Source organism: Mesoplodon bidens, assembly GCF_964165515.1.
Source record: "Mesoplodon bidens genome assembly, chromosome: 11".
In the NCBI taxonomy this organism is placed as follows: domain Eukaryota; kingdom Metazoa; phylum Chordata; class Mammalia; order Artiodactyla; family Ziphiidae; genus Mesoplodon; species Mesoplodon bidens.
Window position 1 is genome coordinate 54,316,964 of NC_138167.1, and position 576,716 is coordinate 54,893,679.

General features: G+C 36.9%; 1 protein-coding gene across 2 annotated transcripts; it reads right to left on the minus strand.

Annotated features, from left to right (window-relative positions):
- Positions 1-91,385: 91,385 nt before the first annotated feature.
- On the minus strand, positions 91,386-475,788 carry PDZRN4 (PDZ domain containing ring finger 4; the record flags this gene model as incomplete). 2 transcript variants are annotated; one of them, XM_081249261.1, is made up of 10 exons in its annotated part: positions 91,386-93,000; positions 96,794-96,910; positions 101,177-101,278; positions 108,082-108,144; positions 110,994-111,092; positions 160,765-160,867; positions 164,792-165,048; positions 469,827-469,934; positions 472,714-472,800; positions 475,153-475,788. In XM_081249261.1, the coding sequence occupies 10 exons, from the start codon at positions 475,786-475,788 to the stop codon at positions 91,480-91,482; spliced, it is 3,093 nt and encodes a 1,030-aa protein (XP_081105387.1). In that variant the 3' UTR covers positions 91,386-91,479. The 2 variants fall into 2 exon arrangements, with proteins under 2 accessions (XP_081105387.1, XP_081105388.1); XM_081249262.1 differs by lacking the exons at positions 469,827-469,934; positions 472,714-472,800; positions 475,153-475,788 and adding an exon at positions 247,679-247,747.
- Between the last annotated feature and the right edge of the window lie 100,928 nt (positions 475,789-576,716).

The window sequence follows — 576,716 nt, forward strand, 5'->3', positions numbered from 1 at the left end:
TGTGATGTGTGCGCATGTAAGTGGGCGGTCAGTAAGTGGTAATGAATGTCCCCTTCATGTTAAAGCTGTCACCCATTGAAGTTTTTTGCTATTTACACAGAGTTATTTTCACATCTGCAGTTTAATTGGGAAAATTCAAGACTTTAATGTGAAAACTGACCAAGAAAATTCTTGGGGATACAACATATTGCCAAAAATGCAAATGTTATTAAACAAAGATTTATCTTAAAAATATTTTTAATTGCCATTTTCCTAAAAATATTTAATGAAGTCTGCTAAAGGGTTTCTGTAGTATATAAACAGGCTGCTATAATGAACCATTGGGGAAGAACTTTTTTCTTGGGTTTTATTTGGATTTAGAACCTAAGAGGTAAGAATATGCACTTGAATTGAATGGAAAATCAGACCAAATAACATAAGGGCCTTCTGCCTAGCAAATGAGATGGGGTTTCTCCAGCCTAATAGCCCAGAAGTTACTTCTGACTAACACTGCCTTTATATTCAGAGACCAATTTTCAGCTGCATTTTTCGGGGTATAAGGATTGTTAAATTGATCTATGCCCTTGGGATTTTGTAAATATGAGCTATTTGCCAACCAACAAAGACAATGCCTGGGGTTTTTTTAGAATTAGTTATGAGACAGTGGGGGAGTAGTAGAAGGACACCTGTGTTCTAGAACTTGTTCTGCAGTAAACAAAAATGACATAAATTTTTTAAGCAGTTTCTTTACCAAACAGGATACAATAGCTATTTTTACTAACTCTTAGGGATTTTGTGAGCTCCGAAGAAGATAACAAATATTAAAGGCTATAAACAACTCTCTAGAAAAATCCAAAATGAAAGTATATGTTGTCATTTATAGTTGAAGATTCTGGTCACTTTCCAGAGTGGACTTTCCCTCCAAACCTTGGCAGAATCTGATCATCTTTACTCCATGCACAATAGTTTGTGGGATGATTTAGAGAGAAAGAAAGAGATTGTTTAGAATATGATTAGAATATAATATTCAGTATCATCCTTTGGATTCAGGACAGATATGATGTCTAAGAACAAATGAAATCTTATAGTTTGTTTATTACACGAACAAATTTATCATTTGATCTTTTGTTCATTTCTTGTTGGCTCTCTAATTATGGCTGCTTGCTGAGCAATCATTAAGATCCTTGCTTGGTTTTTCTGATGTGGTCATTCAGATATGCTTAAGTGACCAAAGTGGTTTTACACAACAAGCATTATCAGGTTTCTACATGTGAAGAAAATCTAAGGTAAGATTATAACTGGAAAATGCCTACCAAATGAGAAAGAATATAACCTCCAAAATGTCACATAAAAATATTCAAGACAAGAGTTGCTGGATTTTGGTGTATAAGGCTAGATAATTCGTAGGAAGTTTCTCTGTAGGGAATATGCATCTAGTCTCGGCAATCTGTGTATTTTCTGAAGTTTTTAGAAAAAGTAAATAAAAATTACATTCCTAACAACACGAACAATTATTAAAAGTGATCTTTCCCTATTTCTCCTATTTGTTCTTCAACCTGTCTTAATTCTTCCCTTTACTCACTGCTTTTCTAGATCTATTATTTTCTCACATAGAAAGCTCTTTGCATTTTCTAATGTATAAATGTCTGGTTTTTCTGGGTTTCTTTTTGTTCTCTTCAGACCAATATGACAAAAAGCTTAGAGAGCAAAGAGTCAAGTTTATATAGAAACTTCCCATATAGTAGGAGAAGCTGCTCCATTACCTAGACAAAGGCCCTTCTACAACTGGATGTCTATAAACAAATACAGATTAATTTTTTTCCCTACTATGTTTATAAGAGATACAGAAAACCTGAGAATTTTTCATTGTGGCCCTCACACCTAGCCTCTTTTCCTGCAGATGTTCTTCATCTGCAAATGTTGTGTGTGATTTTAGCCCCTAACTGTTCCCTCCCACCTATTGGAATAAAGTTTATACTGTTGGCTGCTAAGCCACAGGATCAATCCTGCCTCTTCCAAGAACCTTCATTGACCAACTGTTCCCAAAGGTAGATGAGCTTTAGTTGACCCTTCCACCTTAAGCCTTATATAAAGTTACACCCTCTTGCCCTGAGTTAGAATATTCCTTTAGAGTCTTCTCATGCCTGGCATTTTTGCAAACAGGCTTATGCTAATGGTGCTTTGGTTGATTTTCTTCCATATGCTTATCCAAAAAGAGTGGGAGCCACAAGAAGTAATGTACTGTTCTGTGATGAGTTTGGTGGGCTGAATAATGGCCTCCAAATATATTGAGGTCCTAATCCCCGGAACTGGTGACTATTGCTTTATATGGCAAAAGAGACTTTGCAGGTGTGATTAGGTTAAGGATCTTGAGATGTGGAAATTATCTTGGATTATCTGGGTGGACCCAATGTACTCACAAGTGTCTTTACAAGAAGGAGGCAGAGGGGGAATTCACACAGAAGAGGAGAAGGCAATGAGACCATGGAGATGGAGCCTGGAATGATGCAACCAAGATCTCAGGAATGCTGGCAGCCACCAGAAGTGGGTAGAGGCAAGCAATCTCTTCTCCTTCAGAAACTCTCAAGGGAGTGTGTCTCTGCTGACACCTTGAATTTGGCCCAGTAAAACTGATTTTGAACTTCTGACCTCCAGAACGCAAAGGGAATGAATTAAAAAATTTTTTTTAATCTATTTATTTATTTTTGGTTGTATTGGGTCTTCACTGCTGCATGCGGGTTTTCTTTAGTTGTGTAGAGCAGGGACTACTCTTCGTTGTGGTGTGCAGGCTTCTCATTGTGATGGCTTCTCTTGTAATGGAGCAGGGCTTTAGGCATACGGGCTTCAGTAGTTGTGGCATGCAGGCTCAGTAGTTGCGGCTTGCAGGCTCTAGAGCACAGGCTCGGTAGTTGTGGCACATGGGCTTAGTTGCTCTGCGGCATGTGGGATCTTCCCAGACCAGGGATCGATCTGTGTCTCCTTCATTGGAAGACAGATTCTTAACCACTGTGTCACTGGGGAAGTCCTATGAATGTTGTTTTTAAGCCACTGGGTTTGTGGAAATTTGTGGCAGGAGCAGTAAGAAACTAATTTGTATACAGAAAGTCCTAGTAAGTGGCAAACCAAATATTTTGGAGATCGGATATTGATAAAACCAACTGTGCATAGCTGGGGACATTCTTTATCACTTAATTACATTTCCATTTCCTTCCAAATTGGTCCATGTGTACTTATTTGTCATCTAAGAGAAGAAGAAAAGAGCTTTGTTTTTTGTGTTTTGTATAATATAGTCTAGAAAAAATGTTTTTACACATCAAGTGTGCAGGCCCACTGCAAAAGAGAAAGTGGTAGATTGCACTACAGATCTCCAATATCTATCCCCTTGAAATCAGGCAAAGCCATGTGACTTGCTTTAATTAATGACACGTGCCAAGAGGTCTCATGTGTCCCTCCCATGAGGAAGCTTAAGAGACAGTATTTACTTCCTCTTTCTCTCTTCCTTTTGCAGGACTTACTAGCAGTGCTCTATGTCCCCAAATGAGGCTGACAGTGAAGAGCAGGGACCCCGTTGCCCACCATAGACATGGAGTGTGAGCAGGAAACACAAACAACAACAGTTTTGGTGCTTCAAGCATAAGATTTGGTGACTCCATTACTGTAGCACAATTTAGACCATCTCAACTGATATGCAGAAATAGCCTTTCTTGTCCCCAAATCCACCTCCAGTTTTTAATTCTAGAATCATCTCAAGCATTCATATGTATTAGATAGAAAGCCCTGTCCATGTTTCTTCCACAATATCTCTCAAAATATCCTTTTCTAGCCATGACCACTGCCAACACCTGTGTTCAGCAACTTCTCATTTCACTCTTGAACCACTACAGTTAAAGTATGTCCCTACATTCAGACCCTTCTCTGTAAGGTATCTCCTGCTAACAGCAGCCAGATCACTCTTCAGAAAATGCTGTCTACCTTACACACCACCCCACGCAAAATTCACAGTGGCCTACTCTGGATTGAATGTGTACCCTCCAAATTCATATGTTGAACTGCCCTCCCCCCAAGTGTTATAGTATTAGGAGGTGGAGCCTTTGGGAGGTAGTTAGGATTATATCAAGGCATGAGGGTGAAGCCCTCATGAATGGGATCAGTGCCCTCAAAGAGTCACGAGAGAGCTTGCTTCCTCTCTGCTGACAGCCACGTGAGGATGTCAGCAATTTGCAACCCAGAAAGAGAGTTCTCAACAGAACGTGACCATCCTGATCTTGGACTTCTATAAGAAATAAATTTATGTTGTTTATAAACCACCCAGCGTATGGTACTTTGTTATAGAAGCCTGAGCTGACTAAGGCAGCTCCCCATTACTTATAAATTAAATGTCTCATCCTTATCCCTCTTACAACGTAGCCATAGCTTTTTGTTCCAATTTTATCATCATTTACATCATATTATTTTTCCTCCACATCAACCAGGCAAGCCTCCTTGCTCTCAATGAAATGTGTCACACAACTTTAGTTTTCAGTTCTGTCTTTGGAATGATACTTTTTATCTCATTGTGTTTAATCCTAATAGGTGAATACCGCCTAGGTCTGGTAATATTTTGAAGTTTATTTCAAGTATTAGGTAAAGGTTTTCTAGTTAAACAGCTAATGTCTTTACCTGAGTGAGAAAGAAAAGAGAGCTGGTCTGCAGACCAACCCTTTCTGGACTTAGAGCAATTTATCAGCCTGATGTGTGATGGCCCTCTCAGTTCATGTAATCACAATGTATATATATGTGATTTATCAGAGCTGCCACAAATTATTGCTATGCTTAATTTATTCAGAATCTAGTTCTCTATTTATGTATCTAAATGACATACTAAACACAGGGAAGGAAAAAAATCTGTGTTCAATAAATTGAAACATGATTTGTTATATACCTCATAAAGTTTAGTGGCCTTTAGCTAGAGTCTATTTTTGATTGAACAAAGGGTTTAATTATTATAACCAACACCATTTCAGTATTATCTTCCCTTTGAAATATTGCAGTTAATTTTTCAGTCCAAGCAATTACTTATTTGTAAAAAAAAATTGGCTACCTTTGAGGCTTAAATTAAAGATGATAAAAATTAGCCATCTAAAACCATTTCAATTTTATGAAAAATAAAACTGAGTGCAATGTTTCAGCTTGAAAGCTCAGATGATCTTTAGGGGAAATTAGTGATGTTGCTAATAGTGGTTCCAATTTATAAGGCACTAGAAGGAAGCAATCAAAGAGGCTAAAACAAGATAAATAATCCTTAAAATGGAACAATTAAATAAAGATCATTTGTGACAAAAACCATAAGATAATTTTCCTAGGCTTTAAAAGACAGTCTTTCTTTTTGTTAATTAGAAATAATCTACATATTATAATATGCAACTATTTACCAGACAACGGAGTGTTTTCTGTTTATATAAAAATGAATGCATTTCCAGGTGAACTTCTATTCAACAGGAAAGCTGGCTAGGGTGATAATTTCTCATTTCTCTTGGTGTAACTTTGATAATCTCCAGGCTCTCCATCATTTTCTTCTTCAAAATTAAATTACATATATAAACCATGTGCATCAGAATTCAAAGTAGTGTGATATATTTTTTCATTTGGTACAGATATTAAAATACCTGCTTATTTACACACACAGCAGAGTGTAAATATGAAATGAAAAAAAGTCACATAGGGTTCTCTATGTGAGAGAACCCCTCATATATTCTCCTTCATAACACTCCTGCCTGTATTTCAAACCTCATTAAAAGAACACTACTTACTGTGAGCCTGACAGATGTTGAACGTGCTGCTGTTATCTCATTTACATATGCAGATTAAAATGCTTCACTTTGTTTTGCACTAGCTTGATCTCTTAATTTTGATAATCTCAAACTGTTGTTATTAGGTTTACAAGAAAAAATAGTCAATTATTTCGTAAAGAAATTTATCCACATAATATTTATCTATTCCTACATAGAATACATTTTAAATGTATATATTACTTTATTCTCTGTTACATTATAGAGAGTCAGAATGATAATATTAGAAGCTCTTTTGATTTACGTTGCTTTAAAATTCATGCAAATGGGCATAAATACTGGTTTTGCACTTTTGTTTAGCATTTTCATGCATATTTATTCCCACATAAGTAAATACTTCTCACTTTCGAATTCCTTTTTTTCTTTCTGAGAAAGTAACAGGCCAGGAAATGAAACGGCAAGCAAAATAAATTTCTAGACTCCACACATTTACTTTATTGGGATAAATAAAGTGCTGCATTCTAGTATAACCTTCTTTCCTCAGGATATTATGGCGAGGAGAACGACAATAAGGGTTTCACTTACAGACCTTGGCTCGAGGTGGTCTTCAGTTTGTTCCTGTGTGTACCAGCTCCCTGGTACCTCTCCCATCTCAGACCCAGAGATTTCCTCCCTGGCTGTGTCCCTTCTATGGGGTCTTCATGATCCTCGCTGGGGCCATTTACATTCCTAGTCCTCAGTCGTAGCACCCAGGTGTTTCATTCTGGATAGATCCCCGAATCTTGTAGGTAAAAGGAAAATTTTTCTAAACATGAGAGCTCTTTCAAACATTCTTTTTGTCTGCCTGGTTTTTTTGAAACCTCAGGAAGTACTCTTCCAGCTTCTGACTCTCTTTTAAAGAACATATCCTAAATCCTCCCAAGAAACAGGTTGGATGGCAGCAAGAGATAATTGTGTGACTCTACCTTGTGTCACAGTCTCTGCCTTCTCAACAATCACTCACATCTGGACACATGTTTTCTCCCTGAGAGAACACTTCCTGCCCTCTAGGTAGGGTATTTTCTTTCCCCTTGTAGGGGGTTCTTTGGTCTGTCTTTGTTATTTGGAAAGTCTGAATTCCAGGCCTCCACTGTTTCTATAGGAGAGATAAAAAGCTCTCTCGTACACATGGTTGCTGGGAGTGCTGTGCTACACTGAAACTTCAGCTACACTGGCAGTCACTTCCTCCCCTTCACTTCTCAGAATCTGTAATCACATTCATTTTAGGTTGCCAAGTTATTTTGTTTTGTTTTTTATCATGAAAGTCACTGATCGAATTCCCTCTATGAACAAGGCATTGGGTAAAAGGAGAGAGCTCCTAAGAAGATACTAATCTAAAGAGGAGAGAGGAGATACGTGCAGATGAATATAACAAATGAAGTTAGCATAGGCTGTCTTATATATCAAAGGCCCGATAAAGAAAATTAGTGTAGCTGCTGCTTAGAGGAAAGAGAGGTCAGCGAGGGCAGGAGTGGTTTCTGATGAGTTCTTAGAAAAGTATGTATCTAACTGGGTTTTGAAGGACAGATAACACTTTAGGTTTAGTGAAGGCAGAATCATACTTCAGGCCATGGAAATTTGGGAAGACAATATGAAGTAGGAACATATATGTATGGGAAACAAAGAATAAGTCGAATTTCGGAATGGATGAAGGATTTGTTTAGTAGGAAACAACACTGAAAATAGTGTTGAGAGATGGTTCATAGAAGACCTCGTATTGCAAGCATTTAGACTCTTAGACCAAACTGTGTTCCAGTCAAACTGTGGTCCCATCCCATGAGATCTTAATAACGATTCTCACAAAATGGTTCCAGAGTTAAAATGTCTGAAAAGCACTCTATTACTCTCTTAGATACTCACAGTGCATTTTAGCGCAGTAAAAGTTCTGAGAAGTGCTGCAATAAAGAAATCTGTTAAACATTGTTTAACCCAGAAATTCTCAGACATTTTTGACCATGGAACATGCCCTTTTTTTTCCCCCTCAGAATACTATTTACCTTTAGCAAAACTACTGTCCTAGGGAACAAAGCTGCCTTAGGCCCTATATAGATTTTGCAGGAATTTGAGGAAGGAACTATTCCCCTATATAAATGGAGATCTACAGAGTGGGATACCTGAATAATCTTGGAACCATTTGAATTTAGCAGGCCTTTTTTTTTTTTTAGCATTTTCTTTATAGAAATTGAGACTGTAAATATTAATGAATCAAGATATATTTATGACAAAACTTTCCTGTGCAAAACAATGGATCTAGGTGCTACATGGAATGCACATACAAATACAATTGGTTACTGCCCTTAATAAACTTCAAGCACATGAGACTCATAAGACAATTTCATAAATAACTATAATATGAGGAGGAATATAATGCGTGAGAATAAAGTTACAACAAAGTGCTGTGGGGTGAAGATGTGGAAGAAGGGATGGACTTTCTCAAAAGAAGAGCATTTGGAATAAGAACATGGCTCAAGGAGGAACCAGGAGATACACTGGTGGAAACGGAGTGAGTGAAGAAACCATCTGGTTCTGACCACAAATGTGGCAAACTAGCATCCTAACCCTCACACTTAGAGGGTTTGAGTTTGACCTACACAGTGTTGCCAACATTTAAAAATTCAGAGATTACATAAAATCTGGCTTTCTAGCACCTGTTGCAAATAACAAGACTTGTGAACAATAACCTGAAGCTGGATAGAAACTTCCTCTTTAGGTAGAATTTGTGGACTCTAGGTTGCCATAGTCTCACCATAATCTGTTTTCTTGGGACCAAGTGTCTGGAGCTAATTATCATCGGAGTGACAGCTGTTTTTCTTACAGTATAGGTAAGAGGAAAGTGAAACTTTTCTTGTATCCATGTTTCCATCAAAAATGGGAAAATTAAGGACAGACATGCAGGTCACAAATTTCAAGAACAATGGGCAAGACCATGTTAGCTGCAGGGGATAAGTATACTCTTACATGTTTGATAGATGTACAAATGCAACTGTTTTGAAAGAATGTAACATAAGAGACCACTTCAGTCATTTATGTCATCTGCTTGGCCCCTGTAAGCATTCGAGTTTGACTCATGCTGTAAGAGAACAAGGAAAGTGCTCTCAGGGAGTTAAAGGGAGGAGAGGATTTCCAAAAACAAGGATCATCCTAGAAAGATCAAGTGGGTTAAGAGGATTGAAAAATGGCCATTGGACTTGAATATTTAGAGGCCATTGGTAAATGTAATGGTAAAAGTTCCCGTGGAATATGAGGGTGGAAGGCAATGATTGAGGAAGATGAAAAAGTGATGAAGGAATTAGAACCCATGAGAAATGCTTAATGAAGGGTTTCAGTGGAAGGTTTTTTGGTTTTGTTTTGATTGTTTGTTTTAAATGTAGAAGGGCTACGTGAGTCTTCGGGCCACTATCCCTCTTCCTCTGGGGAATAATAAACTTACAAAGGGAATCTCAATCACAAAGATTGTGGTCAAATGGTAGAAAAATTAGTGTTTTCATTAACCTGAGAGAACTTCCCAAACCTCTTAATGCAGAGCTTAAATTAACAACTGCATTATAGCATACAGTTTAGGTCTAATGCCAAACTGGAGCTTTCTACATTTCTTTCCTTGTGTCTATGCCTATTATACATCTCAGATTTGAGGATAGGATTTTACCATTGCATTGCAAGAAAAAGTGAATCTGAAGTTTATCCACCTTTCCAAGGGTAAAAGGAACAAGATTGCAGGAGAGTAAAATTTTGCCCCAATGACTGGCTGCATAGTCTATGGTGGGAAAATGGCCTATTCCTTTGAGAGATTGGAGAGGAGATGATCTGTACTTTTCTCTTTAAGAGTCGGGGTCCCTGTAGCTAAAAGGAGAAAAGGAAGCAGGAACAGGATGAGAAAGTATCTGAACTCTAAACTTCAGTACTGTCACTTTACTCATTAGTAAAACATGACCCAAGGAATGTTTGGATCTGGACAGAAGGGTATTCCCCACAAAAATAACTTATATTCAATGTACATGACACTTTCTGCCTCTCATGACTTTTCAAGATCACCAGTATGTCTTTATCACGAGACAATATACTAAGTGCATAAACCAGTTGCAGAAAGACAAATGTTGCATGATCCCCCTTATATGAGGTATCTAAAATAGCCAAATTCACAGAAGAAAAGATTGGTAGAATGGTGGTTTCCAGGGGCTGGGAGAAGGGAGAAATGGTGAGTTACTAACCAATGGGCGTAAAGTTTCAGTTAAGCAAGATGATAGCCCTTGAGATCTTTGGGACAACACTGTGCAGCACAATGTGTTGTACACTTAAAAACTTAGTAGGGTAGATCTTATATTGTGTTCTTTTCACAATAAAATGAAATAAAATAAAATTTAAAATAAAATAAGACAGTAAAAAGACAGCTTAGCATAGCGAAGCTTCCAAAGCAACTGACTGCAGTTCTACCAATTGTGAGCTGTGCAATTTTGCCAAGGACTCTACTGTCTCTGAACCACCTTACGTCTACATGGAAGGCAGTTATGAGGATTGAATTTGACAGCAGATGTAAAGTATTAAATGTATGTTTAGCACATAATAGTATTCAATAAATTATACACATACACACCACATATTTATATGTGATTTTATAAACCTTAACAGTGGTATTTCCCAGACCATATTCTATGGAAACTACTTTTGATAAACTTATCTGAGAAAAAGTGTTTCCTTACTGGGAAAGCAATGTATTTCACTGCGGGAAGAAACTGAAGTTGAGAAAGACTAAACACTAAATCAAAGCCCATAATTAATAAATGGCAGAACTGGAAATTGTCATCTAGATCTGGAGTCAGTAAATTACCATCTGCTGGCCAAATATGTAAATACAGTCTTACTGGAACATGTGCCCATTTTTTTATTGTCTGTGGTTGCTTCTGTGTTCCAATGGCAGAGTTTAGTAGTTGCTACAGAAACAGAATGGCCTGCAAAGTGTAAAATATTACTACCTGACCTCCCAAGAGAAAGCTTGCCCACACCTGGTCTAGAGTAGACTAGTGTAGGAATGAAGTATAGTGAGCAGACATTGGAATAATCCTTATCACCAACAATGTTCAGTGAGATTTCAAGTAATTCAAGTATTCTAAACCCTACTTTCTCATGTGAAAACCCCTAATCTTGCATTTTCTCTTCATTAACCACTGTGGTGACTTTTTAGATGCACATTTGTATGCTCAGCAGGTATCTGAATATTATATTCTTCGGAGCAAAAGTTTACACTGAATTGGAGTGTTTATAATAATTCATTTTCAGTTTCTACTTTACCATTCACTTCTACAAGTATTTTACTGCTGGTTTATATCTTGAAAGTTCCCTTGGGTACCACGATTATGTTGAAGATGCTTCCAAACATGGCCATTCCTCATCCTGAGACCCTGCGGGGATTGAGCCTCCAGCCTTCTTTCTCTGTCTATTTGTAGCTTTCTCTGGAGACTCCGTAACAAGGAGGGCACAGCGTGACCAGAGTGATGCGTTATCACAAAGTCAAATCAGATCTGAGACAAATGAAGAGAGAAAGAGATTAATGGACTCACTACTTAGAACACATGATAACCCAGTGATTTGCTGTTTCCATTCAAAGGGGAAAAGTGAGATTGGAAGAGTCTGCGTAGACTTGTGATAATTTTGCTATGGAAAGATTTACTGTTCTGCCTTTTGCCTCTTTTCTGGACAAATGGCATTGCATGTTACCTGCTTGATTTAAGACTATTTAAATTTTTCTGAATTTAGTACTATCTTCCTTTCCTTCACAATTTCTTATAAATAAATTTGCACAAAATCAAGGGCAGGAGCAAATTGATTTAGGTCATTTGTTTCTTTGAAATGAAATAAAACTGTTCCTCCTTCACAGAACTTCAGATAAAAGACACCTGTTTCTGATGGGTTTTGCCTGACTGCCAAATTGGAAAAGAAAAATTGAGTCCCAACCCCATCATTTATCACCAACCATGTGACCTCAGCCAAGTTACTGCGCTTCTTACAGTTTCCTTATAAGTAAGATGGAGATAAAAACAGTAGCTTTCTCATATGCTTGCTGTAAGAATTAATGCAATAATGCATGGGAGGTGCTTGGCATAATGTCTAGCAAAAGTAAGAACTCAATAATTTTATTTTTTCAAAATTTTTTTTATTTTTTATAACTTTCTTATTTATTTATTTATTTATTTTTTAAATTAGTTTCTGCTTTATAACAAAGTGAATCAGTTATACATATACATCTGTTCCCACATCCCTTCCCTCATGCATCTCCCTCCCTCCCACCCTCCCCCTCCCACCCCTCCAGGCGGTCACAAAGCACCGAGCTGATCTCCCTGTGCTCTGCGGCTGCTTCCCACTATCTATCTACCTTACGTTTGGTCGTGTATATATGTCCATGCCTCTCTTTCGCTTTGTCACAACTTACCCTTCCCCCTCCCCATATCCTCAAGTCCATTCTCAAGTAGGTCTGTGTCTTTTATAACTTTCTTTTTTAAATTGGAGTATAGTTGATTCACAATATCATGTTAGTTTCAGGTGTACAGCACAGTGATTCAGATATATATATATATATATATATATATATATATATATATATATATATATATATATATATACACACATTCTTTGTCAGATTCTCTTCCCTTATAGGTTATAACAAGATATTGAGTGTAGTTCCCTGTGCTATACAGTAGGTCTTTGTTGGTTATCTTTTTTTTTTTTAATTCAAAGACACTTTTTATTTTAACTGTTATCTACTTTTTAAATTAACATTTATTGGAGTATAGTTGCTTTACAATATTGTGTTAGTCTCTGCTGTACAGCAAAGTGAATCAGTTATATGTATACATAATACATCCACTCTTTTTTAGATTTCCTTCCCATTAGTTCACCACAGAACATTGAGTAGATTTCCCTGTGCTATACAGTAGGTTCTCATTAGTTATCTATTTTATACATAGTAGTGCCTATATATCAATTCCAATCTCCCAATTTGTCCCCCCCCCTCCACCTTGGTTACCATAAGTTTGTTCTCTACATCTATGACTCTATTTCTGCTTTGCAAATAAGTTCACCTGTACCATTTTTCTAGATTCCACATATAAGTGAAATTATATGATATTTGTTTTTCTCTTTCTGACTTCAGTCTGTATGACAATCTCTAGGTCCATGGCACTATTTCATTAAGAACTCGGTGATTTTAGACCAAGACATGTTTTCTCAATTCTTTAAGACTTGACAGTTGAAATGACTGAAGGAATTTTCCTCTTTTTCATGTAAGTTTCAACTGAGAGAAAGTGCTGGACAATGTATTCTTGGTTGATAGGGAAAATTAAGGGAATGGAGCATTATTTTTTTAAGCAACAAAATCCAGACTGAAGTGATCTTTGTTGTCCCTGCCATTACAGTGATATGTGTTTGTCGTCTGCTTCTTTAATGCATAAATACCTGAAAAGTCAAGCGTAGAATATCAGAAAATCCATTGTTTACATAATTTATCAAGAATTTCAAAATCCTTTAACTCAGAATTTCTTAACCTGGGCTGGTCATCCAGAGAATAGCTTTCTGGGGATCCACAAAAACCCTGAAGCTTTAGGTAACATTCTCTGTTTACGTTCATTTTCTTGGGAGAAGTTTCATAGCTTTAATAAGATTCTCATTATCGTCTTTGATCTATAGATCAAAAGTAAAATTCTATGTAGTATCAGAGGGCCAAGAAACTTTAAGAACTTTGGAATTTTGTGAGTATATAACTCTAGCTAAGAACTCTGCACTTTACAATAATCTTTTTTTTAAAGTAAAACTAATGAAAAAGCACTTCATACTGTGTAAAAGGCAACAAACAGCCTAATAAAATAAATAATTACACATCTGTGGCACTGATGAGCAGCTAAGTATGTTCAGGTGACACTTCTGTGGAAGGAAAGCTAATTCATTATAATTTAACAGCACTTTACAATAGATGCTTAACAAACCAGGTAATAAAACATAATCGGTAGAAGGCTTTTAGAAGCTAATGTCGAATATTACAAAAACCCCTCATATTATTTAATGATTGTTTATTCCCTTCAATTAACCATTGCTATTCTCACTGAGAGGCAATAGGAATTGTAAATCCTCAACATTTTGCTCCAGTGTCTATTATTTTCAGTTGGGTTTACCATATGCATATGTAGCCTTTTGTAAAAGTGTTCCTTCTTTTCTAATCTGAAAGAAGTTCCTTGCTTAACTTGGGTGGTGGTGGAGGGGAGGGGGTGAGGCAGGCCTGGGGGATTTCAATCAAAGAATTAATCTCCAGCCTCCCCTGTCAAGAGTAGCCAAGTTGATTGGAGAGCAGCTGCCATCTTTTCTTTGAGTAATTACTGTATTGACTGTCTTCCCGAGACCAAACCTTCTATAATGGAAGTGTACAAAGTTTTATACACTACCAAATGTAAAATAGATAGCTAGTGGGAAGCAGCTGCATAGCACAGGGAGATCAGCTCAGTGCTTTGTGACCATGTAGAGGGGTGGGATAGTGAGGGTGGGAGGGAGATGCAAGAGGGAGGGGATATGGGGATATATGTATACATATAGCTGATTCACTTTGTTATACAGCAGCACCTAACACAACAATGTAAAGCAATTATAGTCTAATAAAGACGTTTAAAAAAAATGCAATACGGTCTATGGGAGCACAGAGGTTGTAATTTACTCTGAGTCATGTTCTTGAACTACATAAGGGAAGGTTTTGTTTATGGCTTAGTCCTCCCAAAAGGAGAATACTCCGTAGGCCTTCTTCTCTGGTCTCATTCCCCTTTCCTAGTTGAGAGACCCCACCCACTTTTTGAGGAACTCTGTTATGCCCTGCAGGAAATTATTCCTCCTTTCCATCCCTTCTTGTGTCCTGCAAAGTTGCAAGTTAAATGTGAAGGCGTCAGTCCTGTAAGTGCAGCTGAAAGGAGGTCCTCCAATACCAGACCAGTCTCCCGGTTAGAAAGTGGCACAGCTTATAGGCTCATTAACTTTCCTTAAAAAAAGCAAGTCCATTTTGCCACGTTTCTATTTATTTTCTCATCTTATGAAGAAAGGGCAGAATTCCTGTGATTATGACTTTAAACTTGCCTCTAGCAAAACAATAATATCACTGTTATTGTGCTAGTGTATTGGGAGAGTGTTTTTCCAGTTCATTTTGTCACCAAAACATCTTTTCCCTAAGATCTAGAATGATTTGAAAAACAATAACTATCACTGTCATAATTTACATAGGAACAAACTGAAGGATTATAAACACCAGTTATTTATTTGACCCATCTCAGAAACCCAGAGACTTCACTTATTCTAAAACGACCTAAATATTTTCTACTAAACTAGTATTTGGATGTATGACAGAAACTATTCAACAAGAGTTACTTTGAAAAATTCAGACATCTCAGAAGAAAACCTTGTACATATTTTTAAATTTCAATTTTTTAGGTTAATAAGGAAGTGCAATAATAATGTAGTCAGAGAGCAGTAGATTTGGATTTAGATTCTGGTGTGTGACAGGTGGCAGTGACCTTGGTCAGCTTATTTTATCTATCTGTAGTCTCTGTAACCCCCAGGTACCATGCTGCTGATAATATCTAGTAAGGGAATACAAAATGAAGTAACTGCTGAATGTCCTGAGCACACAATGCCTATTGAATCAGTGTCATTTAACTCAATACAGTTTTTTATTTTTAAAGAAAGTAAGGTGTTCAGCCTCCATTGTTCCTGATGTGGCCGTAAGGCTGAGTTAATGCCAAAAGTACAAGGTGGAAGTGATGTGTACCACTCCTAGGTCTTGCCATCAAAGGGATTATGAGGGCACTTCTCTGGTCCTCTCCCCACTTGTTGACTGAAAGATAATGAGAGCTAGACTAACCAACTGGGACACACAAATGGAAGCCATGATGAGGAAGGGAGGGGCACTCTACCAGTCTCAGACCCCTGTCTACCTGTGGACTGTCATGTGATAGATAAACTTCCAGCTAGGTTAAGCTGCTGTCCTATCTTTTTTATTTTTCTTTTCCCTCCCTTCCTTCCGTCCTTCCTTCTTTTCTTTCTTTCCAGCAACTTAGGCTGTACTCTATTACAAAGTCTAAACACCAAACACAAGGAAAGGAGTTGTCAAGGAAGTCTCTGTTTTTCTTTTCTTAATGGACCTATTTATTATGAAGCCATTAAAACACCTTTTAAGCATAAAATGGTATGAAAAAATGCTTGTTCTATGAAAAAACAAAACCAAAGTCACAATTAAAACCATTTAAAAAACACCTAAATAAGAGAGAGAAAAAAAGAAGACTGGAGGGAAATTAATAAATATAGCCATGTTTGTATTTGAATAATGGCATTATGTTATTTTTTTTCTGTGTTTTCTAAAATTTTCTAAATAAATTTATGTTATTTTGTACTGGGATATATTTTAAAGATTTTCTAAGGACATAGTCAATCTGAAAAAATTTCTTTATGAAGGTATACATCACAATACTGTTTTAAATGAAGAGAAATTGGCATCTAACAGTAGGCAAGTGGTTAAATAAATTACATGAAGTGATATACAGGTCCCTAGCAAGAAGTAGGGACGGTAAGTCCCCCTGGGAGTAGGGGCAGTGTGATTCACCCTCATCCTTGAACTCTCGGTACAATACCTGACACACACACAACAGGCAAAAGATATGTCCAACGAGTGGACAAAGGAATTAACTAATGAAAAAAGAAACGGTCCCTCAATTCGCACATATTTTTACCACATGATGCTACTTAAAAGAGAATGCAATATTTTTAGTTGGACATCTTATACATACTGTTAAAGGGAAAAAAAAGATTCTTAAGAAAAAAAAAGATTCTTTTCATCTGTAGACGCCTTCACATTATCCTACCAAGCTCACATTTTCCCTTTCCACATCACTCAGTGCTTCTTTGGTTTTATATTAGCTTTGTGCTGAAAATTGAAATTGGAATATTAGAACTCAGTCGGGGAGCACACTAATTTAATTAAATATTAAAAGACAGCTGGTTTTATGTTATGTGGGCAAATTAGAGAATTAATGATTTGGTACACTTTCTTGTTCCTGTCAACTACAAGAACATGAAGAATAGCTCATTCATACTCAGTTACAAAAGGTGAGATTGAAAAATTAGGTCTGCTCTATTAAAGTGTTTCCATCTAGAGTCTTTTGAGAATAGGGTAACTTATTTATAAAATGCCTCCGAAGGCATGAGTCCTGGGCCAATGTGAAAGAACCCAAGAGGCCTTATTATTAGGCACCTCGAGGAAAGCCTCACGCGGGAAAACTAATCCACTCGAGAATCTTGAAGTACTGTTATCTTTTTGTGCAACCTTGTCGGGAGTCAACTGGGTGCCTGTTGATGTCAATTGACGCTGTAGGCTGATCAGCTCCTGTAAGACTTGAGAAATATTTTCTCAGAAACACACAGTGTGAAACACACTCATTTCACACTGTGAGTGACACGCAATCAGTAGAAAGGATTTTCAGTCGTTAGTAGTAAAGTAGCACTTTAGTAAAGATTTCCCAAACCTCTTGGTCTTATGAGTACATACATGTTACACAATGCAATACAGTAAGAGAGCAGAGAGTACTCTATTCACCCCAGGGTCAGATGCCAGACTTGGTGTCCAGTGTCCTTGATTTGTTAGACTCACTATCGCCTCACTTATTCTGGATCTTTTCCATTTTCCTCTTATGGTAGTTATAATCTTTATTATTTCTGCCTCTAAAAGGATGATGGGGAGTGCTTCAGTTATATATTTCTGTATAACAAAACTTTGTGGCTTCAAACAAGCATTTTATTTGTGACTATCCAGCGATCTTTACTGAGCTCACTCCAGCGGCCTCTCAGGCAGCTGCACTCAGTTTGGACCACTTGGGGTTAGGCTTGGCTAAGACGTTGGAGCAGCTGGGACTCTCTCTTCCTGTAATCGCAGGACTCCTCCCGAGATGGCCTCCCTGCATGGTCTGTTCACCATGGTCTCTTAAGCAGAGTAGCTGGACATCTTATGAGGTGGCTCAAGGTTTCCAGGACCATAGACACCAAGCCTGTCAGAATTTGTACAGTAACATATTTGCCAAATTCTCTTGGCTAAAGCCAAACCATAGTTTTCTTTCAAATTCAAGGGAGGAGAGGCTACAAGGGTGTAAACATGAAGGATGTGATTCACTGGGGGCTCCCAATGTAACTGACTACCTCGGTAAACTTAGACAATGTCCTGCTGGTTTAGTACCTACACCTTCTACACGTAGGGCCATTTCTTTCTTTCTTTCTTTCTTTCTTTCTTTTTCTTTATATATTTTTTAATTTTTAAATTTAATTTTATTTATTTTTTTATACAGCAGGTTCTTATTAGTCATCAATTGTATACACATAAGTGTATATATGTCAATCCAAATCACCCAATTCATCACACCACCATCCCCACCTCCCCGTGGCTTTCCCCCCTTGGTGTCCATACGTTTGTTCTCTACATCGGTGTCTCAACTTCTGCCCTGCAAACTGGTTCACCTGTACCATTTTTTCTAGGTTCCACATACATGTGTTAATAAATGATATTTGTTTTTCTCTTTCTGACTTACTTCACTCTGCATGACAGTCTCTAGATCCATCCATGTCTCAACAAATGACTCAATTTTGTTCCTTTTTATGGCTGAGTAATATTCCATTGTATATATGTACCCAAACTTCTTTATCCATTCATCTGTTGATGGGCATTTAGGTTGCTTCCATGACTTGGTTATTCTAAATAGTGCTGCAATGAACATTGGGGTGCATGTGTCTTTTTGAATTATGGTTTTCTCAGGGTATATGCCCAGTAGTGGGATTGCTGGACCATATGATAATTCTATTTTTAGTTTGTTAAGGAGCCTCCATACTGTTCTCCATAGTGGCTGTATCAATTTACATTCTCACCAACAGTGCAAGAAGGTTCCCTTTTCTCCACACCCTCTCCAGCATTAGTTGTTTGTAGACTTTCTGATGATGCCCATTCTAACTGGTGTGAAATAATACCTCATTGTAGTTTTGATTTGCATTTCTCTAATAATTAGTGACGTTGAGCAGCTTTTCATGTGCTTCTTGGCCATCTGTATGTGTTCTTTGGAGAAATGTCTATTTAGGTCTTCTGCCCATTTTTGGATTGGGTTGTTGGTTTCTTTAATATTGAGCTGCATGAGCTGTTTATATAATTTGGAGATTAATCCTTTGTCCATTGATTCGCTTGCGAATATTTTCTCCCATTCTGAGGGTTGTCTTTTTATCGTGTTTATGGTTTCCTTTGTTGTGCAAAAGCTTTTAAATTTCATTAAGTCCCATTTGTTTATTTTTGTTTTTATTTCCATTTCTCTAGGAGGTGGGTCAGAAAAGATCTTCCTGTGATTTATGTCAAAGAGTGTTCTTCCTATGTTTTCCTCTAAGAGTTTTATAGTGTCCGGTCTTACATTGAGGTCTTGAATCCATTTTGAGTTTATTTTTGTGTATGGTGTTAGGGAGTGTTCTAATTTCATTCTTTTACATGTAGCTGTCCAGTTTTCCCAGCACCACTTATTGAAGAGACTGTCTTTTCTCCATTGAACATCCTTGCCTCCTTTGTCATATATTAGTTGACCATAGGTGCGAGAGTTTATCTCTGGGCTTTCTATCTTGTTCCATTGATCTATGTTTCTGTTTTTGTGCCAGTACCATATTGTCTTGATTACTGTAGCTTTGTAGTATAGTCTGAAGTCAGGGAGTTTGATCCTTCCAGCTCAGTTTTTTTCCCTCAAGACTGCTTTGGCTATTTGGGGTCTTTTGTATCTCCATAAAAATTTTAAGATTTTTTGTTCTTGTTCCATAAAAAATGTCATTGGTAAATTGATAGGGATTGCACTGAATCTGTAGATTGCTTTGGGTAGTATAGTCATTTTCACAGTGTTGATTCTTCCAACCCAAGAACACAGTATATCTCTCCCTCTGTTGGTATCATATTTAATTTCCTTCATCAGTGTCTTATAGTTTTCTGCATACAGGTCTTTTATCCCACTAGGTAGGTTTATTCCTAGTATTTTATTCTTTTTCTTGCAATGGTAAATGGGAGTGTTTCCTTAATTTCTCTTTCAGATTTTTCATCATTAGTATATAGGGATGCAAGAGATTTCTGTGAATTAATTTTGCATCCTACAACTTTACCAAATTCATTGATTAGCTCTAGTAGTTTTCTGGTGGCATTTTTAGGATTCTCTATGTATAGTATCATGTCATCTGCAAACAGTGACAGTTTTACTTCTTCTTTTCTGATTTGGATTACTTTTATTTCTTTTTCTTCTCTGATTGCCATGGCTAGGACTTCCAAAACTATGTTGAATAATAGTGGTGAGAGTGGATATCCTTGTCTCATTCCTAATCTTAGAGGAAATGCTTTCAATTTTTCACCATTGAGAATGATGTTTGCTGTGAGTTTGTCGTATATGGCCTTTATTATGTTGAGGTAGGTTCCCTCTATGCCCACATTCTGGAGAGTTTTTATCATAAATGGGTGTTGAATTTTGTCCAAATCTTTTTCTGCATCTATTGAGATGGCCATATGGTTTTTATTCTTCAATTTGTTAATATGGTGTATCACATTGATTGATTTGCATAGATTGAAGAATCCTTGCAGAGCTGGGATAAATACCACTTGATCATGGTGTATGTTCCTTTTAATGTGTTGTTGGATTCTGTTTGCTAGTATTTTGTTGAGGATTTTTGCATCTATATTCATCAGTGATATTGGCCTGTAATTTTCTTTTTTCTAGTATATTTGACTGTTATTGGTATCAGGGTGATGATGGACTCATAGAAAGAGTTTGGGAGTGTTCCTTCCTCTGCAATTTTTTGGAAGAGTTTGAGAAGGATAGGTGTTAGCTCTTCTCTAAATGTTTGGTAGAATTCACCTGTGAAGCCATCTGGTCCTGGACTTTTGCTTGTGGGAAGATTTTTAATCACAGTTTCAATTTCATTACTTATGATTTATCTGTTCATATTTTCTATTTCTTCCTGGTTCAGTCTTGGAAGGTTATACCTTTCTAAGAATTTGTCCATTTCTTCCAGGTTGTCCATTTTATTGGCACAGAGTAGCTTGTAGTAGTCTCTTATGCTTTGTATTTCTGCAGTGTCTGTTGTAACTTCTCCTTTTTCATTTCTAATTTTATTGATTTGAGTCCTCTCCCTCTTTTTCTTGATGAGTCTGACTAATGGTTTATCAATTTTGTTTATCTTCCCAAAGAACCAGCTTTTAATTTTATTGATCTTTGCTATTGTTTTCTTTCTTTTTTCTATTTCATTTATTTCTGCTCTGATCTTTGTGATTACTTTCCTTCCACTAACTTTGCTAACTTTGGGTTTTGTTTGTTCTTCTTTCTCTAGTTCCTTTAGGTGTAACATTAGATTGTTTATTTGAGATTTTTCTTGTTTCTGGAGGTAGGCCTGTATACCTATAAACTTCCCTCTTAGAACGCTTTTGCTGCATCCCATAGGTTTTGGATAGTCGTGTTTTCATTGTCATGTGTCTCTAGGTATTTTTTGATTTCCTCTTTGATTTCTTTAGTGATCTCTTGTTTATTTAGTAACATACAGTTTGGCCTCAATGTGTTTGTGTTTTTTATGGTTTTTCCCTGTAATTGATTTCTAATCTCATAGAGTTGTGGTCAGAAAAGATGCTTGATATGATTTCAATTTTCTTAAATTTACTGAAGCTTCGTTTGTGACCCAAGGTGTGATCTATCCTGGAGAATGTTCCATGCGCAGTAGAGAAGGAAGTGTAATCTGCTGTTTTTGGATGGAATGTTCTATATATATCAGTTAAATCCATCTGGTCTATTGTGTCATTTAAAGCTTCTCTTTCCTTCTTTATTTTCATTTTGGATGATCTGTCCATTGGTGTAAGTGAGGTGTTAATGTCCCTCACTATTATTGTGTTACTTTTGATTTCCTCTTTTGTAGCTGTTAGCAGTTGTCTTATGTATTGACGTGCTCCTATGTTGGGTGCATATATATTTATATTTGTTGTATCTTCTTCTTGGATTGATCCCTTGATCATTATGTAGTGACCTTCCTTGTCTCTTGTAACATTCTTTATTTTAAAGTCTATTTTATCTGATATGAGAATTGCTACTTCAGCTTTCTTTTGATTTCCATTTGCATGGAATACCTTTTTCCATTCCCTCACTTTCAGTCTTTATGTGTCCCTAGGTCTGAAGTGGGTCTCTTGTAGACAGCATATATTTGGGTCTTGTTTTTTTATCCATTCAGCAAGCCTGTGTCTTTTGGTTGGAGCATTTAATCCTTTCACGTTTAAGGTAACTATCGATATGTATGTTCCTATGACAATTTTCTTAATTGTTTTGGGTTTGGTTTTGTAGATCCTTTTCTTCTCTTGTGTTTCCCACTTAGAGAAGTTCCTTTAGCATTTGTTGTAGAGCTGGTTTGGTGGTGCTGAAATCTCTTAGCTTTTACTTGTCTGTAAAGCTTTTGATTTCTCCATCCAATCTGAATGAGATCCTTGCTGTGTAGAGTAATCTTGGTTGTAGGTTCTTCCCTTTCATCAGTTTAAGTATATCATGCCACTCTCTTCTGGCTTGTAGAGTTTCTGCTGAGAAATCAGCTGTTAACATTATGGGAGTTCCCTTGTATGTTATTTGTCATTTTTCCCTCGCTGCTTTCAATAATTTTTCTTTGTCTTTAATTTATGCCAATTTGATTACTATGTGTCTCGGTGTGTTTCTCCTTGGGTTTATCCTGTGTGGGACTTGCTGCACTTCCTGGACTTGGGTGGCTATTTCTTTTCCCATGTTAGGGAAGTTTTTGACTATAATCTCTTCAAATATTTTCTCTGGTCATTCCTCTCTCTCTTCTCCTTCTGGGACCCCTATAATGCAATGTTGTTGTGTTTAATGTTGTCCCAGAGGTCTCTTAGGCTGTCTTCATTTCTTTTCATTCATTTTTCTTTATTCTGTTCCACAGCAGTGAATCCCACCATTCTGTCTTCCAGGTCACTTATCTGTTCTTCTGCCTCAGTTATTCTGCTATTGATTCCTTCCAGTGTAGTTTTCATTTCAGTTATTGCCTTGTTCATCTCTGTTTGTTTGTTCTTTAATTCTTCTAGGTCTTTGTTAAACATTTCTTGCATCTTCTCAATCTTTGTCTCCATTCTTTTTCTGGGGTCCTGGATCATCTTTACTATCATTATTCTGAATTCTTTTTCTCGAAGGTTACCTATCTCCACTTCATTTAGTTGTTTTTCTGGGGTTTTATGTTGTTCCTTCATCTTGTACATAGCCCTCTCTGCCTTTTCATCTTGTCTATCTTTCTGTGAATGTGGTTTTTGTTCCACAGGTTGCAGGATTGTAGTTCTTACTACTGCTATCTGCCCTCTGTAGTGCTATTTCTAATATCATGTTTTAAATAGCTGTGATCTTTTTTAATGATTGTCACTAACAAGTTAAATCATTTTGTCTAAAGGTTGTAGCATGGTGTTTTCATATCTGCAGAAAAGTCCTTTTTAATACTTTCTAACTTTACTCTGGTTACTTTGGCTTGCATATAATGACTGGTAATTTGGCTATTTTGGGTGGGTAAATCTTTGGATAATTTTTAATTGATAGTTTTAGCTTGAGTTAACTAAGGGATAAATCTCCATAGGTAGGGTCCTGTATCTTTACTTGACTCAGAAATAATTTCTTGTGAGAGCAAAGCCAAACCAAGCACGACATCCTTACTGCTCTGAGATGACACCATCATTTTAAATTGACTGTCTGATTATATTTCTTCTCATGGCTCCACATTTTCTTCTGGATAAAGACTATAATTTTTAATATGGCTTTTATCACTACCCATGACTTCCCCTATTCTCCCTCATACCCTTCCTTTTGGCTTGAAGTTATCCTAATTATTTGTCAAGTCTCAGCTTATACAATGCTTCTTCTAGAAAACTGCCCCAGACCCGCTCTAAATCAGATTACATGCCCTAATGTGTATCCATGAATCATAAACTTCCCCTAGTTTTTATATGCTAGCACTTGTCACACCATATTGTAATATTCTTCTTACTTTCTGTACCTTTCTCCCCCATTAACCTCTAAGCCCTATGAGGACAGACAGCATGTTTATTTTGTTCATTCTTGTATTCTTAACATTTAATATGGAAATAGGAACACCATAAATACTTGTTGAGTGACTGAATGAATAAATCTCAGGACTACAATATCAATGGCTGGTGTTTTTAACTCTTCTTACTTGAGTCTGCAATACAGAAATAATGCTTGGTTTTCTTGTTCACTTTAACTCCTTCTCACTCCCAAATCTCTCTAAATGTCAACAGTGTGAATAGGAATGGATAGAAGCCCTTTCAGGATATTTATGTTTTAAAAACAGAGTGCTTTTAAACTCAGACAAATCTCTGAGTGATGGATTTAGACAGTGTAAGAAAGGATAGTTAAAAAAGAATCAGACAATGCCCAAAGGTTAAGGAGAAGGCAGTTGAGTGATCCATTGGGTGGGGAGTCTTGTCAGACTATTTAATTTTATCCCAAAGTTATATTTATTCTTTGTCTAGGGGTTGTGTCTGTCCCATGCTGCATCCTTTTCCTCCTGACATGTACTGTTTGCTATCATGGTACCACTAGGCTGTTGTAACCATGAAAGTCGTTCACAGAAAGATTCAAGAGATTTTTGTTTCTTGTGGTCTTTCAGATCACTTTCCAGATAGGGAAATTTATGGTAAGGTCATGGACATTATTAATTGTCTTGCCATGTGTATTTGTTTTCTAAGGCTGTTGTAACAAAGCACCACAAACTGAGTGGCTTAAACAACAGTGATTTATTATCTCATCGGATAGAAGTATGAGATCAAGGTGTTTGGCAGGGTTGGTTCCTTCTGAGGGCTGTGACAGCAAATCTGTCCCATGCTTCTCCTCATGTTTCTGGTGGTTTGCTGGCAGTCTTTGGCTTTCCTTGGCTTCTAGAAGCATCATCCCAATCTTTGCCTTCATCTTCATATGGTATTCTCCCTATGTGTGAGTCTCTCTCCAACTTTTCCCTTTTAATAAGAACACTGGTCATATTGGATTAAGGTCCACCTTAATAACCTCATTTTTAACTTGGTTACCTCTGTAAAGACCACATCTTCAAATACATTCACATTCTGAGGTACTGGGAACTAGAACTTCAACATATGAATTTGGTGGGGATGCAACCCATAACACTGTGTACATTTTCTCTTTACTCTGTCCTAATGATAGAGCAATCATATCTACTCCTATCAATGCAGACCACTAATCTGATTAATCTACAGACAATCCCATGCTCTGGGCCACAGTGGGTTTAAGCCTACCAGTTTGGCATTATATGGCCACAGATTGCTATATTTACAGCTATGTGGCCCAATGAGGTGGCAAGAGATTTACTGACATTGTAGGAAAGAAGTTTCTTAGCTCTCAAGAAAGAGCCACAAGAAGAGTTGAAAGGCCAGATTTGTTTGTAAAGGGGTAGACAGTGCCTACTTCAGGCTTTGTGGGCCATGCAGTATCTGTTGCAACTACTCAACTCTGTCCTCACAGTGAGAAGGCAGCCATAGACACTACGTAAATGGATGAGAGCACATTCCTTTATACAAACATGTGACAGGCTGGATTTAGTTCATGGGGTATAGTTTATTAACCCCTGACATAAGATGTGAGAAGATGTTCTTTCTTCCATTCTGAGGATGAAGCTGACACTCAGTGGACAGGGATGAAGAAAACAGAAAATAGGCTGTGGCTCCACTCAAACCATGCCTAGTTATAACTCTAACTTTGGACTTTTCCAGTTACTTTAGTCAGTAAGTCCTCTTTATTATTCAAGTTGGTTTGGGATGGATTTTCTTATGTTTACAAGCCAAAGGACTCTAACTGATAAAGGAATTCATCAAGTCCAAAATAATATGAAAACTTAAGGGCAAACATGAAAGCATAAACTTGTCTCCTGGGACTGACAGACTCCTCCTAAAATGAGAATGTTTAGGCTGAGCCTGAGACAAGTGAAATATGCATAGAGTCACAAGAGATTCTTACTTGGGAAAAAAAAATATGTGGCAATTTATGAATCACTTGTGTAATCATTTGCACCCAGCTTCTTGAAATAAGCAGAAGAAGAAAACATCCATAAAACAAGTTGGATTCCCAGTTCTTCTACGTAAATACATACCTCAGAGTGCATAAGCCAGTGCCCCAAATAGATTTTCAACATATACTTGGTGATGATTAATTTCTCACTTCGAAATCTCCTTTGTTTTTTTGAAATGAGGTTAAAATATTTTTGCTATCTATGTATGATAAAAAAATATATTCACTTTTCTGTTACTGGATATAAAGAAAGTAAAGCAAACATCCTCACCAAGATAAATCATAGGTCAGAGAGAATATTTTTGCTTTTTAAGATTATTGTCAGCATATAGCAGAATTTTAGGGGTATAAAAGAAAAATATGAACAAAATAGCCAATTTGATGTTTGAAAGACAAAGGAACTTACAGGGAACATAAAAAAGAATGATTTTTATTTTGCCTACTCTTATGGTGCTATACAGTCTAAAAGGTGTGGTGAGGACAATTAGATGAAATCTTCCTTGATGTGTAAAGAGAAATGCAGGTTTAAGTCTCCTGGACAGGTGTATTCTCAGCACTCAAAATGAAGAAAAGCATTTAGTTATAAATTACTCAAAGCACACACATCATACAAAGAGATATCACTCCTGACAACAAAGGAAAGCAGCTCACAAATGAATGGAGCCGAATTGTAGCAGTTTTACCTTTAGGCTTCATAAAATCAGTGCAGGGCTTTGATTTCATAAGGATGTCAGTGATCCTGAAAAAAACTGACTTTAGGAAATGATTGTACTGCAAAGATCAAACAGAAGGTTCCATAGGTTTTCAGGAAGAAATAGTTGGTAAGTTACTGGTAAACTGCCATTTTTAGGGAGGAAGCTGCTTGCCAATGTCAGGGTCTGGCCACCAAGGTGGCCTCACCATCCCCTTCATATTATGACCTTTGCATGGCTTTTTTTCCAAGGGGCTGCACAGGAGCAGCGTCCTCTAATGATGCATTAACAGGAAGTTTTGGAGAAACTTGCTGTGCACATGAGCATCACAAGACATGGCTTTGCAACTGTGGTTTTTAAGAGTGAGCAGAATTATTAATTGAAGAAATTAAACATGGTGTAAGAGAAAGCGTACTCATGCTTGAAGGATCCAGGTTTTAGCTCTAGCGTTTGCTGGAAGTAAGCCACTGATGAAAATATTTCAGTGGTTTACATGATGGGCACTGTTTCTCTCCATTTCCCCACTTTCTTGCCAAAGAAAAACACCTGAATGCTGCTAACACTCATTCAGAAGATAAAGGGAAAGGGTCCATGTGCCTGATTTGTATTTTGCACATGTATCAATTGCTGGGCTTCCGAGAGCATCTGTTCTATCGGAAAGTATGAGTAGAGTCCTCCTAGAAATTGTGAATTGGGCTAGCTTAGGAAATTCTGTAACTACTTTGAAAAAACAGGGTGCCCATAATGCACTTGTAAAATAATGATTTTTCTCATTAGCCTTCCCAGTTCCCCTTCCCTCCCTACTTCCCATTGTTTTGCTCTCCTCCCCCACCTCCTCTTCTTTTCTTCCTAAAACAACAGTGCTGCTGAATACTAATGAGGCTATTCTTGGCCCTATCCCATTCATTTATTTTCAGGCAATTAATTCAACTTTCTGACATCTAGCCAGAATGTTATGCAGGTAATTTGTGGGTCTGCTTAATTTCTCAGGACCCTGTGGTTATCAGCCAGCAAAGCTCATTGTGAAGATGAGCTAATCCAGCTGGTAGGCAACTTTGATTTCCACTGGTAATACCATCCCATCATTAAAGCCACTGAGTCCTTGAGCTTGGCAAGCTTCCCCTGTTGCATACTTCACTTTCTGATTACAAAAGGTTTGCAGCTTCTACATGTTTGCCTCAAGAGCTCATTTTCTCCCCTGAAGGACACTGGGCCTGATGGCATCATTAGCAGTTTTTCAACATAAAATTTCACAGGGCTGTGATAGCCCTTCCTGGCTCTCCGATGTTGTGTATTTGTGACAAAGGCAAAACAATGCATTCACTCATCCGCCCTGAAAGCATATGGAATGCAGCATAATAGGTTCTTAGGAAGGTTGAAGGAAGGCAGAAATATAAAAGGGAAAAGACATGATTCAAGCTCTCAAGAATTTGTTGTGAGCTCCTTGAATCAGTGACCTATCCTGCTCATTGCTAGTCATATAATAGGTGCTCATTAAATCTGTGTTACTTTCTCTTGTGAATGAATGAATAAGATTGCGAGGTGGGAGAAAATAAAACATATACATGTGAAATATCTTAGAGAGTAATTATGGAACAATGTGTGACTTGTGGAAAGAATACATATCTTTAAAACTTTTGCTGAGGGCAATTAAATGGTAGTGTGGGGTAGTCAGGAACTCTTCTTAAAGAATTTGGCAAAGATCAGCCTGGAAGAAAAGAATCTTTCAGGAGAAGAAATAATTTGAGAAGACAGTCGAGGATCAAGTGCAGTAAAATTTGAAGGACTTTAAAGAGTTTAGAAGTTAAAAGAACAGGGCTTGGAGACTAGGTTTAAATCCCATTTTAGCCTTGATTGATGTCTGATCTTAGGAAACTTAATTACTTCTTTGGGCCTCAGTTTTCTCATTTGTAAAATGGGGATAAATCTACATCATAGAATTGCTGTCAGGATTAAATAGGAATAATAAGAGATAATTTAGCATGGGGTATAAAATATAATAAAAATAAAGAGAAAATACTAGGTTTATTAGTATTAGTTTGGAATGAATGGAGATTTCTAAGTCATGAAGATGAAAACAGTATGTAGGATAGTCAAAAATTTTGAGGCATTGGAAACAGATATGATAAAAAATGGGAAACCACTGAAGATTTCTTATCAGAGGAAAGAAAATGATATTTAAAGATGATATTACAAAAAGACAAACTACTTGCTATAGGCAGGCAAACTAGCTAGTAGGACATAGTGATTGGTGAAAAGGGGAAAGCATGGTAGCTAAAAAAAATGTGAAAGAGAAAGTGAATATGAAAGATATTACATAGGAAAATTTGGCAGAACTTGGTAATTGATTAGAAATGCAATGCTGCAGAATGTAAGAAGTTAAGTCAAGGATAGGGAGATAATGATAATCAAGGATCAGAAGAAAGGTGATTCCACCGATTATGATGGATTAATTAGTAAAGAGTTTTTATTTAGGGGCAAAATAAGACAAATGGAAATATCAGATAAGGTGAAATTCAGTGAGTCTAGATCTCTATGGATTTATTTTCTTTTTAATTTGCACACCACACAATTCACACTTCTTGGTATACAGTGCTATGAGTTTTGACAAGTGCACAGATCATGTAAATATCACCACCTCAGCCTCACGCCCCACAAATTCCCTCATCCTGCCTCTATGCATTCTGCCTCTACGCATTTGACACCTCTACACAGTCCTAATCTTTGGAAACTACTGATTGGTTCTTTGCCCATACAGTTGTGACTTTTCAAAATGGCAACATACAGTAGGTCGCATTTTGAGCCTGTCTTTTTCCATCATGCATGAGGCATTTGAAATTCATCCATCTTGTTGTAACATCAGTTCATTCCTTAATATTACTGAATAGTTTGCTTATCCATTCACGAGTTGAAGGATTTTGAGATTGTTTCCAGCTTTAAATTATTGTAAATGAGGCTATTTTAAACATTTGCATACAGGTTTTACTATATGACCATATAGTGTTCTTTTCTCCTGGGTAAATATCTAGGAGTGGAATTTCTGGGTCATACGGTAAGTGAATGTTTAACTTTATAAGAAACCATCAAACCGCAGAATGGTTACCTCATTTTGAATTTCCTCCAGCAATGTATGAGAGTTCCAATTGCTTTGCAACCTTGGCAGCATTTGGAATTTTCTGTTTTGTTTTCGTTAGTCATTCAAATAGATATGTGGTAGTATCTATTTAACCGTGGTTTTAATTTGTATTTTTCTAGTGGTTATCTATGTTGAACATCTTTTCATTAGCTTAATTATCATCCTTATATCTTCTTTGGTAAAGTGTCTGTTTAAATCATTTCCATTTTTTTTATGAGGTTGTTTTCTTTTTCTTTTTTTTTTTTTTTTTCCGTACACGGGCCTCTCACTGTTGTGGCCTCTCCCATTGTGGAGCACAGGCTCCAGATGCGCAGTCTCAGCGGCCATGGCTCACGGGCCCAGCTGCTCCGCGGCATGTGGGATCTTCCCGGACCAGGGCACGAACCCGTGTCCCCTGCCTCAGCAGGCGGACTCTCAACCACTGCGCCACCAGGGAAGTCCCTATGAGGTTATTTTCTTAATGTTGAGTTTTGAGAGTTCTTTATATAATCTGCTAATAAATCATTTGTCAGATATGTGAATTGCTAAGCCAGTATGTGGCTTGTATTTTCATTCCCACAACAGTGTCTTTCTCAGACCCAGAGTTTTAAATTTTGATGATAGCCAGTTTATCAATTTTTTCTTTTATGGATCATGATTTTAGAGTCATATCTAAAAACTCTTTGCATTTTTGTCAAATGTTTTTATTATATATATTGAGATGATCATGTGGCTTTTCTTCTTTAAACTGTTAATATCCTGAATTTCATTGATTTTCAAATGTGGAACCAAGCTTGCATTCCCAGCATAAACCCTATTTTGGTGTCACGTGTTATCCTTTTTACATATTGGTGGATTCAATTTTGATAGCATTTTGTTAAAGATTTTTGCTTATTTTCATGAGGAATATTGATCAGTAATATTCTTGTAATGTTTTTATCTTTTTTTTTTTAATCAAGGTAATTCTGGTCTCACAAGATTAGTAAGTATTCTCTTCTATTTTCTGTGAAAGATTGTGTAAAATTTATATTAACTCTTGTTTAAATGTTCAGTAAAATTTTCCAGTAAATTCATCTGGGCATGGAGTTTTCTTTGTTGTACAGCTTTTAACTAAAAAATCAATTGCTTTAATAGATTTAGGACTATTCAAGTCACCTATTTCTTCTTGAGTGAGTTTTGATAGTTTGCATCTTTCAAGTGGTTCATTCACTTGAAGTTGTTGAATTTATGGACATAAAGTTATTCATAATATTCCCTGATTATCTTTTTCTACTGTTATACTTATAAAAATGTATCCTCTTTAATTCCTGATATTGGTAATTTATGTATTCTCCTTTTCTTGGCCACTTCAGGTAGGGATTAATAAATTGTATTGCTCTTTTCTAAGAAACTTTTTTTGGTTTAATTTATTTCTTTATTGTTTTTCTGTTTTTAGGGGTTCCCCCCCATTTTACCTTTATTATTTCCTTTCTCCTGCTGACTTTGGGTTGGATTTGCTCTTCTTTTTCTAATTTATTAATAGAATATTTAGGTTATTGATTTGGGACCTTTCTCTCTCTTTTTTCAATATAAGCCTTTCATACTACATGAAAAGTTTTCAGTAGCATCTAGTTAAAACTAAGCATTTGGATATGGATTTCATTTAATTTGAATGGAGTTTCAGTCAATGGGAAACAATGCTTCCCATAGTTTCAAATACACACAAAGAAGCAAAGAGTCATGTAAATGCTGCTACTAAATTTATTCAAGTGCTATTTGAATACAAAAATAAGATGACCGTTATGGAAAGAGACAAGTAAAATGAATCCTAGCCACCTCGGTTCTGTCCGCTAGTCACGGAAGCAGGTACTTAAGGACATTCTCAGGATCAACTGAATCTTCAGGTTGAAAAACTTTAAAGTGCAATGTATGAAACTCATAAAAAATGATACACTTCACCCAGACTCTAGAATCAACAAGAATTTAATAAAGTTAATCAAATAATTGTGGTTCAATTGCACATAAATTTGAATTGTTTTCCCATTAAAGAATGCCTGTCTGTAAATTATTACAGGGAAAGCCATTTTCAAGTTAATGTTTCAACCATTAGAAAATACAAAGGACATTTTCCTTAATTAGACGCAGCTCTCTTTCCTTCTAGTTTATCATTACCTTTGTTAGGTGGAATCAGATTAGTACTCAAATTTATTGACATGTGTGATTCAATGACACTATTTGTTTAGAGTTCATCATATACCTGGTGGAATAAACTCATTAATTATAAATGAATTGTTATGTAGTCATCATCTAAAATGAGTCAGTGCTGTTCTCCAGAGTCATTATAATGAATGTGAACACAGCTGGAATAAATATCTCTGTGAAGGTTATAGGCTTTATTCTGAAATATTTAAGGCTCTTGTTTCTTCTTATTTTTTGAAGACCTCTTGTTCAGGAAAAATGACTTGACCTCCCTTTGAGGAAGATTGTTACATGCATTTACTTTCTATTTTATCAAAGCTATGTATATTCCATTGTGGCATCTTAGTAACTATGGGAACATGGAAAAGCCAGGATTACCCTGGCTGTTTTTGTTTGGTCAGTTTTCTGTATTCAAGAGAATCTGGAGAAGAATGACCTTTGCGGTTTCTGATGGCTGCTAAGTGATATTGTTATTATACAAGGTTCTCCTACCTTCAATCCTCTCCCTGATTTCTTACTGTTTCCTTAAGAATGGGGAATCGGGGCTTCCCTAGTGGCGCAGCGGTTGAGAGTCCACCTGCCGATGCAGGGGACACGGGTTCGTGCCCCGGTCCGGGAGGATCCCACATGCTGCGGAGCGGCTGGGCCCATGAGCCATGGTCGCTGAGCCTGCGCGTCCGGAGCCTGTGCTCCGCAACGGGAGAGGCCACAACAGTAAGAGGCCCGCGTACCGCCAAAAAAAAAAAAAAAAAAAAAAAAAAATAGAATGGGGAATCGTATGCCGCATGAAAGAGTCAACCTCGTAGTTTTGGTTTTGGAATTTACAGTCCAGCTTGGAATTTGGTGTTACAATTCTTTCTAGTGTCTAACAGTGAAAGTGGGTAGAACCTGAAACTGTAACCATGGCTGGAGAGATTCACCAGAATAGTGTTACAAAACACTGCTTTAGAATTATGCAAATGCATACAGTATTCCAGAACCCTGCTTTTAATCAATAGTCACCAATATGTCATTATGACATGCATGTTATATACCAATTAATGTTCAAAATCGGAGAATACAATCAATAAGCAAAGGAATTATATTTCATCAGTGCACAAAACTATTCCATTTTTCTAGGATGTGATAGCAGATTAGCCCATCTCACAGTTAACGCCACCATGGGAATGTCAGGAGAGAGTCCAGGGTGAAACAAATTGACTTAGAATTACTGTGTTATATTTTATATAACTCAACCATGCAGATTAAGCTCCTGTGTGTGAGAGTGATGAAATGATGTGTCTTGAAGGAATTCCTGAGATGCAAAATCACTTTTCATCACCGCCCCCTTCCCTACCTTTCAGACTATCTGACAAATTTGCCAGGACATTTTTTTTAGAATACAGTGATAGTCAGATACATTGAGTATGATGGGCATATGGTCACAGTGTGAAGCTTCTTTTAGGAAATGTTTTTCTTCATCTTATGAAAAACCATGGTTATTGTATCAAGCAAGTGAATGGTTTCTGCTTTTTGAATCCTTGTTAATATATATTAAATATTATTTATTCAAGTGGCAATACTTCATTAGGCATAAAAAATTAAACATTGAACCAACAAGAAATTAAATGTAAATACTTATGTTTGTTAATGAAAAAGGATCAGGGAAAGGAGGGAGGCAAGGAATATATTCTGTAAATAATATTTTCGTTTATAAAACTACCACTATGTATTGTTACATGTATTCACTCTCACTGGTGCCTTTATTCTCTGTCCTTCCCTCTTTCCTCACTCTCTCCTTTCTGGTTTTCCCCTTCCTCACAAGCCCCATTGCCTGGCCTGCTTCCTGTTGTCAAATACCGTTGCAGATTAATGACTCTGTCCTCTCCTGAGACTTTCCATGATGCTCTTGTCTTCCCTGCAGGGGTGAAAACTACACCAGTTATCACTCTAAATATTCATGTATTTGATAAGACATGGTCTTAGTGAGCTGAGTACGGAGTCTATTGCCTAAAAAAATCAAAACAAAAAATAAGAGAAGCTCTTCACAGTTACAGATGGGTGGTTGATGCACATAGGAGAGAACAATTTACTGCTCCTCATTCATTCATTCAATAATTGTGTGTTTTAGTATCACTCTGTGCTTAACAGATGAAGGTACTGGGGATATAAAGAAGAATAAGGTTCTATGGGAGATTAAATGAGTTTTACATATCATTTTTCTTTGAGAAATCAGGAGAAACTTAAGAACAAACAAATTGAAAGTGGAATGAATGAATAACCTGAAGTTAAGTTAGGTAAGTGTGGTTTTCAAAATGAAATGTCTGTTATAGTCTCCCCACAACATTCCTTCTGGAAGAATGTGGGAGGAGTGTGGAGTAGGGACCAAGCCCTCAGACTCCTGAGTCACTACAGTGTCCGTACCCTAGCTTGTCATTTACTATCTGAGAGATGGTATGATTTCTGAGGCGAGTGACTGTCTCTGTTTCACTCACTGATGTAGCCTAAGTGACTGAAACAGTAGGTATTCGATAAATGTGCAAAGAGTATTTGAAGAAAGAACTGAATTTGGGTTGTAACTTCACCCCTCTTCCTTGGTGTCTTCATCTGTAGAAGTTTCTCCCTAATAGAGTTTGAGCCCTAGTTGAGGATGGAAAGCTTAGAAGAGTGTCTGGCACAGAGTAAGGGCTCAATAACTGTTAGCTCTATAGCTCTTCAGCAACTGTTCATCATGCATGTACTTCCTGCCAGGCACCATGTTGGACAGTGAGTACATGAGAGTGAAACAAACAAGCATACACAGTCCTTGCCTTCCAGGGGGAGCGAGGGGCACAGACAGCAAACACACACACACACAAGTATAATGACAAGTTGTGATGAGTGCCAGGAAAGAAAAGAACATGGGAGGTAATAGGGAGCACAACCTAACTTGGATTATGAGTCAAGTGAGATGTCCTTGAAGAATGATATTTAAATTGATACCTGATGGTTGAGAAGAAATTAATCCAGAGTAGGTGAGAGGCATGCTCCACAGACAAAAGGAATAGGGATGTAGGGGTGCAGACCCCAAAGTAGTAAAGTGATCGGTGCACTATGTACCTGGACTGCACATCTCCAGACTTTTATATGAGAAAGAGAAAGACTCCTTTGTTATTAAGACCACTGCTGTTTTTGTTTTGTTGTTGTTATTAGCTGCCAAACTTAATCATAATTACTCTAAATGCCCTTCTCTCCCACCCCACCAGATTTTTTAACATCTCTAAAATCTGAATGCTTCTTACAACGAATGATATCTTATAATAATTACAGTGTTCTTGCCTTTCTTAGTGGAACATATAATTATGTAACCTATTTTAATTGATGGCAGTTTATATTTGATGAAATAAGGTGATATATTGTAACACAGTACCATTGTAAAATATACACAAGATAAAAACAAATTTTTATGTAAAGAAAGAAAATATTTAAATATGTTAATTAAAAATTTATTGGTGGCATAAAACTTCTTAGCTCTCATAATATATTTAGAATAATGTGGTTGAATATGTTTCATTATTTAAAAAAATTGTTTATTTAAGTACTAAATTCAGTTTATTTAAGTACTTGGTATTATGTCATAATTGAGAAAGATACTTCACAAGGATATGTACATCTAAACTAAAGAAGTTTAGTAAAGATGAGCTACACTTACTAAATCACAATATTCATTATTTAATCCCAACCAACAGTAAAGCCAACATTTTTGCTTAAAGCCAGCTCATAAATTTTCATCTTTCCTTATGTCAATCGGTTGTTTTTGCAAACTAAATAGAAGATGCTGAATTTTTACATTGATTTAAACTCAGTGTAATTCATTCTATTTAGAAGATTTTTTTAAAGTTAGAAATTTGCTTGCAAGAATTTCAAATATGCAAATTTTTATAGAAGACATACTTACATTATTATTATCAACAAAAGCACAATCCATATTTCCTGACATCAATTTTCGACATGCGAACTTCATGACATAAGTCTCTTTTGAAAAACAGTTATATTTTTCATTTGTTGGCTGCCTTCTTGTCAGAGTTGGTAAGTTGTCATAATTTTCCCCTTGTGATGTGGCTAAGAGCTTTTATCAGATGCTAAGGGGAGGATTAGCTCTACTATTTTCTTTTTCATTTGTGCTGCATTTTTAATCCTCTATCCGATGTGAGTGTATGTGTGTGTACTGGTATGTGCACATGTGTACCTGCACAGTTTTTAGTCAGGAATCACTTAGAACCACTTGTCCACTTTGTGAATGTTATTTTAATTAAAATGATATAATTAATACAGGTGTTTTCTTAGGTAAAGCATGCCTATATTTCAATACCCAGTGTATGAACATGGCCAATAAAATTGTGGTTTTCCCTGTGTCATACCTGAATTGAAACCTGAGTAACAGACCTGGTGAGGGTATGGTGGTCTGTTTGAATATTAAATATCAGTAAAGTCAAATTCCTTTCCTGTTTTTAGATAAAAATTAATAATTAATGAGTTCTAAAGTTTACTTCCCATATCCTAGTGGATTGATTGCCTAGTGCACCGCTGGGGGTCAAGACACTCTGGAAACCTGGTTTATAAGAGAAGTTCCTTAGCTTTGAATTCATAGTATTCCTCAAAATGCTTCCCACTCACATCTCCACATTTATTCTTCATTTTTCTCTTTCACAACTCTCCAGAATTCTCTAATTTACCTTCTTCTTCCAGGATACAGTGAAGATAGTGCTGTGCTTCTCCAACTTTAAAGTGCATACAAATCACTTAGGGATCTGGTTACAGTGCAGATTCTGAATCAGTAGGTCTGGGGTGGGGTCTGAGATTCCGAATCTCTAATAAACTCCCAGGTGATACTGCTGCTGCTGGTCCATGGATGACTTTGAGTAAAAAGGAAATAGAGGGGAAAACACTGTCAGAAATACATTTTACTAATTCCTTAATTTGGGAAAGCCACACCTTGACTCTCAGGTTTTTCATACCTATCCTACAGTGTCCATTCATTCATTCATTTTTTAATTCATTCAACAAATATTTATTGAACACCTAATATATATCAGACATTATGACAGTTGCTGACAAATATGAGGTTTCAGGTATCAAGGAGTTGAGTCTAGTGGATTGTTGGGTGAACTAAATGACTTACCTTAAACGGATGTACATATCAATATATTTATATGTATGCATACATTTAAGTATCATGGATACACAGATACATGTTTCATAACACACACACACGTATATGTGTATACACACACACACTTTCCTACCTGAGGCCTTTGGCTCACATTTTCCCTTCAGACTGCAATATCCTACCCTCATCTCTTTCCTTGCCTAATTCTACCCCACTTTTCTGCACCAAGACTTTTCCTTTCCCTCCAAACTGAGTAAATGCTCTTTCTTCTTTTGTTCCTGCTTATTTTGTGCACCATTCATCAGACACATAGAAAATGCTGAAAAGGTTATTACTTCTTTTTTGATAGTAGTGTTTGATTCTTAATCTTTTTAGGGGAGGGATAATGTCTCATATTTTTGAAATATAGTTCATTACATTTAGAAGAAGCTCAGTCACATTAACCAACAATGACCATATTATTTTTAGTTTTTAAACATTATATAATGTGGTCTAACACTAACTCAGATATTCTGTGATCTCTTTTTTATTATTCATTAGTTTTCAGTTAAATGGTATTTTTGCTCACAAGTTACAGTATTTATATGATGAGGTGAACTCATAGAAACAGAGAGTAGAATGGTGGTTGCCAGGGGCAGGTGGGTAGGGGACATGGGGAGAGGATGATAAAAGGGTACAAACTTTCAGTTATAAAGTGAATAAGGTCTGAGGAGCTAATGTATAACATGGTGACTATAGTTCATAATATTGTATTATATAAATGAAATTTGCTAAGACAGTAGGACATAAGTGTTCTCACCAAAAAAGAAAAAATAAGTATATATGTGAGGTTATGGATTAGGTGTTGGTTACTCAATTGTGGAAAGCTCTCACAATGTATATGTTTATCAAATGATAACATTACACATTTTCAATATATTACAGTTTTATTTGTCAATTAAACCTCAATAAACCTGAAAAAGAACTTAAAACTATAGATTACAAATGACAAATGTTAAAGAAACCATAATGAAACACAGTTTAAATAAGATGTTGTTTTAATGGTTATCCATTTGATATCCATTCTATTACTGTTCCTTGAAGATCCAACCATGTTTTATACCCTGTTTAATTCAGAGTACCCATCGTACTCTTATGTAGTAATCACACAGTCCAATAGTTGAAAAATAAATATTAGAGACATTATTTTTCACAATTCAAGTTTTTCATTATTATACTCAACCACATAGTACAAGAAAGAGACAAAAAAGAAAAAAAATGTAACAGGAAGATCTTCCTTGCATTATGTCATTTTAAAATGAGCCTTATATTTTATGTCCTGCTCCTTTACTACTTAAAAAAATTTTTAATTAGAAAATTTTAAATGTTTGCTTTATTTTCTGAAATTTTTCTTTCTTTATACAATTTTTAAAGGTTGCTTTCCACTTACAGTTATTACAAAATATTGGCTATATACCCCATGTTGTACAATACAACCTTGAGCCTATCTTACACCCAACAGTTTGTACCTCACACTCCCCCACCCCTATATTGCCCCTCCCCACTCTCACTGGTAATATTCACTAGTCTGTTGCATTTCTTAGATTCCACATATAAGTGACAGCATATGGTATTTGCCTTTCTCTGTCAGACATATTTCACCTAGCATAATGCCTTCCAAGTCCATTCATGTTCCTACAAATGGCAAAATATCATTCTTTTGTTTTTTGGCTGTGTAGTATTCCATTGTGTGTGTGTGTGTGTGTGTGTGTATATATATATATATATATACCACATCTTCTTCATCCATTCTTCTGTTGATGGACACTTAGGTTGCTTCCATATCTTGGCAATTGTAAATAATGTTGCTATGAACATTGGGGTTCATGCATCTTTTTGAATTAGTGTTTTTGAAATTTTCAGATATATACTCAGGAGTGGAATTGCTGAGGCATACGGTAATTCTATTTTAGTTTCTTAAGAAACCTCCACACTGTTTTCCACAGTGGTTGCACAAATTTACATTCCCACCAAGAGTATACAAGGATTCTGTTTTCTCTACATCCTCACCAATATTTGTTATCTGTAGATATATATTTTTTAACATCTTTATTGGAGTATAATTGCTCTACAATGGTGTGTTAGTTTCTGCTTTATAACAAAGTGAATCAGCTATACATATATATATATCCCCATATCTCCTCTCTCTTGCGTCTCCCTCCCACCTTCCCTATCCTACCCCTCTAGGGGGTCACAAAGCACCGAGCTGATCTCCCTGCACTATGCAGCTACTTCCCAATAGCTATCTGTTTTACATTTGGTAGTGTATATATGTCAATGCCACTCTCTCACTTTGTCCCAGCTTACCCTTCCCCCTCCCCATGTCCTCATGTCCATTCTCTACATCTACATCCTTATTCTTGTCTTGCCCCTACGTTCTTCAGAACCCTTTTTTTTTTTTTAGATTCCATATATATGTGTTAGCATATGGTATTTGTTTTTCTCTTTCTGACTTACTTCACTCTGTATGATAGACTCTAGGTCCATCCACCTCCTACAAACAACTCAATTTTGTTTCTTTTTATGGCTGAGTAATATACCATTGTATTTATGTGCCACATCTTCTTTATCCATTCATCTGTTGATGGACACATAGGTTGCTTCCATGTCCTGGCTATTGTAAATAGAGAAGAAATGAACATTGTGGTACATGACTCTTTTTGAATTACGGTTCTCTCAGGATATATGACCAGTAGTGGGATTACTGGGTCATATGGTAGTATTATTTTTAGTTTTTAAAGAAATCTCCATACTGTTCTCTATAGTGGCTGTATCAATTTACATTCCCACTAACAGTGCAAGAGGGTTCCCTTTTCTCCACACCCTGTCGAGCATTTATTGTTTGTAGATTTTTTGATGATGACCATGATGACTGCTGTGAGGTGATATCTCATTGTAGTTTTGATTTACATTTCTCTAATGATTAGTGATGCTGAATATCCTTTCATGTGTTTGTTGCCAATCTGTATATCTTCTTTGGAGAAATATCTATTTAGGTCTTCTGCCCATTTTTGGATTGGGTTGTTTTGTTTTTTGATATTGAGCTGCATGTGCTGCTTGTAAATTTTGGAGATTAATCCTTTGTCAGTTGTTTTGTTTGCAAATATTTTCTCCCATTCTGAGGGTTGTCTTTTTGTCTTGTTTATGGTTTCGTTTGCTGTGCAAAAGCTTTGACATTTCATTAGGTCCCATTTGTTTATTTTTGTTTTTATTTCCATTTCTCTAGGAGGTGGGTCAAAAAGGATCTTTCTGTGATTTATGTCATAGAGTATTCTCCCTATGTTTTCCTCTAAGAGTTTGATAGTATCTGGCCTTACATTTAGGTCTTTAATACATTTTGAGTTTATTTTTGTGTATGGTGTTAGGGAGTGTTTTAATTTCATTCTTTTACATGTAGCTTTCCAGTTTCCCCAGCAACACTTATTGAAGAGGCTGTCCTTTCTCCATTGTATATTCTTGCCTTCCTTATCAAAAATAAGGTGACCATATGTGTGTGGGTTTATCTCTGGGCTTTATATCCTGTTCCATTGATTGATTTTTCTGTTTTTGTGCCAGTACCATACTGTCTTGATTACTGTAGATTTGTAGTACAGTCTGAAATCTGAGAGCCTGATTCCTCCAGCTCCATTTTTCTTTCTCAAGATTGCTTTGGCTATTCAGGGTCTTTTGTGTTTCCATACAAATTGTGCAATTTTTTGTTCTAGTTCTGTGAGAAATGCCATTGGTTGTTTGATAGAGATTGCATTGAATTTGTAGATTGCTTTGAGTAGTAGAGTCATTTTCACAATGTTAATTCTTCCAATCCAAGAAAATGGTATATCTCTCCATCTATTTGTATCATCTTTAATTTCTTTCATCAGTGTCTTATAGTTTTCTGCATACAGGTCTTTTGTCTCCTTAGTAGGTTTATTCCTAGGAATTTTATTTTATTTTTTTGCAGTGGTAAATGGGAGGGTTTCCTTAATTTCTCTTTCAGATTTTTCATCGTTAGTGTATAGGAATGCAAGAGATTTCTGTGCATTAATTTTGTATCCTGCTACTTTACCAAATTCATTGATTAGCTCTAGTAGTTTTCTGTTAAAGTCTTTAGGATTTTCTACGTATAGTATCGTGATCTGCAAACAGTGACAGCTTTACTTCTTCTTTTCTTATTTGGATTTATTTTATTTCTTTTTCTTCTCTGATTGCTGTGACTAAAACTTCCAAAACTATGCTGAATAATAGTGGTGAGAGTGGACAACTTTGTCTTGTTCCTGATGTTAGGGGAAATGATTTCAATTTCTCACCATTGAGAACGATGTTGGCTGTGGGTTTGTCATATATGGTCTTTATTATGTTGAGGTAAGTTCCCTCTATGCTGACTTTCTGGAGAGTTTTTATCATAAATGGGTGTTGAATTTTGTCCAGAGGTTTTCCTGCATCTGTTGAGATGATCATTTGATTTTTCTCCTTCAATTTAATTGAAGGAGAAAAAACCGTTAATACGGTTTATCACATTGATTGATTTGTGTGTATTGAAGAATCCTTGCATTCCTGGAATAAACCCCTTTTGATCATGATGTATGATCCTTTTAATGTGCTGCTGGATTCTGTTTGCTGTTTGAGGATTCTTGAGTCTATTTTCATCAGTGATATTAGCCTGTAGTTTTTGTTATTTGTGACATCTTTATCTGGTTTCGGTGTCAGGGTGACGATGGTCTCATAGAATGAGTTTGGGAGTGTTCCTCCCTCTGCTCTATTTTGGAAGAGCTTGAGAAGGATAGGTGTTAGCTCTTCTCTAAATGTTTGATAGAATTTGCCTGTGAAGACTTCTGGCCCTTGGTTTTTGTTTGTTGGAAGATTTTTAATCACAGTCTCAATTTCAGTGCTTTTGATTGGTCTGTTTATATTTTCTATTTCTTCGTGGTTCAGTCTCGGAAGGTTGTCCTTTGCTAAGAATTTGTCCATTTCTTTCAGGTTGTCCACTCTATTGGCATATAGTTGATTGCAGTAATCTCTCATGATCTTTTGTATTTCTGCAGTGTCAGTTGTTACTTCTCCTTTTTCATTTCTATTTCTATTGATTTGTGTCTTCTCCCTTTTTTTCTTGATGAGTCTGACTAATGGTTTATCAAATTTGTTTATCTTCTTAAAGAATCAGCTTTTAGTTTTATTGTTCTTTGCTATTTTTCCTTGACTTCTTTTTCATTTATTTCTATCTGTGCTTTATGATTTCTTTCCTTCTGCTAACTTTGGGTTATTTTTTTGTTCTCCTTTCTCTAATTGCTTTATGTGTAAGGTTAGGTAGTTTATTTGAGATGTTTCTTGTTTCTTGATGTAGGATTTTATTGCTATCAACTTCCCGCTTAGAACAGCTTTTGTTGCATCCCATAGGTTTTGGGTCATCGTGTTTTCATTGTCATTTTATTCTAGGTATTTTTTTATTTCCTCTTTGATTTCTTCAGTGATCTCTTGTTTATTTAATAGCATATTGTTTAGCCTACATGTGTTTCTGTTTCTTACAGATTTTTTCGGTAATTGATATCTAGTTTCATAGCATTGTGGTCGGAAAAGATACTTGATGCAAATTCAATTTTCTTAAATTTACCAAGGCTTGATTTGTGACCCATGATATGATCTATCCTGGAGAATGTTCCATCCACACTTGAGAAGAAAGTATATTCTGTTGTTTTTGGATGGAATGCCCTATAAATATCAACTAAGTCCATTTGTTTAGTGTGTCATTTAAAGCTTGTGTTTCCTTATTTACTTTCATTTGGGGTCATCCGTCCATTGGTGAAAATGGGGTGTTAAAGTCTGTTACTATGATTGTGTTACTGTTGATTTTCCCTTTTATGGCTGTTAGCATTTTCCTTATGTATTGAGATGCATAAATATTTACAATTGTTCTCTCTTCTTCTTGGATTGATCCCTTGGTCATTATGTAGTGTCCTTCTTTGTCTCTTGTAATTGTCTTTATTTTAAAGTCTATTTTGTCTGATATGAGAATTGCTACTCCAGCTTTCTTTTTTTTTTTCCCAGTATGCCGGCCTCTCACTGTAGTGGCCTCTCCCATTGTGGAGCACAGGCTCTGGACATGCAGGCTCAGTGGCCATGGCTCACGGGCCCAGCCGCTCCGCGGCATATGGGATCTTCTTGGACTGGGGCACGAACCCGTGTCCCCTGCATCAGCAGGCGGACTCTCAACAACTGCCCCACCAGGGAAGCCCAAGAATTGCTACTCCAGCTTTCTTTTGATTTCCATTGCATTGACTATCTTTATCCATCCCCTCACTTTCAGTCTGTATGTGTCCCTATGTCTGAAGTGGGTCTCTTGTAGACAGCATATATATGGGTCTTGTTTTTGTATCCATTCAGCCAGTGTATGTCTTTTGGTGGGAGCTTTTAATCCATTTACATTTAAGGTAGTTATTGATATGAATGTTCCTATTACCATTTTCTTAATTGTTTTGTGTTTGTTATTGTAGATCTTTTCCTTCTCTTGTGCTTCGTGCCTAGAGAAGTTCCTTTAGCATTTATTGTAAAGCTGGTTTGGTGGTGCTGAATTCTCTTAGCTTTTGTTTGTCTGTTAAGATTTTAATTTCTCCATTGAATCTGAATGAGATCCTTGCTGGGTAGAGTAATCTTGGTTGCACATTTTTCCCTTTCATCACTTTAAATATGTCCTGCCACTCCCTTCTGTCTTGCAGAGTTTTGCTGAAAGATCAGCTGTTAATCTTAGGGGGATTCTGATGTATGTTTTTTATTGTTTTTCCCTTGCTGCTTTTAATATTTTTTCTTTGTTTTTAATTTTTGTTAGTTTGATTAATATGTGTCTTGGTGTGTTTCTCCTTGGATTTATCCTGTCTGGGACTCTCTGTGCTTCCTGGACTTGATTAACTGTTTTCATTCCCATATTAGGGAATTTTTCAACTATATCCTCTTCAAATATTTTCTCTGTCCCTTTTTTTTTACTCTTCTTTTTCTGGGACCCCTATAATTCGAATGTTGGTGCATTTAATGTTGTGACAGAAGTCTCTGAGACTGTCCTCAATTTTTGTCATTCTTTTTTCTTTATTCTGCTCTGTGGTAGTTATTTTCACTATTTTATCCTCCAGGTCACTTCTCCATTCTTCTGCCTCAGTTATTCTGCTACTGGTTCCTTCTAGAGAATTTTAAATTTCATTTATTGTGCTGTTCATCACTGTTTGTTTGCTCTTTAGTTCTTCTAAGTCCTTGTTAAACGTTTCTTTTATTTTCTCCATTCTATTTCCAAGGTTTTGGATCATCTTTACTATCATTAATCTGAATTCTTTTTCAGGTAGACTGCCTATTTCCTCTTCATTTGTTTGGTCTGGTGGGTTTTTGCCGTGCTCCTTCATCTGCTGTGTGTTTCTCTGTCTTCTCATTTTGCTTATCTTACTGTGTTTGAGATCTCCTTTTCACAGGCTGCAGGTTTGTAGTTCCCATTGTTTTTGGTGCCTATCCCCAGTGGCTATGTTTGGTCAGTAGGTTGTGTAGGCTTCCTGGTGGACGAGACTGATGCCTATGTTCTGGTGGATGAGGCTGGATCTTGTCCTTCTGGTGGGCAGGACCACATCTGGTGGTGTGTTTTGAGGTGTCTGTGACCTTATTATGATTTTTGGAAGCCTCTCTGCTAATGGTTGGGTTCTGTTCCTGTCTTGGTAGTTGTTGGCATAGGGTGTCTAGCACTATATCTTGTTGGTCGTTGAGTGGGGCTCGGTTTTAGCATTAAGATGGAGATCTCTGGGAGAGCTTTTGCTGTTTGATATTACGTGGAGCCAGGAGGTCTCTGGTGGATGATTGTCCTTAACTCGGCTCTCCCACATCAGAGGCACAGGCCTGACACCCGGCCGGAGCACCAAGACCCTGTTAGCCACACGGCTCAGAAGAAAAGGGAGAATGAAAGAAAGAAAGAAAGAAAGAATGAAAGAAAGAGAGAAAGAAAGAAAGAGAAAGAAAGAAAGAAAGAAAAGAAAGCTATTAAAAAATAAATATTATTAAAAATCAAAAAATTAGAAAGTAATAAAAAAAGAGGAAAGAAAGAAAGAAGAGAGCAACCAAACCAAAAAACAAATTCACCAATGATAACAAGCGCTAAAAACTATACTTAAAAAAACCTCCAAAAAATGGACAGAGAGAACCCTAGGACAAATTTAAAAGCAAAGCCATACAAACAAAATCATACAAAGTCCACCGCCTCAATTTTGGGATGATTCGTTGTCTATTCAGGTATTGCAGAGATGCAGGGTACATCAAGTTGATTGTGAAGATTTAATCTGCTGCTCCTGAAGCTGCTGGAAGAAATTTCCCTTTCTCTTCTTTGTTCTCACAGCTCGTGGGGTTCAGCTTTGGATTTGACCCTGCCTCTGCATGTAGGTTGCCCTTTGGCATCTTTTCCCTGCTCAGACAGGATGGGGTTAATGTAGCAGCTGATTTGCGGGCTCTGGCTCACTCAGGAGTGGGGGAGGGAGGGGAACAGATGCAGGGCGACCTTGTGGCTGCAGAGGCCGGCGTGACGTTGCACCAGCCTGAGGCGCACCCTGCACTCTCTCAGGGAAGTTGTCCCTGGATCACGTGACCCTGGCTGTGGTGGGCTGCACAGGCTTCCGGGAGGGGAGGTGGGGATAGTGACCTGTGCTTGCACACAGGCTCCTTGATGGCTGCAGCAGCAGCCTTAGCGTCTCATGCCCATCTCTGGGGTCTGCTCTGATAGCCGTGGCTTTCGCCCATTTCTGGAACTTGTTTAGGCGGTGCTCTGAATGCCCTCTTCTTGCTCACCCAGAAACAATTGTCTCTTGCCTCTTCGGCAGGTCCAGACTTTTTCCCGGACTCCCTCCCGACTAGCTGTGGCACACTAGCCCCCTTCAGGCAGCCAACTCCAGTCCTCTCTTTGGGGTCTGACCTCTGAAGCCCGAGCTTCAGCTCCCAGCCCCCACCTTCCCCGGTGGGTGAGCAGACAAACCTCTCAGGCTGGTGAGTGCTGGTCGGCCCTGATCCTCTGAGTGGGAATCTCTCTGCTTTGTCCTCTGCACCCCTGTTCCTGAGCTCTCCTTGGTGGCTCTGAAGCTTCTCCCACTGCCACCCACCCCCTGCTCCCGTCTCCGCCGGTGAAGGGGCTTCCTAATGTGTGGAAACTTTTCCTCTTTCACAGCTCCCTCCCAGAAGTGCAGGTCCCATCCCTATTCTTTTGTCTCTATTTATTCTTTTTTCTTTTGCCCTGCCCAGGTACGTGGGGAGTTTCTTGCCTTTGAGCAGTCTGAAGTCTTCTGCCAGCCTTCAGTAGGTGTTCTGTAGGTTGTTCCACATGTAGATGTATTTCTAGTGTATTTGTGGGGGGAAGGTTTTCTCCATGTCTTATTCTTCTGCCATCTTGAAGGTCTCCCTGTAGAGTTTTTGATAATACCCATTCTGGCAGGTGTGAGGTGATATCTCATTGTGATTTTGATCTGCATTTCCCTGATGATTAGCAATATTGAGCATCTTTTCATGTTTCTGTTGGCCGTCTGCAATAGTTGGGGAAAAGTGTCTATTCAGTTCTTCTACCCTCTTTTTAATTGAGTTGTTTGTTTTTTTGATGTTGAATTGTATAAGCTATTTATATATGTTGGATATTAATCCTTTATCAGTCATATTATTTACAAATATTTTCTCCCATTCAGTAAGTTGTCTTTTTTGTTTTTGCATTTTTTTTCTTTTGCTGTGCAAAAGCATCTAAGTTTAATCAGATCCTATTTGTTCATTTTTGCCTCTACTTCCTTTACTTTAGGAGAAGGATCCAAAAAAACATTGTTGTGATTTATGTCAAAGAGTGTTCTGCCTATGTTTTCCTCTAGGAGTTTTATCATATCTGATATCACATTTAGGTTTTTTAACCCATTTTGAGTTTAGTTTTGTACATGGTGTTAGACAACATTCTAATTTCATTCCTTGATGTTCAAGGAGTCAAACAAACTCTTTATGCCTCTTCAAGGTATCTTTCATGAATCATCTGTATGGCTGTGGCAGGAATGTAAGCCTTCATGACACACATCTTTATCACTGCAGAATCATCTTTCAATTCTATATCATCTTTTTTGGTTTAGAATCACACCAAATATCTAGTTTAGATCTAGTTGATCTCCTATATTGAGAATTAGTGAGTGCATGGTTCATTCTCTTAAAAATAATGATATTTAAAAATTGGCAATACCTGTATATCATAAAAAAAACTAGAAGGTCTACAGTGAAGTCTATTTCTCAGTCCATCCTGATTCATATGAACCAAAATTCATATCCCAAGATAATCCTTGCTGTCAGTTGTCATATATTCTTCTTTATCAGCTAGCTATTGATATGTAACAAACCATCCCAAACCCAGTCACATAAAATAGTAAGCATTTATAGTTTTATGAGCCAGCTGGGCAGTTTTCTGGTCTCAGCTGGGCTCAGTCATGCATCAGTTGCGGGGGGGTGGTTGGTCAGTTTGTGGCTGGCCTGTGATGACCATGGCTGGGACAGGTAGGATGATGAGTACCCCAATGTAGCCTCTCCTTAATCAGTGGGCTAACCCAGGCTTGTTCCCATGGTGGCAATGGCAGGGGTCTGAGAGAAAGACAGCAGAAGCACAAAAGGCCTCATGAGGCCTAGGTTCTGAACTGGCAAACTGCCACTCCTGCTACATTCTAATATTTAGGGCCAGCCCAGATTCAAGGGCTGAGGAAATAGATTCCATGTCTTGATGGGAGGAGTTGTAAATCGCCTTGAATAGACACAGATACAGGGAGGGGTAAAGGATCAGAGATGCTTTTGCTATCACTCCACTGTACCTCCAAACTATATGTTATGATATATATATATACACACACACATACATATTTATGTATGTGAGGGTTTTTTAATTTTGTCTTTTCTTTTTTTTTTGCTTTAACTGTTAACAAATAAACATTTATGAGCACATGGTGCCTGACAGTATTTTAGGCACTTTTCTTGTATTCATTCATTTAATCCTTCCAAAAACTCTAAGAGATAGGTACTTAATTCTTGTTCGCATTTTACAAGTGAAGATGAAGAGATGTTAAGTAACTTATGTTAAGGTCAACCAATTAGTAGGAGTTTTAGCTAGGATTCATTCAAGCAGACTAACATGAGAACTTGAGTTCTTACCACTGTGGTACTCTGCTTTCCATGGACCTGATAACATATACTATATTCATTATTCTGAACCTTGCTTTGTTCACTTAGAACTAGATCTTTGAGATTGTCGCTAATTAGTACATATAGGGTTTTCTTATTATTTTCAATGAGTATACATGTTTGATTGTATGGATGTATATAAATTATTTAACTAAGCCCTTACTGATGGACCTTTAGTCTGCCTCAAATCTTTTCTGTCACAAACAAAATCTCATTAAGTATCCCAGTATATTGGTTTATTACATGAAACCAGAGGATCAGTTTTGCTGCTGAAGACACAATGATTATGAATATTTACATCCTGAATATCACAGTATTAAAATTTATAAGTAGAACTACTGCAACTATAAAAAAGGAATGAACAGAAATATGATAACATTAGAAGATCTTACACAATGTTCTCAGTTATTTTGAAATAAAATGCTCAAGGAATAACTAGGGCATGGATAATCTGAATGATAACTAAACTTGTTTAAATTGATACTCATCAAACTTTATACTATATGAACAGCAAAAGCATTTTATTTCAAGTACCTATGTGATGAAATATTAAACATTCTGAACTGCATTCTATTGAAACTGGAATGGATATTGAAAGTATGAACAGCGAAAAACCTGAATCATTTGGGAAATATTATTCTAAAAAATTCTTAGGTAAAGAAGGATCTCAAAACTGCTTAAAAAACAGAATATCTAGGAAAATGATCATGAGATACAGCCAAGAAAGAAAATTCACAGGATTTAAAGAGGAAAAATTACAATTACAAATTACTATTTAACTCAAGAAATTATAAAAAGAAGAAAAATATACCTATGTAGAGCAAGTAGAACAATGAATGGGCATAAAAGCAGTAATGAATGAATTAATAAAGAAAGAACATTGAAAAGCAAATGTAAGAATTGACAGTTTGGACAAAATGGTTCTTTGAAGAACCATAAAGAAGATAACCAAAAAACAATAAGGGAGTTAAGATACTAATGAATCTGATCAAGTGAAAAAAGAAAAAACAAATAAAACAATAAGCATTAAAAGTTAGAAATAATTGCAGATGTCAAGATTAATTTGGTTATAAAGATATATTTTGATTGCATTTTTGATAATATATTTTGAAAACTTGGAAGAAGTATCTAGGAAAATAACAAAATTTAATAATATCATGAAAGAGATTACCAGAGTGAGCCAGAAGACCCTTTTTTAAAATGTTCTGGGTCCATACAGTTTCAAAGTGAAGTCTTTTCAACCTTCAAGGTACAGATTGTTCTTATGCTGCTGTACATCCTCTATTCTAAGAACCAAGCTTCTCACAGTTCCATAGAATTGAAATCAGGACACATTGTATAGCATATAATGGCTACATTTAATGTTGTCTTATTTCAATTTTTATTTAAAAGCTTCTATTAAATTAATAATGTACTCTACAGTGGGTAAATTCATAAAAGTTGAATATGCTATTCAAACAGAGGTAAATGTCTGCAAATAATCCTGTCCCTTTCCCCCTCAACATGCACACTTCATGTCCATGGACTATAAACTCAGCTGTCCAAAGAAAATTTAAAACTAGTTGTTTCATAAGTGAGTAATTTTCTCCCAATAGACTGGAAATCTTAGGTGAGGGGTGTGCCTTCTGTTCCTATTTTTACACCCTATTTTACACCTTATGCCTATTTTACACCCACCATAGTGTAAAAACTAAAATTTGAACAAATACAAGATGATGATATGTGCTTTTGAGGGAATGAACAGCAGAAACAGTATAACACAGGAGTTTTAGTCCAAAAAACTTAGGTTTGAATTCTACTTCTGCCACTTTGTATCTGTGGGTTTAGGACAAATTAACTTCTAAGCTTTATTTATTCTGTCAGTGACAAAGCCCATTAACAATTCCTGGGGAATAAAAACCGAATCTGGGTAATAAAATGATATCTAAGCTTTTTTCCCTTTGTGCTTAACCTAGTTTTACTTACTCATAGGGGAACATGTGCAGAGGTCTCGCCAGCGCTGAGAGGAGCCATACGGCTGCACATGCCCAGAGAGAACTCCACTCCCTCCCCACCTGATGAGATCCCTATAAAGCAGCCCCACCCACGGCCTGCCTGGGAGAACATGGGCCTCATAGCCTGAGCTCGCATCTCCGTCATTCTCTGATCCTTTGCTGCGGAACAGAAGAAAGACCTTTCTTGGGGTCCAAATGGGGGAGGGTCCATAACAAGTTTATCTATAAAATGTGTATGATAATAACCTAGAAGGAAAGTGTTAAACATGAGGATTGAAATATGTAAATGGAAAGCATTTAGCACAGTGGTGAGCACACAGTAAGGGTTCAATAAATGATCAGGAAGATAGTGACAGACTCTATAATTTCAAGTTTGCATCCCCCTCAATGGGAATCTCCACGAGGGCATGGGAGTTTGTCTTGTTCACTGATTTATCAGTTATACTTAAAGTAGTGGTTAGCACATAGCAGGCATAGAATAAATACCTGTTGAATGAATGAATAAATTTCTAGTATTTGCCAGACATGATTTGCTTAGTCTGTCTTAAAATAACTCAATGTTAAGTATTTTCATTATTGCAACACTGAGCAAGATTTTATTTCTTCTATGGTTAATAAAAGATTGCTTTAAAAGGATTTGGTAACTACACATTTATCTCTTATATGTGCCATACCTTTAATTCTTCTGGCAGTTTTTCTCATTTGGTGTCAAAAATATATATGTATTGCACAAATTTTTCTATCAATATTTTGTAGTAATAAAAGAAGCTGAATGAAATACATTGGAGACTGACAGAAGAAAAAATATAGCCCAGCATCTGGGTAGCATGATTAATTTTTTTTAACACAAACTTGTTCATTTAGTGTGTGCCTACATTCATCTTCCATCACTCAATTCTAATAATGAGTTGCAAAGATGAAAATAATTATTTCACCAAAAATATACTTTAGTGCAGGGGCTGTATTAGTTTTCAAGAGGCATGAGCCATCATCTGCTTCCAATTGTCATTAAAATCCTTCCTTTTAATGGTCATTTAAAAAGCCATCACCCCCTTTATTCGGGATGAATGTGAAGGTATCTATCCAGGGAGAGCACCAATCAATTTAGTAGTTAATGATTATTGTTTCCATTTCAGAGTGTATACATTTTCCTCCAGCTTCTCCTAGTGTGGTATTGTACGATTTATGGGAGAAGTCACCACTCTTTCAGCATATGTGAGCATTTCTTTGTCTCTTCTTCGTGGAAATATTTAGTTTAAATTTAACAGAGAAACAAAAACAACAACAACTAGAAATGTCTTTCCTCACCCCAGTGAACACAAAAAATTAATCATCTCAGAGAGTCTGCATTAGACCTAATGCTGCATAATGCAAATATGGCACAAAGTCTATCTTTACATTTATTTGCCAATGTGTACAGATATGCTTCATATAAATTAATCTTCCATTTCATTATAAGAAAAGAATTACATCTGTGGTCAAAAGTAGTGGTGGTGGGGGGATAGTTAATCTGATTTAGTGCAGCATGTGAAAAATTAATTGAAAGTCAGAACTCCATAGTGTTTATTATAAAGTAATTTCACACCAGCTCAGGATTAGCATGGTAATGGGTGACAATAGGTCATCACTATGTTAATTGAAAGACAGCACACTTTATAAAGGGGAGGGAGAAAGAGAAGGAGAAAGAGAAGAAGAGAGAAAGAGAGAGATTATTTTAGTGGTACAGGATGTAATATGAGTAGGTGGTGGTATGGGATGAAAGGCATAGAAAGGATGGAACCTCAGTGAAAAAGATAGGCTTTTGCAAAATCAGAGGTCTCTCTTTGAGTAGCCTAAGCAAATATTATGTCTGGTGACATTAAACTCTGAGACTTTCTGAGATGCCTGGAAATTGAAATGTTTTCCAATTACTGCACCTTTTAGCCACTGTCTTCTAACTGAAGACACTGGCTTGCTCTCTGGTGGTAATGCCAGAGCCAGTGGAGAAAAGGAAAATCCCAGCAGGTGCTTTAAGTTCTCTTCACCTTTTGTTCTTGGAGGACACAGCTTGGCTCTCAGAGACTCAGCTCTCACCTGGACAGATTAGTGCAACAGCATTAGTGGTAAAGTAAAGGCATCTTTCACTTTTTTTTTCATCTTTTATTAAGGTTCACCAACCTTAAAAAAGCAAGGGTTAATAAAGCCAATAGTGGAGGACAAATAACAGAAAAATAACCTGTCATTTTGCCATCATGCTGACTGAGCAGCCAAGTCAGGCTCAGCCTTCTAGTTGAGGGCAGAATCCACTGAGCATCCATCTCTGCAGCAACCCATGGCCCAGCACACTCTGCCAGTCCCACTGATGGGCTGTGGGCTGGGCTGTGCAACCCGGCCCACAACCTGCACATCAGCAGCTGAAATAGGGCATCTGTGGTATTGGCAGAATGGGACGAGGTATTAAAGAAGTTTCAGGGCTAGGAGAACAGGCACAGACACAGACCATACGCTGCGTGTAGTGACAGTGAGAGCTCTGCGTTGTTAACTAGGCATTGTCCATGTCTGGGCTGGTGGCTCATTAATGAGTTAAATAAGCATTTCCATCACGGCAAACAAACAAACAGACAAACAGAAAAGGTAGAACAATGGAACACCTATTTAATAAAGCTAGGAACTGGCTCAAAGACTTAAATTCACAGAAACAGGAGAGAAAGTAGCTGTTCCTGCAGCTGGACAGTGGGGAGCGTGGTGTGTATGTAAGTCCAGTGTATAGGCAGGAGAGGGTGGTGGCCAGAGCAACAGGAAAGCAGTAACTTTTATTTATAAGGAGAAGAAATCATCTTTTAGAATTCCGCAGTTCTCTGTGGTACAAGCTGACGAATGTAACCTTTCAGCGTGCCCTTTCTTTGGGAAAGTTTGCAACCCAGGTTGACATAAGCTGTTGTAATATGTTAATTTTGACCCAGCTCTGCTACAAATACTAACCATGATCTCTTAGACATTTTTACTAAAAAATATAGTCCTTTCAGACATGGCTTTAAGCACTAAGTATCCCCATGAAGTGTACTAACCTTTCCAATGAAGGCCAAAATTAACAAAAAACAAAAAGCAAAACGAGGAAAGAAAAAGTGGTGTAGAGAAATGTGAACACCATGGAGATTGTTAACTGGGAGGTTAGCATTCCAGGCCTAGTCCTTTCTCCTTCATCTTGCAGGAAGGAAGCTTTGTTCTTTGGATGAGCATGGTGGGAGGTCAGCTGGAAATTATCTGGAAAAAAATGAGTAGAGATGAATTCAGAGAGAATGGGATGAATTTGGAATCTCCTGTCAAGGAATGAGGTGTAATATTAGAGGCTGGAAGGAAATGGGAGAAGCAGGCTGAGAGTGTTCTGTGACACTGCATTGAAAGCCACTTTTTCAAAGGCTGCCCATATGTCCAGGGGCTGACTACAATGGGTCACAAGCTCCAATGCCAACTCTACCTACTAGAAATGAGTAAGAGTGAAGTAGGTGCTCCTGCAGATTGCAATGAGCTGGAGAAACAGGTAGTGGCTACTTAGCCCCTGTGGTTTGTTGCTACACAGAAGTATGGGCCAACTGTGCCTGTATCTTCTGACTTTTCAAGAGGAGACAGAAAGAGAAAAATTTACATGTAATTTCCCAATTTCTAAGTGTGTACGATTAATTTAAATTAAAATTACTGTATGGAACTAACAAAGACTGTCTGTGAGCAAGACACAGCTTTAGGTTCACAGTTTGCCACTGTGGTACAAGGGGTTGGCCCCCGAACCTCTCATTCTTTGAAATCTATTTGCTGGAAGATAGATGTCTATCCTTCAGTGTATGTGCTTGCAGAATTGCTGTTCATTATTATTATATATTATTATATTTTTAATGTTTTTATTTATTTATTTATTTATTTATTTATTTATTTATTTATTTATTTATTTATTTTGTGGTACACGGGCCTCTCACTGTTGTGGCCTCTCCCATTGTGGAGCACAGGCTCCAGATGCACAGGCTCAGCGTCCATGGCTCATAGGCCCAGCCGCTCCGCGGCATGTGGGATCCTCCCGGACCGGGGCACAAACCCGTGTCCCCTGCATCGGCATGCGGACTCTCAACCACTGTGCTACCAGGGAAGCCCTATTATATTTTTAAATCTAAAGGTTAAATGAATTTTCCCTCTATGATTAGTGACTCTCAATTGTCAATTCTCAGGTAAAATAAAAGGCAAAATGTGGAAAATGGGTTCTGTGACACACAAAACTGAAGTGCTGAATGAGAAAGCAATGTTGAATCTTCAATGTTGTATCTTTTATTCATTCTTAAAGAACAAATGTTCTTTGTTGTAGAGCAGGAATTCTTAATACTGGGCTCACTCATGAGCTTCAGCTGGGCTCTAAGCTCTCTGACATGGTACACATAATTTTGAATGTAAATGTGGATTGTGCACTTCCATTTTTGGAGGGAGAGTCCATAGCTTTCACTGGCTGCCAAAAGGAGTTCATATCTACCCCACAAAAGATTAGTATCTGCTGCTCTAGATCCTACTGATAATCTTCAACTATTATGTTCCAGGAAAAAAGTACATTTTCTCTGTTTCATCTGTGTCACTTGAAGTTCACAGAAGAATTAAAATGACAAGGAGCTCTTCTATCACTCCCTTAGCATAAAATCTAGAGTCCCACATTTGATGAATGTGTCAGGTAACCAGGGCAATAATTAGTAAGTTGTTTCTGAACAGATCAAATTAGTTATTTATATACTCAACTAGACAGGTATTTAAAATTTGTTAAAATCCATACTTTCCTAGATTTTAAACTTTTTAGATAACATGCTAGGTGAGCATTTGTCATTCTTTTTTAGTTTCCCAGAATCTGAACCCCCTTCTTAGATTTTGAGAATACATGGAATTAATTAAAATTCCTGCACAGAATGGGAATAAAGGGTAAAAACTCAGCTTTGAATAAGTTCAATCTATGATTATATTAAGGTAATCCTCTCAAATAACTTTCTTCAAGAAACTAAACATACTCTGGAGGATATAACATCATCCATAGCCTCAAGTTCTTTTGTAGTTTTTCACAAACACAAAAGGTATGACAGACTTTAAAAATAATAAGATAAAAAAGGTAAAAACTAGCCAGAAATCAAGAGACAAAAACAAACAAACAAAACCATTGAAACAAGTCCACAAGAAATATGGATATTGGAGTAGAGTTAAAGTGAATATGATTAATACAAGTTCCAAAAATTATATGACAATTGAAGAATTTTGGAAGAGAGTAGTAACGCATCTTCCCTTACTAAAATGGAAAATCTAGAACTGACAAATATATACCCCCAAATAAGAGGTCAGCTGGTGTGTATAATGGCAGATTAGATTCAGCTGGAGAGAGAATTATTCATTTAAGTAAAGTACAGGTTAGGAGAAAATATCTTGACTAAATCAAAAAGGGACAATAGATTGGAAAGTTCAGGAAAAAGCATTGGAGTTATGGGATGCCCCAAAAAAGTCTAACAGATAAGTAATTGGGATTATAGAGGGAAGAAGGAAAGGAGAGGGAAAAAGAGTGAAGGAAAGGGAGGCAGAGAGAGAATAAATGAATGGAAGAAAAGAAATATTTGAAGAATCAATGTCTGAAAATTGTCCAAATGAAAAAAAGACATCAAGCAATAGATTCAAGAGGTGCTATAATCTCAAAGCAGAATAAATACAAAGAGAACTACATAGAGACATATAATAATACTGCTGAATACAAAAGACTAAGAAAATAATGTTAAAATAAGCCAGAGAAAAATGTTATAATACATTTTAAGGAACAAAAATAGGGCTGAGAGATTACTCACCAACAGAAATGATGCAAGTCAGAACACAGGATGTTATTTTCAAAGTGCTGAAGATTTTTATGTGCAGCAAAAGTAGGATTAAAATAGGGCAAAACAGATATGGGCCTCTGCTTCCAGTCAATATGAAGTATCAGGGACCATATTTACCCTCTTGTCTGAAATAAACAAGCAAACAAAAAAATCCCCCAAATTGGAAAAGATAAATAAAACAAAAGTTTTGCAGACACTGGACATAAAGACAATGAAAGAGTGATCCCTGAGAGATGTAAAACAAATGAAGTAAACACTATAGTTACCCTAGCTTAATGACTTGAAAGATTTTCCAGCTGAGAGCACAGGGAGGAGAAACCCTCAAAAGTTAATGATAAAAAAAAACAAATAATCCAATAAGGAATGAGCAAAATATTTGAATAGACTTTTCACTAAAGAATATATAGAAACTGCAAATAAGAACACAAAAGAGCTTACCATCACTAATCATTAGAGGAGAGACTATTAAAACCACAATTTTTATCTGACTACAAAACTATTGGAAAGGCTGAAATTAAACCAGCAGATCATACCAAGTGTTGGCAAGGATGTGGAGAGATTGGAGCACTCATACACTTCTGGTGAGAGTGTAAAATGTCATAACCCTTTGGAAAAGTTTGGCAGTTTCTCAAAAAGTTGACATATGCCAACAATATGAATCAAACATGCTATTCCTAGATATTTACCTAATAAAAATGAAAGCGTGTGCCCATACAAATATTTGTACATACATTTTCAAAGCAATTTTATTATTTTTTTAGCTTTAAACTGGAAACAGCCCAAGTGTCCATTAAAAGAAAAATGGATAGATACTTTGTGATATATCCATACAATGAAATACTACTCAGCAATTCAAAATAATGAACTATTGAAACACATAACAAAATAGATGATCTTAAAATAATTATGCTGAGTGAAAAAGGCCAGACAGAAAAGAATACATACTTGCATGATTCTATGTATATAAAAATCTAGGGCTTCCCTGGTAGCGCGGTAGTTGGGAGTCCGCCTGCCGATGCAGGGGACGGTGGTTCGTGCCCCGGTCTGGGAGGATCCCGTGTGCCGCGGAGCGGCTGGGCCCGTGAGCCATGGCTGCTGAGCCTGCGCGTCCGGAGCCTGTGCTCCGCAACGGGAGAAGCCACGGCAGTGGGAGACCCACATACCGCAAAAAAAAAAAAAAAAAAAAAAATCTAGAAAATGCAAGCAAATGTGACAAAGATAAGATTAGTGATTGTTTGGAATGGAGAGCAGTTAGGGGCAGGAGGGATATAATACAAGGGCCGTATGAAAACTTTGGGATTTATGGATATGTTCACTCTCTTGACTGTGGTATAGTTTCATGGGTGCATATGTATGTCAAAACTTATGAAACTGCATAATATAAACAATATCTTCAGCTTTTTTGTCAATTATACTTCAATGAAGACACTAAAAATAAAGGAAAATGGAAATATATTAAAATACAATAATGAGATAATTCATCAATATAATTGAACTAAAGAAAACACAAAAGGGATTTATTCAGGTGAAAGGAAAATTATCCCAGATGGAACAGACAGATGTAAAAAAGAATGAAGAATGATAAAATGTGTGAATATGTGGGTAAGTCTAGATGAATAATGATTGATTAAAATAACAAAAAATATGTTAATTGCCATTAAAAATGTATGTAGTAATACATATAAACTGTAACATAAAGATGGGAGATGGGTAAATGGAGTTAAAATGTTCTAAGTTCCCTCCATTGTTTGGGAAGTTGTAAATTATATTAGACTTTAGTAAGTCAGTGATGCATATGGAATAAAATAGTAAATACAATAATAAAACTTATATAGAAGGAAATAATCACAACAATAATAAATTATTCTAATGAAGGCAAGAAAAGAGAAAAAAATGGGACATAGCAAAACCAGAACAAGCAGAAAACAAGTAACAAGATGGTAGATTTAATGCCACATATGTCAGTAATTATATTTAATTTAATAGGACTAAATATTTTTATTAAAAATCGAAGGTAATATTGGTCTATTATAGTCTGGATAAAACAACAGAACTTAGCTATAGACTGTTTGGTGTAGATTATGTAAAGATTAAAGTAAAGGAATGGAAAAAGATAACTTTACATACACTAACCAAAGCAGGCTAGGTTCATTTTAATAATAAAAAACAAAGTAAATGTTAATGTAGGAAGAAATACTAATGATACAGAGAGACAAGAAGTGCCATTCTACCCAAAATTATCACAATTCTAAGTTTGTATGGATCTAATAATATAGCCTCAAGATATGTGAAACAAAAATTGAAAGAACTAAAAGCAGAAAAAGTTGTAAACGCAATTATGGAGAGAAATTTAACATACTTCTCTTTCTCTTTGTAAGTGATAGAACAAGCAGCAAAATGATTAATAAAAACAAGAGATAGCAAGAATGTAGAGAAATTGTAACCTTTATACTCAGCTAGTAGGAATGTAAAATTGTGAAAACACTTTAAAAACCAGTCCAAATTTCCTCTAAAGTTTACACATAGAATACCATATGTCCCAGAAATTTTATTCCTAGGTATATATCAAGAGAAACAAAAATATAACCCACAGAAAAACTTACATATGATTGTTCATAGCAGCAGTATTCATAATGGCCTCAAATTGGAAACAACTCAGATGTCCATCAAAAGATGAACTGGTACATAAAATGTGGTATATCACACAATGAGGTGTTATTTGGCCATAAAAAAGGAATCGAGTTCTAGTACACGTTACAGCATGGATGAATCAAAGAAAAGTATGTTAAGTGAAAGAAGCCAGACCCAAAAGGCTGCATATTGTATGATTCAATTTAGATGATGTCTGGAATAGGCAAATCTATAGAGACAAAAAATAAATTAGCTGTTGCCTATGGGTGGGAAGATTGGGAAAATATAAACTTTTTTTTTCTGCAGAGACAAAAATGTTCTAAAATTAATTATGGTAATAGTTGCACAACTGTAAATATACTAAAAACCATTGAATTTCACCTTTAAGGGGCTCCATTGTATATTATGTGAATTTTATCTCAATAAAGCTCTTTTTGTAAAGGCAATGGTTTCCACCTGGTTCTCATAGGACACTTGCTTTTGGAACCCACTGCCATGTGGCAAGAAAGCTCAAACTAGCCACCTGGAAAGGCCACATGTAGATGTGAAAACTAACACAAAATAAGAGGGTAAAGGAAATCAATGTATAATAGAGATTATTAAAAATGACAAATGGTTTCTTGAAAAGAATAATAAAACTGATAAATCTCTGGCAAGACTGATGAGGAAAAAAAATAAAGAAAGTTAAAGTTATCAAAAACAGAAACATGAAGGGGAACATTGCTATAGGTCCTACAGACATTAAAAAAGATATTAAGATGTTCTAAAGCCCTTTAAACAAATATGTTTGAAAATTTAAATGTAGACAAATTCCTAGAAAAAGTTTGCACATATTCAAGAAGAAATAATACCATATTTATTAAATAAATTGAAACTATAAATAAAAGCCCTCTCTCTCACAATGAGAACTCCAAGTCCAAATATATTAATTGTTGAATTCTATCAAATATTTGAGAAAGAAATACTTTCAGTTTTAGACAAAAATATTCCAGAGAACAAAAAAGTGGCAATACAACTCATTTTATGAAGGCTGCATAACTTTCATATCAAATCCTGTAAATAACATTATAAGAAAGGACAATTACAGAACAATCTTTTAAAATACAGATGTAAGAAATCCTCATAAAGTATTACAAGACCAAGTCTAGAAATGATAATATTTAAGACCAAGCTGAGATTATTTCAGCAAGGCAAGTTTCCTTTGACATATGAAATTTACTTGATATAACATGTTAATAAAATAAATGAGAAAAATCATACAATTATTTCAATACATGCAGAAAATGCACTTGATAAAATTGAACATCTATTTATAACTAAAAACTGCTGGTAGAGAGGAGGTTCAAGATGGTAGTGTAGGAAGATCTTGAACTCACCTTTTCCCACAAACACACCAAATCTATAGCTACATATAGAACAATTCCTCTGAAAAAGACCTGAAAACTAGCTAACAGCTCCTCTGCAACAAAGGATAAGAGGGCTACATTGAGATGAGTAGGAGAATCAGTCATGGTCTTGCCAAAAACCCACCCCTGGAACCATGACCCACAGTTGGGAAAGATCTCACAATATGGAGATTCTCCCTGAGGAATAAGGGATTTGTGCCTCACATCAGGCACCCCAACACTTGGAACCTGCATCAGAGACATCAGCACCCAAAATGTCTCCCAGTTTTGCTAAAGCCGGAGGGCATGCCTCAGTCTTGTGCTCTCCCACTGCCTCACTAAACCTGGCAGGTTCATGCAGCCCACACAGGGGATGCCCCTTGAGTGCCTTTTCCATTCAAGACTGTCTTCCTCTGGCCAGGACCCTGACCACTGTGGTTTTCAGTTCAAATATTGGTCCTTGTCCATCTCTCTGTCAGTTTGGCACCATCCAGTGGACTTCTCATTTGTCTCCCTCAACTCACTGCAGCCCCTCTTCCCTCTTCCCTACACTTCAGCCAAGAAGATTTTTAAAAGTGCATTGGGAGCCATTGAAGGTTTTCAGTTCCAAGCAGTTGAGGAGATCATTGATCACATCTGCAAATTTACAAGACACTACCGAAAGAGAAAAAAAGGTAAGCCATAACTAGAAGATATCTGTAATACACATATCAACAAAAGGTTCATATCTGAATAAGAGAACTACAGACAACCCAAGAGAAACACAGGCAAAATTACTGAACAGGACCATCACTAAAGAGGATATCCAACTGGCTGATAAACACATGTTAAGTGCCAAACTTTATTATTCATTGAGAAAATAAAAATTAAATCCACAGTGATACATTTCTATATCCCCACCAGAATGGCTAAAATCAAAATACCTGTCATTACCAAGTGGGCTATGGTTGATATTAAAAATAATTGGCAAGAAGGATACAGTCAAGCCTTCATATCAGTGGGTTCCACATCCACAGGCAGGAAGGGCTGACTGTACTTTGCCATTTTATGTAAGCATTCGTGGATTTTGGTATCCACGTGGGGTGCTGGAACCAATCCCCTGTGGATACCAAGGGACAACTGTATATGATACTCTTATCACTGATGGTATAAATGTTAACCGGTTAAATTACTTTGAAAAACTATTTGGCAATATCTTCTATAGTTGAACATATGCACACTCTATAACCCAATAATTCTATGCTTCATTTTAATAACAGAAATATGTACGTTTGTGACCTAAAAGATATTCATAGCAACATTATTCTTTTTTAAATATCTTTAAATTTTATTGAAGTATAGCTGATTTACAATGTTGTGTTTAATTGCTGCTATACAGCAAAATGACTCAGTTATACATATATACATACATACATACATACATATATATATATATATATATATATATATATATATATATATTCTTTTACATATTCTTTTCCATTATGGTTTATCACAGGATATTTAAACATTATTCTCAATAAACAAAAACTGGAAACATCCCAAATGTTCATTAAAATAGAATGGATAAATAAATTGTGGCATACTTATATAATAAATAACCTTTGAATATCTAAAAACCCTCTGAATTTCAGGACTCCCTATTCCTTTTTCAAAGTCATATGAATATTTCAAAGTCATATGTGTATAAATGGGAGGAGAGAGAGTGTAAAGCTTTTAAGGTATTCTCAAAGGTATCTGTGGCCCCAAATAGGCTAATTTCCATTTCATGGGTTAATCCAATGAGCACGGGTTAGTGTTTCTCAAAGAATACTGATGAGTGTTTTAAGATGTTCAATGGAAATAGAAGCCCATGATCAAAATGTTTAGGTAACACTGCTAAACATTTTGGAGATTAGCATACTTAAGGCTTTCATAGAAATCCTGCTGTGAAGAATCATGTATTACTTTTGTCATTTTAGTATCCACAAACTAGTTTGACAAAGGAATTGAAATCCCCTTCTTCTGACTGTTTTTATTTGTTTGTTTGTCGTTTTTGAAAGATATCTGATATCCCAGTGGACTGGTCTTTCTTGCAAAATATTTTGGAAAAACATTGATGTATAGCAATTCTGGGTGTGAGGTAATTAAATGAAAGACTTTATAAAAAGCGCATAATTGAGGGCTTCCCTAGTGGCGCAGTGGTTGAGAGTCCGCCTGCCGATGCAGGGGACATGGGTTCGTGCCCCGGTCCAGGAAGATCCCACATCCTGCGGAGCAGCTAGGCCCGTGAGCCATGGCCGCTGAGCCTGCACATCTAGAGCCTGTGCTCCGCAACGGGAGAGGCCACAACAGTGAGAGGCCCACGTACCGCAAAAAAAAAAAAAAAAAAAAAAAAAAAAAAGTGCATAATTGAGAGATGACTCAATTAATTAAGCTACTGAGTGCAAAACCCAGGCATTAGTTGAAATCATCCAGCTCTTGTTTATACACAGTTGACTCAACAATCCTCTCTGGTTTTAAGAAATCCAATTCCTAGTCAGTGTGTATAGTAGACCTTCCTGATGTTTGGTTGCACTGACTGAGGAGTTTAAGGCATAGAAAAGCAAACATCTTAAAACCTCTTGAGATCCTTGGTCTCAAAAGTCTTTCATCCTCTTGTTCACTAAAAATTTTCTAGTTAGCCACCTCTTGCCAAAGTCTCCTACTTGCTACCATGTGGCTCTGACCATTATCTCCCTTCCTCCCATCTGTAGAGAGATTTTCTCTCTCCAATTCATGTTTCCTGTTTTTAAACTATGGAGAGTGATGTAGTCATCACCTGCCTTTTTCTATCTATGATCTAGGATCTCATCTTTTACTCTTGAAGGGCTTTCTGAGCTCTGTTCTAAATAAGTTCCTCGTTTCTGTTTTTATTTTTTCTTTCTCATCAGTCAACAAGTATTTTTTGAGTATCTCCCATGTACCAGGCATATTGGTATTTTTTGACTTTTTATTTGAGTTGTAGCTTGGTGTCATTGCAGCTTTCTCTGATTTCTGTTTCCTAACTCTATAGTTTTACATGCACACACACAGGTAGGTATTTATAAATCTTTTTCATAGAACAAGACACTTTTTCTTGGGATATAACTAAAACATATGGACAAAATATGGAGAAAAATATTCAGTCATGACATTCCCTGTGTATAATGTTAAATCTTTCTTTAAGATACAATAGCTCAAGTGTTTTAATTCAACCATTTCTTATGTGTTATTGTTTGGCTTCTGGACATAGTAATGTTTTTCTTGGCCATAAGGCTGACAGAAGGGTTTTATATTTATTACTATATCCAATCTTCAATACCGTGCACTCACACAGAAAGGGAAGGAAGGCAAATCACTTCTTTCCATCACCCAATTTTCTCACCTCTAAAAATAAATAATCACAAAGTTGTCTTTTCACTATGACCACTTTCATTTTGTGATTTAGAAATTATCTTCCTGAGAATGTGTGTGAGATTCATTCATTGGTTCATTCATTCACTGTTTAACTCACAAAACATACCTTGAGCACCACCAGGAACTATGTGAGGCAATAGATCATAAAATCAGTCAGTGATGGTCTGTGCCACGGGACTGTGGCTTTTCCACTTTCAGGATGGTGCCTTCACTAATTTTGGGTGATCTTTTATTACTGAAACAAAAGACAAAGCTCAAATCTAATAATGTACCTAGAAATTTGATTGATAACCACAGTTTTATGTCTGAGTTTTATGTCTAAATTTTCACTTGGAGATTGATGTATCTACAACTAGAGCATTCCTTTCCACATAACTATTTGACATTTTTTTTTTAATTTCAAAATTCCCTAAAAGACCTGATAGAAGTAAAGACCATCGAGTTAGATTGAACTTTACTTCATGGGAAGGGAGCATTTATGAGCTGAATTTTCTTCCAGGATAATGAAATTTCATGTGAGGCATTTGGTGCTCTGGGATTCAGAAAGGTTATCAGCCAAGCATTTATAATAAAAGTCCTTCTGCTCTTCCCTTGCATGCACTGGGAAGATGGGAGTGCTATCAGTTTGACATTTCTGTCAGAACTGGTATTTGAACCACTGGATGATTCTGACAAATGCCACTGCTGTCATTGGCTCAGTTTTAATTATACCTGACTGAAGCTTCCAACGGCAGCAAGCAGAAAACTTAATTACTTGGAGTTAGAGCCTGAGCTGGCTGGAGGATTCCCAAACAATATATGGGCTTTCAGTGGAGAAGTGACCATGCTGAAATCCACCACCCTTGGCAGGAAGCTGTTCTGGCTGGACAGTTTTCAAAGCCTCTAAAGATTATTGATGAATTTAAATTGCTTTTGAGAGCACATTATATTTATTACATTTATACATTTCATTTCCCTCAGTAGTATATGACAGTAGGTGAAATAAACAAATACAAAAAGGAAAAGGAATAAGGCCTGTTTAGAAAATCTTTATTTCCATGAGGTCTGGCAAAAGGAATATATATATATATATATATATATATATATGTAGGTGGATGCTCTGTTCAAGAAAACAAAGCAGTTTGGAAATAATACCTTTATCACATTTTTAAAACATCTTTATTGGAGTATTATTGCTTTACAATGGTGTGTTAATTTCTGCTTTATAACAAAGTGAATCAGCTATATATATACATATATCCCCATATCACCTCCCTCTTGGGTCTCCCTCCCACTCTCCCTATCCCACCCCTCTAGGTGGTCACAAAGCACCTAGTTGAGCTCCCTGTGCAATGCAGCTGCTTCCCACTAGCTATCTATTTTACATTTGATAGTGTATATTTGTCCATGCTACTCTCTCACTTTGTCCCAGCTTACCCTTCCCCGTCCACGTGTCCTCCGGTCCATTCCCTACGTCGTTATTCCTGTCCTGCCCCTAGGTTCTTCAGAACCATTTTTCTTTTTTTTTTTTAGATTCCATATATATGTGTTAGCATACAGTATTTGTTTCTCTCTTTCTGACTTACTTCACTCTGTTTGACAGACTCTATGTCCATCCACCTCACTACAAATAACTCAATTTCATTTCTTTTTATGGCTGAGTAATATTCCATTGTATATAAATACCACATCTTCTTTATCCATTCATCTGTTGATGGACACTTAGGTTGTTTCCATGACCTGTCTATTGTAAATAGTGCTTCAATGAACATTGTGGTACATGACTCTTTTTGAATTATGGTTTTCTCACAGTATATGCCCAGTAATGGGATTGCTGGGTTGTACGGTAGTTCTACTTTTAGTTTCTTCAGGAACCTCCATACTGTTCTCCATAGTGGCTGTATCAATTTATGTTCCCACCAACAGTGCAAGAGGGTTCCCTTTACTCCACACCTCTCCAGCATTTACTGTTTGTAGATTTTTTTGATGTTCGCCATCTGACTGGTATGAGGTGATACCTCATTGTAGTTTTGAGTTGCATTTCTCTAATGATTAGTGATGTTGAGTATTCTTTCATGTGTTTGTTGACAATCTATATATCTTCTTTGGAGAAATGTCTATTTAAGTCTTCTGCCCATTTTTGGATTGGGTTGTTTGTTTTTTCGATATTGAGCTGCATGAGCTTCTTGTAAATTTTGGAGATTAATCTTTTGTCAGTTGCTTCATTTGAAAATATTTCCTCCCATTCTGAGGGGTGCCTTTTCCTCTTGTTTATGGTTTCCTTTGTTATGCCAAAGCTTTTAAGTTTCATCAGGTCCCATTTGTTTATTTTCGTTTTTATTTCCTTTTCTCTAGGAGGGGGTCTAAAAGGATCTTTCTGTGATTTATGTCATAGAGTATTCTCCCTATGTTTTCCTCTAAGAGTTTGATAGTGTCTGGCCTTACATTTAGGTCTTTAATCCATTTTGAGTTTATTTTTGTGTATGGTGTTAAGGAGTGTTCTAATTTCATTTTTTACATGTAGCTATCCAGTTTTACCAGCACCACTACTGAAGAGGCTGTCTTTTCTCCATTGTATATTCTTGCCTCCTTTATCAAAAATAAGGTGACCATATGTGCATGGGTTTATCTCTGGGTTTTCTATCCTGTTCCATTGCTCTATATTTCTGTTTTCATGCCAGTACCATACTGTCTTGATTACTATAGCTTTACAGCATACTCTGAAGTCCAGGAGCCTGATTCCTCTAGCTCTGTTTTTCTTTTTAAAGATTGCTTAGGTTATTCAGGGTCTTTTGTTTTTCCATACAAATTGTGCAAATTTTTGTTCTGTGAAAAATGCCATTGGTAGTTTGATAGGGATTGCATTGAATCTGTAGATTGCTTTCTCCATCTGTTTGTATCATCTTTAATTTCTTTCATCAGTGTCTTATAGTTTTCTGCATACAGGTCTTTTGTCTTCTTAGGTATGTTTATTCCTAGGTATTTTATTCTTTTTGTTGCAATGGTAAATGGGAGTGCTTCCTTAATTTCTCTTTCAGATTTTTCATCATTAGTGTATAGGAATGCAAGAGATTTCTGTGCATTAATTTTGTATCCTACTACTTTACCAAATTCATTGATTAGCTCTAGTAGTTTTCTGGTATCATCTTTAGGATTCTCCATGTGTAGTAACATGTCATCTGCAAACAGTGACACATTTACTTCTTCTTTTCTGATTTGTATTCCTTTTATTTCTTTTTCTTCTCTGACTGCTGTGGCTAAAACTTCCAAAACTATATTGAATAATAGTTTTGAGAAAAACCTTGTCTTGTTCCTGATCTTAGAGGAAAAGTTTTTAGTTTTTCACCATTGAGAGCGATGTTGGCTGTGGGTCTGTCATATATGACCTTTATTATGTTGAAGTATGTTCCCTCTATGCCTATTTTCTGGAGAGTTTTTATCAAAATGGGTGTTGAATTTTGTCCAAAGCTTTTTCTGCATCTATTGAGATGATCATATGGTTTTTCTCCCTCAATTTGTTTATATGGTTTATCACATTGATTGATTTATGTATATTGAAGAATCTGTGCATTCCTGAAATAAACCCCACTTGATCATGGTATATGATCCTTTTAATGTGCTGTTGGATTCTGTTTGCTAGTATTTTGTTGAGGATTCTTGCATCTATGTTCATCAGTGATATTAGCCTGTAGTTTTCTTTCTTTGTGACGTCTTTTTCTGGTTTTGGTATCAGGGTGATGGTGGCCTCATAGAATGAGTTTGGGAGTGTTTCTCCCTCTAATATATTTAGGAAGAGTTTGAGAAGGATGGGTATTAGCTCTTCTCTAAATATTTGATAGAATTTGCCTGTGAGGCCATCTGGTCCTGGACTTTTGTTTGTTGAAAAATTTTAATCACAGTCTCAATTTCAGTGCTTGTTATTAGTCAGTTTATATTTTCTATTTCTTTCTGGTTCAGTCTTGGAAGGTTGTGTTTGTCTAAGAATTTGTCCATTTCTTCCAGGTTGTCCATTTTATTGGCATATAGTTGATTGTAGTAATCTCTCATGATCTTTTGTATTTCTGCAGTGTCAGTTGTTACTTCTTTTTCATTTCTAATTCTACTGATTTGAGTCTTCTACCATTTCTTCTTGATGAGTCTGGCTAATGGTTTATCAATTTTGTTTATCTCCTCAAAGAACCAGCTTTTAGTTTTACTGATCTTTGCTATTGTTTCCTTCATTTCTTTTTCATTTATTTCTGATCTGATCTTTATGATTTCTTTCCTTCTGCGAACTTTGGGGTTTTTTTGTTCTTCTTTCTCTAATTGTTTTAGGTGTAAGGTTAGGTTGTTTATTTGAGATGTTTCTTGTTTCTTGAGGTAGGAATTTATTTCTATAAACTTCCCTCTTAGAACTGCTTTTGCTTTATCCCATAGGTTTTGGGTCATCGTGTTTTCATTGTCATTTGTTTCTAGGTATTTTTTGATTTCCTCTTTGATTTCTGCAGTGATCTCCTGGTTATTTAGTAGTGTATTGTATAGCCTCCATATGTTTGTATTTCTTACAGATTTTTTCCTGTAATTGATATCTAATCTCATAGCATTGTGGTCAGAAAAGATACTTGATCTGATTTCAATTTTCTTAAATTTACCAAGGCTTGATTTGATCTATCCTGGAAAATAGTCCATGGGCACTTGAGAAGAAAGTTTATTCTTTTGTTTTTGGATGGAATGTCCTGTAAATATCAATTAATTCTATCTTTTTTAATGTATCATTTAAAGCTTGTGTTTCCTTATTTATTCTCATTTTGGATGATCTGTCTATTGGTGAAAGTGGGGTGTTAAAATCCCCTACTATGATTGTGTTATTGTTGACTTCCCCTTTTATGGCTGTGAGAATTTGCCTTCTGTATTGAGGTGCTCCTATGTTGGGTGCATAAATATTTACAATTGTTATATCTTCTTCTTGGATTGATCCATTGATCATTATGTAGTGTCCTTCTTTGTCTTTTGTAATAGTCTTTATTTTAAAGTCTTTTTTTTTCTGATATGAGAATTGCTACTCCAGGTTTCTTTTGATTTTCATTTGCATGGAATATCTTTTTCCCTCCCCTCACTTTAAATCTGTACATATCTCTAGGTCTGAAGTGGGTGTCTTGTAGACAGCATATATACAGGTCTTGCTTTGCATCCATTCAGCCATTTTATGTCTTTTGGTTGGAGCATTTAATCCATTCACATTTAAGGTAGTTATCAATATGTATGTTCCTACTATCATTTCCTTAATTGTTTTGGGTTTGTTTTTGTAGGTCTTTTCCTTCTCTTGTGTTTCCTGCTTAGAAAAGTTCCCTTAGCATTTGTCATAAAGCTCATTTGGTGATGCTGAATTCTCTTGGCTTTTGCTTGTCTGTAAAGGTTTTAATTTCTTCGTCGAATCTGAATGAGATCCTTGCTGGGTAGTGTAATCTTGGTTGTAGGTTTTTCCCTTTCATCCTTTTAAATATGTCCTGCCACTCCATTCTGGCTTGCACAATTTCTGCTGAAAAATTGGCTGTTAATGTTATGGGGATTCTCTTCTATGTTATTTGTTGTTTTTACCTTGTTGTTTTTAATATTTGCTGTCTGTATTTAATTTTTGATAGTTTGATTACGATGTGTCGTGGTGTGTTTCTCTTTGGGATTTCCTGTATGGGACTCTCTGTGCTTCCTGGAATTGATTAACTGTTTCCTTTCCCACATAAGGGAAGTTTTCAACTATAATCTCTTCAAATATTTTCTCAGTCACTTTCTTTTTCTCTTCTTTTTCTGGGACCCCTCTAATTTAAATGTTGGTGTGTTTAATGTTGTCCCAGAGGTCTCTGAGATTTTCCTCAATTCTTTTAATTCTTTTTTCTTTATTCTGCTCCACAGTAGTTATTTCCACTATTTTATATTCCAGGTCACTGATCCATTCTTCTGCCTCAGTTATTCTGCTATTGATTCCTTCTAGAGAATATTTAATTTCATTTATTGTGTTGTTCCTCATTGTTTGTTTGCTTTTTAGTTCTTCTAGGTCCTTGTTAAATGTTTCTTGTATTTTCTCCGTTCTATTTCCAAGATTTTTGATTACCTTTATTATCATTACTCTGAATTATTTTTCAGGTAGACTGCCTATTTCCTCTTCATTTGTTCGATCTGTTGGGTTTTTACCTTACTCCTTCATCTGCTGTGTGTTTCTCTGTCTTTTCATTTCGCTTATCTTACTGTTTTGGGGTTCTCCTTTTTGCAGGCTCCAGGTTCGTTTTTCCCATTGCTTTTGATGTCTGCCCTCAGGGGCTAAGGTTGGTTCAGTGGTCTGTGTATGCTTCCTGGTGGAGGGGACTGGTGACTGTGTTCTGGTCGTTGAGGCTGGATCTTGTCTTTGTGGTGGGCAGGACCACGTGTTGTGGTGTGTTTTGGGGTGTCTGTGACCTTATTATGATTTTAGGCAGCCTCTCTCCTAATTGGTGGGGTTGCATTCCTGTCTTGCTAGTTGTTTGGCAAAGGGTGTCCAGCACTGGAACTTGCTGGTTGTTGAGTGGATCTGGGTTTTAGTGATGAGATGGAGATCTCTGGGAAAGACTTCACCATTTGATATTACGTGGAGCTGGGAGGTCTCTGGTGGTCCAATGTCCTGAAGTTGGCTCTCCCACCTCAGAGGCACGGGCCTGACACCCGGCAAGGGCACCTAGACCCTGTCAGCCACACAACTGAGAGGAAAAGGGAGAATAAAAGAAAGAAAGAAAGAAAGATAAATAAAATTATTAAAATAAAAGATAGAAAAATTATTAAAAATTAAAAAATTAAAAAGTAATACAGAAAAGAAAAAAAAGGAAAGAAAGAAGAGAACCACCAAACTCAGAAGAAATCCACCAGTGATAACAAGTGATAAAAACTATACTAAATAAATAAATAAATAAATAACGGACAGACAGAACCCTTGGACAAATGGTAAAATCAAAGCTATACAGACAAAATCACACAAAAGACCATACACATACACACTCACATAAAGAAAAAAGGGAAAAATATATATCTATATATATATACAAAAGGAAGAGAGTAGCCAAATCAATAAACAAAGCTACCAATGATAATAAACTTTAAATACTAAACTAAAATAAATGTAAAACCAGAAACAAATTTGATGCAGAAAGCAAGCCCCAAGTCTACAGTTGCTCCCAAAGTCCAGTGCCTCAATTTTGGGATGATTTGCTGTCTCTTCAGGTATTCCAGAGATGCAAGGTACATCAAATTGATTGTGGAAATTTAATCCACTGCTTCTGAAGCTGCTGGGAGAGATTTCCCTTTCTCTTCTTTGTTTGCACAGCTCCTGGGTTTCAGCTTTGGATTTGGTCCCGCCTCTGCGTGTACATCGCCTGAGGGTAGACGGTTTTGTTTTTACCTCAGAGAGGATGGGGTTAAGGTAGCAGCTGATTAAGGGGCTCTGGTTCACTCAGGCCAGAGGGAGGGAGGGGTATGGACCGCAGCCTGAGCCTGTGGTGGCAGAGGCCGGCATGATGTTGCAATAGACTGAGTTCTCCCAGGGAAGTTGTCCCTGGATCATGGGACCCTGGCAGTGGTGGGCTGCACAGGCTCCTGGGAGGGGAGGTGTGGAGAGTGACCTGTGCTTGCACACAGGCTTCTTGGTGGATGCAGCAGCAGCCTTAGTGTCTCATGCCTGTCTTTGGTGTCCGCGCTGATAGCCGCAGCTTGCGCCTGTCTCTGGAGCTTGTTTAGGCAGTTCTCTGAATCCCCTCTCCTCATGCACCCCAAAACAATGGTCTCTTGCCTCTTAGGCAGTTCCAGACATTTTCCCAGACTCCTTCCCAGCTAGCTGTGGCTCAGTAGCCCCCTTCAGGCTGTGTTCATGCAGCCAACCCCAGTCCTCTCCCTAGGATCCGACCTCTGAAGCCTGAGCCTCAGCTCCCAGCCCCCACCTGCCCCGACAGGTGAGCAGGTGAGACTCTCTGGCTGGTGAGCGCTGGTCGGCACCGATCCTCTGTGCGGGAATCTCTCCACTTTGACCTCTACACCCATGTTGCTGCGCTCTCCTCCGTGGCTCCGAAGCTTCCACCTCCGCCACCTGCAGTCTCCACCCGCGAAGTCGCTTCCTAGTGTGTGGAAACCTTTCCTTCTTCACAGCTCCCTCCCAGAGGTTCAGGTCCCGTCCCTATTCTTTTGTCTCATTTTTTCTTTTTTCTTTTGTCCTACCCAGGTACGTGGGGAGTTTCTTACCTTTTGGGAGGTCTGAGGTCTTCTGCCAGTGTTCAGTAGGTGTTCTGTACCAGTTGTTCCACATGTAGATGTATTTCTGATGTATTTGCGGGGAAGAAGGTGATCTCCATGTCTTACTCCTCCGCCATCTTGAAGGTCTCCTCTCTATCACATCTTATATTCTCAGTATTTGCTTTCAAGGTGTAAATATGCTTATACTTTTTACTTTACATTCCTACGGAAACCCGCATTAGCACGCTGTGATGTCAAACTGCTAATGTGCGGCATTTAAAAATTAACATAACTCTTGCTTGCTGGTTAAAGTCTCCTTTCATTCAGGAGTAATCTCTCAGAATCACTGTTCTAAACAGTATTACTGAGATCCCACTTGACGTTATTACAGCTCATTGTAACTCAGACCCAGTTTACTCTGCTTTTTAAGTTACTCATGGGTTTGAGATACATCATTTGTCTTCACTCACACAGTCTAAGCAGTGCAGAAAGCGTTGTGCTGAATATTAAGTTTTGTCAAATGTCAAGGATGCTATTGTGCTTCATTTTATAAATAAAATATGATGATGCTTGACAAGACTGACAACTTTTGATGACTCAGCCAAGACTCAGGATCTTCTACTCTTGTCAGCTGTCTAATTTGATTGTTTTGCCACTGTCATTGCTGCCTGTAAATCCAGTGATGCCTCAGGAACAGAACATTACTGGATGTGGATTGATTACTTGGATAAAATAACAGCCTATGGGGAATTCAACTTCTAAAGGAAGGTAGGGCAGTGTCGGGCTTTGAAATTTTCTCAAGAGGGTTCCTGTGGGAATAGCTGTAATTCCTCACTTTCAGGAATACTAAAATGCTAGTACTTGGCCTAAGTTAGCTTCATTGCACACTGGAGTTTTTGACCTTAGAACAAGATCTGGGTGGAACCTGGTCTCAGCATTCTCAGTAACTTTGAAGAAGAACAAATCTTAGGTTTCGTTGTTTAGTCAAGAAATATTAATTTCCAGTGGTAAAATTACTACTGAGTTACTTCTCAATATTTTGCAGTACGTGAGCTAATTTTAAACATTGTGTTTTTTTCATGCGTGTGATGCATTGGAATGCAGCAGTCTTTTTGAAGGCTAATGTGGTTAAGAGGTACTTAATTTTGATCATTTTATGAGTTTTCAAGGAACATGCTCCTATACCTCGACTTTCTGGAGACTGTTGATCCAAACTACAAAATAAAGTTGATGGAGTCCTTTTTCATCATCCTTTTGAAAATGGAATGGAATTAAAATTGGTACTTAAAATTAAATGAGGTGAGGTTCCAAGTAAATATAAAGTATTTAAAAGAAAATGCTACAGATGACAGAAAAGCACAAAAATTGTCCTGACATGAATAATTCACCAATTCTTAGATGGTATAAGTCACCTACCAATGTGCATTACTTGCCATTTAATAGTGGCTCTATCTGAAGAAATATGGAAATTGGAATATTTTAATAACTTTCTATATGAAAGATGATGAGACTGCCTAAATGATTAAGAGGAAGATATGTTATAATGAACTAAAGCCACTCGAGTGTAAGGTAATTTTAATTCAAATCTCCATCTGCTTATGTATAATTAAGACTCATTTAACAAGTTAATGCCTAACAGAGAGAACTGATAAGTTTGGTATTAAAGATCTTAAGAGAAGTAAATTAAACTGTCGGGTTGAACTGGTCTTTAGTTTTAATTACTTACACCTTGATATGAATTTCAGAGTCCATTTTTTTATCCTCACTGTTCATTTAAGTATGAAGTCAAAGACAAAAAGGGAGGGGAAATGGAATTATCCTTTTTATATTTTAATTTTGGAGATCCCATCCTAAGGTGTGACAGCATCTTGACTGATATGAATATTTATACACCTCATATTGTTCATTGTATAGCATCGATATGCCATTAAGATGGTGATTTCAAAGCAACAAAAATATTTATGCACAGTTGAGATTGGCAGCAAGGTTAAATAACCTCAGAAAATAAGAGGAAAACCTTTAAAGTGCCAAAGGGACTGTTTTGATCTCTAGTGAATTTCACGAGCTTGCTGACTGCTCAACTTCCTACTTGAATGTTTTCTACAGTTACCACCAATGAAGGTCCAGCCATCATAAATATGATGTCAACCTTTTTGTCTTCTAGCATAAAAATTTAATTCACAGTGTATGACTTCTCATTTAGGAAGAAGATGAATGGCTCTTCTATTTACATGCTTCTCAATGCTTTCAGGACTAAATTCAAACAGTGGACTCAAGGATTCATGCAGCCTTATTGGCAGGATTCTCACTGAGAAGCCATGGGTTTTTAGCAATGCCTGTGTGATGCCAGTGTCATTGGGGAACACAGAGTGAAGCCTCAGTCTTCTAGCTCATTGTCAGTCACCACATAGGGCTCTTGTCAGGTTACCTTGATTGACAACTTACACAGGTCACAAATTAAATCACTGAAGCTTTTTTGAGTCCTCTCAAGAAATTCATAGCTCTAATCACCTTCTATTGATAATATGCATTGTCTGATTCATTTCTTATAATTTAAAAGCTAGAAAGTATCCTATTGCTTAATTCTTTTATTTTATTGCCTCTAAAAGTTCAAGTAATTTGCTCAAGTTCACAGTTTGTAGAGAGTTGTGTCTAGTATTTTGATTGCTAGTTCAGTACTCTGTCCACTATATCACACTGCCTCTTAGATATATCAAATATACACTCTTTCATACACACATACTATTTATACAAATATGTATTTTTCCATATATATTTATTTACACAATTGAAATATCCATATGTTAAAATGCCTCATTTTGTCTTTCATTACTTAGAAATATACTTCAAGAGGAAAGTAAATAGTTACTAGAACTTTTAAACTTTCCTATGTAAGGAAAGCAAAACTCATATATTCAAGAAATTCTGGTTAACCCTCCATGAAGTATATACTATTTTTCCTAAAAAGTGTTTAGAAAGCTGTGTCTCCAGCAACTTTTCATCCACCAAATTATTGAAAATGTGACTAGCCACTTAGCATGTTTATGTTCAATAGACCTATTCACTGCCAAATCCCTCCCTCAATAATAGACCTCCCTTGGCATGTGTAGTCACTGCAACTGGGGATATTCCTCAGAGATAGTGAGATCCTAAGGTAAATATTTATTTTTTCATGCAAATAGATATTCTCATGCATTGCTTTTGAGAATGCAATTGTTAATAACTTTTGGGAGGTCATTTTAAGAACATGATTGAAAAGTCTTTTAAATGATCTTATTCTTTAGTCCAGCAGGCTTTCTCCTGGTTATTTATCCAAAAGAAATAATCCAATACACACATAGAATACATATATACAAAGTATATATAGAATACACACTCAGAATATAGACATATATAGAATACATACATAGATGTGTGAACAAGTATGCTTGTTGAATCGTTATATGCCAGCAGCAAATAGTAAGAGAAAGGAAAAAGGGTGATTGTTAAATGTTATGGTTCAGCCATATAATGGATACTCTAAACACTGAACGTACTACATATAAACATTTATTGTTATAGGTGGATATTTAAAATATATTGTTAAGTCAAACATTAGGACATGAACATTTGTATCATATGATCTGATTTTGTAAAAAAAATGTTATACATATGCATAGAAAGGTTTAGAAGGACATTGTTTTAGGTGGGTTCTTCTGGTTGCAGTTAATGGAAACTTCTTCAGGTTAATATAATGGTGACCCATCATGAATATACACATGAACATAGGGAATATAGGAATCTCAATCACACATTCAGACCTCATGTTAAAACAGAAGAAACTTTATACCAGTTATTACTAAAAAAGCATAAACTGCAAGGGTCAAGCTTTATGGAGACAGAAACTAGATAACCACTCACAGGATTGTCCTTCTCTGAGAACACATGCATCCCTACTATAGTTCTTCACCATTATGGAGACTTTTTTTTTCTCTGAGTGTCTATTGGCTTGAACATCAGCTAGTAATTAACTGATGACCTCCTCAAAGCTCCAGTTGAAATTTGATTGGCCCACTTGATCATTATTCTTGTTTGGACAATGTTTATATTCTAGGTTACTTCTTAGACAGATGGCTGGCCTGAAGTTTGGATAATTTTGGGTTAGATGCCCACCCTCTGGTGCAATCAGTATGGTTAGAGGTGACCTATAAAGATGGATCACTTTATAAAGGGTGCCCAACATCACTAATCATTAGAGAAATGCAAATCAAAACTACAATGAGGTATCACCTCACACTGGTCAGAATGGCCATCATCAAAAAATCTACAAACAATAAATGCTGGAGAGGGTGTGGAGAAAAGGGAACTCTTTCCATTGTTGGTGGGAATGTAAATTGATACAGCCACTATGGAGAACAGTATGGAGGCTCCTTAAAAAACTAAAAGTAGAGCTACCATATGACTCCAGCAATCCCACTACTGGGCATATACCCTGAGAAAACCATAATTCAAAAACAGTCATGTACCACCATGTTCATTGCAGCACTATTTACAATAGCCAGGACATGGAAGCAATCTAAGTGTCCATCGACAGATGAATAGATAAAGATGAGGCACATATATACAATGGAATATTACTCAGCCATAATAAGAAATGAAACTGAGTCATTTGTAGTGAGGTGGGTGGACGTAGAGTCTGTCATACAGAGTGAAGTAAGTCAGAAAGAGAAAAACAAATACCGTAGGCTGACACATATATATGGAATCTAAAAAAAGAAAAAAAAAAGGTTCTGAAGAACCTAGGGGCAGGACAGGAATAAAGACATAGTTGTAGAGAATGGACTTGAGGACACGGGGAGGGAGAAGGGTAAGCTGGGACAAAGTGAGAGAGTAACATTGACATATATATGCTACCAAATGTAAAATAGATAGCTAGTGGAAAGCAGCTGCATAGCACAGGGAGATCAGCTATGTGCTTTGTGACCACCTAGAGGGGTGGGATAGGGAGGGTGGGAGGGAGATACAAGAGGGAGGGGTTATAAGGATATATGTATAGATATAGCTGATTCACTTTGTTATACAGCAGAAACTAACACAACATTGTAAAGCAATTATACTCCAATAAAGATGTTTAAAAAAAGATGGACTACTATAACTCAATAGCAAAACAATAAATAATCCAATTAAAAATGGGCAAAGAACTTGAATAGCATTTTTTCAAAGAAGTTATATGAATGGCCAACAAGTACATGAAAAAGTGCTCAACATAACTAATCATGAGAGAAATTCAAATCAAAATCACAGTGAGTTATCGTCTCAAACGTGTTAGAATGGCTATTTAAAAAACAAGAGATAACAAGTCCTGGCAAGAATGTGGACAAAAGGAAACCCTCCTACACTGTTGGGGGAGAATGTAAACTGGTGCAGCCACTATGGAGAACAGGATGGAAGCTCCTAAAAAAATTAAAGATATGACTACCACATGCTCTAGCAACCTGAATCATACCTGGTATATATCTGAAGGAGAAAAAAATCATTATCTCAAGGAGATATCTTCACCCCCATGTTTACTGCAGTATTATTCACAGTAACCAAAACATGAAAGCAACCTAAGTATCCATTGACAGATGAATGGATAAAGAAAATGTATATAAGTATGTATACAATGGAATATTTTTCAGCAATAAAGAAGAAAGTCCTGTCATTTGTGACAACATGAATGGACTTGGAGGGTATTATGCTAAGTGAAATAAGCCAGCCAGAGAAAGACAAATACTATATGATCTCATTTATATGTAGAATCTAAAAAAGTTGAACTAATAGAAACAGAGAGTAAACTAGTGGCTCCCAGGTCCTGCGGGGTGGAGAAAAATGGGAAGATATTGTTCAAAGCGTATAAACTGCCAGCTATAAGATAAATATGTTCTGGGAATCTAAGGTACAGCATGGTGACTATAGTTAAGAGTACTGTATTGTACTCTTGAAAGTACAAAGGGAGTAGATCTTAATGTTTTCACCACACACAAAAATTGGTGACTATGTGAGGTGTTAATTAGCCTTATTGTGGTAATCATTTTGCTATGTATACATGTATCAAATTAAAATGTTGTACACTTTAAACTTAGTGTTATATGCCAGTTATAGATCAATAGAACTGGTAAAAATTTAAATAAGGAAAGAAAAATAAAGGATGTTCTACTAAACTGTGTCAATTGTTTCAATAAACTGGATTGTTTGCATACTAAAAATAAATATTTCTTATAGTCTTTGGATGTTCTGAGTTGGCATGAATAATTAATACTGTAAGAAAATAAATTCTGCCCCCCCATTTTAAAAAAATATCAAGTATTAGTAATTACGTGGAATACTGAGAACTCACACACTGCTAGTGGTAATAATATAAATTGTTATAATCACTGTTTCATATCTCTAAAGTTGAACATATGCATAATCTAAGACCTAGTAATTCAACTTCTAGGTATATGCCCAATGAACAAGTGTGTACCATGTATAGAAGAATGTTCAAAATATTAAGTATAATAATCAATAATTGAAAACAAACCAAATGTTCGTCAGCTATAGAATAGATATAGGAATTGTGGTCATCTCACAACAGAATACTGCATAGTGATGAAAATAAACAAACTACAAATACATATAACACCATCAATCAACCTCACGAAAAAAATGTTAAATAAAAGAAGCCAGGTCCAAAGAATACACACTGTAGGATCCCATTTATACAAGCTTTAAAATAGGCAAAATTAATCTGTTGTCTTAGAAGGCTGAATAGTTTTTACAGCTGGAAAGGATGGAGGGGTAATATTTGGGAGGTGGATTCTGGAATGCCGGCCAAGTGTTATTTCATGACCTGGATACTGGTTATACAGGTGTGTCCATTTTGCGATAATTTTCTATAGACTTTTCTATGTGTGTTTTATTTTGACACAAAAGTTTAAAATGTAAATCATTAGTAAATAATTTTTAAAAACCTACTTAGAAGGGAACTATGGATGCTTTAGGCATTCTGAAGCTTAGCTTGTCTAGGAGAGATACACTGTAAGACTGACAGTGGTTATTTCTGATGGCCCGTCGATGAGTCTCTATTAAAAACAGGCCTTTTCCCTAGTGTTTTTCCCCTTATAAGTTCCCTAGTGCTGTCAAAAATAGTTACCTCATCCCACATTCTTTGTAATCATCAATACTTCCTTACTGGGCAAGTATAACAACCTAGTAACTATTTGGTTTCCTAAAATAATGATTTCAACAGGTACTTAATGCTAAGCAACTATAGGTGATATATTTCATTCCTAAATTATTAAGGTCTCATTTTCCATCTTCAAGGAGGTTATGAATATGTTCACACACAAACAAGAGAGTAACTCTATTCTAGAATCTTATTTGGGGGTTTGTTTACTGGAACCATATCTAGTACCAAGAACTGTATTAGTTAGTTAAAGCAGGAGAATAGAAATTGCTTAAAATAAGAGAGTTTAATAAAAGGAATTCATCAAGGGAAGATGAAAAAGTGTGAATGAGACAATCCATAGATTAGAAACAGTGGGAAGCCACTGTCATTCCCAGGCAGGTGTTACAGGCATTTAGGGGCTAGGGTCCCTCGGAATCTGGAAGCTTGGTTGGCCTTGTCTGGTGGGAGATGTGGCCATGGAGGAGGTGCAGCTTCTGCTAGAGATGTTGTCCCAGCAGAGAAGGAAGAGCCAGAGGAGGTGGAGGGTAGAGCCCAGGGAGGGTTGAGTTTCAGCCTCATTTGCTCTGTAAGTTCCTGGGAGGGGCTCGGTCAGTGTGTTCACATGGTTACATGTTTATGTAAAATTTGTAAAATAAAGATTATACTGTAATCAGTTAAGACTGCTGCTTTTTTTCACTCAGCTTTCTCCTTGTCACATTTCCCTTCCTGTCAGGTGGTGATAGAATAGCCATGGACATTTTGGGGCTCAGACTAAAGAGAAGGTGAGTTGACAATATATTTATTTTTGGTTTATTGGGATATGTTTTCATGTTTCACAGTTACTTATGTGTATAATTAGGTTATTTCTAGCTGTCTTGGCATAGGAATAATTTATAGAAATATTCTTTGTCCTAACTCACTGTGTGACATTATACAAAAGAGAAGGGCCAGAACTCCTATTGGGCTGTGAATTTGTTCTTCACTTCCTAGCACTGAAAATATATGAGTCGTGGGTGAGAAACAAGCTTTAAAATATACAGTTAGAAGTGAATCTAGGGTCAAACTTTAAAAATAGTTTTCAGCTTATATAAGAAAGAAACTTAAAAGAGGCTTTCCTTAAATTCACAACAATCCTAATAATTTAGATGACATTATCAATAATGAGTTGAGAAAGTGAAATATTTTAATCAGGAATCAAATAATGTTAATCAACTATGATAAAGGAAATATTATCTTTTTATTCTCACCATACAGGTAATCACAAAATAATTGTCATACAAAGAGAAAATTTTAAAGTAGGCAGCCAAAAACATGGGTGGAATGGATATTAAACCTGTTTGACAGATAATTAATAAAAATTAATTAAAAATTTTGGATTGTGACATTTATAAACTTTTCAAAATTTGTAGCTGTTTGCATTTTCTTTCCACATTCTAAATACATATTTGGTTTTGTGCCTAATTTTGAATTCAGAATCTTAAAATTTATCTTTCTAATTAGAACTTTTGAGTGTTTAAGCCACAGGTCCCACAAAACCTGAAATAGTCTCCTGAAAGAAGGAAAATGCCATGACTTTTCCTTCCTTTTGTCCTCTATTCTTCTGTCATTGTCTCCATTGACTAAGACCAGCTGACCTGACAGCTTTAGGACATACAGTCCATGAGAATTTGAGAAGTAGGTGAAGAGAAATAGGGCCAAAATGTCACAGCAAGGAAGTGGGTGAAAAGGGTCCTTTCATACTCTGCTGATAGCAGTTGAAATAAAAATTGTGTTACCTCTGTGGAGAGGTAGTATTTATGATCACAGCCATAGTAATTCCACTTCTAGAAACTTATCATGAAATGATAAATTTATAAGTTTATTAATTAAGACATTGATTGCAATAGTTAAAATTAGAGACAAAGTATATATAAATGGGTGATAGATTAATATATTTATGGTACATCAATACAATGGAATATTATTCTCTTTAAAAAGGAGGACAGGGGCTTCCCTGGTGGCACAGTGGTTGAGAGTCTGCCTGCCCATGAAGGGGACACAGGTTCGTGCCCCATTCTGGGAAGATCCCACATGCCGTGGAGCAGTTGGGTCCGTGAGCCATGGCCACTGAGCCTGCGTGTCCGGAGCCTGTGCTCCGCAACGGGAGAGGCCACAACAGTGAGAGGCTCACATACCACAAAAAAAAAAAAAAAAAAGGAGGACAATAAAAAGGAATGAGGAGACTCTTTATGGACTAATACGGAATGATACTAAGTAAAAAGTGGTTGTTCAGCTTTGCTGTCATTGATGTAAATAAGGTTCATAATCCTTCAACTGAAATTCTAAAATTTATGTTTCTGAAAACAGAACTTTTTTTCATAAATAATTGGGTTGCAAAACTTGAACTGAACTTGCAAGGGGATATTTATAACTTAAATAGTCATATGTTTCAGTAAAATATATTAATGTATTTGGTTTTGGGGTGCTTTCTCAGATGCTACTGGGAATGTTCTAAAACCTGTTCTCTAGACTTGAAGGTGGCTCTAAAGAATGTGTGGAGATGGGAGGGCATGTGAATGGGATGATCTAACCTTCCATTCTCAATGAGGCAGAGATGTGATATTTGCAAACCACATCCCCCATATAAGCAGGACAGGGCACAGGAGGAGGAAGGACAATGGGAATTTGACATACCCGTCACCTCCTTGACACCAACAGTTTCCTGTTCACTGTTCCTCTCCTGGTAACCAGACCTCTGTAGCCATGGAAGGGCCTTGGTAAAAGACAAAGAACCAGTGGATGGTACTATGGGCGCCTCCCACATGTGTTCCTCGAGTTCCCGACTCCTATTCTGAATTCCATATCTGCTTTTTAAATTGCCCATTAGACAATTTTCCCTGTATTGTCCTATTGACACCCTAAAATCAACATACCTGAGACTGAATTATTCACCTCTTCTGCCAGAATATCTTTCTCATGTTAGGCATGTCCTGCTGAGTGGTACCATCATTCACTTAGTCCCCAACCAGAAAGCTGGACAACATCCTCAAACTCTTCCTCCATCTGCTTATCTTCCATTCTATTTTCCTATCAGTTCCCAAGATTCAACTATTCTAGTTTCCTAGCAGGAAGGCCAGATAAAATTTAAGATGTCTAATTAAATGAAAGTTTCAGAAAAACAAGTAACTTTAATATAAGTATGTCCCCAATGTATACTTACATCGAAAAAATATTGACTTTTTTCTTTCTGAAATTCAAATTTAACTGGGCATCCTGTATTTTATTTTCTAAATCTGTAACCCTAGTCCCTAACATCTGTCAAATCCTCTCTCTGTACTCACTGACTCTTTCTTTCTTTCTTTCTTTTTTTTTTTTTTTGCGGTACGCGGGCCTCTCACTGTTGTGGCCTCTCCTGTTGCGGAGCACAGGCTCTGGACGCGCAGGCTCAGCAGCCACAGCTCACGGGCCCAGCCGCTCTGCGGCATGTGGGATCCTCCTGGACCGGGGCACAAACCCGTGTCCCCTGCATCGACAGGCGGACTCTCAACCACTGTGCCACCAGGGAAGCCCTCACTGACTCTTTCTTTGTTCAAGCTCTTGTCTCTTCTCTTCTGTATCATTGGAACAACCTCCTAACTGGTTGTCCTTCTTCCAAATGTTTCCCCACCCAATATAAATAGCTAACAGACTGATCTTTCTAAAACATACATTTGATCACTTTAACTCTCCCACTTCTTTGCACATGAAATCCTTCATGACTTGGCTCCTGCCTAACTGTCCTATCCTTCTTCTAATTTAATTCTACACGTTATGTGGAGAAAGTAGCCAATATGTCTGCTAGATGACCACAGAGGCTCTCCCTCATGTAGCCCAGCAACAAGCTTTCTCATACTAGGAGGGCTGTAACCCTGACTGCAAAGCTAAGAGTTATCCAGTTGGAGGATTATTCCTTTCCCTTTTCATCTTCTCTATAAATATGCAAGTGTCCGGGTATATGCTCAGTAGTGGGATTGTTGGGTCGTATGGTAGTTCTAATTTTAGTGTTTTTAAGGAACCTCCATACTGTTCTCCACAGTGGCTGTATCAATTTACATTCCCACCAACAGTGCAAGAAGGCTCCCTTTTCTCCACACCCTCTCCAGCATTTATTGTTTGTAGATTTTTTGATGATGGCCATTCTGACTAATGTTAGGTGATACCTCATTGTAGTTTTGATTTGCATTTCTCTAATGATTAGTGATGTTGAGCATCCTTTCATGTATTTGTTGTCAATCTGTGTATCTTCCTTGGAGAAATGTCTATTTAGGTTTTCTGTCCATTTCTAGATTGGGCTGTTTGTTTTTTTGATATTGAGCTGCATGAGCTGCTTGTATATTTTGGAGATTAATCCTTTGTCAGTTGCTTTGCTTGCAAATTTTTTCTCCCATTCTGAGGGTTGTCTTTCGTCTTGCTTATGGTTTCCTTTGTTGTGCAAAAGCTTTTAAGTTTCATTAGGTCCCATTTGTTTCTTTCTGCTTTTATTTCCCTTTCTCTAGGAGATGGGTCAAAAAGGATCTTACTGTGATTTATGTCATAGAGTGTTCTACCTATGTTTTCCTCTAAGAGTTTTATAGTATCTGGCCTTACATTTAGGTCTTTAATCAATTTTGAGTTTATTATACCTGGAGAAAACCGTAATTCAAAAAGAGTCATGTACCACAATGTTCATTGCAGCACTATTTACAATAGCCAGGACATGGAAGCAAGCTAAGTGTCCATTGACAGATGAATGGATAAAGAAGATGAGGCACATATATGCAATGGAATATTACTCAGCCATAAAAAGAAACAAAATTAAGTTATTTGTAATGAGGTGGATGGATTGCTTTCTTATTTTTCTTTTGAAAAATCTTTATTTTCTTCACTGGTAGATGATGAATTTACTTAGCTCCATAAGAAATTGTGGTATGGCTGCAACAAAAGGAAATTTGGAATAAAATGTTTCATTATTTATTGCCAATTTTTAGAGTGTTAGAAATAAAATGGGTGTTGGTAAGCATTTATTCCAATATTCTCATTTTACAGATGAGAAAATGGAGGCTCATAGAAGGGACATACTGGTTCAAGATCACAGAATTGATGAGAATTGTTCTATGCATGAGTCATTACTCAAGGCTGTGAGACCAGGGAAGGCTTCCCAAAGATAGTGATAACCCATAAATTCCCACTCCCTTTAGCCTTCCTGTGTTCCTCACTCTGTCACCCTACACTAATAGCTTTATACAGTTAGATTTCTTTTCACATGCTCACATTTCATCTTCCCAAGACAGGAATTTTATTAATGCCCCATGTAAAGTATCTAACACAGTGAACATTGTAGGCTCTCAAATATGTTTCCTTCTCTTTACTGTTTTGTACCATTTCTATTTTTTTTGTGTGTCCTCCATCTGATTGATTTTCTAATTAGCATTCTGTTTCAAAAATGAAGTCAGACTAAATTAAATGGACACAAATAGAAATCTATGCTCTACCCACTGACACTACCATAATAAGAACATCAGGGTAGAGCTAGTTTCTGGAAACATTTGAGTATATTTTGCTTCACAGAGTACCTCACAAATTTTCCAAGATGTGTTGGCAAGTTGCATCCCAACTAATCTATTCTTATCACCGTCAATGATGTAAAGTTGAATAAATGTCTTGGTTTATTACATTGCTTATTCAAACACATTTTAGGATTGAATATCTAGCATTGACAGTGTTTCGTATTAAAATACCAGGTTTTAAGAATTTGTGACAGTTCTATAAATGGATATCCAATAGGTTCTTTACAAGTGTCACTTTTCTGCTCATGTACATGGCAGGCAGCATAATGCAAAGAGGTGATAATAAATTTGAGGCAGAATGTAGTTATATACTGGTTAGCTCTAGAGAAACAATCATAGGCTTATTGATCAAAATCAAAATCTACCACCGTAATCCTCACCATAGACAACACACACTTCAAAAAATAGGCTGACTGGTAAAACAGAGCAAAATGAAGAAAGTCAGTGAAACCGTGCAACTTAGATTGGGACTCGAACACATGGGCTGGAACTCGAACTTAGATTGGGACTCGAACACATGGGCTGGGACTCGAACCCACCCTAAACAGAGATTGGGACTTCAACCCATGGTTTTTTAATTGAAATCACACACCTGGTCCCAGGACTTGATGAAGCTCAGGTTCTTTATTCTTCTGCAATGTCTCATTGCAGAAAGAATTCAGTGAGAGACAGAGTGACAGGTAAGAAGTGGCTTTATTTAGAGAGGTACGCATTCCATAGATAGAATATGGTCCATCTTAAAAGGTGAGAATGGCCTTGGGAGAAACACAATACACAGACTGAGTGTGGGCCATCTCAAAAGGCGAGAGGCTCCGAAATATGGGGTGGTTAGTTTTTATGTGCTGCGTAATTTCATAGGCTAATGAGTGGGAGGATTATCCCAACTCTTTTGGGGGAAAGGGCGAGATTTCCAGGAATTGGGTCACCGCCCACTTTTTGGCCTTTTATTGTCGGCCTTGGAACAGTCATGATGCTGGTGGGTGTGTCATTTAGCATGCTGATGTATTACAATGAACATATAATGAGGCTCAAGGTCTACTGGAAGTTGAATCTTCCACCATCTTGGACCTAGTTGGTTCTAACCAGTTTTTGTCATATCCTCAATGGCTATGTCATTCTTTTAAAGCTTGTGCCCTGCCCCCTTCCCTCCTGTTTCATCAGCACCTCTGATGACAGAAAAAATGGTGGCAGTGTCTGGACTTCTGTTTGAAGCAGAAGCAGATGGAGTTTAGTGAACAAGTTTCTGTTAACTCTCATGTCCATTCTTAATTAACTTAATGCTTCAAGTAGTAGAAAGAAGATAAATTTGGGGGGCAGACCATCACAGATTTGAATCCCTCATCTATGGCCTACTAGTTCTGGAATTTGTGGCAGATGACTAAAATTATATTAGCCACAGCTTGCTCATGTGTAAATAAAAATAATCTCTAATATCTACTGAGTGCCCACTCTGTGCCCACACTCATCTAGCTTCTTTATATGTATTAACTCAATTAATTCCCAACCAATGAAAAAGTCTACAATTATCTCCCCTGTACCCAGCAGCAGCAAGCTTAAGCAACTTTCCCAAGAATACACACCTTGTAAGTGGCAGAGCTGAAGGCAGTAAGTAAGTAGTGGTTACTAATAAGTTAAAAACTTGTGGTAGGTAAGGGGCTTCCCTGGTGGCGCAGTGGTTGAGAGTCCGCCTGCCAATGCAGGGGACACGGGTTCGTGCCCCGGTCCAGAAAGATCCCACATGCCGCGGAGCGGCTAGGCCTGTGAGCCATAGCCACTGAGCCTGTGTGTCCGGAGCCTGTGCTCCGCAATGGGAGGGGCCACAGCAGTGAGAGGCCCACATAGAGAAAAAAAAAAAAAAAAACTTGTGGTAGGGTACTGAATAATAAGTGGGACCCTAGTTTATAGCTGGCCAGTGAACCCAGGAGCAATGCTTGTTGCAACACAACACTGTTGACTGGGACAGGTAAAAAATGTATGACACTAAAAATCCTGAGCAGCTGTTTGTTGGTAAAACAGAATAAATGCCAGAAGGATATATGTGGCACTGGTTATTAACTGTGCAACACACTGCACTCATGAGAGACACATTATGGAAAAAAAATATTAGACACTATTGGGTAGAAAGCCAAGGGAGTGATAAGACAATACCACCTATGTGTGTTCAGAAATAAGTGGCTGTTAGCAAGAGTTAACAAAAGTCTCCTGGAAAGATGAGAAGACGTGGACAAAGAGAAAGGAGAAGGGTTTATTTGACATGGAAAGCACCACAAGCAGTGTGGCACTGGAAATGAGAATGGCCATGTTTGAAAAACTGTAGGGAGTCCTGTCTGACTAAAGCAGAATCTGAGTGGGATGCTAGAAGTAGCACAAAACATACCCCAAATAATCAGCTTTATGGGACCATTTACTCAGTTCTACAAGGAGACTTCTTACAAACCTACTACAGTGTAAACTGGTCCTGCTGAAAAGGGGAGCATACTTGAGCAGAAACAGCAAAAAACAAAAGGACAAAAAAATCTCAAAATACTACTTCATTGAGGACTCTTTTGGTCAATTATTTTTGTCAGTAGTTTGCTGTAGCTACTATTCACTGAAATTCTGCTCTGAAGCCATTTCATGCATATTTACAGGAGCAAATGGTTTGTTTCATCTAGATTTTAAGTCCTTTTAATATACCTCCAAAGATATACATTTGGAAAATAATGACGAGAAACTGTAGAGAGAACAGACTTCAGGTAAGTGGTAAATAATTTGCTGGAAAAAAATTTATTTTACTTTATTTTTTAAGAAGTGAATTAGTTGGTGAACCTATTGCAGTGTACAACTTTATTAATCAAAAATTAATAGAAATTATTTAATAATAATTATTGTGTTATGATATCATACCAATTCTATTAATGATTATTCATAGAAATAGAAAAATAATGGAAATTAACTAATAGAGCACAAATCAATAGAAAATAAAGTTTAATTAAATTTTAATCAAAATTGGAAGAATATTAGTTTGAAGGTGCATCAAATTATTCATCTACCTAAGACACAGGTTTCTTGAGGTCTGAGTTAGAAATTCTTCTTGGAGAGGTGTGAAATCAGGTGGAAAAGAAGGTTGAGGTTAAATTATGAAGTCCTTGATAAATGTCTCAGGCACCCAGATTTTACCCCATGCTCAGGACAAGACTCCTGAAGATATCCGAGCACAGTGAGGAAAGTAATATTTAGGAGGCCCATGTTGCTGCCACACGTAGGAGAGACTGGAAAGAGTGCTCAGGGAGAGCAGGTCTAGATCCGTGGTGGTAATTATGTATGAGACAGGGACAGTCTAGCCCGAAAGGTGACTGGGTAAGGGTATCGAAGACAACTTGAAGTACTTTGAAGAAAAATTCACACTGCTTTTTTGCCTTACCAGATAAAAGAGAAATTCAAGAAGACTCAGGTGATAAGCATGACAGAGCAGGCCAACGGTGGCACCAACGCAAAATAAAGAATTTGAAGTAGAGAGCAGCAGCTCACTGGAAGCATAAAAATGTGTTTAGATGGAAGATTTAGACACACCAACAAGACATGGATTAAATCAGTATGTAGCTATGGAAAGGTTACGTTAGAGCAGTCCATATTATGTGCTCCTAAAGGGACAGTCTGCACAAAATAAGATGGCAACAATAAACTTCTTCATGGCACACAGTGAAGAAAAGCCCATAGAATAGACATTGTTTTCCCCCTCCTTAGGTCATTCACATATGGATCCTAACACCAATTTTTGTCAATAAAAAATATGGAATTTCAGGGCAGAGATAGAGACACAGATGTAGAGAACAAAGATATGGACACCAAGGGGGGAAAGTGTTGGGGGGGTGGTGGTGGTGGGATGAACTGGGAGATTGGGATTGACATGTATACACTAATATGTATAAAATGGATAACTAATAAGAACCTGCTGTATAAAAAATAAATAAAATAAAATTCAAAAATTAAAGAAAAAGATGGAATTTCTAATTACTTAAGCCTAAGTAAAATATTTTTCCTCTTCACATTCACATATGTCTTCTGAATTAAAATAAAATATCTCACATACAGCCAATTACTTTTCTTTGCTGAGCAGCAGGTTTATTATTCACTTACTAAAAAAAAACATTTTTAGCACAAAGATATGTTATATAGAAAGGTAAAACATAACACTTCTCAGATTTTCACTGATTTTTGAAAAAGACATTTCTCAACTCATAGAATTGTATAAACACAGACATGAAAAACACCAACAGCACATTTTTAAAAAATTGGCAAGCACACTTGGCCTTAATAAAAATAAAATTAAACTGCTGACTTTGGAAACACTGCATTCTGTGAGATGTGTACATGTTTCTTCTGGAAAAAAATCTACATGTTGGTTCCAAATCCCATTTATCTATAGGAGTAATTTGAATTCAATGAATATTTAAACCCAGTTGTACCAAGAAGATAAACCATAACCATAGGTATTAGATCAGGAAGGAACTGAGCTTTTAAGATAGACAGGCTATCTTATTTAAAACCATCTGGTCAAAAATTAACTCTAGGTGCACTCAGAGTAGTTTTATCGATTGGATTAGCAATAGCTAAAGTTAGAAGTGGTGAAATTTTCAATTGCCTTAAGTTGCTATTACTATCACTATCTTAAAATTTTTGGGTCCAGCTTTTTGTTATATATAAATAAGATTCGTTTCTTTCCATCTATGTAATAGCCCTTTAAAAGGTAAGAACTTAGAAGGGTAGATGAGTACAGAAAACAGTAACAAAAGGACCAATCTGTGAGATAAGTGAATAAAACAACTTAAATAGCATTCATAATTGTTTAAATGGCATTCTACCAAAGGTTTATAAAGACAGGGGTGACGCAAGGGCCAAACTCCACGAACATAATATCCATGCAGGGAGACAATAAGTTCTGTCTATGTGATTCAAATAACAGAAGAATAAAATTTCCAAGGTAAAAGAAACTGCAGGTTCATCATAGTGTATGACAAAATGCTGAGAAAACCCAGTGTCATCAAAACAGTCTCCAAAGAGAAAATGTATATGTGATTACCTTCTAAGAGGGGTGTAGGATTTGGCATAGAAACCCCAGATGGGAGAGTAGCATTAGATAACCTCAGTGAAAAGGGGCAAGCTACTCAGAAGCCAGAATAACTCAGAGAAAACCTAAAGAAGTGGGGCAATAGGCAAGGTGGGCAAGTTAATGGAGGACCAGGAATATAAGGCTGAGGCATCAGAGTCTGATTCAAGAGCTAGTAAGGAGCCACTGTATGTTTTTAAACAGGAAAGTAGCTCCAAAAATGTTTGGATGTTGTGTCTCCATTATGTTAAAACAATCTCTTGCATTGAATGAAAATTTGATCAAACTCATGCATGCATTGATCTGGCCTTTCACTCTGGAGGCATTATGATTGATATATAATATGGTTGATGTTTATATGATAAAAAACCATATTAAAAAACCTATCTGATAATCTAACAAGCTTACTTTTTAATAAGGCGTTTATAGTTGACTATGCTGAAAATGATTAAAAAGATAGTTTCCAAAAATTTATTTCCAAAGCATGAACTAAACAAATGCACATTGAGCTGTGGACTGAACTGTGTCACCCTCCCCCAACAAATTCATATGATGAAGCTCTAACCCCGAATGTGATGGTAGTTGAAAATGGGGCCTTTGGGTGGTAATCATGTTTAGATGAGGTCATGAGGGTGAGACCCTCATGATGGGATTAGTGTCCTTAAAAGGAGTGACAGCAGAGAGCTTTTTTCTCTTTTTCTCTCTATCATGTGAGGATAGAGCAAGGAGGCCATGAGCAAAACAGGAACAGAGCCCTCATCAGGGAGCTGAATTGGTTGGTGCCTTGATTTTGGACGTCCAGACTTGAGAGCTATGAGAAATTCCTGTTGTTTAAGCCACACATTCTATGGTATGTTGTTATGGTAATTTGAGCTGACTAATACAGTATCCATACAAACAATCTCAGATATTTCACTGATCTTCTCTGTCCATGTCATCCCCTAAATTGTTCTTGGCTTTTCCTTACGTGGGTGGCAGTCAAGGATAGCATGAACTCATGTTTATTGAATGCTTAGTCAGCATCTGTTAGATGCTCTACACACATTATCTAACTCAATCCTGGTAAGAATATAGGACACAATAATCTGTGGGAAGTATTTCAGGACAATTTCTTGAAAAAAAAGGGATAGAAAATGTATGCATTTTATAATCCACAATTAGGAGTCTGCTAAATAGTATATATATATATATATATATATATATATATATATATATATATATATAATTAATTTATATCTGGTAACTACAGTGAACAATGGAAATAAAACACTCCTTGATAGCTTTTCTCAGGGATAATCAATAATTTATTTCTCTTTTTTTGTCACAATTACCACAACTATCTAGCTACATGACCAATGTCACTACATACCACAGAAAGATTGTCCACCTACACTTTACTGAGACAAAGACAACGGCCATTTATGAGTTAAATGTACAACGGGATGTTAAAAAGAGGTGGCTTTTATGTATAAGACAAGATGTGGCACATGATTTATCAACAGGTTTGATTTCATATGTATTATGCCAAGAAGCAAGCAGAGAAATGTTTTGGCATTGAGTTGTTATTAAAGTAGAAAATAAGTAAACTAGAGAAATAAACCCAGATCTACAATAGATACATTAAAATAGGAAATTAATTAGCTCCTCAGTATTTTTGTTAGTATTTTTTGTTTTCTTTCCTTTTGTTTGTTTTTATATATAAATGAGTAATACGAATATATCACAAGTTAAAGAAAAATCTCAGCCAAAAAGAAGGTACCAGTATATGAAAAACAAATGAAAAATTAGCAGGTATTTTTGCTTACAAAAAATTTAAACTATAAAGAGTCACAAAATATATATAAAAACGCCACATTGAACGAGGCAAGCATCCTCTACCCAAACTGGTAGCACACTCTGAAAGTCAGCTGCCTTCCATCCATTCGGTCATACCGCGGTGACTGACAAAAAGGCATTAGGAACTCGTGTGCCATCAGGGGACTTGGCCCCATGGGTCATCAGTTCTTGGATTGTCATCCAGTTGTCCAAAATTTTCTTGTTTCTCTTCTTCATCATCTTTTTGTGACTCAGTTCAATGATGTTGACTTCCTTCTTGCCCTCGCTGCCGCTCTGGGGACTCTCCTTGAGACACTCCAACCGGCTCCGCATCATGAACTCTCGGCGGCGCCGCTGCTCCTTGGCCCGCACCAGGTGTTGCTTCCTCTCCTCTTTGCTCCAGTAGCGCCCCATTTTCATCTCACTCATGGTATCATCGTCCGTCGTCATGCCACTCCGCTCCTCCTTGATCTTTAAGGCACGCTCCTTCAGAATGCGGTCCCTCACGGGTCTCTTGGTGATGTACCGTGTCCCGTCACTCCTGATTTTCACCTTCCATTCCATCTTGGGTTCTGAGCACTTCTGAGACTCCTTGCACACGCTCACCAAGCTGAGCTGGCTCTGAGCATACTCGACTGCGGACTTCTGTTGAATTAACTGCATGTAGCTTTGATAATGCCGGGCATGTGCTGGGATGTTTGCATATCTATAGGAGGAGCTGTGGTAAGGAGAGAGGTAAGGGATGTGTTCACCGCTGGTCTTCTCTGGATCAGAAAGCTTGCTGCTTTCTGAAGTCTTCTCTTTGCCTTCAATGCCACAAGCTTGTTCAGTGGTTTTGGCTTTGGTTGACTCTTTACTACTCTGTCCAGAAGAGGACTGATTGGCTGCCATTGTGCTTCTCAGGTTTTTCTTATTGGTGAGGTTGATCATTCTTGGAAGGGAACTGTCAGGGGAACGGTCCACAGTGAGTGGAGTGCTTCTGCAGCTTTCAGCTGTATTGTAAGCACTAGAACTGTCTTTGTCTGACTTTTCTGGGTGTTCAAGGATGTCATCTAGTTTTCCCCTCTGCGTAGCTATGCTGGTGTTATAATTTCGGAATCCTCCATCGTGCAATGCCCAGATGTCTCCATACTGGTCTGTTAATTTCCGGAGCCTGTGAGCCTGCATGATATTTTGGCACTCAAGTTCAATATTTCTTAGTTCTTCATTAAGCAACTGTAGTTCGTGCTCCACTCCCTCTCGTCCCCCTTGATTGCATTCTATTGTGCTGCTTGAGTAATACAGGTCATACTCTCCATGCTTCCGAATCTTGCATTTGAGCTCCAAGAGCTGCCGAAACCTTTCACACTCCTCATCTTGGTTGCCAGTACAGTCTGAGTCGATGTATTCACCAGACACGAAGCTCTCATTACACTGAAGTTCAGCGCTTCCTAGAGTGTCTTGGCTCTGCCCCAGCTCTGTCTTGCTCTTCAAAGATGTGCCATTGGGATCCTCGGCTGCATTCTCCTGCTCTGAGCTCTCATCGTTCCGCAAGCTTTCATCTGTGCGCCCCACTCCACTGTCCTTCTCATGGTTGTTGGATGAGGATGTTGCTGTGTCTGTTGTGCCTTCTTCTTCTTCTTGTTTTTTTGGCTAAGAAAATAAAGTTGAGAGAAGAAAGAAAGCCAATTATTTTGAAAAACACCAATTGTTGGAAAACTTGCTTGAAAAAACAGTGCTTCTTGGCAAAAGTGCAGTTCCTAGAAAGCTGCCCTCATTTTAGTATCCATAACAATTTTAGAAACAAAGGCAATTAGCTCATGGCAGCTTTTTATGCTTGAATATAAAGAAAACAAAAGCTGCTTGAATATGGCTATGCTACTCACTTGAGGATAAATAAAACAGGAAACATTTAAATAAGTGATTCTTGTCTTAAGGTTTTCTCTCAGTTGGGAAACTGGAGGGAAGGTGTGTAAATGAGGTGACTTTATGAATTTCTGTGGTGATAACACACAAAAGGATGAGTAATACAGAGTGCTGAAATAGTCTTCAGAAATAGGAAGGCCTAGAGTTCAGAAGCCACATCATTTTGTTACTATTTTCTTTTCCTGAACTTTTCTCAAGTTCAGAGAAGACTTCATTGGATCTAGTAATACACTGATAATGATAAGCCAAACATCACAAAATTTCAGGAATAGGTTTGTTACTGGAGCCCAGGACCTTCCATCTATAGATGAGGAAACGTAATCCCAGATGGATGTAGCTTCTTAGGCTAGAGGTCAAGGGGGCCAATGCCATCACCCAGGGCCAGGATTTCTTACATGTCCAAGATGCTGTATTCTTGCATACATGTACTTTGACCTCAGTGCATCTCCAAATCACGTTGTTCAAAAGCAACAGTAATGTCTTCAGACTCACTTGGGTTACTTTAAAAGATTTTTCTACTCTTAACCAGTAATTTCCTTCAGAGGTGAGTTTTATTCTACTGAGAGTAAAATGACAGCTTCCCTGAAAATCTGAGCAGCACTGATTGCCAGACATGGGCATAATGTCAAAAAACATATTTTGAGATAGGTATGTAAATATATGTGAACTTCACTCCCTGGTAATTTTTGGCTTTTCATGCAGAACAATTAACTGTCACTGCCCTAGGGAAGTGCACATCTAATTGTTTCTCTGTGAATAGGATAAAGTTACTCTTTCTTCCACCACTTCTCTTATAAAAGTCTACATGGCAGTTTCTAGTTTGTATTCTCCTTATGTCTCAGTTTACTCACTATTTTATATATATATATATAATTTTTTTCCTTTAGCAGGAAATTATATAATTAAATATAATCAAGCTTGTTAGTGTCAAAGAAAGACAGAATGGGTGATAAAATGTAAAACAGGTCTGGAAGGTTAAGATAATTGTTGTTTTCTTCCACCTAAGTAATGGCGGAACAAAGTGTAATGAACGGGAAGAGGGTGGAGAACATGAGCACGTATCAGGTTAGTCTAGGATCCTCCATCTTTCCCTAAAATATTTTTCCTCATTTCTTAACAACATACTGAGATTGATTTAAAATGTCTTATTGATAAAAAATAATATTATACATAAGTAACTGTGACTAACAATGGAAAGCTTGATACATCCCTATGTCCCTTGCTATAAGGTGACAACAGCATCAAATGTGGTGACATCTGCACACTGTGCCATAAAACTCCCAGAGGATATTATTGATATTGGACATTTGAGTTTATATACCATATAACTTACATTTATATTTTTTCTCCTATCTAATGGTAAGCTGAAAAAATACAGGAAGGCAGCATTTTTTCTTATTTTTCATGCAATAAATGATACAGACAAATTAATTAGCAAAATGTGTGTTAACAACAGTTACAGGACCAAGGACAGCATGTGAAGTAAACCTTCAGATGGATATGTATTTTAGTTTTTAAATATGGATATGCAATTTTTAATTGAATTTCCCTTTCTTTTGTCACTGGTTTATGAGCACATGTGAAAACAGTTTTCTATTCTCAAACCTAGAATTCCTGGTTTCTGATATAATGCTACTCTATAATTTATCATTTCCCTATGGAATTATTATAGTGACAGGCAATGTTTCTACCAAGTCATTTCTAATGTAGTATTATTGTTTATAAGGGCAAAGGACTTTTAAAGGTTTCTGTACTTCTCATCATTTTTCAGTCTCATGGTGAAGAGAAATTTCTACACAATGAAAATCTCACCTCAGGGACATCTTGTGTTACCTCAAAAGACCTAGCATTTGTATTACATCTGATGAGTAGGCAGCATCTGACACCATATCACTTCACCTGGACAGGATTTCTCCCTTCTTTCTTTATTCCAACATCCTCCTGTCAATTTTGTATCAGGTCACATTTTTTATCTAAGAGAGAAAAAGCCTGGAGCAAGGACTTTCTTGCTTGCAGCTGCCACCAAAAAATATCTTTATTTGTGGCCAGTGTTGAAGTCATACATTAAAATTTCAACCTGTCCTCTTTATATTGAAAAGAAATTGCTACAGTAGCAGCATTGCTTTTGAGCATGAACTCTTATTTGTGAAGTGGCCACTGAGCATCCATGGTGAGCACAGAGTGTAGCACACATGTCTCTGTCAACTGTAGTTTGCAACCTAATAATTTATTAGCATATACACATGAGCATGCATGCACAGGCACACACATGCACACACACACACCTCTGTTATGGGATGACAGCATGTCAATGCATCTCATCATTCAGTTTGGTAAAGTGATAGGATGTTTGTGTCTTATATTCCTAAGCCTAACTGCCAGGATTTTTTTTTTTAATTACCTTTTAGGGTGAGTTAAGAATTAATGTTGAGAATAGGATGATAATTAAACAAATAAGCAGATTGACAGCGGAAGTATTAATAAAATTATATCAGGCAAATGAATGATATGAATCTGACATAAAAAAATCTAGGCTGGGGCTTCCCTGGTGGCGCAGTGGTTGAGAGTCCGCCTGCCGATGCAGGGGACATGGGTTCGTGCCCCAGTCTGGGAAGATCCCACATGCCGCGGAGCGGCTGGGCCCGTGAGCCATGGCCGCTGAGCCTGCGTGTCCGGAGCCTGTGCTCCGCAATGGGAGAGGCCACAACAGTGAGAGGCCCACGTACCGCAAAAAAAAAAAAAAAAAAAAAAAAAATCTAGGCTATATTGATCTTGATTTTATCTAGTAGAAAAACAACAACAATAAAAATGAAAAGAATACTAAGACTCGGTTTGCCACAAACCACACTGTGATCTTTCACTAGTTATGAATTACTTAAAGGCAGGAACTTTGCTCATTTTCTTTGTATTCTCAGGATCAAACATGGTACTTGAAACATATTAGGGGCTGAGAATTTTTTGTTGAATGAATATATGACCTTAAGACAAAATGATGTCAATAATCTCAAGTTGAACTACTCTTAATTCAGGAGTATAAAGGTGTAATCATGATACCAAATACCCAAATAAGGTTGATGGCTTACATCATGTCATCATCTTCCTAAAGTTGCCTAAATATTCAAACACATACATTAATATTTTAAAATACAAAATTACTTTTTTTGGGGGGAGGGGTTACCTCATGAGATATCGTTTATCTCTAGCTGGTATATTGAGAAGCAACATGCGTTTTTACTATTAAATTTCCAAATTAGGTTGAACAGTGCCTGGGTCAGCATTTGAATACTACTGTACTTTCCACAATGGCCCCTAAGCTTACCAAAGTAGAAGTATTCTTCATAGAAAAAAATTGTATTTATTCCCTCTGCTTCATTTGAGATGATCATTTGCTTTCAAAAATTACCATCACAGAGATGTTTGGTCAAACCCTTTGATTTTGTTTTTTTATTCCATTTATGGTTACACATTTAAAAAAGAACTAGCATCGTTTCAAATGCTGGAGTTCAGATTGTGACTCTACCTGCTCCACCTCACTGGCAGTGCGTTGCATTGCTTCATTATGCTGTTCTTCCAACATCGACAAGTTTAACTCCTCTAAATATTCATTCCTTTCATCTTCCAGCCAGCCTTCATCCAGCTGCAAAAGAATACATTAGTACATTACATTCGGTTAATGAGAACTCAAGCTAAAATAGGGTAAACTTAAATGGTGACTCCTGACTAGTTCCTTTTATCATAATGATTCTCTTCAAAATAACAGCCTCCTATAGTTCACCTCTCAGAAGGAAGAAAAGGTGATAAAAAAAAAATTGGACTCATGTCTTTTATCCTTCCCTGAAACAGAGCTACAGATTTTCTCTCATATCTGAGTAGACCTCACAGCACAGAACATCACCGTCTTTCAAAGTGTATGAAAAGCATACTGCATAATCCACAGCTGTCACGCTCATTACCCCCAACAGTCCCCGTGTTAAAGAACTGCAATGGTCCTAATAGGGCTATGAGACAATCGGGCCTTTTTCCTTAACAACACCCAAAGCAACTCCACACAAAGCACCCCCCACCAACACACACACACATACTGATGCTACCCTCATTCTGCTTTTTTATTTTTAGGCGGCTGACTTTCAAGTTAACAAGATGGCTTCTTGCCACAAATACGGACAACATTTATTTCATCTCAAAAAAAAAAAAAAGGGAAAATTCTAAGTTACTCTCAGTAAAGAGTGATGCTGTGCCGTGACTATTGTGATTCATTTCTCAGACCCAGTTCCAAGGAAAAAGACCTTAAATGTGCATGTAAGGGTGAGGGAACCGTGTGAAGCGTGCAGGGTTTTCTTTGTGGGTGCTGAAGGTAGGTATTCTTGTGGCAGTCTTACACAAACTAAACCAAACAAATCCTTTTGGCTTCTCAATACAAAAGGAAGTGGAAAACTGGTGGTTACCTTGCTAATATGATAAGTGTTGACGGTCAATTCAGATAATTTGCCTCAAAGTGGGTTTTTGGAGCTGGATTACATAAATTAGCTGTCTGTGCTGATTGAATTAACTGAATTATTGTCAAAGCTCCCCTTTACTCTGTGTTACAAAGAAACAGCAACTTTCTAGTGAGTCAAAATTGACAACAGTGGGAGATGTTTTCACCACTGCACAAATGGGTAAGCACCAAACAAACACAAAAAATAAGCTTGTCTTTAAGAGAACTGAACTTCTAAAACTTGAAAACAAACGTACCTGAGAGGACATTAAATTGCACCAGAAGAGGCATTAGTGTATATGTATCACATTCATTAAATGAAGGCAATCATAGGTTTCTTTTTATTTACTAAAGGCTACCTAGACCTTAAATTATTTCAAACTTGACTGGGCCAAAAGCATCAATGCATTTATTCATCCTCATTTATCTCATTGTGGCCTGAATAACTTGACCAAGTTCCACCCCAGTGACTTTGATATGCAGATGAGCTATGAAGATTAAGCTGACTAAAAATTTAAATTCAGTCCAATTCATAATTGTCCAAGTTTTACATTTTTTAATCCCTTTTAAGTTTCCCAAAGCTGCAAATGCCAGACTCCAAAAGAAATTACTTAAAGCTAGAAATGTTTATTTTTTATAAGCACAGCAAGGACTTTTTCTTTAACCAGGTCAAAACAAAATATCTGCCAACACTGATACAGTGAATGATGGAACAGAGTCTTTTGCAATTGAAATGAAGGGATGGGGAAGACAAAGAGAACAAATGATAGAAATTAATGCTTTCCTATAACTCTTTGCTTATTAACTAACCCCACAGATCCCTGAGTTGCCATGTGTAACTACTACCTAGTGTGTGTCTACTTTGATTAAGGCTTCCCTCTAGGCTGGAGGAATACACAACACACTAAGTCAGGAGAGATTCTTCTGGCTCACCTCCCTTCCCTGTCGCATTTCCCTTCCCCCTACACACACATTCATGGCAATCTGAGTTCAGTGCTGTGGCAGAGACAGACTTTTCCCTTGAGTTGAGCCGTGGGAAAGGAGGGGGGCTGTCATAATTATACAGGGGGATCTGTTTTCACAGTAGAGGCTCACACGTGGCATTTCCGAGAAAGAAACAACCTGCACTGTCTCAAAAGTTCTCTACAGTTCTTACAAGACTCCTCTCTGCCCCAATGTCCCAAGGGGAATAGGACAGAATAGCAATATCTTTAATGGTCTGAGGAAGAAGATGGTCAGAAAATGAAAGTAAGTTGACAGGGAATGAAAGAACTGAGTTATTTAAAAATATTGCACAGTTGCACAATACTGCCCCCAGCAACTCTGATCATTTCCGAGAATGTAGAGAGAATTTGAAACATTAAAAAAAAAAAAAAAAAAAAAGGCTAGAAAAAGCACACTAAAACTTCTATACTCTCCCTAAATAAAATACACATGCAAAAAAATGCAATAATGAGATATACTGAAACTGATGGGAAAATATGGTGATATAAATACAAGTTTTGTGTTGTTTTTGCCACCTTATAGCATGTATTGCTTAAATTACATTTTAAGATTATGGTATTAAAATGTATTTTCTTTCCTTATTTTTCTAGAGATCTGATTTTCTAAAGGCAATTAGCTGCCTTCCAGTGTCATGACAGCTTCTTCAGGATCAAGGGGCTAGGGCAGATCTTGATTTTTTTTTTTTTTTTTGCAGTACGTGGGCCTCTCACTGCTGTGGCCTCTCCCGTTGCGGAGCACAGGCTCCGGACGCGCAGGCTCAGCGGCCATGTCTCACGGGCCCAGCTGCTACGCAGCATGTGGGATCCTCCCGGACCAGGGCACGAACCCGTGTTCCCTGCATCGGCAGGCGGACTCTCAACCACTGCGCCACCAGGGAAGCCCCAGATCTTGATTTTGACAGACAGGATGATAGGCTACAGAGTCAGACAACCATCTTTTATCAACTGTGGAAAGAAAGTCTTGTTTGAAAATTCATCCTCCAACATTGACTCTTGGGTCAGGAGCGTAACCAGATATTCAAAAATGCCAGTGGTTTCACCAAGCATATGTACGCCATCAAAGATTAACAAGATCAGGTTTTATGTTATTAATTTCTATTTTTTCCACAGTATGTTATAGCTGTTATGTGGCATAGTAAAGGAAATGTTTTAATTCTAAATTAATGAGGTTCTCTAGCAGTTACATGGAAAGGGCAGGGAAACTACATTATAAAGTTGAAGTATCTTTTCTACAACAAGGATGACTATTGAGTACTCTTCAATTTACCATTAATTTCTCTAATATGTATTTAACCCCTTTATTCTGTTATTTTTCAAGAAAATGGGGTCATTGAGATTAACCGGTTTGCAAAATTTCCAGGTAATTAGTGCAATTTCATATGTATTTTAATAATTCACTCCCACATAGACAACACAGCCAGTTGTGGAGTTTCCTTTCCCACTCCTAGGACCTCAGGTGTGTAACTTTAGTCTGCCCTAGGCTATAGCAGGCTTCATGGGAACCATTCAGAATGGTCAAGGGCATAATGGAAATATATGCAGAAAGGGTGATCTTTTAAAACCACTATATTCAGGACAGGATTCGGTCTGACACTGACATACACTTACTCAATGTAATTTATAGATAGTATGTAGTTATTGAGTCTGAAATATATCAAATCAATAACCTGAAAGACAAATGGTGATATAACCAACTTCACTCACTGAAGTTGGTTATCCAGCACTGACAGATGGATAGAATGGTGACAATGTAATGTCCTTTCTGCATTGTGGTGGGGGATAAAAAGGATATAAAAAGAAGTACCAATAGTACTTTTCTTCCACCATTACCTCTCCTTTACTTTCATGACATCTCCCTCTGTAAAGATATAAAAAATTCTTTAAAAGCTATCAATTTGTTTTTGTCACACTAAACTTGTCACAAGTAAACATTTACTACACATGGAACTACACTGTACTACTTAAGGTATTTTATTGGATAAAGTTACTCTAAAAAGATTTAAGTTGATAGCTAGATATGCTAATGTTTCTCTCATTAGAGATTCTTTCAAGATACCTTAATATGCCAATTAAGTATTTTTAGATGAAAACCTAAAGCAAGGATCCACACAGAATTAAATATCACGTAAAGTCAATCATTTTTCATTTATGAATTAATTTAAATAACTGGCAAGTGGAAGGAGAGAGTAATGATTCAATTTTGTGTTTTCAAAAAAATAAGATGTTTAGCTGCTTTTCTGTGAAGCCATATTAAGGAGTCTTTACTTATAATTGTTTTGATAAGGTTGGCCAGTTGGGAAAGATGACTCAATTATATTTTGTATGCCTGGTTTTACAAACGTAAGTGGCACTGATCTGTTAGAGAATAGCAGACAGTGAACCTAAAGTGCAGTCTCAAGACTTTTGCTCTCTCTGTTCTGACCTGACTCCCCGGCCTTGCGACCAGCAGCACGATTCTCCGGCACTCATCACTAGACAGCAGGGCCACTGCCGCCTCCCGATCCTGGGCATCTTCCCCATTTATCTAGAAAACAGATGAAAGTGGCGCATTAGTTTCCATTTCCACAATGCTGCACACAATAAATGGCAAATATCAGCTCATTTATGGTAAATGTATGGACAATGAAGCTCACACAATGGGCTCGTCTTCAGCCCCTCAGTGGTAAGTGCCTACACTCAATTACGCGCTTACTGTAAGAGCCCTATCGATCCCTGAAGGATGGCGGACATCAGAGGAAGCAGTTATGTTCATAAATGTCCAACCTGCGCCCTGGCAACATACATCTAGCAACACAATTAACCAGCCCCTGACAGGTGACGTTCATCTTTCTCCACTCAGAGTAATGGAAGTGTCACTCTGAGATAATGGTGCTGGGGGAAGTAAGACCAGCAATACCACAACTGAAATCCGTCATCCTGCGTGCTTGCTGTGAGCCAATTAGCGAGCTGCCGCGTTATCTCTCACCGGGCGATGCTCCCGGGCTGCTGTTGCTTGCATTTTCATTTAATCATTTCGTATTTGCCTGTGGGTCTGACTCAGTTGCCCCAAATCACTCTCGGGATATCTTTCAGTGCTTAACTAATCAAATGAAGAACCAGTATCATTGTCATCTACTCCAGCTCCTTTCTCGGATCTATCCGCTTCCCTAAAACAACAAAACTAATGAAATATCTTAAGGCTCATCTGTTGAGTATACTTAAGTAAAATTTTTTAAAATTAACATAAAATAAGAAAAAACATTTTAAAATAAGAATGCTTACTGAAAGAAGCCAAGCTTGAGTAAACTTTCGATTAAAACAAAAGATTCTAGTGGTGTTTGAAATGTACCTTTTTCTTTTTTCTAAGCTCTACAGGGAAAAGAAGGTTCCTAAAGTTTGTATTTTAAACTACATTTCATGTTCAAATGTATTTAGCTCTTATTGATACACTTTTTTCTTTGGACATTTTAAATTTATTTTATTTTATTGATTGCTCAATTCCATAGAGATGAGATTTTTAATCCATAACACATAATCAAAAATGTGGGAAGAAATTTCAATTGAAGAGGTCAAGTAATTCTATCTAAAATAAGTATTAATTATTTCAGAAAGTGTGGCTGCATTGCCCTTTTTTTTTTCCCCAATAATTAATCTAACATCTTTCACTGAGAATTTCTGCTTAAAAGCATGAAGTAGACTCTTGACATTTTCTCCTTGTGGGTCTCTGGGATTCTGGCTGATTCATGAAGACAGACATAATTATCTGAAGACAAGCTCAGGAATCTCAACTGTGGACCACAATAAATGATTATTATTCCTAGACTCATACTTAGCACAAAGAAAGCAGACAATGATAGTCAAAGGGGGGGGGGGGAAATCATACAACCTCATGCTGTATTTTCTTACTGTGATCAAATGAATAGCTCCTTAGTTTTTCACTTGTATGTGTGGACAGGAAATTCAGCTTTTATAAAGTACATTCCCTCTTTTTTTGGGGGGGGGGGCAATTCTCAAATAAAATTCACCAAAATAGAAAATGAAAACTTTGATTCCAAACTGGGGACTAATGACCAAGAAGGATATGTTGTGGGTTTTTTTTTTTTTTTGTAAATATGTATCTGAAAATTTTGTACTGAGTCCAAGGCCATTTTTCTTCAAATAAACATAAATTGGCAGTGATGGATTCCACTACACCTCCCCCACCTCAATTGCGTGTAGTTTAAAAATAATGGTTTCTTTCAATTTTGAGAGCTTTTATCCATTTCATAGTAATTCTTAGTAGTATATCTGCGATGCATCTATTTGTCTATCAATTATGGACCTAATCGTTCACCTTCCCTCCATTGTAGGCATTGATCCTAAGGAGACTGAGTTGGATGATCTCACACAACTTAAACTTTTCTGTTTGAAATACAATTCTCACTACTACTTTTTCACTTGAGTATATGCATACTTCCAAATTCTTCATCTAAACTTTACTTACCATTAATCTAAACACTCTTCAGTCATGTTAATGTTATTGTTCATTTCCTCTATTAAAATGCAGATAATAGTGCCTTTCTCAGAGGACTGTTATAGGATTAAAATAGTTAATATAGGTGAACAGTTTAAATAAGTGCCTGTTATACAGAAAGTGCTCAGGCTTGCACATATTACTGTTAATGCTATTGTTGTTATTATTATTACTATGATTATTTATATTTTAATCCCTCAGAAAGACTCTTTTCTTCTAAACAAAGCAAATATATTAAAATTCATGTGGGGAGTGGTGGTGGTGGGATGAATTGGGAGATTGGGACTGACATATGGACACTAATATGTATAAAATGGATAACTAATAAGAACCTGCTGTGTAAAAAATAAAATAAAATAAAATTTAAAAAAATAGAATAAAATTCATGCATAACATTGAAATTCATAGCAGGAAACATGGTTCTAGTTTCAAAGATATCTATCTCATATATTTTTTTAATTTTTAGAGGGCCATCACGAAACAGTATGTCTGCATTTGATTTCCTTTATAGTTGGTGTTCTTCTCTCCTCTGTGAACTCATACTGATGAGAGCCATGGTCTCCAGTCCTGGCATTATGTTCTTTTTTTGGGAGGACAGATCATACATTGTAGAAACAGTTTTACATCCAGAATCATATGTGGAATGAAAGAAATCTGTCACAGAAAACTGGCATTAAAATGTAATCTTTGTTTATTTTTCAAAATAAAGGCTACCTTACCCACTTAGTTGGTAGATCCCGTTGCACTCGGGACATTAGTTTGATACCCAGATTGATATTGAGGCAAAAAATGCAGCCATAGGTTTCATCAAAGATGCCTTTCAAGGAATGACAAGACTTGAGGAATGGAATCAGAGAGAGATTTCCACCTTCATTTGCTCTGGTTCCTGAATGATGGCTCATAGCTACAGGATTGCTTGTGGGAAAGCAGCTTGCTGTGCCTGGAAACATCATGCAGACAGAAAGGTGAAGGACCCAGAAACAAGGGGAGGGCATAGATGAGAATTGGAGTCAGCACAATTTAGTGGAAGACTTCCATTTCAAGAAAAGAGAGGGAAAGAGAGCAAGGAGGAAGGCAATATTTAACCTTTGTTATAAATGAGGAAAAACTGATAGATAATATATCTGTCTCATTTTCTGTGCATGGTATATGCCAATATTAGTTTCAAAATGGATATTTTCTTGGCTTAGGAGAGATTTGTGGCAATTACAAAGAGAAATCAGCCGAAATTCCACTTTAAGCCTAATCTCCTGTATAGGCATATGAGTGTGTGTGTGTGTGTGTGTGTGTGTGTGTAAAACCCAAAAAGTCTAGACATATATTTATATAGCTTTTTTTTGCTTGAATATGCTAATTTTTAGGTTTCCTGTATCAGTGTACCATAGGCAGGTAGGCAACTACGCTTCTTGGCATTCAGCCACCTATAGAATTTATTTGAAAACCCAGGAGTCTTAGGCAAGAAAAAAAAGATTTATTTCAAATGTGTTTATATTTTAGTGTGGAGAGAAATAAGGTAAGTGAAGAATAGAAATACAGAGGTGAAAAGAACAGAAATAGGGGCAAAGCAGTTATCCAAAGGGAAGAAAGTAAGAGTAGGAAGAAACGGTGAGGACCAGTTTAGGGCAGAGAAAGAAAGAGAGCTGATTAGAAGTCTTATTGTTCCACTGTTTGAGCTTCTGCAGGGTTTTGTCAGGAATAATCCTTAGAAACATGACTGACTTTTCTGGCCAACATGAGATTAGATTGCTTACATGGAATAGTATATGCCAAAGAGAACGTAAGACTAGAGCACTCTTTACTTTAGACGGCTGATCATGTATGTCTTTAATTTTTCTCCTGACTCAGCACGGCAATTTTGTAAAAGAACTTCCCCATATTAATTCCTGGGAACACATCTGATACCACCAGTTTGTGGCAAAAGCACAGCAAATAGAACTGTCAAGCACTTGCAGAGAAAAAACACATGAGAGCTAGAATGTGTTCTCATGAAGGTGGGTCATGGTTTCTCTTCTGCATGATCCCTACCTTCTAACAATATCGTGTGATTACCTGTGTGTGTGGTGCCATTAGGTGAGGTTCTCTGACAGAACCGTGGAGCACTACAGTTAGAAAATTTTAGCTACACAATGAAGGCAGGACCATAGATATACTCTACTTAGGTCATTGTGAACAGGAAATTAAAATCACGATTGCTCTAATGAGATTCGTTTAAATCAAAGCCAGCCAGGAAACTTAAAGGATGAGAAGAAATCCTCTCTTTCTCCCACTCTCATCTCCCTGGGAAAGGATTCATTAATTGTTCATTACAGGGTATCCCATAATCTCCTTACCAGCCACACGGGAGCTATTTGTCTATCGGTACAATTTTGTCAAAAATTTTTTGTCAAAAAGTTTTCTTTTATATAATTTTACTATCACCCTCAAGATTCTTTGTTCCCTGTGTGTGCAGATAGAATTGAATTCTAGTCTTTTTAATGTGACAGGTATTTATTCATTAGATGTGACATATTTGTCACTAGACATAAACTAATCAGGAAAACCACAGCACTTTATCAATCCTGCTGTTGTTTCTTCAATGAATCAAGTCCATTAAGGAATGCCTTATTATCCAGAAAATATCTTATCTGAAAACTTTACCTGCCCATGATATAGCCAAGAATAAGGAAGTGTCAAAATACATAGTATGCATCTGTGGAAACACGTGTACTTTATTTCTATCAAACTCTACCCACAGAACTAATAGACACCATTTTACTAACTGTATTTGTGTATCTAGCCTATGGAAGGTGGTGACCTGGAAACTAGGAAGGGAGCCAGTGAGTGCACAGTAGTGGGTATGGGGCGTGGTGAGTAGATGGTGAGAGGAAGAAGTGACAGCTGGAAACAGCAAGAGGAAAATGACAAAACATAGACCCAATGCATCAGAAAAAGTAGCCAACTGGTGTCATTTAATATCAGGGCACACAATCTTACAGATCTTTCAGCCATTGAGCATTTTACTCTATTATATATAGCACTGTGTGATGACTGCTGGGTGTGACGTGACCCTCAGCATCAAAGGAAGGTTACATTCTTTTCAGTATATTTAATTGGAGATGTTAACAAAGTGAACAACACATTTAAAATGATTTCTAAATCAAAATCTCAATGAAATATTTTTGAAGCTTTCATTATCTGGATGACACACGAAGATGGTATCCCTTTTTATTAATGAGGGTGTATAAGTAAAGTTTTACTGCAGATTTTATTCTTCCATCTATCCTATCACTCTACTGAATACCCGTGTTTCATTCACTCGTTTGCTCACACGAGTGTGAGAAAAACATTGAAAATATGGTGGCAAACAAGACTAAGTCTTGGTTTCTTGATTCACTTTTCCTGTCCCTGAGTTATTCAGTGATAGACACATCCCATTTTGTTTAACTACAGGTCATCACTTAGGGAGCTCATTAAAGTAGGAATTATGTATTCTTCAAGTTTTCTGAAAACTAGTGGGACCATAACCTCTAATTCATACTTTTATTCTTTCCTCGTTGGAGCCTTAGTAGAGGGTCCTTGATGAAAAAGGAGTTCTGAGGCCTCTCACTAGAGAAGGGAAGGGGTATGGAGAAGTGGTGTGATTCAGTGAGTACCCCCCCAAAGAAAGGAAAGAAGACCAGCAGAAGGCTGGGCAGAAGAGCTCTCGTGTGGCACAACTTTCTCACGACAACATCGCATTGTACTGTAATCATCTGCGTAAGCAGCTGTCTTCCTAATTACACAGGGAATGCCCCAAAGGCTGCCATGGCATCTTGTCTATTTTTAAAGCCCTGGTTCCAGGTAGAGTGTTGAATCCATATGTGTTGAATTGAAAGAAACATTCATTAGGGGTTCATATCTAGGAAGGAGAATGAGAACAACAGATCTGTCATAACAATTAAAAGTTTTGCAGAATGTTTAACAGTTTGTAACTTCTTCAATTTGTCATTTGAGTCCTCCTTCCTGTCTTGAAGTTGTGATCTGCAGTGAAACTCAACCCCCAAGGACCTCTGTTCTTATTTTGGGTTAAACTGGACATAAGAGCTGGGGCGCTGTGTGTCTTCCTCCAGCCACCCTTTATAAGAAAGGAATCAGAAGGGATAGAGCAGGTCAAGGAAGATTTAGGACAGAAACTTTGGCTTTTGCAGTTTTTCCTGGTTGGGCCGGGAACTTTCCAGTCTACATACCCCCTATAAGGGGCTTACCATCTCTATTTTTAAACTGAAATTCAGTCAGCCTCTATGTTTTCACATTCCGCCTTCCACATGTCCCCAGCAACTCATTTATAAATAATTAAGATGTCTTCAGACTTCTAAACTTTCATAGTAATGGAACACTGGGATCCCTGTTTACCTAATTTATTGTGGAAAAGGCAGCAATAACTGCTGCTGATGCTAGTAACAACAGCAGTTAATACTTATTACTCACCATGCACTGTGTGCTAAGCACATCACATGCTTAATCATATCTAACCTTTGCAACAATATATTTTACTATTACCATTCTTTAAGATGAAGAAACAGGCTTACAATGAGAGGTTAAGTAAAGAGCCCAAGTAAGTGATTGAGATGGAAGCTGAAGTCGAGGTATCTGAGTACAGAGATTATGTCTTACTCACTAATTATTAGCTAATAATCCTTAATAAATGGCACTATCCTTATTTTTAAAAAGGTTTAAATGATCACTTTTAGTTTTGTAGATGTTACTATCCAGAAATAAAGACAAATCATTTCCTCTAACATTTTTCAAGGAACAAAATAAAATTAAAACTATTGGACAGATAGTAGGAAATTAAAGGAAATAATCACACCACATACTTGCAAAATACGATCCCCTTCTCGAATCCGGCCATCTTTGGCAGCAATGCTGTTTGGATCTACCTGTAAGGGAGAGGACACACAGCTTCAACCGGATATGCAATATCCTCCCAGGAACTTAAAAATATGGTTTTAAAAAATATTTAAAGGGCTTCCCTGGTGGCGCAGTGGTTGGGAATCTGCCTGACAACGCAGGGGACACGGATTCGAGCCCTGGTCTGGGAAGATCCCACATGCCGCGGAGCGGCTGGCCCCGTGAGCCACAATTACTGAGCCTGCGCGTCTGGAGCCTGTGCTCCGCAACAAGAGAGGCCGCAATAGTGAGAGGCCCGCGCACCGCGATGAAGAGTGGCCCCCACTTGCCACAACTAGAGAAAGCCCTCGCACAGAAACAAAGACCCAACACAGCGATAAATAAATGAATAAAATTTAAAAAAAATAAAAATTAAAAAAATAAAAAAATATTTAAAAAAGTATTTCAAGTTTTTCTATTGATTTATAGAGTGCATGCCAAATTTTTGTCAACTGATTCTAAAAATGTAAATGAGCTATTTTAGAATTAATTACAATAAAATTAAAGAGTACTAGAGCACATCTTGATTTGTAGACCACTTTTCTCTCCCTGCCTCTTTTTGTTTCTTCCTTCCTTTTATCCTTTCCCCCCTTTTTATTTTATTTTATTTCATTTTATTATTTTTTTTTATATCTGTTCACTCATTTCTGTATCCCAACTGTCAGACATGGTCTTCAGCTGACATGATCCTCAGCTGATGTTAATACTAGGACCCAGGAAATTTACTTTCTGCTAGGGTGATTTTTAAATCCTGTCTTAGCTGTCTGAGAAAACCTGATAGCTATACCCTAAGTCCATACTTATTAAAGGGATTTCTGTGTTATGAGCACATTAATTTATAAAGAGATTTATAATCTATGTAGCTCAAGAAGTGAAAAAAAATCCTATCCATGTAGATTATTACTAGACACTACTTTACATATAGGGTGAAGTATATTAACTGTCACTTATTTTAGAATAAATAGATATTTAAAGCTCTATTAAGAGTTTATCAACATTTTAATGGGCCAAACTTGAGTGATGACTTACTGTTCACTGGGGGTAATTCCATCTATCACATTTCACATGAAGGCTTCAAACCATTTATTGGAGCTTATTCTAGCAAAGCCTTTTTTTTTTTTCTTTTTTAAAGCAAAGTATTTCAAGTGTAGGGTAAGGTTGATCCATCCTATCCAGATGTTAGATATTACTTTTTAATTAGGTGGTGCCAGCCAATAAATGAGTTTTAAGTGATCAATCAAGAACAAAAGACACTATAATTACATGTAAGATGTATAGGGAAATATTGTTTCCAAGTAATTTTGTTCTCTTCCTGTGGCTTTTCTATTATCCCTGAAAAGTAAAGTTCCAAAGCTGACATGTTTAAATAGTAAACAGAGACTTACTTGAAGGAAACAAGGGATGATTAATCAATTGTATCCTATTTAGAAGACATTCACAATCTAAAACTTTGTCTTCAGAACAGTAATCAAACTAATATTAAAATTCTGCATTTGTACCTCCATACATACTACAAAAGATAATGCTGCAGGTGTTTCCTTATACTTCCTCACCATAAGCAGAGGGGTTATCATAGTTGTTAATTTAAAAGAAGTATATAAGTGAAGTATTCTCTGGAGATTTTTCCATAGTGAGAGCCAGTCAGTAGATTCTTTGGTAAACTGATACATTTATAGAGCTGCGTAGTTTTCTAAGTTCATTAATTATATTATCTCTGCCAGAGTCTAAACACCTCTATAAAAGTAATGTGATAAGCATTGTCGTACTAAGTTTCTAGGTGAGGAAGCCGAAGCTCAGTAAGTTAGGTAATGTTTTCAAAGTCATGGCCAAGAAACTTTGGAACAGCACAGAACAGCAATTAGTATTTAGTTTGGGTTTACACATACATATATACATACATGGTTTCACACACATATATGTGTGTATACATACATATATGCAGGAGTTAGATAACATATCTATATATACTTGTATATGTATATATGTGTTTGAATGTATATGTGTAATTATAAATATGTTTGTATGTGTATATGTATATATACCTCACACACACACACATAATACCTTACTACTTCTCATAAAATTATTCTTTTGGGAGTTTCAAAAAATCACCTATAATAATAAATTTTGCTTCACATTTTTTCAGAGTTATTAACACTGAGGGCATTTCACATTTACGTAACTTACTTTTTTTAATTGAAGTATAGTTGATTTACAATGTTGTGTTAGTTTCTGGTGTACAGCAAAGTGATTCAGTTATACATGTATGTACATATTCTTTTTCATACTCTTTTCCATTGTGGCTTATTACAGGATATTAAATACAGTTCCCTGCGTAAGTACCTCACTTCTTGAACGTGATTATGGGGCTGAATAAAACAAACAAATGGATGCACTTCTTGGATACGATATTTAAATTTATCAATTCTGTCAGCAGAGTAAAATATCTGATTATTGTGAATATTAGATTTAAAAGTCAATGCTATTGTTAACAGGACAGATAAAAGACACGGCGGAAACAGAAGGACAAACGTTTGCTGATCAAAAACTTTGCTCGGCTTCCTGTGTACTTAAGGGACTTTATTCAGATTTAGACAATGTTACAATTTTTGCACTTCTCCTTACTGGGATTCTGTGGTGAAAGCATCCACATTAAATAGGCTGATAATAATTCCATTACTTGGGCAACATAATTTACTTTCCTAATTGAAAGTGACAACTACTGGCACATTGCCAATTCTTCCCATTCCAGCATCCCAGGGATTTTCTGATCGTGAGTCATTTCACTCCACTGCTCGCTGTCTGCCTCCCCTAACCTCTCCTCCATGGCATTTCTCACCTCGCTGACATAAATGCCGGTGTCTTCTTCATCATCCGTTCGGTAACAGACTGTCAGGCCCAGCTTCTCTTGACTGTTAACACGACACAACTCGACCTCCTGAGAGAAAAACACACACAGAACGACATTTATCTCAGAGAGAAATCAAATCCCGCAGCAGGATGGAGAACTCACTGATATTCTCTAGGCCATCCTGGGAAGTCTTCATAATTATTGCCCAACATCTGAAATTAACCCATCTTACCAGAATCCTCACAATTTACTCTCAACATGTATATCTGTATATTCAGGCCAGTGTTTTAACTTTTCATTGTAAAGTTGGAGATGTGCAGTTTTTTTGTATTAAATCATAAAACTTTACAAAACCACAAATGAAGATTAAATAAAATGTGTATAAATAAAAAATGTGGAATCAAGAAAATATTTGAGAATGTTAAAGTAGGTAGCAAAATGTTTATGAAACTACTGAGAGTACTGTGTTTTTATTTGTATTTTAATAAAACAAAATTAAATTCAAATAAATAAAGACTAAACTGTACATCAATTCTTCTTTTGAGTTCTATACAACATTATAATAAGCAAGAGCTCTGTGTAGCTCAGGCCAAGGCTTTCTATTATCTTGTAGCAGCTCTCACCCTTGGAAAGAAATGGGTTCATCCAGGCTGTAGGGAGAGACATCAACAGTCATATGGGCAGAGGCAATGATTCAAAAATGTAGCAGTAAATGAACAAGGAAACACATTTACTGAAACACATGGCTAAGGGGCTTGAAAGGTCAGTCCTTAGGTAATGTATATTGAATCTATTTCTTGATTTATATTCAGTAAAATAATAATACATTTCAGTGTATTTCATTTTTATATAATAAAATAGACTTGTACTACTCTCAGAAGCAGATGACTTTTAGAATAAACTGCATAATTCCAAGTACTGAAACACAAAGTGGTGCTCTCATCATGGAGAACGTGTTCCCATTGGATGGAGCTTATAAGGCCCTTTAGTAAAGAATCAGATGAGGAAGAACAGAATAAATTTAAATTGGAAATGAAATCTAGACCATCTTTCTAAAACTGAGGCTTTGTGGGAGTTACGAATTTGTCTGTCTTGCTTAATGCTCTTTCTCTAGTGCCTGGAACAGGGGACTGTTCAGTGTGGGGACTCAGTTAATGCTGGTTGAAGGGTGATGGCTTTTATTTCAAAATATATCCTAGTGTTTATACCTTTTTGTAAAACAATAATTAAATAATATTTCCTCTTTAACTGGAGGCAGATTTTGTGTTTCTGTGTGTGTGTGTGTGCGCGCGCATGCACGCACATGTGTGTATGAATGAAGGGAATAAAGTTTGTTAATAAAGTATCCGTTTAACTGTATATGATCTGAAATAGTTACCAGGACTAAATAAACAGAAACTCACTTAATTTCAAACTAGAGGATATTTTCCAGTACACTCTGCTACATTTGAAGAAGTACCTTCCCTTTTAACTTTGTATTTCAGTGAAGGTCTTGTCATTGGAAAATGACCATTTATTTTAGTGACATACTATAAACCAAAGGTAAATCCTTAACAAAGATAGACTGTCATAAGCTCCAGTGACCAATAATTTCCCAGCTAATAGCAAATAAAAGAAAATTTAAATCTTCTATCCTGAGACATGTACTGCAAATTGGTGAAGTACACGAAACCGTGAAGAATGCTGACTTTCCACCTGGTGGACAAAGATACTCTAAATTACACTACAGAGCTTTAAAAGGGCATGGTGTATGTTGAACAAGAAGAAAAAAAAGTCTTTTCACTTAGAGGAAGAACAGCAAACAGTGACATGTTTTGGCACCAGAAGCAAAAAGTATACACCAATCAAGGGCATTTTCAAAATTGGCAACAATTAATGCCTCTAGAGGGAAAGAATGCTTGACTAAAACTGTAACATTAGGAAGGAATTATAGCAACAAAAGAGCTTCGATTACAGCAATGAGGTATACAGTTAAGGAGTAAAGAAGCTTGTGATTCCTAAGAGGCCTACAAGGAAACTTAAACACCCCATACAAAATTGAAAGTGAGACCTTTAAATTAAAGCAAATGAGCTGTATTCGGAGCTGAAATCCATTGACTTTCGATGTCCTTCTAATAGCACCGGAGAAAACACCCCATCCTGTGGGAAGTTGTTTCTAGAGGGAAGCATTCCTTTCCTGAATGTTTTCTCTACACTCTCCATGCTGTACTGTGGTTTGGTGTTTGTTTAGAAGATGCATACTTAAATATTTTGTGGTAAAATGGAACCAATCTATTAAAATAAAAAGGGTAGAACCACCCATACAACACCAATATCACCAAGAATCACAGGGAAACAGAAATCTGAGATCCTGAGGTCAAAATAACTCTTCAATATTGTCATCTTATTGAACCTAAGCAAAACTGTGAAGCAGGTCTCAAAGTTACCCACAGCATCTTTGTTTTCAACATCACCCCCTCCCCCTTTTAAGATACTGGGCATCCTCCTACTATTTCTTTTGCTTCCTGGAGTTCCTAAGGCTGCCTACCTAGGAAGCCATTGGGATTTCAGGCTTGCCATCCTAATTATCTCCTAGAAAAACCTGGTATTTGGTGTAGTCTTCCATTCTCTCACAAGTAGCTCTTGAGATATAAAGATAATTGATAAATAAATGTTTCTTAAAGGGATCATCATTAGTAATTATTTAAAATGTGGCCCCATCCAGGGTTTGGTTCACACCAATAAAGACTGAAAATACAATTTTTATTACAAACCTTAATTCAAAGGACTGAACTTATGGAAGTAAGATACCAGGCTCCAGAGGAGGTGCAAGTGAGATTTCTTGGATCCCACAAACCACCGAGCACCAGCCCCAAGTGCGAACTTGCAATTCTTTCTTTGGTTGAGAATGTTTCAGATACTACAGATTTCATATTGGTACACAAAAGCATACATTTTAGAATCAAAGTTTCTTTAATTCTATGACAAAATAACTTATAAGCAGTTACCTGTTGACAATTTTGTTTGTATGAGGTAAAGGTGGCTTTCTAAAGGCTACTTATCTAAAAAGAAGCCTCTAGCCCAGGTTTAACTTTGTATTCCATTCACAGTGCACACAAGCCTCTGACTTCTGAAGAAACAACCTTCTGGTAATAGAGAATGTTTTCCCTAACAACTTTCATACCTTTCCCTCTGTCACGAGGAAGCTGTTTGATGAAAAACATAAAAGTGAAATGCTACCTCTGTACATTTTCTCTGCGGAGACCATTCTTGGGTATCTACAAATCAAAGGCAAGTCCGCACGGATGGCGCTGCTAACCATCCATAAGTCATTTGTGACTGGAGTGGAAGAATCACTTCATATATCCGATGAAACCACATTCATTTTGGCTTAAATGTGCTTTAAGATGCTATGTTCTGGGAATATGTACAGTCCCTTAAAAAAATCAAATCACAGTATCTAATCCTGTGAGAAACTGATTATTGAGATTGAAGGTAGAGTAGGAAATTAAAGTTAGTTAGTAAAGTTTGCTGTGAAATATCCTTTGAATTATAGAAAGAATGGGATTTTTATATAAATTGGTTGCACTACAGTGCTGTGAATATTTTGTATTTTTTTATGATTGGGTCTAAGGTGGAACAAGGAACTTAAAAAGAAAAAAAACACACTTTTGCTTTTTAGATGGAATTCTCTTGCTGGAAGAAGAACTGAGGCTTGAAGCTGCCTGCAATGTTTTTTTTTTTTTTTGTTTGTTTGTTTGTTTTTTTGCAGTACACGGGCCTCTCACTGTTGTGGCCTCTCCCGTTGCAGAGCACAGGCTCCAGTCACGCAGGCTCAGTGGCCATGGCTCACGGGCCCAGCCGCTCCGCGGCATGTGGGATCTTCCCGGACCGGGGCACGAACCTGTGTCCCCTGCATCGGCAGGTGGACTCTCAACCACTGCGCCACCAGGGAAGCCCTGCAATGGTTTTTTAAGCAAATTGTTTCCACACTCTAAAGAGCTCTGAGGCCCATGGCATGAGTAAGAAAATTCAGAGGCAATCAGTACTACACAAGTCAGAATAAAAACCAGGGCTAAACAAGATGGTCACTGATATCAACTGACAATCCCGAGAGAGGGGTCTATTGTGTCCATATCTTTTTTTTAAATTTTATTTGTTTTTTGGTTGTTATTTATCAGACAGCATATCCATTACTACACAAGCTTAGTATTAATCATATATCATTGTCTTAAATTTTGTAATGTTGATTAGTAACTAGTGAAATACCATGCTTAATTGTTCCAACAAAACCTTTATTAAAAATGAATTAAGTAGGAAATATGAAAACTTTAACCCTCCCAGCTAAGAGAAGCCTAGATACTCTACTGTGAAAACATTGCTTCAATTCACTCTCTCCTGGATAGTGGAAATCAGGTATAAAACTCAGTAAAAAATAAACGACAAAACTCCTGGAATACCTAAATTGCTATGACTACAACATTTCAGGCTCGGACACCCCAACTCCAAACATTCAAAACAAGTTGCTGCAACTAGTAAATAAATTACATTTTATAGAGACATTAAGGTAAAAGCAAAAGCATGTGGTCCTGTCTTTACGCTAACACCCCTAACCTCACCTCCTCACTCAACCACTTTCCCTTTTCAATGATATTGTGAAATATAGGCAGTGTTTAATCTTATCCTATTCTTAGTGACTTTCTCTTTCTGAATCCTTTGAGAAATAAAACTGCCACATTTTTCTAGATCCAGGTTGTCTGCTTCTCACTGTGGACTCTGAATTGCCTTAGGAAGTCTTAAATTACCCATTTGTAATCAATTTTACAGCCTAACAAAGAAAAAGATGTTAATTTTCTTTATACTTTTAACTGGGGAAGGGAATGGATTCACAAGGCCAGTAACTAAGAGTCCATGTCAGGAGTAGAAATGGGTAACTTAAAATCAAGGTGAGTGTGAGAAGTGGTTTGTATTTTGTATCGTTACTTCTGCTGTGTCGACTAGAGAATCAGGCCAGCGGCATGGGCACCTGCCCTTTAATGGGCTTTCACCCAGTCCTGCTCTGTCAATACCAAAGTGCAAAGGCAGGGCAGGAAACCAGAAAAACGTGCTGTTTACATCAGACATGTTTTATTCCTTTCTTCCTATTTTGATATTATATCTTTTGAGAAAGCTGCACTTGTTTTTAAGTATTAGGATCATGTGGTTTACCTTTGTAAGAATCTAGAAATTCAGGGTTTTTCACAGTTGACTCTTGAGATTTGAACAAAACATAAAATGATCATTTATTAGCTTATGAATGGCACTGCTAAATATCCATAGTCATCTGTGTCTAGATTCTGTGATTTATATGTTAGTTGTTGGCGGGTCTACATCAAGATAATTCAACATATCATAGCAATGTACAGAAAAGACTACTCACAAAATGTCATTTCCATAGTTGCTTTACTTCTAAAATATCCACTTTAAGCACTCCATGCTCTGATCAGCTTCCATTTCCACTCCATAATTTGTGCTCTCTCACTGGACCCTGAACCTGTTGACCCTTCCAGTTTTCACTATCAATAATTCCCTCACACCCTCCCCTCTCTCCTTGCCCAGCTTGGAACTGCAGTTAGTCATGATACTCTTATAAAAATCCACACTGTTCTCTGCCTTCACCATATCACCCAGCAAAGGTCAATCACTGCTAAGCCCAAATATTCACTTCCTGTGTTCCCCCCTAAGCAGCTGTATGGTCCTGGAGGAAAAGGCACAGCCATGCTAACTACACGGACTGCTTTCACTGTAAACTAATTCCCACAAACCTCAGATGGGCCATCAACACTGCCCAAAAATTGCACATGCTTCCCTCGTCAAGCTGCTCCTCTTTCCTCAATTTTCCGACACAACCTGCCCACTCTTAGTTGATGACCTCCCCTCTGAACTCATTGGATGCTAAGAGATTTTTATTACCTCAACTTTCCGCTCTCCCAGATGAGTATTTCACACCCCTTTTCTCTGCAACTCTGCTATGGTGCCTTCTCTCTCTTCACTCATAGCCAATCATTCTATTCCACACTTCATGGAGAAAAAAGAAGTCATGAAATGGAAACCACTGTATCTTCCCTCCACTCAGCATATCAATCTAAGTTTATCTGTATCCACTCTGTAGGCAATAATTCTGTTACAGTGGAAGAAAGATCACCAATTCTCTCAAAGGCCAATGCTTCCACTCACACTTGGTAAACCATTCCTTTTTTTTCCTTTTCAAATTGTTTCTCTCCTGGAATTATTCCTTCTCTTTCCCCCCTGTGAGATCATTCCCATTGCCAGACACACACAAAGGAACAATATCATCCATATGGGATGGGGCGGGAGGAAACCCCACAAAGATGATGGTCAGCTGTAGGTTGAGGGCTGCTGGAAGAATCAAATAAAAATGCCTTGGAAGACATAATGGAATTGACTTGGTGCTTACCAAGGCCAAATTTCCAAGCAGAGAACACTGATCGTGCAAAGGCACAGAGATAGGGAAAAACATATCATGTTAGAGGAGCCTTAAGTAATTAATGTGTGTGAAGCTAAGGGTTGAAGATTGAAGTGGGTGAGTGGGCATGGTGAAGAATAAAACTGGAGAAGTGGCAAGATCATAGAAGAATGACTGCACTATACTGAGTAATTTGAACTCTGTAAAAAAGTATCACTGAAAGGGAAATAACATTGTCTGATTTGCAGTTTGGAAAATGGCTTCAGCAGTAGCATGGCGGGTGAGTTGGAGTGTTAAGAGATGGGGAGACAAGTTGGGAATGCTACCAGTTCATGCAAGAGAAGGTAGGAGCTTGAATGTAAACCGTGTCATATAAGTCCTTAAACAACCTTGCTATTATTTCTACATTATTGATGAAGAAAATGAGGCATAGAGATAAGTAACTTGCCCAGAGTCACACAGCAAGTCAGAAGCAGAGCTGGGATTCAAGTCCTAACTAAAGAACTCATCCTGAATTCTCAACAGCTCCTTGCTCTGGTTCCATTTACAGCTCTTTCTCATTTTTCAGTTTTCAGCTTAAATAATATCCTGGGTAGTATCCCTCTCCATCACTCTTTCTGAAGCAGGGTCTCCAAAATTTTCTACAGAAATTTCACCAATGCTTAGTAACTTCTTGACAACTACGATTATTTATTCTTTTTTATTAGCAAATTTGTATTTTATTAAGTTGCTTATTTTTATTGTTGGTTTCCTTTACTATTCTTTAAGCAGATATTTTATCTTATGTTTATTATATCCCACAAGCCTTAGGTATGAAAGAAGGAAACTCAGCTCTTGAGGACAGTGCCATGCCATCTTCTTTACATTCCTAATACCAGCAGAATCTGGGGATTTATGAGAAGCCCCCCAGGCATCTACTGGATGAGTTAACTACTATAGTGAAGTTGGATTTAGGTTATAATTGCTTTGGCTATGTTTGTACCTCAGTATAATTGTATTAGATTAAGTAGAATAGATTCAGAAAGCTGTTCAAACAATAAATGTGACTGACTTTCTTATAATTTCTGCCAACAAGATAATTAATCACAGTGAACTAGAAAAATCAAGCAAAATTAACTATAAAGTACTCATTCTAAGAATTCTTCTAGCACATTTAGTTTTTATTCACCTGACATTTTCTTAGTACCTGCTATGTGCCAAGGCCCTCATTTAGCACTGAAAACTTTTATGTACCAACCATTGTGATAAATGTTTTGGGAATACTGTCACATTTCATTTTATAGAAATATGACAGGCTAATATAGTGTATCACAGTTATTTATGGTCTAACCAGCGTTCATTCCCTCTCTTTTTGAAAACATGACCCTAAATTTCTTGTGCAGAATCACACCTTCTTCTTTCCTTGTCTATATGTCTGCTCAACACTGATTTCAGCTTTAGGGGCAGTCATGTGACCTAGGTATCAGCCAATGAATGTATTTTATTTCCTTAGCTGCAGTGATCATTTCAAGGATGGATATTTGATATGGTTCAAGCCCATAAACATCAGGATTGACTGAGAGTTTTGTTGAAACTATTGGGAAAAGAACACTTGCCTTCCCTGTTGTACTTGAACCTGCAAGACTATAGGAGCAGCTCAAATCTTCATCTTCCCACAATATATAGAGCCTGGGGGTAAATGCAACAAAGAGGGGATAAAAGCCAAAAGATGGAGAAAGACTAAAATTTAGTGGCATTGTTTGAGCCCCTGCATCAAGTTATACCTGAAATAATAAACTTCTGGAATTTTCAATTCAGAGAGTCAATACACCTTCCTTTTCTCCGTAAGTATTTGTTTTGGGTCTTCTGTTTTTTGGATCAGAGTCCCAATTGATTTTGGTAGATAGTATAAATTGCATTTTATAGATAAAACAATTTAGGACCAGCATTAAGTAATTTACCTAAGGTTACTTAGCAACTATTTGTCTGAGTCAGAAATTGAATATAGGTTTGTTTGTTTGTTTTTCCTTTTACTCCAAAGATTGTTTTTTCACTCAATACAGTCTTCTAGTCCAACGATGATTTAAGAGCTCATTATTAGACTGAGGCTTAAACACTTAAAGAACTCAGAAAAGTGCAATGGGCTACATGGTAGAAAATAGATGAGTCAAGGGATGACTCAAAAGAGGGAAAGTTCCAGAGAGAGGTTACTTTTACACAATGGGTGAGAAGTTCATTGCAGCTATAGCAAAGGGTTGCTGAGGGGAGTATTAAGAGATGATGCTAGAGAGGTGAGTTAGGACCAAAGTCTAAAAGATCTCATAACCAAAGTCCTGGAGAGAAAAGGGAGAGGGAGGTCAATATGCAAAATTTGGGGCATTCCAGCTTCTATAAACTACAAAGAGTTATGAACCTAGGACTGCTGAGAGAAAGCAAGGACTTGATTTTCTGGTATTCAACTGAGGCAGAAGCATAAATTTCTTCTATTTTATTTTTAATATTTATTAAATTTTAAGAAAATTAATATAATCATAAGTTACTTCATAGGATTACTTGGAAGGAAATTTTAGACACAATTTAACTTGTCCTCCAACTTTTATCAATAGAAATGACTTTCCCACTTTTACCTGGTAATTTAGTGGCAGAGCTAAGATAGAAACCAAGTCTCCTGACTTTCATTCAATTGATCTTTTTTACTGTTATCTCACTGGTTCTTATATTATTCTTTACATAATTCTCACCTGGGATGGTCAGTTGGGGTGTGCAGGGAGGAGAGTGTGATGGGAATGGGAAAATCACTGCAGGAAATGAGAGAAGCTGATGGAAGTGGTTTACCTAGGTGAAATGTGTGGAAACAGGAACAAGGTTGACAAGTGATGTTAGCTGTGAGGTAAACTGAATCAGGGTGATGATACAGGACTCGAGAAAAGGGCTTGAGTTGACATTTTTTTTTCACTGTTCTTTCAACCCTTTGTGTCTATAGCAGACTTAAAAAGAAGAAATAGCACACCAAACTTTTATATAAAAGTATTGTCCATTCTCTGAGAGGCTCAAACACCTATTGTCATTCTCACAGTACCGCATTTCACCTGGTCCTGCTGTTTTTATTGTATCTCTACTCCTGCCATTTGTAAGCTCTCTTCTCTTTGAATTACGGAAACTAGCTTTTTCAAAAGAAAGTGTTAACAGCATTTCTTTGATATTGGTCATGTGCATTCTGAAAGGTAAATAGTCGAAAATGACAGGGCGACCCTTTGTGTTGTGGTAGTCCTTGATTCAGTGATTGTAATTCTTGGTTCCATTCACTGTCATGCTTTTGAGCTTGGCCATGTTTTCCGTAAAGGAGATCAGCTAAAGAGATACCATTTACTATTTGGGGTGTTGTTTTAAAGTGAAAAAAAAACAATCATTTTTGAAGAGCAGACATTTACTTGAGAAAGAAAAAAATATCTTTTACTTAAATAAAAGACAACTCTGGGTGGCAGAGTGAGCATAGTAGAGGAATAAAAGTAAAGTCTACACATTCACAAAATGATCCTCAGGAGCACCTACAAGGGAATTGAGTAAACTAGGACTGAAATAGGTTATAAATATCAACACTGGGATACAGAGTTATCACTGCTTTATCTAAGAGAAAACAACATCATTTGGAAGCTAACCTTTTGGAATATTGGAAGCCCTGTTAAATATTTGGCACAGAAGTTGATATGCAGCCTATCCCTTGACAGGTAGGATATATAGATAAGAACAAAGTGGCAAAGAAGGCAGAATGAAGAGCTACAGGGCTGTGATCTAAGATAAACCCAAGAAGGAATATATTTATGTTTGGTGGGTAGGACTAAAAGATTGCTCCAAAGGGCCCAGAGTTTAGTAGAGATGGTAGATTTACTGTGAACCAAAGTTAAAGAAAGGAAAGAATCTGGGGCATGATAGCAAAAATGACTTTTTTGAACTTGAATGGAGATAGTAATCTAAATTTATCAGATAATATTCCATTTATCATGCTCCATGTTGGGTCAATACGTTGATATGCAATGGAAATTTTTTTGCTAAAAATAGTGCAAACCCACTGTATTCTTCATAGGTAGGGAAATTAGGTGTAAAACTTACACAGAAACTACAAAGATTTTACATTGTAAAACATTACATAGAATAAATTTGTGTTCCTGGAAGTGGATCAGAAGAAGAAGTTTTTTATGTTATTATATTTATATACCTAATATTTAAGACCTTGGTTGAAAATACGATCAAATAATGAATTAAAATTTTTTCTAACTACAAAAATCCAAAATATCGTCTGCCTTACCATGATCATTCAGAAATACGGTATTTTATTCAAGCATCTCATGGTCAGTAAGTAATTTGTTCCACAAGATTTGTTATGAAAAGATGTTTGGTATCCCACATCTCCAGATTAGTACCACAGTGTATGATAATAATAATAATAAATTTCTTTGTAAATACATAGTGATTAATTGTAGGTAACAGGCTGATCCTGAATTCATGCATTATTTCATGTTTGATAGATTCTATGTTATGCCACTGGCCATTATCCAAAGTGTTCAAAGAACTCAACTGATAGCACAGATTCTAGATTTTTCTTTTCTATCCCATCTTTATGGAGCCAGCGCTCCTAGTTATTTTTTAAGGCCAGTCTGTTATGATACATGAAATGCACTGCATCTTTATTGTACTGGCAATAAAATTCTAATAACATGCATTAAAACCAATTAGTAGACCTGAATATCTCCTGATCTAATGAATGAGAAAAGGAGGGCCTACATTTATCTATTTCAGATATTATACATTGAATTCTAGACTGGGAGACGCCCGTGTCTGTTGACACAACAGAAATTTGTCAATCCTTTTCAGAACTTCTCTTTATTTGAAAAGCATTTATGAACTTTTCCAGCATATGTTATTAAGGAAACATAAAAGGAAGATTAACAAAGCAGAAGAAGAGGAGAAATAAATAAACCTGTTGACAAAATGAACTTTACTTCCATGAACTGGTTATTGGAGAAGGAAATACAGGTTTTTCTAATGAGGCATTGGGCTATGATGGCAAGTTTTCTTCTAAGCCACTTTATAGTGGGGGCTAGGGAGCTTTTCCTGTGGTCATCATAACAGGAAAAGGTACAAGACTTTTAAACCTGTCAAGATCCCATAAAAGTTATAATAATTATTCCCAAATTATTTTTTCCCTGTTCTTTTTCTTGTTTGGTAAAATAGCACTTTCATATAATCAAATTTGTTTACATTATTGCCATAGATATTTCTGATCTAACCAAGGAAGACAAATCCTAAAAACATTTCTCTTACAAAATACAACAAAAGGTTAAAAATCTGGAAGTTAAAGCTTTGCAGTTTATTCAACATTTTTACATTTTCTCCAAAAGCTCAAGATAGTTGGTTAGTTATTTTTTTCTTAAATCAAGAAGCAATGCGGATAAAGCAACTGACAAAGGATTAATCTCCAAAATATACAAGCAGCTCATGCAGCTCAATATCAAAAAAACAAACAACCCAATCTAAAAAATGGGCAGAAGACCTAAATAGACATTTCTCCAAAGAAGATATACAGATTGCCAACAAACACATGAAAGGTTGCTCAACATCACTAATCATTAGAGAAATGCAAATCAAAACTACAATGAAGTGGCTGGGAGTCCGCCTGCCGATGCAGGGGACGCCGGTTTGTGCCCCGGTCTGGGAGGATCCCACATGCCGTGGAGTGGCTGGGCCCGTGAGCCATGGTCGCTGGGCCTGCGCGTCCAGAGCCTGTGCTCCGCAACAGGAGAGACCATGACAGTGAGAGGCCTGCGTACCGCAAAAAAAAAAAAAAAAAAACCTACAATGAGGTATTAACTCACACCAGTCAGAATGGCCACCATCAAAAAATCTACAAACAAAAAATGCTGGAAAGGGTGTGGAGCAAAGGGAACCCTCTTGCACTGTTGGTGGGAATGTAAATTGATACAGCCATTATGGAGAACAGTATAGAGGTTCCTTAAAAAACTAAAAATAGGGGGCTTCCCTGGTGGTGCAGTGGTTGAGAATCTGCCTGACAATGCAGGGGACACGAGTTCGAGCCCTGGTCTGGGAAGATCTCACATGCCACGGAGCAACTAGACTTGTGAGCCACAATTACTGAGCCTGCGCGTCTGGAGCCTGTGCTCCGCAACAAGAGAGGCCGCGATAGTGAGAGGCCAGCACACCGTGATGAAGAGTGGCCCCTGCTTGCCGCAACTAGAGAAAGCCCTCTCACAGAAACTAAGACCCAACCCAGGCATAAATAAATAAATAAATAAATAAATAAAATTAAACAAAACAAAACAAAAATAACCTAAAAATAGAACTACCATATGACCCAGCAATCCCACTACTAGGCATATACCTTGAGAAAACCATAATTCAAAAAGAGTCATGTACTACAATGTTCATTGCAGCTCTATTACAATAGTCAGGACATGGAAGCAACCTAAGTGTCCATCGACAGATGGACATGGATAAAGAAGATGTGACATATATATATACAATGGAATATTGCTCAGTCATAAAAAGAAACGAAATTGAACTATTTCTGGTGAGGTGGATGGGCCTAGAGTCTGTTATACAGAGTGAACTAAGTCAGAAAGAGAAAAACAAATACTGTATGCTAACACATATATATGGAATCTAAAAAAAGAAAAAAAAAAGGTTCTGATGAACCTAGGGGCAGGACAGGAATAAAGACGCAGACATAGAGAATGAACTTGAGGACACGGAGAGGGGGAAGTGTAAGCTGGGACGAAGTGAGAGAGTGGCATGGACATATATACACTACCAAACGTAAAATAGCTAGCTAGTGGGAAGCAGCCGCATAGCACAGGGAGATCAGCTTGGTGCTTTGTGACCACTTAGAGGGGTGGGATAGGGAGGGTGGGAGGGAGATGCAAGAGGGAGGGGATATGGGGATATATGTGTAAGTATAGCTGATTCACTTTGTTATACAGCAGAAACTAACACAACATTGTAAAGCAATTATACTGCAATAAAGATGTTAAAAATGCAATAAATATAATATTTCACTTTCACATTTTTCAATAAAAATAACTGTAGTTTCTTCAAAAAAGAAGCACTGTATGCATTTGAAATACAACCATTCTTAGAAGGGAGAAAGTTCATTTGGGAGAGTTATGTGCATTTTAAACATTAGAGCAGCTTTCTCAAAATGTACATAACATTATTTACAGGTATAATTTCATGTATACATATTTTCTAAGTTTGGTCATAGCTCCTTGTTTGTACCTATACGATTCATAATTAACAATGACCTGTAAAGTTTATCACATATTATCCTATGATCTATTTTTTAAAAATGGAAAATAAGTAATGGGGTGGATTTTTTAGAGTTTGTAAAGTTTCATAAGAATGCACATATTCTTACATATATGTATCAATTTTTATTCTAGATGGTACAATTTCCCCAGTGACTAGTGCATAGGTGTATAATTGTATGTTTGTATAACCATGATGCCAGTTTGTGGCATTTAAAGTAGTAGTAATTTATTATATTGGATAGACAATTAAATAAATAATGATCAGATTAAATTATTTATTTATTTTACATATTTAGTTATTAAAATTATTTTATGGTTATTTGCCTAAATGCTTTATGAACTGCTTTTTCCTTAGGCATTTGAAGAATAGACATGTTTCTCTATTTGTTGTTAATTAGATCAGTCTGAATATTTTGACCACTTGAAAATTAATTTCCACCATTGCATTATGTATTCTACAGCCTGATTTGATAACTACATACAAAAACATGGATCATCAAAATTAATCTGAAGTATATCAGCATCTCTTCACTACCACATAATTTATAATAGCAAAGTATCATAAATGTCCTCAATGTCCACAATATGGGACTTCTTAAATAAATAAGGGAATATCTGAATGATGGAATATTAAGACTCTGGAGAACTTTCATAACACGGGAAATGATCATTATAAACACTAAATACTAAAGCAGGACACAAATTTATATAACATATAACCATCTCCCTTTTGTGTGTGTGTGTGTGTTTCTTTTTTTTGGTACACGGGCCTCTCACTGTTGTGGTCTTTCCCGTTGCGGAGCACAGGCTCCGGACGCGCAGGCTCAGTTGCCATGGCTCACGGGCCCAGCCGCTCCTCGGCATGTGGGATCTTCCCGGACTGGGGCACGAACCCACATCCCCTGCGTCAGCAAGCGGACTCTCAACCACTGCACCACCAGGGAAGCCCATCTTTTGAGTGTTTTTTTAGTCTTATATTCAAAGAAAAAATCCTGGAAGAAAATATGAGTAGTTAGCTCTAGTTGCTGTTATTATGATCATGATTCCTTTCTTTTTAATATATCCTTGTATTTCCAAGCATATTTTCTGTGAGTATATACTTACCTAGAATCAGAAAAATAAGCATTATTTTAAAAAAACAAATATTAATCATTGAAAACAAATGGGTGCTCTGTATATCATGTTAGCCGGCAGATCTCTATTCCTTTCCTTCTACATAATCATCTTATTTACTAGAAAATACTAATTAAAAAGCAAGGAAAAAAAAGTAATTTGATCAATTCAGTGAAGTGAGAAGAAACTAAACATAAACATCAAAGAAACACTGTGTGAGTGTAAGAAGCTCAATGGCAGTACTATGGGCATTATCTTCATCTAAAGGAGACACAGATACTAAACCTTGGTTGTTTTTTAATGCCCCAAATTTAGCCAAGCTTTTCAGTTATGGAGCTTCAGAGCCTGAAGTTCTTTGTGTTCGTACTAGGGCCAAATCTACATGAACACGTCAGACTTATCGACCCTCCACAATTCTGATCTTCTTTCCCAACTTGCTTAATGACATTACCATTGTGTCAGTCAGCCCCATTTAGGTCTTCACTGTTATCTTGTATTCTCCAACTGTGGCCTTTTACAGATAATAAACATTGCCTATAAAATGATTCTCCTATCTCCTTTTCTTTCTACTCCCTTTGTTGTTGCTCTGGTTCAGTCTTGTAACTTTTCTTCTCTACCTGTTCAATCCCCTTGAATCATCTGGAAGATTACTGCTTGATTAATCTTATTAATATGTCTTTAACACATTATTTCATGCTCAAAAGCATTAATGGTTCCCACTGATTACTGAATTATGTCAAAAGTTCTCAGGCTGACTCTCCAGACTCTCTGTAATCTGCCCCCAAATGACATCTGTACAACATCTCTTATTCTTCTGCTTAAAGATCTGATGACCTGGCTAAGCTGGAGTAGAAGTCATTTCCCAGATCTGTCAGACTTTCTTCCTTCTTACCAAAATGTATGGCACTTCATTTACAATCCCTATTAAAATTCTGCCTATATTTAATATCTAATAAATTATGAACTTCTGAAAGGTGGAGGAAATGTATTCAACTTTGTATCTCAGTGTTGAGAGTAGGAACTTGCAAGTAGTAAATGTTTGTGCCTGTTTGCTAAATAAATGAATCCATTTCAAACCACACCTGTATCACAGTCTCTTTATCACCCAGAAGTACTCTTCATCCCTCTGGGTACACAGTCGTCTCTGCATCTCTAGTTCAATACAAATCATACTTGGCCTTACATGTCATTATGGGAGACAGGGACATTCCCAGTTTATAGGCATTAGGATTTCCTTACATCTGGCCATGTATAGAAGACTAGTATAGATGAACTGCTAGGACCTATTTGTAAGAAGGCTTAAGAATCTCCCTGTGAAAAAGGATACAAAGACTCAAAGAATAGGACTCAAAAAGTAAGACTTCTGTGTTTGACAGTTATGTTGTGCTAGGTACTTCGAAGAGCCTTCCTGCTGAAAACAACTAATGAGGCTGACCTACTTCTTTTATTTATTTTTAAAGTATTACTAGGATGACAAAAGAACAGTAGATACTCAGAGGAAAAAACAAATGAGTGAAGGTGAGAATTTGGCAAAGAATAATAAGGAATCAGATTTTATCCTTGAGAGTATTTACTGATTTAAGTGAAGCTAGGCCTCAATGTCCACAGTTTCACAGAGCACAAAGAATAGGAGACAATGTCCAGAGCCTATCCAAGATAAAGAGTCTAACAGGAGACCACAGGAAGGAAACTGGGAGGCCCAAGAGCTATTGACTTAGTGTTATGGTGAAAGAGAAACACAACACCTCTCTCCCAGGGCATTGCAAAGAGAAATGTCTATCACGAATTTTGGTCTTGAATGAAAGGGAGAAAAGTCTCACCTGAGAATAAACAATAACAAGCTGGCCCCTACGAAAACTTCATGGATGTTTGCACCTCCAATTCAGACTACCTGGAGGGGTAACAGTGGTATCTACGACAGTTCAAGCTGATAATTAAGTTTAAAATAGTCCTGGGAGGGTGATAGCCCCAGGAGTCCAGCAGAAACAAACTCATGCTTTCTGACTGGAGAAACCCAGGCCTCAAAGTGTACCAGGGACAAAGTTGGAATTAAAATGTGCTTAGAGTCAAATTTCACAAAGTACACAAAGAAACAGTGCACCATGAGTGAGACCCAGCAGGAGAAAAAAAAAAATTAAATAGGAATCATAACTGGAAAGACATTGCGGATATATACAGAGAGATTTAACATAATGAAAGAAATAGGAGCAAGGATGGTAAATATGAGTAATGAGTATAAAAATAACCAATAAAAAAGAATAAGAACTTATAGAAATGAAAATTATAATAATTGGAGTTAAAATTTAAAGGATGTGTTTAAGAGCAGATTAGACACACCTGAGGAATCATTCAACTAGAAATTAGTGAACTAGAAGATAGATTTGACAAAATTATCTAGAATGCACACAAAGAGACAAGGAAATGAAAAATAGGAAACAGGAGTTAAGAAATATGGAGATAAAGGCTGAAAATACTCCAGAACTGATGAAAACCACTAATCCACTGGAATCAGGAATCAGTACCTTTATTGTGTACCATACCTGTATCTGTATTGTGTATCAGTAAAGATACAGTGGAATGGTAATTTTGTTGTGCTGAGATAAAACATCTGCTGACCTAGAGATCTATACTTGGGAAAATGTTTTTTTACAAGAGTAAAAAAAAGATATTTTCAGATAAACAAAAAAACCAAACTATTTTGCCAGTAGCAGACTCTCGCTAAAGAAAGCTAAAAGATGTATGTTAAGTTCAGAAGGAAAACTCAGATTGAAGGTCTTAGATGCAAAAAGAAAATCTAAACAAATATGAAGTGTATATAACAACTCATACTATATAATAGCTTAAGGGGTTAAAAGAAGGCCAGGAAAAATTAAAATGCTTATAAAGGTATCATATAAGTCAGGAAGGGTGTGGTTTGCTTAAGTGTTTTTGAGTCTCTACACATTATTCCTGTTAAGGATGAGGGTAAAGATATTGTTAATTACAAAAAAAAAAAAAAATCAATACACTAAGTTTTATAAGATAAGCACTAAAACAACAGAAATAGTTCATATTACCATATTGTAATCCAGCAGAGGGGAAAAATTGGAATGAGAAAGATAGACAATCAATTTACATTAAAGACAAGAAAGGATAGAAAAAGAAACAGAAAAGTGAAAACAAAGCACAGTATAAGAAAATATAATTATGCCCAAATTTATAAATAATTATGAGTGTAAACAGACAAAATCGTGTAGTTAAAAGACAAAATAATGACAAAATATAAATGAAAACAGACCACCACTGCCACTAGCACAAAAGAACAACATACCAGCTATATAAAAAGTGTACAATAAAGGCTTGCAACAAGATATTGTCAAAAAGGCATGCAAAACATAACAATTCAGAAAAGTTGAAAGTAAAAGTTGGCAAAAGTTATGCCACAAAATACTAAGGCTAAGCTAGTGTAGCTATGTTATTAGTATAGTAGAATGTATTGTAGAACAAAGATAATTGCAATAAATGTCACTACATTTTTTTAAAAGAAAAATTAAATTGACCAGGAAGGGATAAACATTCTGGGCTTAGTTGCACCTCAAATCATGACCTAAAATTGTAGAAAACAAAAATTACAGAATTATAGATAGAATTTGACAGATCTATCACTGTAATGACAATTGATAGATAAATCAGTCAATGTAATTTTAAGGATAAAGAAGATTCGAACAGTATGATTAACAAGCTTGATTTAATGTATAGCTATAGAATATAATTCCCAATAAATGCAGAATATATATTATTTTCAGGCATGAATTGACCTTTTATGAAAAGATTCACTTTAGCATAATAATAATAAACACATTAAATTCAATTTGTGCTAGGCAGTGTTTTAACCACTTTAGAATACATTTTTTAAAAAATTACTTAGTTATTTATTTTTGGCTGTGTTGGGTCCCTGTTTCTGCGCGAGGGCCCTTTCCAGTCGCGGCAATCGGGGGCCACCCTTCACCGCGGTGCGCGGGCCTCTCACCATTGTGGCCTCTCCCGTTGCGGAGCATAGGCTCCAGATGCTCAGGCTCAGCAGTTGTGGTTCACGGCCCGAACCCGTGTCCCCTGCATCAGAAGGCAGACTCTCAACCACCACACCACCAGGGAAGTCCTAGAATACATTTAATCCTCACAGTCCTAAGGGTTTGGTATATAAATATCCCCATTTTATATATGAGAAAACTGAGACACAAAGAGGTTAAGTGATTTTCTCAAGGTAACAACTAGAAAATGGAAGAGCTGGGATTAGAGTCTGTGCTCTTATCTGCCATGCACCCAGAAGCACTGCCAGGCTGTCGGCGGGAGTTAGAATTGTCTCAATTCTGAGCTCTCCTTCGTTCAGGACAGTGGGTACTTCTGAGGGAGAAAGTACAGAGACAGGATTGGGAAGAGGCATGCAATATCATGGTAATGTTCTTTTTCTAGAACTGAGTACTGAGCAGACAGGTATTTATTGCATCTCTGTTTGAAGGAAAGTTGACACTCTAGCATAGTATTTACTCAGACTATTTTTAGAACTGACATTACAATTTTATGCCATTGTCCTAAAAGTGCAATGAGAACAAGTGAAAATAAAAGGTAGATTTTAGCTCTTTGTAACACCAAAAGCATAAAGATAGGCACTGGTTACTTTTTCTCCTGGAGGTAACTCTTGGAACATGGTGTGGCAGGTACACAGTGATCTGCCAATTTGCCTGGGCCAGTAAGAAATGGAGAGAGGGAGAGAGACCAGGCCCCAGAACGTCAGGTCCAACAGGGGATACGATCATCACAGTTGAAGTCAGAAAGAAGGAAAATGCCAGATTTTATGGGGTAGCATCTTGGCAGTTTGAGAGTACATATGTGCCATACCATGAGGATTCCCAATAGCTTCTGGAAGGATTTTGACAGGTGATTTGAAGAACCCAAAAAACTAGAGGAGAGGGTATAGCCAGAAAAATACTGTTTTATTACTGCCTGTGCTTTTTTCTAAACACAGGCATTTTCTAAGGAAAGTGGGTAACTGTTATCTATGCACTTAAAATGAATAATAGATATTAATTTGCTGAGGGCAGAGATTGTATATATATTTTTATCATAATAATATCTTATATGATATAAAAAATCATGAATGAATGCAAAAATCCATCAGAACTCCTAATAAAGCAACTTTTAAGTATATCTGATACTAGATATTAGGGATACCAATTTTAAAAACAAAAGGCGGCACATGATTTTTTGCAGAAAAAAGTGCCATTCTATTAGTCTCCTAATACCATTAGGTGTATCCAAATTTAACTCAATAGCTAATTTAGGACAAGTATGTGGGTTTGGGAAGGGGCCTGTGCAAGCATGTCCATGAATCTATAAAGGGAACAAGAAATGTGTAATAGAAAGAGATAGTAATTTATGTACAGATGGAAATCCAGATATACACACACACACAAACACACCCCTCTGGAATATATACCAGCCCTAAAAGGCTCTGTCCTTTCCAGCTTGGCTATGCCAGTGTCATCCAGCACCCCAGGTAGTCACGCCTTCTGAATGCTCCTGGCTAAAATGCAGAAATTCTGCAAATTACTTCTATAATGGGCAATGGAGAGGAAAAACTGGATGAAACTCAACATAGGAAAAGCCAATTTAAGTACTATAAAATGTTTTCTAATAATGGAGTCTGTTAGGCTTTGGGGTAATCTCAACAGGAGATATGAAGGCTGTATCATAGGAAGGACTTAAAAATATCAAGGAAAAATTTGATTTCAACTGGGCAAACTTCTGCAGCAGAGGAAAGGCAGTACCGTTAGAACATTACCAGGGTTACAACTATTGTTGAAAACTTATGTGTGACAGAGAAAACCTTGCAATTCGCTGCTGTGTACAGGAAGGTCAAGGGCATTGTAGTTTCAAAAAATCTTTACTCCCTTTCTAGGGAAAAAATCCATTTAATCTCCAAAATATGGTTTCCTGAAGTAAACAGTATGAGACAGGATGGTCTGGTAAATGAGAAGCAGTGGACACCTACCATAATTAGAGTTTTACTAACGGCTGCTAGCATCTCATTTAAAGAGAAAGTTCACTTTAAGAATTTTTTCTGTTTCCACTGTGAATGCAAGTTTTATTAATGACCACAGTATGGGTAGACCACAGTCCGCTGTTACTCTATTCAGATTTTGGCTCTTTCCTTCCTAGATTTTTGAGCAATGTGTTCATGTACATAGATAATCACAATCCCATTTGTAAAGAGGAAAGAAAGAAAACGTTTATTGTACAGAACGGACTTCTCATCAGCGCTGGGGTGGTCCTCTGAGACTTTCATTTCTTTCCTTCACAAAAGCAGAAGATGAAGTTTAAGTGCCTTCCTGTGTATTTAATTTAAAAATACCAGCCACTCTATTGTTTGGAACTAAGTCCTTTTAATCAAAAAATGGCTTCTTATTCCTCAGATACCTTCCATGCATGAGGTAATGAGCATTTTAGGATCTTAGAAGGATGCTTCACAGTAATCCCTTGGGCTTTTCTATTTCACAGAATTTACTACTTATTTTGCTACATGCCTACAGAGAATTGGTCAAGTTCATGCTTTTCCTTTTAAAGCTATTGAAACTCTTCAGTTGTGAAAACAGCCTAATGAAAGTGGCCTCTTTATCCTCCTCCTGCACTCACAGACTACTCTGGAATGAATATATCACATAGGTAGGCATAGCCTCGATGCGTTTGGGGGCTATCTGGGTGGAAATAGAAAAGTCTTGAAGCGAGACAGACCAGTCTAGAGGTAAACAGGCTGCCAGTGCTGGCAGCTGTGCCGTTACAGAGAAAACTGCATTCCCCAATGTGGTCTCACTTATCAATTTTGACAGGTGACTGTCTTGACTCCCCAGAACATTTTTTTTTTTTTTTTTTTTGCCGTACACGGGCCTCTCACTGTTGTGGCCTCTCCCGTTGCAGAGCACAGGCTCCGGACGTGCAGGCTCAGCGGCCATGGCTCACGGGCCCAGCCGCTCCGCGGCATGTGGGATCTTCCCAGACCGGGGCACGAACCCGTGTCCCCTGCATCGGCAGGCGGACTCTCAACCACTGCGCCACCAGGGAAGCCCATTGACTCCCCAGAACATTTATCAAAGAGGTCAAATCGTGATGAATGTCAAGTTTGCCAGAATGACTTTTGTTAATAGTTGACTGTAAAGAAAATAGGGCTCATAACCACCTATCTATCATGCAGGGGAAGGAGAACACTCTACCTAAATAATTTTTATTTATTTTTAAAAAGCCAACTATTTATTTATTTGAATCTACCATTCCCACCATCTTAGTTCAAGGCCCTTTCATTTCACACATAGACTAAAAATTTGGGTCTCTTATTTGGGTTTTGTTCCTTCAAATTTGTCCTCCACACTCCTATAAAAATGGGTCGAGGGCTTCCCTGGTGGCACAGTGGTTGAGAGTCCGCCTGCCGATGCAGGGGACACGGGTTCATGCCCCGGTCCGGGAAGATCCCACATGCCATGGAGCAGCTGGGCCCGTGAGCCATGGTCGCTGAGCCTGCGTGTCTGGAGCCTGTGCTCCGCAACGGGACAGGCCACAACAGTGAGAGGCCCGCGTACTGCAAAAAAAAAAAAAAAAAAAAAAAAAAATGGGTCGATCTGGGAAACAATCTGACTCCCTCAGGTCTCTTGTAACATGGAGGTGTCTTCCCATTGCTTGTAGTATAAAGTTGCCTGTAGTATAAAGTCCAAGTTCCCGGTTGTTACATAAAAGTTGTTTCCTTGTCCGGCCCCTGCATACCTGTCCAGCCTTATCCTGTGTCTTTCTTCACTTCCCCAAACACTCTCCAGTTAGACTGAACTATTATGAACCTGCTGTGTTTGTTGATGCCATCACACATTTGTTGCCTTAAACATTGGCTTGCCTTAAACATTGGCTTGCTCCAAATTCTCCTCAGGTACCATTTCCTCTCTGACCATTTCCCAAAGAGTTAGCCACTGGTTTCTCTGTACCCCTTCTGTATTTTATTATTGTGTATGTCTCAGAGTAGTGTAATTATATATATCTTCCTATTTCTGTAAGCAGCTTTTGCAGGAAAGAGCTCTCTGCAGGAGGCCCCTTTGTCTTGTCACTAACCTTTAACCAGGCACCCCCAAGCTCTACTTATCTCCAGCCGGAGCACACCTTTCAAATCTTGTGATCACACAGTACTTTGCCTAACTTGTTTGTTCTTCCCGGAGATCAAAGAAGTAGAAATGAAGAATAAGTAATTAACAGATCGCCAGATCTTTTCCCTAGCCTCCCCTTCAGTAGTCTCAAACTGTGAACAAACTGTGTGAACAAACTCTGTGGACAACATAGCATCTAAAGAAAGATCACAAGAGGTTGACAAGCCTGAACACAGTGGGGGATGGCAACGACTCTGACCTGCATCTCAATGATTAACTGAGCTTACTTCCTTTTTTCCTTTTAAAAGCTTTCATGGCCAATCAGAATCTTTGGAGGTGGTTTCTGGGGGACATCAGAGACCATCATTTCCCCAGATTGCCAACATTCTGATTACAGGCAACTTTCCTTTCTACCAACATTTGTTTCGCCCTCGTGTATTGATTTTCGAGCGGCAAGCGGCCAGACCTGATTCAGTAACATTTCGACATCTAGACTGTGAGCTCCTTGATGAAACACAGTATCTCATTTATTTTTGGCTTAACAATACTCAGCATAGAATCAAAGATTGCACACATTGCTCAAAAATATTTATTTCTGAACTTAACTGTGTCACCATGGTTACCAGAAGCTGAAAGGAAAACATCTTTATATCATAGAAGCGGAGTCATTAAAACATCTTTGGGTTTAAAAGCAAAATTTAATGGCATATGAAAAATAAAATGTAAAAAACCTGCATGTTTAATTATGTATTATGGGAATACCATGATCTGTGTTGTATGCAGAAGGACTGAGACCTTAAAGTGCAATTTTATTTTATTTTCTGATTTTTTTCCAGCTTTGTTGAGATATTATTGGCATATAACACATATAAGTTTAAGGTGTGCAATGTAATGATTTGATATATATATATATATATATATATATATAGTGAAATGATTACCACAATAATGTTCCTTAACACTTTCATTCTGTCACATAATTACCTTTTTTGTGGGGAGAACATATAATATCTATTCTGTTAACAATTTTCAATTGTATAATACGGTGCTATTAATTATCATCACCATTAGATCCCCAGAACTTATTCATCTTGTAGCTGGAAGTTTGTACCCCTTGACCAACATCTCCCTATTTCCCCCACCTCCCAGCCACTGGCAGCTGCCATTCTACTCTATTTATTTGAGTATGGCATTTTTAGATTACACATATAAGTGAGAACACAGTGTTTGCCTTTCTCTGTCTGACTTATTTCACTTAGCATAATATCCTCAAGGCCCATCCATGTTTTGCAAGTGGCAGAATTTCCTTCTTTTTATGGCTGAAAAACATTTCATTGTATGTATACACCATGTTTCCTTTATCCATTTATCCCTTGATGGACACTTAGGTTATTTTCATGTCTTGGCTATTGTAAATAATGGTACAATGAACATGGAGGTGTAGATATCTCTTTGAGATAATGATTTCATTTCCTTTGGATATATACCCAAAAGTGGAATGGCTGGATCATGTGGCAGTTATTAGGGTGCAATTTAAAATCACTGACTACCATGTGCGTGAAATTGTAAAACTAAGGACTGAGATAATTTTCTGATGTCAGGTTTTTGTGAAACTTAAAAAGCAATGAAACACTTAAGTAATTTAGTAAATTTGGCATTTTTTCATTAATTTGCTGTAATTTAAGTTTAATAAGAACATCTAATATAGTGCCAGACCTTTCCTTAATCTGCTACATTCTAATAATTACCAAGTCTTCAAATTTGCTTCTGATATATATGCTTCCATCCCTGACTTTCATTTTCCACTGCTACTACTACTACTAGTGTTGTCCTTACCCTATTCTGAAAAGAAAACTTATACTTTTCATTTTATTTTTAAAATACACACACACAAAAAAACATTCAACACATAAATAATTATGAGAGACATGCAAAGTTGGAAGTAAAGGGCCAAAAACTGAATGGGAGAAACTACCATACATTGATGCTGGCATAGACTAGCATCTCCTTTCCTGTTGCAAAACCCCAGAATGTATAAAAAAGTATATATTGAAAAGAATCATAATCATGCTTTAAAATAAGAGGGGAAACCCTTGATGGATTAGAAACTGTGAGAAATCTCTGAAGGATGAAAAGCAGAAGGGATCACATAAAAGCCTGAAGCTCCAACAAGGGAGAATGAGAACCAACGGTTCCATTGTAAAGTAACAGTGAACTAGCAAGGCTCTGGGCTGGGAGCCTCCAGACACACAGGAGGGTGGTGGTGCACTGCATGCTAAGGATTCCTCCAGCTCCATTCTCCCTGCCAGCTTGGAACACCAAGAGCCACTGGGCAGTTTGCTTAACTCTCCCCAAAGCTCTAAGAAGTAAGATTGTAGTAGCTCCAAACTTAGAGATAGGAAACTGAATTAAGCCCAGGTGGAGCTGTTCTGGGATTAGGAGGAAAGGCAGTGTGGTATTATGGAGACAAAGGAAGAAGAGCATTTCAAGAAGATACACATGGGCAATAGCACCAAATGCAGCTGAAAGGTTAGGGAAGTAGATGGTATAACTGGATTTGGTCATTCTGTTATTATTTGTCATCCTCATATCACATTTTAATGGACTGAGAAATAAATGAGATTTTTAAAAAGTGGCAGAGAGTCAAACTCCTCTTTTAACATGTTGAAGAAAAAGAATAGAGAAGATGAAAGTCAGAGATCCAAACAGGCTTCGTTAAACGTCTTTTTTTTTTTTTGCTTTTACATAAAGGACTTTTGAATGTGTTTGGGTCCACTGTACACTCAGAGCATCTCTCTTTGTGTGCAGTTCATAACTCATGTTTCAAGGGCTTGCAGACCCTATCACCCATAAGATGTGGGGTTTCTTTTCTGAAGGTTCATTTTCTCCTTCCTTCTCTTTTTATTTTTATTTTTTTATTAGAGTATAATTGCTTTACAATGATGTGTTAGTTTCTGCTGTACAATGAAGTGAATCAGCTATATGTATACATATAACACCTCCCTCTTGGACCTCCCTCCCACCACCCCCATCCCACCCATCTAGGTCATCACAGAGCACTGAGCTGAGCTCCCTGTGCTATAGAGCAGGTTCCCGCTAGCTATCTATTTTACACATGGTAGTGTATATATGTCAATCTGAATCTCCCAATTCATCCCACTCTCCCTTCCCTATGCCATGTCCACATGTCGGTTCTCTATGCCTCTGTCTTTATTTGTGCCCTGCAAATAGGCTCATTGGTAACATTTTTCTAGATTCCACATATATGTGTTAATAAACAATATTTGTTTTTCTCTTTCTGGGTTACCTCATTCTGCATGACAGACTCTAGGTCCATCCACATCTCTACAAATGACCCAGTTTCGTTCCTTTTTATGGATGAGTAATAGCCCATTGTATATATGTACCACATTTTCTTTATCCATTCATCTGTCCTTGGACATTTATGTTGTTTCCATGTCCTGGCTACTGTTAATAGTGCTATAATGAACATTGGGGTACATGTGTCCTTTTGAGTGATGGTTTTCCCAGGGTATATACCCAGTAGTGGGATTGCTGGGTCATATGGTAGTTCAATTTTTAGTTTTTAAAGGAACCTCCATACTGTTCTCCACAGTGGCTGTATCAATTTACATTCCCACCAACAGTGCAAGAGGGTTCCCTTTTCTCCACACCCTCTCCAGCATTAATTGTTTGTAGATTTTTTGATGATGGCCATTCTGAACAGTGTGAGGTGATACCTCATTGTAGTTTTAATTTGCATTTCTCTAATAATTAGTGATGTTGAGCATCTTTTCATGTGCCTCTTGGCCATATGTATTTCTGTTTTGGAGAGATGTCTATTTAGGTCTTCTGCCCATTTATTGATTGGGTTGTTTGTTTTATTGATATTGAGCTGTTTGAGCTGTTTGTACATATTGGACATTAATCCTTTGTCCATTGCTTCGTTTGCAAATATTTCCTCCCATTCTGAGGGTTGTCTTTTTGGCTTGTTTATGGTTTCCTTTGCTGTGCAAAAGCCTTTAAGTTTCATTTGGTTCCATTTGTTTATGTTTGTTTTTATTTTCATTACTCTAGGAGGTGGGTCAAAAAAGATCTTGCTGTGGTTTACGTCTAAGAGTGTTTTTCCTATGTTTTCCTCTAATAGTTTTATAGTGTCCAGACTTACTTTTAGTTTTTAGTTTCTTCTTGTGTATGGTGTTAGGTAGCATTCTAAATTCATTCCTTTATATGTAGTTGTCCAGTTTTCCCAGCACCACTTATTGAAGAAGCTGTCTTTTCTTCATTGTATATTCTTGCCACCTCTGTCATAGATTAGGTGACCATAGATGCATGGGTTTATATCTGGGCTTTCTATCCTGTACCATTGATCTATATTTCTGTTTTTGTGCCAGTACCATATTGTCTTGATTACTGTAGCTTTGTATTATAATTTGTATTGTACTTTCTACTATAGTTTGTATTATAGTCAGGCAGGGAGCCTGATTCCTGCAGCTCTGTGTTTCTTTATCAAGATTGCTTTGGCTATTCAGGGTCTTTTGTGTTTCCATGTGAACTGTAAAATGTTTTGTTCTAATTCTGTGAAGAATGCCATTGGTAATTTGATCAGGATTGCATTGAATCTGTAGATTGCTTTGGGTAGTATAGTCATTTTTACAATATTGATTCTTCCAATCCAAGAACATGGTATATTTTTCCATCTCTTTGTGTCATCTTTGATTTCTTTCATCAGTGTTTTATAGTTTTTTGAGTATAGGTCTTTTGCCTCCTTAGGTAGGTTTATTCCTAGGTATTCTACTCCTTTTATTGCAATGGTAAATGGGATTGCTTCCTTACTTTCTCTTTCTGATCTTTTGTTGTTAGTGTATAGGAATGAAAGAGATTTCTGTGCATTAAATTTGTATCCTGCAACTTCCACAAGCCTCTTAGATAGCCTCATCCACCAGAAGGCAGACAGCAGAAGCAAGAAGTACAATCCTGGAGCCTGTGGAAAAAAAACCACATTCACAGAAAGATAGACAAGATGAAAAGGCAGAGGGCTATGTGTCAGATGAAGGAACAAGATAAAACCTCCATAAAACAACTAAATGAAGTGGAGATAGGCAACCTTGCAGAAAAAGAATTCAGAATAATGATAGTGAAGGTGATCCAGGAGCACGGAAAAAGAATAGAGGCAAAGATCAAGAAGATGCAAGAGGGCTTCCCTGGTGGCACAGTGGTTGAGAGTCTGCCTGCTGATGCAAGGGCCATGGGATCGTGCCCCAGTCCAAGAAGATCCCACATGCCACGGAGCAGCTGGGCCCGTGAGCCATGGATTCTGAGCCTGCACATCTGGAGCCTGTGCTCTGCAATAGGAGAGGCCACAACAGTGAGAGGCCCACGTACTGCAAAAAAAAAAAAAAAGAAGATGCAAGAAATGTTCACACAAAAAGAATGGAGGCAAAGATCGAGAACATGCAAAAAATGTTCAACAAATATCTAGAAGAATTAAAGAACAAACAAACAGAGATGAACAATACAATAACTTAAATGAAAAATACATTAGAAGGAATCAATAGCAGAATAACTGGGGCAGAGGAACGGTTAAGTCACCTGGAAGACAGAATGGTGGAATTCGCTGCTGCGGAACAGAATAAAGAAAACAGAATGAAAAGAAATGAAGACAGCATAAGAGACCTCTGGGACAACATTAAATGCAACAACATTCGCCTTATAGGGGTCCCAAAAGGAGAAGAGAGAGAGAAAGTACCCGAGAAAATATTTGAAGAGATTATAGTCAAAAACTTCCCTAACATGGGAAAGGATATAGCAATCCAAGTCCAGGAAGTTCTGAGAGTCCCATACAGGATAAACCCAAGGAGAAACAAGCCGAGACACAGAGTAATCAAATTGGCAAAAATTAAAGACAAAGAAAATTATTGAAAGCAAGGGAAAAACAACAAATAACATACAAGGGAACTCCCATAAGGTTAATAGCTGATTTCTCAGCAGAAACCCTACAAACCAGAAGGGAGTGGCATGATATACTTAAAGTGATGAAAGGGAAGAACCTACAACCAAGATTACTCTATCCAGCAAGGATATCATGCAGATTCGATGGAGAAATCAAAAGCTGTACAGACAAGCAAAAGGTAAGAGAATTCAGCACCACCAAACCAGCTCTACAACAAATGCTAAAGAAACTTCCCTAAGCCAGAAACACAAGAGAAGAAAGGACCTACAAAAACAAACCCAAGACAATTAAGAAGATGATAATAGGAACATACATATCGATAATTACCTTAAACATGAATGGATTAAATGCTCCAACCAAAAGACACAGGCTTGCTAAATGGATAGAAAAACAAGACCCATATATATGCTGTCTACAACAGATCCACTTCAGACCTAGGGACACATACAGACTGAAAGTGAGGGGATGGAAAAAGATATTCCATGCAAATGGAAATCAAAAGAAAGCTGGAGTAGCAATATTCATAACAGATAAAATAGTCTTTAAAATAAAGAATGTTAGAAGAGACAGGGAAGGACACTACATAAGGATCAAAGGATCAATCCAAGAAGAAGATATAACAATTATAAATATATATGCACCCAACATAGGAGAACCTCAATACATAAAGCAACTGCTATCAGCTATAAAAGAGGAAATCGACAGTAACACAATAATAGTGGGGGACTTTAACACCTCAGTTACACCAATGGACAGATCATCCAAAATGAAAATAAATAAGGAAACAGAAGCTTTAAATGACACAATAGACCAGATAGATTTAATTGATATTTATAGGACATTCCATGCAAAACCAGCAGATTACACTTTCTTCTCAAGTGCACACAGACATTCCCCAGGAAATATCATATCTTGAGTCACAAATCAAGCCACAGTAAATTTAAGAAAATTGAAATCATATCAAGCATCTTTTCTGACCACAACTCTATGGGATTACAAATCAATTACAGGGAAAAAAACGTAAAAAACACAAACTCATGGAGGCTAAAAAATACATTACTAAATAACCAAGAGATCACTGAAGAAATCAAAGAGGAAATCAAAGAATACCTAGAGACAAATGACAATGAAAACACGACAATCCAAAACCTATGAGATGTGGCAAAAGCAGGTCTAAGAGAGAATTTTATAGCTATAAAAGTCTACCTCAAGAAACAAGAAAAATCTCAAACAAAAGATCTAACCTTACACCTAAAGGAACTAGAGAAAGAGGAACAACAAAACCCAAAGTTAGCAGAAGGAAAGAAATCATAAAGATCAGAGCAGAAATAAATGAAATATAAACAAAGAAAACAATAGCAAAGATCAATAAAACTAAAAGCTGGTTCTTTGAGAAGATAAAGAAAACCGATAAACTATTAGCCAGACTCAGTAAGAAAAAGAGGGAGAGGACTCAAATCAATAAAATTAGAAATGAAAAAGAAGATACAACAGACACCTCAGAAATACAGAGCATCCTAAGAGACTACTACAAACAACACTATGCCAATAAAATGGACAACCTGGAAGAAGTGGACAAATTCTTAGAAAGGTGTAACCTTCCAAGACTGAACCAGGAAGCAACAGAAAATATGAACAGAGCAATCACAAGTAATGAAATTGAAACAGTGATTAAAAATCTTCCAACAACAAAAGTCCAGGACCAGATGGCTTCACAGGTGAATTCTATCAAACATTTAGAGAAGAGCTAACACCCATCCTTCTCAAACTCTTCCAAAAAATTGCAGAGGAAGGAAAACTCCCAAATTCATTCTATGAGCCCACCATCACCCTGACACCAAAACCAGAGATACTACAAAAGAAGAAAATTACAGACCAATATCACTGATGAATATACATGCAAAAATCCTCAAAAAAATACAAGCAAACAGAATCCAACAACACATTAAAAGGATCATACACCATGATCAGGTGGGATTTATCCCAGGGATGCAAGGATTCTTCAATACACACAAATCAATCAATGTGATACACCATATTAACAAATTGAAGAATAAAAACCATATGATCATTTCAATAGATGCAGAAAAAGCTTTGGACAAAATTCAACACCCATTTATGATAAAAACTCTCCAGAAAGCGGGCAGAGAGGGAACCTACTTAAACATAATAAAGGCCATATATGACAAACCCACAGCAAACATCATTCTCAATGGTGAAAAACTGAACGCATTTCCTCTAAGATCAGGAATGAGACAAGGATATCCACTCTCACCACTATTATTCAACATAGTTATGGAAGTCCTAGCCATGGCAATCAGAGAAGAAAAAGAAATAAAAGGAATACAAATTGGAAAAGAAGAAGTAAAACTGTTAGTGTTTGCAGATGATATGATACTATACATAGAGAATCCTAAAAATGCCACCAGAAAACTACTAGAGCTAATCAATGAATTTGGTAAAGTTGCAGGATACAAAATTAATGCACATAAATCTCTTGCAGTCCTATATGCTAACGATGAAAAATCTGAAAGAGAAATTAAGGAAACACTCCCATTGTATCTTTGCAAGAATTTGTCCATTTCTTCCAGGTTGTCCATTTTATTGGCATATAATTGGTGTAGTAATCTCTTATGATCCTTTGTATTTCTGAGGTGTCAGTTGTAATTTCTCCTTTTTTATTTCTAATTTTACTGATTTCTATCCTCTCCCTTTTTTTTTTTGCGGTATGCGGGCCTCTCACTGTTGTGGCCTCTCCCGTTGCAGAGCACAGGCTCTGGATGCGCAGGCTCAGTGGCCATGGCTCATGGGCCTAGCTGCTCTGTGGCATGTGGGATCTTCCCGGACCGGGGCATGAACCCGTGTCCCCTGCATCGGCAGGCAGACTCTCAACCACTGTACCACCAGGGAAGCCCTTGGTGTGTTTCTCCTAGGGTTTATCCTGTATGGGACTCTCTGCACTTCCTGGACTTGGGTGGCTATTTCTTTTCCCATGTTAGGGAAGTTTTTGACTGTAATCTCTTTGAATATTTTCTCAGACCCTCTCTTTTTCTCTTCTTCTTCTGGGACCCTTACAATTCGAGTATTGGTGTGTTTAACGTTGTCCCAGAGGTCTCTGAGACTGTCTTCATTTCTTTTCATTCTTTTTTCTTTATTCTTCCCCTCAGTAGTTATTTCCACTATTCTATCTTCCAGCTTACTTATTTGTTCTTCTTCTTCAGTTATTCTGCTTTTGATTCCTTCTAGTGCATTTTTCATTTAAGGTATTGTGTTGTTCATCTGTTTGTTCTTTAGTCTGTCTAGGTCTTTGTCAAACATTTCTTGTATTTTCTCAATCTGTGCCTCCATTCTGTTTCTGAGATTTTGGATCATCTTTAGTATCATTATTCTGAATTCTTTTTCAGGTAGGTTGCCTATTTCTTCTTCATTTATTTGGTTTTGTAGGTTTTTACCTTGCTCCTTCATCTGTATTTTTTTGTTGTCTCATTTATTTCGTTGAGTGGGACTGTGTCCCTGTCTTACTGGTTGTTTGGCCTTAGGCTTCCAGCACTGGAGTTGGCAGGCAGTTGGGTACAGCTGAGTCTTGGTGCCAAGATGAGGACCTCCAGGAGACCGCACTCCAATTTATATTCCCTGGGGGCTGAGGTTCTCTGTCAGTCCAGTGGTGGTTCAGATTCGGTTCTCCCACCACAGGAACTCAGGCCTGACCCCTGGCCTGTGAATCAAGATCCCGCAAGCCACGCAGTGTGGCCAAAAAAAAAAAATTGGAGCAGAACAATAGCAAAGAATAAAAAACAAAATAAGATTAGGAACTAGCATATATATTAGGAAAAAATAAATATGTAAGTGAAACAACTACTGGAAGGTAAGACGGAACTGCAGTAGCAAAAAAAAAAAAAAAAAAAAAAAAAAAAAAAGGCCAGAAAAGGCTTTGGCTGTGAGGAGTGGATCTTAGGCTGGGGGGCTTAGTTGGGGGCTGGGTTTAGGTGGGGGGTGGGGTCTAGGCTCAGGACTTACGTGGCAGGAAAAGGCACTGGGGTGTGGGGGCTGGGGCTTAAGCTGAGAGAGGCAGGAGGGGGCCCCGAAGTGCCTTTGGCATCGGAGTGTGGAGGATCAGGCCTGGGACCTCAGCAGGCTCACTGGGGCCCGACTGGGTGGGGAAAACACTAGCCATGTTCCTCCCCCATCCTGTAATCCCCTAGGATTCCTCCCCATTCGCCTCTACTCTTCTTCCCCTCCTCCCCCCCTTGCCCCCAGGAGCCACACTGCCAGAGGGGGCCCAGGAGTGCAGAAGACTAGGCCTGGGACACCAGCAGGCTCCCTGGGGCCTGAGTGGGTGTGCAAAACACTAGCCCCATTCCCCTCCAATCTTGTGAACCCCCGAGGGTCTTTCCCTATCCCTGTTGATCCCCTTGTGGTGAGTGGGACTCTCCAGCCATAGGAACCCCTCTCTTCCCCCAGCCACCCCTCAGGGGTGCTGGTCGCATCCCGCCTCCACTTCTCCTCCCCCCTTGCTCCCCCCACATCCTACCCAGTCACTCGGGGATTCCTCCCGTCCCCTTGGGTGTCGAGGTCCCTCACCAGCATCTGGTAGGTGCCCTAGTTGTGAGGAGACATCAACTCTCTCTCCTTCCTTCTTAACTATTCTTCCCTCAAGGTGATGAAATTGAGACTTACAATGGTTAAATGATGGAAAATACATAAAAATATGCACACTCAAAATATAAATATGAATATATATCCCAGTCACTGTACTATAGGTTCTCATATATTATGTCATTTAATCTTAAGAAATACTTATTGTTAATATTCTTTTCTTCACACAGATGAGGAACCTTAGGCAGCAAGAGGTCACACAAGCACTAAGCAGTGGAGTTTGACTTGAGCCCACTTCAGGCTGATTCTTAATATATCTAAATATAATTTTTCCTCCAATCAGAGTGATATAATTAGGCTTTCATTTGTGAGTAATACAATTTTTAAGGTTTTTCTTCCAAATTAATGGATAGGTTATTTATAAGGGACAAAACGAGGACCTAATGAAGGTAATTTATTTTATACAGTTAGAATATAAACAAAATAATTTGGGTGTCAGAAAATCTTCTAGAATCTTTTTCAGGTGATTGATCTGATATCTATAAGACATTGATCATCTTCATTACTATATTACAGAAGTCTATACTTTGTTATATGGCTACTATAGTTACACATGTGTTCAAGACCTATAAGAAAAGGGACGAGAAATGACACTAAAAATAACTTCCCCACACCTGAGAGAAGTCCCTGAGAGAATATCTGGCTTCCTCTTCTTTTGACAGACATAAAGAATACAACCTGCATATGGAATGGCGAGTCTGGTTTTGAGTTGGGATAATGTTAATGCATTTCCTCCTCTGAGAATCAGAGAGTAAAACTAACTGAATATTCACATGTGCTGCCACCTCTGTGAATGACTATGTGTCCTATAGTTTACCTATCCTACATCAGGTTTTATTGCATTACTAAAAACTGTTTAAGGTGAATAAAAGCATATCATTGGAAATTTTTGGACCTTTAAGTTAACACAGAAGAAAGTCAGTAATGGGACTCGATGATCATCTGGGATATCTGAAGGAGAGAAAAAAGGTTTGAGTCCCTTTCACTTTCATTTAGGAGGAAGAGATTATATTAATTTCTGTGCCTATCAGACAGGAAGTGATTAAATCATTCTTAACTACAAACAGTAGTGTCTTCACTTAGGGAAATCACAGTTTTCTTATGAATTTCCCAACTAAATTCTCTCATGTTCTTTTTTTTTTTAAAAAAGAATTTAAAGAACTTTAAAACATTAAAAGAATTTAAAACTTTTGCTTAAGGGAATTCACAACTGCCTTTATTTGGCAGGTACTCACGTATAAGTGAACGGAAGAAAAAATTCTTTAAGAATTATGAACTCCCTGGCTGCAAAAAGGCTCAATAGCTGTTTGTGGATTCTCTAGTTACTCATAAACATCCCCTCAAAACACAGTATCCTTCCAAATATTTAGGACTTTTAGACCTCTCTCAGAGGATAAATTACAAGTGATCACTTTTTAGGATGTGTTAGTTTGGGTTTATTTATAAAAGAAAAGTGAATTATTGAGTATGTGTTCTTTTCTAGAGTGTATAATTTTCAAGAGTATAATATATGCCAAAGGGGAGTATGAATAAGGAAACAAAATAATGAATATCTATTACTTTTGTTATAATAAATGTTTTGCTATTTTTTTAAGAAAAAGAGGAAATTTTTGTCCAGCATCTTCTAATAAGTAACTGTGCTAGGTGAATCTTTAACCTTCATGGGCTTTAGTTTTCTGTGTTAAGTAAATCAGATGTGCTTCTACTGCCTTCCTATGGTTCAAACTCCACCATGTCAAAGATGCTCCATATAAGTGGAAACCAAAAGAGACCAAGAAGAGCTATGTTTAGATCAGACAAAATAGACTGTAAGTCAAAAGCCATTAAAATAGACAAAGCAGCTCATTATATAATGATAATGGGGTCAATTTGTCAAGAGGATATAACAATTGTAAAAATATACATATATAGCATCAGAGCAACTACATTTATTAAGCAAATACTAAAAGGTCTGAAAGGAAAAATAGAGAACAATACAATAATAATAGAGGGGTCAATACCCCACTTTCAACAATGGACAGATCATCAACAAGAAATCAATAAGGAAACATTGAAAATCAGTAAGGATATGTTGAAAATCAATAAAGCAACATTGAACTTGAAATACAATTGACCTTTGAACAACACAGTTTTGAACTACAGGGGCCCACTTACATGTGTATTTTTTTAAAAAATTAATGTGTATTATAATACTACACAATCTATGGCTGGTTGAATCTGTGGATGTGGAACCATGGATATGGAGGGCTGACTGTACAGTTACACACTTTTATATATATTTGACTGCATGGGGGCAGTTGGTGTACCTACCCCACCTCCCACTGTTGAAGGGGGAACTGTATACTTTAGACCAAATGAACCTAATGCACATATACAGAACATTCAATCCAGCAGCTGCAGCAGAATACACTTTCATCTCAAGCACATACAGAACATTGTCCAGAGTAGAACATATGTCAGATCACAAACCAAGTTTGGAAAATTCAGAAGACTGATACCATACCAAGTATCTTTTCTGACCACAATTGTATAAATGTAGAAATCAATAATAGGAGGAAAGCTGGAAAATATACAGATATATGGAAATTAAAGAACGTACTGCTGAACAACCAATAATGAAAAAATAAAAGAGGAAATCAAAAAATTTCTTGAAACAAATGAAAATGGAAACACCACATGCCCAAACTTACAGGATGCAGCAAAAGCAGTCCTAAGAGGAAAGTTAGTGATAAATGCTGACACTAAGGGGAAAAAAAAAAAACCTAAAAAAAAAAAAAAACCCACCTAATTTTACACTAGAAAAAGAAGAGCAAACTAAGCCTGAAGTTAGCAGAAGGAAGCACATAACAAAGATCAGAACAGAAATAAATAAAATAGAGTCCAGGAAAACAAGAAATTATCGGTGAAAGTAGGAGGTGATTTTTTTAGAAGATAAAAAATGGACAAACTTTTAGCTAGACTAAGAATAAAAAGAAGGAAAAGTCAAATAAATAAAATCAGAAATGAAAGACAACACATTATAATTGAGATCACAGAAATACAAAGGATCATAAGACTACTATGAACAATTACACTCAACAAATTGGATAACCTTGAAAATACAGATAAGCTCCTGGAAACATGCAATCTACCAAGACTTAATCACGAAAATATAGAAAATGTGAACAAACCAATAATAAGTAGGAGATTGAATCAGTAATCAAAAACTTCCCAACAAAGAAAAGCCCAGGACCAGATGGTTCTTCTGGTGAATTCTACCAAACAGTTGAAGAAGAATTAATGTCAATACTTCTCAGAATCTTCCAAAAAATTGAAGAGGAAAGAACACTTCCAAACTCATTTTATAAGGCCAGCATTACCCTAAAACCAAAATCAGATAAAGTCACTACAAAATAAGAAAACTACAAGCCAATATCCCTGATGAATGTAGGCACAAGAATTCTTAGCAAAATACTAGCAAACCAAATTCACCAGCACATTAAAAGAATCATACACCATGATCAAGTGGAATTTATCCCTCAGATGCAAGAGTGGTTCAGCATACTCAAATCAATAACTGTATACACCATATTAATAGAAATAAAGATAAAAATCATATGATCATCTCAATAGATGCAGAAAAAGCATTAGACAAAATTCAACATCCTTTCATGATTAAAAGCTCTCAACAAATTGGGTATAGAAGGAATGTACTTCAATATAATACAGGCCAAATATCACTAGCCTACAGCTAACATATTCAATGGTGAAGGGTTGAAAGCTTTTCCTCTAAGATCAAGAACAAGACAAGTGTGTCCTCTCTCATCACCCCTACTCAACACAGCACTGGAAATCCTAGCCCAAGTAATTAGGCAAAAAGAAGAAATAAAAAGCAGAAAGGAAAAAGTAAAGTTGTCTCTGTTTGTGGAAAATATGATCTCATCTACAGAAAATCCTAAAGATCCCACTGAAAACTATTAGAATTAATCAGTGAATTCAGTGAATTTGCTGGATACAAAATCAACATAGAGTAATCAGTTCCGTTTCTCTACACTAACAATGAAATAGCTGAAAGAGAAATAAAAAAAAATCCTATTCACAATAACATCAAAGAGAGTAAAATTCTTAGGAGTAAAGTTAACGAAGGGGATGAAAGATCTGTACACTGAAAACCGTAAGACTTTCATGAAAGAAATTGAAAAAGACACAAATAGGCGGAAAAATATCTCATGTTCATGGATCAGAAGAATTAATATTATGTCCATATTATCCAAAGCCATATATAAATTTAATGCAATCACTATCAAAATTCCAATGGTATTTTTCACAGAAATAAAAAAAAAAACAAAATCTGTATGGATCCAGAAAGGTCCCAAATAGCCAAATCAACCTTGAGAAAGAAGAACAAAGCTGGAGGCATCACACTTCCTGATTTCAAACCATATTACAAAGTTATAGTGATCAAAATAGTATGATGCTGCTATAAAAACAAACACATAGACCAGTGGAACAGAGTGAAGAGCCTAGAAATAAACCCAAGCATTTCTGGTCAACTATTATTTGACAGGGGAGCCAAGAATAATCAATAGGGAAAAGACAGTCTCTTTGATAAGTGGTACTGGGAAAACTGGTTATTACATGCACAAGAATGAAATTGGGTCCCTATCTTATACCACTTACAAAATTAACTTCAAACAGATTAAATACTTAAATATAAGACCTGAAACTATAAAACTCTTAGAAGAAAATATGAGGACAAAGCCCCTTGACATTGGTCTTGGCAACTATTTTTTGGGTATGACACCGAAAGCACAAGCAACAAAAGCAAAAATAATTAAGTAGGACTACATCAAACTAAAAACTTTCTGCACAGAATAAGAAACAATCAACAGAATAAAGAGGCAATGCACAGAATGGGAGAAAATATTTGCAAATCACACATCACATAAAGGGTTAGTATCCAAAATACGTAAGAAACTCATACAGTTCAACAGCAAAGACAACAACAAAACCACAAATAATCTGATTAAAAATGGGGGTATGGGCTTCCCTGGTGGCACAGTGGTTGAGAGTCCGCCTGCCAATGCAGGGGACACGGGTTCATGCCCCGGCCCGGGAAGATCCCACATGCCGTGGAGTGGCTAGACCCATAAGCCATGGCCGCTGAGCCTGCACATCCAGAGCCTGTGCTCCGCAACAGGAGAGGCCACAACAGTGAGAGGCCTGCGTACCTCAAAAAAAAAAAAAAAATGGGGGTAGAGGACTTGAATAGACATTTTCCTAAAGAAGAGATACAATGGCCAACAGGTACATGAAAAAGCACTCAAATTCACTAATCATCAAGAAAATGCAAATCAAACCCACAATGAAATATCAATCACTTCATACCTGTTAGATGGCTATCGTCAAAATGATAACTAACATGTTGGTGAGGATGGGAAGAAAAGGGAACGTAGTGCACTATTAGTGGGAATGTAAATTGGTGCAGCCACTATGAAAACCAGTATGGAGGCTCCTCAAAAAATTAAAAATAGAACTAACAAATGATCCAGCAATCCCGAAGGAAACAAAAACAAGATATCAAAGAGATATCAGCACCCCCATGTTCATTACACCATTATTCACAATAGCTAAGATATGGAAACTACCTAAGTGTCCATCAATCCACGAATGGAAACATAAAATGTGATATATATGTGTATATATATATATATATATATATATATATATATATATCATACATACACATGATATGCACACACACAATGAAATATTATTCAGCCATAAAAAGAAGGAAATCTTGCCATTTGCCACAACGTAGATGGACCCTGAGGGCGTTATGTTAAGTGAAATAAGCCAGACAGAGAAAGGCTATACTGTGTTCTCACTTACATGTGGAATCTAAAAAATCCAAACTCAAAACCAGAGAGTAGAATGGTGGTTGCCAGGGGCTGGGGTTGTGGGGTATGAGGAGATGTGGGTCAAAGGTACAAACTGCCAGCGATAAGGTGAGTAAGTTCCGGGGATCTAATGCACAGCATTTTGATTATAGTTAACAGTACAGTGTTATATACTTGAAAGTTGCTAAGAGAGTAGATCTTTTTTTTTTTTTTTTTTTTTTTTTTCCTTTGCTGTACGCGGGCCTCTCACTGCTGTGGCCTCTCCCGTTGCGGAGCACAGGCTCCGGACACACAGGCTCCGCGGCCATGGCTCGCGGGCCCAGCCGCTGCGCGGCATGTGGGATCTTCCGGGATAGGGGCACGAACCCGTGTCCCCTGCATCGGCAGGCGGACTCTCAACCACTGCGCCACCAGGGAAGCCCCAAGAGAGTAGATCTTAAATGTTCTCATCACACACATAAAAATGGTGATCATGTGAGGGGATGGATGTATGAACTAGCCTTATTGTGGTAATCATTTTGCAACATATGCATGTATAAATCATTATGTTGTATATCATTAATTTATACAATGTTATTTCACAGTTATATTGGGCTGGCCAAAAAGTTCATTCGGGCTTTTCCATATCTTACAGAAAAATCCAAACAAACTTTTTGGCCAACTCAATATTTCAATAAAGCTGGAAAAAATACAGATAGATTTATGATAAAGCACTTCACTGTAGCTTTTTATGATAGCCAAGAAAATCTGGAAAAATAAATACCCAACAAAAAGGTAAATTTTCAGTTATAGAAAAAAAACAATGCACATAAAGAGGGAAACACAGTAAATGTTGACTGTGGTTAACTCAGGTAATACAATTACGGATAATGATATTTAAAGTTTTTATTTTGGACTTCAAACACATTGATCAGATTTACCATAATTCTTGGCCCATCTGTATTGTACATGCAAGTTTCCCCTTTACCTATATTAAATTAGATTATTTAATACATAGTGAATACCAGTGGGCGTACCACGTAACTGAGAACTCAGGCATCACCGATAGCTTATGTCTTAAGGGACAAAAGGTAGAACGATATGCCAATACAAAACACATCCTCTTTAAAGATTCCAACATTTTTTTCAGAGATAATAAATTGGTGGGAAAAAAATCCAAACTAGAATTATTTTCTGTATTTTTCTAATTAAAAAACCAACACTGTATTTAAATAAAACCATTTGTTTCTAGTGCCTACAGACTGCATCTGACATTCTGAATTGGCAAATGTGTATGAGTTAACTTGTTCTAAACACTAAAGCTAAAGCCAGAACGAGAGGGCGTGCTGCTTGCTACAGTTGGTACAACAGACCAGACTATTGTACAGTCTGTACAGACCAGAACAACGACTCACAATGTATAGCCTTACGTGTGTGTGTGCTCTCTTTACAAAAACCCATAAAGTGTCAGTTGATATGTTTGAAATGTTAAAATATTTGTAAACTTTTTAAGGATTTGACTATGCATTTGTGTCACTTTGCTTGTGTATTACATGGAAGAACTAGATGTTGACAAATCATTCCATAACCAACACTAGTGGCCTCACAGAGCTCACATGTGAGGATGCTGTGATTGAAGTGGTCCCTTCAAGAAACAGAGCTAGAACTGGGACCAGACTCCTAGTTTGGATTCCTTTCACTTGATTACATTGCCTCTGAAAGGAACATTGGAATGCTTATTTGTGATTTGCTTTATATTGGAAAAGATAGCTCTTCTTTCTTTATCCTTATGAAAACTGTTCTTTGAAAGCAGAATAGAAGTCATTGGGAAAATATGATTTCATATGCAAATGTTCACCTTAAACCCAACCTTTCATGAACACCTTTCAGTAATGCAAGGAAATCATCTGAATGTGTATCACTGAGTATCTTCAAACAAAAACTGAATGTCAGCATTTTGATAAAATTCATATATGTAGCATAAGGAATCTTCATTTTATATCTAGATTCCTAGTCAAAGAAATGTGCCCTTGGTTACACTGTTTAATCACCAACTTGGAAGGTTCAATTTGCTTTTCATTGTTTTCTTAGGAAATAAAGTTTAGTGTTGTCATGATCAGTGAGGCAAAAGACAGATTTGCCTCATATTTGTTTTATGAAATTACATGACCAAGTTAACAGGCATACTAATCTCATTTCTTTCAGTAAGAAATCTAAAAGAATTACAATAACTTTGATGACTATTTCCAAATTTGTGGCATTTTCTCTCTAGTCACTTCTTAAGAAGGCCTTTTTTTTTTTTTAAATAGAAAGTCATGACTTAGGAAAATTGTTCAATTTAGTAAACATGGGTATTCAAATTAGGAACTTCTGAGTCATCTCTGCTTGTACTATTAGGATTATATAAAATGGGATTACAAAATCTCAGACTCCATTAAGGCTCAACAGATATAAAATCTAGGACAACCATACAAGGTATTATGCAAAAGGACATTTTTGAAAATAGAAGAGGATGCTATTCATAATTAAATTTGAAAATGGGCTTCCCTGGTGGCGCAGTGGTTGAGAGTCCGCCTGCCGATGCAGGGGACACGGGTTCGTGTCCCGATCTGGGAAGATCCCACATGCCGTGGAGCGGCTAGACCCGTGAGCCATGACCGCTGAGCCTGCGCATCCAGAGCCTGTGCTCCGCAACGGGAGAGGCCACAGCAGTGAGAGGCCCGCATACCGCAAAAAAAAAAAAAAAAAAAAAAAATTGAACTGTATTCGTATATGGAGACAGTTTAGGGCAAACCAGGGCATATGATTATCTTAACACAAACTGAACCCCAGTCATTCTTTACCTACGTAAATTAGCATGTTTATTTACTAGGGTCCTCCAGCTTATAAGTTTGGGGTAAAACATGCACATCTTCTTTGTTAGAAAGGCAACCGAAAACATCCAGATTTTCTTCTTTCATGATCTGGCACAAGTGTATGTTAACTGTTTAACAACAGGGCTGTTAGCTGAATTATTATGGGGAAAAAAACCAAAGACTTTCACACTTTATTTCAAATTTCTCTTCTACATCAGCTCTCTTCTTCCTTCCATTCATGTAACCCTTTGTATTTGTTTTCAGGAATCATAAAGTAAGAACAGTAGCAGCAATGGTCAATACTTTGTTCACTTATCAAACAAATGCTGCTGAGTGCCCCCCCCCATGAACTAGGGCATGTGCTAGGCTTTCCAGGTGATATAAAGATAATTAGAAGTGGTCACTTCTGTAAAAAAATAAAAACTATTTAGAAGAAAAAGATAAGTACATAAATAACTATAACCCAGGAAATCATGACAAAAATATTTATAGAATGTAGTAGGGGAGTTCAGTGGTGGGAAAGTGATAGTGAGAAAGGTGCTTCAGGAGCAAAGAGGCCCATAAGTAAAGGCACAGAGGAAGGAAAGCACACTGCTAGAGTTTGACCCCAAGATGCCTGGAAAAATAGGGTGATGACAGACTACAAAGGATCTTCAATGCCAGTCAGAGAATGTTAGAGTTAATTCAAGGAAAAGAGTCCTACAACATGATGGACAGGGGAGTGATCCAATGAGAAGTGCATTTGAGAAGTACTGGTCTGGCATGGGAAATGGGATGGACGGCAGACTAGGGACTGGCCCCCAGAGACCAAGACATAGCCTAGAGATAGAGGAATGTCCTAGACAAGGGAGGAAACAGTCATGATATAAAGGAGAAACATGCCACAGAAAGTCTGGACATATAAGCCCCAGGATATAAAAACCTGACTGGTTTGGCCTCCATGATTAGGATTTTAATCTGATATAACTGATATGGTGAACTGAAGTGAAGATGCTGGTGTCACATTACTAGACACTTCACTAAACCAACTCCAAACTGACAGAACAGCATCTTATCTTAAATGTTCAAAGTAATAAAAATATGTTCACACTTCATCTAGATTGGTTTTCAATTCAATACATTTCCCCAAAGAATGAAACTTATTAAGATGATTTTTTTTAAATGGATGATTTTATTGCCCCAGTGGTAAGTGGTACAAAGTTATTTTAAATATTTTATTAATAATTCTAAAATGGGACTAATAAGGAGAAGGAAGGGATAGGTGAACTATAAAGCATCCACTGATTTTAAGAATTCTGAAGATTCTACACTATCACACTCTGCACACTATTTTCTCTTTTCCCTAATATCTACCACAGAGTATGGAAAACATATAGTCTCTTTATGAGTTATGTTGCATACCCAAACATATTCCTGCTACCACTGCTTTTCAAACTCCTTGATACATTCCTCAGAGATTGTAAGAATAAGAGCTGTCTACTTGGGGAGACTCTCAGTTCTCTGTCCATTATAGTGTTTCACAGATTTGCTGAATGATCCCTTGATGAGGAACTTACAAACTGGGTATAGGAGTGGATTAGAGACATGTCAAATTCATATCAAATATGAGATTCTATGAGTTTATAAGGTATGATTAGCAGAAGTAAATTTTCATGGATACCATTAAAAATCTATCTCACTGCATATTTCTTTTTATTTCTCCCTATTTTAACCCTTTCCTTAAAAATGTTTAACTGAAACAAAAATGGCACTAGAATTTGAACCCCTGACATAAAGAACAAACACCTTTGTTCAGAATAACCAAGATATGGAAACAACCTAAGTGTTCGTCAATAGATGAATAGATAAAGATGTGGTATATATATATATATATATATATATATATATATATATATATATATATATATGTATATGTATATATATATATATATACACACACACACATATATATAATATATAATAGTCCATTGTATGTGTATGTATATACATACAATGGAATATTATTCAGCCATGAGAAAGAAGGAAATTCTGTCATTTGTGACAACAGGGATGGACCTTGAGGGCATTATGCTAAGTTAAATAAGCTAGATAGAGAAAAAAAAATGCATGGTATCACTCACGTGGAACATAAAGAAAACAAAATAAAGTCAAACTCTTAGAAACAGAGAGTAGCAAAATGGTTTTCAGGGGCTAGAGGGGTGAGGTAAATAGGGAGACGTCAGTAAAACAGTACAAACTTTAAAAGAAAAAAAGAACAAATAACTATTAGAAAGGGAGAGGATATCTGTTATAACTGCATGGTGGTCTCAAGCTCCTTTCCAATTCCCTTGTGCAAAAAGTGGAAAGGGATTGTGCTGCTCAAAGGTTGGTCCATGCAGACAATAATGGGAATCCTCATATATTCCTGCAACAAATATTGAGCATCCACTATGAGACAGGTGATGTCAGGCAATGATGAACACACAGGTAAGGCCACTGCCCACACAGCCTAGAAAGGAGCCACACAGCTCTATATGTGCACACTAAGGAAACTTTTCTGAAAGTTGGCTCACAAATCATGAAGTTGCTCAAAAAGTTATGATTAAACTCTCACTAATGCTTATCCTCTTGTTAACTACTGTTTTGAATGAACATCTTCCTGATTCATAATTCTCTTTTCTTTAACTAAGTAAGAGAGGGATTATATACTTAAATTCTCACAAACATTCTGCACATATTCACAGGAATCCAGCTCTGGGAAATAAATTTTGCAAAATGACACTTCTCAGCATAGCACAAGGGTTTACTTACGCTTTGCATAAGAATTGCCAAGAGGAAGCTAATTAATATGCTAAATGCTCTTTCTTGATTGTAGATACTAGCCCAAGTTTGGGTTTCAGTTAACATTATATAGAACTCTGACATATACTTGTCTTTCTCTCTTTTCTACCTTTAATCCTCTCCAAGCAAACTTCTAAATTCTCTTTCATAGCGGTGACAATGTACACACAGGGCAACTCTATGTGCACTTAACTCAGGCTATTGGATATGTTTCTTCAACTTAATCTTAGGGGGAGGAATAAAAACAACTTCAAGCAGTATTTCTAAATGATAAAAATCACCAAGCCCAGAAATGTTGCTTAAATTCCTTGCTTGTCTTGGCTAACATGATGTTTTATACTATCCAAATGTTGTACTTATTAATTTTCTGACTCTCCTCTATCAACACTGAGTTTTGAGAGTTGATGGCAAATGGTGCAGAAAATTCAACGTCTTCCTTGCATTCTGGCAGTAGCAAACATACCTTTATTAGGAGTTGGACAAAAGAGCTCTGTCTTCTCAAAGGCCTTTCCCTTTAAATTATTTCTGGTAAAGGCTGGATTTGAGATCTGCCTCTGACTTGCTAAAGGCTATCTATGATTTATTTCAACCTTTAGCTGGCTCTAGGAATAAAAAGAAAAAAATGAACAAAGTTGAAAATACAGAAAAAGGAGTGCTTAATCCTCGATATTTCAGTGGAAATAAGAGTCGGCACCCTGACTCTTATGATGGCTGCATTGTGTAAATTTTGATATTTTTATTTTTTCCCTCAAAAATGAAATTAAAATCCTTTACATTTTTAATTAGAAAACAGTGCCATCATTTTTTAAAAAGATCAAATTTCAAGCTATGAGTCTTTTAATACAGGCTGGTCTGCTGAGACTTTTCTGAAGCACTGGGGGGAAATTTAAAACCCAGTCAAATAATTTTCTGAGGCAAAGTGATGATAGGCCATGGTGAGATATGGGTGTCATAAAAATTTCGTAGTGGTCCCTAACACACCAGAGTCACCATAGCATTGACACATTGACTATAATATCTCCAAAGAAGCATTTGCTGTCTATCATGGCTCTGAAGGGAGCTGTTACCATCTATCAATGCAATAATCTGCATGTTAAAGAGTTCCTAAATATGTATTTACAAGATAGTCAGATCTGTTTTGGTCTATTGGGTCAATAATCCACACACTAAAGTCCCTAAATATGTATTCACAAGATAGACAGATCACCTTTGGTTCACTGAGTCAATAGTAAGTAGGCCTTTAAAAAGGTGCCTAAATAGTTGCATAGTTTGTTTTTCAGCAAGTTCAGAAATTCAGTTCTGTACTCTTTTTGTCTTTTAAGAGTAGATTTATTATGCTAGTTCCAGTGGATGCCAGAAGCTGAGTTTCACTCTGGCCTATGATATTTTGCTTTCAAAAAGTCAGAAGAAAAAAGCCACCCTAGCACAAACTATATTAAAGCTACGAGGCAAGGAATGGAAGTGCAGACACACAGGCAAAGCCCTCTGGGCCAGGATGAATGCTGTGCTTTCAGACTATGTCTTACCCCTGCCTCTGTCAGGGGTCAGCTTCCAGCCTCCCCCGTCTCCTCCGACTGTTCTGCTGGAGGCTCTGCTGGAGGCTCTGCTTGCCATCTTAAAGCTCATTTCAGCAGCAGAGGGATCTTACGAGGGCTGCAGAACCCAGCCCTGCTCTCCACCAGCTACTCATTCTGAGTTCACCACCTACCGCTGCCCATCGCCCTTGCCTCTGCCCCCAGAGCACACCGGCCTCTGCTGTTCCTGGAGCCCACCGGCTGTGGTCCTGCTTCCGGTCCTCTGTACTTGCCCTTCCCTCTGTCTGGAAAGCTCCTCTCTCAGAATCCACATGGCTAGCTCTTTTACTCTCTTTAGGTCTTTTAAGAGAGAGGCCCTCCCTGACCACCCTGTATAAGAGGGCAACACCTCATCCCAACACCATGCATTTCCTTCCTCTGTTACCCACACTGCTGTTGTCCACTAGCAGTTAATCACCATCTGATATAATATGTCTTTACTTACTTGTTTCTTGTCTATCTCTTTCTCCTAAAGGTTAAACTCCATTGGGGCAGAGACTTCATCAATCCCAAACTTAGATAAGAACCTGGCACATTTTTTAAACTGCTCATTAAATATTTATGGTACAACTGAATGAAAGCAGATGGGAAGGAGTCCTGTCTCTACTTTTCCGATTGCGTATTGATGTGTTTTCATGTTTAGGTTGAAGAAGAATGAGTATCTCTTTCTGAGATGAAGTCCTCTGTTTGGCCATTAGACCTCTGTTTTCCATAATACTCTCTAAGTAGCACAAAACAGGTCCTTCCTGAAGGACCACTGCATTCACTGCCTTCCCACAGCTACTGGGTTATAACAGAGTTCCTGGAGGAGCTGGGGTCATCTGAGCCTGTCACAGAAACACTTGACCAGCCTGCTTCTAAGTGTAATACTGTGTAAAGGCAGCATTTCTAAATCTCCCTGTCCACAGTCAGCTCTGGTGATAGCAGTGGACTGACTAGATCTCACAGCCTCATCTGATGCAAACAAGAGGGATGGCGTGTGGCACTCTGCCACGTTAGCATCACAGACTGAGGTGTACTGGGTAGAGCCATTCTCTCCTAAGCTTGGTCAGTTATCCTCGGGGTATTCCCCAGTGCCTCCACCCCTACTATTAGCCATGCAGATATTCTCAAATGTATCCCTTCTCAAGACTGAAGCCTGTCACAGTAACTTCTTCCTTATTTAAATTTCATGGGAATATTCTTTATTTCAGTAACTCAGAAAGGTGACTGGCAAGAGAATCACAGCTGACAGCAAAGCAATGACTATGGCGGTGTGATTAGTAGAGGTTGCAGGCTACAGAAGGCCTGTCTGAGCATCTACCACTGTCATCACACTGATGCTGGCCTCTACTAGGGACTGACATTGGTCAGAAAAGAGGATGTAGTTCAGCAATAGTCATCACTATAGAATCTGTCTGTATTGTAATAGTCAAAGATATGCTAATTAATTAAAGAATTTTTACTGTGAATCTGCTTAGCCTAAGCAAGTCTTTCTCCCATGTCCTCCCCTAGCACACAGATGTTTTTTTTTTTTTTTTTGCGGTACGCAGGCCTCTCACTGTTGTGGCCTCTCCCGTTGCCGGAGCACAGGGTCCAGACGCACAGGCCCAGCGGCCATGGCTCACGGGCCCAGCTGCTCCGCGGCATGTGGGATCTTCCCAGACTGGGGCATGAACCCGTGTCCCCTGCATCGGCAGGTGGACTCTCAACCACTGCGCCACCAGGGAAGCCCCACAGATGTATTTCTATAAAGCTTTAAGGCACAAACGAAATAAAAAGCTGAAGTGATCTAGATAAATCCATTCCCCAAACCCAAAGCAATTAATTAACTGAAAGAAAAACATCATTTAATCTTGAATTATTTGGATAAGTGACTCAACTTTGTAATTTATTTTGCATGAATGGGCAAAACTTAATGGCTATTTCAGTGTATACTAGTACTTAAGCAGATTTATAAAATAAAATTTTCAATCAAATTAATGGAGAGGAGGGGATAAGAAATTAACATGAACAACAGCAACAAAACCATCAACTCAGATACTAGGTATCATCGCACACCCTTCCAAATTCTGGCTGGAAAGAAGTAATGATTTCTGTAATCCCCAGAAATGACTTTTGCAGGGGCAAGATTTCAAATAAACATCTATTTGCTTTAGGTGAGCTTCACTGAATCAGCCTTATTTGATTTCAGATCCTCCTAAGGGAAGAGATTTCAGGATTTCCTGGTTGTAAAATGGAAAAGAACATTTTGCTGAACTTGTATGATACCATCGAAAGCATTAAAAGGGCAGGTAATCACAGGTTCTTTGCCTGTTTACCAGAGCTTCTTTACCTCCTCAATCTACTTTATTTCCAAATGTCAGAGTAGTCTGAAACCTTTCAAAGATTTATAGACTGCAGAAGCAGAGGAAATATTAGGATAAATTCTTTAACTTTTGTGAAAGCTTTTAAGTAATTAATAGATGGGCTTTTGGAGTTGTTTCATAACACGGTACAGATACTCTGACATGTACCGTGTGAAGGCTAAACATGGTTTAACAACAAAGGACATGAGGTCATCTCTCAATCTAGAAAGTCAGGGAAACTGCTCTTTAGAGTACTTGAGTCATTAAAAAAAATTGAATTTGTGAAGGGGAATAAAAATAATATAAGATTTAGTTTATCAGTTAAAATCAAAATACTACACAATGAATGAAAATAGTAAATACAGTCTCGGTTTTAAATATAATTTCTTTTCCAAACTCTACTTGGAAATTCTCTTACATTACAAAAAGAAGAAAAAAAATGTAGATGCCATAATATTATTTATACAAAGCAACAAAATGTGAGCAAATTATTTTCAGGCTTGTATTATAAAAATGTTTTCCAATATACTTAAAATACTAGTGCCAAATAGCTGAAACAAATATTTAAAAGCTCTTACCTTAGATATATAATAGACAATAGAGTTCTCACAGTAATAAATTAATTTTTTCTTTGTTATGCAAAACGCCTCAACCATAACTTCATGAAGAAATGTGAAGTGATGTGAAAATGATCTTACCTCATATTCAAAGTCCTCTGTTCTGTCTGCATCAGCAGGCAAGCTGGAAAGATACTCATTGTCCTCATAAAATTCATGCTCCATCGGATGAAGAGAATGGCAGCTATGGGGAATGTAGCAATATGATAGGAATGGATCAAAAGCGTTGTTCCCAAGATTAAAACTAATTTTAGAATTTCACTTTAGTTTTCACTGCTCGCCAATAAGACCTTTAGTGATCTAGCCTTTAAATGAACTACACCGCAGAAAGAGCAACTGCTTTTCTTTCTCCCCCTATATGAAGTCCATCAATTTGATTTTCTGAGAGAATACTAAGATAATGGCTCACAGTCGAGCTTCATTCTGTGAAGGGGCGGATGTGCGACCTCCCCCCGCCGTGGTGCTATATTGATGCTCTGGCCTCCTTCCAATCCATCGAATGGACTTGCGCCATGCGTCGGTGTGTGGCATTTGAGACTAGAGTCTACCCAAAGGTGGGTATTTTATAACAAAGTACTCCCAATTTCCTAATTACAGCCTCAAACCGGTTCTGAAGTCTGATTTTTTTTTTTTTTTTTTTGCAGTACGCGGGCCTCTCACTGTCGTGGCCTCTCCCGTTGTGGAGCACAGGCTCCGGACGCACAGGCTCAGCGGCCATGGCTCACGGGCCCAGCCGCTCCGCGGCACGTGGGATCTTCCCGGACCGGGGCACGAACCCGTGTCCCCTGCATCGGCAGGCGGACTCTCAACCACTGCGCCACCAGGGAAGCCCCTGAAGTCTGATTTTAAACGCGCAGTCGACCCTCCGTGTCCTTGGGTTCTGCATCCGAGTATTCAACCAACCCCAGATGAAAACATCGAAACTTTAGTTTTATTTCCAACCTTGAGGCTATCCCAGCTACCTCGCAGGAGCCATGTGAGGGGCCCAGTGGATAGATGAATGTAAAGACAGACGTTTCCAGACGTGGTGGGCTCTGTACTGGGACAGTGGGGGGAAGAAGCGCGTTAGCACGTTATGCTGGTGGGTGTGGGGCAGGGGCCTGCTGACTGCGAGGGGCACTTCAGGAGGGAGGAGGATGAAGGCTGTGGTACCATGGTAGGAGTGATGCTCTGCCTTCTCGATGTAAATGGTGCTGTGTATGCCAACCTCCCACCACCTCTGTCTCTCTGTTAAGCAACTTAATCCTGGCATGGACAAATAAAGTTGTTATCTGTACCCCCCAAAAAAATTGAGTCTGAGGTTGGTTGAATCCTTGAATGCGGAACCCGTGGATGTGCAGGTAGGGTGGGCACTGTGGTTTTCAGATTGTAAATCGTCCTCACATTGCCCCCATTTCTTAAGATTTCCTTCCTCATTCTCCCTCATAACCCACACCTTTCCCTCTTTGATAAGGGGCATGTCCACAAATATTAAAGAACGTTCATGGTGATAACTCACTGGAAACTCCTATAAGCCACAGGTTTTCATAATCCCTTTAGAAAATTTCTCAGGACAAAGAGAACTGATGGAGTGAAGGAAATGAAGAGGACCCAAGGCATTGTATATTACTTCTATGTATCCTTTAACTTTTGGGAAATGTTTTACGTAATTTATAGAAGTCCTTTCAAATTGCTATATGCCATGATAGAGACACTATAGATTATACAATATGAAAGCTAAGCACAGTTGAACAGCAAAGGGCATGAGGTCCTCTATTAGAATTTCCAAGTCAGTGAAAAGGCTTAAGTGCAATTAACCAAGCTGGTTTCAGGTGAGACCTCTAAGCCCAGCCATTTTGGACATTATGAAAAAACTGGAGTTAGTAGCATAAATTAGTCCCCTCATCACTAGCTGAAATGCCAGAGAGATTCATCCTAGTGCCCTCACACAGTCAGTGTAAATATTCTACCAGCCTCTTCTCACTATACTCTAATATTTAATTTTCACACAAATAGCAAAAGCAGTACAGTTAGTATCTTGCTTGCTGGTCTAACAGGTGAACCCTCCTAGCTTAAAGCTGGACTGGCTTTTTTTTTTTAACTTTTTATTTTATATTGGAGTATAGTTGATTAACAATGTTGTGTTAGTTTCAGGTGTACAGAAAAGTGATTCAGTTATACATATACATGTATCTATTCTTTTTCAAATTCTTTTCCCATTTAGGTTGTTACATAATATAAGCAGAGTTCCCTGTTGAGAAGCCCATTTGGACTGATAAAACATCAGTGTCTGCTATGTGGGGCATCTGATGTGTTTCCCTGGTCTTTGACTTAGTAAGTAGGAAGTCCTGCTGTGAAGAACACCTTATTAATTCAGTAAACATTTACCAAGTATCTACCAGATGCCAGGCCCTATGCCAATTGCTGGAAATCGGTTGGTGTCTTTTTAATTGGGTAGAGCAGCAAAGTGGGAATTTTAATATAGTGAGATAATTAAGGGGAAAATAGAGACACTATGAGAGTGCCTACTACAGTCCTAAGAAGTCTGCTAGAAGAGGTTACCTTTCAGCTATGATCTGTAGGACTTGGGAAGGACACAGCCTACTGGTTAAGGGAGTGGGCAGTGGAGTCAGACCTCTTGGGCTCAGGAGCCTGGCCCTATTGTTTCCTTGCTGTATGACCTTGCCGATTACATTTGTTTCCTCATCTGTGACATGGGGATGGTAATAATTTAATGTACGCCTTCAGAATGTTTTTATGAGGAATAAATAAGTTAATAATTGTAAAACACTTGGAATACTCCCTAAAACATGTTAAGTTAGCTAATAAATGTTAGCTAGTATTCATTCAAGAAAGTATTTATTGGATGGCTACTCTGTGTCACACTCTACTAATGAATATTGTATATTTGTTTGCTTGTGTATTTTTCATCTCCCCTGTAGAATATAAGCTCTAGGAGGCAGTGGATTTATCTTTTGTTCCCAGTTTTATGCCCAGTACCTAGTTCCAGTGCTTGACACAAGGGGCTATTTAATAAGTAAGAGATAGATGACTAGAATCGTAGGTCAGACAAACAGAGCCCCTGTCCTCCTGGAACTTGAAGTTTCAAAGAGTGGTTTCCAAAGCATGGCTGCACATTAAAATTGCCTAGGGAAATTTTTTAAAAATTCTAATGCCTGGGTTTTGGCCTGAGGTGGGATTGATCTGGGCATTGCATTGATATTGCTTTTCAAAGTTCCCAGGTGATTCTAATGTACATGTGTGGACCACTGAGATGGACTTAACAGAAGCCACTAAAGGGCAGGCGGGTGTCATGACCAAGTGTACATTTTACTAAATGGAGCATGGATTGCAGTAGGCAGTGAAAATGCAGGCTAAAGAGACTACTGCTCTTATATTTCAAGCTCTCAATAATGTTTAAATATTTGCTTAAAAGTTCACAGAACAAAGTGTGTGGAGCAAAACAGACTTCCAAAGCTGCAAGGGTAGCATTATTTGAATAAACTATCTCTAACTGCCTTTAACTCAGGTAAAAATTGAAAAGAAATATTCCTTTAATAATTCCTTATTGTGTAGCTCTATACTTCCTCTCAGACAGCCAGGATCTTTGGTTCAAGTCTCAATATATCAGGTAATTGCTTCCTTTGGAGAATTGCACTTTAATAAATTTCCTAGTGTCTCCTTTAAAGAAGAGAAAAGCAAAGAGAAAAAGAGAGAGAGGTGACCCACAGAGAAGAAGATAGTGCCAACATGCCACTTCTGGGTCTGTCTTAACAAGGTTTTTGGCAGCTTCGGTGAGAAAAGCTATTTCCCTGACCAGTTCTCATGAGCTGTGTGAGGCTTGTGATGACTGGAAATATGAAGATGAACGAATCAGAGCCAGACTTTTTCACTCAGCATCTCAGCAAGTATGATTCCTGAGCTGAAACAACAGTGTAGGTCAGGAAAAGTAAGAGCAGGACAGCTGAGAACTAATTGGATGGAGACACAGTTACAGACACTTTCCAGACAGAACTGGGAGCTTGTCTCCATAATTGTCAACTTGCTACAGTGACTGTTTCTTCCCAACACCTACTTTCAAGGACGAATGACAACAAATATGGCTTTGGGAGAAATGACAGAAAAATACCTGTCTGAGAGCAGAAATGGACAGATGTCAGGCACTGGAGGGGTGGGTGGCCTAAGTTTGGCCAGGGCCATGATATGTTCAAAGGTGATGTCCGTCTGAGTGCTGGCATTCACGAGCCGCACTTCTGGGGCCGTCCCATAGGCTGGTTTACTGAGAGGTGTTCGCCTTAGCACCTGGACCACAATGGGCTCCTTGGCATTTCGAAAAGCTTCCACTGCCTCCTCATGGGTGGCCTTTGAGAGATCCTTCCCATTGACCTGCAAAGATAAAAGGACATTGCTCATCTCAGAGGAAAGAACAGAGAGACTGTCATGATAGATTAAAAAAAGGTGGGCAGGGGAGGCTTACACCAGCTCTGCTATGAATTTTGTAAAGGAATATTTAATCAGACATTGACATTTATTGAACTCTTCATCAGCAGGAGAAAGTGAAGGATACTAGGAAAACAGTTATTTCTTGTACCTTTAGGAAGCACATCGTCAGAATTATTAGTAAAGATTTCAAAACTTAAACAGCACACAAGCCTCAGCAAATGTTCAAAATCTTCAGCTAGGTAGAAATGTTAGGTATATCCTTTTTAAAAAATGATCTATCAATCTCTTGGTGGTATTTTCAATATTTAATCAGTCTTACTGACTTGCAATCTAATTTTGGGGGATATTGTCAAATTTCTTTCATATTCATCATTTTTATCCAAGACCAAATTATTGCTCACGTGCATATTATCCTAAATCTTTGCTATTCAAAGTGCAGTCCATAGGCCAGCAGCATAAGAGATTAGAAATGCGGAATCCCTGGCCCTATCCCAGACCTACTAAAGGAGAACTGGCATTTCAACAAGATTCCCGTTGATTTATACGCACAAGAAAGTAGCACTGCTCTAAAACACCTCTGAGTGAGCATACCATGTCCCTTGCCTCCTTGCCTGTTTTCATTTATACCAGTTTATGACTCTCCAGCGTAGCCCTGGACATAACAGAGGAAGAGCTGATGTTTGTCTTTGCCCTCCATCACTGTTTCTCAGTTGGGCCAACCATTGGCATTTGGGAGATAAAAATTATTCTTTTAGTGATACTCTCCCACACCTGCTTATTTAGGGCCATTGATGTTCCCCCACATATTTGGCACCCAAAACAGCCACACTCTTTTCTGATCACCCTCTTGAGAGGCAGTACAGAGACTGCTCTCAAGTTGTCATCAATTTATTTCCCTAAAATAGGTCCTGATAACAGCCTCTTAGTGGAAGTTGTGTTTTCATAAAGGACTACAGAATCCTGAAAGAACTTCAAAACTCCCACCCACAATGACTCAATAATATTGGCTTTTGCAAATAGGAAGACATACTTGGGAGTACAGTACTGTGCTCAAAACCCCTGAAATTATACCATTTCTAGACAATTAAACTACCCGCCTGTTGGTGAGGCTCTGATAACTGCTATGCACCAATAAATCCTTAGAGATCCCTGGGTGCCTTCAAAAGAAGCAAAGGGAATCACTGAGTTGCAGCCAGAGAGTGATTGGCTGACATTCAAATGAGCACATTTTCTCTCCCTGAATAGACAAAGAATATGTGCATGCTCAAAGCAAATGTGGGGCATTTGGGGGTAAATGATACAATGCCAGGTAGAAATCATCATGTCCTGTAGAGATAGGCTTAATGACCCGGAGGAGCTAATTTGCTCAATCGACCCTGAAAGAGTTAATGTGCCTTCAGAAATTGAGCAATTAAGTTTCCTCACCAGCACCATATGACCCAGTACAGTTCTCGAATAACTAGTAAGAAACACCAGTTGGAGATTTGGGTGTGTACCTACCAATGTGCACACTCACTAATCTGTGCATTTACTCTCTCATTCTTTTCTCCACAAACTAAACTTAAACATTCCCACTGAGTTTTCTCTGGCACAACCTTGGAATGGCTTGATGACTTTGGGCAGACAGGAGGATGTGAACGCGGGACACCTACTGACCAGCATTCATTCCTTGAGCTGCTGTTGGATGACAGGCACTCTGGGCTGAGGCCACAACTCCTGAAGACCTGTAGTCAGCAAATGATAAGAGAAGTTCCAGGATGGAAAAGCACAACCTAAAATCTGGCCTCTCATGATGAATAGCGTCATCCTCTGTGTCTCATATTGTGGTCAGTATTTATAAATTCCAGGGTTATGGAAGATGATCCCGTGATAGATAATACTGCTCTGTCAGTATCTATGTGTTAGGGAAGAATTGCCCTTTTGTCCACATGTTTCCTGCTTCATGGTGTCCCTTCAACTTAGTGAATATTCACTCGTACAAGATTTCATACCCTTCCTTCTCTGAAAAGAACTCCCGGTCACAATCTGTTATCAACTATTTAAAATCTACTGGAATTATGTCAATAATGTTACCTTTTCCTATAAACCTTGCATCTGGAGTAACTCTTAACAATGGCAGAATGAAAGAAGACAGAGCCCTTTTTGAAGGAACTTCAAGTAATATCTGAGGGTAAGGGGAAAATAATTTGTGGCCATGGTTTCTTCCAGTCATACATTAAATCCTACTAATGCATAAATTGTGTGTCATTAAATAATGAACAGACAAATGCCATTATTCTATTTCTTCCCCAAGGTGGCTCAGTACCTTGTCTACAATCTAGTCTTGATATTCCTTTGTTTCTTATTTGTTTTAGTGATCTTCAAAGCAAGAATAATTTTTAAAAAGTGAGTTCCTTACTGCTAATGATTATTTATTTTATGTTCCAATAAGGTAAATAAGATTATTTTTGCAAAGTTCCGAAAAGTATAAAAAGTTCTGCAGAAACATAAAAATTGCTGGAGAGTATTTTAGGCTGTGAAATTATTAGTTCTTATTGTAATGCTTAGTATATGCAGATATTAGCTTTCATACAGCAAGATCAATAGCTATTGATTCTAAGAACTGTACATTCATTCATTTACAATCATGGCATTTATATGCAAATTTCATTTTTTTTCCTTTAAGATAATCAAATACAGTCTTAAAAAAGGACAGTCAATATAATCTCAAGTATCTTACTTCCCTATTGGGAACGCTCTTTTCTTCCAGTTATCATGTAGCTGACCTCTATTTTCATAAGCTATTTAATATCTCTCTAAGTAAAGAAGTCTATGACCTTTAAAGGCTCTGCCGCCCCATGTGATCCCTCAGAAAATGTAAGCACTGATGATACAAAACACTTTTTTTTTCACTTCACTTGAAGTTCATCAACATACTGTTAGCCTACCAAAAGGTCACCCTTTTATAAATTATGCCTTTCACAACAGAAAAAAGATTAGCTTTAATTGGGATTTTCTGTCAGTTGCTTTGCTCAGTTATCATCAGTTTCAGCTAGGGAGAAGAATAATGTTGGAAGAATACCTGAGGTTTTAATCCTATAGAAAAATTCTGTAGTAAACTAACAAATAAATGAATAGCAAAACTTAGATCCTAAACCAACAAGGTATCTGGTATTTCATGGTGCCATATCCTTATCATTCTATTTATTTTCCATCATATTCTCTCCATCCCTCCCTTTACTCCTCCTTCCCTCTTCCTTCCTCCCTGTCTCAATCTTGGTTTTGTATGGACAACATATGTGAAATGAAACTGGAGAAGGAGAAGCCGTCTATTAAATGTGTTCCAGTTAATACAGGTAGTTAAGAGTGTCGATCCAAACTGTTCTAGGTGCCTAGTAAACAGAAGGAAGCAGAAGTGCTGGAAGTTGATTTTCAGGAGAAAAAAACTGGATGAAGGGTGTTGGGAGCAAAATTGATGGGAGGAAATGAAAGGTAATTTGAAAATTAAAAAAGATATACCAATGTATTATGGGGTGTGCTTTAAAGTGTACATGTGGAAGGGTTTCAAGAAGCCTGGTGATTTGATTTAAGCAGGGTGTAGAGAAAAAGACCTTTTTCTTTTTGTTAAATGGAATGAGTGAGAGGTTAGAGCGCCATAATAAACAAGAGAAGTATATAAGATAATTCCCTCTATTACTCTAACATCTGGCTTTTTGAGAACTGTGGCCAAAACTGATTTGGTTCTAAAGCTACCTAGCAACTAGAGTATAACTGAAAAGACTCATGGAATTGCTGTTTGATAAGAGGCTTGCGGCCCCAGAATGGGGTGACTGGACTCTGAAATGGTGATTAAGTTACCTGATTTGAGGTAAATGAGAAATCAGGCACATTATTGATAAAGAGGTTATCAGAATTGGTAGCAGCATAAAAGAGGAAAGGAAGATGCCAATGATAGAAGTTGAGGAGAAATAGAGACATGTGGTTATCCTCATAAAAACTAGATTTGGGATTGGAAGCAAGTGGAAAGAGTAGCCTTAATCATGCCAAACCTGAAGCAGTTCTAAGACATTCAGACAAACTAACAAATAAATGGATGGTAAGTGACCAAAAGAAGAACTAATCATGGGAAGCCATTTCCAGAGAAGGTCCTCCTCTCACCCCTGCACTTACTTTATCAACTTAGTTGATAAGTTGAAAAATATACACATTTTTACTGCTATGAAAAAAGTGTCTTGTTTCTAAAAAATTATTTTCCATTTTATTGATAGAGAGAAGTGAATAGGAGAAAACTAGTAACTTTTCAACAATTAATGCAAAAAAAAGTATGAATACATTTGTTGTGGCAGATGGGCTAATTAATCCATAAGCAACTTGTGAATGTTAAGTAAAGAATATAGCTTTTCATATGTAAACCAAATCATAGCATCATTTGATGAAGCTTCTGTTTAATGAACAATCAATTTACCCTTTGGGATAAATTGCAAAATCTGGGCTACTTGTCAACAACCTCCCCAGTGTGACTGGTGGCCTCAGCTTGGATATGAGCTCCTCTACTTGGATTAGTCCTCCAAATCCATACACATGCAAAATTTTCTTGAGTATCAGAAAGCAAACAGGCTTTTCTCTTTTCCTTTTGTAGTGCAAACAAGTGCATAAACGACCAAGTCACCCTGGTGAGGTTCCATTTCCAGAGTCAGCTGTTTGGGATGATTAGGGTTTCCAAATCTCTGTGCCTCTGGTTAAAAATAAGGGTGTTTAAGCATCTCTGCCTTTCATGGGAGAATACATATGGTAATACTCAATAGAAGAAGTATAGAATACCAAGGATTGTGTACAATTTCAAGTTGAGAATAAGCAAGCATAAAACACTTGAATATTGTTTTTTTAATGTTAATAAAACATTATTGTTTCATTCATTCATTTATTTTCAGCTTTATGGAGGTATAGATGACAAAATTCTAAGATATTTAACATGTACATGGTGGTGATTTGATATATGTATATATTGTGAAAGGATTCCAAACAACTAGTTAATTAACACATCTATCACTTCAATTAATTACTTAAGTTTTATTTAAGTGAGAACATTTATGTTCTACTCGTTTAGCAAATTTCAATTCTATAATACAGTGTTATCAACTACAGTCCCATGTTTTACATTAGATCCTCAGACCTGAGTATTGTAATTCTGATTGGGCATGACAGTTTACAAGAACTCCCACCCTCATGAATAACTGTGAAATTAATTTTGATTAGAGTCCCTATGTGAATGCTGATCAAATTCTCTACTTGATAATTACAAAGGTTTTGAAAAACATGGCCTAATAACAGTTTATATAAGGAAGAAGCAATATTTAAATTGCTACTAAAATGTTTGGTATGAAAGGAATTTAAAATACCCTGAACTCTGTATTCATGAAAACACTTGTCATATACAAACTATAAAACAATTTTAAGGAATTAAAGCATATTGCTTTTTTCTAAACTTGGTATGCTTGATTCTAGGTGGACATCTGTTATGTAAATTGAGGGCAGCACAGCATAAAAAATATTTATAGTAAAAAGAGCTCACAGAATAGGAATTGTATAAAATGTTGTGAATAAAACCTGGTGAGAGATTGACTAAAATTAATTTTGACCATTTTAAAAACATTATCAATGAACAAAACAATCACTGGTAGGTTTGTGATAATCACATAATTTTAGAAGTTGAGAATGTAAGAAATGTTAGATGGTATTAAACCAAAAAGTCTGCATAGTTCAGTGTTCTTTTGACAGTGCTGTTACTAGATTTTGGGAAGAGAATATGGTAATTATCACACAGGATCTAATGAGCAGACTTATTCAGAAGTGATCCTGGGGCTCCTTCTGGCTTGTCTGGACTACAGGGTTGGTAGCTTCATTTTCCTGGTGTGTGGTGTGTTGCAGCTTCCCTTGAGCTCCAAAGACCCCCAGTGCTGCATAGCTGGCTTTCCCAGAAAACTGGAAATAACTGACTTATAACTCAGACAGCCTGAACCTTCTGTGTTTCCTTACTGACAGTGTGCCTATAAGAGAACAACAGTGGGGTGGGGTCCCTCCACTGGAATACAGACCCAATGCATGTCCAACAGTTTCAGGTCCCCTCTGTGCTGCTGACTCCTGATTTGTATGTTCCCCCAGTAGAGACTGTAACCTAACCTATAACTCGTGACATTGTAGGATTTGCCCTTATGGACCCTGTGTGACATAATACACATTTACAACCTAAAGAATTGAATTTATTCAAAATGCTTCCATATGTAACATTAATGAATTGCAGACTTCAATGAGATATTTTAAAAGCCTAATATTAGGTTTAGTTCATTGATTGTGACACGGTGAGGTCACTACGGTAGGACAGTATGCTTTTTCCTGGTCCCTTTCATAGTGCCTTTTGATGGCGAGGTGTTCCCAAATGCAAGCAAGACTCATCTTCAATTTTTCTTATTAAGATGTTATAGACCTGTTATTTGTGAATTTGTCAGAGCCATTCTTGAACCAATTTATAATTTTGGTTATAGGAAATCTTGGGGATGCATCTTTCATAATTGCTTTTCCTCTATAATCTTTTCTCTGTCTTAATTTTTGTATCCCTTCTGCTGTATTTTGTTTCTGTCTTTATTCTCATTGCCACACTGCTCTTCCAGGCCTTCCCATTTGGGATTTAACAAATCAAATCAAGAGTGGTTTTCTATAAAAATTATTCCTGTTTTTAAGGAACAGGTTATGATAGTTTTGATTCTTACTGGGGGACATAAATTAAAATATATACAACATAGTTTTATTTACCTCATTATAAATGAATTTATTTTCCCTCCCCTCAATGAAAGAAATGGAAGCTTCTCCGCTTTGGCACATGAGCTGGTGTTTCTTGGTTTGTCCCTGAGATCCACAGTCTACTGTTTTCTACCCATCTCTGTATACTCTGGGATGCTGATAACCGTACTCCATGTCACCAGGCTCCCTTAGTTTACTTACTGTGTTTGGTTTGGCCAATAGCAGGAGAGGTAATGTTCTGTCTTTATCCAGCCCCTCCCCACCTGGTTTTCAGGATGGCAGCTCTTGCCAGGTTTGGTTCGCACCCTGGCTTACATTCCACCTTCATGTCTGCAGGTAGTAAGGGGTTCTCTTTCTATTGTTACTCCCTGTGTTCTCTTAGCTCTGCTCATAACTCTGTAAGTGTTCCTTCATACAACCTTCTTCAATGAAACCCTTTGAGTGTGCCTTCTGTTTCCTTCTGACTAACTAGACATGAAACTCCTCTGATTTAAACAATAACAACAACAAATATATGGTAAAAGCTAAAATTTACCACCTTTGCAAATTAACTTTACTATCAAAATGAGTTGCATTGAAAAATACAATTTCTAGTTTCTCAGATTCAGCAAAAGTCACACATTTTTAAGGGAGGACTAAAAATGCAACTTTTATTGAGATCATATAGCAGATGTAAAGTATTTGTGTATTATAGGTATACAGTTATTTTGTAGACAATCCCTCAGTTTGGCTTTTACTAGTGTTGCTTCTTGATTAGATTCATGTTGTATACTTTTGTCAGCAAGGCCCAGAAGTGTCTTTCTCAGTCTATTCTATCAGGAAGCAATGGTTTTTCCCTTTTTAAAAAAATTGTTATTGGAGTACAGTTGATTTACAATGTTGTATTAATTTCAAGTGTACAGCAAAGTGAATCAGTTATACATATACATATATCCACCCTTAGATTCTTTTCTCATATAGGCCATTACAAAGTATGGAGTTCCCTGTGCTATACAGTACGTCCTTATTAGTTATCTATTATTTATATAGTAATGTATATATGTCTATCCTAATCTTCCAGTTTATTCCTCCCCCACCTTACCCCCTGGTAAACATAAGTTTGTTTTCTACAACTGTAACTCTATTTCTGTTTTGTAGATAAGTTCATTAGTACCCTTTTTTTTTTTAGATTCACATTATTGGTGATATTAACCTTTATGACTTGATGAGACAGAGAGAGGGAGCAAGAGATGAGGTGGGGAGGAGAGGAGGGAGAGAGAATGAATCTAAAGTACACATAAGAGGTTAATGTTAAATTTTAAAATGTTAAAATTCTAGATGAATGGTATTTGCGAATTCTTTGTACTACTCATAACTTTTTAATGAGACTGAAGTTACGTGAAAATAAAATGTCTCAAAATATTGTTATATTGTTATTAGCTACGAAGGGATTTATGCTATAATCATTTAGAGTTAGCAAATAAGAAACTGATGGATACCTAGCTTCCTAAAGAGTTTGTTTCTGTATTTGCATATCTTTAAGAGGAATAAATTCTTGCTCTGAACTGAATGTCTTTTTTCTTGGGCACCCACACACAGACACACACACACCCCTACAGTGAAAAACACAGATTGCTATCACCAACTTTATCATTGTCATAACAATTCATCTACTGAATATCACCTGAAATCCTGTTCTCCTCCAAGCTGAGCTATTTAAAAAGATAGATGACTGCCTTCTGGCTAATTGTAGGAGTTCTTTCATTACTATAAAAAGAATTTTTATATCTCAAGGGACTCTATAAGCAGTGAATAATGACTTGAAGTCTTTGGAGAAGAGTCCACTGATGAAATGGTAGGATAACAACTACTTACTGACCTTTTACTTCCTAAGATAATACTAAGCTGATGTAGTTGATTATTAATAAACCTATCCATTGAGCTTTGACACATCAGATCCAAGTATGTTAAACTTAATGAGAAATTCTGATGGAGACATAAAATTTCCTGCAGCAGGCCTCAGGGTGTAAAGACATAAGGCATATATAGGGCAAAGGCTGTTAAAATGAACTCAAATTGTTTCGTTGGGTAGAAACTTCATTGTAATTAAATGACCCAGATTTTCTTTAAAAATTACTATAAACAGCATCAGTAACTGAGGATTCGAACAGAGCTCACCTTTCATGTTCCCTGAACAAGAGAAAATGTGCTCGTAGTGCTTGGACAACATCTCTTTGTCCCATTTTTGTGATGAGAGCACATATGGATATCAAGAACATAACTTTGGGTCTCAGCCACACTAGCACAGTGCCAAAGAAGTTCTAAAAATAACTATCAGTGAAATGAAAGGAATATTAGTGCTCTATGTAGTTACTAATGAGGGATGAAATAGTGAATTATTTGTAACAGGGCATCAGTCATGGCAACATCAAAGATGCCGAGGACATCTTCACCAGAGGTTTGCTGCCCCCTATCTGTAAGAGTGGTCTAATGCTTAGCTATTTAAATGCTTCTGTGAAATAAACATTAAATGACAAGAAGCTGACTGTTCTGTCTAGTACTGTAGTTTAAGGGCCCCAAACATGCTTGGCACGTACTTGACAGTCAAAAAAATGTGTTAAATAAATTTTCATATATTTCTCTATCAAGATTCATGTTAAAAGAAATGTGATTGGATTTGTCATTAAAGTTACTTGTGTTTATGTGCAAACTACATGCCTTTCACTGCCCAGTTCTATTTTGTAGCCCAGTTATCCATATTATTCCTTTTACTTAAATCTACCATAAAAATGGATTTGAGTGGCAAGGAAAGGCATCAACTGCTCTGCTCAAGAGCCCCACCCACCATTCAGTGTTATAGTACAAAAGAACAAGGACATGGGAATCATTCAGGACTGGGGTCTGAGCAGAGTTCTCAATATCAGTTGTGTGGGTTTGAGTAAGTTATGTAAACTCTCTGAGCCTCGGTTAATTCATCTGGAACAGGAGATGATAATACCTACTCAGAGAGTTGTGGATGGGATCACATAAATAGTACAGCTAAGGCAGCTGACATGCTGTGATGTTGATTCATGCTTCCTTCCTTCCCTCTCTTCCTTCCTGAGTAACTCTTGAGTGACAGAGACCAGGTGATTCTCTGAGGATAGAAGAGAATACCTGTGCTTAAAGGCCTGGCAGCGATAATAACAATACTACCGGTTAGCACTGAGCATTCCTCACAAAATGCCAGGAGCTGAGCAAAGTCCTTGGCCTTTACTCTCTTGTTCACACCCGAGAACAATTGTGTGAGGTAAGAACTTTATCCCCGGGCTTCCCTGGTGGCGCAGTGGTTGAGGGTCCGCCTGTCGATGCAGGGGACACGGGTTCATGCCCCGGTCTGAGAAGATCCCACATGCTGTGGAGCGGCTGGGCCTGTGAGCCACGGCCTCTGAGCCTGCACACGTCCGGAGCCTGTGCTCCTCAACGGGAGAGGCCACAACAGTGAGAGGCCCGTGTACCGCAAAAAAAAAAAAAAAAAAAAAAAAAAAAGAACTTTATCCCCAACTGAAAGCTGTGGAAGCTGAAGAGCAGAAGGTATAAGGAAAGGCACCTGCTCTCACAATCTGCTAGGACAAAATAACATATACATCAGTAATTGTAAGTAAACTTGTAAAGAGCTGACATAAAGGAACTAATAGAGTGCTATGGAAGCTCCAAGGGCCAACTATACTTGGGAGTATTGTGATTTCACTCCAGGACTTGACATTTGGGGTGGTCTTAAAAGATGCAGAGTTTCATAAGTTGCAAAGATGAGAGTAAGGAAGGGAATCCCAGGGCAAAGGTGTAAACGAGAAAGTGCTCTGGGGACCGGTAAGAGATCTGGTGTGACTGAGTACAGAGGCATTTGGCCAAGTGCAGGACAAAGAGGCTGGAAAGGAGGCTTTGACAAGATCCCAGTGTCTTCAATGGGCCATGATGAGGTATTTGTTTTAAACAACACATTTCATCTGAAAGGTAGCATGATCTCATTTGGGTTTGGGGATGGTAACTCTGAAGTCTATGGTGAGAAGTAACTAAATGAAACCAAGGAAACCATTTAGGAAGTTACTTGGAGAAAATGATCAGTGCCTGAATCAAAATGGGGACAGTGTGGATGGCCCAAATGAAGGAGGATGGATAGGGCTGTAAAATGGTACTCTGATACTCTCATTCATGCATATTCCAATGGGACCTATCAGAGTGGCAGATTTTCTACTCTAATTGACTAAATCTACCCTGTAAAGAAATACAAGCTGTAGAAGTTGATTTTTTAAGTATAAAGGTATAAAGACATTCTAAGTAGATGTTGTTCATCTCCTATGGACTTATATTTTCAGTGATTATTGTAGAAATCAAAAACTACTCTTCCAATGTTCTGAAACTGCCTTTCTGCTTAGTACCCACCTAGAAAAGTGGGTAACTTTCTCACTATAAACACCACACGCACTCACTCTCTTTCTCTCTCTCTCTCTCTCACACACACACACTCATATAAACTCACAAACTCACACACATACAAACATTTTTATACTTTCTATAGTCCTCCACCTGAATCATTTATAGCTTTCTGTGGGATACAAACTTAGAAAGATATTTTACCCAAGTGGATATATAGGAGTTTTAGAACATGGGGATTAACCCAAGAAAGTAGAACTTGCATGAAATATAACTGCCTCTTCACTACCAGTATCTCTAACCTAGTGCTTGGAAGATGAAAGGTTTTTCATACCAGTTTGAAAGGATAGGACAAAAATCTGAACAAACAGCCATCACCCTATTAGAAGTGGGAGGTTTAATTCATTTTCAGCAATCAATTCTGCCATTTGAATTCATTCTGACACTTGTTGAGCTCAACTGATGACATGAAACTATGGTAAAAAGGGAATTTCCCCAGGGAAATTCACAAGCTTTTATATCCAGAAGTAAAGCCACCTGAATTTGTGCCCATAACCTTCCTAACACCATGCTTCCAAATTCCTCAAATTCAAGAACTTTGAAAAGTGATATTTTGTTCTATATTTATAAAAAAATAGATAGCTGCCTGAGGCAAAAGACAAAATAAATGCATTTAAAATAGCAACTGATGCTATTTTATATAAAATAGCTGGAATTTGCCCCAGTAATTTCATTAACTTCATTGTCTCTATGTGTACCTTGAAATGGATAATAAAGATAATAACAATAATAAAAATTTGTTGAGTGCTTACTGTGTGCCACATATTCCACTCAGTACTCTCTGCTCCTAGAGGTGAAGGAATTATTATTAAACTCATCCTCTAGATAAAGAAACTAAACTTTAACAGCTTAAGCAATTTCCACAAGATCACATAGATCCTGAGTGAAAAAAAATCCCAAGATTTTTCTTAAAATTCCTATTAATTCTTTTTACACATCAATAGAAGTACAGAGCCTCTAAAAACTGGACAAGCGGATTGGTGGGATTATTCTTCTATTTTCTTTTAGCAAATAATTCATAAGACTACAATTAAGTAATCAACTGTAGGCAGTCACGGGTGTAGATAATTGTCTCAACATCTGTCCCTAGGACAAGAAAACTCCAGTTGAACAGTGAAAAAATGTTTCTGTAAAATGAATAGTTTAGACGAGATGCTATTCAAAGACCTTCACAGTCCTAAGAAAATCTATAAAAGTATACATAAGCATGAATATACACTATTCTTATGCAACACTGAAGTCATTTAAAATTTTGTTCAGAAGAACCCCCCACCTATTTGTTTTCTATAAGTGAATCAAGTAAAGCTCAGACATGAAGGTGACTCAAGGACCCGTCAATCTGCCATTGAACTTTTACCTTGAGATGCCCAGTTCAAGGCCCAGGCTCGAGCAGGTGTGACACAGTTTTGTTACTTCCTCACAGTAGTTCAGTGGCCCACTGAGGTGTGATGGATAAAGTTGCCAGAGAAAAGACCGCCTGGGTTCTCTTGTGTTTTTACTTCATTGGACATATTACAAGAAGTGGTTCAAACAGAAAGAACTTCTCCAAAACAGCAGCTGGACTGTATGAAAAACTGTAACCAATTCAAGGCTTTGGGTCTCTCTAATGGCATGCATGTAAAATTAGACAACAGTATTTGAGGGCACTTTTTGAAAACTGTGTTTTACATGGCCCTAACTCTCCTTCAGGAAGCAAATAAGACTGAGGACCAGAGCGAATGTAATTTCAGATAGAGTCATTATATTCTTAAATTTAACCTGCCACAAACATTTTTCTGTACTAACACTGTTGATTTTTATTTTGCTCTGTTTGGAAGAGTGGGGGAGACGGGCATATTTTTGTAATTTTAGTTCTTTCAAACAATTAACATATGTACGGTTTTCAAATAATTTTCAGCAGATAAAACAATCCTGCCAAGTCCTGGTAAGAAGCTCTCCATTGTTCCATGTCTGCACAAATTACACTGCATCTCCAATGATTTTATGTACATTTAATCACTAAAGATTAATTACATGGCATACGGAAACCAGTGAAACACTGAAGAGATAACTGCAGTCTAAGTGCACATGCAACTAACTTGTGGCTTTTTAAAACAATTTTAATTAAAAGTACTAGAAGAATCATCGGGCTGAAAATATTAGGAGCTCTGGGATGGATGAGCTTAGCATAGCTAATTAATTGTATATTTAATCAAAGCAGCCTTTGGCTGTAATTAATAATCTATTTTCCTCTGGTAATAAATATTGTAGTTCTGTAAAAACAGAGTTTATAATTTCCAGAATGCCATATGCACAGAAGAGTGGGACAGAAACAAGCATTTCCACACAAGCTTTCGAGCTGAGCTTGATTTTGTTTATTTAGAGAGGATGCTGTCTATATCTCTTTCATTCGTTTTAAATGTCATCTTGCAGTAGCAGCTTACAAATAGCTGTCCCAGAGTGACTTGGACATTTCAAAGGTGTAAAGAATAATCCAAAAGGAGTGACTAGTAGAATGCTAAATGAAGTCTGATTTTTTTTTGCACCACAAAGATCTCATATTTGAGAGAACTTGAAGTAGTTCCATTTTAATATGACTGCTAGGATGGTGAAACAGCATTAAACAGTTCCTTCCCTTCATTTCCTTTTAAATGGCAGAGCAGGATTCAGAGATTTCTACCACCTGCATCCCGGTAAAATGCTCAAATCACAGAGCCAAGTTGAAACACCCTTTCCTCATGATAGATTTTACTCTGAGTGACACACACACACACACACACACACACACACACTCCTCTCTGCTCTTCAAGATTCCCTGCTAAGCATAGTATATTTTTGTTCTTATGACCCTTTCATTAATTTGGGGGAGAGAAACTCTCTAATAGTCACATGCTTTTCATATGATCTAAGATTTCTTTCTTCTTTTCTTCTTGCAAGGGAGATATAAATTCCAAGAGTTTTGCGTAAGTAAGGAGATAACATAAAAATTAATCTTATGACTATAGAAATTCTAAATTAAATTATGATTACAGATGGCATAAGAAAAAAAATTAATCTTAGAGGATGGGTTTTTCCTATCTTTTAAGATGTTTTAATATGTGAAAATTAACTATTATTGTTTCATATTTTTAAGATTTTAATGGTAGCATGTAGGAGTTACGGGTGGTTGAATAAATAAATCTTTAACTTAAAAAGCATCTTTTAACATCATGGAGAACACACATTTTTGTATGCATCTGATACAATTGCTTGACACACTAATCAATTCATAGCATACATTCCATTTTTCTGGGGGTTATGTGGTTTTCATATGAATATGTATGAATGAAACAGATATGAATTCGATAATTAAAATTATATCAAGTGAAAATATCTTTATTCAGTCTATAGTGGGTATTAATAAACTTCTAGGAACCAGACCAAGAGAATAAAGCACAGAGGTAAAAATTTGCCGGTCTCCCGAAGGCCACCATTAACATCATATGATCAAAAGTAGCTCTTATTAAATACATGAAAATGTCTTCAGGGCCTAATCAGTTTATAATATAACATGCAATTTCTAAAGAGAACAAAAGTGTTAAAGACAATTGAAAAAAACTGCACAGGTAGCCTTTTCCTTTTAGAATTAGGACTAGTTGGCGACTCATGACACAGGCTCTCCCAATGTCCGACTAAAATTATATATGAAGCAACAGGGGAAAATAGTTCACTTGGACAGTGAAAGGCAGCATTATTCACTATTACTTTATTTGCCTAAATTTTCCCTTACTGATTGAACCAACTTTCTCTGAGGATTCATATGGCACTGGGCTAACTTAGGCATGTGGTGCATATGTGTGTGTGAGTGAGTGTGTGTGTGTATGAGTTAAGAGTTACCCACTGGACACTAAGAAAAGTAAAGTGGCAGATGTGCTGCGCCATCTGGAGAGCAACCTCAAAGATCCCGGCATGGGCTTCCCTGGTGGCGCAGTGGTTGAGAGTCTGCCTGCCGATGCAGGGGACACAGGTTCGTGCCCCGGTCCGGGAAGATCCCACATGCCGTGGAGCGGCTGGGCCCGTGAGCCATGGCCTCTGAACCTGTGAGCGTCCAGAGCCTGTGCTCCGCAACGGGAGAGGCCACAACAGTGAGAGGCCTGCAAAAAAAAAAAAAAAAAAAAAAGATCCCGGCTGCGCCCACACTCACCCTGGAATATTCTGTGCCCCTCACAGTTCAAAAGCCTACTCTGCTCTGTCCTGTTGGAACCCTCAGAAGATTATTCTAATAACTCAGACCTGAGATTATGTACTATTAGGGTTGAGAAGATGAAACTGAAGAAATGCAATTCCACCAAGAGGCAGATGGTAGGAATTTCTTAAAATGTGTGGGGAGATTTGCAAAACAGAAGTTCAAAGTAGAGGATCTTAGAGGACAGACAATCCTAAAGACAGGGTCCTCAGGTGAACTCATGAGAGGATGCTCCTGCGGAACTTGAACATCTTTTTTTTAGACTATATAAAGATGCCATATTTAAAAGTATTCTTCATTTTATGTGTATTCATCATAAGTTATTTACTTTTCTTTAAACCTTCTTGTCATGAAAAGAGAGAAAGGGAAGGGGAAGAGAAAGGGAGGAAAGAGTGAAAGCAAGAGAGAATGAGAAAGAGAGAGAGAGGGAGAGGCCTGAGCCATACTTACGTACTTAGCTTTTGTTTACGTCCAATGATGCACATGACATCCTTGTAAAGAAAGGAAAGTACTATTTCCCTAACCCTAACCCTAACCCTAAAACTAACCCTAACCCTAACCCAGAGACAGTACTATTTTGAGGGTTTAGGTTGCTTCAACAGTACATGACAAGATATTCATCAATGTGCCATCATAATGCACAAAGGCAAAGTAAAGTAAAGGGAAAAAGTATAACTGTTCAGCCCTAGGTTTGATTCCAAGCTTTGCCCCTTGGCAGCTGTGTGACTTCAGGTTGATCAAATGACTTTTGCAAACTTTGGTTTACCCATCTATATAACTGGGGATAATAATGCTGATCTCTAAATGTTATGACAAAGTAATGAGAAAATAAATAAAACAACCAGTATGTGAGATAGAGTAGGAATTCAACAAAATATGGAAATTATTTATATTATTTTCTTATCTGCATGGCATTCAAAAGGGTTCTCTATCCAATGTTTATCAGAGAATGATAATTATGGCACATTTAGACATGTTGAGAAAGCATGCTCCAGAGATTTTTGGATGGTAAAAATTTAAAGAAGTAAAATGTTATACAGAGAGAGAGCATTGGATTAATGGTCAGAAGACCTGAATTCTTATTCTAGACCATTTGTTACCAATGTACACTTGGAAAGTCACTTAAGCCCTCAAAACCTCAGTTCATTATAAGTTTCAAATACATGTGAAGTCAGTACAGATAAGTTAGTGCCTGATATTTGCAATCTATTTAGCAACTTATAAGTTAATTGCCTCACCAATATTCATCTCCCTACTCACAGGAGATTTAAAGATGATCCACATCTTAAATCAGAGGTAAATATTGGTTTAATTGATTTTTGCCAAGGTCATACAATAAGTGGTAAAGCTGGGATTAAAGCTTGGGCTGGCTCTCAGCATTCTTGTTATGCCACCATGAGGCAACTCTTCTTCATTCTCAACCTGTTGCCTGGATTAGTTAATTAATCCCTGTACAGCATATAGGAAATGGTTGTTAATTTAAATCCAAATGTTACATTCTTAGCAAAACTGCTTATCAAATAAGGCAATGAAAACAAGAAGAGAGATTCTATTATTGATTTCCTAGTTCTGATAAGTATTTCTGAGTTAACTAGAAACTAGAGCACAGAACTATTGGCTGAATTGGGCCCTTGTGAAATGTACAATTTGATAACTTTTAGAAAGCTGAGGATCATGGTCAACTGATGTCACCATGACATTTTTACTAATTTCCTAAACTTAACAAATGACAGCTTCAGAAAGTTAAGAGTTCTGTTTAGAAGAAAAATCTCAGTAAAATATCCAAAATTTATGAAGTCTAAGTCTTTCAAAATAAAGTAAAATAACAAATTTAGTTTAAAGAATAGCGAGTTGACTTCTTCTTGTTGCTTAAACAGTGAGTAAATTGATGGGATTCCAAACATGGAGGTAAGTTCCATTCACATCTACTGCTCCATTACCCCTGCAATTACTTTAATACAGGAAGCTTGAGAGGAGCAGCTGGTGGAAATGATTTCCCAGGTGACTGAATTGCTGAATAGCACAATCGTCTTTAGGCTGGGCTTTCGCAACAGTGGTGCTGCTGGCATTTTAGGCTGGGGAATTCTTCCTTGCGGAAGCTTTCTTGTGCCTTAAAGACGATGAGCAGAATCCCCGTCTTCTACCTACTAGATGCTAGTAGCCTCACCCCTCCCACCACCACCACACACACACCCGAGTAAAAGAGTAAGCAATAGTACTTATAAAAAGGTCTCTGGGACTTCCCTGGTGTTCCAGTGGTTTAGACTCTGTTCTTCCACTGCAGGGGGCATGGGTTTGATGACCTCTGGTCAGGGATGTTTCACATGCCATGCCATGGGGCCCCCAAAAAGGGGGGTCTCATTATGTTCGTTTTTTTTCTGCCAGTCAAGAAAAGTTAAATGGGATTGTCAGGGTTCTTTCATCATGGTGTTGTCCTGGTATAGAGACCCAGAAGTTGTCACTTGTCCATCAGCTACTATGGAAATAGTAGTTAACTATTTGGAGCCTTTGGCATGACTATGTACTGTTTTTATGGATGTTCATGGAAAGAAACATAGCTGACTCATTTCTTATTCACTCATTCATATATAATGCATTTCTTTCTAGATTTAAAAAGGCTGCATACATATGTATTTTCTAAAAGGCTACAAAAGTCAATTATTATGTTTACCCAACAAGGAACTACTTTTTCAACTTTAGAACTCTAATTTGAGAAAACGCTCACCTCTCAGCTAGGAGACATTTTCCATCTTACCTCATTAGGGTGGTTGAGCATGATATAGAAAAGGGTGATCAAGTGTGACAAAACCTGTGCTCTGTCTACACTAGTTGCTTTCACTATAATTTTAATTGTTAGATATCAGAGCTTCAAATATTTCTACTAGATATCAAGAGACAAGCCTTATAAATTAAAGAATATTGTTGGTATATAACCAAACATGTAAATAGATATTTTGCATAATTAGCTAATTTTTGGAAACCAGCATATTTTTAGAGTTTACAATATTAAACTTTTTTTTTTTTTTTTTGCGGTACGTGGGCCTCTCACTGTTGTGACCTCTTCCGTTGCAGAGCACAGGCTCCGGACGCGCAGGATCAGCGGCCATGGCTCACGGGCCTAGCCGCTCCACAGCATGTGGGATCTTCCTGGACCAGGGCATGAACCCGTGTCCCCTGCATTGGCAGATGGACTCTCAACCACTGCGCCACCAGGGAAGCCCAATATTAAACATTTTAATACGTATAGTTGAGGTTCCCTGCTTATAGTCTTTCAAGTTCTAGGCCTATTTAGAGTCAGTTACAGTAGAATAGAAGGCAAATGATGTTATTAAAACTCAAAACTAACAATTATAATTTAAAATATAATTAGGTGTTGAGACCTTTCTAGTGTATAATGTTATTCTCCTGTCACAGCACTGGGAATACTAATTAAAATGAAAAATTAGAAAATAATTTTCCTGAGTCTGTGATTAGTTTCCTCTTCCTTTTTTTCCCTTCAATTTTCATTCATGAATTCACAAAAAAGAAATTACTGACCACCTGCCACATGCTAGACAGTTTTAGGCACTGAGGTAATATAAGTGAACAAGTCAGACAAAATCCCTGACCTCATGGAGTTGACATTTTAATGAAACAAGCATACAATAAATATAGTAAATACTTCATCTATTTGTTAAGTGCTATGAAAAGACAATTATCTGTTACTTGCTAAGCAGAAAATAGAGCAGCATGAGGAGAATTGAGAGTGGGAGAGGGGAGTTGTAATTTTTCTTTTTGTGGTCCATGTAGGTCTCATTGAGAAGGTTCTGACGTTTGAACAGAGACCTAATTAAAAGAAAAAGGAATGCTCATGTGTCTATCTGGAGGAGCTTGAGGAGAAAAACAGCCATTCCAAAGGCCCAGAAGAGGAAGCGTTCTGTGCATCTGTGGGCAGCAGAGAAGAAAGGAGACTGGAGAAGAGTGAGTGGGGAGAGGAGTGATGGCTGAACTCACAGTAACTGGACACATACTAGTCCACTGTATGGATGTGGCTTTGACTCTTGGTTGTCTTTCTGGGAAAGCTTTCTCCACTTTTCTTACTTTGGTTTCTTTTCCCTATTTTCATTCTCCACTTTCCCATCTTAGTCAATCTGCCGCCTTCATTCTCTATCATCACACATATTCTCCCAGCTGTTGCCTTTTCCTCCTATTGTCATTTCTCTTGCCATCTCCCGGTGGACTGTACACACAAATAATGAGGCCTCATTCATTCATCTCTTACTCTGTGTCCAGCATGATGCATTAGATACAATCTTGTTTAATTCAATTTTTACAATTACTCTTTTAGATTATTGCACCTAAATGTTGCATATTTCTGCTTATGTTGCACAATAAAGATTCATAAGCAATAGGATTTGAACCTCAGTTGGGTTGATTCCAACTCTAAGATGTTTATCCTGTTTTTTCTGGCTTTTCTATCCCCAACTCAATTCAAGAAGTATTTCAAACAGTGGATTTAACAGAGTAGGAGTCTTATCAAATTTATTTTTCAGTGTTAGAAGAGGCCTTGGAAGCCATACTGTCTAACCTCCCCTCAGTATCTGAATCTCTTTTATAGCGTCTATGCCAAGTGGTCATCTAGGCTGTATATGAAAACTTTTGGCAATAAAGTATCAAAATGTTTTAAAAATAGCACTGTTATAACATAGGTCCATGCTATTCCATTGTTTTGCCTTACATAAAACTGGAAACTATTGGCTGTGATTTTTCACATATTAATATTGAAAAGTTACTGTTGCCTTTTAGTTTTCTCTTCTTTCTTCTAAATGGTATTTCATCTTAGTTTATCTCTTTAAGCATTAAATTTGAAAAATATTTTAGGTATATTCTGGTTAAATTTTGTTTTTGAGGTTAAGTTGTAGCCAAGGCAGACATAAAGATGGTTAAGCTGCCTTGCCTCTAATTATATTTCAAAATAAACACAAATAGTAATGTAGGAAACAGGTGGCAGTAAAAATAGTAACACTTCCAGTGAGTCCTGGAATTCTGGGAATTTCCCGGCATGTCATTTCCGTACTGGAATTAACACACAGGAATAGTCAATCTCAAGGATCTAGTCATCTCAGGATAAGTAAGGGGCTCAAGCTGTCTGATGTGGCTTGTGCCAAGGACAGGATAATGCAAGTGCTGCCTGCCCCGAGATAGGCTTCTTCCAGCTCCCTCTATAGCCTCTTCTGCCATGGTGCCTGACATTCCTCTTTTTCCTTATCCTCCCCACCCCCAACTCCAATTAAAAAATAAAAACAACACATGTTTTGTCTGGGAAAAGTAACAGATTAACATTCACTGCACTTTACTGTAGATGAGTTAATCAAGCCAACTTGTATCAACACTACGATTTTAAGAAAACTGGGTCCAGAGCAAGTATATTTTTCTAGGAAGAGGTTGGGGTTGGAGAGGGGGGCCATTTTTGAAACTTGATATGGATGATTAGGGAGTCAGACTGGGGAGCCTGGTAGGGACCAGTCATAGAGGCCAGAGGGAGGTTGAGGTTTGAATGAACACAAAAAGTCAGTGGGTGGACTGGTGTGTAGGCACACCTGACCTACTGCATGCTTTTCTTCTGGTGTTTGTCACCCTAAATGTCTATCAACAGATGAATGGATAAAGAAGATGTGGTACATATATACAGTGATGATTTCAGAGTAAAATACTAATGTGTTCTCAAAGAATATTTGGACCCAAAACTTCACCTTAAGAGTTAGGAAACAGAATCATAAGGGCTAAGTGAGTAGTGCAAAGTCACAGTTTGTAGCAAATCTGGGGAACTGAAATCCGTCTGGTCTTTGGACTCCTTGGCTCGGTCAGGGTTATATTAGGTGAGATGAAAATAGGGAAAATAATAATTTTAATAGCTCACATTCATTTAGCACTTACTAGTCACCAAGTGTTAAATATTTTCCTCATATGTATTCAGCATGTAATCTAGCAAAACTACAATGAGATATCACCTCACACAGGTGAGAATGGCCATCATCAAAAAGTCTACAAATGATAAATGCTGGAGAGGGTGTGGAGAAAAGGGAACCCTCCTACACTGTTGGTAGGAATGTAGACTGGTACAGCCACTATGAAGAACAGTATGGAGGGTCCTAATAAAACTAAAAATAGACCTACCATGTGATCCTACAATCCCACTCCTGGACATATATCCAGAGAAAACCATGGTTCAAAAGGATACATGCACCCCAATGTTCATTGCAGCACTATTTACAATAGCCAGGACATAGAAGCAACCTAAATGTCTATCAACAGATGAATGGATAAAGAAGATGTGGTACATATATATATATATATATATATATATATATATATATATATGTGGTGGAATATTACTCAGCCATTAAAAATAATTAAATAATACCATTTGCAGCAACCTGCATGGACCTGGAGATTATCATACTAAGTGAGGTAAGGCAGACAGAGAAAAACAAATATGATATGGCTCATATGTAGAATCTTAAAAAAATGATACAAATGAACTTATTTTGATAGAAATGAACTTATTTACAAAACAGAAACAGACACAGACTTAGAGAATGAACTTATGGTTACCAAAGGGGAAAGGTGGGGGGAGGGAGGGATAATTGGGAGTTTGGGATAGACATATACACACTACTATATTTAAAATAGGTGACCAACAAAGACCTACTGTATAGCACAGGGAACTCTGCTCAATATTCTGTAATAACTTAAATGTGGAAAGAATTTGAAAAAAAATAGATATATGCATATGTTCAACTGAATCACTTTGCTGTGCACCTGAAACTAACACAACAATGTAAATCAACTATATTCCCACACAAAATAAAAATTAAAAAAAACTCATTGTGGTAGAATGACCCCTCTATTATACTATTTGAATGGGTGAGAAACAAATGGAGTGATTTTAAGTGGCTGATCTCAATTCACACGGCTAGTTTATGAAGTCAGGTTTTGAACCAAAATTCTTAATTACTGTACTGAAATGAGAAAAGGCACTGACATTGGCAATATCAAGTTAGTCAATTGGTTGTAGTGGGAAGAAGCCAGTCCTGCAATTTTGATTAAGGTAGGTTCAGGTTCAAAAGTTCACATGGATTTGCTTTGATCTCTTAGGATTATGTATTTCCAAATATATCTTCTCAATTTCACATTATGATAGAGCAAGAAAACTCAGTTGTGAGGAATAGCACTCCTTCAATTTTGCTATAGGACACTCAAAAGTCATCTATGTAATGCAGATCATTCTTCTCTTTCTTTTACAAATAAGTTGTTGCACTTTTTTGATGGGCCTAACAGGAAGAGCAGGATCTTACCCATAAACTCTTAACATATTTTCAGCTATTTAGCTACTTTAAAAAATGCATTTTTTTTTCAGTGGGATGCAGAATAAAACTTAAAAGAAAAAAAAATAAGCACAACAAATTTAGATGAAAATAATACAAGTTCAAATGGCAAACAAAGAGGGTTTCATTTGCATAAATGTAACGTGCATACTACTGGATCCTGAATAAGTCACAAAGAATTTCTAATTGATTGGTTGTTTATTTTTTTCCTTTGAGAGGGTAGGTCAGAGCAAAGGTTAGATATTTCAATAAGCTGCCCAAGAACCTTTGAAAGAATAAATGACTTGCAGCTAGATGTCATAATTTAGGGATCCTGATGAAAACCATTAATTGTCAATGTGATGCTCCCAGTTGAACTCGTAGAGTCGAATTAGTCTGAGTTCTTGCAGGATCTGGGAGGATCATTAGAAGAAGCTTGAGGCTAAGCACAGATCATAGGAGTATTTTAATATTCTTGGTGCTTTTACAAAGGAACAGCATACCATACATCAATTGTACACACTGCTCTGAAGCTCTAGATGGTGTCTGGGGTAACTCCAGCCACCCTCTCTTTTCTCCTCCACAACTGCTTCAACAACAATAACAAAAAGATGTTTAGGATGCTGTTTTCCAGAAGTCCTAAGACACCATAAAAATCTAAAGAAATCTCAAAAGAGACATATATTGTTTCTTATTCTTTTTGAGATTCTTCCCTTTGAAATCTTGTGTAAACTTACTGAGAAAATGAAAATAAATTGCCACTTTTTGGAAAACCTTAAACAATGAAATTTAAAAATAAAGAAAAAACATAATCCTTGGTTATGGAGGACTCCTACTATCTACTCTTGGACAAAGAGGATAAAATACAAAATATTGAGAATATTTAAAAGCTCAGCTGAAATACAGGCTATCCTTTAGATTCTCCATACATTGTGTCTTCTGAAAAATTCCACTTTGTGACAGCTCCTCAAATGCTATTCAGTTGAACCTTGAACAACCATGGGGGTTAATCTGCATATAACTTATAGTTGGTCCTCCATATTTGTGGTTTCTCTGCATCCGTGGGTTTCACCAACCATGGATTGTATAGTATTGCAGTACTTATTATTGAAAAATATCTGCGTATAAGCAGACACTTGCAGTAAAACCTGTGTTGTTCAAGGGTCAACCGTACATACATAATACATAATGTCAGGATGAATTTTCTCAAAAGATTAAATATTTTTCCATTTATATAAATAGAAATAATTGTATAATTTTGAAAAGTTCTTAAAACTCTTAAATAGAGTTGATCCTTGGATAAACTTCCCCCATCCCTTATAGGAAGCCTCACTGTTAGAAAGTCAACTTATTTGTTCTGTCTCTAGTTCCCCTCTTACTATATGCTAGGTACACTCCCTTTCCTATTCTGGTTATATTTTTTCTTCTCCATCTATCATCAAAATTTTTTGCTTTGAGACTCAGAGACACAGTAGAAAACACCCTGGCCTTGGCCTTATAAGAAGGACTTAAAAATTCATCTCTCCTACTTAGTTAACTTTGATAACTCTGTAACCTCTCTGAGCTTCAGTTTCTTCATCTGTAAATTGGAAAATACTACCAGTCTCACAGAATTGCTTTGAGAAATAAATAACTCAACATATGTGAAAGTGGCTAGTATGGTAGGTACTTAACCACTGTTTCTTGACTCTGAATATTACTGGTTATAGATATGATTGATTGCCTGCCCAAAAGTCATTCCTTTATTCCTTTTTGTAGAACCCCAGCTCCCATAATGGAAGCTAAATATTTCAGATACTTCTTTTCCAGCTTTCTTAATAGCTAAGAGACAGGCATATAATAACACACTGGCCTAAACTATTTCTGGGGAAGTCTACTGAAGTATTTCTGGGATTTTTCATCTTGAGAAAAGAGAAAGATGGCAAGGAAAAACACCTTAACTGCCTTCCCAGCTGAAGTTTAGCTATGGGAGGATGTGATACTTGGAGCTACAGTAGACATTTGTGACAATGAAGAGAAGGCTAAGATAAAGACAGGAAGCCAACCCAAGGCCTAGGCATCATTGGCCCACTGATCTAGGCTGGGAACAATTATTCCTGAAATGTTTTCATGTGATCAAAATGAAGTTGAACTCCGATATTTAACCCACCTTTAGTGAGATATTGTGTTAATTGCAGCCAAAAAGCATAAAAACTAATAAAACTTTTCAGTTTTATATCTATAGATATGAAGTATTATGAAAATCAATTCATTCTTCTTAACCTGGTAAGTTGATCCTTAGCATCCATGAACACCAAGTAAGTGGCTAATCTGAGTAGGGCAATGTGATAGATAATAGTGAGATCATAGGTCTAAAATATGGTTTCTGGAGACCTTCAAGATGGCAGAAGAGTAAGACGTGGAGATCACCTTCCTCCCCACACATACATCAGAAATACATCTACACGTGGAACAACTCCTACAGAACACCTACCAAACGCTGGCAGAAGACCTCAGACTTTGCAAAAGGCAAGAAACTCCCCCACATACCTGGGTAGGGCAAAACAAAAAGAAAAAACGGAGACAAAAGAATAGAGACAGGACCTGCAGCTCTGGGAGGGAACTCTGAAGGAGGGAAAGTTTCCACACACTAGGAAGCCTCTTCACTAGTGGAGACAGGGGGTGGCAGCGGGGGGAAGCTTCAGAGCCACAGAGGAGAGCACAGCAATAGGGGTGCAGAGGGCAAAGCAGAGAGATTCCCGCACAGAGGATCAGTGCCGATCAGCACTCACCAGCCTGAGAGGCTTGTCTGCTCACCCACTGGGGCAGGTGGGAGCTGGGAGCTGAGGCTCGGGCTTCAGAGGTCAGATCCCAGGGAGAGGACAGGGGTTGGCTGCGTGAACACAGCCTGAAGGGGGCTAGTGCACCACAGCTAGCCAGGAGGGAGTCTGGAAAAAGGTCTGGAACTACCTAAGAGGCAAGAGACCATTGTTTCGGGGTGTGCAGGAGAGGGGATTCAGAGCACTGCCTAAACTAGCTCCAGAGATGGGTGTGAGCTGCGGCTATCAGTGCGGACACCAGAGATGGGCATGAGATGCTAAGGCTGCTGCTGCAGCCATCAAGAAGCCTGTGTGCAAGCACACATCATTATCCACACCACCCCTCATGGGAGGCTGTGCAGGCCACCATGGCCAGGGTCCCGTGATCCAGGGAGAACTTCCCCAGGAGAATGCATGGCGTGCCTCAGGCTGGTGCAACATCACCCAGGCCTCTGCCGCCTCAGGCTCGCCCAACACTCTGTACCCCACCCTCCCCACTGCCTGAGTGAGCCAGAGCCCCTTAATCAGCTGCTACTTTAACCCTGTCCTGTCTGAGTGAAGAACAAATGCCCTCAGGTGACCTACATGCAGAGGTGGGGCCAAATCCAAAGCTGAACCCCAGGAGCTGTGCGAACAAAGAAGAGAAAGGGAAATTTCTCCCAGCAGCCACAGGAGAATTGGATTAAATCTCCATAATCAACTTGATGTACCCTGCATCTCTGAAATACCTGAATAGGCAATGAATCATCCCAAAATTGAACAGTGGAATTTGGGAGCAACTGTAGACTTGGGGATTGCTTTCTGCAACTAATTTGTTTCTGGTTTTAAGACTATCTTAGTTCAGTATTTAGAGTTTATTATCATTGGTAGATTTGTTTATTGATTTGTTTACTCTCTTCCTCCTTTTTTTAAAAAATATAGATATATATATATTTTTTTTTCCTTTTTCTATTTTTGGGAGTGTGTATGTGCATGCTTCTGTGTGTGATTTTGTCTGTATAGCTTTGCTTTTAGCATTTGTCATAGGGTTCTGTATATTCTTTTTTTTTTTAAGTATAGTTTTTAGTGCTTGTTATCCTTGGTGGATTTGTTTTTTGGTTTGGTTGCTCTCTTCTTTCTCTTTTTTATTACTTAAAAAAATGTTTAATACTTTAAAAAATTTTTTATTTTAATAAATATTTTATTTCCTTCCTTTCTTCCTTTCTCTCTTCCTCTCTTTCTTTCTTTCTCCATTTTCTTCTGAGTCACATGGCTGACAGGGTCTTGGTGCTCTGGCCAGATGTCAAGCTTGTGCCAGCAAAGTGGGAGAGCCGAGTTTAGGACATTGGTCCACCAGAGACCTCCCAGCTTCACATAATATCAAACAGTGAAAGCTCTCCCAGAGATCTCCATCTCAATGCTAAGACCAGCTCCACTCAATGACCAGCAAGCTACAGTGCTGGACACCCTATGCCAAACAACCAGCAAGACAGGAACACAACCCCATCCATCAACAGAGAGGCTGCCTAAAATCATAATAAGGTCAGACACCCCAAACACACCACTAGACGTGGTCCTGTCCATGAGAAGATCCAGCCTCATCCACAGAACACAGACAACAGTCCCCTCCACCAGGAAGCCTACACAACACACTGAACCAACCTTAGCCACTGGGGACAGACACCAAAAACAATGGGAAATATGAACCTTCAGCCTGAGAAAAGGAGACCCCAAACACAGTAAGTTAAGCAAAATGAGAAAGAGAAACACACAGCAGATGAAGGAGCAAAGTAAAAACCCACCAGACCAAAAAAATAAAGAGGAAATAGGCAGGCTACCTGAAAAAGAATTCAGAGTAATGATGGTAAAGAAAATCCAAAATCTTGGAAATAGAATGGAGAAAATAAAAGGAACGTTTAATAAAGACCTAGAAGAAATAAAGAGCAAAGAAACAATGATGAACAACACAATAGATGAAATTAAAAATTCTCTAGAAGGAATCAATAGCAGAATAACTGAGGCAGAAGAATAGAAAAGTGACCTGTAAGATAAAAGAGTAGAAATAACTACTGCAGAGCAGAATAAAGAAAAAAGAATGAAAAGACTTGAGGACAGTCTTAGAGACCTCTGGGACAACATTGAATAAACCAACATGCGAATTATATGGATCCCAGAAGAAGAACAGAAAAAGAAAGGGACTGAGAAAATATTTGAAGAGATTATAGTTGAAAAATTCCCTAAAATGGGAAAGGAAATAATCAATCAAGTCCAGGTAGTGTAGAGTCCATACAGGATAAATTCAAGGAGAAACACAAAAGACACATATTAATCAAACTATCAAAAATTAAATACAAAGAAGAAATATTAAGAGCAGAAAGGGTAAAGCAACAAATAATATACAAGGAAATCCCCATAAGGTTAACAACTGATCTTTCAGCAGAAACTCTGGACTTCCGGGTAAGATGGCGGAAGAGTAAGACGCGGAGATCACCTTCCTCCCCACGGATACACCAGAAATACAGCTACAAGTGGAACAACTCCTACAGAACACCTACTGAATGCTGGCAGAAGACCCCAGACCTCCCAAAAGGCAAGAAACTCCCCACATACCTGGGTAGGGCAAAGCGGAGAGATTCCCGCACAGAGGATCGGTGCCGAGCGGCACTCACCCGCTCGAGAGGCTTGTCTGCTCGCCCGCCAGGGCAGGCGGCGCTGGAAGCTGAGGCTCGGGCTTCGGTAAGAGCGCAGGGAAAGGACTGGGGCTGGCGGCGAGAACTCAGCCTGAAGGGGGCTAATGTGCCACAGCTAGCCGGCAGGGAGTCCGGGAAAACTCTGGAGCTGCCGAAGAGGCAAGAGACTTTTTCTTCCCTCTTGGTTTCCTGGTGCGCGAGGAGAGGGGATTAAGAGCGCTGCTTAAAGGGGCTCCACAGACGGGCGCGAGTGACGACTGAAAGCGCGGAGCCCAGTGACGGGCGTGGGACGCTGGGGCTGCTGCTGCCGCCGCCAAGAAGCCTGTGTGCGAGCGCAGGTCACTGTCCACACCGCCCTTCCGGGAGCCTGTGCAGCCCGCCACTGCCGGGGTCCCGGGATCCAGGGGCGGCTTCCCTGGGAGAACGCACGGCGCGCCTCGGGCTGGTGCAACGTCACGCCGACCTCTGCCGCTGCAGGCTCGCCCCACACTCCGTGCCCCTCCCTCCCGCCCGGCCTGAGTGAGCCAGAGTCCCCGAAGAGGCTGCTCCTTTAACCCTGTCCTGTCTGAGCGAAGAACAGACGCCCTCCGGCGACCTACACGCAGAGGCGGGGCCAAATCCAAAGCTGAGACCCAGGAGCTGTGAGAACAAAGAAGAGAAAGGGAAACCTCTCCCAGCAGCCTCAGAAGCAGCGGATTAAAGCTCCACAATCAACTTGATGTACCCTGCATCTGTGGAATACATGAATAGACAACAAATCATCCCAAATTGAGGAGCCAGGAGTCAGTGCTGTGCCTCTGAGGTGGGAGAGCCAAATTCAGGACACTGGTCCACAAGAGACCTCCCAGCTCCACATAATATCAAACGGCGAAAATCTTCCAGAGATCTCCATCTCAACACCAGCACCCAGCTTCACTCAACGACCAGCAAGCTACAGTGCTGGACACCCTATGCCAAACAACTAGCAAGACAGAAACACAACGCCACCCATTAGCAGAGCGGTGGCCTAAAATCATAAAAAGTCCGCAGACACCCCAAAACACACCACCAGACGTGGACCTGCCCACCAGAAAGACAAGATCCAGCCTCATTCACCAGAACACAGGCACTAGTACCTTCCACCAGGAAGCCTACACAACCCAGTAAACCAACCTTAGCCACTGGGGACAGACACCAAAAACAACGGGAAGTACGAACCTGCAGCCTGCAAAAAGGAGACCCCAAACACAGTAACATAAGCAAAATGAGAAGACAGAAAAACACACAGCAGGAGAAGGAACAAGATAAAAACCCACCAGACCTAACAAATGAAGACGTAATAGGCAGTCTACCTGAAAAAGAATTCAGAATAATGATGGTAAAGATGATCCAAGATTCTATTTCCCAGATCCAAAATCTTGGAAATAGAATAGACAAAATGCAAGAAACAGTTAACAAGGACCTAGAAGAACTAAAGATGAATCAAGCATCGATTAAAAACACAATACATGAAATAAAAAATACTCTAGATGGGATCAATAGCAGAATAACTGAGGCAGAAGAACGGATAAGTGAGATGGAAGATAAAATAGTGGAAATAACTGCTGCAGAGCAAAATAAAGAAAAAAGAATGAAAAGAACAGAGGACAGTCTCAGAGACCTCTGGGACAACATTAAACGCACCAACATTCAAATTATAGGGGTTCCAGAAGAAGAAGAGAAAAAGAAAGGGACTGAGAAAATATTTGAAGAGATTATAGTTGAAAACTTCCCTAATATGGGAAAGGAAATAGTTAATCAAGTCCAGGAAGCACAGAGAGTCCCATACAGAAAAAATCCAAGGAGAAATACGCCAAGGCACATATTAATCAAACTGTCAAAAATTAAACACAAAGAAATCATATTAAAAGCAGTAAGTCAAAAACAACAAATAACACACAAGGGAATCCCTATCAGGATAACAGCTGATCTCTCAGCAGAAACTCTACAAGCCAGAAGGGAGTGGCAGGACACAATTAAAGTGATGAAGGAGAAAAACCTGCAACCAAGATTACTCTACCCAGCAAGGATCTCATTCAGATTTGATGGAGAAATTAAAACGTTTACAGACAAGCAAAAGCTGAGAGAGTTCAGCACCACCAAACCAGCTTTACAACAAATGCTAAAGGAACTTCTCTAGGCAAGAAACACAACAGAAGGAAAAGACCTACAATAACGAACCCAAAACAATTAAGAAAATGGGAATCGGAACATACATATCGATAATTACCTTAAATGTAAATGGACTAAATGCTCCCACCAAAAGACACAGATTGGCTGAACGGATACAAAAACAAGACCCATATATATGCTGTCTACAAGAGACCCACTTCAGACCTAGAGACACATACAGACTGAAAGTAAGGGGATGGAAAAAGATATTGCATGCAAATGGAAACCAAAAGAAAGCTGGAGTAGCAATTCTCATATCAGACAAAATAGACTTTAAAATAAAGACTACTAGAAGAGACAAAGAAGGACACTACCTAATGATCAAGGGATCGATCCAAGAAGAAGATATAACAATTGTAAATATTTATGCACCCAACATAGGAGCACCTCAATACATAAGGCAAATACTAACAGCCATAAAAGGAGAAATCGACAGTAACACAATCATAGTAGGGGACTTTAACACCCCACTTTCACCAATGGACAGATCTTCCAAAATGAAAATAAATAAGGAAACACAAGCTTTAAATGATACATTAAACAAGATGGACTTAATTGATATTTATAGGACATTCCATCCAAAAACAACAGAATACACATTTTTCTCAAGTGCTCATGGAACATTCTCCAGGATAGATGATATCTTGGGTCACAAATCAAGCCTTGGTAAATTTAAGAAAATTGAAATTGTATCAAGTGTCTTTTCTGACCACAATGCTATGAGACTAGATATCAATTACAGGAAAAGAGCTGTAAAAAATACAAACACATGGAGGCTAAAGAATACACTACTTAATAACGAAGTGATCACTGAAGAAATCAAAGAGGAAATTAAAAAATACCTAGAAACAAATGACAATGGAGACACGACGACCCAAAACCTATGGGATGCAGCAAAAGCAGTTCTAAGAGGGAAGTTTATAGCAATACAATCCCACCTTAAGAAACAGGAAACATCTCGAATAAACAACCTAACCTTGCACCTAAAGCAATTAGAGAAAGAAGAACAAAAACACCCCAAAGTTAGTAGAAGCAAAGAAATCATAAAAATCAGATCAGAAATAAATGAAAAAGAAATGAAGGAAACGATAGCAAAGATCAATAAAACTAAAAGCTGGTTCTTTGAGAAGATAAACAAAATTGATAAACCATTAGCCAGACTCATCAAGAAAAGAAGGGAGAAGACTCAAATCAATAGAATTAGAAATGAAAAAGGAGAAGTAACAACTGACACTGCAGAAATACAAAAGATCATGAGAGATTACTACAAGCAACTCTATGCCCATAAAATGGACAACCTGGAAGAGATGGACAAATTCTTAGAAATGCACAACCTGCCAAGACTGACTCAGGAAGAAATAGAAAATATGAATAGACCAATCACAAGCACTGAAATTGAAACTGTGATTAAAAATCTTCCATCAAACAAAAGCCCAGGAGCAGATGGCTTCACAGGCGAATTCTATCAAACATTTAGAGAAGAGCTAACACCCATCCTTCTCAAACTCTTCCAAACAATATCAGAGGAAGGAACACTCCCAAACTCATTCTACGATGCCACCATCACCTTGATACCAAAACCAGGCAAGGATGTCACAAAGAAGGAAAACTACAGGCCAATATCACTGATGAACATAGATGCAAAAATCCTCAACAAAATACTAGCAAACAGAATCCAACAGCACATTAAAAGGATCATACACCATGATCAAGTGGGGTTTATTCCAGGAATGCAAGGATTCTTCAATATATGCAAATCAATCAATGTGATAAACCATATTAACAAGTTGAAGGAGAAAAACCATATGATCATCTCAATAGATGCAGAGAAAGCTTTCGACAAAATTCAACACCCATTTATGATAAAAACCCTGCAGAAAGTAGGCATAGAGGGAACTTTCCTCAACATAATAAAGGCCATATATGACAAACCCACAGCCAACATTGTCCTCAATGGTGAAAAACTGAAACCATTTCCACTAAGATCAGGAACAAGACAAGGCTGCCCACTCTCACCACTCTTATTCAACATAGTTTTGGAAGTTTTAGCCACAGCAATCAGAGAAGAAAAGGAAATAAAAGGAATCCAAATTGGAAAAGAAGAAGTAAAGCTGTCACTGTTTGCAGATGACATGATACTATACATAGAGAATCCTAAAGATGCTACCGAAAAACTACTAGAACTAATCAATGAATTTGGTAAAGTTGCAGGATACAAAATTAATGTACTGAAATCTCTGGCATTCCTGTACACTAATGATGAAAAATCTGAAAATGAAATCAAGAAAACACTCCCATTTACCATTGCAACAAAAAGAATAAAATATCTAGGAATAAACCTACCTAAGGAGACAAAAGACCTGTATGCAGAAAATTATAAGACACTGATGAAAGAAATTAAAGATGATACAAATAGATGGAGAGATATACCATGCTCCTGGATTGGAAGAATCAATATTGTGAAAATGACTCTACTACCCAAAGCAATCTACAGATTCAATGCAATCCCTATCAAACCACCACTGGCATTTTTCACAGAACTAGAACAAAAAATTTCAAAATTTGTTTGGAAAAACAAAAGACCCCGAATAGCCAAAGCAATCTTGAGAACGAAAAACGGAGCTGGAGGAGTCAGGCTCCCTGACTTCAGACTATACTACAAAGCTACAGTCATCAAGACAGTGTGGTACTGGCATAAAAACAGAAAGATAGATCAGTGGATCAGGATAGAAAGCCCAGAGATAAACCCACGCACATATGGCCAACTTATCTTTGATAAAGGAGGCAGGAATGTACAGTGGAGAAAGGACAGCCTCTTCAATAAGTGGTGCTGGGAAAACTGGACAGGGACATGTAAAAGTTTGAGATTAGATCATTCCCTAACACCATACACAAAAATAAGCTCAAAATGGATTAAAGACTTAAATGTAAGGCCAGAAACTATCAAACTCTTAGAGGAAAACATAGGTAGAACACTCTATGACATAAATCACAGCAAGATCCTTTTGGACCCACCTCCTAGAGAAATGGAAATAAAAACAAAGATAAACAAATGGGACCTAATGAAACTTCAAAGCTTTTGCACAGCAAAGGAAACCATAAACAAGACCAAAAGACAACCCTCAGAATGGGAGAAAATATTTGCAAATGAAGCAACTGACAAAGGATTAATCTCCAAAATTTATAAACAGCTCATGCAGCTCAATAGCAAAAAAACAAACAAGCCAATCCAAAAATGGGCAGAAGACTTAAATAGGCATTTCTCCAAAGAAGATATACAGACTGCCAACAAACACATGAAAGAATGCTCAACATCATTAATCATTAGAGAAATGCAAATTAAAACTACAATGAGATATCATCTCACACCAGTCAGAATGGCCATCATCAAGAAATCTAGAAACAATAAATGCTGGAGAGGGTGTGGAAAAAAGGGAACCCTCTTGCACTGCTGGTGGGAATGTGAATTGGTACAGCCACTATGGAGAACAGTATGGAGGTTCCTTAAAAAACTAAAAATAGAACTACCATATGACCCAGCAATCCCACTACTAGGCATATACCCTGAGAAAACCATAATTCCAAAAGAGACATGTACCAAAATGTTCATTGCAGCTCTATTCACAATAACCCGGAGCTGGAAACAACCTAAGTGTCCATCATCGGATGAATGGATAAAGAAGATGTGGCACATATATACAATGGAATATTACTCAGCCATAAAAAGAAACGAAACTGAGCTATTTGTAATGAGGTGGATAGACCTAGAGTCTGTCATACAGAGTGAAGTAAGTCAGAAAGAGAAAGACAAATACCGTATGCTAACACATATATACGGAATTAAAAAAAAAAAAAAAGTCATGAAGGACCTAGGGGCAAAACGGGAATAAAGACACAGACCTACTTGAGAATGGACTTGAGGATATGGGGAGGTGGAAGGGTAAGCTGTGACAAAGCGAAAGAGAGGCATGGACATATATACACTACCAAACGTAAGGTAGATAGATAGTGGGAAGCAGCCGCAGAGCACAGGGAGATCAGCTCGGTGCTTTGTGACCGCCTGGAGGGGTGGGATGGGGAGGGTGGGAGGGAGGGAGATGCATGAGGGAAGGGATGTGGGAACAGATGTATATGTATGACTGATTCACTTTGTTATAAAGCAGAAACTAATTAAAAAATTAAAAAAAAAAAAGAAACTCTGCAAGCCAGAAGAGAGTGGCAAGACATATTTAAAGTGATGAAAGGGAAAAACCTATAACAAAGATTACTCTACCCAGCAAGGATCTCATTCAGATTCGATGGAGTAATTAAAACCTTTACAGACAAGCAAAAGTTAAGAGAATTTAGCACCACCAAACCAGCTATACGACAAATGCTAAAGGAACTTCTCTAGGCAGGAAACACAAGAGAAGCAAAAGACCTACAATAACAAACCCAAAACAATTAAGAAAATGGTCATAGGAAAATACATATTGCTAATTACCTTAAATGTAAATGGATTAAATGCTCCAACCAAAAGGCATAGACTGGCTGAATGGACACAAAAAAAGGACCTGTATATATGCTGTCTACAGGAGACCCATTTCAGACCTAGGGATACATACTGACTGAAAGTGAGGGCATGGATAAAGAGAGTCCATGCAAATGGAAATCAAAAGAAAGCTGGATCAGCAATTCTCATATCAGACAAAATAGACTTTAAAATAAAGACTATTATAAGACACAAAAAAGGACAGTATATAATGATCAAGGGATCAATCTCAGAAGAAGGCATAAAAATTGTAAATATTTATGCACCCAACATAGAAGCACTTCAATACATAAGGCAAATGCTAACAGCCATAAAAGGGAAAACCGACAGTAACACAATCATAGTAGGGGACTTCAACACCCCACTTTCACCAATGGACAGATCAACCAAAATGAAAATAAATAAGGAAACACAAGCTTTAAATGATACATTAAACAAGTTGGACTTTGTTGATATTTATATGATATTCCATCCAAAAACAACAGAATATACGTTCTTCTCATGTGCTCATAGAACATTCTCCAGGATAGATCATATATTGGGTCACAAAGCATGCCTTGGTAAATTTAAGGAAATTGAAATTGTATCAAGTATCTTTTCTGACCACAACACTAAGACACTAGATATCAATTCCAGGAAAAAATCTGTAAAAAATACAAAAACATGGAGGCTAAACAATACATTACTTAATTACCAAGAGATCACTGAAGAAATCAAAGAGGAAATAAAAAAATACCTAGAAACAAATAACAATGAATACATGATGACCCAAAACCTATGGGTTGCAGCAAAAGCAGTTCTAAGAGGGAAGTTTATAGCAATACAATCCTACCTCAAGAAACAAGCAATGTCTCAAATATACAACCTAAACTTACACCTAAAGCAATTAGAGAAAGCAGAAAAAAAAACCCAAATTTAGCAGAGGGAAAGAAATCATAAAGATCAGATCAGAGATAAATGAAAAAGAAATGAAGGAAACGATAGCAAAGATCAATAAAACTAAAAGCTGGTTCTTTGAGAAGATAAAAATAATTGAAAAACCCTTAGCCAAACTCATCAAGAAAAAAAGGGAGAAGACTCAAATCAATAGAATTAGAAATGAAAAAGGAGAAGTAACAACTGACACTGTAGAAATACAGAGAATCATGAGAGATTACTACAAGCAACTCTATGCCAATAAAATGGACAACCTGGAAGCAATGGACACATTCTTAGAAAAGCACAACCTTCTGAGACTGAACAAGGGAGAAATAGAAAATATAAAGAGACCAATCACAAGCACTGAAATTGAGACTGTGATTTAAAATCTTCCAACAAACAAAAGCCCAGGACCAGATGGCTTCACAGGTGAATTCTATCAAACATTTAGAGAAGAGCTAACACCTATTCTTCTCAAACTCTTCCCAAATATACTAGAGGGAGAAACACTCTCAAACTCATTCTACAAGGCCACCATCACCCTGATATCAAAACCAAAGATGTCACAAAGAAAGAAAACTACAGGCCAATATCACTGATGAACATAGATGCAAGAATCCTCAACAAATTACTAGCAAAAAGAATCCAAAAGCACATTAAAGGATGATACACAATGATCAAGTGGAGTTTATTGCAGGAATGCAAGGGTTCTTCAATACATGCAAAATCAAACAATGTGATAAACCATATTAACAAACTGAAGGAGAAAAACCATATGATCATCTCAATAGGTGCAGAAGAAGCTTTTGACAAAATTCAACCCCCATTTATGATTAAAACCCTCCAGAAAGTAGGCATAGAGGGAACTTACCTCAACATAATAAAGGCCATGACATACCCACAGCCAACATCATTCTCAATGGTGAAAAACTGAAAACATTTCCTCTAGAATCAGGAAAAAGACAAGGTTGTCCACTCTCACCACTATTATTCAATATAGTTTTGGAAGTTTTAGCCACAGCAATCAGAGAAGAAAAAGAAATAAACGGAATCCAAACTGGAAAAGAAGAAGTAAAGCTGTCATTGTTGATGACATGATACTATACATAGAGAATGCTAAAGATGCTACCAGAAAAGGACTAGAGCTAATCAATGAATTTGGTAAAGTAGCAGGATACAAACTTAGTGCACAGAAATCTCTTGCATTCCTATACACTAATGATGAAGAATCTGAAAAAGAAATTAAGGAAACACTCCCATTTACCACTGCAACAAAAAGAATAAAATACCTAGGAATAAACCTACCTAAGGAGACAAAAGGCCTGTATGCAGAAACTTATAAGACACTGATGAAAGAAATCAGAGATGATACCAACAGATGCAGAGATATGCCATGTTCTTAGCTTGGAAGAATCAACATTGTGAAAATTACTATACTACCCAAAGCAATCTACAAATTCAATGCAATCCCTATCAAACTACCAATGGCTTTTTCACAGAACTAGAACAAAAAATTTCACAATTTGTATAGAAACACAAAAGACCCCGAATAGGCAAAGCAATCTTGAGAAAGAAAAACAGAGCTGGAGGAATCAGGCTCCTGGACTTCAGACTATACTACAAAGCTACATTAATCAAGATAATACGGGGGCTTCCCTGGTGGCACAGTGGTTGAGAATCTGCCTGCTGATGCAGGGGACACAGGTTTGTGCCTCGGTCCGGGAAGATACTACATGCCGTGGAGCAGCTAGGCCCTTGAGCCATGGCTGCTGAGCCTGTGCATCTGGAGCCTGTGCTCCACAATGGGAGAGGCCACAACAGTGAGAGGCCCGCAAACCACAAAGAAAAAAAAATCTACAAACAATAAATGCTGGAGAGGGTATGGAGAAAAGGGAACCCTCTTGCACTGTTGGTGGGAATGTAAATTGATACAGCCACTACAGAGAACAGTATGGAAGTTCCTTAAAAAACTAAAAATAGAACTACCATATGACCCAGTAATCCCACTACTGGGCATATACCCTGAGAAAAACATAATTCAAAAAGAGTCATATACCATAATGTTCATTGCAGCTCCATTTACAATAGCCATGACATGGAAGCAATCTAAGTGTCCACCGACAGATGAATAGATAAAGAAGATGTGGCACATATATACAATGGAATATTATTCAGCCATAAAAAGAAACGAAATTGAGTTATTTGTAGTGAGGTTGATGGACCTAGAGCGTGTCATACAGAGTGAAGTAAGTCAGAAAGACAAAAACAAATACCATATGCTAACACATATATATGGAACCTAACAAAAAAAATGGTCATGAATAACTTAGGGGCAGGACGGGAATAAAAACGCAGACCTACTAGAGAATGGACTTGAGGACACAGGGAGGGGGAAGAGTAGCTGGGATAAAGTGAGAGAGTGGCATGGACATATATACACTACCAAATGTAAAACTGGTAGCTAGTGGGAAGCAGCTGCATAGCACAGGGAGATCAGATCAGTGCTTTGTGCCCACCTAGAGGGATAGGATAGGGAGGGTGGGAGGGAGATGCAAGAGGGAAGAGATATGGAGATATATGTATATGTATAGCTGATTCACTTTGTTATAAAGCAGAAACTAACACACCATTCATTGTAAAGCAATTATACTCCAATAAAGATGTTAAAAAAAAAAGTAAAGTTCCTCTGGAGGAATCAGCCTCTGTGACTTCAGAGAATACTAAAAAGGTGCAGTATGGTACTGGCACAAAAACAGAAATATAGATCAATGGAACAGGATAGAAAGCCCAGAGATAAGCCCATGCACATATGGTCACCTTATTTTTGATAAAGGAGGCAAGAATATAAAATGGAGAAAAGACAGCTTCTTTAATAAGTGGTGCTGGGAAAACTGGAGAGCCACATGTAAAAGAATGAAATTAGAACACTCCCTAACACCATACACACACACAAAAAAAACCCAAAATGGATTAAAGACTGAAATGTAAATCCAGACACTATATAACTCTTAGAGGAAAACATAGGCAGAACATTTTATGACATAAATCACAGTAAGATGCTTTTTGACCTACCTCCTAGAGAAATGGAAATAAAAACAAAAATAAACAAATGGGACCTAATGAAATTTAAAAGCTTTTGCACAGCAAAGGATACCATAAACTAGATGAAAGACAACCCTCAGAATGGGAGAAAATATTTGCAAATGAAACAACTTACAAAAGATTAATTTCCAAAATTTACAAGCAGCTCATGTAGCTCAATATCAAAAAAACAAACAACCCAATTCAAAAATGGGCAGATGACCTAAATAGACATTTCTCCAAAGAAGATACACACATTGCCAACAAACACATGAAAGGATGCTCAACGTTACTAATCATTAGAGAAATGCAAATCAAAACTACAATGAGATATCATCTCACAACAGTCAGAATGGCCAGCATCAAAAAATCTACAAACAATAAATGCTGGAGAGCGTGTGGAGAAAAGGGAACACTCTTGCACTAGTGGTGTGAATGTAAATTGATACAGCCACTATGGAGAACAGTATGGAGGTTCCTTAAAAAACTAAACATAGAACTACCATATGACCCAGCAATCTCACTACTGGTCATATACCCTGCGAAAACCATAATTCAAAAAGAGTCATGCACCACAATGTTCATTGCAGCTCTATTCACAATAGCCAGGACATGGAAGGAACCTAAGTGTCCATTGACAGATGAATGGATAAAGACGATGTGGCACATATATACAATGGAATATTACTCAACCATTAAAATAAACGAAATTGAGTTATTTGTAGTGAGGTGGATGGACCTAGAGTGTGTCATACAGAGTGAAGTAAGTCAGAAAGACAAAAACAAATACCGTATACTAAAACATTTATATGGAATCTAAAAAAAAAAAAAAAAAAAGGTTCTGAAGAACCTAGGGGCAGGACTGGAATAAAGACACAGATGTAGAGAATGGACTTGAGGACATGGGGTGGGGGAAGGGTAAGCTGGGACAAAGTGAGAGAGTGGCATGGACTTATATATACTACCAAATGTAAAGTTGATAGCTAGGGGGAAGCAGCCACATAGCACAGGGAGATCAGCTCAGTGCTTTGTAACCACCTAGAGGGGTGGGATAGGGAGGGTGGGAGGGAGATGCAAGAGGGAGAAGATATGGGAACATATGTATATGTATAGCTGATTCACTTTGTTATAAAGCAGAAACTGACACACCACTGTAAATCAATTATACTCAAGAAATATGTTTAAAAAAATAAAAAATGAATAAAAATGGTTTCTGTCCTGGAGAGGCTCTTAATTTACTTGGAGAGATAGGGTGTGTACATAAAAATGATAAATAAAAAAGTGCTGCATTAATGATGCAAATGATCAGTGCTATGGAACTTAAGTCTCAGGATTACTGGTAAGCAGGGAAAAGTTTGTGGAAGCCTTGGGTTTGAGCTTGTTTTAAAGGAGGCTTTAAAGAGAATGCTTTCAAATGGAAAATAAAGGAAAAGCTAAGGGAAGATGCTGGATCAATGGCACACAAGATGGAAGATTTTTGATATGATAAGACCAATTTGCCAGACTCAAGTTTTCATGTAGATGAACAGGGAGAGGTAGCAAGCAGCAGATCGCAATGGTTTAAACACCAAGTTAATGAGTTAGATTTGGTTGTGTAGGTAATATGGTTTTGAGTAAAATGAGTAACTTTCTTCATGCTTGAGGAAGTTTAATTTGGCAGTACTCTATAGGCTACCTTGGCAGGAAGAGAATCTGAGGGTTAGAGAACCTAGCTGTTGAGCTGAATGTCTAAATATGGATGGTTAGAGTGGAGGAGAAATGAACAGATGACTGGACGTGCTTTGATGGGTGACATTGGTAGGAACAAACAGATCATGACTTAGCTCACAGGAGAACAACTGCCATGGTGGAAATATGAGGCATTATGGGAAGTCGTGGGGTAGATATTTTGCAGGTACATGTGCTTGGCTGCATTCTTTCACCATCACATACTTCTTTATGTGTAGCTCACCTTCATTTACACAGAGAGGAACAAAATGGAGATAATTCTGAAATATGGCTTATTAGAAAAATACTATCTGTAATTTAAGATTATGTTTTTGTTTTTATATTTTATTTGCCTGACATCATGAGGCTTCTCAGTCTATCAAACACAATGACTATTTAGTCGTGTTTTGAAATCTCTTATCTTCTCCATTTTACCCCCTGTTGAAATTTTATCTGTCCCCAATTCTACACAATATCAGCAGTGCCCACATAGAGCTCTCACTGGAGTTGATCAGAGTGTCCCTTTCTATTTCTTCTCCTTTATCTTGCTCTGTGCTGACTATCTGAAAAGAATATCTTCTAGGGGAAGAGTTAAGAAATTATAAAATATTTATATAAGAGCTTCTATTTGGTAATTGAGCCTGACACTAGGAAACACTTAGATAGCAATGATGTTTTTGTAAGCTTGTTTTTGTTTATTACCTTCATTAAAGCTACATTGTGCAGAGGAACAAACACAGTAGAAACCTTCCCACAGAAGGTTTCTGGTTATTTCTGGGATGAGAAATAAAACCTACTACTAACAACTTTATATCTTCATAGCATGTTATGTTTTGATATTCAATCTAGAATGTCTCAAAAAGATCAAAATCTCAGCAAGATCTCTTAAGCCATTGAAAATCTATATTCTTAGTACAATAAGCATACATTAAAAAAAGGGGTAGGAATTCTTTATCCAAGAATTCCAAATCTCAGTTCCAACTTAACTTGACTGTGGAAAATATCCCAGCTATCTAGTGACTTTGCAGTGAGCTAATGTCAGCCACACATGTCTTGTGAACAGCATCAATACTAGGATGGGGTTGATAAACTAGCCTCACCTCGGAAGGACACCAAGGGCACTGATGCAATAAATAGGCCAGCTGCTCTCTCAACAGGTGGCTGGTGAAGGAGATGGCTGTTGTGAGTGGAGAAGAAACTGCTGACATATTCAAAACCATGCCCTTGACCTTCTCATCACAATAGGTAATTTAGAGAAGAAAAGTTCCTGTACCAATATATCATGAGCATAAAACATACAGACTTGAAACATGCAAAGAACTTCATGGTCCCAAGAGACAAACCATCTTGTTTCATGGAAATTACTCTATTCATTTGATCTTGTTTTACAAAGTAATGGACCAGTGATGTTCACTCACATTTAATAGAAGAGTTATTCAGAGTAGATAAACAGTCAGGTGGATCAAATGAATGGTTTTAAGGATAGAAAAAGTATTTTAGTATGTGCATATGTTAATTTCCATGTTTCTCACAAGTTCTCATTTTTTTATATGTAAAATTGTTATTGCTATCTTGAACAAAGGGACCTGTCTATATCTATGTTTCTTTAAAGAGATCTATACAAATGGCTGTTCCAGAATTTCTTTTGTCAAGCTTTTGTTGCATCTAAGCACCATTCCAGAGAGGAGGCATTCTTCTCTGTGTCCAGCAACAACTCACATGTAGGGAGGCTCTGGACAGATGATAGGATAATGTCAATGATCATGATTCCCATGCAACTTAGGGACCTGCTACTTCAGTTGAAACTATTTCTTCCTGCTCACTGTTCAGTGAAAATGGTGAGCAGCTAGTTAACCTCTTTCATAAAATAATCTCGTGCACATGAGGAGTTACACAATCATTCTCTCAGCCATATAAGAATTTTGAAATGATAATGGAATCAAGTCAAAGTAGATAGTTATATATTATCATAATACTATCATAACTATATTCACTGATCCATTAGACTGTAAAAAAAAAAGAAAAAATATTGTGTCATCTACTTCAGTTTCCTGAGAAATAAGTATTGCCCCAGTCTCAAGAGGAAGTCAGATTTTCCTTCTGTGTATCAGTTGAAAATATATACCCATGTTCAAGTCAGGATGTAATCACATTCTTTTCATCTGCCAGTGTCCTCATTGTATCTCATTAATATGCCATTGGTAAAAGTCATTACTTCTTATCCTGAAATCTTCATGTCAATTGTGATGTTAAATATTTGAATGGATTTCATAACAGAAACAAAACTTTTTTTTTATAACAGCTTGATTTTATTTTGGGAAGGGAGGTAGGTATTACTTTGGTCCTTATTTCTTAACCCGTTAGAAACTAAAAACACTAGTATCTTCCCTTAGAATTTTGACTTGGAACATCACTACTAATAGCTAAGCCTTGGCACTGAAGTGTGTTTCTGAGGCAATATGGTTTTAATAAAAGTTTATCAAGCTTTAGCAAAGCTCCATCAATTTTTCCCAGGAGAGCTCCCTAGATATCATCGATGGTAAGAAACTCTGTGTGTGTGTCTTTCTTATATAAGAGAACAAACTCATTTTGATTATACAACAGTTTAGATTTTTTGACCCAATCATTATTGGGTCATTACTGTTAATACAGTTGTATTTGTTCAATAAGAGGTTTTCCATACGTCTGTGGAGAACATGAAGGAAAGTTTGTGTCTTGTCAGACTAGTTTATGTCTTTCATATAAATTATCAACAGGTGAGAATGTTTGAAAATGCATTAACATATCATAATAGGGATAGCCTCTGGACTTTTATTCTTTTGTAAAGAGTAAAAACCAGATTCCCAAATAACAACATAACTTAAATAAGCTAGAGTATGTGTAGGGCTCTTTAAATTAACATATTTATTACTGTAATAACATTCAAGGTACCTGTGGATGAAATATTTTATTTGGGGGCATAAAACCAGTGGCAAAGAAAAAAAGACCAGAGCAACCAGATTTGTCCTCTTATTTATAATCATGTAGGTTAATTTGCTCACTGATAAGCAAGAGAAATGATGAAATAAATTTAATCTCATGCTCACAATGGAGGGCCAACATGTCACAAAACCAAAGGTTTAAGGAAAAACCCTCTCTTACTTGAAAAACACAAGAGCAATTCAAAGATAAGCATTTCTCAATCAAAGTCATTATCACGAATATGGTAAAAGTCCCTGGGGGCTTTTCATGATGTCGCATTTATCACTAATATATTTTATTTGTCTGTTTTATGCAGAGTTGGTATATTTAGCAACTAACCCTCATTTATACTTATATTCATATTCTACACCATGCCAATTCTGAACCTGTATGAAATACGTTTACATTTATGTGATTCTGTAGCATAAATATCTGATGCCTACAATTTTTTAAACAATAATAATAAACAAAAGGAATTAAAATTCAAAACGTATGCTGCAATGCCTCTCCAACCAAGCCCACTTCCATACATTTTACCATGCTTTTCAGCCATTCTTTTTTTTTTTTTTAATATCTTTATTGGAGTATAATTGCTTTACAAAGGTATGTTAGTTTCTGCTGTATACAAAATGAATCAGCTATATGTATACATATACCACCATATCCTTTCCCTCTTGCATCTCCCTCCCACCCTCCCTATCCCACTCCTCTAGGTGGACACAAAGCACTGAGCTGATCTCCCTGTGCTATGTGGCTACTTCCCACTAGCTATTTATTTTACATTTGGTAGTGTATATATGTCCATGCCACTCTCTCACTTCGTCCCAGCTTCCCCTTCCCCTTCCCCATGTCTTCAAGTACATTCTCTACGTCTGCATCTAGGAATAAAGATAAAGACTCAGCTATTCTTAACAGACATGTGCCAACATCTCTGCTAGACAATTTCACCTTCAGTACTGCTGAGAATCTGCCCACTAATGACCATAATGAAACATGCTTTGTGTGAGAGCCTGTTCATTTATTTTCATTCCCGTGAGTGCCTTCAGAGACCAGAGTTGCAATCACGGCTACTTACTATTTAATTCCCAGCCAAATTTATAGTCAAATTGAAAAATGGAGGCAAGCAGCCTGATGCAGGATGCTTTTGTCTGAAGTGTCCTCCTGGAATCATTATACTTGCATTAATCTTTAATCTGCAATTAAACAATCAGTTCTATGTAAAAGATAGCTGCAAACAGATCTCTTGCATGTGTCCTAGACAATATATCTTAATGGGAGGTGGGGGGCGGGGTGAGAAAAAGGTGCAATTAGGACTAAATTCGTCACAGATCCTGGTTCAGTGGGCGGTTATTTATGGAGCTCAAAGTTCCTCAAGCAAAATGACTTTTGTGTATTCAGATTGTTCACCAGATAACCTCCATGTCTTGCAGTGTGGGCTGGGCAGAGGTCCTGCAGGGTAACAAAATACAAACGCAAGAATGAGGATGAAGGAAGGGAAGCTTGGCCTGACTGAAACATGTCTTGGCAGAAATTGTAACCTGCCTTTTACCTTCAGCTTCCCATTTAAGAGGCCTGCTTCTTAGCTTCCACAGAGGCTTAATTGGAGATCGAGGCTGCCAGGCAGGCCTGGGCACCACTACCATTAGCAGGTAGTTGAGGACACTAGGTGCTCAGGCTTGTCAATTTCCCTTTGCTATCAGAGATGTCAACAAGGTGCCACCTTCCTGTAAGAGTGAAACACCCGAATAAGAGGAGCTTTATATAAATAAAACAAACAGAGCTCTTTGAGTACACCAAAGGTTTCAGGGTGTCCTTGCGGTAGCAGTAGTCTGAAGAGCAGGCAGTATAGGTCTTTCTGCCTGGGGAAAACAAACAATAGAAGAGGACCAAGTGGGTGAAGCAATAATTAAGCAAAAGGGTCATCTGTTTCAGATTTGAGTGGTCCCCTAATTCAGTTTTTATAACGAATGGCACTTAACCACTTGGGGTCTCATCTAACAACTTGAAATAAAAATGAGATTCGAACCTCCTAATTTTAATTTCTAATTGTAATTCTACTCCTGGTTTGCTATGATGGTTCTTTAGCAATGCATACATACTATGAAAATGAATGGTTTCCATCAATTTTGTAAAGAACAACAGCTATTACAAATTTGAAGTCAGCCTAGGAAAGAGAAACAAATCAGGCATAGAAATTGTGTTGGACCAACCCCTAAAAAGAATGGCTTCATTTTACAACCACATTTCTACAGGTAATTTTTATTTAACTATCTTATTTCCTTCTTCGTGTATAATGTTTTCATGATCATAATAATTACAGAAAAATATTGGATTTATAGGGGATACTAAAAGACTATTTCTGAGATATGGGATCACAAAAGGCTGTCAGCCATAATCGGCATTTGGCCATGCTCTGCACACGCAGGCTTGTGGTGTGTATGGGGGGTTGCAGGTGCTAAGGAGAATCCTTGGAAGCATGAAACACAACATCCTCAAGGAACTGACATTCTCTATGCATGAAAGTATAGCTTAAAATACCAAGTAGCATGCAGCAAATGAATGGTATAGACAACATATATTCCTAGAGGCCAAACGAAGAAAACAGAGGGAGAAGAGAGAGAAGGGAATAAGGAGAAAGGGCTCTGTAAGTATTCATTTCAAGACATCAGGCAAGAACTCCAGGTTCCTGATGCATCTCAAACATTATAAGCATAGGAGAAGAATCATACCTTTCATGATATTATGCATGAAGAAACCCCCCTAAAATATGAACTGCAAATACTGTGCCATCAGTCTGCTTTTCAGGGTGGTTTTAGATTCAGAAGGTCATAGTGTCAAAATGCATTATTATTTATAATCAAAAAATAAAAGTCACTCTCAGTACATGAATGTTCTTATGAAAATTTACTACAATATCATTTAAAGCTGCAAAGAATTTGTTTCTCCACACCACTTACAGCCTGGCAATCAAGTACTCTAGATAAACATAATTAAAGACACAAAAGTAATAGACATGTATTGATTCCAACTAGTAAACCATTAAGATAATTCTAAGGTAATATTTTGTTAAACATCTGGTAATAGGGCTTCCCTGGTGGCACAGTGGTTGAGAATCTGCCTGCTAATGCAGGTCACACGGGTTCGAGCTCTGGTCTGGGAAGATCCCACATGCTGCGGAGCAACTGGGCCCGTGAGGCACAACTACTGAGCCTGTGCGTCTGGAGCCTGTGCTCCGCAACAAGAGAGGCCACGACAGTGAGAGGCCCGCGCACCGCGATGAAGAGTGGCCCCCGCTTGCCACAACTAGAGAAAGCCCTTGCACAGAAACAAAGACTCAACACAGCCAAAAACAAAAATAAAAAAAATAAAAAAGAAGGCTCAACGTTTGTAAAAAAAATCTGGTAATACATTTTACTCTATAGTATCACAGATTGCAAGTTTAGATTCTATTAAGAAAAGAGCGTTGCAACCAGAATCTCCAGAAGAAAGAAAACTGACATCGGGTTCTCATTTCATTACAATATTTTTAGAGACACAAGACTGCAGCTATTATTATTATCTGGGCAACTGTTATTCATTCAATCATATTTTTTTGAGTATCTACTATGTTTCCAGGTCCAGCGCTTGGCATTGAGGATTCAAAGGCATGAGGCCTGGAAATCCCTTTTAGGCAGGAGAAAAAGATACAGAAACATGGTATTGAATATGACATGAGTACATCCCATATAAAATGGGAACTCCAGGTATCTATCTGCAAACGTTTACTGGATATTTCCTCTTGTGTTTTCCAGCCCAGACACAAATATGTCTCAAAATATTTCTTGCAACTTTTTCCTTTTTCAGATAGTTGTATCATAATTCTTGCTAGTCAGGTGTACATCCTCACAATTCACTTCTTCACACTTACCTTTCATGTCTAATTAGTTCCCACATCTGCTTTATTCTGCCTGCATAATATTTCCCACATCTGCTTTATTCTGCCTGCATAATATCTCATACTTTTTCTGTTTCTGCCCTCACAACCCTGCCCTAATCCAGGCCTCAATTATTTCAGTTTAAAATTATAGATATAGGGACTTCCCTGGTGGTCCAGTGGCTAAGACTCCACGCTCCCATTGCAGGCGGCCTGGGTTTGATCCCTGGTCAGGGAACTAGATCCCACATGCAGTTAAGAGTTTGCATGCTGCAACAAAGAACCCATGCACTGTAACTAAGACCCGGAGCAGCCAAAATAAATAAACAATAAATAAATATTTAAAAAATGTAGATATAATCTTCCACCTGACCTCCCAGTTAAGTACCTAAGAATACTTACATGCCACTTGTTATGTAATTATCCTGCTTAAAATGTTTTAGTGCCCTGCTGCTCCCCACCTTCCTTTTTTTTTCTAAAAAAAAGAGCATGTAAGAGCACAGATCCTGAATCAGCAAGGCTTCCTGTGTTTGAACCCTGGCTCCACCATTTATAAACTGTAAGACCTTGAGTGAGTTAGGTAACCCTTGGGCACCTCATTTAACTCTGAGAATAATGATAATAGTACTGGCTTCACTGGGTTGCTGTGCAGTTTAAATGAATTAATTTTTGTTAAGTACTTAGATCGGAGCCTGTTAAATAGTAATTGCTTCAAAAGTGATTAAAAGTGATTTTAAAATGTAGCCTTTGATAACACCCCCTCTCTGGATCTCAGCTTCTTATCTGTTTAGTTGATCTTTGATTTCTCTAATCTGCTAAAATAGAAGGTGTCAGTACCTGGCACATAGTAGGTGTTCAGTACATGGTGGCTATTACTGGTTGTGACTCCAGGCCTTCAGTCCAACACTGAGGACTTGACACAAACTGTTTTAATTCATCTTTCTTATCTCTAACTATATGAAATCTTCACTCTCACTGGATGATCCCTTATCTCCTCCAAATGCCATGGGCCCTCTGTGTTGTTCTTTTCACTCCACTATTTCCACAGCCTGAATAGCCTTTTACTTTTGCATTCATCCAAATTCTGTTGTTCAAATTTCCATTCAAGGCTTACCCATGTCAGTGAAATTTTCTCTAGATACCCTGATTCTCAAAGACTATCTTTCCTTCAAATTACAATCCTGTTTTGGTCACTTTGAAGGACTTTATTATGTAACATTAATAAGTTGGCCATGGAGCAGGTTGAGCCCTATCAGGGTATCAGCATGGACATGGGAGCTCACTCCCCTGAATGATAGAGACAAAAGTCAGATGCTGGAGGCGGGCATAGTGTCTGGGGATTGGGGTGGGTGCAGGTGCTTGGCTTGGAGAAGGTAAGTATATAACTACAGACTTTAGCTGGAGTGCAAGCCTAAATCTGGATGAAAGATCAGAGTGTGTGAAGTTCCTGCAGGGCCCACGGGCAGAAGTTACTGAAGTTAGGCAGGAGCATTCAATGTGTCCGTGGGAGGTACGGTGAAGTCGCTGGGCCCTTTTCGAAAGCTTGGGTGCTCATTCCTGCCCTTGTGCATCTATTGGTTTTATGGAGAAAACTCTCTGAGTTGGCAACTGGACACGACTTCACTCTGTAAGATCCACCGAGGGGCGTCATACATTTACAGGTGTGTCTGTCTTTTTCCTATACTTGCATCGTAAGCCCTCGTGAAGACCATGTCTTACTCCTTTTGAATCCTTTCACCTCCCCATGATAATTTTTTTTTTTTTTTTTTTTTTGCGGTATGCGGGGCTCTCACTGTTGTGGTCTCTCCCATTGCGGAGCACAGGCTCCGGACGCGCAGGCTCAGCGGCCATGGATTACGGGCCCAGCTGCTCCGTGGCATGTGGGATCTTCCCGGACCGGGGCACGAACCCGTGTCCCCTGCATCAGCAGGCGGACTCTCAACCACTGCGCCAACAGGGAAGCCCCCCATCATAATTTCTGACCTACTCTATAACAAATACCTGTGGTATTCAGTTGGCAATAGCTTGAATCTTATAGAACTGCCAATATGTGACCCTTTACCCTCAAAATGGCAATTTCATATGGTTCAATTGAATACATTTTTAGTGTTTTCCAGGTTACTTTACTGAAAAAAAACCCCAAACTCTGTCATTTTAGTTAATTTATAAGGCAGATTAAAATAACACTCAACATTTTTCCCTTTCCTCAAATATTACCTGTTACGAAAATGTTCTAAAATCAAAATATTTTTCAAATCAAGATAAATAATGGTTACTATAATTTGTCTTTTAAATGTAGTAATGAACTACATATGCATTCCATTCAATTATTGGTTGCTCAGTGATATCAGGCTTACTTAGATACATTGCAAAAACTATTCTGTAAAAAGTACCGCAAAATCTACATTTTGGTTGTTGTTAGTAGAGAAGCAGCTTTAGTGTGGCTCAGAGCAAGTTCTCTGTTGGTCAGCTTCGTGGGTTCAAATCTTACTTCTCTAGTTAGCAGTATGATGACGATGGGCAAGTTATTTAACTATTCTATGCTTCAGCTTCCTCAGTGTTAAAATGGAAATAATATTACTACCATCTCATACATCTATCAGGAAGACCAAGTGAGTTGATATGCTTCAAACTCTTAGAATGACACTTGGTACTTAGTAAAAACTCAATAAATCTTAGCTAATGTTATCTTAACATAAATCATGGAAAAAAGGAGACCTAGAAATTATCATACCAAGTGAAGCAAACCAGACAAAGACAAACATCATATGATGTCACTTATATGTGGAATCTAAAAAAATGATACAAATGAACTCATGTACAAAACAGAAATAGACTCACAGACATAGAAAAGAAACTTATGGTTACCAAAGGGGAAGTGGAGGAGGGGTAAATTAGGAGTTTGGGATTAAAATATACACACTAATATATATAAAATAGACAACCAGCAAGGACCTACTGTATAGCACAGGGAGCTATACTCAATATCTTGTAATAACCTATAATGGAAGAGAATGTAAAAAGAGAATATATATATATATATGTATAACAATCACTTTGCTGTACACTTGAAGCTAATGCAACATTGTAATTCAACTATATTTCAATAAAATTTTTTTTAAAAAGGGAGGCAATGGGCCTAGAATACTTCTTTTCAAAATATTTTGAAGAAAGTGAATTACTTTTTAATATTCCTGAGGAGGTAAGATGTGCCCTAGCAAAGATATCTATCCAGGAAAGTGTATCTATCATCTTTTGTCACAGGTGATCAACAAATAGTGCTGTGTGATATGAGATATCTTTAAGAAAATTGGGTGTTTTTAATGTTTCACAGAATAATAGTTGTTAAATGTATGTACATTTTATTACTTGAGTTGACATATTGATGATATCATTTGTCACTTATCAATTATATTAACATTTATTAGAAATACAATTAATTGCGCTCAAGGGGAATCTTAAGTATTAAAATATATTCTTAAAAAAGCAAATTGACCTCTATAAAGAAATTTTTATAAAAGCAGAACATTCTCTAATAAATGAAGTATACTCGGCATATCTTATCAATGACTTATGTTTATAATCATCACTCTATAACAATCATAATAATGAAGATTATGACTATGATACAGAACATCATAAGAGCTAAAACAATTTCAACCTGCATTCATTAATACATACAACTATCTCTGAGTTTCTATATAAAAGTCATCACAATCATCATGATCAACATCATCTAAAGCCTATTTAAATTCATCAAATATTTATTAAATACCTATTATCTAAAGGGGAATGATTCAAAAGACAAAGCAAAAGATAAATCCTCCTCTCTGCCAAAGTAAAGAATAAATCCTTTTTTTTAAAGCTAAATTAAGCTACCCTACAGATATAGCATCAGAAACAATATACTGTAGAAACTGAGTTTCACATTTCTCCTTGACATCACTTGTTAGATGTGACAGTAAATAGCTGAACCAAATAAACCAATGAAACATATTTAAATAACTTCAGCAAAAGTGAGAAAAAAAAAGAACATGGCATTGGTTTAAAAAATTACTCTTATCTTTTGGCAATTTTTTATATTTTAACAACACTTGTGTTGTTTAATACAGGCTGCCATGGGGTACACTCTGTCACTAAGACAGTTTCTTTGTCACTGTAGTTCTGCATGTGCAACTTTTTTGGGAGGAGAGGGAGAATTTCAAACCACCACTGTCACTGAAAACAATATTCAGAGCACATGATTAACTCCATCGGGAGTGTCGTTAGGAAGGTAATTTGCACATTGGCAGAGCTAGATGATTTTATCTGTGTATATGCATATTCTTATCTATTTGTGCATCTTCCCTCATCTTCTCAGCTGCTAGCTGAGGTGGCTGGTTATCTACCATAAAGTCATGCTGTCCCAGCGGGGGGTTGTGGTTGCGGGTGCTGCTGAGCCAGAGTCTGTATTTCCTGACTCTCCTCTGGTGTCCAGGTGTGGCCATATGGCTTGCTCTTACCAAAAGGGTAAGAGCAGAAACGATCTATATCATTTCTCGTCAGGACTTTTTGTAAGAAGTGGACCTTTTCTCTTTCTGCTGGCCGGAAGTAGAGGATTCTGAAGCCACAGGGGATGACAGACACAGAATGGAAGGAGCCTGAGCCCCTGAATCCCAGGGATGAAGGTCCCGCCAATACAAGAGAGTGACCAGTCCCAAGTTAATTTTCTTTCTCCCCTGCAGAGGCTCTTTATAAGGATAATTTTGACCTTTCTTATCACCACTATCACAAATTTATTAAGAGTGAGGATGATTTATTTATGTCCCTTGTTGAAATGTTGTAGGTAGAGATCTCAATTGTGGCCAAAAATCTAAAAGGAATTTGGAAATTTTCTGGCAAATTCATCTAAACAAAGCTCACTAGAGACCCAGAAATAAATCTATAAAGGCCTTCAAGTAGTCAAATGTCAAAATCTCCTAGTATCAAGTGATGCAATAATGCAAAAGGGAATCTATAAGATCTAATTCTGAGTCTACTCTTATTTTAGAAAATAGCCTAGCAAGCTTTTTATCTGATTTTTCAGTCAGTGGCACAAAAGAATTAGCAGATACCCTAAGAGCAGCAAAAAATGGATCTGGTTTGATTAATGTGTAGGAAAAAGAAAAAAAAATCAGTTTAGGCAGAAATTTTTCAAAAACAATTACAGAGTCTACTTAGTAAAGGGAACACAATGATACAAATCACTTAATTCTGTTTATTTTCACTTACAGCCAAGTTGGAATTTAGAAAATAATTATGCACATATAGAGTAAGATGCACATCAATTAAGCCAACTATCAATAAGGTAAGTTGATATTCTTTGATTTTATACATTTGGTTAATAGATTTTTCACTAATTATAGTATTCCTTTTGTAATTTCTCAACTATTCTAGGCATAAATTTTTTCAGTCGACTGAAAAAAAATACATGACCTAAAAGTTAGTTGAGAGTTATATTTTATTCAGTGGACAAAACGGAGGACTTAAGCCTGGGACACAGCATCTCAGATAACTCTGAGAGACTGCTCCAAAGAGCAAGGGTTGGGGGGAACCAGTATATACAGGACTTTCTGCCACAAAAGACCAGGTAGCCAGAACATCAAAAGATTATTGTCAGTTAAAGAAAACCATCTCAGGTTGAGGAATTTAGCACTTTTCTATGTATGGGAAGATGCAAAGTCTGGGCTCATTGAAATCATTTCTTTGATCTGCACCTCAGCGCTCTGGGGCCAGTATCCTGTGCTTCTTACCCTGAGTCTCCTCAGGGTGCACTTCCGGGGGTGACTGAAGTGGCTGACTGCTAGATGGGGGCAAATCCTGCCTCCATCCTGAGTTCCCTCAGGGTTCACCATCGGGTTGGCTGTAATGTGATGGCTTGATGGCTGCAGCATCCTTTGTTTACTGATTTGGCAGGTGGCATTTTTAGTTCACATTTCAAAGACATCAATCTTTAGCTGGCTATTCAGGCCAAACAATGTTAGTTAAATATTTAGAAGAAAAGTCAGTTTTCTAAACACTGCCCCTAATTCTAAAGAGAAGTACTTCTTCACCTAGTATTCATTTGCTGTAACGTTCAGGGAAACTAGTACCACAAAGTAACTGAGAAAAGGATGGCTATGACTAGAGGAAAGGTTGAATGATTTAAGTAACAAAACTTGAAGACAAAAACCAAAAGGGAGAAAAAGTGGTTTACTAGATGGTTTGTGATAGAATTGATTCTGATTGTTTCTAATTAGTCACTGTAGATGAGGGAAAGAGATTATGGAATACATTTAGTTTGTCTGCTATACATTTAGTTTGTATGCTATACATTTTTGCAAAGGTTACTTTCTGATAAGTGTATGTTACAGTTATGTATGTGGGGGGGAAGACCCAGAAAGTTTAAAATTTAATCATAGTCCTTACCACTCAAAAGGAAGCAGCAGAAAAAGAATTTACTTGGGAAAGTGTGTCTATTAATTAAGAATATATATTTGCAGTGGATAAATGGCAGTGAGCAAAGAAGATATATTTTTAGCAGAGGAAATTGATATTTTAGTCTTTCTGGTAGTTTCCCTTTTAGTTAAAATTCAGTCAAGAATGTCTGTCCTTGATGTTAAATTAGTTCATATTCAACTGTTTTGGGACTTTGTGCACAGAGGGCAGCAATACTCTGGAGTATTTTAAAAAGAAAAATTCCCTCATTTCCTATGGGTGAGAAAGTTTCTTTCTAATGCCCACATGTCTCCATGAATGATTTTTCTGAATAGTTTATATGATTCAATCACTCTGTCCAAGGGATAGATGATTACATTAGGAAGTCTTTCTAAATATTCACTGACTCATTTTTGGTTTTCACATTTCTGGAGATGAGCTGCAATTTCTCTGAAATTGTCCCTTTATTCTCTGTGCTCTCATGGTGCACATGAAGTATCAAAGTATGGTCCATTACAAATATATATATACTGTTTCCTCCTCTATTAAAGGAGAAATTTCTATTTTTCTATTGATGAAATGTAATGCTTGGCACTTAGTAGATGTTCACTATATGTTTGTTGAGTGAATGTTAGAATATCAAAGGTTACAGAAGGTATATGCTACTTAAGCAATTTAAAGGAGCAAAGAAACTTTCAGTGAGAATAGCAACTAATTTACCGACTAAAAAGGGGAGCATACAATGAATTAGGAGTGATTTGTGGAATAAGTGATTTCTCACTTTATATTAGCTTTTACTTGGCCAGCAAGTGTTGAGTCCCTGGGGCATTCTGCATTATGAATTGGGAGTCACCAGTCATCACCAGGCAGCAGATCCAGACAAGGGATGAAGGGTAACTGCTCTGGGTCACAATCTTCTATTTTCTAGTTTGTGGTAACCCAAGAGTGGATAAATTCAATAATCTCTGCTGTGTTCTGGGCAAATGGCTACACCACCTGAAAGTGACAAATATATTCAATTGCTTCCTCTGAAAAAGTTTACAACCCAGAAATTCCCTTACGTTCAACCTCATACACTCAAAGCCTCCTTCTGTTTCGTCCTATTGAATAGGATAGGGGAAAAAATGAGTTAAAATAGCATTTTTGTAGCACTGGGGCAGACAGTTCAACTGTGAATCATCCTTTAACACCGTTATGCAAATGACATATGAGATATTAATTTCAACAATAATGGTTTTTGAAAGTATATTATTATTAAAAATATTTTCCCTTAAACCAAAAAAACTCATTAGTTTTTTTTTTTTTTTTTTTTTTTTTTTGCGGTACGCGGGCCTCTCACTGCTGTGACCTCTCCCGTTGTGGAGCACAGGCTCCAGACGCGCAGGCTCAGCGGCCATGGCTCACGGGCCCAGCCGCTCCGCGGCATGTGGGATCTTCCCGGACCGGGGCATGAACCTGTGTCCCCTGCATCGGCAGGCGGACTCTCAACCACTGCACCACCAGGGAAGCCCCTCATTAGTTTTTGAGGTCAATAACATCTAAAAAATTATTTGCTGGGTCAACATTTTTGGCACAGTTATGATGTAAAGAATGAAAACTTCCCACCCACCAAACACTCACTCTGTCTACTACTGCCCTTATATGTCAGCGAAGGACACAAATAATATTTGTGGTTAGGTATGCCACTCTCCCATCAGGAGCAAAGCTATTTTGTGCTGTAATGCAAATGACTGCATTCGTCCAAGGAGCTTTGTTAGTTATTCATTGTGTTCCTTATCATTCCTTTCCCAAACCCCAGCGATTCTGTGGCAAGCACAGAGGTGCATCAACAGCAGCATCAGCCACTGTCAAAGGTATCCTTATCAGGCGAGGCAGGGTGCTTGGGGAATGACCTGCCAAGTCACCGCAGCCTCCTGTCTTCCGGCTCCTTTGTGCATAGTGGGATTCTTTGTCCTTATTCTATGATCAGCTTTTCTCAGCATGGTTCATGGTGCGATCCCCACAAACACATCTGGAAAAACACACTGGAAATTGAAAGGATTTGTGAAAACACCAGGCTCTTTTTTTATCTTTTACTTCTTTTTGGATGAAATGGATTACTTTGTCCAGCCTTCCCACATGGATAAGCTTAGTTGTTTTTTCTCTCTCTCTTTTATTTTTTAAGCACAAACATAATTATTTAAAGATGCCCTAAGACTCAGAGAAGCCTAGGAGGAGTGGAGAGAAGGAAAGCCCAAAAGGGATATTGACAAGTGGAGAAAGGGTCATCTAACGTCTCCGACAGAGGCAGGCACAGGGGGCTCTTTCTCATTACATCTAACACAGCTTAACTGAGTTCAACACGGCCGTCTCTATCCTCGGGGGGAAGGTTTTCTTTTTGGACAGGCACTAGAGATTAATCCTTCTGTAATTTCTCCTGCTTTTCTAACTGTCAGGGGATTTGTGTTGGAGATAATGGCGGTATTAATGCCTAACCTAGGTGTAGAAATTGCCTTAATATAACAGGGCTCATGAGGAGCACACCAATAATTGCCCCTGAGTGATAGCCCTTAAAGTAAATGGCAATATAGGAGGGCCCGCATCCAGCGGTCTTTAATGAAGTTTGGGGCTTTTCTGATGAGATTCTCTACACAATAGGCAGAGAATCAAGGCTGCCTCATGAGTTTTAACCTCTAGCCTAGATTTAATATGGCCTTATTAAAGATCCTGGCCAGGGCATTCTGGCATGAAACGTAATAAAACAAGACACAAAATGTGCTGTAATTAAAGCAGTTTGGATAGTAGTATCAGATACTTAATAATTAAGGATTTTATCAGACAGTTGTGTTGGACAATGAAACAAACAATTCACTGATAATGAACTGATAAGGGCATTGAAACCAAGGCTATTTTTAAAAGAACACCAAAAACGGCCCTGCATGTGCTTTGTGAAAACACGGTGGCATTATAACTTCAGCTATATTTAAGTGTCACTGGGTGAGAGTCTATAAATTAACAGCTGGCAGGAAATTGAGATCGTCTTAAGTAAATACTTTTCGCATCCTCCTCTACGTCCTCCCCAATGCCGCAATGAGCTAGAGGCAGGGAGAGACCAGTTAGTGCTACAATTGTCCAGATGTAAAACACGACTATGGCAGTGGCCTAAAGAAAGGGGAAGGACAGGGACCATTGAAGGAGGATCAGGTGCTAAAACACAGAAAGAATCTCTAAATGATGTTATTATCATACTAATCTAACAGTAAGCAAACAAGCATATTTGCGATCTTTTTCAACACAGAAGCTTTCCATTTCTAAGTTTGTTAACATAATAGTTTTTCATAGCTTTTCTCTGGCCAATTTTTTGGAAACATGCACATTTACTTACGTTTCTTGGTTTAGAAAAAAAAGTAACTTTAGTTATCAGGTGTAGTTAGTTATAAGTGGAGTCTCTGTGGTTGTTCATTGATGTGCTTGGGTGTCATAATTTAACCATATCTGTCTCTGCTACATTGATCCAGTATATGGTCCCTCTTCACCCCACAACACAGAGGCAAATCATGTAGGGAGATTTTTATAGGTCGCTCTCATGCCCTTAAAGAAAAAAATGTATAATTTGGGGGCATGACAGTTGTCCATTCACACTCACTATCTTAGTGGACAAGAAGTAAAAGAGACACCATATTCACTCATTTAACAATGAAATTCAACCCAAGTGGTTCTACACAGGCTACAGTTACCACATAATATCTTCATTATCACATGCTGTCTTTCCTTTTTCTAAGAGTGATGAATGAATTCACCAGGTGAGTTAGTTAAAGAGAAAAATATGGAAGTTAGTACTTTGTTGTTCTTATTTACAAATTATCTACAGCAAAATATGTCTTTAATTCAGAAGAGAAAAAGTAACGATATATACCCAAAAAAATCTTAAGGAAAAAGCCCATGACAAATATTTCAGAATGCATCTTAATTGTATTTATGATTTTCTAAGTATTTTAATCCCAGGTCTGGACTGGCACCTCCCCAGACACTGTTGACTGAACAAGTGGTTCCACTGAATGGCATCATAAAGGGAACGGTGACTAGGCACAGGTGGCCATTCTGTTCACTTCACTTGTGCTCTTCTGTTTTATACAATTGACCAACATATGAAAGCCACATGCTATTTTTTCTGGAAGCTAGTGCAGTGGAAGCCCAGAACTGGGTTGATTCTCTTGGCCTTCAGCTGGGCATCATCCACTGAACAAATTTTGCTCCTGTGTTCATTCAAGACCGTGCTGGCTTAACTCTGCTAGTTGAATGTGGCTGGTGTTATGGAGTGTGGAGGACGAAGCAGCCACTTCTGGAAGTAACTGAATTCTATTCCCATAATGTCCCTGGAGATGCCAATGCAACCTTCACCATAGATTCACTGTGGAAGCCATGCAAGCCCGGGTTGTCTCCATGCCCCAGGGCCGTAGTGCCTTCTTCCAGGTTAGCTGAGCTCCCAGAATCCCCCTTATGTTTGGCCAGATTGGAGCCTTGTGTTAGATGGAAATGGCTAATCTATATCTTACTGACACAAGATCTTTAAGTACTGGAGGGAAAGTATACGGTCCTCCATCTTATCAGAGGCTGTGTCTAAGTCCAGGTGCTTTCTGATGGTCAATTCTATAGGAGTAGGAAACAAAAATTTACTTTAATGGCAAATGGGTGTGAGTAACCTACAATTTCTGTTTAAATTTAAATATATGACAGTGTACCCTACACTGATTTATCAAGGGATTCATATGTTGGATATAAATGTGGCCTTGATCATATAATATTCTATATAATTCTATGGTTCTATACACCTGTTGTGTGTACTGTGCCTTCCAAGGTACTGTGGGTTCTCATTTGTTTACTTAAAGATTATATCCACAATGAATAAGGCTATATATTGTAGAAGGAGTGAAGAATCCATGACAGGGCCCCTCTTTCAAGGAAATATAAGGATGTGTTCCCCAAATCTGAATAACTCTAATACAGGTCAGAGTGTGATGAACTTCATTATTAACTAGGAAAGTATAGTTGAGGAGCTCAAGAAAGACTTCAGAGCTGGGGAGGCATTCCTGAGGTGGAAAAATGTATCCAGCAGAGAACATGGGATGGGCAAAGTGCAAAATAAAGTCAGAAGTCAGCCACCTGCCTAGTTTGCCACTGTATATAAGGGAGAATTGGAAAATATGCCTTAAGAGTAAAGTGGTTTTGATCATAGCACTGAAATCTTAAAACACATGATAATCATACCTGGTTTTGTAATTTTAAGGCAAGTGAGAGCTACTAAAGTTTTCTTGAGCAAAGGAATGATACAGTAAGTTATTCTTTAAGAGTATGTATTTGACAATGGGGTGACAAGGACTCACTGGCTGCACTTAACTAATGTTAGAAATGAACTTAGGGTACATGACCCCAACTTGGCTGCAAGGAAACTGGGAGGTGCCCAGCCCAGGATCTGGAAGTGGACAGACCCCCAAGTACTTTCACACTCAGCCAATTGCTCTTACTAATATCACTGCTGAATTACTGTAATTCCTGAGTTTTCTTATTTTATAAGACTGTTTCCTAAAAAAAAATGACAGAATTACTCACGCATAATTGTGTTCATCATTTTGTGTGTGTGATTTATTCTCTCTATTGCAAAGAACCCCCTCAAAAATTCGCTTATTTTTTACTTGATTTGGCAAAGTTTGACAATCAATAGCTGTGTCTTTTTCTTTGGCTAGAATTTAGGCAGAAGTATGCATATCCTTAAATATAGTCCAGGAATCTTCTGAAGGAATAACTAAGTGATGACCACTTTTTTTTTTTAACCTGGATAGCTTCATTTGTTTTACTCAGGTAGAGAGATTAGTAGCATCTTGTGACTAATGATCAATGACTTCTAAACCATGTCAATATCTTTTTAGAGTTAAAGCATAATGAAACCTTAATGAAGTCTTCCTGGTACATTAACCTTCTATGAGAAATATACATAAGAAATGCATGCTCAGCAGTCCAGAGACTCATGTGAGTTTTATAGGTATTCCTGACTTAACAACTTAGTTCCACAAACACTGAGTGAATATCTATTTTGTTAAAAGTCCTGTATTAAGCAACTTGGTGGGATACAAAAGTGATATATGAAGTGAGAGATCCCTCAAGGACCTTTCAGTATAGAAGTTAATTTATTTGTTTTTAATCCTAAACAGATTTGAAAATCAAGTTTAGAAGGCTGCCTACTGCTTGACAGAAAAGACAGACATTGTATAGTCATATAGAACTGAATATAATCAGTGCCATTATCCAGATCTAACCCTTGGGAGCACAGTGTGAGGTTAACATTGAACGTGAACATGAATGACATTTTAATGAACACCTACTGTGTGCAAAGCAGTCTTCTGTGGGATTTGGGGTGGGGTGCAGGAATGAAGCAAATTTGAGAAAGATAGGTCGTGCTCTGGAGAACAAAGACAGGCATGCACTCAATTAAAATACAAAGCACCTGGTGAAAGTTGCATAAGAAAGGCCCAGGCAATATTATGGATTTTGGGAGGAGAATCCATTGATTCTATTTAGAGCTCTGAGAAGACATCAAGAAGCAGGTGGCATTTAAATTGGGTCTTGAACGTGAGATAGGATTTTTAAAGGTAAGGAAGTAAGGGAAGGACCATTTCAGTCTCGTTCCCCGATTCATGGAGCTCAGTGGTCGCTTTTGCAGTTGCTTTTGTGCTCGGCATTTGTTTGGTTGACATGGGCTGTCTCCCTGCGACCCTAGTCAAATGACTGGGATCTCTTCAAAGCCAAGGCCCAGGAAAGTTCCCACTTTATTACACAAGAAACTCTGCAGAACATCATCCAGCGTAAAGAGACACTATACAGCTGTCCTGAGGAGACCCCCTGTAGGTGAAGGAATCCAACCTCACAATTTGAAACTACAATGAACCCTAAAGATCCACTTTGCTGTTCCTCAGTCCAGCAACAAGAAGGTGGTATCTGCTCATGACAGACAGACACATCTCCACGACCCCATTCATCTAGGGTTATGTGTGCATTTTACAGCAAGACGGAACTCTACTCTTTTCTTTCCCACTCAAGAAAGCATAGCAGAATGCAAGGGAGTAACAATGCAGTTATAGGATAACACTTCTCTCCCTCCCTCCCTCTTTCTCCACACACACACACACACACACACACACACATACACGCGCACACAAATATGGTTTGTGAACATTAAGTACTTTTATACAATTATTAGTAACATGTTACTTGGAAAACACTGCACAATTTCTAAGATACATTTGGATATTTCAAAAATGTATTCAAATAGGCTCTAAGAAGATTCATACAGACAGCTTGCTTTAATTTTTTTCTCAAAATAAAATCCAAGTGAATTCATCTGTGAACAATTCACTTTCTCCAGACTTGCCTTGTTCAAATTGAACAAGAAAAAAATTTCATTTAGGAAATGCCTCTCCATTAAGCTTCATTTCCAGTGTGTTAAAATTTATGCATTAGAAAGTTTGAAACCAGTTAAATATGTTTATTTTCATTCATTGAAAAATTAAAATCTTGAAATACTGCATAGTTAACATGTAATGTTATAAAAAGTAGCAAGTGTATATAGTTTAACTTATTTCTAATGCCTATCTAAATATTTGAAAAGGACGATATTTATTCAATTCAGGAATTAACTCTTTGTCAAAGCTGCAACCAATATATAAATAAAAAGGTAGCAGTAAAAACATGTGCTAGGCAGGCTATGTTTATGATATCCTGACAGAAAATGTATAAATAGGGAAAATGTACCACTCATTCACAAGAGCCTAATGAAGTGGAACTAAGATCTCACGCACACGATCATGGGAACGTTGGCAATTTCTCAATTTCATGCAGAATAGCATTGTTCAAGTCACATCTCTTGGAACAAAGGTCATTTTTTCCCCTCAGTCAAAACAGTAAAACTGTAATTGTTCCAGAAGTTTTCATTTTTCTTAAGCTAATGTTAATTTAGTGGGTAGTCTTTTTCTACATCCCTGACGGTAGGTAACGCAGGGCTGTGCTGTCTCCAGAATCAATCTGTTCCATGCATTGTGGCTCGTGAAGTGCATTTAATTGATGTTTATTGCAAGGGAAAATGATTTATAGTATCTAATAAGCATTCACAATTTAGAGCCTTGTTGTTCATAACAGCTTCCTGAAATAACAGAATCTTTGGGTGCATAAATCTGTTCATAAAGGCTATTAAACACATTGCATCTCTTTAGCCAGGGAATCTGATTCAGCTACAGACAGGATGAGGGATCCAGCACCAGCTATTTGCTTCTTTACTTAAGTCTGGTAATGGCTAATTGAAAGGTTGCAGTGTGTAAGAAGGCTTAAACATTGCCCAGATTTTAGACAAAGGCATGCTTCCAATTTCTGAATGTTCATTTCTATTTCCACAAGCTGCATTACTGTGTTGGCCAAAAGAGGCATATGGAGTTTCAACGACTGTCTAAGCTGTACATTTTTAACTTGCCCATGAAAAGACATTTTAAAATTTGTTACATCAGTCTGGATCATATGCCAGGTGTCAAGACTTTCCTCTAGTAATTTCTCAAGTTGTTTTGATATGTTAACGTGAAAGATCAGGACAACAAAGCTCTAGGATACACTAAAGAAAAAAAAGTAATAAATACAAACAAATCACCTCGTTTAAACCTGGACTGTGCTGACATGATTTTGGGCAATCGGATGTTCATGTTCAAACATGTTCAAATCAGTGAGCGAAGCTGCCAATATTTGTCTGATTTTTTGACACACACTATTCTATAGACTCTTTGAACGCAGGTCCCGTGCCCAGTCCTCACTTATTCCTAAAGACGTGTATTTCCTCTTGGTGCCACTGCCCTCTTCCCAGTTCCTCCACTGTGAAACATCAGAAATTTCTCTGCCGCCTTTTTCTCCCTAACTTCCTCCACTGGACTCAGTCACCGAATCATGATGCTCTGGCCTGGCTCCCTCTCGCAGCCACCCTTTCCAAGCCAACCCCAGTCCCTCCTCTCGGGTTCTCTTGATTTTTCTGTAATCTCTCATCTCCCTCGTTTGCTTTTCTCACCATTCCCACTTGTAGGAGCCTCAGGGGGTTCCCTGGGGCTCACAGCAGCGCTCAGTCCATCCTCCTTAACTTCCCAGACTCAGCCAGGCAACTCTGTTTTATATTTTGAAGCTCCTTATTTCATTTGGAAAACAAACAAATGAAAAGATTCGATTCCTAAAAACTGGTACAAAAATTACACCTGTCTTGCTAATAGTAACTTCCACTAATTTTAGCCAAGCATAGATCTGGTTTTGCCACTGCTTTCTCAAAAAACAACATCTTTTGAAGGTTTCTAACTACATATAAAAGAAAACTCATCCTCCTCAGCTTGACCCTCAGAATCTCCCACCACCTGCCCCTGTCTTGTTTTTTGGTCACTTTCTCCTCTTGCCTTTCCCAAAGTCCCCTGTGTTCCCCCCACAGCACACCAGCACAGTCTAGATTCCCCGAATTCTGATCCTTAACTTTCACTGTCCTTATGGCCAGAATGCTGACCCCCATCTGTTTGATGTTCCAGAAACAGTTTGAATTACATGTTCTTCATGAGGTTTCTGTGAGTGGCTGCCTTAGTTACAATTCCCCTCCTTTTCCTGGTCATCAGTTGCATTTTGTCTCACTACAATGACTTATCCTAAGGATGTGAAGCTGCTGGAGGGTCCATTTCCTGTCTTATTCACCTGCGGAGGCCCCACTGTGCTAGCAGCCTTGCACCAAGAATGCACTTAAAATCTATATTGCATTTAATTGGATAGTCACTATCAACCACTGGGTTAATTTACTAGTCATAACACCAAAAAGTCACTAATGCACTTATTTATAAGAGATAGATTTAAAAAGCATAAATTAAATTAATTTAATTTAAAACAAATGCCATGTTTCTGACATTGGTACAACAAATATAAGCACTGATGGAAAAAGTCTTGGTTCCCTAGAAACTGTAGTTATAATCACATGGCTCAAATGGCTACAATAATCCAGCCATTTAATTCTACTACAGCTAAAAAGAGGAGGGTGGGAAGAGATTATTCATTGCTTCATGACTTGAATGTTTCTTTCTTATAAATCTTGAGGAAATTTAAATGTTTATTTTAGTTTTCCACGGAGAAAACTTGAAAAAAATAATCTTTAAAATCCAAGCACCTTTTCCTGTATGGACAAGTTAGTTTGTGTGTTTCATTGTACTTCTATTCCACTTCAAAAAGCATCAGTAGCGAAACACATTTGAGAAAAATGCAGCCGGAATTTTACAGATGAGCTAATTTTCTGAAAAACAATACATTCAATTGTACAACTTGAGCCTAAGTTACATTGTAATAAAGGATGCAGCATAATTCAATTACGTAGTGTTGATATCATATTCAAATTAATCAATTTCCATTCCTCTTGGAGGGTCTACCTTTTGCCTAGCAAGGGCCTAGGTGCCATGGGAACAATAAAGTACTAAAAGATAGAGGAAAACAACATTTTCACATGTGAATAATTAGACGTGGATCCATAAAGATTATGAGACAATATATAGTATAATCAGATGCCAAAGGGCTTAGCAGATAAAGCCTCATCTATATTCAAGGGAAACAGTTCCTCCTCCAGGCCTATCTCTCTCTGGAATGGGTACCACTCTTGCCACACAATGGCTGAATGTTTGGCTCTGCCTGCTCTTTTGACCTCACATTCAAGTAGTGTCAAGAAGCAATAATTCTTAACTTATTCTTTAAAATGTCTCTCACTCTCCCCTGTTTATCTCGGTTCCCACTGTCTCACTGTATGAAGTTTTTATCTCACTTCCTAATTGTTTTCTCAAATTTACCTGCACCCTTCCTGCTCAATGATCACTGGATCACCTGCTCATTGCCTAGATAAGCCAGTTCAAATACCAGTCATGATATTCAAAAGGCCCTCAGCAATGGCCTTCATTCATTCAATTAATCAACACATATTTTTTTAACAGTTATTATATGCAAGGCACTATTCTAGGCACTGGAGATATCCTTTTTATTGAAACATTAATTTTATTAATATGGAAAGAATCCAGAAATTGGATTTCTTACTGGCTGTGTAATCTTGAATTATTCTCTCACTTTCCTAACCTCAGCTGGTTTCCTTCCTTACAAAATGGGGAAACAATCCTGCCTGTCCTACTTAGATCTCAGAATTACTAGGGAAACTTAAACATAAAGTAGGGCATTGAAATGCTTTGCAATATCTAAAATAATAATTCCCCACTAATCCCATTAATTTATGAATTTCGGAGTTATTCTGAAAAGAAATACAGTCAACTAACATAGGGAAGCGAGAAACTGGTTCCAGTTGAGGTGATTGTGGAAGACTTTCAGGATTCAGTGTTCTCCGAGCCAGGTGTAACTGGTATAACAAGACTGTGTCCTGCAGATAGTGGAAAGTTGTCAGGAAAGAATTTTGAGCAAAGGAGCCTAAAGAACAATGTACTGGCAGCAGGTGGAAGATGACTTGAAGTGCAGAGACCAGGATTGAGATATGTTAGGAGTGGAGAAAATTGTGGATTCAATAAATCGAGAAGATTGGCAGTAAAGGAAAGGAGAAGTGGAGGTGAAAAATATTATAGAGGAGGAGTCACAGAACTTGACAATTTGAATATGTTGGTTGGGAGAAGAGAATGTGGGACACAGGTGTGTAGACAATGACTCAACTTAGGATTTGAAGTGAATGAATGGCTTGTGATACCCTTACCAGGTTAAAAGAGTACACTTATATTCAAAGGAGATTGGTTTACTATTGAATGATGAGTCTGAATCGCACATACCTTGGGGTAAATATTGAATATATATAAAATAATACTCACATAATAGAAAATATTATTAGATCCAAAATGAACTAATGAGGCCTTGGAAGAAACAGAATGCCCAGAATGCTCAGAATGCCCCAAGTGACGATAATTTTTTGAGGTCTAGAAACACAACTCTTTTGTGTTTCACACACAACTCTTGGATTAAAATGAATTCATTCTTTATTCCCACCACTAATGTACAATGACTCAGATTTCAGCTTTCAAGATCTGTAAGTTATAAAATGGCAAGACAAGACTGGTGTTTTTGTGTGTGTGTGTGTGTGAAATTTTACTACCAAAATATTTACTAAACACTTTTCTGTGAGGGGGTTCTTTCAGTGTTCTAGTTTCTAAGACACCTCTTTGTAGGCTACTCCATAAGATTCCTATTTTTAATGCTTGTTTTCTGAGCTTATATTTTATTTCAGTTTTTAAAGAAGAAGTACATGTTTTAACAAAATACCCACCTCACAAAAGAAATCAACAGAAGATTTTTTTAAATGCGAGGATAGAATAAAAATTGAACTGTAAACTTTAAGGCTATAAAATCTTAAAGTTTATTGCACTGGATATGATTCCTTAATCATATCCAGTGCAATAGCCTCACTGCACTATCCAATGCAGTAGTCATTAGCCACATGTGGCTACTGAAATTTAAACTAACTAAAATTAATAAAATCAGAAATTCAGTTCCTCAGCTACATTAGGCGCATTTTAAACAATCGATACCCACCTGTGGTTAGTGGGTTAGTGACTACCATACTACTCAACAACACAGATGTAGAATACTCCCATCAACACAGAAATTTCTCTTGGATGGTGTTAGTTGAGACCATTTTTTTATATAAGTGAAAGGAGCTGACTGTAGTCTGATTAGTTCCATTTGCCCCAAAGTTGGTCCAATTATTTGTATAGCACATGAGCATTGACATTGCAAAAAATGTAAACGAGCTAGGCCACATCCAATTTGACAGCTGTTCACAGACATGTTCTTATGGTCAAAGTCTCAGAATAACTCCTGCCATCCTTGTGACCAAGGTCAATACAGAAGAATGTTTTTTACTTTCCTGACTTTCCTTGGACCATATTATCCATAGTATTCAAATAACCCCTTTGATCCCTGGGCAGTGGGATTCTCTTAAGGTAATTCCAAACTAATTTCTTTGGTCAAATTATTTTAAAAAGTGTGAATTTCTCCTGTCACTTAAGAAATAAGTCCACACTATTTCCTCTAACTCAAACACAGGAACACGAGGAGAAATGAGGTGTAGAGGCCAAAGCCTGGTAACTGCAGGTGGGCAGGTTTCCATCCCCTGAACACATTAGATGTTGTAATTAAACAAATGTTTTGCGAGCACTGCAGAAATACCTTGCTAATCTGCAATTTGTTGACAACAAAGATAACATTCAACAGATCCAAGAAAAACCTAGAATGATTGGGCCTTCCAAAATCACTGTGGTTTTGGCTTCAGTTTACAATAATAGTAAATTTAATTATCAGCTAGCACAGAATATAAAAGGAGCCATTACGATAGCTTATCAGAGGGGAAAAAATCTGACACTGACGGCATCTGATCTAATTGATTCTAGTACTGAGAAGTCACCAAAATGACTCCTGACTATAAACAATGTAACAGCTATTAATTCGCCTTATAAAGATCAAACATTTCAGAGGGAGGTTGAATTTTAAAGCATACTGAGTAATGTGCTCTTATAAATAGGAGACTGTTTAGTAAACCTAGCTAAAGCACTTAATAAATGGGGGAAAACCTACCAGTCTAAATCTCTTGTTGGTACTAGAGAATTCTCATTTGCTCCTTCAGAGAAGTAATTAATTGAAGGGCACATTTTTCTTCTCTTTGTTCTTTCCCATCAATTTTAATGGGTACAGAACATCAGTCACACAAAATGTAATAGGACAAGAAGATGGATGAGCATATTTGAAGCCACTAGTCATAGGACAGAAAATATCCTGATGAGGTGACCGTGGCAGCCCAGAGTTCCACAATATAGCCTGGGCAATATATAGTAAGTGAAACTACGTTGCTCCATGATTTGGTATTAGCAGTCAACAGAATCCATCTCCAAACACAATTTATCACATTTCTACAGGTCAGACTTTCAGTCACATTCTCAAAATATGCTCCAATGACTTAACTCCAGAAAATGATTTAATCTGGCAAAAAAGTGGATAAAGAGAAGAAAGACAATCTAACCTTAAGGAACCTGACCTTCTCTTATAAGGGATTAGAATTCCTTTGGAAGGGGGGTTTTATTATAGCCTAGAAATTATGCCCCTATATTACAAGATGAATTGGTATATGCGGTGGTTGCTTGCTGAGCACTGAGATCCCACCTTCAGGACCGAGGCACTCACTTACCGTGCCCCTGGGGGCTCTGGGTGCTGCTGGCTCAGAGCTTTGTCCTGCTCTGGGTGCTGCGCTCAGCCAAAGGGAATCAACGGCCTTGTGTAAAGCTATGCCCACTCGCCAGAAGCAGCCACCTCCAAAGATTAGATGATGCAAGAGTGCAAAGCCAGGCTATGGGAACAATTCTGAAGGGTCATTCCAGCTTCACAGCAACCCTTGCCGTTATCTGAGGTCTCTGCTGGGATTGCATTCTAGTCTACTTTTCCTTCGGCCTGATGCTACTGCCTTCACTCCCACACAGGTGTTGTTCCTGAGAAAGCTCTTAAGCATCTCATGTACAAATCTTTGTCTCAGAGCCTGTTTCTCAGGCCATGTAATCTGACAGTATATATAATCAAAGAGCCATTTTTCTTTGTAGAGCATTAAAGTAATTTAAATACTGGGCTGAATGAAATAACCACAGATATTCATATTCACAATTGGTAAATAATGTACTGTTACTTTGCTAGGATTTACACAGACAAAAAGATGTTCTTTTATATAACATAAAAAATTTAAACCATATGATATTTAATAATTTAAATACAGTTTGATTCTTGTGGGCCTCTGTATCTTTATGTAATCCAGGAACTAATCAAAGTGTATTAAAACACACTCAGGGGCTGAGGTACCATTTACTAGTCCTGACAGTTTCCTTTTTGAGGGATTCAAGGCAACACTAGGCATTGTATATATGACCACCCATTGGTTCCCACTTATGAATACTATGATGTTTTTAGTAAAATTTATGTAGATATTTCTTTAAGGTCCTGTTAGACATTTGTCTCATATGCACTGTCTAAAAGTAACACTTTATAACACGATATCTAAAATTCAAACTAAATCTATTTGAAAAATATCAGTGGAAGATTCTACATCTCAAATTAATAGCGTTTTTTTCCCCTCTCTCAGGATTTTCTGTGATCTATGAAACACAGATAATACTAGCTGGAGAGTTGTGAATACTTCAAAGCCATCAAAGCAAACTTCAAAGCAAGGGCCCAGTTTTAAAATGATTTTCTGGTTGTTGTGGAAAGTGAGAACCAGGTACTTATGGGGCATAAATAAATAAATAAATAAATAAATAAATAAATAAAGGTATTTATGGGGAAGCTCTGGGGAGCAGTCATCAGCACATTGATAACAGTGTTACGGGGTAGTTCAGTGATGCCAATGGTCAGTTCATCAGTCGCAGACGAGGTGTCAATTAGCCAGAAAATGATAATCCATCAAGATCACCTGATGAATGTGACCTTACATAGACATTGCTGGGGAGGCTATTTATGTATAGCATTTGCTTTAAATGTTTTTATCACTGTTGTTTTTAATCAGTTAAGAAACCACAGTTTCATTTTCCTGAGATTTAGGACCTAGCTACCTTGCTTTCAAGTGACTGAAATGACAGTGAGGCCACTTCTTTCTAAATTAATATTTAACTTAGTTTTAAGAACTTTTTAGAATACTTAGTATCCAAATGGATCCCACACATCTGAAAAAGAATTAACAGTCACAGGCTCCACTGAACTATATCTGTGAATAATCTACTGTGCAGATGAGCATCATAGAAATGAATCTGTGATTTTTATGCATCTGCTAAGATAACTGGTTTTTATTGGTGATGTTTTATTTCAGAAGGTGGAATGGAAAAGACTGAATTAAGCCATCTAATCTATGCCAGTTCAGGAGGAAATACTTCCCAACACTTTTTAGTCTACATTTCACATCCAGTGAAATATGACTATTGCATGGAGTACTGTCATTGACTTACTTTCTCTAGGTTCTACCAACTGCATTAAATATTATGTAGTACAATTCTGAAAAATGTTTTAATTTTTATTTTATTTTTACAAACTCTTGAAGGTTAATTGAGAGTAATTTACCATCAAGTAGAGACACCACCCTTATATTTAGTTCTTAATATGATCACCACAAACAAGACAGTAAAATCTCCTTCTTCTTTGCCTCCCTCTTTAGATTACCCTAGAATCTGGATAAGACTCTGGTCTGACCTAGAATATGTCGGGCATTTCTGTTACAGTTTAGAACTAATTTTGTGGCAATAGAAAATTAATCTTGATTAAAATCCTGAGTTTTTCAAATTCAAAATCTTAACTTCTACTCTTTCTGAGTTTTCTATCTCAAGTTATCTGGGGGTCACTGAGTTAGTTTCCTGAAAAGCTTCATTGATATTGGGTATATGAGGGGCATTATCTTTACTATCATTATATTCTTCATGGCTCAAAAAATATGCTCACTTTACAAGTAATAATGTCTAATAAATAAGATAAATATGGTTTTGAGTTATTGAAATCATCTATTTTTAGTATATTATTGAATTGGACTAGGTTTTACTTAAAGCTTAAAGTTTTAAAACTGATTTTCATGATCTTCTTAGGCTACTCTTTGCTTTATATGACCTTTATTGGGATAGCTGCACTTGGACAAATTCTCAGATTGGTGCTAGAGTAATTATGAAACCAAAGGCAACATCATCAGGAAAAATTCAGGCATTTTGCAGCATATTTTATAATGATCACTTTGAATTCTTTTTATAGTAAGGAGGGACAAAGATAAAATGAATATTGTAAAAATTTAGCCATATTTTACTATTTCAGTGATGGATATAAATCATGTAAAATAAAAAGAAGTATGAATTAAGCTATTTTTACACAAAATAGCTAATTCAATTTTTTCTTGTTTTTTGAATTTTATTTATTTATTTATTTTTATGTAGCAAGTTCTTATTAGTTATCTATTTTATATATTAGCGTATATATGTCAATCCCAATGCTAATTAAATTTTACAGCATGGAAAGCAGCAAATGAAGAAACATGACAGTTACTAAATCAAGAAACAATTAATCTCATCACACACAAAACACTGTTTTGCTTTATATGAAGTATACATATTATATTTTAGACACTTTACTTTTATCTATAATATAGTAAATCATTATCACTATGACATCTCATGATACCTTGTTCCTCTTTCTCTCTCCTTCATAGAATATTGTACCTTGCATTATAATTATTTGTGAACAAGTGTGTATTACTGGAGACTGCGGGACAGTAAACACCTTGAGGGCAGGGATCCCATCTTAGTCTGCTTTTATATCACCTTCAATAAATTGCCCTGTACACAGAATTCACTTGGAATTTAGCCATTCATCCTTTACTCAAGAAACATCTATGTGGGTAATGAGTTAGATTGAAAACAGGGTTTTTGCCCTCCAGAGATTCAGAAACCAGTGAAAATCACAAACAAGTAAATTGAGAAAGGATACCATTTGGTACATGTTATGACAGAGGTAAGCACTGGTTACCTTGGAAGGAAAAAGGAGGGGGTATTCTTAAGTTCAGGGACTCCAGGAAGATTTCCTGGAAAAGGTGGTACCTGACCCAAGCTTTGAGGAGGGCTACAACTTAGTGAGCTAAAGGGCAATGGGGAAATTCTAGGAAGAAAGAACAGCAAGGTATATTGGCCAGTTTGACAATTAAGGAATAAAAATTGTATCATTATCCATCATGACTGGCAATTTTGAGAAAAGGACCTGATATGCTGAATCCACCTGGGTAATAAAATCCTCAGTTTGGGAGAAAGGTCAGGGAATAGGAGTGCAGTAGAGGTGAAAGAAGGACCGATAGAGCTTGTTTGTTTTTTGTTTGTTTGTTTCATTTAGAAAAGCAATGACAATTTTCCCTTAGTTTTAAGATGTGAGTTCTCCCCAATATCTTCTTGTTTCTGAAATGGGGATGCAGCTTGCAATCAATACGGATATTAAAGGTGGTAGCTTGTCACCCCTGAATGCCCCCAGCTGTCCTTACACTTGATGATGAGCCTTGCAAGTAACAATACTGTAAAACAGATGACATTTTCAAAACCAAGAAAATACATAATTTTGTAGTTTCTCAAATCATCTTGTTTTCAAAGAGAACTCAGTGAATACTGGAGACAAAAGCTTTCTTTGTGAATGCAGTTGTAGCTATATCCCCACTCCTATTCCTTGACCCAATATGTATTAAATACCAGGCACTGTATGATATGGTAGAAATGCAGAGATGCAGAAAAACTAAACATAAATACAGAAGGATCTGACTATATTTCAAATTCTGGAGGAGCTTTGGGAAGAACAACCTACTCTGTCTTGGGTTCAGAGAGAACTTCCCAGATGGTGAGCTTTGAATTGAGTTACAAAGGATTAGGGTTTTTATCAATATATGTGTAGGGGTATGAAAAACACACTAGGAAAAAGGGACATTTCAATGAAAAGCAAAGAGATGGGGAAAATCACGTTGTTTTCAAATAAGAAATTATAGTTTGGTTTGGTGAAAATTTGGGCTGTTAGGAATGTATGAGGAAAGACAGAAGATTGTGAAGGACTATTCATGCCAGGCATAGATTTATGGGAAAGTGGGGAAAGGCTTTCAAGCTCTCAAAAGCAGGAGTGTCAAGTCACTTTCCCATACTGATGGGCTCTCATAGGTGAGACAATTTGATTTAAGCTGTTAAAACAGATGGGGAAAGTGGTAGTAGAGAGGACCTGCTTCTCTTTGTTATACTGAAAAGGCCATCTCTGTAGAACCCTCTGAGGAGAAATATAAATAGCATCTATTATCCCCCTGCCTTTCTTCATCCTTTCCTCCTTCCCTCCCATTTCTTTTTCCTTCTTCCTTTATCAGACGTTTATTGAGGACCTATGATGTGCCAGGAGCTCAGTATTTATGGATCAGTTTAGTGAATAAGTATGGAAAGCTCAAAGGGAGAAGAATATTTGATATTTATAATAAAATGAACATGGACTTTGGCATTAGGCAAATCCCAGTTTGAATCTCAGGTGTTCTACTTGCTGACCATCTGAATTTGTCATTTGATTACTTTGTGCCTCAGTTTTCTCATTTGTAAAATGGGGACAATATTAGCTAACTCACAGGGCCACTGAAATGAGATCATAACCTCAAAAGTTACCATTTATGGCATCCCCATAATGTGTTATGCCCTTTAAATATATCTCATTTAATCCTCAATAAAACCCTTCAAGGTTGATATTACTCAATTAAACAAAGGCTCAATGAAGTTAAGTAACCAATTCACAGTCAGAGGAAATAAGTGGTGCTATTGCTTGATTCCAAAGGCTCTGTTCTTTCTCCTGTGCTCAGTGCCTCTCCTATGTATCACATTGTGCTTGGGCACTATTTTCCATGTTGTCTTAACAGTGAGGTTCACAACAGCATAGGCAGAACTAACTTCAAACAAACAAACAAAAATATGAGCTGCTAAAGAAATACAGAGCACACTTAAGGAGTGAATTGCAAAATCTATCCATTGCAAATCAACTTAGCATGGCTGTGCTCTTTTAAATAAAGTGCCAAGAAAACAATATTTACACATATTCCATCATTTAAATTAACTTCAGAGACGCTATTTGATTGCATCCTTATGGTTTATAGAGCCCTGCAGTGATGCCTGGCACCAAGTCCATTCATTTTTGCAGGAAGATCAAGATACTCAACTATCCTCATCCCATATCCTGCTTTGGTCAGGCCGTTTGTCCCATTTTCCCTAAATATGTCCAATTAGTCATATCCTATGACTTTGCTTTTACAATGAATCCTGGACATCAAATATACTACATTGACTGACTGGATATACAATAATTATGCTGAACTTAAAAATAAACCTTGGCTCCTAACCTAAGCCACTCTAAATAAGGACTACAACCATGAAGACCCTTAGATTATCCTTACCCATATAGAACTGCCCTTTCTCTGTAATGTCTGCTGTGTTAGGGTTGTACATTTCCACATTTATCTTCTAATTGCTTTGTGATTAAACACCTTGAAGACTGACTTCTTAGCTTATGCTTCTTTTGCAACCTCTGTTGCTACCTAGCACAGTACTGAGCACAAAGCAGGTACAGAATAATTATTTTTGGTTATTCAAAGTTTCCCAAACTTTCCTTTACTTCAAAAAACATTAATATCTGAATTCTACCATAATTCAATTATAGGAAAATATTACTATCAGTGATTACAAGAGTGGTCTTTAATCCATGGATTTATTATTTTTCAAGCCATACTTAGTAATTCTCTTTGTTCATATACCCTTGAAAAGAATTTTTTTAATTTTTATTATTTAAGTAAAGGTACCTGTGACAGACCCTTAAGAGCCTTAGAAGTAAAAGGTTAGTTCAGAAAAAATCTAATTTCCACTGAGATGAGAGCAAGTTTCTAAAAATTTCCTACAGTATTCTTAAAAAGCTACATAAAGCAACAGTGGGGGGATGTTCCTCACTAGGACCCAAACTACCATTAAGCAAGATTTATAGTTTGTTACAAAATGGCACAAATTAGCAATTAGATGTTATATGTTGGAACAAAGGAGAATATGGGGCTGCTACCTTTTAAGCTTTTTGTTGAAAGAAACAAAGAACTCTTCATAATAAACTTTAAAGCTGTTACTCCACATTGGGAGTGAAAGAATTAAGAGAGAAGGAATGAATATAGCTGGAAGGGAGATGGAGATGGATGGAGCAGCTTATATGGATGACTTTGGAAACGTTGCATTAAGATATGAAAATCACAGTTGTATTTGAATTACCTAGAATTCTAAATCTGAAGACAAAATTACCACCCAGTGGTACCTAAATCCTTATTAGTCACAAGAAGAAGACATTTATTAAGAATAACACCTAAAATTCTTATGCTGTATGCCACAGAATGGGTTATAAGAGAAAACAGTGATTGAGGCAGAGCCTGTTCTGGGCAACCTGCTCACATTTCCTTCACGAATGATAAACTTTTCAAGGGCAGAATCCTTCATAGGACTACAGTCTAGGGCCTCTACTTGAGTACCTAGTGATTTAATTTTTGTATCTTTCTTAACCATTTAATAGGATTGATTGCATACCTAGTAAATGACTTGTAAAAATTCAATATATGAAAATATACCCACATAAAATGAATTTATTGAACAGTGATTGGCTGCTGTGCAAAGATTTTGCACTCTCAGTTAATCTTCATAAATAGTTCCTCTTGTAAAGTTCTGAAATCACAGTTTGCTAAAGATAAGCAGCCCATTTGCTACTATCTAACAGGATTGGAAGTGAATAAAAAAGTGCATATGTTATGTAATGATGTAAATAAAATTATGTATTTTAGAAATATTTCCAACAGATATTGAAATTAAAGAATTTTCTAATCAGATTATTCCACTTAACTAGCAAATTCAGGTGAGTTGAAGAGTCAAATATCTCAGCATATCTATTAGCTAAGTTTTCAGCAACACGTCTCCTTTGTGTATAACATGGAACCAGTGAAAATGTTTTCCTCCGGTATTTCCTCTAAATAGAAAGATATGCAACTAGAGGTAGCTGATCTTCTCCTGGGTGTAGAACAATTCAATAAGTAAAGAAAATTTGAAGAAATTAAAGGTATACATTAAAAAAATATGTGATATTCTGATCCTTATAGTAGAGAAAGGCACTTCATTTATTAAACCTACCTAAATCATTAAGATATTTATTCTTATTCATATCAAAAATGCTCTAACATTTAAGGTTTTCTTCAAAAGGCTTGGACAAGGTAAAGTCTAACTAAAGGTACATGTCTTATTTTTTAATCACTATATTATCACCACCCTATGCACATCATAGTTCAAATGTGAAATCAATTTATCTTACTTTTCAAAGCAGAAGTAAAGATGACTTTCATTTTTAATATTCACAATTTTAAGCAATTTTGCATTCTAAAAAAATCAGGGCTAAAATAATTCGTACTCCAATGTTAGTAGTAACTCCATTTTTTATAATCTGCCTTATCCCAGAGAAACTTCTTGAAAGTGCAGTCGACTCATCTTTGAATCCACCACTTTCTGGATTTTGTCCACATTTCTCTATTTAGATGCTCTGTTAATTATCACCACTGACCTCGCTCCTGGTTAGGTTCCTCAGGAAGCTAATTCTGAGACAGAGTTTAGTGGGAAAGAGCTGAGAAGCATTCCCTCTGTGGAAGGGAGGAGAAAGAAGCAGGACTGGGCAGAAGGAGAACTGAACTATGATGCAGGCCCAACAACAGTTGCAGGGAGCTCTGGAGCTCGAGCTGCCTTTCAGAGGGTCCCAATTCAGGCTGAGATGCCCAGGCCCATGTAGACTTGCATCCATCTGCCATTGGAGAGATTGAGCCTCCTGGGAGGGGAATAACCTTGGGTGAGGGGCTCTCTGCAGATAAGACAGTCCCTGAGGGGCTGACAGTCCTCTCAGCAGCTGGGGCAACAAGTCCTTCCTGAAGAGGGACCCGGGCAACATACCACATATTTTCATATCCAAAGACACTGTAGTTCTTATCCTGTCTGACCACATTGACCACTCCTTTTTAAACACCTTCTCTGCTTGGCTTCTCCCACTATTCTTCTCCTCTTCCTTCTCACTCTATAACAGTATCACTTTTTCTCCTTTTCTTTCTTCTCCTTTTTGTGTTTCTTAATATTGTGTCCTTGGTTCACAGCTCTCCTCACTGTTCAGTTTTTCTCCTCACTTTTTACATCCTTCTGGGTGATCTCATCCACCAAACACATATATGCCAGGTCTTCATTTTGAATATTCACTGTCTGCCAGCATTGCTCAGATAGCCCATGATGAACTCAGTGGCCTTCTCTCCTCTTTCCAGAACTCACTTCCCTTATCTTATTTCTCCTCTGTAAGTTTCACTATACCTCCCTGGTCTCACAAGCCAGAAGCCTAATGAATTTGCCTCCTCAGGGTCTCAATTCTGTCCTCGCTTTTACATGATTTCTATCACTAACTAACTCTGCAACAGCCTCCAAATTAGCCTCCCTTGTAGTTTTGCTGTGGTACCTACCCCATCTCCAACCCAAGCCGAATGTCCCCAGACACACATCACAGCCAAGTCTACACTCTTAACTCCTAACAGAGTGATTTCTCCCTCTTTAAAAACAAACAAACCAACAAACAGGCACAATCCTGGGACATGGGATACTCTCCAAAGCCTGGTGTTGCCCACCACCTCTCAGGCCATGCTCTAGAGCCTGCCTGCTACTTGAGGTTTTAGTAAAACTTGTCACTTGTAGTTCCCCTACTCCAGGTCCATTCACACCTAGCACCTGTTTGCCACCTCCATGGACTTCTTTACCCTTCCATCTCTTTGATTCTCTCTCCCTTCTCATCTCCCCTAATGCCCCCCCAACCATCAAGTCCCTTTGCACTCCTCTAGAAGTCTGTCAACATCTCTGTTAATTCAACATTTTCCTTATCACATTATATGAAAATTCTCTGCTTATGTGTCTTTCTTCTATTGCCATAGTGTGCTTCTCAAAAGCAAGGACTGTCACATCTGTCTTTGCATCCCCCATGGAAAAAATGAGGACTTGGTACATATTGGACAATCGAAGCTTACTGAAAGTAGTTTATTGAACTGAACAGCATGGCTACAGTTTAAGGCAGCTGCTAATTGGTTGACAAAAGCAAGACATTATTGTGATGTGTCCTCATTTTTTCCTCTGATTGTAAAGGATAGATAACCTCATTCAAGAAAATTAAAATGAATGGAGAATTTATTATAGAAACATACTGGAACTGGGGAAATGAGGCCTCTCTGAAGACCTGTTATTTATTATTTATGCTTCTCTTTCTCATGACCCATGTGCTCGTAGAGACACTTTGTCTAAAGTGTCTCTGATTCTCAATATATTTGATCCTCGTAGATCTGGTGGACCACAGACCCTCAAGCTTCCCAATATACTTAAAGCCTTCTCCCTCTCTCGATCTCTCTCTTTCTCCCTCTGCATTCCAATCCCCTTAGTAATGGCCTGTTTCCCAATAAATATTTCTGAGACTGAAAAAAATCCAATTGCACCCTCAACTTCATGTACTAAGTGACTGCTCCTGGTTTAATCAGCTGTTAGATATGGGACAGAGAGGAAGGCAGAGTGATATGGTCTTTCACTAGAAGCTATGGATGGGGCAGAGGCTATGGTCTTTCAAGGAACCATGGTGGGACTCAGTGAGTGTCTGCTGGCAGGGTGGGGGTTAAAGGACAGTCAAGCACCTGACCTGCCTTCAAGGAGTGCACAATTCAGACAGATGAATGTAAAAAACAAGAAACTCAAAAAGTGCAAGCAAAATGCTATGAGAGTTCCAAGGTGGGAAGACATCAATTTTTTAAAAATCAATAATTGCAAAAAGCTCTCTGCCCAAGGAGACATTCAAGCCAATGGGGCAGGTTTGAATAGCTAGTGATGGAAGAAAATAGACAGTGATGGGAGTGGATATAGAGGGCGTTCCACAGAGACTGAAGGAAAAGAACTACATTACAAGGGTCTAAGTTGGGAAGTCAACTTAAAGAGAAAAGCAAAAAGATTGGTCTAGAGAGATTATAAATTGCCCTGGGGGAAGATCCGTGAAAGAGAAAGCCAGAAAGGAACCTAGCACCAACTCAGAAGGTCCTTGAGTATATTGGAATAAGAAGTTCTACTTCATTATATAGTATATAGTAATTGGGAGTCATTGAATACTTTCTAGAAATATTGTTTTAGCAACAGCAATCAGAGTGGACTGGCACACTGACAAATTCTAAGTGGAAAAGTTGTTACCATGATATCAGAGAGAGTTAATAAAAAAAATTGTGATTATGGGAAGACAGGAATTGATGCTGGGGAACATGCAGAAATAAAATAACCAGAAGGTCACTGTGTGGATGAAGAAGTACCTATTTTAATTCGGTGTTTCTGAGTTTCACTGATAGCAAGAATGATGGTGAGACCTTCGCTAGCAGCAAGGAGTGTGGGGGAAGGATGACATTTGGGTAAGGAGGTTAAGACATTATGAGTTGGGTTTACATAGTATGAAACAAAATAAATTTCTGAGGGATATGGGATGGTTACTAGAGAAGGGAGACTACACTAGATTAAAGAAAGTTGAAGAATAAAGGAGACTTGAACATATTTAAAAATTATAGGATGCTATCCTGTAACTCCTTGTTCGGATTTTGTGAGGATTTAATAAGATGATGCTTAGAGAAACAGTGCTTAGCACAGTGCCTAGAATAAAGGAAGTGCCCACTGTTAGCTGCTGTCAATACTGTGATTGTTGTCACTGTCCATGAAGGTTCCATTTCAGTTTTGATACTAAATCATGGGTGCAGGTTGTGGGGAGACCTTCCAGTTGTGCCAAACCAGTCAATATTTGCCCCCATTTGGAACATGGTATTCAACACCAATGAACACCCCATTGATAAATTTCCATTATTTAATCAATCAAAAAGTTACATTCGATTTATGTATGAAAAATCAAACTTAGAAGTCAACAGGTTTAGATATTACCATACAATCTCCCTCATAAATAAATCTGTTTTTAGGTCAGAAATGCCTAACAAGCTACTGCAGCTCTCTTGGTCCAGCTGGCTATTTAATCAGATTAGTACAAAACAGGCAATTTAGTTCGTGTCAATAGAAGGGCCTTGTTCAAATTACCCATTTATTAATTCTTAAGAGGTTAATAAATAACCTACTTTGAATAAAATAAATCACTGCAGATAACAGTTGTGTTCCTGGCACATATAAGAGTTAATAGATGCATGAAAATTGCTTGGTATGAAGGTTACTGGATCTACACAAACCCTAGATTCTTGCATCTGTGTTCATACTGGAGCCGGATTGGCCCAACTCCAGCTGAAAATAATTTTCTTGAAGCAACATTCTTTTTCTTCTGCCAACTGAAAGCCTTAACTCCTCTGTAGGAGCAAAAAATATCAACCAAATTTAAACTTGACCTCATTTCACACTTAGGTACATTATTCTGATTGTTTCACTGGACTCCTCAGTGAGCACATTTGCTTTTGTTACAAATCTGAAACTGTATTCTACTTGGCCCATATTATCAGATAGCAAAATCTAGAAATATAGAAAGAACATTTTTAAAAGTTCAATTCATAATGATTCTGTTATAGAGAAATAATCCTTTTGCTCTTGGTCATGTAGGTAGTATTCACTGCTAGTCTTAAATTTTCACATCCCCTGATAAACTTTAATTTGCCTTAGCTTGTAAGAAATAATAACAAAAGAAACAAAAAGGCAGGTGCCCTGAGAATTACATCTATAAATAAATACATATGATTTAGACCATCAGGTGTTGACGTTCGTGTGAGGTAATTTGCTTTAATATACCAGCTAGAAATACGCAGGCTTCCAATCCCCAGTCACTTTTGTATATAGTATCCTCTCTTCTGGGGGCAGCTATGTGCCCTCGTGAACACCTGGTTAAAAACATGCTCACTTTCATGTGTGCTCTGAGCTGCTGCTCCTCCCAATAAAAATAGAAACTAGTCTGCAACACCACACGGGGCTCCCGTGTATGATATGAGCCTATCACTGGTTTCCTTTGATATCTTATCTATTCCATTAACTCAATAAAACAGAGCACAAAGTTAAGGACAAACTGTAGGAGGGCTCCCCTTGGAAAACACACACAAGACCTTTAAGCTGGGGTTTTAACTTATCGAATAAAAGCCAGTTAAATGGAAGCTAATACTTCATTTTCACCCCCTTTATTAAAGATCATAAGTACTACAATTCAGGAGTAGAGAAAATAAAATAACTATATGAAGGAGTACAGGTAGAAGCAATAAAGAGTATGGCTTATCTATTTTCTCAAGATTTAGGAAGCACTTAAAGGCAAAACTACAGACAAGCACTCTAAAATTCTACAACAAAGGCTCCTTAACAAATACAGTGGTCCTTTCTGGATGCAGAAATCTGGCTTGATTTCTTAGCAGAAGATAAACAGCTTAACCGAGGCATAATCAGGGAAGATGCCACCTACTACTTCCTCCATATTATACTTTTATGTCAATTTAGTAATTCAGAGAAAAATTAGATTGATTAATCCACTCCCCTGCTCCTCCACCACCCAAAGAAAAACAATAGTATAACTCAAACTCTTATAAACCAAGCTAAAGGGAAGTGTTCCACCTAGAGACTGTTTTCATGAGTCCAAGCAGATGAGAGCTTAGCTAGGAATGAAGATGATTTTAACCTAGGCTCACAAGTTGGTAGTAAAAAGAGAAGCCAAAGGTATTGCCCCTGGTGTAATTAACAATGTTAATCTTCTTTTTCCTCTCTATGGTGATAAAGGAGTCATTTTTATATTTAATTAATGCAGAGGATCATTTTGGAAAGTGGCTAATGAGCCTCTGATCACATTACCATGAAAATGTGCATTAACATTGCAACTAAGGAGGCTGTTTCGTGTGTAGCAAATCCACTTTGTAATTAGCCCACTGTGAAATGAATCACGTCAGGGGGAAATCTGAGGGAACCAGTAGGCAGTGGGCACTTGGCAACTGCTGTGCCCACAGACCACCAACATCCCAAACATTGTCTTTCATCAGCAATATCATCTAAAAACAAAAGTAGTAGTATGTCACATCTGGGACAAACCGGAAGAAGGGAGGAATAAACTTTATTTTGCCAAACAAGAAATTTGGACTTCACACACCCCCAGGGAAACCTGCCTAAATAAAATGGTGAATTAATAGAATTCTATGAAAACTCTGAAGGCTGGGAATATTATTTTCTTATTTTTATTCTGAAAAGCCCTCAGATACACATTAAAGGGACATCCAAATTTACACACAGTTTTCCTTTTTATTACAATACAAATATTGTAATAAGCTCTTGAAATTAATTTCTAGTGCTAAACAGACAAAGAAATTATAAAAAGGATCCAAGAACAAATGATAAGAAAATTCCTTTACCTACTTTTTTAATCCAAGCCGAGACATTGCATGTATTTTTTTCTCATAAAATACAAATATACCAGGTCTTCCTCTTAAAACCAAAGCACGAATTCCTAATTAGTCAAATAATTCTTCTGACTAACAAGATTTGGCAAGAAACTTTTCCTGTCTATTCCAAATAACTGAGCTCACAGACCTATTAAATCCCAATATTTATGCAGACAATGATACATTTGATTTTCAAATGTCAACTCTATTCCAAACTGAAAGAGGGGCTTCAAAATATTACAGACATGAATCTCAGTGTTACTCCTTTTACTTAACTGACATCTTGGCAGTAGATACAAAAAAAATGTTAAAAAGAATCCCACAGGAAGTCATCTGAAGGGGGAGTGGCAAGGAAGCTGAAAACTGCCACCCCAAACCAAAATAAAAAGCCCCCAGCCAGCAAGTCTACCCTTCATTCTGAAATCTACAGAAAGAAAAATTAAATCTAGCCACAGTTCATTTACCATTTTTCAGACAAACACAAAGCCTGGCTATTTCGTTGCTGGTAACAGACCCTGCACTCACCTGGGAAACTTCATACAGCAGTTTGTAGTGTTCCTCTCTTTTCTGAAAAGTGCACAAATTGCAGCCCATTCTAACAAGCAGAGAGAGAGAGCAAATCTTCTAATTTCCCCAGAACTGAAAGGCAAGAGAACTGAAAGGGAATCACCCTCCAGACTTGACTACTGTTTTTCATCAGTCACTTCAGTCCAGAAACACAGACAAACCGCTGTTAGCTGGAAGCACAAGCCAGGGTGCTGTAGAGCAGCATGCTCTTCTTCGCTTTCCCTAAGTATCTTGCACTCACGGATACACACACAGAGTTTCCAGTCAGTTCATGGCAACACTCCCCCTGTCTCTGCATCAGTGCACATGACTACACAGATTCCAGCTCATGAATATTAATAGTACCTCATTGATTATTTATGACAGAACATGTTAGCAGGGAGGGGTGTCATAGCTGCTGCTGGTGACAGATGAATATTCACTAATTAAGAAGCAAATGTAGTGTGGTTAAACAAAATTCACTTGTGTCAATACCATCTCTGTTTATTAAGGATAGAGGGGTTGAGCATAGGGCATTTCAAAGAAGAACATACACTTAATTTCTCCATTAATGTAAGCTTTTAATATGGGAGTAAGAAATTCAGAAACAGAAATATTATACTTAGTTAACATCTCCATGTTTTGTCACAATTAGAAGAAATATTTTCAGTATTATTAAGTCTAGGGGAATATGGATAGGAGCAATTATTTAAATTTATAAAATAAACACAGAGGCAAAGGAAAATTTGGGGAGTGATGTGGGAAAGGAACAGAAGATGGGAGGTGTCATTCAGAGTTTTAATCCTGATCCTTCAAAAATAACTGAATAGTTCATATGTAAAGACCATTACTTACTAGGGAGGAAATAAGGCATATTTTCTTAATCTAAATAAAGAACATTTAAGCAAGTATCAGTAGATATACTTGTACAGATAATAAATATTTTAATTAGATAATGGAGCATACCTATTGAATGTAAATTTGCAGCCCTGTAATACATACAGGTCTATATTTAAAAATTAGATAAACACAATGCCTTTTCTGAGAAAAATTTCAAATGCATATAGTATTTATGCTAATTTTATTAAAGTCATATATAATATTTCAGAAAGCTGACACTGGTAATATTTAAATTCTAATGTAATGCACATTGACTCCATTTATGATTGTAAACTTAGAGTTCATAATATACAAAGGTGAACACAGACTTAAAAACTAAACTTAAATGTTTAGATAATAGAAGTAATGAATTTAATTTCATACTCTAGCAATATATATATTGTATTGCAAGCTGGCATTTTTTGTCCCTTAAAGATATGCTGCAAACAGCTAAAGCAGATAATAAAAGAAAATTCCTTTTGTTCCTGTACTGACTTATCCACAACCTCTGCTAATTAAGAAGTATGTGCTTGTACCAGCACATCTTTAAACTGGACAGGATAGCAGGTGGGTTCCAAAGCAAAAATAATGACTTGGAAACTGATGACTCTGGTTAGGAATTACATTGGATCCTGAAGATTTTTAATTGCTCAACACTTATGGATAGCTATTTTGGGGGTCCAATTTCCTAAAAGTGCTTTGTCAAATGTTTAGAATCGATAACAGGAAATGATTCTAATGAGTACTAATTGTTAACAAATTGGCTTTGCAACTAGCAACACCTCAACACCAGCAAGGAGCCAGGAGATAAGCAATCATCTGCTGCTTATCAGTCATTTCCCTTGGGATGTAATAATCCGATTTTCTGGGCCTAATTTCACCTAACAGCCTGGATGTAAGCCAAGCTAAGAGAACTAGATGAAAGCGGCATCATAATTGAGGACCTGATGTGAACAAAGTTTACCAGGACTTCCTGCAAATTAGAAACCACTTGTAGTAAATATTAATTATTTTGATTCCTTTATGAAAAGGATATTTTCAAGGAAGTATCTGAGGGGACCTTTGTGAAAGCCAGTTGTGGCCACAAACAGATGCAATCTCCTTAGGTGCAGCTGTAAAATATATATGTTTGATGTTTTTTAAATTTTAATTTTCTTTGAGTCTCTACACCACTTCCCATGAAGTGTTCTTATGCTAGAGATCACATCCTCAAAGCAAGCATTGACTGTTTTTTGAAGGATTCTATATTGCTGAGCTGTGATAGAGTTAATGACTCTCAGATGTTTAAATTCTGTGCTTTAAAAAGTCAGATCAACAAAGTGAAAGAGCGGCATGGACATATATACACTACCAAACGTAAGGTAGATAGCTAGTGGGAAGCAGCCGCATAGCACAGGGAGATCAGCTCGGTGCTTTGTGACCGCCTGGAGGGGTGGGATAGGGAGGGTGGGAGGGAGACGCAAAAGGGAGGGGATATGGGAACATATGTATATGTATAACTGATTAAATTTGTTATAAAGCAAAAAATAAAATAAAAAATTAAAAAAAATAAAAATAAAAATAAAAAGTCAGATCAAGGAATTAGAATGCAGTAAGGCAAGGATGGTTCACTCATCTATCAATGAAAGTGTTTGCTTCCCTCACGGATAAAAGCCTTTATGCAACAGGTTTTGAAAGCTAAGTAGGAAACAATTATTGAAGCTATGGTTGCTTATTGGGGCTTTCTTATAATATTTTGTAGTTGGCTTGTAAAGAAAAATTAAATAATCACAGCTTTAAAATATTTTCTTAGTCATAAAAAAGTAAAGAACGAACAGTGAAGTAAGAAATTTCAAATTAAAGCTATTCTTTCAGCAATAGTTTTCTTGGCTGTTTTCTTTACTCATTACTATTTCTGCTATTCTCTAATTTCTATCTCAGGAAGCAAGGGCAGCTTCTCCAATCATTTATCAAATGCTGCCCTTGGCCCATGCACCTTGGAAAGATTCCATCTTTTGCTCCTAATGGGTTCATCCTGGAGAATTGAAAGGTGATTTGAAAAAAAGAACTATAATTCCAAATTTCTCTAAATTTCAATAGAGAATGGGGGTTAGATTTTTCCAATGACTAAACTGTGAAATCTTGTATTAGAATATAAAGTTTGAAGCAAATAGAGACAAATGAGTTAACCTGAACAATGTTTTAACAATGCAAATAGATTAGATATTATCTGTTTTGGACAGTAATAATATGGAAGAGTATTAAAAATACTCTTAAAAATTTTTAAGGTAAGTTGAAAATAAACAGAGAATAGATGTTTATCTTCCCAAATATCCTTAGGAACAAATTCATCAAAGTGTAAAAACATATGTTGGGTTGGGTATATATTTCAATATATAGTTGTTTATTTTAATTGCTTTTAATTTATGTTAGTTTACTCCCCTCAAACGTAGTGGCATTCAAAATAGGAGATGTTCATCAAGATCTAGACTGCTATATAAGAGGGCTCAGTGAGAAGTAAATGAAAGAAAGGAATCCAGCATTTATCTTGCTTTTCCTATATAAACAGTACTGCTAGACTAACCAAATAGTAGATGAGAGGAAGTTTCTCTTTATAGAATTATGCCAGCTAACAAACAAAAAAAAGGAATGATAGAGCATGCCCATGCCAGCAGCCCTTAATTATTTAATGGACCTAGTAGTGAGAATTAATGGCTGCTGACATGACACACTCACGCACACACACAGGAGATAACTGGACATTGTGTATCACCTGACAGAAGAAAACGACACCTTTCCAAAAATGAGTCTTTCCCAAAGTTGAGCAAATTACATGGAATGTGGAGGACCAAGGAGCATGTTAAATTATGCCATGGAGATGCAGTCAGCCAAATTCAAACTGTGGGCAACTCAACATCGATAGATACACATTCCAGTTTCTGAGAGAGAGGGAGAGAGGGAGAGAAAGGAAGAGAGAGGGAAGAGGGGAAGGGAGCTAGAGAGAGGGAGATATGATGGCTAGAAAGTCTACAGATTAAAAGAGACTTTAATGACATTTTATAAACAGACATTACTAAGCTATATGTTTGGGTGTGCAAATCATTTGGGTGATAAAATGATAAATAAACCTAAGAAAATGATTACCAAAAAAGTCAAGAGGATGGTTACTCCTTAGGGGTAGAGAGGGAGCCGTGTTTAGGAGGGGACACCAGAAAGTTTCAGCGTGGCTAACAAAGTTCTAACTCCTGATCTGGGTAGTGGTTTTACTAGGTGGTCATGTGATAATTCATTTAATTGAGCTTTGTTTTATGTGTTTTCTATATTTTTGCTACATTTACAAGAAAATATTTTAAAAACTAATTAACAAAGAGGGTGTACCTGGGTTCCATCCCTGGTGGTCAATACAGTACACAGTTGCAGGCCCTACCAGAGAGAGATGGACAGTCCAAATATGCCTATTTTGAGCCACTGATCTCCTTGAGTCTGTGACAGCTGCCATCAGTTGCATATGATTCTTTCTCTATTGCCTTTGCAATGACTGGGGCTGTTTCTCCTATGTGGGTGTGGATGTTCGGTAAGTAACTCCACTCTCTGACCCTCCCTCTATCTTTGCCACAGTCATGTGTGGATCTTCTGACTAGGCTGTGACTACCTATCTTGACACCTAGTATACAAATTTCCACCTTAGTCTCAAACTTGAATTCATTTTAGGGATATATCTGGGCACTTTTGAGTAGACACTTAGCTGCCTAACATTTTCTAAAGTTAATATCTTATATTCAATCACAAAGAACTGAGGCTCAGAGAGACAGGGATTTGCTCAAGGTTAAAGTGAGTAAAGAGATCTGAACTCAGTTCTCCAATTACAAATTCTGTGGTTGAATTTGATAGCTAGTTTGCTGAGCTATCTCTCTTGTAGAGGAAGCTACATCAATATGCCTTTACATGATCCTGATGACAGGAAATGAAGGCTAGCCCTTCAAAGTGCTGAAATGAAGTGTGAGAGAGAGAGAGGAGAGAGAGAGAAAGAGAGAGAGAATGAACAAACCTTTAAAAAGATAGATATAGCCTGAAATAATGAAAGTGATTTGTAGTTAAAAATGTAAACTTTATCAAACTACTGAAAAAATTTTAATATGTCACAGCTAAATCACTTCAGTTGGCTAAAACCCCTCCACAGCTTTCATTGCATGTGGTCCCTGAGTGTGCAGTAGAAAGTAGAAGAAAGGACAACTCATCCCGGTTTGCCTGGGATTTCCCTGGCTCTTAGCTCAAAGTTCCCTATCCTGGAAGGCCTACAGTTTCGGCAAACTGGTCCCTGGAGTGCGCACCTCTTTTTTCAGGCTCCAGCAAAGCCAAACAGCTGTATACGGGTCCCCATCTCTTCCTACTGTTGGCCCAGATTTTACTTCATCCTGCTTATTCTTCAGAAACACAAATCAAGCTATTGTGGTTCAGTTTAAATGCTCTCTCCTTCCTGGACTCTTGGAGTTGAAGTAGTGATCTCTTCAACTTGTGAATTCTCAGTGCATTTTATCTGTATCCATCTCAAGACACATAACACTGTTACTTTACATCATTTTTACATACACAACTTACCCCTCTTATTGGACTATGAGACATGTGAGGACAGCAGTAACATAAGTCCTGGGTAACCTGAAATGAGTTGGTCAATTGATCTTTGACTTCCTCAAAATACTAGCCTGGTGCCTTTCACACTGCAATAGAGGCATAGTGAATGACTGACGGTTATTGGGATATGAGAACAGACCTGATTCTGGCAAAGTGACATATATTTGTGTTTCTACTCTATACCTAATTTCCAGGTGACATTTTTCCCCCATTAGGGCTGGTTCAAGAACATTAAGTGAAAGGACTGAAGAATCATAAGCATTAAGATAGATTTAATCTGGTTCAATTCTATAAACATAAATTCAGGAATCCATGAAACAGAATTTTTTGTGCCAGGTACACAAATAAGTAAAGTATGATCACATGTGTTTTATCAGTTATTTAATATATATATATACTATGTATACATTTCAAGTTATACTTTGTTCCACATATTAGTCACATATTCATCTATTTATTCCCCAAATGTTTATTGGGCACTTATGTCTGGCGGTATAATAATGTAAGGCATTTGAAATTATACATCATCTCATTTGATGTTTACAATTTCTCTGAAGTAAACATGTCAGATATTATCCCTTATTTATTAATGAAGAAATTATTAGATGTTGAAATTCCCAATGCCAGGAGACCTAGAGCCTTTGTCTTTTGGCTCTAAACCAGTGTTTTCTCCAGAATACTATGCAATATCAACTAATATCATGAATTTACAAAAATTCTTCTGTTGATAGTACACATGTGACATCCATTTGCTTAGTTACAGCTCCAAGGACCAGTGTGTAATGGAGCATCCTTTTCACACTGTAATCACTAAGTGACCATCTTCATTTTGTATCTACAATTACTGCTTGCAGAACTAAGAGGGCTTTACCAACTTATGGACTCCTAAGAATGTCAAGTTATTAGACTAGACTCCAATGGAAAGAAGGGTGTGGATTGCAAGGAATAGGACTAGGGTTCCATTTGAGCTTTGTTACTATTACCTGTGTCACTTTGTGCAACTTACATACTCTGAAATAATACTTAATTTGCAGGCTGATTGTGAAGATGGAATGAGATAAAATACATGAGAAGGAATTCATTAACTGTGAAGTTTTTGGTCCATATTGGGGCAATGGCTCGACATGTGTTCTAGAATCATTCTGCCCTGGGTCAAGTCCCAGCTCCCCTAATTTCTATCTATGTGATGTTAGGCAAGTTATTATTTTTTTAACTTTCTCTGTTTCTTTGTTTCTCATCTCTAAAGCAAAGATAATAATAGCATCTACCAAACAATTACTGCAAGGGTTAAAGTTGCTGTGATGATAATGTGTCATGTATACTTGGCACATAGGATGTACCCCCATCCCTACTGGCTACTAGTAATCATACAAGTAGTGTGGTAATGATAATAATGATCTCTGTTTCCAATTTCCAGGTTATCTATTTCTAATTTTTCTATCATAATAAATCCCTATTACATTAGTTCAAACTTACTTCATGGAAACATCATAGCCATACTTCTGTCCACCTTGTTTGCTATTGTACACTTGCATGTTTGTCATTCAACAACTTCTGAAAGGCTGTTTCCCATCCCCTTGTATAACAGAAATAGTGGCGCATGTTGTAAATGCATAAAAAATTTTTCTGTGTAAAGAATGTAATGTAGAGGACTTCCGGGTAAGATGGCGGAAGAGTAAGACGCGGAGATCACCTGCCTCCCCACGGATACACCAGAAATACAGCTACACGTGGAACAACTCCTACAGAACACCTACTGAACGCTGGCAGAAGACCCCAGACCTCCCAAAAGGCAAGAAACTCCCCACATACCTGGGTAGGGCAAAGTGGAGAGATCCCCACACAGAGGATCGGTGCCGAGCGGCGCTCGCCGGCCCGAGAGGCTTGTCTGCTTGCCCGCCGGGGCGCGCAGCGCCGGAAGCTGAGGCTCGGGCTTCGGTCAGAGCGCGGGGAGAGGACTGGGGCTGGCGGCGAGAACTCAGCCTGAAGGGGGCTAATGTGCCACAGCTAGCCGGGAGGGAGTCCGGGAGAACTCTGGAGCTGCCGAAGAGGCAAGAGACTTTTTCTTCCCTCTCGGTTTCCTGGTGCGCGAGGAGAGGGGATTAAGAGCGCTGCTTGAAGGGGCTCCACAGACGGACACGAGTCGCGACTGAAAGCGCGGAGCCCAGTGACGGGCGTGGGACGCTGGGGCTGCTGCCGCCGCCGCCAAGAAGCCTGTGTGCGAGCGCAGGTCACTGCCCACACCGCCCTTCCGGGAGCCTGTGCAGCCCGCCACTGCCGGGGCCCCGGGATCCAGGGGCGGCTTCCCTGGGAGAACGCACGGCGCGCCTCGGGCTGGTGCAACGTCACGCTAACTTCTGCCGCTGCAGGCTCGCCCCGCACTCCGTGCCCCTCCCTCACGCCCGGCCTGAGTGAGCCAGAGTCCCCAAAGAGGCTGCTCCTTTAACCCTGTCCTGTCTGAGCGAAGAACAGACGCCCTCCGGCGACCTACACGCAGAGGCGGGGCCAAATCCAAAGCTGAGACCCAGGAGCTGTGAGAACAAAGAAGAGAAAGGGAAACCTCTCCCAGCAGCCTCAGAAGCAGCGGATTAAAGCTCCACAATCAACTTGATGTACCCTGCATCTGTGGAATACATGAATAGACAACACATCATCCCAAATTGAGGATCCTGGAGTCAGTGCTGTGCCTCTGAGGTGGGAGAGCCAACTTCAGGACACTGGTCCACAAGAGACCTCCCAGCTCCACATAATATCAAACGGCAAAAATCTTCCAGAGATCTCCATCTCAACACCAGCACCCAGCTTCACTCAACGACCAGCAAACTACAGTGCTGGACACCCTAAGCCAAACAACTAGCAAGACAGGAACACAACGCCACCCATTAGCAGAGAGGTGGCCTAAAATCATAAAAAGTCCGCAGACACCCCAAAACACACCACCAGACGTGGACCTGCCCACCAGAAAGACAAGATCCAGCCTCATCCACCAGAACACAGGCACTAGTCCCCTCCACCAGGAAGCCTACACAACCCGCTAAACCAACCTTAGCCACTGGGGACAGACACCAAAAACAACGGGCACTACGAACCTGCAGCCTGCAAAAAGGAGACCCCAAACACAGTAACATAAGCAAAATGAGAAGACAGAAAAACACACAGCAGGAGAAGGAGCAAGATAAAAACCCACCAGATCTAACAAATGAAGAGGTAATAGGCAGTCTACCTGAAAAAGAATTCAGAATAATGATGGTAAAGATGATCCAAGATTCTATTTCCCAGATCCAAAATCTTGGAAATAGAATAGACAAAATGCAAGAAACAGTTAACAAGAACCTAGAAGAACTAAAGATGAATCAAGCATCGATTAAAAACACAATAAATGAAATAAAAAATACTCTAGCAGATCAATAGCAGAATAACTGAGGCAGAAGAACGGATAAGTGAGGTGGAAGATAAAATAGTGGAAATAACTGCTGCAGAGCAAAATAAAGAAAAAAGAATGAAAAGAACAGAGGACAGTCTCAGAGACCTCTGGGACAACATTAAACGCACCAACATTCGAATTATAGGGGTTCCAGAAGAAGAAGAGAAAAAGAAAGGGACTGAGAAAATATTTGAAGAGATTATAGTTGAAAACTTCCCTAATATGGGAAAGGAAATAGTTAATCAAGTCCAGGAGGCACAGAGAGTCCCATACAGAATAAATCCAAGGAGAAATACGCCAAGACACATATTAATCAAACTGTCAAAAATTAAACACAAAGAAATCATATTAAAAGCAGCAAGGCAAAAACAACAAGTAACACACAAGGGAATCCCCATCAGGATAACAGCTGATCTCTCAGCAGAAACTCTACAAGCCAGAAGGGAGTGGCAGGACATAATTAAAGTGATGAAGGAGAAAAACCTGCAACCAAGATTACCCTACCCAGCAAGGATCTCATTCAGATTTGATGGAGAAATTAAAACATTTACAGACAAGCAAAAGCTGAGAGAGTTCAGCACCACCAAACCAGCTTTACAACAAATGCTAAAGGAACTTCTCTAGGCAAGAAACACAACAGAAGTAAAAGGCCTACAATAACGAACCCAAAACAATTAAGAAAATGGGAACAGGAACATACATATCGATAATTACCTTAAATGTAAATGGACTAAATGCTCCCACCAAAAGATACAGATTGGCTGAATGGATACAAAAACAAGACCCATATATATGCTGTCTACAAGAGACCCACTTCAGACCTAGAGACACATACAGACTGAAAGTAAGGGGATGGAAAAAGATATTGCGTACAAATGGAAACCAAAAGAAAGCTGGAGTAGCAATTCTCATATCAGACAAAATAGACTTTAAAATAAAGACTACTAGAAGAGACAAAGAAGGACACTACCTAATGATCAAGGGATCGATCCAAGAAGAAGATATAACAATTGTAAATATTTATGCACCCAACATAGGAGCACCTCAATACATAAGGCAAATACTAACAGCCATAAAAGGAGAAATCGACAGTAACACACTCATAGTAGGGGACTTTTACACCCCACTTTCACCAATGGACAGATCATCCAAAATGAAAATAAATAAGGAAACACAAGCTTTAAATGATACATTAAACAAGATGGACTTAATTGATATTTATAGGACATTCCATCCAAAAACAACAGAATACACATTTTTCTCAAGTGCTCATGGAACATTCTCCAGGATAGATCATATCTTGGGTCACAAATCAAGCCTTGGTAAATTTAAGAAAATTGAAATTGTATCAAGTGTCTTTTCCGACCACAATGCTATGAGACTAGATATCAATTACAGGAAAAGAGCTGTAAAAAATACAAACACATGGAGGCTAAACAATACACTACTTAATAACGAAGTGATCACTGAAGAAATCAAAGAGGAAATTAAAAAATACCTAGAAACAAATGACAATGGAGACACGACGACCCAAAACCTATGCGATGCAGCAAAAGCAGTTCTAAGAGGGAAGTTTATAGCAATACAATCCCACCTTAAGAAACAGGAAACATCACGAATAAACAACCTAACCTTGCACCTAAAGCAATTAGAGAAAGAAGAACAAAAACATCCCAAAGTTACCAGAAGGAAAGAAATCATAAAAATCAGATCAGAAATAAATGAAAAAGAAATGAAGGAAACGATAGCAAAGATCAATAAAACTAAAAGCTGGTTCTTTGAGAAGATAAACAAAATTGATAAACCATTAGCCAGACTCATCAAGAAAAAAAGGGAGAAGACTCAAATCAATAGAATTAGAAATGAAAAAGGAGAAATAACAACTGACACTGCAGAAATACAAAAGATCATGAGAGATTACTATAAGCAACTCTATGCCAATAAAATGGACAACCTGGAAGAAATGGACAAATTCTTAGAAATGCACAACCTGCCAAGACTGAATCAGGAAGAAATAGAAAATATGAACAGACCAATCACAAGCACTGAAATTGAAACTGTGATAAAAAATCTTCCAACAAACAAAAGCCCAGGACCAGATGGCTTCACAGGCGAATTCTATCAAGCATTTAGAAAAGAGCTAACACCTATCCTTCTGAAACTCTTCCAAAATATAGCAGAGGGAGGAACACTCCCAAACTCATTCTACGAGGCCACCATCACCTTGATACCAAAACCAGACAAGGATGTCACAAAGAAAGAAAACTACAGGCCAATATCACTGATGAACATAGATGCAAAAATCCTCAACAAAATACTAGCAAACAGAATCCAACAGCACATTAAAAGGATCATACACCATGATCAATTGGGGTTTATTCCAGGAATGCAAGGATTCTTCAATATACGCAAATCAATCAACGTGATACACCATATTAACAAATTGAAGGAGAAAAACCATATGATCTTCTCAATAGATGCAGAGAAAGCTTTCGACAAAATTCAACAGATATTTATGATAAAAACCCTGCAGAAAGTAGGCATAGAGGGAACTTTCCTCAACATAATAAAGGCCATATATGACAAACCCACAGCCAGCATTGTCCTCAATGGTGAAAAAATGAAACCATTTCCACTAAGATCAGGAACAAGACAAGGTTGCCCACTCTCACCACTCTTATTCAACCTAGTCTTGGAAGTTTTAGCCACAGCAATCAGAGAAGAAAAGGAAATAAAAGGAATCCAAATTGGAAAAGAAGAAGTAAAGCTGTCACTGTTTGCAGATGACATGATACTATACATAGAGAATCCTAAAGATGCTACCAGAAAACTACTAGAGTTAATCAATGAATTTGGTAAAGTTGCAGGATACAAAATTAATGCACAGAAATCTCTGGCATTCCTATATACTAATGATGAAAAATCTGAAAGTGAAATCAAGGAGACACTCCCATTTACCATTGCAACAAAAAGAATAAAATATCTAGGAATAAGCCTACCTAAGGAGACAAAAGACCTGTATGCAGAAAATTATAAGACACTGATGAAAGAAATTAAAGATGATACAAATAGATGGAGAGATGTACCATGTTCTTGGATTGGAAGAATCAACATTGTGAAAATGACTCTACTACCCAAAGCAATCTACAGATTCAATGCAATCCCTATCAAACTACCACTGGCATTTTTCACAGAACTAGAGCAAAAAATTTCACAATTTGTATGGAAACACAAAAGACCCCGAATAGCCAAAGCAATCTTGAGAACGAAAAATGGAGCTGGAGGAATCAGGCTCCCTGACTTCAGACTATACTACAAAGCTACAGTAATCAAGACAGTGTGGTACTGGCACAAAAACAGAAAGATAGATCAATGGAACAGGATAGAAAGCCCAGAGTTAAACCCACGGACATATGGTCACCTTATCTTTGATAAAGGAGGCAGGAATGTACAGTGGAGAAAGGACAGTCTCTTCAATAAGTGGTGCTGGGAAAACTGGATAAGGACATGTAAAAGTATGAGATTAGATCACTCCCTAACACCATACACAAAAATAAGCTCAAAATGGATTAAAGACCTAAATGTAAGGCCAGACACTATCAAACCCTTAGAGGAAAACATAGGCAGAACACTCTATGACATAAATCACAGCAAGATCCTTTTTGACCCACCTCCTAGAGAAATGGAAATAAAGACAAAAATAAACACATGGGACCTAATGAAACTTCAAAGCTTTGGCACAGCAAAGGAAACCATAAAGAAGACCAAAAGACAACCCTCAGAATGGGAGAAACTATTTGCAAATGAAGCAACTGACAAAGGATTAATCTCCAAAATTTATAAGCAGCTCATGCAGCTCAATAAGAAAAAAACAAACAACCCAATCCAAAAATGGGCAGAAGACCGAAATAGACATTTCTCCACAGAAGATATACAGACTGCCAACAAACACATGAAAGGATGCTCAACATCTTTACTCATTAGAGAAATGCAAATCAAAACTACAATGAGATATCATCTCACACCAGTCAGAATGGCCATCATCAAAAAATCTAGAAACAATAAGTGCTGGAGAGGGTGTGGAAAAAAGGGAACACTCTTGCACTCCTGGTGGGAATGTGAATTGGTACAGCCACTATGGAGAACGGTATGGAGGTTCCTTAAAAAACTACAAATAGAACTACCATATGACCCAGCAATCCCACTACTAGGCATATACCCTGAGAAAACCATAATTCAAAAAGAGACATGTACCAAAATGTTCATAGCAACCCTATTTACAATAGCCCGGAGATGGAAACAACCTAAGTGTCCATCATCGGATGAATGGATAAAGAAGATGTGGCACATATATACAATGGAATATTACTCAGCCATAAAAAGAAATGAAATTGAGCTATTTGTAATGAGGTGGATAGACCTAGAGTCTGTCATACAGAGTGAAGTAAGTCAGAAAGAGAAAGACAAATACTGTATGCTAACACATATATATGGAATTTAAGAAAAAAAAATGTCATGAAGAACATAGGGGTAAGACAGGAATAAAGACACAGACCTACTAGAGAATGGACTTGAGGATATGGGGAGGGGGAAGGGTAAGCTGTGACAAAGTGAAAGAGCGGCATGGACATATATACACTACCAAACGTAAGGTAGATAGCTAGTGGGAAGCAGCCGCATAGCACAGGGAGATCAGCTCGGTGCTTTGTGACCGCCTGGAGGGGTGGGATAGGGAGGGTGGGAGGGAGACGCAAAAGGGAGGGGATATGGAAACATATGTATATGTATAACTGATTAAAAAAATAAATAAATAAATAAAATAAAAATAAATAAAAATAAAAATAGCAGGGGGAAAAAAAAAAGAATGTAATGTAATACATTTAGAGTAATAACCCTGATGTTATATTTACTTCTTTTAATGCATAATGTGTAAATAATGTGAACATAAGTGTACAAGAAACTGATGATCACATCTGAAGCAAGATTCATACAACGGTGAAATAGGTAGTTCTTTGAAATTTAATGATGACTAATCTAGCCCAGTATAATATTGGCTTTCTTGATTTGATCATCTATAGGCCAATTGGCTATGTACATTCCAGGGTATCATGTTTTGGTAATGTCACACTGTTTAGCAACGTCATGGATAGTATGTAGGGTTTCCCAGCACACTACCATCACTGTTTTTAGTTCTACAGAAGTGACCTAGTAAATGCTCAGCAAATCCTTTCATTTACCAGAATTTTTTGAACACCATGATGGGTAGAGAATGGTGATAATTCTTACACATTTTTGAAAATAAGAGCTAACACTCATTTAGCATTTAGCATTTAGCACTTATATAGCATTTTTTATATACCAGTCATAATTCTGACACTACTGTTATTAATTTGGTTTAATCCTCATGTCAACCCTCATAGGTGAGTACTATTAATATCTCCTCTTGACATGGGTAGAAAATGGGTCACGTTAATAGTAAATGGGGGAGCTAGGAGTCAAACACAAACAGTCTGGGTCCACTGCTTAATTAGTAGTTTATACTGATTGTCACTCAGAGATAATCATCATTATGACAAATTCCTAGATGGTTAGAACAAGGCATTCTGGTGATGCTTGTAGCACACTGAGATGGAATAATTTCCCCAAGGACCAGAAGTGTAGTCTAAACTTAACTCCCATGTTCCAAGTTGTATCCTCAAGCATGGCTGCATAAAATAGATTGAATAAATCTAAGCAATTTCATAACCTTACTCCACTCCACTGGTGATGGAGGATTGATGCACTGAATATGTACCAACAACTGTAGAATATCTTTCCTTCTGTAATAAATATAAATAAATATTAAATGCATTAATAGTAGGGCAGTCATATCTCTATATTAAGAAATTATCAACAGTTGCTTAAGTAAATTTGGAGGTTTTGAGAAAAGTGAAGGTATACAGATTTGCTGATGACCCCCAAATTTGAATCTCCAGGTTTAATTTCTCTCTTAAGCTTCAGAACCCCTTATTCATTGACTAATACCTTAACATATGGGTTGTCCATAGCACATTAAATTCAATTTATCAAAACTTAAGCCATAATCCTCTCCCTCCAAAACTGCTGCTTTACAAGTGCTCTGAATCAAAGAATGGCCTGACCATCTCCAGGGGCTCAAGTCTGAGGTCTGAGCATCTGCCTTGGCTCTTCTCTCTCCCTACACCTAATGGCCAAGCACTGTCAACTTTAACTGCTACATCTCTCTTCCTTCCTTCCCAGACCACTCTCCCAGGTTCAGGCTACTACCTTTTCTCAGCTGGGTCCTTCATTCACTCAAGAGCATTTGGAGTTTAGAATCATATAAGGAATGACCTGATGGGTTTTTGCTTCTCTCTGCCTGCAAACACACATATATAAGCCCTTCATTTTTAATTAAATTTTTTAAAAATTGAAGTGTAGTTGATTTACAATGCTGTGTTAGTTTCAGATGTACAGCAAAGTAATTCCGTTATACATACATACATATTTTTTTCAGCTTCTTTTCCCTTATAGGTTATTACAAAACACTGAATATAGTTCACTCTGCTATACAGTAGGTCCTTGTTGGTTATCTCCTTTATATATAGTAGTGTGTAGATGTTGATCCCAAACTCCTAATTTATCTCTCCTCCCCCCTTTCCCTTTGGTAACCATAAGTTTGTTTGCCATGTCTGTGGGTCTGTTTCTGTTTTGTATATAAGTTCATTTGTATCATTTTTGTAGATTCCACATATAAGCAATATCATATATTTGTCTTTCTCTGTCTGGCTTACTTCTCTCAGTATGATAATCTCTAGGTCCATCCATGTTGCTGCCAACGGCATTATTTCATTCATTTTTATGGCGGAGTAATGAACATTGGGGTGCTTGTCTTTTTTCGAATTATGGTTTTCTTTGGATATATGCCCAGGAGTGCGATTGCAGGATCATATGGTAACTTTATTTTTAGTTGTTCAAGGAACCTCCATACTGTTCTCCATAGTGGCTGTACCAATTTACATTCCCAACAACAGTGCAAGAGGGTTCCCTTTTCTCCACACCCTCTCTAGCATTTATTATTTGTAGACTTTTTGATGATGGCCAGTCTGACTGGTATGAGGTGATACTTCATTGTAGTTTTGATTTGCATTTCTCTGATAATTAGTGTTGTTGTGCATCTTTTCATGTGCTTTTTGGCCATCTGTATGTCTTCTTTGGAGAAATGTCTATTAAGATCTACTGCCCAATTTTTGATTTTTTTTTTTGATATGGAGCTACCCCCAGTTTCCTGGACCCTAACCTACCTATCTCTCTCTCCCCCTCCAACATGCACACACATACACAAAAGAAAGTATAAAACAGAATATTGCTGCTCTAGGGGTGGAGAGTACAATTCTGTCGACACCACTCTTTAGGTCTTTTTGGTATCTCTCTTTTTTGACTTTAACAGATTATAGACTCTACTTTTCTATCTAGTACTGTGATATATACTCTCTCATCCTTGGATTCTGCTCACCTATTCAGTCATTTAATAATATTCAAGATATGTAAATTTTACTTCTGGATCTCATGGAGTAAACTTTATAGTGAGAGGAAGCAGTAAATAAATAAATAGATAATCATTACATAAAATATCCAGGCAAGTAAAAGGGTTATCACAAAGTGATGTGATGGTGAGTAACTGGGTCATCCTTCTTGGCTACACTAGAGCCTGGAATATCTCTTTTATTCCCTGCACGCTGACATATATGCATACATATAATCAAGTAAATGTAAATTAAGAAAAATAAGGCAGGTAAGGGAATAGCAAGTAAAGAGATAGGTTCTTTTAATAGGGTTTTCAGGGTGTGAAGTTTTCTCCACCTTCAGGACCCTAGGAAATCAGTTATCTATTGTGGTCCTGGTATTTTCAGACCTACTTCATCCCATTGCCACTTTTTCTATCATGAAAATGGCCTTAATATGGCTATTTAAAACATTAGCATTACAAATCAATATGTTAATACCACATCAATTTCTGTCAAACTGATAATATAGCATGCTTGATTGTATAACAATTCTGGCTCAGAACACCTATCATCAGAATGAGTACCTGAGTTCTTTTAAGACTTTGAACTTACCTAGAAATGTCTTTCAACCTCACTCTAAAAAACTTCCTGGTACAAACTTGAACAAGTTACATACCCTTTAGATGCCTTGATGCCCTCACTATGAAATAGGGATATTCACAGTACCTACCACAAAGGGATTGTGTGAACATGTGTTTTACCTGCAGCCTGCTTCATGTAGCTGCTCAATAAATATTGGCTAACATTATTATAGCTTACAATATCATCTTGCTGAAGTGTCTAAATTCTGTTATTGTGAAGATATCCAAAAGAGAGGCAGCTATATTTTTGTTTTGTCTACTGTTTTTGCCTATGACTAGAAGGATACTTTGAAACATCAATTTTCACTGGGGAAAAGTTGGATTCCTCTACCATTAAAAAATGGTTGATATCATAGTGTCTGGCAGCCAAGAAGGAGCAGAAAAGAACTACCTGGTTATGGGAGGTAGGACCTGGGCCAAAACGTGGACCCTCTGAGTTCCACAAATATTTGCTGAGCACTTCCTCTTTACCATGCCCTGTGCAGGCCTCTAGAATGTGTTATGCTTAAGTAGGCTCATTTGTGAGACTTTCTCAAGTGACACATGCACCAGCTCTAGTCCCAGGGCTTCGAGTCAGCAAATCTGGGATGAGACCTAGAAATACACATTTGCAAACAATCCACAGAAAATTCAGTTATATGCATCCCTTTCCCTCCTCAAAACCTAGAAGTAAGGTGTTAAACCAGACACTCTCTTGAATGCCTCCATCAGGAGAATTTCTATTATGGTTACTCATGTGATTATGAAGATCTTTGGGTCTTTGTTACTAATTTTAAAAAGTAACTAACATTTCCAAAGCACCTACTATGGCAAATGTGCTTTAAGTCTCACAAAAATTTTATGAGATATATATGGTATTTTTTTACATAGAAACCTCAGGCTCAGAATATTATGTGATTTGATGAAAGTCACACAGCTGGTAAGTGGCAAAGCTGAGATTTAAATCAAGATGGGCTTTACTCTAAGACTGTGTCTTTTCCAATAAGATATTTCACTTCCCTCAGGAAGTAAGGCAATAGAGCCCACTTCATATAGCACAGTGTCTTTGATGAATGTGCTGTGAATGAAGAGCTGTGGGAGGTAGTCTTGAATCAAAGTCATTGTCTCTTTTTGCAGTTCACCAGACATGTCCTAACTATGGGCTATGCCTATGAACAATTCTTACCAGACCTGTGGCAAGGCTGGGTTTTAGCTTCTGGGAATCAGGTATGTGGTTAAACATGAAGAACTCACCACCCCCTAGAGGGACAGTGAGTGACCCAAATTAGAGATATTGGTGCCAGGCAAAGGGAATTAAGTGACTGCTTATTGGATTCTATGCTAATGAGATGATTTTCCATCATGCACCATAATCGATTAAGTAAAAGTATGAATCCATATACTCTTCTGAAAGATATGAGTCTTCTTTGATTTTCAGTATCTCTAGAAAACAAGTTCAACCTGTCTGGAGCTTAGTTGCTCCTTATTTGAAATCTCTTTCAAAGAGTGATGACAAAACACTTAAGTTTACTGAGGTTATAAAGCTAATGGTATCAGAAGATAATGAAGGGTATACCTTGGAAATTGTGGTTTCAGGTTGGAATTCTTAAAATTGTTTTTGTTTTTAATCCAGCTATGTGTAAGCCTCCTTCTTAGCTTGCCTGAATTAGATCCACGAGTCTAATGATTAAATCCAGTGAGAAGGGACCACGTGTATCCACCACATGCCTGCAAGCAAAACTCACCAGTGTAGTGGAGTCACATGGTGAATATAGCCTAGATCCCAGACTCACTACTTGGAGAAAGACATTCAGATGATCTTACAGACCTGCATCCAACTCTGTATGAAGGAGAGATGCATCTTTACTTCATTAAACCATTAAAGATTTGAAAACTGTTTGTTACCCCAAAATAGCTTAGTATGACTAAGACTCAGAGACGGCACGAATGAGTTCATGTATTTAAATAAATACAGTTAGCATGAAAAAGCTCAACTCATCATGACTCAATAACAAATCATGATGGCTTCTGGGGACCTCTTAAGCAATTTTGTGTAAAGAAATATAGCAACATTACCTAGCACAATTGAATGAATATTCAGAAATATCAGTATAAAAATTGTCAGGTTTCTCAATAAGCCATCCAGATTTTCATCAGATCATTTGCTTAACCATAAAGATAAGCTATATTTTTTTGGAAGGAAGGGAGAATAAATCCAACATAAGGACAGTCTTATATAAGCAGACTAAATATATGCACAGTGTGATCATACAGCACTAATTACCCCTTGGAGCAAAACCCTGCCCATTTTAGAAATACTGATGTTCAGAGTGGCTTTGCATCTTAACTGCATTAAGACAACATTTTTGTTGTCTTTGTATTACCAAACAAATGTAGCATAAGTAAGTTAAGCTCATTTCTAATCAAGTGATGAATTATTTTTGAATAAAGGAGAGTAGGACCTGAAGAAAACCAGATACAGGATAGAATGGTTTTAGTATGGAATAGGAATTTCCAGAGCATGATGAACTTCTCAACAGAGAGTAATGAAACAACATGGGCTTCAAAACCAAAAAATCATGGGCTTAAGGCCCAGCCCTACAATTTGAGCTGCAGTAGCATGTTTAACTTTCTGAGTCTCAGTTGCCCTTTGGGAAGCAGAGTTAATAGCTTTTGCCTTGTGGCATTGTTGATAGTACTACATGAAAAACTTGTTCCTCATATAAGACCATCTTTTCCTATCACAACTCCTAAGGGTCTTACTGCTTTCTGAATGATTTGGATGGGTTACAATTACTAACTTGTTCAAAATCTTAACAGGTAAGGATGTTAAAATATCGACTTTTTAACTGCTGAGGGTGGAGAGGATCTAATGGCAAGATAAAGTAAAATCTTATGATTTTGGGAAAGACTCAATGTTATGAAACTAATGTTAGAAGTTAGGCAACATTTTCATGGCAGTACGTCTCTTAAGAATATACAGTATTATGTGCAAAAGATCAGAGGTATAGGATTACACAAATTCAGTAAAATTTTGGGAAAATTTTTGTAGTAGAATGAAGCTTAAAGATTTATCTAACTTAACTCACTGCCGAGCAGTGCAAAAAACAAAACAACAAAAAAAACAAAGCCCAGAGTTGAGCCTATGTTGCTAATTTTTAGTGAACAAAGAGGAGTTGTTGAACAAATGAAATGAGGAATAGTTCAGGAAAACCAGAATAAGCATACGTAAAAAGAGGGAAGCTACTGGACGATAGGAGCTTAGCTAATCATGACTTGAATAAATGTCATATTGATAAATGAAATTCCCATTATGCATGTACTATGTGTGCACACATGCACAGAGATGGAGAATGAGATGTATATGTATATTTTGTGTGTATGTGTATATTCATAAAATTTTGGACACCAGTAATGATTTCTAATGGAGTTTATTACTGGAAATTTATTACAATAATGATAACCAACAAAAGTTCATTGAAGTGCCAGACAATCTGTTAGGTATCTGTGAGACATAGCTCCTTTGAGAATTTATTTCGTAATTTTTGCCATGCAATGGCAGATATACAATATTCTCTTCTAATATTAATTAGTAAAATGAAAGTTAGTTATATTTGTGTTGATTCTTTTTTTTTTGGTTTAATGATAAACCTATTTAACTATTTCCATAGGTGTAGCACATAAAATGGTGTATAATAAAAGTACAAATAAAAGCAAATTAATAACTCTGTCAGGCTCAAGAAATACCAAGGTAATGAGCCAAGAGATTCTAATTAAAAACCATCAGTTAAATTCATTTATTCATTCAACAAGTATTTATTGACACACATGGGTCCTCTGTTAACCTTAAATAATTAAATAAATAAATCATTAAAACAGAATTCTCAGTAGAGATATAGTATAATAATCACTGTGGGATATTAGCTGGTTGAGTGATCTATTTTATATATATTATTTACTTATAAATATATGATGCATGTATATGTATTTCATTGTTGGTAATTTTTGAGTATTTCTCAGAAAAACATAAGGTAGGATATATTTAGCGAGGAGAGATGGAGGAGTTGTAGAAAAATTGTCAGTGGAAGGAACAGTGAAAAGGTGAATATTTAAGAAAGCATGGGAACATTAAAGGAATGACATATAATATAGTCTGCAGGGTAAAGTTTGGAAACTCCTCAGGAGAGATGAACTTGACTATTGGTTGAAAAATCTTGAGGGTCTGTGTTTGTTCTTTCTGCAGTGGGTAATGAAGAGCTACTGAAGATTTTGTGTAAGGGAGTGCCAACATATAGGCCATTATTTCAGTCTCTCAAGAGTCTTGAACTGGAAGAAGCAAAGAGGAATCTAATAACAGTATTAATAATAAAAAATAAACCTTTTACAATAGTATGTAAATGGTCATGAAAAATGGGAATGGAAAGAAGGGATATACTGAGTAAATGAGAGAAATGCTACAGACATAGGTTCCAAGCTGTTTTGCCAAGTGATTGGCAAGGGATAGGAAGGAATCAACAATGAATACATGTGTAAGATTGGGTGTTTGATTCCAAGGCTATGTCACTGATAGAGATAAGGAGGTCAGGAGGAAGAGTTACTGTGGAAACAGATTGGAGTTGGATATGATGATATTGAGGTACTTCTTAGAATAAGATGTCCTCTATGGAGTTGAAATTTTGATTAGAGAGGACAAAGATAATGATACTGATACAGATGTGAAGGTCACCAATATGTATCTGAAGGTAGTGAGTTGGGAAAATATCAAAGAAAAAGATATAGAAAAAACAAAAAGGGTCCAGAACTGAACCTCTAAAGAAATCAGAAGAGGACGGGACAGAGAAGAAAGTCAAGAGTCAAGGGAGTCGAGAATCCACAGAAATACAGTTTCAAAAATGACGGGCTCATTAATAGGTCAAGTATGGCTGAGGATTCCAGGTAGGGGTGCAGTGCAGGGAGTGGTGGATTGGAATGCATCAGTCATTCTTGAGAAGCTGATTAGAGGAAGGCAGAGGGATCTGCAGAGAGTTGAATGAGGAATGGGGCAAGTGATGCAGTGTTGATAGTGGATGAAGACTATTCTTTCAAGAAGTTTGTAATGGAAAGAAGAGGAAGCTAAAATGTTATTGTAGGAGACAGTAGGATGAAGAAAGGATTTGTTTGTTTGCTTGTTTTAAAATAGGGATGAATGGAAGAAAGAAGAGATTGAAGATGCTAAAGAGAGATGGAACACAAAAGTAGAGGAAGTCAGAGTAAATAGGATGAGAGCATGGTAAGAGCAATAGGTATTGATTGGAGGAAGATTTTTTTTTTTCCTCAGGCAGAAGACAGAGATGAGTAAAGATTAGATAATTTAGAAGTGTGAGAAGGGGAAAGAGTTGAACAAGCTCACAGCAGATACCTTTGCATTCGGTGATGTAGGAAGTGAGGTTAGAGTTTTCTTGAGCTTAACATAAAAAAATAGTAAGCTTAACTTACAAAATCAGGAGGTACTCAACAAATAGCAATAATTTAACATACTTCAATGCTGAAGAAAACTAAGTTTCCACAGGAACATGGAAACTGCCCTCTTAGAAGTGACAACTTGCTTTGCTTTTGTCATGATAAAACTTACATCAAGCATATGCAGAACAACTGAGGTTCCAAGCAATGATCTAAAATTGTGACGGATGTAGCGAAACACCAAATATTACCAAGAAGGAGTCCTCATATGCTGGATGAATCTGACGGCTGGCTAGTTTGATTTAAAATTACAATTTGAACAGATATAAACTCTTATTTCTTGACAGTCATTAACCGCAAGTCATAAAAGTGCCATTAATTCTGTAGTAGTCAGCAAAATGCTTTGTAATGATCTCACATTAATGCACCCCGCTCCTATAAAACCCCCATGGCAGCAAAGGTTTACTCTGTAATACTAGTTGAGTTTTCAGAAGCTTAAAATCCCTGCCAATGCACCTGCTTTCCAGAAGATCATTAGGTAAAAATCCCAAGGCAGCATAATCAACCTGCCTTCAGTTACCTCACCGTCTGCTAGAGAAGAAAATTAATGTTATTCCCTGAGTCTCTCTCCCAGGATTGGCTAGTGTATAGTTACTGGGCCAGCTGTCTGAGGGGTGCTTAGGTCTGTTCTAAGCTGACCTGGCTCATCGTCTGTGTGGATCCCAAGTCCCAACATAGCACACTAACACACCGACTGCAGCCTGCACCAGCTGTTCCACGATTGTACAGGTACTTAACAGGATTACAGCACATGGAGCTACTAGTTTGGCAGTGAGCACTTTGTCTTCCAATGACAGCTTTATGGCAACTCTCACAGAAGCCATCCTACTTTTTAAAAAAGCGTAAAACCAAAACACCAGATATAAAACCAGCATTCAGGACAAGAAGACAAGGAAAAAAGAAAGGCTCTTATGACAGGGTTATTGCTCAAGCCCATTTAACCAAGGGTTTCTCTTTTATTCTCATTTCCTATGGAAAAGAGTACAAATTAGCATGGAAAATCCTGCTTTATCTCTGAATGGAGTTACATAGCCTTAATCTGAAATCTGCTTTTCTTCTGGCTACAAGAAGCCAAGCAGGGTATCCCAACAAATTGCAAGGGGAGATTTGTCACATTTGACTGGTTCTCAGACTGTGGGTTGTCAGCTGGATGCTGATCAGAGACAGCAGTCACCCTGCCAATGACACCTACACCTTACACTGGTCACCCGACTATTCTTCTCCAGCCAAGCCCTTTTCCTTTGGCTGCTGCTGTATCCACTCAGGGAAGCAGCAATAGATCAATGCTTCCTTCATATATCAGAGCTGTCCTCCAAGGTGGACTGCAGTGAAATTGCTTTGTTTTACCTAACAGCCAACTCTGAAATTTCGGGGTAGAAAAGTAACCACAGGCAAAATGTAGTGAATCTCACAGAATCTTCAGTTTAACCATTTTAAATAGCACAAAGTCATGACTATTTATAGAGCTTACTTTTGGATCTGCATGAACGATGATCACACAATTTTTTAAAAGTCAAGGATTTTTTACTAGGAATAAAATTCCTTAAGGGCAGTTTCCAAGTTGGTATCCATATGTAGTAACTACAGTTACTTCCTTCTTTTGATGCAAGCTAGAATTGTTAGTGTTTGAAGGTGTATACCACAGTATCGTTCTTCCAGTTACTCTTTCCTGATAATATACCAGCAGAAATGATACCAACATTTCATTTAGGATGACATTCCACTTTCATTACTGTTCCATAGAATGAAAGCGATGTTTCCAAGTTTTTCAATTTAGATTTTAAAGCATGTTTCTATTTTTAAAAATTTCATACATGCAAACATCAATGTACTTTTGTTGTTTGTCAATATCAGTTAAAAATTCAAATAAATGATAATCTGCTGCAGAAGGATGCTCCTAGAAGCAGGGAAAAAATAACCTTATTAGAACTGTATACATTCTACTTTGTCATTTATTGTTTAGTTTTTAAATAAAAATACACAAACCTGTAATTATACAAGTTATATGTCACACATATAAGACAAAGGCTGCTTATTATCTGTTGCAAGGATGAATAATTAGGAAATTAAACAATAGAGTTTTGTGTTACATAACTATCAAGGGAGTTAACATGTTGGACTAAGCTTGTCATTATATATATATATGTTTCTCTATACACACACATATACATATGTATATGCATATATGTATATGTATTTTTATATACACAAACACACACATATATATATACATGTACACACACACATACACATTATCTGAAAGTGTGGCTAAATCTTAAGACCCACACAATGTGCCATCCAGCTTCAACTTTCAACCCTCTTTACTTACTCAACAAATACTGTGCAGTCTTGCCATTCTACAACATTCTCCTGTACCTTTATCCCTGTGTACTTTTGATGATATTATTTCCTCTACCTTGATTACAATTACTCATCTGAGAATTCAAATTTTATCCCTTCTGTGAGCTTTTTACTTCTTTCTGAAGCTGAACGCAGTACCTCTATCTCTGTATCTCCATACCATGTTGTAATTATTGCTATTCTAGGAATTCTAACATTACCTCCTTACTTGCCTGCTGGGTTGTGACATCTTGGAGGACAAACACCGTCTCCGCCTTTCTGGCATCTTGAATACTGTCTGGCACGTAACAGATACACAATATGTACTAATGCATGATTGAATGAAGTGTGTGAAACTAAAATAGTGGCCAAATTAAGCAAGAACATCATACATAAATCTCTTAAACTATTAGCCTTGTCAATGTTTTGCCAGTTGCTTTCCATGAAAGTAGCCAATGTTATTCAGTTTGTGTTGACAATGTCACTTACCAAATTTCCTGTGGTCAAAGATGGCATTGCCTATAAAATAACCACTAATTTAACATCAGCTTATTTTTGGTGTGGGGAGGAAAGGAAATACTACAATGTTAAAGGCATGTATGAATTACAGGCCTGTTTACCATTTTTAAAAACGTTAAAACATTTAAAAATTGTGTGTCTTTAGAATTAAGTAAATATGGCAGTTTCTTTTCCAAGTAAGAGTATTTGGAACTCGTCCTTGGTTGGGCTATAGCATTCGTCTTGATATTCTGTCTCTGAAAGCGATAAAGAGGTTGCATCCTCGCTTGTTTTTATCAAACGACAAAACAAGGTTATAGGGCAAGAAGTCAAATTCCAGTTTCTTTTATTTATTTATTTATTTGTATTTTTCTGCGGTACGCGGGCCTCTCACTGGTGTGGCCTCTCCCGTTGCAGAGCACAGGCTCTGGACGCGCAGGCTCAGCAGCCATGGCTCACTGGCCTAGCCACTCCGCGGTATGTGGGATCTTCCCAGACCGGGGCATGAACCCGTGTCCGCTGCATTGGCAAGCGGACTCTCAACCACTGCGCCACCAGGGAAGCCCCCAGTTTCTTTTAGAACACATTCTTTAGATGCTGAATGTTTCTACCATCCCCCCAAATTCACATGTTGAAACCTAAGTGCAAAGTGTTGGAATTTGGTGATGGGGGCATTTGGGAGGTGATTAGGTCATGAGGGCAGAACTCTCATGAGAGGGATCTGTTCCTTGTAAAAGAGATCCCAGAGAGCTAGTCCACCATGTAAGGACACAGGGAGAAGACAGCATCTGTGACAGGAAGTGGGCTTTACCAGACACGAAATCTGTCGGTGTCTTGATCTTGGACTTCCCAGCCTCCAGAACTGTAAGAAATAAACTTCTGTTGTTTCTAAGCCACTTAGTCTATGGTATTCTGTTACAGCAGTCCAGAACAGACTAAGAAGGATGCTTTTATCAGTAAGTTTAAACATCAAGGCACAGGATGCTTTTAGGTAAGGGTATTATGGTAGTGTTTTGGGAAAAGTTTGCACGTATTTGGACTCAACTTCTAGAGCTGCTACAATATAAAAGAGCAGGCCTAATCCAACACACACCTTCAGACCAGTTAGAACATTTACCCAGGGAAGAAAAACAATTCATTCCAGGCATTGTAACCCTCTCCGGTTGCTAAATCTGTCCAAATTTCTAGTTGTATATATATTTAAAAAAAAAAAAAAAAAGTTGAAAAAGTAAAAGAAAAAAAAAATGCTTTTAATCAGAAAGAAAGAACCTCTTTTGCCATTCTTGGTCTTCAGAAAGAAGAAAAAGGTTCTCTTATTTTCAACAGAAGAAAAATGTGTCTCTAAAATAAAAACTTAGTTACCAAACTTTAAACTATAGGGATATATAAGTATGTGGAAGAAGCAGGGGTAACTATGAAAATAAATGCAGTACATTTGTTTGCATTTTAAATTCAAATCTTTTCCAATTTATACTATGTTTAAACTCTCAAATTTTAATGGCTTAGCTTAGGAAAAATATATTTGTCAATCTCAGAGGAAATATTTGGGTCTCCATCAGTCATACAGTTGTAAAGTCTTAGCAGAAAACTAAAATAATGGCTTTGCTTCTAGGTCCCATGTCTGCCAGCCAGACTTAGTCCCTTTTAATCTACTTAAAATTTAAAACGAATATAAAGTATACACATATTATACTTGCAAGCATGAAAATAGACAAAACTTAGAATAATTCTATTTTGAGAGTCAAGATCTTGATTATCTAAGCAGATAGTAAAATGTGACATTTTCAGCAAATTCCTCCCATGATAAATAACCCTTTGTAAAACTGAAAGACATACTGTAGCTCAGTGTTAATGTTGCTATGGTAAAGCATGCCTTCTGGACACAATTCCTCATTTCCAAATAACTGTGTTTTATCTACCACAAGGTAGCCAATTTCTTCCTTTAAATACATTAAAAAAAAAAAGCATATCTATACTTAACTATACTTTCCCAAAGTTGAAATTTCACCAGAAATGTTGGATGCTTTACAACAAAGGATGTTAGCTTTTACAAATTTGGTGGTTGTCTATATTTTCCTATATACAGGCTAAGATATTTATTCATTTAACTTTTATTTGTATGTGGGCTGTGTATACTGCTGGACTCTAGGAAGAAAAGGCAAAGTTCCAAACCAGTAACTAAATTTTACAGTTTTCTTCATATATATATGAAGAAAGTCCCATTGACTTTTCCTTCTGAATATCTCTCAGTTCCACTCTCATGTCGACATTTTCCTTTCTTTTTTTTTTTTAACATTCTTATTGGAGTATAATTGCTTTATAATGGTGTGCTAGTTTCTGCTTTATAACAAAGTGAATCAGCTATACATATACATATATCCCCATATCTCCTCCCTCTTGCATCTCCCTCCCACACTCCCTATCCCACCCCTCTAGGTGGTCACAAAGCACCGAGCTGATCTCCCTGTGCTATGCAGCTGCTTCCCACTAGCTATCTATTTTACATTTGGTAGTGTGTATACGTCCATGCCACTCTCTCACTTCATCCCAGCTTACCGTTCCCCCTCCCCGTGTCCTCAAGTCCATTCTCTACATCTGCATCTTTATTCCTGTCCTGCCCCTAGGTTCTTCATAACCTTTTGATTTTTTTAAGATTCCATATATATGTGTTAGCATACGGTATTTGTTTTTCTCTTTCTGAATTACTTCACTCTGTATGACAGACTCTATGTCCATCCACCTCACTACAAATAACTTAATTTTGTTTCTTTTTATGGCTGAGTAATATTCCATTGTATATATGTGCCACATCTTTTTTATCCATTCATCTGTCGAAGGACACTTAGGTTGCTTCCATGTCCTGGCTATTGTAAATAGAGTTGCAATGAACATTGTGGTACATGTCATGTCTACACTTTTTACTGCAACCAACAAAGATGAAATTATCATCATCTGAACTGTACAAAACTGGCCCCATTGCATACGCCCTGCCTCCAAGAGTTCACACGGCTTCCATAGTTCATCTGTAATACAGGTAGATTTTAAAATACAAACTGGATCAAACCACATCCTTACCTTAAGACTTCAGTAAATGCCTGGTGTCTTAAGGCTAAATACCTAAATCCATAACAGTGTTTTGCAAGGCCCAGCCTGATTAACTCTATGCTTTTACATTCTCAGTTCTTGCTGTTCTCTTCAGTCATAGCCTTCATTCAAGTCTTCAAGTGCTCTGCCCTGTTCCCCGCAACCTCAGGACCTTTGACTCTGCCAGTCCTGAATGAAAACCCCTTTTCTTTGTCTCATGAATACCTACTCATCTCACAATGCCTTCTGGGACACACTTCCTTAGGCTCAAAATGAGATTATTATCATTAGACATCACTGTACATTCTGTATTTTTCCACCATGGAAGTTATCATAGTTTTAGTTACTTTTGTGGAAATTTAATTAATACTTATCTTCTTAACTAAGTAAGCTCTTACTTCTAGATTTTTAAGTTTTAGATATTATGTTTTGATATTTTACAATGAACAATGAATATTTAGCTCTTTACTCCCCTTCCAACTCTCTGATATTAATTGTTATATCACATTCTTTGTTTAAGTCAATATTTAGTCATTACTTTACATATATATCACAGCTGAGCCATGTGATATATTCTGATTACATTTCCTTTCTTACACAATGTCTTGTTTTTCCTCTTTTTTGTTTGTTTACTTAGTATGTATCTATATAATCTCTACAACAGAGACTGCTAGCTATCATTTGCTATCACACATCACTTCTTCCAAAGTAAAATAACTTCCAACTTCTAACTTGGTACATGATTACCCCAAAGCCATTTCTCAAGGGTAGCCATGTTTCTGATCAATGCTATGTATGTGACATGTCATATGGCAATTCCCAAGAACCTTCCTAAAATCACTGCTAGCTCATACCCTTTGTTCATTTTTCTTCATCATCCCTTTCTCCTTCCTGCCGTCTTTCCAGCAGAAATAAAGTGGACATGATGACTGGAGATGAAGCAGTCATTTGAACCATAACAGGACCTTGGGAATGGAAGCCAGGTATGCCCATATATGTGGTTCAAGGGGGTCTGCTGTGATTGCTACATTACACATAAAATTGTATTTTTGTATACCCAGGTATGGTGGGAAATATCTGTAGGAATTATTAGATTTTCAGTGAGGGAACTATAGCCCTAGAGATATCAATTAAAGTTGGTATAATGCAATCTTTTTTATTTTACAACTAAAGAAACTCCCCCAGAGAGATAACTTGTCTTACCAAAAGATCATAGAGAAACAAATAGCAGGTATTGGACTAGCTTGAGATCTTAGGCTCTTGGTCTTCTTTTCTAACTTTCTCCTCAACTTCTTTGTCTCCTGTTAACCAGCAGAGTTCCTCTGAGCTATTATAACCTGAGAGAAAAGCTGCTGATCCCATTAAGAACTGAAATTAATAGGGGAAGAAAGTGAAACTAGAAGAATATAGCTACTCTATTTTGTTTACCTATAGGGCCTTGTGAAGAATTAACTAGGTTTAAATAAATGTCTTTTGATGTATTTTACTTGAAATAGCATTCCTGCTTCAATGAAACAGTATCCAGTGAAGCAATAAACCAATAGAATAAAATAAGCCAGAATTTGCTTACCCTCCAAATTCTTTAACATGCTAAAAAGTCAACACCATGATGCAATGTCTGTGCTTTGGTTGATGAGTGCCCAATAAATGAGGAATCAATTGATTTTTTGTCAGCCAGTGAGAGAAGTTATTCTGATCAATGTTATTTCTCATTCACAGGTGTGAGTTTTACTAATCTGACCCATGACTAAAAATAGAGAAACACCAGGGGAGGTAGTGTATCTCTAATGTGGCATGTGGGACTGCCATCTTTCTACTTCATCTTCACGTTTCTGTCTTAAATGGGAAGATGAAGGAAGTGGGGCTAGAAAGGAAGACTGGTGCTGCAGATAGGATAGCTGTACTAACATCAGGGGGTAACACTGGTTTTGTTTGTTGTCACTTTCTAGGCATTACATTGGGAGAGCATAGGCTCCCCTTGCATGACATTTCCAACTGGATATGACCAACCCTTTCCCAGGTAGCTTCTATGGGCAACAGTGAAAGAGGCACTTTCTCATGTTATATCATTTAATCCTGACAACAGCCTTCTCTTCTTTAAAGATGAGGAAACTAAGGCCAAGAGAGATTCAACAGTCAGAGCCTTTAAGCCAAAACAGGATTCCAAGTTAAATCAGTCTTCCTTTACATCTCACTGCAGCATTCTTCCTCCTAGTTAGGGTACCAAAGAGAATACACTTTCTAACCTCCTAAATGCTAAAGAAAAGTCTGTATCAATTAAATTACGAATATGACAACATTTTAGCATTTCACTTCAGGCTAGGCCAAGAATACATCAGAATGCTCAATAGTAAAATGGTGTAGCACTAGATATGTTAACTATATCTGTCTATGATAAAGAATTCCAAGTAGTGGCTTGTATATAAAGGCTGAGTTATTAGGCAGAAGTTTCAGAGTAGCCGTTTTTATCTTTTTAATTATGTGTGTGTGTATGTATTTTCCAGGATATGAGAATATAGAGGGTTTTTAGGAAGTCTTATGATTATGGTTTTCAAGCAAAAACACTAAAGAAGGCTGTACATTATCATGCCCAACAAAACATGAAAAAAGAGGATTAGAAATTCTTCTGAAAGAAAACATGTCATTGTTCACATTTTTACAGTGTTTAATTTTCTCAAGAAAGTAGAAAGTTGAAGTGGAAGTTTTTACACTGTTATGGGTTGAATTGTGTCCCCCCCAAAACTATGTTGAAGTCCTAGCCCCCAGTACCTCAGAATGTGACCTTATTTGGAGATAGGATCATTGCAGATGTAATCAGTTAAGATCGGGTAGAGTGGGTCCCTAATCCAATACGACTGGTGTCCTGAGGAGAAGACAGTCATGTAAAGACACAGGGAGAAAGCATGTGAAGACGGAGGTGGAGATTGGAGTCATGCTGAGACAAGCTAAGGAATTACGAGGCTCTACCAAAAGCTAGAAGAGGCAAGGAAGGTTCCTTCCTCGGAAGCTTCAGTAAGAACATGGTTAAGCTGACACCCTGACTTCAGACTTTTGGCCTCCAAAACTAGGAGGCAACAAACTTCTGTTGTTTTAAACCACCCAATTGGTATTATTTTGTGAAGACAGCCCTATAAAATTAATACATATGTTAATTCTGGTTGTCTCTGAGTTTCATTGAGAATATTGAAAAATATCCTTTTAAATATCTGAATCTGACTGGGAATATCAAGGAACTTTTCACATGTTGATATTTCTGAATCCTCATTTATAAGATGGTAAATAATTGAAACGCCAAAAAAAATTGTCAGAATGACATCATATAAATAAATTCTACACTAAGGGGAATAAATATGTCTAAGAATAATAGAAGGAACACTTTTCCTCAGTGCTCCCATAGCACCCTATGAATCCCTGTCTACTTCTCTTGTTCCCCAATGGACTGAGAAGTACTTGGGGATAGAAGTCTTGTTTATTGGTAACTTCTGCACTCAGCCAGGTGCCTGGGGACCTGAGTTTAGTACTCAACAGATGTACTAAACAAATGAATAAAGAAATAACAAAATAGCATAGACTTTAACATTTTTTTAAAAAATAAGAGGTATTTAAAATGTATTTCCTAAAACAAAAGCATGGTAAATCACTTTATATAAGGGTTAACGATGATTCTTCTTAATATTACTAATTTCAACTTTTATTATATTTCTTTTTTAAATTAATTTTTATTGGAGTATAGTTAATTTACAATGTGTGTTAGTTTCTGCTATATAACAAAGTGAATGAGTTATACATATATCCACTCTTTTTTGATTCTTTTCCCATATAGGTCATTACAGAGTATTGAGTAGATTTTCCTGTGCTATACAGTAAGTTCTTATTAGTTATCAATTTTATATATGGTAGTGTGTATATGTCAGTCCCAATCTCCCAATTTATCCCTCTCCCTCCTTGGTAACCATAAATTTGTTTTCTACATCTGTGACTCTATTTCTGTTTCTTAAATAAGTTCACTTGTACCATTTTTTTTAGATTCCACATATAAGTGATATCATATGATATTTGTCTGTCTTTGACTTACTTCACTCAGTATGACGATCTCTAGGTCCATCCATGTTGCTGCAAATTGCATTATTTTGTTCTTTTTTATGGCTGCGTAACATTCCATTGTATATATGTACCACTTTTTTTTTTCTTAACATCTTTATTGGAGTATAATTGCTTTACAATGTTGTGTTAGTTTCTGCTGTACAGTGAAGTGAATCAGCTATATGTATACGTATATCCTCTCCCTCTTGGACCTCTCCCCCCACCCCCACCCATCTAGGTCATCACAGAGCAGCAAGCTGAGCTCCCTGTGCTATACAGCAGGTTCCCACTAGCTATCTATTTTACACATGGTATTGTATATATGTCAATCCTAACCTCCCAGTTCGTCCCACCCTCCCTTTACCCCACTGTGTCCACATGTCCATTCCCTTTTAAAAGGAAAACTATTTGAAGTCAAAATTTATTGCATAACATAAATAGTTTGTTTTTGATACCACTTGGATTCCATTCATGTACTCAAGTAGCTTGGAACATTTATTTGCAGAAGTTTTTCGAGTAAAGCTACCATAAGTTTTCAGTTTTAAATTAAGCAAGCATCAATAATAGAAATGAATATTCTTCAGTCCCAAAAGTAATAATGAGAGAAAATATGGAGACATAGAATGAGGGAGGAAAGTTCAAGAGTGAGAAGGAAGGAAGAGAAAAAGAGAAGCAAACAGTAAATTTGCTTAATAGATCTTTGAAAATTCCAAAAGATACCAGATTGCTTATGGGGAAAAATGTATAAAATTCTGACTTAAAAAGTCTTCAGTAAACCTCAGTAAACCTTAAAAGGGTCTTATAATCTTTCCATTTTATGTGCTCATATTCAGCACAGCTCTTTAGAGAAGTACTCCTCCTTTGGATAAAATACCATGTTCACTTTCAAAGACTTCATCTCTTATGTTGAAAAGATGATGTTTTAATCAGCTCCCATACTTCCACTTTGACAAAACTTGAACTCTGTAAACTTACAGCATCACAGCTCCCCATATGATAACAGTACTTCACTGGAAATGGCTTAAAATAAAAACCTGTTGTGCTGAAAAGAAAGCAATTTACAAACAGCTTTATCTTTATATTTTGAAATTCTTCTAAGTTGAAAACACTCAGTTTTTCATATGTGCAAATCAGTATCTTCCAAAAGTTTCCATGAATGTGAAATATCCCTTTTGTCATAGAATACAAAATGCTTAATTCTTCTCTTCTACTCACTTTATGGTCTCAGTTCATCATGCTTTCTTGTTTATAATATCCATTTACTAAAATTATTCCTGTATTTTTTCCAGTTGATAAATACTGTCAAGGTAATTATTAAGTGTATATTTCTTTACTCAGCTAACTGGCCTTATTATTAAACCTCACACTCTAAAAACTAATTGTATGTAAAGCCAACGGGCTGCATGTTTAAGAATTTTAATTACTTTTCTATATCACTTTGTATTCTGTACATAAGAGCCAGGTAACAGCTTCTACAATGATAAGCGGTTTAATTAGAAAGCTAAGATAAGAAAAATGCCTTTTACGTTAACGAATTTGTTCATGCCAGTCACGTGATAACTTGGACTCGTCTTTTCTTGCAGAATTTTAAAATGTAAAATGTTAATATTAGATGAACCTTACTTCCTAATAGTCTAGCAAAGGCTTTGTTAGTATGTCATTGGTTCTTTCTCTTTTGTATATTTAAACACTACAGTTGTAATTAGATTGCAAAACTGAGCCTGCCTTTAATCTTTGTGCCAGGCCAAACAAACAAGTTCTTTCTCACACTCCTAACCTGGCACGAGAATCACAAATGTAAGTAGACGCAAAGTAGACGCAGATGTAAGCTGTGCGCTGCCAATAGCATGCCTGCCCTTTCCACAAACTGTCTCAGAGGACAGCCATTGATTTCCTAGTTATTATGAACATGAAATTATTGAATGACAGATGATAGAGTGTTAGGTCCTACAAGTATTTTCCCAAATGGGTTATCTAGCCAGGGTTGCCATGGTAACTCTGCTATTTGACAGACCTTCCCACAAAGAACCCTTTGCTCAGAATTCAGCATCAAATAGCTCTCCGCTTACTACAGGCTCCTGTTATATCACAGAACTTAGAAGCTTTCATATAAAGAAAAGAAGGCTTTTCTTGCCGGGTGAGTCCACTCTGGTCCAAAGTACTAACCTAAAACCAAGCTGAGATATTTTAGCCCAATTTTTCTTTCCCAAGTGGATGAGGACTTTGCCAAGGGCTGGACACTGTACCATTAACAAAGGCAGTGTTAATTCATAGAAGATAAATTAATGGTTCTGAGAATACAGGGTCCATGGGGAATATAAGTTCTGCATCACAACACACAACTCATTAGGAGGAACGAGGCTCACAAATCAGGCAGTTTTGCATCATCTAAAGGTTGTAGCATTTCTTGTCAGTGCAATATTCACACTGTGAAGACAGAGTAGGGGTTGCATTTTTCTCTTTTATTTTTTTGTTGTCACACATACAGAAAATAAAATAAAATAACATTTTCAGATGAAAATAGTCTTTCTAAAGAAAATATTTTAAAAGGTAATTTTTCTAGTTGACATGTCTCTTCTTAACTTTTGGCTTTACACTTGGCATTTTGGCCATGAGAGGTTTACATGCTGGTATTTTTAAGATGAGTTACCCGGGGTGAGTGTAAAACCATAATTTCATATCAAAACAACAAATTAAGGACATAATAGCTTGGTCAAAATGAAGGGAGCTACCCTGCTGCCACAAGTAAACTTTGATTTTTTTCTTTTCAACTGCTCCATTTCCACATTTTCTTTTCTTCTTGCTAAATATAACTTTGCTCTCAAAAAGACATTCTGGAAATGCGGAGCTTTAGTATTCTTACTCCGGAATACTTTGTTAGACTTATCTAACACTTGTATTTTAGTTTTTCTGAAGAATGTATCATCACTCAAAGGGAACAGCAGTTAGATTGAATTTTACATCCATTCAATGTTTTATAGGTGAAATTCCACAGGAATGGATACCAAAGATCACATTCTTCACACGTAGTAGCAACTCATCTTCAAGTTCCTATCCAAATTCTCCAGAGATGCCCAACACTGGTTTTATGACGTTTTATAATCTTAAGGAGAGAGATCCAAAACAAAATTAATTTTAATTCATCTTAAGCTAAGGAAAAATGCCACATTCAACATTTTTTTCTTATATGGAGGAAACTTAAGCAAGTAATGATAGTATGTCATGTTTCTGATCATTTTGTACTAATTAGCTTTAATCAAATTTATTAATCTACAGTAGAGCTTTAAAATAAAATAGAAGTCTAAATAAACCACAATTTAGGTAAAGTGTTTGCTATTACAAATTTCAATTAACCTGAATCACAGGAAATTCAATTTTATATTCATACATGCTGATAACAAACAAATCTCTCTCTCTACAGATTTCTACTCAGAGCTCCAAACCAACATAGCCAATGGTCTACTGGGTGTTTCTATTGGGATTTCTACTGGGATGACCAAAAAGACACTTCAAATTTAATATGTTCCATCCTGAACTCATTGAATTTCTCTTCCTTGCCCTTACCATTTCCCCATACCAATAGTTGTCTTTTATACTACAAAATGGTAGGTTTATAGTATGATGACTATTGTATTTTGTTGCATTTTATTTACTTTGGTTTATCTGAAAATTGTGATAACTCTCAGAAGATGGAGAAAACAAAGTTTTTCTATGTGTAGAGCTGGTGGGGTTTGGGCTGGTACATGAATACATCAAAGAGGTTAAATCCTGGCCTTTCACAGTATGCAATCAATAGATTTCCCCCAAGAGTGAAAAACCAATGTGCAGCAATATAAGTAAAGTATTTAGGAACATGGAGGTAAATCTCAGAAGAAATGTGTAGAGGTCTGGGATGTGGGGATGAGATAGACCATGGGACTCCTCTTTTTCACTACAAACCTTGTCATATATTTCAATTTTTTAGCCATAAACGTGTACTTTGAAAGAAATAAAAACCATCTTTTTTAAACCTAAAAAAAAGGTAACATCATTCACCCAACTGCCCATCCTAGAACTGGGGTGTCATCTGTGTTACCTCTCCTTGCCTCACTCTCTACATTCAATCAGTTACCATCATACCATCGAATTAAAATCTCTCATATTTCTCAATTCTTCTATCCTAGTCCAAGGCCTTCATGATCTTTCCTAGATCATGGTAGGTCATGATAGACTCAGTCTCACTGTCCAATACAGACTCTATAAGGCAATCAAATTAATCTTTATAAAGCATAAATCTGGTCAGGTCATCACTTCTCTACTTTAAACATTCTAATGCTTCTCCATTGCCTTCAAGACACAGTTTAATCATCTTAAATAGCATGCAAGACCCTTCATGATCCAAATTTCACTAACATTTCAGTCTTATTCTTGGTCACTTCAGAATGTATTTTCTCTAAACTCTGGTAAGATTGAAATTTGTGTGTGTGTGTGTGTGTGTGTGGAAAATCATATATTTGACAAGGTCTAGTATCTAGAATATATAAAGCGCTCTTACAACTCAACAACAAAAAGATAAAACAACTCAACTTAAAAGGGCAAAGGACTGGAATAGACATTTCTCCAAAGTAGACATATGAGTGGCCAATTGAACTATTTTTTAGGTTCCTGATTAGTACATGAGTCCTTTTCCTCCAAGCCTTTTCATGTATTGTTTTCTTTGTGGTGTAGGATATTTTAAAATATCAAAATATTATTTGCATACTCAAGAGTTTGCTTACTCTTGAGGTCTTTGCATACTCAACCCCTTGTACCTCTTTGTCGCCCCCACCTTTCAATTAATGTGGGGAACTCCCTTTTTTTTATTCTAGGAAAGAATGATACAGTAGTAGGTCAAGAAGTTGAAAAAAAATTAAAGAATACATTCTTGGCATTTAAATTTCAAAAGTTTAATCTTGGGGATGTGACAGACAGTAAACAGTGGGGGAAAAGTCATAAACTAGACAATGCATTTTAAGAGAATTCTTTGAAGAGTAGCAGAGAAGTAAATGAAAGAGAGCTACACCTGAAATGGTCCATCACATCGAATGAGGATATTAGGAACGATGACTCACCTAAACTGTCAACTGAAAACCAGGTCAGAATGAGGAGTGTTCAGCAGATCACAGGTAGATAGAAGAACACATGGAAGATCAGATCCGATGCCACTTTCTTTTTTTTTCAGTTTTTTTTTTTTTTTTTTTTTTTTCGCAGCCCGCGGGCCTCTCACTGCTTTGGCCCCTCCCGTTGCGGAGCACAGGCTCCGGACGTGCAGGCTCAGCATCCATGGCTCACGGGCTCCGCGGCATGTGGGATCTTCCCAGACCGGGGCATGAACCCGTGTCCCCTGCATCGGCAGGCGGACTCTCAACCACTGTGCCACCAGGGAAGCCCTTTTTTTTTCAGTTTTATTGAAATATAATTGACAAATAAAATTGTAAGGTATTTAAAGTGTACATGATGATTTAAATATGTATACATTATGAAAGGATTATGAAAGGATTTCCCCCATCAAGTTAATTAACACATCTATCACCTCACATATTTACCGTTTAAAAATCTTCTTTGGTGAGAACATTTAAGTTTTACTCTTAAATTTACTCTTAAATTTGTTAAGACAAATTTCAATTAAATATTACAAACCATAGTCACCATGTTATACATTAGATCCTGAGACCTTATTCATCTTAGAGCTTAAAGTTTGTACTCTTTTACCAAATTCTTTCTATTTCCCTCACTCCCCCATCCCCTGGCAACTGTTTTTCTACTCTCTGTTTCTATGAGCTGGATTTTGTCTTTAGATTCCATGTGTAAGTGATACCATGCATTATTTATCTTTTTCTGTCTGGCTTATTTCAGTTAGCATAATGCCCTCCAGGTTCATCCATATTGTGGCAAATGAAAGGATTTCCTTCTTTTTAAACGTTGAATAATATCCCTGTGTGTGTATATGTATGTATGTATGTATGTATGTTTGTATCTATCTATCTATCTAATCTATCTCACATTTTCTTGATCCATTCATCCATTGACAGACACTTAGGTTGTTTCCATACCTTGGTTACTGTGAATAATGCTGTAATGGGCAAAGATAAGTAATACATAAGATACTGACCCTGCCCTCAAAGGGCTTCGTATTTTCTGTTAATGTTTTTCTTATACAAAATAGAATATAATCTTTTCATCGCTGATTAATCCCTGCTGATCAAAATCATTGACAATTCTGATTTTTGAGAGAGTATTAGTGCTCAATAAGATCAAATACTTTTGATGCCCCAGGGTGAGAGGAATGGGAAGAAGTTAGGACTGTAGTAATAAGGGAGGGGCCCATCCACTGGGCATAAAACTTATATACTGACTTCAAGGGGTGCAGAGAATTTTTTACATGAGAGAGAAAGGAGGAATAGGCCCCATAGATGAAGGGCACAAAATGTGCAAGGGCCCTGAGGAATTTAAGGTTTCAAAAAGTGAAGAGGGTGGACTGTTTCTGGTTGAAGCATAGCTTGGGGTGAACTTTAGTAGATTAGATTTAAGATGAAAATCAGAGACAGAGTCATTTTGTGATAGCCTATAGACTTTGGACTTCATCTTGCAGATAATGCAGTTGGTATTAAGGAAAGTAACATGCTTGGGTTTATGCTGGCAAGGAGAAGTTCTTGTCATACTGAAGAGACTGGAGGACATAATCCATAAAGAGGCTACTAGAACAAGCTAGATAAGGTATGAGGAGAGCCTGCCTAACAGTGGGGAGAGGGAGTGGCAAAGTGGGGATGGATTTAAGAAGCCCTGTGAAGGCAACAATCTGTCTCAGTAAAGAAAGCTGAGTCAAAGGAGGAAGAAGCTGAGGGACAGTCTGAGATTTCTGATGGGATGACTAATGGAGAGTGAATGCATGTAAAGAAAGCATTTTGTAAGTTACACATTCATAATAAAACTAATCAGTTTAGCACATGGCACAATATAAGGGCAAGTTAAAGAAACAACTGAAACGTGGTTATTACAGATGTTAGAGAAACTGATGTTATTACCACGAGCTACTGGAGAGAAGCTTTCCATTTCAAACAGCTTCCCTTAGTTCTCAGTAGACATTCATGAAATGTTTCCTGAATAAGGGAAATTGTATATTTATTTGTTTGGCTATAAGCATGTAAAGTGTTAAGTTGATGACAATCTATGGCTTCATCAACATTTTAAATTTATCTAGCAAGCAGATCCAAGTAATTATAAGGACAAACTTTTATCATTTACATAGAAAATCTGAATTGCCAGTAAGTGGATTTTTGCTACACACAAAGCACATTATGGCTAGCTACCTTTTTCAAATGTACACATTTAAGTCCTTAGGAAGAATTTTTTTAAATGCTTATATCCTAAATAAATGTGAAAGCAAACTCTATTATAGAATCCAGAATCTCAAAAATGCAATAAAAGAAGCCTAACTATGGTCAGGTTTAGATCTACCTCAAAAACACAAAAGATATAGATGCAAGTAAATCAAAGAAGGCATAATTTTAACCAAGAAGCTATATTTCTTCAGAACTATTTTAGCTTCTCAGACAGTTTTATTAAAAAATCGTTTTATACTACTTGTAAAGCAACATCTGTTCCTAAAGACACTTTTATAGAACAGGTCTTAATAAAATTATTTTTCAGTGAGGATTAGTTTAGATTTCACTGTAAGAAAGGATAAAATGATGCACTAGGGAACTTTTATGAAGTTATCTTCCCCTGGCTACACCCCTCCCTCACCCCCCCCCCCAATCTCTACCTCTGGTTGAAAGCTGTAAACATTTTAGGGCTGTGTGACAGTCCCAGAACAAAACAGAACATATAATAATATATTTTCAAATGGAAAAAAAAAACCCCATGAGGTCTTAATTTCTAAAGTATGCCTTCTGCCCAGAGCACACCCTTGACAGTGCCTCGAATGTGTTGCAAATCACTTAAGACCAATTATTCAGATTTAGATGACTCTGAAGGCTCATCAGAAGAGTGTTAGTCAACTATTTCACATGAAGGCCAATTACATGTTTTCTATATCATTCCCTGACTACTCACTAAAATTTTGCTGATATTAACCTATCCAAAATGTCTTTCTGGGACTTAGGTACCAACAGTGTCTATTACAAAATTCATCTATGGTTTCTGTCAGATTTAAGTTAAATGCACAACAGGGGGAAAAATGGCTGTCAGAAAACAGCAGATTCAGTAGATATAGAAACAAAGAGAATGTATCTGTGTATTGCTCTCAGAGTCTTGCAACCAGAACCTGAGTTATCTGATAACAGCCTCATAACTGAAGGCTGCTCCAATATCCCTTAGAGAAGTTGCACAATAGCTCCAGTTTAAAAGAGAGCGGCATTTTACATATGAAGCTGGCACAGGACGCCAGGACCTTCTATTCCTCTACCCTGCTTGCCTCCTCCTCTTTGCCGGGTCCTTTTTAGGATGCACGGAATCTGCATTTTTAGGCTGAGGGAGCTGAAGCATCTACCCAAACAGGAATAAATGGATTTTACCCTAAAACTGAAAGGCCCACGGAACAATTAACAAAGGAATGCAAGGGGGAAATTATTGCTTTTTTTCCTCTTCTGGTGATATTAATATCGTATATCACCATGGGCTGGAATAATTTTAAAACCTACAGATCTGTAAAAATTTAAGTGTATAGCATTGAAAAAAACCAGGAAGATGACTGTCCAAAGTTAGTAAAATAGGCAGAAGAAATAAGAAACAGAATAAAGGGACACAATTTAACATTTGAATTTTGATATTCTTTTATCATTCTCATGTGAGCCTACGTTTTTACATTATAACATCTGTTAACAGTAATTTTTTTTAATGATAATAGTTTTTTCTTTCTTCTTTTTACATACCTTGGTCAATTTTATTTTTGACAATGGAAAAGCATTATTTGTGTACTAAAAACAATTCATAAGTTTTAACAGATCAAATAAAATATCAGTATTCTTGTATATACTGATATATATTATATATATTACATAACATTATATATACTATATATAATACTATTATAGTAGATATATTATATATACTAGTACATATAATAAACACTTTATTTTTGCACCTTTCTTGTTTTCTACTTTTTCCTAAGACCCAATGACTCAAATCCTTAAACATATTGCAAATAAGGAAAAATACTGAAAGAGCTTGTCTTTGCAACTGTTTGTTTTATAGCTGAGAATGTTTTATGGATATATTTGTGCAGATGAGATGAAAATAGTCTCTTTGAGTTTAACTTAATAAAATTACCTTAGAATTAGGACAGTAAAGGAAGATTCTCAAACTAGTTAAGTCAACTTTCATGCAACCAAAAAATACTTATTGAGTACCTTATGTGTCCGACACTGTTGTAATTTCTGGAATAAATACTTTCATATTGTAATTTATTTGTATGAAATAAATGGGGAGAAAACTCTATGTCTTTGAATTTCTAACCCCCAGGGAAATTGACTAGGCTTCAATTTCAATATAAATTAAACTAGTATATAACATTTGATATTTGATAAAAGCACAAAAAGTTTACTAACTGGAAGTTATACAAAAGTTATAGCTTATGGTATTTGTAAGTCATTATAATTCTTGATTCAAATTAGAACAGCTCAAGACATCACGCATCTTTTTGTTATGATTTGATCTGTTCAATTCTTCACATGGTGGTCTAAGATTTTCTTAGAAAAGGAACAACAGATCTAGGTTCTTCTTATTTCTCTCCCTTTACTTCCTTCCCAAATTTGAAATAGTTATTTTTCCCCAATCACTGACTTCACAAATTCTTTCTCCCACTATCCCACCCTTTATGACACCTTCAGCAAATCCTGTAGTTTCCCAGTCACCTTCTGTTATTAAAAGTTCTATTTAACCTAATTTAAATCTCTAGTCTCATGGCTGCTTAACTCACTGTTTCTCAATGCCAGCCAGACTTGGGACCTTGGGCGACCTGATGTGGGAACCAAAGGGGTTTTGCCAACATGGGTATATTTTAAAATTCAGTGTCATATTAAGAACAGAAGAGTAATAGTGTTGACAATAAAAATCTAAATTCACAGATCATATCTTATGTACCAGGTACTTTGCTAGAAGCATTATATTTATACCTCCACTCTTTACATCATCTCTGAGGCACAGACATGGTTAATAACATACCCAAGGTCACCCAGCTAGTTGGCAGCTGAGTTAGGATTTGAATTTGAGTATTTATGGCTCTAAAGCTTGTGTTTATTTGTGTTTTTTTTTACCATACACATCTTTTCTCTAAGTGGCTATTTTGTGTACCTCTTAACCATAAGATACAGTCCAAAGGGACAGAATAACATATTCATGTAATAAAGGAGTAAAAAGAGAATATAAGTGGCTTATGAAATAAACTACCACTTTTTAATAATAATCGAAATTCTGTAAGGGCATAAAGATCAATATATAATAGCAGAATTTTAAAATGTCCGTCAGCTAGAGTTGTTTTGGTTTTTAAGAGTGGCAGTAACCTGGAAAACAAAATGTGGATTCTTTAAGTTTCTCTGGCACTTTCTCAAAACTGAATCTATTAAAAAATACTGAATTCTAAAATAATTAAACACAGCATTTTTCCCCCAGCTTGAATTGTCAATCCTATTAGACCAAAGTCTAATTAAGAGCAGAAAGTGGTTATTTTATCTGCCAAATGAAAATAATTTAGTGCAAGTTAATAAGGGTTGGCTTATTATTGATTGGCCATTTTGATTCCAGCTTGTTATAATAGTAGAAATTGCTTTCAGAAGATATACTCATTTTGCCAGTCATTTATAAGCATGGAACAAAGAAAGAATCCTTTGTTGTGCCTATTTGGGGATTGAAAATAGGATGAAGATACAGTAGAGTACAAAGCTAAACACACCCTTAGAAATCACAACTCTATCTAAGGTGAAGGAAGAAGAAAGATAATAAAGTGATTCTAACATTTCCTGAGTGTGTTACTTTACCACAAAGTCATTCAATTAACAAAATCAAATATGAGAGTGATTTAAAAGTAGAACTTGCCAAAAAAAGGTACTTTAAAACAAGCATTTATTGCTTACAGTAGAATGTATATACCTGCCAAATTACACATGCCACTTTAAAACTGACTCACATGAGCAAAAGAGTAAAAACTAATTATCATAAAAACTGTATTTGTGCAGTTTTTATTTATATTACACCGTAATGCTTTCTAATTAGTATGCTTCATAAAATAACAATAGTAAGACTGACCCTAAAACTTACTCTCAATTACCTGACTTTCTCACTGAGCACTCCATTTTGTAACTTTCTTAAAATATGTCCTAGATTCTCTAGGATAGCATATGAATAGACAATGGAAAATGCCATGGACGTAAAGAACTTTTTCATTTACTTACAAAGGCGAGCTGGGAAGTAGATCTTCCCCAGGACAGCTTTCTGATGACACTGCAGCCCTGCCAACTCCATGACTGTAACCTCACAAGAGACTTTGGGCCAGAAAACAGCCAGCTATGTTGCTTCTGAATTCTTGACCCACAAAGACTGTAAGATAATAAATGTTTGTTGATATTTTTTTTTAGGTCTCTTTAGAATTTATTTATTTTTTTGTTTGTTGTTTTTAACTGATAAGATTTGGGTTTTTTTTAAATAAATAAATTTATTTATTTATTTATTTATTTATGACTGTGTTGGGTCTTCATTGCTGCTTGTGAGCTTTCTCTAGTTGAGGCGAGCAGAGGTTACTCTTCGTTGTGGTGCACGTGCTTCTCATTGCAGTGGCTTCTCTTGTTGCGGAGCACGGGCTCTAGGCACGTGGGCTTCAGTAGTTGTGGTGCATGGGCTTCAGCAGTTGTGGCACACGGGCTTACTTTCTCTGAGGTATGTGGGATCTTCCCGGACACAAGGCTTGAACCCTCGTCCCCTGCATTGGCAGGCAGATTCTCAACCACTGCGCCACCAGGGAAGTCCCTAGATTTGGTTTTTTTTTTTTTTACATAACAATAGAAAACTAATACAGATTTTGGTGCCTGGAGGTGGAGTGCTGCCATGAAAAGCAAACTCAAATGTGGAGGCAGCACTGAGACCGTGCAGTGAGCTTTTAGGAGGGTACTAGTAAGAGCCTAAAGTGCCTTAAAAAAACTGTCTCATGGTCTTTGATAGGACTGTAGGGGAGGATTTGTAGCAAAGTGAAGTAAATGTTACTGGAAATTGGAGAAAAGGAGATCCTTGTTATGTAGTGGCAGTAAAGTGTAGCAACCCTGTTACCTTCAGTAGCTTGGAAATAAATGAATTATCCAATAAACTAGGTGGTCTAGTTAAAGGCATGTACAAGCAAAGTGTTAAAGTTGCTTTCTGGTTTCTTATTCCTGCTTAGAGTAAATTGCGAAAGTATAAAGATGAACTAAAGGAAGGACTGTTAAAAAGAGATGGGAATTGGGGCTTCCCTGGTGGTGCAGTGGTTGAGAGTCCACCTGCCCATGCAGGGGACGCGGGTTCGTGCCCTGGTCCAGGAGGATCCCACATGCCGTGGAGCGGCTGGGCCCGTGAGCCATGGCCATTGAGCCTGCGCATCTGGAGCCTGTGCTCTGAAACAGGAGAGGCCACAACAGTGAGAGGCCCTCGTATCGCAAAAAAAAAAAAAAAAAGGGATGGGAATTGATAGTTTTGAGAATTCTTACCATTTCCATATGGCACATGATACTAAAATTAAGAGAAGTCTTCTGAGAAAAGATGAAATCCAGGGTACTGCCAAGAAAATCTGGTCCAAAGATGAAGCAAAGGATATCCTTGTGAGATCTTGCCTCAATGTACTATTCAGTTAAGCAAAAGGCCTCTAAAGAGAGCAGGGATGTGCCCACTCTTCCAACTGAACAAGACTTCTAGAAAGATAAGGGTGTAGTGTTGTGCCTCAGTGTTCACAAAGTAAAGGAGGGTTTACCTCAAAGATAATTTTGAGTGTAACCTTTGTCTAACAGAGTAGACACCAGTAAGATTCACGAAGTTTTGAAATAATTATATATTTGGATACATCATCAGCTTAGACTGAAAGGGACAAAGAGATAGCTCAAAATGGAATATGACTTTTTGACCTCCAAAGTTCTGTTTGCTGGAATCAGGCAAGGAAAACTACTCAGCTGCAGCCATGTACTAACTTGCATGAAAAATGAAGGATGACTCAGAGCCCGAAAGTGGAGCTGAGAGCTATGAAGACTCATTCCCAGACCTTGAGACCTAATCAAGGCACTTTGGAATTGATATGGACCAGTGACTCCTTTATGTCTCCCATTTCCCCCATTTTTTGAACAGGAATGTCTATGTCAGTTACTTAATACTTGTGATACTACTGTACATTGGATGTGTGGGGAGCAAATAACTTGCCTCTTTAGTTTCATAGATCTACATATTGAGAGGAACTGTACTCAAGAAGCTTTGTTTAAGATCCATAGTGGAGGAGATTCATCCATACCTAGACTTGATTTAGATGATGAGATTCTGGATTTAGAGCTGATGCTTTGAAGCACTTGGGGGGCCTTGGGAGAAGTGAGTGTATTTTGCTTGTGGGAGCAATGTGAATAAACTTACATCCAGAAAGTGGACTGTGGTGGTTACAAACATTTCTTGATACTCCTCCCTTCAAGAGGTGGAGTGTATTATACCTCCCCTTGGGTGTGGGCCGAATTTACTAATTCACTTCTAATAGGTAGAATATGGCAGAACTGATGTTATGCCACTCTTAAATTAGGTCACAAAAGAACATAGCTACTGGTTTGGGTGCATCTCTCTCTCTCTCTCTCTCTCTATTTAGCTTTCAGATCACTTGCTCTGGGGGAAGTCAGCTGCCACATCATGAAGTCACTCAGGCAACCTGTAATGAAGCCCACTGGTAAGGAAGTGAAGTGCTTGGTCATCAATCAGTGAGGAACTAAGGCCTGCCAACAACCATGTGAGTGACATTGAAAGCAAAATCTCCCGAGTTGAGTCTTCAGGTGAGACTGCAGCTTTGGCCAAGAGCTTGGCTGCAATCTCAAGAGACCCCAAACCAGAATCAGGCAGCTAAAATGCTGCCGGATTCCTGACCGACAGAAACAGTGAGAAAATAATGCTTGTAGTTTTAAGCTGCTACATTTTGGAGAAATTTGTTGTTTAATAATAATAATAACAATAAAACAATACACTGTTCTTAGAAGATGGAGACAGTATATTCAGGGATCTCTGAGTCAAGATTATATAAAGTCTTACAGCTTCCACTTATTCCCCTCAGAAGGCTTACTCTTGAAACACTGTCTTTGGGAGTCTCCTGATCTGCTACATAAGAAATGTGGCTGCCCTAAAACTGTCACTATAAAGATGCCACATGTAGGTGCCTGTTTATCAGTCCTAGCTGAGCCCAGCCACATGACCACCCCCGCTAAGGCACCAGACATGGGAGTGAAGTGGTCTTAGGTCCTCCAGATCAGCCCATCTTCCATCCAAATATCACTACATAATCTTACTTAACCCAATAGAAAGAGAACATTCACTCTTCAGGCCTTGCGTGAATTCTTAGCCCAACAAAATCATGACATATAATAAAATGGTTGCTGTGGTAAGCCACTAAGCTTGGAGGACTTATTATATAACTACCTGTATAGTTACCATTTCTACTCTAGGATAAGCATCCAGTTACACAGCGACACATAATCAGAAAAGCCACCATTTCCATACCAGAAGAGTTCCAAACACTTTGCTGAGCTCCTAGACCCTTGGAAGCCCACTTTTCTTTTTCTTTTTTTCTTTTTTTTTTTCTTTTTGCACTACGCAGGCCTCTCACTGTTGTGGCCTCTCCCGTTGCGGAGCACAGGCTCCGGACACGCAGGCTCAGCGGCCATGGCTCACGGGCCCAGCCGCTCCACGGCATGTGGGATCTTCCCGGACCAGGGCACGAACCCACGTCCCATGCATCGGCAGGCGGACTCTCAACCACTGCACCACCAGGGAAGCCCCCACTTTTCTTTTTTAATTAGGAGTAGGCATCCCACTATTCGGTTTTCCAAATATGTAATACTTACTACAACTAATTGGGTTACACCACAGTTACAAATAGCCATGACAACGAAGTAAGCCTTTTAAATGAATCTAATATGTTCATGAATTTACTCCACAAACAATTATTAGCCTCAGACCAATTATAGTGTTGAAAAGAAAATAATTGTTACATAACCATTACTTGTGCTAGGTGTTGTATACAACTACAAGAATCTAACATGATTTAAAAAGAGGGAAAGTGCTACTTACTATATGGTAAATCCTATCAATTAAGATAAGCACTCAGTGAAAGAACCAAAGAGAGGAGCTGAAAGGATTTAGAATAGAGAGTGTTTTCATTCCACAGTTACTGGTTGTAAGGAGACCACTATCCTAGTATTATCACAGTAAATACAGGATGCCCAGGGCACTGCAGGCACTCAATACATCTGAATGAATTTTGAATGAATGCATATAGCACATGCTAGTAGAATTCAGTGACTAAGTGTATTGCCTTGATTCTTGTTTACAGGCTAACTCTAAAGTTACATAAAGGGATTTTTTTTACACAATCCGGGCTACCTCATCTTGTGGTTTGGTGTAAAAGCCACAGCTAATAGTAAACTCTTCTTTTGCAATTCCTGTAGCTCCATTAGGAATCTTGCTGAAAGAAATGGCTGGTAAAGGATAAGGCTCCAGTGTTCCTGGATTTTCTGACCATACACCATTAATCTTACAACTATTCAAAGGGTGATAGATAGTTCTCTTTCTTGGTAACTTCCAAGATGATTAGGATTTACGTAAAGGGAGGGCATTCTGGAAGGAATAATGGTGTGAACATAGATCCAACGAGAGGAACACACAGAGAACATTTTGGGAATGAGGAGGCTTTAGGTACAATGCATTTCAAATAGCTTTTTGTGAACCATTGGCAAGCTGTGCCATCAAGTTAGTGTCATATAACCAGTCTTTTAAATGAAATACTGAAATAGAATAAAGTATCAAAGAGCATCACAGAAAATAGGAGTAGGTCTTTTTTGAATAATATTTAAGTTGTGGGTGTATGATATATCTCTGTGTATACTGAGTCACAGTGAATAATCTTTCCTTCTCTGGGTCATGATTGAAGTAGTTTGAGAACCACTGTCCTAGGGGAACATCAGCAGAAGCTACTGGGGGATCTGGAATTATGGAACCAAAGCTTTTATTCTACTCTTTAATCAAAGCAAATCCTTCAGGACATATTCATGATTTAATTCATCCCTAAGCATTAAATTCTCAAGAATTCTGATATCAGTACATTTTATATGGCCTAATTTTATTAAGAATCACATAATACAGGTTTCTTTATTTTAGTGGATATAAGATCTATAACATAAATCTGTACTATAACTTTCCCATTTTTTCAATTTTACATATTCTCCCTAAAGCCCTGTGCTACTATAAAAGATATAATATGATTTGAAACAAACATCACTCCAGGGCTTCCTCATCTTCATCACTTGTTGGTTTTTGACCTTGACACTTATTCAATTAGAAGTGACTCGCCCATCATGCACTCCTTTGCTAAAGTCAGCCTTTTCACACCAAGGAGAAGGTTATTCAGTTAGTAAAGATTTTTCAATGAACCCAGGGCCAAAAAAAAAAAAAAAACTTACAATGTTAGAGCTTATAAACTAGTGACTGGGGGAGGGGTCCATTTCCCAGACGCTATCATTCCCCCCAGTGTTATGACACTCAGTGAATTGATGTTATCAGGAGGGTCCACAAATAATCTGCAGGCAAATAAATTGCTTTAAAATGTCCCAGATTATGAGGTTATTTAATCTGTTCCCTGACGTGTGTCTCAAGTACGTAAGGTGGCTCAAGCCCTTCCCAGTTATCGTGTCAATTCTCCCTTGGTCTCAGAATTCAGGTGAGCAAAACATCCACATCACATACTTGCCATACAGTAAGCTGGGAGAGAGGAGGACTTGTTAAGATTGTCAAGTACCACTCACAAATTTATGCCTGTGGAGTTGTTCCCCCTGGAAGGGAACCAAATAAGTCATGCTTTTTGAAAATTGCTTATGACAGCTTTTCAGTCTGCTTTAGGCTGGCTCTCCGTGGTGATTTGTATTTTCATATACTGCTCATACATTAAAAAATTTACACCTGTCAGGTATTGACAGAGTGCCTCCATCCCTAACCATTTTCAGTGGGGGAATGCTTTGCTTCCAGACATTATCCAAATAAGTTTCTATCAAGAGTGAGGGTGACATAACAGGTGAAGTCATAAGAAATATGAAGCATATAAGTATGGAACTTTAATAAGAAACCAAGTCTTTCGACTTTTTGAAGGGATGGAGGTTTCAATAGTTCTAGAACATTTGAAATTGCATATCCAGTTATGGGTTGATATTGGGGAACAAGCATAATTGTAGCTACAGCGTAGGACTTGCAAAGTTTGTTTTATTGTTCATGATGGAATCATATTTCCTCTCTGCATCTGTGACTTACGTTTAGCATTAGAAAAAATAAGACTGTCCATGGTATCTTGTTCTTTTGTTTTAAAATAAATGACAATAAATACTATTGCCAAGCTGATTGTGTCATTTATTTGGTTTTACAGGCTTCTGAAAATGCTTACACCACAGGGGCTTGTAAATTTTCACCAACTGTAGACCACTGTTATATTATTCTTATCAAACAACTTACTGGGAGATAAGAGTATCCCAAGTATCAAAGGGATAACGACATGTTACTTAGCTCAATTAGAAAGATGTGTGTGGTCTGAGCCTCATGAATCATCCATTTGGAAATATGAAAAAAGCTTTTCCTTTTTTGGCTCAGAAACTCTTAACAATCCCCAGGTTACCAGCCAAAAATATCTATTTTTCTTAGAGAGTGTAGGACACAATTCTTTGACAGAATGTACTTTTTATTTTTTAAATGCTGTAGGATCAATGTTATAATCTTGTCTGGCATCAAATAGGCACTATTGACTGACTGACTGACTGAATGAATGAATGAATCAATCAATCAATGTAAGATGCATAATGATGCTCTAAAGCAATCAGGTGTATGTTGCATGACAAGAACACTTACCAGGCAGGGTTTTAGGTGCTTAGATATATCACATCATCTTTAGTCTTCCTGAAACTTTTAGAGCTGAGTGTTGCTATTACTTCTAGTATTACTATTTCCCTTTTCTAGGTGAGAAAATTGAGTCTGATGTATGATTCTAATCCACTTAGGAATCTCTGTTCTCTTTACCTTTACTATAAACTATTTTAGGTGCTAAGGAAAAGCCCCTCAAGCCAAGAAATAAGGGTCAACTGTTGTAATAAACAGTAGCTAGGATGAGCTGTCTTCAGGAGTAGCTTACTCCAAGAGCACAGGACATAAGGGCCTCTCCAAGACTAATTTTACACAGTTAGAAAAATAAATTTAACAACTTAAAATTATCCAGAACTATTAAATCCTTTCTGAAGCCAGTATTAATTTCACCTATATTTAATCAAAAAAATAGGAAGTCTCCAAAAGAAAGTTTTTGGCAGTGTTAAATCCAGCCTTGTTAAAGGGAGAAAAACACTGTCAGTAGAAGGTTACTTCTGGGATTAATAAAATTGTTTATTCTGGTGTGAGTAGCACAGGAAATTCTTACCATGTCTTTCCACAGCTTGGAAAAAATATCCCTTAAAACTGTCCCCATGCTGAAACTGATATTAATAACTTAAAATTCTGATTCTTCCATCAACTTGAAACACTGTTTATTAAGGGACCCTCCCAGGAGGTACTTTGATGACTGGAAATTGAGTACCACATTTCATAAAAAGCCTTTTCCATGCATCTCCAATACCCTTCAGAAAATAAAGTATCATCTTGGTGAATGGATCAGTCTTTTTTAAAACTGAGCTAGCATTAATCAGCTCAATATATTCTAGGCAAAATTAAAATCTATGAGGAGATATTTACCTATAATACAACACAACAAGTATTATAATACAAACATGCACAAAGTAATAGCAAACACTGATAAAAGAGTGGTTAATCCATGGGAAAAGAGAAAATTTTATAGAGCAGGGATTATTTGAGCTGATCTTGAAGGAAGAGAGGGAGTTTTCCCAGATCTTTTAGGGCTCCAAAGTTTTCTGGAATATGTATCTTTGTTAATCATGAAAACTCAGTGTGACTTGGTGTTTATGAATAAATTCTGAACAGTCATAAATATTTCAGTTGGTGCTTTAATCATAAAATATAGAGTGTTTATTTCTATCAGCTAACTACTTTAAAATGCTCAGCATATTTTCAGAGCCCACTTTTCTGCCTTTTTCCCCTGGAGTGCCTCCACAGAACAGCTTTGCTGGAGTTATTTCCTTGGCAGAAGGGAGGAAAATTTCTGGAGTATCCACATGGCAAAAGCTGAATAAATAGTGTGCTCCAAATTTCCAAGCTGGGTGCCAAAATTCCTCATTTGGTGCTGTAAAGAGCAGAAGGGCACAGAAGGCTCTGTTTGATTGGCCCCACACATCTGAGGGTCTGAAGGCATAATCAGGTGCCTGAGGAGTCATATTTGAGGCTCAATGCATTACACTCAATGAGTTACAAAATCACTACATTAAAATGGAATTCACTTAGGTTGGACCTAAGTGAATATATTGTGCTCATTTACTGTCTTTCTGGGGGGAAACTCCAGTGAGGAAAGATGAGAAGAAAAGGTTATGAATCACTTTTTTTTGTTTGTTTACAAAATGACAACTGATAAAACAAGAAGAGGTTCATTCAGTGTCAGGATAAATGTATTTGTTAGCAAATGAACTCTGTACTTTTTACTATTCTTTAGTGTTCGCCTTTTCTTAACATGCTCTTGTGACATAAAGCTATAAATGAAGATATGAATTAAAAGGCCAGTTGTAGAAAAACATTGCTTGTATTAAAAAAAAACACAGTATATTTACACATAAATTCCCCCATTTTTGGACCAGGCTTCCAAAAACCTGCCAAATAGTACAACAGAAAAAGTACACTTTTGAAAAGTAAAGAGACTGCTGATACTCCCTATGTGAACTTTGCCAGGTAATTTAAAGTCTCACTATTCTCTTCTGTATAAGGGCTAAGCCTAATTTGCAAGGTAGGTCTCCAAGAAGAATCAAGATTTTGGTGAGAATATGGACTGGACTTTAATAAATATTTGACAAATGAATGAAATAACCTTCTGTTTCAGCAAAACTCAATGAGGTTCTCTTCCCTGAATTTGCAATTCCTTACCTCGGTTGCCCATTTCCTTGTGCCATTCTCTAGTGCAAAGCATAGGAGATTAGAGCAGGGAGCATCTACCACTAACTAGCTGTGTGATGATAATCAAGTTGCTTAACTTCTCTAGGTCTTAAATTTTATCATTTGTAAAAGACAGATAGCTATATTCAATGAGTGAGTACATGTAAAGCATTGAGAATTGTGCTTTGGACATTTGGTTTACTTAATTTTAAAACAGTATAAAAAAGTAAAGACCAGGATTCTAAAATTAGATTTAAAATAAATAAGAATCCAGCTATATATTATTTAGAACATACACATTTAAAGACTCAATGATATAAGAAGTTTGACTGAAAAGGAAATAATAAAGAGATATGAGTGAAATAAAAACTGAAAGGGAACTGATACAACAGTATTGATTGCATACAAAATAGACTTTAAAGTAAAAGGTCATTAACAAAAAAGGGCAATTTGATTTATAAATTAAATGAACAGTGCAAGAGTAAAAGGTAACCATATTGATCATATGTGCACTTAACCACATCTCCTCACTAGGCATAAAGGAAAATTTTAAGGGAATTGCAAGGAAGAATTAATAAATCCACAATCATACTGTAAGACCTTACCATACCATTCTAAGAAGCTGAAAACAGACAGAGAAGTAGTGTGAATAATACAAAGTAGAATTACATAATTAACAAGCTTGAGCTACCATATGTGTGTGCATATTAGTGCATGTGTAAGTGTGTATGTGTGAATGTACACATGTATATATATGAATATGCATGTATATTATATACACATACACACATATTTATGCTCACATGTATACAAATGAGAAGGAAAAAGAAGTAACTGTGTACGCCCAAATTATAGAAACATTCTTTTAAAACTTACTAAAAAAATCACAAATGATTATAAGTACATTACATTCGTGATTAAGTAGTTATCAATAAATATAGAGGAATCAACAGAGCATACAACAGGTTTTTTGACAAAAATGTGATAAATCTGAATGGGTGAGGGCACAATTCATATGTTTGAGACATGAAAAGCATACTTCTTAAAACTTCATGATGAAGAAATAATTATAAAAAGTATAAATATTTGCTTGCCATAGCAATGACAATTCTGTATATTAAAGCATGTGGTATGTAGGTAATGCAGTATATAAAAGGAAATATATAGTCTAAAAGGCATATATAGACAGCAGAGAAAAAGAAAGGAAAATTAATACGTGAATAAGTATTTAACTTATGAATTAAGGAAAACACCACTAAGTAAACCTGAAAGAAACAAAATTAGTGGAAAATAAAGAGTAGAAATTATTGAAACAGGAAACAAAGAAAGATTACAAGTATTCAATAAAAATAATATGAAGAGACTAGCAAGCTGTTGATGACATTGGACTAGAAAAAAAGAAAAATATATACAGAATGGTAGAAAGGAAGATGGGGACATTTCTACTTGCAATTAATAGAGTAGTTATTTTACAAACACCAGTTCAGTATAGACACTGTAAATAGTGGACATATTCTTGAAGAAATGAAACTATGAATCACTTAGATTAGCTTAACAGCAAGAAGAAATGTTAACTAAGACTATAAAGATGAGAAAATCGAATCAGTAGGTAGAAAAAATCCCTCAAACATCACCAGCCCCAGTTTTACATGAGCATTTTTTTTCTTTTTTTACCAAAGATGGTAATCTCCATCTCTAACAAACTGGTGCAGAAAATAGATAAATAGTCTAGTACAACCTGATACCAAAAGCAAGCCTGGACATTGGGATTGACATATATACACTAATATGTATAAAATAGATAACTAATAAGATCCTGCTGTACAAAAAATAATAAATAAAATTCAAGAAAAAAAAAGCAAGCCTGGTCATGCATAAAGAGTTATAGATTATGAACAAGTAGTGTCTACCCTTGAAATGCAAATTGATTTAACATTAGAATGATCTTTTAACATGATATCCACTATTAGCAAGTTAATATTGTAAAACTACATGCTAATTTCAATGGATAATAAAATTCTTTAAATAAAAATCAATGTTCATTTGTATTAAAAAATCTTTTAAAAAGAGGAAAAAATATAAGTTCCTTAGCTGTGAAAATAAATAGCACATATTCTTAGAATTAAAGTGTTGAAAGCTGAAAGGTTTTTCTTTAAAATCAAGAATAAAAAAGGGGGCTTCCCTGGTGGCACAGTAGTTGGGAGTCCGCCTGCCGATGCAGGGGACACAGGTTTGTGCCCCGGTTCAGGAAGATCCCCACATGCCGCAGAGCGGCTGGGCCCGTGAGCCATGGCTGCTGAGCCTGCACGTCCAGAGCCTGTGCTCCGCAACGGGAGAGGCCACAACAGTGAGAGGTCCGCGTACCACAAAAAAAAAAAAAAAAAAAAAAAAAAGAATAAAAAGGGATGTTTGCCATTACTTTTGTAATTGTAAAGTATTTAACACTGCACTAGAAGCCCTAGCCAGTGCAGTAAAAAAGAAAAATATATGAGGGAAAATAATTGGAAAGGGAGAAACAAAAATCTCATTATTTGCAGACAGTATAATTGTATGAATGAAAAATCCAAAAGAATCTATAAATTCACAGATTATTAAAAGATTTCAGCAAAATTCATTGTATATAAAATCCATTTATGAAAATTATTCAGTGACCTGTGTTTAAGTTCTGGTTTCCATAAGTACAAGCTACTTTGGTCATGTGATTTCTGAGCATTTAACATAAACTCTTTGAACACGGATTCCTAACTGAAATACTAAGATAATATAACTTCCCTTGAGGGTTGTGAAGATAAAATGAAATCTTGTTTATAATATCTAGAAACATTATTTTCCCTTCTCAACAAATTTCATATCATGGGCCATAATAAAAATAGACTCATTAGATTACTCAATATCCTTTTTATATGACACGTTAATAATTATCTAACTACAAGAAAAGAATTATCTTTACAGAAAATTTTGTCATAACAGGAAGTGAATACAATATGGGTAGTATTTTTTTAGCCAGAGACACTGATACTTGAAATCGGTTAGCTGGCTTTCTTTAAAGTCAAGATAGAAAGTTACCTGAGAGATTGGTAATTCAATCGGGAGTAACCTCTCTCAGTTCTATAAATATATGCCAGCTGGCTTCTATGTCCCAGAAAAACACCCAGGAAAAGGGGGCTCTACATTCTGGACAAGAGCAGCCCCTTGCCCTCAATTATATTGCCATCCACTAGAGAGAAGATGAGAAAATACAGAAGCACCTGGATGGAAAATGTAAACAGCTAGCCTTCCTTTTTAAGGACTAATATTATTAAAATCTTTTGAATGGATTGAGATAATACAACTGAAATCTGCAGACAAGAAAGATGCCAAAAGACTCTAAAGAAAACTTGCAGGTAAGGAAAGAAAGAAGGCTGGACTGGGCCCTGTGCTCAACTTCAAGGTGGTCTTGCATTGAGTTCTTTGAATAATGATTATAACAGCTAGTAGACTCTGTTCTAAGTGTGCAAGTGTATGTGTGTGCATATAACTTATTAGACCTCACCAAATACTTACCCTTGTACAACTCATTGAGGAAGGTATGATATTCTAACTGTCTCATGTAGCATGAGTCTGAGGCCCTTTCTTATCCTGTCTCTGGGCACTGTTGGTGTGCTTGGGGGGAAATGGTTGAGTTAGAAGCATAAACTCAAGAGTGGAAAGTGCTGGATGGAGTGGGACTATCTTTTCCAGGGAAGCCATTGTGTCCTGCACAGGGATATGGACCGACAAGAATGTAACCACAGCTGTGGACAGGGAGACAACAAACTGTGCAGGTCCTGTTTTCAACAGTGACACCTTGTGGCAGACAGAAATAAAAGCAGTCAAATGGTGAGTGTGGATCTGACTCTTCAGATCTCCCTTCCTCCCTCACCTTCTTTTTAAAAGTAGGATTGGGCTTTTTGACTTTTTTTTTGTTTCAAGAGGAGAGAGAGAAAGTGGGAAACTGAGTGTCTTGTTTATTAGATCAGGAGGCAGTTTAAGTGCTTACAGTGACTATTAGAATATTATATTAGAATATTAGAAAAAGAGGACACCTTACTTTTTCCCTGCACTATGGTGTGTACAGGTTTCTTCTGTTGTCTTAGCAAGCACAAACTCACTGCCAATTATGGTGAAACATTTCTCTCAATGGCTTGGTATCACTCATCCCTTCTGCCTCATGGACTTGCTTTGGGATTTTTTTTTCTTGTTTTCAATACCCAAATAAGAGATTTTATATTATGATTTAATTTATTGGGTTGGCCAAAAAGTTCGTTTGGGTTTTTCTGTAACATCCTACAGAAAAACCGGAATGAACTTTTGGGCCAACACAATAGTTTGTAGGTTCCTCTTGAAAACAGGCAAGACATATATTAAAAATAGTAAACTCTTTGGATTTTCCCACAGTGATGAGGAAAGGAAGACACATATTCACACATATTACATACACCCAAGCTATTTTATGTCAATAACAGCAAATTTTCATTACTTCTGTGAAAGTGTTCATAAAAGACAAATAGAAAGAGGAAAAGGCACTGATGAGACACTGTGGAAGTTTACCCAGGCTAGCGAGCAAATGTAGCATTTTTTACCAATAAATTCAAGATTCATATTTTAAGCAATGATGGACTTGAGTCTTCCTTATTTGAGACTCCTGTGTACTCAGGGATGTAGAGGCAAAGCTGTACGTAGGAACATAGAGGTGATTTGTGTGTGTCTACGTTTCTGCCTCTTCTCATCTTGCTGAGCTGAATTTGCATGCCCTCTAACCTAGGGAGAAATGGAGCTCAAATAGCTCCACATAGGTCTAAATCACCTTTCCCAACACCATTCACGCTCCATGTCACCCCACCTTGACCTTACTGCATTCTGACCCACTCAGGCACATTTCAAATAATTCAGACTTATGTTAGAGCATTTTGAAAAGAAACATTTATTTCAAAAACAGTTCATAATTTCCTAATATCACAAAAGATACATATATATAGTAATAATTGCAATGTAATTAAAAATTATAATAAATATTAAGGTAATTTTCTTATGTTAGTAAATACTGAAAGGGCTTATTGTCTTGTGCAGATGTTTAGAATTAACTTTTCTTTGCCTATCCTTTCTTCTCTATCAAACTCAGTAATACCCATTTTATTGCTAAAGTCTTACTAAGGAAACAGGTTACCTTGAAAAGGAAATATTACCGTATATTCTATTAAACACAGAAAAACTTAAAATTTCACATAAAAATAGGTTATCAAATTACATGGTAAATATGTCATTGGTTCATTGTCCAGTACACAATATATTTACAGGAAAATTACCAGGAACTTCTCAACTGTATCAGATCTCAACCTTATATTTAGATGCAGTCATATATTACTGCTGATAATGTGATGTCAGTGAATAGATTGGAATTTTTCACTGTCCTTTATCAAGATAAATTGTTCTGTCAATAGCAAATGGCTGGCAAGTATTAACACTCTGCACACTATATGACTTTTCATTCCCTGCAAAAATTGTATTTAATGTTTTTGAACAAAATCTATGGCCATGACTATCCTTATTACCTATTTAACTACCTTTTAAAAGGAGGATTTATTTCAGCAAATTAGGACCTGGGTAACAAGATGGTATCATGCATCATAAACTTTAAGTCAATACAAGGCAGGACACTTGCAGTTTGAATGGGAAAATACCTTGCTCTCATCTCTTGGTCATCCAATAGTATTAGCAATCTGTCTTGGGAGCAGCTGCTCAGAGCAGAACTTTATTTTGGCCTCCTTCCATCTACACTGCCACGGTGTCCCACAGTAGCAATTTGCTCATTGGCCTATTACTTTCAATAGGTATTCCAGTAATTGGCTATTTCACACTTGTAAGGCTTGAACTGGCAGAGAGCAAAGGCCAGGCAACCAGCCTGTCAGGGTCTAGCAAGCTGGTCGTTCATCAATTATAATCAGGTTTTACAAGAGTGAGTGAATCCTCAGAAACCTTGTTTGCTCTGATCAGTTTTGCTACTAGTATAACTTGAGCACAAACCAAGCTGCCCTTATCTGAAGAATGAAAAAGTTGTCCTACAGTGACAAGGATGTTTGTTTATTCAGACCCCCTGGAGAGACTGATTTGAGCTAAAAGGGGGAAGGGGAAGTTTTGATAATCCTGGGTTCCTTCTGTTTTTCTAACCACTTACTGTCTGTCACACAATGCACTTTGCCAAAAAATAAACATTCAGAGGGCATCCACATAATTTATTTTTTAATGATAGATTATTCAAGAAGGCCTCATCAAGTTAAGAATTTAAGAGTTAAATTTCTCAAAGGTGAGGTTCAATCTGGACAAAGAGGTTGGGAGTTTTTGCAATCATAGATTATTTTAGAAATATCTATTTAAATGCAATTTAAAAATACACTGTAGTAGCAGAAATGATGTGTGCTTATGCATACTTAAGTTCTCAATGACCTGATTTAACATGATCTAGGATAAACTAGAAAAACGGTTTGCTAGAAACTTTGGGTCCATAACCGTAAATCAGCATGGGCCTCACTCACATTTAAAAATAGCAATTTTTCTCTTGTTAGCCATTCCCAATATCTTCTGCTATTTCTCGTATCACTGAGCTCTAAGAGAACAGAAGCATCTGTCACAGATCTAAGTTTTCAAGCAAAAAATATGTGAAACAGAGACAAGAAGTAACACATTTAAAATCCTGATCAGTTTTAACTGCCCTCACAATTTCAGGGCCTAAACACGTGGGTCATTGTTAATTTACGTAATTCACCCTAGGGGGCTAGAAAAACTTCATTTGTATAATTTAGAAAGAGGGTTCCATTTAAAAGGGCTTCTTAACATCCAGGATTTATATATTTTTCCCCCCCGCTGGCATCTCTTTTGCAAAAAGAATAAGCCAATGCCTACTTGGAAAGCATGCATACAAAATTTCTAATGGAAAAAACTGCTCTTTATTATGATGTCTGTTTTTTGCCATCGATCAGCACCTATGATTCCCATACAACAATCCTATTCTCTCTCTTCCCAAAGGCCCATTCGGTCTGTTGACCAGCTGGTGACAAGGTGATCTGTCATCAACAACTGCCTTGAGCACAAATAAAATACACAATCAAAAATTTGACCTAGTTAGTAAAGATTTTCAAAAAATTCCAACTTAAAAAAACATAAAGGGTAGGTGATTTAGAAAGCTGTTAGAGATGCTCAGAAATCAGTTCTAAATTTTGAAAAGACATGACTAAAGTTTTTAATAAATCTACCTTCAAAGAGTTATGCACTCTTCCTAGTTGAATAAATGAAGTGACACAGATGCATATCTAATTGTAATACATCACAGGATAATCTGTCAAGTCCCCAGTGCTCAGGCCCTGTCACCCCTCTTCATCCATTATTTATCCACAGCCTTCATTGCCAGCGAAATCCCTGTGAAGTATGTAGTATTTTCACTACATACTTAGCGAAAACTTTTGGAAAGCGTGTAGTGGATAATGATCGTTCAACACCGTGTAAATTGTTTCTGAGGGGGAAAAAAACAAAACATTTAAAAAGCACCAGGATTATCCCAGACAAAATCATACATTTCATTTAGCCAGAGAATACAGTGGATGTTCCATACTAACAAAGTTCATTTGGGTGAAACCATAAGGCCCCAAATGCCTTTTCTTTGCTGTAGAGCAATCAAATCTCCATGATCTTCCTTGTATCATGACAGGGACTGGGGAGACCTCCAAAAATGCAAGCCTGAGCTCATAACAACATCACTTCAATAGTAGGCAAGTGGATTAAGGGCCCAATGTAATCATTTTTTCTTTTTCCCTCTTTTTTTAAATTGCTAAGTTGATAAAGAAGTTGGAAGAATGAGGAGATGTACATCTTGACCACTTTCTTGGTGTGGAAAGCCTGCCTCTGGCAGTTACTGGAAACTCATAGTCTTGCTTTTCTGCCGGCTTTTTCTACCAGCTCCGGTGCACATCCCTTAGTTGGGAACAGGGACTTAGGAAAGCTTCCCAAACAAATGTATCCTGGCTTTACAATCAGGATCACATGGTGCTGTTTTTTGTTTTTGTTTTTTGTCTTTTTAAGGAATTTCTGTCATAATTCACAATAATTGTATTTTTTTGAAACATGCTCTTAAACAATGAAGAGGAAAATACATATTTTAAACCACTTGAACAGTTCAGATACTCTGATTTAGTCATGAAGGGGTGATAAGAACAAAAAGCTGCTTCAGGCATGTAGTAGTAGAAAATTAAGGTTCCTATAAATTAGGTGGCTCTATTCCTCTCCCAGTCCAATCACTAGCTTTATTGTTTGTCAATAAAATACCAGATAAAAGACTAGTCTCCAGATAAGGCAGCTGTTGCCATTTGGACCTTGTGATACTTTATGTTCTCAGACTGTGGTGTGGCAGTTGCTGATAATACCTTTACATCACTAACAGGTGCCCTAAGGCCCAAACCTTACACACTTTCCTCTGGAAAGGAAGACCATAATAAAAGAACAGAACATACATACCATACACAAGGTAAGATTAGGCAAGTAGCTGTTTTATGGCTTTGTAACATTTGAACCAGAGTTCTGAAACATCCTTTGTGATTAATAAAAGTCACAATTAACGTAGGAATATGACAGCTGGAAGCAGTTCTGGTTCTTGATGCAACAGCTAAGCTGCTTCCCACAGCCTCACACAGTTCCCCCTATAAGCAGAGCCCAGCCTGGACTGTAACAGCTGCTTCCCCTCACTTCCCCAGACATAAGGGCAGTGGAGGACATGCCTTCACTATGGAGACCCATGCATCTCCTTGACAATGTGCAGGAAATCCCACCATGTGGAAAAGACAAGTTTGCTTCTTTCCTTTGAAGATGTACGCTAAACTTACGGGATCATTAGGCAACCCTGAGAAAGAACAGATTTTCTTTCTTTTAAAACTTTACTTCCCCTAAAGAAAAAATAATTAAACTCCATCTTATGTGGCTGTTAGGATAGCAGCACTGAGGTTATGAATTCAAGCTTGTCTCATTTGGTATGAGGTTCTCGTATTTGAAGAGCTAGTATTATTATAATCATTACTACTTTTATTATTATTTTAAATCAGAAGCTGCCTTCACTTTTAGAAATTCAGATTCTATTCTCTAAATCCAAATAAATTCTCCAAGATTGAGAAGACTAAAAAAATTGCAGGTGAAATAAAGTAATTTTTAAGTTTATTCTCACTTTGCAGGGGCTGGGGGGAGTCTTGGTTCTATTTTACTGTGGCAGTACTAACAATTAATTTAGGAAGATGGTACGGCATGAAAATAAAACTTCTGATTGAATTTCAAGGACTCTTCTGTTTAACTAGCTTCAAGAGTCCTTTTTTGATCATAATAAAATTATTTGCCATATGGTTCAGATGCTTGTGATCCCCTCTCAATGAGAGGATTATGCATGAGATAAAATGCCTACTGTAGCTGCAGCCAAGCACACAGCTGGCTCTGATAATGCCAACAAATGGCTTCATCTATCTCAATGTCACGCAGGAGCTGGTGTGATGTGAGTCAGCCCCGAATACAATTAAAATCTACATCATCTGTGAGAAAGGTGATGGAGGTTCTGACATCAGAGCTGAGCCAGATCCATCCTCTTCCCAGAGCAACAGAAGAAACGTGTTGCCCCTTCACCCTGTCACATTAATGATGCACCCTGCACATCCCTTCCTCTGCACATTAAAGATACTAAATCAAGGAGCCTCTGATTTAAAAGTTTCACCCTTATCTGACATTCAGCAACAAGATGTACAGTTTCTAAACTAAAGTTGTGTGTTCCTTGCTTCCCTTCTTTTCCTGATGAGAAAATGCCATTTATGTCCATGAGTGAAATATAAATAGAAAAGTTTATGATCCATGAGGCCTCAAATTGTGGCAATATGCAGAAATTTCCTTGTTTTAGTTCCACAATGTTCAACCACACTAATAAAATCAGGTTTGAACATCCATTCGTTCCAGAGAGCCAAATTTTATTGCTAAAACATCCATAACTCATAACAAGCAAGCTCAATACCAATTCACAGACAAGTCACCTCTTTTACCTGTCTTGAGTAAAAATGAAAAGTGAAGTTTGTGCAAAAATTTTGCCGTTTTGCTCTATTATATTAGAAGGAAACCTTGCCAATATATTTCATTAGCATGTCCAATGACTTTCCATTAACATTAAATGGAATAAAAAAAATTAAATGGAATAACACCTAAATTTCAGAATGAGGTTACTTAAAGTGAATTCTATAATTTGTTCATTATTTATACACTTTTGTTATGTACCTTTTTCCCTACTGAGTGATTATTCTTTTTTTTTTTTTTTTTTTTTTTTTTTTTGCGTTACACGGGCTTGTCACTGTTGTGGCCTCTCCCATTGCGGAGCACAGGCTCTGGACGCGCAGTCTCAGCAGCCATGGCTCACGGGCCCAGCTGCTCTGCGGCATGTGGGATCTTCCCGGACCGGGGCACGAACCTGTGTCCCCTGCATCGGCAGGAGGACTCTCAACCACTTCGCCACCAGGCAATTATTTACTCAGGTGAATAATCACCTGAGTGATTATTCTTAAAAGACAAAATTAATAAACCGGGGCTTCCCTGGTGTTGCAGTGGTTAAGAATCTGCCTGCCAATGCAGGGGACATGGGTTCAAGCCCTGGTCCAGGAAGATCCCACATGCTGTGGAGCCACTAAGCCTGCGATCCACAACTACTGAAGCCTGCGTGTCACAACTACTGAAGCCAGTGTGCCTAGAGTTCATGCTCAGCAACAAAAGAAGCCACCGCAACGAGAAAATCTGTGTGCAGCAATGAAGACCCAACGCAGCCAAAAATATATAAAATAAAATAAAAAATAAATAAATTTATAAAAAACTTAATAAACTGTACACTAGTATGCAAACCTGTAAACTAGCATGCAAATTTCTCATGCAACTGAAAGAGGAAAGTATTCACACCAAACAAAATATCCTATACTTTATAGTCAAAGAAAAACCTGTGTAAGATGCTTGAAAGTCCTTAACATATAAATATATGTGTTTGTACATATTATATATCTACATATATGTAGATATATGTTACATACATATTTAGGTATATAAATAATTCTTTGGAAAAATCGACAGGTTTTTTGTTGTTGTTTTAATTTTCTGACCCTGAAGTTAGGTAGAAGACCTTGTGTAACATAAGGGAGATAATCATCAATGGACATGAGATATTTCAGATGTCACCTTTTGCACACTTTCCCTGTCTTTGATGGTCTATCATATGCATAAGAGTAATTTTTAAGCAAGCCTCTTTCAAGTAATCTACTAATGTGACAATTATGCCTTTAGTCTATTCAGTTTATGAAAAATGTATAAAAAGCAAGTCAGTTATTCATTAATTTTTTAACCAAATAAGATTATAACTCACTATGCTGTCTTAGGACAATTTCTATAGAATTCTTTGTAGTCATTTTATACTAGTGGCTTTCGACTTTGGCTGTACCTTAGTATCACTTGTGGTGTTTTTAAAAGTAAAGATGCCTATGACTTACCCCCAATATGCTGGAACTGAATCTCTGAGACTGGGGCTCAGACTTCTGCATAAGATTCTGCTATAAGGTTCCCCAGATGATAGCTAATGAACATGAAAGATGGAGGCCTATATCTAAACATTGCCTGAAAGGTATTTTAAATGTATTATTTAGCAGCTATATGAAATATACAGCACCGTTAGAATAACTGTATTATTTACAGACATTTCTTGCTTTAAGCAAAAGATATCACATTTCTAATATAAATTTATACAATCCTGTAAATATTTATTATAATGTTATGATATGTTTAGCTCTATACTAGGTATTGTATAGTAATATAAAGAAGTATGACATAGTTTTTATGTTTATTGAGTTAATCATCTCAGTAGGAAACATACACCATATTAAGTATTAACTAAATTTAGTAATTGTCATATTGAATGATGTTTACAATAAATGCCAAAAGGCAGTAGACCTAGAAAGTACCAGTGTGCAGGCATGTGTTGATTATTCCCCATGGAAATCTTTATCAAATATTCCTTTAGAGAGCAAAATCCACTGCTGCTTCTTAGAAATGATTTTTATTTTTTTTGGCACACAAAACTTTGGGAGAAACATATCGCACAAAGCAAGATACCTTATCAACTATATTTTAATGGTTAGTCTTAAGTTGCAATAGGTCCTAGCTTGATAAAAGTTTGGTTTATTAACCCCAAATGAGAATTGCTTATAACAGACTGCCTTTTTGAAGACAGAACTAAAAAGGTATTAGGAACGTGTGTGTGTGTGTGTGTGTGTGTGTGTGTGTGTGTATTTATTTATTTATTTAAGATATAAATGTAGTAATTTGAATATGGAAGTGTCCCATTTCTGACCTAAAGTAGATATTTAATACATTTCTAGTCTTCCAATTTCATTTCCAAACTCTTCTCCACCAAAATACAGTTAACCAGTCTTTCCTTCAAAGAATTAAAAAAATACTTTAGAGATTTGGTGATTGAAAGTGCCTTTGAAGAAAGTAGCAGGAACATTATTTTGTATAAGAAATGTAGCTCAGAGATATTGACAGATTTGTGATGTCACCTAGTTATCAGTAAAATATAAATAACTACTAGAGAGGGATAGAAAGGTTTTAGGCAGTATCATTAAAGGACCACCATTTAGTTCAATGCTCTAAACTTTTTTAGAAAAATCAATCCCAGAGCCTCCATTATTAAATTAAATAATTTAAATAAATTAAATAATTAAAGGCATAGTTATTTGAGAACTATTAAGTAATGAAACCCAGAAGAAAAAAAATCTCTACTGAGTGGTTATTTGTAAAAGACAAAATTATAACCTCACTTTGATATGTGCTCACAATCTGTAAATTAGCATTAAAATCCCTCATACAACTAGAAGATAAAAATACCTACACAAAATACGCTAACCCATGGATTTGTGCTTTAGAGTCAAAGAAAAACATAAGAAACATATAACATAGAAATATAACTTGAGGGACCCTGGGAAGATGGCGGAAGAGTAAGACGCGGAGATCACCTTCCTCCCCACAGATACATCAGAAATTCATCTACACGTGGAACAACTCCTACAGAACACCTACTGAACGCTGACAGAAAACCTCAGACCCCCCAAAAGGCAAGAAACTCCCCACATACCTGGATAGGGCAAAAGAAAAAAGAATAAACAGAGACAAAAGGATAGGGACGGTACCTGCACCAGTGGGAGGGAGCCGTGAAGGAGGAAAGGTTTCCACACACTACAAGCCCCTTCGTGGGCGGAGACTGCAGGTGGCGGAGGGGGAAAGCTTCGGAGTAGTGGAGGAGGGCACAGCAACGGGGGTGTGGAGGGCAAAGCGGAGAGATTCCGGCACAGAGGATCGGTGCCCTCAGGCACACACCAGCCCGAGAGGCTTGTCTGCTCGGCCGCCGGGGCGAGCGGGGCTGGGAGCTGAGGCTCGGGTATCGGGTTTCAGTCGGAGTGCAGGGAGAGGACTGGGGCTGGCGGCAGGAAGAGAGCCTGAAGGGGTTAGTGTACCATGGCTAGCCGGGAGGGAGTCCGGGGAAAGGGTCTGGAGCTGCCGAAGAGGCAAGAGGCTTTTTCTTCCCTTTTGTTTCCTGGTGAGCGAGGAGAGGGCATTAAGAGGGCTGCTTTGGGAAGTGCCGGAGATGGGCGCGAGCCGCCGCTAAAGGCGCGGACCCCGGAGACGGGCGTGCGACGCTGGGGCTGCTGCTGCTGCCGCCGCCGCGGGGCCTGTGTGCGAGCGCGGGTCACTGTCCGCCCCGCCTTCCGAGGGGCCTGTGCACCCCGCCACTGCCGGGGTCCCGGAACCCGGGGACGGCTTTCCCGGGAAAGCGCACGGAGCGCCTCGGTCTGGTGCAACATCACGCCGGCCTCTGCCACAGCAGGCCCGCCCCACACTGCGCGCCCCTCCCTCCCCTCTGCCTGAGTGAGCCAGAGCCCCCGCATCAGTGGCTCCTTTAAACCCGTCCTGTCTGAGCGAAGAACGGACGCCCTCCAGCGACCTACGCGCAGAGGCGGAGCCAGGTCCAAGGCTGAGACCCTGGGAGCTGTGAGAGCAGAGAAGAGACAGGGAAATATCTCTGTGCAGCCTCGGAGGCAGCGGATTAAAGCTCCACGGTCCACTTGATGTGCCTGCGTCTGTGGAGTGCATGAATGGACAGCGAATCATCCCAAATTGAGGAAGTGGACTTTGAGGACAAGATTTAAGACTTTCCCCCCGTTTCCTCTTTTTACAACGAATTATCCCAAATTAAGGAGGTGGACTTGGAGAGCAAGATTTTTTATTTTTCCCCCTGCTCTCTTTTTGTGAATGTGTATGTGTATTATTCTGTGTAAGATTCTCTCTGTATAGCTTTGCTTCCACCATATGTCCCAGGGTTCTATCTGTCCGTTTTTTTTTCAATAATTACTTTTTAATTTTAATAACGCTACTATATTTCATACTTTATTCTATTTTACTTTACCTGCTCTTTTTTTCCTACCTTCCCTTCCTCCCTCCCACCCTCCGCCCCTCCTTTCCTTCTTTCTCTATTTCTTTCCTTCCTCCCCCCTTCCTCCCTTCTTCCTTTCACTCTTTCTTTTTCTTTCCTTCCTCCCTCCCTCCTGTCTTTGTTTCCTTCCTCCCTCCCTCCCAACCCTCTTCCTTTCACTTTCTTTTTCTTTCCTTCCTCCCTCCCTCCCTCCTTTCTTTCTTTCTTCCCTTCCTCCCTCCCTCCCTTCTTCCATTCACTCTTCCTTTTTCTTTCATTCCTCCATCTCTCCCTCCTTTCTTTCTTTCTTTCCATCCTTCCTCCCTCCCTCCCTCCTTTCTTTCTTCCTTCCTTCCTTCCTTCCTTTCTTTCCTTCTTCCTTTCTTTCTCTCTCTCTGTCTTTCTTCTACTACTTCTTTCTTTCTACTTTTTCTCCCTTTTATTCTGAGCTGGGTAGATGAAAGGCTCTTGGTGCTGCAGCCAGGAGTCAGTGCTGTGCCTCTGAAGTGGGAGAGCCAACTTCAGGACACGGGTCCGCAAGAGACCTCCCAGCTCCACATAATATCAAGCAGCGAAAATCTCCCAGAGATCTCCATCTCAACACCAGCACCCAGCTTCAGTCAACGACCAGCAAACTACAGTGCTGGTCACCCTATGCCAAGCAACTAGCAAGGCAGGAACACAACCCCACCCATTAACAGAGAGGCTGCCTAAAAACATAATAAGGCCACAGGCACCCCAAAACATACCACCAGACGTGGACCTGTCCACCAGAAAGACAAGATTGAGACTCAACCACCAGAACACAGGCTCTAGTCCCCCCCACCAGGAAGCCTACACAAACTACTGAACCAACCTTAGTCACTGGGGACAGACACCAAAAACAACGGGAACTACGAATCTGCAGCCTGCAAAAAGGAGACCCCAAACACAGTAAGATAAGCAAAATGAGAAGACAGAAAAACACACAGCAGGTGAAGGAGCAAGATAAAAACCTACCAGACCTAACAAATGAAGAGGTAATAGGCAGTCTACCTGAAAAAGAATTCAGAATAATGATAGTAAAGCTGATCCAAGATTCTATTTCCAAGATCCAAAATCTTGGAAATAGAATAGAGAAAATGCAAGAAACAGTTAACAAGGACCTAGAAGAACTAAAGATGAATCAAGCATCGATTAAAAACACAATAAATGAAATGAAAAATACTCTAGATGGGATCAATAGCAGAATAACTGAGGCAGAAGAACGGATAAGTGAGGTGGAAGATAAAATAGTGGAAATAACTGCTGCAGAGCAAAATAAAGAAAAAAGAATGAAAAGAACAGAGGACAGTCTCAGAGACCTCTGGGACAACATTAAACGCACCAACATTCGAATTATAGGGGTTCCAGAAGAAGAAGAGAAAAAGAAAGGGACTGAGAAAATATTTGAAGAGATTATAGCTGAAAACTTCCCTAATATGGGAAAGGAAATAGTTAATCAAGTCCAGGAGGCACAGAGAGTCCCATACAGAATAAATCCAAGGAGAAATATGCCTAGACACATATTAATCAAACTGTCAAAAATTAAACACAAAGAAATCATATTAAAAGCAGCAAGGGAAAAAAATATAACAAATAACACACAGGGGAATCCCCATCAGGTTAACAACTGATCTCTCAGCAGAAACTCTACAAGCCAGAGGGAGTAGCAGGACATAATTAAAGTGATGAAGGAGAGAAACCTGCAACCAAGATTACTCTACCCAGCAAAGATATCATTCAGATTTGATGGAAAAATTAAAATGTATACAGACAAGCAAAAGCTGAGAGAGTTCAGCACCACCAAACCAGCTTTACAACAAATGCTAAAGGAACTTCTCTAGGCAAGAAACACAACAGAAGAAATATACCTACAGTAACGAACCCAAAGCAATTAAGAAAATGGGAATAGGAACATACATATCGATAATTACCTTAAATGTAAATGGACTAAATGCTCCCACCAAAAGACACAGATTGGCTGAATGGATACAAAAAAAGACCCATATATATGCTGTCTACAAGAGACCCACTTCAGACCTAGAGACACATACAGATTGAAAGTAAGGGGATGGAAAAAGATATTGCATGCAAATGGAAATCAAAAGAAAGCTGGAGTAGCAATTCTTATATCAGACAAAATAGACTTTAAAATAAAGACTATTAGAAGAGACAAAGAAGGACACTATATAATGATCAAGGGATTTATCCAAGAAGAAGATAAAACAATTGTAAATATTTATGCACCCAACATAGGAGCACCTCAATACATAAGGCAAATATTAACAGCCATAAAAGGGGAAATCAACAGTAACACAATCATAGTAGGGGACTTTAACACCCCACTTTCACCAATGGACAGATCATCCAAAATGAAAATAAATAAGGAAACACAAGCTTTAAATGATACATTAAACAAGATGGACTTAATTGATATTTATAGGACATTCCATCCAAAAACAACAGAATACACATTTTTCTCAAGTGCTCATGGAACATTCTCCAGGATAGATCATATCTTGGGCCACAAATCAAGCCTTGGTAAATTTAAGAAAATTGAAATTGTATCAAGTATCTTTTCTGACCACAATGCTATGAGACTAGACAGCAATTACAGGAAAAGATCTGTAAAAAATACAAACACATGGAGGCTGAACAATACAATACTCAATAACGAAGTGATCAATGAAGAAATCAAAGAGGAAATTTAAAAATACGTAGAAACAAATGACAATGGAGACACAAAGACCCAAAACCTATGGGACGCAGCAAAAGCAGTTCTAAGGGGGAAGTTTATAGCAATACAATCCCACCTTAAGAAACAGGAAACATCTCAAGCAAACAACCTGACCCTGCACCTAAAGCAATTAGAGAAAGAAGAACAAAAAAACCCCAAAGCTAGCAGAAGGAAAGAAATCATAAAGATCAGATCAGAAATAAATGAAAAAAAAATGAAGGAAATGATAGCAAAGATCAATAAAACTAAAAGCTGGTTCTTTGAGAAGATAAACAAAATAGACAAACCATTAGCCAGACTCATCAAGAAAAAAAGGGAGAAGACTCAAATTAATAGAATTAGAAATGAAAAAGGAGAAGTAACAACTGACACTGCAGAAATACAAAAGATCATGAGAGATTACTACAAGAAACTCTATGCCAATAAAATGGACAACCTGGAAGAAATGGATAAATTCTTAGAAACGCACAACCTGCCACGACTGAATCAGAAAGAAATAGAAAATATGAATAGACCAATCACAAGCACTGAAATTGAAACTGTGATTAAAAATCTTCCAACAAACAAAAGCCCAGGACCAGATGGCTTCACAGGCGAATTCTATCAAACATTTAGAGAAGAGCTAACACCCATCCTTCTCAAACTCTTCCAAACAATTTCAGAGGAAGGAACACTCCCAAACTCATTCTATGAGGCCACCATCACCCTGACACCAAAACCAGGTAAGGATGTCACAAAGAAGGAAAACTACAGGCCAATATCACTGATGAACATAGATGCAAAAATCCTCAACAAAATACTAGCAAACAGAATCCAACAGCACATTAAAAGGATCATACACCATGATCAATTGGGGTTTATTCCAGGAATGCAAGGATTCTTCAATATATGCAAATCAATCAATGTGATACACCATATTAACTAGTTGAAGGAGAAAAACCATATGATCATCTCAATAGATGCAGAGAAAGCTTTCGACAAAATTCAACACCCATTTATGATAAAAACCTGCAGAAAGTAGGCATAGAGGGAACTTTCCTCAACATAATAAAGGCCATATATGACAAACCCACAGCCAACATTGTCCTCAATGGTGAAAAACTGAAACCATTTCCACTAAGATCAGGAACAAGACAAGGCTGCCCACTCTCACTACTCTTATTCAACTTAGTTTTGGAAGTTTTAGCCACAGCAATCAGAGAAGAAAAGGAAATAAAAGGAATCCAAATTGAAAAAGAAGAAGTAAAGCTGTCACTGTTTGCAGATGACATGATACTATACATAGAGAATCCTAAAGATGCTACCAGAAAACTACTAGAGCTAATCAATGAATTTGGTAACGTAGCAGTATACAAAATTAATGCACAGAAATCTCTGGCATTCCTGTACACTAATGATGAAAAATCTGAAAATGAAATCAAGAAAACACTCCCATTTACCATTGCAAGAAAAAGAATAAAATATCTAGGAATAAACCTACCTAAGGAGACAAAAGACCTGTATGCAGAAAATTATAAGACACTGATGAAAGAAATTAAAGATGATACAAATAGATGGAGAGATATACCATGCTCCTGGTTTGGAAGAATCAATATTGTGAAAATGACTCTACTACCCAAAGCAATCTACAGATTCAATGCAATCCCTATCAAACTACCACTGGCATTTTTCACAGAACTAGAACAAAAAATTTCAAAATTTGTTTGGAAAAACAAAAGACCCCGAATAGCCAAAACAATCTTGAGAACGAAAAATGAGGCTGGAGGAATCAGGCTCCCTGACTTCAGACTATACTACAAAGCTACAGTAATCAAGACAGTGTGGTACTGGCACAAAAACAGAAAGATAGATCAATGGAACAGCATAGAAAGCCCAGAGATAAACCCACGCACATATGGTCAACTTATCTTTGATAAAGGAGGCAGGAATGTACAGTGGAGAAAGGACAGCCTCTTCAATAAGTGGTGCTGGGAAAACTGGACAGGGACATGTAAAAGTATGAGATTAGATCATTCCCTGACACCATACACAAAAATAAGCTCAAAATGGATTAAAGACCTAAATGTAAGGCCAGAAACTATCAAACTCTTAGAGGAAAACATAGGCAGAACACTCTATGACATAAATCACAGCAAGATCCTTTTGGACCCACCTCCTAGAGAAATGGAAATAAAAACAAAGATAAACAAATGGGACCTAATGAAACTTCAAAGCTTTTGCACAGCAAAGGAAACCATAAAGAAGACCAAAAGACAACCCTCAGAATGGGAGAAACTATTTGCAAATGAAGCAACTGACAAAGGATTAATCTCCAAAATTTATAAACAGCTCATGCAGCTCAATAGCAAAAAAACAAACAACCCAATCCAAAAATGGGCAGAAGACTTAAATAGGCATTTCTCCAAAGAAGATATACAGACTGCCAACAAACACATGAAAGAATGCTCAACATCATTAATCATTAGAGAAATGCAAATCAAAACTACAATGAGATATCATCTCACACCAGTCAGAATGGCCATCATCAAGAAATCTAGAAACAATAAATGCTGGAGAGGGTGTGGAGAAAAGGGAACACTCTTGCACTGCTGGTGGGAATGTGAATTGGTACAGCCACTATGGAGAACAGTATGGAGGTTCCTTAAAAAACTAACAATAGACCTGCTATATGATCCAGCAATCCCACTACTAGGCATATACCCTGAGAAAACCATAATTCAAAAAGAGACATGTACCAAAATGTTCATTGCAGCTCTATTCACAATAGCCCGGAGATGGAAACAACCTAAGTGTCCATCATCAGATGAATGGATAAAGAAGATGTGGCACATATATACAATGGAATATTACTCAGTCATAAAAAGAAACGAAACTGAGCTATTTGTAATGAGGTGGATAGACCTAGAGTCTGTCATACAGAGTGAAGTAAGTCAGAAAGAGAAAGAGAAATACCGTATGCTAACACATATATATGGAATTAAAAAAAAATGTCATGAAGAACCTAGGGGTAAAACGGGAATAAAGACACAGACCTATTTGAGAATGGACTTGAGGATATGGAGAGGGGGAAGGGTAAGCTGTGACAAAGCGAAAGAGAGGCATGGACATATATACACTACCAAACGTAAGGTAGATAGATAGTGGGAAGCAGCCGCAGAGCACAGGGAGATCAGCTCGGTGCTTTGTGACCGCCTGGAGGGGTTGGATGGGGAGGGTGGGAGGGAGGGAGATGCATGAGGGAAGGGATGTGGGAACAGATGTATATGTATGACTGATTCACTTTGTTATAAAGCAGAAACTAATAAAAAATAAAAGTAAAACTATATGCTGATCAAAAAATGTATATATATATATATATAACTTAACAAAAACATAAGAAAATCCATAAATAAGAACATGCAGTTTCCACATATGGGTGACCTACAGCAGCTGGGACAAGACAGCCTTCCTGAGAGGGAGATTTGCAAGTCAGTCAACCTCTCCCAGCTTGAGTTTCCTCATCCACACAATGGAGAAAAGTGAGTGAGGATGGAGTGTATGGGGACTGCCCGGGATACTACCTGGCACATTTTAAAACCTCAATAAAAGAATAATAACAATAATGATGTTTTTAATAATAAGAATAATTAGGAAAATTATTGGTTACACACTGGAATATAGTGTTTAATTAGAAGACTCTTCCTATGCCACAGAATTGTATATGAGTTCTGGCAATCCTAAATATAATTCTTCTATTCAGCATATATAACTGGATGGAAGTGGCAGCTGGTAACAAATAGCTGGAATAAAAATGGTATGCAAACAGCTATAATTCAGAGGCTGTGCTTTTTGCCTCTTTGTGCTATTCCCCAGACTCTTCATTATCAAATCCTACCGAGGGAGCTCCTCTGAGCTTACCATGCCTCCATCTGAGACATTACCACAAATCAGCAAATTCACATTGTTCAGAACAGAACTTTTTCAGATCTGGATCCCTGGTGTTTCACATCTTCTCTTCCTCCTGATTGCCCCCAAGGCCTGGGTCAGGGTAAAAGTATCATCCTTTATCTTGGTGGGAGCAAAAGACATCAAAACTTTCCTCTTGGGTTTCATGTAGCCTGTAGTTTACCAGGAACTAGAGAGGATATTCCTCCCTTAAAGGGTTGCTAGGTGGAATGCAGATTGTTAGACAACTGAGGGAAATCCCAAGAGCAGCTTAGAAACGGATCCTGTGTCTAATGGCTGGGTCCTGAAACATTTCTATTGTTGCATGGCTATTGCTACTACCCAAACAGCCAGGCAAGGCTAAAAACAGCCACCAAAGAGTAGACTCTACATATTGCCTTACAGAATTCAGAAAGTTCACAGCACTGTTGCCGGCCTCAGAGTCATCCTTAAACACCACATGCAGCATGTGTTTAGGACTAAAGCCTATGGATGTGCAGAAATTACTCATCAACATATGATCAATTTACAAGGAGAATACTATTCACATATTGTCAAACCTTGAGGACAGGGTCCATGTACAATTTCACTCACCTTTGTATTCCTAGATTCTAGAAAAGTTTGAGATCAAGTAGATGCTAACTTGTCAAAATAATGAGTAAATGAATATAATACCATTCTGGTTAGGAGAACAGAGAATGGGCTTTAGAATAAAACACATGTAGATTTAAGTTCATAGATTCAACCTTTTATGGCTTTGGTTTTCTCTTATGTATGATGTGTACAGTAATATAAACTAGCTTGTTGGGTTGTTGGGATGAACAAAGTGGTTTGTTCACAGTAAGTGAACTAGAGCACATAGTAAGTGCTCTAAACACCTTGATATTAGTCTAGAGGGTGTGAGTGTGTGTGTGTTTGTGTGTGTGTGTGTATGTATGAGAGGGAGAAGTTGGGGAGAGAAAAGTTAATGTAAATCTTTCTAGATTTGGAGTCAGAATAAATGAAATTACCTTGTAGGGTTCTGTTTTTCATCTGCATAAAATGTAAAAACCCTTTAACAAACATTTTCCAAAGAATCCTGAACAGAAAACTGCTTGAGAGTTTAGCTCTCACCCTGACTCCCTAAGGTAACCTGTGGATTTGCCGATTGGTAATCGTAAGTATTTGAGCTGAATCTTAAAATCACTCAACAGCATTATTTCCTAACAAAAGAATAATGAGATATTACTTTGGGACATTTTCCTGAATAGACTCCCACTTTTTACTCATTCTTCCCTTTCGTTGCTCAAGGATAAAATTGGCTAACTTAAGGTGTTAGAGCCGACTTTCTACCAGATGAAGTCAGTTCTAAAAGGTCATAATAAAATTAGTAAAGGCAGATGGAAAATGTGCAGATAACAGCTGGTAGCCCCCAAAGTGTTCACACTGGTACAATTGTGATAGCAGACATTGCTCTTTCATCTCTTTGCTTTCTCTACATGCATTCTTTAATTCCCAGGGACACAGTTATCTTGGTGGTTGAAATTCAATCATATACATTACAGACTGGTGGTTGGGAAGACATCATTAGGTCCTTAACCAATATAGAATTCTACTTGTCGATATAGGTTATCAATGAGTAAGCATGAATAGAATCCTGGCTTATTAAAAATAGTTTTTGGGCCTTGGACATAGATTCTAAAAGCTATCACTGCCCAACATTGTTATTAGCCTACAAAATTTTTTATCACTTCCTCCTACCAATGTTAAAGAATAGAAAATACAAATTATATCTAAAAAAATAGAGAAAAAGTTTTATGTCCTCTTGTTTTAATTAGTTTTCTGCCATTCAATTGTCATAAATTCAAATTTCTAAACATAATTTAAAAAATATTCCTATGATGCTTCAATTGGATTCAGTTTAATTTATCCAGCATTTAGTGTTTCAAAGATATCTAAAATATAAATTCTAAACATGTGTAATATATGTTTATTCTTCCATCTTCTTCTTACATACATAGTTGAATCCATAGCTGTATCAGAGATATTGGCCAGAGCAACTCAAAGAGAGTAATTATTTTCGTGAACTAAATTCTCAGAATAGAAACAAAACAAAAGAGATATTTGAATTTTCACATGTAATCTTCCCCCTCACATTTATATTTTTGAAAGTCTATGGAGGCAAGAATCCAGTTGTAAAGACATCGTGGGATGACTGTTGTACTGACTTATGGGATGCATGTAATGCAAATTCATTTGTTAAGCACCAAATAACCACACTCTCCTGGTTAGCATTTTTCTCCCCTCTTGGATAACTATGAATTAAGCAAAAGTTTAACTCCCTGAACAAGCTCCAGAAAACTTGGAGGAACTAATATATTTTGATCACCTTCTTCCATTTCCATTCTTCATTTTGTAGGACCCAAGCTGTCTGCTTAAAAGACTACAAAGATTTTGTTTAATACTGTATCAATATTCTTGGTTTACCATTGACAGATTTGAAAAGGTTGTTGAAAACTGAATGCATATATGCAAACGTTTTGTTGTTAAATGGAAACATTCCAAGAACTCAAATGATCCATGTGAAATTTTAATTATAACTTAACAGCTGCTTGAACTAATTGAAGGATATCAGAAAGGTGATTTCCTTCTCATCGTAATTAAAGAGTTAAGCCTAATTTGCTGTTGTCAGGACAAGACTAAATACCAATCTGGTCTGCCTAATTATATTAAAAGGTAAACAGATAACTGCTAGAAAAGAGTAGGGCCCACCCTAGACAAAGACAACAGGTTCTCGATGTGCCATCGCCACCCATTCCTATTGGAATATGAGCAATGACCTTTAAGCAAAGTAGCAACTGTTCTCAACTTCTGCTCTGAAGGCTGCAGTTTCATCTTGCAGCATCATCTGTTCATTCCCTCTTGTAGCCAGTTTTATTTTCTTTCAATTTCTCAATCTTTTCCCCAAGGATCCTCTGTGACCTCATCACTTATGAGAGAAGAAAACTGAGGCAGAGAAAAGGCAAGAAAATCTTCAGAGCAAACAACTGGTAGAAAACAAGACTCTTGACTAAATAGTGTGGTGCTTTTTCCCACCACTCTCTGTGCTTTGTATCTACTAACATGGAATTTATCTAGTTTTCAATTTACTATATTACAGTAATGGGGGAATACATCTTGAAGTCTTTTTAATGGTGTGCTGGTCACTTGCCCTTTGTTCTGGAAGAGCCAGAAAGTTGTGTTTTGAATTTTTTTTTTAACTAGAGTGCTATGGAAGAGTATACTTTATGAGCAGTATCATCCTTTAATATCCTAACTGAAAGGGGTTAAAGCTCCTATTCAGTAGTGCAAGGATTTTAGATGCAAAATAAATAAATCACTTTAAGCCTGATATTTCATACTCTTTATAAAACTCTGTCTCACTTTCTGAGTAGACTTCTAGATATGAAAACAGGTGGAATATGGCTGCCAAGGGTTCTGGCAATCCTGATGCTTCCTGGATGATTCTTCTTGTTCTTTTTTTATGAATTCATTTTCTTTCTATCAGCCCATAACATAAGGATAGCCAGTATTTGTTTCTGTCTTTTTTTTTTCTTTTTTCACTGTCTAAAAAAGAGACTCCTACGTAAACTCATTTGGAGTAGTGTAGGGGACTGCAGGGGGAGGGGCTTATTTACTCATCTTTGGATCTTTCTTAATGGACACGTGTCTCCTGCCCCCAGATTCAAATACATATTGCAAGTGAGGCAAAGCCGAAAACAGAGAACCACTGTCAGAATGAACCACTGTCCCTGTGTGTGGTCAATGTGTTAGCCCTCAGGCATGTCAGAGTAGCTTATACAGAAGCCCAATGCTCTATAATTCTTTATCAGAGCAATAATCTCTTTACTTAGAACAGTAACATACACATTATTATACTATTAAACTTTTGACTCACTTTTCTAATCTATGCCCAGTCCCATATTGTTATTGCCTAAATATGTATTTGTTGCATCTACTCAAATTCAACCTGTTTAACTTCTTCCCCTGAAAACCAGCTCCCTTGTTAATATGACCCATCTCTCCTATATTACCTTTCCAGCTATAGTCTCTCTCTCTCAAATTATTCAACCTATGTAACACTGACATTAATCTTCATAAAGCATCATTTAGTAGGTAATGCCATCCTACTGCTCAAAACCATTTAACACTGGGAATTTCCTATAAAGTTTAAATTCCTTAGGCTGACATTAAGAGTTCTCATAATTTTACCCTAAACTCTTCCACTCGTCATAATTCTTAGTTTTAAGCATCACAAAATCTACTCTAACTACTTAAAGTAGAAAGGCGTTTGTTAGAAGACTCATTGGGTTGCTCACGTAATAGTTGAGGAGACCTAAGAACCTGAGGCAAAAAACGGAAATGAAGAAGAGAGGCCAGGCAGCCCAAACCAGCTCCAAATCATGCCACCGAACTATTCTGGTGAGGACACTGCTGCTTCCACCATTGACCACTGGATGCCATAGCTTGCCACTCCTGTCACCAACATTGCTGACGTCAACACTGTGTACACTGCCATTGCTGCCACAGAAAATGGATGTGGCCGCTTCTACTACCAGAATGGATACCTCATTACAAAGGTGCCCTGTTTCTGATCCCAAGTCCCAGACAAGCCTTCTGCTTCGACAAACCTATGTCTGTGCCCAAACTTTTGGCATAAGGGTAAGGTGCAAGTATCTGGACTTTCCAAGTTATAGAGTGAGAAGTAAGTCTGCTTGCTACCAATGCCTATGTGGGGGGAATTCCCCAACTGGGAACTCAGATGGCAAGGAGAACAGAAAATAAATTATTAAAGAGAGAGAGGACAAGAGAGCTTTTTGGCTAACCAATGTCCTAACCAAACCATTAACCCACTAATCTATGGTATATTCAGTCCTATTCCTCCTCACCTTCACAAATCATTGAATTAATTATGATTCTGCAGATTAAAACATCTAGTATATCACAAAAAAAGTAGTTCCTAATTCATGAATAAGTACTACTTCCATTCCAACCAAAATGCCTTTTTCTCTATCTTCACATCTACCTAACCTAAAGATTTACGTGAATTCCATCTTGTCCAAGGAGTTATCTCTGAACACTCAATTCAGTGTTAGCTGCTTTTTCTAAATTCCTACTGCATTTAATCTGTATCATTCATTTTGGTGTTTATCATTCATACTGTCACACTGTTCACTATATGCTAATGTGTGTAGTTTTATATCTACAGATTACAACTTTCATGAAAATAAGACCATGTGTTATAATACTTTGCAGCGCTCTGAACACATCATCATATTTTGGGGAGAGAAGCACATAATAAATGATTACTGATTGCTGGTCTGCAGCTGAAGTAGGGTTTCAATTAAAATTTTAATCACCCACCTCCACATACTTCTATTCTATAAAAGGAAATGTGTAGAAAAAAATATGGGTTAATAAGTTAACTGATTTTTTGTTAATCGAGGCATTATCATAATAAACCTCTAGAAGAATTTATTTTGTTTTCGAATAATTTTTTTTTTACTTTAAACCATGTAACAAAAGTTCTGTAAGACATAAAGGTAAAGAACTGAGAAAAATAAGTTTATCCAGGGCAGAAATGCCATGTTATTTAAATAAAAAGAACTCAAGGTCTCTTATCCCGAATAGAATAGGAGCTACCAGTCACCCAAATAAATCACTCATCACTCCCTTGCTACTGGCTCTTACCGTTAGCTTCTGACATGCTTAAGTCTGTCCCATATAAATCAACAAGTGCTCTTTCTTGACTGTCTGTCCTTTTGCAGGATGACGCTCTCCCTCATCCTCTTTCCTTTCATAGCCATGCTTCTTAGACGTGGAGCGGGTGCTCACTGTCTTTGTATCCTCAAAAGTGTGCAAGTTAGCAACACTACTCCAGTTAAGCTAACGTTGACTTCACCGTGTAGCTTTCATTTGTTAACCTCAGTGCACCTTTTTCAGAATTTCCGTTAACGTGACCATTAGGTGTAACCAGATCCAATGGCCACTCCCACTGTTTTGAAAAAAGTCTCCTCCTTAGCTTTCATACTATTTCTTTCCCAGCTCTCTTTCTTCATCTCTCTTCCTTGAAAAAGTTTTAAGAGACCTCCCCTACTTCAATCCACCTGTTTAATAGTGGATGTTCTCCGTCATGTCCATGAGGTCCCTCCAAATTGTTCATCTTATAAGCATGTCAAATAAATACACTGTAGACCTTAAACTTTCAAAATGCTCTAGGCCAATTATATCTCAGTAAAGCTGGAACTATGGAATACAAATATTGGATGTTTCCCAAATTATTGTCCTTCACCTTTTCCCCTCGTACTTTCCCATCTATTTATATATCCCAATCCCCGACTCATTTCCAGCTAGTTTACCTACAAGACTTACTGCTACCTAACATAAAACACTCCTCACTTGTTTTGTTTTGTTAAAATGAAATTGATAACTACCCTTCTCTGGAATTTCTGATACAATGCCATGTCTTACAGTGACTATCACCTATAGTGTAATGACTCAGGTCTACATCTCTAGCCCAGATTTCTCTCTAGAGCCCAAATCATATATTCAGCTGATTCCTGGTTAAAAGCTTAATGCCCGTTGACAACCAGAATCTTGTCCAAGATCCGAAACTCCAGAAGAAATGCACCTATTTCACCTCCTTTAGATTGGAATTTTCTCAAATATTGAATCCCTCCCAGAATCAGAATAAAGCTTTGACACTCCCCAAATTATGGTTGTGATACATATAGATCCGTCCCAGGTATGGTGCAGATGAAGGGATGAAGGTGGCACCACTGTCTCCACCCTGATGAGAAGTTAACCTGCTCTGGGTCAGACAAACTCAGACCCAGTTTGGGGCTGGCTTCAGTTCTTCTGCTCCCACATTCATAAAGTAGATATAATAACAACATGTCTAACCTGACTGGGGGAATAGATTCCAAAAATGTATACAATGTTCTAAGCTATTAACACTACATTTTAAAAAGTTATTACTGTTGCCTATATGCTTTCCAGAAAACCATGTTTTATCTAAATCTCCTTTTGGGGGCTACTTATTAAGTAAAAAAAGTTAGGTAGTTATGCTCAAATTAAACTAAAATGTATTTGTTCCAGAATCCTATTATTTTTGTCATTGTGTAGCATTTTTCCAATTAAATTAATCAAATTTGTAAGTTTATATAAATAATGTTATTTTGAACCCTTGAGAGTATCTTTAATCTATTTTGAGCACTTTAAGGACTTCTTATCTATCTAGTTTTCCAATCAAGATAAATTATGAACAATTTTTACTCTCTGTGCCATCTTGTCTAGGCACCAAAGTCACAGCAATCGCAGGTTTGTTGAAAATAAACTCTGGAATTGCTTCAGTTGCCCATGCTATTAGCGACTAAAAGTAATTATGTCAGTAAGATTTGGAGCACACCTGGTGATCTAGGCATACAGCAGGGTGCTTTCCGTGGGTTTTCCTTCTCATCACACAGACTGCTAAAAAGACATGCAATCAAAGGTCAAGATCTAATAAAATTAATAATTTTAATGCTTCATCAAGGATGTTCTTAAGTGAAACTGGCATTTTATTTATTTACTGACTTAGTTTTAGCTTTCACTGCAAGTCTGTAGCAGTAGGAACACATTGACTATTAGCACAGTTTGGTGCCACTGCCTTGATTCCTGTTAATGCACAGCAGTTTCATCCACCATTGCTTCTGCATAATCAGCACGATGTCAATACAATGAAAAAGGCAAATAATGTCTGAATATTATTAGGGAAATTGTCTTGACCTAGCAGGCCACCTAGAAGGGTCAATAATTTTAGAACTACTACTCTATGACACAGAGCAGGTAAGATCTCAAGACAGTCCACTCTGGAAACCCCATGCCAGTGAGACTAATCAGTAATGTCCCTGATCTTTATTAAATCAGGAAAAATCTGTCAAAACTTTATCTTAATTTTTATTTCAAAATTTAAGTTAAACATGAATAATATCATTTCCCACAACCACAGATGATCTTCCTTGAATTCCCAACATATGGACTCAATCCCTTTCATGTAGTCCTTGTCATATTTTACCCTAAATTTTAGTTATTTGTGTTAGGTCTGTTACTCTTTGTTAGGCAGAATACCTTCAGTACAGAGTTATGAGATTCTAGGAAATAATTCTGACTGTATGCCTTGAATACATAAGAGTCGCTCACATATATTTGTTTTTTGAATTGACTTATGTAATTGGCAAAGCCAAAAAGAATTAGGGAATTCCTTGGTGGTCCAGTGGTTAAGATTTCGTGCTCTCACAGCTGGGAGCCTGGGTTCAATCCCTGGTGGGGGAACTAAAATCCCACAAGTCGTGCTGCACAGAGAAAAAAAAAAAAAACCAAAAGCCAAAAAGAATTAGGCCTACACCACAAGGTGTCCTTTAAAGAGTGTTTCAAATAAAATTTGGCAATATATTTAAGAGCTAAAACTACTTAGAATAAAACAGGAGTATATCTTTGTGACCTTGAGTTAGGTAATAGTTTCTTAGAAATAATGTTTAAGGCACAAACAGCAAAAGACCAAATATAATATAATTGGACTACTCAAAATTTAAAACTTTTGTGCTGCAAACAATACCATCAAGAAAATGAAAGACAATCCATAGAATGAAACAAAATATTTGCAAAGTATATATCTGATAAGATACTTATATCCAAAATATATAAAGAAGTTTACATCTCAACAATAAAAAGAAAAATAACCTAATTTAAACATATGCCAAGGATTTGAATAGGCATTTCTCCAAATAAGATATGCATATGGCAAATAGGCACATGAAAAATGCTCAACATCATTAATCATTGGGGAAATACAAATCAAAACTCCAATGAGACACAAGTTGATACTCACTAGGATGGCTATAATCAGAAAGACACACAAAAACAAGTATTGGTAGGATATAGAGAAATTGAAATCCGCACACACTGTTGGTGTGAATGTAAAATGGTGCAGCTACTACGGGAAACAGGTTAGCATTTGCTCAAAAGGTTAAATATAGAGATACCATATGATCTAGAAATTCTACTCCTAGGTATATAGCAAAGAAAAATGAAATCAAATGTCCATATAAAACCTTATACATATATATTAACTGTAGCATAATTCATAATAGCCAAAAAGTAGGAACAACCCAAATGTTCATCAACCAATAAGTGAATAAACAACATGTGATATATCCATACAATGGAATACTATTTTGCAATTAAAAAAATAAAGTACTAATATGTGCAAGAAAATGGGTAAACCTTAAAAGTATTATGCTAAGTGAAGGAAACCACACACAAACGACCACATACTGTATGAGTTTTGTAATTCCATTGATATGAAATGTGCAGAATAAGCAAATCTATAGAGACAGAATGTAGGTTAGTAGGAGGATGTTGGAGGGACGTGGGGAATGACTGCTAACAGTGTGGGTTTTCCTTTAGGAAAACAAAAGTGTTCTATAATTAGATTGCAGAGGTTATTGCACAATCCTTTAAATATACCAAAAACTACTGAATTGTATACTTAAAAAAATTATTCATGCAGGACCCATCAAGCTTTTGGTTAGTGGACTATAATCAATGTTTATCAAATAAATATAACAATATTTACATATCGGTATTTACTGTATTAGAAACTAAAATTTAGAACATTAAGAAGCTGCATAAACAAATTCTCAGAGATAGCTAAACTGTTGAGCTGAAAATAAAATAAATTTTAATTCATTATCATTCATAAATCAAATATAGTCTATAGACCACTTTTTCAGGAGACAGGTTCAGGATCTATTTTAACTAGGTAACACTGGCTAAGTTAACTTTTCTGTGCTTGATTCATCATCTGAACAACTGGAAATTTGCCATATTCAAGACTTAATGTGAAAACAGTAAGCTTTAGCACAAAATATTTTCTTCTAGTAATACACATGTAATGATATATTTTTAGAACTCTAAACATTTGATAATCAATGGCATACCTTTTCAAAACAAAACACATATATATGACACATAATCCAATGGGAAACTATTGATCATGCCCAGAAATCTACTTTTCAGTTTTAGTATCTGGACTGCTTTTTAAAACAATTCCAGGAAGAATTCCAATACAAACATTTTGGGCAAAAGGAAGGAAGGTATACCCATTCCCATACTGTGTTTCATGGTTAAAAAAAAAAAACTGTCTAAAAAATTTTTTGACCCCTCTCTCCCTATCCTGACAAAAGTAAATTTAAAGCAATTGAGAAGATAAATGGTTCCTCACATAAGGTGGGGGAAGGAAAACTAATTTGGGAATATGACAGTAAAACACTCATTTGTCATGACTACATTGAGGTATCTTGGAAAATGACTAGAACCTTGTTGTACATTGTGTGACTGGAAGGACCAACGTCTGTTTTCTTCCCCTTCCTTTGTCAAACTCCACCTCCTGCTGCCTCGGTTCATTTCCACTGAAGGTTACTAACAATATTAACTCTCCATGGCAGTCAAGTCAGGTGCCCAGCAGCAAGGCAGGGGAGATGGGTAGGGAACTGAGAGAAGGAGAAGGAAGACACACCGACCAGGAGGGGGATGATGGGTCATGAATTTGTAAGAACTAATTTGTCTAATATTCAGTAACAAAAGGACCTCGTCTGCACTGTGCATTAATGCAGCATCAATCACTGGATAACTGCTCCACACACATAATGAGAATATTCTTTGGCCAGCCCCGTGGTCTGTACAGACAGCTGGGGAGATAATAACCCAAATGGAATTTTTATTTTAATGCAACTCCCATCCTTTAAACACAAAAATGAAACAGATTAGAGTTGGTAAAATGTAACAGCCTTTCATAAAAGCTTAGTGTGATAACGTACTTATTCCAGCAGTGATGCCTGAAGAGCCTGAAATGTCTCCACTTGATTGTTGGGATTCTCCAGTTTAATGGCCCTTTTCTTTTTAATTCATTATGAGTTGCTTTAGTCTTTCCAGTCATTGTGTCTAATAACATTGGCTCATTTGATTACATTACATTTTTTCCCCTTCTTTTTTAAGGATGCTTGAAAACTGCACTTCATTTAGATCAACTTTATTTTCAAATCAAAATTATACCCATATTGATACTTACTTGAAATATTTAAAATGTATATTTACTCCCATTTTACATACACAATAGTTGAAAAATAGATTAATTACTACAAAAATTCACAGAAAACAGATCAGCTTCATTGCAACAGAAATTTAGGTCATCTGTTAGAGAAATAAATTCCCCCATCTCCTATTTATTTTTCCACTCTAAGAAACAAAATCTATGTAAAAAAGTAGAGCTTTTTTCACTTGTTAGACGACAGCAACTTTTCTCCTAAGGACACTTTACAGATAAATTTGAAAATAGACATGAATAAACAGAAAAATAACTTTTGACATTTAATGATTTTCTAAGAAATAGTCAGCAAATAAGAAATCTACCTGAATTTTTCTAAATGTAGTTCATGAGGCACAATGAAATCAATGCATTAGGGCATTCAATATGTTGTCACTAGAGAAATAATGAACTCTCCATTGCAGAAATATTTCTAAAGGACAATTTAATAAGGGGCCAAGAGGAAATATGAAAAATAGTAAGCCTAACAATGACAAACAGAAGGAAAAACATTTAATGAGGTCAAGTTGAAAATATAATTTAAGATAAAAAGCCTCATTGAACTCTTCCTGCTGTTCTACTATAACAGAATAATATAATCAGCTTCCTTGATCTGTGGTATAGATTCCAACTCACGGAAGCTGCTTTAGCATGAAGCAATCACATATAAAATGGCTGTGTTAATAATGAGTAGACATGTACTATCTTACAATATTTGTGTATTTTAGGACTGAATAATTAAATTTTACAATAATATTTTAAAATTTATTTTTAGATCTATATACCATAAGGCTCCCAGAAATCCTTGATATCTTTACATGACTTGATACAAATATTTTAACTTCTTTAATAAACCTGAACAAATCTTTATTAACCAAAGCACTATGAAATGATTGATTAATAAGAGTAATTGATAACAAGTCTAATAATTGGTCTATGCTTTCACCATGAGTTTCTAATTTTGCTTTAGTTTCAGCATTACAAAAATACCTTGCTCCTTGAAATAAAAATAAAAATCCCCTCCACACACTAAGATTGTAAGTCAAGTTTTTCCCCTAAAAAAATCACTAACATGCATGTACTTGTGTATTTCCACAAACAAAGGATAATAGTTAAATTTAATTTTCTGTAGCCCATATTAAAAACAGTGTGTTTTCTCACTTTAAAATATAAAATTACACTATAATGTGAACATGCTTTTCCAACTCTGTACCTCGTCATCTCTTTTGAGAATCACTGCTTTAAAGAGAGGCCTAATTTGGTCAGACTTCTCCAGAAAACAGTTGGGAATTGGATCAGAAGTCTTTGATTCCAGCCTCCAGTATGGCCCCCAATGATCCCTGCCTCCTGGTATGTGAGCTCCTATGTTATCTCTTCCCACGCTGTACCAGGGTTGTCTGTGTTAATCACAGAATATGGCAGAAGTGATGATATATGCTTTCTGAGATGGGTTTATGAAAACACTGTAGCTCTTATTTGTCTAATCAATCACTCTCTTTCTTGGATCATTTACTCTGGGCGGAGCCAGTTTCCATGTGATGAGCAGCCCTATGGAGAGGAACTTGTGGCAAGGAACTGAGCCCTCCAACCAACAGCCAGGAAGGAACTGAAGCCTCCTGCCAAGAGCCGTAGGAGTGAGGTAGAAAGCAGATTCTCTACCTCCAGTCAAGCCTTTAGATGACTGCGGCCTTGGCCTACACCTTGACTGCAGCCTCATGGGAGACAATGAACCAGAACTACCCAGCTAAACTGCTCTCAGATTCCTGACCCTAAGGAACTGTGTGAGATAAATAAGTCTTTGTTGTTTTAAGTTTGTTATGCAGTGATTGATAACTAACACAGTTCCTGCTAGCATTCTGCAACCAAAAAGAACAGGTATAGTGCTAAAGAGAATGATACATTTCCATTGCCAAAGATATGTTATCTGTCTAGTGCTCTAAAATTTGTCCAACCTGGTTAATAGAGCCAGGGTATGGATAATTCCCTCCTTTTCCCAATGCAGGACTATGCCTGCATAAGTTATATAACTAAAACCAAAAGAAAACAAAACAAAAATGACTGATCTATTGTGACCCATGGCATTTTTGCTGCATACACTACAAAGAATCCTTTGAATAATATTCAAAATGGAAAATTAATGCTATAAGAGTTTCACATTAACATTTTCATTCTGTTAAAATAAGTTCAAAATGCTAACCTACATACATTGCTTGTGGACCTCATAATTTTGAGATTTATGAGAACTGGAATAGTTGGCACTAGATAAGCACTAGACGAATAAATGAATGGATTAATTTACTGTACTACTAGGTTCTATTTTATTATTGAAGTAGAATGTGGAAACAAATGATCAGAACAAACATCAATCAGTCCTGTTTAAATAACAAAATTATATGCTGGCTGTAGCCACATATCTAGATATGGTATATGTCTAAGAGAACAAGGTTATAGAAAACCTTTCCTCCAGTTATTTTCTTATTGTGAATAGTCATACACGTCATATTAGTAAGAAAGTGAATTCATTAGGAAGAGAATGAATCCTGAGGCCTCAACTAAGTCATCTATGTTGGTAGCCCAGCATCCATTATAGTCTTGGTATTGTCTATTCCAGGAGAGGACAGGGTCAAAGATTAGTTAACTCTATTGGATTCCAAGGAATGACTTCATTTTCATCCTGGCAGGTAACCAAGGAAGCTTAATCCTGGGATCAAGGTCATCTGAGAGGTTTTCACGTAAACAAAGACATGGCTCAGACAAAGAACAGCAGAAACTGTAAAAACTGACACAAGATGATAATTATTGTAATATGATAAACTGGACAGGCTATGAAAATCCTCTGAGCTTCCTCTGAAGAACTCACCTACATATAAAATCAAAATCGAGGGGCAAGGTTCCATTGTTCCTGCAGCCTGCCCACCCTTGGAGTTCTGAATGCTACATGCCATCCCTAAATTCGCAAGTTACTATACAGAACTAGGGCATGGCCAGGTTGGAGACCACATACTTCTTAGCTTTAGGTAGTCCAGTCACCTTACCCATTTTTGGTAATATTGCCCTTCTTCTTTGAGGGATGCAGCTCTGACCTGGACCGCCTCTACTTTGGGTACTGGTTAAGGAACTGAAAACACTTGACAGGGATAGAGAAGCAGAGTAGAGATCACATTTCTCCAGTGCAGAAGTGAGTACAAATTTACAAATTCTCAAATTCTCTCAGAGTCAGATTCACATATATAAGAGAGATGATGCTCTGGACATATTAGTCACATGACTATCAAGTTCAAATTCTTCTTCTGGCTGCCACTTCCCTGTACATAGCCCTGTTTCCTGGGAAGTAGTACCAGCCCGGTCTTTATGTGGAGTTGACCACTGATTGGACTAGGTGGGGATTGGTGTGGTATTTGACTCAAGGGTAACTAATCCCTGAGCTGACCAGTAAACTATAATGGTCACCGCAAGAGCAGTATAAGAGCACTACTGGGCTTCAGGCAGAATAACACCATTTTTTTCATTTTTGATTTTACAAGTGCTGATACACTTGTAAGAGCATTATTCTCCTTTCCCAAAGCTTCTATTTTTCAACTCTTTCTTCCTCTTCTCTGTATCTCACATGCCAAAATGAACCAGGCTTTAGTTGACACACACATTATTCTAGGCGATAATGTGTAGAATCAAGCATATTATTGGCCACATTTGTTGAATAGTAAGAGCAATAGATTTTGTCTTTCATAGGCACACAATAAATATTTCTGAATGAGAACTGTTAAATAAGGAGAAATTTCTCCTTAATTTGCATGCAGATATTTAAATCTTTGAAAGAGCTATGATTCTTTCTAAAAGAATACTTTTTTAAATGCCTTATCCTATAAGTAGTTTTGTGTATGCTATTTCCGAAAAGAACTCTTATTCCAGTTAACATTTTAATAAACCATGCAATGCCCTTTTTTTTAGTTAAAATTCTCTGTATAAATGAACATAAGAAAAAAAGAAAGAAAAAAAAATGAACATAAGCATAAAGCTATAATAAAATGACTAGAAATTAGATACCCAGGTAAAGCTACCACATTAGTTTGGTTAGGATATCAAGAGTCATGTTCATAGTCATGCTCTCCAGTAAAATTCATACGTCTACATTTTGGGCACATTAACTTCATGTATCTTCCTGAATATGGTGGTTATTTTCCCACCACTGAGCAAAGAAATATCCATAAAGTAATATTAGCCTCTTCATTCTCAGTGTAGTAATCCAGTGAAAAAACTAATATCCTGGGCAAACATTATAAATATATTTTATTGTATACTACGGAGTGTTTGCCTATCTTAAAATCTTCAATACCTTCTTTCAACAGAAAAACAAATCAGGTCAGACATCATTAATGAGTTTTTCAAAAACTCCATAATTAACCTAGCTAAGAGTTACTGCTCCTTTTATCAGACTATTTTAATATAGTATAAGGAGTACAACATTTGTGACATATAACATAACATGGTAGCAAATGGGCATAGTTTTTATTTTATGGTTCTTTCTTGAGCACCTTCTTTGTCAATATACAAAGCTGCTTTAGATGTGTAAATGAATCCTCTGCTGTCACCATTCAGAGTACTGTATAGACAGTAGACTTTCACACAAAATACCTTTATGTTTAATACCTTCATATTTTCGTTTTTACTTAACCAATTTTCTTTTCAAGAATGCTCTATCAAGATCATTAGTGCTCATTTTATTTTAAAACGTTAGGATAAGAATTCCAAAGCACATCAAAGTGACGGTGCTGTTTTTCCAAGGAAAGACTGTTACACAGACACAGGGTTGAAAGAGTCACATACATGGACTTTTAAATATGTGGTAGTTTGAGAAAAATTTATTAAAATGGCGGTTTCTATTAGGGATGCTGACCAATTTAACTGATCTAGAACACAAGGTTACAGTTTCAGTGACAAGTAAATTAAAGGAAAATCAGATGTTCTATAATCAGTGATTTATCTTTTCGCTTCTTCTTTAACCAAGGAATTAAATACAGCCCCTGTTAGTCTAGTTATCTATGATGTGCAAGGCAGACAGGATCTATTGTGTACCCACTGTGAGTGACAGCATGAATGACAGCCTTTGCCAGTCAAAGCTGTGATAAGGACTGGGTTCTGAGAGAAGCTCCTATTTGAGAGCCATCTGCATTGTCCCAGCCATCACTTCTGGCAGGAAGGCTGATTCGGAGATAAGAAGGTGATGATACTGAGCTTATTTCAGAGAAGGATCTCAGCAAACTAATCAGTGCCATCTGCATTTAGAACAACACTCATCAATTTGGCTTCTTTCTTTCTTCCTCTCTCTCTTTCTTTTTTTAACTTTTCACTGAATACTTCCAAAGCTTCATTACATTTTGTGTGCTACCAAACACAGACTCTCAGTATTAAAGAGCAAAGAAAACCAAACCAAACAAAAACATGGAAAAGATCTGAGAATAATGAAAATGCAGCAGCAAGAAGGTCTGTGAAAGATACTATTCTGATGGATTCAGATTGGTGAAATGCTAGTAAAGTCTGCATTACAGGCTCCCAGAGACTCACATGCTAATTAAGAGGCAAAGGCTTACTGAAGTGTTCCAGAGAAAGGATGGCCTCTGCCCAAGAGGTGTGCATAAGTGAAAACAATAACAAAAACACTATCAATAGAAGGGTAGACATGAAGTTAAGTAATAGAGGTCCCTGTCAGCAACTTGAAAGCCCAGTGGAATTAGAAAGAGGGAAATTTCACTTTGGACTAGTGTTGTAGAATGCTTAATTGTCCAAATTGTCAGTCAGTTTGCACCTTACAGAAAAAGAACTAGATATGAGAAGTGTATCCAGCTTGAGCTAACAAAGATTGTTGGGGTACCATGATAGTCAGATCAAAGCAAAGTAAAATATGATAAACTATGCAAATAATGATATGCTTTCATTCACATAGCTCTTCTCAAATATTAACTATTTAATAGGACTTGGAAACAATTAATGTTCAATAGCCAGTGAGAACTGGAGAGATTTTCTGGTGGAATGCTATGGGAATAAAAGATAACAAGATATTCCATAATTATTTTTTCCTTTTATCAAATTGCAAGCCATACTGGGGATTTGCCATGGAGGACAGAGTAAACGCAGAATGAGAGTGAAGAAAGTCTGAAACGACTGAAGACAGGACAGGAGGCAGAGTGGAAGACTGGAAAACAGGATCCAGCATGCAAGCAACAAACAATGGTCTGAGAACCAAGTGGCAGAAACTGCTGTCAGACCACTGAGGGGCAGAGCTCTCCCTAGTCATGGACCAAACGGCCTGCTCCAACAACTGGCAAAGCAGAAGTTCAGATGGAGTCCCACCCAGGTTCAAGGTTGGGTGGCGGTAGATGAGGGGGTGTGAGACGCTGGAGCCTGTGGCTGCTGAGAAAGAAAGGGTTACAGGGAGGCCTGGACTGCAGCATGGCTCTGAGACGTAGGCTTTCCTATCTCAGAGCTTTACCTTACTGATACCAAATGGTCCCAGAGCAACCTGAAACCCAATGAACACATTCTCCTTCAGAAATGTTAATTCTCTCCCTTCCCAATTAAGGACTAGTGGTTTAGAGGCACTAGTCTCTAGTCTCACAATGTAGTGGTTTAGAGGCACTAGCTTTGAAGTCAGGCTGCCAGTATTCGAACCCTGGTTACCTCACTTACTAGCTGTCTGTCTTTGGCAAAGTTACTTAAAATTTTGTTGCCTCAGTTTACTAAAAAGGGGATATTATTAACAGCCCTTACTTCTCAAAGGGTTATGTAATGATTAAATGAGTGAATCCACATAAAGCATTTCGAACAGGAACTTGACTCACAGTAACTTCTCGATAGCTATTTCATTGTTGTTATTTTTGTTGTTGTTGTTATTTCATGTACTTCAGGTCAATGAGGTAGAGAAATTTTCCTTCTTAGCCCTACCCACCCCAATTTCCACTTCCAGACCATTTCTTCATCTGCCTCTTGCAAAACTTGCTATTCTGCCCTCACCACTTCTTTGCAGCCATTGTTACTCATTTCTTGGTCATTTCCCTTGATTCACGAATTTAGCTCTGGGCCTTGTCTTCCTTGTCATACAAACTTTATCCAGTCTTGATAACTTGATCAGCAATCAGGCTTATCCATCCAATTTAATAGACTCTTGAGTTCTTGGCCTCCTTGTCTCAGAGGATCTTGTCCTTCACAGTACCTCAGTATACTTTCTCTGGATCATACCCGAGATTTCATCATCAACAGAATCTGCACCGTCTCCACCTCTGAAATGCAAACATTCCACTGTGGAATTACAGCTTCCTATACGTTTCTCTTCCTTATTCAAATAGTACTCCCTTTACAATGTTATGGTCCCCAGGGTACTGGACTCACCAAGTTTTCATCTCCTCTCAACTTCCCCCTGGCTTCATTCTCCAATTTACAAGCCAAAGTTTATTGTTAAAATCATACTTTCAACTACATGGTTTCTCTCCTCCTTGATTGTACTCTCTTTGCAAAACTCAAATTCCAGATGAACACAACCATCTGCTTTCTTAATATTCCTTCCTGAGTAGTTGAATGTAGGCGGAGAAAATTATATAACCAGGCATACTGTTTTGTTTGTTTGTTTGTTTGTTTTAACATCTTTATTGTAGTATAATTACTTTACAATGGTGTGTTAGTTTCTGGTTTATAACAAAGTGAATCAGTTATACATATACATATGTTCCCATATCACTTCCCTCTTGCGTCTCCCTCCCTCCCACCCTCCCAAACCCACCCCTCTAGGTAGTCACAAACCACCTAGCTGATCTCCCTGTGCAATATGGCTGCTTCCCACTAGATATCTGTTTTTGGTTTGGTAGTGTATATATGTCCATGCCACTCTTTCACTTTCTCACAGCTTACCCTTCCCCCTCCCCATATCCTCAAGTCCATGCTCTAGTAGGTCTGTGTCTTTATTCCCGTCTTACCCCTAGGTTCTTCATGACTTTCTTTTTTTTCCCTTACATTCCATATATATGTGTTAGCATACAGTATTTGTTTTTCTCTTTCTGACTTAGTTCACTCTGTATGACAGACTCTAGGTCCATCCACCTCACTACAAATAACTCAATTCGTTTCTTTTTATGGCTGAGTAATATTCCATTGTATATATGTGCCACATCTTCTTTATCCATTCATCTGTTGATGGACACTAAGGTTACTTCCATGTTCTGGCTATCATAAATAGAGCTGCAATGAATATTTTGATGCATGATTCTTTTTGAATTATGGTTTTCTCAGGGTATATGCCCAATAGTGAGATTGCTGGGTCGTATGGCAATTCTATTTGTAGTTTTTTAAGGAATCTCCATACTGTTCTCCATAGTGGCTGTATCAATTTACATTCCCACCAACAGTGCAAGAGGGTTCCCTTTTCTCCACACCCTCTCCAGCACTTATTGTTTCTAGATTTTTTGATGATGGCCATTCTGACCGGTGTAAGATGATATATCATTGTAGTTTTGATTTGCAATTCTCTAATGATTAACAATGTTGAGCATTCTTTCATGTGTTTGTTGGCAATCTGTATGTCTTCTTTGGAGAAATGTCTATTTAGGTCTTCTGCCCTTTTTTGGATTGGGTTGTTTGGTTTTTTGTTATTGAGCTGCATGAGCTGCTTATAAATTTTGGAGATGAATCCTTTGTTAGTTGCTTCATTTGCAAATATTTTCTCCCATTCTGAGGGTTGTCTTTCGGGCTTGTTTACGTTTTCCTTTGCTGTGCAAAAGCTTTGAAGTTTCATTAGGTCCCATTTGTTTATCTTTGTTTTTATTTCCATTTCTCTAGGAGGTGGGTCAAAAAGGATCTTGCTGTGATTTATGCCATAGAGGGTTCCGCCTATGTTTTCCTCTAAGAGTTTAATAGTGTCTGGCCTTACATTTAGGTCTTTAATCCTTTTTGAGGTTATTTTTGTGTATGGTATTAGGGAGTGTTCTTATTTCATACTTTTACATGTACCTGTCCAGTTTTCCTAGCACCACTTATTGAAGAGGCTATCTATTCTCCACTGTATATTCTTGCCTCCTTTATCAAAGATAAGGTGACCATATGTGTGTGGGTTTACCTCTGTGTTTTCTATTCTGTTCCATTGATGTATATTTCTGTTTTTGTGCCAGTACCATACTGTCTTCATTACTGTAGCTTTGTGGTATTGTCTGAAGTCAGGGAGCCTGATTCCTCCAGCTCCGTATTTCATTCTCAAGATTGCTTTGACTATTCGGGATCTTTTGTGTTTCCATACAAATTGTGAAATTTTTTGTTCTAGTTCTGTGAAAAATGCCAGTGGTAGTTTGATAGGGATTGCATTGAATCTGTAGATTGCTTTGGGGAGTAGAATCATTTTCGCAATGTTGATTCTTCCAATCCAAGAACATGGTATATCTCTCCATCTATTTGTATCATCTTTAATTTCTTATAAGACATTTTCATTAGTGTCTTATAATTTTCTGCACATAGGTCTTTTGTCTCCTTAGGGAGGTTTATTCCTAGACATTTTATTTTTTTGTTGCAATGGTAAATGAGAGTGTTTTCAAAATTTCACTTTCAGATTTCTCATCACTAGTGTGTAAGAGTGACAGAGATTTCTGTGCATTAATTTTGTATCCTGCTACATTACCAAATTCATTGATTAGCTCTAGTAGTTTTCTGGTAGCATCTTTAGGATTCTCTATGTAGAGTATCATGTCATCTGCAAACAGCAATAGCTTTACTTCTTCTTTTCTAATTTGGATTCCTGTTATATCTTTTTCTTCTCTGATTGCTGTGGCTAGAACTTCCAAAACTATGTTGAATAAGTGTGGTGAGAGTGGGCAGCCTTGTCTTGTTCCTGATCTTAGTGGGAATGGTTTCAGTTTTTCACCATCGAGGATGATGTTGGCTGTGGGTTTGTCATATATGGCCTTTATTGTGTTGAGGAAAGTTCCCTCTATGCCTACTTTCTGCAGGGGTTTTATCATAAATGGGTGTTGAATTTTGTCGAAAGCTTTCTCTGCATCTATTGAGATGATCATATGGTTTTTCTCCTTCAGTTTGTTAATATGGTGTATCATGTTGATTGATTTGCATATACTGAAGAATCCTTGCATTCCTAGAATAAACCCCAATTGATCATGGTGTATGATCCTTTTAATGTGCTGTTGGATTCTGTTTGCTAGTATTTTGTGGAGGATTTTTGCATCTATGTTCATCAGTGATATTGGCCTGAAGTTTTATTTCTTTGTGACATATTTGTCTGGTTCTGGTATCAGGGTGATGGTGGCCTCGTAGAATGAGTTTGGGAGTGTTCCTCTCTCTGCTCTATTTTGGAAGAGTTTGAGAAGGATAGGTGTTAGCTCTTCTCTAAGTATTTGATAGAATTCCCCTGTGAAGCCATCTGGTCCTGGGCTTTTGTTTGTTGGAAGATTTTTAATCACAGTTTCAATTTCAGTGCTTGTGATTGGTCTGTTCATATTTTCTATTTCTTCCTGGTTCAGTCTAACCTAAATGCAGTTTGTGCATTTCGAAGAATTTGTCCCATTTCTTCCAGTATGTCCATTTTATTGGCATAGAGTTGCCTGTAGTAATCTCTCATGATTCTTTGTATTTCTTCAGTGTCAGTTGTTACTTCTCCTTTTTCATTTCTAATTCTATTGATTTGAGTCTCCTCCCTTTTTTGCTTGATGAGTCTGGCTAATGGTTTATCAATTTTGTTTATCTTCTCAAAGAACCAACTTTTAGTTTTATTGATCTTTGCTATCATTTCCTTCATTTCTTTTTCATTTATTTCTGGTCTGATCTTTATGATTTCTTTCCTTCTGTTAACTTTGGGGTGGTTTTGTTCTTCTTTCTCTAATTGCTTTAGGGGCAAGGTTAGGTTGTTTATTCGAGATGTTTCCTGTTTCTTAAGGTAGGATTGTATTGCTATAAACTTCCCTCTTAGAACTGCTTTTGCTGCATCCCATAGGTTTTGGGTCGTCGTGTCTCCATTGTCATTTGTTTCTAGGTATTTTTGATTTCCTCTTTGATTTCTTAGTGATCACTTCCTTATTAAGTAGTGTATTGTTTAGCCTCCATGTGTTTGTATTTTTTACAGATCTTTACCTGTGATTGATATCTAGTCTCATAGCATTGTGGTCGGAAAAGATACTTGATACAATTTCAATTTTCTTAAATTTATCAGGGTTAGATTTGTGACCCAAGATATGACCTATCCTGGAGAATGTTGCATGAGCACTTGAGAAAAATGTGTATTTTGTTGTTTTTGGATGGAATATCCTATAAATATCAATTAAGTCCAACTTATTTAATGTATCATTTAAAGCTTGTGTTTCCTTATTTATTTTCATTTTGGATGATCTGTCCATTGGTGAAAGTGGGGTGTTAAAGTCCACTACTATGAATGTGTTACTGTCAATTCCCCCCTTTTATGGCTGTTAGTATTTGCCTTATGTATTGAGGTGCTCCTATGTTGGGTGCATAAATATTTACAATTGTTATATCTTCTTCTTGGATCAATTCCTTGATCATTATGTAGTACCCTTGTTTCTTGTAATAGTGTTTATTTTAAAGTCTATTTTTTCTGATATGAGAATTGTTACTCCATCTTTCTTCTGATTTCCATTTGCATGGAATAACTTTTTCCATCCCCTCAGTTTTAGTCTGTATGTGTCCCTAGGTCTGAAGTGGGTCTCTTGTAGACAGCATATATATGGGTCTTGTTTTTGTATCTATTCAGCCAGTCTGTGTCTTCTGGTGGGAGCATTTAATCCATTTACATTTAATATAATTATCGTTATGTATGTTTTTATTCCCATTTTCTTAATTGTTTTGGGTTTGTTATTGTGAGTCTTTTCCTTCTCTTGTGTTTCTTGCCTAGAGAAGTTCCTTTAACATTTGTTGTAAAGCTGGTTTGGTGATGCTGAACTCTCTCAGCTTCTGCTTGTTTGTAAAGGTTTTAATTTCTCCATCAAATCTGAATGAGATCCTTGCCGGGTAGAGTAATCTTGGTTGCAGGTTTTTCTCCTCCATCACTTTAAATATGTCCTGCCACTCCCTTCTGGCTTGCAGATTTTCTGCTGAAAAATCAGCTGTTATCCTTATGGGGATTCCCTTGTGTGTTATTTGTTGTTTTTCCCTTGCTTCTTTTAATATGTTTTCTTTGTATTTAATTTTTGGTAATTTCATTAATATGTGTCTTGGTGTGTTTCTCCTTGGATTTATCCTGTGTGGGACTCTCTGTGCTTCCTGGACTTGATTAACTATTTTTTTTCCCATATTAGGTAAGTTTTCAACTATAATCTCTTCAAAAATTTTCTCAGTCCCTTTCTTTTTCTCTTCTTCTTCTGGGACCCCTATAATTTGAATGCTGGTGCATTTAATGTTGGTCAGAGGTCTCTGAGACTGTCCTCAGTTCTTTTCATTCTTTTTTCTTTATTTTGCTCGGCAGTAGTTATTTCCACTATTTTATCTTCCAGGTCACTTATCCCTTCTTCTGCCTCAGTTATTCTGCTATTGATCCCGTCTAGAGTATTTTTAATTTCATTTATTGTGTTGTTCATCATTGCTTATTTCCTCTTTAGTTCTTCTAGGTCCTTGGCAAATGTTTCTTGTATTTTCTCTATTCTATTTCCAAGATTTTGGATCATCTTTACTATTATAATTCTGAATTCTTTTTTAGGTAGACTACCTATTTCCTCTTCATTTGTTAGTTCTGGTGGGTTTTTACCTTGCTCCTTCATCTTCTGTGTGTTTTTCTGTCTTCTTATTTTGCTTTTCTTACTGTGTTTGGGGTCCCCTTTTCACAGGCTGCAGTTTGTGGTTCCCGTTGTTTTTGGTGTCTGTGCCCAGTGGCTAAGTTTGGTTCAGTGGGTTGTGTAGGTTTCCTGGTGGAGGGGACTAGTGCCTGTGTTCTGGTGGATGAGGCTGGATCTTGTTTTTCTGATAGGCAGGTCCACGTCTGGTGGTGTGTTTTGGAGTGTCTGTGGCCTTATTATGATTTTAGGCAGCGTCTCTGCTAATGGATGGGGCTGTGTTCCTGTCTTGCTAGTTGTTTGGCCTAGGGTGTCCAGCACTGTACCTTGCTGGTCGTTGAGTGAAGCTGGGTGTTGGTGTTGAGATGGAGACCTCTGGGAGATTTTTGCCATTTGATATTATGTGGAGCTGGGAGGTCTCTTGTGGACCAGTGTCCTGATGTTGGCTCTCCCACCTCAGAGTCACAGCACTACCTCCTGGCTGGAACACCAAGAGCCTGTCCTCCACACAACTTAGAATAAAAGGGAGAAAAAATGGAAAGAAAGAAAGAAAGAAAGAAAGAAAGAAAATAAAAGAAAATAAAGATAAAATAAAATAAAGTTATTAAAATAAAAAATAATTATTAAGAAAAAAATTTTAAAAAGTAAAACAAACAAACAAAAAAAAACAAAAAACAAATAAAACAGACGGACAGAATCCTAGGACAAATGGTGAAAGCAAAGCTACACAGACAAAATCTCGCACAGAAGCATACATATACACACTCACAAAAAGAGTAAAAGGGGAAAAAATAATCTATCTTGCTGCCAAAGTCCACCTCCTCAATTTGGGATGATTTGTTGTCTATTCAGGTATTCCACAGATGCAGGGTACATCAAGTTGATTGTGGAGCTTTAATCCGCTGCTTTTGAGGCTGCTGGGAGAGATTTCCCTTTCTCTTCTGTGTTCACATAGCTCCTGGGGTTCAGCTTTGGATTTGGCCCTACCGCTACATGTAGGTCGCCTTAGGGCGTCTGTTCTTTGCTCAGACAGGATGGGGTTAAAGGAGCCGCTGATTCGGAGGCTCTGGCTCACTCAAGCCGTGTGGAGGGAGGAGTATAGTTGCGGGGTGAGCCTGCAGTGGCACAGGCCAGCGTGTGCTTTCCCAGGGAAGTTGTCCCTGGATCACGGGACCCTGGCAATGGCAGGCTGCACAGGCTACGGGAGGGGAGGTGGGGATAGTGACTTATGCTCGCACACAGGCTTCTTGGTGGCGGCAGCAGCAGCCTTAGCGTGTCATGCTCATCTCTGTGGTCCGCACTGTTAGCCGCGGCTTCTGCCTGTCTCTGGAGCTCCTTTAAGCGGCGCTCTTAATCCCCTCTCCTCGCACACCAGGAAACAAAGAGGCAAGAAAAAGTCTCTTGCCTCTTCGGCAGGTCCAGACTTTTTCCCGGACTCCCTCCCGGCTAGCTGTGGTGCACTAACCCCTTCAGGCTGTGTTCATGCCGCCACCCCCAGTCCTCTCCCTGGGATCTAAGCTCCGAAGCGGAAGTCTCAGATCCCAGCCCCTGCTCGACCTGGCGGGTGAGCAGACAAGACTCAGGCTGGTGAGTGCCGGTCGGCGCCGATCCTCTGTGCGGGAATCTCTCCGCTTTGCCCTCTGCACCCCTGTGACTGTGCTCTCCTCCGTGGCTCTGAAGCTTCCGCCCTCCTCCACCCGCAGTCTCCACCCATGAAGGGGCTTCCTAGTGTGTGGAAACCTTTCCTCCTTCACGGCTCCCTCCTACTGGTGCAGGTCCCATCCCTATTATTTTGTCTCTGTTTATTCCTTTTTTCTTTTGCTCCACCCAGGTACGTGGGGAGTTTCTTGCCTTTTAGGAGGTCAGAGGTCTTCTGCCAGTGTTCAGTGGGTGTTCTATAGGAGCAGTTCCACATGTAGATGTATTTCTGATGTATCTGTGGGGAGGAAGATGATCTCCGCATCCTACTCTTCCGCCATCCTCTCCTGTCTCCAGGCATACTGTTTTTACTTTAACTTCATGACCTCACATCTCAAATGGACTCGATACTACTCAGCAATTCTTCGATGTTTATCAATTCAGCTCACTTTCCAATACCTGAGATGACTATTTTATATATTATCCTCTCTCCTTTCCAAGCTCACTCTGAATCACTCATAGCTAATGGCCCCACCTCATATTTTACTGTGAAAATAATAATTACCAGAGCAGAGTTCCTTATAAACACATCTGCAAACTCACTGATAAAAGAAATTTTCACTTATTGAGGTATGAGGAAGTCATTCTGACTTATACATGAGTTAACTTGAATTTTATGTGAACTAGAACAGCCTGTTTGTGGCCTATCAAACATACATTGTACATCTGCTTTAGTTATTAAAGAAAAGGGAACATTGACCAGAAGTAAAGAATGCCCATGTTAAAAATAAAGATTAAATGCCTCCCTTCCTGGGACGCCAATGCTGGTACTCCTTTGATGATAAGACTCCCTTACTAGGTGCCAAGGCCATATTGATTAGCTATGTATGTGCTGGTATATTTGTTTGTTTGTTTGAAATCTTGAAGAAATGTGTCCCTGACTTGTTTAATGTTCTTTCTTCTGACAAGATATAAAACTGCTGAAAACCATGATTCTTCAGAGCAGTTCCTCAGGGTAATCTGGGAAGCTGACTTCTGGGCTACAGTCCTCTCTTTGGCTCAAATAAAACTTTCTCCTACTCTTATTATAGGTTGTGTAGTGATTATTTTTGTTGATATCACTTACATACCCACATACCTTCTCTTTTTCCCATCTGTTATATCTAAGAAATATAAAGGCCAATCCCTTCTTAAATGCTTGGATTCAATTTTGGCTTCTCTTTCAAGCTTTTTACTCCCACTTCTAACTTAGATCCAATAGTTTTCACACTTCAAGTCCACAGACATTTGGGGGATATAATTACTTCTGGATTTATGTGGTCATTGATATATTTGTATTGAGTCATGTTCATCTGTAAACAGATATATAATCCTAACTAAAGTATATGAAATAATTAAGAATATTTAATATTTCTAAAACTATGAGACAGGTCTTCATGAAGCAAAATAAAAGAAATATGGTACGAACATACCTGCTCCTTCTCTACTTTTAATAATCATCAAATTCAATTTCTCAAAGTCTAAATATCCCCTATATTCACTCTAATTAGTTCACTGCATTGGTTTACTTCTCACATCAACTGGAGGTAATTTGCAATTTGTGATGTGAATTGGTCTTTCCCAAAGACTATTTAGTTTTCAGATGTTTTAAGTTTGACTTCACTTTAGTAATTATTTCAAGTTTTTTGGTCACAGTTGCAATGGAAGAAAATAGCTACCTTAAGACTACACAATATGCTATGATATAAAGCTGGATACTTAAAACCTTTTGATGACATGAGCTAAATGCAGTATCAAAAATATTTTGGGATGTGACTTGTTGAAAGATGATTGCACCGAATGCATACCAAGTCATGCGGATGCATACTCTGCAACAACACTTCCTTTCTAGAAATGCAAATACAGACATTAATCATCCCTACTTTGAGAAATATAAGAAAAGAATGTATTCTGAATTACTTTGGACTGATGGACAGTATTACCTTTTTTTTTTTTTTTTTTTTTTTGCCTCAAGATGTTTATTGTAGTATTTCTAAAAATAGAGAGGAAAAACTAGAAACTATTCAAAATGAGGAAAGAGTTTAGTGTATTATGACAGATCATATGCAGCCCTTAAAATTAAAACTATGACCATATCATAAGCATTTTTCTTGGACAGTATTACCCTGAATATATATATATATATATATATTTTTTTTTTTTTCACTCCCAGATGGACCAAATGTTTCTTGGCTTTTCTTCTTCTAATAATAAGAATAGTAACTAGAACAAATGGAAGTTTACTCCAGCATACTTAGCATTGTACTAAGAGTTTACACACTTTAGCTCTTTTAATTCTCTCATCAACCTTATAAAATAGGTACTATTAGGGCAAACCATAGTGTCTGGTGTTATTGATTTTACCATATATGACCTATACACCTGAAATTTTATATGATTTAACCTAACTTTACTACCCTATTTTACAGATGAGGATACTGAGGTACAGAGAGGTGAAGTTGATTACTCAAGGCTTGTGTCACACCCAGGTCTGTATGGCTCAAGAACTGGACTTAACACTCAGAATGGTATCTTAGCAACACTTGAAACGTCAAGATAACCCTTTTTTTCTTACAACGGAAAACTTTCATCAATGTAACTAGAGTTCTGCAACATTGGGTTATCAATGGTTCAACTTGTTCAGATTTTATCAGATAATTCTTCATACTTTCTCATCCTGATAATACTCACTATGCTAACTTAGAAGCATGAAAGGAAAATAGTTCTTTAAACAATACATACTAATCCTAAATTATTCATTGTTACTGAAAATCACATAACAAAGGATCCTTAGATGGTCTAGCTTATCTCCTGAGGAAACATGAAAAAGCACATTATGTCTCTGTGTGCTATAATTCTAAGATTAATCAAAGTTCTGGCCTCTAGGCAAAGACTGGCCAGTTGCTATCAGGAGAGAATCAGGCATAAAAAATTTCAGGGAAGGAGTGTGGGTTCACCTTTAGGAGTCAGGTCTGAGCAATTTGAGTACAAACAGTATTTAGCTTAAGTGATAGTTTAATCTACTAAAATATTTTCTTTGTGTGATGATTTATGTTATATTTTCTCATAAGTTTAATGGACTGAATTTGTATAAGCAATGCCAGATGAAACAACATTTACTTAAAGAAACTAGAAAAGAAATTTACTCAGCAATTAAGAATTTCATTTTTCCAATTCTTAGTAGTCATTATATTAACATTACTCTATGATGACATTAAAGGGAAAAAAAGCACATCAACACTACATTACTACACATACTCACACCAAAAATAACAACAGATATATTTATTGTCATGAACAATATGCTGAACTGACTTTTAAAAACATGATTAAAGGATTGATTAAAAGTGACTATGATGGCTGAATTCATTCCACTAGCTACCATGGGATTTGTATATATATGCTCTAACAAATAGATACTCTTTGATGAACTTTCCTTTTTAAAAGTACAAAGTGGAAAAAATGTATTAGTGTATTAGCATACATGAAGTATTAGCATAGCATGTGTAGGTGTTAACATTGGCTTTAGCCAAGGAAGAGCACACTGAAAACACCATCCTCTATTAAATATACTCCCACCTGCTTTGGGAGAATGAATAGGCAAAACATAGGCGACTAGGATTGCTTCAAGGGAGGTTCCCATCTCTGATGCCTCCTAAATGAATGAACATCAAGCTGTACTACTAAATAACTAGCAGAGGGTGCTATCAAGAATATGCAATAGATCCCATGTATTTACTTGAGATGAAGAACTTGAAAGGTGAAATGGAGGTAAGGAGCAAGTCCAGTATCTAAAAGGAAAACAGTCATCTCAAGTTCATCAAGGTGGTTCCATTCTGTGTTACTGTGTCCAAATTTGTTTGAGCTGCAACCATTAGTGAACTTTCCATGAATGCTGCTCCCTGGGGTACTGGTGATAGTACCCTAAGTCTTCACCTCCTGGCTAAATAAGGTAACAAAGAAGAAAACCCTCACTTTCAGTTCCAAAATAAAATCCTCTTGACTCTACCTAATGCTCCCCATGATGGTCTCTTATCTTCCTGGGTCTCATAAGACTCCTAACATTTGCCTGCTTTCAACCCCAGATACGTTTTACCTTTCCCTGGAGGGAGGATAGCTATATGGAAATAGTAAGTACATCAGTGAAAGCAGCCCCATTCTCTATGCTGGTGGGCTTTTAGAAACATCTTGGACACTGCTTTTTAGAGGAGATCCAGCTAGGTATACGCAGAAGTTTGACAGCTAACCCTTTAAACAAGTTGAGCTGTTTTATAGCAAACTCCCCAAACCTGTAGTTCTATATTTTTAAATGATGTGTGTGTGTCTATATCAAATATATTTTTCTGAACACATTTCAGCTAGCATACAGCCATCAAATGTCAAGGAACACAAAGCAATCTTACTCTGCATTGTGTACAATACTAGTGGCTCTGATAAAAGATTAAAAACAACCATATTTATAACTGGAAATTAGATTTTGTATTTAGATTTACTTTCCAGTGTTATTTTTAAATGCATGGTTAATACAGTTGGATAAACCCTCTTCCTGTCCTCTGAGCCAGATTAAATGCAGTTTGGATTCATAATGATATTTACCCGATTTTTTCATATTTGACTTGTATAGGATAGGTTTTTTGTTTGTTTTTTTGTTTTTAATATCAACCATGCCCCAGCATAGACAGAAAAGAAAAGGCATTTTGGTTATTTCAGTAAGCTTAAACGAATATATCTGAATGCATAACTATGTATAAAAATGGATATGTAAAGTACCATATATATGCATGTATGTTTATTGGTATTGTGTGTGTATATATATATATATATATATATATGTATATATATATATATATATCAACATATAGTGAGAGCAGTTTACCATTATTTTATATCCCAGTTATATACCATGTGATTTTCATTTTCATAAATGATACCACTGAGAGGTAGTAGTTATTGAAAAGATTTTGAGCTCCATACCAACAGGGAGCTAAAAGATAGTGGCCATTTCAACCTTAAACCCCTGGCCTTATCCACTGGTTCAGGGATGGGCTAAGAACTCACAGGCTTTTCACTGTTTACCCTTTTCCTTCACAAGCTGCACAAAGGTTTTATTCAAATTGAACAGACCTCTCCGTTTGATTGATTCTCACAGCTACAACCACTTCCCCAAAGTGAGGAAAAAGCAGGGGTGCTAGGAATAGAGAGAAATTTAAAAATAGTCTGAATGATGCAAGAGCAATACTGCACCTACCACCCCAATTTAGCAAAGTGGAATATGTACTAAAATTGGAAAGGAAAAAAGCCTTCTCTTTAATAGAAAGAAAGCAGGAAAAATAAAGTGGGATTGCACCTTTAAGGGAAATAGAAATTGTAAATGACCATATGCCTTTGGAAAGAAACTGATTGAAAAGATGAGAAGATAAATAATTCAATTCAGACCATCATAACCAAGTAATACATCATTCAGTCTTATTTGTTTTCATTTTCCCACTTATAATCAGAATTTAATTAAAACATTAAAATTATTTTTCATGTATTTTATGAGTACCTAAATATCGTAAATTGTAGTATTATATAATGCCATTCATTTGAGCAATTGATATTTTGTTCTTTCTTTAAAATTTTCAATTATAGCCTGCTTTTGTGAGAAATTCTTTTCATTCTCATTTTTCAACTCTAGGGCAGGAAGGTATATTGCCTTATCTGATGCATCTTGTTAGGGATGTTTTGGTTTCACCAAGGAAAAAATACTGGGTAAAAGATAACTGCATCAGAATTATGCTTGACTCTAATCACAGGTGTTTGGTGATCAGAACCTTCTGATGCCCTTGCCCTTGCTGTGGATGGGGTCTGTTGATCTTAAACCTTCTACTTGCTTTTTAATCCTTTGCTGCTCAGTCTTGCAGCTTGACTGTATAATTCCAGTTGCCTGACATTTACACATAGAACAATTTTTTTTTTTTCAAAATTGAAGGGTGTTTTAAATGAGGAGTTGTGGTTGTGAGGTCAATTTAGTGGATCATAACCAGAAAATGAAATTGAATAGACTAGATAGAAGATATTAAAGTCTATCAGCTGTAATAATGGCAAAATATGGTTAGGTAAACTGTGTGTGTATGCTGTGTGGTAAATGTATTACTGTTGGTCATTGTCAAAAAACTTTGAAAATCACTACGGTAGAAGAATACTTATCCACGAAACTAAAACGTCAAAAACATCCCAATAGAATTATCTTAGAAAGCTTTTTCAATTTATCTGATAATAATAAATACTGTATTCAATTTCTCTAAGACACATACACTTTAAAACTGCTTATTTATTTTCATAGTCTATGTCGTGTATTAGGAATGATAACATTTGCTAAAATCTTTTTTTGGATCACTTGGACAATTTGTATGTACAATACCTAAACTCCAAAAATAACATTAACTGAGACAGATCAATGGTTAGACTCTCTTGTAAATGATCTTTGGCTGAAACTCTAAATTTGGTATCTTTAGTATTGCTCATCAGCTAACCTTAGCTAATTTCTCTAGAAGGAGCCTCTATCCTCTCTGGCTCAGCATAGCAGTCAACCTTCTCCTGTTGACATGAGTTTGTTAATATGAGTTACCAAGTCCTGATCTCCTCTTCCCTAGTACAGCCCATCTCATCTTATTTCCTCAGACAGTCATTGTTATATACTTTTAAAATCAACTATTATACTGTTTCTGAGGTTTCAGTTAAAGAAAATAATATGTATAAAGATATCATAATCATTGATGCATACAAACTAATTTTGGTTCCTTCCCTTTTCAGAAAAATCTCCAAACTGTACCATGCTTAAACACATTGGTACAAACAACTCTCAAAGGAATGTTAATTTCTAGCATTAGTTTTTCTAATTTTTTAAAGTAAGGATTCAAATGCCACTGAAGCATCACATTATATGGCATATATTTATTTATTTTTGAGATTAAATATTAATCTTACACTGAAATATTTAGTTTTTAAGATTACTATGTAGTAGAGAAATAAAAATAATGATCATGCTATAATATTTGAAACATTTCACAAATATTAATAAAGTACATTTAAATATCCCCACAGCTGATTCTCACTTTAAAGAGAGATATTTGCTCTACTATATTAATTTATAAAATAGATATACTGGAGATGAGTATCTAGACCAGTGCTGTCCAATAGAAATAATATGAGCACAGGTGAGAGTCATATTATATAATTTCAAATGTTAAATTTTCTAGTTTCCACATTAAAAAAAGAGGAACACGTTGAAGTTAATTCTAACAATATATTTTATTTAACTCAAAATATTGTCATATCAATATGTAATCAATATAAAAATTAATGTCTTGAAATCCAGCAAATCTCAATTCAGACCTGCACTATTTTAATTAGGCAAACAGCCATGTGTAGCTAATGCTACCATATTAGAAACTAAAGATCCGGAAGGTGACTACATGTTTTGATTTATAGGAATATTTACCATAAAGTTCCTTTAACCAGCTATTCTTGATGGATGCACCTATGAAAACTGGTGGCTGGATTATAGTAACAGGTGTCTACAATGGAAAAATAATAATACCTTTATGAAGTCATAAGACAAAAAATGTAGTTAATGGATATACTGTTTCTCAATTAAAATGCATTTTTCATATAATTTGTAACATTTCTGTTCTTTCATGTTTCACAAAAAGCTCTAGAGCATCCAGTTATTTCAAGAGCCCAACAAACTGAACAACTACTGATTAAACAGTAACCTCTTTCTTGAGTTTAATATATGGCCTAATTTTCAAAAATTGTTTTATATATAAATTTGCACAGCTATATTTTGTAAAATATATGTGTAAAGTGAGATATAAATAGTATAATGATTAAAGAAATATATAAGTACATGCTGATACTTGCAAAATCTCATGCTGATGAATAAAAGAAGGAAAAATTAGATCATTTCTATTTAGAGACAACTTTTATTTAAACAACCTTTCTATGTTATAGTATATTATGACATCATTTTAAAAACATTAGCTGTAACCAAAAAAAATCATTTTTCATATATTACTGAAAGTGTAGTCTTATAAATAAATAATTCATGGAAATTTAATTACAAGGATATGGATATCTAAAATAGCTAAATACCTAGAATTCAAAAGAAATAAACCCAAGCAGTTTTGTTTTGTAAACAGCCATGCAGCTAAATTTTTGCATAGTGTTTTTACAGCATGCTTTCTCTTTGAGATTAATAATATGCTATAATGTAACAGGTTAACTTGTCATTTAGTGTATTATCTTTAAAATTTTAGAAAATTAAAATAAATTAATATAAATTAATATAAATCCACCTCTATGAGACATTTTATAGCTAGATTTATTAATAAAATAAAACTAATGTGTATCACTATAAAAATGTGCAGATAATATTCTGACATTTTATAACTCTTTACTAGAAAAAGAAAAATTTAAATGTATAAACTATAACATTTGTTTCTGAATCAGTGACATTTTTTGGATAACAAATAATTTTATGACTGATTTAAAGTATATTATCATTTCAATTTGTATGAAAATTTATCTTATTCTACAGCTTGGTTATGATTATGTCTTGCTTTCATTTGTCTGAACAGTACAATAAGAAGACCTATCTCTTCATCTGACCAAAAATATTACTTTTTCATCTTCTGTTTACCTTAGGAGCATTCAATTTCAATAGCTTCATTACTTTTGACTTTATTCTATTTTACTGTTCTTTTATCATATGCTTTTTTAGATGTCTATCAAACTCAACTAAAGGTCTTATGTAAATTTCAAGAATGGGATCAATATTTTCATATAATACTAAGAAGCTAAAATATTTGTATTTTAAAAACTGAATTTGATCTTTCATTCTAATAACAATGAGGAATTATTTTATTTAGATGTTTCCTTTTTAAGGCATACTCCATCCATAAAAGAGCATCATCTAACTCTTGTTAATTTGAAGCTGCAACTGAGATGCAAACGTTGAGAGTAAAGGATAGTGCTTTATGCTGCTGGGCTTAAAAGAAATGCAATATTTTGATAAGATCCAGAAAGTCCTAAACAAAAGTAATGTAACCACTAATCTAGCCACCTTCCTCACTACTCAGACAGCGGAATGAGGAAACACGTTTCTTTACTGGACTGGCATTATTTTTCCTCTGCCATGTTTTTCATTATCCTAGCAATGCAGTAGATAACTATTTTCAAGATTTAAAAAATAACCTTTTTTTTCAAGATTTACAAAAGAAGAAAAAGAAAGTGATCAGACGCCAGATTCCTTTAAATAAGTATGTTTCTAATGACTCTCATAGAGTTAACATTACCAAAATTAATTTTACACATTTCACAAATGCATTTATTTTTATAAAATAAGCTTCAGCTATACATTTTGGAGTACATTTCTAGTATGAGTATAAAATTGCCCAATATGCAATCCCCAAAGTTTAGTTACAAAAGTTTTTGGTAAATGGTAGCATTGGTGGACCAACCCATCCATGAGGCATGTTGCAACGAACCAGTTTTAAATATACAAATTTGGATTCTCTTGCAGGAGGAAGAGGCAGTTCAATTGGTTTATAACCATATCCACCCATGTGAAGATAAAATTGTAAGCTTTCCAACCAGTAATCCCAATATAATTATTCAAATTAGAAAATTATAACAATTCTAAAGTGTTCTTGGTGATGAGACTGTATCTGTTCAAAGAAATTAAAGGTTAATATGTCACATTTATACATGTGATCACTGCCTTCCTATGTATTTATCTTCTAAGAAAATATGACAGTCTATTTATTTAAAACACAGTGCTTAAGGCATATTAGACTCCATCCAAAATACCAAAACCAAAACAAGTAAAGAGGCAAACAAAGCAAAGGAGTAGATGCTATTAGGTGAATATACAGATAAATAAGTGAACAGTGAATTGGCTTGGATTTTTAGGAACTAAAGCAAAGCAGATTTGGGTTAGGTAGTTTTCATTTTGCCATAAGAAGATACACAAAATCTGTCTATAGAAAAGAACTGTTTCCTGAGACTAATGTCACAAAAGAGATTTCTGGGTAGGTCTGGGCAATGTAAAGAACGATGAGTCTGGGCAATATTTTAAATTAGAGTATAAAAATTTCACCCAGAGATAATGTTGAAAGGATTCTAAGTTTAGAAGCAGAGAATATGCCACTAAATCATCCCTCAGTAAAGGTGTTTCTGTGCCATTGAGGTGATGTGGTCCAGGGACATGGCTTTCTGGGTAACTCAAACACTGGAGGGCAATTTATTGTATATCTGCATAGCACAGCATTTGTCACATAAACAGCAGACACTATTTTTTTTAAAGCCTCTTGTGTATTTTAGAAATGTTAAAATATGGGATCTACTCACACAATTTCTAAGTTTAGGTTTTCATAATGGCAGACACTATTTTTGAAAGGTACATGTGAGAGTTTGTTTTGTTCATGCTACATTTTCTAGTATGTGAGAAAAATCTTAGAAACATGCCAAAAAGTGAAGAGGATTTTTTTATTTTTAAAAGTTTTTTGGGTATGATTATATAAACTTATAAAAGTTTTAATATATATATATATATATCATTTTTATTACAAATGTATATATATATTACAGAAGTGACATATATATGTGTAAATATATAGTGGAAATTATATATATATATATATATATATATATATATATATACACATATATATAGTGAAAATGCTAGAAAATGCAAGGAATAAGAAGAAAATTAAAAATTACATATAATTAAATCACCTAGCAATAACCATTGTTAATTTTTTGGTATGATATCTTCTTGACACTTCCATAGTTATAGGATTATTTATTCTAATGAACTTTACTCATATACTCCTACGAATTTTAATTCACAGATTGTCATTCAAGTGGAGAGATGATATTTCTCCCTTGTAGTGTCACTTCCAACTTACACGTTCAGTCTTTCAAAGCCAACCATCTCACTGTTGATATCTACCTGCCTCTGACTGCAGGATAGCCTGGAGTCAGCTGCAAATAAGCATTATTCCCTTCTGACCAGGTACAAATTTATTGGTCACCACAGAGAAAGCAAGGAGTGATAAGGAGACACCTCAAGGCAGCATGAATGGCATTTTTTGCCTAACTGATACCCTCCATTTCCACAACATCCTGGATAAAAAAAGCTTTTCCTGAATATTTCTGATATAAAGCTGATAACCATAACTGGCTTTCAGCAGCAAGAAATCTGAGTATTTGTTGATAGATGTAATGAAAAAATGGAATCTATTTAGTCAGCACACATTATGGGACATGAAATGACAGTGTAGTGTCAACACTGTATCTGATTTTGCTCCAGTGACACATCTAAGGAAACTGGTAGCATACCACACAGGTCTGGGCATTGAGCAGCCTCCTCGGAATCCTCTTTGAGCCGCGGGAAGTGTCAATGGAAATACCCACCAGTGAGTCCCTGGACCACGGCCAAGGCCCTGGTGCTGAAATGATGTTCTCCCTACGGCAGGCCCCAGGTGGGACTGCTGAAGATGCCTAGGCACCCGGGCGGCAGCTGTACAACAGGCGAGAGCAGGGTGGCTGCAAAGCCCAGGAGGCAGAGTCTATGCCTAAGGACGTGCAGACATACAGTCCAAAGCCGTGCTGCAGAGCTGCCAGCTGCTGGGAAGCAACAGGAGGGACCCACCTGAGACAAGCATCAACGATGGAGTGGCTCTTTTTGCAGAAAAGGGGAAGGCAACCATCAGATTGAAAAGCAGGGGCCAGACTCCTGCAAATGAATCATGGGCTCGCATGGGAGATGAATTTGTTTTTACCTTTAGACATACTTAGGAATTATTTTTCAGCCTCAGTTTCCTTCTCTGAATGAACCAACATGTCCTATCTGAGAGGAAAACAAAACCAAACAAAACAGGAATTTAAAGGCCAGCTGACTGTGGAATTGATGGGCTGGTTATTCATGGGAGGGTCTGCACAGATGCTTCTGGGTTTTTGTCTTTAGGTGGAAGGAGGAGGAAAGAGAATTGTGGCACATCGCTGGGGAAAGACAGCAGATGTGGGCATTGAGGAAGGAAAGTGGCTGATTTTGAGTGGCCCTGGAGCAAGTGATTTGTGAAGAATGATAAGGAAGGGACTGTATTCATGTGAGGCTGTGGGGCCGTGGCCACATACACTGGGAACCCAGGCCCCAGAGACCTAGCTCATCACAGAGTGAGAGCAGATCACGGGCCCTCCTCTCTCTCCTTTCTGCAAGCCAACACAGCCGGCAGTATAACAGTGAGCAGTATAATAGTGAACATCCTGGGCGTTCACTGTTATAGCCTCCACTGGGTGATGTAGATTTCCATGGAAAGCATCAAAGGCGACTTTGATGAACATGAATAACCTTCCAGACTCAGAGGAACTAGGAAGATTTGGAAGGGAGGCTGAGATGCTCTGTGAATGCGGGCTCCTGGAAGAAATGTCCTAATTTAGGCAGTAATGTGACTGTGATCTCACTTGCTCTCATAGAATGGTGAGTCCTGGGGCATCCTGCTTACATGTAAACATTCAAATGCTTCATGTGCTTTTTGCCCATTTGTCTGTCTTCTTTGGAGAAATGTCTACTTAGATATTCTGCCCATTTTTTGATTGAGTTGTTTGGATTTTTTTTTGATACAGAGCTGCATAAACTTTTTGTATATTTTGGAAATTAATCCCTTGTTGGTCATTTATTTTGCAAATATTTTCTCCCATTCTGTAGGTTGTCTTTTTGTTTTGTTTATGCTTTCCTTTACTGTGCAAAAGGTTTTAAATTTAATTAGGTCCGTTTTGTTTAACATGACTAATTATTAGAGAAATACAAATCAAAACTACAATGAAGTATCACCTCACACCAGTCAGAATGGCTGTCATCAAAAAATCTGCAAACAATAAGTGCTGGAGAGGGTGCTGGGAGAAAAGGGAACCTTCCTGCACTGTGGGTGGGAATGTAAATTGGTACAACCATTATGGAGAACAGTATGGAGGTTCCTTAAAAAACTAAATATAGAAGTACCATATGATCCAGCAATCCAACTCCTGGGCATATATCCAGAGAAAACCATAATTCTAAAAGATACATACACCCCCACTCTTCACTGCAGCACTATTGACAATAGCCCAGACATAGAAGCAACCTAAATGTCCATCGACAGATGAATGGATAAAGATGATGTGGTACATATATACAATGGAATATTACTCAGCCATATAAAAGAACAAAACAGTGCCATTTGCAGCAATGCGGATGAACCTAGAGATTATCATATTAAGTGAAGTAAGTCAGATAGAGAAAGACAAATATCATATGATATCACTTATATGTGGAATCTAATAAAAATGATACAAATGAACTTTTTTACAAAACAGAAACAGACTCACAGATCTCAAAATCAAATTATAGTTACTGAAGGGGAAACGTGAGGGGAAGTGATAAATTAGGAGATTGGGATTAACATATAATACTACTATATATAAAATAGGTAACTAACAAGGACCTCCTGTATAGGACAGGGAACTCTACTCAATGTACTGTAATAACTCATATGGGAAAAGAATCTGAAAAAGAATGGAGATATATATACATATAAAATTGATTTACTTTGCTGTACACCTGAAACTAACACAACACTGTAAATCAACTATACTCTAATAATTTTTTTAAAAAATTCATTTACTTGTTCTAGGTCATAGTTATTCTGAGATTAATTACACAAAATATGTGATAGGGCCCAAAGCAGGTCCTGGAATAAAGAAGTTACTTAATATTTTCCAAGAAGCACTGCAAGGAGCTCTACATGCATTTTCCATTTTAATCTTCATAGCCACTTTACAAATTATTAAATAATGATTACTAATGTCTCTGACATAAATTTCATGGAGGTAGTAATCTACCCAACATCACACAATTGTAAGTAATAGAGTCAGAACAATCAGAGGTTTCCCTGTTTTTCTGGGTTTTTGTTTTTATTTTTATTTTTTCAGATTAGAGTTCTAATTCACAAATGGAAGTGGGAGGGAAGGTAAGGGAGGAGGTAATTAGAAACTGGGTCTGCATAGTTTGAGAAAGCATAACCGATACATCTGTTGTTTTCATTATACACATTATAGAAAGTAAAGCTTCATTTTTTTAAAGATACAAACGAACTTATATACACAACAGAAACAGACCCACAGACACAGAAAACAAACTTATAGTTACCAAAGGGGTAAGGCTGGGGGAAGGATAAACTAGGAGTTTGGAATTAATGTATACACTCTACTATGTATAAAATAGATAACCAACAAGGACCTACTGTATAGCACAGGAAACTATAATCAATATTTTGTAATAACTTATAAGGGAAAAGAATCTGAAAAAATAGATATATATGTATATGTAACTGAATCACTTTGTTGTACACCTAAAATTAACACAACATTGTAAATCAACTATAACTCAATAAAAATAAATAAATAAATAAATAAAATGATAGTCAACAAAAAAATAATAAAATAAACTAAAGCTGAATACAAATGCTCTTGGCTGGTGGGGATCCTGAACGACAGCCTGAGAAACACTGCAGGGATACGTGGCTGGTGAATCCCTACATCTCCCCACACTGACTTACCAGGGGACCCAGCACAATGAGAACATCAAAATGTTCGTTTTTATTTCTCTTTTGGTACTGGGATAATGGGCGATTTTTATTTTCTTCTTTGTTTTCCCATTTTTCCACAATAAACTTGCATCTTTCCTAATCATAAAAACAGTTATTAAATGCAGATTCAATTTTTAAATTTAAGACCTTTATTATAATATGGAAATGATTTTTGAGTAGTCATAGTGAAAAGGTAGTAAATAGCAGTATATATAGGTAATTACATAAACATGTCTATAAGAAAAACAATGAAGGAAAATACACTAAATCCCAACTCATTTTGGTTGTCCTTTAAAAACTGCCCCCAGTACCCAAATCTAGGTATTAATAAGCCATCTAAACAACAGTTTTCTTGCAGCTATATCAACTTTTCGGACATTCAATATTTATTAAATAAGCAATGCCGGGGCTTCCCTGGTGGCACACTGGTTGAGAGTCCGCCTGCCGATGCAGAGGACACAGGTTCGTGCCCCGGTCCAGGAAGATCCCACATGCCGCGGAGCGGCTAGGCCCGTGAGCCATGGCCGCTGAGCCTGCGCGTCCGGAGCCTGTGCTCCGCAACGGGAGAGGCCACAACAGTGAGAGGCCCGCATACACACACACAAAAAAAACAAAACAAAACAAAACAAAAAAGCAATGCCATGAAAAATACATTAATGAACAAACCACTTATTGTTTTAAGGAAGAGGAAAAGAAGGGTAAAGGGGTTATATCTGCCTCCATGGGGGACATGAAAATCACCTGTGGAGTATTTTAAACCCACAAACTTGCATGAACGTTTTGCACCACCTGCTACTATCTTTTCCTAGATTCAGATAAACCAGTGGTTGAAATGGGAAACTTGGTTGAAAAATCTCTCTGATAGGGAGGCACTGTTCCTGATGTTCATGTGTTTGATTCTCTCAGTGTGTGGGATTTGAGAACGGTGGAGAAGCACCAGCCCAGATGCTGTGCAGAGCTGTCCAAATGGGTCACACTGAAAACATGAGAGAGACAGTTTATCTGCCAACTAGGGACAATATGTATAAATCTCAGAGGTATTTTTGTTTATTCTGCTTTGCTTTGCTTTTGTTTCTCAAGGGAAAAGCCCACCTTCTCCAACCCACCTTCCAGTCCCCAAACAAAAGAAAAAAAAATGAACAAATGATATTGGATGTTGGATGACAAAAGTTTTCCCACCGTAGTAAGATGGTCATTGCTTCTGCTTTGGACCTTATATGCTGCAGTAGCAGAGCACTCAGCATTAACAGAGACCCTGTGGAGGGTGGCGAGGTGGATAGCCGTGTTTCTGGCAAAGGTTAAACAATGAATGAACCTTAATGAATGGTTGAAGGTTCCAGAATTTAAAATGACATTAACAAATCGGGATTCCTGAATGCCACGTGGAATAAGATTTCAACCTCTTTTATAGGAACCAACTGGATTCAATTGTTTAAAAATACTAACAAAGAGCTTCCCTGGTGGCGCAGTGGTTGAGAGTCCGCCTGCCGATGCAGGGGACACGGGTTCGTGCCCCGCTCCGGGAGGATCCCACATGCTATGGAGAGGCTGGGCATGCGTGAACCATGGCCGCTGAGCCTGCGCGTCCGGAGCCTGTGCTCCACACAACGGGAGAGGCCACAACAGTGAGAGGCCCGCGTACCGCAAAAAAAAAAAAAAAAGAATACTAACAAAGATAGAATATTAGAGATCTTATGAGCCATACAAATATAGCTGCTCTTGTGATTCTATCACTTTCATTGAGGCGTGTAGTTGGAATACTCTTGAAATTGACATTTGCATTACTTTCATAAGTTGAAATAAGTATTATTTAGGTCTAGCCTATCCTTGTAGAAAATTCACTGTCCTGAATTACAGTTTATATTTTTTACCTTTTTTCTCCAGTAATCAGACTGGCCTCAGAACTCTCATTAGAAATGTTTCCCAGATTATCTCCTTACGGTGGTTACTTAGTATACAATGAAAGCACCATTCAAACTATTAGGAAGGAAAAAGCAAATTCTCTTAGTCGTTGCTATCTTATCTCACTTTTAATAAAACTTGAGTCTTACCTAAGAGTACTTATTTTTATTGACTTGTTCTCTAACCCGGCAGGGTTAGTAAACGAAAAACAGAAACAATGGAATATGGATTACAAACACTAGGCATGAATATTGGAAGGAAAAGAAAGCATTCAAATCCGAGTAAACAGCTTTCTTATGAAAAACAGAAAGTGGGTTACAGTTTACCTATTTTGGGGTTCCAAGAAAGAAAATACATTATTTTGAGACTCATTCTAAAGGATTTGCCTCTCTCCCTGGACACCTCACCCTACCTCACTTCATAAGTCACATGCTGTCTAGACCAGATTCAAGGTTGACTCTGAAAAGATTACATTCACAGGGTCACCGGGAGTGAAGGCAGGGGCAGGAGTTTTCAGCCTGGAGAATGGAGCTTTGATTTATGTTGGGTTGCAAATTTAAGTTCTGACCAGGACTTTTCTACCTTTCCAATCCAAAAAGCAAGAACTACAACAAAAGAAAAACAACCTGCAATGTAATATAAATGAGTACAATACCTTAGAATAAGAGCAATCTACCTAAACAGGACTTTATATGGTTACAGGATAATTACTGTATTTTACAACTCCTGCATAGTCCTGTTATAAATCCTATCACTAGATGATCTTTATTTTTCCCAGTATCACAAACTTATTCACATGAAAACTTCACTTACAATGTATTAAATAAAGAAAAGCACACAAATTATAGCTCTTTATTAACCAAGATTAAAAATCAAATGATAATGGTAACACATAATATTGAAATCTTTATGTTTATATTTATTTCATTGCTTATATTTCACTTCAAGCAAAGGGGTTATAATGTTCACTTGCTCTCACAACTTTCATATACATTTTCATTTAATTCAAAGGTCAAATGCCAGTGGTGTGGATCAAATGTATTAAACAAGAGTGGAAAAAAACCAAATGTCATTTGGTTTTTTCACTATCATGATCATGACAGTAGAAAGAATAAACTAAACTGGGTTTTACATACTGGTCAGCAGAAGAGGTTTTCATTGTTAGGAAGTAGGCATGCATGAGAACAAGGACACGGAGAGTTCATAAAATGTCAGATCACAATGAAATATATGCTCTCTCATTTCTTGTGGGTTTGGCTTCATATGCTTTCAGACTAAAAATATGGATAATATAACAGAATGGTGTTCAGAAAGGAGTGAAGAATTGTGTGAATTCTCCCAAACGCTCAGGAACACAGCTTTGGCTTGGTGTACACCACTGGGTACCAAGAAAATGAGATCACTGAGATTCATCATTTCTGCCTCGTGACCTCTGCCTGCATGAGCTACCATTCTTAATGACTTAATGGTAGTGTTCAACTATTTTTCATGGATATCTAAGCTGTAAAATCTCCCGTGAAGCACTTTATTTCTTTTCAGAAGATTTAGCCTGGACAAGTACCATATGAAACTTAAAGACATGAAAGAAAGTACAGAGTCTGGATGTCTCAATATTGGGAGAATCTGAATAGGGGAAATATAAACAAAAAAAATATCTTACGCAAAAAAGTAATTGACACAAGACAGAGACCAACTAACCCACAAACTAAATCTTTACAAAGCACAACTTCTTAGCCACACAAACTTTCCGGTCTTCCCCAAACGTTTCACATTCGTTCTGATGTCTAAGTCTTTGTTCATGCATGGAATGCCCTCTTCCTTCTTTCTACTTGGAATATTCCCACTCAACATTCAGTTAAAATGTCACTTCTTTGGCGAAAGACCCTCACTGCTCAAGAAATAACCACCTCCTTGACTATGTTACCACCACAGTCTACATCCTTAAATTGTACTACTTATGCTATATTGTAATTTGTATTGTCATTTTCCTGATTTTAAGGCCTTCAAATTATGAAAAATAGATGGCAATTTCTGGGACAAGAAGTAGCGAGTGGTCTCAGAGGATTCTTTTTCCAATAAACAAGGATAAATAAAGACAGTAAAAGAGAAAGGGCCTTCCCAGCACAGGGAAGAGAATCAGCAAAGGTAGAGGTAGAATTAAGAACCCATACAGGTCTTATCAATGGTGAGACTCCACTGGAGATAAGAAGGGCCTATGAACACGACCAACTCATGAGCTTGAACATTGTCTGAGGCAGGAGGGTTCTTTAATTTAAGCAAGGAAATCACAAAAGCACATTTGCATGTATTATGATCATTCTGGCAACAGAGGGGTGGAGAACTGGAGTTGGGAAGGAGAATTTTGAATCCTTTGTAATAGACAAAGGCTGCTGATAGTGTGAACTAATGTAGTAGCTCAGTGGGAATAATGAGGAAAGAATATTCAAGAAAGGTTTGGGACTTAGTATGGAATATGAGATGGGGGATACAACAGGCAGTTAAGGATTGGAATCCTTAATTAATAGGATGATTTTCATATTTCTGATTTGGAAGTGAGTGTAAGTGGTGGTCTAGTCTACCTAGATGGATAACACAGGAGGGAGGAAATGTCTGGAAATAAAGGAGTACTTTTCCTTTTTAATACCCTGAATTTACTTTGCCTTTGGGGTGTCCAGTTGGGAGATGTCTGGTAGGCAGTCAGAGTATCTGGGTCTAACATGAAAGATAACAGTGTGATTTGGCAGTAATGCACACTGCAGTCACCTGTCTCTAGGGGCTGTAGGAATGAATTAAATTGCCCAGGAACAGAACAGAGAAGAAGAAGAAAAGGAGCCATTTGCCTGGCCTCAGGGTTAGAGTATGTACAGAGGGCAAAGTATTTACAGGCAGGTAGATGAAGATGCTGACAAAGTCAGACAAGACCTGAATTTGTTCAAAAAAAAAAAAAAAAGCCTAAACTTTGACTTTGGAAGTTCTTTTTTGCTACAGAGAAATGTAAAATGTATGTGTGTATGTATGTGTATTTTTCCATAAAAACATTTGACATAGAGGAGAGATTGCCCATAATATGAAAATACTCAGAAAAAGTTAAAAATGACAAATGAAGTATCGTGTTTATGAAGACATTTTACACAAAATTGAATGCACTGTACAACAACTGTATTTAAAGTAATACTATTTAAGTTGTTAGTATTTGAATGTGGTAGAAGAAGAACCCTAATGCTGTTTGAGGGAAATCTGATTTTCAGGATAAACCCAAGTGTGGCTCTCACCTGACTGGCTGAGTGCTGTAAAAAGTGCGATGCTGAATCAGGGGCAGTAAATGTCTTCTTCAAATATAAAAACTGCCATTTTTTTCAAATCAAATATTCTTATATGTATTATGTTTAAAAGAAATTGAAATATGTTTATAAAGCTAAGTATTCCTTTGTAATGAACACAATCATTTTCTAATATATTTTCTTTTAAAATTCACTCTATACTTTTTGAGGCTTTGTCTAATGAGAAGACTTGGATAACTGATAAAGATTTGCTGGTACTATAGGACATAAATATCCCATATAACAAGTAAAACAAATCAGGGAATGTTTCATCCAAATTCCTGAATCTGAATATTGGTTGTACAAGCTTCCAGAGAATCAATGAATTTTGAATTTTTATTAGGGCATCGTGTATTCTATAAGACTAGGTAGTAAATTGGGAAGTCAAGCCTCTGAAGCACTAAAAGCTTAATGTATCTTTATAATTCCTTCACAGTGATACCTAATATTTCAGTATTAACATGCTTCAGTGAAGTAGTTCTCAACCCCAGATGCATATCAAAATCACCTGTGGACCTTTAAAATTTCAGATATTCAAATCCATCTCAAATTACTGAAGCCAAACAGGTGTTACTATATCCTGAAAATGCCAGCACACAACACTGCCCTGCCACCCATTCTAAACAACTAATATAATGTCTTTTGTGTTGCTAATTACCTTTCATAGGCAAGAGTATAATTTCCCCACATAACAGGGGTCTTGCCTTTTTTTTAATCTCTCCTTGCTTGTAACAGAGTACAGCAGACTCAATATGTATATTTGTCAACTGATGTGATTTTTTAAAGATTTACTGAAACCATATTTAGCTATACAATGATGTATTGGAGAGTTAGTTTTGGAGCCAAGTCATATAGCATCCTAAATTGTTAACAAGAATATTTAAACTTTTCAATGCTTTCACTTAATTTTGATGATTCAGTGCAATAAGAACTTTTGTAGATGTATGAAAAGAATTTTAAATAGTTGTTATGTGTGCTGAAGTAAATATATTATTAGCAGGAGGCCTCATTTACATTCCAGATCAGAGGAAGTTCGTAGTAGAACAGTCATATGCTCATGAGATTCAACACTAGATCTCTGTTTCCCTTAATCCTATATGAACTTTGTGAACATGCAAAAAACCTTTTATGTTTGTAGAACCACGTGCCCTAAATGTAAATGGTTTCCAAGGTAAAGTTGCTAAAGAAAGTGACAAGATATTTTTAAGAATTTGTCTAATGAATAGAACATTAAAACATGGTAGTGCTTTAGAAATAGGATATTGTGGGGGAAAAGTAGCATTTGCTTTTTCATAACGCTTATCTTAAGATTTATTTCTTATCTTAAGAAATATTTTGTCCTCCATCCTCAAGAGCAACAATTGACACTGATTACTTAGCAACCATATAAAGCCTAGCACGGTCAAGCTGTGATAATGGAACCATCAATGCAGTTATAATGTACTTAGGTCCTGAGGATGGCGGTTGTAAATGTAACTATGATCCAGGCTAAATCCTCTTTGCCAGTATGGAAGGGTTAAGAGCCACTGAACAGAGCTCTTTAAAACAGCAAGTCACAGGGTGAGGAAAAGGAAGATGAGGTTAAAAGCATGACACAATCTTTAAAAAATGCTAGATATTGTTAATATGTAAAGTCCATCACTGTATTATTTTTAATCATAGGCAGACAGTTAAATTTTAATAACACTTCAAACACACACACACACATATGCAGGAAAGTTCCTCATAGTCTCTCAAACAGTGAAAAGGGAGCTCTTACTTTTTCTTTGAATCTTCAGCAATGTTGGATATTATCATTCTTTTACAAGTTTGTCAGTTTGATAACTGAAAATTTGCAGTTACTTGATCATTAGTATGAGGGTTTTTTTTTTTTTTTTTTTTTTTTTTTGCTGTACGGAGGCCTCTCACTGTTGTGGCCTCTCCCGTTGCGGAGCACAGGCTCCGGACACGCAGGCTCATCGGCCATGGCTCACGGGCCCAGCCTCTCCACGGCATGCGGGGTCTTCCCGGACCGGGGCACGAACCCGTGTCCCCTGCATCGGCAGGCGGACTCTCAACCACTGCGCCACCAGGGAAGCCCAGTATGAGGTATTTTTTAAAAGCATGTTTATCATTATGCAGTGTTACCTGATCTTAGCCCTAGCTCATCTTTCTATAAGATTGTTTTAACTTTACTTATTTGTATCAGCTCTTTGTATATTAAGGACATTAACCTTTTCTGTTACTCGTGATGCAAATATTTCCATATTTTTAACTTTATTTTGCTTATAGTTACTTTTTTCATTTTCAAGTTTTAAATTGGATTTCTTGTGGTGCTTAAAGATTCCTATTCAAAGAATATGAAACATTATATTCTATATTTTCTTTTAGTACTTTTATAGTATTGTTTTAAGGAGAGTTTTTCAGTTAAATTTAGGTCTTTAATCCTTCTGGATTTTTATGTATCACTTTAAATAAGAATATAAACTTTTCCCCCAATTAAAATGTCAACATTAAAATACCTTGAAATGCTTTATTATAAATGTGCTCATGGGCTGACAAATCATATTCTGTATAGCAGCATTTTTACAAAGAAACTAATGAGTTGCATTCTCTATTCCCAGAATATTGTGTGAAATATAAAAAGAGAATATGAATCTAATTTCACTAGGTCAACTTTCTTCTTTGAAAATTATCTGTAATATGTGTCACTCAAATATTCAAATATAAGTAGATGCTCTTTATAGAATACAAACACCCACCCAAAAGCTTTTAAAATCACATGGATATATACTTGGATTATTTACTATTTGAAATTGTCTAAACTTCTGCTTTCTCCCATTTATAAGGACAATCAAGGTGACAATATGGGATTCATTTCTAGTTCTTAGCTTGGAATTTAAGATTGCCTTAGAATTTCATCTTTGATATTACTTCCTGAGATTTCCTGCTTCTGATATTAAAATCTAATTTACAAATGATTCACTTTTTTGAACTGTGAGTACTAAAGGTAAGCATTTTTATTGTGCACATGTAAATACTGTGGTATACAAGAAGTGAGAATAATCAATCTCCAAATCTCAAGGTTCCTCATCTGATACTTGAGTATCCTAATGTTACATCATAAATCAAGGTGAGACTGAAATGAGAGGAAATGAGAAAGGGTCCATTATAGGGTCTTGTACATAGTAAAGACAATAAATATTAATGCCTTATATTTTCCATTTCCTGAAAACACATACATTTCACATGGGCCAGAAATACTCTTTAATTCGAGCTTAATGAAAAGTAAACTGAAATAATGACATGAATAATTAAAAAGAATTTAGAAATATTGTCAATTTTTAAGTAGAAAATTCTTATTTTAAAAAAGTCATGAGAGTTGCTATTGTTTGAATGTCTGTGTTCCCTCAAAATTCATACGTTGGAATCCTAGATCCCAAATGATAGTATTAGGAGGTGGGGCCCTTTGGGGTGATTAGGTCACATGGACAGAGGTCTCATAAATGGAATTAATGCCCTGATAAAAGAGGCCTCAGAGAGAGTTTCTGAAGCCCTTCTGCCAGGTGAGGTTACACCAAAAAGATGGCCATCGAGGAAGTGATCTCTCATCCGACACCAAATCTGCTGGTGCCTTGATCTTGATGTTCTGGTATCCAGAGCTGTGAGAAATAAACTTATGCTGCTTATAAGCCACCAAGTTTGTGGTATTTTTGTTGCTGCAGCTCAAACTGACTAAGACAAGAATGTTATCAGAACATAATAATACATAAAGCAGAACAGCAGATGTTTAAGAGCTGGGGTTATGGAGTCACGATCTTAAATTTAACCACTTAATAACTGCAGGTACTTGAGAAAATTACTTAACCTGCCAGAGTCCTAGTTAGTTGTTTTTTTTTTGTTTTCATTTTGTTTTTCCATATATAAGTGGGCATAATAACAGTGATAAACTTACAGAAGTGCTGTATGGATTAAATGAAATTATGTCTATAAAATAATTACCCCAGTGCTTAACACATCATAACCTGTCAATACATGTAAACTATTATGGTGACATATTGACAAAAGATGTTTTAATATGTAACCAAGAGGGGATTTCTAAGATATCATGGAAAGGCTATTGTGGAAGAAATATGATAAGAAAGACAATACAGATGAGTTCCTGGACTGTGTGAAGCAGCTATGGTACAATGCAAAAAGCTATTTTTTTAAAAACCCAGCCCCTCTTCCCTGGTCTAAGTTCCTGCCTCAGGTAAAAATCTCATCATGTCTTGCTTTAACTATGGCTGCTTAGCTGTTACCATTAAATCATAGCTAACAATAGTACTATTGTATGTCAGGCACTGTTCATGTACTTTAATCCACTTATCCTCCCAAGTCTTCCAAAATTTTCTCACCATTTCTGGTTTACTGATGGCATCCTTCCAGATTTCCAATGATTCAGTGGATTTTCATGTGTGCATGTGATTTCAGTAGGATTTTTGTGGTAAGGAGAGGAGAGAAACTTTCTGGCTTTCCTCAGCTACCCTGAACCAGACGTGAAACACCCGAATGATCTTTCTAAGGCACAGAACTGATCATGTCACCCCTCCACTGCTTCCATGAGAAGGTTTAGGCTCCCAGTTTGACATGATCCTGACATTTCTACAGCTCTCTCCTCTTCTCCTAAGCTTTTTGAAGACCCCAAAACTGCCCACGTTGTTTTACCCCTTTTGCCTTTGTGTTTCTGGTCTGTCTGCAAAATCCTTCTCCTTTTTTCTGCCTGATGGTCACTTTTTCCTATAGTAAGCCATAACCATGAAGGGAGATTGTGAAGTCTGTTATAACTGCTCCCAGCCAAAGTTTCAGACAGACTCTACTGTGTGTTTACTGTACCTTGTACATTTTTCTGTTGTGGCACTCACTATTTTCTGTAGAAATTATTTGTTTGCTTGTACTTATCCATTAGTATTGAAGTGACCCAGAGAAAGGACCCTATTGTATTCATTTTTATATCTTTAGTATTTAGAAGAATGTCTCTAAAACATTCATTTTCAATGGGGGAGATATCACGTTCAAGGGGGCAAAACTTAGGAAGGGGGTTGAAAAAACTTTAGCTCTTACAATGCTTTGTGGCTCTCCAAAGAGCTACAATACATAATGGATACACAGTATATCCAAGGTATTAAAATTTCTTAGGGAGAGGGCAATTAGGTTAAAAAAAAGTCTAAAAATGTCTCCTAAGGTAGAATTGAGAAATACTGCTTTGAAGTAAGCACTAAGTTAAGGTTTATTTTTATTTTTGTTAATATTCAGTAAATATTTTTGAGTAAATGAAGAAATAAATTAAATTCAAACTCTAGTTCTGATTCTTTTTATCTGGATGACTTTGCCTAAGTCATTTAACTTCTCTTGACGTATTACTATCATACAAGGCTGGTGAAAGATGAAAGCATATAGTATATTCATAAACTCAAAAATATGTAAATAGTGTATGCTTTCATGCTTCAGAATTATGTCACCAAAATTCCTTATTTTTTTCTTCTCTACCCAGCAAGTCCTAAAAACAGAATTTTTCATTTTTTTTTGTGAAGTATGCCCTGATTTTTTTAAGGGAAAACTGCTCTAATGTATATACATAATGTCCTTATGCCTGTTCCTTACCTAGAGTGAAAGAATTCTGAGTGCAGAGTTTGTGTCTTATTCATAGTAGGTACCAAAATGAAACCCATATGAATTCTAAACCTGATGAGAGAATGTGAAGTTAGGCACTTGCATGTCTGTCCTCCTGTCATTGCTACACAGAGTGATAATAAAGAACCTGCCAGCTAACTTATCCAGAACCCCAAGCTCACTAAGAGCTGATCTGAAAAAGCAAAAGCACACCCTCTAATAAAACCTGCCTTTAGCGGATGTGTGGTATTCTAGATGCATGTCACAATTCTGCAAAAATCTTTTGAATCAAATGCTCAAATAATATCAGTATTAGCATTATTTTCAAGTAAGCAGGATGATGAGAAATTACACATGGTTCCTCTAACATTCAAATAAAAAACAATATTTTAAGTGATTAGTTAGATCAAATTCTTGTTGAAACCTAACTGAAGGTAAGATTTCCAGAGGAAACAGGTGGGTTCTTTACTATTTTTATTTATAAGCGTCTTTTTTATACTTGGATGTATATAGCCTTTGTCTTATGTAGAGATGTAAAAATTTTGGAATATGGTTCGTGGATAAAGAGAACTCCTAGGAAGCCTGGAGGCACGTGATGCACCCATGACTGTGATCAAATCGTAGGCCAGCAGGAAAACCCCCTTTGGCACTCAGCACAAAGAACTCTGGGGAGTTTTCTCTAAAAATCTCCTTTGTAATTATGCTGCATCATATTTTGCCAAAGGCATGGTCTGACTGGTGGTTTTACTGGCCAACACTGACAACATTATGAAAATAGAAGACTTGGAGCAGTAATTGTAACTACCGTGGAGGTCTCCCTGAAGATTGCCTTTATGCTGCCATGAGTTCATGTGCTTCCAGTGGATAATTCCTCAGATCATGTATGTTATGGCTCAATGACTGTCAGCACCAAGGCCAGTGTCATGGACTAAATACTTACAGCTTTTCAATTTTCAGTAAACAAAATTATATACATATTATACTGATTCACATAAATAAGCCAAGGCCCATAATTCTTCTGGACCCAATAAAACAACATCCCCTTGAGAAAGAATATTTATAATATATCTAAACACATGGCTTACCCTTTAGGACACACATGAAGGTTCACTCAGATCAGCTGCACCCTATGTCATCCATTATGGATGGGGGTAGGACGGAAACTGAACAATTGATAACCTCAGGGTTATAAAAATTGTAGACAGAAACTATTTCTGCAAGGCTGTGATATCTCACTGAATCCATGGAAAACTTTTAACTTTGTAAAGGAAATTTTTCCAAAACCCACTGTGTAAAAGTCAGCAGGAGTGAAACAGATTTAACTTCCTTTGAGGATTATGAATCTGATCCTATAAAAACTCACTACCTATGGGATAATTAAGTGTCCATAAGAGGTCTGCAGTGATCAAGTAGCTCTTAACAGCATTCTTACATCTTTAAAAAATGCTCTGCATACAAATCATCCTCAAAATACCATCTAATGCTGTGCTTTGAAAACTGGAGTATATATCCTTTCTCCTGGATATACATTGATGAACAAAAGGCACAAGAAACCACAAAATCAACATTGAGTATTTTTTGGAGGAGACAATTTTACTTTAAAATGTGATGAATATGAAAGTTATTATTTTAACATTAAATATATAGTAATGTAAGGAATATATAATTTATATGGATTTTTAAGATTAAACAAGAAATGTCAAAGAAATATCACTCTTGAGGTTAGTCCAAATATTCTGAATAAGATATATTATATTCATATATATCCATACGTACACACAAAAACATACACACGTATACATATATAAACAAATATATACATGTATATGCACAAACATATACTCATACACAAACATATATACACATATATGTATATATATACACATATAAACACACATACATCATGTGAAACAGTCTATAAATTTAAAAATCAAAACAAGAAAAAAATGAAAAGAGAATAAGATCTAAAATCATCGAGCAGATATTGTTACTTAGTGTGCTACAGTCTTGTGTTGGGCATCTTAAATACATCATTTCAAGTAATGATGCCAACTAATTTGAAAATTAGTAGTAGACCACTTTTAGAAATGAGCCATGTGAGCTTTAAGTAGGTTAAATAACTTGCCTAAGACCACATGGCTACTAAATATCAAAGCTTGATTTCAAACCTAGTATCTTAGGTGCCAAAACTAACCCCAGGCTCTTTCCACCCATATTTTGGTGTTAGAACTCCTAATATCTAAATTCTGCTAATCATTATTTAACCTTATTTTCTATTGCTATGCTGCAGTGAAAAAGAAAAAAAAATAGAATTTTGGTAACCATCACTGATAGCACCGCTATTGTATTTAGCATGAATGACTACAATAAGCCCTTGGATTAAGTGAGATATTGAAAACTTCTGAATTATGTAAGGAAGGAATAGAGCCCCAATAACTTGATTTCACTTTTATGTAAGAATGATATAAATATCCTGCAGTCTATATATAGTCAGATTTTTCTTTTATCATATCTAAGACAGAAACAACAATCCTCATCATGGCACTAAAACAATGATTCCACCCTTGCACAGAACAAAGGGAACTCCACAAATATTGAAGATTTGAGAACAGCTAAGTATATAAAATACAAAACACTAGAAATCCTGAAAGTGGATATCTAGAAAGCAAGGCAGTGTATTCTGACAGGTATAATGTCTGTCCGTGTTTCCTTTCTCATCCTTTCAACCTCCTTTCTTTCCCCCTCTTTGAAAGCAAACACATAGTCCAACATCCCCAGTAAACTCCTGGGTGAACAAGTTTGGGAGTTATTTTGCAGCGATTATCTATAAGCTAATAACTGTCAAAGGACAGAGATTATATCAAAAATAAGGTCAACATTTAGAATTGGCAACAAAAATCATCTCTACTGATAAGAAATTCCTCTTCCACATAATTCAATACTTTAAAAATAACAAACAACAACCCCTTTCACCTTGGCAGCTTTCCTTCAGATAAACAGAAGCCATAACACAGAACTCATGTTTTCATAACCTTGATCTCTTGAGTCCACTGTCTCTAGACCACTGGGTCTAGAAAGACATATTTATTTCCCCTGAAGCTTTCAATAAAGCACAAGGAAGTCTTAGAAGACATAATAGCTCTGAAGGATCACAAAGTTGTACTGCAAAACTACATGAAGTTTTCATAATGATCTCTGTGTACAGCTGACCGGTATGTGAAAGGCCCTAGGGATATTTGACAAATATCTTATGGATTTAATAGGAAAGGGAGAACTCTTGAGGTTTTTATTTCCTTAATGTACACATATCCTGGGGCCAAATGAATATCTTTATTAGAGGCCATTTCTCAAAGAAGAGATAATGATCACAAGGGAAAAAATAAAACCTACATATTATGAAATATTTCTAGTATATGTTCGATTTTAATTAGAGGCATTTCTGGGTGTGCCAAGCAGCTTATTGAACCATTTCACATAAATATATCATACAGACACACATATCTTCAGAGAGAATTGTTAAAGTTATTTTAATCCTTACTGTTGACCATCTGTACTTGAAACATTATTGAAATATGATTCAGGAAAACTGTATGTTAACTCTAGTACTGAGTTTATCAGGCATATAATTTCTTGTTATACTATCTCCGTTTCTTAAAACTAATATATGTGATTATATATCTACTTATTTCAAAAGATTTTAAAAAGATAAAAGAAAATACATATAAAATAGTAGTTAAAAGAGCTATGCAAAAGTAATGTGGCATTGCTATTATTGTTATATTGTATTTTCCTTTCTGGAATATATTATTAGTAATGCATATATGAAAATGATATCATAATATGTAATATATAAAATATGATACAAATAAACATATAAATTAATAGATAATATACACTTTATCTTGGAATAAGACTGGTAGAGGTTACTCAGAGGTCAAAATTGACAAAACAATTAAAATATATGCGTCAAGTCTGTTTTTAACAGGTATGGTGATGTGTACCTATTTTTGAAAGATACTTTTGTTCAAGAAAGCATCATAAAATAGTATTTTCTATCAAATATTATTCTTGCTTCATAAAGATGAAAACTAAATTGTACAAGATCTTAATATATAAAAATACTTAAGTGGCTTTTAGTGGCTGAACTTGCTGACTCTGTTATTATGAAATACAAATATACAGTGAAATATGCTTTGAAAACAAATTCAATTTGAAAATGTAAAAGCACAATAAGATTATTTATAATTGTTTCCCATAAGATTAAATTAAATAATTTTATTACCTGAAAATATGCTCTAAAAGTTATACTCTTTAAGAACCAACGTATAAAAGAGTATAGCAAATCTGTCACTGAATAATGAAGCATAATATGCTACTAACAGAGATTATAAGGATATCATCTAAACCTCAAAAACATGAGGATTATAAAATATGTAAACAAATTCTGGGAAATTCAGTTTGAATCGGAAGTCAGAACCAATAATTAAAATAACTTCACAAGCAGACGTAGAGAATGGACTTGAGGACACGGGGAGGGGGAAGGGTAAACTGGGACAAAGTGAGAGAGTGGCATGGACATATATACACTACCGGATGTAAAATAAATAGCTAGTGGGAAGCAGCCACATAGCACAGGGAGATCAGCTCGGTGCTTTGTGACCATCTAGAGGGGTGGGATGGGGAGGGTGGGAGGGAGACGCAAGAGGGAGGTGATATGGGGATGTATGTATATGTATAGCTGATGCACTTTGTTATAAAGCAGAAACTAACACACCGTTGTAAAGCAATTATACTCCAATAAAGATGTTAAAAAAAATAAAGACCTACTCATCAAACTCCAAAACAAAAGAAACAAAAAAAAGTTAAATATGTGTCAAACAGGCGCATCCTGAAATTCAAAAAATCTTGATGGTTAATAGATTACAAAAGAGGAGAAAAATATTGACTCTCAAGCAAAAAGCCTTGAGAAATGAGTGTACAGGTCAAGACTTTTTAATTGCAGAAAATTTCAAACTCTCTCTCATTTTTTAAAATTTTCCACTGTGGGGCCTCCCTGGTGGCGCAGTGGTTGAGAGTCCGCCTGCCGATGCAGGGGATATGGGTTCGTGCCCCGGTCTGGGAGGATCCCATATGCCGCGGAGCGGCTGGGCCCGTGAGCCATGGCCGCTGGGCCTGCGCATCCGGAGCCTGTGCTCCGCAACGGGAGAGGCCACAACAGTGAGAGGCCCGCATACCGCAAAAAAAAAAAAAAAAAAAAAAAAAAAAATTTTCCACTGTGAAACCAGCTCAAAGAAAATTTCAGAGAAAGTTTTTGCTTAATTATATTTAGAGGTTTAAGCAGCTACAGAAGATGGCAAGCTCTGCTTATCCAATTTTAATGGTCATTTGCCCTAGACGGGTATATAAAATGAAGAATTCCTCCAAAAATCCGGGACCACTAACTGCTTATTGCTCTTACTGAAGGATGCATGGATCATCTGGCACTAGCCTCTGAGAGAATGCTATTTGGATATTGTCAGAAAAAAAAGTGCTGCAAAACAACAGGAATTAGGATCAAGGCTGAAGGGTGGGGGGATGCATGATCACACAACAGACTGGTAGGGCTCGAAAGGGAATGAGGAATGGGCACTCAGAGAACTGAGCGCCACTAAAGCAGTTCAAAGGACAGAGGGGTATAGACTGCCTTCTTAAAGAAAAAGAAACATTTCCCCTAAAATCTTATCTTTTTAATTGAAAAATAATAGAAATTCAAATGTTAATCTGACACATTTATGTTCCTTTCTGGAAGACATTATACTAGTCTATTTCACTGGTTTGGTTCAATTTGAATATCTTTCAAACCTCATTCTAACTTATATCCTAGCTCCATGAGATACCATTTCTCATACAATTCTTATCAGGTAATTTGTAAAGAAATCTGCTACAAAAAGCATATCATCATTTAAAAAAATTCATAAGACAACAGATAATATTAAGCTTAAAATGTATACAATAGTTCGTGCAAACAGAAAATTAAAACATGAACTTGAGTGGCAATGTAGCTATGACATTGTTAAAATTTCAAATATATTAACTCAGGATTATTCAACCAGAATAACACATTCTTAGCCAGGAAAACAGTAATGTATAAGATACAAATAGTAAAAGTCTGTGAATACACAAAAAGAACCTTTAAGCTCCAAATGGTCACTGGAAACAATCTTGAAATTTAATTCTTAAAATTACATTTGAATACATCTGTAAACAGTACTGTTCTCTGGGGTGAAATTATTGGGAATTTTAATTTCCTACATTATAAAAATAATCATTAAAGTTTAAAATATATATTTGAACTAGAAAATATGTATTGGGTTTCTCTGCTCTATAGGATAGACCAGGAATAGCATCTGAAAGGGTAGTGAAAAACAGCAACAAATCTACTTTAGGGGGATTGCAAAGATGTCACCATATCATCTCATTGTGGCAGGAAGTCTAATGTGGGGCATTTTCCAGGCTGCCTAGAAGATGCTTCTTGGAATTTCCTCCTCATTCCGGATTCCCAGGTCTCTTGAAGTTTGACTATAATTAAATATCACATTTTCCTTTTTAACCTATTTAGTCAAAACTTTTGTATTGTTTTACTCCCAATAAATGGCTGTATTTGTGTATCACATGAACATGGCTTAGGGCACAAGTTACAGGGGCACAGTTTTCCATTGAGGTTGGCTTGAGGATGAGGAGGAAGGAAGGATTCCTTCCTCCCCATTAAAGAGGACTATTTTGTGTGTCCCACCAATGGCACTGGGTAAATAGTGTACATCTTAACAAATTATTTTTTCGATGTCTTACTGCCTTTTAAGCCAGCCAGCACTAGTTTACTGTCTGCCCCAAATTTTAATGGTGTGAGAACGAGTTTAAAATAAGCTTCAGAGAACAGGCTTTAATTTGTACATTTGTTGGCAAAAAGTCACAACAACGAGCAAAGGAACTATGACAGACTTCACAACAGTGAAGCTGGAGTGAGGACAAGGCCAGGGCCAGAACCAGGGGACTGGGATACATTATCCCCTAGGCTAAAGATTTTTTTTTTCTTCTATTCCAATGTTACTACTTCTGTGCTGTTTAGAATTCAAATATTCTAACATTATGATCAATTTTTTTCTTACATTCTATCAACTACTCAAAAGTATGCTACACTTTGTTTTTTAACATATCTTGGGCCATGCTTTTCTTATAGAGATTTTTATATTTTTGTTTGTGTGTTTTAGTTTTCAAGGGGTGTAGGAGTACCACATTTCTGTTTATTTGTTCTTTTGCTCTTTCTGGCTTTCCTAAGTACATTTTTTCTTTGTCTTACTGAGAAAAGACATATGCCTTTATAGTGAACAGCTTCTAGCTTCTTAGTCATTTTATCTTTGAATTAAATCAGTTTTTACTCTTCTGTTTTATGCTTTCTGGTTGACTTGAGGACTATTTTTTGATTTATGGATGACAAAACAGGAATGTTTTTGGTAACTGAATTCAATGGGTTGGTTCCAATGCTTCTTATATTTCATACTTTCCTCTTTTTTGGTTTCCATGGCTGTTTGGATAGAGTACACCTTGAAGTAAGTTCCTCAGAAAGGGTGAGTGGAAGGTAAACTTTTTGATTCTTGCATTTTGGCAGCTGTCTTTATTTATTTATTTTTTTGTGGTACGCAGGCCTCTCACTGTTGTGGCCTCTCCCACTGCAGAACACAGGCTCCAGACGCACAGGCTCAGTGGCCATGGCTCACGGGCCCAGCTGCTCCGCGGCACGTGGTATCTTCCCAGACTGGGGCATGAACCCGTGTCCCCTGCATGGCAGGTGGCCTCTCAACCACGGCACCACCAGGGAAGCCCCAGCTGTCTTTATTTTGACCTCACAGTTTATGAAAGGTTTGATTGGGTGTGGGATTCTACTTTGCAACTCATTACCTCTCAAAATTCTAAAGGTTTGCTCCATTGTCTTTGCAGTGTTACTAATGAGAAATCAGACGCTACTGTGATTTTTACACCTTTTTGATGATGTCCACTTTTTCCTTTCTGGAAGACTTGAAGCTCTTTGAAAAAAATTCATGTTTTTGTACTGCTATAGGAAATCATCTTCTATCATTTCTCTGATAAGTTCTTCCCTCCCGTTTTCTCATTTCTCTACTTTTAGAATTATTGTTAAGGATATTTGACCTCCTGAGATTATCTATGTTTGTCTTTTTGCTCTTAGAGATCTCTTCAACTTTATCTTCCAGGTATAACAGACTTTAAAAAATGTTTTTGTTATCCTGTTTTTGATACACAAGGGCTCTGCTTTAATTTCTGAGATTTCCTCCTGGCAAAATGTGATTCTTTAGGCTCATATTAGAAACAATATAATATTTAAGTTTTGATCATCTCTATTTACTGAAAAATTTAGTTTCAAAGTCACCCTATTTGATATCATAACATTTTAAATAATTTTAAATGTTAAATATTCAAAATAAAGTAATCCCTTTACCATTTAATAATCTTCATAAAGTCATAACTGTTCTCCTACTGTTCTTATTTATATACTTATCCTTCAAAATCAATCATATTATTTATAATTCATATAAAATTATTAGTGGAAATTAATCCTTTTTTAAGAGAGAGGCAAGTCAGGATATTAAATTCAGGTTTTGTTTGCTACCATTCAGTTTAATACACACAACAACTTTGCAAAGTATATTTTTCAAATGAGAATAGTCTGAGAGATGGCAAGTTACCTACACATCAAGTGTGATAAAGCCAGGACTCACACCCAGATCTGTCTGAATCCAAAACCTCATGCCTCTCCCCATAACACTACACTGCAGAAAGAAGTGGAAGTTTCAATGGCATGAAAGATTAAGGTGAATATTTTGCCCTGGAAACACATACTCTTGTGATACAAACTGTAGTGGGGAAAAAAACTTAAAACTCAGAGCATATTTATGCAAACATCTTCAAATTAATCCAAGCAACACTATTGTTTATTGCATGGCACGTCTTTGTAGAATACTTATGAAAAGGGAAGACAGATCCTTGCTTATCTGCAATGGTCATATTTTCCAGCTTCAATATTTAGCATTAGAAACTTGTTTTATTGGCTTTATTTTGCAGTACTGTATCATTCTTCATGACATCCAGAATGAATAATTAAACAGGTAACTGTGAAACACTACAGAAATTAATTTTAAGAGGACAAATGGGATCAGGGAACACAGCATACACTGAATTTTACTGAAAACACCTTCAGCCATTACACTAAATAATCCATGTCGCATCCTCTGGTAATTTCCAGGGTGATTTCCTTTTGCCAGGATGAATTATTTCTGCCACTACTTGGAGTACAACATACTAGGGATATGCGTTAATGGTGAGTTTACGTATTCAAAACAGGAGGGGAGCAGTTTAAAATTCTAAGGAAATTCCCCCAAATGCCAGCACCTTGCCATGGTACTTATTCTAAATAGTAGCAGAGAGTGGCCATCAGCTTTTGGCTTCATAGACATCCCTGGTGCTAGCTCTCAACTGCCATAGAGCAGAAGCACAGGCAGTAGGGGAGAAACTGTAGGTGATGGAGAGGGGGAAAGAACAACAGATTGGTCACTTGAGTGGAGGCTATGACATATACAGCACTATGTGTGCCCTGAACCAGTTTCTTTTCCTTGACAGCACTAGGAAGACTACCTTTCCCAGGACACTTTACATCTTGATGGGACCTCATCATTTACTTCTGTGACTGAATGTGGATGAAAGTCATAAATGCTTTCTTCAGGCCTGGCCATAAAATATTCAAACTGAACCTCCATTTTCCACTGTCTCTCCCATCTCCAACTCACCACCCACCCGGACTAAGCAGCTGGAAGCAAGAGACTCCAAGATGGTAGTGGAGACACAAGATGCAAGGACCTCAGAGTTCTGAGCCATATCTCAGTAAAGAGCCACCAAGGAGAGCTGCCTGACTGGAAACATTCACACTGGACTTTTCATGAGCAAGAAATAAACATTTACTGGGGTAAGTCACAGAGATTTGGAGGTTGCCTATTCCAACCTGTAGCTGATCTTGTCAAACCACAGCTCTCTGGGACATTTTTTCCAAGGTTGCTGAACCTAATTAAAGTCACACTTAATGTGCCACATTCTTCTCTAAACTCCTTAAGGAATGAAGGTAACAGGGAGGCATCATGCTTCCATACTTGGAAAGTCATTTTAAGAATTGAAAAGGAGTCTCATGCTTCCAGTGATAGCCAAGGTGCTATCATGTATACTTAAAAAGTGAATTTCTGGACCATTTGGGGTTTGAAGTACTAATTATATTAAAGTAGTGGCACTGGGAAGATCCCACATGCCACGGAGCGGCTGGGCCCGTGAGCCATGGCCGCTGAGCCTGTGCGTCCGGAGCCTGTGCTCCACAATGGGAGAGGCCACAACAGTGAGAGGCCCACGTATCGAAAAAAAAAAAAAAGTGAATTTCTGGACCATTTGGGGTCTGAAGTACTAATTCTATTAAAGTAGTGGCAAAAGGAAGCCCAAACACAGTCAGAAGGCATCCTGAAATGTAAGAAACAAATCAGAAAAAAAATCCCTCAGATGGCCTCAGAAATATAATGAAATGTTGTAAGTGAGCATCTCAAACTAGGCTATTTATTGCTTCCTTTCTGACCCTTGTGCACTTGATATTCTCATTTGCTACACATACATAATCTCCAGCAACATGGAACTAGCTCTTTGTACATATGGTCCCCAGGAAGGCCAAGCTCTGGAACAGTTTTTTGCCCCTTTGGTAAGAATGTTTGAGCCTTGTGGTAGGAATTAACAACTCTCTGTGGTTGGTTCCTTAAATCTGTTGTTCTGCCCAATTTTCTCTGTTCCTTTTTTCATTGCAATTCATAACTTCATGGTCACAATTATGGATGACATCTCTTCTTTGTCTAAGAACCATTATACCTGATCCACATTTTTCTCTAACCCTTGGTACTCATGCTCTGATTTCTGCTTGTCTGCCTGCTGACTGTTTCACATATGCTGAAGACTACCAAATACCACTTAAGTTGATACTGACCTCTTTGGCTTATTTCCCCAATGCCAGCAGATTTCTGACTATCCCAATCCTGGCTTCCTCCCACAATTGGTGCTCAGGGTTCCCACGATGAGACTGTTAGAGAGGCTGCATCTAACGTACCAGGTTTGATGTAATGGGGTCTCCATGGAGAAAGAGTAATCCCAGTATTTGCCTACCCTGCACCAGATCTTCCTCATGGTGTACACAAAGTCACCTATCTCTTTATTCCATCCACAGCCATTGTTTGTACAAACCAATGCTCATATAGATCTGGCCCTACACAAAAACTATCAACATTACATGATTACCATGTATTGAGCACCTCCAGTGTTTCAAGGCTAACTTTTGGCTTTGGCAGAATCAGGATGTGCTATATTTTAAGTTATACAATATATAGAGAAAAGAATATTTATTGAGCATTTTAAATCTTATGAAAACTCTGAGAATCATTATTCCCAATTTACAGGTGACAAAATCGAGATTCAGAGAGTCTAAGCAACATAACCAGGTTTGCATAGCTACTAAATGAGAACACTGGGGGTTCAATAGTCCAAGAAATTGTGCAAGGTTCACAAAGTCCCTCACCTAGGAAAACAAATAAGGCAAGGCTATGACTTTCTTGGTTTCTTCCATTTAAACCTTACGCTTTAGAAGCATTTTTTAATTAGAACATTGGGAGATTGGGATTGACTTATATACACCGATGGGTATGAAACAGATAACTAGTGAGGACCTGCCGTATAGTACGGGGAACTCTACCCAGTGCTCTGTGGTGACCTGGATGTGAGTGAAACCCAAAATGGAGGAGATATGTGTATACATACGGCTGGTTCACTTCTCTGTGCAGCAGGAACTAGCACAACATTGTAAAGCAACTATACCCCAATAAAAATAAATAAATATTAAAAAAACCCAAAATTATAGTGTCGCTGATCACCAATATCTCAAAAATCAATCAACACTTTTAATGTCCATAATATTCCTAGTAACCAAATAAAATGGAACTTCAATGTCTTCAAATTAGATCTGTACAAAAAGATTTATAATCCAATAGATAACAGTATTTGGATATCTTGGAAATATTTTCTAAATTCTCTCAGAATTCACATTATCCAGGGTTAATTTTAGCATGTTAAAAAAAAAAAAAAGCAACTTTGGCAACAAGCAAAACATATCCCATTTCTTTAAAAATGTCTTTTATTCTCTCATTTAAATTTATGCTTTATGCTTTGTCAAATTTAGAGAGAGAAAAAAATAGGATTTAAAAAAACTTTAAGAAGTGAATCAAATTATTTAGAATTAGAAGATTATGAATTTTTAGAAATGAAGGTGAAAAGTCTGAAAGTACAAGAGGAGGCATCCTTGCAAGACCCTGATAAGACCGTGAGGAACAACAGGTAATAATTTCTTTGAAAGATTTTGATGCCTATTTTCCTGGGATTAGGGTAAGTATATGAAATTATCCCTCAAAGATTTAGTCTTGAGCTACTTCAGAATTATGATTTCATGGGCTTCCCTGGTGGCGCAGTGGTTGAGAGTCCACCTGCCGATGCAGGGGACACGGGTTCGTGCCCCGGTCCGGGAAGTTCCCACATGCCGCGGAGCGGCTGGGCCTGTGAGCCGTGGCCGCTGAGCCTGCGTGTCCGGAGCCTGTGCTCCTCAATGGGAGAGGCCACAACAGTGAGAGGCCCGCATAACGCAAAAAAAAAAAAAAAAGAATTACCATTTCATGAAAATTAATTAAATAATATAAATATTGGATTTTGTATTTTTCAAATCTTTCCCCCCAGTTAAAGTGCTTCTCCGTATGTCAGAATGTGTGTCTGTGTTCTAGAACACGTGTGTATGAATGCATATGCCTTTTTCCCTAAGGGTGATTTATTTCATGTATATGTGCAGGGATTTTCTGTTTCTTTTACATTTTCCGAAATAAAATGGCAAAAAAGGAATTTAACAGAAAATGTGATAAATCAGTGATGTATTTACTTTTATTTTAAAGCGTCATGACACAGGGTAACCAGCTTCAGGATTTCTATTTTCTAAAAAAAGATGTTTTTGAGTAAAAGCATTTTAAGAAAAGCCTCCATTCATGATGTATAAATATCCCTACTAAAGCATATTTGATATTTTGCTTTGAATTTTTTTATCAAAAACAAATGTCTCCCATAAGCAGAAGCAATAATGCATCTTAGCCAACCGCAGCACTTAAATCATCTTTTATCTGAGCTAATGGTAAGGACGCTAAGAGGATTCTATTCCAAAGCACAGTGGATCTCAAACATCAAATAAATCTCTGGCTACCCATGAACTGAAAGGAAAGCCCCCTCATGAGCATTTCTTACTCATTACAGTGACTTTTCACAAATAAGTAGACACTCTTAAGCTTAATACTTGAAGGCATGTCCTATTTGGTGTCAAAATTTTTAACTATTTCTTAACAATCACTGGAAATTCAGCTTCCATCATGCAGCCAGAATTCCACTTTCTTCTCTAGGGTACACTCACAAAGCAAAAGGAAGAGGCAAGTTGATGGGAAAGGACTTTGTCCAGTTATTTTCTTTACTATCCCCAATCTGGAGACAGATAGAAGGCAACTGTCTGCAAAATTGCAGTCACCATAGTGTTCCATGCTTTCCTAATTCCTATATTGGACTGCAGCAATCTTTACTGTGGGAGCCGGGTTTGAGGACATGTTGGTGCAGAACAGAGGCCGCGAAAACCATTTGAAACAGGAGAGAGCCATGCCGTGCCTTGCAAGCTGCACCAGTTACTTATTTGCTTCCAAATGAAGTCAAGTTGATGTGTTCTAAAAGGCCTTGTATTCCATAAACGCTGGTTTCCTTAGGGATTGGCCATCTCTCTGCAGCTCAGTTGGTATGCTGCGGCTCATAGTGTCTGCATTTTTATTTCAGAATATGAAGCAGTGGGCCTGCACTGTTATTTCCCACTTGTTTCAATCCAAATACTCTTTAGGACTAGCTCATGATCTTTTGTATGAAAAACATGCCCCCTCCACATTGAAGAATATGGCAGCAGATTAAAATACACTATTATTATAGTTTTATGACTCTAATTAGTTTGAATGTTCAAAACAGACTTACGTTATAAACCATGATATTACACTGCAGTAAATAGTACTGTGTGGATGCATCAAATCACTGTTTCCTTAACTGTTCAGAGATCAGCATGACCTTAATGTATGGATGCTTAGATCAAGACAGCAGAGGCTTGGTAAGCAATCATATGCATCAAAAAGAGCTAAAGTACTTTTCAGAATTACTTTACACAGTTGTAACATAAGAAAATAATGGCAAAATAAAATATAAGTCTAACCTCCTTCAGAATAGCTGTTAATTTCCATCTAGTGTTTCTTATAATTTTTTTCAGACCTTTGTTACCGTATGAGAAAATTGTAACATGTTTTTAAAAAGGTGTATATTCTCAGCCAAAAGAATGATTTCAAATTGGATCATTTGTATATGTATAACAACCATCACCTCTGCTGTTATTCTAGAAGACATTAATACATACAGAAGGCTTGGGTATTCTAACAAAGTCTGTATAAACATGATTCCTGAAATCATATACTATCAAGATTTGCTACCAACTAAGCTGGGTTGTCATCTTTCAAATGACATGAAGTAATGATGAACTGATGGCCATTGTAGCTCCAAGAAAAACAGTTCCCATAAGGGTATCTATATTTTTAAGAGGATAAATAAGAACAGTAAGGCCTTATTGACTTCTTATCCATGCAAAGATAACTGAGAGGCCAGGTGGTCCCACTTAGAGTGGCTCCACCGTATTACAGAACAACTTTTATTTTCTAAAGAAACACTGTGCCATATTGCAAATAGAGACACAAAGAAGAACTACAGTTCCAATTAGGACAAAATCAGCCACTCCAGGCAATAAAACAACAGGAGGCATCACAATATCGATACCTGAGAAATACTGCCACTTGTTATCTAACCATATCGCTCACTCAAAACATTACCCAGGAGAATCGGAGCCAGTCTAAACACTTCAGAAACCATCCAGAGCCGTATGGCACACTATTCTCTCAGACCTCAGGAGTAAAAGTTAGCCAAAGCCTCCTGACATACTAAAATGATTTATTATCACAGAGCTGAACTAATGCATTGTGCTTTAGAACTCTCCTGGCAGTCGAGGGGAGAGGCTGCGTTTATTACCTACAGTGCATAATGCCTGCTGAAGAGCTTGTATTATTCATAAGACTGCCTTTTTTGTGCCATCATAATGCTGATAAATTATGAAAAAATGCATATTTTATTTCAATTTATAACATATTGTTGTATACATATCAATACATCACATTACAGCAGGCGGAGGGAGTATTATTGCTGACAGCTGCTGACATGCTTCAATAAAGCCCAAACAAAGGGGCTTCACCAATAATCCAGAGTCACAACGTGCATTCCAAATAAAAAGCCACTTCTTTCTCTCACAATATTTAGAGGGGATTTGCAGAAATGTCAGCGTTACATAAGGGAGAAATTTGGCAACAGCCCTGAGAGATATTTGTAATTTTCTACCCAAATTCACTGAGGTTGTTGGGGGACAGGGTCTTCTATGTTAAACAGTAAGGCTTCTGTGGGAAATGCCAGGTCCTCAAGTAAAAAACAGAAAGTCTACTTTATGAAGAAGAGTTCCTATCAGAGTTTGCTATTATTTTACTTGGTTTCTTTATCTTTCTTTCTTTGCTTCAAATGGTAAAGTGCCTAATTCTAAAACACATTCTGAGGAGGTTCTTAAAAAAGACTAGAGATTTTCCAATAACTCAGACTTCCTTAGCAGTTTTCAAGTTTTCAAGGTTTTTTTCAAAATAGTTAGACTGCATAGCCAAATGGTATTTGGATCTTTGCAAATAAGTTTAGTAATTTCCTTTTTTGTTCAATGTATGAAGAAATAATTTAAATGTAATGAATAAAAGCTAATTTGGGATAACTGATACTTTCAATAAGGGCAAGTTACTTTTACACATCAAGCATTCAACTGATACAGTTCTGAGCTGAAAATGATCTTAGAGCCCATCAGTTTAGTTCATTTTACAAATTAGAAATCTGAAGTCATAAGTCAAGTGATCTTCTCTGGGTTATTTCTCTAGCAGAGCTAAGATTAGAACACAAGTTTGTCTCCTTCTAATTTAGTCTTTCTATTATTCCAAGTGGCCTTACTGGAGTTTAAAATGCTATTTTATATATAATATTATTAAATGATTTAAATAATGTTTGAATACAATTATATATTTCTACATATCACAACATCAAATTATGTTGCTGCCTGGGGTTTTCTGCAGAGGCTAGCTAGACTGAGACTACAAAAGCTACCTTAGATGTGTTTTTACGTCTGAGAAACATTTTACTGATTGGAAAAGTAAAAACAAATACATCATTTCCAAACCTAGATGACATAAAGACCACAGAGAGTAGGTATAAAACATTAAATGATTAATATGGAACAATGTGCCATATATTTTAAAAAGTAAATTGTCAGACTTTCCTGGTGGTCCAGTGGTAAAGAACCTTCCTTCCAATGCAGAGGACGCAGGTTCGATCACTGGTCAGGGAACCAAGATTCCCACATGCCCACAGGGAAACTGAGCCCACGCACCACAACTACTGAGCTCAGGCGCCTCAACTAGAGAGTCCATGTGCCGCAAACTACAGAGTCCATGCTCTCTGAAGCCCGTGCCACTACTACAGAGCCCACACAGCCTGGAGCCTGCGTGCCATAGTTAGAGAAGAGAAAACCTGCACGTTGCAACTAGAGAGAAACCGTGCGCCACAATGTAGAGCCTGCATGCCTCAAGGAAGATCTCGCGTGCCACAACTAAAACCTGATGCAGCCAAAAATAAAATAAATAAATAATACATCTTTTGAAAAAAAGGAAATTGTCATTGTTTTGTGTATATGGGGTGTCTCATCATATATCATCAGACTCATTTACCATGAAATCCTAAACTGCTGCAATGAAATCGGCACTCTCACAGTGCTCTCTCACTGCCCTGTGGGTCTTCTGCAAACAACAGCAATGCCCAAAAACAGACTCCTATTGGATGCCCAAACATTTACAAAGACGCATGCGCACACCCAGCCAGCCACTCGCCTCCAAGAACAGAGAACCAGAAACTATTTAAACAGAGCCTGCCTTCATTTAATGAAATGGAATCATAGAACAGCTACTGTACATTATAGAACTTAGAATTTGTGCCCAGTTTATCATCAGACAGGTCAGGGACAAGCTGGGGAAACTTTTGGGAAAAAAAGAGAGTTCCTAAGGGGGTTGGAGTGGGGCAAGGCAGTTCTCCCATGGCTGCTGAAGTTTACAGTGAGCTCCCAGCAAACAAAACATTACCTGTAAAGGAGAATTGGGCCTTCTGAGCTATCAAATTCCTTATTTAGTATCTACCTTGGACCTAAGTCAGATTTTATGTTGCTATTTTCTACCAGATAGGATGCTTAGCCCTGCGCAGTGATAGAGGAAGTCTTCAAATTTAAAAAAAAAACTTTTGTATGTTCCTTGCAGGTGCCTTATTTATTTATTTATTTATTTATTTTTTGCAGTACGCGGGCCTCTCACTGTTGTGGCCTCTCCCATTGCGGAGCACAGGCTCCGGACGCGCAGGCTCCGCGGCCATGGCTCACGGGCCCAGCCACTCCGCGGCATGTGGGATCTTCCCGGCCCGGGGCACAAACCCGTGTCCCCTGCATTGGCAGGCAGACTCTCAACCACTGCGCCACCAGGGAAGCCCTGCAGGTGCCCTTTTGTGAATCATTATAATCTCTTTATAGTCTCTCCTCAACACTATTAGATGATCTTCAACTCTGTTTCTTTGTTTCAACAAATCTCTTTTTCTTCCATCAAAAGCAGTGTTCACATATCATGGTAATATGTTTGATTTCCACATTTTCAGTTTTAAAAATTCACCTTTCACACAGACTGGACCCTGGTTCAGTTATATTCTCACCTGAGGATATAAAGACTTAAGAAAAAATATTACAAGCTTTCTCTAGAAAAATCCAAATAGAAACTAATTAATTCAATAATAGTTGCTCCTACCTATTACTGGGAATTAGCCCTTATCTTTAACCACCACAGCCATCATTTGTTATGCAATGAAGATTTGTTGCTTCTCATTTAGGTTCATAAATTGTGCCAAGGTGTTTTTAGCTCTTTAGGTTTAATAACTGCGTACTTTGTATAAATAAAATCAAAGTTAAGATAACTAGACAACATTTTGACGGTTTTATTTCCTTTTTTTATTATTTGATTTGTCATTCATAAGTAATTTTGAGCTAAAGGAAACCTTAAAAGTTTCTTTAGTTCAACATTCTTATTTTATGTCAAGAATGTTTGATTTGCTTAAAGTGTGACAAGAAAAGTGGTTCAAACTTTATCAACCCAAACACTTGAAAAACAGTGTGTACCCAAACGCTGCAGGAGACTCTGATTTCTCCCCTTTAAATTCACTAAACAAAAATCCTAGCACATCACTATTTTCACATTTGCACTGCCATATTTTTTATGTCCCAGAAAACCTCCAGAGTTACCAGTATAACAGGATATTTAAATGGGACCTGTTCTCCATTTTTGGCTGAAGGCCCAACAACTGAGATAAGAGCCATTATCCCCATAACCCAAGTGAATGCTAGATCACCAGGCAGGACTGGCAAAAATGATTTCCAACAACAAATAGTGAGACCCTTAATTCAATCCACGCTTTACAGATATTTAGAAATTAGAAAAGCCAGGAAATGGGATGCTTTCGGATAGAATTTCTTAGCACTGCAGTGCCTTCCCCATTCCCTCACTTCTAGCTGAGTAAAAGGAATCTTAAGGGAACCACAGTGGAGAAGGTTTAACTTTGAGTAAAGTGGGGAGTTTTGATTATTAAGAGACCATTTTTGTAATTAGAAGTGCTGAAGCTGTGGGACTGCTTTGACATTTCCTGGAAATAACTGGCCCACCTAGCAGTTTTAGGGACAGCAGAAGGAAAAATACTGCTTGCTATTGCACTCTATTGAGTTCTGCTCTTTCAGTGTAATCGTTACACAAAGTAACCTTTTGTAAAGTCAATAAACCTGTTCATTTAACAGACTGCTAAGATTAACTAATGCCTGTACATTAACCCACCTCAACAATTAACCTTCTACACAAAAGAAATTAAAAAGCCTCCTTGCATTTAGTGAAAAACATCATCCTGGATAGAAAGATGACAACTTTTCTTTTCACTGCATCTTGTGCCTATTTTTTCTTCCATGGCTTTTGAATATGCCATAAGACTCAGTTTGCAGGATGTATTCATTCACGGCCTTATTAAAGCCTCCACTCCATTCAGTCCTATTACCCTTACAGGTCATGCATATATCAAAGGGTAAAAATTATTTTAACTTTGTGTACAGCCAGGGAAAGGGAGGAAAAGAATCACCCAAGTGTCCATGCAAACATACTGAGTGCCAAAGGTCTTGCTGACTTATGGCCACGGCTTTTACATCTAAGAGAGCCATTAACATAATTGGCTTTTGGATCAGATGGAGGCCATTAGCCTTAAATTCTTTGCTGAGGACTAAAATGTCTAACTAATATCCCTTTTATTCTACATTACCTTTCACTTGCTCACATAAATTATCTTCCTCTCTCTCAGACACAAGAAAAATGCATTTTTATCCATATGTGTGTGAACCTGTGTGTGTGAATTCCATCCATAGTCACTAATCTGCCAAAGAGAAACTGATTTCTTATAACAAACATTGCTTTCCCTACACACTGAAGAGCAGCGGAGTATCCTCCGTCGTTGCAACCAGAGCCATGCCCCAACCTTATTTCAGCTGGAGGTTACACTTTTGTTCCAGCAGTAACTAGATTAGCTTCCGCACAGCTGGAGATCACTGATGAGTCCAGTTGTTCTAGTCTACTGAGTTGATCATCCACCCACCTGGACCAGGTGAGAAATCACCACAGTTAACATAAGGTGAAGAAGAGACTGGGACAAGAAGGCTCACCATCTGTTTGTGGACATCACACCCGACTGTGAATAAGCACCTGAGTTCACATCGTTCAGCATCCAAGCTGCCTCTCCCCTTAGTGGGGAATTTACCACCACTCTCTTGTCCTATCTCTGAGCTAAAGTATCCACCCACCACTCACGCCCATTTCAGCAACAGCCCTGTATTTCCAGGCAATAAGGTTTTATATTTTGACATTACAAATTAACGAAAACTCTGGAAAAAGCAAAGGCTTCATCTGATGGGAAGTAGAGTTTTAGGTCAAAATTCAGATGCTTGGGTACTCTGCCATCTGCTGGCTTACATATGGAATGTTTAAAATTCTTGGGCACTCTCATTACAGGATTTTTCAGACATTTTCATTGTTCAGCTGGACTTATCAAGTTGATTTTTTTTTAATTGCAAGTTAAAAGAAATACTCAATTCATTGCTAGAAATGAATATTTTAAATAAGTTTTTATTTTCAAATAGATTTAGATTTAGAGAAAAGTTGTAAATATAGTACAAAGATTTCCCACACGCCCACGCCCAGTTTCCCCCATTGTTAACATACTACATTAATTGGTGTGATACATTTGTCACACTACCTAACAATATTGGTACATTATTATTAACTAAAGTAGAAATGGATCTTTAAAAATAGCAAATGCTGCTGACTGTGGTCATCCAGACAGACGCAGGGTACCAACCACAGATGGGTAATAAGAGTAGCTACCACTCCTGCCTGGCACTGTGCTAACTGCTTTACATACATTATCCCATGTCATTCTCATAGCAACCTACAAAATAGCTATTACTATCCTGTTATCTCCATTTTTCTAATCAGGAAAGTAAAGCTGGTGGTGATGCTAGCCCTAATATTGTAACACTTGACCGTGGGCAAATTTTATTCATAGAACTTTTTATAAATTTATTGCAAGGCTTTAAATCCGTGAATACATGGGAAACATTTAGAAGAGTCTATAGCGCAGATTAAGTATAACATGATCCCCAGGTCTACCTGAGAACAGACTCTACTCCTTAAGCCACTATAATATACTAAGGAGAGTCCTTAAAACACTGTAAAACTGCTTACTTGGCTTTCCCTTTGTATAAACTATTTTCTCTTACGGTTTCTACTCTCTTACTCTCTTGCAGTAGGTCTGTGTTTCTCTCTCTCTTGTTTTCATTATCATTCCTCCTTCCCCCCTGATATTTTAATAGCACAGGTATACAGATGTACATATCTGTTTATATATCCTGATCCTTTGGAGGGCCATGAACCATCGTAACATCTGTTTTTTGGTGTTTTGTTTTGGTTTTTTGTCCTCCAAGAACCAATTTTGCTCCTTTGGGACTGATAATCATCTCCACTGAGAATATTTTGGGCCTATCACACCATTCACCCTCTTAGTAACTATGAAATCACTGCTGGTCAACTACATTCACCAAGATAGAGGTATAAAATCTGGAGCTTCCCGTGACTGTAACCTAACCTTTACTCAACTCTGAAACCAACAGTGCTCTCAGCGTTCCCTACTCTCACATCCCTCAGAATCATCTTTATTCTTTACATCAAGCCTTACCTTTTCCCTAAATGATTTCCTGAGGATAAATTATGCTCCACTTTTTGTTCTACAAAACCCCCTTTACACATATCACTGTGACCCTTATAGTCAGACATTTAAAAACTCTCTTTTGTGATCAATCATATCTGAGTTTGAATGCTCTCTCCTTTACTTACTATATATCCATAGCCTTGTATAAAATAAAATAATATCTCAGGTTCTGGTTTGTTAAATGTCTACAACATGCCCTTTATCAGAGGAGATAAATAACATAGACTCTAGCATAGACCCTAGCATGCACTGGGTAAGGATGTGTACCAGGGGGAATCTGTTTCCTCTTCCCTTCTGTGTCACTCCGTGAGCTTGCTTTTCCCAGTTTTATTGTTCAGTCTACTGCACAGCTCATGCCAATGACTTGACCATTAAGCCATTTTATGGGAAAGAACTGAATGTTTGAACTGTTGGCAATGAAAACTAAAAAATTTTGGAACTTACATTCTAGTGGAAGAATTTCCAGTCAACTACTAAATACACAACATATCAAGTGGTAATAAGTACAGTGAAGAAAAATAAAGCAGGTGCAGATTTATGATCGGGGGAGAATGCTAATTTCTATAAGGTGATCAGAGAGGGTCTATGGGAAATGTGGACTTTTTTATCAGGGACTTGAATAAAATGAGGAAATGAGACACATAGTTCTCAGGGATAACTGTCCGTAAGCACATCACTCTCCCTTTCAGAGTTGCCTCAAAAGTCTATTTGATCCTATGTCAATCAAGGTCCTCAAGCTTAGTCATGAGTTCAGATGTTGAGCATCTTAGTCTAAAGCACAGATCATTCAGCATCCAAGCTCCATGGGCACTTCAGCTCTCCAGGCTGACGCCGACCCATTCATTAGCTTCTAGTTACAAATCTACTTAATTGTACTGTCAGCCAATATTTTTCTGTCTATAACAACCCAGTGAGAGATTTTGCAAATATTTGGCTGATTTCAGAGTATTTTGTCTACCATATTTCGCTGGTGGCCAGTCAATCTAGTGATTTAATAAAAAGGAAAGGAAATTCATCTTCAGTTGTCTTCAGGTATTTATACAGCTATATGGCTCCAGCAGGCAGAACTCAGGCCAGGGAATTCTGGTTGCAGGGAGACAGTTTTGGAATCATATAAGGAAGCATTTTCTAATGGAGACATCTGAAGAAGCAACAGGCTGCCTGGGGAAATCTGTGCTCCATCACTGACTCAGGTGCTTGAATGAGGTCCAGGGAGCCAACAGGCAGAGATGATGTGGATGTCATATAGACTTCAGGTGGTGGTTTAAAAAATGATCTCTAATGTCCCAAAAAACTATGGTACTATACAGTTGACCCTTGAACAACACGGGTTTGAACTGTGCACTGACACTTATAAGAGAATTTTTTTTAATGGTTAATACTACGGTACTGCACGATCCATGGTTGTTTGAATCCGTGGATGTGAAACCTCAGATCCAGAGGAATTTCAGATTTGGAGGGCTGACTGTAGATTATACATGAATTTTCGACTGTGTAGAGGGTCAGCATCTCCAACTCCCGAATTGTTCAAGGGTCAACTATATTTTCTTCCAAAGTATTCTCTAATTCAGACCTTTTACTAATTCAAAGCAATCTTTCTTTCTTTCTTTCTAGTTTCAACTACAAAGTATTCACAAACACAGAAACAAGCTCAACACTTAAAAGGTTTTCCATTTATAGATATCAGATCTACATATTTTAATTCAAATTGCACTTTGATGCCATGTCAATTTAATGTTTAATGGATTATTTTAAATAATATTTGACATTAAGGGAGTATAAAGTCAATAATTTTAACTGCACAATACACAGACAGTTATTAATAAAATATATTCTGTGAAAGAATAAAACCAATTTTTCCTAAAGGAAAACACCAGATTTAGCGATACTCATTAGGATGACCTACTTTTTGACATGTGGTTACAATTTATTCTACCACTTACTGGTGATGTAGTTATCCCAGTTCACAATGAGAAAAAAAAATAATGTACTCACTTAAAAGGTTATATGAACTTAAATGCCATTCTCATGTAGAAGAAGGCAAGACCCCTTTTATGACAAAGGAGAGGAAAAGCAAAGAGAACCCCATATTTCTGTGGCTGCTGACCAAGCTTTGCCTTCATGGACTTACACTTTAGGCCTAGATGCATTAAGAAAAATGATAAATGATAATGGAATGGCATTAGGAATAATTGCTGAACTAGTTCTCTGGCATCTGCTGCAGTGAAGGTAAATTTAATGATAAATTGCATGCCTTTCGTGGTTTTTCACTGCAATTAGACATGTCTTAAGATTAGCCAGATTTTTGTTGGTGGAACTGACAAAATATTTTATCAATTAAAAAAAGCTTTTATATTCAGTCTTTGTTTTTAGGTATTCCAAAAAGTCCTAAAATGACTACTTCTGGTTCAACACAGTTTTTCTTCAGTGAAATACCTCATACATTTGTTTCTGCATCACTTTTACAATAATGTCTAAGCTCTGAAGCTCTTTACTAGTATCATCCCTTATCATTTCCTCCATCTCTGCCTCATGCCCCATGTTTAATTTGTAGTTACGACTACTTGTAGTTTTCTAAGAAGCCGCATACTTCGTTCTTCTCTGTTTTGAATTCACTATTTCTTCTTCTCATAATACCCTTTCCTTTTTGATATGTCAGGGGAACTGCATTTTCAGGGTTTAGCTGTAATGTCTTTCATGACCCACCCCCCCTTCAGGTTTGATCATTGTTCCTCTTGTTAGCACTCTGTCTTAAGCATACTTTCATTACCATAATTATCAAACTGGACTACAACTCATTTTCCTTACATGAATATTTCCTCTCTAGATTATGATACTTTGAAAGCAGAAACTGAATCTCTTTGATATTTCTATCTGCAGTACTTAATGCATTCCCTCATAAAATATATACTTTTGCATGAATAAAATTAATCCAATGGACACTCAGCACTTCAATTTTTCATGCCAATTATTATATAAATTTAACATGAAAGACCACTTACTACTAAGCCAGATGAGTTTAAGCAAGATGCCAAGAAAGTGAGGCTTTCAGGGACTCCCAAGACTATAGTTCTCACTGGTTGCAGAAGTTATTTCCTCTTACAAGCTTTGATTAGTAGGACTTTAATGTAACTTCTGGAAATTGAGATTAACACTCAACAGCACCTATTTTGCTGTTCCCTCACATGTATAACAATTTAACTAATTCTTACCATGTCTACTCCAGAGGCCTTCAAAAGAAAATTTGACTGCCACAAAGGAGAATAAAAACAGAGTATTTCCTAAGTAAACATTATATGTTATGATAAAAGATAGAGACAATCCAAATACGACAAATATTTTTAAACTTTCCCAACAGTGATGAAGTTTGTAAAAATTCAAACTGGTACATGTGCTTTAAAAGCATATCAATTTTTTAACCAGAAGAGTGGGTTACTTTTTACTGAACTCTGTAGTGCTTTCACCTTTTGAGGAGATGGGAATAACCACTGGTATAGGTATCTGTTTGGTGAGGTAATTAGATCCATGGCCCTTTAAAACGAGTTTAAATAGTTGTAAAGATTTGATACTCATTTAATACAATGAATGAGCCATTATAGTTACGATGCTTTAAAATTATTATGTCATTCAGGTCACTATTAGAATCGATACATATGGTCTGTGAATTACATGTTATAAGTCTGCCACTTAGGAATATTTTATGTGAAGATTCAGACTGGCAATTTGCAATTAGGTCAGAAATGTTTATAGTCAAAGAAAACAAAGTACTTTCACCAGATAATTTTAGGTCTCTTCATATACCATTGGCACTTTGGCTTTAAAAGGGGCTGTTTATTACAAATTTTGTGATTTGAAAGTTAATATTGGTAGAGAAAAAAAGAAGCAAATAATTCACTGAATGGACATTTAAAAATCATTAATTTTTATTGTTTACGTGAGTTAAGACAACAAGTTTAAATGTCTGCTTAATACTCTCTTTCATACCAAAAAAATTATGGACTCATTAAACAGTAGAGAAAAAAACTGCCTTTTGGAGACTTTCTAAATAATAGAGGCTTATGTAGATACAGAAATTTTTAAAGATCATTTGGTGCTTATGCCATAAGATATTTTATGAGATCAAAACAATGAAAACAGGCTGGGCTCATGTGTTTTATTTCCATATTTCAGATATTCCCTAATGATAACCACAAGGTTCTCTGAGGGGTATGTATTTGTTTTCAATGCACTTGTAATAGAATGAAGGGACGCTTTAGCTTACTAACATGCTGTATTCTAATAATTCTTTGCATCCACTTGCAAATGTGAATTGTCACCCCTGATTTATGTTCATTAATCAAAATGGCAAATGCACGTGGAGTGCAGAACCAGGGTCCAGACTGTTGTCTGAAAATGTGATCAATCATCGCTGACTGGCATTTTGAGCTAAACTATAAAGAATGTGGAAAAACAGATGCTTGCTGGGAATAAGGGAAAGGAAGTTAAGGCCAAGAGGCTAGCATTTTAATTGGCAAGATGCAAAATATTTAAAACAGAATAGGCTGAAAAATCTGAGTTTGGGAAGAAGAGAAAACAATTATGCAAAACACGAAGAAGACAGACTTAAAAATAAACATATTTATGTGAAAGATATCTTTGAAACAATGCCATGGATACTGAAAAATGCTACCTGCAGTTGTGATTTAATAAGGTCATGAAAATGGAACTTGACCCATATTTTTTATACCCAAGGGAAAGTAGCTAAGTATAATGAGAATCAGCTATTCACAAAACAATAAACTTTGAAGATATTTAATGTGTCCTGTCTCTACTTTCTGTTTGTTGGGGAAGGAGGGAGTGGATTTATTATGTCACTTTTTAAATAAAAAAATCTCTAAATATAGTTACTCAAGAACAAATAACTATATTATTTTAATCTGATGAGATGAGACTATATCTTATACCTTGAAGTATAAATAATATAAAACACAAGAGGAAAAATAATATAAAAGCAAATTCTGTAAGTCAAATAGAATTATTTATAGTACTGGGAAACTACATGTGATGTTTTAAAGGCTTTATATTTCAGATTTCTTAAATGATAATAATTTCAACTTGAAATAATAAACACAGTTTGACCTTTTAATGATCAATTTTACTATATGTATTGTTTTTAAATACAGAGTTGTCTCTAAATCTAAAGAAAAATATGAGACACACTTTAGTGTGTCACACTTTAATGAGCCCTTCTCATTAAAAATATTACTTCCCCACTGCACATACTGAGTTTTTATACCCTCGTTATGGTATGCACACAACAAATATTTTGAGATTTCTTAATCTGAACAAATGAATGAAAGAATGATTGAGTTTTGCATGGAATCTGTATCATTTCTTGCAATGAGATTCATCTTTATTCTATACTATTAGGATCTAAAATATCAAGAAGTAGTTACCACAGGAGTGAATGAATTTATTATGAAGTGAATTGATTAGTTTGGAATGATGAATCCTTAAACTGCAACGATGGCAAGATGGAAGCAAATGAAAAGATTCCGATCTCATATCTTTACTGAAAACAAGCTGTGACGTTGAGAAAGTCAAAAACTCTAGGACACAATTCCTTTGAAAAAAATTAAAGAGATAAGCCTTTTGTTAGGCAAACGATTTAAGTATTTTTGTGACTTAGTTCTCCTTGCCCTTAGAGAATTAGATTATCTCAACAACTCATTTAGCTGGAAAATTTATTGAGTCTAAATTTTTATAAATTGCTTAAATTATGGCCAGGTTATATGCATTGAAAATTTAATTCCAAACACATACTCATGCATACAAACAATAGTTACAATAAAAAAAATTAACCTGGATAATAGCAATATTAACTGAACAGTAGCTTAGGTGCTGTTACATCTATGAGCTCATTTAATTTATAACAATCTTGGCGATGGGGAAATAATTACTTCTACTTTGGAGATGAATAACTGACTCACCCATATCTATTAAATGGACAAAACCTGAAACATGAATTCATCCAGGTTTGTGTGATGCCTGTCTTTCCACTCTCCAACAATGCCCCATGAGAAGTCATTCAAAAAACCCCAGAGAGAGATGGAGCAGAGGTGGGTGGGGACAAGGGAGGAGAAAAAGAGGCTTTTTATCCTCTACGAGACATTTAATTAACTTTCTAGAAATTTTATAGCAATGTTGTGTGTGTGCGTGCGTGTGTGTGTGTGTGTGTGTGTGTGTGTGAGCATGCTTATCATGGTTCAAAATCTAATGTTAACTGATGTTTTCTCCAAGGACAACCCCTGGGTCTAAGCATAGCAAGTCTTTATTATTATACCCTTAATCTTCCTATATTGCGCTTGATTTAAAGTTTGACTTTGCATCTTTCTTTGCAGTCATCAGGAAACAACAGTCTGATGCAAACAGCCTTTGGTTCCTAAAAAATTTCAACATACAGCATATGAAGCCCTGAACTCTGGCACACTGTGAGGCTACGTGAAGGAAGTGACACTGGCCTGACATGATGTTTGTTTTGTTAATACTAAGACTCTCAAATGGCTAAAATAAATGGAAAACACACTTTTTAGAAAAAGTCTATTTTGAATAATTTGTTTAATTTAGATCAGAGATGCTTTCTCTCCCTCTCTCTCTTTTCTTCTTCTCTTTGAAAAAAAGATTTTCATAAAACCAATCAGTCCTCTGTAATTGAGAATGCATCAGAAGCCATGTAATGCACACTCTGGTAATAAAAGTTCTGCTGGAACCAATTATGCTGGGCTACAAGAAGCTATCTGCTTCCTGTACGATGCATAACATCCGGCTTAAATAGTATCAACATTAATAAGCTGCTCTTAAGTTTCTATATAGCTTTCTCTGGGGAGAATTTGTTACTGTCAGTCAGCTGTCAAATGCTTATAGTGTGATTAATGAATCATATTTAGATGATTGACAGTGAAAGTCTACTTTATAGAACGTGTCAATCATTTTTATAGTTGCTCTCCATTTTCATGGACACCAGCAATACTGTTCTTAGCTTAGGAACCATTATATCCCCAACTCTGTATGCTGTAGGCCACTAGCTACACAGAGACCTGGAGAAGATTTTATTCCATTTCTTTTTATATTGCTCTAGGCTAAACCCAAATATTCTTGTTTGTCCTCTCCAAGCTCAAGGCAAGCAGCTAGGCGAAGCAGACAATACATTTTAAATGAAAAATTAATGACCGAGGGTTCCTGTACTGAATTGTATTATCCAGTTGATAATTTATAAGGCAGAGTACAAAGTGGAATGCCTTAGTTTCAATCATGCAGTTTCCCATGTTTTTACCCCTCAATGATTCGTTTATCATGTTCCTCTTATGTGTATTCTTCCAATTTAATTTGGATTTTTTAAAATAACCCAATCTCTTCAAATAAAGGATGGCTCCATTAAAACATTAACATTTCTTAAAAGATGATTTTTGACTCCAAAATTCTTCACACTATTTTGGAAAAGAATGATGTGTTTAACTGGAAATCACAGTGTGATTTCCTAATGTGGTGGCTATCTTTAAGTTACTAAATCTTATTTACAATAAAGTTTAATAGGCAGCTGTTTTTCAGGGAAAAAAAAAAATCAAAGTTTTTCAAACCTAGAAAAAATTAAAGACCACAAGTAACGAGACCAGAATAGGAAGTCAATCACTGGTAACTGATATTTTTTCTTTTATGTTTATCCTTTAAAATCTATATGGTTTGGCCAAGGAAATAATGAAGAAAGCAAAATGATGCCATCTCTGTTCTTTTGCTTCCTCTGCTGTTTCAGTGAATCCAGAGATATGTAAAAACAGTGCAACTATCTTACTGGCCATGCAAGGCAACACATGTGAAAAGACTGAATTTTTGTGCAAGGTCTGGCCTCACTTGGTAGCTGTTTGACTTTTGGAAATTGGCTTAACTTCCCCTAAAGTCTACTCATCTGTAAAGCTGATACAATACTACTTGGCCTCAAAGATGTTTGGGGATTTAAATAAAATAACATATGTTAATGACCTGACGTGGTGCCTAGCACATAACTGGAGCTAATTTTTAAAATTCCTTTTTTGTATCTACCATAGAACCTAGCATAGTAAGAACATATGCATAGAATACATAATGTCCCTTAGCAAATATTTGTTAAATTTAATTTAACATGGTGGGATAGGGAGGGTGGGAGGGAGCCGCAAGACTGAGGAGATATGGGGATATATGTATATGTATAGCTGATTCACTTTGTTATAAAGCAGAAACTAACACACCACTGTAAAGCAAGTATACTCCAATAAAGATGTTAAAAATAAATAAATTTATTTATTAAATAAATAAACCAAAATAAGTTACAAGGATATATTGTACAACACAGGGAATATGGCCAATATTTTATAATAACTATAAATGGAGTATAAGCTTTAAAAATTGTGAATCATTATATTGCACACATATAACATAGTTTGTACATCAACTATATTTCAATAAAAAAAATTTAAAAAGAAAAAAGTTTAATTTAACAAAGTCAGAGAAGTGGAGAGTAAAGGTCTCTAGCTTCCCCCAGATCACCATGGTACCTGGCTACTTTGTGTAGGCTTCTTTTTCTCTGTTGAAAGGGATTGACAGAATAACTTTCTTAGCCATCTCTTTTCTTTCCCTTTGCCTCAACTCCAATTTTTATCAGCAGCACATAGAAAGGACATTACTAATTTCTGATTCAATGGGAAACCCTGGTTCCCTTTCCTCTTTCTTCCATTCCATATCCTTAGCTTTGTCTTTTTTTCTTTTTCTTCCTCCAAATATAGGAATGGCATCAAGGTTTCAAATAACATGCCTGTTACAGTTGGTTGGTAATGGCTGTCTAGAGATGGATTCTGATCAAGTTCAGTAGGAATGATCAATTAGCAATATCTGCTAAAGGCACAGGAGGGGGCAAATAAATTATGCGTGCCAAGTACTTGTCATTTCTATCTGAATCCTACTACAGCTATATTTCTGCTTCATTATATGCTGAAAGTCATAAGCAGTTTTTACATTATCTACTTAAAATGACAGCCAAAGCCTAGATAGCTTTGTCTCAGAGAGTTCATAGACCAGCACTGAATTATTTTTAATTAACAGCTTGTCTGGCACCTCAGCTGAAGAATGCCTTGAGCCAACAGTGCTTTAATGCATGGAGATGTCAGGCTGCTTGTCTAAATGTACGGATGGACAGATGGATGGACAAACTAACAGATTTCTGACAACACTTAATAAAAAATTTTGTGACCGTATTCAAAAGAACACAGCTGTATGGCATTATATTAAAAACTATTCGTAAACTACTGATACATTATTATTAAAATATGACATCATTTATTAATGATATAAGATTTGAATACATCCCTCAAAACTATTTTACTATTTTTGATCAAGAAACTTTTCTTTTCCAACAAATAAGCACATTTTTAGATATTTACCCAGGTAACACTGATGAAAAGACCTGATCAGCCTAAGGTGATGGATGAACTGATCTAGAAAGCTGAAATGTCACAGGGACCACCCACTACTTACAATTCTCTTTTCACCAGTGTTGGTCTTTGCAAGATTCTTCTCTGACTCATAACTTCCATATATGAACATATATGACAACAAAATAATTTTAAATGGTACAAGGATGAATATTTGTCTTTTTCCTAAGATTGATGAGAAGGCTGGAGGGGACTTTTTTCTCCTCGGATCTCAGGCTAGTAGCCTGATTGCTGTGGATTCATACACAGCAAGGTGATGGAGGCATGCAGATTTTTATAATTTCCTGGGCCTTGGACCATGCAGAGAACAAAGGAGTACTAGGTGAGCCACAGGCCCTTCCCCATTCGGGGACTTCTCCACTTCGGGCACAGAATGAGTATTGGCAATGGGTAGAGTGAAACGGAAGCTGTATAATTTCAGTCTTGAAATATCTATTCCTGAGATGGGCATCTCACCTGGGTCAAATAGTAGCCTGAGATCTAGCTTCCTGCTTCACACCTGCTTCCCACGGCTCGCAGGTCCTGTGTCTGTAATTAAAAATGTAAATTGCAATCTGGCCCATTATATCCAACTAGGTGCACAAGTGAAATGGGAATCTCAGTTCCATTTAATATCAACACAAAGAAAAGAAAAGAATTATCTTTTTCTCTGGTATTTATGGCATATCATTTTGGTTTTCAATTTATGCTAATGGCATCCTTTAGAATACATTGATTTAAGTTTAAAAAGTGGTTCAATGAAGTAAACAGTACAAGACGTACATGGATACAGCTAAAAGTTTGAGGGGCACTGGTCTAGTCTAAGTCCCCAAAACAGTCTAAATGATTACTTAATTACCATCCTCCTTCATCAAGTTCAGACCGTCACCAGCCTTTATATGAAAGGGCTGTCTGTGTCACTCAGATGCTCACCCTTGGCCCAGTCATCAACTACCCCTATGCCGAGAAGAATCCAGAACTGATTCATTAGAGTTTCCGAAGAAAACAAAAGTCCTAATATCGTTCTTTAATTAATGCCTAGTGTTTTCTTTAAATGTCCCCTTTTTTTTTTTTTGGTGCAATACACTTTAATCAATAGGATTTAAGACAGGATTTGAGATAGGTCCCTGCTGTGCTCTGGTGTCACATAGAACAGTTTTTTAAAGTAAAATCAAATTCATGACATACTCATAATTACATTTCAATTAATTAAAACAAAGATATATTAAATTATATAGACTATTTGGTTACATGAGTAAAGACTGTATTTTCAAACTTACAGATACAACTTGCATTCATAATTGAGTACAAGTTTATACTTTATTTATAAACCATATATGTAAAATATATGTTCCTTAATATAAATAATCAATTTTAAAAGGCCCAGAATTGTTTCATTATTCACATATATATGAATGCATATATATATGTGTGTGTGTATGTATGTGTATATATATACACCTGAGTTTTAAAATTGCAAACAAGTTTTTTATTCAATTTTAAGAAAAAATTTATATTATGTTATGTGAAAAATCTTTAAAAATAAAACTTGAGGACATTTACTATGCTATTTTATCTATCAAAACACACAGATAGAAATACAAATTTAGAATAATATCTTATTAAACTAAATTTTTAAAAAAAGCTTAAAATCAGCTGAGGCTTTGTGTTTCAGATAAATAAAACACTAATAAAGGAAGACTAAAAGTAATTTATTTTGTTATTAAGAAGCCCATTTTCAAAACTCTCATGCTGAGAGGCAAGGCAATTTTGCCCTTTCATTACTTTCTCAGCTTCAGAGTAATATTATATCGCCCTCTAATGGGTTTTTTGAACCACTACAAACCACTATGCGGATAAAAAGAAATGGCACAAAGAATATATTTTACTGGTGATAAGCAAATTTCCAAGAGCTATAACCAATATAAGGTGGCCTTACCCCCTTTGGTATGATATTTTATTCATGATGATTTAAAGCCAATTAATATAGTCACCTTGTAAATTATATGCGCTCAGTTTGAGGTTTACTTTTGTAAGGCCACAGTCACTTGATCTTTGCAGTTAGAGATTATGATTAGTCTTGCAAATAAAATCTTTTCATTATTTTATATCATATAAAAATTTAATGTATTCGCTGTACCTACAGCCTCAAATAGTTATATAGCAGAAAAATGATAGAACTTAAATTAGATTTTTTCCCTTCCTCTAAATCAGGATATTTGTAAGTATGGACACTTGTTAAGTATAGTTCTGTATTTTTAAATAGTTCTGAGAATTCAAAGGAGTAGGATGCTACGCCAAAGGTGTAGGTTTTATAGGGGCAGTTAATTTCTTGGGCTACAACTTGACTTGCCATGCAGGATAGGCCTTGATCACACATGTAAAAGCATGTTTATGGATCCATGCAACCTATTACCAGTACTGGGGGAGGGGTGGAGTCTCCTTCGTGTATTTTAAGATATGAGATTATATATGGCAAACATTTGTCTTGTATAATTTGAATAGTTTTAAAATTTAATATAGGCACAAAAATTAATATGATTGCCAATTCTTCTTCTCCATCAGCATTTTGCTTTTACCTAGTTGATAGACTCTATTTTCACTTTTTTTAAATGAATATAAGATATAACTCAATAAAGATGATTATTTTAGTACATTCAAAAAAAATTAGGATGGTTGAATTACTTTATATGTCTCATTGATATACCTATGTGTGCAAACACACACATACATATTCCTTTTGCTTTTGGGAGTCACTAACAGAAATCAGTTATAATTTTGAGGAATAGTTAAACTGAATAAATTAGCCCTTTCCATGATTTTATTTACCCAATATTCACAAACAACAATAGTTCCTTGTGGTTTATCATTGGTAACATGAGGTTACCGTTTTATATATATATACATATATATATATAAGCACTATATCTATATAGTGCTTTTTTTTTTTTTTCGGTACGCAGGCCTCTCACTGTTGTGGCCCCTCCTGTTGCAGAGCACAGGCTCCGGACGCGCAGGCTCAGCAGCCATGGCTCACGGGCCCAGCCGCTCCGCGGCATGTGGGATCCTCCCGGACCGGGGCACGACCCGTGTCTACTGCATCGGCAGGTGGACTCTCAATCACTGCACCACCAGGGAAGCCCTATATAGTGCTTTTTATCCTTGCTTCAAAAATCAGGCTAATAACAGCAACTCAATTGACTTACTTATTAATCTTTAAGATTTGTCTTTAATTCTAAAACCCCAGCATTTTATCTTACTTACTTTAGTGATCTACATTTACCTCCTACCAGTTTCACCTAGAATCAATCTAAAATGAGGTTTAATTACTGAGATAATCTAGCACATGTTTACCACATGTCTAAGGAGGGTAATTTCACTCTAAACCGGGGATTAAACATCCATAGCGTGAATGTCATTCCATCTGAGTTTCAAGCCCAAGGCAGGCCTCGAAAATTGAAAGAGTTCCTTTCACAGGGTCTGGAGGAAGCCTAAGACCTTGTGCAATGCTTTGAGCAGTTACTACTTATCAATTCGAGCTAGCATGTGAAGTAGTCTCTGCTATCCCTGCTCTCTTAGTTACTCTTATTTTTCTTTGTTTTTACTTTGATTTAGAACATCTAAAAAATAGTATTCGGTCTATGAACGAGTTTCCCCTTGTGTTTCTTATGCCAGTGATCACTTAACGGTTTTACTCAATGCTGGTTATTAACTAGCAGCAATTTCATTCTTTCAGAATCTAATGCAGCCTTCAAAAACCATCTCAAATTCCACTTCCTCAAGGAAAGGTGTAGCTCCAGTACGCTCTAGCTAGTAATTCTTTCTTTTTCCAGCTTTATTGAGATATTATTGACATATGACATATAAGTTTAAGGTATAAAAAGTGATGATTTGATACATGTATACATTGCAAAATGATTACCACAATAAAGTTAATTAATACCTCTATCCTTTCATACGATTACCATTTGCATGTGTGTGTGGTGATAACATTTAAGGTGTACTCTATTAACAACTTTCAAATATATAATATCATATTGCTAATCATATAGCTGGGATTTTGTAAACTTAGACCAACATCTACCCACTTACCTCACCCTTCATCCCTTCTACCAATCTACTATCTATTTCTATGAGTACTAGCCAGCAGTTCTAAGACCACTATCATTCTATTACATAAATATTATTGTAAGAATTGTACATGTTACAATATATTGAAATTGTTTTTTTGTTTTGTTTTTGTCCCTCTCTCTCACTAACTTAAGAATTCCTAAAGATCAAACCTTATCTTACTCATTTTGTATACCCAGCCCATTGACATTTCATAAAGACACTCAATAGAATCTCCTTAAACAGAACCAAATATATACGAGCACATCAGACAGGGACCTCAAGATGGCTTTGTGCACATGCAGGTGACTGGTTATCCCAAGGCTCTGCCATAGGATGGAGTGTGGCTATGGTTTTCAGCAGGCAGAGCTGGAATAATTGTTACATCTTATAGCACTGTGTCATCAGTGCCATTTGGAAGCAAAAAAAAAGTGTTACAGAAGTCCTGATGTTGGAAAAGACACTAATTTAGGGAACCAGACCAAACATCTAAGAAAATCGAAGGAGCGCAAATGGAATCATGGGATGTGACAATGGGAGGATTAAGACGGGAAAAGAAACTGCAATTACAGGATAAATACACAGATTTCAATGAGGAGCCATTAGGTCCATCTTCAACACTGAAGTCTGCCCCTCCTTATCACTGTACCCTATCACCCTTGCTCACCACCATAATAAATACTGCCCTCCCCATTCTCATGCTGTCTGCCTTGGATGTGCTAATGCATGTACATGTTTGTCTTTCTCACATTACACTTCACTATAATTTGTTGTTTCCTCAAACTGAGATTTCAAAACAATAACAAAGGAAATATAACTACTATGACTGCTTTTGTAGAAGAATGGGATCTGATTCCTTTAATTCCTAAATCTTGATTACTCAAGCCTATGACTTTTGATGTAGCATAATTAATTTATCACGTCATTAGATTTCCAGCAAACAATCCATGTGGAATGGGATTTGCCCAGTTTTCCCTGGATGTTTTCTAAAGAAAGCTGTAACTGTTCCTTGCTAAGTACTGCAATTTACATTCTTCACAAGTATATCAAATACATTTTTTTTTCAAAAGCTAAAAAAAAGTTAGTTTGTGATAAAAAAAACCACATAAATTAGTGTGAGGAATTCTAGGGAATTCCAGAACCACTAGACATTATGTACAGCTCTAATGAGTCTACAGGAGAATTATTTATCTGTTCAAACTAGGATATGCCATGGAATCCTTGAAGCAACAAAAACATGATGCATCGTTCTGGATCATCAATTTTACTCAATAGAAACATATTGCTTTTGTAATTAGAAAGGAGATATACCATGGAGTTTAATTTAAAAAAAACACACAAGATTTAAAAAATATCTTGATGGCAGGGGGCTACTTTGTAGATTGGCAGAACCCTGGGATTAGAAGCTCATTATTTTCTGTCCTTAGAGGTATTTCAAGTGGAAAAGTATAAGAAATACTAATGCTTCTCTGTGGGTGAAACAAAGGAAAGGCAGACTACAGAAGATCCAAGTTATGACTTCAACTGTTCACAAGTTCTGGTAAGATTCTCTGGCTTACTTTAAAAAAAATATAATGGTATCACCTTGTCTAGCCTCATAATTCATATAACAGGCCTTCAGTTAAATTTTGATGGAACTAATATACTTGACTATTCCTTCTTATTTGTTGACAATGTAGCAGATAGTAATTTTTAGTATTAAGGAATTATTGATAATTATAATTATCAATAATTACATGAGCTAACAATGGCTACATATTGCTATTATATAAAAATGGAAACATATAATCTTACATGAACTTGTGTATAACTGACGTCATAACTTGGATCTGCTACATTCTCAATTTCCTTAAAGCTTGAGTTTACCTTATTCAAAATTAAATAAACTATGGCAATTCCACTCAATAGCATTAGCTTGTTTAATCAGAGACCACCCAGAATATGACACTTCTTATGACCTTTGTTTAAAGGGAATCAAAACTAATTTTTTTGCATATAAATTGTAGCAGAATAGACACACACATCCCCATCTCTGCTGTCATGCTGGAAATTATACCAAAGTTCTCCTAGAAAACAGGGTGTGTGAAATTCACACCTCCAATATACAAGTCAAAACAGAACATGACAGGGGCTTCCCTGGTGGCACAGTGGTTGAGAGTCCACCTGCCGATGCAGGGAACACGGGTCCGTGCCCCGGTCCGGGAAGATCCCACGTGCCACGGAGCGGCTGGGCCCGTGAGCCATGGCCGCTGAGCCTGCGCGTCCGGAGCCTGTGCTCCGCAACGGGAGACGCCACAACAGTGAGAGGCCCGCGTACCACAAAACAAAACAAAACAAAACAAAAGAAACAAACTTTTACCCATTTTTAAATGTCATTATGGAAAATTATTTTCTCTTTAATTTTTCAGGCCCTTTTATTTAGAATATTTGCTTAAATATTTCTAAGCAAATAAAAATAAATAAATATTTTTAATCAAATAAAAATATAAAATATTTTTCAGGCCCTTTTACATGACTAGGAAAGGAGATAATAAATAATTTTATTTTTTAAATTATCTTTACACTTTTGGCTATTAACGCATTTTTTAAATTCAGTATTTCTTTTTCCTTAACTATTTCTTGAGTGACTATAATTTCCTTTGAGAATGTGAAGATTTAAAAGGCATCATACTGTATAGCACAGGTAACTATACTCATTAATTTGTAATAACCTATATGGGAAAATAATCTGAAAAAAAATATACACACACACACACATAAAAAAGCTGAATCAGTTTGCTGTACACCTGAAACTAACAAAACATCATAAATCAACTCTACTTCAATAAAAAAAAATAAATAAAATAAAAGGCATCATACATACACTTCAGGAAGTTAAAATATACTTCAACCCCTCCCCAAAGCACCGCAATAGACACGAGGCAAGGTAGAATTTCATCTAATCATTTACTTCTCTGCTTAAAACCCTCCAATTGTGCCAACTACCCTTAAAAACTTCGAACTTCCTTTCAAGGCATGTGGAGTATCTCACTGGCCATGGACAGCCCCAGTTCAGATCTGTTGTCTTAGTATACTTATCAACAGTGCCCTTTTCCCCCTCAAGTATTCTGGTTTGGATCACAGATTAAGGATCTGAAAGGTTTGGCCCATGCTGATCACTTCAACCCTCTCCTTCACCATTTCCTCACTTTGCACTCTATACTCCAGCCCACTAAACCTGTCTTACTGAAATGTTCTCTCCTCTAGACATTACCATTAATCTCTTCTGGGGCAATTACTACCCTGTCCCCTTCCCACACCAAGAGAAGAAACTCATTCATCCATCAGCTCAGGTATCATACTTCTAACGTGGTCTCACAGCACTGTGACTCCCTCTTTGAAGAGTATTTTACCTTTTCTGTTTGCTATCATCTTTAAACTCACAAGGACAGGGGATCTGTCGTGTGCCCAGTACATAGCACAATTTCTGGCACATAGCAGATAGTCAAATATTTATTGAATAAATGAGTATAATGGTTTACTCTTTGTTTGCTACATGCTTTTTTATATGTCTCATTTGAACGATCCTAAATACTAGTATGTCCATAATGATGTAAGAATCTATGATTTGGAAAGTTTTAGTTGAGTATAACTGTTAAGCATGTACAGTTTTGAGTCAGTCTGATTGAATCCTAGCCCTCCCACTCATCAGCCATGTGACCTTGAGTACTTTACTGTCTCCCTAAGCTTTGTTTTTTACAATCTATCTCATGGGGGGTTGGGGAGGATTAAATAATGTTAGGCTTATAAAGTGCTTAGTATAATGTCTGCACTGTGCTTTTTCTTCTTCTGATCTCTCTGGCAGTTTTAAAGAAAATGCTGACTTCTACAGTCAGCACTCAATTTTCATTTTTTTAATCTCAATTCTACTCTACTTCAAAACAATTTCAGGTCTAGCTCTTTTAGGGGTGTTATTTCCTACCATTTTGTATTGCAACATGACTTCCACCACGTATTCATTTGTTCTTACACATTCAATGTCAATTTTTCATTTTTCCTTTCAAAATCAACTTTACTGAGGTAAAATTTACATACAGTAAATACACCCATTTTAAGTATATAGTTTGATGAGTCTGTCAAATGTAGACACCCCTGTAACCAACCCAGAATCAAGATCTGAAATATTTCCAGCTCCCCAGAGGGTTTCTTCATGCTCCTTTGTAGTAAACACTTCCTACCTGCTTCCCAGCCCCAGGCAATCACTGATCTGCTTTCTGTTACAGATTTGTTTTGCTTGTTTAAGTGTTTCATGAAACAAAGCCTCCACGTCTGCCTTCTTTCATTTAGGTTAGTGTTTATGATTTGTCTGTATCAGTGGTTCATTCTTTTTTATTGTTGAGTAGTATTTCATTGTTTGGACATACTAAAATGTGCTTATCCATTTACCTGTTGGTGAGCATTAGAATTACTTCAAGGTTTTTGCTATTAGGAAAAAACTCCTGTTTTTTCCCCCTTTTTTTCCTGGTAAATACCTAAGGGTGAAATTACTGGTCATACAGTAGCATATGCATAACTTTATAAGACACTGCCAAAAGTTTCCAAAGTGGTTGCACTGCAATGCTTATCTTAAATATAACATTTATAATTACTTTGTTTTCTAAATTTTACAATTTTGTTTAAGGATTTGTTGCTCTATGTTGTAATCTGACCACACAAGACAGTTATAAATAGCTCAGGTAATGGGGGGGGGGTAGTTCTGAGTGATTTATCATACAGCATTTATGTAAAAAGAAAACAATTAATGGTGAAATAATCAAGAAATATCTTAGTATGTTCTAAGCACAGGATTTCAAACAGAAATCCTAGTTTCTCTGAAAAAGTTTTTTGGAAGTGAACAAATGGCCAAGGCTATACTGGTAACAACTGTCTTTCCATCCCACCCAACTATTTCACTGAAAATCAGTTGTTCATCTTTGCTGGAACATGGAATGAATCAGAAATAGAATCTAGTTGCAAAAAAATGCTTTATGGGTTTTGGGTGGCTAGAAGGCTGTTTTGTAATGTTTCTATAGCAATCTGAACAACTGAGTCAAAAGCAAATAAGTAAATTATGCACATCACACTACCCATTTTCTCCACTGTTATCTATACCATCTAGAAGAATTTTATAAGGGATTAGTCTAAATAAAATTGTCCTTAAATGAGCTTTATATCTCACAACTATGCTTGCTGGGGGTAAACTGTGGGGAAATTTGGCTGATTCCCCATAAAACTTGTTGGGGAAATTTAGACACACACACACACACACACACACGCACACACCTATCCTATACATAAAGAAAGGGCTTCAGTTACCAAATACAAATACTGTATCTGTGGGTGACCTCTACTTCCTCTTTACCTCCCTACTATCCTGTGCTGTTCTTAGCTTTGTGCAGACTAAATCATAGAACATGTCAAAAAGTGAGAAGTCTTAGAAGCAAAGGAAGGCTGCATACTACTTCAGGCAGCCCATCTATAAAGCACTCTTGGACGGTGGTGAGTCCATTGCTATGTTTCTTAAATAGTTTAGGCTAAAAGGAACCTGGATGAGCAAGGGAATCGTGTGTTCAAAGCATCATATTTATGCTTCTGTCACAATTCTAATGACCTCTCCAGCCTTAAAACTACTCATTCATCTCCCTTTTAACCCAAGGCCCCACAATTTGGTACTAAAGACAGACCACAGCTTTTATAGGAGTACTGCCATCTGCCAGGGGTCTTCAATGGGTGTATGTACAAAGTTATTTTTCCCCAAACAACTTATTTTGACATGTTATATACAATTTTGAAAAGTCACCCTCAACACAGAAACATTTCTTAACTGGTAGCAAAGCACTTCTTCATGAAATGTGCCTAGTACCCACCATACTAACAGTGGAGTTGTACTTTTCCTGGTATAACACATTTCACAGTCCCTCTTTTCATATCTATCTGTGTGTTCAGGCATATAATCTTATAAAATAATTATCCTTTTTTGGAATTGATTCTGCGTGAGTGTTTCTCTGCATGTACGCATGTATAAAATGGATTACATAGTCATTTTTGTTTGGTAATAACCAAGAAGTTTTTACTTCAAAGTAATCTAAAACAAATATTGGGGAATTGGAAATGCTCACTCATCTGCCAGAGTGCAATGCATACATGGTTCCTGTGATAACTTAGGTATATGAATGCTCTCTGGTTATTACCAAACAAATACTGCTATGTAATCTGTGTTGTAGTTACTGCAACATTATTTAAATTGCTCTGAGGCAAATTACTTTATGTTAGGTAAATTATCTGTGTTTCACTTTATTTTTAAAATGTTCTTTTATATTACAATTATTTACACTAAGGTATCTTCTAATGGCATGTGTGTGTGCATATATGTATATATATTTATGTATATATATATATATATATATATATTAAACCACTTCTTCTAAGAATTCAGACTGCTTTCCAGATGTTTGCCTTTATGGTTAATTGTTATATATGAAATATGTTAGGCCTCACAGTAAACGTCAAACACTGCATACTGCAATTATTAACATAAACGACCAGAACTCTTTTTTTTGACAGTCTACCATAATGATTAATTACTGCCATTCTAAGCACACAATTTCACAGTGGATTTCCTGAGCAGGAGGATAAAATCTCAGCGATTACCGTCTATTATACACTAACTTACTGAATTTAGCCACTGAATGTTAAGTAAACTTTTTTCTTTTCAAGCAATGAAAATGTTACTTTTCTTGCCATTTGCATTAAATCCCAATTTTCAGCATAGCATGGGCAATTCATAAAACCTATGGTGCATGTGCATGATGATGAAATCTAAGCCAAAACATTTCTGATCCTCTTATAGAAAGCCTTGATAACGCATGATTTAGGTTTATATATTTTATCCAGCACTTTGGGTTTTGTCTCACTGGACTCTAAAAGAACTCATCAAAATGCCTTTGGAAGCACATCCATAATTTTCACAAACTATTATTTGCTGGAGCAAAACAAACAAACCAAAACCCAATATAGTTGCTAACCCTCTGGGCAACATCACTTTAAATATCATAATGAGTTGGTGAAGTAAACCTGAAGGAACTAGCGTCATTTCAATTCATTGCAGCCTGCTGTGTGCAGTTCCTGTCCTGTTTCACCCTGACTGACTATAACAACAGTCCAGTAAATTCCACATCTATAAACTCTCCCAGCACATGACCTAATGCCAGTGCTTCCTGTAGCTGAAATGCCTGATGACTGTACAAATGTCCTAATCATCCTAAAATAAACCTGAATCTTTAAAAATCTTAGTTTGAGCCTAGATCTTTTAAAAACAATTTCCAATATCAGTATTTTAAATTGCCTATGCTGAGCACAAAGGGTATTTTGTTTCCTTTTTTAAAATCTTTAAAAATATTTTTCAAAAAAATATATATTTTTTAAAAGGATAGAAAATGAGTGGACATTTTGTTTTAAACCTGTTCCATCGATTTATTTTCTATCTTCTCTGCAAGCCTACTATGTCAAGAAACACATAACAATCAGTATGTTAGAGATTTATCACACTGTGCAAACTAGTCATTAACAAAGCCAAGTCCAAGGCCAGAGTAAGACAAAAGGCAGTGCTCAGTGAACTCTGCCTCACAGGAGGGGCATTTGCTTATTATGCAAAATACTTAAATGAAATCCCCACCTCCCCCAAAATTCAACAGTTCATCTACTTATATTTATGTAAAAATCAGCTTGTTAAGACACAGATTTCAAGTCTGCACTTCCGAAGACTGTGATTAATTCAATGAGTGTGGTTGAGGCCTGAGAATTTGCATATCTAGCAAGTTCTCACAGAATGCTGATTCTGAAAATCCACATACCACACTTAGAAATGATAGAAGGCAATATGTTTAGCATCTTCTTTCTAGAGCTCTCAACCAGACGTGATACATCCTTCCTCTGTGTTTTCAAAGCATTGTTGCTTATCATATTCTACCTTGGGCCATAATTACTTGGGAACCTGTTAATCCCTTTACTAAATTTAAATTCCTTGAGGTTAGGGTTTCACCAACATTACATTCCTCATAGTACTTTGAACAGACCATTGGATATATTAGCTTTCAATATATTTGTTAAAATTTTTTAAATTTAGGAAGGAATGGATGAAGGGCATATTCATTCCAGAAGGAATGCAAACAAAGTGTGGCAAAATATCTTAGTTGAAGACTCCATGTAAAATTATCTACTTATGTTTCAGAGTAAAAGGGGAAATTGTGTAGGATCTCTGAACAGACCGAGGCTGCTAGCTTCTTAAGCAATTTAGAAGTCATTATCCTCACTGTATTTCACATTCAATGGCATAATGGGACTGATTATGCCAACGCCCCAAGGCATTAAGAATAATAGGGTAGAGTTCAAGTCAAACTTACTGCTTTATAATCCTCACTGAATGAGAAGGTTTACAGAGTAAAGATTAAAATAAGAAGAGAAACAAGCGCCATAGTGAAATTCGTTGTGATTCTAATGCCTGCATCTTGTTACCTGATCTACCTATCAGCCAACCACACAGGAACAAACCGAAAAGCTTAGATATAGTCTTGACATCATAAAATGTAGCAAGACAACACGCCCCAAACATTTAGGATGAAAACTTCCATTGAAAATGAAAGAACCCAATACCATGCAGAATATAAAGAATTTCCTCAAGAGGATCAGACTTAGATCAATAGCCATCCATATCTATCCACACAGCACAATCTCTTTGCAAAAACTTAGCTATCATGTCATGAAAGCTTTTCAATCTAGAGTGAATTTCGAAATACACTACCAATTGTAAATTCTTTTAAAACTTTGACATGTCCAGTGTGACAAAACAGCTATTATATTTTTAAAATTTCTCTGCAGACAGAGCTATTGCAATGAAGCAGGCAAGTAACACTCAAAGCGAACTGTCAAAGACGTTCTATTAGACAGAGGATGAACTCTGCAGTTGGTAAAATGTCTTCTGGCTACCAACCACTGCTCAAAGTGCGTGGTATTAAATTAAAATTTACCTCCCTAAATTTTGAAGTCTTACAATCTCAGCTGGCTTTTGACTCCTTATGGGATAATTCCACATCCTTTCATATTGCAAACAAAGTCCTTGGCTACTTTCCCTCAAGCACTCCTCTAATTCACTTTATCATCCATCTTGTTTGATTTGAGCCACACCCAAAAACATCAAGCCCTTGCATTCTTCTTCTCTTTTGCAGAGCAGATGGTGGCAAAGGGGCGCAGTGCCTTTCCAACTGTCTGCTCACCACTTTCATGAGTTCTTTTTGTATCATCTCCTTTAGAGGCCAGCCAAAATAGCATTTTCCCTTTAAAGACTCCCTGTCCCCATAGGAAAAGTTACTGTCTCATCCACTGTATTACCACAGGATTAAAAAATATTTTCTTAATGAAAATGTAAAGTATTTTTTAAAGTAGAGAGAATAGTGTAATGAATCCACATGTGTCCACTACCCAGGTTTAACAATTATGAACACATTATTCTATATATAAACAAACCCTTCCCTCCATACCATTTTGAAGCTAATCCTAGATATCCTATCATGTTACCCATAAATATTTCAGTGTGCACAGAACTTCTCACAAGGCTCTACTACAGTTGTCACATCATATCCGAAGTAATTTTTTGCATGTCTGTCTCTCCCTCTTGAAGGCAGAGCCCATACTGTAGTCATATTTGAATACTAAACAATTAAAATAGTGCCAGGCATACAGTCAATATGTTTTTTGACAAAATAATACATTTGTTCATTTATTCATTCAACAAATTTTTATTAAACACTTAATAGGAGGCAGCACTGTTCTGTGTCCTGGAAATAGCAGTGAACAAAACAGGCCAAGTTCCTGTGCTCAGAAATCTTCTCCTCTAACCTGGGGAGGTGTACTAAATTGATAAATATATAACAGCTAAAGTGGTGACGATGCTATGATATAAAATAACACAGGCCACAAGGCAGGAGAGTGCCCAAGGTGGAAAGTAGGGATGCTGTTTTATATGGAATGACCCAGGAAAACCTCTTTGATAAGGAGACATTTGATCAGAAACCAATATAAAGTGAGGGTCAGGTCAAAAGTATACCTGGGAAAAAAGTCTTCCAGGGGAAGGACAAGCACAAGTCTGAGATGGGAGTTGACCTGACCTGAAAGGAATGGGAAAGGTGCTGGTTTGCTAGAGGCAGAGTAAGCCAAGGGATGAGGGGTAGGAGATGACATCAGAGAGGCAACAGTGGTGGCGGGGGTGTGGAATGTGGATCATGTAGGGCTATGGCCATGGAAAGAACTCTGGATTTTACTGGGATGGGACTCATTGAAGAACATCAAGCAGAGGAGTATCACGATCCTCTGACATCAAGAGCATCACTCTGGCTGTGGTATGGAGAATACAGTATACTGGGGCAGAAGAGGAAGGAGAAAGACCAGTTAGAAGGCTATTGCAGTACTCTAGGAGAGAGATACAGTGACTTAGTGTAGATGGTGAGACAGAATTTCATGTAGGGTATGGGAAAATGAGACAACAGTGACTCCAGTCGTTTGATCTCAGCAACTAGAAGAAAAGAAATGTTATTTACTGAGATGGCTTCGGGACCAAGAGTTGGAAATGAAAAGTTTGCTTTGAGATATGGAAAATTTGATGCCTATTAGCTGTCCAACTCGAAATGCTGGGAAAGCAGATGGAGTCCAGGTTACAGGTCAGAACTGCATATAAAATATTAGTAGCCATTAAGGCTCCTTCAGCCTTGGGCCTGGCTGAGATCATCTAAAGCTAGAGATGAAATAAAAAAAGGTGTCCTCTGGTCAGATTACTGAGGAGTGCAATTATAGATCGAGAATACGAGAATGGAATGTAGGATGTTTGAGTAGATATTATAGCTAAAGTTACAAAATGGGAACATTAGATACTTTCTTTTTTGTTAGTTATAGGGATATATTCTCTACATGTAAAATCCCATACAATAATCTAATGTACCAAAATAAAAACATATTCTATTTCTATTCTATTCTCTTTTGAGTCAAATATAAGGCAATGTTATCCAATATGGAAATTTAAAAAGCACTAAATCTGCAACACATAGTAAGAAAAATCATCCCCCCAAATGAAAGTCTGAAAGATAATTTTACTTGGATCACAGTTGTAATTATAAAGTGGCTTCAATAAATCTATTTAGCTTTAAGTGTGAACTCTAAGTCAAAATATTTTTAATTTTCTCATGTTCTGTAACATAACTTGCTTGAACGATTTTTCTTTTTATTTTTGAACTAGTTACTTTGTCATGATTTTGTCATGACTCAGGAGATGTGGTCATAAATTTAAAACATTTTAAGATCTATATTTTTTCTTAGTTTACCAAACATTGTACTTATTCATTTTTAAAATTACAATTATTTACTGTAGTACCATAACAATAAGGCAAGCTGACCCAGATGTTAACAATTAATCCAAACCTAAAGAGTAATATCTATATAAATGTTTAAAACTGAAAATATTACTTATAAAAATCTGAGCAAGATACAAAGACGTAAAGTCAGTGAATGCTAATAGATATTTATTTCATTTGTCTTGTGAAACACAAGCTTTTACCACCAATAGTTTATAAGAGTAGAAAAAGGAAATTTCTGGAACTCCTAGTATATGTCCTGGACTATACTAAGTGTCTTATTATTTATCACTTAATCCTCACAACAACACTGCAATGTAGTTATTACCCCCATTTTACAGTTGAGGAAACTGAGACTCAGAGAAGATAAGTAACTTACCCATAACTACTGAGCTAGTAGGTGGTAGAACTAGCTACCAAAGGGTCAATTCAAGCCAATCTGCTAACAAAAGCCCATGCTCTTTCTACTGAGCATTGATTTTTAAGACAGTTTGATTTTAATATGTTTTAGCAGTTTAACCTCTTTAAATGAATCCAAAATCTAGATGCACAACAAAATCAACAACTGGCATAATAAGAAATATATATTTGGTCTTTATCCTGGTTCCTGACACACAGTTCCTAAACCTCTTGAAGTTTCCTAAGTGATAGGAGTAGTAGAAGCATTATTTTGTTATTCATAACAAGCCCCTTTCAACCATGTGAAATTACACTAATTAGGTGACTTCTGGTGGGCCCCTAAATAGTTTCAGGGTGGGAGTTGGTCGCCAAAGGAACAAACCAGACAATTAGAAGGTTGGAACTTTCGGTCCTACCCCCAGGATCTCTGGAGAGGGGAGAGGAGCAAGAGATTGAGCTAGTGACCAATGACCAACGATTTAATCAATCATGCCTACAAAGTGAGATCTCCATTAAAAAACCTTAAAGGATGGGGTTCAGGGAACTTCCAGATTGGTGAATCATCGAGGTGCAGGGGGAGTGGCACACCCAGAGAAGGCATGGAAACTCTGCTTCTGCACCCCTTCCCCCCCACCCCAGCCCCTTACCTTGACAATGGCCTCTCTTCCATTTGGCTGTTCCTGAGTTGTGCCCTGTATAATAAACCAGTAATAGTAAATAAAGCACCTTCCTGAGTTCTGTGAACCATTTTAATAAATCACTGAGTCTGAGGAGGGGATTGTGGGAATCCCCCAAGGCTTTATAATCGGTCAGTCAGAAGTAAGGGTGGCTTGGACTTGCGACTGGCATTTGAAATGGGGGCAATCTCATGGAACTGAGCCTTTAACCTGTGAGGTCTGCACTAACTCCAGGAAGTTAGTGTCTAGAACTGATTTCTAGTGTAGGACACCCAGTTGGTGTCCATACAGTTGAAGAGCTGGTTGGTGTGAGGAAAAAACACACATATTTGGTGTCAGAAGCGTGGCGAGTAAAAGCAGGTCATAAGAACCAAGTAGAATATTTGAGAGCTCCAGATCTCTACCCAGATATCATCTACCTGCGTAATGTAAAGGAAAGAATTAAAAGCACTAGGGAGGGAGACGAAGGCATAGACACTGAATTTCATCCATTCTAACACTGTATAATCTATACAGAATTGGTAGGTGAGCAATTAGTTGACTCTGCAGCCTGTGTTGATGTTACTACTGTCTTCACTATAACTACAGCCCCTTGGCAGCCTAAAGCAGCTACAGTCGACATGTGAATTAGTTGGCTCTTTAGCTACTTCCAGTTAAAGCACCGCCAACGTTTAGATTTTAGCTTCTTACTTTTTAGGATGGTGCTGACGAACTGCAGCACCATCCCTTAACTTTTGAAACACAGCCTGCTATGGTCCTCAGATGCACATGTGAGAATCACATCTCTATATGTTGCTGATGGGGTAACAAGAAACAAATATTTAGGAATGATCACCCACAAAAATACTCTTGCAACCATCTGCTAGAAACTTGTCAGATGCTTACAATTAATTTGAATTCAACTATCATCGCAATACTTACAAATTTTCAAAGCAGTGAGCAAGAACAGAATGTGAAGTACAATTTACCACATTTTCAGCAAGAGGAATTGTCACCTGCTCAGTGTGCTAGCATGCAGTGTGTGCCTTCTCCCAAATATACACTTTAGAATTTTCTAAAAGGGAAAAATTAGCCCCATAATGGATTTATAGAGGTTTAAAACACTATTGGATGTCTTTTCCTCTGGAAACTTCTAAGCTCAATAATAAGCTTTATGATTGTTCTTTATTTTTAAGATTTGTCCTTTTAAGAATTTCTTTATATTCTTCAAAATCCTAAGTTATATAACCTTTTCTTTTTACTCCTCTAGCCTTTCCAGTACCCTTGCTGCCCAGTGAATTAGCAGAAAACAAAAAGCTATAAGAGAGGCTACCCTGACTTTCTAAAGCTTCAAAGAAACACAAAATTCTTGAAAATCACTTATTCAATATTTCTTTTGTCACCTTCATAACCTCAATAGCATGTGACACCTTTTACCTAAAAGGTGCTCAAATTAATTTTTGGTGCATGAGTTGAACACAGTAGATAAAGAAAGCAACTATTTCCCTGTGTCATCACACTATTTCAAAATTGGGAAACAACAGGTGACAGTTTTGTGCCCTGAAGCATTAAACTATTTTACCACTCATAACAAAGCAACACATACTAATAACAGTAATAAAGTTATGAAACATTTTAGTTCAGACATTTATTTGAACACTACAGCAATTAATATGGCCAAATTATAGCATGCTCCATAAAGATATTCACTCTGAATATGACTATCTTTAGTGATCTTAATTTTACCAGGTGATTTATACTTCCATTTCATAAAGAAAAAGGAGGGACTAGATTTCTTTTTAAACTATTATAAATAATATTTCATTTCTTCAATGGTCTCTGGACTGTATACTCTGTTCATGTGTAAGGTCTTGATTTCTAGTTTCCCTATGAAGTATCTACAAGGGGAAACCATCACCAAGAAGGTATAGTGATTAGAGAATGACATTGTCTTATTGTGCATTCATTTTCATGTTTCATTTTGTTGATGATGTCAGTTAGTTCTGGAAATTCTAATCCTTGTCTTTGTTTTTGTAATCTATATTATCATGTGTTTTAACTTTTACCTGTGTGTGCATTTAAAATATCAATTCTCCAACTTTAGAGCCTATAATAAAAGGAGAACAAAATACTTTCTTTTTGTCCACCCTCCTCAATAAATCCCATTTATAAAAGAATATATGCCCAGAAGCTGAAAATAGAGCTTGTTTTTGACTATGTAGGAAAATCCAAATACCCACAGTCTTATCATTTCTTCCTTATTTAGTTGGGTATGCTGAAATTCAGAAAGAATGGTGGGCTGACAGTGAGAAGAAAAAAAATTAATATCTAGGTCAAATTATTTCAATGACAGTGTTGTCAAGAAAGAAAAACAGTCCCTGGACTGTCATATAGTTTGACACCACATCCATGGTCCCTCAGGTCCTGCTGTCCCCACACAGCTCAAGTCCTCATTATCTGTTGTCTACTCTATTGAAGTAGCCTCCTAACTGATATTTCTGTTGTCAGTCTCTTCTTTCTTCTCTAATCCATGTTTTACAATGTACCAGCACTAGCTTGTAACACAGAGACTGTACCTACTAAAAGTCCTTAGGTCTCTTCTTTCTACAGCATAAAATCCCCAAACGTGCCAATGTGATACTCAAGGCCCTCTGCAGTCCTGTTCCAAGTTAGCCTCCCACTCCCCCCCACTCTGGTTCCTCAGTGCTCCAGCCAGGCCAGACCATTTACCATCACTCAGCCCAAGAATTTGGACATTTACAATGATATACTCTCTCAGATGCATCTGAAATGCCACCTCCTTCAGGATGCTTTCCTTGATCTTTGACCTCTGCAAGGAATTGATCTTTCCTTTCTTTGTACTATGAAGGCACAAAGAAGATAATTTTTTCTCTCTTTCATGACATCTGTACATTTGCTTTTATCTGTGCCATATTAAAGCTAGTCTTTCTCATTCATTGGATTGCAAACTACTTTGGTTAGGAACTCTATTTCAATCACCTCTTCAGTGCCTTTTAATCTGAATACTCAATAAACATGGTTTAATTGGACTGTGAAAAAATATTTCAGACTAATTTAGAGTTTATTATCTCTAGGATCAATGTTGATTCCTGAAATGGCTAAGTTACTAATTTACATAGTTGAATATATCTAACATAGCTTTAACTTGACTTTTGAAAATTCAGTAATGAAAAAATGAGTATTATGCATTTGAAAATGAAAGTCTGTACCTCTGATGCCGGATTATGCTCCACTCAGTTAAACATGTATCTCTCACATGCCTGCTACCCATAGAGCTTTAGGTCTGTGTGTGTGTTTATACACTGATCAGAGCTTGCAAGCTGGTGGCCTCACAGTCAAATGGCCCTTGAAAACATGTATATACATACATATATATATAAGTGTGTGTGTGGTTTGACCCACAGAGGGTTTTTTAAAAATTTTGAACCAACATTTAACAGCTGATATGTTTTATATACAAATTTAGATAAAGAACAGAAAGTCTAGCATTTCTGGGCCCACATACGTATATATACATGTCCACTTTCTGACAGTCCTCACGATTCATATGCACAGTGTGTGCAAATCAACTTACTCCCTGAGTGGAATCTTCCTGGCCCTTCTAGGCATTTTGAATTTGTGGCCCTGGTTAACATAACTGTTTCTCTTCTTCATTGGTTTAACACATATTTATGAAATGCTACAATTTATAAGTTAGACTTTGAGCCATACTGCTGGCAACTTTGTTTCATTATTTGGCTATTTTCTTATTTTCCCAAGAAGGGAATATTGTTGCAAAAGGAACAAAATGGTGTATTGATACTTCAGGTGAGAAGGTGGTAGGGCCTGAAATACTACCATTGTTGTCAAGTCAAAGAGTTAATATTCAATTGTACTACACTAAAAGTTTTTATCTGAACAACATAAAATTGTAGTGATCTTCTTAAAATCAGTACTCCTAATTCTTACTTTATAATTGATAAGACAGACCAGACATATTTAGGAATACTAATGCCTAAAGGTGTTTCTAACAGGCTTATAAAGGACTGTGTGTTTAGGTAACCTTCTAACCCCTTCCGTTGTAGGTTAGTGGGGTCATTTACACAGACTGGTGGCTGGCTTCAAAGCTGGGGTCTGAGGAGTGCCAGGAATGCACCCTTCCTTGGTCTCTCAGTCGGCCCACTTCAATTAGTCTCATATTTACTCACTTGTGCTCATTCACATTTCATCTTTGAAGACTGAGACAGGCTGTCTCCATCTGTCATAGGGTTAAATAACCATCTCCAATTTCAGGAGATTCAATGAGCTAGAAAATACAGCTCTGATCCAAGAAACTTTTAAAGGACACATTTATATAACAACTAAAGAAGAATCCAGAAAAGAAAACATTGTCCATTAGGATTTTTGTGGTTGTGATTATTCCATCTTGTCTAAGACACAGATGCATGTACAGGTGAACCACAAAGGCTTCCTATGTACTCATGTGTGACTACAACTCCCTCATCCCCGCAATCCAGAAACCACCATTATAGGAACTCTCTTGTAAGATGCCTACATTTGTTGGATAAAATGGAAATTTAATATTTTCTGCAAGAGTTCTTTTACACTGTGATTATGAAAGTCTTACTTCACGAATGATATTCACCCATAGCCTATGCCATGGACCTGGGATTCTGTTTTGAAGCTCTGAAAAGTATATTTAAACTTTTCTAAGATGGTTTTCTGACCAAAGGTTTTGAGTTTCTCTCTTTTTTTATTTTATTTTATTTTTATTTTATTTTTATTTTTTTTGCAGTACGCGGGCCTCTCACTGTTGTGACCCCTCCTGTTGCGGAGCACAGGCTCTGGACACGCAGGCTCAGCGGCCATGGGTCACGGGCCCAGCCGCTCCGCGGCATGTGGGATCTTCCCGGACCGGGGCATGAACCCGTGTCCCCTGCATCGGCAGGCGGACTCTCAAACACTACGCCACCAGGGAAGCCCTTGAGTTTCTCTCTTAATCCTGGCTGCTCATATTCATAATTTACATAAGAATCCAAACTGAATGAATTCAGAGAAGTTACTCTCTTTCTACATCATTTGAAGATAAAGAAGATTACAGGTCTCAATACTTGCCAAAATACTTGCCAAAATAATTTTGTAAAATACCATGACCTTATTAGTCCCCCAAATAATAAAATTATAATATTGATATCTATAACATAATTAATATTATATTACATGTTCATGTAATTTGTTTAAAATATTTACTCATATTTATTCACTTGTGCTCATTCACATTTCCTCTCATTCAAATATTAAAATTATTAATATTGTTTAAAATATTTAAAAAGACTTGTTTAACTATATTATGAAATTACAGACAGCCCTAGAATTCTGGAGTTTTAATAGGATATATTATCTAAAATGCTTTCCTATGGTGTTCCATATTTGGCTTCTTGAGGATTCTATTAATAAAGGAAGAGCAAATTCACTAAAGTGAATATTCTTCATAGGGCCAATATTGCTCTGTCATGGAGTCCAGTCAAGAGGGGTTCTTTGCTTGATCTTGAAATTATTTCTTGGCTATGAATCTCTTCATGTGCCAAACATGTAAGGACAGGAGTACCTTTATTTAGAAGTTAAGTAAATTGCTTACTAAATTAGTAGTAAGGTGTTACTAAATTCTAGGCCTTGATAACAGTTATTGAACACACCCTTACATATTCAAACACAGTATATGGGAAAATTGCATAGGGATCTTTTTCACACTGAATGTTCATCAAGGAGTATATAATAATGCACCCTCCCCCTCTTTCTCATCCTTATGCAGAGAGGCAGGAGAGGCTATGTGGGCATCAATTTATACCTGCTTTATTATGAAAGTAAATATTTAGCAATAGTAGGTAAAGACAGCACTTCATCAAAACCTAGGAATTTAAATTGGAACACATGCTTCTTAAAATGCAATTTTCGAGCAGATTTGTAATCTAAGTGGGCTTGCTGCTACAGATACATAACACACCTCTGGGTTTTTCTAAAAACGGCCTCTTACAAACAGTCAAAATGTTTATGTCTATGTTAAGAAAAAAAGAATTAATATAGATACACCTTTCAATAAATATCTTATTAAAACAATTATAATTCCCACAGTTTCAAATGTAATAAACTTCTTTAACTCAGTGATAAGCAGTACCACAGTATTTTGAAAACATTTCTATAAAATTACCCTGCATTTTGCAGAATAACTTCAACACTAAGACTTTCCATTTACTTTCATGGAATCATAAATTTTTGGTAGAACTGACCATAACTCAAAATTTATTCTAGCAACTACAATTGACAAATAAGGAACCACAGCTCAGAAACTGTGAGAATTGCTCATTGTCATGCAGCAAAGCTAGGGTTGGGGGGTCCATGTAAACATAGCTTCAGGCTTCTCCATCATACACTATCAAGTAAAAAATAATAATAAAATTTTAAATAGAAATATGACTAAGTAAATTCTTATAAAGTCTAAGAAAAGATGTCATACCTTTCAGTACATGATCAGGAAAAACCATCACTCTGGAATAATTATACCTCCAGGGAAACCTATTTGCATGCCACCATAACTCTGACATCAGATGAGTCAAATTAAATAGATCAGCAAGTTAACTACCTTGCCATTTTTTTTTTTTACTATTATATTTAGATCATAACAGAGTAAATCCAATTCTTTCTACAACAAGTAGTGTCATTGGGAAATAAGGCAATGTACATGCCAACAAGTGAGTTTTTAAAGGTGATGACACAAAGGCAATTTCAACGTCCATATATTTTTTCTTAATAAAAACCTTGAAAAAAGCAATTGAGAAATTTACAAAACCCATTAATGATAATAGAGCAGTCTGGTTGCTCAAGGGCTTATCAAGTCCAAATCAGCTCCCAATTCTCTGTATCTGCTCAGCACTAATCAGTGTTTTTCATTTAAGATGAATGTGCAACTAATGGAAGCAATGCAAGCTCATGAATGGATTTCTGTTCTATTCTCTTCAGTATTTTTTTTTGAAAACACACAAACACACACACACACACAGGCACCTACACACTCCATTAAACCATGGAGGAGGTGTCAGAAATTACTTTAATCTTACCCTAGACAGCTCAAAGACAAAACAAAGAGTATACTGTTATCTTTTAATGTGGCTGAAATACAGGTTTTCCTGTCCCCTGGGTGAAAACAGATTAGCTGTGTGTAAAAATAAAAGAACTACCATGTATGCGGCTGTTACAAATAAAACCAGGTACAAGAGTTGGAAATGAAAGACAAAAATTTACTTTTCTGAAAATGTCTAAAATAATCAAAACACTGTTTAAGTAACAAATAACTTTGAAAAATATGAAGGGTTTTCAAGTACACTGGTACAGATGAAACATACTTTACTTGCAATCTACCATTTCCAAGGATGGCAGAATAGGACATTATTTATTCCACCATATTATTACAATATGCCATCCTAATTCATAATAGCCTGCATTTATAACTTATTAGTAATGATACAGTCAATATTTTGACTATATGCCAATGGAGGGAAGCAGAAATAAAAATAATCCAGTGTAGTGGTAACCCAGAAATCACAAATAATTCCTTTGGAATGCACTGTATGATCTTGATTTACATTTTAGCAGAAGATGCACCTTCTGAACTATGCTTTCTTCAGGCTAATTAATATTTATCATAGCTCTATTGCCTGGACAAAAATCCAGTGATAAAGAGAGGGTTTGAGAAGACAGGCAGGGGTAAAAAATTCCACAGTTGATAAAATCACAGATACATGCGTCCTTTAACACAACATGGCATAAAGCTTTCTACTTGTACATGGGATGCACCATCCCTTAACAAACACTGGAAGGGCATATGTACTTTTTTAAAAAATTAATTAATTAATTAATTAATTTTTGGCTGTGACGGGTCTTCGTTGCTGCACATGGGCTTTCTCTAGTTGTGGTTGTGAGTGGGGGCTACTCTTCATTGCAGTGCCCAGCCTTCTCATTGTGGTGGCTTCTATTGCTGTGGAGCACGGGCTCTAGGTATGCGGGTTTCAGTAGTTGTGGCACACGGGCTTAGTAGTTGTGGCTCCCGGGCTCTAAAGCACAGGCTCAGTAGTTGTGGTGCACAGGCTTAGCTGCTCCGTGGCATGTGGGTTCTTCCCAGGCCAGGGCTCAAACCCGTGTCCCCTGCATTGGCAGGCAGATTTTTAACCACTGTGCCACCAGGGAAGCCGGGCATATGTACTTTACCTGGTCAAATTAAAGCAGAGGGGTTCCCACTTGAAACTGTGCTACATGATGGTCTTCCCAGTCAAACCAAGCAGGAACCTGTGGGGCTCCAGGACACAGAAGCCTTTCTGTCCCCCATTTTCTCATTTTAGGGAACAGAATCCAGCCTCCATGACCTTCCCTGAGTTCCAAAGGGCAGATTCAAACAGTTGCTAATCAAGGGAGGAGCAGCTAAGAAACCACCTGAGGCCAGGAACCAGAGAAGTTCATCAAGAAGATTACCTGAGACCAGATTAAAGGAGTGCAGACCCTGTACACACCCTAATTTTAACAACAACCCCATCCTTGAACCCTTGCTATAAAACTCCTCATTAAATCCTCCCGGGGTTGGGACACAAAGTTTTCAGAAGGAAGGAACCTACTGTATCCCCCTTTGCCTGGCGAATCAATAAAGCTATTCATTTCTCCTTCAGCCAAAACTCTGTCTCCAAGCTTCAATTTGGCACCAGTGCACAGAGGCCTAGCATTCGGCATCACCAGCAGCAATGTCCACTCTGTTAAAAATATTATCAGGTTTGCGATTTCTGGCCTCCACAAGAGAGAGGGACGGTTTTGAAATCAGTTACAGTCCAGTTATAGAGGAACCCTGACATAGCAATCAAAATCAAGTCACTAACTGTTATTGCCAAGAACTACTTGTGGAAATGGTAAAAATCACAAAGTGCACCATCTTTGCATAAAAATGTAAATTGGGTCATGCCTGAACATCCAGTCTGAAAAAAAAAAGCAATCCTCCCAGTGAGAAATGCAAAGAATGTCACTGACCTCACCTAGGACCCTGAGGAAAAGAAAGTTGGTGAATAAAATGGGAAGTCTCTCAGGCCTCAAGCTCTGAGAGTTCCCAAGGCTTCCAAAGCCCAGCACAAGAAAGGTCACAAATGAAAATTCCGATAAAACAATGGTGCTAGTGGTCACGGAGTTCTTTTAAAGAATGATGTGAAACTGGATGAAAGTAGACACCAGCACTGCATCTATTCCTATGCTCTGATATAGTAGGTAGGAAATAAGACAAGGAAAAGGTCACAATCTGAAAGAGTGGAACCTAGTTCCAGCAATATTAACACAGTGTACAACCTTAACAGACACCTCACACTTATTTGAAAAGAAGATCTGCTCTGAAACAGGAAAGCAGATATAATAGAAATTACAAAGCACCAGAATTTCCTGATCTTGAAGCTGCTGACATTTTTGTTTATGAAACAGTCTAAGAATCCTGGTTGGTACTCCTTGTTTGATCTGTAACTGCAAATTTTTCAATCTTTCATTGAACAAATTTCTGAGTACCCACCCCAAGGTGATAATCTTCAAGTTGAATGAGCACAATAATACACATTACCTCTCTTAGTTTTTCAGGGTAAACATTAAATGAGATACTGTAGGGGAAATTATAAAGCCCTGCATGACACAGTAGTTGATTGAGGTAATAGGTTTATTTCCAATTCAGTGTAGAAAATTATATTTTGTAAAGGAGAAGAATGTCATACCAAATTGTTCAGAACTCTAAAGAATTAAATCTCATCCAAGTGGTAGGGCTGCCCCATGCCTCAAGCACCTCTGGCCCTGCCATGACTGCACCCTGCACAATTTCAGATACTCAGACTCCACCTTTACATTCACCTACGTTGGCGGCCCAAAAAGATGGGCAAGTCTAAAGTATCTTGAGGATGACCTTCAATATGGTGGACAAGTAAGATGTGGAGACCACCTTCCACCCACAGATGCATCAAAAATACATCTACATATGGAAAAACTCCAACAGAACACTACTGAACACTAGCAGAAGACCTCAGACTTCCCAAAAGCCATGTGGCTGACAGAGTCTTGGTACTCTGGCCAGGTGTCAGGCCTGAACCTCTGAGGTGGGAGAGCCAAGTTCAGGACATTGGACCACCAGAGACCTCCCGGCACCATGTAACATCAATTGGCAAGAGGTCTCCCAGAGATCTCCATCTCAACACTAAGACCCAGCTCCACTCCACGACCAGCAAGCTCCAGTGCTGGACAACCCATGCCAAACAACTGACAAAACAGGAACACAACCCCACCCATTACCAGAGAGGCTGCCTAAAATCATAATAAGTTCACAGAGAACCCAAAACATACCCACCAGAAAGCAATATCCAGCCTCATCCACCAGAACAGAGGCATCAGTCCCCTCCACCAGGAAGCTTACACAACCCACTGAACCAACCTCAACCACTGGGGGCAGACATCAAAAACAATGGGAACTAAAAACATGCAGCCTGAGAAAAGGAGACCCCAAACACAGTAAGTTAAGCAAAATGAGAAGGCAGAAATATGCAGCAGATGAAGGAGCAAAGTAAAAACCCACCAGACCAAACAAATGAAGAGGAAGTAGGCAGTCTACCTGAAAAAGAATTCAGAGTAATGATGGTAAAGATGATCCAAAATCTTGGAAATAGAATGAAGTAAATACAAGAAATGATTAACAAGGACCTCGTAGAACTAAAGAGCAAACAAACAATGATGACCAACACAATAAATGAAATTAAAAGTTCTCTAGAAGGAATCAATAGGAGAATAACTGAGGCAGAAGAAGGCATAAGTGACCTGTAAGATAAAATAGTGGAAATAACTACTGCAGAACAGAACAAAGAAAAAAGAATGAAAAGACTTTAGGACAGTCTCAGAGACCTCTGAGACAACATTAAACACACCAACATTCAACTTACAGGGGTCCCAGAAGAAGAAGAGAAAAAGAAAGGGACAGAAAATATTTGAAGAGACTATTGTTGAAAACTTCCCTAATATGGGAAAGGATATAGTCAATCAAGACAAGGAAGCACAGAGAGTCCCATACAGGATAAATCCAAGAAGAAACACACAAAGACACATATTAATCAAACTATCAAAACTTAAATACAAAGAAGAAATATTAAAAGCAGCAAGGGAAAAGCAACAAATAACATACAAGGAAATCCCCATAAAGATAACAGCTGATTTTTCACCAGAAATGCTGCCAGCCAGAAGGGTGTAGCAGGACATCTTTAAACTGATGAAAGAGAAAAACCTACAACCAAGATTACTCTAACCAGCAAGGATCTCATTCAGATTCAACAGAGAAATTAAAACCTTTCTAGACAGGCAAAAGCTAAGAGAATTCAGCACCACCAAACCAGCTCTACAGCAAACGCTCAGGGAGCATCTCTAGGAAGGACACACAAGAGGAGAAAAAAAACCCACAAAAACAAACCCAAAACAATTAAGAAAATGGTAATGGGAACATACATATTGATAATTACCTTAAATGTAAATGATTTGAATGTTCCAACCAAAAGACAGACTGGCTTAATGGATACAAAAACAAGACCCATGTATATGCTGTCTACAAGAGACTGCTTCAGACCTAGGGACACATACAGACTGAAAGTAAAGGGATGGAAAAAGATATTCCATGCAAATGGAAATCAAAAGAAAGTTGGAGTAGCAATTCTCATATCAGACAAAATAGACTTTAAAGTAAAGACTATTACAAGAGACAAAGAAGGACACTACATAATGATCAAAGCATCAATCAAAGAAGAAGATATAACAATTGTAAATATTTATGCACCCAACATAGGAGCACCACAATACATGAGGCAAATGTTAACAGCCATAAAAGGGGAAATCAACAGTAACACAATAATAGTAGGGGACTTTTTTTTTTTTTTGCGGTACGCGGGCCTCTCACTGTTGTGGCCTCTCCCGTTGCGGAGCACAGGCTCCAGACACGCAGGCTCAGCGGCCATGGCTCACGGGCCTAGCCGCGCCACGGCATGTGGGATCTTCCCGGACCGGGGCACGAACCCATATCCCCTGCATCGGCAGGCGGACTCCCAACCACTGCGCCACCAGGGAAGCCCAGTAGGGGACTTTAACACCCCACTTTCACCAATGGACAGATCACCCAAAGTGAAAATAAATAAGGAAACACAAGCTTTAAATGATACATTAAACAAAATGGATTTAATTGATATTTATAGGACATTCCATCCAAAAACAACAGAATACGCTTTCTTCTCAAGTGCTCATGGAACATTCTCCAGGATAGATCATATCTTGGGTCACAAATCAAGCCTTCATAAATTTAACAAAATTGAAATCATATCAAGTATGTTTCCTAACCACAATGCTATGAGACTAGATATCAATTCCAGGAAAAAATCTGTAAAAAATACAAACACTTGGAGGCTAAAGAGTACACTACTAAATAACCAAGAGATCACTGAAGAAATCAAAGAGGAAATCAAAAAATACCAAGAAACAAATGACAATCAAAACACGATGACCCAAAACCTATGGGTTGCAGCAAAAGCAGTGCTAAGAGGGAAGTTTATAGCAATACAATCCTACCTAAAGAAACAAGAAAAAGCTCAATTAACCTTACACTAAAGCAATTAGAGAAAGAAGAAGAAAAAAAAAAAAACCCCAAAGTTAGCAGAAGGAAAGAAATCATAAAAATCATATCAGAAATAAATGAAAAAGAAATGAAGGAAATGATAGCAAAGATCAATAAACTAAAGCTGGTTCTTTGAGAAGATAAACAAAATTGATAAACCATTAGCCAGACTCATCAAGAAAAAAGGGAAATGACTCAAATCAACAGAATCAGAGATGAAAAAGGAGAAATAACAACTGACATTGCAGAAATACAAAGGATCGTGAGAGATAACTACAAGCAACTCTATGCAATAAAATGGACAACCTGGATGAAATGGGCAAATTCTTAGAAAAGGACAACCTTCTGAGACTGAACCAGGAAGAAATAGAAAATATGAACAGACCAATCACAAGCACTGAAATTGAAACTGTGATTAAAAATCTTCCAACAAACAAAGCCCAGGACCAGATGGTTTCACAGGGGGGGATTCTATCAAACATTTAGAGAAGAGCTAACACCTATCCTTCTCAAACTCTTCCAAAATATAGCAGAGAGGGGAACACTCCCAAAATCATTCTATGAGGCCACAGTCACCCTGAGACCAAAACCAGACAAAGATGTCACAAAAAAAGAAAACTATAGGCCAATATCACTGATGAACATAGATGTAAAATCCTCAACAAAATACTAGCAAAGAGACTCTAACAGCACATTAAAAGGATGATACACCATGATTAAGTGGGTTTTTTCCCAGGAATGCAAGGATTCTTCAATATATGCAAATCAATGAATGTGATAGACCAAATTAACAAATTGAAGGATAAAAACCATATGATAATCTCAATAGATACAGAAAAAGCTTTCAACAAAATTCAATACCCATTTATGATAAAAACCCTATAGAAAGTAGGCATAGAGGGAACTAACCTCAACATAATAAAGGCCATATATGGCAAACCCACATCCAGCATGTTCTCAGTGGTGAAAAACTGAAACCATTTCCACTAAGATCAGGAATAAGACAAGGTTGCCCACTCTCACCACTATTATTCAACATAATTTTGGAAATTTTAGCCAGAGCAATCAGATAAGAAGAAGAAATAAAAGGAATCCAAATTGGAAAAGAAGAAATAAAATTGTCACTGTTTACAGATGACGTGATACTACACATAGAGAATCCTATAGATGCTACCAGAAAACTACAAGGACTAATCAATGAATTTGGTAAAGTAGCAGGCTACAAAATTAATGCATAGAAATCTCTTGCATTCGTATACACTAATGATGAAATATCTGAAAGGAAAATTAAGGAAACACTCCCATTTACCATTGCAACAAAAAGAATAAAATACCTAGGAATAAATCTACCTAAGGAGACAAAAGACCTGTATGCAGAAAACTATAAGACACAGATGAAAGAAATTAAAGATGATAAAAACAGAGAGATAAAGGAGGGAAGACTATACAATGGAGAAAAGACAGCATCTTCAATAAGTGGTGCTGGGTAAACTGGAAAGCTACATGTAAAAGAATGGAATTAGAACACTTCCTAAAACCATACTCAAAAATAAAATCAAAACGGATTAAAGACCTAAATGTAAGGCCAGACACTCTAAAACTCTTAGAGGAAACCATAGGCAGAACACATAAATCACAGCAATATCCTTTCTGACCCACCTCCTAGAGAAATGGAAATAAAAACAAAAATAAACAAATGGGACCTAATGAAACTTAAAAACTTTTGCACAGCAAAGGAAACCATAAACAAGACAAAAATACAACCCTCAGAATGGGAGAAAATATTGGTAAATGAAGCAACTGACAAAGGATTAATCTCCAAAATTTACAAGTAGCTCATGCAGCTCAATATCAAAAAAACAAACAACCCAATCCAAAAATAGGCAGAAGACCTAAATAGACATTTCTCCAAAGAAGATATACAGATTGTCAGCAAACACATGAAAGGATGCTCAACATCACTAATAATTAGAGAAATGCAAATCAAAACTACAATGAGGTATCACCTCACACCAATCAGAATGGCCATCATCAAAAGTCTACAAACAATAAATGCTGGAGAGGGTGTGGAGAAAAGGGAACCCTCTTTCACTGTTGGTGGGAACGTAAATTGATACAGTCACTGTGGAGAATAGTACGGAGGTTCCTGAAAAAACTAAAAATAGAGCTACCATATGACCCAGCAATCCCACTACTGGGCATATACCCTGAGAAAACCATAATTCAAAAAGAGTCATGCACCACAATGTTCATTGCAGGTCTATTTACAATAGCCAGGACATGGAAGCACCCTGTGTCCATTGACAGATGAATGGATAAAGAAGATGTGACATATATATATACAACGGAATATTACTCAGCCATAAAAAGAAGCAAAATTGAGTTATTTATAATGAGGTGAGTGGACCTAGAGTCTGTTATACAGAGTGAAGTAAGTCAGAAAGAGAAAAACAAATACTGTATTCTAACACATATATATGGAATATAAAAAAAAAAAAAAAAGGTTCTGAGGAACCTAGGGGCAGGACAGGAATAAAGATGCAGACGTAGAGTTTGGAGTTGAGGACACAGGACGGGGGAAGGGTAAGCTGGGATGAAGTGAGAGAGTGGCATGGACATATATACACTACCAAATATAAAATAGATAGCTAGTGGGAAGCAGCTGCACAGCACAGGGAGATCAGCTTGGTGCTCTTGACCACCTAGAGGGGTGGGATAAGGAGGCTCAAGAGGGAGGGGACATGGGGATATATGTATACATATAGCTGATTCACTTTTTTATGCAGCAGAAAGTAACACAACATTGTAAAGCAATTATACTCCAATAAAGATGTTTAAAAAAGAAATCCCATCGGGGTGATAGTCCAGCATAACACTCCTTCTGTCTAATTTTTAAACTCTATAAAATTATCTCCATAGTAATATTTCATTTGCTCTACATATAAAAGCACAGGTAGTAAGAAAATCACATTTCATTTTATACGTTGACTTTTGTAGGAATAGTTCAAGGAAGCATTAAGGAACATTGTTTTGTTGACATACTCAAAGGCGGTTCAACCGGAACTTCGTTTTCCCTTTAAGAAAACTCGGGCTTATACTTGTCGACGACATTACAGTTGCTTGATTCATAAAAATCAGAGCATCATAGTTCCTTGAGTGTGACAGAGCCTGAACAAAGGTAGCCTTTTAATTTAGGAAGATGATAAAATTCTCCTGGGGTTTTTTAATCCCCTCAATTAACAGTCTAACCCACTGCACAATCTTTTATTTTTCTTTTCCTGGCAAAAGTCTTTTCAAAATGTATGGTTAGAGTCAGGTTTTTCTTTTTCTTTTGTTGTTGTGTTTTTGTTTTTTTTTTTACCTATTATATCCAAGTTAAACAGGCTATTCATATAATACTAATGCTGTTGTGAACTTTCTTGGATACTCACAAATTCTCAGAGTAGTACAAAAATTATTTTGTAGTCAGTAAGTCTGACTTATGCCCCAATACTTAATTAAAATTAACCTTCGGCCTAAAGAAACCCTTATGAATTTCCCTTCTGTGTTTTAAGATAATGATGATGACATAAATGGTGAGGTACTGATAATGTCTACCACTGTTCATCAGATTGGAGAAACACTTGAAAACATCTTCACTGGGCTCTGGCAGATTCTGAAGACAGCTGTACATAACTGTTGGTAATAAGTAGATATAGAGCTCAGTCTTTCTGGCTCCATGTTAATTCAATCTAGATGACTCTCATTCCTTGTATCATTGTATTTATATCATAAATAATATCAAATACCTTTCTTGTATAGTTTAATCCGTCATCTAAATAGTACTAGTAGTAAATATCTTCTCTGAAAGCTACTATATTTTTAGTGTATGATAATACACAGAATCAACTCTTGTGATGAATACATGATGTGATATACATACATATATGTTGTGTATGTATGTGTGTGTGAATTTTTTTTGCTTATTTAAGATATAATTTGTGTTTATTTTTTTAATACATAATTTTTGCTTTTCCCTTTTGTCTCTACTTCTGGATATTTTGTTTCTCATTATCATATTTTGCATAGAAGAGAAGTAGGTTATAGTTCATTAAACACCACACGGCATATATCTCATATGTTCACACTATAGATCTTGATGACTTTGATATACCAGTTTGTAGCTTGATGGGTCATTTGCAAATTCCATATTGGCCTTGACAAAACAAGGAGAAGCAATAGGATTATTCAAAATCACTAGGGATCCTAGCTCTTTGATACGAGATAAAGAGAACAAACCTCATACAAAATCAAAATTACTTCTACCACTACTGAACAAGGATCTCATACTCTAAACTTCTCACAGATATCTCTTAAATCCATCATTTTGCTTATTTTATTAACGAACTATGAAAAGTAATCTGACATTACTATAACAATAGCTCTCATTCTAAATATGTAGATGGTCTATAGGTTTTGAATCTACAAATTTGGATAGAGAAAAGTTAAGATGCATCTACCTATCTGCAATTTGGGATATTTTATACCTGCATGATACAAACAGGCAAGCTACTTGTGTATAAAATAGCAAAACAGCAAATACAAAATGGTCAAGGGAAGATTGGTTTGACTGACACAAGAAGAATGAGAAAGAATACTATAGATAGGCCTTTCGGGGGTAAACGGTGTGATTGAAAGGCAGGAGATGATTTCACCACAGGGAGACAGGTCTGGGAGGATGGGTGATGGAGGGCAAAGGTCTTTCCTCTTCAGTCACAGTGCATGATATTATGGTAGTCAGCCACTCATGATTTGGTATTTTTTTTGAACTTAACTTTTCTAACCTCAACATTATCAAAATACCAATATGCCTGGCAAGAGTAACACTTCAAGCTATAGATTGCAAACTGGAATCTCATGGCCAATATTTGAGACATGCACAAAATTTTTATGACTTGCACGGTTTTATACATTGAAACAACACTTAAAATCAGGCAGGTCTATGCTTTACTTTATGAGATAACACCTTAAGTCAAGGTTTCTTTACCTTTATTTTAAGTCCATGGACCCTCTTTGGAATCTAATGAAAGCTACATGCCCCCATAATTATATAGTTACCTCAACAAATTTTATTGAACAGCTACTAAGTAACAGTCTCTGGTTCAGGCTGTGGAGTTCTTAGCAGTGGACAAAAAACAAAACAAAACAAAACATGCCTTCAAAGAACTTTAGATCCAGTAGGGAATAGACAGAAGAAAAATAGCGAAGTACATTATGTAATCCATTAGGAGGTGCTAGTGTTCTGGGGAGAATCAGTAGGTAAGGGGGGCAGGGAGTGTCTGGCATAGAGAGATGCTGCAACTAAGGAGGTGGTCAGACACGTGCTCACCAAGAAAATGCTATTTGAGTAAAGCCATGAAGCTCGTGAGTGAGTGGACCACAGAAAGGTTTTCATTTCATAATGCACATAACGGCATGCAACACACAGTGTTTTTCAGAAAATTTCAAGGTTTTCATGTTAAGAACCATAATGTCAAATGATCAGCTCAAGCATTTGAAGGCAGCATTTAACCAGGTCTTAAGAGAAAGAGACCCAGAACAGGTAAACTGAGGACCAGCAGGAATGCCTGGAGAGGTGAAAGTAGCAGGAGAAGAAGAATCCAAGTGGAAGCATGTGTATGCTGTTGACAAGGGTCACTTGCCTCTGCTATAGCCCAGAAAAGGAGAAGAAGGCATATGATGCAAATGAAGATGAGATGCCAAATCCTAGAACACCTTAATAGCTGTTACACCTAACACGCAAAACAAGCTGAGACAATGGATCCAGTAAAATCAATAAGAGGAATGGCAAGGGCTTGCACTGACTCCTGACTCAGAGGTAAGGGGTGAAGTTTCTAGGTACCCCATCCCATACTCAGTGGTCTCTTAACACCCTACAATATGGAATCATCCATATTGATCCAGAAAGAAGAGACAGGGGAATTAAATTGTTACATAGTAAAATGTGAATTGAGCTAAGTCAGGAATTCTGACCTCTTGTCCCATCTTTACTCTTAGATATATTGCTCTAAGAAACAAATGTAAATTCTCTTCACCAATAAAATTGGGATGATCTCCATAACCATAAAAGATCTACAATTCTATGCTTCATGGAACAGAAATTCTCTTGACTTTCTCTTTCTTTTTTTCTTTAATCCCAATGAAAGCACTATCACTTGGTCACCTCTTCATTAAAACCATCTGAGCCTGTAATTTTATTGTGTCCCTGCTTAGGAAGAGTTCCACCACACCCCCAGAAAATAACTGACTCATTAATCTTGGCATTAATGTTTAATACAATATACTTTGAAGAGGGTAACAAAACATAATGTTATGAATATGTCAATAGATGAAGTATAACCTGGCACACTTTAGCTGACAAATTCGAAGGCACAATACTGGGTAAGTAACTTAATCTTCAGAACATCAGTTTACCCATCAGTTAGGAGTAAGGCATTCAGTTCCCATGTGCTTTCATGGGAACTGAATGCCTCAATGTCTGGCATATAGTGAGCACCCAAAGACCCCAGCTCTCATCCAAAACCCTATGAATGATCCTTCAGGTCCAATCATAGCCAACTGCAAACCTTCGCCTGGGACTTCCCTGGTGGTTCAGTGGCTAAGTCTCCGTGCTCTCAATGCAGGGTGCCCGGGATCCATCCCTGGTCAGGGAACTAGATCCCATATGCCACAATTAAGAGTTTGCATAGTGCAACTAAAGATCCTGTGTGCTACAACTAAAAAAAGATCCCACATGCAGCAACTAAAAGACCCCGCATACAGCAACTAAAAAAGGATCCTGCGTGCCCCACCTAAAAAATCCCACGTGCCGCAACTAAAGATCCCACATGCCCCAACGAAGATAGAAGATCTTGCGCGCCGCAACTAAGACCCGGTGCAGCCAAATAAATAAATAAATGTTCAGGAAAAAAAAAACCCACAACTTTGCCTAGCAGGCCTTATGGCAAAGGTAGGGGTGAGGGGGCTGTCCTCATCACATCAGAATTAATGTTTTTTGGGGAGAGTTGCAATGAAGGACTCAGTCCTCCTCCCAGACCAGCCACGTGTATATAAAAATCTGCACCACAAGCCCTGGGACCTCCTCAGAGGCCTTCTTATTGGAGGGCCTTGGCTGAGGCACTTTCCTCTACTTTGACTCAGTACCTTTCCGACCATAGCCCTTCACCCTCTCCTTGCCCTGGGGACCCACCAGTCCATAAAGAGGCAGGAGTCTTATCTGGGCTGCTCAACAGTGAGATGATTCCCCTACCACTGCACCCACTGACCTTCACCCAGTGCCATTCCATCGGAAAAACATGGCACACTGGGGGGCAGACAGCTCTTCTTGCCTCTTGCTTGTACTGTGGCAGTAAATGAATAAAGGTTTGATTCTTACTTTGACTCATTGTCCGAATTGACTACCTCTACATCTAATTGCTCAATAACTCCCAGAGTCAATATTATTTTACTTTTACCATTTACTTTAACAACAAAAAAGTGTTCTGATTTGGAGTTTATGGAATACAAAAAATATATACTTTTAAAAATAAACAGAGTACCACACATGTACTATATTCTATAAATTGAGGGTGAGCCTCTAGAGAGGAAGAGGTTATTCATCTTTCTTTCTCCTGTGTGACTGGTTAAATTAAACACAAACTCGGGGGTGGGGGGAGTGGGGGTGGGGAGAGAGAGAGAGAGAGAACAAGGCAAACATTGTATGGATGTTTTATGGCCAGGTCGAGAAGTAGTATTACTCCCACTTAAATTCCTTTGGCTACACCTTGGTCATATTGTCCACCTGTATGCAAGGGAAGTGGTGAAATGTAGGCTTCGAGTGCACCCACAAGGAAAACAATGTGAAAATGCACACTACTGCCGCAGCCATAATTAGGTTCCAGGCAGAGTATGAAGGAAGATGGACCCGCTGGGTAAAAAGATGCTTTTCTCGATAGTATTTTGTTTTCCTTCCAAATTATGGTTATAGTGGCCCAAAATACTCAAATATAAAGTGTCAAGACCGAAACATTACAGATCAACTTTCTTGACTCAAGCCCAACTTTTTTCTGAACCTCGTGGTGTAGTCCATTACCTCCTCATTCCACTCTCTTAACCTTTGGGCACTACAGAACTGATGACCAATGTATTACGTATTTCCTTGCCATAGTCTAGGACACAAGATCCAAGTCAGCTTCTGACATCAGCTTCTCTCTGGCTATTTATTTATTCTTTCAAACATTTATTCAAAACAAAGTTTACTGAATGCCAGATCCTTGTTCTAGACACTAAGGATTCTGTTATGGGCTGAATTGCTTCCCCTTCTAAATCATATGCTGAAACCCTGAACCATAGTACCTCAGAAAGTGAATGTATTTGGAGATAAGGTGTTTAAAGAGATAACAGAGGTTAAATAAGGTCATTAGTGAGGGCCCTTATTCAATATGGCTGGCGTCCTAAGAAGAGGAGTTCAGGACACAAAGACACACACAGAAGAAAGACCACAAGAAGACACAGAAGGAGGACGGCCATTTACAAGCCAAGAGGAGAGACCCTCAGAAAACTATAATCTTGCTAATACCTTGATTTTGGGCTTCTGGCCCACAGAACTGTGAGAAGGTAAATTTCGGTTGTAAGCCACCCAGATTGTGGTACCTTGTTATGGCAGCTCTAGCAAACTTATACAGATTTCACCTAGGAAAAAAACAGATAAAAATCCTGTGCATTCTTGGAGCTTGGCTTCGTGGCTCTCCTTTATTACTCCTCCTCCACTCAGCAACACCCACCTCCCCAACTAGTCCTGTCCCTTAGGATCCATATTTACAGCCTTTCAGGAAAGTATCCACCCTGGTTTATCCACCCTTTGAGGGCAGAGTCAGACAGGTGTCTAGGTCAAACTGACACAGAAGAGCCTCTAAAATTTCCCCAGTCAATGTTGTAGGTTATATTAGCAGCTAACAACAGCGTCTAAAAATGTGCTGACATATATGGAATTCCTAATTTTTGGAAGGCACTATACAGCTTTCAAATATTCATTTAAAGAAAAAAATTCCATTTGCTGCAAAAACAGCATATACTTACAGCTAATTTTTAAATATCATGTCAAGGTCACTTCCAGTCTGGTAAACTCCTGAAGCATTACTGTATGTCTTATCTAGCAGTAAACTTGTCTCTCCTCAAGGCAAGTTCAGGTTTGTCAGTTAGCAACTTTAACACCTCACCTAACATATAAACTAATTTCTCTTAAGCATTTGCACCATCTAAGATTCAGATTATCAAGGACATTGTCAAGGCTACAACTGATTAGCAAAGAAGTTATACTCCCACTGTTGAGAGTACCATGTTTCAACTTCTAGTGCATCCCACTAGATTATTTCTTCTCCTTGATCTCTACTTTAAAAGTAAAATATCTACAAACAAATACCATTTGGAATAAATATGATCTGAGCTTTGAGACTACCCAGCTTTCTTCTCCTTGCCATTTCCCCCTCTAACCTGGACTGAACTCCTACTTAATCATGGAAATGCAGGTCAGGGGTCACATCATCAGGGAACTTTCCTCAGTCTTCTCCCAGCTTCTTTGCACCATTTCCAGTAGAACTAGGGAATGTTTTCACCCTCTCTCAGCTTCCATAACAGCATTGACGATGCAGCGCTATAATTCTATGATGGCCTCGACTCCTGCAAGCCACAGGCTGTATCTGGGTATACAAAGCAGTCTCTGTAAATGTACGCTGAATAAAGCAGCATTTATTTTCACCCATCAGAATAGTATTATTATTCCTAGATACCTGCTTAAGGTTTAAGAAATATTTCTACAGTTAATTTAAGGTTTATTCACTGTTTAGTCAAATATTTGAATTTGCCATAAAAGGGTAGAAATTAAATTAAAATGCGTAAGGAGCAGCAGATGAGAGATATTTGAGCATACTTCAAACTTTATATGTGATACATGTTTGCTGGAAATGAGCTGTAGTTAATGATAAAAGTAAATTCATTTTATATTATTTTACTTCAGCATATACAACCAAATCATCTGAGAGTGAGTCCTTGTTGAGGAATGATCTCCTACTTCGAATCCTTATTACTGAGAGAGCACAATGCTCCATACAGAGGGTGTGTCAGGTTTTTCAAACCTACTACTGTATCAGATTTTTGTATTGTAAGCTGTTATCTAGCCCTTTAAAAATATGTTGAAACAAATGCGCCTTGATGCAAGACAAACATCAGAAGTAAGTGTCCCATCTGTTACTACAACAGATTTATGCTGTGGACTGAACTTTTTTACCTTTAACATTTTCAAAATCAGAGATCAGGTCTGCTCTGAAAGAATACCCCTGTTCTGCTTCTGACATGTTTTAATTCTCTTAGAACATATTTCTCTTCTGTGTCCCATCTACTTCATCCTACCCTCCTCTGATGAAGCGGAAAGCTATCAATTGAAGTACAAATCAAATGAAGCAGTGAGAGAGCAAAACAGTGTAGATTCATATAACAACACAGAAGGAAATTAGGCTTTTGCTCTAATTATTCCTACAATTCAGACAAAAGAAAGATTGTTCTTCTAAAACTGACTTAATCCTTTCAACAGCTTCCTTATGCCAGAGGAGCAAACTGAATTGTGGGAAGATAAGGTAGTTGCTTCTAAAACTCACCCCTATCAAAAGTTTCAAGGTGGGGAATGAATCCTTTTTCACAGCATGTCAGCTCTTCAGGAGCTGACTTGCCCAAGTCCTTTCTCATCTGGGCTGGGAAGGTGGTGCTCTGTGGGAAGTTTATAGAAATAATGTGGTGTTCCCCTTCAGCATTTCTTCAGGGAAGTTGAGGGTGGGATTTAGAAGAGTCTCGGGGGCACGGAGATGAACTCTGAAAACTGGGAAACAGGCTAATATGTAGATTGTCTTCTTGGCAGCCCATGCTAAGAATGTCTAGGATGGCTGGGGCCTGTGTGTATCATCAAAGAGAAGCAAACGAAAAAAACGGCAAGAGAAAAGGGGACCCTGGAGTAGGGCTGGGAAAATGGTCTTTGTTTAACAGAATAGTTTTCCTTCAGGCTGCCAGAAGCTAAACTGATCAAGCTTACCTGTATCTTCCTTGACTATTGCACATGTAAAGGTTTTCTTTTAATTAGAATGGGCTAGGGAAAATTTGGCATGCCAACTGATTGGGTCTCCAAAATTCTGCTATTTTCCTCTTCATGTTAAAAAATGACAGTACCTATTTGGTAGTTTCATCTAGTTTTGAGATTGCCACCATAGTAAGGGGTAGAAGTCTATTTTTTTGCGGTACGCGGGCCTCTCACTGTTGCGGCCTCTCCCGTTGCGGAGCACAGGCTCCGGACACGCAGGCTCAGCGGCCATGGCTCACGGGCCCAGCCGCCCCGCGGCATGTGGGATCTTCCTGGACTGGGGCACGAACCTGTGTCCCCTGCATCGGCAGGTGGACTCTCAACCACTGCGCCACCAGGGAAGCCCAGGGGTAGAAGTCTTAGAGCAGAACCCAGTACAACCTGACAATATGGGGCTCCCAGCTCAAAAGTGTTCAGAATCTCAAGATGGTGACAGCAAAGCACTGAAATGAGTGCAGGGCCCTTTGAGGCAGGGCCTGTGTGATTGCACAGGTGCATGCCCAGGACACCAGCCCAGCCGGAGCGGCTTGCTTGTCTCTGCATAAACTTTAAACAAAGACAGAATATGATTCGTTGAATTGCTCTGATTTGGGTCAATGACCTCGACTTTGGGAGCCACTTGAGCTTAAGCTGAAAGCCAAGGCACAGCTCTGAGAAACACTGTGCCTCATCTGCTACTTAAACTAGCTTCAAAACAGCAGATTTTGCCCAGGTAAATGAGAAAGGAAAATGCAAGGATCATTCATGGCAAAGGGAAGAAACTGAAATTAGCCTATTTGTTTGGGGAAGGAGAGGATGTTGGGGAGTTAATTTCCTCATGAGATAAAGATGGATTTCCACTTGAGTCAGGCTCCTCCATGCAAAGCATTTACCATGAATATTAGTAAGGCTGGTGACTCCTTTTTATGAATAATAAAAGGGCATTAATTTAAACTTAACATGTTGACTCAATGACTTTTTAAAAAATTTCATGCTTGATGATTCCATATTTCCCATAAATGGGCAGATAAGATTAGCAGACCCAGAATAATTACTCAATTATTGTCTACTATTAAAAAATTCAATGCAAGGCACAACATAAATTTAAAGTTCTGAATATGCTGGTTTGTGATCTAGCAAAATGCATTTTTTAAAATTAAAAAAAAAAGATGAAAGAAAAATATACTCAAAGTTTTTCCTGGTTTCAAATCTCAAAAATTTGAAGCTAAAATATACTTCAGAAATTATTTCTACCTTATATTCAAGTCAAACACTGATAAAATCTTCTGAAATCCTACCCATCTTTTTAAGGTCCATATGGAGTCATTTGTGAGTCCTTTAAACTCCATCTTTTACTTTTTTCTGTAAAAACTCCCATCCTCAGCACTTTCTATCTTATTACTGGCACTGATTATATAGTAACTTGCATCACGGTTGTCTGTATTTCTTCTTATTTCCTCCTTTAGAAAATCTCTATGACAGTATCAAGAACTGCTTTTTAATTTTTCATTATTTCTCCAGTATTGTCCAGAACAATACTTTTCATATACTAGATGCTTAATAATTATTAGTTGTATCTAATTAATCTGGCCCATGGAAATGGATCTCACTTATTAGTACCAGAGATAAAATTTTTATTCAAAATAACTGAATTTGTTTTGCCAATAAATTTGACAATCTAGAAGACAGGGATAAATTCCTAGAAACATATACTAAGACTAATCATGAAGAAACAGAAAATCTGAGACTCATTACCAATAAGGAGATTGAATCAGTAATCAAAAATATCCCAATAAACAAATGTAATTTCAATGTGGGCATTGCATTCCCTTATGAATTCTTACTGAAACGAAGAAAGGTAGTATTGTTATATCTAGACCAATGGGGGATACCTGTTGCTTATGGCCCTCCTGAGCCTGCCCTGAAATATATGTTGAGTCCATGAATTTTCTTTGCCTCCACTGCTAAACCCCTAATCCAAACCACTGCCATCTGGCATCTGAACTACTGCACTGGCCGACCAACTGGTCTCCCTAGGTCCATCTTGATTCTTCAAATCTACCTACAACTTTGCAGCCAGAATAATTTTCTTAAAATGTGAATATGATATTTTTACTTCATTACTTAAATATTTAAAAGGTTCTTATTTTTCTTAGGATTAAAAGAAACTCTGATTTATAAATAGGGTGACCATATAATTTTGCATCAAATTTGGGCACTTTGGATAGTAGGGGCATTATTAATCATTTTGCCAGATCAACAGGGCTTTCCAGGGCAACCCAGATGTATGGTCACCCTGCTTGAGAGATGTTGCATGAAGTAGCCCCCTCAAAATGCTCCAGCCCTCACTAAGAGCCATTATTCTACCCAGTTTTCTTTCAATTCCTATAATACACTGTGTTTTTTCCCACCTCAGAGCTTTTGTGCATACCCATCTGTCTGTTTAAAAAACTCTGTCTCCAAATCTTTGCCTAACACTTATTCATGTTTCAAGTTATGCAATAAATAACACTCCTCAAAGAAGATTTCCTTGATTCTTCAAATAAAAACCAACTTCACCTTACCATCATTATTTCCTCAGATGACAGCTCAAACTTTTCTTTTATATATTGCTACAATTTGTAATCTGTAACTTCTGCCTCTATCTTTTTACCATAATTACAGTTCCTTAGGTGCAGTATAACTAGTACCTAGCATAGGAGCTGGCTTATAGGAAAAGCTAAGTAAATATTTATTGAATGAATGAGAAAATGAATATTTTAAAAAAGAGAATTATAGAATAAATACTGTCACAGAAAACATTGGTTTGATTTCAGACAACTATTTTTATATAAAACACATCAAAAATAGCATGGGAATGTCAATCTTTCCATATTTAAAGGGCATAGGTACTCTACTTGGAATGATATAAAATAAATACACATAGTAGGAAAAAATCCACCAACCTAAACAAGAACCTTCTTGTAGAACTACTAGTTCACCAAAACAAACAAAGAACAAAAAGCAAGCAAAACACTAAAAATAGGTGGTAGAAAAACACCATTGCACTGATACCATAATAAATCTACATGACAGCAATATTTTGGTCTGAACAACACAAATGCTTAAATATCTATAAAGGAGTTTATGTTCCCATCATAACTGTGTAATCTAGTTACAACCCACAGAGATTTTGGAACATATACTGGTTTAAGGCAAGATCCAATTAATATCAGATAGGGCTTCTCTCACCATTAGGGGGACTGACACAGTGCCCAGTAAAGGTTTATTCTATTCCAGTGTACAGCAGTATACAAGAAAATAGAAAAAGTGCAAATAAAGTTTTCTTTAAAGAAAACGTAAAGACTTAAGGCATATATACTGATTTTAGGAGTCTAAAAAAAAGATTAATAAAAAGCGAGGCCCTGACAGAAAAACGATTAAAGTAATTCTTATGGGTTTTTGGTCTCATGAAAAACTATAATCCTGAAACTGTATTTTCATTTTGATTTGGGCTGAAATAAATGGCTTTTACTCTGCCTACATTGATTTTTCAACAGCTCATCAAATTCAATTGCATTTCCACATATCCAGGCTTCTGTGTCTACTGCCTAAACCATCCAATTATCAAATCAGTGGAAAGAATCTACAGGTGGCCTTCTTTGTATATTTCTTTTGATTTTGTTAGGGTTGCAGTTTCAGGATAATAGTTTTTTTTTAATTAAGATTATCTCTCTCTGTTTAAATGATTGGCACTTCTCATGCTAATGGTATTACACAAGCACGTCAGAGAAGATTCTTCAACAATGCAGGAATTACTAGAGAAAACAGATCTACCCAGGCTTTCTGTTGATATAAGTACCATAGAGAAAGAAAGAAAAATAATAGACAAATACAAAAGACATAACAACCATCTTATACTCTACAACAGATTTTCTCCTAAAATGAACCAAAGCAATAGAATCTGAAGTTAACTTCTAAGAAAAATCCCAGGACTGGGCTGGCTTCTGAATAATTTAAATAGTAATAAATCCCAATCTGGAATCCAAAAAGCTTTCTACACCCTGTGATTTTTTTCCCCTCAGGAACCAAAGGGCTACTGACAATTCTTTCAATAAAGTGACTGTAAAGTACCCTTGTGTGAAAACTCTGGCAGTTGGGACTATTGACAATGACATTGTATGTATTTGCTAAGGGAATAAAATGTTGGGTTATTTTTAAATTATGAATTGTTTGTACTACCTGACATTGTGTAAACATAACTTATCTATAAAACTTACAATGTTTTAGAGATTATATTTGAAAAACAGCTTGGCACAGAGAGAGGAACTATACATAATTAGCAGAAATAGATTTCAATGTTTCAGAATGAAAATTAGTTAACTAATTTTTGGACTTTAGTTTCTTCTTAAAAAAAAGAGTTAGAAATCTTAAAATGATTTAAGCAGTTCTGGGACTTCAAACCTTCAGCAAAATTCACTGTACCAATCAATACCAGGAACTACACAAAGAACATGATAAGCCTTCCATTTTGAGCACCCTGTAAGTTCACATTTCTACTTGGTTTTCCAAATTCCCAAGAATACTCCTCCAAAAAAAAAAAAAAACAAAAAAAGTAATTCTAAGTGCATTTTTTACACTCTGGTTTCATTTTCCAACAACTGTATACAAATAAAATACTATAAAATATTTCTTACACATATTTAATATTTTAAAAACATTCACCAATTGCTGGAAATGAGTAATAGATACAAAGTATAATGCTTTTATTGCATTTTTAAGAATGTTGTAAGATTTTAAGTATATTTTAGTACTTCCCCTCAAAAGATACCAATACTAATGTAAAACAATATTGTTTCCTGAACACTTTCAACAGATAACTTGCTACTAATAACTTGCTTGTTAATAAAATGATGTCTAATTTTAAGATGTCTTTCATCTGTATCCAAATGACCTTTGAGAAGCCTAACAAAGTGACTGCTGATTTTTTTTTTAGCTCATTCCCACTCAAAATAAACCACTACTTCTTATGGTTCATTAACTCAGACACTCATTTGTATCCCTGGAGCTCTTTGCAAAATAAGGATCAAAAATTATCCTTATAATAAATCAAAGTGCTGACATATTACTTTCAGACTTGGAAAAGAGAGAGGAAACACAGAAATGTGCATGCAGACACTAATAAATAAACTTACGGAAATTCACAGGGTTTACACACCTTCTTAACCTCCTGTAATTTAAGCTTCACACTCCTAAACATCTAGAGTATGAAAAATGAAGGTGAAGAATTCATGATCTTATACATGTAAACCCTTTGAAAAAATTTTTTCCAACAACATAAAGAATAAGAAAAAATATTTGTAAAACTTAATAATGTTCACTTCCTTTTTGTAATATGGCCTCTTTTCCAGAGAATAAGCAATAAGCATCTTACTATCAAATTCTTTTTAAGGAGGAAAATGAACTACAGAGCATGTTTCCTACAGATCCAAGGCTCAAGCTTTTATTAAACAACAACAAAAATCACATAACCTTCTTAGTTTTTTACATTACAAAACCACCTCCATGTCAAGAATTAATCCGAATATGGTGAAAGATGATAAACACCTTAGGCTGTGATCATTCTGAAAGGTCGAGTTTCATCAGCTGCTACTGGTCAAGTAAGTGACAAAGATCAAAAGCTAAATCCCTAAAAAGATGCAAACAAATATTTCTGACGTATTCAGTACAAATCTCTTAGAAAAAATGTAATGGCATATATATTGGAACAGACATTTCTTTAGTGAAAAAATTTCATACGGAAAGGCATTAGGAATATTAAACTTTGGGAATCACATTTTCAAAGCAGAAAACTCTCTTCAAGTTATTCCTGGAATTGAATTAAAACATTTCTCTTGAACCAAATAGTCAAATCTTTATTGTAAAGCTTATACTTAAAGACTTTTATTTTAGTAGGCCAGGCATCTCTAATACATTATGAATTTGGGGATTTAACAGTTGGATCTTGGGAACAGAGAAAACTGTGGACATCAGTTTAATGCGTACAAAGCTTAAAACCAACAAAAAACAGGAAATTCAGAGCTAAGTATAAAATTATCTGTAACCTGCTCCACTAAATGTTTTGGGATCTTTTAATAATAAAAGCTATTACAAACTTTATATATTACAAAGAAAAGACATAATGATCATTGTATTTCCTTGATTTTTTTGTAAAGCAATAACCTTGGTTAATATCATAATTACCTTGAACTTTATTTCCTGGTTTAAAGAATTGTTGGAACTATCAACTGCACAGGTCTCCATTACATGTTAGTTCATGGTTAATAGTCCTCCAAATAAACTTGGATGTAATAAAGTTGATTATGATAAAACTGAACCTTACCAAGTTTAAATCATTATTCACTGGTATTCTTTAATAACACCAATATATTTATTACATATTACTGTTAGCGGAGCATTTGGCACACAATAAGGACTCTAAAAATGTGAGGGCTATTGTTAACCTTTATAATCATTATCATTATCATTATTAGATAGGTATAAATAGACATTTTGTACATAATTTAAATTATGTGTTGAGATATATTTTATGAGTTTTCTCTGTATTGGACTTATATGTATAAATTGTAGTCAGATAATTTATTTGACAGCTCATGTTTCTACCTTATAAAATATTTAGATATATAAAATATCACTAGAGTATTCAGCATTTTTTACTTTTATATAAAAATCACTTTTCAATTGTTCACTTAACAACCCTCAACTAACCATTTCTTTCAGCTCTAAGATTCTATAGTATTACCATCTGTACGTCCGGGAACCTACTTTTACCTTAGGGCTGACATAGTATGCCTCAATGACCTAATTCTGAATCAGTAGGCTCTGACAGTCCCAGAGTTCTAATTTGGATTCAAAGAAAAATTATACCTCTCTAGGAGGAGATATGCATTGTAAAGTTCTGTATTATAAAACGAAATCTCTTCTAGGTGAAAGCTTGGGTAAGCAGAAAAACAAAGACTTTTCTTTGATCATTCTTATCTGTTGGAAAGGATTATGCCTCTGAAAAAACGACACCCACACATTCAGCAAGGTGAAAGGGTTTGCAACACAGTGTATCTTGGCCAAAAGTATTTATTTAGGGATCATATTAATCTTTGTGACACTGTAACAAAGAATCTAAGACTGGCTCTACAAAAAGAGTAACATTAAAAATTGAGCATGCCAAGATGATCAAATGTGATAATGTCAAAGGAAACACAATTATTACTTCTTCCTCTAAAATAGAGGAAGGAGGTTAAAATAGGAAGAGTATAATTGCTTTGTGATAGATATGTTTAAAAGAAACAGGAAAGCTTTTTTCATCTATTTAGTATATATTTATTGGACGCCTCATATATGTTAAGCATAGGGATTTAATAGCAACGTTAGATTGGCTTTACCCTTATAATCTTGTATGTATTAATCCATTCATCAAACAACTGCATTACAGGCAGTGTGCAGGGTGTTAAAGGTGCAGGAAAAGGTAGGATTTCTGCGTTCACCATAATGCCAACAGGTGTTTCACAAAAAAGGATATTGAAATGGCCAAAAACATGTAAACTTGTTTAACTTCATAAGACATCAAGGAATTGTACATATACCAGTTCACTAGGTGGATTAAATTTAAAAAGACACAGGATTCTAAGTCCTTGCAAGGATGTGGAGTAATTGGAGCTCTGACACTGCTGGTAAGAATGTAAATTGTTACGACCATTTTGACAAATCTATTCGGCAGTAGTAACTAAAGCTGAGCACATATATATCCTCTGACTCTGTGATGTATTATACAAATGTACTGGTGTGTGTGTGTGTGTGTGTATGTGTGTGTGTGTGTCCATCCTCTGACTCTGTAACATACAAATGTATGGGGTGGGGGGGCATGTGCGTCAGAAATGCAGGCATATATTCACCAAAAGATGCACACAAGAATACTCAGAGTAAGTTACTGTAATAACAGAGTTAGCAACTCCACTAATGATGCAATTGATAACTAAATTGTGCTTTAGTGAAATGCTAAACAGCCATGAGAATTAACAAATGACAGATGCAACATCAGTGAATTTCATTAACATAATGTTAAATAAAAAAGAAGCTATACTCTAAAGAATACCTATTGTGTGATTCTATTTAAACACAATTCAAAAATAGGCAAACTAGGAGGAAGGCAATGGTGGAAGAGAGAATATAGGAGACTCCTGGTGTGCTTGGAATGATCTGTGTCTTGATCAGGAAGCTGGTTACATGGATGACTTCACTTTCTGATCTTTTATTGCACTAGACACATCACTTGTGACTCTTCTGTGACAAATTTACTTAAAAATTTGTAAATTGCACTGAGCGCCCCCATTTTTGATTGAAGAGGAACATACTGTAGGCAAGTGAAGACAAGGGGAAACATTACAATAACTATGATGAATAGAGTAATGAGGTTGTCCCTACCTTCTGGCAGTTTTCTACTGTGTTTGCCACAGGCCCTCATTACTTCATATATGGACAACTGTGGTACTCACCTACTCTTTCTGATCAAGTTCCTTAACTTTTCAATCTATTTACACATCCTGGTGAAACCTATTTTTGATTAATCTTTTAATCATTGCTTTACCCATGTCATCCCCCTGTTCGAAAATGATTGCTTACTCCTCATTGCCTGTACTGTAAAATCTAACTCCTTAGCCAAACATACAATGCCTTCCATTAATTTCACCAAAATCTGAATTCAAATGACTTCTCATACATTATCTACCTTGAATCACCTATATAACTCAATAATAGCAGTATCAAATTATGGTTAAGGGCACAGACCCAAGAACTCTTACTCTGTGACCTTGGCAAATTACTTGATCTATCTGTGCCTCAGTTTTCTTGTCTGCAAAATGGGGACACTACTAGTACCTATAACACCAACCTCATAGAGTTTTTGTGGGGATGAAATGAGTTAATACCTATAGAGCATCTGAAGAGTATTTGACATACAGTAATCAATAGGTATTGACTATTATTTTTTCATTATGTAATCAGCCAAAATGGCTGCCAAACAATACATAGTCAATCCTGCCTTGTCACTTGGCTCATGGCATTCTTCCTAAATATGGAAAGCCCTTGATCCATCCTCTCTTTCCTCCCAATCTCTCATCTCTCCTTTAAACTATCATTTCATTCTTAAAGCTTCTGGCCACCATAATAAAAGGGAGGTCTTTTTAGAAGTCCCTCTGTGCCAGTCATTCATCACGTGTTCTTTTGCTTTTGTTTTTTAATATACACTGTCTTTGTGTCTTGATTTTAAGGTATTTGAAGTAAGTACAATCACTAACTGGTCTTTTTACCTCCAGTAACAAAAGCCTATTGAAATTCAAGTGTGTTTAATTACTCAGTAAATCACGTGTATAGTAAATTTCACTGTAAAAAGTGATTATCTTTTTTTAATCAAATTTATTGAATTATAATTGAAAAGAAAACTGTAAGACAAAGTGTACATTGTGATGATTTGATATATGTATACATTGTAAAATGATTCCCACCATCTAGTTAATTAACACATCTGTCACCTTATTTATTTATTTATTTAGAACACTTAAGTTCTATTCTCTTAGCAAATTTCAATTATTTAATACAGTGTTTTCAACTGTAATCATCATGTTCTATGTTAGATCCTCATACTTCATTCACCTTAGCTATGAAAGTTTATATCCTTTTGGCAACCTTTCCCTATTACCCCCACCCCCGAAATCAATATACAAAAATCAGCTGCATTTCTATAAATAATGAACTCTCAGAAAGAGAAATTAAGAAAACAATTCCACTTACAGTTACATTAAAAAGGATAAAATATCTAGGAATAAATTTAACTGAACAGGTGAAAGACAAATTATAAAAAAAATTGATGAAAGAAATTGAAGAAGACCCAAATAAATGGACAGATATTCTGTGTTTATGGCTTGGAAGAATTACTATTGCTAAAATGTCCATACTACCCAAAGCTATCTACAGATTTAATGCAATTCCTATCAAAATTCCAAAGGCGTTTTTCACAGAAAGAGAAAAATTAATCCTAAAATTTGTATGGAACCATAAAAGACATCTGAATAGCTAAAGAAATATTGAAAACAGAAGGACAAAGCTAGATGCATCACATTTCCTGATTACAAACTATATTACAAAGCTACAGTAATCAAAACAGTATGGTATTAGAATAAAAACAGATCAATGGAACAGAGTAGAGAGCTCAAAAATAAAGCCACACATATATGGTCAATTAATTTATAGCAAAAAAAGCCAAGAATATTAAATGGGGAAAGGACAGTCTCTTCAATATGGTGTTAAGAAAAACAGATAGCCACAAACAAAAGAATGAAACTACACCCCTATCATACACCACTCAGAAAAATAAACTCAAAATGAATTAGATTTGAAAGTAAGCCCTGAAACCACAAAACTCCTAGGAAAAAACAACAACACCACCAAAAAAAACATAGGGGTTAAGCTTTTTGACATCAGTATTGAGAATCATTTTTTGGATTTGACACTAAAAGCAAAGGCAACAACAGCAAAAATAAACAGGTGGAACTACATCAAACTAAAAATCTTCTTCACAGCAAAGGAAACCATCAACAAAATGAAAAGGCAAGCTATAGAATGGAAAAAATATTTAAAATCATATATATGAAAAAAGATTAATATCCAAAATATATAACTTATATAACTCAATAGGAAAAAATCCCCAAACCATCTGATTAAAAAAATAGTCAGAGGAACTGAATAGAAAAACAGGTACATGAAAAAGTGTTCAACATCACTAACCATCAAGGAAATGCAAATCAAATCCACAGTGAAATATGACATCACACATGTTAGAATGGCTATCAACATAAAGGTAAGAGATGTTGGTAAGGATGTGGAAAAAAGGGAATCTCTGTGTACTGTTGGTAGGAATGTTAATTGCTGTAGCTACTGTGGAAAACAATATAGAAGTTTCTAAAAAAATAAATATAGGACTACCATATGATCCAGCAATCCCACTACTGGATATACATCCAAAAATAAACTGGAAATAGGATACTGAAGAGTGAACATCTGTACCCACATATTCACTTCAGTATTACTCACAATAGCCAAGATATGGAAACAATCTAAGTGTCCATCAACAGATGACTGGATAAAGAACATATAATGCACACACACACACACACACACACACAAATATTATTCAGCTACGAAAAAGAAAAAAATGTGCCATTTGTGACAACATGGATGACCTCAAGGGCATTATGCTAAGTGAAATAGGCCAGACAAAGACAAATACTGAATGGTATCACTTATTTATGGAATATTTAAAAAAAAAGTCAAACTCATAGAAACAGAGTAGAAAACAGATTATCTTTCATATGACTAACAAATTTTTGTTAACTAATGATTTCTTTTCTAAATATGATTTCATAAAAAAAATTTATTTTCTTTTACTTCATTATGACAGATTATGTAAGTATAATATTGAATTACCTAATTTTACCTAAAAAATCCCTTTAAAATTTAATTTAAAATTATATATATTTTCCAACTATACAGTGCTAAATTTTATCCTAATCTATATCATGAAATATAATCATTTCCCTATAAAGTGAGCAGAATAGTCAATTGCTCATTTAAATTGCTCACTTAATCTCATGAGTTGGAGATTTATTCCTACATCTTTTATAGCAAGATAGAATTATATAAAATATTTTAAACATAATGAATAATGTCTATTCTTTGGGGCACTTTTTGTTTGAAGATAATAATGAATCACCTGTGAGATGCTATTATTAAAGGAGCGATAAGCTTCATAAGAACACTATTAACTGCTTAAGAGGAGGGAAGCTGATTAAAGGAACTGTCCATACAGCCATTGGACTGTGATGTGGCCACAGTAATTCATAGGTTAAGAGGATCAAATCCACCCAACACATGCCAGCTGCCCTTTGTTCTTCTGTGATGCTTTCTCAAGGAAGTAGGAAAAACAAAATTTTAGAAAAAATATGGAGAAATATGTATAAAATTCTGTAAAAGCACCAGAATCTACAAGGAGTACAACAGCACATATTCTACAAAAGCACAACTTTATAAAAGTTGCCTTAAATAGTTCCGAACAACAAGCTTAGTGAGTTGTTCCTTAAGCTTCCTCAGAGCAGCTCACAGCTGGGGCTACTGTTAGTTATTCCAAGCAGCTCTCATCAGGAGAACTTCAGAGAGTCTCAGAGAGTCTCGACAGCCACTCCCCAGTACTCTAGGAAGCTCCAAAGTCTGTCTTTTCACCAAGCCATTTACAAGGTTTGGAAACGTTGATAACACCTTTCATCTTTTCAGTTCCTCTGTGGTTAATCATGTTTTTGTTCGAGTCCATGTTCAGTCCAGTACCATTTTCTGCAAATCTGCTTTGTAGGTAAGCATGTGAATTTAGTAAGCTTTACCAGTGTTCTTCAAGTTCAATGACAAAAAAATCTGAAGGCAAACATACACATCTTCAGATCCAATTCAAGCATTTACATAAACAGAATTTGAAACATTGTTTCAAAGACTTGAGTTCTTTCTTATTTACAGGCTAGACAAAACAGTCTAGAAAAATAAAATTGCTTCAATCCCTTTACACTAGTTCTTAGGGATTTTAAAACTTAAGAAACAGTGAATCTTTCAACTTCTAATTGACCTTGTGATAAAGATGCAAAGAGAAGGAACAGGGTGTAACAGGGATAGCCTTCAGGGGCTGCCCACCTGGCACCTGAAAAATCCTTAGATCTAGACCATAATGAATAATTCAAAGATAAATAACAAAGAACCTTTGGTTTGCCAGACACAATACTGAGAGCAGGAAGGGTGCTAGAACTATTAAGTCCAATAAAATTCTAAACCACTTTTAAGAAATCCATACATTTGTCAGGGAAGAACACCAAATAATAAATAAACAGCAAAGCCTATGAAGAGTGCTACGAAAGTGAGAGGTATAAAAATCTACTGGCAATGGAGAGAAGAAAATAATTCCCCTTAGTGAATTGTGAAGGGCTTCAAGGAGTGGAGGATTCTTGAAGATACTCAGAAATTTGCCAGAGAAAGAAGAGATGTGGAGTGGGGGAAAGTCCAGAATACCAGGTAAAAGGGAAAGAAGGAATAAAGGCAGAGAGACCTGAAAAAATGGGAGGAGTTTCATGTCACTACAGTAGAGCATCTAAGAAAGAAAATTGAAAAAAAAAAGTAAAGATTTTGAAGGTCCATTTTTGTTTCACTGATAAATTAGGATTTTATCCTATTGACAATAGAATGATAATGAAGGGCCTGCAGCAAAGGAGTAAAAAATTAACAACTCTGCCAGTAGTAAGCAAGTTGAGCTGACATGGTAGAGACTGGGTGTGGGCAAAGTTTACTAAAGTTTACTCAACAAGCTACTGTGCTGGTCCAGGTGAAAATGATAAACACTTGAGAATCATGATGGCATTATATCTGCATTAATTTCAGATATCCTGAGTAGGGCAAACTTTTATCATTCAAAATTTGCAAATATTTTCTCCCATTCCATTGTTTGTCTTTTCATTTTGTTTATGGTTTCTTTTGTTGTGCAAAAACATGCCCAGCCTTTATTTAAAAGAGACTCATTTGCTAATTTTAAAATGTTGGTCTGAGTGGCAGAGACCTGCTGGGATACTATCCAGGGACAGAGGTTGTGTGTGCCATCCTTCTGCTCTCCTTCTGCCTCACTAAAGCCAGCAGTTGCCATCTTATTTTCTTTTCCTTTTGAGCAGGTGCCATCTTTATACTGAAAACAGCGGGAGCCATCTTTATTTATTTATTTTTTTCAGAGGGTGCCATTTTTGTACTGTCCTTCTGAAACACACCGGGGTGCCCATAACTCCTGAAGGAAAGCTTCTACACATGTTTGGTGCCCCAGTTTTTATATCAGGTAACCTAGTTTTTGTGGCTATCATCCAGAGAACACCTCTGGATTGCCTGGCTCTAGAGACTGGGGGAGCCTTGTGTTCCTGGGTCCCATGGGACTGTAACAATTGGAGAGACAGTTCTTGGCAAGCTGCCATTCCCAGGACACTGCACAGATAGCAGACTGAAACATGCCCAGTCTTTCTGAGAAAGAGGCCTAGTTGTGTATCCAGAAGTTTGGCTTGTGAGGCAGGCTTCTGGTTTGGCATACTTAAAGGGGCCAATGGCGATGTTGTCAGGGAACTGATTCTGTGGATGTAATCTTTGCACTCTCCCTCTGCTTCATTTCAGTTCACTGGTATCTTCCAGAAAGGGGCTTATATCCTTGTATGGTGCCTTGATTTTTGCTGCTGCTGCCGAAGGACACCTATACATCACCTGAAATTGATGGCCAGCAGAGTTTACACTTGTCATCCAACAGAACTGTATATATTTGTGCACTCTCAAAACTGCTGCCTGAGGGTCTGGCTTCCAATCAGCCTGAATCTAAGTGATGACTGAGAGCCTCCCCTTTGGGACAATAACTGGTCTTGGCACACCCACAACACTGGGAGCTATTAAAAATAAAATAGGATGCTTGGACAATCACAAAGGTTTGGGAGACAGCCAAGAGCTACGGCAAAGTTGAACACTAAGGTTTATCTACACAAGGCCAACACTTCAAAAATGGGAGAGGTGGCTGTTTCATCTAATGCACAGAAACCAACACAGAGAATCAAGCAAAATGAAGAAAGAGAGAATGAAAGAATAAGATAAAACCTAAAAAAAAAACCCTTAATGAAACAGACATAAGTAACTTACTAGATAAAGAGTTCAAAGTAATGATCATAAAGACACTTAGCAAACTTGGGAGCAGACTGGATGGAACACAGTGAAAAATTCACAAACAGATAAAAAAATAGAAAATACAAGTACTAAAAAGAACTGAAGAATACCATAAGTGAACTGAAAAATACATTAGAATGGTTCAACAGCAGACTAGATAAAACAGAAGAAAAAAATCAATGAACTTGAAGACAGGACAAACAAACTCACACAATCAGAGGAGCAAAAAGGAAAAAGAATGAAAGAAAGTGAAGATAGTTTAAGGGACCTATGGGACAACAGCAAGTGAAATGACATTTGTATTATAGGAGTCCCAGGAGGAGAAGAGAGAGAAAGGAGCAGAACACTTATTGGATGAAATCATGGCTGAAAACTTCCCTAATCTGGTGAAGAAGCAGACATCTAGATCCAGGAAACCCAGATGGTACCAAATAAGATGAACCCCAACAGACTTGCACCAAGAAACATTATAATTAAAAATGTCAAATGTTAAGGACAACCAGAGAATCTTAAAAGCAGCAAGAGAAAAACAATTTGTTACACACACAAGACTATCAGCAGATTTTTCTGCAGAAACTTTGCAGGCCAGAAGGGAGTCATGTGATATATTAAAAGTGCTGAAAGAAAAAATACTTCAAACCAAGAATACTTTACCCAACAAAATTATCAATCAGAATTAGAGGAGAAATAAATAGCTTCACAGACAAGCAAAAGCTAAATGAGCTCATCACCATTAAACTGGAATTCCAGGAAATGTTAAAGTGACTTCTTTAAACTGAAAGAAAAACGCGTTAATTAGTAACAAGAAAAAATATGAAAATATAAATCTCACTGGTAAAAGTAAATATATAGTAAAGATAGTGAATTAATCACTTATAAAACTAGTATGAAATTTAAAAGACAAAGTACTAAAAATAACTATAATTATCTATGATAATTTGTTAAGGAATTCACCAGAGAAAAAGATGTAAGATGTGACATCAAAAATATAAAACATGGGTGGGGGGAGTGTAAAAATATAGACCTTTAGAATGCATTCAAACTCAAGTTTTTATCAACTTAAAATAAACTGTTGTAAATATAAATTGTTATATTTAAGCTTCATGGTAACCACAAAGGAAAAAGCTATTGTAAATTCACAAAAGATAATTAGAAAGGAATCAAAGTATAACACTAAAGAAGCTCATCAAACCACAAAGGAAGAGAGCAAGAGAAGAAAAAAGGAACAGAGGAACTACAAAACAGCCAGAAAACAATTAACAAAATGAAAATAGGTACATAACTATCAATAATTACTTTAAATGTAAATGAACTAGATTTTCCAATCAAAGACATAGAGTGGTTAAATGAATAAAAAAACAAGACTCACCCTCTGATAAAACATAATGGAAAATAATATGAAAATGAACGTGTGTGTGTGTGTGTGTGTGTGTATAAAACTGAATCACTTTGCTGTGCAGTAGAAATTAATACAACTTTGTAAATCAACTATACTTCAATAAAATAAATTTAAAAAACAAGACTCATCTGTATCCTGCCTACAAGAGACTCACTTCACACTTAAGAACACACAAACTGAAACTGAAGGAATGGAAAAAGATATTCCATGCAAATGGAAACCAAAAGAAAGCTAAGGTAGTTATACTTATATCAGACAAAATGTACTTTAAAATAAAAGACAAAGAAAGGCATTAGATAATGATAAAGGGGTCACTCACACAAAGAGGATTAAATATTTGTAAATATTTATGCACCCAACTTAGAAACATCTAAATATATAAAGCAAATATTAACAAACCTAAAGGAAGAAAATAATAATAGGCAACTTTAATACCCCACTTACAACAATGGAAGATCATCCAGACAGAAAATCAATGAGGAAACATTGGCCTTAAGTGGCACATTAGATCAGATGAACTTAACAAATCTACACAGAACAATACATCCAAAAGCAGCAGAATAGCCATTCTCTCAAGTGCACATGGAACATTCTCCAGGATAGATCACATTGGGCCACACAACAAGTCAAGTAATTTAAGAAGACTGAAATTACATCAAGGATCTTTTCTCGCCAAAATGGTATTGAAGTAGAAACCAATTACAAGAAGAAAACTAGAAATTTCAAAAAATATGTGTAAATTACAAAATGAGCTACTGAACAACCAATGGGTCAAAAAAGAAATCAAAAGATAAATTTTAAAAAAATATCTTGAGACAAATGAAAATGGAAATACAACATACCAAAACTTATGGGATGCAGCAAAAGAAGTTTTTAAAATGAAGGTCATAGCAAAAAATGCCCATCTCAAGAAAGAATAAATATCCTAAATAGACAACCTAACTTTACAACTCAAGAAACTAGAAAAAGGACAAAATTTAGCAGAAGGAAAGAAATAACAAAAATCAGAGCAGAAATAAATAAAATAGAGAGCAAAAAGACAATATAAAATATCAATGAAACAAAGAATTAGTTCTTGAAAAGTTAAAATTGAGAGGACTCAAATATATAAAATCAGAAATGAAAGAGGTGATATTACAACTGATACCACAGAAAAACAAAGTATTATAAGGGACTACTATGAACAATTATATACCAACAAACTGGATAACCTAGAAGTCATGGATAAATTCCTAAAATACAACCATCCAAGACTGAATCACAAAGAAATGGAGCATCTGAACAGACTGATTACCAGTCAGGAGATTGAATCAGTAATCAAAAATCTCCCAACAAACAAAAGTCCAGGACCAGGTTGCTTCACTGGTGAATTCTAACAAATGTTCAAAGAAAAATTAATACTAATTTTTCTCAAACTCTTCCAAAAAACAGAAGTGGAGGGAACACTTCTAAACTCATTTCATGAGGAGAATATTACCCTGATACTAAAACCAGACAAAGACACCAAAAGAAAGGAAAATTATAGGCTAATATCCCTGATAAACACAGATCTAAAAATCCTCAACAAAATACTTGCAAACTGAATTCAACAACACATTGAAAGGATCATACATGGGCTTCCCTGGTGGTGCAGTGGTTGAGAGTCCGCCTGCCGATGCAGGGGACACGGGTTTGTGCACTGGTCCAGGAAGATCCCACATGCTGCGGAGCGGCTAGACCCATGAGCCATGGCCACTGAGCCTGCATGTCCAGAGCCTGTGCTCCACAACGGGAGAGGCCACAACAGTGAGAGGCCCACGTACCGCAAAAAAAAAAAAAAAAAAAAAAAAAAGGATCATACACCATAATCAAGTGGGACTTAATTCCAGAGGTGCAAGGATGATTCAGTATCCACAAGTCAATCAATGTGATAAACCACTTTAACAAAATGAAGGATAAAAGCATATGATCAACTCAGTAAATGCAGAAAAAACATTTGACAAAATGTAACATACATTTATGATAAATGCTCTCAAGCAAGTAGGTACAGAGGGAACCTACCTCAACATAATAAATATCACATATGACAGTTCCACAGCTAATGGCATATTCAATGGTAAAAACAGGAAAGCTTTTCTTCTAAGATCAGGAACAAGACAAGGATGCCCACTCTCACCGCTCTTGTACAACATAGTATTGGAAGATTTAATCAGAAAGCAATCAGACAAGAAAATTAAATAAAAAGCATGCAAATTGGAAAGGAAAAAGTAAAACTCTCACTATATTCAGATGACATAATTTTATACAGTCATCTTTTGGTATCCATGCAGCATTGGTTCTAGGCTCCAGCCCTCACAAAAATCTGTGATTGCTCAAGTCCCATATATAAAATGGCATGGTATTTTCATGTAAACTATGTACATTCTCCCATATAATTTAAGTCATCTCTAGATTACTTACAATACCTAATACAATGTAAATGCTATGTAAATAATTCTAAGTATGATGTAAATGCTATGTAAATACTTCTAAGTATGATGTAAATGCTATGTAAATAGTTGCGGGTGCATGACACACTTAAGCTTTGCTTTCTGGAATTTTCTTTTTTTTTTTTTATTTTATTTTCAATCCACAGTTGAATCAGCAGATACAGAACTGGTGTATACAGACAGTCAATTGTATATAGAAAATTCTAAAGACACCACCAAAAATTGTTAGAACTAATAAATAAATTCAGTAAAGTTGCAGGATACAAAATCAATACCAAGAAATCAGTTGCATTTCTACACAGTATTAATGAACTATCTGAAAGACGAATGAAGAAGACAATCCTATTTACAATTACATCAAAAAGAATAAAATACCTAGAAATAACTTTAACTGAACAAGTGAAAGGCCTGTACACTGAAAACTATAAGACATTGAGAAAAGAAATTGAAGAACACAAATAAATGGAAAGATATTCTGTGCTCATGGACTGGAAGAATTACTGTTATTAAAATGTCCATACTACCCAAAGCAACCTACAGATTCAAACAGCATTTTTCAGAGAAAAAGAAAAATCAATCCTAAAATTTGTATGGAACCACAAAAGACCTCAAATAGCCAAAGTGATCTTAAGTGATCTTAACCTTTGCTTGAGCAAAGGTGAAGACATCACACTTGCTGATTAAAAACTCTATTACAAAGCTATAGTAATCAAAACAGTATGGTACTGATATAAAAAACAGTCACGGGCTTCCCTGGTGGCGCAGTGGTTGAGAGTCCACCTGTCGATGCAGGGGACATGGGTTTGTGCCCCTGTCCAGAAAGATCCCACATGCCGTGGAGCGGCTGGGCCTGTGAGCCATGGCCGCTGAGCCTGCGCGTCCGGAGCCTGTGCTCCGCAACGGGAGAGGCCACAACAGTGAGAGGCCCACATACCGCAAAAGAAAAAAAACAAACAAATAAACAAACAAACAAAAAAACAGTCACATTGATTAACGGAATAGAAAGCCCAGAAATAAACCCATGCATATATAATCAATTACTCTACAACAAAGGAGTCAAGAATATATAATGGGAAAAGGACAGTCTCTTCAGTAAATGGTTCTGGGAAAACTGGACAGCACATGCAAAGTATAAAATTGGACCACTGTCTTACACTATACACACAGATTAATGCAAAATGGAGTAAAGACTTGAATGTAAAATTTTAAACCATAAAATTCCAGGATGAAAACATAGGCAATATGGTTCTTGATGCTGGTCTTGGCAACAATTTTTGGGGGATTTGACACCAAAAGCAAAGGGAACAAAAGTGAAAATAAACAAGTGGGAATACAGCAAACTAAAATGCTTCTGCACAGCAAAGAAGAAAAAGCAAAAAGGCAACTTACTGAATGGGAGAAAATATTTGCAAATCATATACTTGATAAGGGGTTAATATCCAAAACATATATAGAACGCCTACAGCTCAGCTAAAAATCAAACAATCTGATTAAAATATGGGCAGAGGAAGTAAACACAGTTTTTTTACAAAGAAGACATACAGATAGCCAACAAGTACATGAAAAGATGCTCAACATCACTAAACAACAGGGAAATGTAAATCAAACCACAATGAGATATCACCTCACATCTGTTATCAAAAAGATAAGAGAGAACAAATGTTGGCCAAAATGTAGAGGAAAGTGAACTCTTGTGCACTATTGATGGGAATGTAAATGGTGCAGTCACTATGAAAAACATTATGAAGTTTCCTCAAAAAATTAAAAATAGAACTACCATATGATCCAACAATTCCACTTCTGGGTATTTATCCAAAGAAAATAAAAACACTAATTCAAAAAGATGTATGCACCCCCATGTTTACTGCAGCATTACTTACAATGGCCAAGACATGTAAACAATCTATATGTCCAAGGATATATGAATGGATACAGAAACTGTGAGATATACATACAACTTTATATACAACTTAAAACTTTCTACATTTACTCATTCAAACTGTGGTGCCTATGGAAATGGGAATGACTGAGAGCTGGAGAGAGTGACCTGAATTCTCCAAAAAAGAAAAATACAACTCCCCTTCCTCTCCCTGTATTGTCTATCTGCTTTGGAGAGCAAACTACTTGCATAAGCTGAATGAGACACATCAGGCCCTGGTAGCGGGTTCCAAGAATCTGCCCTGTGCCAGGCACTATGTGCACACAATAAGTATTAATGGCATAGAAACTGAGGCACAGCTGGCTTATTCAAGGCCACACAATTTAAAAGGCAGGACAGGGATTCCAGCCAGATCTCCTTGATTTCAGAATTCATGCTCTTACTGCACCACAGTACTTTTCAAGATACATTAAATTATACAATTTATATAATGACAATCATGTATTACAAATGTAATCATGATTACAAAACTCATTACAATGTACTTCTTTACTTGCATTAACAGGATTGCTTTATTTCCTTCCTAATTCTTTCAGACAATCAGTCAATGTTATTTGAACAGTTAAAATACACTTTAAAGATGTGTGAGGATGATAATATTTTATTGACAAATTCAGTGATATGTTTGAATTAAATAGCAATTTGTCAAAAATTCTAATTGCCCACCAGATTTACAAGTGACCTACAAAACTTGTAAATGCTTCTAATGCATAAACAAATTAGCATGGCTGCTTTATGAAGTGGTAAATTACACTGTGCCATCAGGCACATACAGGGGTGCCACACTGAGGAACTGATTCAAAAGCATTCCTGAATGTTTAGCTCTGATCTGCATTTAAATTTCCTGTGTTAATAGTTACAACAAAACTATGCAGAGTCTTGGGCAAATAAACATGAAAACCACCAAAGATTTTCACTTTAGTGGAGGAGAAAGTAGTGATAGAGAATGCAGAATGTCGACAATTACAGAACTAAAAGAAATTGTAGTTGGCAGTCTGGAATAGTTAAGAAGTTCTTGTAGAGACATTTGTAAAGTTCTTTCTGCTAGTACTAAACTCAGCACTTTCTAGAAAGTGCTACACTGACATTATTCCATGTGGAAATTGTTTCCAAAGTAAATGGAAATGTTTTGTGCGTTGCATTTCATAATGAATTTCAAACTAAATAAATAGAATAGATTTTAACGTATACACTAAAGAAAACTCTGCTTTCTGCTCCAAACTGTTCTCAGAGACTTCACAGCACTCCACCCTGACTCCCTGGTCTCCAGAAGCTGAAAGAAAGATGGACTTTCCTGTCACCGTCACAGGGCATTGGTAGGAACTCGGGAAGGGGGTTGGGGGAGGGAGAAGAAAATGTGAACAAAGAGCCATGAATGACTATTGTCCCCTCTATTCACTTTCTCACTTAGGGGTTATAGTTGTGTAGCCCACTATCAGCATCACAGAAATAATAATAGAGGAATAGTTGCTGACGGCAGCAGTGAACTTTGACTCTCAACTCCCTCCCACATACCCTTCAGGCATCCTAACATGATGATAAGGATTGTAATGGTATTGCCTGCAGAGAATTGTGCCAAAGTCTCTGATAGTATCAAAGATCTTCTGTGGTCCTTTGAGCCTTGAAAGGGTGAAAAACAGCTTGTAAAAGATGCTTTTATTCAGATGTACACTCTGGTGAATTCCTCGTCTATGTGAACTTCTGTGATGTTTCAAAATGTCTTTAGCAACATCTTCTGTCTTTTAGTCTCCGGTGATACTTTGACACCTAATGTAACTGAAATATCACAACTGATGTCTTTCCTGAATCTACACACATAAATATTTTAACAAATGTGGACGTGTAAACATCTAGAAACTGGTAAACATGACTGCTCATGGAGACTGGCTCCAAAAATAAATTTGCCTTGTATTATGTGAAAAATATGACATGGATTTACCTCATGACTATGATTTTTTGCTTTTATAATTCTTGAATTCAGCTTTAGTAGAATGTGCAATACCTAAAAGCAGTACTTTAGGAGTTTTTGTCTTCTGTTAAATTTTAACAAAATTGTTATAGCTAATATTTTTATTAGGATTAGTAAAATTTCTTTAAGTATTAGTAGAACCAAACTTTTAACATATTTATTTCCTCCTTCAAATGAATGATTTATGAAAATTTATTTTATAAATTTATTTCATAAACCTGCTGTAATGAGTGCTTTAAGCAATTAACTACACAAAATATTTTAGTATATCTTGACTTAAGTAAATAATAAATTATCTAAGTTTCTATTTTTTATTTAAGTTACATATCACTGAATTCAAGGCATTAGTAATATGTTAGACTGTGGGAGTTAAGTCATATGGGTAGTTTATAATATCTGAACTATTTGTGTACTTTATTCTGCAAACAAATTTATTTGTTGCACTAGGTTTAAATCAGCATGGCCATTTGAAATTCAAAAACTGAAAAAAAAAAAAAACAGTCCATCAAATTAGTTCACTAAACAAATCACTGAGAACAAAAAAATGGAAAAGAAATTCCTCTAATATAGAATCTGTTTTTCTGTCTCTGCACATTTAAAATTAATCTATATATTTCTTATCAGTTTCCCATTATTATAAACTCTGTAAAGTTGACTGGTACCATAATGGTAGATGAACTAAAATAATTGACAAGAATCAAATATTTCTTGCTTTAATTGATACATAGGGATATTTACACATATATATGCCTAAGAACAAGCATGCTTATTTACATATATATATGAAATAAGGTCACACAAATATCTATCACTTTAAAAAAGTTGATGGCGTCCCTGAGCAACTAAATATAAGAGATTTATTTCTAATAATCTTCCTTGCAAAATATTTCATGCTGTTTAACAGGCAACATTCCAGAAATATGTATACCACCTAACTCATTTCTTAACTGCAAATGTGGTCACATGAATCCATTACAGAACTATAATAAAAATATGCATAATACCAATTTACCTTGGCATAAAGAATACACTGATAAATCTCTATCATTGAGGCAAATTTCAAGCTCTTGTCATTAGCAGCTAATATATGCACATCAAGGTGAAATAATAATACTGCAGCTGGTTATAAATTATAATTTAGACTTCCATGGTTGATCTCTTTGCTCTTTATCTTATATTATTTAAATAAGGTTATTTTGACATATATTTGTAACAGTATTAGATATAAAGATGCACTTGATTAATCAACCATAGTTTTATAAAAGTACATCTATACATTAACAAAACCAGTAAATTTTTAACAAATATGCTATATCACAATATAAAAGACAAATTCTTCTTCCTCGTTTTCCAACATTAATGAAACATACATAACATTGTTACCTAGCTGGAATAAATTATTTTTAAATCCTCAGTATGTGTTTCTGTTATGAGTATATGTGAGTGTGTGTGCTAGCTGAATATACATATCCAGTTCCATCAGCCCTTCTAATAGTAGCATATGTAGGCATTTGTTTTCCATTTAACTGGAAAAGCCAAAATGCTAGCAATAAGGCAGAAAGTGAAAAGAACAATTTTTTGTTTAAGTTATCATGTCCTTTATATCATACTGCACAAACATGAGTAGAAACAGAAAAATTCTAACTTTAGAAACTGTGGCATGTAAATGTTTCCACCAGGCAAATTGTCGCGACAAACTGGATAGTATCAGTGAAAGTAGCCCCATACTTTCTTGGCTACAAAAATGGAAAGAGAAAACCTTGATGCAAGAGACCCATTCAGATAAAAACCACAGTTTTTCACCCAAAGTCGACTCCTCTCTCTTGCCCAAAGTGCTTAATCAGCTAATTTCTAAATCTTATGAGTCAACAAAAAACTATAGGCTCTTCTCTGCTCTTTACTCTCATCCTAGGTCAAATTATTAGAAATTCAACTTTTTTAATGCACAAATGATAAATGAACATCTAAAACTTTATTCAAAGTTTAATAAAGAAAAACAGTCTCCATCCAGATAGTTTATATAGACATTCAGAAAGATAGTTTAAATGATTATATAATCTAGAATAAACAGAATTTTTCCAAAAGAATAGTGGAGTCAAATATACCTTCCAAATTTCTATTTATGTCTTTACTAATACGTTGGAAATAACTCCATTGACAAAACTAACCTAATTTTCAGCTACACCAAATAATACTATCTCAACCAGTTAAAATTTCAAAAGCACTGAGGCAGTAAATGGCAGTGACCCAAAATTCTATTATCACAGCTCAAGTTTCACTAACTTGTGAGTATTTACTTTGTCAACCCTAAATACAAACAATACAGCCATGATGTACATTAGAGAAAATGAAGAGTTCCCACCAAGTTTTTGCAGTAGCTGCTTCTTTTTTTTTTTCATGTGAAAGATACATGAACAAGATATCCACATTAAACTAAGAAATGGTAAAAAGGGAATGTATAAATAATTCTACATATAACATACTAATTACAAGTTTAAAGATAGTAATATTTACTTGTCCAAAATGTTCTTCAGCAGAGATTTATCATCCTTTTTTGAGATGTTATAACAAATCAATCCCTTAATAATCACACAATTATCTTTGTAATTCATGGGGAGAGGCAATTTATTAAAATGGAGATATTCACTAACACATTTGGAAACTTTGGGTGATTCATTCTTCTATTCCAATATCTAATCATTAAAACAGGTTAGTTATATATTCTAGTTAGATATACACTCTAATAAGTACCACACCAAAGAAAAGCAATAAGTTTGGAAATTTTAAATGTCCAGATATTTCTTCCACAGATCCTATTTGTGCTTTATTATTGTCTTACCTCAATGATTTTGTCATGAATCTCCAAGCCATCTGCTCTATCAGCAGGTCCATTTTCCAAAATCTTTGAAACATAAATTCCTTCCATTGGTGTTTCTTCTTGATTATCCTTTAAAAAATAAAACCTTTAGCAGTAAGAAAGATGTAAACAAAATTTTAAGTTGGATAAAAAACAATTTAGTAAATGTAACATTGCCAAGCCTCTCTAAACATGCAATTCTCTTTCTTAGCTGGAGATTTGGTACTGAATTTTAACTTACTTAACACCAAATAGTCATTAATCAAGATGGCAGCTTTAATGAATGAACATCTTTGACAAGATTATCTAGTTACCTCATGTTTTTCAGTATACATAAAAGCTATGGGGAAAGGGCATGAACGAGGTGATAACAATGGGCTTCTAAGTACTATTTATAAAATATCTCATGTATAAAGAGGTATAGCAATTAAAAAGGGCTATAAGTTAAAGAAAACAAAAAGCATATCCAGCCTAACTATATAATTGGTTTGAAATGTGGTCATAGTTCTGAAAATATAACTTAGCCTCATGATGTGACAGATCTGGAAATATAGCTCTAACTGTATATCTTCACAGGGGAGACTAGGAGCTTACTCAAGTGTAAAATCCCAAAAGATCAACTCCAAATTGTAGGAGAACCCATTCGAAGCTAATCTTTACACAGTTCCAGGTACAATGAGACTAATGATTAATTAAACCTCAAACACATAGCCAATACCATACATATAGGACATTTTAGCAAGTCACAGAAAACCAATTACCCTGCAAAACTTATTTAGGGAAAATGGCCAACATTCTATAATAATACACTGTATAATTTTAAATGTCACTTCGCTTTGTAGCAAGTTAAACAAAATTATTTCTCCTTAATCATCCTTCTTTATCATGAATTTTAAGAGGCTCTTAAAAGTGTCTAGTGTCATCTAAATGTCAAACACCCTACTAGCATTTATAAAAATATTCCTTAGGGGAAAAGAAAACAAAAATGATATGCTGAAAAGACTTTTATCTTTTCATAATAAATGGCAACTGTTCTAGAAACAGAATACAGCAGTCATTAGTTGCTAGGTTTTCTCCTTAGGTAGGTTTATTCCTAGATATTTTATTCTTTTTGTTGCAATGGTAAATGGGAGTGTTTCCTTGATTTCACTTTCAGATTTTTCATCATTAGTGTATAGGAATGCCAGAGATTTCTGTGCATTAATTTTGTATCCTGCTACATTACCAAATTCATTGATTAGCTCTAGTAGTTTTCTGGTAGCATCTTTAGGATTCTCTATGTATAGTATCATGTCATCTGCAAACAGTGACAGCTTTACTTCTTCTTTTCCGATTTGGATTCCTTTTATTTCCTTTTCTTCTCTGATTGCTGTGGCTAAAACTTCCAAAACTATGTTGAATAATAGTGGTGAGAGTGGGCAACCTTGTCTTGTTCCTGATCTTAGTGGGAATGGTTTCAGTTTTTCACCATTGAGGACGATGCTGGCTGTGGGTTTGTCATATATGGCCTTTATTATGTTGAGGAAAGTTCCCTCTATGCCTACTTTCTGCAGGGTTTTTATCATAAATATCTGTTGAATTTTGTTGAAAGCTTTCTCTGCATCTATTGAGATGATCATATGGTTTTTCTCCTTCAATTTGTTAATATGGTGTATCACGTTGATTGATTTGTGTATATTGAAGAATCCTTGCATTCCTGGGATAAACCCCACTTGATCATGGTGTATGATCCTATTAATGTGCTGTTGGATTCTGTTTGCTAGTATTTTGTTGAGGATTTTTGCATCTATGTTCATCAGTGATATTGGCCTGTAGTTTTCTTTCTTTGTGACATCCTTGTCTGGTTTTGGTATCAAGGTGATGGTGGCCTCATAGAATGAGTTTGGGAGTGTTCCTCCCTCTGCTATATTTTGGAAGAGTTTGAGAAGGACAGGTGTTAGCTCTTCTCTAAATGCTTGATAAGTTGCTAGGTTTTCAAAATGCTAAATACAAAGAGGAAATATGTCATTGCCATCCTGGCCTGAACACAGCAATACGTCCAACAACACTCAGACAGTTTCTGTGGCCAACATCTGCAATGCAGGATGCAAAACTTTCATGGCAGCTGATTGGAAAATGAAAGAACATGATTTTTTAAAAACTTCACTACCTTTCCTAGTTAGGATGAAAATTAAGTTGATGTACTATTTGAAGGATATGAAAGAACATTGCAACTACAGTAATTGGTATAAGTTTATTAACTCATGCATTTTGAAAACAATTGGCATCAATGTAGAAAAAATTATTCATTCAATTTAATAAAAAATTTGATTTAGGGAGCCAAAAATATATCAAATCAACTATCTTTTTTAGACATGGTATTACCTATGTAGTTGTGAAAACAATTATCCCTCATTTCAACTTATTTTAACTCTTCATTCATTCATTCAAGATATTTTATAAACTGCCTGGTCTGTGTTAGCATCTGAAAACTGACCAATTTGACATAATAAATAAGAGGTACAAGCAAGCAATACACCTGTCTAAGATTATTAAGTAGAAATTGCCTATATGTGTTATTGTGAAATAGGTTTATTTAAGAAATTTGCCAACAGGACTGTATGATGTAGGTAAAGTGTGAAATGTACTCTTTTTTTTTTAAAGTAGCAAAGTTTGTTAGCTGTTGTTTTGTTTTATTTTTCTCAAAAAAATTCTCGGTTTGTTCTGGAATTTTTATACTGGAACATTTGCATTTTGACGACAAGCACTATTTTAAAGATTAAACCTTCTTTTTTTGTTGTTTATTTTTTTACTTAAAATCCACAAATGAAAGCTAAGTCTTCTATTATTTTAAGCAAAGCGTGAGTTATGCATTAATAGGGTGGGTTACCTGATTTGGTCGACCTCCTATAATATTGAATCCCAAAGTGTCATTTTCTCTTTCTAACACAATAGTGAATGGCTTATGTTCTCCATCCTAGAAGAAAAGGGATAAAATAACTGACTAGTTAAAAAATATAAAAGAAAAAAAATGCTACAACAAAGATGTTTTTTAACGGTAAGTACATTGATTTGAAAAAGAGAAACCTTAAAATCTTAAAATTAAGGATGGCTGAATTTGGGAGGTTAATTTCTTCCTGAATTTACTTTGAAAGTATGTATTTGAAGGAACAACCATGCATGTGAGAAAAATAACTATTTTCAAAAATGACTAAATGGCTTTACATGTTTATACATGCAGCTTTTATCCTAACTCAGCATCTGATTCTGACTCCACTGTAACTTAAACAGATTTCTGATTCAACCATGCAGGTATCCTTATTTTTTCCCTCCAATACAGATGAGTAAAATAAATTGTTAAAGAATCTAAGAATTATTTTATGTAATAATTTCACTTTGGAAAACCTTAAGGGATGCAAATAATAGTGAGCTATTTATAAATTTATTTCAACATTAATATTCACATTGCTACTGAAATACAGGCTTTTGTAGGTTACAGTAATCATAGTTTTAAATAATATTTTTATTTGGTTTTCCATAATTTCTGCAGAATTTTAAAAAGAGAGGATTTATGCTAACTAAATCAGTATGTATTGCTTTCCTGATGGACAAATAACAATTAAACAAACAGGAATTATATCTACAAACCTCCTTGTTAAAAAAGACCAATTTAAACATAAGATGAAACAGTGCAAGGCTATATGAATTTTATTCATGGTTATTCATATTATTAACTATCCTAGGAAATTACGTATTTGGCAATTACTTCAGAATGATAAATTTCCATAAACATCATCACCACTGCTACCATCATCACCACCTTTTCCCAGGAACTTTTCCCAGGCAGTGGGCACAGCAGCCCCTGCTGGTAGTGGGAAAACATTTCTGAGCAGCACGGAGAAGCCTTTTGGTAAGCAGTCTGCAGATCATAGCCAGTTTTGCCTCACTTCTCAGAACCACAGCTTGACTTCTTGACTTGTTGCATGGACTTTTCTGTCATATAATCTAGCCTTGCTCCTTTCCACCAACCATTGCTTCCCCAAGACCTTGAACCCTGACCTGGTGTTACAGACCATATTTCTGTGCTTCTCTCTGGTCCTCCCATTTTGTAAATTTATGTGGATGTAAATATGAGAGGGAAAGAATCATAGAGAGCATCCAAACTTTTAATAAGCATGTGCTTCCGTTTATCAGAGTAGAAACAGTTCAGCCCCTCACACTTCAATTATCCTTTTTAGGTTCAAGGACAGAAGCTTCTAAATTCGGTGCCTGAGTTGGAGGCAATGCAAAGCAGTTCCAAATGGGCATCACCCTGGGTTGCTCCTCCCCAGGAGGCAGGGGAATGAAAACAGCTCCTTGAACGGAGTGTAAGTTCTGCTAAATCCCTGCTCACCATGGCAGCGGCCAACAATGTCAAACACTGTGCAGAAGTCCTTCAGAAGAGAAGGAACATCTTTATAAACAAGCCTCTTGTCACGAGCCGCTGCAAAGAGGCTTGTTTATTCCGTCAGAAAGCCGGCAGTCCAGGAACACAGTTCAGGGCCAGCAACCTCGACAAAGAAGGGAAACATCCCAGGAGCTCACACAGCTAGTCTGAGCACAGATAGATGTGAGCTCTCAGACTAGGTTCCCCAAGTCTCACACTCACCCACTCACGTTCCACTAATAATGAAATCTGGAAGCACTTAAGGACTATTTAGGGAAGGTCAGGGTGATGAAAAGAACCCTGCAGGTCTAAGAAATCCCATCTCTTAATTTCTTAACTCCAAGTTATCCTGGTTTCCTGTATCCCTGAGTCCCTGTGCTGAGGACAAATGGCTGATACGGGTGATTTGGTAGGGAAACTAAGTCATGCAGAGCTAAAGGTGTGGGAATGACACGCCCCGGGATGCTAGCCAGCGGGAGAGGGGAGGCAGGGTAGGAGAGGTCCTCGCTACCTGGCTTTCCTTCTCTAACTGGCTTCAGGCCGAGGCCGAAGGTACAAAAAATATGCAGAGAGGGTAGGCAGGAGAGTGAAAGATGGGAAGCAAGCGTCTGGGTAGGAAAAGGAGTTTTCCTAATTCCTCCTTCTCCGACGAAAAGTTGGAATTTAATCCGTTTAACTCTTTTCCAATCCCAGTATAAGTGTAAAGGGGACAATCCTTGTAAACTGCAATACTAATACACTCGAAAGATAGTAATAGTATAGGATGATCAGGGCGGTGGATGCTTCTTCCTACCACATAAAGAAGGATGTCACCTTGCGAAGGAATTCTGAAGTGCCAGAAAGAACCGTTCCCCTTTCCACCCCGATCGACCATTCCCCGGGTGCCGACCCCTCAGCGCTTACCCGGCCGCGGCCGCCGCCTGGGTCCCTGGCGAAGTTGCGGACGTGAGCCATGTACTGGGTGAACTTCTCCTGGTACCTGCGGGCCTTGAGCAGCACCTCCCCCTGCAGCACCCAGAGCTGCGCCAGCAGCGCCTTCTCGCGCCGCCTCCAGGCAAGGACTTGAGGCCCTGGCGCCCGCCCGCTCCCGTCACGGACTCCCGGCGTCCCGCCGCGGCGGACCCCGGGCGCTGAGCCGCAGTCCCCCCGCGCGGACGCGTCCCCGCCGCCCCGGCCGCCCGGCCCGGAGACGCAGCCCCGGCGGCGGCGGCGGGCAGGGCCAAAGTCGCAGCGCTCGACGTGCGCCGCCAGCTCGCGCAGCCCGACCGAGTGGCCGCAGCCGCGGGCGCGGTAGTCGCACTGGGTGCGCAGCTTCTGGACGAGGCTGCGCAGAGGCAGCACCCGGTACAGATCGCACGGCGCCAGGGGCTGGCACTTCAGCGGGCACCGGCGCCGCCGCGCCGCCCAGGGCAGCAGGCAGCGGGCGCAGAAGACGTGCCCACACGGCGTGCACAGGGGCTCCTCCAGCACCTGGCCGCACAGCCTGCACTGGAAATCCGGGTCCACCGCTTCGGCGAAGCGCTCCAGGGCAAAGCCCATGGTAGGGATGGGGGAGAAGGGGAGCGAACGAGGAGTCCACTTTCTCCGAGCCCCTTGTCCCCCCACGAACTACCCCAGGGACAGTGAACCCGCTGCGATAGCTCGTCGGAGGGGAGGAGAAGGGTGAGGGATTGTGATCTCAGAGTTTGTTTGGCTTGAAGTTTTCTGGCTCCTACTAAGTCCCCTGACTCTGCCGTATTGACACGAATAGACGCCACCTCCGGTGGCCTCCCTCCCCCCCAAGCCACCCACTCCCAACCTGCCCTCTCCTTCCTGCTCTGCAATTTATGTTCTTTCAAATTTTGTCTGCGGAGAGCTGAGGGCAGCTTACAGTGGTCCTTTGGAAAGCTGTGTGCCCGTTTGCCTGAACAGTGAGATTCAAGCAGTCCTTGGGCAGAGCTGGTAATGGGCACAGCGCGGGTGTTGAGAAACAACACAACTCCACCAGAATGAAAGCTCTCTCCGGAAGAGCAAGATCTTTGTTCGGTTTTCCTCTGAATCATCATCGTCCCGCACTCAGTCGTTCTTCAATAAACGTGTTTGAAATCGATGCACTTCTGTTTTTTCAAATCAACTACAAAATCATCAGCTAAGTGTCTGCGACCGAAGGAAATCACTGTGAGGTATCTACAGAGCCAGGCTTCTCAAATCACGATCCAGAAATCGGGTGAGTGTAAGCGAGGCGGGATGATGACTGACAGCAAAGACGGGGAAAAGGCCAGGTGCTCGCCTTAGGACACCACCCTCTTAGGGAGAACTTGAACCTCGCTTCAAGATCTCCTACGGCGGGAGGACGCTAGGATTCTGTTACCTGGAAGTCTGGCTGCAGGTTCAATCGCCACACCATCCGTCTTCTACCTCCAAAGGCATTTTACCACTGGGAATGGGAATGTGATCATTTGGGCACCTGGAAAGGAGAATTAAAGGAAAGGATGATGAAAGAAAGAAGTGAAATAATAGCAATAAAATAATGAACCGCTTCCCTATATTTGTCTTGAATATACAATTTAAGTCAAAGTGCCCCTCACTCCAGTTTGACTCTTCAAAGTGTGTAGCAGCCAGGCCTTACAGAAAACATGCAGTAAGGGAACCCTCCAAGCCCTCCGGCCCCAGCTTCCTTCACCATCTTTAGAACTTTAGGGATGCAAAGCAACCCTATGGCCAGGCTACACACCACTTATTGCCATTATCCTGAAGCTACTTCCACATAACTTAGGATGAGCTTCCTAAATTAGTCATTGAAGATTCCTCATTGTTCCCAGAAAATCAAGTACTTTGGTGTAGTGCCAAAATGTATCAGTTGAAACACATGAAAGAGGCTCCAGACTTTGTTCTTTAAATCCTTGGCACTAACTGAAGAATTAGCAGACGCTAATAGTAGAGGATAATAAGAATCTTCTGAGCCTTTTTTCTGTTTGAAAGAGGAGATTTCATTAGAGTAGTTCAATAGCAAGTGAGCATCCTGGGGTGGCTTGCCAAATATTTGATATGTTTTTAAACTTGTTTCAAAAGAAAAAGCTATATTTCATATTTGATACATACAGATATATGATAAAGTAACATTTGCCACAATGCTCTACATTTCACCCTCCCCTTTGGCCAACTAAATAAACAATAAATTCCTGAATAAATAAGAAATCATTTAACAAGAACAGCATGTACATATACTTGGGAATTGGGTAAATCAGGAAAAGCAGAACCTTATTGAATTTATTCAAATAGTTCGGGGCCAGAGGCATCTATTCCATCTTTTTAGGCTGTTGGAAAAAGCTACGACTTACAGCTATGACTTTATAGATGGAGCTTGGCAATTATTGTTTCACAATAAAAGCAATGGCAGTGAGAACATTTTTTAAAAGAGAGCATGAAGAGATGGAATCTAAAAATATTCTAGTGAGATATTAGGAAAATGAGACTTGCAGTTACTTGAAAAGAAAACATAAACCAAGGGTTGTGTGATGCCCTTGGTCCAGCCATGCAATTCTTGTAGCAAAAGTTAGGAATGTGAGCAGATTATGGTATGAGTTATTCCAGGATATATAACATTTTGATTGTTAAAGAGAAGATGGATGTCAAAGACCTTGTCCAAAAAGAATAACAAGTTCAAAAATGAGAACATGTGAAGTGAAGCCAAGTAATGAAGTAGGCCAAAAGGATCTAGGGAAAAACCGTTTAATTCTGAGAAAATGCAAGCCTGAGTGTGTCCAAAAGAGTTAAGTACCAGGAGAAAAATATTACAACAGTTGAACCCTAAGGGAATGGACACACTTAAAGTGAACCCCATGGACTCTTCCCATCTGAAAATCTGTGACATCAGTTGAGCCAAATAGTCTGATTTCACTTCCCAGACTATAAAATATTATTCTATGTATAAGGAAAAAATAGTAATATCTAGGAAAAGCTTGGGTGAGCTGGAAACTTGAAGCCTAATTAGATTGAGGTAATTAGCTGATGTAAGCACTTGGAATAAGTTTTAAATATGCAAAATATTTCAGCAAAACAGATCCAGTAACATTTGAATGTCTTTTGTCAAATGAGACAAATTAGCGCCTTGCATCATTAGCTTGGGCATATCCTTATGTTTTCACTGATCATAATTTTCTTTTAAGAATGCCTAGTTAGTGAAGTTTTCAGGCTGAATAGCAATATTGGAGGAAGAGCTGAAAGGTAAGCTGCTGTCTTCCTTCTTGTCTAGCTGTCCTGCTGGTTGTGGCCAAGACCATGCCTGTCCCCTTTCTTATAAGCTTTCCTTCAGACTGAACTTGAGAATATGCGTGGCCAACTGAGAGGCAAGAGAAAGACAGTACATAGACTTAGTTCGTCTCCAAGCCACGGACTCTGGCTTGACTCAAAATATCTTTAAGTAGTCAGTATTTGGGTGGGAATTTTCATCTTGGGAACTAGTTTCTGCTTCAATTCACTGTCAGGAATTATATATTCATGAAAACAAATTAAAAAAATTAACTTGCTATATTCTTTGGTCTAATTTCTAAAGCAGTAATGAAACTAAAGTATGCCTGTGTGTGTTTTGAGTGAGAAGAGGCAGGGTTCCAACTCAGTTCTGAGTCATCCCTACTGCCAAGGATGAATAGGGAATCAGAGAGTTACTTATTGTTAAAAGTCAAATGTTAAAAGACCAAATACTGAAATACTATATTCCAGGACTCACAAATGATGAATGGAGACATGAAAAATAAGGAAGAGATATTTTTTTCCACCCCATGCATAGATAGTACTTTAAACCAACTCATTTGTTATTTGTGTCATGTTGTCTCATGCATTTGATTAAGAATCATAAGATCAGGAAGCTTGGGGAAATTTTTTCAAAGAAGACTTTAAAAAAGTCATTTCTTTATTTCATATATGTTCATATAGCATAATTTGGTACTTTTAATACAAGAGTAATTTTTAAATCTTTTGTTATAAGAACTTGAAATATCATTTATATTTTCTTTTCTCTGATTCCCTTGGCCATTTATCATGAATTAATGTTATGGGCTATAATCAAATACATTTTCCCAAAGTGCCCTAAATTTAAGCTACAACTATACAATATTACTCTGATAGGTAAGACAAAAACAGCCAGCTGCTTCAGGTTAAAATAGTTCCTATGAAATATATTTATCTGTATGATTGAAACTAACGTTCACTTTTGTTCTTATCTTGACAGTTTTTGCATCATAATCTAGAATCAGAATTGTACCTAGTAGCATAAATAAATATGTTCAGAAAGCATAAGATAATAAGGAGGTCAACTTGAGACTATTTAAAAATTCCAAACTTGATAAAAACAATGAAAGATGCTTTAAAGTTGAGTTTTTGAAAGCCTATTAAAAACAAGGCAGATATTTTTATAAGATAGGTTGATAACATACTATGCCAAATAAGAGACACTTTAGGATTTGTGTTTTACTCTTTGGCAAATAGCGAAGTGCTTACACCCAGAGAACAGAGAGCAGTATCACCCCTTACAATCCCTGTCTTTAGGAGTTATTTGCTATTATCTTGCTGTTTGACTGCCTTTGGCAAAATGAAGAGTTAGAAGGGGCATCATGACAGTACAGAATGCTATTTATTTATTTATTTATTTATTTATTTATTTATTTATTTATTTATTTTTGTCTGTGTTGGGTCTTCGTTGCTGCTCGCGGGCTTTCTCTAGTTGCGGCAAGCAGGGGCTACTCTTGGTTGCGGTATGTGGGCTTCTCATTGTGGTGGCTTCTCTTGTTGCGGAGCACGGGCTCTAGGCACACGGGATTCAGTAGTTGTGGCACGCAGGCTCAGTAGTTGTGGTGCATGGGCTTAGTTGCTCCACAGCATGTGGGATCTTCCCGGACCAGGGCTTGAACCCATGTTCCCTACATTGGCAGGCCAATTCTTAACCGCTGCACCACCAGGGAAAGCCCAGAATGCTATTTTTAAGAAGAATAAAGTGATATGAACAAAACTGTTATGCTCACCAAGTGCAGTAAATGATTTACAGTAACTGTGCAGTCTCTGTGGAAACGAATTGTCAGACAAAGCGAAATGGAGAATTTGAAGAAAACCGAGTTAAAGTGAGATATTAAATTAAAAATTTTGGCAACTTTCAATTCACTTATGACCTAACTTTCTAAAATCACTGAGACATTAGTTAAGGTAACGTTATTATCCTATTTAAGCGAGGTCTGTTGTGAGAGATGGTTTGTACAGGAAAATATATAAATCCTGTATTTAATTAACCTTGATTTTTTCGCTATATTTCTGTGAGTCACAGTCACTGACAAAGAGGGAAGTTATCAAAAACAATTATAAGAGGTAATGTGTAATAACTCTTTACTATATGACGGGCAATCTTTACACTCAAAATCTCTTTCAATTCTCTCAATGACCATTTTGGGTATATACTATTATTATTCCCACAAGTTGCCCAAGTTTACACAAATAGAAAGTGGCAGAACCTGGGATTAAACCAAGATCTGCCTCATTAAAGACCTTTCACTCAAACACTACACTGTAATGACTTTTTTTTTTTTCATCTTGACTGCTGAGTTATTTTAGGATAAAATGTGCATATCAAACCTGATTGTGAATTGAAGCTATAACTGTGTCTATTTGAATTCCATTGTTCAAAGGCTACCACTTTTTTGTTTTCCTTTCTTTAAGGAGGGAAAACCTAGGGTCATATGTATTAGAGGTCTTTAAGTAATTGATGTGAATGGGAATATTTATGTTATTAATTATTCTGTGTAATACCAATGTGGTTTTATTTTTAGATCACTTTGTCCCATATAACTGGTCTCAAATAGCTGGGAATTTTCTATATAATAAGCCATTGTCCCAGTTCCTTAAATTCCAGCTTAATCAATCACTATATATTTTGACTGAACTCTTAGTTTCTGTTTAGTTCTTTAGTGAAAATTTTCTGTAACTGAATATCTTCTAGTGGTTTCTCCACAAAGTCGCAATATTTTGAAATATGGTAAATTCATTAAATAAACTTGTTGCTTAGTGAAAGCCAACAACTTATTTTGTTGAATGTCATTTTTGGTTTTTACTACTTGTTATAATGATGTGGGGACCAGAGCGTAAAATTAATAATGTAAGTAGGGTTTGAAGACAACACTGGGAAAAATGTCACTAATCACATTTACCCTCAGTACAGTAGCTCCCCTTTATCTGAGGTTTTGCTTTGCATGGTTTCAGTTACCCATAGTCAACTGCATTCTGAAAATACTAAATGGAAAATTCCGGAAATCAACAATTCATAGATTATAAATTGCACAGCATTCTGTGTAGCAGCATTCCACTCTAACCCACCCGGAATCCCCAACCATCAACATGATCATGGCTTGATGATTCATGTTAACCGGAAACAGATGATCCTCCATCTGAGGTGTCATCAGAAGGTCAATAGCAGCCTAATGCTACGTCACAATGCTTATGTCATTCATCTCACTTCGTCTCATCACATAGGCTTTTTATCACCTCACATCATCACAAAATGAAGGATGATTACAATAAGATATTTTGAGAGACCACATTTACATAACTTTTATTACAGTATATTCTCATAATTGTTCTATTTTATTATTAGTTATTATTGTTAGTCTCTTACTGGGCCTAATTATAAGTGATATATATACAGGATTCAGTACTATCTGCACATTCAGGCATCCACTGGGCATCTTGGAACATATCCCCAGTGGATAAGAGGGACCACTGTAACTCTCCTTTGGGTGTCTGAAACCACTTGTTTGCATATTTTCCACAACTCAAAGGTAATCCATAAGTAGTTAATATTATCTATTAATAATTTATTACAAGATAACATAAATTATTTATTTATTTTTTATACAGCACATTCTTATTAGTTATCTATTTTATACATATTAGTGTATATAGGTCAATCCCAATCTCCCAATTCATCCCACCACCATCACCCTCACCCCTGCTTTCCCCCTTTTGTGTCCATACGTTTGTTCTCTACATCTGTGTCTCTATTTCTGCCTTGCAAACCAGTTCATCTGTACCATTTTTCTAGGTTCCACATACATGTGTTAATATATGGCATTTGTTTTTCTCTTTCTGACTTACTTCACTCTGTATGACAGTCTCTAGGTCCATCCACTCTCTACAAATGACCCAGTTTCATTCCTTTTTATGGCTGAGTAATATTCCATTGTATATACTCACCACATTTTCTTTATCTGCTTATCTGTTAATGGGCATTTAGGTTGCTCCCATGACCTGACTATTGTAAATAGTGCTGAATGAACATTGGGGTGCATGTGTATTTTTGAATTATGGTTTTCTCTGGGTATATGCCCAGTGGTGGGATTGCTGGGTCATATCATAATTCTATTTTTAGTTTTTTAAGGAACTTCCATACTGTTCTCCATGGTGGTGGTATCAATTTACATTCCCACCAACAGTGCAGAAGGGTTCCCTTTTCTCCACATCCTATACAGCATTTGTTTTTTCTAGATTTTCTGATGATGACCATTCTAACTGGTGTGAGGTGATACCTCACTGTAGTTTTGACCTACATTTCTCTAATAATTAGTGATGTTGAGCAGCTTTTCATGTGCTCCTTGGCCATCTGTATGTCTTCTTTGGAGAAATGTCTATTTAAGTCTTTTGCCCATTTTTGGATTGGGTTGTATGCTTTTTTAATATTGAGCTGCATGAGCTGTTTATATATTTTGGAGATTACTCCTTTGTCCATTGATTCATTTGCAAGTATTTTCTCCAATTCTGAGGGTTTGTCTTTTCTTCTTGTTTATAGTTTCCTTTGCTGTGCAAAAGCTTTTAAGTTTCATTACGTCCCATTTATTTATTTTTGTTTTTATATCCATTACTCTAGGAGGTGAGTCAAAAAAGATCTTGCTGTGATTTATGTCAGAGTGTTCTTCCTTTGCTTTCCTCTAAGTGTTTTTTAGTGTCCAGTCTTTCATTTAGGTCTCTAATACATTTTGAGTTTATTTTTGTGAATGGTGTTAGGGAGTGTTCTAATTCCATTCTTTTACATGTAGCTGTCCAGTTTTCCCAGCACCACTTATTGAAGAGGGGGTCTTTTTTCCATTGTATATCCTTGCCTCCTTTGTCATAGCTTAGTTGAACATAGGTGTGTGGGTTTATCTCTGGGCTTTCTACCCTGTCCCATTGATCTATATTTCTGTCTTTGTGCCAGCACCATATTGTCTTGATTACTGTAGCTTTGTAGTATAGTCTGAAGTCAGGGAGTCTGATTCCTCCAGCTCCATTTTTTTCCCTCAAGATTGTTTTGGCTATTTGGGGTCTTCTGTGTCTCCATACAAATTTTAAGATTTTTAGTTCCAGTTCTCTGAAAAATGCCATTGGTAATTTGATAGAGATTACATTGAATCAGTAGATTGCTTTAGGTAGCATAATCATTTTCACAATATTGATTCTTCCAAGCCAAGAACATGGTATATCTCTCCATCTGGTTGTGTCATCATTGATTTCTTTCACCAGTGTTTTATAGTTTTCTGAGTATAGGTCTTTTACCACCTCAGGTAGGTTTACTCGTAGGTATTTTATTCTTTTTTTGTTTCAATGGTGAATGAGTTTTTTTCCTTAATTTCACTTTCTGGTCTTTTGTTGTTAGTGTATAGGAATGCAAGAGATTTCTGTGCATAAATTTTGTATCCTGCAACTTTACCAAATTTATTGATTAGCTCTAGTTGTTTTCTGGTGGTATCTTTAGGATTCCCTATGTATAGTATCATGTCATCTGCAAATGGTGACAGTTTTACTTCTTCTTTTCCAATTTGTATTCCCTTTATTTCTTTTTCTTCTGTGATTGCCATGGCTAGGCCTTCCAAAACTATGTTGAATAATTGTGGTGAGAATGGACATCCTTGTCTTGCTTCTGATCTTAGAGGAAATGCTTTCAGTTTTTCACCATTGAGAATATGTTTGCTCTGGGTTTGTTATATATGGCCTTTAATATGTTGAGGTAGGTTCCCTCTATGTCCACTTTCTGGAGAGTTTTTATCATAAATGGGTGTTGAATTTTGTCAAAAGCTTTTCCTGCATCTATTGAGATGATCATGTGTTTTTCATTCTTCAATTTGCTAATATGAAGTATCACATTGATTGATTTGCATATACTGAAGCATCCTTGCAGCCCTGGGATAAATCCCACTTGATCATGGTGTATGATCCTTTCAATGCAGTGTTGGATTCTGTTTCCTAGTCTTATGTTGAGGATTTTTGCATCTATATTCACCAGTGATATTGGTCTGTAATTTTCTTTTTTTGTAGTATTTTTGTCTGGTTTTGGTATCCAGGTAATGGTGGCTTCATAGAATGAGTTTGGGAGTGTTCTTTCCTTTACAATTTTTTGGAAGACTTTGAGAAGGATAGGTGTTAACTGTTCACTAAATGTTTGCTAGAATTGATAATTTAGGTTTTTAATCCATTTTGAATTTATTTTTGTGTATGGTGTTAGGGAGCGTTCTAATTTCATACTTTTATATGTACCTGTCCAGTTTTCACAGCACCACTTATTGAAGAGGCTGTCCTTTCTCCACTGTATATACTTGCCTCCTTTATCAAAGATAAGGTGACCATATGTGCGTGGATTTATCTCTGGGCTTTCTATCCTCTTCCATTGCTCTATATTTCTATTTTTGTGCCAGTACCGTACTGTCTTGATTACTGTAGCTTTGTTGAATAGTCTGAAGTAAGGGAGCCTGATTCTTACAGCTACAGTTTTTGTTCTCAAGATTGCTTTGGCTATTCGGGGTCTTTTGTGTTTCCATACAAATTGTGAAATTTTTTGCTCTAGTTCTGTGAAAAATGCCAGTGGTAGTCTGATAGGGATTGCATTGAATCTGTAGATTGCTTTGGGTAGTAGAGTCATTTTCACAATGTTGATTCGTCCAATCCAAGAACATAGTATATCTCTCCATCTATTTCTCTCATCTTTAATTTCTTTCATCAGTGTCTTATAATTTTCTGCATACAGGTCTTTTGTCTCCTTAGGTAGGTTTATTCCTAGATATTTTATTCTTTTTGTTGCAATGATAAATGGGAGTGCTTTCTTAATTTCACTTTCAGATTTTTCATCATTAGTGTATAGGAAAGCAAGAGACTTCTGTGCATTAATTTTGTATCCTGTTACTTTAGCAAATTCATTGATTAGTCCTTGTAGTTTTCTGGTAATATCTTTAGGATTCTCTAAGTATAGTTTCATATCATCTGCAAACAGTGACAGCTTTACTTCTTCTTTTCCGATTTGGATTCCTTTTATATCTTTTTCTTCTCTGATTGCTGTGGCTAAAACTTCCAAAACTATGTTGAATAATAGTGGTGAAAGTGCGCAGCCTTGTCTTGTTCCTGATCTTAGTGGAAATGGTTTCAGTTTTTCACCATTGAGGACAATGTTGGCTGTGGGTTTGTCATATATGGTCTTTACTATGTTGACGTAATTTCCCTCTATGCCTACTTTCTGCAGGGCTTTTATCATAAATGGGTGTTGAATTTTGTTGAAAGCTTTTTTTTTGCATGTATTGAGATGATCATATAGTTTTTCTCCTTCAATTTGTTAATATGGTGTATCACGTTGATTGATTTGCATATATTGAAGAATCCTTGCATTCCTGGAATAAACCCCACTTAATCATGGTATATGATCCTTTTAATGTACTGTTGGATTCTGTTTGCTAGTATTTTGTTGAGGATTTTTGCATCTATGTTCATCAGTGATATTGGCCTGTAGTTTTCTTTCTTTGTGACATCTTTGTCTGGGTTTGGTATCAGGGTGATGGTGGTCTCTTAGTATTAGTTTGGGAGTGTTCCTCCCTCTGCTATATGTTGGAATTGTTTGAGAAGGATAGGTGTTAGCTCTTCTCTAAATGTTTGATAGAATTCACCTGTGAAGCCATCTGGTCCTGGGCTTTTGTTTGTTGGAAGATTTTTAATCACAGTTTCAATTTCAGTGCTTTTGATTAGTCTGTTCATACTTTCTATTTCTTCCCTGTTCAGTCTCAGCAAGCTGTGCATTTCTAAGAATTTGTCCATTTCTTCCAGGTTGTCCATTTTATTGGCATAGAGTTTCTTGAGGTAATCTCTCATGATCCTTTGTATTTCTGCAGTGTCAGTTGTTACTTCTCCTTTATCATTTCTACTTCTATTGATTTCAGTCTTCTCCCATTTTTTCTTGATGAGTCTGGCTAATGGTTTATCAATTTTGTTTATCTTCTCAAAGAACCAGATTTTAGTTTTACTGATCTTTGCTATCACTTCCTTCCTTTCTTTTTAATTTACTTCTGATCTGATCTTTATGATTTCTTTCCTTCTGCTAACTTTGGGTTTTTTTTTGTTGTTGTTCTTCTTTCTCTAATTGCTTTAGGTGCAAGGTTACGTTGGTTATTAAAGATGTTTCCTGTTTCTTAAGGTAGGATTGTATCGCTATAAACTTCCCTCTTAGAACTGCTCTTGCTGCATCCCACAGGTTTTGGGTCGTCGTGTCTCCATTGTCATTTGTTTCTAGGTATTTTTTTGATTTCCTCTTTGATTTCTTCACTGATCACTTCCTTATTAAATAGCGTATTGTTTAGCCTCCATTTGTTTGTATTTTTTCCAGATCTTTACCTGTAATTGACATCTAGTCTCATAGTGTTGTGGTCAGAAAAGATACTTGATATGATTTCAATTTTCTTATATTTACCAAAGCTAGATTTGTGACCCAAGATATGATCTATCCTGGAGAATGTTCCATGAGCACTTGAAAAAAATGTGTATTCTGTCGTTTTTGGATGGAATGTCCTATAAATATCATTTAAGTCCATCTTGTTTAATGTCTCATTTAAAGCTTGTGTTTCCTTATTTATTTTCACTTTGGATGATCTGTCCATTGGTGAAAGTGGGGTGTTAAAGTCCCCTACTATGATTGTGTTACTGTCGATTTCCCTTTTTATGGCTGTTAGTATTTGCCTTATGTATTGAGGTGCTCCTATGTTGGGTGCATAAATATTTACAATTGTTATATCTTCTTCTTGGATCGATCCCTTGATCATTATGTAGTGTCCTTCTTTGTCTCTTGTAATAGTCTTTATTGTAAAGTTTATTTTGTCTGATATGAGAATTGCTACTCCAGCTTTCTTCTGAGTTCCATTTGCATGGCATATCTTTTTCTGTCCCCTCAGTTTTAGTCTGTATGTTTCCCTAGGTCTGAAGTAGGTCTCTTGTAGACAGCATATATACCGGTCTTGTTTTTGTATCCATTCAGCCAGTCTTTGTCTTTTGATGGGAGCATTTAATCCATTTACATTTAAGGTAATTATCGATATGTATGTTCCTATTCCCATTTTCTTAATTGTTTTGGGTTTGTTATTGTAGGCCTTTTACTTCTGTTGTGTTTCTTGCCTAGAGAAGTTCCTTTAGCATTTGTTGTAAAGCTGGTTTTGTGATGCTGAACTCTCTCAGCTTTTACTTGTCTGTAAGGTTTTTAATTTCTCCATCATATCTGAATGAGATCCTTGCTGGGTAGAGTAATCTTGGTTGTAGGTTTTTCTCCTTCATCACTTTAAATATGTCCTGCCACTCCCTTCTGGCTTGCAGAGTTTCTGCTGAAAAATCACCTGTTAACCTTATGGGGATTCCCTTGTGTGTTATTTGTTGTTTTTCCCTTGCTGCTTTTAATATGTTTGCTTGGTATTTAATTTTTGATAGTTTCATCAATATGTTTCTTGGTGTGTTTCTCCATGGATTTATCCTGTGTGGGACTCTCTGTGCCTCCTGGACTTGACTAACTATTTCCTTTCCCATATTAGGGAAGTTTTCAACTATAATCTCTTCAAATATTTTTTCAGTCCCTTTCTTTTTCTCTTCTTCTTCTGGGACCCCTATAATTCGAATGCTGGTGCATTTAAAGTTGAGTCAGAGGTCTCTGAGACTGTCCTCAGTTGTTTTCATTCTTTTTTTCTTTATTCTGCTCTGCAGTAGTTATTTCCACTATTTCGTCTTCCAGGTCAGTTATCCGTTCTTCTGCCTCAGTTATTCTGCTCTTGATCCCTTCTAGAGTATTTTTAATTTCATTTATTGTGTTGTTCATCATTGCTTGTTTCAGCTTTAGTTCTTCTAGGTCCTTGTTAAATGTTTCTTGCATTTTCTCTTTTCTATTTCCAAGATTTTGGATCATCTTTACTATCATTATTCTGAATTCTTTTTCAGGTAGACCACCTATTTCCTCTTCATTTGTTAGGTCTGATGGTTTTTTTACCTTGCTCCTTAATCTGCTTTGTGTTTTTCTGTCTTCTCATTTTGCTTATCTTATTGTGTTTGGGGTCTCCTTTTCACAGGCTGCAGGTTCGTAATTCCTGTTGTTTTTGGTGTCTGTCCCCACTTCCTAAGTTTGGTTCAGTTGGTTGTGTAGACTTCCTGGTGGAGGGGACTAGTGCTTGTGTTCTGGTGGATGAGGCTGGATCTTGTCTTTCTGGTGGGCAGGTCCACATCTGGTGGTGTGTTTTGGGGTGTCTGTGGTCTTATTATTGTTTTAGGCAGCCTCTCTGCTAATGGATGGGGCTGTGTTCCTTTCTTGCTAGTTGTTTAGCATAAAGTGTCCAGCACTGTAGCTTGCTGGTCATTGAGCAAAGCTGGGTCTTGGTGTTGAGATGGAGATCTCTGGGAGATTTTCACCTTTTGATATTATGTGGAGCTGGGAGGTCTCCTGTGGACCAATGTTCTGAAGTTGGCTCTCCTACCTCAGAGACCCAGCCCTGACTCCTGGCTGGAGCACCAAGAGCCTATCATCCACCTGGCTCAGAATAAAAAGGAGAAAAAATAGAAAGAAAGAGGATAAAATAAAGTAAAATAAAGTAAGATAAAATAAAATAAAGGTATTAAAATAAAAAATAATTATTAAGATAAAAGTTTGAAAAGTAAAAAAAAAAGAAAAAGAAAAAAAAATGGATGGACAGAACCCTAGGACAAATGGTGAAAGCAAAGATATACATACAAAATCTTACACACATGCATATACATACACTCTCACAAAAACGAAGGAAAGGGGAAAAATTAATCTATCCTGCTCCCAAAGTCCACCTCCTTAATTTGGGATGATTCATTGTCTACTCAGTTATTCCACAGATGCAGGGTACATCACGTTGATTGTGGAGGTTCAATCCACTCTTTCTGAGGCTGCTGGGAGAAATTTCCCTTTCTCTACTTTGTTCACACAGCTCTCGAGGTTCAGCTTTGGATTTGGCCCCGCCTCTGCGTGTAGGGCGTCTGTTCTTCGCTCAGACAGGGCGGGGTTAAAGGAGCAGCTGATTTGGCGGCTCTGGCTCACTCAGGACAGGAGGCAGGGAGGGGTACGTAGTGTGGGGCGAGCCTGCAGTGGCAGAGGCCGGTGTTACATTGCACTAGCCTGATGCGCCATGTGTTTTCCCACGGAAGTTGTCCCTGGATCACGGGACCCTGGCAGTGGTGGGCTGCACAGGCTCCCGCGAGGGGAGGTGTGGATAGTGACCTGTGCTTGCACACAGGCTTCTTGGTGGCGGCAGCAGCAGCCTTAGCATCTCTTGCCCGTCTCTGGGGTCCACGCTGTTAGCCACGGCTTGCACCTGTCTCTGGAGCTCCTTTAAGTGGCGCTTTTAATCCCCTCTCCTCGCTCACCAGGAAACAAAGATGGAAGAAAAAGTCTTTTGCCTCTTCTGCAGCTCCAGACCTTTTCCCGGACTCCCTCCCAGCTAGCCGTGGCTCACTAGCCCCCTTCAGTCTGCGTTCATGCTGGCAACCCCAGTTCTCTCCCTTGGATCTAAGCTCCGAAGCCCGAACCTCAGCTCCCACCCCCCGCCCGCCCTAGCAGGTGAGCAGACAAGCCTCTTGGGCTGGTGAGTGCTGGTCAACACCAGTCCTCTGTATGGGAATCTCTCTGCTTTGCCCTCCACTTCCCTGTGGCTGTGCTCTCCTCCATGGCTCTAAAGCTTCCCCCCTCTGCCACCCGCAGTCTCCACCCATGAAGGGGCTTCCTAGTATGTGGAAACATTTCCTCCTTCACAGCTCCCTCCCAGAGGTGCAGGTCCCATCCCTTTTCTTTTGTCTCTGTTATTTCTTTTGCCCTACCCAGGTACGTGGGGAGTTTCTTGCCTTTTGGGAGGTCTGAGGTCTTCTGCCAGCATTCAGTGGGTGTTCTGTAGAAGTTGTTCCACATGTAGATGTATTTCTGATGTATCTGTGGGGAGGAAGGTGATCTCCATGTCTTACTCTTCTGCCATCTTCTCCAAGTCTCCTCGTTTCTATTTCATTTATTTCTGCTTTGATCTTTATGATTTCTTTCCTTCTGCTAACTTTGGGTTTTGTTTGTTCTTCTTTCTCTAATTCCTTTAGGTGTAAGGTTAGGTTGTTTGAGATTTTTCTTGTTTCTTGAGGTAGGATTGTATTGCTCTAAACTTCCCTCTTAGAACTGCTTTTTATACATCCCAAATGTTTTGGATTGTTGTTCTTTCTTTGTTATTTGTCTCTAGGTATTTTTTTATTTCCTCTTTGATTTCTTCAGTGATCTCTTGGTTATTTAGTAACGTATCATTTAGCTTCCATATGTAGGTGTTTTTTATATGTTTTTCCCTGTAATTTATTTCTAACCTCATAGTGTTGTGGTCAGAAAAGATGCTTGATATGATTTCAATTTTCTTAAAGTTACTGAGGCTTCATATGTGACCCAAGGTGTGACCTATCCTGGAGAATGTTCCATGTGCTCATAAGAAGGAAGTGTAATCTGCTGTTTTGGGATAGAATGTCCTATAAATATCAATTAAATCTATCTGGTCTATTTTGTAATTTAAAGCTTGTGTTTCCTTATTAATATTCTGTCTGGATGGTCTGTCCATTGGTATAAGTGAGGTATTAAAAGTCCCCCACTATTACTGTGTTACTGTCAAATTCCTCTTTTATAGCTGTTAGCATTTGCCGTATGTATTGAGGTGTTCCTATGCTGGGTGCATATATATTTATAATTGTTATGTCTTCTTCTTGGATTGATCCCTTGATTATTATATAGTGTCCTTCCTTGGCTCTTGTAACATTTTTATTTTAAAGTCTTTTTTCTTTCTTTTGCAGTACACAGGCCTCTCACTGTTGTGGCCTCTCCCATTGTGGAGCAAAGGCTCTGGACGTGCAGGCTCAGCGGCCATGGCTCACAGGCCCAGCTGCTCTGCAGCATGTGGGATCCTTCCGGATAGGGGCACGAACTCGTGTCCTCTGCATCAGCAGGCGGACTCTCAACCACTGTGCCACCAAGGAAGCCCTTAAAGTCTATTTTATCTGATATGAGTATTGTTACTCCAGCTTTCTTTTGATTTCCATTTGCATGGGATATCTTTTTCCATCCTTTCACTTTCAGTCTGTATGTGTCCCTAGTTCTGAGGTGGATCACTTGTAGACAGCATATGTATAGATTTGTTTTTGTACCCATTCAGCATGTCTGTGTAGGTGTCTTTTGGCTGGGGCATTTAAATCATTCACATTTAAGGTAATTATTGATATGTATGTTCCTATTACCATTTTCTTAATTGTTTTGGGTTTGTTTTGTAGGCCCTTTTCTTTTCTTGTGATTCCCACTTAGAAAAGTTATTTTAGCATTTGTTGTAGAGCTGGTTTGGTGGTGCTGAATTCTCTTAGCTTTTGCTTCCCTGAAAAGCTTTTGATTTCTCCATCAAATCTGAATGAGATCCTTTCTGGGTAGAGTAATCTTTGTTATAGGTTCTTCCCTTTCATCATTTTAAATATATCATGCCTCTGACTTCTGGCTTGTAGAGTTTCTGCTGAGAAAGCTGCTGTTAACCTTATGGGAGTTCCCTTGTATGTTATTTGTAGCTTTTCCTTTGTGGCTTTTAATAATTTTTCTTTTTTTTTTTCATTTTTGTCAATTTGATTACTATGTGTCTCAGTGTGTTTCTCCTTGGGTGTATCCTGCCTGGGACTCTGTGCATTTCCTGGACCTGGGTGGCTATTTTCTTTCCCATGTTAGGGAAGTTTTAGACTATAATCTCTTTAAATATTTTCTCGGGTCATTTCTCTCTCTCTTCTCCTTCTGGGACCCTATAATGCGAATGCTGGTACATTTAATGTTGCACTAGAGGTCTCTTATGCTGTCTTCATTTCTTTTCATTCTTTTTTCTTTATTCTGTTCCACAGCAGTGAATTCCACCATTCTGTCTTCCAGGTCACTTATCCGTTCTTCTGCCTCAGTTATTCTGCTATTGATTCTCTCTAGTGTATTTTTCATTTCAGTTATTGCATTGTTCATCTCTGTTTGTTTGTTCTTTAATTCTCCTAGGTGTTTGTTCTTTAATTCTTCTATGTCTTTGTTAAACATTTCTTGCATCTTCTCCTTCTTTGCCTCCATCCTTTTTCTGAGGTCCTGGATCATCTTGCCTATCATTATTCTGAATTCTTTTTCTGGAGGTTTGCCTATCTCCACTTCATTTAGCTGTTTTCCTGGGGTTTTATCTTCTTCCTTTGTCTGATACATAATCCTCTGCCTTTTCATTTTGTCTATCTTTCTGTGAATGTGCTTTTCATTCCACAGGCTGCAAGTTTGTAGTTCTTCTTGCTTAGTCTATCTGTCCTCTGGTGGATGAGGCTGTCTAAGATGCTTTTGCAAGCTTCCTGATGGGATGGACTGGTGGTGGGTAGAGCTGAGTGTCGCTCTGGCAGACAGAGCTCAGTAAAACCTTAATCTGTTTGTCTGCTGATGGGTGGGTCTGAGTTCCCTCCCTGTTGGTTGTTTTGCCTGAGGTGACCCAGAACCAGAGCCCACACTCTCGTTGGTGGGGCTAATGGTGGACTCCAGGAAGGCTCACACCATATAATACTTCCCAGAACTTCTTCTGCCAGTGTCCTTGTCTCTGTGGTGAGCCACAGCCACCCGCTGCCTTGGCAGGAGACCCTCCAACACTAGCAAGTAGGTCTGGTTCAGTCTCCTCTGGGGTCACTGCTCCTTCCCCTCTGGGTCCTGGTGTGCACACTACTTTGTGTGTGCCCTCCAAGAGTGGAATCACTGTTTCTGTCGAAGTACCACAGTACTCTCAGTCCTGTTGAAGTACCACAATCAAATCCCGCTAGGCTTCAAAGTCTGATTCTCTAGGAATTCCTCCTCCTGTTGCCAGACCCCCAGTTTGGGAAGCCTGACGTGGGGCTCAGAACCTTCACTCCAGTGGGTAGACTTCTGTGGTATAAGTGTTCTCCAGTTTGTGAGTCACCCACCCAGCAGTTATGGGATTTGATTTTATTGTGATTGCCCCCCTCCTGCCATCTCATTGCAGCTTCTCCTTTGTATTTGGATGCGGGGTATCTTTCTTGGTGAGTTCCAATGTCTTCCTGTTGATGATTCTTTAACCTAGACATGTCTTTAAAGTCATCAACATTAAGTATAAAACTTTTATTGTGCCTAAGTTTAACATAAGCTAAATAAAATCTTGTTGTATCTGTTGCAAATTTGTCAGCAAGGAAAGTAACTTGATGTGAAGAAAATTCTAAGGAAAGAAAATACAAATGAGATAAGAGCTTTAAGTGAACTTTTAAAAATAATTATATTTTAGGAATGTCTATCTAAAATTAATCTCTCCAGATATTCGACAACTTGAAATTTAGAACAGTGCTAAGGTAAATTATGTGATGGAAGGTTTATGGAAAGTGGATCCCAAGAAAAGAGTTTTGTGCATGGTCAGGATTGACTAAGTTTAAAATAAGTTTAATCAAGTAAGTGAATTTTAAAAGTAAGCCAATGCAAAACTTGAATTTGGCTTTTATCTCTGTTAAGAAGACACGTTTTCTTAAGATGTTGATCTGCCTTTAATAACAGATTTTAAGTTTCTTTACCTTTTAAGTGATCTGTTCTGTATTTGCCTTTGAAATCTTTTATTGTTACTTTGGCTAAGTGAATAACTGTTGTTTCACAGTGACCTGTTATCCTATCTGACTGAGTGTTTTAAACACTTTTGATATTTTTTTTGGACAAATCTTCCCAAATCAAATTTTAGTGAAGTTCCTTTGACCTCTAGCTAACATTGGGATGATTCAAAGGGCCCCTGAAACACCCCAAAGAGAGATATTAACTAATTAGGTTGACTTGATGTATTGAATTACATGGGAAATGTTGTCAAATAAGTAATAAATCTTCTTAGGTTATATAGTATGGCAAATGATATAGGTATTCGAGGGATTATATGGAGTTCCTAAAATTTGATATGTCCTGGTAAAATGTTATCAGTCATAATTCTAGTTATTATCTGAAAATGTTGTACGTCACAGCAGTAACCAGGTTACTTTGTCAATTGTATTGTAATCAGATTTAAATGTGGCTTCTTAAGTCTTTTGTCATTATAGACAAGCCACTCTGATGCCTTTATGGTTTCAAAAATGCTTCCTCTTCAAGAAGATTTATAGAAGGGACTTTTGGCTAAATATAAGTTTCTGACTTTCAGACCATAATGTTGAATGGGGTAAGAAATTGAAAAATTCTAATGGGAAACCTGATGGCTTCATAAAGCTATTAACAAAAAGAATTAGTTACATAGGACTGAGTGATATGATGAATATGGTTATAATTTTTATGGTTTCTATCTGAAAAATGACTGGTGTAAATCTGGGTTTTCCAGGTGTAAGGAAAACCTTCCCCTTAAACTAATTATAACTTACAGTAATTTGGTAAATTATACCTTTGTAAGCAGAATTGAAACATTTATCTTTTTCTCTCTTCCTGGTTGATCCTGCCAGTAGCATATGCTTGTCTGGAAGATTAAGCCATGCATGTCTAAGTATGCATGGCCAGTATAGTAAAACTGCAGATGGCTCATTACATCAGTTATGGTACCTTTGGTCACTCATTATTGCAACTGGATTATAACTAGTTATACTCATCATTGTTTTAATTTGTTCTTTGTTTCCAAGTTGTTTGTGTCTCCCTGCTGCACTATGTCTTTGTCAATATTACTAGATATATTACTTGTATCCTGTCTATTCTATAAGATTGTTGTCTCTTACAGTACCTAATGTGTAACCAGGCCTCCAACAAAACTTCTGTGGCTAAACATTTTGAGAAAATAGATCACTTTTATAACATAAAATAATTGTAATAGTCTGATTCTAGGTATGGGAAGAAGAAACAAGGGAAAATATCTCCTGGACTATAATTAGTTAGAGGATACAGATAATTTTTAATTGTCAATAGGGCCTAATCCAAAAACTAGCACCTGGAGTGGCATATCAAGAATTTTCAACTGATCTGGGATGAACCTCCTAGAACCATGGGACAAAATTTGATCATGAAATGTCTCCCAAATATTGGTCAAATTCCTGACCAAGAGGAGAGGATCTGAGAAATGGAATATTTCCTGCATATCAGTCATCAGAGATTATAGCCTTCCAACGTGAGGAAAGCCCTGAGGAAACTCAGGAAGGAGAAGAATATCTGCCATCTAGCAGCCATCAGATGGCAGCCACTCCCTATGGTGAGCCCTGGGGAAACTCAGGATATGAGAATACAGGATACAGGTCCCAGATAGCTGAGATGCATATCAAGGGAATGATTTCAGTGAGCCCAGACTCTTGCAACTTCCCATACATAGAAAAGCACTAAACTCCTTAACTTGAGATCCTGCTTCCTGGGCTTGAAGCCCTCAAAATTCCTGCCAAATAAATCATAACTCCATCTTTTAGGTTGTGAATGTTTTTTAAGTCTACAGGTGTAAAGGAGACACTTTCCAGAGAGGAACAAAAGAAACAACGTTTGGAACGCTGCTACAGATGGTGGACACTCCCAGAAACATCCATCTGACAAAGAAATTAGAACAGTTGTCACCCCTTTTCCCACAAGATTGTGGAATGGACATTGACAGTGGGGAATTGTAACAGGGAAGAGCCAGATCTGACTACATGTTGGATCTGTTTCTTTTACTTTAATCTTTGCTTCCTGTTGCTTTATTCACTAAAAGGATACTGTCTATACACAATGACCTGCCTCAGGGAGCACTGCCCCTCTGTCTGAATATTAAACCAAAGTGCCTTTGTTCAGGGAAACATCCTGTGGCCCCTGTCCACGTGTGGATGGCTGCAAGAAAGAATAAATTAACACATCCCCTCCCCGAGGCTGGCCATTCCAGGGGATATTTGAAAATCTTATGGCCTTTTTACTTTACTTCCTCATCTCTTCCCCCTCTCTGTTCTATAAAAGAAACTGGGATCCAAACCCCATTAAGAAGGTTTTTTGGAGACACTAGTCTGCCATCTTCTTGGTCTGCTGGCTTTCTGAATAAAGTCATATTCCTTGCCTCAACACCTCATCTTCCAATTCATTGGCCTGTCATGCAGTGAGCAAAGCGAGCTTGGACTCAGTAACAAAAGCATTGCTAAGAGGGAAGTTTATATCAGTACAGTCTTACCTCAGGAAACAAGAAAAATCACAAATGAACAAATTGACCTTACACCTAAAGCAACTAGAGAAAGAACAAACAAAACCCAAAGTTAGTAGAAGGAAAGAAATCATAAATATCAGAGCAGAAATAAATAGAAATAGAAACAGAAACAAAGCAAACAATAGAAAAGATCAATGAAACTAAAACTGGTTCTTTGAAAAGGTAAAGAAAATTGATAAACCCTAAGCCAGACTCATCAGGAAAATAAGGGAGAGGGCTCAAATCAATAAAATTAGAAATGAAAAAGAATTTACAATATACACCACAGAAATACAAAGGATCTTAAGAGACTACTACAAGTAACTATAGGCCAATAAAATGGACAACCTGGAAGAAAAGAACAAATTCTTAGAAAAGTACAATCTCCCAAGTCTGAACCAGGAAGAAATAGAAAATATGAACAGATCAATCACAAGTACTGGAATTGAAACTATGATTTAAAAGCTCCCAACAAATGAAAGTCCCAGACCAGATGGCTTCACAGGTGAATTCTATCAAACATTTATAGGAGAGTTCACACCTATCCTTCTGAAATTATTCCAAAAAAATTGCAGAGGAAAGAACACTCCCAAACTCATTTTATAGAACACTCCCAAACTCATTTTATGAGGTTGCCATCACCCTGATATCAAAACCAGACAATGATACCACAGAAAAGAAAATTACAGGCCAAAATCACTAATGAAAATAGATGCAAAATCTTTAACAAAATAGCAATCTGAATCCTGCAACACATTAAAAGGATCATACACCATGATCAACTAGGATTTATCCCAGGATGCAAGCATTTTTCAATATCCACAAATCAATCAGTGTGATACACCACATCAACAGATTGAAGAATAAAAACCATATGATCATCTCAAAAGATGTAGAAAAAGCTTTTGACAAAATTCAGCACCATTCATGAAAAAATTCTCCAGAAAGTGAGCATAGAGGGAAAATATCTCAACATAACAAAGGCCATATATGACAAACCTAGAAATAAACATACCTAAGGAAACAAAAGACCTATACTCTGAAAACTATGAGACACTGATGAAAAAAATCAAAGACAACATAAACAGATGGAAAGATATACCATGTTTTTGGATTGGAAGAATCAATATTGTCAAAATGACTATACTACAAGAATCTATAGGGAAGCAAAAATAGCAACAGGAAAGGCAAATATATAGTAAGGATTGACGATCACTTAAATAAGACAATATGTAGATTAAAAAACGAAACCATATTATAAAAGTGACTATAACTACAATAAAGAGTAAAAGGGTAAGCTTGAAGATGTAAAATAGTACCTCAAAAACCCAAAATGTTGGGGAGGGAAATAAAAAATGTAGATCTTTAGAATGTGTTTAAGCTTAAATAATTATCAGTTTAAAACAAGTAGATATAATTATCAGTCAGCATACATGAACCCCATGGTAACCACAAATCAAAAACCTAATATGGATTTGTAAAAACCAAAAAGAAAGAAACTCAAGCATACTACAAAAGAAAATCATCAAACCACAACAGGAAAAACAAAAAGAAGAAGAAATGCACAAAAAAGAACTAAAAAAACAACTGGAAAACAAGGAAGAATGGCAATAAGTACATACCTATCAAAAATTACTTTAAATATCGATGGACTAAATGCTCTGATCAAAAGACACAGGGTGGCTAACTGGATAAAAAAAAAAAAAAACAAGACTCTTCAATATACTGCCTGCAAGAGACTCACTTCAAGGCAAAAGACACAAACTGAAAGTGAAGAAATGGAATAAGATATTTCATGCAAATGGAAATGATGAGAAAGCTGGGGTAGCAATACTCATATCAGACAATATAGACTTTAAACAAAGGCTATAACAAAAGACAAAGAATACCATTGTATACTGATAAAGGGATCAATACAAGAAAAAGATATTACACTTGTTAACACGTATGCACCCAGTACAGGAGCACTTAAATATATAAAGTAAATACTAACAAATGTAAATAGAGAAATTGACAATAATACTATATTAGTAGGAGACAAACTTATGGTTACTAAAAGGGAGGGGGGAGGGACAAATCAGTGCTGTGGGATTAACAGATACAAACCACTATACATAAAATAGATAAGCCAAAAGGATTTCTTATATAACATAGGGAATTATACCCAATATCTTCTGAAAACCTATAATGGAATATAATCTGCAAAATGCTGGATCACCATCCTACATACCTGAAACTTAACCAATATTGTAAATCAACTATACTTCAATTTAAGCAAAAAAGAATCTGTGAAGAGAATCATAGTAAGTGTTACTGCTTGACCTAGGCACAAGATGTATTCCTAAAAATCAGGGAAAATAATCCAGCATGTCTTCTTAAAAGCAAAATAGAAAAAAGTTAAAAACCAAAAACTGTGTTTGAGAGAGAAACGTCAATTTGACCTTATTTTATAATATTTATTTTTCTCTTCCGTTTAGACAGGAGTCACATTAGACATAAGAAATGAGGAAGTGATAAAAGTTAAAGGAATCAATACATTTAATATCTGACTCTTAAAATGAATAAATTAAAACTGGTCTCATTACATTATTCTCAATAGTATTTTATAGATTAGTAACAATGAGTCTTCTAATTTCTATAGGATTTGAGTTTTTACAAAGCACATTTACATCCAATATGTCATTGATCTTCTCTAACCTCAACTGTACAAGGAAGGACAGTTATTATTATCACTGTTATAGAGATGAGAAAACTGAGTGCCAGAACTTTAAATGCATTGTCCAAAGTCATGCTGGAATTTGAACCATGGTCATCTAATTTTAGAATTTGATTGATGCTTTTTTCCATATTTAAACTATTTAGCTTTCCCCCCTCCTTAGTTTTAAAAAGGTTGGCACCAAGAACTATTGCCTTTTTGCTTCTTAAATATCTTCTCAAAGTTGAGGTTTTACACAAAATAGCTATATTTTTAAACTTTATAATACCTATTGACCTTATTTTTTCACAAAGCCTATTTTTATATAAATGGCAATTAGACTATTAAAACACTTTTTCCCCACCCTAATATTAAAAATAAAAGCCAACAAAAAACCCCACTTACTCAAGTATGTTTGACTAGAAACCTCTTGGTCTCTCTTTAATATCAGTGCTATGTAAAAAAGTTAAGTCAACTCAGTGAGATGAAACATTTCAGCCAGAACAATAAACTGGACCATTGGGTTTAATTCAGAAACAAGTCACCTGCAATCCTCTTACCAATGATTCTTAGACTCTGTGTATAAATTCGGCTTCAGTTAGGAAGTAAAGAAGGGGCATAGCTTTCTATTTAATAAAATACCTGTGTTCTAGCCTGTGAGAATCTTGACCTCTAAAAAATCTTTTGTTTCATAAAATATACATTTTCATTATTTAACCTATTCTATAAAAAGCCTGCGTGACAGTAGAGATTTTTATCTAACTTTGTTCACTGTTGTAACTCTGATGTCTAAAACAATGTCTGGCACATGGTAGATATTCTACATATATTTGTTGAATGAATGAAGAAAATTCATAAGCAAAGATTTAGTAAAGAAATTGGTTTCCCATCTACTTTTAAATAACATGGATATGTAGGCAGGATTTGGGTCATCGATAGCAGTTTTTAAATCTATTCCTCATCTGTTCTTCACCCTATCCTCAACTCTGATGCTTCCACTTATTTGGCATAATCCCTACTGCCTGCAAACTCAGTGGTGTAGTCAGGTGAGGATGGAATCCTATCTTTTCCATAGTCTTTCATCTTTTCACTAACCTCTGATAACGTGTTTTTCTAGCACCTATTCTAACTGCCTTCCATTAATCTGATAAACACTAACATTGACTTCTTGTCAGCTAAGCACTTACTGCATTACCTCCTGTAAACAGTTGGACCCCCGACAGGCATATTTCTCTAGAACAGCTGCTACTAAAGTTAGCAGCAGTCTTGTGAAAATTGCAAGGAAATTATCAAAATATTAAATTAATATACATGATCTAAAATGAAAAATAACATGCAATAAAATATCAATCACAACAGAATACCTATTGTTAAACTTCAAGTTAACATTCTTTGTTAGATATTAGTAATTCTACTTTATTTAACTATGTTGAACAAATTGCCAAAAGAAAGTTAACTTTTGTGTTTCTGAAAAATTCTGTTCTCATTTGTATGCAAACTTAGGCTGCTGTCTGGTGGACTTTGGCATCTAAATTTCCCTAGGTCTTGTTCTACTGGTATGCACTTTCCAAAATTAATGTTCTTTAGTTTTTTTCAATGTCTAAATGAATTATGGAACTTATCAAAGAGAAAAATTGGTTAAATAGTCATATTAAAATATGCATTTTATGCCTTTATGGATAAACATACTTTAAATTATTTAGTATTCAGAAAATAATCCACCAGAATGGTTTTAATTGTGTAGCCTTTTTGTCCATTGACTCATAATATCTCTCAAATTTAATTGTTCTATATATATTATAGTTGGCAGTGTTTAGCTTGAGCTTAAAGCCTAATCTAATAACCCTGTCTGAAGCAGATCTACAACAGAGAACATTTTGGAGGGAAACCTCACTACGTCTTTTTTCTCAAATAGATTATTTTGATGTGCACATTGGTCAATAGTACACTGTTTCTGTGTTGGCATTAAATTGCACTCAAATTTCTATAACTGATAATAATAAAAACAAAATATCGTTATTAACTCTTTGAAAATATATTCCTCTGCTTTATGTCCCAACTCCAGCACTAAACATTTTATCTCTCCCCAAGACCTATAGGTTTTGTATCATTTTTCAAATATCTGAATGCACTCATACCCTTTACTTTTTAAAATGAGTCATTAATTCCTACATTTTAGTAGAATAATTTATTTTTAAACAGATACTCCCTACTCCATTTCTAAAATGCCGTTTTAAAATTATATTTTTAATCAACCTCACAAACATCCCTGAATAAATCATATCTCAGCAACTTCAAAATTCTGCATGCCACCTTTCCTTACCTATATAACCCTGAATTGAACAAAACCACAAGTATTTTAACATTTAAAATAAAAGATATTAATTTATGAGGATGTGAACCTAAACTTATCTGATTCATAGTGAAATGAAGTTTTAATTTTGCTCCCTACAGAATTCTTTATAGGCAAACATTTCTTGAATTACATCCAAATTAGTTTAGTTTTTCAGAGTCCAAAATAGCTTTTAATAAGATAGTTTTACACTCATGAGATAATCTACCACATGCATTTCGAGGATAAGGTTGAATATACTTCCTGTGTTCTTCCAGTTTCAAACCTATTAATGTTAAAAGAGCACGTGTACCTAAAATCGCTCAACCTAATGTGGAGGTCATAGCATAGCTGAAAATCTGGTTTTCTAGAGAAGTTTTGGCAAACTATGGCCTTAGGTCAAATTTGACCTGCCACCAATTTTGTAAATACAGTTTTATTGGAATAAAGCTCCACTCATTTGTGTTTGTATTGTCTATGCTTTCACACTACAATGGCAGCAGAGACTGTCTGGCTCCCAAGGCCTAAAATATTTACCACCTATAGGTTCTTTACAGAAAATGCTCTAGAACATCATATAATTACATCAAGATTGCCATATACCTCATTATCCTTATCAGAAGATTATTTCTATTTTCAAATTCTTATATAACCCATTAATACCTTACAAATCAACTGAATGTATTATTTTTGTCAGCTACATAGCTCAGAAAAGTAAACAGTGCACATTAAAAAATTGTAAAAATGTTTTAAAGAAAGAAGCAACAGTGTTTCTTAAAAAAAAGAAAGTCAACCCAGGGTCCATGATATATCACAGAGCAGAAGGTAGAATTTTAAATGTTTCTCAGATGTAGAATAGTAGAATGAAGAAAATTGCAGAGGAATATGTATTTGGGTCGAATGGAAGGAATTATACAATGAGAAATCTAGCCTTGTAAGCTGGAGTTTTTATTTCTTTACTAAATAATTTTAAAATATATTTTCAGAGTAAGATTAAATACAAATAATTTTAAATTTAATCATGACAGAGAACTAAGTAAAATATTTTAATAAATTTATGATCTAACATTATTTACATGTAACTACTTTAATTTTGTATGTTAAAAAGTGGATGATTTATAGAGGAGATGAATAATAATTAGTTGAAATAAGGAAAAGAATTTGTAGTTAAATATTGGTGCTAAAGCAGTAAAATTCAATATCTCAAGTTATTTTGAATAAGGATATTGCTTATTCTATTTGAAATAATTAACCTAACTCGTTATACTCCAGAAGAACAATTTGAACCTACCAAAAATAAATTAGTAAGAAGATAAATAAATAAGACTTTATTAATCTCCATAGGAACTGCTACATTAAAGGTCATCTATGACCCCCATGTTGGTAAATTCAAAGATTAGCTCTAATTCCTCATATTTCTTGACTTATCATCAGCATTTGACACTGTAGGTCACTTCCTCTTTTTTTTCCCTTGTTGTTTTGGTTCCCTCCAAGATCATGCACTCACCAAATTGTCTTTCTGTCATGCTAGTTGCATCTTCCCAATCTCCTCTGTTGGTTCCTTCTCTTCTCCCTGACTTCATTGGTTGAGTACCCTAGGGCTCAGTCTCATACCTTTAAATAGCATCTACCTTCCAAAGACTACTAGATCTGTATCTCCAGGCTAAGCCTCTTCCTCAATCTTCAGCATCTCTGATTGGGTATCTAAAGAACATTTCAAACTCATATCAGAGTTCCTTATTTTCTCACCTGAATCTGCTCTACTCCCAACATTCAGTATCATCCTTCCAGTTTCTCAGGCTAAAAAACATGTAGTTATCTTGATTTCTCTCTCTCATACTCTATTTTAACTTCTTCAGAAATACTGGGTATAACATCAAAATACACTCATAATCAGCCATTTCTCAACATTGCCATAGTTGCCAGTCTGATTTGAGCCCTATCACCTCTCATCTGGATTGTTGTATCTTTTCTCTGTAAGTTATATAGACTTATTCCACATAAGGGCTGTTCAGTTAATCATTTTTTGTCCAATCTTGAAAAAACTTTTTAGACAATAATTCCATATATGCTTTTTTATTTTCACTCAAACACACACTAAATATGTTATAATATGTTATTTTCATCATTTAACATGAAACAGAGTTTCTAGTCAATGCCTGTATTTGGAACAAATTTGGATTGAATGTCATAATTGGATGAAACTAAAATGTTTTTCTTTGCAAATGTACACCAATAAGAAAGATAAAAAGATAGCATCCTCTAAATCTTTCAGTTTATTTGACTGCATGCTATTTTCATGTGTTTCAAGGGGCCTGTTTACTCTATGGTTATCATCAAACACTTGTGACTCTAATATTGAAGACCTGCTCAGGAGGTGATCACCTGATGTCCACAATCTTCCACAGAATGACTTCTTTGTACCCTTCTTCCACTAATTTCACCAACTTTAATCCACTAATGTTCTTTTCTTTGGCAAATACAACAAACCTCTATTGTCTTTACTTTTATGTACAAAATATATTTATTTACTTCAATTTTTTATGATACAAATTTGTTTTCAGTTAACTGATACATAATTCTATCTATGAAAGTTGTTTGGGGTATTTTGGGTGGAATGAAATATCTAATAATTTTTCCCACTAAAATTAATGAAAACATTTTTTCATTTACTAATTTTTCACCTAGCAGAAGAGCTTTCAGGAACAAATTAAAATTATTGAGAAAGAAATAGGTGTACTTGTATAAAGGGCTTGTTTAGAAATAAATGCAGCGAAGGTCTCCACATCATTCTTAAATGTTACTGTTTGGGTGTGGTTTTTCACTGCCACTCTCAAATAACTCTTAGAACTACTATTATTTAGAATTTAAACACAGATATAATTCAGAAAAATGTGGTTCTTTGTTTTCCAAATTACATAGAATGCCTTGGTTTCCATTGCACTTTATACTCATTGCTCTTTAGAGTTTGCACTTATATTCTGTGCATTCATGTGTGCCTGAATATACCTCACCATGTGTTGGATGTATATCTAGATTACCAATAAAAATACATATGAATCTATAGGCATGGCAGGCGGGGGCTACTGATAAGGATGGGTCTTAGAACGGTCGGTCAGTATTTACTGATTGGCTACAGTGCATGAAGAAGTGAAGGCTAGTGGGAATGATGCTTAACTTTATCTTTAAAAATGTGTTAACTTGTATGTAGAAAACATTAAATCAGTTAAAACAGTGTGTTAGATTTTGTAAATTTGAATTTAAGCTATTAATCCGTTATTTTCTTTTCACTTAGTTTGGAAATCTGAAAAATAATGGCTCCTTAGATAAAAACTGTTGGTGTTTACTACTTACCCAAAGTAGTGTTTCAGTTTCCATATATATATATATATATATATGGAGCTTAGAATGAATTGTTTTGTTTTTACATTTTTTAGAAATCCATCTTGAATTTATATTTCCCCACACCAACTGATAGTCTTGGTAAATATAAAAAAGAGGTTGGATTTGTGGAAAACTCTCTAAAATTCTTATTTTTAAGGGAAAATAGGAACTAAGAAAATACTACTAATGCAGATGATTTTGATTGTCTAATTCCAAACTAGATGATTCTTCTTATTGGTTGCATTTCAATTGTAAGGTACTTAGCACACTGAAAATTAACTTTTTAAGTTAACTCTATGCCAATGTAATATTAGTCAATCAACATTACAGAATATGGCCTTGTACTAGTTCAAGATCATAAAAGTTATTACTTAATGCATTCCCTAGAATATCAATATCAATTTTTATTCCAGAATTGTATAGAAGGAAGATTGTGTCTGTGTTAGTGGTAGAGCAATAGTTGGAAATTGGACTTGGGAGTGAAAAAGATTGAAGATTAAAAGCCAGATTGGCACCTAAAGAGCTATGCTTTATTTTGGTCTAAGTTATTCAGGGCTTATTATTTTCTCATTTATAAACTTATGAGAAATGCCTACCACATTGGTTGGCACATAGTAGACATTAAATAAATACCTATCGCCTTTTTTGGAATGTGGAGTAAAAGCATTGAGATCTGAGTTTGCTTCATTAAAATGCATTTCAGAAAAGGGGAAAAAATAAGCTAAGTTAACAACTCTTTGGTTTGGCATTGTGAATGCTTGTGGAACCTTGGTATGGAGACTTGGATTATTTGACTTATCCAAAAATCTAGGTAAGAAATGAAGCATCAAAGTGCTGGATTAAAAGTGGGCAATAACAATAAACTAATACTTAATGGTAGACAGAAATCCTACCAAGATGACCATGTGTGCATGTCTGCATGTACTTAACAACATAGATTTTAAGAGATTTTTACAAAAGCTTAAAAAATATTTTTAATTTATTGTTCTTACTGCAGATTACTTGTGGCAATGAGCACTATCATTTCCTCTCCCCTTCTCCCAGCTCATACGGGAAAACAAATTACTTGCTATATAAATAGAGGTTATCAGCATAATGCTAATTGATGGTATAGCTGCCAAATACCAAGTGATATTCTGACAAAGAATATGACTAATGTTACTCAATAACATTTCATCAATCACAAGTCAGAAAATTACCAACAATCAGTATTTTCTTTGGATCAGTTATGCAACTTAATAGTGGCAGTTAGCATAATTAAATGCCAGTAACCAGATAAAAAGTCTTAGTTAGTAATTTTTTTAATAAGAAAAGATATGTATTAAATCATGTTAGAGTTGACTCCAAAGTATGGGTTAAAAATCTCACCAATATGATTAAAAAGCTTTCAATGAGTATTTAATGAGTACCTACACAGTGACCATAAAGGACACTGGAGGAGATATAATGGTAGAGGATATAATCTCTGTTCCCCATGAATTTACAATATGATTGGGTAAAGAAAATGAACAAAAAGCAAAAGCTCAATGGCTGAAAATGAAGTGTTAATAGGCCATCTAAGGATAAGCAGAACTTTGTGAGCTGGAATTATCAGAAAATAACATTGCATAGAAGGTAAACTTCAAGAGGACATGTGAATGGAAGGCATTTCAGTGGTCCATTTTGTCCCTACAAGCTGACTTTCTAAATGAGCACATAGAAACTTAGGTAAACAAGCATATAAAAATTCAGCTGTGTATCCCACCAACTGTTTAGGACACAAAAGTTCAATGCAATGAAAAAGTATATAAGTAGTCATGCATTTTGTAACCATTAGCACTTAAATGGCAATTGAAATTATGAACACAATTATGAACATAATTGATAATTGTGAAATTATCAACACAAACTTAAATAACAGGACCCACAGGCAGGAACAAAGAACCCAGGATGGAGTCCTGTGTAAAATATAACAGTAGATTTTGAGAGATGCAGAAAAATCATTCATCTTAGGTGCCAAAAGTAGTAAGTCGTTAACACTATCAAGGCAGCTTAAGCAAGATAGGAAGTAACATTGGATCAGCGAACAGTAAGTCATTGGTATCATTTTAGAAAAGGAAACAAAGATCAGAATGAGTGGATATGTTGAAATTAAAAGTATCATCAATCTTTGGAAAAGTTGGATAGTGGAATAAAAAGAGAGTTTGCATATTATCTAGAACATTCTGGAAGCATTCAGATAGCACTCTTATTCTTTCTAAAACAAAGATGACCATTGCAGATATCATTGTTTGGTGACTATTTTGGTATATCATAATAGAGATAAACATCTTCAAAAAATAAAAACTTTTTTCTCCCATTTAAAAGTAGAGGGCTTCCCTGGTGGCGCAGTGGTTGAGAGTCCGCCTGATGATGTAGGGGATACGGGTTCGTGCCCCGGTCTGGGAAGATCCCACATGCTGCAGAGTGTCTGGGCCCGTGAGCCATGGTTGCTGAGCCTGCACGTCCGGAGCCTGTGCTCCGCAACAGGAGAGGCCACAACAGTGAGAGGCCCGCGTACCGCAAAAAAAAAAAAAAAGTTTAGGATATCATGGGTTTGTCTTGCTGTAATATCTACGTAAGCAGCAAACTTTATCCATTCCCCCTTGTTAACCTCTGTTCAACTTGTTCCTCGATGTTCATCGTGAACTCAAATATGAAAACTTGAAATGTTCGGAAAGAAACAGAAAAAAAATTACAAGATATTTAAAGGAAAACTAAAGTTTAATTTCAGTAAAATACATAAAGCTATATAATGCTCAAGACTAAATATTAGAGTTGGAGTCAGTGTACCTTATTCCTTTTGCTAGTTATAATGTCGTCATGAACATATCTCTGGAGACAGAGTGCCTACATTTGTCACTTAATAGCTGTGTGTCCTCAAGCTAATTAATTGTATAACTCTTTGTGGCTCAGTTTCCTCATCTTTAGACTATTAAAAGCACCTACCTCTTAGTGTTGTTGTGAGGACTAACTCACTTAAGTTTTTAAATCAGTTATTGGCACAAACTGAAAGTTCAAAGTGTTTGCCATTCTACTTGTTTCTTTTTACTGAGTCCAAGTTTCCCAAATGATTTTATGAGGTCGTGATGTTATTTCTGAGAGGTGTTAGTACACAACTGTGTTAAATTTATTTTGGACTGCTATATCATTTTTTCATATATCTTTATCTTTCAGTGTTTGTATTATGGGGCCATGTTCTCTCATCCACAACTTGGAGCATATGCACTACATCGTTATGTAATAAAAGTCCAGTAGTGTTTTGTCCTCAGTTTTCATACCTTGCTCTTGGAAGATTATTGTGTCTCAAAATATAGTCCACTAGCCACCTGCTGCCCATATATGGTGCTTATTAACTGTATGCATTCCTGGGTCCTCCCATAGAGCTGCCTAATCATAATTTATTGGAGTTGGAACAGAAAAAAATATTATTTGTATAAGCTAGTATATTGTATGTAAGTTGAACAAATTCAACTAAAATTTGAGAACCACTGACGTAGATTATTTGGTATACTCTCTCACACTTACTCTCTGTTCTTTTGCTTATGTTCTCTTTCCTATATTCTTGTATTATCTTTCTTCATTTTCTCTCCTTGGCATCAAGCTTACAGATAGAAAGAAAGCAGTGTTTTAGTTAACAAAAAAATAATTCTATATGCTACCTGAGATTTTAATCATAAAGTTAGTTGTGTATTTTAAATTGTCAGCTGCATTAAATAGGTGTCTGAGTTAAACAGCATAATATGCCCAAAAGAACACAAGGCAAATAGCAACTAATGTGGAATAAAATATAGTATGAAGCAGTGCAAAGCCACTAGCATTCTTGTACATGTTAAGTTCCTATTATGCTATCAAGCACTGTGCTAAGTATGTTACATACATTATACTATTTAATTCTCATGACATTCTTAAGAAGAAAGAATTAATATTTATAGATGAGGAGACTGAGGTTTAGAGATTTGAAGCAACCTTCCTAGAATCACCCAAAAAGAGAAGAAGCTGGAATGCCAAACAGGCTGTATGATTTCAAATAATGATCTCAAGTGCTATGATATTTTTTGTATGGAAAGTATAGACACTTAAAATGGATTGACTATCCAGTCAAGCACCACACAATGAATATATATGTTTACCTCTTTTATTTTCTCATAAAAGACTTCACTAAAATTAAGGTGAAGTAATAAAAATGTACAAGCACACAATACAGAGAGAAAGGTACAGTGAAACGGTGATATAAAGATGTGAACATATTTTTAAAATGTAAAAGAGGATGGAATTGTTTCCAGGGAGAAGAAAGTTGAGTACAAATGTCAATGAAAAGCAAATTGATTAACACCACAGAACCCTGGAAAGGCTCTAGAATTGGAGGTACCAGGAAGCAGGGTGAGTTGAGGGACAAAAATGGGAAAAGTTGAAATTTGTTATGAGCATGCTAACAAACCAAGTGATGCTAGAAAGTGCTTCTCATACCTTTAATATATCTTGCTAAAGATATAAAATAAAAATGTATATGGCCCTCAGAGTGGCTGGAAAACATCTACATGAGTTTGGTGAAACAATCAATATCTTTACTTGTATTTAATAATCATAAGGAAAACAAAGTGTTTGGGAAATATTAAATATTAACTTTGTATAAAGATTTCATAGAAAATATCTTATTTTTTAATAATGAGGTTTTCACTCTGAATGACTATTTTTATATCATTTTTTTTCATTAAAATGACTTCATGAATTTTTAATTAAAAATGTAAATTGTTAGGAAAAACACCAAATTATAATTTATCATCCAAACCAGGACACATTTAAGTGTACAAGGGGGTGCTATTTAATTACACTGTGGCAACAGGTGTAAACAAGGCTGTTGAGCCTAATGGGGAATATGATTACCTTACAATGACCCTACCCAGGCTCCAACTGGGCATTTAAAGACTTAGGAAATCAATATCTCATGGAACATGTGAAATCACTTGCAGTACTTAATTGGGAACTCAGCTCTTGTGCTGAAACAAGGAAATTGTGTAAAAGTAAACAAATAATTACAAGGCTTCAAGAAGAATACAGACAAGCATACACACCACTAAACCTGCTTTCCCCCTCACTCTCCAAACATTGAAATACTCAATCACTCTCTGAGAAACCTATCAACTGATAAGGTTTACCCCCATGCACACAGAGCGTTCAATTAGCATTTTAGTGCCCCACACTTAAATACTTTGAATAGATAGACAAGGATTTTCAGATATTTGTGGAGAGATTTTCACATGAAACATAAAGAGCAAAACAAGCTTTCTGAGAATATTAGAGAAAGAGAAATATTAGAGGAAACAGAAACGATGCAGGCAGTAGGAAAAAAAACACTGTAGGTAATATCCTCAGAAAAATAAGATAATACTTTGTATACCTTAAAAAAGAGCATGATGCCTTAAAAAAGAGATTTGAAGGGAGAAAGGGGATATGCAGAAACAAGCAAGAGCCTTGTTATGAGAGCAGAAATAAGAAAGAACCACCTTGAAGTTAGATAATGAGATAAAGAAATCGTTGGGATCAGCCTATGAGAGAAGCCCTGAGAGATGTCAGGGCAGCAGCTGTGTTGCAGGTCAAGAGGACAGCAGTGTGTTTGGAACTCCAGAAGGAATACAGTCTTCCCTTGCTATCCTCAGGGAATTGGTTCCAGAACCTCTCTCAGATACCAAAATCCATAGATGTTCAAGTACTTTATATAAAATGGCACAGTATTTGGATATAATACATTCTCCCCTATACTTCAATTCATCTCTAGATTACTTATAATACCTAATACAATGCAAATGTTATGTAAATAGTTGTAAATGTAATGTAAATGCTATGTAAATTGTTGCTTGTGCGCAGCAAATTCAAGTTTTGTTTTTTTAAAATTTCTGGAATTTTTTTCAAATATTTTTGATCTGCAGTATAAGGGAATAACAAATAATAAAGACAATTATTAACTCCATAAGAAAAGGTGCAGTTGCACAAGGAGAAAATATGTATCTCTTCATTGTATCTCTACAATGAATAACATTAACAAAATCATCATAAGGTGTATCCTGAATATTGAGTTGACCAAAATAGCTTGGAAAGTGAGAGGAGAGAAAATTGGTTAAGGGGATTCTAAAAATACTAAATTCATATATTCTATGTCAGAAGTTCAGTAGATAATATCTTAAATGGTATCTGTACAAATATATTATTTATATTTTAGATAAACCACAAAAAATAGCTAAAGAATTTAAAGGGGTTGCATTTAAGATGTGGAATTTGATGATAGTGTGACAAGGAGTTCTTGTTATCAGCTTTAAGCTTTCTAGCTGTGTTTTCTTTTTTAAATTAAGAACTCATGTCATTTTGATACAAACAAAAGTAATACAAATGTATATGGAAGCCATTAGATGGTTATGAACAGGGACTGTTGTGATCTGGTTTACATTTTAAATATCAATAATATATTAAGTGGAAAAAAGCAGACTTATAAATGCATATGTATGGAAAGATCTCTGGAAGGATATATAAATATTTTTAGTTAACAGTAGTTAACTTTGGGTGGTTGAATTTTGAGTAAAAAATAATTGCTTGTATTTAAATTTTTTCTTTAACTAACTTGTATTAGGTGTCTAATACCTGGAAGAAAATGCCTAAAGTCAGAGATTCCCAGACAAGAACTGACAAAATGAGTTTAAGCTTCAGGACCTCTTGCTTGCCCCAGGCAGGCATTTTGTATTCATAATATTGTTTACTTTTGCTTAAATAACAACTGCCACCACATATTGTGTAAGCTTTAGGCCCATAAAACCTAAATCTGACCTTAGATGTAGGTTAAGGTTCTAACCCTATAGCTTACTAGTACATAGGTAACTCACTTTCTTATTTCCGTGCTACAAAGTGTTTGAATTTGGCACTGACAGGGAGAAAGAACAAGAGTGGGGAGAGATAGAAGGCAAAAGATGTTGTTACAAATGCAACAAACTTTAGTTAACAGTGGTAAATTTTTCCAATATTAAAAATGTCCAAAGTTTAAAATGCTGGTATGAAACAGAATTAGAATAACAATTATGCATAGCACAGTATCACATGTCTTTTATTAGACAAATATGGAATGTTTATAAAATAAATTATCCATAGGGAGTAAAATTAGTATTTCATATACAATTGGCAGTGGTAGTCCCACTGTTAATTTTTTACAAAAAAACCCTAAAAATCTAATAAACGATTTTTATACAAAGTTGCTATATTGATCCTTTTATGTAGTAAAAAATTACAATGCAAATTAGGACATACAATAATCTTACAATATTATACAGTGCAATGAAAATAAAAACATAACACAAAATTTTTCCTTTATAAAATGTATATTTTGCATTTACTAATGCAAATGTAGCACACTAGTGACTACTACGCTATTAATATCAGTTAATTTCCATGCTTTAATTGTCCAGTTGTCATAGAGTTGCAATTGTAATGTTGCTACAAAAGATTTGTGCTACAACAACAACAACAACAAAATGAAACAGAAGTTGTGGACAATAGGGACGTAAAGAACAGAAAAGATAGATAAGGTGCTGGTTTGGGCAGAGTATGTTGTGGTATGTCATAAAATATTTGTGTATTTTTCAAGCCAAAAACAAAATATTGTCACTTGCCATCTGCCTCTACAAGGATTAGGTCACTAGCCATTGCAGTTACTGACCTTCAACGCACCCCGATAGGAGTTCAGGGTGGAGGTCAGGAATGAGGCAGTCTGTGCTCTGGGAAAAACTGGCAGAATAGGCCTTCAGATAGTTAGATATTTTCAGGAGTCTTTATGAGTCCACTTTCTTATATCTCCTCATATTTAAAAAGGCACTGAAATCATTAACAGAGACATCTGCTCCTCGTGACTAGCAGCAACCTTCTGCCAATATGTGTGCTTGATTGCACATATCTCCCTGCACTAAAATCACATATATACTGACTTCTCCCCTACCTCTTCAGAGCAGTTCTCAGAGCTCTCTGAGAGGCTGTCTCTTGGACTATAGTCCTCATTTGGCCCCAGATAAAACTTAACTCACAACACTCATGTTGTACATTTTTTTTTCAGTTGATATATACATTCTGTGAGTTCATACCAATGCCTTTATTCAAGTTTGGCAAACATCAGGGAAAATGTAATTAGTAAAATATACCTCACATGTCAGAAGTATGAATGAGATGCCAATACACTAGTTACTTCTGAGTGTTGTCTCTGATGGTATGTCGATTTCAACGATGTACATATATATATATATATCTTTATTATATATATATAATAATAAAATTTTAAGATGAATTGTGCGTTTCTTATCATTCTAGCCTTAGGTCTCTGCTGAATGTGAAATAAAGGTTTTGCCTTGGAACTTCCAAAGTCTTTACTGTAGCTACTATGATTTCATGTTTTATTTATGGTTTTCTCATAATTATTTACATTCTGCTTTGTTGTTTTAACTTAATGTGTGTATTTGGCTTTTATCTATGAATGAGAAACATCTGATCACTTGTGAAAACCTTATATACCGTGTTAGTTTCCTAAGGCAGCCATAGCAAAATACCACAAGCTGCGTGGCTTAAAATGATAGAAATCTGTTGTGTGTCTGTGTCCAAACTTATCTTTTCTTATAAAGTAACTAGTCATTGGATTTAGGACTCAGACTAATCCAGTATGACCTCATCTTAACTTGATGACATCTGCAAAGACCCCATGTATCCAAATAAGGTCACATTCACAGATACCTTCAGCATATCTTTGGGGGTAAACAATTCACACACATCTCATACCAAGCATTTCAGCCTCCCTGAGATATTGTACAATTAAATTCAAGCTTTCTATTTTATTTAAATTGGTATGTTTTTCTAACTTCCAGAAAAAAGTAAGGGAAAGAAAAGGTTTTGTAAAGTTTCAACAGAAATTCAATAAACCCAACATCACTGTCATCTGAATGTGACTTTTAAAGGATTTTTCTTTTTTTCATGATATTGAATATTAACTAATTTTCATGAGTACTTTTTTGATTTTGCCAATTCATTTATGTTAACAATTTATGAACAAGTATCAAAGGATCAATAATGGCTCCTCACTTTACAGAAAAGAAATATGGAGAAACCTTTTAACATGTGTTAGAGAGCTCCAAATTACCAATCTATACTTCTTTACTCATGATGAAAACTAAGGTGGTTGCTAAGGACTGAATCTAAGGTTTACTTTGGAGACTCCCACTAATACCTTTTTATCTCAAAACCCAATTCATGAGTCACTCTCAGTATCCCCTTGAGGTGGGATGAAAATGTCTATTACAGCTAAGTGGTTGAGACCAAAATGATGTGCATACAACAAAATAAATTCAATGGACCCTAATAAAAATCTCTTTGTGTAACAGATCTTAATACAGAAGTGCAAGTGCTTCATATTTGAATGTTACACTGAAGATAGCCTCTTACCTAACCTAAAAAAATTAGTCTCAATTTAGCTAAGTAACTCCTTTCTGCTTTATAACTGTGTTTTACTCTTTTGTTTCTCAAAGGAAGAAATATACATGTGCATATATTCTTCCTGATTTTTAAAATTCATATCAAATAACACCTAAGTGTTAGTTAGAAAAAGAGTTAGTATTTTTACTTCTTATCTGTCAAAACACTAAATATCTAATTATCAAATTGAGATGTTATAATTTGATATATTTAGTTGCTCTTTCCTGAGCTTTCACATTGAATATTTTTATATTTCATAATATTGCTCTCAACGCTTACCCTCAACCCTTGTTTTGCTTTGAATACCAAGCATAGGTTAGGATTTCCACAAGAACATTTTGAGTTCCTTGGCAGCAGGCACTGTGACCTATTTGTTGTTGTGTCAATAGCCAGCACATAGTAGGTGGTTAGTAAATGTTTTTCGTTTGAAGGAATGACACTACTGTGGTTATAATGGAATGTTTGCCTGTAGCTACAAAACACCCTCTTAATTCTATGAGTTTAGATGTGGGGTGTGCAGAATGTGTGTTCCTAGGCATCTATAGACTTGTTCAGAAATGCCCTTGGCATGACTTTTAAACCCAGAGACACCTAGGATGGTTCTGTCATGTTTTAAATAGAATATATTTCTGTTTCAATCAGGGTCCAGGCAGGAGACGAATGGTACACTCAAATGACATGAGTGGGGAGAGTTTAAAGAAGAAAGCATTTAGAAAGCCTTGGACAGAGGTAAGAGAATGAAACAAGGTTTTGTGGCTTGTTTGTGGTTGGGGTGGGGAGAGGACGGTTGTCACTTCCAGGCCTCAAGGGACAAAGAGAAGGGGCACAGGAAGGAACACAGCCATTGCAACCTGCGTCCATGGAGGGAGAGAGTCAGAGAGTCTGGTGAAGAAACACCTGGCCTCCTGCTCCCTTACTTCTGGATCTCCTGTTGGGGCCTTTACAGGCCAGAGCCACCTGGAAGCCAGAGGACATGCAGTCAACAGAGGGTCACAGAACAGAGTGAAAAGGGCAAGAAAGTGAATAGGGAGGGACAGGAGGTCAATACCTAGCTGAGTTTTCTTCTTTATTGTTTGATGTATAGGCTAAGTAAAAGGATGAAGAAAAACATTTTAGGCACCTTCTAGAGGATATTTATTTAGTGAGCATAGCTGAGGACTAAAACGTAGTGCTAGAGACAACTTAGATATTTTCTAGTCCAGAACATGTAAAATTGGTATTCTCAAGAATTCATCCATTCAGTATTTATGTGGAGTGTGTTATGTACTAGGTACTGTGCTGGTGGTGAAAAGACAGACAAGACAGACAGGCTCCTGTCCCCCAGAGTTTACTTTTTTAGAGAACATGGGCAATAATAACGAGAAAGATAAACGGGAAAATTAGAAGCATCACAAAGCAAATAAGCAAGGAAAGAAGATAGAGAATAACTGAACCACTTTAGAAAACCACAGGGAAACCTCTCAGAGAACCTGAAGGAAAAGCAACCCAATGCAGTGTTTTCCAACCCTGGGTAGGTACAGGTGATCAGCCACTTGTGAAAGTGACTTAGTGGCTCCAAAATGACATTGTTTTCATTTATAACTGATTGCAACTGGTCACAGTGTACCACACATACTAAATAGGAAAGTGTTGTTTTGTGAAACTGCTTTTAGTTACATATATGCAGGCCCGTATGTGGGCTGGGTTTTTCATTAAATTCTATCCCTATGTGGATTACAAGCTAACACTGCAGAGGCTAATGTGACCTGGTCTGTCACCAACTTCCACTGTCCAATACCTTCCGTTGTGCCTTTTGGAGCATGTGGCAGATTAGTAGCCAACTCCTCTTTTTCAGTAACTTATTTTCTGAACATTCTTTCTCCTTTCTTGTCCTAAATGAAACTGGCCATCTCCTACTGATGCTGTACTCCAGGCAGAACTCAAGAGTGGACAGGTTGTGTTTTCCCTCCATATACCTCGGAGCTCAGAGAAGAGGAAGGCCTGAATCTTACTTGCCCTGCCTCATACTGCTTCCAAAATGCCTTCATCCTTCCCTTTCAAATGCACAGGTTTTTTGAAGTTTATGCCAACAAATTTTATCAACTTTACCCTCCTTTTGAGTTTCACCTGCCAACCTCCAGCCACTCCCCTTTCATTCAAGATGACTTGAGCCCTTGCTCCCTTTCATCTTCACCACATTTACTCTGGGGTAGTTCTTGCTGACTCAGTATCTGTTTAGCTATCTATGTAAACCCTTGGCTTCTTAATTCTTTGGCCTCACTTCCACTTTTTTTTTCTTTAACTTATCTCATTTACCAACACCCACAGTTTCACCCTTGACATTTCTAATTTTCGAAAACTCAAACACTGCCAGAATTTCTCTTTCAGTCTCTAGAATCTACCTAACACCTCCTACCCATTTAACTTGCTTATTCTAGTTCTTCTACTCCAGTAATTCTTTGTCCTTATTGAGACTTTTAATGCTTTACTTCTTTTTCTTATATCAACCATACCCCTCTAATTCTCATTGCTGTGGTATACACCTTAGATTTCATGTCCAATAATTAAAATCACTTTCTTGAAAAAACCCATAACTATCGTGCATCTCTCTCGTTCATTTAATTCCTGGGTGAGAAAGCTCTACCTCTGATAAATCCCAGCTATTAATACGTGAGCAATAAGTGTTGCTGGACAACTGAATCAGTTGGTCTCACCTTATATTCATGACCACAGATCTCAAGTTAGCACTCAACATTGGTCAGGAATCCTACATTCTACCCTAGAAGGTTTGGTCTCCGGTTCTCTAAGACAGTTATTTCAAACTACTTTCTTTTCCTACTCTTAGCTAATGTCCTCATGGAGAAAATAGAATGAGGCAGGAACTCCCACACATTCATAGCCCCAACTCTACCACTTTCCTGGTCTGGATACCAGCACCCTGTGCTTGTTCCCCCGTTACAATAGATGATATGCTCTCACTCAAACAAAGGTCCCTCCTTCACTCACTTCCTGACCCCACCCCCTACCACTGTCTCAACAGTGCAGTCATACTGTGGGAATTTACTCCTTTAGTTCCTCTAGCCTACTGAATATTTCTGGCCTTCACAAAAGAATCTTGAAAGAGTTGTGTCAATTCAACTCCTCCATTAAATCATTTCTGATTCTCTCCTCAACTTGCCCCAGTACAGCCTCTTTCCCCATCACTATCCTGACACTGATACTGGCAACAAATCAGAGTCTTCAGCATTTCCAGACTCACATCCTCATCTTACTCAACTTCCCAGACTATTCAGCATAGGGACATACTCCATCCTTCCTGAAACCCTTTCTTTTCTTGGATTCTGAAATATCACACTCCAGTGTTTTCATTCTACCACACTGGCAAATTTCTCAGTTTTCTTTGAAGACTTTTCTCCTTGTCCTAATCTATAACTGGCTAGGGGTTTTTCTTCTATCTATACTGTTTGTCTAGGTGATATCCTCCAGCTCAGGACTTTAAATACTATCTATTTGATGATTAACGCTCAATTTATATCTTTACCACAGACTGTTCTGGACTGCAGACTCAAATATCTAATTGCCCATTTGACCTATCCACCTTGATGTCTCATAGGCAACTCAAATTCAGAATGGTCAAAACAGAGCTCTTAAGTCACCCCACTAAACTCCAAATTTTTTTTTCTCACAGTCATACCCATCTCAGAAAATTGCATCTTCATCTACTTAAATGCTTAATCCAAAAGCCAAGAAATTATTCTTGCTTTCTCCTTTTTCTCCATCTTCTATCTCTAATCTATTAACAAGCCTTTTCTCTATCTCCCTAAGCACCCTTTCTTACATCTATAGTAGTACTAGCTTGGTGGTAAGAGTTTCCATTTTCTTTAACTTGAGTTTTTTCAGGTTGTCTATGACCTGACTTCCTTGCTTTCCTCTTTCCTTACTAAAATCTACTTTGCAATTTAAAGTGATTTTTTAGCACTTAAATCAGAGCATGTCATTGGCCTACTTACTATGCTTTAATGGGTTATGATTGAATTTAAAATAGAATTCCAAATCCTTAACCTGGCAAAAAAAATCCTACCTTCTCTGGTCCCCGTTTCTTCTGTTTCTCACTGTTAATATTCTTGACTTCAGTCTCTAAGCTCCAATCACACTGACCTTCTTTCTGTGCCTTTAACATGCTAAATTTACTCTCTCCTGTATTCTCAGCTTGGAAAGTTCCTCCCCATAGTTTCATGAGTTTTTCTTGTCACTAAATCTTAGTTTAGATGAAACTTCCTCATAGACATCTTCTCTAAACCCTCCAGTCTAAATTAGTCCCCAAGACATTCTTTTCCACATTCCCTTGATTTATTGCACTGCAGCCTTAATCACTGTCTGATGTCTTCTTGTTTAGTGATTGTCTATTTTTTGCATTAGGCTTCTGGTTTCATGAGAGCAGAGCCTGCATTTCTTTTCTTACCCTTTTGCCCTCTGAACCTTCACAATGTCTCCCATATCATAATTCTGTAGTATATTTTGTTGTATGAATGAATGGATCAGGACTTTCCCTGTTCCAGTCTAATCTGTGTTCTCTTCATGGCTTCACATCTTTTTTTGCCTCTCTCGTCCACATAGCAGGTCTACTAGAGAAACTCGCAAAGTATAGATTTAATAGCTTAAAATCTCTCTTTCTCTATTAAGCCAAATTCTAAATTCTGGTGGGAGGCATGCTTATGTATTCAACTTGGATCAGGCAGCACTCTGGTCTAATGAACTGTAATCAGGAGTGTGCAGTTACAGACATAGAGTATAAATATGGCTGCTAGAGGACCAACTACTATAGATGAGAAGTGTCAGGGAAGGAAGTTGCTGATAAAGGATGCATTATAAATAGGGTAGACATCCCAAAAATGTCTCTGTGACCTAAGCAAATTCCTTTATGGCTCATGTCTCTGTGACTGTTGTCTCATCTGTCTGGCATGCCTCTGTTTGACACAACTTCTCCTTCTCCAACTATGTCTCTACAGTCTTGTCTGACCCTGATGACTGAGATCTAAAATTCTCACTGGGTCTTGTTTGTGTTAGTTGGTCTGATATCTGGACTGCATTTGAAAGTTATATATACCCATTACATAAGACTAATGGCTTCTCTATAGAATTTTATTAACATGTCTGTCTTCCTAACTAAACATACTGCTTCTAAGGCAATAGATCATGTTATAAGTTTTACATATTAATGGCTGAGCAGAGTGAAAGTCCCTAATTAATACAATTTTTTCACATGTGACAGAGCAAGTAGGAAGGTAGAAAATTAATTACATATAATTTTGGTAGCAGCGAATGGAACAGTGAGACCAAGGAAGGAGGAATAAGAGAGGGCTAGGAAAAGGAAGTTTTGATTTATGTATGCAAAGATTTAGTGACCATGACATTGGAAAAGAGACTTCATGGGTGGAGTAGAGAAAGAATAAGCTGGATTTAGTGACAGAAGGAAGGGACATATAGGAGACATGACAATCTTTTGCTGCCTAGCAATTCTCTCTCAATATCTACCCTAAACACCTTAGAAAAAATACCAAAAATGAGGTTGAACTATAAAATGTGCACAATATCAATAATATAAAATGAGAATCATAAGCCATTGTTATTTGTTCTTCATTGCTGCAAATTATTCTAAATTATCAAGTTATATATGCAACATGCTCTCATATTTGCTAACAGTGAGTTTTTTCTACTGGCAGGGGACAAATTGTTGAAAAAAGTTGAACATCTATGAAATATATATTAGAATAAAAAGAAATAAAGTCATGTTAATTAAAATAAATACTAGAATAAATGAAAAATAAAAACCAAAGAAAAGTGAAAAAATATGACCCTCATGAATGTCAGGTCCACAAGGTCCAGCCTTTTAATGGCACTGGAAGTGTGTTCAAGGAAATTCCAGTCAGACTATGTGGATTTGAATCTAGCTGTGACATTTTCTACTTTTGAACTTGGATAGTTTATTTAACCTCACTAAGCCTCTCATCTGTAAAATTAGGTTTTGAGAGGATTAATTGAGGAAAATTCATATAAAGGCTATAGTTGTCAAATTTGGGAGGTTGTAACAAACTCGATAAAGTTAACCTAGTTAAAAAATAAAATAAAAGAGGAGGAAAGAAAAGAACATACTGACTCATGTTACTGGGAAGTCTACACACAGAACCAGAGGCTTGAAAAATATTCCCTCGGTTTGTCTGTGAACTTAAACCTCAGGCAACCTCTTTCTGCGTGGATGAAAAAGAGGGATGCTGGCAGACTCCAACTTGTCTTCTTATATCTCATAGTCCAAAGGAAGTTGAGATTTTCTCTATTAGTTTTCAGAAAGATTCTGATTAACCTAAGTCACATGCCTGCTCCTATACTAATCACTATATCCTGAGGAATAGAGAATTGTGGGTTAAATAGTCTTATACATGTCTTTAGGGATGGGTGGAGCATGATAATTGACAGTTCCACAAAGAACATATGGAGAGAGAAAAGATGGTTCCCTAAAGGAAGTGATAAGGTAGACCAAAAATGTTCACCACTTAATAAATTGCCTTATCGATGAGAAAAAAAAGGACTTATAAGTGAGGATGTATATCAAGTAGGGAGAAAATATTACCATTCTGTCTCTCTCCCCCTCTTCCCTCTTTCTCCTCTCCTTTCCTGCCTCTATCTACTCTCCAAAGTTTTCTCTTGGATTATTCTAGTCAAACTGCATTTTACTGAGAAATCATTTTACTTCTGTATCTCTCTATGGTAAACTTTGATAAATGAAATCCTGGCTGAAATGTTATGGTGATTCTAGTTGTGGAGTAGGATGGTGTGGTAAATCTCTGTGGTGCATTCACATTTGTATCTGGAAAACTGAAATTGAGTTGCAGAAGCAAACAAGTCAAGTTTAATAAATATAATTTCTTCTCACAATAGTCATAGTGTTAACATTTACAAATATCCCTGCTTTAATCCAGCAGCTAGGTGGGAAATCATTACAATAATTTGTCTCTTTAAAATATTTAGAGATTATTGAATCTAAAAGACAAAATTAAGCAAAGCAGAAGCAGGGATTTTTGCTCTTTTCTGACTGATCTAAGAGCATGTTGTCTGAATTGAACTAGGCATCTTGAGTTTGACCTTAACTGGAAGAGTATTACTTGAGAACTCTTCAAACTGAGCAGTAAACATTCCACTGTGCAGACCTAAACCTATAATTTTAAATCTTTGTAATACGGGAATACCTGACAACATTATTATAGCTTTTTGCTTGCAATGTAAGACAGATTCTCATCATTAATTGAATATAAACATTAGCTTGTTATCCATCACAAAAGCCCTTTGAGGAAAGGTTTTTAATTTTTTTCTTGTTTTTCTACCTTCTATGAAGTCTATATTTCCCCCCAAACTTGAAGTGCATTTTTTCCCATTGTTTCTGGATATTTTTTGCATGCAATACTCATAAAATAAACCTTTTAACAAAATAAACTATTAGATATGGAATTATCTCTGCTGAATAATCAGCAAGGACTTTCTTCAGATATTTAAAGATAAAATACTGGTAGCCAATAAACAGAAGGAATTCTAATCTTAGATTTCTGTGTGTGGTTGGATGGTACTGCGGTTGGTGGCTGTTCAAATATGTTTGTATAAAATCTGGGGAGCATGTTGATTCCTTTCTCTGCACCTTCTCCTTAATAAGGCAGATACTAGCAGCCACAGGGAAGGGCTTCAAAACTGGGGCCATGCCAGGAAGAATGACGTATTATATACTTTTTTTTTTTTTTGCAAATTCTTACCCATTGTCTTCGTTCAGCTAAGGAACCAAAAAAGAACAGGATCACCTCACTTTCTTAGATAGACAATCTTCACAAAATCTTATCTGTCAGTGCTTCTGCAGATAAAACTGCTTTGACACAAAGTTATGAGGTACAATCTTTTAATACAGGAATATTATCAATCTCAAAATGTAGCACAAAGATAAATGAAAATTTCTGACATTTTAAAAGCCTATGATATAGACAATAATAAAGAAACAATTTGGATAAATTAGAAATGTGCTTGACTGGGAGATATGAGATAGGCAGGCCTGGCTGCCACCTCTTTACCCTGGAGCTTGTCCAGACATGTACCTTAGGATGTTCTTTATCTGCAAAATAAGGGTCCAGCTGCCATGATCTGCAAGTCTGCTCTGGTTCCTACATGGACTGGAAAGTATCATTGGGCAAATGATTGAGCCTATCCTCTATTTCTTCATTTGTAAAATGGGAGTAATAACTGCCTTAAGTGCCTCACATAATTATTGTACAATTAAGTGAGATTATGGGTATGAAAGCACTTTACAAAATAGAAATCTATTCAAATGTGAGTTATTATTAAAGAGGAGTAAAACAGGAAATCATTCAGAAGAGCCAGATGCTAGTATTATACTGTCTAAGAAATCTATCACTGGGAGTCATCATTTGGAAATTCATCATATGGAGAATCAGCAACATTTTCTCATTATTGGTTTACCCATTCACTCTTCAATTTATCCTTAGTATTTCTAACTTTCTATTCACTCTACTGCCTATCCTTTCACTTTTCCTCCAGTTACGTGATAAATATTCATCCATTTATTTTTTTTAAGCCAATGCATATTGAACACTTACTGTGTGGCAGGTTTTACATCCTCTTACATATTTTGTTCCCATATGTAGTTTTATGTGTGATCACTTACTCTCTCCACAATGCTTTGTCACATTCACATATTCAAATTTCCACTTTCTTCAAATTTTCAATAATTAGTGCATTTTTGCTCAGGCTCTTCTCAACCCAGGCTACCTGTCTGTTTCTCTTTCATAGGCTTTTCCTTAAATTATTTTTTACTTAATTTCCTTACATCCCTTTCTTGTAACCCATTTAAGTGGATCAGAAAACATTTACTGAGCACCTACTAAAAGGCTAGGATCAGTGTTGAATGCTGAGATGAGAATCCTTAGAGAGCATACCCTATAGTCATAGAGATGCTTAAAATACTCTCATGTTTACTCTATATCTACATCTAGAATAATATTTATTTTTATTAGAATGTAAACAAGTTATGACTTTGTCTATCTCTCAAGTTTTGCCACTTCTGTGCTTTAGCCTTGATGTTCTTCTTCAAAGTCAACCTACTTTTTTTTTTTTTTTTTTTTTTTTTTTGTGATACGCAGCCCTCTCACTGTTGTGGACTCTCCCGTTGTGAAGCACAGGCTCCAGATGCACAGGCTCAGTGGCCATGGCTCACGGGCCCAGCTGCTCCGTGACATGTGGGATCTTCCCGGACTGGGGCACGAACCCGTGTCCTCTGCATCAGCAGGTGGACTCTCAACCACTGTGCCACCAGGGAAGCCCTCAACCTACTTTTTTTATATCCCAATACCTATTAATTTGTCAAGAGTCAATTCCAATATCACCCCCATTTGAGAACTTCATCCTTGGCTTCCACAATTATTGAATTGTGTTTTCCTCCCTACCTATTTGACAATTTTTTATATTATTATTTAGAAGTTTTAAAATTTCTCACCATATGGAGAAACCTAAGAGGCCAGGTACTCTGTTCTATGCATTTTATATTCCAACACCTTACTGTTGGTACTTAATAAATGTTTGTTAAACCAATGAATGAATGAACTAACACAATAATACAAGCTGGGTATTTAGAGGCAATATATTGTCAAGATGGAAGAATTAGATCTAGATTGGAATTCCATTTTTGATACTGATTAACTAATATTAACCATGGAAAAATGACCTTATCTTTCTCAGTTTCAACATCTGTATAATTGGGATAAGCTAGGGATCATAAGATGCTTAGTGCAAATGCTTGAATATTAATTATCCAATATATGTTAAGCTCCACTTTAATATAATAATATATTTTATTGAGAGAATAGCTAATAGGGTACAGCTGGCATAGAGCACCTCTAAACAAGAGGGACAGACCAAAGACATTCTTCAAGAACCTAGAGAAGGAAATTCCACATGGTGTGCCATATTACAACCCTTTGGGAAATTGCTATCACAAGAGACAGCCTAGGCTTTATGATGGATGAGGTGGTAACAAAAGGACCTGAAGTGAAGCCAAGCAGAAAATGGAGCTTTTCTTTTTTTTTTTTTTTAAAGAGCTATTTATCAGCTCTAATCCCAATCAAGGGGTGATCTTTATGAGGCTGCACTGAAGCTATTGGTCACCTGGTGAACTTTGTAGTTGCAGATGTCTGCAAAACTAGTGATCACAACTAGTTTAATTCTTCTTAATACAAAGTATACAGAATATTTATTAAGTTAAATTCTCCCCATTATTAATCATTCTCCACCCCCTCATCAACAAAAAAACAGTTATTAAGCCCTTACATGTGGGGCTGAGTAAAGGATTGCGCCTTCTATTAGAACATGAGATATGCTTAGAAAGAAAATTACATGCCTCTAAAAGGATGTGCAGACATTCCATTGTGTTTGTCTTTTTTCAATTTTTATAAAATTAAAATTGTTGCTATCAGTGCTAAACAGTGTCTTTTTTTTTTAGGTTTTAAAAATTTTTTATTTTAAATTAAATTGTGGTTAAAATAAAAACATATAAAGTTTACAATCTTAGCCATTTCTAAGTGCACAGTCCAGTAGTGGTAAATATATTCACACTGTTGTACAACCAATCTCCAGATCTTTTTCTTCTTGCAAATCTGAAATCCTATGCACATTAAGCAACAACTCCCCATTTGCTTCCCTACCAATCCCCTGACAACCACTCTTCAACTTTCTGTCTCCTTGAGTTCAACTACTCTAGGTACTTCATATAAGTGGAATCATACAGTATTTGTCCTTTTGTTTAGCATATATATTTTTTTACATCTTTATTGGGGTATAATTGCTTTACAATGGTGTGTTAGTTTCTGCTTTATAACAAAGTGAATTAGTTATACATATACATATGTTCCCATATCTCCTCCCTCTTGCATCTCCCTCCCTCGCACCCTCCCTATCCCACCCATCCAGGTGGTCACAAAGCACTGAGCTGATCCCCCGTGCTATGCGGCTGCTTCCCACTAGCTAGCTATTTTATGTTTGGTAGTGTATATATGTCCATGTCACTCTCTCACTTTGGCACAGCTTACCTTTCCCCCTCCCCATATCCGCAAATCCATTCTCTAGTAGGTCTGTGTCTTTATTCTCATCTTACCCCTAGGTTATTCATGACATTTGTTTTTCTTACATTCCATATATATGTGTTAGCATATGGTATTTCGTTTCTCTTTCTGACTTACTTCACTCTGTATGACAGACTCTAGGTCCATCCACCTCACTACAAATAACTCAATTTCGTTTTTTTTATGGCTGAGTAATATTCCATTGTACATATGTGCCACATCTTCTTTATCCATTCATCTGATGATGGACACTTAGGTTGTTTCCATCTCCTGGCTATTGTAAATAGAGATGCAATGAATATTTTGGTACATGACTCTTTTTGAATTATGGTTTTCTCAGGTTATAGGCCCAGTAGTGGGATTGCTGGGTCACATGGTAGTTCTATTTGCAGTTTTTTAAGGAACCTCCATACTGTTCTCCATAGTGGCTATACCAATTCACATTCCCACCAGCAGTGCAAGAATGTTCCCTTTTCTCCACATCCTCTCCAGCATTTATTGTTTCTAGATTTTTTGATGCTGGCCATTCTGACCTGTGTGAGATGATATCTCATTGTAGTTTTGATTTGCATTTCTCTAATGGTTAATGATGTTGAGCATTCTTTCATGTGTTTGTTGGCAATCTGTATATCTTCTTTGGAGAAATGTCTATTTAGGTCTTCTGCCCATTTTTGAATTGGGTTGTTTGTTTTTTTTGTTATTCACATGCATGAGCTAAACAGTGTCTTTTGTGTTGTTGAAATCTCAGCTTTGTCAATACAACAAAATTTTAATACAGTTTGTAATAATTCACCATATGATTGTAGCGGGACTAGTTTTTAACAAACTTGAGTATTTTATTCTTAAAACGTATTTGCTAGCAAATTAATACTATAACCCAAGTATCAGGTTGGAACTTGAATATATTTAAGAGACTCTATTCACTCAAGGCAATTTAAAATATTCACTCATATATGGTGTGCAGTCAGAGGCAATCAATCCCATCACCATTTACTCAGTATCAGTTTTTGATGACTCTCTGTTCTACTTGGAAATATTATTAGGCAAACACATCAAGTTAATATCCCACCTTGGAAAAAACAAAATCCAAAAAACAATTATACACCCAAATCACATGAAATAATTTTTGTACATTTAGAAGTTATTAGAAATAATATTCCAAAATTAAAGAAATACATCTAAATTATTTGTTGCTGAGATATATTTTAGACAACACTGAAAAAAAAATCAGTTTCTTGACCTGCTTTAAATAAACTCCCATCCTATTGAAACTGTGAAAAATGGATGTTTAATCATTATTGTAGGCAACATCTAAGAACTTTTGGTGTCTTCCTTGTCAGGGAAATGTCCCTAAATATAATCTCACAGATGATCATTTTCCAAGCAGGCAGCCAGCCCCTGAGCTGAGGTGACTGTCATTCAGCACCCAGGGTGGGGTCTGGATGGACTAGCCTGGCCAGGGGTTCGTTGTCCTGAAGGCCAGTTGGGTATTGCAGTGTCTAGATTAGTTTCCCAAAGGACAAAGTGGGGTCTGGAAAATATATTCTGCTTCACAGTATTTCTTTTGAAATGACAGTCTTACCCTGGAGTCTTCTCTGTGTTTTAGGGCATTTCTGTGCTGAGGTAGAGAAGGGATTGAGTGAGCTGGACTCTGCAATGCCCAATCTTATTTCAATAAGAGTGACTCTACTTTTATATCGGATTCCCGGTAAATTGCTTTATGAAGAAAGGATTCACCGAACAAAAGAGAAAAGAAGTGTGTTAAAACAAACAAACAAACAAACAAACAAAACTACTGTAGAGTATCAGAGAAATGACTGTTATGATAGGATAAAAGGTAGATGCTACTACGTATTTTTTAAAATCTGCAAAGCCAAAAATAACTTTCATCATATGAAATACCTAAGACAAAATTACTAAAATTAGCAATCAAGCAGCCTTATTAACACTTAAATGAACCTATATTTGTGGTGCTGTTACAGCATAACACTTCATGGTCAAGCATTTTTTAAATAACAAGTCAAAGCTATCTCTGTAGGTAGAAAATTTAGTATTCAAAGATTTTAGAAAAAAATGAGACCATGAGTTATTATTCCTCTTATATATATAAGTGTATTTTTCTCACCCTATTATCTTTTTCCATGATTATTTCCTTAAAGAGAGAAGAACACTTTATTTATGACATACAATGCTTACATTTGGGTAGTACCTCAAAATCCAATTATTACTTTTAATAATTGTGTTATTAAAATTATAAAGAAAAAAGAGGAAGAAGAGGAGAAAATATCCAGTTTAGAGGAAAAGAATAACTATCTATAGTTTAAAAAGTCATCTGTGGCATCAGAAGCTCTGTTTGAAACCCTCTCACCTAATATGTACTATGACTTCTCTGAACTTCTGTTTCTTCATCTGTGAACTGAAGTTAATGACAACTGTTAACGTGGAATGCTGGATACTTTTCTAAGTATATTGTGTTCATTAATACAATTCTCACATAACCCTATGAGATGGTTGCTACTATGATCACCATCTTTCAGATGAGGAACGTTGAAATCAGTTGCAGTGAAGTACCTCATCCAAGGTCACATAGCAAAGAATGGTAAAGTAAATGGTAAAGCTGGGCTTCCAACCCAAGCAGTCTGACTCCAAAGTTACACGCTTTAACAGCTACCCTACATTGACTCTATGGGGAGTTGAGCCCAGACATTAAGATTACTGTCTTTGTTATTTACCCCTAGTTCAATCACTTATCTAATCATTCATTCTACAGATATTTATTTACATCTATTAAGTGTAAGTTACAATGAGGACAGAGATCAGAATGAAAGCAGGAAAAATGGTCACTCTCATGATGCTTATGATGTAGGGGGGGAAACAAAATCTATATAATATGTCAGATGATAATAAATCCTAAGAAGAAAAACAACTTAGGAAAAGGGGACTGAGATGATAGGAGGAATTTCTATTTAGGTAGGTTTATAAAGACATTATCTATATGGCTTTCCTTATAGAGTGATGTTTGAACAGAAATAGAAATAAAATGAGTGAATCTTTTAGAGCAGTTTGAGGATTACATGACATAAGTACAGCAAGTACCTAAAACAGTGCTTGTTTCATCATAGGGACTGGCTAAAAGTTTCTTTCTTCTCCCCTTAGTGTTAAAAGAAATTGAGAGGGGGAAATTTAGCTCTATGAAAAGACAAAGTGCTGGTGGGAAGTTTGTTGATTCAAACTTTTTTTTTAAATGAAATAGTAAAAAATAAATATGATCAACAGTCTCCAAATTCCCTTGAGTATTCAAATTTACAAAAGCAAATGCATCACAAACTGAGAAAGGAAGTGTAAGCTGTGGTGTGTGTGTGTGTGTGTGTGTGAGAGAGAGAGAGAGAGAGACAGAGAGAGAGAGAGAGAGACAGAGAAACAGGTCAAAAGAGCAAAAGTGGATAGGGACATTCAAAGGTTTAAGCAGAATGTGCTGACAGACTTGTGAGCATTTCAGAGCTTGAAGCATCTACTGGGCTAATAAATAATGTTTCTGGCAGATCAGAATTCAGAACTTTTGTACAGAGATGGGAAAACTAGTATTTGCTTCTGGATTTCATCCTGTTCCATTAATATCATATATATATGACTCACCCAAATCCATAAATCAGAGGTACAATTACCATTATTTTTCTAATAGTGCCATGACTATCATAATGCCATGCAGAGATATTCAAGTTTCCTTTGGGAAAATTATGTGAACATTAAAATTTTATATGACTAATTGGAGAATAAACATGGAAATATAATAGCTCTAAACTTCTTTTTATAATATGTAACTGTAGCTATCATATCAAAGGATCTAACTTGACTGAGTCCACCAGTGCATTTAGGGTGACTTTTTTTCAGTGTTTTGGTATTAAATTAAGGTGAAATTTGTATAAAAACCCACCTGAAACATAGTACAGAACCCAGGTGCAGGGATTGTTAAATGGCAATTACTTTGGTGTTCTTGGCATGGATAGATGGATCAGATGAAGTTAGTGTTAACTTATATTACACTGCTGCTGTTATTTCAACCACTTCCTGATATTCACACCCATCATATTTAATCTGTAAATATGTAGTCAGTACATAAAATGCAGGGAGGTTTGAGTATTGGAAGTTTCTGGATATAAATGTGCTTTCGTTTCTCTATGGTAACAAAAGTCCTTTGCAGGAGGAAATAACCAAGGTAACTCTAATCCAGGGTACAGCTTCAGGATATGATGAATCTTCCGGCTTCCCCAGGAGAGCTCCTGCAGGGTGTGGGGGCTTCAGGGAGAACGTGCCTTCCCAGCACTTCTTCCCTCTGCTCTTCCATCTTGTCCTTTCCTTCCCCCAACACCTATCCCTTCGCTTTTGCGAACCTCTGCATGCCATGTGCTCTTGCCCAAACTGTTGCACTCCTCCAGACTGAGACTCAGATTATTTTATCTGAGGAAGGAATTCCCCAAACTTAAGGCACAAAGCATGCAATATTTCAGTTACATAATAAATTTTGTTAGTCTGACTTCAGGCCACAGCTCTTTAAAATAGATCAAATTAGAGCTGAAAAACTGGAAACTGTCAGAAGAAACAGTGTGTCACTCCTGTCCACGGCTGAAGCCTCTATTCATCTTCTCCCTGTATTTCTCCATAAAAACTAGGCCTAATTTGTCTTTGAAAGAGGCAGTAAGTAGTATGTACCCTGCATATCCAGAGAATGGATTCATTCTTTTGAAGCACAGTATTATTTTACTTAATAGGTTAATAGTAAAATCAAATACTACTAATAAATGTAGTCCCTCAAATCAAGCTGTATAGAAGGGATAATTTCTGAGAGTAGATCTAGCCATACCTATCTCCAAAAGACTAAATTATATGAAACCTTAAAATGTCTTCCTCATTAACAGATAAAAGCATAGAAGATTTGTCCCCTTTATTTTTAGACATATAGTCCATATAAATTTTAAACAATCATTTAAATTGAATTTCATATTTTAGTAACCAAGTAACATTAAAAAATACAGTGGCTTATCACACAGTGTGTGATCTGGGTAATAGTATTGTAACTATGGAAACAGCTTTGATCAAAAACACTGTCAAGGGCTTCCCTGGTGGCACAGTGGTTAAGAATCCGCCTGTCAATACAGGGGACATGGGTTCGAGCCCTGGTCCGGGAAGATCCCACATGCTGCAGAGCAACTAAGCCTGCGTGCCACAACTACTGAAGCCCACACGCCTAGCACCCGTGCTCCACAACAAGAGAAGCCACCGCAGTGAGAAGCCCGTGCACTGCAATGAAGAGTAGCCCCCACTCGCCTCAACTAGAGAACGTCCGCATACAGCAATGAAGACACAACACCACCAAAAATAAACCAAAATACTGTCAAGACACAGACCTTTCCATGAGTGTTGCATTCAATGTGCACACCCTTTCTAGCTGTGGTATGACATTTTTTCATTCCTTGTAAAATCTAAATACTAAATATAAATAATGCTGACCATATAGTTTACACTATGACAGATAATTTCCATCTCAGAAAAGTACATTTCTGATTTTAGAGTAGTATGTATCACTAATACATTTAGATCATATCTTAACACTTAGAGGAAACTTATTGCACATCCTGTCATGAAACTCAAAAGAGACAATTTGTTATTCTAAACAAAGCATTCTTTCCTTTGTACTGGCGGCTTAAGCCTATGAATTTGATTCAAAAAACTTTCCTTTATCTCCATGGACATTCATTGTAATTTTGAGGTACGGTCCCAAGTCCAATAGCCTTTTTGTTAAGGGAGATAGTGGGCAAGTGTATGAATTTAATGTTAAATAGGAACCGTTTTGTTGTATTTTCAGACCTGTGAATCACTTTCCAGATTCACTTCTAATCAGTTAATACATCAAACAGCCCCCTTTTTGAGGCATGTACAATGTATGGGAAAAGCAAAATTTCCTGTGCCTAATTATAATCTAATTGGGCCATCTTGAAATGTGAAATATATGTGACAAAATATAATCAAGTGTTAAGGGGTGTGATATAATTGGAAGGGGCTAAATGAATTCATAGGAGTAAACAGACTGCCAACATTGGTAGAGAATTCAATGCTGCCTGCCCTTGATGAGTGGGCAAAGAATGAATATGCAGGAAGACAAGGAAGAGATTTCAGGAGAAAGACACTAAGCCTTGGAGGAGAGGTGGATCTGGTTAAGAACATCCTCCAGGAATGGAAGGAATTTCTCTGACCAGAATTTGACAGAAAATGAAATTAGACTGTTTGAGTGAAGGTAGATAATAAAGGACTTTGAAATCTTGGTAGGGAATGTACCTAAAATAGTGGGCTTTTTACACTCAATTTTTGTAGAATTTTCAGCAGGTACATGAAAACTATATGAGAAATTTTGACATGGATTGGAATGGAGAGAAACTGTGGTCATAAGACCTAAAATCAGGTAGAAGCTTAGTTTTTTTTTTCTAATTTTCAGATAATAATCATAGCAAAGAATTAACTGCCTGCAGAGAGATAAGTTGGAAAAGCCATCAAAATCAAAGGAAGGTATAGTTATTCTGAACTAATAATTACAGACTAGTGGAAGCTTCAAAAATATTTGTGGAATTTATCAGCCAACCAGAGATGTATACTGTTTGTTTCCCAAATGTGGCCTGGCTACTTCCTACTGCCATATTTAAGATCTGCAAACTGATTGAGCATTATTTTCTTTGGAATGCACTTACTCTTCCTTGTTATCTATAAAAATAATAGCACCTGATATTTACAGAGTGGTTTATTTTTTTAATTAATTTATTTATTTTTGGCTGCGTTGGTTCTTCATTGCTGTGTGAGGGCTTTCTCTAGTTGTGGCAAGTGGGGGCTACTCTTCATTGTGGTGCACGGGCTTCTCATTGCAGTGGCTTCTCTTGTTGGGGAACATGGGCTCTAGGCATGCAGGCTTCAGTAGTTGTGGCACGTGGACTCAGTAGTTGTGGCTCGTGGGCGCTAGAGTGCAGCCTCAGTAGTTGTGGCACACAGGCTTAGTTGCTCCACGGCATGTGGGATCTTCCTGAACCAGGGCTCGAACCTGTGTCCCCTGCATTGTCAGGTGGATTTTTAACCACTGCGCCACCAGGGAAACCCTGTAGAGTGTTTTATACTTATGAGTTTGGGAAATGGTTAGCTTTGCTTTAAAGATGTGAGCAGAAGAAAGTGATTTGTACAATCACGTAATCTGAGATAAGATGCATGCCATTTGATACCAGTATTAGCCTTTGAGGTATCTAATAGTGCTACAAAAATATAACCTCTAATGAGCCTAAATAAGTTATAAAACATGGAGCTCAACTATGAAGAGATTCCTAGGACTTGCTATGGGTGATGGTAGCTATTAGTATGTTGACATGTCAACTTGTCAAATTAGGGATGATTGGTTGACTCTTCATCCTTTTGTTCAGTCTTTCCTAGAGTAGATTTATGATCTTTACACCTTATACCTCCATACTGTGTATTGATGGAAAATTTACCTGTTTCCTCTTTGGCCCTATGCTTAGAGAGAACATAGTTGAACAGCCTCTCAAATGGTCTAAAATTTGGCACTGAATACTGTTATTTGCACATAGATTATGTTTTCTAGGCAGAAAGTCCAGTTTCATTTACATTCTTATTTATTATTTGTTCAGCATTCCACATGCTCTTCAGCCTACTGCTTTGTGAATACGTTCACATTTGGCTTACTGTTCTGTAAAAGGAGCAAAGTCATTTTAAGACAGGGAATGGATGTATATCTGCAATTGGATAAAATTTGTAATTCTGAGATTTTTATGCTCTTCCATTCATACAAGAACATTTCCTGACTGCTGTGGGGCTACACTGAGGAAAATAGCCTTTCTGAGGTTCACACATGTTGCCATGACAATACCTGGCATAACAAAAATGTGGGAAAAATAAGAAAAAATTGGATTCATGGGCTAGCAACAATATGCCAATTGTGGGGTTTTTTGCCAGATTTTATTTCAAGTGATTTTTCAATAATTTGTTGGTTGTAGAACAGCTTGGGACATGTGGCTTACATTCAGTTAACATGCTTCATGTGATAATGGGTGAAAAGTATTATTTGTGTGGTGTGTCTGTGAGAGAGACAGAGAGACTTTTACCTTACTCTTCTATTCTTGCCATGGTTGGCTATAAATTACCTAAATAAAATTATGTATTCAGTAGTAACTTAACAGAAAAAGTATGATGAAACAGTCCCACTTAGATGAAGGTGCCCCCTCTACTATTATGAATCAATAGAAGAAGGTACATTTTTTGGTGACTTGTATCAATTAAAACTTATAGAATTTTTATTTTGCTATTTATGGCACCGTGAGAGATACTACTGTGGATGCCAAGATTAGTAGAAGTTTAATCAGGGGAAGGGGAGAAAGGAAGTGATGGTCACAATGAGCTATTTGTAAAAGTAAATGGGCTTTCAATAAAGTGAGACACATTGGGAGATAGAAGGTGTCTTGTGTTTTGTAAGATAGTGGGAAATGGAAAGATAGCAGCAATGGTTGAAACTGGTAGGCAAGGGCAAGGTAACATATTGTATGTTATTCAAAAGGATTCATAATTTCTTCTGGACAGTTCCATGTGAGGGAGTAATGGATTTACCGTGTCTGTCCCAAATTGGTGTGTTGAAACCCTACCCTACCCCTCAATGTGGTGGTATCAGAAGGTGATGTTTTTGGGAAGGGATTAGGATTAGGTGAAGTCATGAGGGTGGAGCCCTCATGAGTGGGATTAGTGCCTTTATAAGAGTCCTGTGAGACCTTGCTTCCTCTCTCTGCTCTTGCCATGTAAGGATACAATAAGATGTTGGCAGGATGAAACCAGGAAGAGGGCACTCACCAGAACTTGAAAATGCTAGTAACCTGATCTTGGACTTCTATGCTCTAGAACTGTGAGAAATAAATTTCAATTGTTTATAAACCACCCGGTCTATTGTGCTGTGTCATAGCAGTCTGAACTAAGCCAGAAATTGATACCAAAATGTGGGAATGCTGCGTAACATTTACCTAAAAATGTGGAAGCAGCTTTGGAACTGGGTAATGAGTAGGGGCTGGAAGACTTATTGTTTAAAAAACTAAGGCAAAGTTGATTTACAATATATTAGTTTCATGTGCATAGCATACTGATTCAAATTTTTATAGATTATACTCCATTTACAGTTATTATAAAATATTGGCTATATTCCCTGTGTTGTGCAATGCATCCTTGTAGCTTGTAACTTGTTTATTTTACAGAAAGTAGTTTGTACCTCTTAATCCCCTATTCCAATCTTTCCCCTCCCCCTCCGCTCTCCCCACTGGTAACCACTAGTTTGTTCTCTACATCTGTGAGTCTGCTGTTTTGTTGTATTCATTCCTTTGGTTTTTTTTCAGATTCCACATTTTAGTGATAACACACAGTATTTGTTTTTCTGTCAGTCCATTCCATAGACTTTTGATTATTATGTTTACCTTTTCAATAGTTTCCAGGTATTTTAAAATTTCTTCTTTGATTTCTTCATTTGTTGTTTAGCAGTATACTGATAAGCCTCCATGTGGTTGTGGTTTTCTGCAGTATTTTCCTTGTAATTAATTTCTAGTCTCATAGCACTGTGGCTGAAAATATGCTAGATATGATTTCAATTTTCCTAAATTTACTGAGACTTATTTTTTAGCCCAGCATGTGCTGGAGAATGTTCCATATGCACTTGAAAGAATGTGTATTCTACTGCATTTGGATGGAATGTCATATGCACATATATATATGTGCATCCATTCATTTAGTCTGGTATGTCATTCAAGGCCAGAGTTTTCTTATTGATTTACTGTCTGAACAACCTGTCCATTGTTGTAAGTGGAGTGTTAAAGTCCCCTACTATTATTGTGTTATTGTCAATTTCTCATTATGTCTGCTAATATTTGTTTTCTGTTAATATTTGCTTTAGGTATTTAGATGCTCTTATGTTGGGTGAATATATATTTATAATTGTTATATCTTGTTCTTGAATTGATCCCTGATAATTATGTAATGTTTTTCTGTCTCTTTTCTTTGTCTTTCTTTAAGTCTATTAGGGAGATTGGTTCAAGACGGCAGAGTAGAAGGACGTGCGCTCACTCCCTATTGCAAGAACACCGAAATCACTATTAACTTCTGAACAAACATCAGTAGGAAGACACTGGGACTCACCAAGAAAGATGCTCCACATCCAAGGACAGGGGAGAAGCCACAATGAGATGGTAGGAGGGGCACAATAACAATAAAATCAAATCCCATGGCCACTGGGTGGGTGACTCAAAAACTGGAGAGCACTTATAACACAGAGGTCCACCCACTGGAGTGAAGGTTCTGAGCTCCATGTCAGGTTTCCAAACCTGGGGGTCCAGCAAAGGGAGGAGGAATTTCTAGAGAATCAGACTTTGAAGCCTGGTGGGATTTGATTGCAGGATTTTCACAGGACTCGGGGAAGTGGAGACTCCACTCTTGGAGGGCATGCACAAAGTAGTGTGCATTAGGACCCCAGGGAGGTCCTAACATTAGGACCCCAGGGAGGGAGTGACCCTATGAGACACTGAAGCTGACCTACCTGCTAGTGTTAGAAGGCCACCTGCAGAGACAGGGAGTGGCTGTGGCTCACTGCAAGGACATGGACACAGACAGCAGAAGTTCTGGGAAACACTCCTTGGTGTGAGCCCTCCTAGACTCCACCATTAACCCTATTAGGCTCCAGTGCTGGGTCACCTCAGGCCAAACAACCAACAGGGAGGGAACCCAGGCCCACCCATCAGCAGAGAAGCAGATTAAAGTTTTACTGAGCTCTGTCTACCAGAGCAACACACAGCTCTACCCACCAGGAGTCCCTCCCATCAGGAAGCTTGCACAAGCCTCTTAGACAGCCTCATCCACCAGAGGGCAGAGAGCAGAAGCAAGAAGTACGACAATTCTGCAGTCTGTATAATGAAAACTGCATTCACAGAAAGATAGGAAAATGAAAAAGCAGAGGGCTATGTACCAAATGAAGGAACAAGATAAAACCCCAGGAAAAAAAACTAAACAAAGTGAAGATAGGCAACCTCCAGAAAAAGAATTCAGAATAATAATAGGGAAGATGATTCAAGACCTCAGAGAAAGGATGGAGGCAAAGATTAAAAAGAGGCAAGAAATGTTTAAGAAAGACAAAGAAGAACTAAAGAACAAACACTTAGAAGAATTAAAGAACAGACAAACATAGGTGGACAATACAATAATTGAAATGAAAAATACATTAGAATGAATCAATAGCAGAATAACTGAGAGAGAAGAACGGATAAGTAACCTGGAAGACAAAATGGTGTAATTCACTGCCACAGAACAGAATAAAGAAAAAAGAATGAAAAGAAATGAAGACAGCCTAAGAGACCTCTAGCACAACATTATCTGCACCAACATTCTCATTATAGGGTCCCGAAGGAGAAGAGAGAGAGAAAGGACCCGAGAAAATATTTGAAGACATTACAGTTGAAAAATTCCCTAACATGGGAAAGGAAATAGCCACCCAAGTCCAGGAAACTTACAGAGTCCCAGGCAAGATAAACGCAAAGAGAAACAGGCCGAGACACATAGTAATCAAATTGACAAAAATTAAAAACAAAGAAAAATTATTAAAAGCCACAAGAGATAAATGTCAAATAACATACAAGGGAACTCACATAAGGTTAACAGCTGATTTTGGATCAGAAACACTACAAGCCAGAAGAGAGTGCCATGATATACTTAAAGTGATGAAAGGGAAGAACCAACAAGCAAGATTACTCTACCTGGCAAGGATCTCATTCTGATTCAGTGGAGAAATCAAAAGCTTTACAGACAGGCAAAAGCTAAGAGAATTCAGCACCACTAAACCAGCTCTACAACAAATGCTAAAGGAACTTCTCTAAATTGGAAACACAGAGAAGGAAGGACATACAAAAACAAACACAAACAATTAAGAAAATGGTAATAGGAACATACATATCACTAATTACCTTAAATGTGAATAGATTAAATGCTCCAACCAAAAGACACAGGCTTACTGTATGGATACAAAAACAAAACCCATATATATGCTGTCTACAAGAGACCCACTTCAGACCTAGGGACACATACAGACTGAAAGTGAGGGCATGGAAAAAGATATTCCATGCAAACAGAAATCAAAAGAAAGCTGGAGTAGTAATACTCATATCAGATAAAATAGACTTTAAAATAAAGAATGTTACAAGAGCCAAGGAAGGACCCTACATAATGATCAAGGGATCAATCCAAGAAGAAGATAAAACAATTATAAATATATATGCACCCAACATAGGAGCACCTCAGTACATATGGTAAATGCTAATAGCTATAAAAGAGGAAACTGACAATAGCACAATGGAAAGATCATCAAGACAGAAAATTAATAAGGAAATGCAAGCTTTAAGTGACACAATAGACCAGGTAAGTTTAATTGACATTATAAGACATTCCATCCAAAAACACCAGATTACACTTTCTTCTCAAGTGCACAGGGAACATTCTTCAGGATAGATCACATCTTGGGTCACAAATCAAGCCTTGGTAAATTTAAGAAAATTGAAATCATATCAAGCATCATTTCCAACCACAATGTGATGAGATTAGAAATAAATTACAAGAAAGAAAAAAAACATGGAAGCTAAACAATACGTTACTAAATGACCAAGAGATCACTGAAGAAATCAAAGAAGAAATAAAAAAAAAATACCTAGAGACAAATGACAAAGAAAACACGATGATCCAAGACCTATGGGATATAGCAAAAGCAGTTCTAAGAGGGAAGTCTACAGCAATACAATCCTACCTCAAGAAAAAAGAAAAATCTCAAATAAACAATCTAACCTTACACCTAAAAGAACTAGAGAAAAAAGAACAAACTAAACCCGAAGTTAGGAGAAGGAAAGAAATCATAAAGATCAGAGCAGAAATAAATGAAACAGAAACACAGAAAACAATAGCAAAGATCAATAAAACTAAAAGCTGGTTCTTTGAGAAGATAAACAAAATTGATAAACCATTAGCCAGACTCATCAGGAAAAAGAGGTAGAGGACTGAAATCAATAAAAAGGGAAATGAAAAAGGAGAAGTTACAACAAACACCACAGAAATACAAAGCATCCTAAGAGACTACTACAAGCAAATCTATGCCAATAAAATGGACAACCTGGAAGAAATGGACAAATTCTTAGAAAGGTAAAAATGTCCAAGACTGAACCAGGAAGAAATAGAAAATATGAACAGACCACTCACAGGTAATGAAATTGAAACTGTGATTAAAAATCTTCCAACAAAAAAAAGCCCAGGACCACATGCCTTCACAGGTGAATTCTATCAAACATTTAGAGAAGAGCCAACATCCATCCTTCTCAAACTCTTCCAAAAAATTTCAGAGGAAGGAACACTCCCAAACTCATTCTGTGAAGCCACCATCACCCAGATACCAAAACCAGACAAAAATACTACAGAAAAAGAAAATTACAGATGAACATCATTCACGAATATAAATGCAAAAATCCCCAACAAAATACTACCAAACAGAATCCAACAACACATTAAAAGGATCATATATGATGATCAAGTGGGATTTATCCCAGGGATTCAAAGCTTCTTCAATATATGCAAATCAATCAATGTCATACACCATACTAACAAATTGAAGAATAAAAAGCATATGATCATCTCAATAGATGCAGAAAAAGCTTTTGACAAAATTCAACACCCATTTATGATAAAAACCCTCCAGAAAGTGGGCATAGATGGGACCTACCTCAACATAATAAAGGCCATATAGGACAAACTCACAGCCAACATTGTTCTCAATGGTGAAAAACTGAAACCATTTCTTCTAAGATCAGGAACAAGACAAGGTTGCCCACTCTCACCATTATTATTCAACATAGTTTTGGAAGTGTTAGCCCCAGCAATCAGAGAAGAAAAAGAAAGAAAAGGAATCCAAATCAGAAAACAAACACACAGCAAACATCATTCTCAATGGTGAAAAACTGAAAGCATTTCCTCTAAGATCAGGAACAAGACAAGGATGACCACTCTTGCCATTATTATTCAACATAGTTTTGGAAGTCCTAGCCACAGCAATCACAGAAGAAAAATAAATAAAAGGCATACAAATTGGAAAAGAAGAAGTAAAACTGTCACTGTTTGCAGATGACATGATACTATACATAGAGAATCCTAAAGATGCCACCAGAAAACTACTAGAGCTAATCAATGAATTTGGTAAAGTTGCAGGATACAAAATTAATGCACAGAAGTCTCTTGCATTCCTATACACTAACAACAAAATATCAGAAAGAGAAATTAAGGAAACAATCCCATTCATCATTGCAACAAAAATAATAAAATACTTAGGACTAAACCTACCTAAGGAGGTAAAAGACCTGTCTTCTGATAAGTATAAGACACTGATGAAAGAAATCAAAGATTACACAAACAGATGGAGAGATATACCATATTCTTGGATTGGAAGAATGAATCCTGTGAAAATGGCTATACTACTCAAAGCAATCTACAGATTCAGTGCAATCCTTATCAAATTACCAATGGCATTTTTTACAGAACTAGAACAAAAATATCTTAAAATTTGTATGGAGACAGAAAAGAACCCTAATAGCCAAGGCAATCTTGCAGGGAGAAAAACGGAGCTGGAGGAATCAGACTCCCTGACTTCAGACTATACTACAAAGCTACAGGAATCAAGACAATATGGTACTGGCACAAAAACAGAAATATAGATCAATGGAACAGGATAGAAAGCCCAGAGATAAACCCACACACATATGGTCACCTTATCTTTGATAAAGGAGGTAGGAATATACTGTGGAGAAAGGACAGCCTCTTCAATAAGTGGTGCTGGGAAAACTGGACAGGTACCTGTAAAAGTATGAGATCAGAACACTCCCTAACACCATACACAAAAATAAGCTCAAAATGGATTAAAGACCTAAATGTAAGGCCAGACACTATCAAACTCTTAGAGGAAAACATAGGCAGAACACTCTATGACATAAATCACAGCAAGATCTTTTTTGACCCGCCTCCTAGAGTAATGGAAATACAAACAAAAATAAAAAAAATGGGACTTAATGAAACTTCAAAGCTTTTGCACAGCAAAGGAAACTATAAACAAGGTGAAAAGACAACCCTCATAATGGGAGAAAATATTTGCAAACGAATCAATGGACAAAGGATTAATCTCCTATATATATATAAACAGATCATTCGGGTCAATATTAAAAAAACAAACAACCTATTCAAAACATGGGCAAAGACCTAAATAGACATCTCTCCAAAGAAGACATACAGATGACCAAGAGGCATATGAAAAGCTGCTCAATATCACTAATTATTGGAGAAATGCAAATCAAAACTACAATGAGGTATCACCTCACAGCAGTCAGAATGACCATCATCAAAAAACCTACAAACAATAAGTGCTGGAGAGGGTGTGGAAAAAACGAACCTTCTTGTACTCTTGGTGCGAATGTAAATTTATACAGCCACTATGGAGAACAGTATGGAAGGTCCTTAAAAAGCTAAAAATAGAATTACCATATGACCCAGCAGTCCCACTACTGGGCAAATACCCAGAGAAAACCATAATTCAAAAAGACACATGCATCCCAATATTTATTGCAGCACTACTTACAATAGCCAGGTAATGGACACAACCTAAAAGCCCAATGACAGATGAATGGATAAAGAAGATGTGGTACCTATATACAATGGAGTATTACTCAGCCATAAAAAGGAACAAAATTGAGTCATTTATAGAGATGTGGTGGACCTAGAGACTGTCATACAGAGTGAGATAAGTCAGAAAGAGAAAAACAAATACCGTATGAAGTCTATTATGTTCTGATATAAGTTTTGTTATCCCAACTTTCTGTTGATTTTCGTTTGGATGGAATATCTTTTTCCATTCTCTTACTTTCAGTCTCTGTGTGTCTTTAGATGTGAAGTGAATCTCTTGTAGGCAACATGTATATGAGTCTTGGATTCATTTTTATTTAGCCACTCTATGTTTTATGATTGGCATGTTTAGTCTATTTGCATTTAAAGTGATCATTGATAAGTATGTACTTACTGCCATTTAAAAAAAAAGATTTGGGGCTGTTTTGATAGTTCCTTTTTGTTCCTTTCTTCGCTTGTTCTCTTATGATTTGATGACTACATTTAATGTTATGCTAGAATTTTCTTTATTTGTGTGTGGATCCAGTATAGTTTAGGTGTTTATTGCCATGAATTTTATATATAGCAATCTCTCTCTCTCTCTTTGTATATATATAGAGATAATATATATGATATATACCACATAAAACATCATAAGGTGTGATATGATATAACATATATTATATATGATATATATAATCATATATGATATATATTGTATACATGTACATATATATATCATATATATCAAACATTATATATCATAATATACATATATATTTTAAAAGTGTATATTTAAAAATGATATATTTCATACATAATATATATATGTATATAATGATATATGATATATATAGTATATATCATATTTGTGATATATTTATATTATTATAAGTTGTATAATTGTGATATATTATTATATAATAATAAATTATATATTTATTTTTTATTATGAATAATAATTATAATGATAGTAATTAAATTATATAATTCAATATATATTATAATTATTATAATTATAAATCCTGTGAATAGTAATTAAATAATAATTTTTATCATGAATACATATTTATATTATATTTATTGTATATACATGAATATATATTTATAGTACTATATGTATTTTATACATAATAAAGATATGTATTAATATATTTTATATATTTATTATTATAATAAATATATTTCATTTTTATATATTATATGTATATTATACATATATTTATAATATATTTATTTATATATATACATATATATTCTTAAATATTTATTTATATATTTGTAAATATATATAATATATATTTATGTATGTATATATATTTACAGATGATCATTTGATGATGTATTAATTCCAAACAAATTTTAATATTCCTGCATTTTTACTCCCTCCACCACAATTACTGTTCTCCCATTATATAGCAATGTATATACATATATGCATATAGATCATAGTGTATAATATGATACATATATAATTATTTATTTTATTATATATTATATATAATATATTTTATATTGTATATCATAATATAATTGTATAGTATATTATAATAATATATGATTATTTTATAATATTATAATAGTATAAAATTATTATATATTATATATTATTATATTATTACATCATCTTATAATATATATTATATAAGTAATAATATTATATTAATACTAACAATATTGTATATAATATTATATATTGTTATATATAATATTATATATTATACTATTTAATTTATAAATATATAATTATAAATATTAAAATATTATATTTATAAATGTATGATTTATAAATATACCAATATAATATATTATATGTATATGATATGTGTTATAAGATATATAATAATATATATTGTAATATTATATATTATATTATTTTATTAATAATTATATAATATGTTATAATAAATAGTAGAATATATTATATTAATATTCATAATATTATAGTTACATTGTTATATAACATATCATATATTGTAAGTGGTATATGGTACATAATTTTTATTTCTTAAATTATCATTATGACTACATATTTATTATGTAATAATAAATTATATATTTTTATTATTATCATTAGTATATATGTATGATGTTATATTTATTACATTTTTATTCACATATATTTATTATATTATTATAAATATATATTATCTATATATTATCTATACATATATAATACATATCATTATATATTTGTTTATATGTTATACATATATATTTATATTTACATATGATATATATGGTATACATATCATATGTATATGATAATTTGCTGATATCTTTATTTCAAACAATTTTTTAACAACCCTGCATTTCTACTTCTACCACCACCACAATTACTGTTTTTGATGTCATGTTTTACAGCTTTTTGTTTTGTGCATCCCTTAACTACTTATTCTGGAATTAAATGATTTTACTATTTTGTCATTTACTTTCCTACTGCTAGCTTTGTACATTGTTAATTTACTATGATTACTATGTATTTATCTTTACCAATGAGCCTTTTCCTTTTGTAATTTTATGTTTCTAGTTGTGGCCTTTTCTTTTTTGCTTAGAGATTTCCCTTTTACATTTCTGGTAAATCTGGTTTGTGTGCTAAACTCTTTCAGCTTTTGTCTGTCTGTTAAACGTTAGATTTTTCCATCAAATCTGTAAAAAGTCCTTACCCGGTGAAGTATTCTTGGTTGTTTTTCCCTATTATCACCTAGATATATTATGTAACCTCCTCTGGTATGGGGTTTCCACTGAAAAGTCAGCTGGTAGCCTTATGTGGGTGTCCTTGTATATAGCTTTTCCCTTGCTGCTTTTAATATTCTCTCTTTATCTTTAATTTTTGCTATTTAAACTACAATGTGTCTTGGGTTGGTCCTCTTTGATCAATCCTGTTTAGGACTCTCTGTGCTTCCTAGACCTAGATATCTTTTCCTTTCCCAAGAAACTTAGGGAAGTTTTCAGCTTTTATATCTTTAAATATGTGCCCCTTTCTCTCTTTTTTCTCCTTCTGGTATCCCTATAATGCAGATATTACTATGCTTGATGTTGTCACAGAGGTCTCTTAAACCGTCCTCATTTACTTTTATTTTTCTCATCAGCTTCAGTGATTTCCATTACTCTATTTTCCAACTCACCTTTCAGTTCTGCTGTATCTTCTAATCCACTGCTAATTCCTTCTACTGTATTTTTTATTTCAGTTATTATTTTCTTCAGCTCTGTTGGCTTCTCCTGACTCTTTCTTAAATTAGTCACTTTGTTCATCCATTCTTCTCTGAGTTTTTAGATCATCTTTAAATTGTTATCTTGAACTCTTTCTCAGGTAGATTGCCTATCTCCTCTTCACTTAATTCTGGGGTCTTATCTTGTTCCTTCATTTGGACCATGTTTCTCTGTCACCAAAAATTTTCCTAATTTGCTTTTTTTTTTATTCCTGTGTATCTGGTAAGTTGGTTATATTTCTCAACTTTGAAGAAGTGGCCTTTTGTAGAAGAAATTCTATGAGTCCTAGCAGTCCACTCCCTTCTGGTCACCAGAGCTATGTGCTCCAGGGGTACCCTCTGTGTGAACTGTGTGTGACCCTCTATTGTGGCAGGCTGACTACTGTAGGTGTGGTCGGCCACTGGACTTGTTGTTCGGCAGTCCTTGCCTTGTGCAGAGGCTGCTGGCCCTTGGTTGTGGGAGCTAGGTGACAAAGTGGCTGGCTGAGGAATCCTGGTCGGTTACAGGGCTAGTGCTGGCTCACTTATGGTCAGAGCAGGGTCCTGGGGTGGTTTTAGTACCGACGTTCTCAGATATCCTGTCAGCCTGCTTGTCAAACGGTTGCTTCCTGACATGGATGGCTGCAGGTCCCAAGGTTTCCCAAAGCTGGTGCTGGCTTGCTGGTGGGGGGACCTGGGGCCAGGGCTCAGGGGTTCTGGGGCTGATGTCAGCCTACTGGTGGGCAAAGTTGTGCACTGGGGTCTCTGACTGCAGGGTTCTGGGGGTCCCAGGGCTAGTGCTCATACACTGGTGTGTGGGCTTGGGTCTCGGTTCCTCTGGTTTATACAGCCATGTCCCGGTGTGGCTGTGGGATCAGGATGTCTTACAGCAACCTGCCTTCAGGTGGCTGACACTGTGTCCCCTCCTGGCTAGTTGCTTGAGCTAAAGTGTTCCAGTACTTGTGGCTAAAGGTCGGTGGGGTTGGGTCCCAGTGCTAGTAAACTAGAGGAAGGATTCCAAAATGACATTTGCCAGCACCAGCGTCCATGTGGTAGAATGAGCCCCCCAAAATGACTGCCACTTGTGTCTTTGTCCCCAGCGTGAGCTCCAGTTGCCTCCTGATTCTCTGGGAGACTCTCCAAGTTCAGCAGGTGGGTCTGAACCTCCTTTCAAATTACTGCTTCTGCCCTGGGTCCTGGAGCATCTAAAACTTTGTGTGTGCCCTTTAAGAGGGAGTCTCTATTTTCCACAACCCTCTGGATCTCCCAAAAGTAAGCCCCACTGGCCTTCAAAGCTAAATGTTCTGGGAGCTCATCTTCCTAGTACAGGACCCCCAGGCTGGGAAGCCAAAGTGGGGCTCAGACCCATTGCTCCTTGAGGAGAACCTTTGCAATTGTAATTAACCTCCTGTTTGTGGGTCACCTACCCAGGGTTATGGGTCTTAAATATACTGTGACTCTGCCCCTCCTACCCATCTCATTGTGGTCTCTTCTTCATATCTTTAGTTGTAGAAGATATTTTATGCTAGATTCCTGTCTTTTTCATCAATAGTTGCTCCGTTAATGGTTGCAATTTTGGTGTGCCTGTGAGAGGAGGTGAGCTCAGGGTCTTCATACTGCACCATCTTGGCCTGAAATCTGAGGAGCTGGAAGAGTTTTGAGGTGCTTGCTACAAAAAGCGTACATTGCTTTGAGTGGGCCTTTAAAGGCAGTTCTGGTGAAAGCTCAGAAAGAAAAGAGAAGAGCCATAGAGAAAGCCTTAGTCTTTTTAAAGAATGCATAAGAAATCCTTAACAGAATGCGGTAGAAATATGGACAGTAAAAGTCACTTTAATGAGATCTCAGACATAAATGAGGAATGTATTATTGGAAACTGGAGGAAAGGTGAAGTGGCAAAGAACTTGGCTGGTTGTGTGTGTGTCCTAGTTTTTTGTGGAAAGAAGAGCTTGCAAGTGATAAAATTGGATATTAACCTGAAGAGATTTCTAAGCAAAGTGTTGAAGCAGCTTGGCTTCTGACTGCCTATAGTAAAATGCAAGAAGAGAGAAATGACTTAAAGATGGAATTTTTTAGCAAAGTGAAATAATAGCTAAAAGATTTGGAAACTTCTTAGCATCCATATCATGAAAAATGAGAAAGCATGTTCAGAAGAAAACAGTAAAGGTGTGGCCAGCATCTGGTTGACAAGATTAGTATATATCTGAACCATAGACTCAATCAGCCAACCCAGCAGGAAACTGCCAGTTTGAACTGAAGAGGAAGGAGACAAGAAAGAGTGAAGGAAGGCTGTTGGACTTCTTGGATTTTATAGGACAGGATCATAGAGCTATTCAGCTCTGAACTTGCACTATTCTTCAGGACAGGGAAGAATGACCCTGAAGGTGATTCAGAGATCATCAGGCTGTGCCCTTTGTTTCAAAAAGGAGACTGACCATCATCTTGCTTTCAACAGGCCAGTTGGCCTCTGCCCAAAGCCCTGGGGGCTGGGCCACCTGTCTGAGTTCTGGTGCGTGCAGAACTACCATTGCAGGACTACCACCTCAGTGGGCCTGGAAAGCAGAGCATCAAGCCAAAGAGGTTTATTCTCAAGCCTTAAGGTCTAATGTATTTTGCTCTGCTAGGTTTTGAACTTGCTTGGGACCTGTCACCCATTCCTTCTTTCCTGTTTCTTCTTTTTTGAATGAGAATATCTATTCTATGTCTGTCTTACCATTGTATTTTGGAAGTATAACTTATTTGGTTTCACAGGTTCTCAGCTGGAGAGGAATTCTGTCTCAGGATGAATAGTGTCTCCAGTCTCACCTAACTCTGATGTAAATGATATTTATATGAAACTTTGGACTTTAGAGTTAATGTTAGAATGAGTTAAGAGTTTTGGGGTCATTGGGATGGAATGTATATTTACATGTGAGAAGGACATGAATTTTGAGGGGCCAGGGACAGAATGTTATGCACTAAATATTTGTGTCCCCCCAAAATTCATATGTTGAAATCCTACTCCCTAATGTGATGATATTATGAGGTGAGGCCTTTGGGAAGTAATTAACATTAGATTAGGCCATGAGGGTGTAACCCTCATGAGTCATATTAGTGGCCTTATAACATCATGGGAGTGCTTGCTTCCTCTCTCTCTGCTCTTGCTACATAAGGATACAATGAAAAGTTGCAGTCTGCAACCATAGAGAGGGCTCCCACTAGAATGTGACCATGCAGGCACCATGATTATGGACTTCCATCTTCCAGAACAGTGAGAAATAAATTTCTGTTGTTTATAATCCTACCAGTCTATGACAGTTTGTCATAGGAGCCTGAACTAGGATGGGGTAACCATCATTTAGACACAGACCATGGTATTTTGGTTTCTGATCTCTCTTCTTTTGCCCATACCCCACTAACTCTGAAATAATAGGTGAGAATAGTAAGACAATCCCCTTAATCTTATCTTTATCAGCAGTCTCATGAAGTTTTGTAGATACTAGTCTCTAAGGATGGCTTCAGTTTGGGTATAGATATTATTGGCTATTTCATGCACTAAGATTTCCAATTCCTGGATTCTCAGTCAATTTAGACTATAGGCCAGGGGCAGTATCTTCCTTAACAAAGCTTTATTTCCCTTTGTCTCTGCTTGCAGACTAGTTCACTCTAATGTGAACTCATTGCAGAAATTTTTTGATTAATTCATTTACTGGAAGTATCAATTGGCAGCCATTACATAAGGCCATTCTGCTTTTTTCACTAGTTATTTACCTAATGCTACAGTCTTGGCTGGAACTTGATCTGCCTTCCAAAGTACTGCAGATGATATTTTGAACAAATGCTTTGCCATTTCTTAACAAGAGTTACCATGTTTCCAGCCTCCAATATCTATCTCCTCTCTGCCTTCACTAAGTTGATGCTAACTTTTAGGTTGGTTATTTGTTATATTCTACTCCTAGTTACCAAATGTTGCAGCTGATAAAACTAATAAACAAATATATGGAAAATTTTCAATTTTGTTAATTTTCAGATATCTTTTTTTAAAATAATGGAACACATCGTCTTTCAAATTAGAAAAATAATTTTTAGTTATGTTATAAGTGATAAAAACATGCAGCAAAACTGGTACTTTCATACATGCATATTGGGAAGACCATGCTTTAGTTTAATTAGGCAATATAAATTGACTATAATTTATATTTTAATAAAGTAGTAACATTTGTGAAAACCATTTTAAGAAACAATTAATAAAATGAAAATGATGTGCATGATTTGTTTCCTATTGCTGCCAAAATAGGAAAAACTTGAATATTAAAATGAAGAAAAAATGGATGAGAAAATTATGATACATCTATTAAACGGAATAGTATGTAACTGTTAAAATAATTAGGAAAACTATGTTGCTATATGACCAAGCAAGTGTAAATGCTACAGTGTAAAAATCAGGATATAAAATTACATGTGTGCAAGGATTGCAAGCAAGTGAAGTAATATATGGAGAACTATTAGATTGGATTATAACAAAATTATTGTAGTTAGATGTTCTGTTGGGTGGTGAGATCATGTTGCTCTCCTACAATTTCCAATTTTCTGTCCGGGAAAAAAACTTAAAGATTTATGACCTATAAACTGACATGACTTACCTTTAAAACATAAAAAAGTGAACCTATATTATTAAATAATAATTTAATAAAATTAAATTATTAAAATTACAGATTAAAAGAGGTACATCATTAAAATCTGGTGGGTAAAGTTAGATGCAACATACTATCGTTTGTGTTGGACATTTTGCTATTCACAGGACAGCTGTCTTCATAATTCTATCCTTTAATTAGTCTTTACAATGTATTTATTTAAATTCTTAAACAAACTTCCAGTAATTAATTATCTGAATTAATTCTTATCAGATGTCCTTTAAAAGTGTTCAGAATACAGTTAAAATTATGTTTATTTAAAGATACAAAAATTCCACAATATTTCTGTAACTTTTTATGAAATTACTTTCCATTTCCTATTCTTATTATTTATTTTTCTTACATTGGGCTGCTTCCATTTCCATAATTCTGCCAAACTATGTCTATGGTATTTAAAACACTTAACATGTTCACAAAATGATTTTTTATAGGTAATGGGAGAGAATGTTAATATAAATTTTATAATTAGAAGATTAAAAAAAGGCATGTTTGATGCACACATATTAGTAAATTCCCCCCATTCGGGATCCTGTTACCCAAGTTTAGTTAGGTCCTCATTCTTTTTGTTTTCTCCATGGACCTCTGGTATTCACTACATGAGTCTGTTCTCCATTTTAATGCTTTACTAAAAATAATTGTTGTAATGTTTTATGGTGAAGCTTGTGTGCCACACATATTTTCCCTTCCAACCATGTATCTCAAGATAATTTTTTTCCTTTGAACAAATTATATTACCTTCCTTGAAAGAAGATTGTTTTTAGAAATTTTGCAGGTTGGATTCTGGATTATGTTCTAATAGTTGTGATAGCTTCCTCAGGAATAGCTATAATACTTGAGTTAACTCACCATTATCTCTCCTTTACATTATATCTTACTACTTTTAACGGTCTTTTCCATCTCCAACATGGGGGAGTTTCTAAAGTCTGTCTTCAAGCTATTGATTTTCATTATTACTTCATTTTTTAGTTAATTAAAAAATTTTTTCCTCCACCCCATTTATGTCTATCATATCTATATTCTCTTATCTGTGAACTTTGAATCTATACCTGCTTTTATAATTCTTTCTGCTCCTGAGTCTGGGTCTTTTTTTCTTAATTTAGGATGTCAATTTCCTAAAATTTCCATCTGGTTTAGTAATCATTGGTATTCCTCTGAATCTTTATGCTGCTGGACCTTTTCACTTGTTCTGCAATAATTTTGCATGGTCATTATGTATGGCTTTTTAAAAACTCATCCTTGGCTTCACAGAGATCATTACAGAACATGACACAGGTAGAAAACTGAAGTTGGTGATTTGCTCTGTTCATTTGATTGATATGGACTCTTATCACTTAAGTGATGATCACAACTAGTCAGATATATTGCTTCTGGATGTCTACAGCTCCAAACCACGAAATCAATGTCTAATTTATATCTGAGAGGCAGATATGGAACATCTTAGAATTTCTTAGCCTGTTACTTTGATATAAAACAAAAAAATATATTAAAATAATTACCCCCTCACTGTTAATATTTCCACATTTTTCCAGTGTCTACTCTACCTATATAATTTTCTTGTGGGGACTCTGTTTCCAGAGTTGCAACATGACATCACTAATATCATTCCTTCCTACCTACCTATCTCCCTTCAATAACATTGCCTTTTTCCACCAAACTCTCAACTCAGTCCCCACCACACCACCTGCTTTATATCAAATACTCTTGGAATTTTAAGCCCCTGACTAGATATAGCAGGAAAAGAAAAAATGTTTAAGGAGAGAGAGAAATATGACATTGAAGAATTAGTACCCAAGAAATTGAGGGTCAATGGTTCATTTTTTCTAGGTTATCACCCCATCAATTAAGCTTCTCTATATGCCAGGGACTGAGCTAGGTGGTAGAAATACAGCCTTAGCAAAGTAATAATAATAATAATAAACCAAAAAACTGTGATCTCTGTGTTCGTGAACCTCACATTCTAGTAGGAAGTAAACATGAATAATTAAGATCTATTTTTCTATTTCTCAGGTTTCCTTTTATTTTTTACTATAAAGTGTGGTAAATATAACAAAGGGAAAGTATAGAATACCATTAGAGAACAGAGTGTTAAATAGATTAGTGGTTCAGAGAATGATTCTCTGGGTAAATGGCATTTGAGCTGAGGACTAAAGTATGAAAAAGGGTTAATCATGTGATGAGTACATATGTGCTTGTTAGGAGAGAGCTGGGATGGTGAGCAGGCAGAAGGAACACAGCCTGCTAAATGTCCTGAGGTAGAAGAGAACTTGGCACAAATCTCATGTCTGTGAAGCAGAAACCATGCAGTGAAGGAGATAAGAAGCATGACATTCCCTGAAAGTGAACCTGATACACATAGGCCACCATCCTTTCACTATTGCTTTATTTTGTTACTTCTATTTCAACAGGTAAATTATAAATTCTGTTTTACTGATATCATGGATTTTCTATCTTTAACAGAAGAATATTTATAAGTATTTTTGTTGGCAGTTGGCAGAATTTGCAGCAAAACTTGCTAACAAGATGGCATTTTAAGAAGACTCTATCAAGTGGTCAAACATTCCAAAAGCAGCATCATGGTGGTAACAGGTCACAGGTTGCCTTGTTACCCTACCATCGATATGGCCAGTACAGAGTCAATGACCCCAAATAGATTTAGACAGTTTACTACTTATGTCAAAGCAAAGTGAGATCAGCATGGTCTCAGCTCCCCAAATTCTCAGTTTCACATTATGAATCTAAACCAGAAACGTCAGATGACACACAACACAGGTGAATGGTCACTCTGCCATTGGGGATCAGTTTCTAAACCACAGCAAGCAGTTTTGTAAATTTACACAGAAGCCTGAAGCTGTATTACAGAGGATGAGGTGCAGTAGAAAGTCCTGTGCTCAACTGAAACTAGGGAGATGACCAGGAATTAGCTCTGCGTCTTTCACAAGATCAGCATGAAAAAATGCCTGTGGCAGTTTCTCACAAGGCTTACCTCTGGTTGCTCCAAAAAGAGTCACAGGACTCTGGATCAAAACTTGGGTTAGACTATGGTCACAGTTGGCCACATGGATTATGTGGAGGCAAAATCACTAGGGCACCATGGCAGAGCCATTTCCTTATAGAATCCCCAGTCTATTTTTAATGCTGCTTTGTGTCCTTGTGTCTTTATAATCATCATAAAAATTATATAGAAGTGACTTACAGAAAAATAGTGTAAACTAATATGATACCAGACTAAAATGCCAACTCTCTATCTCTAAATATCTGTCTGTGTATTTATCTATTTATATTTCTAAAGTATAAGTATTTGCCCTAAGTATTTGTTGCTCAAGATGATTATATTGGATCTCTGTCCTCCTATTAGGGAGATTTGAATAATGCCTAAATAATTTTAAGGCTACAGAGTAATATACAGGCAGTAAGCATAGAGGTTTGTACAATTATCTATAACCAAAGAAGAGAAAACTTAGCCTTGTTTGAGGCACTCAGGAAAGCCTTCTGGAAAAACATGACAACTAAGCTAATACCTAAAGGAAGAGGATGAATCTAGCATGTAGTTCCCAAGCTTTATTCTTGGCATATGTTGTGGCTGGAAATGAAGTAAAAAATAAGTCAGTATATGGTCTTGCATAATAGTCTAACAATCTAAGTATTATAGATTTTATCTAGAGGGAGTGTAACTTTAGGAATTAAAATTGAAAGGGTGATATATTTGTGTGTCAGGTCGCCCTGGCATCAGGGACTATAGATTTAATACTGCACCCCTCCCTCCCCAAATTAAATCAACCCAAAATAGAACAAATAAAGCAAATAGATTCACAGTTTTTAAAAATGGAAATTGACAACCTTATTCTAAAATTTGTTTAGAAATACAAAAATCCAAGAATAATTGAGATAATCTTGAAGGCGAAGAAAGGGTAGAAAGGCTTGCTTTAATGGATATCGATGTTTGTTATAAAGGTAATACAGAGAGTGTGACTGAAGAATAGACAAATAAGCGAACACAACATATTAAATAACCCAGAAAGAAATCCACATTAGATATAGACATTTGATCTATGCAAAAGTTAGCACTTCCAAGAAATGGGAGAAAAATTGTCTATTTGATAAAGTGTTGAGTCAATTGGATAGTTATGTGGGGAGAAAAAATTACCTCTTCCTCATGCCTTACTGAAAAAATTATTTCCAGTTAGATTTTAGATTTTAAAGATGTGAAAGGAAAAACAAAGATAAAGATAACATAGGAAAAGGACTTCCCTTGCAGTCCAATGGTTAAGATATTTCACTTCCATTGCAGGGTCATGGGTTTGATCCCTGGTTGTGGCACTAAGATCCCACATGGCACATGGTGTGGCCAAAAATTTAAAACAAAACAAACAAAAAAAATAGGAGAATATCTTCATGACTATTGGTAGGAAATCGTTTTTTAAAATAAAACAAAAAAGCATCATTCATGTGTTTCTTAAACTGACTACTTCAAAATTAAGTAAATCTTATCAAAATATACCTTTTGAGAGTGAAAAAGCAGATTATAGAGTGGGAGAAGTATTTACATCATCTATAACTGAACCCCAAAGTAACATAAAATATTCTTACCAGTCAATAAGAAAAAGACAACTCAGCATGGAAAAAAGGCAGGAGGCTTGAACAAGACCTTCACAAAAAACTCTCAAGGGCCAATACATATGAGAAAGGGTATTGATACCATCAGAGCTCTGGATAGGAAAACAGAAGCCACATTATGTATTTGGGGTATGAAGAATTTTATTATCGCAAATTAGAAGCTTAAATAGACATTTAAAGAGTCTGAGAAGTAAAGCTCAGGGAAGCTCCCATGTCTCTTCCTCTGCATCAGTAATGTGAGCTGTGCTCAAGAGCTCATCAGAAGCTGCTGAGATCTCATGTCTATCTGTCAGTCTGACTACAACCTTCTCTGGAAAATATGACCTTTCCTTCCCTTCTTAAAATTCTCTCAACGTCAGACTTTAATCCAGAATCAAACAGACAGGAAGTTCTTGGAAATGCAATCTCTGGCTTCTCCTCTGTAACAAAGAGAACATCTTGGTAGTGATGCCAAGTTGAGAACAGATAAATCAGAACAATGTACAACTTCACTGGTAATTGGAGATATAGGAGTAAGCTTGCAAATAGGTTTACTACACACCCACCAGGTGGCTAGAAATAAAAAGACTGGCAATTGGAATTTTTGACAAATATGTGGAGTGAGAGCAATTCTCCTACATCATGGGTGAAAGCATAAATTGGTAAAACAACACTGGAAAACCATTTGGCATTGTCAATGAAGTTGAGCATAGACATATCATATGACTCATTCTATTCCTAAGTATGTATCCAACAAAAACATGTGAAATGTGTAGCAAGGACCATGTTCAATAGTGTCCACAGCTATCTGGCATATTTGAGGAAGCCAGTGTGGCTGGAGTGAGGTTGTAGGAGATGAAGTGAAATGAGGAACAGGGTGAGATTGTGCAGGGCCATGCTGGCCATTATTAAGACTTTGAAGGGTTTCCCTCAAAGGGTTGACATAACTGTATTGTTTTTATAAAAGGATAATTCTGGCTCTGTGTTGAGAAGTGACTCAGGGGACACAAGGGCAAAGCAGGGAAACAAGGTAGGAGGCTCTTGCAAAGACCCAGGTGAGATTGATGGTGTCTTGTACCTGGGTGGTGGAGGTGAAAGTGCTGAGAAGATGGGAAGATTTTGAACGTACTTAGAAGGTAGAGCCAGGCAAGATTTATTTACGGTCTGGATGTGGGGTGAGAAAGAAGGAGAGGCTCAAGAACTACCCCAGGTTTCATGTACTGAGCAACCAGAAGACTAGAGCTGCCGATAACCAAGATGGACAAGACTGTGGAAGAATAGGTTTTACGCTCCTGGTGAGCTGGGTGTTGGGCATAATAAAGTTTGAAAGGCTTATTAGGAGGCCGAATAGTCACAGAATAGGGTGTAAGTGATATAAAACCTTCACAATGTAATAAAAAACAAAATACTATCTAAACAAACAAGAAACATAGACAGTATAACAAATGTTTAGCTATGTGGAAGAACAGGAGGTAGGTGGTAGCAGGATGAATTTGAATGTTCATTTCTTCACCTTCATAATAGGCAGTCAGTTACTACTCCCTGAACCTGAGATATTTAGTTCAAAAAATGATATAACATCTTTAGGTTTTCATGAACATTTAAAATTGAATTTTGAAAGATATTTTAGGATATGCTACCTTTTTTGGTGAAGAAACAATTACAAAATCTTCAATAATTCATTTAGTTTCAATTCAGCTTTTTTCTTTTAAATTAAAGTAAAATGACATTGATAATTTTTAAAATAAAAGAAGCACGTACACTTCCATTTTAATAACATTATTTTGGTCTCTCAATCTAGATATCTGTGTCTCTATGCTTATGTAGGATTAGACAAATGTCTGGATTAAGGTCACTTAAATTTAACAATGATTATATCTAGGTGATGGAATAGTTTTTTTTTTTTAACTTTGTTTTTTTTAAACACTGAATGGTTTGGATATTTTTTTAAACATGCAAATTTTATCTTCAAATAAACGTACAGGAGTTTCTATATTTAAGGGTAATAACAAAGTACAGATTATACAAGTTTTTTTTTTATTTCATATTTTTAAAATTTGCAAAATATTAAGCAAAATGTCTGACAGTACTTCTGGGAAACCCATCTTCAAGCCAGACTCATGCCTAGGTGTGTCTATATTTACCACGTTGATGGTGGTAAACTTATAAACAAACACCTCTTTTATCTAAGGTGATTAATGTATTACTTTGTTTGAGAAAGTAAGTGAATATAATCACTTTTGTGGACCAGTAGTTTATCACATTAAATAATGAGTCCTGATTATTCACTAGCAGAATGTTTGACACCAAACAACATCCAGAGGTAAGAGTAAAGCAATCAATTGGTTTATCTATTTTGGGATGACTTAATCCATTGTCTATCCATTCCTACCCAGAGGAGCTGAGTTGCTTCAATTAGTTTCACTGTTTCTCTTTTCTTATAATTAAAAATAATTATCATTCCTTTGGTTGAGTAGGTAGTCTACAGCCTATAGCTGCAATGTCCAACATAGTAGTCACTACTTATGAGGCTATTTAAATTTAAATTTGTTAAAATTAAATAAAACCTAAAATTCAATTTCTTCTTATATTGGCACATTCCAAGTGGTCAATGGCTAGTGGGTACCTTTTTGAACTTTGAAGATACAGAAAATTTTCATTATCTCAGAATGTTCTAAAGGACAGTGCTTTGTTCCATGAAGAAAGCTTTTTGAAATGCTTCTCTAAAATGTGTTATCTCTCTTTTATTTCTCTATATCACTTTTTTTAATTGCCTTTGCAAAAAAAGCAAGGTATATTATGCATTATCCAGTGATTTAACTATTGTAAGAATTTGGAACAAAATATGAAAAATAACTTCTTGTGAGTAGGTGTTAAAGTTGACTTTCAACTGATGATGTCACTGTAGAAAGAGCTCTGATCCCAGAGCTAACAAGGACCCGAAAAAAATCTTCAAATTTGAATATAAAAATATTGGCCATAGAGTTGCATATAGGGTTAATCTAACAACAAAGGATCATGAAAGTTATAATTCAGAATAAATGCAAAAAATTTTTCATTACTTTAGGTTTGTTTTTGAGGCATTTTATAAAGCTTATAAAAATATTTATTGAACACATCAAAAGTTCATTCTTAGATGTATTGGCATAATTTTTCTATTTCTGGGAATTTAAATAGTGCCTGCATCAAGTACATTACTTTGGAAGATGATTTTGTTCTTTAACAACTCAGGATCTGAGCTAATAATGGCAGTCAGCCACCCAATTTCATAGATTAATTTAAAATATCTCTTGGTTACTAAGCAAAATGTCAAGGCCTTAGATATTAGCATTTACTTAAATTCCTTTGCCTAAGAGTAATCAACACCTCTCCCCATAACTTGGGAAAAGCATTTATATTAATGAGTTATTCTGTTGACACCTATTTAATACCAATAATTTATATTAATTGCTTTTCCAAAATAATAGTGTTTGTGGTTTCCAGTACTACACACATATCATTATTCATCAGCATTTAAAACACATTTTTCTGTGAACTTGGAATTGCTTTCTGTAAGTGTGCCAAGAACTTGTTATGAGATTGATGTTGCAAGCAGCTATGCTTTGCACATTTTAGTACAGAATGATTCTCTCTTCTGCATTATTTCAGGTATTTGGTTTCACATTTTCCAAGTTTTAAAATATGTGCTGGCAAACAAATTCCCACCTTATTGCATGAAAGTTGAAGACACAATTTAATTTATATGTTGTATAATTGAAAATATAGTCTTCCTAGTTATATTTCAGGAGTTAAGAATTTTCTTATCTCTCTTAGTATTTTTAATAGAGTAAAACAAACAAACCCATTATAAAACACAAAAAATAAAATCAAGGTGTATTAAAAAATCTACTCAAAATATTTGGTTGATTGATTATTGGTCTTATTTTCTAAATTGCAAAATTCTATATACACATTTTCCATCTTGAGCATTTTTGAGTACTCAATAAATACTACTTGGGGTAAATACTACATTTACATAATTATCACTTTACTGCTGAAGTAGAAGTTTAGCCCAGACAGAAAAAAAGTCTTCATGTCTTAAAGGCTAAAGTTCCACATGCTTATGATCTTCTCTTTCCAAAGATGTCATGGAAATAGTGGAATAAAGTCAGTGTTGGACAAGGGTGTTTGGGAGTGCACATGGATTCTTTAACCTAATACAAGAGGCTTGGTAGGATTGACACATTCCTGGAATCTGGGGATCCTCAAGGATCAAGACTGACCCAGTGAAAGATGTCTTCTGTGTATTGCTATTTACAACATGGCAGAAGGGAAGAAGGCGCTGAAGACCAGTGACTTATGTGGGGCCTACCTCTCTGTTGAAGCTCTGAGTGAAGTCCCTGACACTTAGCTATTTTGGATTGCCCAGTTATTTATCTCCTCAGCATATTGGAGACTCTGCCTCCATTCTCTAGCTGCACTGAACCCAGTTATACTAACTGATTTCTGCTGAGCTTATCTGTCTTTGCTCTGTGAGTTAGGAGATCTATATGTCTGACAATATCAAAATAACAATTATCTGTATGAAAAAGCACCATGTAAACAAAGTTAAAATTAAAATCGTTGACTGAAAAAAGTATGCAACAACATATAACAGAAAATAAATGGCCAGAATATTCCATAATGTCTGTAAGAACAGACAAAAACACAGGAGAAAAATAGGCAAAATTTTGAACAAACCATTTGCAAAAGAGGAAATACAAATGAGTAAATACATATAATGGATGTTTGCCTTAAATAGGAAGCAAGGAAATGCAAATTAACACAACTGTGAAATATCTTATTCTCCCATCAGATTGAGAAAAAAAGTGGTAATATCAAGTGTTGATGAAGATTCTGGGATATTAATATTCTCGTATCTGTTGATTAATTTAAATTGCTTTAGTTTTTTTTTTTGTTTGTTTGTTTGTTTTTTTGCTGTATGCGGGCCTCTCACTGTTGTGGCCTCTCCCGTTGCAGAACACAGGCTCCAAACACCCAGGCTCAGCAGCCACGGCTCATGGGTCTAGCCACTCCACGACATGTGGGATCCTCCCGGACCGGGGCATGAACCCGTGTCCCCTGCATCAGCAGGTGGACTCTCAACCACTGCACCACCAGGGAAGCCCCTAAATTGCTATAGTTTGTTTTTAATCCTAGGAATATCCTACATATAAGTAATAATAATGAACATTTTTTTTACCCAATTGTCTTGATTATTCAATATCCATGCACCCTTTTTTTTTTTTTTTGTAATAACATTCTGATATTCCTTTAGGAATCCAACTCACCTTCATTGGATTAAATTTTGTTGGAATTACCAACACCCTCCCCAAGGACAAGGGATTATCATATGGTTTAAGTAAGGTTCCTCAGTGCCCTCTTTGGAATCTGAATCTCAATCAAAATTACAAGGACCTAAAAATATAGGAGTGCTAAAGACATTCCAGATTTTCAGATTTCATCAGTTTAAGATGCCATACATGCGAGATGCACCATTATTGCATGTATCACCTAAAAAGGGGTACCAGTTACACAGATAATGCTTTCCTTTCAATTAGAATTTTCTATATTTAGTAAACAAACTCCTTTAGATATACTTACAAATTCATTTTTGTCATATTTCATTACTGAACATAAAAAATAAATGTATAAGTGAAATAAATTGACTAAGGAATACCTAAATCCTTTGTGAATAACTTTTTTTCTCAGACTTATCATTATTCTTGATGCTCTGGGGTAATTGAAAGAGGGTAATTGATGGAGTATGTTTTAGTCTCAGATATACTTTTCCAAGCCACTGATACCCATTCATCACATGTTGGTGCCTGTAGTCATTTCTTCAGTGGTGAATATTAAATTCACTAATAAAACATTTATGCACTGCTGTTGCTTTTATGTGTTTTTGCATACACAATCATTTAAAAATAAATACGAATTAATAGTATAATCAAGATATTTTAAATGTAATTAAACCAAATGTGTAGGGTGTCAATCAAACTCATTAATTAACTGTAGTGAGAAAAATATTGACAATATTGGTTGCTCAGTGGTTGGAAGTCTGCCTGCCAATGAGGGGGACATGGGTTCGAGCCCTGGACTGAGGGGATGCCACATGCCGCAGAACAACTGGGCCAGTGAGCCACAGCTACTGAGCCTGCGTGTCTGGAGCCTGTGCTCCGCAATGAGAGGCCATGATGGTGAAATGCCCACGCACTGCAATGAGGAGTGGCCCCCGCTTGCTGCAGCTAGAGAGGGCCCTCATGCAGAGATGAAGAGCCAACACAGCCAAAAATAAATAAATAAATTTACAAAAAATAAAAAAAGAAGAAGAAGCAGCAAGGGAAAATCAACAAATAACACACAAGGGAATCCCCATAAGGTTAAGAGCTGATCTTTCAGCAAAACACTGCAAGCCAGAAGGGACTGGCAGGACACAGTTAAAGTGATAATTACCAAGATTAATCTAACCAGCAAGGATCTCATTCAGATTTGATGGAGAAATTAAAACCTTTACAGACAAGCAAAAGTTGAGAGGGTTCAGCACCACCAAACCAGCTTTACAACAAATGCTAAAGGAATTTCTCTAGGTAAGTAACAAAAGAGAAGGAAAAGACCTACAATAATGAAACCAAATCAATTAAGAGAATGGGAATAGGAACATACATATTGATAGGTACCCTAAATGTTAATGGATTAAATGCTCCCAGCAAAAGATGCAGACTGGCTGAATGGATACAAAAACAAAACCCTTATATATGCTATCTATAAGAGACCCACTTCAGACCTAGAGACACATACAGACTGAAAGTAAGGGGATGGAAAAAGATATTCCATGCAAATTGAAACCAAAAGAAAGCTGGAGTAGCAATTCTCATATCAGACAAAATAGACTTTAAAATAAAGACTACTACAAGAGACAAAGAAGGACACTACATAATGATCAAGGGATCTATCCAAGAAGAAGATATAACAATTGTAAATATTTATGCACCCAACATAGGAGCACTTCAATACATAAGGCAAATACTAACAGCCATAAAAGGGGAAATCGACAGTAACACATTCATAGTAGGGGACTTTAACACCCCACTTTCACCAATGAACACATCATCCAAAATGAAAATAAATAAGGAAACACAAGCTTTAAATGATACATTAAACAGGATGGACTTAATTGATATCTATAGGACATTCCATCCAAAAACAACAGAATACACATTTTTCTCAAGTGCTCATGGAACATTCTCCAGGATAGATCATATCTTGGGTCACAAATCAAGCCTTGGTAAATTTAAGAAAATTGAAATTATATTAAGTATCTTTTCCGACCACAACGTTATGTGACTAGATATCAATTACAGGAAAAGAGCTGTAAAAAATACAAACACATGGAGGCTAAACAATACACTACTTAATAACGAAGTGATCACTGAAGAATTCAAAGAGGAAATCAAAAAATACCTAGAAACAAATGACAATGGAGGCACAATGACCCAAAACCTATGGGATGCAGCAAAAGCAGTTCTAAGAGAGAAGTTTATAGCAATACAATCTTACCTTCAGAAACAGGAAACATCTCGAATTAACAACCTAACCTCGCCCATAAAGCAATTCGAGAAAGAAGAACAAAAAAACCCCAAAGTTAGCAGAAGGAAAGAAATCATAAATATCAGATCGGAAATAAATGAAAAAGAAATGAAGGAAAAGATAGCAAAGATGAATAAAATTAAAACCTGGTTCCTTGAGAAGATAAACAAAATTGATAAACCATTAGCCAGACTCATCAAGAAAAAAAGAGAGAAAATACAAATCAATAGAATTAGAAATGAAAAAGGAGAAGTAACTACTGACACTGCAGAAATACAAAAGATCATGAGAGATTACTACAAGCAACTCTATGACAATAAAATGGACAACCTGGAAGAAATAGACAAATTCTTAGAAATGCACAACCTGCCAAGACTGAACCAGGAAGAAATAGAAAATATGAGCAGAGCAATCACAAGCACTGAAGTTGAAACTGATTAAAAATCTTCCAACAAACAAAAGCCCAGGACCAGATGGCTTCACAGGCGAATTCTATCAAATATTTAGAGAAGAGCTAATACCTATCCTTCTCAAACTCTTCCAAAATATAGCAGAGGGAGGAACACTCCCAAACTCATTCTACGAGGCCACCATCACCCTGATACCAAAACCACACAAGGATGTTACAAAGAAAGAAAACTACAGGCCAATATCACTGATGAACATAGATGCAAATATCCTCCACAAAATACTAGCAAACAGAATCCAACAGCACATTAAAAGGATCATACACCATGATCAAGTGGGGTTTATTCCAGGAATGCAAGGATTCTTCAATATACACAAATCAATGATCATCATACACCATATTAACAAATTGAAGGAGAAAAACCATATGATCATCTCAATAGATGTAGAGAAAGCTTTCGACAAAATTCAACAGATATTTATGATAAAAACCCTGGAGAAAGTAGGCATAGAGGGAACTTTCCTCAACATAATAAAGGCCATATATGACAAACCTACAGCCAACATTGTCCTCAATGGTGAAAAACTGAAAGCATTTCCACTAAGATCAGGAACAAGACAAGGTTGCCCACTCTCACCACTATTATTCAACATAGTTTTGGAATTTTTAGCCTTAGTAATCAGAGAAGAAAAGGAAATAAAAGGAATCCAAATCGGAAAAGAAGTAAAGCTGTCACTGTTTGCAGATGACATGATATTATACATAGAGAATCCTAAAGGTGCTACCAGAAAACTACTAGAGCTAATCATTGAATTTGGTAATGTAGCAGGATACAAAATTAATGCACAGATATCTCTGGCATTCCTATACACTAATGATGAAAAATCTGAAAATGAAATCAAGAAAACACTCCCATTTACCATTGCAACAAAGAGAATAAAATATCTATGAATAAACCTACTTAAGGAGACAAAAGACCTGTATGCAGAAAATTATAAGACACTGATGAAAGAAATTAAAGATGATACAAATAGATGGAGAGATATACCATGTTCTTGGATTGGAAGAATCAACATTGTGAAAATGACTCTACTACACAAAGCAATCTACACATTGAATGCAATCCCTATCAAACTACCACTGGCATTTTTCACAGAGCTTGAACAAAATATTTCACAATTTTTATGGAAACACAAAAGACCCCGAATGGCCAAAGCAATCTTGAGAACGAAAAACGGAGGTGGAGGAATCATGCTCCCTGACTTCAGATTATACTACAAAGATACAGTAATCAAGACAGTATGGTACTGGCACAAAAACAGAAATGTAGATCAGTGGAACAGGATAGAAAGCCCAGTGATAAACCCATGTATATATGGTCATCTTATCTTTGATAAAGGAGGTAGGAATATACTGTGGAGAAAGGACAGCCTCTTCAATAAGTGATGCTGGGAAAACTGGACAGGTACCTTTAAAAGTATGAGATCAGAACACTCCCTAACACCATACACAAAAATAAGCTCAAAATGGATTAAAGACCTAAATGTAAGGCCAGACACTATCAAACTCTTAGAGGAAAACATAGGCAGAACACTCTATGACATAAATCACAGCAAGATCCTTTTGGACCCACCTCCTTGAGAAATGGAAATAAAAACAAAAATAAACAAATGGGACCTAATGAAACTTAAAAGCTTTTGCACAGCAAAGGAAACCATGAACAAGACCAAAAGACAACCTTCATAATGGGAGAAGATATTTGCAGATGAAGCAACTGACAAAGGATTAATCTCCAAAATTTATAAGCAGCTCATGCAGCTCAATAAAAGAAAAACAAAAAACCCAATACAAAAATGGGCAGAAGACCTAAATAGACATTTCTCCAAAGAAGGTATACAGATTGGCATCAAACACATGAAAGAATGCTCAACATCATTAATCATTAGAGAAATGCAAATCAAAACAACAATGAGATATCATCTCACACTTGTCAGAATGGCCATCATCAAAAAATCTAGAAACAATAAATGCTGGAGAGGGTGTGGAGAAAAGGCAGCACTGTTGCACTGCTGGTGGGAATGTGAATTGGTAGAGCCACTATGGAGAACAGTATGGAGTTTCATTAGAAAACTACAAATAGAACTACCTATGACCCAGCAATCCCACTACTTGGCATATAACCTGAGAAAACCATAATTCAAAAAGAGTCATGTACCAAAATGTTCATTGCAGCTCTATTTACAATAGCCTGGAGATGGAAACAACCTAAGTGTCCATCATCTGATGAATGAATAAAGAAGATGTGACACGTATATACAATGGAATATTACTCAGCAATAAAGAGAAATGAAATTGAGTTATTTGTATTGAGGTGGATTGGCCTAGAGTCTGTCCTACAGAGTGAAGTAAGTCAGAAAGAGAAAGACAAATACCATATGCTAACACATATATATGGAACCTAAGGAAAAAAAAATGTCATGAAGAACCTAGGGGTAAGATGGGAATAAAGACACAGACCTACTAGAGAATGGACTTGAGGATACGGGGAGGGGGAAGGGTAAGCTATGACAAAGTGTGAGAGTGGCATGGACATATATACACTACCAAATGTAAAATAGATAGCTAGGTGGAAGCAGCGGCATAACACAGGGAGATCAGCTTGGTGCTTTGTGACCACCTGGATGGGAGGGATAGGGAGGGTGTGAGCGAAGGAGATGCAAGAGGGAGGAGATATGGCAACATATGTATATGTATAACTGATTCACTTTGTTATAAAGCAGAGACTAACACACTATTGTAAAGCAATTATACTCCAATAAAGATGTAGAAAAAAAAATCTATGGGACACAGCAAGACCAGTTTTAAGAGGGAAATTTATAGCAATACAAGCCTACCTCAGGAAATAAGAAAAATTTGAAATAATCAACCTAACCTTATACCCAAAGGAAATAGAATAAGAACAATCAAAACCCCAAGTTAGTAGAAGTAAAGAAATCATGAATATCAGAGCAGACATTAATGAAATAGAGACTAAAAGAAAAAGAAAAAATAGAAAAGATTAACAAAGCTGAGAGCTGCTTCCTTGAGATGATAAACAAAATTAATAAACCTTTAGGGAGACTCATCAAGAAAAAAGAGAGAGGGTTAAATAAATAGAATCAGAAATGATAAAGGAGAAATTAGCACTAACACAAGAGAAATACAGTGAATCATAAGAAGTTACTATGAACAGTTATACACAAATAAAATGGACAACCTATAAAAAACTGGACAAATTTCTAGAGGCATGCAATCTCCCCAAACTGAATCAGGAAGAAATATATAATATGAAAAGACTGATTACCTGTAATGAAATTGAATCAGTATTGAAAAAAAAATCGCAGCAAACAAAAATCCAGGACCAGATGGCTTCAGAGGTGAATTTTACCAAACATCTGAAGAACAGTTAATGACTATCCTTCTTAAAGTGTTCTAAAATCCTGAAGTTGAAAGAACACTTTTGAAATCATTCTATAAGGCCAGCATCACCCTGGCCAAAACCAGATAAAGACACCACACAAAAAGAAAATTACATGTCAATATCACTGATGAATAGGAACATAAAAATCCTCAACAAATATGAGAAAACCAAATGCAAGAATACGTTAAACAGAACATACACCATTATCAAGTGGGATGCATTCCAGGGATGCAAAGATGGTTTAATATCAGCAAATCAATCAATGTGTTATACCACATTAACAAACTGAAAAATAAAAATCATATGATCATCTCTATAGATGCTGAAAAATATTTTGACAAAATTCAACATCAATTTATGGACAAAAAACTCTCCAGAAAGTGCATATAGAGGGAACATACCTCAACATAATAAAGACCATATATGACAAACCCATAGGTAACATCATACTCAGTGGTGAAAAGCTGAAAGCATTTCCTATAAGATCAGGAACAAACAAGGTTGCCCACTTTCACCACTTTTATTTCACATAGTATCAGAAGTCCTAGCCATAGCAGTCACACAAGAAAAAGAAATAAAAGGATTCCAAACTGGAGAGGAAGATGTAAAACTGTCACTGTTTGCAGATGACATGATACTATTGATATATATAGAAAATCCTAAAGATGACACCAAAAATGAGAACTAGAGTGAAATTAGTAAAATTGTGGAATACAAAAATAATATAAAGAAATCTGCTGCATTTCTATATACAACAATAAACTACTTGAAAGAGAAATTAAGGAAGAAATTCTATTAACCATTGCATTCAAAATAAACAAAAAATACCTAGGAATAAATCTAACCAAGATGGTAAAACACATGTACTCAGAAACGTATAAGATTCTGTTAAAAAAAGGGTAAGACTACACAAGCAGATGGAAAGAAGTACCATGCTCATGGACTGGAAGATTTAATATTGTTAAAATGACAATACTATCCAAGGCAATCTACAGATTCAATGCAATCCCTATCAAAAATACCAATGGAATTTTTTCAGAGAACTAGAACAAATTGTTCTAAAATCTGTATGGAAACCCAAAAGACCTCAAACAGCCAAAATTATACTGAGAAAAAAAGAGCAAATATGGAGGTATCTTGCTCTGATTTCAAACTATATTACAAAGTTACAGTAATCAAAGTGGTATGATACTGGCACAAAAGCACACATGTAGAATAGAGAGCCCAGAAATGAACTCACATTTATATGGTCAATTAATCTATGACAAAGAAGGGAAGAGTATACAGTGGGGAAAAAGACAGCCTCTTCAATAATTGGTGTTGGAAAAACTGGACATGCAAAAAAATCAAACTGGAACTCTTTGTCATACCATATGCAAAAATAAACTCAAAATGGATTAAAGACTTAAACATAAGACTTGAAATGATAAAACTGCTAGGAAAAATAAAACAAGGCAATATGCTTTTTGATGTTGGTCTTAGCAATATTTTTTCCTTTTCAGGCAAAGGAAACCAAAGCACAAATAAATAGTTGAGATCACATTAAACTAAAAAGCTTTTGCACAGCCAAGGAAACTTATCAACAAATGAAAAGACTGCCTACTGAATGGAAGAAGATATTTGTAAACAATGTATCTGAAAAAGGGTTAATTTCCAGAATTTACAAAGAACTCCTACAACTCAATATCAAAAACCAAACAACTTGATTAAAAAATGGCAGAGGACCTGAAGAGACATTTTTCCAAAGAAGACATACAGATGGCCAACAGGCACATGAAAAGATGCTCAGCATTGCCAATCATCAGGGAAATGCAAATCAAAACCACAATGAGATATCACCTCACACTTATCAGAATGACTATTATCAAAACAAAAACAAATAACAAGTGTTGGAAAGGATATGGTGAAAAGAACATTTGTACATTGTTAGTGGGAATGTAAATAGGCAAAGCCACTATGGAAAATAGATAGAGATTCCTCAAAAAAGTAAAATAGAACTACCATACGATCCAGCTATTCCACTTCTTGTTATTTTCCAAAGAAAACAAAAACACTAGAAAAGATATATACATCCTTATGTTCATTGCAGCATTATTTGCAATGACCAACACATGGACGCAACTAATGTGTCCATCAATAAATGAATTAATAAAGAAGATATATATATATATATATATATATATATATATATATATATATATATATATACACACACACACACACAATGGAAAATTAATCAGTTACAAAAAGAATGAAATTTTGTCATTTGCAAAAAGATGTATGGACCTCGAGGGTATTTTTGTAAGTGAAATAAGTCAGACAGAGGAAGACAAATACATACAATTTCATTTATATGTAGAATGTAAAGAATAAAACAAATGGATAAACAAAACAAAATAGAAACAGACTCAGATACAGAAAAGAAACAGATGGTTGCTACAGGTGCAGGGGGTGGGGGAATGAGTGAAATAGGTGAGGGAGATTAAGAGGTGCAAACTTCCAGTTGCAAAATAAATGAGTTATGGGGATGAAATATACAGCATGGGGAATATTGTTAATAATATTGTCATAATTTTTATGGTGACACGTGGTAACGAGACATTTTTATGATTATTTTGTAATGTATAGAAATTTTGAATCACTATGATTTGCAACACAGTGTTCTAGGTCAGTTATACTTCAATTTAAAAAAAGCAAAAACATGCAATCACAGTGTTCTAATAGGTTCTTCAGTGGACAACGTTTACATCATCATAATGATGCAAATGCTAATTACTGATGTAATTAAAAGTATGATAAAATGGTTAGAGAATGAAGAAGGACAGGTGGAGATATTAAATCTTCATCTCATACATTTATAAATTTAAAAATAGCTTTTTTCTTTTTATTGTATCTATTTGCAATGATAGATGTTAACTAAACCTATTATGGTAATCATTTTACAATATGTGTTATCCAAACCATCATGCTGTACATTTTAAACTTATACAGTGACATATGTCAATTATTTCTCAATAAAAATGGACAAAATAGCAATCTGTAAAAATGATAATACATCACACCCAACTGGTATCATCCCAAGAATACAAGATTGGTTTAACTTTTACAAATCAATCAATATGATTTACAATATTAGTAGAATAAAGAAAAAACATGACAATTTACTAGTCAGCCCCTCTCATTTTATTGTACGCAAGAGCCCTCATTTCTTCTCTCATTTCTCCTTCCTTCCTCCCCCATTCCTCTCTCCTTCCCTCCCTCCCTCCCTCCTTTCCCTTCTTCCTTCCTTCCTTCCTTCCTTCCTTCTTTCCTTCCTACTTTCCTTCCTCTTTCCCTCCCTTCCCCCTTCCTCCTTTTCTCCCTTCCTTTGTCCCTTCCTTCCTCCCTTCCTTCTTTCCTTTACCACCCTCTTCCTTCTCTCTCTCTCTCACTCTGTTCTCTCTCTCTCTCTCTCCTCATTATGGTCTCATGGATACACATTTTTTAAGGATTTGTAATTCATTTAACTGCTCTTAATTGTCTTGATTTTCAAATTGTCCTGGATTTGACTACTAGTGCTGCCAAAAATCTTGGCTCCCTGTGCACTGATGTTGGATAGAAATATGGAGACAGAGATTTGGAGGATGAGAAATACAGGCGTTTTATTTTCTTTGCCAGGCAAAGGGAAGACACAGCAGGCCAGCACCTCAAGAACTGTGCCCCCCCCTCGCCTGGGGAATTACAGGGATTCTTATAGGGGGAGTTTGCAGTCCAAAATGAGTGATAAGGATCAAAATGGCAAAGGTCTTGTATTCTTCTTCTTTTTGCATTGTTTCAAAACAGTCACCGCTGGCATCAGGCAACCCAGTGATTGGGTCTGGCAGCCTGGTAATTGGGTCCCTTAGTTTCTGGATTATCTGCCTGTGACCTCCTTCCTGAAATGTAAAGAGCTACAAGGGGTGATTTGCTACAAGATATTATAGGGAGAGTAAATGCCAGGTGCAGGATGTAAATTACACAGAATTAGGGGTGACAGGTTAGCTTTGTGAAGGACTAATCTAGTTAAGAAACTACAGATTAGTAACAGTTAAAATAAAACTAGGATTGATTAACCCTTTCAGGCCAGTTTATGTTTCTTCTCTAGCCTGTTCACTGTCCCCTTTACTTCCCTTGATTTCAGGAGAGAAAAAACTTCATTTCTATTTTTGTTGCAACAAATAACACACTGCTAGTTCAGTTCCTCCATATCAATGGAGGAAGGGAAACGCTCATCGTTCTTGTCTGGTTGAGGACAAAATTTCAGTAGTGTAAGCATCTGCATTATCTATAGTTTGGACTAGGTTCTTTAAATCATTCAGAAACAAAGATATATTTCCTGATTCATCTGGTATGAAAGTGTAACACTCAGTATATATGATAGCACATGTTCCCCCTTGGGCTGCAGTTAGGATATCTAATGCCATCTGGTTTTGTAAGATGGCTTTTCACATTAATGTAACCTCAGTATTCAGTAAAGACAGATCTTTTTGAGTAGCATTGAGGGCCTGCTTTGTAAATTTAGCTAATGCTTCTATATGCAATGGCACACTTTCTAGGCTGATATTTGGGACAAAGAAATTTAGGTGATCATACCATTTAAAAATGGATCTGGCCCATCTAGAGTGGATATACTGTAAATTAGCAATCTTGGTTTTTGGTAAGGACTCTTGTGGGTGTCCTTGGGCCCATGGAAATCCTAACGTACATTTGCTTATCCACCCTAGAGGGAGCCATGGCCACAGGTTGGTTCCACAAAGCCAGCGGGTCCCACTGGGGGCTCTCCAATAAATACCAGGTCTTAGACCCCAACGTGTGGCAAACCAGTCACTATTCCTTAATAGCATGATGTTTTGACAATGTTCTAGAGGCATCCAACCCAGATGTCTGGTGGAATTTATCCAGTGCTGGTATGAATGGTTTCTCTGTTCCCAGCACAACGGCCCCTGTCACTCAGGCAGCCATATTCAGGGGTTAGCCAAAATAGTCCATACCAAATTTGGGTGTGCCCTTCTATTATATGCTATAGGTTTTGTACTGACGCAGCTTTTTTTTTTTTTTTTTCTCTAGTGTTTTTGCGGTTGCCACATCTAAGTATATTGTGGCTCCACGAGAGAAGGTGAAATTATGGCCTGGCTGATTGATTGTGTCTTTAACTGGCCATTCAGTGAGGAGGAAATTGGTGACTTCAGAAGTGACAACCCCAGCTTCCATTACTTCAAGAATGAATTCTGCCAAATGTTTCCAATCAGAGCATTTAGGGGAAAAACCCACCAGGGCAATCTGGAGGATGCAGACACAGGTAGTTGGCAACATATCCAGCAATTAGAGTCCTTAAAAGAGTCAGCAAATGAATAAGCCCATTGTAAAAAGATATTTCTTAAACTAGGAGAGAACATAGTTACCAGTATAATACAAAGCTCTAGCCATCATTTCTTTTGCTTAAAGTGATACTTAAGGTCTCCAGTGGGATGTGAAGTCCACTCTTGAGGGTTCCTTTCAGTGGTTGGAGTCAGCTCTGAAGTTCCGGGGTGTGGGCCCATCTCTGGAGGTCTTTTCATCCGGGGTTTGGTGAATCCACGGCTTCACCCCTTCAAGCTTGAGAGACGTATGGGTGGTTAGAAGAACGTCGTATGGTCTCTTCCACTTTTCTTCAAGTTGATGATCAGTCCCTTGTTCTTTTCACACTTTTAATAGCACTTGATCTCCAGCCTTGAAGGGATGTAGAGGAATTTCCAGGCGCAGAGGAGACCTGTAAAATATAAACTCATTCATAGACGTTATAACATCATTGAGCTATTGGACATAGTGTTTTACTTTGGATTCATGTAAGAGAGTAACATTTCCTAATTCTGTATGATGAGCAAAGAATGGTCTCCCATAAAGAATTTCATAGGGGCTTAAACCTAGCCTGCTTCTAGGAGCCATCCGTATGTGGAGGACAGCAAAAGGCAACACTTTGTCCCATTTTAGCTGAGTCTCTTGGCATAGCTTGGCAAGATTTTCTTTAATGTGTGGTTCATCTTTTTTGTTTTTCCTATTGATTGGGGTCTCCAGGCTGAGTGAAGCTTCCACTTTATTCCTAGAATTCTACTTATGGTTTCAGTTATTTCTGCTATAAGGGCCGATCTGTTATCAGTTCGTATGGATGAAGGAAGGCCATACCTGGGTATAATTTCTTTAAGTAAGACTTTTGTCACTTCTTGAGATTTCTCAGTCCTGGTTGGGAAGGCCTCAACCCAACCTGAAAAGGTATCAATAAACACAAGTAAGTATTTTATGCAGCCCCTAGTCTTTGGCATTTGGGTGAAATCTACCTGACACTCAGCACCTGGGTGTTCTCAAACACGTTGGGTTCCTTCAGGTAATCCTAGCTTACCTGGCTTAGGCTTGCTTTTTATACCAATGGGGCAGCTTTCACTTACCCTTTGTATAGTATGGTGTAAGTTTGGCCCACATATGTGAGGTTTGATATAATCCATTAGTGCCTCGGGGCCATAGTGAGTGTTGTCATGTAGAAGTTTTATTACTGGCCATGCTAGGGCAGCAGGCAGCAAGATAAGACCATGTGGGTTAATTTTTCATTGTCCACTCAGGTTTGTGGAATCAAAACCTCACTCTTTTGCTCTCTGATTATCTTCTACAGTATACTGGGGATGGTGCTGTGACTAGTCTATTTGGGGAAGCAAGGGTCCCACCATTACCCGTTTTAATGCAGCTTGTTTTGCTGTGGCATCTGCATTTTGGTTCCCTCTGGCTATGAATGATGTAGGTTTTTGATGTCCTGGGCAGTGTGTTATAGCTATAGCCTTTAGCTCAGTCGCTGGTCTCAAGAGGGCTAGAATTTCTGGAGCATGTTTGATGTCCTTATTGTTTGAATTCAGTAGCCCTCGTTCCTTCCATGTGGCTCCGTGGGCATGCAAAACCATAAAGGCATATTTAGAGTTTGTATAGATGTTGGCCCTTTTCCCTTTTGTTAAGGTTAGGGCTCGGGTTAGAGCCATCAGCTCTGCTTTCTGTGCAGAGGTGTCGGGAGGACAGGGGCAGGGCTAACACCTCAATTACCTGTTGTTCGGTAGCCACCATATATCCTGCATATCTTTGTCCCTCCTTCACAAAACTACTGCCATCAGTAAACAGGTCCCAATCAGCCTTGCTCAGGGGTTTATCAGATAAATCCAGTGAGCTAGAATAAACAGTCTCTAATACCTTCAAACAGTCATGGAGGATGTCCTTTTCAGGGAGTGAGGGAAGCAGGGTAGCAGGATTTAAAGAACTGCTCACTGGAACAGTGACATTGGGGTCATCAAGGAGAACTGCCTGATATTTTCACAGCCTCCCTGATGTCAACCAGGATCCACCCTTTTGTTCCGAGAGCGCTAAGACTTGATGTGGGACATATACTGCTGTTGGCTGACCCAAAGTGAAGTTTTCTGCCTATTTTAGCAGATCACAGGTGGCGGCTACTGAGCGTAATCAAGGGCGTCAGGCGGCGGCTGTGGTATCCAGTTGTTTTGAAAGATAAGCCACTGGTCTGGGGATGTCTCCCACCGGTTGTATGAGTGCACCCATGGCCAGCCCCTGTCTCTCATGTACATACAGTTTAAATTCTTTCTGAAGGTCGGGCAGGCCAAGGGCTGGTGCAGTCATGAATTTAAGTTTTAAAGTCTCGTAAGCCTTTTGGCAGCCTCCTGTCCAAACCAAGGGTTCAGAATCTGCGCCTTTCAAATCATGATATAAAGGCTTTGCAATTAACCCGAGGCTGGGTGTCCATGTGCGACAAAATCCAGCCATCCCTAGGAATCCCTGGAGTTGTCGGTGGTTTTTTGGAATGTCTAAGTTACAGATAGTCTGTTTTCTGTTGGCTATCAAGCTCTGAGTTCCTTCTTGTAATTGGAATCCTAAGTAAGTGACCTGTTGTTGACAGATTTGATCTTTCTTTTGCAAGACTTTGCAGCCACACCAGGCCAAGTGATTTAATACTGTGACAGTGTTAGATAAGCATTGCTCTATATCTGAGCTTGCTATTAACAAATCATCCACATATTGTAGGAGGACTCCTTGGTTTAAATGTAGTCCCTGTAAATCTTTGGCCAGAATTTCACTGAAAATAGTTCTTAAATCCTTGGGGCAGTACTGTCCTGCAGTACTGACTGATTGCTTTTGTTCTCCGGTCTTACCATTCAAATGCAAATAGCTACTGTGATTCCTCCTCTACCGGTATGCAAAAGAAGGCATCTTTCAAGTCAGGTACTGTAAGGTGGAGTACTCATAGTCTCCTGGAATGTTAGTGAAAAATGTATATGGGTTGGGGACCGTGGGATGAATATCCTGCAAGATCTCGTTAACGGCTTAGGTCCTGAACAAACCGGTATTCATTTGTGTGGGGTTTCTTTACCGGCAATATTGGGATATTGCATGGGGATCTGCAGGGTCTGATGAGATCATGTTCCAAAAATTGTGTCAGCACCGGTTGGATTCCTTGAGTTGCTTCCCTTTTAATGGATAATGTTTGTTTCTGGGGCATTTTACTCCATCCTGTAGGGTGATGGAAACTGGAGTGGCAAATCTGGCATGCCCGGGCTCCCCATTGGCCCAGACAGCTGTATTCACTTTTTCTTTGATTTGTTCCAGAAACGGTTCCGTTTTATCTTCTTCCTCTTCCAGTGACTGGTGAAATCTCAGGGCACTTTCCGGCGTTATCTCTGGCACAAAAGCCACTTTTCAGGTGAGAAAGTTATTTGAGCATTCAGTTTGCACATCATATCCCTCCCTAATAGAGGAATGGGACAATCAGGCATGTAGAGGCTTTTTGTCCCCAATCTGACATTCCAGTGGTTTCAGGAACAGACGGTTTCGCCCATTCCTGCCCTGAGACTCCTGCTACTGATATTGCATTTTTGCTCAGGGAAGTCAGTTTGCAATTGAGAACTGAGTGGGTGGCCCCAGCATCCACCAAAAAGTCCATCATTTTGCTCCCCACTGCTAGTTGTACCCAAAGCTCCTCTTTTGCTATGTTAATGGAGCTGTTAACATAGCTAGGAAACTGAGCTCCTTCATTCACAGTCACCATACTCTTCCTCAGAACTTTTTTCACTCGAGACCCCAATTGTTTTGTTTTCCCCAAGCTTCTGGGTCTCTCTGTATTTTCTGTTCAGCTTTGGGCATTCCTTTTTCCAATACCCTTTTTCTTTACAATATGCACATTGACCTTGGTCTAATTTGTCCCTATCCTCTTTATTTTATTGCCTAGGCTCCCGTTTTTGTTTTTCGCCAGGAGTCTTTTCCCTTGTATTTAGAATTGTTTGATTTGTAAGGGCTTACTTTTTTTTAAGCCAATTAAATAGAGCTCATTTACAAATTAACCTCGACAATATTACCCAAAGACAAAGACACATACTGAGACATACACATATATCCAGACAGACAGACCTCATAGTTTCCACTTGAGATTTAAAATGTCTCTTTGCCTCTTTTTTTTTTTTTTTTCTCTTGCCTTGAAGTTCTACTAATTAACCCAAGGCTGAAGTCTCAGGCAAAGCAGGCTGTGTTTGTAGCTCAAGGACATGATAAGAATTAACTTCAAGCTTTGTCCTAGGCATATTTTTGTTTTCTCAGGGTCAGAATTTTGAACAGTAATTTAACAAGCTAGATTTTTCTAATTGCACATGCAAAAAGAACTGGTTTTGCAATTTTAAAAAAGTTTTATTTTAACCAATTTTCTCTGGAGTTTAAAGAATATTGTGGCCATAGTGACAAAAATTATCTTTCTCTTTCTGTGGTCATGGTTTCATAGCTAAAATTTAAACCAGATAGTACTCAAATTGACTCTGATAACAGGGGCAGACTGGCTGATAAAATGTTGTCCCAGCAGGAATTTTCCCTCTTGGGAGGTGGGGTGTTAGTTTGATCTGAAGGAGTAAGGGAACTTGCAGAAGTGGGGGAAGCTCTGTTCCCCGGCTCGGAGAGTTGGGAGAAGTTAGAAGGGGATCATTTAGAATGTGAGGAGAGTTTTTCTGATTGCTCAGGCTTTTGATTATAGGAGAAAGTCCTAGACATAAGGGAGCCTCAGTCCATTTTTCCAATCCTGTGACAATAAAGATCTAATTGTAGAAGACCTATTTTCAGGTAATTTTTCTTTGTCGTTGGATCATAGCTATAGGACGACCAGTCATTTAAAATTTTCCCCAAGGGTTCCCAGGTAGCGGTGCAACCTTAGAGGAAGTGCTTCCCATTTTAGCTGGAGTTAGTACCAGATGTCTGCGCGCTGAAACCAAAGTAACCAAAGCAAATCAAAACCTCCCCAGCAGGAAGTCACAAAGTAAAACAAACAGCGAAGAAATGCCCAGAAATCAAAAGCCAAATGGCAGAAATGCCCCAAACGTGACTTCCAAGTCCTGCTAAACTTGTGACGTTTGTCCAAAGCGGTGCCTTGCAAATGGAATTTCCCTTCACAGGGAGAGTTCCCCAGATTGGAACCGAAGTTACCAAAATGGACAAAGTCAAAGGATCTCGGGGTGCACCCCCGGAGACTTACCAAAATGCTGGCGGGTGAGTCGCGATGTACCAAATGCCCTCTTTCTGATCCTCCAAGAGTTAATGCCTTCTTGGAGTAGAAGTCCGGGCCGATGTGGGGAAGGGGAAAAGAAGGTGTCCTCCAAGCAAAGAAAGCTTCAGCAACTGCTAGGGCAACCTCTCCACCCTTCCCCGCCGCAGACTCGGAGTTTCGCAGCCGAGTAGGCAGGTCGGGTGTGATCGAGGCATGGTCCTGCTGCAGGGAGGCCCTGGCTATCTGGCTTCAGAGAAATCCCTCAATCCTCTGCTCTCCCCAAGGAGGCTGGTGTGGAGAGAAATCTCCAAGCATCTATTCAAGCCGAGGGGTCCTGCGGGGCCACCTGCCCGTGATCAGATCCCAGACGAGCCCCCAAATTTTGCTGCCAAAAATCTTGGCTCCCTGTGCACTGATGTAGGATAGAAATATGGAGACAGAGATTTGGAGGATGAGAAATAGAGGCTTTTTATTTTATTTGCCAGGCAAAGGGAAGACACAGCAGGCTAGAACCTCAAGAACTGTGCCCCCCTCTCCTGGGGAATTACAGGGATTCTTATAGGGGGAGTTCGCAGTCCGAAGTGAGTGATAAGGATCAACATGGTGAAGGTCTAACCTTCTTCTTCTTGCATTGTTTCAAAACAGTCACCGCTGGCATCAGGCAACCCAGTGATTGGGTCTGGCAGCCTGGTAATTGGGTCCTTTACCC